This window comes from Triturus cristatus, chromosome 6, assembly GCF_964204655.1.
Source record: "Triturus cristatus chromosome 6, aTriCri1.1, whole genome shotgun sequence".
Classification (NCBI taxonomy): domain Eukaryota; kingdom Metazoa; phylum Chordata; class Amphibia; order Caudata; family Salamandridae; genus Triturus; species Triturus cristatus.
In genome coordinates this window covers 1,784,813,822-1,785,390,537 of record NC_140589.1, presented here as the reverse complement: position 1 = coordinate 1,785,390,537, position 576,716 = coordinate 1,784,813,822, and the positions used below count along the sequence as shown (strand labels likewise).

Below are 576,716 nucleotides of genomic sequence, written 5' to 3'. Positions count from 1 at the left end.
AGGGTGAATCTTTAGAATCACTAAATTAACTTGAAGGTAACCCCCTGATAGCTATAGCAGAGAGTAGAGAGGCTTAATTTAGACGCAATGTGTAAAGTATGTGTGCAGTACTAAAATAGTAATAAAGTTGAAATGCAAAACAGTAAAAATCCCCAAATGAACCAGTTAACTAGAGTAAAATTTAATAAGCAAAATGACAAAAAAAATCATTATGGCGATTGGGAGGAATTATTTTTTAATGTTCTAAGTAGAAATAGCACACAAAGTGCAATTGATAGTCAATGGTCGTCATAGAACAAGACCAAGGCGCAGCTTGATGCTGACCACGATGGAGCGCAGGTTGGATACATTAACCAGTGTCTCCCTGGTAAATGATTCTACCTTCTGACTTTAGTCCTTTAAGTCCCAATCCACCACTGATCTGCATTTCTAAAGCCCCTAGGACCACAGGGGAGGCAACAGGGGAGGCATTTAGAGGCTCACAAGGCAGAGGCCAACAGAAGGGACCGATCCAGGTGCAGTTGCCACTGGTCAGTTGGGCTTTTTCAGGAAATGGCCTCTTGCAGTTGGTTGTGTCCCTGAGGGTTTAATAGGAGGCCAGCCTTACAACCCTTGGGCCCTCATTTACGGGATTTTGGCATAGGGCAACACAGCAAGTCAGCTGCTGCTCTGCCCTACGCAAAGTGAAAGTGCAGGAATGCACCGTATTTATGCAGTACAGTGCATTCCTATCTTTCATCTCTGTGCTGGCGCCGTTTCGGCAGCATAGCACCAACGTAGGCACCCTTGCACCATGGTGCAAGGGTGCCTCCATTGTATGCAGGATTGTTTTTGAGCTGGCACCTTCCTGCTCAGAAACAATCCTAAGAGACTTTTTCCTCTTTCTATGTGTGCTGCATCACACATACAAAGAGGAAAAGACAAGGAGAAATAAACATATTTATTCATGTTACACCTCACCTCAGGAGGCGTAATGATTCAGTGAATCCCCAGGTTTACATGATTTTGGAAATCTGGGGCAGCATCATAATCCATGGGTGTTGCGTGGAAACACCCACTGCAATGCCCAAGGAACACCTCCCGAGCGCAGATTAAAGTCGGCTCTGCAATTTGCGCTGTGTCACATTATTCAAGATTTATGAGGCCTTCAAAGTCATGCAGGGTGGCTTTGCATGGCTTCATAAATCTGATTCAGAGCCCTGCGTCATGCATGTACCTCTTTAAGTGATGCAAAAGTGATGCAAGGCTCTCATAAATAACCATCTTGGTGTCCACTTTGTTCTGCTTACAAGAGGGAGAGCAGGTCCAGTCTTCTAGGCTTTTCTCAGGTCTCAGACAGCAGGTTCAGTCCTCTTCTCATATTCCACAGGTACAAGAGTGCTCCAAAGTGGGTGCTTAGAGATGGCACACGTATGCCTGGCAGAAGCTAATGAGTGGGAATGATCCCTGGGGACACTCTAACCCTGACCTTACCGATTTTGGGCATTTTCAAGATGGCTGAAGTCCTCTGCTATACTAAACTTCGGCTATGAGAGCTTGGGGTGTGTGTGGGAAGTATTCTATGGTAATCCTAGTGTCTCGCCACATCTAACACTAATCTTCAGTTGTAAGGAGTCCCTATACCTTCAAAAACTCCTCACAGACAGAAGTCTGGTATGACAAATCTGAGCTTTCAGCCACCAGACAGTAGATAGATACAAACTGTTTTGTCATTTGGTTTCCTGCCTCTGAAGTGTCATGTGAAAACCCCCAGCAGACTAGTCAAGCAGGTCATGACACACCAGAAGGATCAGACACTGTGATGTCAACAAGAGGCCTCTGTTGCAGTGGAAAGATACACTGGTACACCAGACAGCGTAATCCTTAAACAGGCTTTATTGAAAATACAACCTGGCATCAACCCTTTCCAAGAGACCAGGCACAGCTGACTCTCTTGAAATTCCCTTCGCCTCACAATCTACAAAGAAACATCCAAAATAGAACACATGCAAATGCACTTTCATCATAACACATCCCATCCCCTTTCCCCATGAATAAAAAGAAACTAAATACAAAAGAGAAAAGAAACAAAACAACCCCAAAACTAAGATCTGACATAGTCCTCAAGATAAGTAGGTGGTCTCCGAACTCTTAATCCACACATTGGTGTTGAAGCCCCAACCGCAACATCAATGGGGTCAATACCTGGACCACAACCAGTGGCATTGATTTCCTCATCCCTCATAAACATCATTCCCGAACATCCCTCATCCTTCCCTCACACATTCTCCCTTTGTTTGATACAATGCTACATTCCTGAAATTCCACCTCTCACCATTTTCCAAAATCACAAAAAAATCTTTCCACCCTGGCAATGTGAAAAGGCCCTTTGAACTTGGAAAGCCTCCTTGGAATCCTCCCAGACTGTATTTTGACTCAATCTCCTACACCAAATTTGATTTTCTCTTCTCCCATGGATCTTACCACTCCTTGACCTCCATTCTTGGCCCATTCCTTCAACCAGGCTTTAGAACCTGGCAAACGCCCTTGCATCTCTTGAAAAGGAATTTTCTGTGTGAAAGCTTTACGGTACCATTTACAAATCTGTTGACCCTTTCCACCAAACCATTTTCCTGGGGATTATATAATGAGGTGTGCGAATGTCTTAACCCACATTGTTTCAGAAAATTCCTCATTTCGTGTGAGGTTAACCGTGTACCATTATCCGTTATCAACTCCATGGGAACACCTTCTTCCTCATAAATCTCCTCCAACAGTTAAATAGTGGTTTTTGGGGTGACAGCTCTCAAAAATTCCTCAGACAAATCCACCATGGGACAATCAAATCTAAACAGACAGTATGGCATGGCCTACCAGGATCTTCAATGTGCCCTCCTTCACTTTTGCACCCCACTCTCAACATATTTCTCGCTCTTGCTACAAATACAATAACACTCCACCCATTTTTTGACTTGATCGTCAGGATACCAAAATTTACCCTTAAGCCTCCTACTAATCAAACCTTGTCCCAAATGGCCCTCATGTACCAAGTCAAACAACCTACGCCTGAAACCTATGGGAGGAACAAAACTATCTCCCCTCATAATGACATTCTGACCACACACTGACAACTCATCCAAGACTTTAAATTATGGCCTCACCGAGGGAAACTGCCTTAACTATGCGGGCTCAGCCAAGTGTGCCGTTTCCGCGCAAGCCGGACCACACTTGACTTGACCACGCATATGCCTTAATGTATGTGTGTGGTTAAGGCAGTACGTGGTCTAGATGCAGAGCAGATGGGAGGGCACAGGAAGGGGAAGGATTGGGAGAGGACGCAGTGAGGTAAGTCGGGGAGGGGCAGGGTCTTGGTGGGGTGGGGGTAGATTTTAGTGCTCATAGTTGTTTATAGTGCAGGGTGCAGTTTTGAGGTTCAAGGTCAGGCTACTTTACAGGTGAGGGGACAGTTTTTAGGGCTCAGGGCAGGATGGGGCTGGGGTAGTTTTTAGGGTGTAGTGTCAGTATGTAGTCCTTGGGCCGGGGGAAAGGTCAGTTTTTAGGGCAAGGTCAGTTTTATGCCTCAGGGAGGAGGGCTGTGTTGGGGTTGTTTTTAGCATTTGGGGAAAGTATTTAGGGCTCAGGGCTGGAGGGCTGGGGTCAGTGTAGTTTCTAGGGCATGGGGACAATTTGTGAGGCTCAGGGTGGGGAGAAGGGATAGTTTTAAGGACTGGCAGCAGTTTCAGGCCTCAGGGTGGGGGACTGGGTCAGGGTCAGGGTACTTTATAGATGTAGGGGATAGCTTGTAGGGTTCAGGGCATGGGTGCTGGGTTTGGGGTAGTTTTTAGGGTATGGGGTTCATTTTTAGGGCTCAGGGTGGGACTGGGGAAAAGAGACTTTTTTCAGGGCTGGGGCAAACGTATGAAGTTTAGCACACATGCCCCTTTACCACGAAATTGCATGGTAAAGGCATGAGTTGTAAAGACACAGTTGTGGTTAAGACCGCGTGGTTCAGGCATGTGTTGTTCAGGCATACATTGTTCCATCATACAACCCCTTACTGACTGTGACACACAATCACATTAGAAACATCTTTGAAGACTCTAACCAATTACATTTCCTCCTCCCACTGCCTCCTGGTGAAAGCTCTCAAGCCACTATGTACTGCATCTTGCATAGATCCTTCACAGATGCCACTGCACCCTTTGACTCAAAACTCTTCACCGCCACACCCTCCACAGTTTCCCAGGCCAGTGGTAATTTAGATAGACAATCTGCCTGTACATTCCTCCACCCCTGCATAAATTCCACTGTATAAGAATATTCTTGGAGTCTTGCTGCTAACATGACCAACCTAGCTGACCTAGCTACCTGCTCCTCCAGATAACAAGATCTTAATCAGACGTTTGTGATCAGTACGCATGATAAAAGACAAACCCTATAGATAAACCCAAAAATACTCAGCACCCCAAGCAGCAGCCAACACCTCCCATTCTGTGACTGAATAGTTCCTTTCTGCCTGCGTGAGGGTGGATGATGCAAATGCAACAGTCTTCTATTTCCGCCCATGCAACTGAGACAGCACTACCCCCAATCCTGTCGCACTCGCATCCACCGTGAGTGCTGTTTTCAGATTGTTGTTAAACAAGGCCAAGATTCCCACATTGCAAATTTCTGTTTTGATTTTGTCAAAACATACATGTTGTTCCTCTCCCCACACAAACATCTCCCCTTTACGTTTGCGTATCCTCAAATTGTCTGTCTTATCTACAAAACTGTTCACAAATTTGGCATAGCACTCTAAGAGTTCTAAAAATGATCTTAACTGATCTTTCTTAGTAGGAGCAGGTGCCATTCTTATCGTGTCCAATAGGGATCTCTTGGGTTTGACCCCACCATTGGATATGGTATACCCTAGATACTTTATTTGTTCAGTCAAGAATGTGCACTTTTCTCTGTTTAGGGTCAATCCAAAATGCCCCAACTTCTTCAACACCATCCTCAAGTTGATGTTATGTTGTTCCTCTGTTTCACCCATAACCAAAATGTCTTCCTGAAAATAGATTACATTTTTCACACTCTCAAAGATTTTTGTCATCATTCGTTGGAACACTCGCGCAGCCGATGCAAATTGCATGCGAGTGAAATGGAACGTACCCTCCGTTGTATGAAAAGCTTTCATGGCTTTAGAATCCTCATGTGATCTGATCTGATGGTAAGCACTTCTCAAATTCAATTTTGAGAAGTACCTACCATCATTAACCATAGATAAGAGTTTGTTGATATATGTCGGAGAGGAAAGGTATCCATCACAATTCCCTGGTTAAGGGATCTAAGATTCACAAAGAAACTCCAGCGGACATGGATTTTCAGGTGATAACTACTGGAGATATCCATTGCAAAACCTCTACTGGTTCTAAAATGCTTTCTTTAAGCATGTCAGACAACTATTCTTTGACACCATCCCTCACAGAAAGTGGTACCCTCCTGAGTTTATGCTGCACAGGTTCAGCATCCTCCTGCAACATGATTTTATGCACGTAGCCCTTCAAACATCCAAGGGATTTTCGAAACACTTTCTCTGCACCATCAAGCACATCAGTCAAATGTACTTTCCCCAGAACCATTATCTGGTTTGTTGCTCTAGGATTGATTATTATATTGAGATCACACTGATGCATCCACCCTAAAATTAAAGGACCCTCCCCCGAAACATGCACTTTGTCTTTTGTGCATCACGTTCCAGAATGCATGTCTCTCTCCATGTATCCCACAATATCAATGGGTTCCCCCGATACCCTCCAGGATTGATGTCTCTAGGAAACAATTTCACATCATCCTACTGAGCCCTGAACAACTTCTTAGGAATGACGGTATACATTGATCCCGAATCAACCATAAATTCTACCTCCCCTTCCCACACTCTAAACTTAGCTACAGGTCTTGACATTCTCTTATCATACAAACAAATGCATACATTCTCTCTCTCAGTGCTATAATCTACAACTAGAACTCTGTCACCATAATTGATATTACTCACTTCCTATACAATGGCCACTCTTAATTTATTTTCCTTGCCACATGTGTTGGTTTCTTTACACATGCACACATACTGACCTCTACATCCACATCTCCTGCATTCTTTATTGACAGCAAAACACTGTTTTGAGTCTGAGGTATGATTTGGACTGCCACATTAAGTGCACTCTTTCACTTTGCCTTTACCAGTGGGCACTGTTACCCCTCTCCCTTCCTTTTTTTTTTACAATGCAAACATCCCATTCACCGTTTTTATTTTGATCTTTTACAATGGAAACATCACTCCTTTATTATTTAGCTCCTTCTTGCATCTTTGAGATTCCTCAATAACTTTCGCCATTTCTATTGTGTTCTTAGGTAGCAGATCTTTTGCTGCCCATAGCCTCTCCTTAATTTTCTTGTCTTTACATTGACCAATGAGCTGGTCATGAATCAACTCATCTGTCATAACACCAAAGCGACACTTGATAGAAAGCTATCTGAACCTTGCTACAAATTCATAAATTGATTCATGTTCAGCCTGAGGCTGTGTGTAAAATTTATACCGTACCATGACTAAATTGAGTTATTTTGCAAACCTGGTTTCAAGTTGTTTAATTGCCTCCTTATACACATCACCAATGGGCTGACCTTTGGGACCCAAGGCCAAAGGCAAACACTTAAAAACCCTTTGACCCTCATTACCTAAGGCACTCAACAATAATGCTTTCTTCCTTGCCATCGAGAAATCCTGGCCATCCAACACTGTGATATAATTCTCCAGCATTTCCAACCAATCCTCCCAAAGTATTCCTGGAGGCCCCAGTTGAGATAAAATAAAATGGCGGAGTTAGAATGTTACTTTGAGCAGCCATACCCACTTTATGCTCACACCCAAGTACTAGAACGAAATTTGTTCAAGAAATTCCTTCAAATGTGGGGAAGGCCCAGAAATAATGCATCCCACAATGCAGTAATTAACCCCCAAACACACAACTATGTCAAATAAGTACAAACGTACTCCCTCTAGAGTTTCAGGGTGTGCAGATCACTGCTTACTCAGCGCACAAAATGTTATATTTGAGCTCTTAAAGTGCTTCAGGTGTGCAGATCACCATTATTAGTTCCTGCACAACTCTCTAAATCTTGTCCTAGGCCGCCAACAGCGTCCTCCCCGTTCTGCAACTCCCTGCGTGCACTGTTGAAAAGGTGTGCAAATCATAGTAAATTGTGCCTGCACAGCGCTTCAAGCTTTAACTGTAGCCTCAACTGCTCCCACCTAATGCGACACATGCATGTCAAACTGTTGGTGTCTCTACGATTTCACCAAATAAATCTCCTGCCTTACACAAAATGGCATACGCACTGTGAGAAGTATTGCTCTTCAGTGGCACACCCGCCATGTGTTCCAGAATGCATTTCTTCAGTGACGTGCTCCACACTTCTTCAGTGATGCGCTTCTCTCCTCACATCATGCATCTTGGAATCTCCGGTGCTACCGCTGACAAGGTCTTCTCCCCACGTGAATGGGCTCGAGCAGCTGCCTCAAAGGTAAGTGCCTTGAATATACACAGTATCTTAACCTTTCACATAGTACTCGCCGACGGTCGTCCGTACAAGTTTCCCCATTAGTGACTGTCCGTGGAAATAATTAGCGTAAATCCTTCACCAAGGTAGTAGCTGCCCAAATGTTACACTTCTTTAGCTCCTCGCCGTAGCAGCCCAAACAGCAGCAGTACCACCCAAATAGTGTCTTCCTCCACTCACCATAACTCCAAGTCATCGCCAAAATGTTGTGGTGGAAAGATACACTGGTACACCAGACAGCGTAATCCTTAAACAGGCTTTATTGAAAACACAACCTGGTGCAACTGGCTCTCTTGGAATTCTTTTGCAGGCCTGGGTGTTAGCTACATCTGCTTGTGACAGGATAGGCCTCTTGAAGCTATTCACATGCTTGGGCTCAGCTCACAGCCCATCCTTTCAAGGGCACAGCACCTCCCCACACCCAGGGCCTTTTGTTCTTCTCCTGGGTGCAAGTTCACACCTCATGCACCCTTATTGAAATGCTAATTACTAGCCGGCAGAAGTGGCAGAACACATAATGCAGAATTAGCTTCTAGGGGCTTCAGGCAGGGCAACAGTAAATTTTTAAAAGTCATATTTCCAAAATATTTATTATAAATATTACTTTGCTTGTGAATTGGACTTGCAATAAACATTTTAAATAGGCAAACATTTAATTTGTAGCTGTTTCCTAGGAGAAGATAACATTTATTAAAGTCAATATTGTACACCTTTGCTTTCCTATGGAACAGCAAGCCCTGTATAGTGAACATAGCTTTCAGGGAAACCTTTACATGTCCTATTTTTAAATACCATGCACCCTGCCTTATGGGCTATAAAGACTTCTTACGGATGACTTACACTTAAAATATTATAATAAAAAAAGGTTTAGGATTGTTAAATGAGTTTATTGTCAGGTCAAAATTACAGTTAAAACATGCACAGTCAGGCTACTAGTTGCAGGCCTGCAGTCATGTTTACATTGTCACTGTGGTGCTGCAGTCCACCTGTGACATTTAACTTACAGGGTCTGGTTAACCTTTGGTACCATATGCTAGGAACTTAGCAGTAAATTAAATATGCCAATCAGGTATATTGCCATATCATCATATTAAAAGCAGGGGCACAAGCACTTTACCACTGGTTAGCAGGGGTAAAGTGCACAGAGCTCTATAGCAAGCAAAAATAGGGGTCAGCAAAAAGGCAGAAAAATTCAGGACGACCCTTCAGAACGGGCAAATTTTCTAAAGTAGATTTTATGGTTGGGTGAATAGGAGAATGTTTGGATAGATGAAGGAGAAGATGAAGCACTCCTCCTCTTCCTTTCCCTTGCCTGAGTCCTTGGTGCAGGGTCTGGAATATCACAGAAGGAATATTGAGTGGTGACAATATCCTGACCAAAATATCCACAAGTAACTATGCATAGCTTTTCTATACTTAACTCCACAATTACATACCTTAATCATATATAGATCTTCAAAGTACATGGATGTGGAGTCAAGAATAGTAAATTTATACCACCTTATGTACACTTACCGCCTTGATATTTAATTTTTTGTATATTTTGGTCACAATATTGTGGTCTCTCGAAATTCGTACAGCAATATTCCAGACTATAACCTGATCCCTCTGTATTCTCTCTATTGTATGGTGATAAAGAATAAGTGGAGGAAGACATCCTTGAACCAGCTGTAGGTGAAAGTTCAGCTAAAAGGAATACATGATAATTGACTTACCTGAGTTCTAATTTGAATCACTCTTCTGAGATATTCCCACCATTTACGAGTACCCTCCTCCTGAAGAAAATCACTTGTGCTGCTCCTTCAAAAGATCTAGTTCTTCTAAATCTTAAGAACAGACTCCTTTGAGAGTGGCAAGATTTGGATTAAGAGAGATATGATTTGCTCAATGCCATCTCCTAAATGGACTTCTAATATCTAATACTATGACTGGTTGCATAATGGTTGCTCCTTCACTGTTCCTGAGTGGACGCCATACCGCTTTCTCTGGCTACCTAGTTGAGCATCCAGGGGCAGAGTTTCTATTGCTTCTGCGCAGACTCCAAATTGTATTCTCTGATCCAACAACAGTGCTCTGAGGGGGATTAGGCTGCTGTGACTCTGGGTTGGACCCTGCACACTTTAAACTGTATAAATTATTGGCCTATATCAGGGCTAACACGGCAGTTGGAAAATGATGAGAACTTAGAGCAGGCTGGACTCCTCGTGGATCAAGGTTTGGTACTCCTTCAGTTTGTGTACTCCCTTAATGAATGTGCGAAGCCAAGGTTGTCCATATCATTTCCTACTACTTGCCTGTGCTAATTTGTGTTGTCATTCAAGTATAAATCAAGGGCACGCAGGAGAAGGATCTGTTTTATAGGGGGCAGCCGGTGTTGGCTACAATTGAAGTGGTCACTTCAGAAAAATTGGAGGTAATTTGCTGAGGATGGAAGGCCGATGTCACATGAAGAAGGGGTTTGAGTTGGTGAGATGAAGACTGAACAACTGACTGAATTATAATTACTTTCTCAGTGTCTTCAGTGGCCTTCATTGACCTCCAGTCTTTCAAATTAGTGTTATGCTCCAAGGAATTTTTACTGTTCCGGGAATTCTCACTACTGCTCCACATTTTCTATCATCATTACAGGTATTTAAAACAACAGGAAGTGATCCTATGAAAGCTTTTTATTTCTAGTCCATATGATTATCTGCATCGTTGTTCCAGGGAAGAGTTTGGTACCAGAATATCGCTGTCTGAACATCGTCTGACATAAATAGATTGTCCTAAATATCGTGTCCAAAAATATCAGCACCCCTGGGGTTGAAGGTACAACCTCTATCACTAACAGGACAACCTTTCTGTAAACAATATTGTGGACACAATATTTGTTAGATGATATTTCTATTTAGGATATTCGCTCATACAATACAAGCTGTCTTTAATTTATAAACATGGCAGTAGGTGTCACCACAAGAGTATGAAAAGGGCTACTCTAGAAGATGATTCTAGAAAATATTTGGGGAGATCCCTCACGCATGTTCACTCAAACATGGATTGCAAGTCCATCAATTGAGTCTGACCCCTCAATCTTATCGTATACTATGGAAAAAGCATTCTCAATAAGTGTTGTTAGGTTACCACTCTGGGTACTGTTGCCCTATGTCAGGACTCTCCTTCCAGTATGAACTTGGTGGTACAAAGTAAGTCATTGTTGGATGTGAGGAGGCCACAGTAGCCTTCTAATATATATCTGTGTGTGTCTGAGAGGTGACATAAACATGGCTAACTGCATGGAGATTTTTTAATGTTCCTACCCCATCCATTATCCGCCCCTCTTTTGGAGGGCCTCCAAAATATGCGTATTTAGAGGTGAGTCAGTAACAGTATCTCAGGCTCCACAAAGGGAGTCATCCCCCGTCTGCTGCTTGCTTCACGCTATGTTACTTATATGGTTTAATAGAGAGTAGCAGAAACTGCCCTTGCTTGACGTGACTTAAAATAAACATTGTCCACCATTTTTTAAGTATTTTTAGGTACTTTTACTCTAATGACCATCCTTCCCAACCTACTCAGCACTAAAATACACCAATGCTGCATGGCTGTTAACGTTTCTGTTTCTTACCAAAGTTTATATGATGACCCACATGCAAGTAAAACTGAGATCTCTCTGGCCATAGGTACCCCTCCGTGGTGCCCGGCTCAGCATAGGCTGTGTTTCAAAGAAGTGCCATTGTCTTGTCACAATATATTAGAAGCATACGCAGCTCTGTCTCTCCATATGTCACTAGTTTTGGAAATTGAAATAGCATGTGTTTAATAGTTGAATACTGCCAGAACATCCCTTGCTGTGGTCACAGTTGAGCAGCCTCACTTAGAATAGCTTATCAGATGACTATACAGCTGTGTGCACAGTTAAGTATATCAACTGGCTGATTGATGCTGTTTTAGAGCATTTATGCATTCTTGTTTATATTCAGTTTAGATCTTCCACCTACATTTGGAAAGTTTCTTGCTGTGTTTGTATGGTAGCTTTGTATTCTGAGGGATCAGTGTTGCTACTGTTGAACTGATTGTCTGTGTATTTCAGAGGATGCTTAAGTAGTACTGGGCTGTTTCTATCACACATACCTAATGGTAAATTATGAATGGTTTTGCAGATGTTGCTTGAGAGAGTTTTTATAATGAGAAACTTCCTTATCATTCAGCGGATGGTAGTTCTGAAAGTCACCAAATTGTTTTTGACTAATTTTTAGATCCCCAATTTGGTATGTTTCATCCGTGTATTCCTCTAAGGGAGGGGGTTCATTGTTTTAATGTCTTTGTTACCATTTCATAGGGAATTTTAGATATTGCTGTTGAGGTTGTGGAAGAATGTTGGCTAAAATAATAGAGGTAACGCCTACAGAGTGTATAGCACAACTGGTGCTATAATCATTTTGACTGTGCCTAAACTTCCCCACCTGGATATTTTAAGAGGAGACCAAGCCTGTGTTGGTTTTGATGGTGTTCAGGATTCTCTTTGAGTTTAGGGTAAGATAGTTGTGCAGATTTTTGATGAAGAGGATACTCAAATATGTAATATTTCATGCTTCCAAATAAAATCAACATCTTCAAAGATGTATTTTGGCATGACGTTGTCAGCAAACGTGCCTTGATTTTGTTGCTGTTTAGCTTGCAGTCATGTAAAAAGTTTCATTGGTCTATTTCTTTAGGTAATTGAGGAAGTGACTATTGCAAGTTGCTCACAAGGAGAACATCATCAGCAGATGTTAATATCTTGAATTCAAAACTGGAGTGGTGGATGTAATAAATGTGTTTGTTATCCCAAAACTGTTTTAGGAGCAGTAATGTGCCAATATCAAAAGCAGGGGAGGTGGCATAGTGCGGTTTAGTATGCACAGTGTATTTTTGCAGGAGGACATGCCTTTCAAAACATATAAAGTGGAATGCCCATTTGATTTTGTCAGTGGTGCACTATAATGATAGTAGATAGCAGACTAGTGTGGAAGTTGAAAAGCCATTAACAAACCCTGTTTGATCTAGATGTCTTAATTATGAAGTACTTTTTCTAGCTGTGAAGCAAGGATATTCTTAATGATTTAACAGTCTGCATTTATTAATAAATATGCCTTCTGGGCTTGGTAATTTTTGAAGTGATTATATAGGTTTAGACTTTTGGGGTCTAATTTATTTGTGAGTAGTAGATACAAATCCAGGTGGTAGTCCTTCTTCCCCAGGCTCCTTATTTTTCTTGAGCTGTTTGAAGTTGTCATTGATTTATTTTACTGTGAAGTTGTTTCCTAAGGGTGAGAGATCAACATTCCGGTTGAGTTTCCTGGAATACTTGAGAAATATAAGGTTAGGTCTTGCACAGTTGGTGTCTTGTTACTGGTATTCAATGCTTGATATAAGGTATTATATGAACGCAATATGTCTTTATCCTTCATTTTAATTTCTTCTGTAGAGTTCAAAATGAATGTTATTTTGCATTTCTCATTTCTTGATCTCGCCCTAGTTCGCGAGCAGCTTCCCTACTTCGACAAGTGTGAAATCTTGCTCTAATGCTTAGGAGGATATGATCAGAGGAGCCAGATTATCTCCTATTGAATTCAAGTTTGAGCTTGAAAATTTGATATGTATGTCATCTGGAGGTTGTCTTGATATATATTTTTTCAAATATCCTAATTCCCTTAAGCAACTACATGGTCTCTCGAAGGTGAGAGAAGAATATAAATTGATGGCTCCCTGCATTTGCTGATCCTCAGACATCTATTAACTTTTCGTCTTCAATTAGGCTTTTGAATGCTTTTTTTTAACTTAATTGGATTTTATCTGGTATTTGATTTCCTGTCCAAAATGGCATCTCAGTACGTGTTTTTGTCTCCACCTGGGATCAAGTAGCAGTGATGAGGGCTGGATCAAATTAAGCCTCCTATGGTCTTTAAAAACTCACCGACTTGGGTTGCCTTTTACCTTTCCCTCTGCTTCTAAGAATACAGTTCCTACTATTTAATTTCTTTTAGGTTTAAGTGATGTTTCTTCATTTATATGGCTGAAAATATTATTCCAGCTACCTAGGCTAGAGACCAAAGTCATCTTTATGATGTGAATGTATAAAATGCATACGATTGGAATCGTGCACAAAGTACAATTTTGAAAATGCACCATTTATGATGAAACAATAGGCAAAAATCCAAGTAAATTTTAACCAAGCCCTCACCCACAATGTGTCCAGGAACATAAGTAAGCATATTACTTTGCAGACTGTGACAGGCCATTTAAGTAAATAAAAAACTAAAATGTGTGGGTTAAAAATGGGGGAGGGGGTTGCAATTCCCCCTTTATATTGAAAATACGCTTATGTGAATAAAAGCACTCCTTTTTTTCTTTTGAAGCATTCAATTCACCTTTTAATCAATGTGTATTTAAGTTATATTGTACATAATACTAAATTGTGTGAGCATTAATATATATAAAACATAGATGGGAAGTAGAGTATCACCAATGCCTGTGTTTCCAGGCGGTTGTGGGAGGCGGACTCACCTATAGCATGGCTTGGCCATGGTTTGGGGCACAAAAGGTTCATCATTTGAGATACAAAGTGGACACACCTCAGAAGACCATTCATGTCTGAAACCATGACTTGCATTAGGTTGTCTCCTAGCCTCGACTGTCTTAGAGCATGTTATTGTTACGCACAATGGTCACCCGAATGCAAATGTATTCAGAATGTGGCCTGAATATTACACAAGTTACAGAGTGATTTACTCGTGTAAAATTAAAATAAGAGTAGAAAAAGCCATGAGGGAATATCTGTGCATGTCAATGTTAATGCATTAGAGAAGGAACGATTTTTAATAATGTCTCGGTGTTAGAGTTTGATGTAAAACGCATTAAAAAGTTCCTGTTTCATTTTCCTAACACCACCACTGGTTAATAATGTTAGGATAGAGGCAAGGTGTACAAAACACCTAGGGCCTTATTTATGAAGGCATGCGTCACATTTATGCCACTGTTGCATCACTTTTTGTGACACTGAGGCAGCGTGAATAATGTGCCATGTTACGCCATATTTATAAAGTCGCGCATATAGGCAGATGCATCACTTTGTAAACCCCTGCACTACATTCTACATACGTCAGGTATAATGTATGCAGGGTGGGCATTCCCCCGCAAGAAAGGGTCGTAGGAGTGGTGCAGTGAAATCTATCAGATGCCTTGCGACGTGATGCGTCATATAGTAAATATGACGCATTCATCATGTCGCAAGGAGGGTGCACTGATATGTGTTGCATCGCTGCTTTCACACAGCGATGAAACACTTCTCATAAATGAGGCCCTAATGGTGTAAGAAGGAAAGATGGAATCTAAGGAAGTCCCCATGCAGATTCCTTTTTCGCCTTCCACGACATTTTAATTGGTTTGAAACAATTAAAATATACAGTGGGGGTGGAGGGGGACAAATCCTTGTAGGTCTCATGGCCTGGAGGATGTTTACAATCTAAATTGACCCACATGTGATCATGTGTATGCAGCACCTTATGAAGTGCTTAATTTGAGCTGGTGGTTTCCGATGCTTACAACCCACACGTAATTGTCAACACCGGCACTTAAAGCAGTCAGCTCCATGTAGGTGCTGTCTGTTTAATTTAGAAATTGGTACAACAGCAGTTGCTTATTAGTTCATTATTACAAAAAGGACAAATACCTGTCGCCCAAATCTTTCTTATAGTGTTGGGCGCCTGGAATAATTTAAAGTGTCACACTTGCAGAAGTGTGATGTTTAGTAGCTGTGTATGTGCTGTCACTGGCAGAGGCAATGGGAGATGCAGGCTGCTGTGGCCTCCTGTCGATGGGCCAGGCACTTACTTTTTTTTACAAGTTAAGCACTGACCTTTTGATTTGTTTGGTTTCTCAATTAAAGTCAAATACCAGAACCATTGTCCTATACTTAGTTTAAGCCATAGAAAGGTCATAGCCTAACTACTGTTTAGTTCCTGTGGAACAGAAACTAACATTCTGCTGTTTTCTGCCAATGTAATGATGTCACCAAATATTAAGGTAATTGCTTTTAGCAGCTTGTTCTCATAAGGCGCTAGGAGGCTACGTGCATTTAACTTCAGCCACCAAGCCAGGTATGTAGAGTTACCTGGCTGTCACAGAAAGATACCGTGAGGGGCATTTGTACAAGCATCTTACTGTGTGTTGTATACCCACAGGGCACAAGACCTAAAAAAAAGAAGTGGGGGGACTAACCTAGTTTGGCAGTATGCAAGTGCTGTCACGGCACGCGACATCACAGCTCGCAACATCACAGCGCACAACATCACTGCGCATGACATCACAGGACTTGACTTCATAGAAAGTGGCATCACAAGAAGTGACTTGATATCTAAAGCCCTCCCATATATGTTTAGTAGGTCTATCATGTGTACGTTTGAGCGCATTGCGGGGCTAATAGCACTGTGAGCTATGGAAGATGATATGCTAAACCTGTACATTCATTTACAAACGCATATAATTTATTGTACATGTAATATGCATGAGTTGATATAAAGCGCTCTGACACCTTGCATTGAGATGAGTAGGGCTATGCAAGAAAAAATCATGGTACGTAAATTATTTCAGCACCTCCTCAAGGGAAGTAAGCTCTATATAAATGCAATTTGCTTTGTGTAAATACTGGGAAAGACCAACACATCTGACATTCTTACAGTGCATGCACATCTCCTATGAAGGGACTGAACAAAGTGGAAAGCTGCCTCTCTTAAGTATGTGTGAAGTGCTGACAAGGTGTGAGCCTTTATTTCCCCACCACTTCATTTGCATCAGGTGTGAGGCTCCTGACTGCTCCCAGCCAAGATACTCGAACAAACAAGCATTGGCATAGCCAATAGGTCTCGCCTTTGGGACCTTATAAGTGTTTAGCTAGAGATATTGACTTTGCTTATGTTTTTAAGCTGTCCTGTACATTAGTTTGTAGAATGCTGAAAAGTTATAATAAAGAAGTGTTGATAGCATTTTTGTTACCTTATATATGACCAAGAAAGCATTATGTCCAAGTGAAAGACCATATTAAAAAAGTATTACTTATAAATAAAGTTTTCATCTAATTTTGTCCTATAAATGTTGGCAACTTTTTTCTGCGTGTGCCAATGCTTGCTTGTTATCGTTTTTTTTGTTATTGGGGGGGGAGGCATAAATAACATGAGGCTGAAGCATTGGCAAATAGTACCTGTGTAACAGTTAGTGTGATAGTAAGTTAGTTTGTTAATGTGAGAGTTAGTTAGTTAGTGAGAGAGTGAGAGTTATTTAGTGAGAGAAAGAGATAGAGTTAGTTATTGAGAGAGAGAGTCTTTGAGAGAGAGAAATTAGAGACTTCGTTTTGAGAGAGTCCGTGAGAGAGAGTTTGAATTAGTGTTTTTAAAGAGAGTTAGATAGTGAAAGAGTTAGTGAGAGGGATTAAAATAGTTAGTGAGAGAGTAAGTTAGTGAGAGAGAGAGTGATTGAGGTTCAGAGAGTGAGTTAGTGAGTGAGAGAGTTAGAGTGAGTTAGTGAGTGAAAGAGTGAGTTAGTGAGTGAAAGAGTGAGTTAGTGAGAGAGGGAGAGAGAGAGAGAGAGAGAGAGTTAGTGAGATAGAAAGAGCTACTTAGTGAGAGAGAGAGTTAGTTAGTGAGAGAGAGAGTTAGATAAATACCAACGGTAAACTCCCTTGTCTCTGCGTGTTATGCCGCGACTCCCAGAGGCGGTCAGAAAAAGTGACCCGCTGATCTAAAGAGACGAATGTACTTAAGAGTTGTTTTTGCCAAGGCACACTGTGGTTGAACCACCCTATAATTCGGCAATGAAAACCTTTCTAATCTGACCTGAAATGGTTTCCAATAAGTGTGATTTGTTGACTTCCGATACAGGGCAGCATTTGGGAGAGGAAAGATTGTTCTAACTGTCAGAGGCTAGGATGTTCTCTTTTGCCTGAGGCCTAAGAGGAGGTAGAGATGCCATCCCCATTTCATTTGATCCGAGCAATTAAAACCCCTTCCGCGCTGCTTCCTGTGCTCTCACATGCAAAATAACCTTGGCCTCGCGGGGTGCTTTGTAACTCTCCTGCCTGCCGAGTCCATGCATTAGAATGGCCCAGGAGTGAGGTGCCTTCTGAAATCCAAATTGTCTGCACAAAAACCTGCTCGCCATTAACTTTGGATCGGCCTGCTGAAGCTCTAATGAGAGTACCACAATCGAGTCTGACATCGGGCGATATCTACGATCCCGGGAAAGGTCTTTTCGTCAGTAAAGCGAGCCAGGGAAACCAAGAGGGCATCGAGCAGAAAGTACACTCGAGGAAACCAAGCAAAAGCACGGCGCAGCACCGGACGTGTAACCTGAAAATGAAACATGTTAAGAAAAGAAAGCAAAACAAGCAGTTCAGAAGAGAAAACAAGCAGGAAGTGGGATAAGGGAGGGGGTAGGGCACGTTGGGGAGAGAGGCACGCAGGCTGGCAAATGGTGTGCACTTTCGCGGCCGCTTTGATGTTCTCAGTGGCTGCGCGGCTCACTGAGAACAACAAAGCGGCCGTGAAATGATCACGCAGGCTGCCAAATGGTGCGCGCGCCCGGCGCATATGCACTGTATTTGGTGGCCTGAAAAGCACTACTTTGCAGCACTTCCAAATCCCCCGTTTACTAAAGCTCTCGCCAGAGCAGCGCTAAAGCGCTGGCTCAGGCGAGACCTAAAAAGGAGGCCTGATGACCCCTCAAATTCGGCCTTTGTTATGGGCCCCACAGGAGGCAGAAATAAGAAAACCCCGTCCCCGCCTGCACGTTGTTGCTTTTTGAAGATGGAAAGCAGACAATGTGCACACGCTGCTGAAAGTGTCCTGGTGTTTGGAAATAACACCGGGACGAGTTCAGCGCATTATTCAGTGGGGCCCAAATTCTTGACGGGGTGAACGGCGTACACCCTGTGAAAATAGTGTGTGCATGCCGTCCACCCGCGCGTACCCCCGACTCGTGTCCTGTATACCCATCAATGTAAACTCGTTGTTGGAGGAAGCAGACAGCTTTGGAATTGGAGGGAATATGAGGTCTGCACTATAGAACCTGATACCAAATAAACGAAAGACCATCAGAATTATTTTCAAAGTCTCAAGGGGGTCCGAAATAAACGTTTGGTGTTGGTTAAGACAGACATCAGTTGAGTGCATTAGACAGTGAATGACGTCATTCATAAAAGCCAGACGGAAACACATGCATAATGAGCCGGATTATTATATCCTTTGGCCCGTGGAACTTCAACTTACACTTGCAAACGGCTCTTTTACAAAAGGTGGCCCTCATAATCATCAATCCACATCCTCATGTGCATATCCAAACCCACTACAGTGCAATACTGTGTGAGGAAGTCCCACTTCTGGGTTGAGGAATGGCTGCCTAAAGGCAGGAATGCCCTGGAAAGCTTTACGTTTTTGAAAAGGACAACAGAAAACACCTTAACCTTATGCCATTGTTCTTTAGATAATACTCGGTTTTCCAAACACAATGGGGCTTATTTACAAGCCCCTTGAACAGCCAGTGTCACGTTATCCCATATTAAAAGTGAGGTACCGGCGCAGGGGCTTGTAAAAAAGCCCCCAAATTTTTAAATCACCAGTACCCATATATGAGACATTTTACGTGGTTTTTCAAAAATAAAACAATCTTCAAATGTGCTATTTTTTTAGAAACATATTGGACGATATCAAACCGTGTTGACCTGCACCGAACAAGCTGTCTTATCCATGGACTTGCACAAAGCTCTGTGATAGAAGCACTTAACCCTCTCCACCTGGTATCTTCTAAACTAAGTCCTGCCTTGCCCCAAGTAAAGGATTTGAGTTCTCTACTTTCAATGGCCCCTAATTCAAAATCATCTCCTTCCCAAAATTAAGGGTGGGCGAAATTTGTGAAATTGACTTTCGAAATTATCACGAAATTGCGCAAAATCTCCGTGAGCATGCGGAACTTTCGCGAAGATGCGGAGATTGCTTTTCCCGCCCGTTCGCTCGCGGGGAAATATATCTCCAACTTGCCCATGCGGTCGCTAATGGGCACGGCCATCTTGCTTGCGATGCTTATTTCCTGTTCGCGATCGCAATGACGTGTTCGCAAACTCTCGCGGGATAGCGCGACCGGCTACCAACAATCCAACATCTTGTGGCGCGCACGAACGGATAAGAAAACTCGTCGTCGAACGCAGGGACCCGGTAATTCGCGACCGCGTGCGCGAGAACGCATTTTTAAAGCGCGAACAAGAAAAATACTTCCGTTTCGCGGCAGATTGCGAAAGTTTTGACATTTTCGCGCTCTCCGCGGAACACGAAAATGTCAAAATATCGCAAATTCCGCGAGCGGAACGAAATTTACCGCCCAGGTCTACCCAAAATGAAAGCGTAGCCTGCGCCCCTCTCATCGAGACCCCTTACATGCAGACTTTATCTGCCAATGGCTCTAAGAACTGAAATGCCCTCCTGTGAGAAGGTGCCTCCTTTTGTGCAGTCACCCCCAATTTGTTGGACTGGTGCTACTGTATTCTTTGACTCTGTGTTCAGGAACACTGCTAACCAGGCCCCAATGCATGCACTCTGACTCGTAAAGCCTGTTGAAATTGGCTAAACCCTAATTGGCTTATTTAACTTTCACAAAAGGCCAAAGAACATGGTGCCTTAAGTGCACCCATTGCATGTGAAGTTGAATGTCACCTAAGGATTACAGCACTACTTTGCCACCCACAAGTTTGAAAAGCAAACATGACTCCAGGCCTACCACTGTAGCTTGGCTGCTGCAGTTTTACCTGCAGCCAGAACTGTCAAAATTAACCCTTTTTGACAGGAGAAAACCTCCCTTTCAAATACTAATAAGTCACCCCTATGTAGGCATTGTTGACAGTAAGTCAAGGTGCATGATATTTAAACATAGGACATTTATAAAATGTAAGGTTTTTTTTTTAGTGCTGAAAATTATTTATAGCTTGGTTCTTTGCAATTGTAACAGAACAGCCAACACGTGTTTCGCCCCTTCGTGGCGTGCAGGCCTGGAGCCTTTTCAAGGCTGAAAAATATAGTTTACATATAAATAAAAAATGAACACATAAAAAAAATTACAAAGTGATAAACATGCTATTATACGTTTATAAAATGTGAGTTAACATGACCATACATTGAGTAGAAGCCAAAAGCTATTTTTAGTGTTGGATGGCTGCCTGGAAACACTGGGGAGACAATATGAAATATAAATTCAGCTATTCTCCAACTTGGATTTAGAGACTGAAGGTCACTGTGGTGTTGTTTTCAAGAGGGCAGACACGAACTGCTACAGAAGTGGGTAGGGCAATCCCTGGGAACTTTTATCCCATTGGTTAGGGAGGAGTCTCCACCATACACCAGCAAGTCCAAGGCCTAAATGTGGCACCCTGAGGCACTTTATTCAGAATACTCAGGACCTGTGGAAGAACCGTAGAAGACTGCACCTGCTGTTTGAGACCTGTGAGGAGGCCTGAAGGGCAGGACCTGCTCCCACTTGTCCCGAGGACAGAGAAGTGGACTCCAAGGGTTAGTTGGGTGAGCTCTTGTGTAATAATAAGCTGTAAGAAGCCCTGTAATGGCCAGCTGACCGAACCAACTGGACCTGACTTGAACCCTACTGGTGACCTCTGCTGGAGTGAGTCTTGACCTTCAAGTGCTTTTCCTGAGATCCTGTGACCCTTGGCTGTGTCAAACTAGACTTCTCCTTTCACTTTTGAAAAGTTGATACATTTTGAGCTCCAAGGTCTCCAGAGAAAAGGGACAAACTTGCCAAGTCGATTCACCCAAGGCGTTACCTCACTAGGCTGAAGAAACAGCTTTCCCCAATTTGAAGCTTTTGCCCAGCGGCAAATCTGTTTCAGTGGAATCTCAGCAAAAGGGTATCAGGCCTCAAGGAGCCCTTGTGAGACACTGCCTACAGCCTTGCCCCACTGGACGATTCCAAGCTCCCAAAATAGACTGAGTCTGAAGGGAAAAATCTTGACCCGGTGAAAGCGCCAAAAGTATCAGGCTACTGAGGGAACTTCCTTGCGCGCGAAATTCAAATTTTCTCGCTTCAGACTTTTTCCGCCAAACCAATAGATTCATCCAATGCCTATCAGACTTCACCTGATACATCATGCCCCAGTGAAGGATTTTGACACATATTTCAGAGATTAAATGCCAAGGTAAAGCCTCTGAGAAGGTCAAACCTGGCACTCCATCGGGGTCAACCTGAAATCATGCCTTGGTCACGGTCTACTGCAACAAGTTGACTTTCATAGGTGCTTAATGCTTTGTGGCACTATTGTTACTTAAATCTTCTGAAATTCATATTACCGGTTCCCCTTGATGGATTTTTGTCATTTTGGTCTCATTTTGTCAATTAAATAATTCTCTATTATCATAAATTGGAGTGGTATTTTTATTGCGATGTGTTTTTCACTTTTTAACTACTATGGTACTTCTAGATGCTTTGCACATTGCTCTCTAAGTTAAGTCTGTCTGCTTTGTGTCAAAGCGACCAGAGGAAGAACGGAGGTCTAAATTACGGAACTGTTTAACTGGACCTAACGCAATAGTGACCTTCTTGCTTGTGGTAGAATACCATTCAACCCAATTAATAATTCACTTTCTCAGACCTCCTAAGGTCCACGCTACCACCCCCTACACACTCTTGAAGAGCAGGGTGGAAGAATCATCCACTGGGAAATCACTGATCCAGTACTCCTTATAGCTACATATTTAGCATTTTTACTATTTGGAACTTTCCTATTTATAAAGTAGAATGCACTTCTAGTATTTTGTTACCAATGCTAAGATTCCTGTCTGTACAAAGTGCTGAGGCACCCTTGAGTAGGTTCATAATTGCGCTATACAGAAATCAAACAAATACATTAAATAAACCTAAGTGCTCATAATGTTGGGCATCTGGCTAGAGAGGGAGTGGCCTTCTTCCCTTCTCTGGCAGTGTTGCCATCTAGAGGTGACCAGGCTGTAGCAGCTGCATTGTAAGCTGCACGATACAAAATCAACCATCTTATCGCCTCTGAAACACAAAATGCTACCCCGCTCCTTCCAATACATGGTGCCTGTGTAAAGTTAAGGTGCGCATTCAACTGTTGTGCAAGCAAGCTAAGGTTCCCTCGAACATCATTGCCTCTGAGGCATTCTCATATCTGAAGCATACTTTGTTTCCAGAGGTGAAACTGCTGAAGCAGGAAGATTGGAAGGTAGAATTGATAGGGCTAATACCTATTTCCCCCCAAGAAATCTATGAGCCTTTCTGGGAGTGGTATCACATTGAAATTGGAAGGAGACTGGTACCAATGGGTGATGAATAGAGCAGGCCTGGTTAACCATGTTGTCAGGGCACTTGCCCTGTCCCAGCCTATTACATACCCCCCAATGCCTTTTCGGTTTGGATAATGGGCAGCACCCACAGAAAGGACCCTCCAACAAAGGGGTATTCCCAAGTTTGAGATTGTTTTGGACAATGTTCAATGGAATTGAACGCAAGGCCAGGAATGGATGAAATGCGACAATCTACGACACATCAGGGCACATCTTTTTTGTCAAAGTAGATTGTAATTTTCAAAAACAAATGTGTGTATTGTGAGACGTTAGTGCGCAACAACTGAGAAGCATTTTTGGAACAGTACACAACACAAGTATCACACACACAGGACACAGATAAGGACCATCTGATATTCTCTTCAAATCTAGTCTCATTTCAGGGGAACAGAGATATCCTATCTGTTCTTCATCCAGGTATTCTCTTTCTGATGGATTGTCCTTCAAAGCCAAGTTTTCTTTTACTGGTTCTTGCATCCCACCTACTTGCACCAGCTTGCAACAAAGTCTCAAGACTGCTAAACATCAATTGTAAGCTCAAGCATCCTGGGCATTGTGTCAAGAGACGTCCTTCAGAGAGTTCCTTTATTTCTTTAACCAACATCAACTCTCATATGTGCTTTCTGCCTGCGTTACCTTGCGGTGATTGCTCCCAGCAGGCTGTACCGCTGCCCTGTATCTCACAGCAGTGCACCACTGGAAAATTGCCATCCCTTGCAGATGTTCTATTTGTTCACCCTGAGGGTTAACCGTGAATGTGCCTTGCAGAAGATGTATGTGCATCCCTCGCAGCTGACAGCCCACCATTGGGCACAATTAGTTTATAGTCACATCTACAGACATTGATCAGTTATGGGATGCTTGCAACGCAAAGTAAGCAATTCTACAGTTACATAGGGGTAGGACATGTGACCAAGGGGACAGTGGCCATCTCCAAAACCAGGTGCACCCAACTGACAGAGCCGCGGCTTCCATGTTTCCCTCGATTTAGTATGAAAAAGATTCTGACCAAATCCCCAGCAATATCTAATTCAAAATCTGACTGGACTTTCAGATGGGCTTGCAGCTGACCCGCTCTAGCTTCGATGAGGGCACGCTTAGGAGTTCAGCGTAGTCTGCGTGGCTTATAAGACCATGCTAGGGAGAGTATCTCAGGATCTGATGGCCTGATTCAACAGGGACACGTATGTCGGTGGACACGCCATTCGAAAGGGGTATTGTGCCCAGTAATCCTGCTCCCCCTCCCACTGGAAACCATCTGTGTCTCCAGTGCCAACCAGCAGGGCTGGCTGGCCAAGCTGCTGCTCTGCTATTTTCCCTGTAGACTGCAGGGTTTGGGCTGGCTGCCATGACCCAACCGTGCCCACAGGGTCCCCCGCAGTATGGAGGTACGATTTAACATTTTTGGTTTCCTGACCATCCCTGACTAATAGTACAGAAAACTTTCCTAGGCTTACTGCTTCCATCTGGCCTTTCCTGCTCTTAATTTCATGTTTTATGTGGGGTTTTTTCAGGTGTCATTCTTTCATTGATGAATTACAGTGGCCCCTTGAACAGGGGTGAATGTCTTACCGTGAAACACAGCCGGCACTGCTCGCCCTCACAACTAAGGGTCAACATCGACGTCATTTCCTCTCGCAGCCAGCAGTTCCCTCAAACACTAATCGCTGCAGCATCGACGCACTCCATCAAAATCTGTTTCCAGCGACTTTCTAAAGTGGATGAATCTAAGCCGCTGAGGGCGCAGAAATGGCGGAGTGGCCGGGGTCAGCCGTCTCTGCTCTAACAGGAGAGGCAGAGAGCAGCTGGAATGTAAACCTTTCCAAACCACGCTGTTTTCCTGGAAATTCAATTTACTGCAAGTGCAACCCACATTAATCTTCCCTGATTTGGTGGATATCCTAACCCAGACATGCACAGTTTCTCAATCGATGCCATTCGAAGAGCCAGTATCCCTTCTTTTTTGGGGGGAGGAGATTTCTGAAAGATTTGAACAGGGCTGACAGCTCAGCTGCTTTGTGGTTTTTTTCGTGTGTTTTTTCCCGATGTTATTTCATAGCTCAGGGAGTAATCTGGGAGCTGGTGCAGCTGCGAGAAACGCCTCCCTTTCAGAAGGAATTGTCTCGGATGTGCAGAGTAAAGGATAGTTAGACCAGGGGTGTCCAGTGTTGGCCCACGAGGGCGAAGCCGCAATAGAAGATCAAACAACCACAGACTTTGATAATGATTCCCGCTTGGTTTCATTGGAGCTAAGGACTGAGCAGGATTCTGAGTTGCGCATAAATTCCGCGTGCTTTTTTCCAAACAAAATATTCAGACTGGTGGAACATGCCTTAGAAAACGGAAATCGGTGCACAAACACTGATTTTTGTTCCATAGATGATAATTCATAATGATGCGGTAGATTTGCTTCTACTGATCCCAATTGGAGTGGCAATTCTATGTAAAAAATTACAAATTCAGTATTACTGCAAGCTCCAAATGCTCCTATGTGCATTAGCCTGACTTACAAACTCACGCGATGTATGAGTGCAGAATCAATTTTCTAAATCGAACAAGTTGTGTTGCACTTATAGAAAGGATTTACTCACACCAACAAGTTTCCCTAAAAGACCAAAAAGACACAAAGCACTATGTATGCTAGAGATTAGAGTTCACGTGTTGAAAATCTGTCAGAGTCAAACATGTCACCCCGTGTAGAGGCCATTTCGAATTTAGCAAATCAACGAGGCAGGCCAGACTGTCGTCTCTGTGGTATTTAGAGGACATAACTCCTTAGAAGAACCTTTTGAACACGAGACTCATTAGGACCTCATTCAAAAGCTATTTTCGCTTGTATATCTGAGTTACATGTGTCCTTGGCTTTTTTTAGGAGAGAAAAAAACACCAAATTCTCGAAAGTCAGTTTTGCACGTGTAAACGTATTTACTGACAAGGAGGATTCTGTGTGAGTAGATTTTTAGATGCGGGAAGTGGGCATTCCAGAAAATGACCTGGAAGTTTGTCACCATCCAAAGGGCAGGTTGCACAGTATTTATAAGGTAGGGCATGCACATTTAGGGGCAGATTTATGAGCCCCTTGCGCCACTTTTGCGTCACTTTTAACATGGGAAAAGTGATGCAAAAGTGGCGCAAGTGGCTCATAAATCTGCCCCTTAATGTTTTACATGTCCTAGCAGTGAAAAATCTTCACAGGTATTTTTCACTGCAGTGAGGCTGGCTCTCCCATAGACCAATGCTGGGTTACATTATATCGGTACAAAAGGGGGTGGTGATGGACGGAGCATCAGAACCAATCAAACACTCACACCCAGTCAACAGATCTGGGTTTGATCCATCACCGTTCTTTAGCCCACTCTGCCACCCCAGTTCAGACATGGCCATATGCAAATCAGTCTGACCCTGTGCCTCATGGGAACAGTCCAGACCGAACTGCGAAGCCATGCCTTCCCTGGACCGGAAACAAGCTTCCTAGGACCGGTTTCTGGCATTTCAGCCATCGTCAGCCAAGCTTGCTTGAATCCAGTGGCAAAGTGTGCAAGGGACTCACGTCTGAGCATACCCTGCCAATTTATGGCAAACAAAGCGGTACAAAAGGGGGTGGTGATGGACGGAGCATCTGAACCAATCAAACACTCACACCCAGTCAACAGATCTGGGTTTGATCCATCACCGTTCTTTAGCCCACTCTGCCACCCCAGTTCAGACATGGCCATATGCAAATCAGTCTGACCCTGTGCCTCATGGGAACAGTCCAGCCCGAACTGCCAAGCCATGCCTTCCCTGGACCGGTTTCTGGCATTTCAGCCGTCTTCAGCCAGGCTTGCTTGAATCCAGTGGCAAAGTGAGCAAGGGACTCAACGTCTGAGCATACCCTCCCCACTTATGGCGAACAAAGCAAGCCTGGCTGAAGACGGCTGAAATGCCAGAAACCGGTCCTAGGAAGCTTGTTTACAGTCCAGGGAAGGCATGGCTTGGCAGTTCGGGCTGGACTGTTCCCATGAGGCACAGGGTCAGACTGATTTGCATATGGTCATGTCTGAACTGGAGTGGCAGAGTGGACTAAAGAACGCTGATGGATCAAACCCAGATCTGTTGACTGGGTGTGAGTGTTTGATTGGTTCTGATGCTCTGTCCATCACCACCCCCTTTTGTACTGCTTTGTTCGCCATAAGTTGGCAGGGTATGCTCAGACGTTGAGTCCCTTGCTCACTTTGCCACTGGATTCAAGCAAGCCTGGCTGAAGACGGCTGAAATGCCAGAAACCGGTCCTAGGAAGCTTGTTTCCGGTCCAGGGAAGGCATGGCTTGGCAGTTCGGGCTGGACTGGTCCCATGAGGCTCAGGGTCAGACTGACTTGAATATGGCCATGTCTGAACTGGGGTGGCAGAGTGGGCTAAAGAACGGTGATGGATCAAACCCAGATCTGTTGACTGGGTGTGAGTGTTTGATTGGTTCTGATGTTCCGTCCATCACCACCCCCTTTTGTACCGGGTTACATTATATCAACTTACAATGATACATTTTAGTTTAGGATCAGGTAGAAAATTGATTCAAGGAGTCATTTTAATAGTAATTTAAAATCCAACTGAATTGTGAAGCCAGATTTTATATCACTCTTTTAGAAATGACACTTTTAGAAAGTTGTCACCTGACTGCTCAATGGTTTCCCTGTGGTTAGGTGTGGATTGCTTCCAGACAGTGAAGCGAAGCTTGGGTGTGGACAGGTGTTGATCCTCCTTGAGCTAGTTGGCCTGAGGAGCTTCACCCAGCCCCTTCCTGAGCTTCAAAGGACGCAAACCATGTCACTGGCAGATGCAGTTCACACCTAGGCTTGCCTCCCTTTGTCTTTCTAGTCTGCTAGCCTCCAAACCCATTAGGAGTAGGAAGTTGCCTCACAACTAGCTTGGAGTGACCATGAGGGTGGGTTTGACCATTTCCATGATCACGCCTCTGGGTGGGCGCAGTGAGCTCTGACCAGGGGAAGAAGGGCTCTACCATGTTGTCTTTAAGGATAGAGGGGCACTGTGGGATAGCTTACAGTAAAACACAAAGTAGGTACTGCGAAAGTGGGTAGGGTCACTCCTGGAAATTTCTATCCCATTGATTTTGTGCCTTAACGATTGCTTACACATCATGGCAGATTCAATGTCTACCTTAACATGCTGATATGATGTTTATTAAACAATTGTGAGTTTGTTTTTTTATCGGATTGAGGCTCATCACTAAAGCCTTAGTATTATTGTGCATTTACACATGTTAGAAATGGGGTTTCTGGTTGGCAGAGGTATGCACCCTGTCCAAGCAAGAATCACAATCCTAGTCAGGGTAAGTGTAGTACACATTAAAAATGTACCTGTGCTCACCTTCTGGTAGCTTGGCACAGACTAGTCAGGATAAACTAACGATGCAATGTGTAAGTATTTGTGCACACATACAGTAACACAGTGAAAGCACCACAAAAGTACTCCACACCAGTTTAGAAAAATAGCAAATATTTATCTGAGTAAAACAAGACCAAAAGGACATACATTTAACATACTCAAGTCAAGATATGAATTTTGCAAGATTAAATCAAAATACAGTGCTTAGAAATCAATCGCTCCAACTGGGGCTATCTGGTCGTGCTTGACCGGGACAAATTAAAAAATTCAGTTCAACTGTGATAGAGCGCAGGCCGTATACAGGAGTCAGGCAAACCTGCTAACAGTACCCTGGATGCATCAGAAATCGTAGCCGATGCGGTGCACAGAGGAGGGGAGGTGTCGTGGATGCAGGTGATGCGTTGGTTCCTAGAGAAGGTGCAAGGTCGTTGAAGCTGTGGCACTCGGGGCGATGCGGTGCGCAAAGGAGGTAATGCGTTGGTTGCTGGTGCGAGGACTCATTCCTGAACATGGTGCGGCATCGATGATGCGACGATGTCACAAGCACTGTGAGTCGGTTCTGTAGCGTCGATGTCGAACCGCTGGGCTGAAGGCGATGTGTCGGTTGGAAGCCATGCACAGCAGGACTATGTCAGAGTTGGGACAGTGCACTGTGGACATCGGCGATGAGGTGTCCGAGACTCACGCAGCGGCAGTTCTTTGGAGCTGCTGTGGCAAAGTCGAGGCAGTGTTGAAAGTCGAGATTGTTGTGTCGCGCACTTGGCGAAGGGAGACAACGGCTTCAGTGCAGGCAGCAGCAATGCGTCGATTTTGCAGGGATGCATTGGTTCCAAAATGTTGCTTTGGCGTCAATGTGTTGGTTTCTTGGTTGCAGTACCAATACTCACTTCTAAGGGTCCAAGACTGGATTTGGCACCACTTGGCAGAGGAGGACTCACAGCAGAGGAGCCCAGGTGATACTAGCAAGGTAAAGTCTTTGTTGTCTCTGAGGCTTCAGCAACAGGACGCAAGCCCAAACAAGCCCTTGGAGAACCTTTAGATGCAGGATGTAGAGAGTGAAGTCCAGTCCTCTTACTCTCAGGTTAGAAGCAGCAGGCCAACACTGCAAAGCAAGCAGCAAAGTGTCAGTCCCTCCTGGTAGCACCACAACTTTTCATAGCAGAATATCCTTAGTCCAGAAATGTTCTGAGTATATGATGTCAGAGGTCCAGTACTTATATCCATTTTAGTCTTTGAAATAGGGAGACTTCAAAGAAAGACATTTGTGTTGCACAAGAACCTGCCCTTCCTGGCTCTGGCTCCGGACACAGTACATAGGGGCATGCATCTCTTTGTGTGGGGACAGGCACGGCCCTAAACAATAAGAACATAAGAGGGTCCCTGTACTAATAGATTGATGGGGTACAGTAGCAGGGAATAAACAGTTCAAAATACAAGGAGAAACAACCCCTGTGACAAGATAACCTCGTAGAAAACCACAGAGAAAGAACAATGAATGATTATCTGTTTTTGTTTTATTTATAAAAATATATATAATTGCTAATCAATATCTTTTTTTGAATAAATCATTTCATTTTTTGTAAATAAATATTCATACATCACTAACTATAATACAAACTGAAGTGAACGAAGCAATGCAAACAACAAGGAACATATATAAAAAATGACAAAATACAATTTACAAAATGATCATAAACTAATGTCAACAATACAATACAAACACAATATAAACATACATTTGCGCCAATAAATACACAATTACGCCGACGCGCGTTTCGGAGTCTTCCTTCTTCAGGGCGGTATTGGTATTACCATGGACGGAAAAATGAAAAATAATGTACTACTCTATAACAACAATAGTAAAGAAATAACAGACATAAATTGGCTTTGAGCCTCGTCACAAAAAATTCTGTGGAAAAAAGGATAACGAGGTTATCAGTTGTCAAATATGCGAAAAATATACATTTTATCGAGCACAAAATGCTTCAAAGTTGCTAGAATATGCGGAGAGGTGAAGCATTTGATTGTAAAAAAGACAAATATAAATAAGGGAAGACAAAAAGTAGTAATAATGGAGGTCCCTCCTGGTAGCACCACAACTTTTGCCGGCACAATATCCTTAGTCCAGAAATGTTCTGAGTATATGATGTCAGAGGTCCAGTACTTATATCCATTTTAGTCTTTGAAATAGGGAGACTTCAAAGAAAGGCATTTGTGTTGCACAAGAACCTGCCCTTCCTGGCTCTGGCTCCGGACACACTACATAGGGGCATGCATCTCTTTGTGTGGGAACAGGCACGGCCCTATTCAGGTGCAAGTGTCAACTACTCCCTCTACTCAAGTTCAGGACAACCCATCAACCTGGTGATTGGGCATCAGGATATGCTGCGCACACTTCAGCTCCCTTTGTGTTACTCTCTTGAGGGAACGCACAAAGCCCAGCTGCCACCCTGACTTAGACGTGTATTCTAGGGAAAGGCAGAGGCACAGAATGGTTAAAGTAAGAAAATGCCAACTTTCTTGAAGTTTGATTATGGAAAACTTCAGATAAATTTGAACAAACATGGATTCGTTGAACAAGAGGAGTTTTGCAATAATTTGCTGATATGCTGTGCAATTGGATTTGTAGCATATGGTGGCTGCAATGTTTTGAAACTTTCTTAAAGTGGCATTTTCAGACCTGCAATTTAAAAACCAACTTCACAAAAAGATATGTTTTTAAATTGTGAGTCCAGAGACTCAAAACTCCAATTTTCACTCTGTTCCCAATTGGAAGTTACACGTGTAAACTGTTACAAGGCAGCGCCAATGCTAACCTATGGGAGATATAGGCCTTCCTGTAGTGAAAAACAAATGTATCAGTTTTTCACTACCAGGACATGTAAAACTTAAAATTACATGTCCTACCTTTTAAGTAAACTGCACCCTTCCCCTGGGGCTACCTAGGGCCTACCAAAGGGGTGACCGTCATGTAATAAAAGGAAGGTTTGGGCCTGGCAAGTAGATGAACTTGCCAGGTCAACATGACAGTTTAAAACTGCATACACAGGCTCTGCAGTGGCAGGCCTGAGGCAGGTTTGAAGAGCTACGAAAGTGGGTGGCACAATCACGGCTGCAGGCCCACTTGAAGCATTTGATTTACAGGCCCTGGGCACTTGTAGTGCCATGCACTAGAAACATCAGTAAATCAAATATGCCAATCATGAAGAAACCAAATGCCATTTCATTTTAGACACAGAGCACATGCACTTTAGCGCTGTTCAGCAGTGAAAAAGTGCCCAGAGTCCTAAAACCAGCAAAAACAAAGTTCAGCACACAGTCAAAAGCAGGAGGTCAAAAGCGAAAAGACAGGGCAAACCACGGCAAAAAAGGCCAGGTCTAACAACCCACAGTGTAAATAAACAGCCATTCTTTATTCTTTTATCATCTGTGCGTTTCACATTTTAGTTGTAAGTGTAGCCTTGTTCTTCAGCTGGCACATCGAAGTGGGCATTGCAGAAAGCAGTACGGTTGGCCTTTTGCTCAAGGCACTAGTAACAGTTTCACAAGGCCTACTCGAATTCTTCCAAGAGCCCATCACCTGCCCATTCGCGCCCATCTATAGGTTTCTGTCTGTGACGTCTTCCCGATTCCATTCACATGCGTTGAGATAAAGTGTAAACATGCGGCACCAGAATGTATGGTTTTTAGCCTTGCCTTGCACGGCTCCACCTTACCAAGGGGCGAAGCTCTGGTCCGTTGAATTGCATTTTGCCCTTACTGATCTTTGATACGTGCTGGATGTTTTGCATTAAACATGTGCTAGACTTCTATGCGCTATCCCAAGGGTCTGTTTTGTTTTACTCTGAGACTCGGTCAGCTTTGTGCGAAGCCAGCGTCCAGCGTGCAGCTGGAAGGCATATCTGTACCAGTGCCAGTGCTTGCCAGACTTCGGGAAATGCAGTGGTTACTTCCACATCATTTTCTCATAATGTTCCGCTCAATTTATGAGTAATGGAAAACAGATTCAGTTGCTGGACGGCCCTCCATCTTCTAAATCAGTGTAATTTACTTTTCCGTTCATCCTAAATAAATATCGGAGCAGTCTTCCAGAAATGCAACGCAGGCACAATAGCGTGGCCGAGTTCATATGTTGGGAGTGAAAAATTATTTTTAAGTTTTTTGTTTGCATCCAACCCTGGCTTCAGTATTCCATGAGATGGCCACAAATTGGCCAATCAACTTCTAATCTGGCTGGAGGTGGTCCCTCTCGAATATGCCCATCTTCAGGCACAGACCTTCGACCATGAACTGTCCAAGCTGGCTCATGCTGGCGAAGGGTTCTGCATTTTACCGCTGAGATGTATTTAAAGCTTGGCTTTGTGTCTAAGATTTGGCGGGGCACCCACTGACAGGCCTGGAGCCAGCATGAACTATGGGAACAAGGACATCTTGGGTTTGGCTAAACCTAGACTCGCAGACTTGGCCCTCCTCAGCCCCCCCCCTCCTCCCCGCCGCCTACCCCCTGACACGTCAAATTAACTGGCACAACAGTGTTTGGCAAACAATACATGTTAAGGGTACAACATGTTCCAAAACTCCAAGCTATATATACACACAGAGGACAAAGACGGAGAAAGTGAAAGACGAAAAAACGTTACAAAGGGAGAAAGCCCGGGGCTTAACTTGTAATAGAAGGAGTACAGGGGCCCAAAGCTCTGCTACCAAGCCCCCGACCCGTGCTATTAAATGTCGGCGCTCCGAATACCAAGGTAGACAGTCCTGAATCCACCTCTGGCCGCTTTAATATGCCAGCAGACACACCCTGCACCTTTATCTCTTGCTTGCTGGTGCCTGCTTTCCACTTTGGGACAGTTTTCCTTCTTTCTCTTCCTCCTTCTTTCCTTTTTCTGTGTTTTTCCCTTTCTTGCTCTCAGTACATGTACAATGTGAAAAAATAAGTGCCAGTCCCCACCGGCAACCGCTGGCTCAAAGTAAGAGCTGAGAAAGCAGGAACATGTACGAGCGAGATATGAGGGCAAGGGGCAGCAGTGGCCGGTGCAGGTAAGGCGTGATGGGGCGGTGGGGCGGGGCGAGGGGGGATGTCGTCAGACAAGGGAACAGGGCAAACAAAATAAATAAATAACTCCTATTCTGTCGGTTGTTGACATCCTCTCCGCAGCGCCAAGCCCCACCGCGCTTACCAGCGCCACCCACTGCTGGCAAGGAGCGCCTGGTAGTGGATGGACGAGCCACGAGGTCGATTCCAAGACTGGCATTCCATGCAGCAACATTTAAAAGCACCGGCATCAGGTCTCTGAGGAGAGCTTTGGGCACCGGAACTCATTGTTTTGCAGTTTTAAATAACACAAACTCGACCCAAAGGTATTGGAGCACAACTAGGTAAGGTGTGGGTTTGCGCTCATCCTACAGTTCCTGAGTGTTTTTACTGGTGGGAAATTGAGTTTAACTTGATCAAACTTGATGTTTTAAAAATTGCTATTTGTTGAGAATTTTGCATTGAGCCAGGTGAACGCGTTGAAGTGCCCACTCGCTCTTTTTTTGTTCCATCAATCATGTGTCTGCCACTTGTTAGCGGTTTAGTTGTTGGGCCATCCTTCTTATTTAGTCATGACCATCACACGAGCGCCCAGCGGAAGCGCCAAAGGTGCGCCTAAGGCAAGCCTGTCTGCGCCCTTCCACGCCCAAAGGGGCCCAGTGGCCAGAGACTCCGCCTCTTTAGGATCCAATTAAATTACCTTCTCACCAACCCAGCTTAAGGCACTTCAACCGCTCTGCCTCAAGGAATGTCGCGGGTCTCTTGATTTGCAGAAGGATGTAATTAAATGTATGTGCTGTATGTACTCTCCTAAGTTACAAAAGAGTGAGGAGATTCCTTCGAGATGCTCCTCCGTTACTACTGTGGCCAATAAGGAGCCATGCTCTTCACATTCCAGGCAAGATAATTTGTTCCGCTTTTTCAATCTTTTTTTTTTTTTTTTTTTTTTGAAACCGTTTATGCTTTTTCAATCTTAATGTGAGTTCTCTCCCGCCCCATCGGCATTTTATTTTAAAATTTTTAGCGGGCCATGCACCAGATGCTCTATTTATTACCAAAACCTGGTTTCATCAAGCCTCGTCACCAGATGTGATCGCAGCCCTCGCTCAAGGCTGCTCGTTAGTGAGGAGAGTGTAATGGTCGGCGATCGGCAAAGGGATAATAGCGGGTACAGGGGCTCTGGGATAACTGGTAGGGCCAATACCTGGGGAAGGCCTAGACTTGTTGGCAGCACGCACAAGTAAAGGGACCACCACACAGAAGCTCGGTCCGTGCCGTCAGTAACGTGCCCTGACGTCACCCTATATTTATACCTCCTGGTCCGCGCCCGGCCCAGGAGGTTGAATGGCAACAATGTATGGGAGATGCCGGGTGGCTCACTACAGAGAGATAGGCCTAATAGACTTGGAGGTGGAATAGCAATTGTTTTTAAAGACAAATATACATTTACAACAAATGATTTGCCTATTCCTGCTTGTGAAGCTTTATCATTTGCCTTGGAACTATCACCCAAATTTACTCTTTCTGGCACTCTGATTTACCATCCACCCGGAAATGCAGGTGGCTGGTGCCAGTTACTCCCTGATTTTGGAGCCTCCCTAATTCTAAGATCCACTACTTTTGCCTTACTAGGGAGGACTCTCATTGCAGAACTGGTCTGGCCCTAATTGCAGACCTAGGCTCTTTAAATCTTAATCTTATGAACCTCACCCCCACTCACCTAGCAGGCCATCTGCTGGATCCAGTCCTTTCCAATATAGTCAAACTTTTTTCGCTACCTCCCCTGCCACTTGTGTGGTCAGATCACTTGGCAGTACCATTTTGCATACCCATCCTACTGGATGTTTTTAGTAAGCCACAAAGACCCCAGATTTAGACAAGGACATGATCTAGGTTGGACCCTGTAGCTCATAACAATCATCTGAGGAAAACAGCTCCTATTCTGTCGGATGAGGCCACATTGGATCAGGTGCTAATAGATAACAGGATTTTGAGTTCATTAGACCATATTTTGCCCCTTACATCCCGTAGCCCTTCCAGATCCTATACTCCGGCACCATGGTTTTCTGAGGAACTAAAGACAACTAAAACTGCCTGTAAGAGGCTGGAGAGGGCTTGGATGTTCAATTATGATGACTCCTCCAATCTTAAATATAAAATGGAGCTGAAACATTACCATAGTCTCTGCAGAATGACTCACGCTGCCTTTTATTCCGTCCAAATTCTATTAGTCCAAAACTATCCTAGAACGCTTTTTAGAATAGTTAAGGAGCTCTTGGACCCTTGTAGGATCTTTTGCAACTTTCCATTCGCACAGGTTAAAGGGAGGAACTAGCACTCTTTTTTGTGAGCAAAGTACTGGACATCCATCGCTCTTTGAGGGAGTCTAGAGGGGGAACCAATCCACCCGATATTCATCTGGCACTCTCAGTTTCTGAGGCCTACCCCTCATCACCCTCCCCTTCTGTCCCTCAGGCATTGGACATCTGGGATGCCCTGGACCCACCGTTGTTTGCATCCTTGGCACATGCTATGGGATCTGGCTCCCCCAAAGATCCTCTTCTCGTGGCCCAACTTCGGCTTCTTGATCCTGACATTATGCTTCCTCTTGTGAATCTCCTTAAATGCTTGTTATGGGAGGGAGTCACCCATCAGCCTTGAAATCATGCCATAATCCTTCCCCTTTTGAAGAATTCTGATTTGGACCCCTCCATCTGGTCCAACTATCGGCCTATCTCTCTGTTACCCATACTGGCTAAAAAAAATTAAAAACATGTCTGTAAATAACTTTCCGCCTTTGTGGAACACCAAAGCTTTTTGCATGACTCCCAATTTGGGTTCAGTGTTGAGCACAGTACCAAGTCAGCCCTCCTCAAGGTCACAGAACATCTAAAATGGCTCCTTGATGAGGGTGAGATAGCTGCACTGATTTTACTCGATCTCAGCACTGCTTTCGATATTATGTCCCATGAAATGCTTTTGCTAAGATTGTCTCAATTGGGCATTCAAGGGAAAACACTTGTATGGCAGTCCTCGTTTCTAAAGGACCAAACCTTTCAGGTTTTCTTGGGCTATGCCTCTTCCATGAGCCATGCTTTGACCTCTGGGGTCTCTCAGGGATCTGCACTTAGCCTGGTACTTTTTAACATCTATGTCCACCCCCAGGCCGATCTGGTGGAACGCTGGGAGTTGACTGTTTTCTCCTTTGTGGATGATACCCAGATCATCTTTTCATTATCATCCGCACATGATCATGATTCTGGACATCTGAACTCCTGTTTGTGTCATGTTGCCTCCTGGATGAACAGCAATTCGCTGAAATTGAACAGAGGAAAAACTGGGGTGTTGGGTGCTGGGAAAGAATCTATATCTTTGGGGACCCTAAAACTGGCCGATTGCTCTGGGGAATGTTTCTGTCCCTGCCCCCAAAGTAAAGAATCTAGGCTTCAAGCTGGATGGTCAGCTTTCTATGAAGCCTCGGGTTGCCTAGGTTTCTGCTGTCTGCTTTGCAACCTTGAAATGGTTACACAAATGTATATGGATTCTGCCTAAATCTGCACAGAGAATTATCATCCAGGCACTTATTCTATCCCATCTAAACTATGGCAACGTTCTGAACCTAAGGGCTGACACAGCCTCCATAAGACGCGAGCAAGTGGTGCAGAATGCTGCCGCAAGGTTGATTTGCCACCTGCCGAAACACACATCAGCCACATCTCTGCTTCATGACCTGCATTGGTTAAAGGTGGAGAAACACATTCAGTTATGGTGTTATGTTATGTTTTCAAAGCAAGGGCAGGAATTGCTCCTCACCACATTCCCAATCTGATAACTGCTTACTAACCGGATCACTGCTTGCGTTCCAGCAATCTTTCTCTGTGTACTGTTCCCAGAATCAAATTGTCACGTAAGGGAAGTCACTCCTATGAGTATATAGGCCCTAAGTTCTGGAACACCCTTCCTAAACATCTCAGCTCTTGCACCTTTTTGCTCGCCATCCGCAGACAACCAAAAACATGGCTTTTCTGTTCCTCTGGACTGGTTCATCTTACCAGTTGCCTAAATGCCGGGAAACCCTGTGTTGGGTAGCTGTTGCACTATAGAGGTTCTATAAATAAATAGATTACATGAGCACTAGTTACATTATACAAGGACACATTCATTTTTTTAGGTCTCGCCTGACCCAGCGCATGCGCTGGTCTGGCGAGACATTTTGTGAGGGCTCCAAAAAGTGCTACCAGGCCAGCCTAGAGCTACAGTGAATGTGCGCGGACGCGCGCGTCGCGCTTTACCGCAATTACTTTAACTTTCGCGGCCGCTTTGATGTTTGATCGCGATCACTTTCGCGGCCGCTTTGATGTTCTCCGTGAGGCTTCAATAGATTGCAGCAGTTAAAACAAGCATTGGCATAGCCAATAGGTCTCGCTTTTGGGACCTTATAAGTGTTTAGTTATGCAAATGTTGCATGGCTAAACACTTATAAGGTCCCAAAGGCGAGACCTATTGGCTATGCCAATGCTTGTTTTTTTTAGGCACGGGGATATTATGTGATTTGCCCAGAATCACAGGCTGCTGAACGACGCCAAGGCTCAAACCTGTTTCCCCAGTTGGCAGCCTTGGCCATTACGCAGTGGCGGCTGGTACTTTTTAAAAGTGGTGAGGCAGAAAGGTTTGTGTTGAGTATAAAGGGCATGCGACCTTCAATCAAACACTGCGCATAGAGACCCCAGGCTGCAGCAGAACCTAACGCTCCCTGCACCCACACTCTCAAGCAGAGTCCTGCAGTGTGTGTGGGGGGGGGGGAGGCCCTGCAGAGGAACAACAAGGCTGAAGTCATTTCAGGAGTCTGCGCTGATGACGACCCCCTTGGAAGTCCGGACCAGTAGAAACATTATGAAACTCTCCGAAAGCTGGTATTTTCCCCAGTACATACTTCAAATATCAAAAGAATAAAGCACATTAAAACCTGCTTCGCAGCTGCCATACTGATCTCCTACTGAGTAATGCGTGACCTCAGATTACTTTACAATACAAATCCGGCAAGGGGGCACGGTTGACGTAGTAAAATCGTCAGGTGGCCCAGCTCACATCTGGCCATGAGTTTGAATCCTTTGATTTCATCCTTCCGAGGTCGACAAGGTGTAATCTGTTATTTTTAGTAATGCGCCTCTATGTGCATAAACTAAAGAAAGCAGGAGCTAACGCAAGGGTGGCTTAGCGTGACACCATGCAACCGAGACATATTTTCAGGCCAAAAACAACACAATACATGGAAGAGGCGAGACAGACAAGAATGCAGGGCTGGTGGCAGTGGCTTCTCTCGTCCTGGCCGCGGTGGGTATGAAAAGGCTCTAAGATGTATTTACAAGGAACAGTAACTGCTCCAAATCTACATAACAGACTCTCTGGCATGGGGAGCGGTGCGGACATAAGTCAGAGGTCGCCAGCAGGGAGGCACCAAGGCTGGCTGACTGTATGGCGAGTTGAGGCAGGAGCTGTATGGTGGAGGCGCTGTAATGAGGGGGTGGGGCAGTATGGTGGGGTTGCTGTGATATATATGGGCTTTAGGGCTCGTCCCTGTGCTCAGAACCCAGTTTCTTTGGAAAGCTGTACACAAGCTGCATTAATTCAGCTCCTTTCACCGCCGAGCTCTCCCCTAAGCTGACAAGGCAAGATGGGTATAACAAAGGTCCCCTCCCTCTCCTTCATCTCCCCTCCTCCCTCACAGTCGGGGCCTCTCCCTCCATCCATCTCTTCCTTCACCAGTGCCCTCTCCGTGCCTTTTCTCCCCCATTTGTCTTCACTCAGTTCTCCCCCCATTGCTTCCAGTCTCCCTCTGCCTGTCTCTTTCATCTCTGGAGCTCTCACCTCACCTCTCTTGAACCCCAGCCTGGGAGGGATTTATCCTGATGCACTCTTCCCCCCCACCTCCCTTCTGCAGGGCCGGAAGGCACATCCTACAATGTGACTGCACCAGCCCCTTTCACTAACTCTGGCTGCTCCACGGTAACACCTGGAGCGGGAGATAGTCCATACATTTTATTTGAATAGCTTTATAAAGCGCCAACCAGGCCCGCCTCGTGGCATAAAACTTATAAACTGAAATATTTACACGGCTGTAGATAAAAGCCCTGTGTTTCACACAGCAGGCAACCTACCAGTGGCGGCTCCTCCACAATGGTGGAGGAGCGTCGCCCCACTGCCTGGCTCAGAGCCAGCAAATGAAAAATAAAACGATTTTCTTGCATCGTTTTATTTTGCATCTGCCAGCGCTGGAGGGAGGGACGGGGCTGAGGCATGGGAGGGGGGAAGAGGAGTGCTACGTGCACTCCACTCCCTAAGTGCTCATGTGTGTTTGGACGGCCTTCTCAGGCCGACCAAAACACACATGCGCGCTTCGGTTTTCTGCGGCATTGAGCAGCCGGGCTTGAGAAACCCCACAGACTCCCTGGTCTGAGCCGAGCGTCTTTCCTGCCCGCTCAGGCCAATCCCTGTGCTGCTCTGCAGTATAGGGATTGGATGGGAGTCTGACCCAGAGGCTGCTGGGACCAGAGGAGAGGCGGCACGATGCGACGCTGGACGCAGCTGGCGGCTAAAGGTACGTTTATTTTTTATTTTAATTTAATTTAAATTTGTGGAGTGTGACAATTACCCGAAGGCATAAAGACGCTGTAGACGACCGTCCAGAAAACCATGCTTCAGCTATAGATGTTCAGGAAGAATTGTCTATAACTAATACAGCCAAGCCTTGAGTGCTTTCCTGAAAGGCGTCAGCTGAGGGATAGCCCTCAGGCTTTGCGAGAGGGAGTCTGCATGCCGCAATTGAGAATGCTCTGTCACCCCATTTCTTTCTTTTGGTTCTAGGCACCATGAGCTGATCGTAATTTTCTTCCGGGACGATGCCAGCTAAACATATTTTTAATTCTTGATGGGCTGGGGAGGAAACGAGCCTTATGCACAACGCAGAGTGATTTACACATAATGCGCTTTCTAATAGGAAGCCAATGTAAGGCCTCTAGTCCCCTGGCGGCAGACTGGCACCTAGGAATATCTACCCAACAATTGCTTGTTTTCAAATCATCAATCTGGCTCTTACTCGATACAACCTTTTTGAAGCCCCTGCCTCCCACTTTGGAGCCTCTAGGAACTACATCGTAACTTTACGGGCAGTTTAATTTCACTTGCTCACCACTGTCCTGAAGATGAACCCCAATAATTGGGTTTGAAACGCCGTCGATCACCCCACAACAGGAATTCCTTATAACTTGTAAAGACCAATTATGGAATTCAACCACTATATTGTTGTCAATACGATGTCTTTTTAAAACCACTATCACTATTTCACACCACGCTTTCTTATTATGTAAGCACTCTAAAATTGAATTTGTTTAAATAAATACCTGTCATCTTTTGACCTACATGACCCTTTACGTACTTTGTCTCTTGCTCCCCACAGAATTGATTTCACTTCTTAAAAAACAAGTGTCCCATCTTGGGTCACCTTTTCTATTGGACCTTTTGGGCCATACTTGAACCATTGTTCTTAACTATTCAACCTAGGAATATCGAGCATTAATCTGCAAAGCGCATTTTGTACAACTTGAAGTCTGTACTGGGTGCTCGCGTTGTGGTCTAGGTAAGTGGGTTACAATAATCCAGTCTGGACATGTCTAGGGCAAGGGCGACCTGCTTACGTGCTGACTGCTGAATAAGCGGGAAGATTTTCCTGAGCAATCTTATGATCCAGATGCAAATTGCCACCCTGTGATTAGCCTGGGCATTAAAGTTGATTTCAGTATCTAAGAGAACTCCGAGATTCTTGGCCTTCTTCTCGGGGTTGGGGCAGGATCCTAGTGTATCTGGCCACCAGCTGCTATTCTATCTCGATGGTCCTGTACAAAAGACCAGCACCTTTTCCCCTTTAATTTTTAGAAAGTTTTGGCCCATCCAGTCTCCCACTGCCGACATACATCGCAAGACATCATCTGCAATGAAGCATGAATTCTTGGGGATTGACACAATAAGCTGTGTATCGTCAGAGGGTACTCGGGAGGCTCGAGCGGACGCATAGGACACAGGCATATTCTGATCCGTGTTACAAAGTAACATAACGGTGGATTTCCCCCGTCCCTCTTCCCCCCTTGGGACAAGTTGTCCGACCGATTAGGGCTTCACCTTTGGAAGCACCATAGGAAGTGAAGTGTGGCCTATGCTACACTCACGCAGTGGTAGTATCTTACCGATACCTGGTAAGAACGGAGCCCTCACTCATACTTTGGTCCTGATGAATGCCGCGGACCCAACAGGGCCATTATGGCAGAAACATGTTGACCACACATAGGACGGTTAGGGGACACTAAATACCCTATACACCGTCACACATAATTTTTAATATCATATAGTTGTCAATCACATTAAAATCACTCTTGACCACTATAATGATTTTTAACCCCACTCACAATCTCACGGGCCCCCACTTAACCATTTAGAAAGTGCATCCTTGTCGTCAAGTGTATGCCCGCCCTCTATCAAACGAAGGTTTTAGAGGGCGAGGACTGGTCAATGATGAAGCATGACACCAGGTGGTGTGTGAGACCAGTCCGCAACTTTTTGTGAGATGCCCACACTTACGACGTTCCTGTAACTCGTTTTGGGTTATCACACTAGGAGCGGCTTCTTGTGGTAAACATATCGTCAGCATATGACACTACATTTAGCCCAAATGCCTGGTTTATGACAGCAAGGGTGGGGCCACATAAAGATTAAAGAGAGTGGGGCTCAGCGAGGAGCCCTGCGGCACTCCACATGGCAGGGAAAAAACCTCTGAGTAAAAGTGCAGTAACTTCGCCCTTCCATAAGGAAGGAAAACAGAAGGGCCAGGTCTTGATGAGTGATACCCAGATCCATCAGCAGCAAAGTCGAGATGGTATCAAATGCAGCTGATAGATTGAGGAGTATCAGTGCACACCTTGTCCTTCATCCACTAGACGCCTAATGCAGTCTGTGGCTGAGATCAGTGCGGTTTCTGTTCCATGATGTTTCCTGAAACCGAACTGGGAGCTGTCCAGCCATCCCTGATGTTCTGCAACTTCCATCAGATGGATATTAAGATGTTTCTCTAGGATCCTTGCTGGTCAGGGAATCAGAGAGATCGGACGATAGTTTTTACAGTCCATACTGTCCAAGTTAGATTTCTTTAGAAGGGGCCTAATAATTGCCTCCTTCCATTTCCAGGGGTAATATCCGGAGATGATCACTTGGTTCATTAAATTGGAAAGAGGATGGGCTATGGTACTAGCTGCCAGGTGAAGAACTGCAGGCGGGCAGGCTTCAAGGGCTGACCTTGATTTCGTGTTGAGAAGGTATTGTTCCACTATCTTAGGGGTAAGAGATAGGAAGACAGACAGTACTTTGGTCTCTTGGGGGCAGATTTACAAGAAAGTGACGCATCTGTACAGATGTTTCACTTTCACTGCGCCACCCTTAGAAACACTTGTGCCACCATAGATGTGGCGTATTTACAATATGGCACACCATGGTGCAAGGATTGACAGATGCGTCAGAAATTCTGACGCATCTGTTGGCAGAAAAGTCACGCATTGCTGGAGTCGTGTCGCAAGCACGACGCAACTCCAGCAATGCATGTTGAGGCCTATTCCCACTACACTGCGCCACTACTTATGCCTGCTTGAAGCAGGCGTAAGGTTTTGACGCAGTGGCGTCCTAAAAGTGGTGCAGTGAAATCTTGTAGATTTCACTGAGTCACTTTTACGAGGCCTTCCTCCGTGGGAATGCCCACCATGCATACATTATACCTGACGCAGGTATAATGTGACGCAGGGCTTTACAACATGACGCATCTCCCTAGATGCGTCACGTTGTAAATAGGCCGCATTGTTTGCGCCGCTGTTGCGTAAAAAAAGTGACGCAACTGGAGCACAAAAGTGACCAAGGAGCTTGTAAATCTGCCCCTTGGTCTGTTTGAACGGCAGTCCTTTGAGACGTCAATTGGGGCCTTCTGGTTGGGGTTGGCTGCATGGGCGTGTTAGGAGTTGTTTCAAATCCTTTGTGAATATCTACATTCTTGGATTGGAAGAAATTTGCTAACTGGTTGCAAAATAGTTCTCTTGGGGGCAGATTTACAAGAAAGTGACGCTTCTGTACAGATGTTTCACTTTCCCTGCGCCACCCTTAGAAACACTTGCGCCACCATAGATGCACCGTATTTACAATATGGCACACTATGGTGCAAGGATTGACAGATGCGTCAGAAATTCTGACGCATCTGTTGGCAGAAAAGTCACGCATTGCTGGAGTCGTGTCGCAAGCACGACGCAACTCCAGCAATGCATGTTGAGGCCTATTCCCACTACACTGCATCACTACTTATGCCTGCTTGAAGCAGGCGTAAGGTTTTGACGCAGTGGCGTCCTAAAAGTGGCGCAGTGAAATCTTGTAGATTTCACTGAGTCACTTTTACGAGGCCTTCCTCCGTGGGAACGCCCACCCTGCATACATTATACCTGACTCAGGTATAATGTGACGCAGAGCTTTACAACATGACGCATCTCCCTAGATGCGTCACGTTGTAAATAGGCCGCATTGTTTGCGCCGCTGTTGCGTCAAAAAAGTGACGCAACTGCAGCGCAAAAGTCACGCAAGGAGCTTGTAAATCTGCCCCTTGGTCTGTTTGAACGGCAGTCCTTTGAGACGTCAATTGAGGCCTTCTGGTTGGGGTTGGCTGCATGGGCGTGTTAGGAGTTGTTTCAAATCCTTTGTGGATATCTACATTCTTGGATTGGAAGAAATCTGCTAACTGGTTGCAAAATAGTTTTCTTGGGGGCAGATTTACAAGAAAGTGACACATCTGTACAGATGTTTCACTTTCCCTGCGCCACCCTTAGAAACACTTGCGCCACCATAGATGCACCGTATTTACAATATGGCACACTATGGTGCAAGGATTGACAGATGCGTCAGAAATTCTGACGCATCTGTTGGCAGAAAAATCACGCATTGCTGGAGTCGTGTCGCAAGCACGACACAACTCCAGCAATGCATGTTGAGGCCTATTCCCACTACACTGCGTCACTACTTATGCCTGCTTGAAGCAGGCGTAAGGTTTTGCCGCAGTGGCGTCCTAAAAGTGGCGCAGTGAAATCTTGTAGATTTTACTGAGTCACTTTTACGAGGCCTTCCTCCGTGGGAACGCCCACCCTGCATACATTATACCTGACGCAGGTATAATGTGACGCAGGGCTTTACAACATGACGCATCTCCCTAGATGCATCACGTTGTAAACAGGCCGCATTGTTTGCGCCGCTGTTGCGTCAAAAAAGTGACGCAACTGCAGCGCAAAAGTGACGCAAGGAGCTTGTAAATCTGCCCCTTGGTCTGTTTGAACGGCAGTCCTTTGAGACGTCAATTGAGGCCTTCTGGTTGGGGTTGGCTGCATGGGCGTGTTAGGAGTTGTTTCAAATCCTTTGTGGATATCTACATTCTTGGATTGGAAGAAATTTGCTAACTGGTTGCAAAATAGTTCTCTTGGGGGCAGATTTACAAGAAAGTGACGCATCTGTACAGATGTTTCACTTTCCCTGCGCCACCCTTAGAAACACTTGCGCCACCATAGATGCGCCGTATTTACAATATGCAAAAATAACAATTGATGGACAGAATGCAGAACAATGTCATACATTCACCCCAGTACAGAGATCTGGGCCTAAATCCATCGTTTTTTTGCTCACCATGCCATTCCAGTTTGAACCCAGCCATATGCAAATCAGTCTTGACCCTGTGCCCCATGGGAACAGTCCAGCCCGAACTGCCAAGCCAGGTCCTCCCTGGACTGGAAACAAGCATCCTAGGACCGGTTTCGGGCTTTCAGCCCTCATCAGCCAGGATAGCCTGATTCCAGTGGCATGGAGAGCAAGGGACTCACGTCTGAGCATACCCTTCCCACTCGGGGTGACAAGTGCAAAAATAACAATTGATGGACAGAATGCAGAACAATGTCATACATTCACCCCAGTACAGAGATCTGGGCCTAAATCCATCGTTTATGGAAGTTACCATCCAAAAGCCCTAAGGGATAACCTGCCCTTCGGACAGTTCCTACGTCTCCGTAGGAACTGTGAAAAGACCAGCGATTACAAAAAAGAAGCGGCCATTCTGAGTCACAACTTAAAAGCTCGGGATTACCCTACATCTATCATAAAAAGGTCAAACAAAAGAGCACTCAATAACAACCGAGAATCTCTGCTGGAACCAAAAATAGATCAAACTGATGAATCCCTGACATGCGTGACAACTTTCACACCGGAATCTAACATGATCCAGAAGATCATGAAAAAGAACTGGAAGATCTTGACTACAGGAAAAGTGTCCTTACCCCCACCAAGATTTGCGAACAAACGCACAAGTAATTTACGTGACATCCTAGTGCATACCCGTCCTAAGATAGAAAAACCAACAAAACAAAGGACCTTGTAGGATAAGGATCCTGTACGAGGACATTACCCATGCGGTCAGTGCGGAGTATGTGACCTTACTAAGGCAACCAAAGAGCTCACTCTTGAAACAGGCAAAGTCTGGACTCAGAAAAACCATACAAACTGTAATTCCAGTAACTGCGTTTATTTGATTACATGCCCCTGCAAATTAAGATACATTGGCATGACAACACGTCCAGTCAAGACAAGGATTATGGAACACCGCAGCAACATACGGTGTGGAAGATCAACGACAAAACTGAGCACACACTACCTCATTCATACACATGGACACAATGAATTGCAGTGGACCGTGATTGAAAGCAACCCCTCATTGTCCTACAGAAAACTATTTGAAACTGAGCAGAGATGGATTTTTCGCTTATCCACCCAAGATAGGGGTCTTAATGATAATATCCCGTGGACTGAACTAACTTGAAATTATTCAATACACACACACGATACGTGGTTTTTGTCTGTACCATACCTCCATTACCATGCACGGTTGTGGCACACTTCGTGGCCACTGAAGGGAATTTTTCACTAATAACACTAATTATTAGTACTCCGTGCTTACTTATATATAGAGAAGCCCCCTATATATAAATATTTTTCAGAATTCCCTCTGTATGCATCCCCTTGTAATATCCTGCATATTCCATATATATTTTTCAAGGGAATTAATATTAAGCACTGCACCTTGCCACTTGTGTTCAGGAGAGCACCCGTTGCTGTCTGCCGGGGGCCCCATTTGTAAATTATGTAATTTCAAGGCGCATTATAGCCACCATACATACTCCCTCCCCCTTGGTAGTGGGCTTATTATATGTACTTCAAAATTCTGAAACATCGATCTGTGTCAATTACGGCCGTTTTATCTTGTAATATAGTCTCGATCGACTTAGTTTTACTCCACCTCGACTATGTCTTTTGTGGTGTTTCCACATAGCTCGCAAGGGTTTCCTCATCATAGGTCAGGCACAACTCTCGGGACAAGATATCGCCCTCCCGGGCCGTCTCGCGAGACTTCGCTACGTTGTTTTACGGTCATGTACAGGAACTCTCTCCAGTACCGGTAATATCCAGGTGAGGAGAAGACGCGTCCTGTTTTGGCCTGCCCGTCGCCACATTCGGGTAAGTCTCTTGGTAATGTTCGCTGCACGGACCGCCGACATTACGGAGTTTCGACCTGAGACTCAATCGAGGGACACCGTCACCACGATCTTCCCCGTTTACTATATTGAACCGCCCCAATGCGCCCGGTCGCTTTACATAGCCCACACGGGGTGAATCTATCACCCGGTACACTTCCCTGGGGGTGCACTAGTTCCTTCACCACTAGTACAATAGAGCTCTTTTACCACTAGAACTATAGAGCACACCCTTGAATATTGCACCCGGAGTTACTTTCTAGTGCCGTGGCCGTGACTGTCATCACCTGCAACCCGGACACTTAATAATCACAAGTGTGTTTTACACCTCCTAGCCTCCATCACTTTGGGCTTTTCAATATCCTTTTTGTGAGGACAGAGTTGTCCTTATTCTAATTAAGTAGCATATTGACCGTTTTGAGCAACACCTCCCACGCTCATAGTATTGATAGAGTGGGTAGTCTCTCACTTTCGTGATGTACAGTATGCTTGTTATCTGGCGATGCTTCTGTTCCCTTCTATTTTTATCATAGTGGGACCGTTCCAGTGGTCCGGTCGCTTCTCCTTCACCTATGAAGCTCTGACCCCTTCTTTCTGAGGTAAGAACTGATACCTTGTACTCTCCTGTGGCATGCATGGCCACTTGAGTTCTTTGTTGCTGTTAGACATAGCTCATTTTTGTTTCACGTGTATTAGCTTACGTTATGTTTTTAATGTTTATCTCTCTAACTAGTTTGTTATTGAGAGTAGAAACCTTTGGTCCTTTTGGAGGGGTACCATGACCCCTCTGCTTGATATTTGGACAATTATTCCATGACCGAGCTGTTAATGGGTGGCTTTTGTTTGTCCTCTACCTTTTGTCTCCTTCTTTTTAGGCGGAGCCTTCAATTCTGGACCGTATTAAGGTTCAGCATTACATGTGGTTGACCCAGGATACCCCTTTATAAGAATTGTGGTATATTTACTTCTGGTTGGTCCCACGGTCCTGAAGAAGTGTCGCTCGATTTTGAGCATATACGACACGAAACATGTTGACCTCTGTCAACTATAGGCTACCCTGATACCTAGAATCACATGAGTAGCCTCCCTGGTTTTACCTAGTCCCAGCCCTACCTAACCTAATTAAAACTATTGAGGGGCCAGGGTCTATTTTAGCTCTTTCAAATCCCCACATTATTTAGGAGTTACTACCCTCCACAATCCCACACATGGTCTTCACATAAACGGCGTTCTCAGATCAAAAGATCTCCGCTAAAGATGCCACCAGGCCCGTTGGACATTGCAGCGCCGGTCCGACGAGGAGCGCCCAATGATGAAGCATGACACCCTAACAGGTGTGTGAGGGCAACAAGATCTGAAATTTAAATTTTCCCCTCCCAGATTAGATTTAACAGCTGACTAACAACAATCTATTCCAATTTGGCCATCTAGAGGAACTGTTCTTACCTGTTTTTCCTATGTAGACCCCTGGGAGCATTAGAACAGGACCTCTCTAAATAACCAGCTCTCCTGTCCCCCCCTCCTGATTACATATACATTATACCTGACGCAGGTATAATGTGACGCAGGGCTTTACAACATGACGCATCTCCCTAGATGCATCACGTTGTAAATAGGCCGCATTGTTTGCGCCGCTGTTGTGTCAAAAAAGTGACGCAACTGCAGCGCAAAAGTGACGCAAGGAGCTTGTAAATCTGCCCCTTGGTCTGTTTGAACGGCAGTCCTTTGAGACGTCAATTGAGGCCTTCTGGTTGGGGTTGGCTGCATGGGCGTGTTAGGAGTTGTTTCAAAGCCTTTGCGGATATCTACATTCTTGGATTGGAAGAAATTTGCTAACTGGTTGCAAAATAGTTGTGAGCCCTCAGGCTCACCAGTGACTGGGGAGGGGGGGCTGGAGATCTTTTGCACTACCCTAAAGAGTTCTCTGGCACATGCGGTATTTTCAATTTTTGAGTGCAGTATTTGGATTTTTCCTCAGTCAAAGCTAGTTTATATTCCTTGATATGATTTCTATAGATGATTTTTTCTTGCTCTTTCTGTTTTTTTCTCCCTGTGAGCTCTTGTTGGCAACATGCCTGCTTGAGCGCCCTGAGTCTGTCATCGTACCAGGGGGCTGATGGAGAGAGTCTTTTTTACGTGACTATCCTAAGGAGGGCAATCTTATTGGCTGTCATCTCCAGCCACTCTACAAACGCCTCCGCCCCTCTATGTCCTCTGAGATTTTAATGGGTATGCTGTCTAAAGTTTTGGACACAGCTTCGGCACATACCCCCTTCCAACTTCTTGACCTGATCGTGGTTCGAAGGGGTTGACTGCTGATGACTGAGGACAAGGATGGAAAAAAAAAGCTACTGCGCCCTGTGGTCGGACCAGCTAACAGGGGGTGACTGATTGATAGGACAGCCTACTATCATTAGTAAAAATACTATCTAGTGTGTGACCTGCCTTATGAGTAGGGGCAAATACTAATTGTGTCATTCTCAGACTCGAAAGGACTTCTGTAAGTGATAGTGAGTCTTGGTGGTCAGTCTCTTCAGGATGAAAATTAAAATTGCCCATGATGGTCAAGCATTGATTAGTGGGTATTTTATCTCCCTTTAAAAAGGGGATCTGGGCCCTGGGGGTCTATATATCAGCAAGCCTCCAAATAAGCAAGTGACTGGTATATAAGTTTGAAATAGAGAGCTTTGCACGTTTTTAGAACAAATCCAGATTTCATCAAACATTTAAAATGTGATTTGAACAACATAGCCAGACCCCACCCGGCAGAGAGTCCCTGTCCACCCTCATTATTGAATAATTGGTCGGAATGGCATCCACTAAATTAGGGCAAGATGCTTCATTAGCTCAGGTTTCAGTAATTAAGACCCAATCAGGTTCTCATGATGCCAAGTAAACAGCGAATTCCAATTTGTGATTTATGAGTGAATGTGAGTTTATGAGGAAACCATTAAGTTTCTCCTCAAAAATAGCGACAGTGTGCCTTGTGGTTATACCAGTTCTAGAGGTCATCTGTACCTGGACTCTTTTTTGAGGATGAATCATAAGGAATCCTCATGAGGAGCAGTCACATTGCTGCTTCTCATAAAGGTCCAGGAAAGGGAACAGAGTGCAGGAGGGGGGTCTCCCATCTACCTCTAAGCTCTAATAGCAAATCTCTGGGGTATCTGATCACTAATGTCTTTTCCCCATTGCGAGGACCAGGGGTCCTGGTGCGGGGCACAGTCCAGATGCGGATGGGTGCAGAGGGCTTGCCTTTGGTGCACCCGCAGCCCGCCTGCTGCGCGCATCTGCTGCGCGTCCACGTACACATGGCCTCTTCATTGTAGTGTCTAGTCAAGACACTAGAGTGCTACCTGACGGTCTTCTCCCTTCCCTGGAAGTGCTCCACTGCCTGCCTCCCTCCACAGCAATTGTGTTATATGGCTCATGGCCGACCAGGGAATCAGGAAATGCCCAGAATGAAGGAAATGCCCAGAATGAAGTGAGTAAGTAAAATATTTAAAAGCAAAGAGCCTCCGAAAAGTGAAGATCCAACAAACGTAACCAATCATGAAGCTGCTCTCATGTTGTTTTTAGCATGAGAGTAGCACATGATTGGTCTGAGCAGGCTAACACAGTGCGCCATTTCTGACTAGGAGCCTGTGCCTGCCATCTGACCGGCGATAAACACCGCTCATAGTGGTGCAGCTGAAGTGCGCATGTCCGCCTGGCCGCCACAAGACGGCCGGCCAATTTGACATGCACACTTTATGTTTAGGTAATCACCCCTGAGTCTAGAGTGACGCAATGCACTGGCACTTCAAATGGTCATGTGACCATTGACCAAAGAGTATGTTTTCTTCGGCAGCTGCTCTCGCAGCAGGTGGGCGACGTGCTTCTGCCCTAGAGGAGCAACCACCGCTGCCATTACGTCACATCCTCTACCCACTCCCAACTCATTCCATTACAAATTAAGGACTGCTTACTCCACCTCTTTTTCTTTACGATTACTGGGGTCCCAGTAATTCCAGAGATGGGATCTAATGTGCCACACGTAATGAGGGTCTTGGTCTTTTGACTCATATAGCAAAATGTGGCTGGGAAATCATGGTGAGAAATCTCAACAAGACACCTAGGTGCCGATTACGATCCGGTAAAAACCGGGTACGAACCGTCGGTCGGAGCGTATTCTCCGTCCGACTCGTACTCGGTTGGAAAACATTACGAACATGGAATTACGATTCGCACGGAAACACCATTTCCGTACGAATCGTAAAAAACACCGACCGACGAAAACATGCATACGAATGTGATCCGGGAATGCTGCGACGTGACGTCGGGACGCTTCCAGGCAGCGTTTCACGACCCAGGAAGTACGATTCGAACCGACAGCAGTCCGGACGGCAATATTTTTACGGCACCCAAAAAGTGCCGGAAAAGCGAAGTACGGCGCGAAACGACCAGAGTAGGTGGCCCGGTAAGCGCCGTACCCCCCCCTCAGCCCCCGCATGTACGCGTCGAACCCCCCCGTGTATGTACACCCGGGTGGGGGTACGACTCGAACGTACTCGAACGTACTCGGGTGTACATACACGGGGGGGTTCGACGCGTACTCGGGTGTACATACACGGGGGGGTTCGACACGTACTCGGGTGTACATACACGGGGGGTTCGATGCGTACTCGGGTGTACATACACGGGGGGGTTCGACGCGTACTCGGGTGTAGATACACGGGGGGGTTCGACGGGTACATGCGGGGGCTGGGGGGGGGTACGGCGCGTACATGCGGGGGCTGGGGGGGGGTACGGCGCGTACATGCGGGGGCTGGGGGGGGGTACGGCACGTACCGGGCACCTGTTTGGACGTCTCCATGGTTGTTATAGGAGTTTGGTGCGGACGGTCTTTTAACCATACGGTTGTACATTCGGACGCCCGGGACGGATCGTGATTCCCCGGTCGGACTTCGCTTTTCACGTTTGTACGGTAAATCGTCCGAGGACGTGTCGGACACTTTTTCCGACCCGAGGACGTGTGGGGAATTATTCCCAATGCGACTCGTATGGGCTTTTTACCATGCGAATCGTGATTGGCAATTTGTACGGCACTTGTACGATTCGTACGGTAAAAAGACCGGATACGAGTCGTACGGGAATTTTTTTTACCGGATCGTAATTGGCACCTTGGTAACATGTATTGCTGTATGTAAAAGGACTTCAAGAGGTGCCACAAAACATAGTCCATCTATAATGTAATGCTTACTGCAGAGATTAGCATAGGGTCAGAATAGAATCAGGGGGGAAGGAGGGGTCAGACTCCTTCCTGATTGGTCAGAGGGTTTGAGATACAAAGATGGCGCAACAAGGGCCTCAGGCTTTAACCATCTCTTATTTCTGGAGGGGGTGTTGTGATTCAGTCCTGGAGGTGCAACCACAGCTGGGTCCGTGGCTGTAAGCAACAAAGATGGAGCACCATCAGGACCCTTTGATCGGAGGACCAAGTAATAGGGCAGTTTTGGTTTATGAAGGCATGAATGCATTCAGTAGATGAAGCTACCAGGGTGGAGTATTTTTCATAGTGGTAACGCAATGACCCTGTGGAGAGTTGTGGGTGATACGGTAAACAGGACAGTGTATTTCAGCATGGACATCAAAACATTTGTAGAGTTGATCAAAGGAAAGTCAGCCGGACACTGGTACCCAAGAAAGGCAGTATAAATGTATAATAAATACATCATGCTGCCAAGCACTCCAGGGGGAGCTGTAGGCACAGTGCAGTTCGTAGGTAATTAGAACATTGGGATATTTAGAGCTCCATTGAAGACAATAAAGTAGGTCCAGGCTTATAAAGGTTGGTATAAGCCCGGAGCTCCAACATTTTAATGTTTATCTTCATGTTTCTCCCTTTTTAATTTAGAACATTCAACCCTTAGTGGGCGGAATGTTCTAATTGCCTTATAGCCCTTCTGCCTCGGGCTATATCGGTTGTTAAAGGCCCTCTCCCTCATTATAGACCTGAGCCGCAATAACTTGGGTTCAGGGCCTTAAACCCTCGGCAGCGGGCTATAAGGCTATGGAAGAAACATTGATTATTTAAAGCAGGGGCCATTGATCGGGGCTACAAGGGAGAAAAGTATTAACAACCTTTTTGGTGGCAGCCGTGATAAGTGCACTAGGTGTACTGGTTTATAATGTTCATCATGGTTAGAGTAATCTTTGGATTAATATCTGGGTGAGGTGCTGAATTTGGGACTTGTTAAAACAAAGTGGATACCTCTCTGTCATGTCTAAGCTGGAGTGCAGTTAACACATCTTCCTTGAGCAGGACTGATGCTGCAGGCGGAGAATGACTTAGATAAGTAACCAGATTCAGAGGTTAGTGAAAGAGGGCTGCCTGAGGCCTCTTGAAGTACTGCCCAGGTGTGAGTCATATTGAAAGAATGGGAGTTGCCAAGCATGTCTATGACCACCCAGGAGGAGCTGGAGGCAACTCTCATCAATGGTGCTGGGACAATGTTTTGAGTGGGGGTGGCTGCCATCGCTGTAACAGTGCAAAATCGGAGGGATTGTGAAAAATCCAAGCATCACACAAAGAATGAGTAGAGCAAATGAGCTAAGGTAAAAAAGAGAGGGAGAAACTCTATTTGTGTAATATTCTGGACGGGGTTCTAACTGACAACAACAAAAATCCCTAACAATAATGATCCGGATTGTGTATTATGCCCCAGCAATTATGCAAATTTCCAATGAAACAGGTTTCAATACACACACACACAATATAGATGAACAAATAATCAAAAAAGATATAAACATTGTTTCTAGTTTATTATAATAGATTAAAATCGTCATTTAGTTTCATTATTTTGAAAAGAGACTGGGAATCAGTGCAATGTTCAATACCATCCATCGATTGCACAAAGCATAAAGAAAATTACAATTTTTAAAAAGAAAAAAAAAATCTCCATCAATTACATAAAATATAAAGAAAACTACAATATTTTAAAAATGTCTTTCTTTTTTAAATATTGTAGTTTTCTTTATATTTTATGTAATTGATGGAGATTTATTAATTTATTTATTTTTTAATTGTAATTTTCTTTATGCTTTGTGCAATCGATGGATGATATTGAATATTGTACTGATTCCCAGTCTCTTTTCAAAATAATGAAACTAAATTACGATTTTAATCTATTATAATAATTAGAAACTGAATGTTTATATCTTTTTTTGATTATTTGTTGATTGTTGCATAATTGCTGGGGCATAATTCATAAACCGGAACATTGTTGCTAGAGATTTTTTTTGTAGAGCAAATGAGCCACAACACTTCAGCAGGAAAGAAGTAAGTGCCAGAGCGGGGAGCCACCGGCTCCCTGATCTGGTTTGAAATGAAGTGTGCAAGGAGGGCACCAAATGTGCCCTTCGAGCAGACTATGTGGTGCTGGCAAGCGCTCCCGCCCAGGCCCAATACACTTAGTCCTGTCTGGGAGGTGGTCACACCTCCCTGTGACAGGAAACCAATTGTCCTACCTTCCCCTGGTCGGGCTTGGCCCAGCAACAGGAGGGCAGAATCGTGTCTGTGGTCGGCAGCAGCCCTAGGTTGCTGTCAGGCTCTGTTATATCGGTCCCGGGAGCATGAAGGACCTCCCGTAGGGGTCCTACCATGATGGAATCATACCTCCAACACCGCATATGGTGTTCGGGCAGGGTGTTGGGGCAGGGCGTTGGGGCATTGCCCCACTCAAATTGTGGGCCCCTGGCCCCCAATTACATACAAATATTTTGTATTTCACTAACAGTAAAAAAACTGAAAATTATTACATTTTGTAAACTCCTTTAGCCGCCACAGCGTGTAGGCACGACCTGAGGGGGTGGGGCTTATATTGACAGACACTCGCAGAATGTATTTGGGATCTTAGCCAGGGTGAATCTGCCCTTGCCACAAGTGCGCATGTCAGGCTGGACAGCTGCCTTACTCCCGCCAGCCCAACCTGCGCACTAGAGGTGCCTCCAACTAGGTATTAGTGAGCCGGGGTTGACTCAAAGTCGGATCCCCCGGTCTCAGAAATGAGCGTTGTGGTCCCCTGCCCCAACCTATCCTGGCGCTGCTGTAACAGCAGGAGTGGACCAGGATTGGCTTAGAGAGTGTGACGGCGGGCAGGGTGGGAGGAGGCTGTCTCTCCCCCATTTCCTTGCAGTCGTTGGTTGGTTGGACTGACTGCCTGCTGCCTGGCTCTGAGGATGACCTGAGTGGCCCACCCGACTCTGAGTGGAACTTGGAGCGCTTTCGAGCCAACAGTATGAAACTCGAGGTCACACTGCAAGGTAAGGAGTGCTGTCAAACTGCTATTCCCCGTCTCCTTCATGAATGAGGCCCGCATGAAGCCATGCAGTGTGCCTCTGCTTATCGTTATAGCTGCGCAAAGATGGTGCCATGCCTACCCTGATATGGAGGCCATACGTTTGAGGGTGCTGGAACTAGTATGAAGATGTGGCTGTGGAGGGCTTCAGACATTTGGGAGGGGCTCTGTCCATCGGTATCGCTGAAGTCCCTGAGACATGTGACGCATGGAGACAAGTGAGTCTTTTATGTGGCACAATACCAACCCAAAACGTATAATTTCCTAATGACAAAACAGCCGCACACTAATCAAACAGGGCACGTTATCTTCAACTGCACCTTCAGGTCCGGTAATGGAAGGCTGAGTGGAGTTTCACATGTTATTGTTTACAACATGCAACAGCACTGAATATGGGGGGTCCCATAGGAACACACATCATGCTCTATAACATCAGTCTTTTTTGCCCATCTTACGATTGGAACTCATTACATAATACGTGGAGGTGGCTGGGGCACTCACCCGCTCATTTGATAAGTAGCACGCAGTTAGGTGTTGCTCAGATATCGTCACCTAATCTCCACCCTACAAGCATTCGGTAAAGGCCCGAGCTGGTCCCTGAAGATCGCATGAACTTACATAAACACATGCTTGTTCCCCTCCATACTGAAGTGGTGGTAGTAAAAAATGCTTATCACTAGCCAGCACACATACCTCACAGCTTATACTGTGGCGACTGGTCAGAAGTTTGACACTACAATAATGAAGTTGCAAAGCTAGGCCAAACTGACTAGCCACCATAATGTACTTCCATCTAGTTCCACTGCTTTCATCAGTGGTGGCAGTAGCAGCAGCAGCAGCAGGGGGCTGTGCACACCCTCCTCCGCTCTGTGCTATGGCAGAGGAGCTCATTGGAGGATGGGACAGAGCTGACCGCAGCTCGGGTACACTTGGTGTCCGCTGGGGGAAGGCTCATAGTGCCAATATCAGCAACACTCCCCATCCCACATACAGCAATACCATTAGGAAATAAACCACACGACCCCTTGTTTGTGGAGAAAATTGCTGCAGGTTTATTTGCATAACAAATATGCCAAACATGGTGGGTTATTTTACGGGCGACACAAGGGCAGGCAGCCCCTATGCCGCCTGCCCGCCAGATTAGCCAAATTACACCGTGGTCTTAGCCAGTTGATGCTTACCAATTTTGGGGGAAGAGGTAACCCCTCCCACCGGTGGACCGCCAGTCCACCCCCTTACTCACGCCCCCGAGGGGGCGTAGCGTTCTAGGAAATCCCCGGTTGCTCAGGCTTACAACCGCCCATAGGACTAGTGGGATGCCGTCAGTCCTCCAGGGTACAACTGAGGACCTTACTGGGAATATGTGGCGTTTGCACCCTTTGTGCTCCTGAAGAGGGTACCCCATAGTACTTTTCTGCCTCTGAATCGCCCTGTAACTCTGCCTGCAACACAAAATAACACGTTAGAACACAACTCCCACCCCAAACCCTGCTCGTACGCCGGGTAAGCGGTAGGGAGGGAAACGGCGTCAAGGGCAGCCACAAAGAGACCGCCAGGCGGGCGGGGAGAGGCACTTATATTGCATCTCCGCCCTCCCCTACCCGGAAATGACACGGCATGGACCCCGGGGGTCCACCAACGACTAGACTGGCTTGTGTGCCCTCATGTGGCACTAAGACAGCCGCCCTATAAGAGGGTCCCCTTTGTGGACCACGGGCAGCCAACATCTGCACTTGTGCATCAGTCTGTGGTGCAGACTCACAGGCATAGTTCCCGCCGTCTACCCTACACCCTCTCTCTGCACCTCGGTCCCTTCTTCCATTGCCTAGCTGCTCTCGGACTCCTCGCATTGTTCATCGAGGAGGCTGACAGCCGGCCCTGCTCCCTCTTAGTGCTCTCCATTTTCACACGAAGCCCCAGCTCTGATGACACCCTCCGCTCTGTCTAAGATGCTGAAAAAGAAACGATAGACTCCATGAACTGCAAGCACAAGATTTTATCACAGAAAAGCTATTTTTTTAAATATTCTTTTCGCTCTTGTGTCCAGGACATTTCCACTGGCTAGTGGGTCGTTTAATAATTGTTTAACCATAGTGTGCATACTGTGGGCTTTATGGCTTGTTTGTCACACAAATGCCGTACCTCGCCATAATACAGTCTGTGGACTTGCCAGTGCTAGCTATCGTTAGATGTGGTTTTCCGGTACTGGCTGGTCTAAGTGTGCCAATAGGTGCAGGGCCAAGGGTTGCACCAACATATTGCACTATGGGGCATATCAGCAACACCCGGCGATAATTATCGCTCAGCGCTCTTAGCGTGAGGATAATTATCGCCGGGTAACATGGATTTTTATCGCTGAGATAGCGTGCTATTAGCAACGCTTATCTCCTCAGCGATAAAAATCCTCACGCTAACTTCCTAACGTGAGATTATCGCTGGAAACCCAGCGATAATCTCACGCAATGTGGCGTTAGCTTGCTGATAGGGACTCACAAACTTAGCCATGATATCCACCTTCCATAGAATATCATGGCTAAGTCAGTCCTGAAGCAGGCGTAAGGAAAGTAGCGATAACAGGGGTTATCGCTTCTTTTCCTGACGCTATGCTTCATAGTGTGGGGCTTGATGATAGGAGAAATGTCGCTTAGCGACATTTCTCCTGTCATGTTAGGTCAGGAACGCCCATTTTGCATCTCATTAGAGATACAAAGCTGGGCGTTAGGAATCCCCATGCTAAAGCAAGGTTTCACGCGTTAGCGTGGCCTTGCTAATTAGGCGATAAAATTATCGCCGCTTTTCAGCCGAAAACAGCCGCAATAGCGGCGATAATTTTGTATCGCCTGCTTGTAAATATGCCCCTAAGTTTCACAATTCACAGTGTATCCGAGTAATGTGCCTAGGATCACACATTTTTTGGTCCAAGTACGAAAGAGTGTATTCAAATTCAGGATTCCTGGTTCCTCTGTGAGCTGCTTCTGCCTGCCCCAGCCTATATTCCTACAGCACAGCAGGAGCAAGGCATCTTCGTTATTTATGTATAATACAGACAATACCGTATTCCCCACACTGTCCTGTGCACCACACACTTCTCCCTCGTTTTCATTTGTGCGGTTCTCCATCTCATCTGTCTTCTCTCGTATTCCATTCCTTTTGCTGGTCTAGCTCTCCCCTCGACCTCTCGTTCTCCTACCTCTCTCACATTCTTTACCTCTCTACCCGATTCCTCTCTCCCCATCACTGCTGGCCTTCCCTTTTGTCATTTTTTCTCCCATTCTCTCTCTATTTTCCTTGCCCCCTCTCTCATGACCATTTCTCAGTTCACACATGATTTCCCCCACTTTCTACCTTCTCCCACTCCTCTACCATCTCTAAGTATATGTTCCTCTCTCTGTCTCCTTATATACCTCTCTCCCCCATCTCCTTGGTTTCTCCCACTACCCACCCCTTCTTATTTCTCGCTCTTCCTTATCGTGACTCCCTGTACAATTATTTTCTTCTCACTTTTCTTCCTTCCCTCACCCTACCTACATCTTGCCCTCCCTCTCCACCTCTGCCCTCTTTCCGCTGGACAGCTTCCCTCGTCTGAGGAGTGCAGGCGCTGGGTGCCATATGCCCTCACTGGATCCTAAGTGATATGTTTAATGTGTGCCACAGACAAGCACACATAGCTGTGTCACTCACACGTGTGGAATAGTGCCACCTGAAAGATTGTTTAAAACCAAGATAACTAGCTTATTTTCTGGTTAATGATAAGTTATTTTAATGTGAAGCCCTGGTCATTACGTAAGCAGATACCTATGTCATTATCATATGAAATCTCTTTATTGATGTCATAACGTCACTTTCACAATTGCTTTATCAACTTTTTTGCTTTCCATATTTACTTGGAAATGCACCATTTGCCCACTCTTTTTTTCAAAATGTTCACTGTAGGGGGGAGAGAAGCCTCTCGAATCCTGCTTATGGTTGTCGGGCTCTCTCGCTTGCTACTGGGCACTCATCTAGCACTTTTACGTCCCACCATTTTCAAATGTCACCAGCCACCACTGTGTTGGGGTATGATCCAACATGTTTGATACCAAACATGCCCAGGTTTGTTACTGCCAGTTTAGAGATGGTCATCGCCTAGTGATGCGATGTAAAAAAATGTAAATTTAAATCCATATTTGTAAAGCGCGAACTACTCACTCACCCGTACGGGTCTCAAGGCACTTGGGGCCATCGTGGAAATTAAGTGAGCTATTGCCCAGAGTCACATGGTGCTGAGCTGAGCTGCCGCCTTAGCCGGGGATCGAACCGTGAACCCTGTGCTCCGAAATCAGCTGCCCTGGCCGCTGCACCACACCTCTCCACTCCTCCACACTTTATGTTATATGGCTGATGCACTTACAAACCGGGAGAATGGACTCCGTAGGCTGAGGGGTGTCCTGCTCATGCAGGGGCACCCTCACACTTAGGACCAAGCACCCTGCCTTCAGGATTGGAAGGTCTGCTAGAGAGCTGACTTATGGGTCTTAAGCGATGTGACCTTAGATATAGGGAAACCTATATCTTTCGTAAATGGTGCTAGCACCAGCTTACACAGGCTGCAATGGCAGGCCTGTAGTTACAGTTTGAGTGGTCTCCCATGGGTGGCATAATACATGCTTCAGCCCATGGGGGACCCCTGTGTAGGTATGCCCTTGGTACCTCAGTACCATAAACTAGGGACTTATAAGGGTACACCAGTATCCAATCTGGGAGGTAGCTAAGTACTTACCATAACAAATGTAGGGGTGAAATCACAGTGACTGGGGTCCTGATTAGCAGAATTCCAGTCAGACTAGTCAGAAAACAGTTGAACACCAGCAAAAAGTTGGGGTGACCATGAAAGCAGATCCTAATTTCCTACAGAGCCCTTTGAAAAAGAAGTTGCACAGACACCCCAGCGGGGGCCCGTTGGGGCGGCCCTTGATGACTTGCCTCACCCGCATCAAATAGTACGCTTTGAGGCCTCTATCTCCCCTTGCTTTCCTTCTACCTGGTGGACTGCTGCGGTGTTGGAGGCACTTGGAGTTCAAGTGAAAATTGCCCATGTTGCTCCCCTCCCTACACATCCCGGGCCACTGTGTGGTGCTTGATAAGTGCTGGGGTCATCCGCCCGGAGATCCACATCGCCTCAGAGGTCGCCAGAGGAAGAGAACTGAGGAGAAGTCATGGCCTAAGCCCAGCTGCAGGGGACGAACACAAGATATCCTAGCATGGAGACCCTATCCATGAAGCATTCTATGCACTGGTGGCCTCACTCTGCAGAGTTCTCCTGTATCTGGGGTAGGAGTGCCTGCAGTTGGAGTAGACTGAGGCACCCTGTAGCGACGGTGCAGTGTGGGGACATTGAACGGCGCAACTGGGGCTCCCTCCTTAAGAGTCCCTGCACCAGGGGCCCCAACAAAACAAAATGGACCAATTTACTGCCATGAAACGACCGAAAGACAATCAGACGACTCAGGTGGGGACATACACGTTCCCCAGGGTCCTACCGGAGTCCAAATATTGGCGGCTATTGAGACATCCAGCACTAATGTTCAGGCCAAGATCGACTCTGTCAACCAGGTTGCAGATAGATCAAAGGCAACGGAACAACATGTCTGAATTTCCATAGGAATTGTTAACCCTTAGGGCCACAGTGGCGACCCACAAGGCGCAGACGCTGAGATTGGAGGTGCGTGCGGAGGATGCCGAGGGTCGATCCAGGAGGTGCAATCTATTTATTTACAGGGTTACCTGAGGGGGCTGAGGGCACTGAGCCTGAGTTGCTCCTGGAACGATGGATCAGGGAAAAGATCTAGGAATCTGCCCTGTCCTCCGTTTTTGTGGTAGAAAGGACCCACTTCTCTTTGGTGCCACATCCCCTGCAGGGGGTCTTCCCCAGACAACGAAAGTGAAACTTCTTAACTATAGGGAGAGCTCTCTTGTCTAGCACACAAATAGTTGCCCAGTCAACATGCATTCCTATATTCGTTGTGGGCAATGAGGGGTGGGGAGGAGGGTAGACAGGATGTTAGTTTGGAGTGGTGTTTGGGGCGACTTCATTTTTTCTAGTTCAGTTTTGAGTGGGGAGGCGCATAGTTCCACCACACCTTCCAGAATAGTAGAATGGGCTGCAGATGCTGTGCTGTGGCCACAGTACGATGCAGGATAGGTTGCCGGACACCCCACGCTACATCATAATGTCCTGGAATGTCAGGGTTAGGCAGCAAGGTGAAGCTAGGTCTGGTCATACGTTATATATGACGTCAGCAGCCTGATATCATTTTGCTCCAAGAGACTTACCTAAAGGGGACTCAATGTTGTTTCCCAGAAAGGGGGCCAACATGGTCCTGGTACATGGGGAATACACCTCCGGTTCCAGGGGAGTAGCAATACTTCCCCCATTCGTGGTATCCAGATAATGGTTTGACCAGAACAATAGATATGTGGGAGTCCAGGGTTGTTGGGGTAGGATGACAATAACTCTATTCAGTGTCTATGTACCACCTCACCTCCAGCAGCTGATACTTGCTCAGGTTACGGCGATACTTCTGGAGGCTACTTCGGTCATCTATGTTGTAGAAGGGGACTTCAACAATGTTATGCTCCCAGCCCTAAATCATTCGAACATGGTGGCCACCCCGGCAAGAGCCACACCTTTGGGAAAATTAGCACACTCCCTGGGCCTCAGCAGAATATATGGAGGCGGCATCATTCTACAAGCAGAGACTTCTCTTACTTCTCCTGGGTACATAAGGTGTTTTCCCGGCAGGACTACATCCAAGCAGACTACCATGCTCGAGGCCTGTCAGATCTCTTCTCCCTCTGGATCACTATGGAGGGTACAGGTGGTTCTAGAGGTGTGAGTTTGCCCCTAAATGCGTGGGACCTGAGAGATTCGGAGGTTGCAAATAAAATCATAATTGACTCAGAGTTATACTTCCAGGAAAACCAGTGGTCGGTTGAGCAGGCAGTGGTCCTGTGGGAGGCCTATAAGATGGTGTGAGGGATAAGGCGCAAAATATTTTGATCCACAAAAAGCGAAAGGAGGCTGCATGAATAGAGAGCCTAGAGTAGCAAATCATGGCCCTTAAGAATTCCCCTGGAGCCCATACTGATCCACACGCCTTGTGGCCCCTTGTGGCGCTCCAGCGGGAGAACCAGAATCAAGCTGCGAGGGCGGTCCGTAGACAGTTACTGCCCACACAACATTGACTTTAAGATGCTGGAGACAAGGCGGGCAAGTTGCTGGCCTGGCTTAATAGGCCGGAACTGGCATCCTGCTGGATAAATAACATTGTAGATGAGGCAGGTAGCCCCATTCGACTGATGGTGCCATTGCTGAGGCCTTTGCTGGCTATCATGCTTCATTCTATCGGGCTTGCCTGCTGGGAAGCACCCCTCGCATAGCCAAGTACTTGGCTGGAGCGGATCTCCTGATGATGACCACTGAAGATCGGAGGGCGCTGGTCGGTGACATCACCATGGAGGAGGTCACGGCAGCCATTATAAAATTGAAACTGGGAAAGACGCCGGGGCCAAACAGCCTCCCAGCATACTTTTTTAAAAGCTACTTGGGTTTTTTGGTGCCCCTCAAGCTCAACCTTTTTAGAGAGTTAAGAGATTATGGGGCATTACCGCCAGATCTCCAATGTGCAACCATTATTGTGATCCACAAACAGAGTAATAACGAGACTGACTGAGGCTTCTACCGCCCCATCTCTTTTTAGGTCTCGCCTGACTCAGCGCATGTCCGGTCTGGCGAGACGTATTGAGAGGGCTCCAAAAAGTGCTACCAGGCCAGCCTAGAGCTACAGTGCATGTGCGCGGACGCGCGCGCCGCGCTTGACCGCAATTACTTTCACTTTCGCGGCCACACGGACTCTTGGCATAGCCAATAGGTCTCGCTTTTGGGACCTTATAAGTATTTAGTTATGCAACTGTTGCATGGCAAAACACTTATAAGGTCCCAAAGGCGAGACCTATTGGCTATGCCAATGCTTGTTTAAATATTGAGGTGAAGGTGATGGCTTCCATCCTTGCCGCAAGACTCCCTTTGGTGAATGTCCCGCTCCTCCATAGGTACCAGTCCATATTTATGCTGGCTCGGTTGACGAGGCTCAACCTTCAGTGCCTCAATAAATGGATGTGAACAGTTGCTTAGAGGGAAGACCCCCACATCTTCATGGCATTAGATGCAGAAAAGAGTCTGATGCCAGTCATTGGCCCTTTCGCCACCAGAAGCTCCCTAAATTTGGTTTTGGGCCTCGCTTCCAACAGTGGATCTCCTTGTTATACCAGGCCCCTATGGCAGCGGTTGACATGAATGGAGTTCTCTCCTAGGTCTTTTCAATACAATGTGGCACCGACAGGGATTCCCTGTCTCCTTTGTTGTTCGCTCTCACAATTGAACCACACATGACGATGATTCGCTCCCACCACAATATCCGCGGGATTCAGAATCTCACAGCCGGATAGAGAGGAGGAAAAAGTCTCACTCTATGTAGAGGATATCCTGTTGTATGTCAGTGATCCTGTAAGTACTGTAACGTTGATCCTTTCTATCACTGAGTCCTATGGGGTGCATACGGGCTACCATATCAACTGGGATAGGTCCGTGCAATGCCATCCCTATTCCCTTTGGACCCCACCGGTCTCCCTCGGGTGCTACAGGTAGTGACTGACAGTTGCTAAAACTTGGGCGGATATGTGCATTTGCACCAGAAGACGTATTTGACTACAAATTTTGAAAGAGTGATCCACACTTTCGATATGAAGTGGAATGGTGGTGTGCTGTCTTCAAAATGATTACGCTTCCAAAATTACTATATGACATGCAGAATACATACAACCCGCTCTCCGAGGCTGTGTCCGCCAAGCTGGAGAGCAATATGCGTTCCCTGCTGTGGTGCGGCAAACATCAGAGAATAGCCCTCCCCACCCTTCAGCATAACCCGTATAACAGAGGAATAGCGCTCCCGGACGTTATGTTATTCACACCTCAGGATCATTCCACCTATTGGTTAGAACGCAACCAATTTTCGGGCCACTCCTGCTCCACTACCTCTATGGGTGGAAGGGAGTACGACAATTGCTGCCGGCCACTCAGGTGGCACTAGAGGCCTGGCAAAAGGCAACCGGCCAAATATATAGGGGTTATAAGTTAACATGAGAGATGCCGCTCTGGGGGGATATGTGATTGAAGGAGATCGGGAAACTAAGAGGGTTTGGACCCTGGCATCTATTGAGGATCTCTTGTGTAGAAAATCTTCTTGAAGGTGGTGAGCTGGTACCATTTGCAGCTCTCCAGCATGACTACTCTATGCACAACAACCAGTTTCTGAAATATGCCCTGTTACACCATGGTTGGAGGGGAGAGGGCATAGAGATGCGAGATTTGTCTGAGTTTGCCCCACTGGAGGGACAGCTGCTACAGGAAAAACTGTCTTCCAAGGCCAGATTACACACATACAAAACACTCAATAACCATATGCCGGACAGAGTGGCCAAATTCAGAGAAAGGAGGTGCCTGGAGGTGGGGGACAAGTATGTGGAATGGGTGCGGCTCTGGTGCACCCGAGGGAGGTGGACATCATCCAGAGACTGTGTGTTTCTGTAAAGTTTAAATTTGTTTTATATATATGTCAAGCTGTAGTGAAGAATGAGTGGTGTAAAAGTGTCTGTATTGAGGATTTAGTAGGTACGTGACTGACTGTATAAGTGAGTGATTAAATGTGTCTTACTGAATGCATGGGTTAGTGACTAAACTGTGTGAAAGTCTGTATCAGTCTGTCTGTTGTTGTGTAAGCTGCTGCATGTGTTGGTGAGTAGCTACATGAGTGTCTATATGGGTTATTGATTGCTTGGCTGAGTATTTGTATGGCTGCCTGATTGTGTGTGTGGGTGGGTGGGAGGTGTGTGACTCTGTGCATAGCTGTGTGAGTGGTTGATTCACTGGGTGTATGGGTTCAAGAGTGCATGTTGAAACAGCTGTATGGGTGGGTGTGGGTGGGTATGGGTGTGTTGGTGAGTGAATGGATGTCTCAGTGGTACATGTGCAAGTAACTACATATGTAAAAGGCAGTATATGTGAGTGATGGTGTATATAAATAACTATAAGTGAGAGTCAGTAATTGTGAGAATGGCTGCATAAATGAGTGTGTATTTGTATCAGTGATTCTATAAGAGAGAAATTTGTGTTAGTATCTGCAGAAATAAGTGAGGTTGTGTCTGTATAACTGTATAGGTGAGTAAATGGAAGTATGATTGATTCTTTGCATGACTGACTAAGTGTGTGAGTAACTCTGGATATGTGGCAGTGTGTGAATGTCTGTATAGGTGTATGAGTGCATATGATAGTGTTATATTGATGAGTGACTGCATGTATGAGTGACTGTATGGGTGAATGAGCGGATGTGTGTGTAGACCCAGGAATCAGTCAGTGCGTATTTAGTAACTGGTATTGATGTGTCTATTTTTGGGAAAATGGTAGTCTGTATTTTAGAGTGGGTGTATCAAAGGTTATATTCAGGTGTGAGGAGGTGCATCAGAATTTCACATGGATGATTTCATCAGTGATGCCATTTGAGATGTCATCAGTGATGTCATCAGTCATGTCACTGACCATGTCATGAATGATGTAATATGTGACGTCATCAGCAATGCATTGCGGAGGCGCAAGTTATAGTTAGCTGAACTAGCTATAATGCCAGAATTTCTATGGTTTTGTACGAGTAAAATGTCCAACTAACTATAACGTTCCTGAAAAATATGTTTTTTTCAGTTAATATCTATGTTTTTTTAAATGCTAATTTCTAACTATAACGTGCCTGAAACCTATGGTTTTTTCAGTGAATTTCTATGGTTTTTTAAATGCTAATTTCTAACTATAACGTGCCTGAAACCTATGGTTTTTCCAGTGAATTTCAAAGGTTTTTTAAATGAAAATTTGCAAGTCTAATGTACCTCAATCCTATGTTTTTTTTAAATTTTATATAGATATATAGATATATATATATATATATATACAGATATATATATTTTAAAAAATGGTGAAAAATATTTAGTTAGGAAAACTATATTCATTCTTTTTAAAAAAAAAATATTATACAGAAGTCGCGCACCCTTCGCGCACCCTTCGCGCACCCTACACGATGGCTGCACGCATTCCGGTAGCCATTTTGAAAAGTCGCGCTGAGGTCGCGACTTCGCCGTGATTTGTAAAGTATGAAATATCTTTAAATTAATTATAAATACAAGTTTTCCTTTAAGTGTTTGTCTAAATTTATTAATAAAAGTATTTTTTAAGTATTATTTTTAATATAATTTCGACTAAAAATTATTCGATTAATATTGGATTCGGAGGTTAAGAGGGACGGCCATTTTGCTCGATCTGTTTTGCAAGATTTTTTGGTCTAGTCAGGTGGACACCCTCCTCTGGGTGAGGTACGGCTTGAGGATTCTATTCCAAAGGTGAGGAATCAATAGGCAGAAGTATCCATCAGAAGAGCAAGTTACGCTTTTTCTGGTGGATACAGTATCTACCTGTGGATTCCTCACTGTCCCACCCGCCTCTCCATTGTCCACCTGTTTCTACCTGTTTGGCATGAATGTTTTTAATATGTCTTAATCATGCTTATTTTTTTATAGTGAGAAATGCTTGATCTGTTGCTATTTCTTTATGCCTTTATTGGTTATGCATTTGTGCATGGGACCACTACTAAGACCATGAGGTTGCAGGAGCAGCCACGCCCACTGGGGCAGGGACTTTATGTAAATCAATGAGTGCTTACTGGTGGCGTTTTGCTCAGCTGTTGAAGTCAGCCTTAGACATACGGGCGGGAGCCCGAAACGCGTCGGCGTTTGACTTTTGATATAGACTTTGTGCTGCTGGCGGTGCATCTACTTTGCTGCAGTACTCAATAAATATGCAGAAATACTCACCCGTGTGGGCTTCATCATTGGAGGCAACTCTGTGTGTGGATATATATATATTTAGTATACTATGTATACATGTGAAAATGTGTCGGTCCACCTGTTTACCTCGGTGGCACGTAAAAAAAGGGTGGAACTGACGTCAGCATGCCGATGAGGTCCTCTTATGGCTTCTATGACGTCATACGGTGTCGCGAGCAGAGCCGTGCTATTATGACATCGTAGTCGACGTGGGAGAGCTAGGAAAGAATTTCCGTGGAATGCTGGCGCAGGGGATATTCACCTAAGTCTTAAGGCTAGTCCTTTGGGAGCAACTGTTTATGTTGCCACTCCAGAAACCGAAACCAGTGATCCAAGGACAGAGGCCCTGCATATGGCACACGAGGTGGGGAGCCCAGTCATGTGCACCGGCGGGGCAGCGAAGTGACAAGCACCACTACCCACAGAAAAGGTAACGAGGGCACTGAATAACACAGGATCTTCTCTTTGTATCCGGCAGGAACAACAAGGTTAAAATGCCCAAGTTCCAAAATGTAGAATTAGTGCTACAACGGTCTTCAAGGGACCTGCGATGGATGCCGCTTCTGCCTTCTGTACACTCGAGGTGGCACATGGGTTACGCGGTACGGTCATACTGCGGTGGGACGCACACTCGTTGACCTCTCATGGTACTGCTCCATACTTTGGGGACAACGCTTTCCATTAGCTGTGTTTTCTGATGACGTGTCGCGCCGGCCCTGTCCAACAGCAGAACCAATTTAGATCAGACTCTTCCACTCTCTCACCGGAAGTGAAACCAGGCCACGCGGGCACTTTCACAATACAACAGCCGGGAATGCACTTTTCGGTAAAAAAAACACATTCCTTCCTCCTAATTTATCAAATAAACGACTCACTGAAGAACAGGGGCCAGCTTCTATCGGTAAACAGCCGTTACAATGACTTTTTACTTCGTCATACAATTACAACGCAACCATTACCACGCATGCGTTGTTCATCGCAAAGTCATTACTACTCATTTTTTTAGAACGCATGGTCATTTACCATGCATGCCTCTACAATGAATTTTGTTGTAAAGGTATGTATGGTAAATGACCATGAGTTCTAAAAATATTTAGACGATCCACGTCGTTGTAAGGAAACAGAGGCTGTTCCGTTTCCTCACAACAACGTGCACCGCCCCTCAGAGACGACATGAAGCAGGAACCATGAGGAGAGAGGAACCATGAGGAGTGAGAGGTAAGGGGGATTGGGCATGGGGTGGTGGTTACTTTTCTAGGGTTAAGGGTAGTGCAGTGGTGTTTGGGTAGTGTAGGGGGTCGCGCTGAGGGTAGTGTTTAAGGGTTTAGGGTAGTGCAGTGGTGTTTGTGTAGTGTAGGGGGTCGTGCTGGGGGTAGTGTTTTATGGTTTAGGGCAGTGCAGTGGTGTTTGTGTAGTGTAGGGGGTCGTGCTAGGGGTAGTGTTTTAGGGTTTAGGGTAGTGCAGTGGTGTTTGGGTAGTGTTGGGGATCGTGCTGGGGGTAGTGTTTTAGGGTTTAGGGTAGTGCAGTGGTGTTTGGGTAGTGTTGGGGGTCATGCTGGGGGTAGTGTTTTAGGGTATAGGGTAGTGCAGTGGTGTTGGTGTAGTGTAGGGGGTCATGCTGGGGGTAGTGTTTTATGGTTTAGGGTAGTGCAGTGGTGTTTGGGTAGTGTAGGGGTCGTGCTGAGGGTAGATTTAGGGTTTAGGGTAGTGCAGTGGTGTTTGGGTAGTGTAGGGGGTCGTGCTGGGGGTAGATTTAGGGTTTAGGGTAGTGCAGTGGTGTTTGGGTAGTGTAGGGGGTCGTGCTGGGGGTAGATTTAGGGTTTAGGGTAGTGCAGTGGTGTTTGGGTAGTGTAGGGAGTCTTGCTGGGGGGAGTTTTTTTAGGGTTTAGGGTAGTGCAGTGGTGTTTGGGTAGTGTAGGGGGTCATGCTGGGGGTAGTGTTTTAGGATTTAGGGTAGTGTAGTGGTGTTTGGGTAGTATAGGGGTCGTGATGGGGTAGTTTTTTAGGGTTTAGGGTAGTGCAGTGGTGTTTGGGTAGTGTAGCGGGTACTGCTGGGGTAGTGTTTTAGGGTTTAGGGTAGTGCAGTGGTGTTTGGGTAGTGTAGGGGGTACAGCTGGGGGTAGTGGTTTAGAAATTAGGGTAGTGCAGTGGTGTGTGTGTAGTGTAGGGGGTCGTGCTGGGGGTAGTGTTTTAGGGTTTATGGTAGTGCAGTGGTGTTTGGGTAGTGTGTCGGGGGTTGTGCTGGGGGTAGTGTTTTAGGGTATAGGGTAGTGCAGTGGTGTTGGTGTAGTGTAGGGGGTCATGCTGGGGGTAGTGTTTTATGGTTTAGGGTAGTGCAGTGGCGTTGGGTAGTGTAGGGGTCGTGCTGAGGGTAGATTTAGGGTTTAGGGTAGTGCAGTGGTGTTTGGGTAGTGTAGGGGGTCGTGCTGGGGGTAGATTTAGGGTTTAGGGTAGTGCAGTTGTGTTTGGGTAGTGTAGGGGGTCGTGCTGGGGGTAGATTTAGGGTTTAGGGTAGTGCAGTGGTGTTTGGGTAGTGTAGGGGGTCATGCTGGGGGTAGTGTTTTAGGATTTAGGGTAGTGTAGTGGTGTTTGGGTAGTATAGGGGGTCGTGATGGGGTAGTTTTTTAGGGTTTAGGGTAGTGCAGTGGTGTTTGGGTAGTGTAGCGGGTACTGCTGGGGTAGTGTTTTAGGGTTTAGGGTAGTGCAGTGGTGTTTGGGTAGTGTAGGGGGTACCGCTGGGGGTAGTGGTTTAGAGTTTAGGGTAGTGCAGTGGTGTGTGTGTAGTGTAGGGGGTCGTGCTGTGGGTAGTGTTTTAGGGTTTATGGTAGTGCAGTGGTGTTTGGGTAGTGTGTCGGGGGTTGTGCTGGGGGTAGTGTTTTAGGGTATAGGGTAGTGCAGTGGTCTTTGGGTAGTGTAGGGGGTCGGGCTGGGGGTAGTGTTTTAGGGTTTAGGGTACTGCAGTGGTCTTTGGGTAGTGTAGGAGGTCGCGCGGGGTGGTGTTTTAGGGTTTAGGGTAGTGCAGTGGTCTTTGGGTAGTGAAGGGGGTCGAGCTGGGGGTGGTGTGTTAGGGTTTAGGGCAGTGCAGTGGTGTTTGGGTAGTGAAGGGGGTCACGCTGGGGGTGGTGTTTTAGGGTTTAGGGCAGTTCAGTGGTGTTCGGGCAGTGTAAGGGGTCGCACTGGGGGTGGTGTTTCAGGGTTTAGGGCAGTGCAGTGGTGTTCGGGTAGTGTAGGGGTTCGCGCTGTGGTGGTGTCTTAGGGTTTAGGACAGTGCAGTTGTGTTCGGGTAGTGTAGGGGGTCGTGCTGGGGTTGGTGTTTCAGGGTTTAGGGGAGTGCAGTGGTGTTCGGGCAATGTAGGGGGATCATGCTGGGGGTGGTGTTTCAGGGTTTAGGGCAGTGCAGTGGTGTTCGGGCAGTGTAGGGGGTCTTGCAGGGGGTGGTGTTTCAGGGTTTAGGGCAGTGCAGTGGTGTTTGGGCAGTGTAGGGGTCTTGCTGGGGGTGGTGTTGTGTTTCAGGGTTTAGGGCAGTGCAGTGGTGTTCGGGCAGTGTAGGGGGACTTGCTGGGGGTGGTGTTTCAGGGTTTAGGGGAGTGCAGTGGTGTTCGGGCAGTGTAGGGGGATCATGCTGGGGGTGGTGTTTCAGGGTTTAGGGCAGTGCAGTGGTGTTCCGGCAGTGTAGGGGGTCGTGTGGGGTGGTGTTTCAGGGTTTGGGGCAGGGCTGTGGTATTCGGGCAGTGTAGGGGGTCGGTGCTTGGGGTTGGTGTTTCAGGGTTTAGGGCAGTGCAGTGGTGTTCGGGCAGTGTAGGGGGTCGTGCTGGCGGTGGTGTTTTAGGGTTTAGGGCAGTGCAGTGGTGTTCAGGCAGTGTAGGGGGTTGTGCTGGGGGTGGCGTTTCAGGGTTTAGGGCAGTGCAGTGGTGTTCGGGCAGTGGAGGGGGTCGTGCTGGGGTAGTGTTTTAGGGTTTAGGGCAGTGCAGTGGTGTTCGTGCAGTGTAGGGGGTCGTGCTGGGGTAGTGGTTTAAGGCAGTGCAGTGGTGTTTGTGTAGTTGGCAGCACATGCGCTGCATCGCTAGGCGAGACCTAAAAAGCATTGCACCAAGATGGCTGCCAACACTTCCTGTATTGAAGTGTTGGCAGCCAATTAGAGCCAAGCTCGTGCTTGTGTAGTTAGGTCCCGCCCAGATATATAAAGATTTTTTTCCTTTAATATCTCAAAAACTACTGAACGGGTTTACACCATTTAAAAAACAGGTAGCTTTATGAACCAAGCACTACCTTTTTGCCAAATTTGGTGTATTTCCGTTCAGCAGTTTCAACTGTAACCGTGTCTAAAGTTTCCTATGGGAAATTGATTTTTTTACCTCTATTTTTTTATTTTCTCAGGAACTACTAAACGGATTTACACCATTTAAAAAAAAGGTCTCTTTCTGAACCAAGGGCTATCTTTTTACCAAAGTTGGTGTAATTCCGTTCAGAAGTTCGGGCTGTAATCGTGTCTAAAGTTTCCTATGGGAAATAACATGGAGAAAACACAGTTTGGGACCCCCCCTTTTTTCTCAGCCCCCACTTGGCGAATCACCCCGAAATTTTCAGGATAGGAGCTGATTGGAGCGAAGATTTGTCAACCGGCGCCAAAGGTATTGGGAAAAGAAAAAACGCTTTTCCTGTGGAAACCAGGTCCTAACTATAACTATCTACTGGCGACCGCCAGTAGATAATATATATATATATATATTCACTGAAAAAACCATAGGTTTCACACACGTTATAGTTAGGAATTAGCATTTAAAAAACCTTGCAAATTCACTGAAAAAACCATAGGCTTCACACATGTTATAGTTAGCTGGACATTTCACTCGTAAAAAACCAATGAAATTCCCCCGTTATAGTTAGTTCAGCTAACTAAACTTGCGCGCCCGCAATCCACTGCTGATGACGTCAGTGACATCACTCATGACATCACTGATGACATCTCAAATGACATCACTGATGACATCACTATATTACTATAACTATAACGTGTGTGAAACCTATGGTTTTTTCAGTGAATTTGCAAGGTTTTTTTAAATGCTAATTCCTAACTATAACGTGTGTGAAACCTATGTTTTTTTTTAGTGAATTTGCAAGGTTTTTTAAATGCTAATTCCTAACTATAACGTGTGTGAAACCCATGGTTTTTTAAGTGAATTTGCAAGTTTTTTTAAATGCTAATTTAGGAATGTATTATTATATTTTTTAAATATTTATTTTACAATAAGCTACCTATATATATAGTTATAGATTAACTTTATCCTGTAATATGGAATGGCTCCGTTTTTTTTTTTTTTCATTTGGATAGAGTTAAACAGCATAGTTAATATCTTCTATAAACTTATAAACACTTTAAATTTTTTTTTTCCAAGTGTTTTTGACCGTACGCGCAAGGTGCGTGCACGGTGCGCGCACGGTGCACTCATGCGTACGTGCTCCGTGTGTGCATGCGTACGTGCTCCACGTGTGCATGCGTACGTCGTGCGTGCTCCGTATGCGTGTGCTCCGTACGCGCATGCGCGCGTCCTCCGTACGCGCTTGCTCCGTACGCGCATGCGGGCGTGGTCCGTACGCGCATGCGTGCGTGCTCCGTGCGCGCACCGTGCGCGCACCGTGCGCACACGGCAAATCATGTGATTAAGAAACAACACTTTTCATTGGTTTATAGTAGTTTCAGTTCCAGAAACTTCCAACACCACACCCACTCCCCTCATTATTACTTCTGATTCCCTGGGAGAAGGAGCTGAGCAGCTTTTCCAGTACTCCAGTACTTGAGAATGGCAGAGCAGCAGTCATCTTCTGGGAGTGAGCAGGAGACCCTTGTGCCACAGAGACAGAGGAAACAGAAAAACTCTTTTATATGGCAATTTTTCACTTTTCCAGAGGGGCAGAAGAAGGTGAATGCTCCAAAAGTCACCTGCACTATTTGTGGTGGTGTCTTATCAAGAGGAGATCCTAAAAAGAAATACTCTTTTAGTATCTTCACTATGATCAGGCACGTTAGAGATGTACATCCTGTGGCTTATGCTCGAGCTGCTAGAGAAAACCCTCCAGCAGCTCAGCCGAGCACATCCGCAGCAGCTCAGCCGAGCACATCATCGGCAGCTCAGCCGAGCACTTCATCTGCGGCGGCAGCTTCACCTGCTTCTGTTCCTCTGGATATACACCCTCTGTTTAAGAGGGTGCATATACGGTGCAATGCATGCAATGCTCTTCTCTCTTATGGGGACACCAGCATTCCCCTAATAGAGAGCAAGATACAGCAGCACACATGCGGCACCCTATAATTTTTGTCATTTTTTTGTTCCTCTGTTTCTCAATTAACACAACGGCTCTTTTTAGAGCCACCTAACATCTAAACACTTACATTTGATTTTTTATTCTATTTTTTTATGATTTTTTTTCCGCCGTGCGCGCACCTCGCGATGGTGCGCACACGGTGCGCGTACCGTGCGCGCACCCCGCGATTTGTTTCAAAAAAATAAAATGTTTTTTTCACCCTTCATGGTCCTTCAGGGACCCCCTGACAAAAGCTAGGGGGTCAGGAACTCTGTGCCAGGCCCCCTTTTCACGTTCTCCACCTTTCTTTTTCACTGTCACACACAAAATGGCGGACAACACTTCCTGATTTCGACCGATTCGAATGTTGACTGACATGTAACCACCAATCAGAATTACGCTCGCGCACGGCACCGTGCGCGCGAGCATATAGATATTTATGTACTTTTAACTGCTATTTTCTCAGGACCTACTGAACAGATTGACACCATATATGCAAAAGGCACATGCCTGACCTGAGGACTACCTCTTTGCCAAATTTCAAGTAATTCTGTTCAGCCGTTCGGGCTGTACCTTCGACTAAAGGTCCAATGGGAAAATGCATGGGGAAAAGGCGTTTTGGGACCCCCCTTTTTTCTCACCCCGAGACTTCCAGGGTAGGAGCTGAGCGGAGCGCCCCATTAGTTTTGAAATTTTCGCGAGGATCCGTCAACCGGCGCCAAAGTTATTCAAAATAGAATTTTCAGATTTACTATGGAAACACGGTCCTAACTATAACTATCTACTGGCGAGCGCCAGTAGATAATATATATATATATATATATATATATATTACCTACTGGCGGTCGCCAGTAGGTAGTTATAGTTAGGATCCCTTTTCCATAGGAAATCCGCAACATTCTATTTGGAATAACTTTGGCGCCGGTCGACGAATCCTCGCGAATTTCTCAAAATAGGTGGGGCGCTACGCTCCGCTCCTACCCTGAAAGTCTCGGGGGGATTCGTCAAGCGGGGGCTGAGATAAAAGGGGGGTCCCAAAACGCGTTTTTCCCATGCATTTTTCCATAGGACCTTTAGACAGGGCTACAGCCCGAACGGCTGAACAGAATTACTAGAAATTTGGCAGAGAGGTAGTCCCCAGGTCAAGGAAGTGCCTTTTGTAGGTTTGGTGTAAATCTGTTCAGTAGATTATGAGAAAATAGCCTTTAAATCAATATATATATATCTAAGCGCGCTCCGTGCGCGCTGGGTGCGCGCACCTCGCCGTGCGCGAGCGCAATTCTGATTGGTTGTTAGATCTTAGTAAACATTCGAATCGGTGGAAATCAGGAAGCGGCGGCCGCCATTTTGTCTATCGCATAAAGAGGGGGTGATAAACAAAGGGGGAGAACTTGAAAAGGGGGCAGAGTGGGTAGAAATAGACCCAGTAGGCATTGTAAGGGGGTCAAAGTAGGACCTTGTAGGGCAAAAAAAAAGATTAATATTTTGTTAAAAAATATCGCCGAGTGCGCACACCCAGCGCGTACCCGAAAAAAAACTTAATAAAACAAATTTAAAAAAAATCGCATTTAAGTGTTTAGATATAAGGTGGCTCTAAAAAGAGCCCTTGTGTTTATTGTTTGTTTTTTGGTACCTACAAGTAAGTACCGATGCAGAGTCTGAGGTTCAAGAGGAAGACTCTGTTGCCTTCATCAGTGAAGTGCACACCATCTCTAATATAAATGTCTTGCATGTCGTAACGCAAGTTGTTGTGGTAAATGGAACCCATACCATAGTCTCTGAGGAAAGCAGAAATAGATTTGTTGACGTGCTTCCTTGCTTTGTCAATCTGCGGACAAAATTGGTTGGACCAGTTCCACTTTTGCCTTTGGCATATGTTAGAATATACAAAGGCAGTTTGTGGAAAAAGCGACATCAATTGCACAAAGGTGTCCTTAATAAGCATTTCCAGACCTACCCCAGTTAAAGTGCCTAGATCATTACCACCACAGTGCACAATAATAAGGTTAGGCTGTGGGAGATGTTGAAAGGTTTTCACCAAAGGCATTAACTGGTGCCACTTTAACCCTCTCTGACCAATCCATTTGATGTCTACATTTGGCAAAGCAAGGTCTCTCACCATACCTCTTTTCTCTGCAAATTTTTCACTCCAGAAGACATAGCTGTGTCCTACAATCCACACTGTGAACATCTTCAAAGGAGATCTGGATGCACTCAGGAGGTGTAATTCAGTAGAATGGTAAAAAGAAATGAAAGACAGTTTGGAAATGGAGGCATACATATTTTTTTATAAAAAAAAAGAACTGATTGGCTGTTTCATACCATTCTACACTAAAAACTAGGCTGTATGTGTAAAATAATAGAAGCATGTTTTGTATTGGTACAGAAAAATGTGTTACCAAAGAACAGTACTATGGATTTGCTGTAAGGTTTGAAAAGTCAAGCACTCTTGCTCTGTGGAATTGAAACATTGTGTGGCGAACTTCTGACCTAACTCCACACAGCAGTGTTCCATGAGCTGTTGCTATGGTAGCAGGCAGAAGTCAAGTTGGGGGAAGGGAACTAGGCAGAAGTCAAGTAGGGGGAAGGGTACTTTTGGAAAAGGGTTGGTTTTCAACCAATAGAAATGTGTGATTACATTTGAAAAAAAGGGGGAAGCAGTGAGATTTGAAATTAACATGTATATGTGTGGAAAAAGAGAGGGAAAGTTTGCCATTATCTGGTTCTGCTGAGTGGAGAGAGGTGTAGAGAACAGAGGTCCTGGCTCTGATAATCTGCTGTTTGAGTGCCACATTTCTATCACAACTAACTAATTATAAAGGTGAGGTTAGAGTTTGAGAGGAGATGTATATGGTAAATTAAGAAATGAATAATAGAAATGTAATTCTTTTTGTTGAAGTTGTGTTTATTATTTTCTGTTTTGGGAGAAATTTAAATGTGAGGAACATGTAAAATAATATGGACTATGTTTTCACGATAAATTAAGGTGTATTGGTCTGGACATGGGCTTTTTAAAAAATCTGAAAAGTGGATTCATAATGTGTCAGTCTGTAAAAGTGATTTTCACTTGCCAACAAAAAAGAGCAGTAAGTGTGCATTCAAATTGGCAAAGAAATTTCGTTTTGTGACTAATGTGAAAACATGACTCTGTGTGCAAATAGGAATTACAGGCAGAGATTTGTTGCGTTTTGCTCTGGTGATTTCACAGTTGCATTAGTAGGAAAAAGGGGGAGCGATTTTTTTGGTGCAGAAGCAGACTCTTAGCACACACCCACCTCCTTTCCATGTATAATCATGGACAGTATTTACAAGCGAGTGGGGTTTTGAGGTTTCAGTCTGTAATGCAAATACATTCAGCATCACTAAGGCTGGTTGCCCTTGCTGGAGTGTAGGCAGTCACCCAGGATACGCATGGTGGTGGTCTGAAAAAGCAGTCTGGACATGTGCATTTAAAAAAAATCTGAAAAGTGGATTCATAATGTGTCAGTCTGTAAAAGTGATTTTCACTTGCCAACAAAAAAGAGCAGTAAGTGTGCATTCAAATTGGCAAAGAAATTTCGTTTTGTGACTAATGTGAAAACATGACTCTGTGTGCAAATAGGAATTACAGGCAGAGATTTGTTGCGTTTTGCTCTGGTGATTTCACAGTTGCATTAGTAGGAAAAAGGGGAAGCGATTTTTTTGGTGCAGAAGCAGACTCTTAGCACACACCCACCTCCTTTCCATGTATAATCATGCACAGTATTTACAAGCGAGTGGGGTTTTGAGGTTTCAGTCTGTAATGCAAATACATTCAGCATCACTAAGGCTGGTTGCCCTTGCTGGAGTGTACTCAGTCACCCAGGATACACATGGTGGTGGTCTGAAAAAGCAGTCTGGACATGTGCATTTAAAAAAAATCTGAAAAGTGGATTCATAATGTGTCAGTCTGTAAAAGTGATTTTCACTTGCCAACAAAAAAGAGCAGTAAGTGTGCATTCAAATTGGCAAAGAAATTTCGTTTTGTGACTAATGTGAAAACATGACTCTGTGTGCAAATAGGAATTACAGGCAGAGATTTATTGCGTTTTGCTCTGGTGATTTCACAGTTGCATTAGTAGGGAAAAGGGGGAGCGATTTTTTTGGTGCAGAAGCAGACTCTTAGCACACACCCACCTCCTTTCCATGTATAATCATGCACAGTATTTACAAGCGAGTGGGGTTTTGAGGTTTCAGTCTGTAATGCAAATACATTTAGTGTCACTAAGGCTGGTTGCCCTTGCTGGAGTGTACTCAGTCACCCAGGATACGCATGGTGGTGGTCTGAAAAAGCAGTCTGGACATGTGCATTTAAAAAAATCTGAAAAGTGGATTCATAATGTGTCAGTCTGTGAAAGTGATTTTCACTTGCCAACAAAAAAGAGCAGTAAGTGTGCATTCAAATTGGCAAAGAAATTTCGTTTTGTGACTAATGTGAAAACATGACTCTGTGTGCAAATAGGAATTACAGGCAGAGATTTATTGCGTTTTGCTCTGGTGATTTCACAGTTGCATTAGTAGGGAAAAGGGGGAGCGATTTTTTTGGTGCAGAAGCAGACTCTTAGCACACACCCACCTCCTTTCCATGTATAATCATGGACAGTATTTACAAGCGAGTGGGGTTTTGAGGTTTCAGTCTGTAATGCAAATACATTCAGTATCACTAAGGCTGGTTGCCCTTGCTGGAGTGTAGGCAGTCACCCAGGATACGCATGGTGGTGGTCTGAAAAAGCAGTTTGGACATGTGCATTTAAAAAAAATCTGAAAAGTGGATTCATAATGTGTCAGTCTGTAAAAGTGATTTTCACTTGCCAACAAAAAAGAGCAGTAAGTGTGCATTCAAATTGGCAACGAAATTTCGTTTTGTGACTAATGTGAAAACATGACTCTGTGTGCAAATAGGAATTACAGGCAGAGATTTGTTGCGTTTTGCTCTGGTGATTTCACAGTTGCATTAGTAGGAAAAAGGGGGAGCGATTTTTTTGGTGCAGAAGCAGACTCTTAGCACACACCCACCTCCTTTCCATGTATAATCATGCACAGTATTTACAAGCGAGTGGGGTTTTGAGGTGTAAAGGAGTATAATAGATTAAGAAGAACCTATGCTCCTCATTTAGGTCAGTATCCTGTGTTAGAGAAACGTGTAGTTTCTCGTAAAAGGAGAAATGAGAATATCTGTAATGAAGATGTAGAGAGGAGGAAAAAAAAGAGGAGTGATGTAATTGCAAGCAAAAAGAATAAGGAAAATGAAGAACAGGTTGTAGGATGTCATTTTGAAAATAGCTCTGGTGTCAACTGCTACGCTAATGTAGTGCTGAATGTTGCATTTTATCTTGAAAGTTTGCAAGAGCAGATAATAGTAAATCAGGGAAAAAGATTCTGTTCTGAGCTGAGTCTCCTTTTTCATAAGCTGAGTAATGATAAAAGTCAAATAGAAAGTGCTACTGAAATTAGAAAACTTTTAGATGTATGTTCAGGACGAACACAGTTTTCTCAAAATGAACAGCAAGATGCACATGAATTTTTGATGTATTTTCTACAAGTACTGGAAGAAGAAGAAGTTGCAATTGATATTTTATTTGGTCTCTCTTATAAATGGGAACATACTTGTGAAAACTGTTATAATATATGTGGCTCTAATGTTGATAATGAAAGGTTTATTTATTTGACATTACCACAGAGTAAAACAGTCACTTTTGCTAAATTAGTTAAAGATGCTAATCATAGCATGCAATGCGGTGAGTGTCAATCTGACATGTTTTCAACATTAATTTTAAAGGAATACGGACAGTATGTAATTTTAATGATGCAACGATGTAGAGCTGATGTTTCAAAATTGGATACTTTAATAAAGAAGTTTACAGGACAGCAATTATCAATTTCAGGAAAAACTTTTGTAACTGTTGCAATAATTTTCCATGAAGGACCTACTGTTACTTCTGGACATTACACAGTTTATCTTAAATGTGAGAAAGGCTGGACACTGTGTAATGATTCCCAATTGGTTTTTAAGCAACGTTTGCCTTTTGATTTAGCAAATTCCTATCTAATCTTTCTGAAACCTAAATTTTAGAGAGACTTGGCAAAATCTGGACAAAACAATTTTACCATTTTATTGGATTACCATTGGAATTTTTAAAAAAAAGATTTTTTAAATTATCATTTGGCCTAATGGAAAGATAACCAATTGTAATGTGGACTTTTATAATTTTTTATGAAACTTTCAAAAACCAAAAATTTAAAGAAAATCGGTAACATCTGCACAATTTAAATTTTGGAATGTTATTGGAGTGCCATTGGAAATTTTTTCAAAAAAGATTTTTAAAATTACTATTTGGCCATGCGGAAAAGTAACCAATTCTATTGTGGACTTAATAAATTATTAATAAGTCTTTCGGGAACCAAAATGTTACAGAGAATCGGTGAGATCTGTACAAATTAAACTTTAGAATTTTATTGGATTACCATTGGAAATTTAATCAAAAAAGAATTTTAAAATTACTATTTGGCCTAAAGGAAATGGAATCAGATGTATTGTGGAGTTATTTGAGATATAATATTGTGATTATACTTCTGAAACAAAAATATCAGACGGTATTTTAAAGAAATAAGTATTGTTTTTAGATGATATTTTTTTAGAATATTATGCATTTCTGTAATGATAAGTTTAAGTGAGAAGAGATTCTGGGCTTTTTTAATACAATCTTTGAGATTGTTATTTTTTTTTTGCCCGCTGTTAAATGATGAATGCAATTGCTTTCACAATTTATAGTGAAATGCAATATATTCTGAAAACAGCAAAAATAAGGCAAAAATATTTTTTGATAAATATGTAAATATGTGTACTGTATTATAAAATGTTTTAAAAAATATTAATACTTTTTTCTTTTTTTTCAGATTGATATAGAAAATTTACGAAAACTAGAACCATTTTTAAAGCAATTTTTTAGAAAAATAAATGAAAAAATATTTTTTTGAGTGGGTATGGTAAGTCACCAATATCATGGTTCCTTTTTTTCTACTTCTCTACAATCACATTTTCAATTTTTAATTGTAGTCTCTCAAAAAAAAAAAAAAAAAACAAACCTTGGGTGCGCGCAGGGTGCGCGCACCTCAAAAAAATTTCAAAAAAAAATTTCTAAAAAAAAAATTTGTTTGGTTAAGTTTATAAGTGGCTCTTAAAAGAGCCCTTGAGTTAATGGAGGGAAACAGGAAGAGAAAAACGCAAAAAAAGAAAAAACATCTATGGCCTAGTGCACGGATGCGCATCAAATTTTCTCTGAAGGAGATCAAGACTGGTCTCCCCCACAGAAATAAGAGAACCGCAATCAGTGCACCGTGTAGACAACCTCGCCAAACAAGGTGGACCAACAAGAGGTGTAGAAACAGGTGAAGGCACCATCGCAGCTGAAGTGCTCCCCTGAGCTGCCGAAGATGTGCTCGGCTGAGCTGCTGCTGATGTCGTCGGCTGAGCAGGTGGAGGGTTTTCTCCAGAAGCTCGACGATAAGTTACTGGATGCATTTTGTAAACATGTCTCAACATAGTGTGAATGCTAAAAGAATATTTCTTGTTAGGATTCCCACGAGATAAGACTTTTTTACAAAGTACACATGTAACTTTCGGTGCATTTACCTTTTTCTCATCATCTGGAAAAGTGAAAAACTGCCATATAAAGCTGTCTTTCTGCTTCCTGTTCCTCTGCCTCTCAAGAGTGTCCTGGTCACTGTCTGAAGTAGGTTGCTGTTCAGCCATTGTCTCTCAACAACAGAATAGCTCCTTCTCCAAAGGAATCAGAACTAATAATGAGGGGAGTAGGTGTGGTTTGGGAAGAATCTGGAACAGAAAGTACTTCAAACCAATCAAAAGTGATGATTCTTGATCACATGACTTGCCATGAGGGGATTGGGTGTGGTATTGAAACAATTAGAAACTGAAAGTAATGATAACCAATAAGAAATATTGTTTTATTATGTATAAACCCGAGGTGCGCGCACTGCGCAAGCTCCGAGCGCGCACCCCGTGATTACGTATGCACGAACGCGTAAACGCGCAGGTGCATACGTCATATGCGCGTACCTAGCGCGCATACGTTGAACACGCGTATACGCGACCGTTATTGCGGATAATTTTAGCGTATGCGGAAGTAAACCGCGTCGAGCGCGTAGGACGCATGCGTACGTACGTACGCATACGTACTGGGTGCGCGCTCCCAGCGCGCACCATGAAGTATATTTGCGCACGTAAATAACGTACGCCGGAATTCATAAAAAACTTACGAAATAGTACTAGGAGCGCGCTCAGAGCGCGCACCCCAAGAATTTATATAAAAAAAAAAAAAGTGGACATAAAATAATTTAAAAAATTAAAAAAAAAAAAATATCCTAATTGAATTTAAAAAAAAAATAATTTATAAAAAAATACAGATAATATATAAATGAATATATAGTAATTTTATTTTATTAAAAAAAAATATCTTTAATTAAAAATACATAACTTAGCATATAAAAAACCTTGCAAATTCACTGAAAAAACCATAGGTTTCACACATGTTATAGTTAGGGATTAGCATTTAAACAACCTTGCAAATTCAAAGAAAAAAACATAGGTTTCACACACGTTATAGTTAGGAATTAGCATTTAAAAAACCTTGCAAATTCACTGAAAAAACCATGGGTTTCACACACGTTATAGTTAGGAATTAGCATTTAAAAAACCTTAGAAATTCAGTGAAAAAACCATAGGTTTCACACATGTTATAGTTAGCTGGACATTTTACTCGTAAAAAACCAATGAAATTCCCCCGTTATAGTTAGTTCAGCTAACTATAACTCGCGCGCCCGCAATGCACTGCTGATGACGTCACATATTACATCACTCATGACATGGTCAGTGACATCACTCATGACATCACTGATGACATCTCAAATGACATCACTGATGACATCACTGATGACATCATCCTTGTGATAGAGTGGCAGACCTCCTCTTCCCCTAATATAACCTTTGATACACACATTCAAAAATAGAAATTACAATTTTAAAAACAATGGACATACCAATACCAGTTACAACAACCTATACAGTAATTCTAAGATCCACATACACATCCACTCATTCACCAATAGCCCTATACAGTCACTCATACATGTACTCACTCATCATATGTACTCATACACCTATACACCCTGTTACACAATGCCACTCATCCATAGAGTTACTCACACACATAGTCACTCATGCTAATAAAGAATCAAACATCCATTTACTTGCATATACAGTTATACACAAACCACCACACTTACTTCTACGGAAACTTACACATACTTAGTCTTTTAAACAATCACTTAACGAAACACATACTTATTCATACAGGAACTCTTTCAATCTCTCACTCTCACATATACTCGCTTATATACACCAATAGTCACATATACTAGTTTAAAACATATGAAGTTACTCATAGAGACACTATTGAGACAGTCATTCACTCACTAACACACCCATGCACACACTCATGCACCCATAGAGTCCTGCACACATGCTGTCTTCAACACATACAAAGACTGAGTCATTCATTCATGCACCTATGCACTACGTAATACCCCCCACCAAACCATACAGACATCAGACACTGATACTCAAAAAACCAACAAATAACCTATATAGACACTCATGTAGCTACTCACCAACCCATGCAGCCACTTATACACAAAGAGAGAGACTGATACAGATATTTAAATATTTAAACATTACTCACTAAGCCATGTATTCACTATGATACACTTAATCAGTCAGTTAAACAATCAATTTTTCAAAAAAAAATCATCCATTTAGACACTTATATACCCATTTATTCTTCCATCGACCTTGAGATATACATATATAAAACATATTTAATTTTCAGAAAAACACACATTCACTGGATGATGTCATCAGTGATGTCATCAGTGATGTCATTTGAGATGTCATCAGTGATGTCATGAGTGATGTCACTGACCATGTCATGAGTGATGTAATATGTGACGTCATCAGCAGTGCATTGCGGGCGCGCGAGTTATAGTTAGCTGAACTAACTATAACGGGGGAATTTCATTGGTTTTTTACGAGTAAAATGTCCAGCTAACTATAACATGTGTGAAACCTATGGTTTTTTCACTGAATTTCTAAGGTTTTTTAAATGCTAATTCCTAACTATAACGTGTGTGAAACCCATGGTTTTTTCAGTGATATATATATATAGATATATATATATATATATATATATATAGATATATAGATATATGTATATATATATATATATATATATATATATATATATATATATATATATATATATAGGTATATAAAAGTACACTCAATTGATCCATAGATAATGGATCATGCGAAACTAGCCTAAGTCAACAGACAGTGGGTTCACCAAATTGGTGAGCCTCAACAATTTAGAAAAGAAAAATGCTTTTCTAGAGTCCCCTCACCCACCCAGGGTTGCCCCTAGGTGACGTGCTTCATCATTGGGGCCATCCCAAGCATCTGCTGCTTGGGGCATGCTACGACTTGCGAGATTTACGTAGGAGCACTTTTTTGTGTGAAACTATGTGTTGGTGGCGTGGTGTTTGTGTTAGTTAAAAATACCTAACTAGTGAGTTAACAATTTATTCCTACTCCTAGCTGGTAAGATAAAAAGGGGTTAATAACAGGAAAAATATAACTGTTATGTGGTTATATTGCCTATTATTTTGTCAACATGTTTCGAGATATCCCCTAACCTCTTCTTCAGGACAGCATGGGATCCAGCCCCACGTGTACCACTCCGTGCAGAAACCTAAATTAAGGTGAAAAATTAGACTAATATCGTGCGCATATTGAGCGCACTTGGTTATATACATACGGTTATTGATGAACACGTAGTATTTATATGGTAGCACTAATATGCCCCATGGTCTAACTGGGTGGAGGGGCCTGTAGGACCTGTTCTCGGCATCCCTCCATCAGTGTGACCTGTAAGTCCCAGGCTCGGCATCAAGTTAAAGGCAGCCATTTTATTTAAAGCACACTTTGGCTATGTTCTGGGTTAGGGACTTAGATCTAGGTAAGTACTAGGTTTTATATTTTTTCCCTACCTATTATCACTTTAATAAAGTGATAATATGTAGGGAAAAATAATTATGTTTTTCTATATATTTTTTTAAACATTACGGAGTACCACGGTACAATCTAGGAAGTACTGCAGTACTTAAATTAAAAAAATAAAATAAATTAAATATTAAAAATAATTACACTGTACTACACTAAATTTCACAAATATAGTGTACTGCAGTGTTTTTTGTAAAGGCAGACATGCCACTCCACTCTACCTCACTCCACCCTACTGTACAACATGCTACTCCACAGTACGCCACTACTACAGTCTACATGACTACACTATATGCTATTTGATTGTACACCACTCCACTCTACAGTATTCCACTGTACATCACTCTTCTCTATACCACTCCACTCTATGCCACTGTACGCCACTTCACTGCATGGTATTCCATTGTACACCACTCCACCCTAATCCATTCCACTGTACACCACCCCAATCCATGTTATTCCACTGTACGCAACTTCACTGTATGCCACTCCATTCTATGGTATTCCACTGTATGCTATTCCACTCCACTCTGTGCTCTTCACTGTATCCCACTACACTCTATGCCTTTCCACTGTACGCCACTACACCGTACGCCACTCCACTCTACGAAACTCCACTGTATGCTATTCCACTCTACACCACTTCACTCTACCCCACTCTATGCCACGCCACTGTATGTCACTCCACTCTATGGTATTCAACTATAAGCATCTCCACACTATGCCACTCCATTCTACGCTATTCCACTGTATGCCACTCCACTCTCCCCCACGCCACAGTACACTTCTCCACTGTACGTAATTCCACTGTACCCCATTCAATTTTACACCACTCCACTCTATGCCACTCCTCTCTATGCTATTCCACTGTCTGTTGCTCCACTCTGGCCACTCCACTCAACAGCATTTCACTTTACAGCACACAACTCTACTATATGACATGCTACTCGGCTCTACGGCCCTCCAGTTTATGCCACTCCACAGTCCGCCACTCCACTCTTCTCTACGACATGCCACTCTAAGCCACTCCACTCTACACACCCAACTATACAATATTTCACTCTACACCACTCCACTGTATGCCACTCCGTTCTACAGAATTTCACTCTATGACACTACACTCTACTGTACTACACGCTACTTAACTCTACAGCAGTACAATCTTCACCACTCCACTGCACTCCACTCCATTCTACATACTCCACTGAATGGTATTCCATTCAACCCCACTCCACTCTACGCCACTCCACTCTGCAGTATTTCACTCTATGGCACTCCACACTACTATACGACACCCAGCTTAACTCTATGGCGCTACAGTCCACACCACTCAACTGTTCGCTCTTCCACTCTACTCCACCACATGTTACCCCTCTGTAAACAACTCCACCCTACCCACTCCTCTGTACGGTATGACACTCTATGCCACTCCACTCTATGCCAATCCACTCTATGCTAGTCCACTCCATGTCACTACACTCTACAACCGTCCAGTGGGCGCCTCTACACTCTTCGCTATTCCACTTTATTCCACTCCTCCCTAGACCACTCTATTCTATGCCACTCTACTGTATGCCACTCCACTCTACATTACTCCATTGTGAGCCACTCCACTCTACGGCACTCTACTCTACGCCACTCCACTCTAGCTAATACACTCTATGCTACTCCACTCTACACCACTTCACTGTACGCCACTCTACTCTATGCCACACCTATATACGCTACTCCACTCGAACACCTTCAAATTATTATTTGCAACTTCAAATTCAGTGTAGTGAACTCGGTACCCACACTACATTAACAGGATCTCGCCACTCAACCAGCACTGAATTCTCACAAATAATGTGATTTATGATGTTATAAGTGTTGTTATGAATGCTATGATTTCAGATGGTAGAAGTGACATAATATGAAAGGGTATGAGCAGTGAAAGCGAGTTATAGGTAATGTAGTGTGGCTACTGAGTTCACTACACTGTGTATAGACATGCATGAGTTATAATATTTGGAAGGTGGTGCGTAAAATAGAAATTTAAAGTATAAATATAACTTTAGAATCGAGGGCTGCTGCCAAAGAAAGAAGGGGAAGCCAAGGAGAATTTCCTCAAACAGAATGGGATTGCATGCTTCCAGCATACGGGATGAATTTAGACATCCCTGAAAATAGGAATGTTCACTAGAATTATGGGCATGCATTCTCACAGCATACGGGATGGAATTAGACTCCTTTGGGAATGGGAATTTTTACCAGAAGAATGAGATTGCATGCTTCCAGCATACAGAATGACTTCAGACACCCCTGGGAATGGGAATTTTCACCATAATATTGGGATTGCATGCTTCCAGCACATGGGACGACTTTAGAGATTGTTGGGAATGGGAATGTTCACTAGAATTATGGGAGAGCATGGTCACAGCATACGGGATGGAATTAGACTCCCTTGGGAATGGGAATTTTCACCAGAAGAATGGGATTGCATGCTTCCAACATATGGGATGGCTTTAGAGACCGTTGGGAATGGGAATGTTCACCAGATGAATTGGAATGCATGCTTCCAGCATAGGGGTGGTTTTACACACCCCATGGGAGTAGGAATGTTCACCAGAAGAATGGAAATACAAGTTTCGAGCATAGGGGATGACTTTAGACACCCCTGGGAATGTGAATTTTCACCAGAAGATAGGAAGCACTTGCTCCCAGCATATGGTATGGTCTTAGACTCCATAAGCACCAGCTTCTTCTGTCCTTTAAAAGATTGCGAGGAAAATGTCTGAAAGGTGGATATAAAGAACACAAATTGAGAAGGAGTCTTCTTAGATGCTTGGCTCCACTTCTGTTTTTGAGATTAGAAAAACACCCTTGCATCAAACGGGAACAGTGGGGAAGTTTTAAGCAACCTTTTTTGGGGGTGAACAGGTTAGGGAAAGGCTATTAAATCATAAAATATAACAACCGTGGGTCTTAGGCTGGAAGGGGGACATCTGAGCCCCAGTGAGAGGGTATTTACGTGTGTAATGTACCATCTTACCCAAGTGGTGGGGTGACCTAGGTGGAAACACCCGTGAACATTCGGGTTTTGGTAGGGTCCCATGTGACCCCTATAAAAAACAAGCATTGGCATAGCCAATAGGTCTTGCCTTTGGGACCTTTAAATGGGATAAAAAAAACTGGGGAGTCTCTAATAGGGGTGTGGGCGACGTAATTAAAGGTGTGGCTGAAAACACTTAGGCTAAAAATCTGTAGTTAGCATAGTGTGCTGCCCAATGGAATTTTGCTGCTTCTGTACATTATCTAGATATATAACACAACAAGTAACATTACAACCCAGTCCTATTGGCTTCCTCAATGGTTGTAAATTGCATAAGGTATATAAGCAAAAACTATGAATTCTCTGTATATTATATTGAAAATGCTTCCGTTCGTGTTGTCCTTTGACAGCCATGCTTTTGCTCAGAGCTTCATGAGGGGGTTTTGCTTCCTCCCTGCCCTTTTCTGTCGAGCGCCAACATTTTATTTTCTGTCAAGCAGGCTCGAGCCTGACATCAGGTCAACATCCTGTGATTCAAAACATGAATATGTCCTTGTGTAATGTAACTGGTGCTCATGTAAAGCGCTCCAGGTTTGCGCTATATAAAAAACTAAAAAATTGGTCTCTTTGAAGTTACATCAAAAGCAGTGACGCATGATATTATTGCAGAGTTACGTTTTTGTGTGTGTTTTTTTCACACCGGGGTAAAAATGGGGACCCCGATAGGTACCTGTCTCAGGACCTGGTTTTGACCCGGCCCACTTAAAGCCCTTTACAGGACTTTGAACGGTTGTCGGTGCCTCTGCTTTGCTCACGGAAGACCCAAATGGGCACGTGCTCTCTGCGAGCCGCTCTAAGATGGCGCCGAATGACTGATAGAAATTACCATTTTTTCATTTATTACATTAATATGGCTCAAACTTGACATGAAGGTATCAGAGCGCTGCACATCTGCACAAGCTACATTACATATTTCATTCATTCTTTAGAGGTTCGGGGGAGATTAATTTGCCCAAAATCACAGGGTATTGAGCCGACACCGGGACTCAAACCTGGCTCCCCAGTTGTACTATCCACAGTTCTGACCATTACCCACATATTCTCACTATTTCCTTTTGCCAGTAAATCCCTATGGAGTCTTCCATAAATGCGTGTGATTCTGAACATGCAGCCAGTGCGTCTATTAGTTCAGGATACCACAGCATTCACACGTTGGATAGTACTATTGGGGGGGGCACAGGGGTTTGGGGGCCTTCATAGCACGTTCGAAAATGGCGCGGACCGATATTTGCAATACTTGGTGATCTGTAGCGCCTGTGACTCTAATGCAACTGCTGCTCATGCAAAGCGCTCTGATACCTTTGGGTCGAGTTCGCCCTTCATAAAGTTCCCCCAAAGAAATGTGTACAGGATTGCAAAGTGCCTCTCTCTTGTTAATCCCACAGATGCTCACTGGCAGGGGTGCCAACAAAAAGCATGAAAGGCAGCAACGCGCGGTAAGTGTAGGGACGGCGAGCGAGCTGAAGCAAAACAAAAAGTGGTGCACCAAACGTACATAATTGGTGAAAAGTGACCTGATTCATGTGACTGGGTCAGTTGCCAAGGCAGTAACAAACAGCCAAAAGACAGGACAAAAACATCAAAGCTACCAAAGAAGAGTAAGATTTTATGAGGGGCACTAAAAGGAGCGAATTATAAGTGGTGGGCATTGCCTAGGTGGGCATTGCCTAGGCCCACAGGGAGACCACACCATGCCTTGCAGAGCATGCTGCTGCTAGGCTCGACCTAAAAATGGAGGCGAGGCTGCTAGTCAGTCGTACAGCCACTGAGCAAATTATAAACACTGTGGGGCAGATTTAGAAGCCCTTGCGCTGCCAGTACATCATTTTTGGTGACGCATTAGCAGCACATTTCTCTGCCCCATATTTATAAGGACAGGAAAAGCCACCCTGTGTGGCTTTTCTTGTCCTTGTAAATATGGCCCCTTTACACGCAGCACTTTGCATGAAAGGGGCATTTGATGGGTGTTGCTGTGGGCGCTCCCACCAACACCCATGGAACCAGACACATTTCCCGATTTATGAGAAATGGTCAACCTGGAAATGCGTCAGTTCTAGGGTGGCATAGCCAGGCGCAACGAGGAGAAATGTTTTCATTTCTCCTCATTTTTTCCTCTTTCAATGCATGCTGCATGGGGCAAAGGTGCCTGCGTTGGTGCATGACAGCTGTTTGTGCGCCAGCGCAGGGGAGAGCACAGGAATGCACCATATCATTGTAAATATGTTGCATTCCTGGGCTCTAAAAGTGCCACAGCGTGACACAGCCAAAGGGCTTGCCGTGCCGCACTGTGGCACTTTCTTGTAGAACTGCCCTGTGTGGTCTCCGGTTATTTCTAGGCCCATCATCTTAGTGGCCAGGCCCACTTTCTTCATACCCAAGGGTCAACTCTACAACGTCCCAGGGGTCCGTGGTGATGCCAAACCGAGGCGCGCCGTGCGCCAGTGAAGATGGTTTGTTATTCCTATGAACAGGTAGGTGGCGCAGTATGTAGTAGCTTGCCACATTAGTTCATTCTCAAAGCCAATCTGCCTGAAGCAAATCAGCTTTTTTCTGTAGTGTGCGCGCCAAGCTACTACAAATTGAACGTTTTGTTCATAGGGGTAGAACTAAAATAACCCTAAAAGACATAAATAAATGACACACACGTTGGCTCCAGGAGTAGCGCGGGTGGAGAGCCAATTCTAACACGCTATGCTGTTTCTCTCGCTTCCCGGAGTATGGTCGATTCCCGTATCACAGTCAGAGAGGGGACTTTGTCATCTATGTTCGTACATTCCTTTCACAGGCCTCGGAGGACCTGCCGGGCAGCCAGGGAAGTGACGCCAGAGCCGGCTAGACGCGTTGCCTGCGGCTGAGGCGAGCTCAGAGGCAGCCGAGGGAAGGAAATGTTTCCTTGGAATGCTGACGGCCAACTCTCAGGGTCAGTGCACTTCTGCTCGGGTTTCACTCGTTAATGATCAGTCACCACCGCTTTATGTGGCTTCAGTGGGCAATTAGACCTTCCTTATTTGGTGCTAAATTAGCCTGCGCCCGAACCCACTGAGTTACTTTTATCCAGCCTAGATGGCACCTAACTGGTGAACAGCGTGCTTGCACAAGACGTGCAATAGGATTCTTGTGAACCTTTGTATCTGTATAACACTCATAGGAAATTAGTCAGGCTGGGATATATGTACTTTTTATGTTTTATTGTTCGGGTTCTAGGTGACAGCAGAACAACCTAGAACCCGCCCCCCATGCCCCCGACCCCTCCACTCATCACCTACTCCTGTCATGCCAAGTCACTGGTATGAACTCACACAGCATAACATCACATAAGGGTGCTGTCTTGGAGTTTGCTTTTTTTGTAAATGATGCCAAAGGGGGCATCACTGACCATTCTGGCCACCAGATGTACCAAAACACAACCTCAGATATGATTGTGGGCGACGCTTGGCACTGGCCTGGGCGCTGAGCGCTGCTCCCGGTGATCAGGCCTTGCTCGATGTCATTTAAGATATTTCACGCCACCACTGGTTGTTGACTACGACTTAGCCCTCTGGCTGCATCAACTGGTGTTGGACATGTAGGTAAGTGCTGCCCTGTGCCACCAGAAGGGCATAGTTGTAGCAGGCATAGGGTGTGATATTGATGGTGGCTGTGTGTGCACAGGCCCCGTGGCAAACGGTGGTGGGTTTATCACTCAGACTTCTTGTGGATATAGCCTTGGATGGTGACACTTCTCCTGGCTCCCATGCCGCTGGCGCTCAAACACCTGGTACCTTGGTTCCTGGTGGAAAGGTAGTGAGGTGTGCTGTGGTGCCACTGTCTGCTAGGGTTGTCTGTTATGGTCTAGAGAACTGAACATCATGCCAGGCTGCCACAGCGTTGGTGCCAGTTTCAGTCCATCTTCTGATGGTGCACCTGGTAAAGGTAGGAGTCAGTATTAAGGTACGTTAGAGATGTGAGATCCCATCACATGTCACTGAGTGTTGTGGTTGTGTGCACTGCATCATTTCTGGTGGTTGCTGTTGTGCAGAAAGGTGCCGATGACTAACAACATCCACTTGTGGTACCCAGGTACAAGGGCAGCAGACCTTGGTTTCGCTGTCATCTCTCCCCCCTCCACTGGGTTTGTTTCAAGGTGTTTACAAGTTGTGAGTTTTATGTTCACTCTGGGCATCATTTACTTGTGAATATTCCTTCATTATGGTTCAATTCTCCACAGCTCCCTGGATGCAGCTTTGTTCATGTTCCATAACAGACACTTGTCCTCTAGTGCTACATTAAGGCCCACATGGCAAGCCAGCATTTTGCCGGGACTCTGGACACCCTTGCACCAGTGCTGTCTTTGGCGATTTACAACAGTTTAGCAGCAACGGAAGTGCTCTAATTCACCACAGCGCCTTCACCGTGCAAGGGGTCTGCTCACTATGGTAATCAGAAAGAATAGATAGCAATCAGAAAGTGCTTCCCTATTCCAGGAATATTGTAGGACCACCTCTGTTAATGTTAGTTTTACTTTTCTTCTTTTTGCACTGACGCATACATTGACAAATGTGATTATTAGCCGCTAAAATGGCCTCAAGTTATGAGTGATATCCTGGCAAGACCATCTTAGCCTTTCATCCTTCTTAGCTCTGTACGTTTGGCACAATTACATTGAGTAACATAGCACCTACTGTTCACAGTGCTGAGAAATCCCAGTAGTGCTATATGAACCATTGCATAAAACAATCTATTCCTATCAGTTATGTCCTGCATAACTTGCTGATGCTAACATCACTGCGACCACTTTCTAATGTAATGTTAATTGACATATGTACAGGGCACATGCACAGGGCACAAGCTACACTTTTGCTTCACATGGTTACACTCGGCCAGTGTGTTCCTGGGCAAAGGTCCTTCTGAAGACAGCATGTAGTAGCTAGTGTTCGGGGGAAGCAGTGGATGAAGGTAGGTGCGACAACCAGATCACACTCAGAAACCTATAGCACGACTGAGCGCGACACCTCTGCCACACCCTAGGGAGTACTTTCATCTCCAGTTGGAGTTTGGAAAGCCAACATCAAAAAGTAGGTACCACTCAAAGGGAATCACTTTTGACACATTTGTGGGGTAGGAAGATTCACTCACTATTCCTGTCCTTCCAAAGCGTCACGGATCCTCCTGACCACTAGGGGCGCGAAACATGTTGACTGACTAGAGTTGGATCCTAAAGAGCGAACTCACATCAGACTACCATGGTACTTTATGACCCCATTGGTAGCATTTACCTATAAAGGTTTTTAATCTTACAGGGTGGTCCAGTTATTAAAAGTAGTTGGTGGCCTCCCTTACCAGTTTTAACCCACATCATCACACATGAGATACCACCGCACCTAGACTCTACCTTGCATTCATCATACGGCATACCAATAAAAGATCTCTGCCAAATTGACCCTTCGGAGGACCCGTTGGGCATTGCGGCGCCGGCCCAACGAGGAGCAATAATCCCATGATGAAGCATGACATCCCTTTGGGATGTGTGAGGACAACATGAAACAGTCCTGTTGACTGCTACCGCGCATATGCCCGAGTCCTGCACAACCTGTCGATATCTCCTCTTTCTCTTCAGGAACAGTAGCCCAATTATTGTTTGTAACTAGGGTTGCACCTGCATGAAAAGACCCAAACCTCTGAGCATGGCTTTGCCAAGGGGCATGAATATGCCATATTCACACGGCACCAGTTTCCTGTCATAGCCTACTTCATCACTTGGGCAGTGGCTATTTATCCTTCCATTGTAGCAGACTTTCTTCCTTCTCTGGAGCAGTGAGGAAAATCCTCCTAATGTAACTTTCTACGTCCAGGTAACGCAGGGTGGATGGTGGTTTTAAACAAAATGGCTGAAGCTGCCATTGGATGAGTTCATGACAGAGACAATTCTGATAGAAATGTCCCAAATGGCTGTCTTTACTGGCAGATTTTTCTCCCATATTTGGGGTTCTCTGCCCTCATTCTCTCCCTGAGAGGTGGTGGTAGGGAGTGCTCAAGAGATGGTGGCTGATTAGGGTCATGCGTGCTGAGCTTGGGTGTGTCCTTTTGGAGGGATTTGACGCGCCCCTTCTGAATGTGGGGAGAAAAACGGAGTGACATCTAGGACACTTCATGAGGTTAATGCGTGTTGGGTTGGAAAAGTGAGGGAGAGCAAGTGGAATGACTTGGTAATGGAGATGGTATTTTCAAAGTACCATATGTTACTCCCAATTCCAGCCCTAAAACGTGCTATGGTCGGTAACTGCAGTTGAAATACCTGTTGGATTCGGTAATTCTGACCCGGTATTACCACCTCCAGTGGTCATCTAACTTGTTTGTGGGGTCTTAAATCTGTGGATTTCCTGGTATGTCCGTCAATGAGGTTAACATTACCCTGGGAAAATTGTGCTGTAGTTATTATCTTTTGGCATCATTTTTACTTTCCTGCTTGTTTTTCTCTTTTGAAGGTTTGCTGTTTCTTCACGCCTGTGATCATAGTCAGGGTGTCTGTTTGTACACAGGTTAAACATGTTATTTTGTTTAATTTGTTAAAGTCTAACAATATTTTGTGTCTGACTGAAACCTATGTAACAAACAAAAAACAGCATATTACATCATTCACTGTGGAAATGTTATTCTTGGGGCTGAGCTCAGAAAAGATCAACTCTCAGTGAGATGAAAACCGTGACAGTGATCCCCAGAAACCCTGACCCTCCCCCTACCCCCCCGTTTCCACCATCCACCCAGGGACCCAAGAACTCTCTGGGCCAGTATTCACAAAAAGTAGTTGTATGGTCACTCTCAGGTTGTTTCCTCCTACATTTGGAGTTCATGTTCAAGTACCATTCACAAAGGATTCCACGGATTCTCCTGTGAATCTACGTCTGTTGCAGATTCTCAGCAGTAGTTCCAGAATTCCCATATAAATGCCATGTTACTCACGTATGCAAATGTGCACGGTGTACATCCAAGGGGGTTTTCTCTCCTTTCCACTTCTTACCCTACCAATTTTGGGGGTTTCACAGCCCTGAAGAAGTTCCTTGGCAAAAGGGACGAAATGCGTTGGCTGTTTGCTGCTTTCTTTAAGACTTTTTGGAATAAAAGCAAGAAAAATGGACATTACTTGTGGTTCTGAATGACTCCTGTTGAGTGCACCTTCCTTATTTGTCCAATTTTGGGGGGTTTCCTGGATCATTACCAACCTGGATACATATTTTTCTAATCCTTCTCAGAAATAATTTATCTAGCTTTATTCAGAATGGGTATGCTTTAAAAAAAGTTAAGACCCACAAACTAACACGTCTGTGAATGTTCACCAAGTTTCCAGAGTATTTCCGCCCTGGAAAACTATTCTCATCAGCTCTGTTGCATAGATTTTCTTACAAGTAATTAAATTGCAAACCATACTGATGTGATATTATGTGCAAGCAGATCACATTGAGTGTTAAAATGTATGCACGGTGATTACCAGATGAGAATTTACACTCTATTTACACTTTATGTTTACACTCTTAACAGAAAGCATTTAAGCAGCAAAATTCATCCTAGGTGTGCAAATGGCTTTGTGAAACTGGTCATCTGACAGCAAACACTCCAAACGCAAACAAGTCAAATTTTAATGCATCCACCCCAGACAACCTAGGATACACCGTGACTGCTGGGAAGAGAACTTCAGCAGGGACATGCATGACAGAAGAAAGACTGTCTTTAGTGGCAACCCCATATTTTGGAACTGCCCACTTCCCCAGGGACCAACAGACAGGGTTACCTCAACACCTCCTCTAATCACAACATGGTAACCACATGCATGGTGCACAGCACTTATTGCCTGTATACAATAAATACATACAAAGGGAATCATTGGCATCGCCTATTTACCCTGGCACAGTTGGACCACTGCTGAATACAGTCAGCTGAGTAGAAGATCACCGAAGGAACCTCAAATGAGTGGTCAAAAACAGTGGAGGAGGAGAAGACAAAAGGTCCTTGATCTCTTTGGGATTACTGGGGCTGAGGATCCAGCCCTGGGGCCCTTGGGGTGCCACCAGCCATGCCCCATCAAAGCATTGATCTCAGGAGAGATGCTCCAGATGGTTTTATACTGGAGATGGAGCCGTCAATCCACAGACGTTGAATGTGGTAAAGTGAAAGACAACCAAGAGAAGCATGGTTGATGTAGATGCTACAGGACTCCTCGGCCTCCCTGATGAAAAATACGGGACTGAATATCCACTGTTGGTCCAGACAAGAATGAAGTTGTAAAATCATTTTATTGTTCCGAATGTTTGATAACAGAATACTGCCATTACGTCTCTTGCTGTGTGAGTTACACCTGAAGCTTCTTCTTTGCAGTTGACTGTTTTTAAGTCAGGATCAATGGTGGAGAAAGCATCACTTGGGTTTTTAGCGGAGCAGCATTATTGTCTCATCACTGGTCAGAGAAGCAACAGTTTATGTGGCAGGATCAAGGGGTTAAAGGTGCTCTGAGCTGCAGTCACTTATTTATTGGTAAACTTCATTAAACGGTGTGGCCCCGACCAGTGTAGGTTCTAGTATCAGGTTTTCTGTGGTTAACACATGACTCCATTTCACTACTGGCATCATCAGATGTTCAAGAACCTGGTATTGTCTATTGCTGATGATGGGTGATACCCCGAAACCGGTCCCAGGATGCTTGTTTCCGGTCCAGGGAGGACCTGCTTGGCAGTTCGGGCTGGACGGTTCCCATGAGGAGCAAGGTCAAGACTGATTTGCATATATCTGGGTCCATACTGCAGTGGCGTGGTGAGCTAAAAAATGATGGATTAAACCCGGATCTGTTGACTGGGGGTGAATATCTGCATTGTTCAGCATTCCGTCCTTTATCTTTTCTTTTTGCAGTTGCCGCTCTGAGTGGGAAGACTATGCCCAGACGTGGGTCCTGTGCTCACTGTGCCACTGGGGTCAAGCTAGCCTGGGTGATGTCAGAGGTACACCGAAACCGGTCTGGAATGCTTCTTTGCAGTCCAGGGGGGACCTGGCTTGACATTTTGGGCTGGACTGTTCCAATGAAGAGCAGAGTGAAGACAGATTTGCATATGGCTAGGTCCAAACCTGGGGTGGCATGGTGAGTAAAATAATGATGCATTAAACCCATATCTATTGACTGGTGTGAAAGTTTGCATTGTTCAGCATTTTGTCTATCATCCTTTCTTTTTGAAGTTACAACAATTAAACTGGCATAAAAGGAATTTATGGGAAATGTCCAGCCTGGTCTCTAGAGGGGGCTTGAAAGCGCACACACATCTAGATAGGGAGAATCCAACACAACTGGGAGTTCACACGGCTCCCCCATGATGATTTTCAGTGAATTGCTTAGCTTTTAGTCTGTTCTGATTCTTCCCACTCCTCTCTCAGGTCGACATTTGTCTGTGCTTCCATTTAATGGTGGCTCGTCGTTATTGTTGACATAAGAATGCAATATGAATTTTAAAAAATCGAGAATTTTATACTGTATAAGGAAGAATGAAGTGAGATTGGAAAGTCTAGTTAAAGTTCGTAGCTGGCTTGTGTCTCCCAGACAAGCTCCAGTGAGTGTTGACATCTTGCATACCTGAAGCGAGGGCTTCCAGGGTGAGGCTTTGTGGCTCTGAAGTTAAAAAACGGATTTCTTTGAAACTTTGCCTTTGCGGTAGTATGTCTGGCTGGGACAGACACCTCCACAACCATCCATCTTTTAGGCTCAGAATAAGAAAACCATTGTTGTATTCCGAGTAAGGTTTTGATATTAAGAAGCGAGTTTGAAGCTCAGTTTTGAGTCTGCTGGTCTGTTTCCAGTCCTATATATCATATTTTCATGGGACTGTTGGGAATAAGATAAATCTGTATAACATGCTCAGGCAAACTAACACTTTCCTCATGCATTATTGTGTCCAGGCTGGTTTCTCATTTGCATCTCTAAAAGGCTTAGGGACCTGTAGAGGGCCAGAGGAGCATAGGGGTGCTGAGAAAGGGACTGAACAATTTTTTCATGCTTGGAATGTATGTGGGATGCATAAAGATTAAACAGAGATAATCAGTCTAAAGGAACAGATCAGGTACCTATTGCGACTAGTGAGAGAAACAGAACTCAAATTAGAGATCTGGAGAAACAGATAGTTTGTTCATACATTGGTAAGGTAATAGAGTCCATCAGCCCACCCTGATTGGCGGAGCCTCGTCATCTGGACCTATAGGAGAACAGGAAACTGGCCACAATTTTTAGGCCAAAAGGCCCTACTGAAAGCCTGGCCCTGATACTCCAGTTGGAACACTTCACCAGATGTATATCCGAACTATGTGGACTCCGAAGTATTTAAATATAAATGTGTGCAGTGCTCTAGTGTATGTGCTAGTTAAAAATGACTACTGGGGCAAAAAACTAGGTTTATTATGAGTATGTCCAAGTGTCATGTTTAAAATCACCTAATAGTCTTGAACTATATAGACTAATTCCTAACTAGATGTTAATGTGGTCGACATGTTTCAGCCGGAAGGGTCTCTCGACCCGGCTTTCTTCAGGACCTAGACAAATGTGAGGAATAAACAAAAATTGGCTACTGCAAAATCAGCGCAAACAGTGCGAGTGCATACACAAATCAAATCTACAAGAAAAAGTTTAATACATCTACTGGTCCAACAAAGATTGTGGCAATGGCCACCCTACCGGATGGCTGGAACCAGTAAGAGGAAGGTGAATGTCACCTGTTCTTTCCTAAAAGAAAAATTCAAACTATCACAAAACTCTCATTTCACATGAAGTACCTGATCATTAATGCCGATTTGTGCACTAATATGTTGTAAGAAAGACCCCAAAGTGATCAGCGTTTATCCAAAAGAATATAATAAATTTACGAAATTAGGGACTTACCCAGCTTTATGTGGGAGAACCGCCTCACCTCACCCGGCTGACTGCTCGGAGGAGGAGGCACCGCTCTGTAAGTAGGTAGAGTAGAAACAAAAGTTGCCAACAGCTACCTTTTTGATTACAAACACTACCTAAAAATCAAACACTTTAAAAACCCAAAAGGGTCTAGCACCTGAAACCTACAATCCCCATAATAGCATGGCTTGGCAGGGCAAAGACTTAGAGAGGACCCAGAAGACGAAAGGGTACTTCAAGACAGATCCAGCATAGTGTATTGAATCCTCGAGGACCCCCCGCCCTTGGGGAACCTAAGGTATATCACCCTCAAGATTGGAATGTTTAAAATTAATGAGTATCAGCAAGGCATGGTAGCTATACCCACTTTAACCTAGTCCTCGACCCGCCATCCCAATTAAGAATAAGCCTGAGGGCAGGAGGGGGGCTCACGAACAGGCACAGCAGATACGGCTGATAGCTGTACAGTTGAAGTGCTGGGCTTACTCACCTATCCGTCGGTACCTCAGGCCAGGCTGCGAACAGTCTGGGAGGTGACGGTAGGTGAGGGAGAAGCTCTATTTAAGCCCGCCGTGATTGGTGCCGAAAAGCTGGATTAACTTCAGCTGAAGGTGTAATAGACATTACTACGCATGCGTCAGGGTGTGTGTAGTGCGCGCCTTCGAACACTAATACAGACGCATGCGCACTACACACGTCAGTATGTCAACCGAAGGAGTTGATTTGACCGGCGCTAAGGAGGAACACTAGTCGTGGCGCGTGCGCGGACCAAAAAGTACTGGTTGTTATTAACTTACTAGTTGAATAGTACATCAATCACACGGAGTATGTCAATAATGACCGACCTGGCGATGTTAATAAAAAGAACACAAGTTTGTCAACCAGACGTCAGAGCCAACAAAGCAGGCGGAAATCTCGTGAACGGAGCACTCATCAGCACAAATGCGGCCGCAAATGTAAAGTGAGTGTTCACAGAACCATATGCTCTAAGATACTCACATCATCTTATCGGACCGAGTGCCTCAGACAACTTGGTGATACTAAATCATATCAGGTCCTACACACTGATCCTACTCCTAGGATTAGCTTGGAGATACAACACCTGGTTGAAGAAGGAGAAGCTGAAGGGTGGATTACGCCACATGAAGCCAGATTTTTGGTTAATACCAATCCGGTCATGCCCTATTTTTATTGCATACCGAAAATCCACAAAAGTCAACGACCCCCACCAGGACGACCCATCATCTCGGGCATAGGCTCACTACTTGAGCCTTTGTCCAAGTTCGTTGACATTTTCCTAAGACCTATTGTCACAGAAATGCCCACCTATCTTAAGGACACTTCGGATGTGCTACGACTTTTACCTGAGATAGAGTTTAACATCGAAACCGATATTCTGGCCAGTCTAGATGTCGAGTCTCTGTATACTTGTATACCCCAACTAGAGACTCTGGAGTGTATAAAAGGATTATTAGAGGCCCGTGATCTTGATAGCATAACTCCTGTCAACTTCATCATGGAGTGTGCGAGAATCGCCATGATGGAGAATTTTTTTGGATTCGAGGACCAAATTTTTCTCCAGGTCTCCGGGACCTCTATGGGTAGTATTTTTGCACCCAGCCTCGCCAACCTCTATGTTCATCCTTTTGAGCAGAACTATGTACTGAACCACAGCAACCCCTATCGACAACATCTGGTGCTGTGGAAGAGGTACATAGACGACATCCTAGTGGTGTGGCGAGGCACCACTCCTGACCTTTTGGCTTTTCACTCCTGGCTCAATCTTCAAAACACTTTTTTGAAGTTTACGATTGAGTATAGTCACCAACGTCTGTCTTTCCTAGACATTTCTATCTTTCCACAGGAAGGCATCTTACATTGTGAACTTTTTAAAAAACCTATGGCCAGGAACTCTCTGCTATCCTTCGATAGCCATCATCCCAGGGCTCTCAGAGAGAATCTCCCGGTGGGGCAGTTCCTCCGGGTGCGAAGGAACTGCTCTACCCGAGCCCTTTTTGATAAACATGCCAGTCAACTTGCTCTACAATTACGGGCGCGAGATTATCCCAAGCGTCTGGTACGCCAAGCCCTCAAGAGAGCATCCAATAATGACCGTGATGCCTTACTGGATCATAATCCGGGCAAGAATGCGAATGAAAGACTTACTTTCGTCACCACGTTCTGCACTTTATCCAACCAACTGCAGAAAACAGTAAGAAGGCACTGGCGTATTCTTAATGTCACATCTGAGAACATCCCGCCCCCTCTTTTCGCGTTTAAAAGAGGTCCTAGCCTACGAAATAGCTTGGTCCATACACGACCCCTATCGAAACCTGCTAGTGAAGTCAATACATTGTGGGCTCTGAGCCCAGTACGAGGCCATTTTCCCTGTGGCACTTGTAGTGTTTGCCCCCAAACAACCAAAACGACTTCAGTCGATGTAGGTACCAATCGTCCGTGGATTTTGCAGCGCCACACCAACTGCAATTCTGATGGTGTCATTTACATGATTACCTGTCCTTGTGCTCTTAAATACATAGGTTACACCACACGTAAAATCAAGCTACGGATTAGCGAGCACAAGAGCACCATCCGGTGCAAGAAACAATCTACCTGCCTGACTGATCATTTTCTTGCACTAAATCACAAAGCGGACGACTTACATTGGGTGGTACTTGAACGTCCGGTGATCCCGCAACATGTACCAGACGTCTCCAGATTTTTGTTCTTGAAAGAACAGAAATGGATTTTTAAAATGAAAACGGACACACAGGGTCTAAATGACTGTATTCCTTGGTCTCTGATCTGAGGTTTAGATCCCTTTTGCCTCTTTCAAACTTAATTAGAAGGATCTCCTGAACTGACAGAATTAATACTAGACATACGAGTCACACTCATTATTATTTTTTGTCGTTCTAGGTTTTTCTTAAGGCGGACACTATCCTACTGCCTACTTAGTGGGAGTATATTAGGATTTCTTTCGACCTGTACCTTATGACTGAGCCTTTGAGTGAATTGTTTTTGACATATCCATCTGTATCCATTACCTTTTTCAATATATTCTTAAAAAGGTTGATTTGGCATTAGTGTTATCAGTTCACTCGCATTTCTGCTATTTTATTTTGTTGCAATGATGTCATCTTAGGACAAGCACAATGCACATGTGCTTGGGTTTGTTCATTTATTATACAATCTCTAGACAGCCAACTCTTTATGTATCAGTAATAACTCAGGCTCAGATTTGATGTGAGTATCTTAGAGCATATGGTTCTGTGAACACTCACTTTACATTTGCGGCCGCATTTGTGCTGATGAGTGCTCCGTTCACGAGATTTCCGCCTGCTTTGTTGGCTCTGACGTCTGGTTGACAAACTTGTGTTCTTTTTATTAACATCGCCAGGTCGGTCATTATTGACATACTCCGTGTGATTGATGTACTATTCAACTAGTAAGTTAATAACAACCAGTACTTTTTGGTCCGCGCACGCGCCACGACTAGTGTTCCTCCTTAGCGCCGGTCAAATCAACTCCTTCGGTTGACATACTGACGTGTGTAGTGCGCATGCGTCTGTATTAGTGTTCGAAGGCGCGCACTACACACACCCTGACGCATGCGTAGTAATGTCTATTACACCTTCAGCTGAAGTTAATCCAGCTTTTCGGCACCAATCACGGCGGGCTTAAATAGAGCTTCTCCCTCACCTACCGTCACCTCCCAGACTGTTCGCAGCCTGGCCTGAGGTACCGACGGATAGGTGAGTAAGCCCAGCACTTCAACTGTACAGCTATCAGCCGTATCTGCTGTGCCTGTTCGTGAGCCCCCCTCCTGCCCTCAGGCTTATTCTTAATTGGGATGGCGGGTCGAGGACTAGGTTAAAGTGGGTATAGCTACCATGCCTTGCTGATACTCATTAATTTTAAACATTCCAATCTTGAGGGTGATATACCTTAGGTTCCCCAAGGGCGGGGGGTCCTCGAGGATTCAATACACTATGCTGGATCTGTCTTGAAGTACCCTTTCGTCTTCTGGGTCCTCTCTAAGTCTTTGCCCTGCCAAGCCATGCTATTATGGGGATTGTAGGTTTCAGGTGCTAGACCCTTTTGGGTTTTTAAAGTGTTTGATTTTTAGGTAGTGTTTGTAATCAAAAAGGTAGCTGTTGGCAACTTTTGTTTCTACTCTACCTACTTACAGAGCGGTGCCTCCTCCTCCGAGCAGTCAGCCGGGTGAGGTGAGGCGGTTCTCCCACATAAAGCTGGGTAAGTCCCTAATTTCGTAAATTTATTATATTCTTTTGGATAAACGCTGATCACTTTGGGGTCTTTCTTACAACATATTAGTGCACAAATCGGCATTAATGATCAGGTACTTCATGTGAAATGAGAGTTTTGTGATAGTTTGAATTTTTCTTTTAGGAAAGAACAGGTGACATTCACCTTCCTCTTACTGGTTCCAGCCATCCGGTAGGGTGGCCATTGCCACAATCTTTGTTGGACCAGTAGATGTATTAAACTTTTTCTTGTAGATTTGATTTGTGTATGCACTCGCACTGTTTGCGCTGATTTTGCAGTAGCCAATTTTTGTTTATTCCTCACATTTGTCTAGGTCCTGAAGAAAGCCGGGTCGAGAGACCCTTCCGGCTGAAACATGTCGACCACATTAACATCTAGTTAGGAATTAGTCTATATAGTTCAAGACTATTAGGTGATTTTAAACATGACACTTGGACATACTCATAATAAACCTAGTTTTTTGCCCCAGTAGTCATTTTTAACTAGCACATACACTAGAGCACTGCACACATTTATATTTAAATACTTCGGAGTCCACATAGTTCGGATATACATCTGGTGAAGTGTTCCAACTGGAGTATCAGGGCCAGGCTTTCAGTAGGGCCTTTTGGCCTAAAAATTGTGGCCAGTTTCCTGTTCTCCTATAGGTCCAGATGACGAGGCTCCGCCAATCAGGGTGGGCTGATGGACTCTATTACCTTACCAATGTATGAACAAACTATCTGTTTCTCCAGATCTCTAATTTGAGTTCTGTTTCTCTCACTAGTCGCAATAGGTACCTGATCTGTTCCTTTAGACTGATTATCTCTGTTTAGTTGTCAGGTTCTTGAGTGGGGATTTGAGATTTTTTCAGTCGTTAATTATTTTCCCTATGACCCTTCTGTATATTTTGTTGTTAATGCATAAAGATTAACCTTTCATGCTGCTATAATTATTCACGCATCACATACCCCTCACAAAATTGTGATGGGTTGGCTAAGTGGACAAACACATCCTCTCCTTGAAGCTGTTTTTGACATCATGGGCACAGACTACAATCCTGGTCGTTTCACTCTGCCTTTCATCCTTCCAAGGTCAATAAAATAAGTACCATTTAATTGGGTAATGTTGGGATGGGTATATCCCCACCCCAAAACTGGTTCTACAGTTTCAGATGGTGGATCTATATCTCCTTTCTAGAAGTTGTGTCTAAAGATTGGACACAAACCGCCCGCTTTGTTGTAGTTCCGAGTCCCGTATGATCAAGGATGGTAGTGCTCCACAGAGTACGTAATGGGCTGCTTTTCTATGAGAGCTGGTGTCTGCCCGACAGCCAGTCTCATAGGGCAGACGGGACATCACCTGAAGTCTTACATTTCTACTGGAGGAGCTGGGTGCCCGCCCTGAAGGGCCCTGAGCCTTCCTACCTGCAGAGAGAAAGAAGGAGCCTCCCAGGCCATGCAGGAAGAGAGACTGTCCAGGAAGAGTAAGGTCCAGAATGTCCCTCGCAGCTGTGGGACATTTAGGAAGAAGCTGACTACTGGGAGACCGAGCTCGGGAGTTCCCGGGTAATTGTGGACTCCCTTCGTTTCTTGCCTCTGTTTCTGTCAGGAACTGCAAACCTGAAAGGGCGTGATTGTTGAAGGTCCAGTTGTGCTGGAACAGTGTGAGCGCCCAAAGTCCTGTCAGGTCTGCAAAAATCTAATTGCTGACAAACTAGTTGGGCTGAATCTGCTTGATTACTGTAGGCCCAGATAGGAGTTTCGAGTGCCTCAGTGTTGTGGGCCGAGTCAACGATGCATCTGACTGATTGCTGTAGGGCTAGGCTGCGGCTGTACCTGTGTGTTCACTGTCAGCCCACCTGGGCCTGCTACTACCTTAGGGTCATTCAGGACTGCAACCTTCACAGTTCAATGATCACTAAGGGCCAGATGAATCAATGGATTTTACCCATTCTGTGTCTATTGAAAAAATGTGTTCATACATCTGGCCCTAAACCCACAGGGTGTACCCAAGCTGGCTCAGCCACATCTCCAAAGATCTCTGTGGCCAGACCCACAACTGAACCAACATAGGGCCTGGTGCCATAAACTTCACAGCCGGGGCTGTACACGTGTGCTGTTGAATGCAACCTGCACACAGGCAGCTCCAGTGAATGCTAGAGAATTGCATGTTCTCCCTGGCTCTTCTTGCGTGTGCAGAAGTGCTTCCCCAGTACAAGGCAGTGTTGGAAGGACTCAAAAGATATCCCCTATCCCAAAGAAGGGGTAAGATAACTCAAAGACTGAGCTCATTAGAGTTGTGAGCACCCAATGACTGCACCCAAACCTAATTCACCCTATTCCTGATTACGCATGAAAAGGGGATACTGAGAGCCAGGAAGAACACATGGGAGGATGCAGAAAGGGAGTGGGTCAAATATAGCGCTTATAGAGGATTGAGCTCAAAATCACTAACTTGTGTGAGTTCTTTGATGTGCGTAGTATTTAGTACTTTCTTTCTTGAATTACAAGCATGGGGCTGGAAATTCAACTATTGTATCTGTTGGTTGATTGTGGAGTGCTGAGCTTGGGTACTTCTCTGGGAAGCCTGTGAGTGTTCGTCCCGACTGCCACTGCAGGCAGTTGTGGAAGTGGCGGTACTTGGCCCAGTTTGCAGAGCCTTTGAATGATGGGTGTGGGACTTGGCCCTTTTAGCAGGGTCATCCCTGAACTTTTTGCCTTCCTCCTATATTTTTTCTGACCTGTTGTTGGCTGTTTTATGACTCTGGGCACTTTATCACTGCTGATCAGTGCTAAAGTGCATATGCTCTCCCAATTGTAAATTGATGTATGGATTAGTGATTCCATGATTGGCTGGTTTGGTTTACTTGTCAGACCCCAGTACAGTGCACTGAGTGTGCCCAGGGCTTGTAAACCAAATGCTGCTAGTGGGCTTGCAGTACTGGTTGTGCCACCCACAGAAGCAGCCTGTAAAAGTGTGTCTAAGGCTTGCCATTGCAGAGCCTATGTGCAGTCTGGTACTGCCATGCTGACTGGGCAAGTGCACCCACTTGCCAGTCCCTAAACCTTCCCTTTTCTTCATATCAGACACCCCTATAGTAGGCCCAAGGGCAGGGTGCATTGTAAGTATAAGGTAGGGCATGCCCTGGTGCGTGTGGCATGTCATAATAGTGAATTACAGCCATTTTCGTTTTTCACTATTGCAAGGCTACCTGTTCCCCATAGGCCAGAATGGGCAGTTTGATTATTACATCTTATAATCCTAACTGACTCAAGGAACATGGTAGAAATTCCAGTTTAGTATGCATGAACTCAGAATGATAAAATACATATTTTAAAAAAAATCTTTTTTATTGAAACAATGGCATGTTAAAAATCAGAGACACAATATTGCACATGTTGACATTGACACATACTGTTATAGCACATCATAGATCCATACTCCCCTCTACAACATAACTGATATCAGAAATGACACGTTAATCGACATCAATAGCCTCTCCCCCTCGATCCTTTGGCGGTTCACATATCCCTCCCCGGAAGGTGTTCCAAGGCCCCCAAATTTGCGACCACTTTTTCGGGCAACCCCTGGAGACATAAATAGGTATTTCAGTCACCATGCACCAGTCCATGTCTTTGGACCAGTCCGCAATGGTCGGTGGGGTCGGAGCCCTCCACAATCTTGCGATATTTCGCTTTGCAATCATGAAGCCCAATATGACCCATGTCCTCTCTCTAGCTGTAAGGTCAGTGGGGTCCCATCTAATCAACAAAATCAATTTTATATTGCACTGTACCTGCCGCCCCATCAGTTCCTCCATCACTGATACCACCCCCTCCCAGAATCTCTGAATTCCCAAAGTGTGTGGATGAAGGTGCCCTCTTAGCCGCACCGCCGTGGACACCCACCGTCTGGGGTGTATCCCATAAAATACATCTTTAAGTGAAGTTGGTTTTAACATTCTATGTTTGAAAATACCACGTTTAGAAAGTAGGTATTTTCTTGTCTAACCATCCAAATCTGCCTCTGCTAGGCTGTGTATTCCTTGTCTGGAGTTTGAGTGACAGGGGCTGGGGAATTCCAGGGGGCTGGGGAATTCCCGGAGACAAGGTGAGTCAGCACAGGGCTGAATAGAGAGATCTCCATGTAGATGGATGGGGCAGTTGCACCTGGGACCTGAATAGGGCTGTGCTTTCCCTGCCACAATGCTGGCTCCACCTCCTGTGGTGCGTCTGATGTCTCTGCCCTACACTGTGAAAGGAAAGAAGGAGTCATGTCAACAAAGTGCTCCAGGACTGACCAGAACTGGTTTGGACTAGGCAAAGGCCTCTCTGCCTTCAGAGAACAAAGAGAAACTGGGTATAAATATTGGGACCAAAACCCAAGAACTTTATATCACTTTGGGAACAAGAAGAAACCTTTGCTGAGGAGTGGAACCAGAGAGACTGAGGAGAGACTATCCCTGAACCTGGGGGATTGGCCTGCAGTAGTTGCCTGACTGCCAAAGAAAGGAGAAAGGACTTTGTGTGCAGTTTATTCAACTTGTAAAGGATCTCCAAGGGCTTGAGAGAAGAGCTTGCCTCCTGCTAAATTCTCAGGGACAACAGACTTCAACCAACAGCTCCCCAAGAGTTATTTGGAAGTGCCTGTAGCTGTATTTGGGCCATCTGAGGGACTGCGTGTCGCAAGGAGCTGGAAGCGCGACACAAGAAGAAGAAGAGTGTCGCCGTCGCAGCCGCTGCCGTCGCATCACTGAACAAGGATGTCGCCGCTGTAGCTGTCGCATTCCACTGCATCACGAGAAGCGTCTCGCAACACTGAAGAAGCGTGTCGCCGTCGCAACTGCTGCCGTCGCATCACTGAACAAGGGTGTCACCGCTGTAGCTGTCGCATTGCACCGCATCACGAGAAGCGTCTCGCAACACCGAAGAAGCGTGTCACCATCACAGCCGCTGCCGTTGCATCAATGAACAAGGGTGTCGCCGCTGTAGCTGTCGCATTGCACCGCATCACAAGAAACGTCTCGCAACATCGAAGAAGCGTGTTGCCGTCGCAGCCGCTGCCGTCGCATCACTGAACAAGGGTGTCGCCGCTGGAGCTGTCGCATTGCACCGCATCACAAGAAGCACCTCGCATCCATGGAGAAGCGTGCCGCCGTTGCAGCCGCTGTCGTCGCATCATTGAACAAGGGTGTCGCCGCTGCAAGCGTCTCATCGAGCGGAAGCGTCTCGCATTGTTGCAGAAGAGTGTCGCCGCCAAAGCCGCTGTTGTTGCCTCACTGGACAAGGGTGTCGCCGCTGCAGCTGTCGCATCAAGCCGAGACATCTCGCAACATTGGAGAAGCATGTCGCATCAACAAGAAGACGCCTTCTTTGTTTCTTTGCACCAGATCTTCAACGCATCACTGCCTTTGCGTGTAAGGACTTACCGCATCACCTTCCCTGCAACACTTTTGTTGCCCTGCGTGTCGCATCTTAAGGTACATTGACTCTGAGTGTCGCATTTACCATTTTAACTAAGCTAAATTCTACCATTTTAAAGTAATAGTATTGTGGATTTGTGTTGTTTATGGTCTTGTGTTAAATCCATATAAAGAATACTTATTTTTGATATAAAACTTGTGTGGTGTCCATCTGTAGTGTTGTCACTTGATTACTGTATGTGTTCACAAATGCTTTACACACTGCCTCTGAGATAAACCTGTCTGCTTGTGCCAAGCTACCAAGGGGGTGAGCAGGGGTTATTTTAAGAGTATACCCCCTTACCCTGACCAGACGCAAGGGTCTCTATTTGTCACAAGTACCTACCTGTGCCAACTAGAGACCCCCAAATCTAACAATGGGCCTGGGACATCAGTGGCACACAGCCTCAGCCCACACAGCTGGGGCCAATAGCCCAATCCTGCCCCCTGGCTCCATGAACGGTATCCCACAGGAAACAATAAACACAAGTTATTCAGGAAATGTGTGCTTTACAAATACTCCTTTTATGTGGTGTTTCCTCTACGCCTTTCAATGTCAAACAGGGGCAGCTCCTTTAATAAGGCAGAGGAGCATTGCCCCACTAATCAAATTGCCCCCAGAGATGAAATAAAAAATGGTAATAAAGTTAATTTAGTACAATTTTATTTTTCAAAACTCCGTCCCAAGCCTCGCGTCAGGACAGGAGTCAGGGCTTTCTGCTGCTGCCAATCAAACAGCCGCAGAAAGCAGTGATGGGCAGGGCACTTTAAGTTTAAAGAGCACATGTTTCTTTGGCCGGCCGCCTTGCAACGACCAGCCAGACATGTGCATTTTAAACCTCTTTAACCCAGCTGTGTTAGACAGCTGGGTTACAGAAAGCATAGGGCTCCAGTGTCCTCTAGAGCGCTAAAGGAGGCTGCTCCCTCCAATCCTGGTGCTGCTTTCATGATGCATGAGAGCAGCGCCAGGATTGTTTACAGCAGTTTCCTGGGTCCTGCATCGGAGCCTGCCTGCCTGGAGAAAACCGGAGCGAAGAGGATGTGCCAGGAAGGTAAGTGTAATTATTTTTTTATTTTTTAATGTATTTTAATTTTTCTCCCACTCGCCTCACCACCCTCCGTACCCTCCGTACATGCCAGCTGCCACTGATCTCAAGGATATTAATGGTTTGTCCCTGCTTCCGGTCATTGATTAATCCCATCTGTTTCACACCATGTGCTTGTGCACATGCTCATACAAAGATGTACGGTTTCAGAAATCTTGTGTTCTCAATCACCATCAGTAATCACAGAGGAGTTTTGCCCTTTTGGGGGTAGCTGACGTTGACAATATGAAAGGTATTAAATATAATTTTGCATGGTGTTTTCCCCAATATAAGGAAAACGGCATCCATATTGCCACTATTGCCACTCTTACAAAAACACAACCTTGACCCTACAAAACCCAATAATTATAGGCCAATTTCTCGTCTTCCTCTACCTGCCAAACTAGTGGAGAAAGAATGAATGAACAGCTGATAGACTATTTACTAAAACACAACTATCTAGATGAAACACAGTTTGGTTTCAGAACAGAACATAGTACGGAATCTGCTTTAATCAAAGCCACAGACGAAATCAGAGCAATTCTGGACACAGGGGGAGCTGCCGCTCTGATTTTGCTCGATCTATCGGCAGCGTTCAACACTGTCGACCACGATCTTCTGCTAAATCGTCTACATTCCATCGGCGTTTCTGACAAAACACTTACACTGCTTTCACCCTTTTTGTTAGGCAGAATACAATCAGTACCCCTGGGAAGCTTCAAGTCTTCGCCTTTCATCCTCCTGTGTGGAGTTCCTCAGGGCTTATCCTTGAGCCCCACACTTTTTAACATTTATGTATCAGAACTAGCTAAACTTATGAGATCTTTCGGATTGGCGCTGACATCCTATGCAGATGATACATAAATCGCATTGTCTGTATCCAAAAACACCGCACTACCAATGCAAAACTTCAAGGATTGCATGCTGGCGGTCTGCTCCTGGATGAACTCTCATTGTCTGAGTTTAAACTCAGACAAAACAGAAGTAATCACTTTCTGCTACTTTTTGCCCAACTGGTCACAGAACAGGTCGCTGGATGAACTGGGATCGGCACCTATTCCAGCTACCAAGGCAAAGAAACTTGGTGTGATCATCGATGACAAATTGAATTTTAAACCACAGGTAAATGCCGTCTTCTCATCAAGCTTTTTCTTCCTGAAAACAATAAAAAAAAATACTACCTTTTATCCCCACGGACAGCAGGAAAACAGTGATTTCCTCTCTGATTCTGGCAAAGTTCGACTATTGTAATGGTCTCTATATTGGCTTGCCTGAAAAGCAACTCAATACGTTGCAAATAATCCAAAATGCGGCTGCGAGGCTCCTGTTAGGTATCCCTAGGTACTCATCAGTCCGAAATCATCTGTATAAGCTGCACTGGCTCCCAGTTAAGCACCACATCATCTTTAAAGCCCTTTGCATCACCTATAGAGCACTTCTGGATACTGGCCCCATTTTTCTGAAATGCCTACTCTAGTGGTATGTTCCAAAAAGGCATTTGTGCTCCGAAGGAGCTGAACTGCTAGCAATTCCGAGAGTCTTCAAGGCCAGATGGGGTGGTAGTAGCTTCAGGGCAGCTGCCACCAAACTCTGGAATGCACTCCCTCTCTCGCCATCAGAAAACGTCCAACTTTATTTTCCTTTAGGAAGGCCTTGAAGACCTGGCTATTTGAGAAATAATGATTTACGTCTTACAGATACTGGCTTAATCCACTGTTCAGCGCCAAGACACCTCCGGGTATTCGCGCGCTTAATACATTTATTAACATAACAAAAGGGGGGCATTTTCCTATGTAGCTCTTCCTACTGGTACGCAGACTGCTCCTGAGTGAATACAGTTTTCTATGACACAGTGACCTGAGATGGTGGTGACCAGACCAGGTCTTGAAATTCGAGAGAGAAATTCTAATTGATGGGGGATACAGTCTCCCAAACTGGTATGTACCTTGATACAATAGGGTATTCCACACCCAGAAGTATACTCAAAATTGGGTACCTGAAGAAGCGAACCCAGCTTAATTTAATTTTTTTTTAAGGGTTAGCTTATTAGACAAATTTTGACACATAAAGAAACATAGCTTCAGGTGTGTGAAACGACTAGGCCGGGAGCCCGGGACACAGATCTCGCCATCACAGTTGACTACTTAGCCACTGAACTACTTTATCCACTTGACTAAGTTTATTTGGTGCTAACATTATTCTGCCTTTGTGAGGCTCTGCAAAACACAGGCAGAATGGAAATAAAAGTTAACCGACCTATTGTTTAACATACTGATAAGATTCTATGGGGCATATTATCAATCACGGCGTTAAAATTATCGCCGCTTTAGCAGCAGGAAACTGCAGCTAAAGCGGCGATAATGGGCTTGATAATATGCCCTTGTGAATTCCCATAGCAGCCCAGGTTCTGGTGTCCAGGGCACTAGTGTGAGAAATCAGTGCAATTCGTGCTCAAGAATGTTCACTATGCTCAGGACATCTTGGGGGCTGTATGATGTTGTGAGCCCACCCAGACATATTATGGGGGTCCCTGTTCCTAACACTCGTACATGTGTTGGTAAACCTATTCCTTACCGCCGTTGGCTGAAGCATAAATCTTTCCTCTCACACTGATAAATGAAAGGTGCCAGCCGAGGTGGATGGTGTGTGGAAATCACACGTGGGGTACAAGTTGCACAAGGTTACTACTCTGTCGGTGCAGAGCAACACAACTGGAAACACGCACACCTCAGGGAACACTTTCAGTGCTCAGGGCATATTTCTAAAGCGCTCATTCTCTAAGGAGTTCGGTGGCGCTACATTACAATTATTTGTGTTACCTGTCTCACTACTCCGCTGTTACCATCCTTGGGAAGATGAAAGAATGAGCGAACCCATCGTGCCTTCAATCTGCGATCACAGAGACACACAGAACTCTCCAGGGTCGCGTTAGCCCACTGTTTCGTTCTTTTTTCTTCTTTTTTGTAGTTTTTATACAGCTTGAACTCGACCCGAAGCTATGGAGCGCTTTACATGAGCCTGAACATTACACAAAGATGCATTTATTTTTTACAGTCAGGAGGAGTATAAGGGCCCTATTTACGAGAAACTAACGCAGCGCAGTGTCGCAAGTCATTCATCTGCGCTACTTTGCGTTAGCTTCGAGGCACAGGGATGTGACATATTTACAACAATGTCGCATCTCTGTGCTTTTCCCTGCGCTGGTGCACAAACTGCTGCCATGCGCCGGTGCAGGCACTCTAGCACCATGGTGCAAGGATGCCTGCATCGTGGGGAGATTGTTTTTGTGCAGTTAGGAGCACCTTCCTGCACAAAAACAATCAATTGAGGTGATTTCCTCTTCCAATGCCTGCTGTAGAATGCAGCACACATTGAAAGAGGAAATAAAGCAGGAGAAATGAAAAAAATTCTCCTCGTTGCACCTCGCTACGCCACCTCTGTGAGTGGCGTAATATTCTGATGCATTTACAGGTTTACGATTGCTCCTAAATCTGGAAATGCATTAGTGGACATGGGTGTTGCGTGGGAACACCCACAGCAACACCCATGTCACGCCCCTAACACCCAAGTGTTGGGTGAAAGGGGTCGATATTTACAAGCACACGTATAGCCATGTAGGGGGGCTTTACGAGTGCTTGTAAATATCACGCAGCAGGTTGCACCGCTGGTGCATCACGCAACCTGATGCACCGACAGCACAAGGGGCTCATAAATAAGCCCTAAGGTGACCTGTTCAGAATTTGCGCCGACGCCAAGATTCGAACCTGGATCAGCAACTTCAAAGTCGGCAGCTCTCGCCGTTACGCCACATCATCTCCCCAGAAAGTGAGGGCAGTCCTTGTAGTTGAGCTAATTGGTGGTGTAGCACATATACTCTAGCAGCTGTCTTGACAGAGGAGAGGCGTGAGAATGGGGAAATTCCACCAGTGGCATCCGCAGATTTTAGGATCCCCTGTAGAATATTTCGCGTGGGGGAGGGGCGGCGGTTTACATCTCCACCCAGCTCTCAGTCAGGTTGAGATAGAGCTCTGAAGCCAGGCTTCACCGCGAGCTGCACTCCATGCTGCAGCCTCCTGTCAAGTCACAATATGGCCGCCGGGGTTGCTGGGAACCTGGAGGTGAGAAGGAGGGATGGGGGACTTCATCTCACTTAAGAGGAGCAAGACCAGCCCTTGTTCAGAGCTTGACGGGAATGCAGTGGAATGATAAATGTGTGTTCTACACAAGAGCAGGATTTCACGCCCCATGATAGGTCTCATATTGAGGCTCTGTTCCCACAGAGATTCTAAACACCTTGGAACTTATTTACAAGCCCATTGCGCCGCTGGTGCCTCACTTTTGTTGATGTACTGGGGACGCAGTGTTCCTGCCCATGTTTACAAGGCCATATAATGTCACTGGGCATGACTTTTTATGGCCTTGTAAATATGTTTCCCTTTCACACATAACTCTGCATGAAAGGGGCGTTCCATGGCTGTTGGTGTGGGTGTTCCCACACAACATTCATGGAACTTTATGCCTTCCCGGATTTACAACATTTTTTAAACCTGTGAATGCATCAGAATCCTACGCCTCCCCAGGGGAGGCACAACGAGGAGAAATACTTTTATTTCTCCTCGTTTTTTCCTTTTTCAATGTGTGCTGCATGCAGCATGCATAGAAAGGGGAAAGTGCCTTTATTGATTGTTTTCGTGCAGGAAGGTGTCCCGTCCTGCACAAAAACAATCATCCCCTCAGCGCAGGATCCTTGCAAAATGTTTGTGCGCCGGCGCAGGGGAGAAGGACAGGAATGTACAGTATCTTGTAGATAGGGCGCATTCCTGCTCTTTTATTTTGATACACGGCAGCGCAGCAGGAAGGCTTGCTGTGGGTTAAAATATTGTAAATGAGGAGCCAGGGATTTAGCATGATATTTTTGAAAACGTAAATTTCGGGCAGGGTGTACATGCTGTGCTTGTGCGCCATCGGACCTCATCACGCCACTCTCTGAAGCACAGCAGATGATGGAGGGATGGTTTCCCAGCTTCAAACAGCCTTAATAGCTTCTGTCTTTGCTGCTGCTGGGACAACAGGGCTATTCTATCTTCAGCTCCCGCCAGTACTTTTTACCAATTTCTAACAGTGTATTAGTGTGCAGTCAGAGATGGAGCTCAGAGCTTTCTCATATCTATTAAAGTACAGGCGCCATTTGACGGGATAATCACATGCTATTTACTCGGCTTAGAAGATACAAGTTTGTGACTGTAAGCACTATATAAACAGTGCAAGAACGTGGGTTGTTGGGCCATGGGCTGAAACCCTACTCAAGCCACAGCCAGAATCCTTGTCAGGGTGAACCACAAAAAGTCACTAAATTAACCTGTATTTGACCATTTGGTAGCTTGGCACAAAAGCAGTCAAGCTTAACTTACACACAATGTGTAAAGTGTTTATGTAGCACTTAAACAGTAATAAAGTGAAAACACAACACATGAAAAATTCCACTCTATTTTAGAAAAATAGACAAGTACACATATGCATAAACAAATAGATTAAAAATAAGTACATACTATAAATACAATCATGGTATTAAATATATTGCAACATCCCTTTAGATCATTCAAGCCTCTAACTAGCAATCAATAATGTATACCCCTATCTGTAGTTGCCCCTTGTCAATAGGCCAAATAAAAGACACCCTAATGGCCAGTATTTCAATATACACCACAGTAGCCCAAAATCTCCCAAAGTTCATCTCAGTATTACAAAGTCCCACCCCTGACAACCCATGCAAGGACAGCTAATTCTATCCTCAAAATCTTCCTGAGATATCAGAGATCTAGCAGCTATTCGATGTATCTAAGTCTGAGGGTCAGCAAACAGTTCACAAGGCGATCCAATGCTCATGCACTTTTAATCCCCCCGCCCCTTCTCTTTAATTTCCGAAACAACACAGCTCTCTCCAGTCCAGCCCATTTGACTGGTTCTTTCCTCGATCTAATGAATCGAGGTCCCCGCACAGACTTCCAATTTATTGTCAATTCAATCAATCAGTCAATCAATCAGGGATTTGTAAAGCGCTCTACTCACCCGTGAGAAATGTGATTTTTTAAAATTGTTTAGTTAGTTAAAACCAAAACAATGTTCCAAAACACCAGATACTTGTACCGCTAAAAGACACAAACCTATAAACATGTTAAAACTTATAATCACATCAGTTTTTTTTAAACATTTCATTTGAAAGTTTAAAATTGATATCAACGGGTGATACACCACCTTTTTTGTACCATACATTAAAATTAATTGATTATATCTTTGTACAGTATAATTGTTGTTAAAAGGCAGACAGTGACCACGAGTGACTCAGTGACCAACTTCATTGTGTCATTACTTTCTTGTAACTGATTAAAATGTTTATTAAGTGGCAAATAAGTTGTGGATCATTCGAGTCAAGGCATTTTAATATGGCAGCTCTGCAGGAGAGGATGCCTCTTTCGTTGAACTGTCTCCACAACAGATAACGGCAATGCGAACCTAAGGCTGGGCTAATGCATATTAGATGTATAAAATCCTGTGTGGGTGACCCCCAGAGAATGCATGTTTTTGAGCCCCGGTACTTCCAGCTGAGCAGGTCTGCATTGGAGGGCAACTTCCCCATACGTAACTCTAAAAACCTGTTTTTTAAGTAGAATGAATGCCAAATTGGTAAATCTAGTAGTGATATTCTCATTTTCAGCACTCCCACCTAGTCACGTGACCCATTGGCAGGCTGCAGGCACCAAATGGTTAGAGCAAGAGAATTCCAACTTTCTAAAAATTGGTATTTTTAGAATTGTGACTTAAAATCCGACATTACGATTAAGGAGGGTTTTAACCTACAATTCTTTAGAGACCAAACTCAAAACTCCTACCTACTCACAATCAAAAGTTATCACTTTTATAAAGTAACCCAATGTTATCCAATGGGAGAGGTAGGCCTTGCAGTATTGAAAAACAAATCAAGAGTTTTTCACCACCAGGACATGCAAAACTTAAAAGTACTGGTCCCAAATTTTGAGATACACTGCACCTGGTTACTGGCTATGTAGGCTGTTTAACTCTAGGTGTGACTTATATTTATTTGTTAGAACCCTTTTCAGAGGCAATGTGGTACGTCACGCAAGGGATACTGGGCCCAACCATGGTGGTTGAGGCCTTTTACTCCTTATGTCCCAGGGCTTGACCTACCATAAGTTCTGAGTAACTGGAGTAAGTACCTCTTCTGCCCTTCACTCTCAATGGTAACTGTGGTTGAGCAATCAAGGCCCTGGGGTGGTGCGGGGTTTGTAGATAGAGGTCATTAAACACAACTCATAAATCAAAGGGCAAACAGTATGAACAATAAAATAAAGAAAATATAACATACCCCCTCGCATCGCCTCTCCTCCGTCGTCCCGCCATCATCTGTCTTGGCCGGTGTTCCAGAAACAGGAAGCACCCAGGCTGAGGCTCCCCTGAGCCAATCAAAATGCTGCAATGCAGCGTTGTGATTGGTCTGAGCGCCGTGGTTTGGTGCTGAGCCAGGGAATGGGAGCCTGTGCATGTTCTTCACCCAGGCAATAATGCAGCCTGGGTGGAGAGCATGCAAAGTGCGCATGAATGTTCGGCCTTTGGGAGTGCAAACCATTCATCCTTATCTCTGTCAGCAGAGCAGCCCCGCCCACCAGCAAAGCTGCCACAGCAGGGAAGAAATAAAATGACAATAACCTTGAGTTATCATCATTTTATTTTTCCTTTATTTCACTGCTGCAAAGCAGTGGGGCTATGCTCCTCCGCCTTAGCGGAGGAGCCGCCAGTGGTTGTCAGGCAAATCCCTGTCTCACCCTCCTTCGTGTAACGTGTTCAGGGTTATTCCCCATTCACTGGTGGCTGCATCAGGCCATCCAAACTATTAGGATACAAGACAAGAGTTCCCTTTTGACTCTTCGGGATCTCAGGCAAAAATGTCCTGCAGCACCTTCAGCAGTAAATCTCCCGCTGAGCATACCATGGGATCAGATCCTGCCCGGAGAGGTGCAGCTGCTTGAGGTGCATGCAGCAGCGCCAGGCAGATGCAGGCTCACTCTCCAGCAGCTGGAGCAGTTTCCCTCGGTGGGGGGAATTCAGTTCTTTGGCTTCTGACTGGAGTACCGTCAGTGCCAGTCGTCCTTCTTGGTGTCCTCCTGTTCCACGGTGGTCAGTCAAGGCAGATCCTTCAGTGCAGCTAGATTCCAATGGTCACAGCCTCACTTCAATCCCGGGCAACGGCGTGAAGTTTTTGATGATGCTGGCAGCCCCTCCAGACCCACAGGGTTGCCACAGTACCTTCTGAACACAACGCAGAATCCTCAGATGCAGTCGCCTGCACCACAGTGGCCTCTCCTGGCACATGGGGTTCAGGCGTTCATTAGTCATGGCACGCTGGTCACACAACTTCTTCATCAGTGACCCCTCTGGCATACCGGGTCATCTGAACGCGGCTGTGTGGGCTTGGCGCCCTCCACCCACTGCTTAATACTTGGCACAATCTACGGTGGCCCTATCCTGGTAGACAGGTGTCACCAAAAACAGTTTTGCACACTGGCTACGGCCCAATCGGTGCTTAGCCGAATCCTCACACCTCGCACTGGGAGACCTCACGGTATGGCTCCTCATTTGACCTCGCTCCTTCCCATGCTCTCTTCTTCGCCACTGGACACCCTGGTTGCGACAAGCAGGCAGGTGCTGATGCTCCAGGCTCCAGGGCAGGTGGTCTTGGTTTCCCTGGGTGATGTCCCTTCACCCAGCAGGGAGGCTAGCAGGTCTTGGCCCCCAGCCCTGCTCACAGACAGAAGTGTTGCAGAGTTTCCCCTTTTCACAACCCACGTCTTGCTGCTTGGCAGCCAACCATTTTTGGGGATACAAACTCTCCTTCATATAGTCATTTGCCATACACCAAAAGGGATTTAGGGCCACATGCATCATTGTACATTGCGGTTGCAAAGGGGCAATTTCGCAGAATCTGCCACTTAGCAACCGCAATTTTTGTATTTGGGATGCATCATCCCAAATGCAAAAATCACTATTTAAGTAATCGCTAAAATTGCGATTACTTAAATTGCCATTGCCTTCAGGGAATCGCAAATTACAATTCCCCAAATGCAATGCAACAACCCCACAAAAATTGTGATTTCGCAATTAAGAAACTCAAATTACCATCAATTCAAAGTTGATGGTAATTTGCAAGAACTTGGAAAAAATGCACAAAAGTGCATTTTTCAAAGTTCTCTGTAACACACATACATGTCCTTGGGGCATGTGTGTGTGCAACATGTGTTGACATTGCAATTTCAGGGGTGCATCAGAGTGTCCTTTTGGCACCCTTGCACCGTTGAAATCGCATGCGCAATTTGAGAGTACCTATTTGGTACTCGCAAATTGCGCATGCAATTCCCATTGATTCCTATTGGCCTCTAGGCCCATAGGAATGAATGGGAAGCAATTTCTAATTTGCGAACCCTAATTTGCGATTCGCAAATACGGAATATGGAGGAATCACAATTTTTTTGCGATTCCCACATGCAGAAGCATTTGCGATTCCTAAATTGCGATTTCTTAAAAATCGTGATTTAGGAATCGCAAATGCACAGTTTGATGCATGTGGCCCCTAGAGTCTGGGTCTTTGAAGTTTTATGTTGGGGTTCTGCTTCTTTTGAAATGGGCACTTCTCATTTTAATCTTCCTTCATGGAAGAAGTCTACCACAGCAGGTGTGACTCCGAAGCGGACTGTCCACAACATAATTCAGCCACAGTGATATGTGCATCAACTGGTTAATTCCAGACCTCCAGCCATACTCTTTAGGATTCTCTTATCAACACCATCTCCCTTCCTGAGGTATGTCCAGGCCACTTCCTTGTGATATATTATGGATTTGAAGAGTAGTCGTTTAATTGTAAAGGGAGTCTCTTCCCTACAGTGTGTCTCTACCCAGCTCACAGGAATGCAGCAATCCACAAATATGTCTGGGGGAATTCCGCTCCCCTTCATGTCTTCACCGGGTAGGCCTGGGCTTCCCAAAATGGAGCCCAGGTAACTCCAAACAAGGTACCCTTGCAGGTTCATTTACTCAGTGTACACTATCAGTACACTTTGCTGTCCAGCACTAATACCTCTACACATTGTATCTTTACATGCACACATGCATTCAGCACACACACTCAGTCTGCATGCACTGTTCAGCACTGAAGTTTTTCTATCTTTAACCAGGGTGTGTCATTTCAAAATACATGCACAGACAGCACACACATTCACTATGTGCCCACTTCACCACAATTCACCCTTCAGGTATGGTACTCTACGCAAGCACGCATACGCTCGGCACATTTTATCTACACATGCACTGCACCGCACTGCATTTCTCATGTAGTGTATTCCCCTCAGGCACACAAATCCCTGGTACATGTACTAACCACACATGCACTGAATGGTACTGCTACCTCCTTGTACAGTACCCTTCCCAGGCACACATACAACTAAAGTAGTCACTACTCCTGCACTGCACAGCACTCCACATCTAGCTGATGTAGGCCAAAGGAGAGTAAAGCACACAGTAGCAGAACTTTTTAAAAAGGTGAGTGAGCCTGTAGGCCTCACGCCAGTGACACAGGGTTGAAAGGTTCTGTTCACTCCTACTGATCATTACACGGTATGCAGCCACCACCACACTCATGTTGCTTAACACGGGGTGATGGCTGTAGCCTTCCACCACTATGAAGGTAGCGCTTTGGATGCCCCTCCCATCCAACAAGACCACAATCCATGGGACAGGCCTGTTTCATGGCGTACATGCATGATCCATGCTCACCTATAACAAAAATGAACATTAGGGATCCAGACAACAGTATAGTTGGTCACTCCAGGCAGGGGTACTCGCTTCTTACCCTGCAGAGGACTTTTGAAACCCAGCTGTATTAAACAGGAAGGTTTAGGCCTGGCTAAAGGTTTATTTTGCCAGGTCAAAATGATCGTTTAAAACTACCCACAGGCTGCAATGGCAGGCATGAAGCAGGTTTTTAAAGGTTATCGAAGTGTGTGGCACAATCAGTGCGGCAGGCCCAGTAGTAGCATTTAATTTACAGGCCTTGGGTATCTGTAGTACTACTTTACTAGGGACTTACAAGTAAATTAAATGTGACTATTGAGGGAGGGTGAGGCTTACCGCCGACGGGAATGCCGCTCGGTAGCTCACCTCTGGAGCGCCACTCCCGCATTATCCGGCAAATCCTGTGTTCCGCAGGCCTGGCCTGCACCCTGATGCCTTCCCTGATGTCCGGAGGCACCCAGCGACACCGAGGATAAATTGGGGGTTGATTGACGGCCATGCCCGAGAGGGGCTCCATTGACCGCGTCCTTGCCTGTAGCCCCGCGGGGAGAGGTGCACTTCAGCTGGCGGGCAGTGGTGCGCAAGAATGCGGCTGTGGCCTACCACCCCGGGGGCAGAGACAATTGAAGAGGCACACTTGCCGGCACTCCACCCGGGACTCAGCGAGTGCGGCGGAGAGCCCCCCCAGGGCCTCTGGTGTGGTGGGGCCTTTTTCTATCTTTAACCAGGGTGTGTCATTTCAAAATACATGCACAGACAGCACACACATTCACTATGTGCCCACTTCACCACAATTCACCCTTCAGGTATGGTACTCTACGCAAGCACGCATACGCTCGGCACATTTTATCTACACATGCACTGCACCGCACTGCATTTCTCATGTAGTGTATTCCCCTCAGGCATACAAATCCCTGGTACATGTACTAACCACACATGCACTGAATGGTACTGCTACCTCCTTGTACAGTACCCTTCCCAGGCACACATACAACTAAAGTAGTCACTACTCCTGCACTGCACAGCACTCCACATCTAGCTGATGTAGGCCAAAGGAGAGTAAAGCACACAGTAGCAGAACTTTTTAAAAAGGTGAGTGAGCCTGTAGGCCTCACGCCAGTGACACAGGGTTGAAAGGTTCTGTTCACTCCTACTGATCATTACACGGTATGCAGCCACCACCACACTCATGTTGCTTAACACGGGGTGATGGCTGTAGCCTTCCACCACTATGAAGGTAGCGCTTTGGATGCCCCTCCCATCCAACAAGACCACAATCCATGGGACAGGCCTATTTCATGGCGTACATGCATGATCCATGCTCACCTATAACAAAAATGAACATTAGGGATCCAGACAACAGTATAGTTGGTCACTCCAGGCAGGGGTACTCGCTTCTTACCCTGCAGAGGACTTTTGAAACCCAGCTGTATTAAACAGGAAGGTTTAGGCCTGGCTAAAGGTTTATTTTGCCAGGTCAAAATGATCGTTTAAAACTACCCACAGGCTGCAATGGCAGGCATGAAGCAGGTTTTTAAAGGTTATCGAAGTGTGTGGCACAATCAGTGCGGCAGGCCCAGTAGTAGCATTTAATTTACAGGCCTTGGGTATCTGTAGTACTACTTTACTAGGGACTTACAAGTAAATTAAATGTGACTATTGAGGGAGGGTGAGGCTTACCGCCGACGGGAATGCCGCTCGGTAGCTCACCTCTGGAGCGCCACTCCCGCATTATCCGGCAAATCCTGTGTTCCGCAGGCCTGGCCTGCACCCTGATGCCTTCCCTGATGTCCGGAGGCACCCAGCGACACCGAGGATAAATTGGGGGTTGATTGGCGGCCATGCCCGAGAGGGGCTCCATTGACCGCGTCCTTGCCTGTAGCCCCGCGGGGAGAGGTGCACTTCAGCTGGCGGGCAGTGGTGCGCAAGAATGCGGCTGTGGCCTACCACCCCGGGGGCAGAGACAATTGAAGAGGCACACTTGCCGGCACTCCACCCGGGACTCAGCGAGTGCGGCGGAGAGCCCCCCCAGGGCCTCTGGTGTGGTGGGGCCTGAGTGCAAGTGGTAGTGGCCCGGACAGCGCGACGACGACTAGGCCTGGGCCGGCCCACGTGAGTAGGCCCTATAACAACCCTGCGACCTCGACTGCTGTATTTGTGGAGACCTCTCACAGGCTGATACATCAGAGCACAATACTCTTTGGAGGCCCTGCAACCAACTACGTGTCCATTCAGGCTGATGCATGGTCCTGTAGCTATTTGAGGAGGCCCTGCACTGATGCACGCCCATAGCTCTTCCCCGCTGGGTCGCCGTGGCTTAGCGTGCTTTGCGGGTGAGACCCTGGCAGCCTAGAGTGTTTCACGGGGTCCTGTGAATCCACGGACTGCTCCTGCTTGAGGTGGTGCGCTGCGCACCGGCGGGGGTGGTATTATCACCCACAACCAGGACTCTTAGCCCCCGCCTCGCTCTTGGTCAGCTCAAAGGGAGGTGTGGCAAGCATTGTTGCGGAGAAGACGACGTGAGGGCTATGTAGATGGAGGCTTAACCCTGCCCCGGTCCCTTCTCGCCACGCAGTGAGCTTGGTGGGATGCCACTGGTACTCTGCTGGCACCATATATCCTCTTGCATACCCCATTGTCTAGGGTGCTCGCTGCAAAATCCGACTGGCCGGGTGGTGGATTCCACTGCAGGTGGCAGGGGGCAGGGAGTAGCGGCCGAACCTCGGTGCTGGGTGGTGCCCCTGGGATGACGAGCATGGCAACCGGGTGCAACAACAAGACTACAGCTCAGACCAAGCTGGAGAAATTCGCTTGACAAAAACTTCCTTTATGCCCTCCAAAATACTTTCATTCCGGTCCCTGAATCCTACTTCTCGCAGATAGAGGCAACAGTTAGAGACTTACTTTGGGATAACAGGCCGCCTAGGATAGCTATAAACAAACTCACCAAGGGGTGGTATGATGGAGGTATCGGGCTGCCAGATATGCGTCTCTATTAACAGGCGTCGCAATTAATTGTCATCAACAAATGGGTGTTTGGGTCACATACTGACCCCAGTTTCCGCACCGATCTTTGGTTAATCGGAAAGGGAGGCTACACCAGAGCACTATATACTAACCATAAGAAATTACGTTTGACTGGCCCCACGGCCCGTACAGTAGAAGTGTGGCACGGAGTTCAGCGGCGATTGGGGTGGTGGGGGCACCTAACGAAGGCTACCCCCCTGTGGGAACCCGACATCTTGGGATGACTGAGCGCTTATGCAGGATTCAACAAATGGGATAGGATCAGAATATCTACTGTGGGGGATATGTAGATTAAGGGCAAGAAGGCGTCGTTCGCGGAGCTACAACTTAAATATCAATTAACACCGTCAGAGCACTTCCGAGATCTTCAGATCAGCCACGCCATAGACTGTGCCCTCCCTAAAGACACCCCCCTCCCTGACTCCTCTCCTCTCGAGGATAGATAATTGCTGGACCCAATGGACCGTAAAGCCATCTCCCTCACGTACAAGAAACTGATCAACAACCGGGCTGACCCAATGCAGAAGCTACAAACAAATTGGGAGGTGGACTTAGGTGCAATGGCTGACGAAGATTGGATAGAGGCTCTGGCTTCCCCCCGAGACATGGCTATCCCGATGCGACTTCGGCTTGCTCAGCTTAAGATCCTCCATTGGGTGTACTTTGATGCCAAACTGTTATTTAAACTAGGTAGGAGACCAGATACACTCTGCCTTCGACACTGTAACCAAACTGTCACATTCATACACATCCTATGGGAATGCCCCCACATACAACAATATGGGATAGGCGTCACCCGACAACTGACAAGGACTTGTGACAAACCCATACATCCATCTCCCAAACTGTGTCTCCTCAACATCTGGGAGGCAACAGACCTCACCCAAGCTGAACAATCGTGGGCCTCCATGCGGTGGAGCATAGCGAAACTAAACATTGCCCAAAAGTGGGGGGCGGACACGGTACCACAAATACGCGACTGGGCTAAAGACATGGACCACGCAATGGTAGCAGAAAAAACGGTATATAAGGGAAGAGGTTGCCCACGTAAATGGAATCACAAGTGGGGACGCTGGAATAAATACAGGGGTGAAATTTGCATCTCCCCCACGATAGAATTTAGACGGGAGCGACTCGCAAGGTTGGAGGGGGCGGGTGATGACATGATGACGTAAATCCCGGTCTACCAAGAACTCTGTGTGCAGGTGGGGTTCTCTGACACGACGGCAAAATTGTAACCCTCATTGTACGATTAAGCTTCTCACACTGTTTTATATTATGGGCTCTGGATGGACTGCAGATTGTAACATAATGCCAAAAGCTTGTACCTCCTGCTGAGATGTCTATGTAATGTCAACAATGCTGCTGTTTTGTTTCTAATAAAAATTGTTTTAAAAAAAAAAATGGGACTATTGGGTGTAATTCAATTTCACCATGTTTAAATGAGAGAGCACAAGCACCTCTCTACTTTTATTCCCTTTCTTATCTACGTGTGATCTGCAGAATGCCTTGCGGATCTGTGTCCTTTTCCACTCTAACTTCTTACTATATAAAGTTCAGGCTATATACGTCCTGCAGGTTTTCCAATGTCCACAATAGCATTGGCAGTGGTTCTCACTTCAGCTCCAAAGATTAAAGCAAAAATAACCCTGCTACATTTCGATGGAAATTTTATTTTTTTGTTGTGTCAGCAAAAAAATCATGCTCAGAGTGGTCTTTGTTTTAGTGGTTATTGGTGTGTTCGTGGAAAGGATAAGCCTAGAGCAGTCTGCTGCAGATGTATCAGTTTCTTCTGTGGTTTGGCAATGCTTGTTCCTTCTCAGCCATGGCTCCCGTCCTTGGCTACAGTACTTGGGGAGAAGCAGTCTGCGGATCTGTACATCTCAAACAAATACATCCCAGATTCACTGGATGCGGAGCTTCAGTGGAATCTCATGCTACAGCCAAGCCAAGTGTAGCACATAGAGAGGAAGGAATGTGCCGAGTGTGCAGAGTAGTGGAACCCGGAATAGATCACACAACTCCGAGGTCCAAAGACAACTTATTTACCGTTATGTGCTGTGCCGCAATCCACCCCCCCAGCAACTGTGAATGTGTTTATAGCGCTTGATCCTTATGTTAAGCTTCTCTAGTTTGCTGAAGCAGTCAGACTCCTCACTCACCACTGTAGCACTGGGTCATGCTTCTTCTTTTTCTATTGGGGTCTATCATGATTCCATCGCTAGAGTGCTGGGGTCCATCTATGTGTAAATCTTTGCCCCATCTCGTCAGAAACATAGACTGCTATAATGAGGAAATTTTCCAAGCATGTCTAAGGCTAGTAAGACCAGCCAAGGTGACTCATGCTCTTTACAAGGACAGAATGCATGTCCAAACTGCAATATATTGAACTTATGAGGCTGGACCGGGAGGTCTTTATTAGCCCAGTAAGGACTGGCGAGAATACTGATCTCTCCAAATCCTATGAAATTTCTTTGTTTATCATCAAGTCCTTGATCTAACAGAACAACCGAGCAAGAGCCTCTTCTTGCCCCTGCTTATCTCTACCACTATTTCTCCCTCGGATGATCTCTGTAATTCTCTATCAATGCTCTATGAGGAATAAATTATGGAAATCGATCATACCTATGACTCAACTGTTGCTAGCCTACAGGATCCGGTCAGGCTTACGGAGGATGCTTCTGGCCATCGGTCAGTGCTTTCTAACTTTTTTTCCTCTTTTGTTAGATGCCATCACTTCTCTCACTCTTTCCATCAAATTTGGATCTCCCAGGTGCAATATTAAAGCAAGTTGCAAGAGTGGAGCAATGATTTGTACAAATAGTTCACTAAAGGTGAGAATTCTAGAGCACCAACCTTAGGACACTTTGATGTGTGTATGTTCACTATAGTAATCCACCTTCATTAGCACAAAATGCATGGGGGCCACCCTCATAAAAACGTTGAGTTGTAAAGAAGAGTTGTTGCATTCACTTTCCATGCAATGTTACGAATTGAATTACTATTTCGTTGAGAGAGAGGCTCTCGCCTGTTTCTGGGTAATCATCTACTTTGTTTTTTATAGGGAATGTATTTTTGTGGTTTGAACAGACAGCAAACACCTCTTTCATGTCTTGACTTCCACAGGAATAAAATATACTACCCCCAAAATAGCATGATAGATCCTTAGCCTAGAAGGGTAAACTTTCAAAGATGAATACCTAATAGGGAATAAAAAATGGGAGACTAAGTGATCAGGGGAAAACAGGTAGTGTTAGCTGTCGATGCAGAGTGGCTAGACTGAGTTGAATGGGATCATTCGGAGGAAGACTATAGTCTACATGTACAAGTCAAAGAGATGATATTGCTAGGGTGGCCGAGTGGATGTGACGATTCATCGGAGGATTTAGAGCTTTATGGGACGTTAGGGATGAACTATGTTAACTAGTAAAGGGCTGAAAGCAGAAAAGCTAGTTCTGAAGGCCATTTTCGAGAAAGCTTAATGAAGATTAAAGTCAGGTCCCAGCAACAGTGACCTTGGCCAGATTCCATGGTGGAATCTAAAGTAAGAATGTATTTCCGCAGTTTGTCACCGATCTAATTTCTACCTAACCATAAGATTGGTTTTAGACATTATTGGACCTGTGAATGATTTGGGTTTTGAGGCAAGGTTTGTATTATTCATTGAGGGTTATCACTGAATTGGTGACTGCAGAAACAGTATACCCCATCTCCACAAAGATACTCATTGATTTCCTTAGAGGAGCTTTTATAATTGAGGGGACCAGAGGTCCTCGCGACCAATAACGGAGCGCAGATGAGTGCCGATGGCATGAGACGTTTCCAATGAGCAGTGTCCTGCTCTACTACCCAAGTGAGAATGGCTTAGTAGAGAGGATAAATCAAATGATTGAAGAGTGTCTTCAACTATCTTGTTCATCTAGAGTGCAGGTAGAAATGCACTTTCTGATATGATTTGGTCTTACGTACCACTCCTAATAGTGTGACAGGTGCTTCCATATTTGTATCCCTCAAGGCCAGACACCCTGGCACTAGATGGCCTCTTTGAATAGTAGAGTTGAGGTAACCCTGTTTGGGTTGAGAGAGAATCATGCATAAAGAGGATAGGTGCCACTCAAGTAAACCACAAAAGATATACAATTAGTTCCAAGGCATAAAAAATATGAAGTGGCAGCTGGGTTCTTGTAAAGAGACCAGAAACTCAATGAGGGAACATTTATCTTTTTGGGACCCCAAAAGATTGAATGTGTGAGGTGTAATGTGGAATAACTGGAGATATCGACACGCTCGTGGCATGGATAGGTTTTGGAATGAATCTCTTTTAATGCATTTGTTCATTTTTTGCACTATGAGATGTGATTTCATGTTACTTGGCACAAGCCTCCTTTCAGAAGCCTTCTGTTACTTTCCTTCCCTTGTCCTTGCCTCCTCTTATAGCCCTGTCTCCTTCAGAATGCTGTATGTCTTTTAAAATATAATAATACCTCAGCTGCTCTGACCCAGTCCAGTGACAAGGGGTTGGTGACTCTTATTCCCACAATAAATCCAATTGCTTCTGCTTTTTCTGGGCCCATTTATCTTGTGCAGATAATAAGATAATTACAGCAGCAGGAGCATTTTACAAATGCCAAAGAAATAAAGAACCCGGGTTCTGTCAGAAATTACAGCATGAGTCAGTATCATGCGCTAGTAATATTGCTCAGTGAGCTAAACACGTGCAAATGTCAGTGCTTTGAAGACGACACTATGAATGTGCGCCTTTCTCACATCGAAAGCAAAACAACCTTCCTATTGCACTGACGCAGAAACTACCACTATTAGAGTGGATTTATTAAATTACCAGAGAATGTGCATCTGCTACAATAAGGGCAGTCTTGTCCAGTGGTACGTTATATTTAATTAAATTACTTCTATTTGAAAAATGAGACTTGCTGCTTCCATAATAATTGGAATCATTATTATATAAGAATAGCTTGCTTTTTGTAGTGCTTCAACCCGCCCTACAGCCATTTCTAAGCGCTGTAAATACATGATGTTATGATGTACAGTTAAAACAGTGTGTCAGATGCGGTTTGTTTAGAAGCTATTTTGGAGCAGCTGAGTTTTAGTTTAGCCACATTGCATTGCATTGTACACTTTAGCATGTTTAAAATACACATGCATTGCAGGCTGCATGGAAAAGATGGCCATCCCATTAGCCCCTGGCTGGGCAGCGTCCTGACCAATCACAATGCTGCTTGCAGCGTTGTGATTGGCTTAGGGGAGGGGGCCTGGCTGGCTGGCTGCCTGCTTCCTGTTCGAGCCGAGAAGACATGGGACCCGGCAGAAAGGTACGTTTTATTTATTCATTTTTAAAATTTCCCCGCGATACCACCCTCCCTCCCCGTGACACACCCCCATGACCCCCTCGCGCCCATCCCCCCCGACCACGAGCAATGCCACCCGCTACTTAGGCACCTATAATTTGCACATGTTCCGTGTATGTTATGTGCTGATTAAATGGTTTTACTACTCTGTTCCTAACACAGCTTCCATTGTAGAAGAGTAAATTGATGTATGCTACAGGAATAATACTCAAAGTGGTTTGTTCATGTATGTTGAACTTACACAGACAAGCCTTTTAGTAACAAGTGTGAAGCCACTTCTGCCATTAACAAAAGGTGGTTTTATACTAACAAATAAATCACTCACTGGTATTTCTTCTGCAAGTTGTGGGGAGTGAGCATCCCAGTGCAAGTATGCCCTGAAAGGGGGCGCCAGAGAAACCACGGCAAGATGGCCGCACTATAGTGCAGTTCTGCTGGCCCAGCGCTAACATCTGACATTTATCCTGCCATCCACCATCTACATGCGAGAAACTTGATCTCCAAATGCTGAGGCAGGGGGGAAGCCTAATACAGCCTTGTATCATGGCTCCACTGCACTCCCTAATGGAGAAAACGGCCCCCACTTATGACTAAGTGGACTGCGCAGAGACCAGAGAGAGGAGCCCACCCCACATGGTGAACAAGTGGCATAGTGGGGGGCAGTGCCTGATACCCGCAGACCGTGAGGGCACTCCAGTCCTGCGAGTACGAGGATCTCGCTGACTCAAGAGGCGGCAGGGGTCCTGGGGAGGTTGACCAGCAACTGACGGGTGACGTGGCAGTGCACTGCAGGGGGCTCTGCCGAAGCAGCGTAGCGGCCTGCCCGCTACAGAAGAGAATATTGGCGGGAGTCCTGCTGGGGCTGAACGCGGCCCCTACGGAACGTCGACGGTACACGCGACTCCTACCACGCAGTTAGTACATCCAACAGCAGCTAGAAATCGCACCGGGAAGAGAACCAGAGGTGAGGCAGCAAGGGGTACACTGTCGTTCCAGGCCTCAGCAACCCCACCCCAACCCGAGCAGAGTCTCTACCACTGGGACGTTACAGCTAGCTGGTGGGAAAATACATCACAGCGGACTGCAAGAGAGCAAACCGAGCTGTGTGCTCGTCTACCTGGTGAGAAGCTGCAGTGAGGACTCTGTGGCGAGCGCACTGTGTGAGGGGCCCTGTCTGCCATCTCTACACTAAGAGTGCATGGACTGATGCAACTTGAGGCCCAGAGGTCCATTGGGGAACTGTGGGTAAGGTAACTGAGCAAGAAGTGACTCAAGTCATTGCAACTAGCACCCTTGGACAGCAATAATAGCCTTAACACAGAGAAAATGACTCTTGGCATCAGACGACCCAAGGAGAGGAAAATTAGTAGTTAGCGGGCTTGATGCATGACCTGGGCCTTACAGAGAAGCTCACTGAGCAGTAAACATCCAGATGACCTTGGCACCCTTTTAGAGTGTGCATCCCATCCTTTCCTAAGCTACTGCACAGCGTGGTGGCCGAAGGGACAATACCTGGAGGGTAGAAGCATGCGCTGCAGTCCAGCACTGCATTGTATTGTGATCTTTATTCAAATGCATAAAAACATCCAAAAAAGCATAACAAACATCAGAGCAGCCTTGTAGACTACATATCCAAAAGTATGAATAGCTTACAATAGTTAATTGAAGTTCACAAACGATCTTCAAACTTTTAAAAAAACATTACATTAACATTTTATACTTGTATGCAAATCCAATTCCAGGTGCCGGTATATTGGCAAGCATACCTGGCCAAATTTGATAAAGTGCCTCTAAACTAATATTAATTTTAAAAAAAGTGAAAAATATAGCTGTAAAATAGTTATATTACGCATCCCTTTATACCGCTGAGTGTTCGTTTTAATAAAAACAATTAGATATTTAATACAATATGACCTACTCAAATCAAGGCATTACAACCAAGTTCTTTCTAGTATAAAACATTGACCATAAAAATGACACCATTCTACAACATATTTCTAGAGTAAGTAGAGTTTGCAAGTATAAATATGCGGAGCGGCATTGAGTCAAACCGTGCTGTTTTAATATTGGAACAACGTATCTTTTCCGAAGATAAGTTTAAAACTTGCAAAAGAACACCACGTGCATTGTGTCCTGGGGCGACAAATCATCACAAGGTCAGTGGGTCAAATTTGCTGCCCAATCATTCATCTTTGGGTAGCTAACCAATTGGTGGAAAATGTCTAATCTTAGGCGAGTTAAAACAAATCTATGTCTGCCGTGTGAAACTGATTTAAAATAGGGTTGCATATTAAAAGTAGTTACAATTAATTGATTCCTTTGTACACTCGGTTTAGGTGCTTCAAGTGTCCATTTTAGCGTCTCTAGATTAATCAAGCCTTTCTCTTTCAGGTTTTTTTTACTAATTTTTAGTAATAATACTAAAAACTAAGTAGGGTATCTGGTCTTTCATAATACTCGCGGCAAACCATATCTTGAAAAAAGCGTTGGACATATGCTAACCATAGAATTCTTATATGCAAACTCAATTTCAAACAGTCCCTAATAATGGCTTGATTTAATGCTGTATACTCCGAGGTCCAGATTTTATACCAAAGGAGTATTGCTTGTAACTTTATCATGTCTGTAACATGTTGTGCCCCTAGTTCCGTATGAATAACATAGGTTGATATACTTTTAGGGATAGCAAGCAAATCTACAAAAAAATAATTTCCCACCATTTGTAGGTCTGTGCAATTTTTATACCCCCACAAACCCGCCCCATATGTCCCGATGCGCAGACACTTGGCTTTGTATATTTTCATCATAACCTCGGGGGATTTGTGCCCAGACCTTTTGCAAAAGACCTAAGAGCCATACAGGATTTACTATAAAGTAAGTTCCTATTGTCAATTGCTTTATTTCACAGACAATCTCTATCGAATAACACCCCTAAGTAAGAGAATGTGTTGGTAAAGCCAATGGTGGTATCGTCAATTCTTGTATCTCTGCATTTTTTGCTTCCCCTTCTGCATTTCATGATAACAGTTTTCCTAAGTTAATTAAAAGACCAAGATCTTTCATGTAGTCTGAAAAGTTGGACAACATGGACTGCAGAGCTAAGGGTGTGCGGGCCATAAGAACAGCATCATCAGCGTAGAGAAGGGCCGGGACTGGGTGCGTTCCTATTTGTGGAAGGTCTTTTTGGTTGATGTTGCAGGAACCTCCCCTACGCTGTTGATCTATAATGAAAACAGGAAGGGGGCCAGAACACATCCCTGCCTCACCTCTCTCTCGATGCTAAAAGCTTCAGTGGATTCTCCCCTATATCCACATCTAACCCTGGTTTTGCAGCCCGAATACAGGTCCCTCAATAGGCTGATAATTGGTGCGTCCACTCCCACATCCATCAGTTTTTGCCACAACTTGGAGTGTATGACACAGTCGAAGGCCGAGGTTAAGTCGACAAAGTCTAGATGTAAATCGCTTTTCTTTGCTTTAACGTACTTTCCTATTAACATATTTAAGTTGAGGCTCTTTTCAATCGTACCAATACCCGGACGAAAGCCATATTGCAAGTCTGACAAGATGTTTTGTGATTCCGCCCAGTCCTGCAACCTTTTTAGAATTACACGCCCTGCTATCTTAACAAGAGAATCAAGGAGTGAAATGGGCCTATAGCAAGCAGGATTAAGCCGGTCCCCTTTTTTAAAAATCGGGACGATAATAGACAATCCTCCAGTACTGACCAAGACCACAGTACTAGGGGGCTGCCTGCTTGCTTGCATATTAGTTCAGTACGTTGTGTGAGCCTACTGGCACCGAATGGCCTTGCCCACGCTGCACCTGTCGACAGTCTGACACTCTAGAGCATACTATGACCTGGGAGCAGTGAAGATAACAACGGTGTAAGGGGACTACTCACCTAACACCTAGTAAAACTATATAGCTTGAGTGTGGACCAAGGCTGGTGTTGTCACCGAGTTCTTGAATTGCAGCTGCTGGGATTCCCCTTGAAGCGTGCAGAGATAGCCCTGTTGGGGATATGGGGAAAACAGAGCACAGCCAAACACCCCTGAACTTTGACACACGGCGCTCTGCTAAAAAATCACAAGATCACCAGATGGACCAGGACCAAGAACTGGGCTTACAGAGTGTGATAGCTATGGAGCCCACGCTGATAGCGATGCAAGACAGTCTCCAGTGTATCAATGGGAAAATTGACTCCCTGAATTTACGACTGGACCACATGTCAGCAAAACTAGATAAACAGTCAATATACCTCAACGCAGTGGAACAGAGGATCCCCAACAGAGGACGATCTACAATCTGAAAGCACGAAGTGACTGAACATGGGAGAAAACCTTGCGGTCATTGAAGCTAAAAATGAAGACATTAAGGCCCGTTTGGGCGAGGCAATAATTTGTGCATTACCGGAGTCACAGAATCAACTAAAACGGGCAAAATAGAGACTTATGTGGAATCAGTGCTCATCGTGCTCTTTGGCTCAGAAAACCTGCCCCACCTACTTGTGATAGAAAGAGCACACCACTCCCTCATGGCGAGGCCGCCCCTGGAACGCCGCCGCACGCAAATATAGAAAAATTGTTTCACTACCAAGACAGAGACAGAGACACTGTGCTGAGAATGGCGCGAGAGAAAAAAGACCTTAATTATCAAGGCAACCAAGTAGCTTTCTTTTTTTTTCTCAACAACATTTTATTGTCAACAGCCAAAATACGCCCGGTAGGGCTATATACCATAGCAGCAAAATATACATATTACAAATATTGATGTCGACGTTTTGTCTCAAGATGTGCAAAAAAGAATTATATGCGTAACAACATATTACATTAACAATCAACTGAAGTGTCATGTATCCGTTATGTGATATGATACATGTCGTGTCAGCCCCAAAGTAAAGAGTTTAATCACTGATGCTATGTTCACCCCAACTAGTGGTAATTAAGAATAGTGTCAATCTATTGTGCGGTCTGGAATAGGTTCTAAATAAATTCCACGGTAGTCTGCCCATCTCTTCCATATCTTGGGATGTTTCTGGGCATAGCCCCGCACAACCAAGTAGCTTTCTAACTGGAGTTCACAATGGCAGTATAAGCGGCCCGTCGAGCATTTATCCCCATCAAACGCTAACTGCAAAAGGCTGAGATATTGTATGCCATGCTATACCCGGCACGATTCTAAATTGATTATGATGGAACCCAAAAGATTTTTGCGAACCCCAAGGCTGCAAAGGACTTCCTCAAAACATTGACTCTACGCCAACGGGAGTGATGCAAGGAGGACAATGACAAGGAAGGCATCTGAAATGCGAGAACTCGCGAGCTGCGAGGCTCTCACATCACCTACAATTCTGAGGGTGGAGAAGAACTGGGAATGTTACGGCCCTCATGAGGGTGCACCCGATGGTTACGTTAAGTAGAAATGATTTGTTAAGCACTGTTATGCATTTGTTTTTGGAACTTATTGGTGAAAGGGATGCCTTTAACAAAGTTGGGATGCTGTAGCGGATGGGGGTGGGATGTACCAGAGGACTGCACATGACATCACTTACACAGTGCACTGCACATTGATCCTACAGCTTTACCATGCTGCAATCACTCTCATATAAGCGATCTGACCCAGACCCGGGGTCATGTAACCCATCTGACATGTAATGCGGGGACTAAACAACCCTTGAAAAACCAGACTCCCGCTTGCCTATTTAGACCGACACAAAATACAGATAGCCCTATTACAAGAGACACATCTGACCCATAGCACAGAATGTGCAATTGAGAACCGCTGGGCGGTATACAGGCTGTCAGAGTCCTACTTCTCATAGGCATGAGAGGTTATGATACTGATGTAACGGGGAGTACCATTTGCAGTTACCCACACCATAGTAGATGAACAGGGGCAATTGGCAATAGCACAGGGCAGCTAATGTCCATCTCTTGTCATATTAGTAAATACTTATGGCCTCAACATACACAACCCGGGCTTCTTTGGCATCAATTGGCAATATATACACAAATTGACACCAACTAATATTGTATGAACCTTAATTAGACCCCGACGTGGACAGATCAGTGGTGACGGACTGGTATGGCAAGCTGTCCACCAAGGTGATACCAGGCGGACCTTGACGGGTATGGCCTAGTGGATATTTGGTAGCTGCGGCACTCAACATCACACGAGGGAACATATACTTCTTCTGTACATGGACCCTGGTCACAGCTTGATTACTGGTTAGTGTCTTGAGAAGCTGTGCATATGGGTAGAAGCCACACACATGCTCAAGACACTATCAGACCATGTGTCAGTGAAGTTGAGCATAGCAATTCCTGCTCCATTCACGTGGTGGTTTCAGGCGATGGTGCTACTGGACCCTTTGTTCCAGGATGGACTCCATACCGCATTAGCTGAATACTTCAATAAGAATGTTGGACGAGAAGGATACACTATGGGAGGCATTCAAGCTCACCATTGGAGGATAATGCAGGTAGGAGTGTTAAAGGCAATTCGCACACAATTATAAAAAAACTGAAGACTCTTTGCGCTCCTTTGAACGTGACTATGAATGCACCCCCAAACATGCCACCCTCGCAGCTATCAGGGAACACATCATCCTATCCAAACAAAACATAGCTCAGTCATATGGGACGGGAGCTAGTCCCAGACACAGTCTGGCTGTAAGACTGCGAGCACCACAAGGCTGCAAACATATAGTGAAGATATTCACCCAGAATGCTACATAGTATTATGATATGCCCTCCATCCTCACTGCCTCCGCATGCTCTTACATCGGCTTGTACAATACCCGCTCACCAGCCACGGTGGACGAAAGAGGGGCCTATCTGGAAGACGTGGCACTTGCATGATTGTCCTCTGGACACAGAGAATAGCTGGAGAAACCAATAATGCTAGATTGCAGGGAAGCTATACGTAAACTTTCAAATGGAAATGCCCCAGGACTTGATGGGCTAACTGGGGAATTTTACAAGGAGTATACTGATCTCCTGGCACCACATCTACATGCCATGTACTAGGAAGCATATCAGAAGCAGACATTGCCCTCCTCCCTGCGTGAACCATTATTGGTGGCTCTACTTAAACCAAAGCACCAGAAATTTGTGAGTCACACAGACCACTATCGTTAATAATATTGATACAAAAATCTTAGCCAAGGTACTGTTGACATGCCTACAATCCTTACTCCCTAACTTGATCTTGCCTGACCAGTCGGGGTGTATACCGGCTACATCCACCGTGCTTATCATGTGCACCATCTTCGACATTAACTAAACCCCACCCTGCAGGCAGTGGTGGTCCTACTAGATGCCGCCAAAGCTTTTGAGTCTGTCGAACAGCACTATATGTTCACTGTCATGGCCAGGGTGGGGATTCCATCTGCATATCTGTGCTGGGTATGATAATTACACAGGGGCGGTAGCCCCGTTGTTCATTAATGGTAACACCTCAGCTGAGTCTCCTGTATTCAGGGCATGTGACAGGGGTGCCCCTTGTCACCATTATTATTTACGATAATGCTGGAACCGCTGGCCTGTGTCATCCGGAAGAGATATGCCGCATCTGCATTGAATTTTCATCTATGTCCCCTTAGTATGTCCCTCTACATGGATGATATGGTACTGTACGTCGAGGACCCCGAACAAATTTGTCGGCTGTAATTAGAGAATACTTCAGATTCAGCCGATACTCAGGGCTGAGTCTCAATGGGACGAAATCAGTTATATTCCTGGTAACGCTCAGAACTCTGGGGTACTCCCGAGAGTTCCCTTTGGTGTGAAGCTTGGACCTGGTTCAATATCTTGGCATATGGATACAGAAAAATCCAGACTTGGTACTTAGATACAATTATGGAAGGCTATGTCAAAATTTGATGAGTAGGTTTACAGGTGGTCCTGACTACCATTATCCTTAGCTGATAGAATAGCCATTATTAAACTGGTGGTCCTACCCAAGTAAGTTTTTATACCTGTTCATTAATGTGACCATTGTTTTACTGCTACATTTTTTCAACAAACCTAGGGCTCACTTGCTGACACTAACATGGGGTGGGAAACAGCTGAGAATCAGTTGGTATACAATCCCAATGTCCTACTCATCCAGAGGTTTCAATGTGCCAACCTACATTTATATTATCTATGTGCACAGGCTCATTTTGCATATTACTGGTACATGCCACATAAGTATATGCCACACCTTGCAGTAGCAAAAGAAACAATTTGATCGACGGAATGCTGGACATTCAGCCCCAGTCACAAGGATCTGGGTTAAATCCATCATTCTTTTGCCCACCACACCACCCCAGTTTGGGCCCAGCCATATACAAATCAGTCTTGACTCTGCTCCTTGTGGGAACAGACCAGCCCGAACTGCTACGCCAGGCCCTCCCTGGACGGGAAACAAGCATCCTGGGACCGGTTTCAAGGCATCACCCTTCATCAGCCAGGCTAGCTTGAATCCAGTAGTGTAGTGAGCGTGAGACCCACGTCTGGGCATACCCTTCCCACTTAGGGAGACTTATGCAAAAGAAACAATTGATGGACGGAATGCTGGACAATGCAAACATCACCCCCAGTCACAAGGATCTGGGTTAAATCCATCATTGTTTTGCTCACCACACCACCCCAGTTTGGGCCCAGCCATATGGAAATCAGTCTTGACCCTGTTCCTTGTGGGAACAGTCCAGCCCGAAGTAGAGAATGATGATGCCGATCCCATACCGCTCCAGGTTATTCTGCCACATAAGAGAGAGGGAATAACACCACCAAAATCAGCACAGTACACTCTAGCACGAGGGAGTGGCAAGCACTGGGAGGGCGATTAGGGAAACTTTCGCTATACGCACCGGAGCTACTGCTAAGATACCACCCTCCAGTCTCGGTCTCTAGGAAAAGTACTGCGCTGCCAATGCTTGAGCGGGTAGGCCTGAAAACGATGGGAGATGCCTATCCTAACGGTAACTTTGTGACACTAGAGGATATATCGCATACACAACGGCAAACCCTGTTGCTGACATTTACCTACTACCATCTTAGAAAGGAACTACGAAAATATTACCCACAATTCCCACAAGAACCCCTCACGCTCAATGCACTGCAGACACTTCTCATTAGCGACACACAGCGACATTTGATCACGAAAGTATACAACACAGTGCAGGCAGATGGACCACAAGTACTTGAGAAGGCACTAGAGAGTTGGAATGCTGTGCTTGTTAGCCCACTAGAGGTGACAGACTGGAAATTCTGCTGCACACAACTACACATCGTCACCTCTAATTGCAACCTGCGCATTGTACACTTCAAATAATTACATCAAATGTACTATACACCTGCTATGTTATGTAAAATTGGTTTGAGAGAGGATACGAACTGTGTGCGTTGTAGATAGGCAGATGCCAATTTTCCGCATTTAGCCTGGACTCTGACTCAATACGACGATACTGGACGGAAGTCACGGAGCCAATATCAGCCATGGTGCTAGAGCCAGTGGGCTGTGATCTTAAAGTGTGCCTACTGGGGAGAGTAAAGAGCTTGCAACCAGTAAACCGTAAATTTGGGGCCGTAGCTTTGCTGTTAGCAAGGGGAGAGTAGCAATGGACTGGGGTAAACTTGGTGTCCCCACCAAGAAGAAATGGCTGTCGGACTTGGTCTACCATAGGTCCCAATTGGAACTGTACGCTGAAGAGTTTCCACATGCCTCGAGACCCAAAGACATTTGGGGCCCACTTACGTCATACTTGTTGACTATCGCAGATGAGCCATAAGGGGAGATGGGCCTTGGGTTCCGGGTGCATCACTATGTTATATATTTACGCATGCATATACCTTACTGTGGATGTATTAATGTCATGTCTAAAAAGGCACTGGTGAGTGCTATGTTAAGGTATTGCCTCTGAAGGTTTTATATCAATAAAATAAAAATAAAAATATGGCCTGGAAGTTTAGGAACCCATATAAACATACTGTTTTTGTGGTTATTCAAAAATATTTTCTCTGCCCTTTCACATACTCAAAATCCTCTATGGCAGAAGTAAATTTATTTGCAAGCTAGAAATGGGCAGAACCATCACCTAAATTGGTGGGGGTGGTGAGGATGATTGAGGAAGAGATCATCACTATGGATCAATATGTTACCAATGGAGCAAAAACTTATGCTGACTATTTTTCTCATGCGTAATCGCACACCCTGTAAGAAAATTTGAATTTACAAACGATTCCCAGAATTACCTCGGGACACCTTCAACTGTCGCATCTGTTCAGAAAACGTCTGTGAATTCTAGATATTCATAAATCCACACCCAGATGTACAGATATTTTTAAGAATTATGTTCTGTGACTGTCCATCTTCCTGTACTGTCATCAAATGAGGGCATCTGTGCAAGTGTCTGGCTATTACAACGGCCATCTTGGAATTAGCAGTCTTTAGTTCTATTTCCTGTCACTGCAGCAGGAATCACTACAAGGAAGCTGCAGTACAGGTAGGTGTGTATCCCTTCCTGCTCCCATATTAAATCTAATATGAATGCTTTTTAAATGATGATTTTGGTGCAGATCAGTGCTTTAAATGGGCCGGTACTGTCCGGTACGGAATATATGCACTTTTTTATTTTGAGAGGGAGAGTACCGGCACTTCTCAAGAGAGACGTAATGCTTTTAATTGGAGAATATCAGCACTTCTCAGAAACAAGCAGGTACTCTGGTGCAGGGTACCTGCACTTCTATTTTCCCATTTCAAGCACTGGTGCAGATAATAATCTATTCTAACGTGTCTGACTCACCCAAGATGGCGATGAGACCAACAATGCTGAGCAAAAAGGAATCTACCCCAAGGCAGATGGACAATAATGTTTAAGTAGGTTGGTGATAATCCTGCACCTTTTGGCCGACCTCGGCCTCTCTTGTAGTCTGCATGCGGCTACCTGACCGGTTATAAGTTCTTTCACCATCTCAGTCTAGCGCCAGGATACCCGTTGGGTGACAGTAGCGCTCTACAAGAATAAAATACAAAATACAAATACAGCCACGCATATAAAGATGTTGACAAAGGTCATCACTGGTTGTGTTCAACATCAAGAAGGACAGAGTGTAAAATCTGTCAACGTTGAATGTTGTTGTCCTGTAGTGGTATACTGCTGCACACTGCACACAACACATCTAATATGACAGATTAAAAGACCATTGTCGTACACCTTTCTCCTATAAAAGCTGTTCATGTTTTTTGCCCCCACAGATGAGGTATGTTGATCCTACAAGGGCTAGATAAAACAAAATTGTGAGCCATAACAGATTAGAAGGCTACAACAACTTCAAAAGTACACTACCAAGGAATAACACAACATAATTAGGGCTGTTATTTTTCTACATTTGCTGAGATTTACATTTAAATAGATTTCTTTGTATTTTTTAAAACTGAAAATATCGAATTTGGGACTTTCTTAGTGTAAAGCTCAGCGCTGGCAGTTATGACTGTCAGTGCAACAGCTGTACAGACTGACAGCATAAAAATGCAGTTAAAAATGTGAACAACATTTTCTGATGCAGCTTAAGTAGCTGTAAATGTGCACATGTATTGTGTACTACATTATTAATGTTTAAATGCCTATGTACTGTTATTTACAAACGCCTTTTTATAGCACTAAAATCTTACAGTCAGGCAAGTAAACATTTATTTTAATATATGTGGAAATGTTCCATATGCATTTTTCTCAATTCCAAGAATACACAATTAAGAGATAATAAATGCAAATAAAAAGAGCGAAAATAGATACGGATCAATACAGAAGACAAAAATGTGAAAGAAAACACTTTTACACGGACATCATGTAGAGAAGACAGGCTTAACCTAGGGAAATGTGTAAAATATTTATATAGTAGCAAAACAGAGATAAAGTCAAAACTCAAAACAATAAAAATCCTAAACTGAATTAGAAAAATAGAGTCAAATTTCATAAACTAAATAACACCACAATGACAAAAATGCAATAAGGGGAATCAGAGATATGATTTTTGAAAGATTTAAAGGAAAATACCACCAAAAAGCAACAATGATAATTAGTAGACCAGGACCTAGGCACAACTTGAGCCTGACCATGATGGAGGTTGGGTCAGATATACCAACCAGGTTCTTCCTGTTCAGAGATTTGTCATTACAGCTTACTCATGTAAGTACCAACCATGGGAGTATACCACTAAGGCCCCCGTGGAACCTCAGGAGGGCACTTTAAGACTCACAGAGTGTCACACAGAGGCCAACAGCGAGGTCCAGTCAGCTGGGTACCACCATGAAAAGGCCTCTTGCAGCTTGGAGTCCACGTCCTTATCCTGGGTACAAGAGGGAGCAGGTCCAGTCCTTTAGGGCTCCTTTCAGGTCAACGACAGTAGGTCCAGTCCACTAGTGGTATTTAACTTCCATCCCGAGGTACATTTTGTACCTACCATGTACTAGGTACTTAAACGTAAGTTAAACATACCAGTGAGGAGTATGCCAATTCGGCCATGTTAAAGGGGGAGCACATGGACTTTCCTAATGGCTAAAAAGGGGTAACGTGCACAGGGTTCTAAAAACTATAGGGTCCAGCACAAGGCAAAAAATCCGGGGTGGCCACGCAGAAAAGGGAGGATTTCCTACACAAATATTTTCATATTATCCTTCATCAGACTAATATGTCAAACAGGCTTGAAGGGGCTATAGGAGCATGCTTTACGGCGCGATCTTGATTTTTAGAGAAACAGGCATTTTAATAGTCTGTCTCGATAAAATATCACGGGAAATATATCTCACTGGCAATATATTCACAGTGGTGGATCCTCAATAAAGATATTTTATAGCTTGTCTTTCACAGCAGGAATGCTCTTGGTGTAGTTTGTTGAAATTGCCAGTGCAATGAGAGGCATTGATCTTGCTGGCACAGGCAGGCGGAGCATTTTCAGATCCGCAGAACAGGATGTAAACAGGTCATGGAGATGGCAGGTATGCATTTAGGCAAGCGTATGCGTTCACGCAAATTTGTGTATTCTTGCGAGATTTCTTGATGAAACAGACCTTTTTTGTTGATGCATACTTTATTTCCCTGACCCTTACATCCACCTATCTAGCCATCCACCTTACACTTCCACCTTTTTTTTTATCGTTCTGTCAGTTCTTTCATCCATCCTTTCATCTCCCCATCTTTTCTTTCCCAATTCTATCCATCCAGTGACCATCCATGTATTGATCTGTTCCCACATTCATCCACCCACCTTTCCATCTTTCTATCCTCCATCCTTCCACTCACCCATTTTTGTGTGTTCCATCCATCAAGTGACCAATCCGTTCATCCTCTAATACATCCTTTCACTCATCCATTTTTCCTTTCATCCATCTTTTTATCCATCCATTCACCCATCCACCCTTTCTACCATTTTATCATTTCACCAATGAAATCTTTCACCTTTCCACCCATTATTCAGCTTTGCACCCTTTCTTCCTTTGTTCTTTTTATCATTTCTTTCCACATTCCTTCCTTCCTTTTATGTTTCCTTCACACCTTTCTCTATTTATTCCTTTCACTACTGCTTCCTACTTACTTCCTCATTTTCCTAGTTCACGGTATATACCTATCAATCATTCTTTGCTCACTTTTTTCTTTCTCGCAGTAGTCGCTCCCACGCGCTCTTTTGATGCTCTCTGTCATGTTTCCCATCTTTCATCATTTTTATGTCAGTGAACTTGATTTACTTTGCAGCCCCTGACCTCCGCCCCTCGAGTCTGCCTTTGGATTCCCTTTGATCATTCTTATTAGCTTTTTGCCTGCAGAAAGAATGGTCTAATATACACATAACAGATGTTTAGTGGGGCCCAGATTCTCAGATCATTTGTTCCAGTGGTAACTTTCACTTTAGCTGCTGAAGTGGGGGGTTTCACGAGGAAACTGACCGCAAGTCTCTCCCTTGCACTTGCTATAAGTTTTGTTTTGGTTTTCAGTTCCATTGTTGCTCACATGGTATACAACTTATCTTGCATATTCATTACTCCTACAATGGAGTTCTGCAGAACATGCCGGGTGGCCGCCCTCAGTGGTCTCCCCCTCGAACCTGACCCACAGGAGAAAAAACAGTGGGGTCCCGATTGCTGATAAGTTCTTGTTTTAACCACAGTTAGTCAAGCAGATCACTTCTTATCGAAGATTTCTTAGGAACGTCTCACCTCTTTTGCATTCTTCTTCTTGCAAAGTACTCAGGCCTTCATTACATTTGGGTTGTATTGGGCAAGTTAGTTTACATTGGCCTCTCTAGCTAGCTCCAGTGGTTAATTTGTAAAAATAAATATATTAAGCGCAGGGGCTCTCGTCAGAAGGCAGCTTAAACCAGCCCATATCCCCTCTTAGCTCCACCTGAAACAGAAGCAACTACTAACCATGAAAGCGGGGCGTTGATGTGGCATAATGTCCAGAGGTGCCGACTTCGTAGCTGGGGTAGCAGGTTTAAGTGTCCGCGTTGGCTCAACATCCTGTGATTCTGGGCAAATAAATGAATGTGTCCTTAATTGGTGCTCATGAAAAGCACCGGTGTTGGTGATTAAGTGTCGGTGCTGAGCACTGGAACCCATCGCCTTAAATTAAGCATTGGCTACCTCCTTCCTTGAATGCAGGTAACTGAGGGCCTAATTTAGAGTTTTTGGGATTGCATACTACATCTCAAAAAGAGGGAGATACACCCAACTCTCCCAATTTCAAAGGATCACCGGGATTGACGACTGATTCCATAGTATATTTTGAATCCCATAGCCTTGATGAAGTCAGAGGGATACTCCCCCAAACGATGAAACACATGTTGGCTAAAGTTCAAAGGAGGCCATACAAGAAAAGGCCATAAATATCGAGAAATAAACCCACAAGTCAAGAAAAAGTCTTCTTTGTTTCTTAAACTGTACACTGTATCGAATTTGTTTGATACATATTGAGCGACTCATCATGGTGTTAAAAATCTTCAGAATAGGTGCAGGGCACAGATCAGAAGCAAAGCTTCAGTCTAAGTACATTGCATGGATCGGAAGTAAAGCTTCAGTCTAGGAGCAGGGCACCGATCGGAAGCAAACCTTCAGCCTAAGTGCAGGGAACGTATCGGAAACAAAGCTTCAGCCTAACTGTAGGCCATGGATCACAGGCAAAGCTTCAGTCTAGGTGCAGGGCACGGATCAGAAGCAAAACTTCAGCGTAAGTGCATGGCACAGATCGGAAGCAAAGCTTCAGCCTAGGTGCAGGGCACGGATCAGAAGCAAAACCTTCAGCCTAAGTTCATGGCACAGATCGGAAGCAAAGCTTCAGTCTAGGAGCAGGGCACCGATTGAAAGCAAAGCTTTAGCTTATGTGCAGGGCACAGATCGGATGCAAAGCTTCAGCCTAAGTGCAGGGTACGGATCAGAAGCAAAGCTTCAGCCTAAGTGCAGGACACGAATTGTAGGCGAAGCATCAGTCTAGGTGCAGGGCACGGATCAGAAGCGAAGCTTCAGCCTAAGTGCAGGGCACAGATCGGAGCAAAGCTTCAGCCTTGGTGCAGGGCAAGGATCGGAAGTAAAGCTTCAGCCTAGGTGCAGGGCAAGGATCGGAAGTAAAGCTTCAGCCTTGGTGCAGGGTACAGATCGGGGCAAAGCTTCAGCCTAGGTGCAGGGCACAGATCGGAAGCAAAGCTTCAGCCTAGGTGCAGGGCACGTATCAGAAGCAAAGCTTCAGCCTAGGTGCAGGGCACATATCAGAAGCAAAGCTTCAGCCTAGGTGCAGGGCATGGATCAGAAGAAAAGCTTCAGCCTAACTGTAGGGCACGGATCGGAAGCAAAGCTTCAGCCTAGGAGCAGGGCACAGACAGGAAGCAAAGCTTCAGCCTAAATGCAGAGCACCGACCGGAAGCAAAGCTTCAGGCTAGGCGCAGGGCACGGACCAGACACAAAACCTCAGCCTAAGTGCAGGGCACGGAACGGAAGCAAAGCTTCAGCCTAAGTGGAGGGCACAGACAGGAAGCAAAGCTTCAGTCTTGGCACAGGGCACGGATCGGAAGCAAAGCTTCAGCGTAAGTTGAGGGCAAAGACCAGAAGCAAAGCTTCAGTCTAGGTGCAGGGCACGGAGCAGAAGCAAAGCTTCAGCCTAAATTGAGGGCACGGATCAGAATCAAAGCCTCAGCCTAAGTGCAGTGCACGAATCGGAAGCAAAGTTTCAGCCTGGGCGCAGGGCACGGATCGGAAGCAAAGCTTCAGTCTAGATGCAGGGCACGGATCGGAAGTAAAGCTTCAGCCTAGGCGTGGGGCACGGATCAGAAGCAAAGCTTCAGCCTAAGTGCAGGACACAAATTGGAAGCGAAGCATCAGTCTAGGTGCAGGGCACGGATTGGAAGCAAAGCTTCAGACTAAGTGCAGGGCATGGATCAGAAGCAAAGCTTCAGCCTTAGTGCAGGGCACAGATCGGAAGCAAAGCTTCAGCCTAATTGCTGGGAACGGATCCGAAGCAAAGCTTAAGCCTAAGTGCAGGGCACAGATCGGAAGCAAAGCTTGAGCCTTGGTGCAGGGCACAGATCAGAAGCAAATCTTCAGCCTAGATGCAGGGCACTAATCAGAAACAAAGCATCAGCCTAGGTGCAGGACGCGGATCGGAAGCAAAGTTGTAGCCTGGGCACAGGGCAGGGATCGGAAGCATAGCTTCAGCCTTTGGTGCAGGGCACGGATTGGAAGCAAAGCTTCAGCCTAAGTGCAGGGCACGGATCGGAAGTAAAGCTTCAGCCTAAGTGTAGGGCACGGATCAGAAGCAAAGCTTCAGCCTCAGTGCAGGGCACGGATCAGAAGCAAAGCTTCAGCCTCAGTGCAGGGCACAGATCAGAAGCAAAGTTTCAGCCTGGGCGCAGGGCACGGATCGGAAGCATAGCTTCAGCCTTGGTGCTGGGCATGGATCGGAAGCAAAGCTTCAGCCTAGGCGCGGGGTACGGATCAGAAGCAAAGCTTCAGACTAAGTGCAGGGCACACATTGGAAGCAAAGCATCAGTCTAGGTGCAGGGCACAGATCGGAAGCAAAGCTTCAGCCTAAGTGCAGGGCACGGATCGATTGCAAAGCTTCAGTCTAGGTGCAGGGCACGGATCGGAAGCAAAGCTTCAGCCTAAGTGCTGGGAACGGATCCGAAGCAAAGCTTCAGCCTAAGTGCAGGGCACAGATCGGAAGCAAAGCTTCAGTCTAGGTGCAGGGCACGGATCGGAAGCAAAGCTTCAGCTTAAGTGCAGGGCATGGATCGGAAGCAAAGCTTCAGCCTAGGCGCGGGGTACGGATCAGAAGCAAAGCTTCAGACTAAGTGCAGGGCACACATTGGAAGCAAAGCATCAGTCTAGGTGCAGGGCACAGATCGGAAGCAAAGCTTCAGCCTAAGTGCAGGGCACGGATCGATTGCAAAGCTTCAGTCTAGGTGCAAGGCACAGATCGAAAGTGAAACTTCAGCCTAGGAAGCAAAGCTTCAGCCTTAGTGCAGGGCACAGATCGGAAGCAAGGCTTCAGCCTAAGTGCTGGGAACGGATCCGAAGCAAAGCTTCAGCCTAAGTGCTGGGAACGGATCCGAAGCAAAGCTTCAGCCTAAGTGCAGGGCACAGATCGGAAGCAAAGCTTCAGCCTAGATGCAAGGCACTAATCAGAAGCAAAGCATCAGCCTAGGTGCAGGACGCGGATCGGAAGCAAAGTTGAAACCTGGGCGCAGGGCAGGGATCGGAAGCATAGCTTCAGCCTTTGGTGCAGGGCACAGATTGGAAGCAAAGCTTCAGCCTAAGTGCAGGGCACGGATCGGAAGCAAAGCTTCAGCCTAGGTGCAGGGCAAGGATCGGAAGTAAAGCTTCAGCCTAGGTGCAGGGCACGGATCTAAAGCATAGCTTCAGCCTAAGTGCAGGGCACGGATCGGAAGCAAAGCTTCAGCCTAAGTGCAGGGCACGGATCGGAAGCAAAGCCTCAGCATAGGTTCAGGGCACAGATCGGAATCAAAGCTTCAGCCTACGTGCAGGGCACGGATCGGAGGGAAAGGTTCAGCCTAACTGCAGGGCACAGATCGGAAGCAAAGCTTCAGCCTAGGTGCAGGGCACAGACAGGAAGCAAAGCTTCAGCCTAATTGCAGGGAACACACCGGAAGCAAAGCTTCAGGCTAGGCACAGGGCACAGACCGGACGCAAAGCCTCAGCCTAAGTGCAGGGCACAGATCAGAAGCAAAGCTTCAGCCTAAGTGCAGGGCACAGATCGGAAGCAAAGCTTCAGCCTAAGTGCAGGGCACCGATTGAAAGCAAAGCTTCAGCCTAAGTGCAGGGTACGGATCAGAAGCAAAGCTTCAGCTTTGGTGCAGGGCACGGATCGGAAGCAAAGCTTCAGCCTAGGTGCAGGGTACAGATCGGGGCAAAGCTTCAGCCTAGGTGCAGGGCACAGATCGGGGCAAAGCTTCAGCCTAGGTGCAGGGCACAGATCGGAAGCAAAGCTTCAGCCTAGGTGCACGGCACGGATCAGAAGCAAAGCCTCAGCCTAGGTGCAGGGCACAGACCAGAAGCTTCAGCCTAGGTCCAGGGCATGGATCGGAAGAAAATCTTCAGCCTAACTGTAGGGCACGGATCGGAAGCAAAGCTTCAGCCTAGGAGCAGGGCACAGACAGGAAGCAAAGCTACAGCCTAAATGCAGAGCACTGACCAGAAGCAAAGCTTCAGGCTAGGTGCAGGGCACGGACCAGACGCAAAGCCTCAGCCTAAGTGCAGGGCACAGACCGGAAGCAAAGCTTCAGTCTTGGCACAGGGCACAGATCGGAAGCAAAGCTTCAGCGTAAGTTGAGGGCAAAGACCGGAAGCAAAGCTTCAGTCTAGGTGCAGGGCATGGAGCAGAAGCAAAGCTTCAGCCTAAATTGAGGGCACAGACCGATAACAAGGCTTCAGCCTAAGTGCAGGGCACAGATCAGAAGCAAAGTTTCAGCCTGGGCGCAGGGCACGGATCGGAAGCATAGCTTCAGCCTTGGTGCAGGGCACGGATCGGAAGCAAAGCTTCAGCCTAGGCATGGGGCACGGATCAGAAGCAAAGCTTCAGCCTAAGTGCAGGACACAAATTGGAAGCGAAGCATCAGTCTAGGTGCAGGGCACGGATTGGAAGCAAAGCTTCAGTCTAGGTGCAAGGCACAGATCGGAAGCAAATCTTCAGCCTAGATGCAGGGCACTAATCAGAAGCAAAGCTTCAACCTAGGTGCAGGGCACAGACCAGAAGCTTCAGCCTTGGAAGCAAAGGTTCAGCCTTAGTGCAGGGCACAGATCGGAAGCAAGGCTTCAGCCTTGGTGCAGGGCACGGATCAGAAGCAAAGCTTCAGTCTAGGTGCAGGGCACGGATCGGAAGCAAAGCTTCAGACTAAGTTGAGGGCACAGACCGGAAGCAAATCTTCAATATAGGTGCAGGGCAAAGAGCGGCAGCAAAGCATCAGCCTAGGTGCAGGGCACGGACCGGAAGCAAAACCTTCAGCCTAAGTTCATGGCACAGATCGGAAGCAAAGCTTCAGCCTAGGTGCAGGGCACGGATCGGAAGCAAAGCTTCAGCCTAGGTGCAGGGCACGGATCGGAAGCAAAGGTTCAGCCTAGGTGCAGGGCACGGATCGGAAGCAAAGCTTCAGCCTCAGTGCAGGGCACGGATCAGAAGCAAACCTTCAGTCTAGTGCAGGGCATGGATCGGATTCAAAGCTTCAGTTCGGAAGCAGGGTGCAGAGCAGCTTCAAATATTCAGTTCAGATGAAGGCAGCAGAGCACTAGGAAATCCTCTGCCCAGGACTAGAGAACAAAACAGAAGCAAATCCTCCGCCTACTTGCAGGGTTCAGAGCAAAAACAAATTAAAAGCATGTGCACAGCACAAATCAGCAGCATATTCCGGTCTAGATTCATGGGGCAGTACAGCAGTAAATATTCAGTCCAAACACAGGACAAAGATATATAGCAAATCATTAGCTTAAGTGCATGGAGCAGTGTAATAGCAAATCTTCATTGCATGTGCAGGGCTAAGAGCAGAACCAAATCTGCAGTCCAGATGAAAGGAGCAGAGCAGAGCAAGTCTTATCCATGTGCAGGGCACAGAAAGGTGCAAATCCACAGTTGTGGCGCCGAGCAACATAACATATCTAAACTGTGAGCAGGGCACAGAGAAGTGGAAATCCTCAGGTGAGAAGCAGAACATATCTAAACCAGGTGCAGACACCAGAGAGGTGCACATCTTTAGAGGAGGAGCAGAGCATATCTAAACCAGGTGAAGCTGCAGAGCAGAGCAAATCCACAGGTGCGGTGCAGAGGAGCAGAGCTTGTCTAAACCAGGTGCAGACACCAGAGCAGTGCAAAACCCCAAGTGAGGAGCAGAGTATATTTAAACCAGGTGCAGACACCAGAGCAGTGCAAAACCCCAAGTGAGGAGCAGAGTATATTTAAACCAGGTGCAGACACAAGAGCAGTGCAAATCTGCAGGTGAGGAGCAGAGCATATCTAAACTGGTTACAGACGCAGAGCAGTGCAAATCACTAAGTGTTGTGCAGAATACCAGAGCATGCCTAAACCAGGTGCAGACACCAGAGCCATGCAAATCCTCACGTGAGGAGCAGAGCATATAGAAACCTGGTGCAGACACCAGAGCAGTGCAAATCCTCAAGTGTGGTGCAGAGGAGCAGGGCTTGTCTAAATCAAGTGCAGACACTAGAGCAGTGCAAATCCTAAGGTGAGGCGCAGAGCATATCTAAACCAGGTGCAAGCTCCAGAGCAGTGCAAATCCTCAGGCAAGGAGCACAGCATATCTAAACCAGGTGCAGACCCCAGAGCAGTGCAAACCCTTAGGTGTGGTGGGTAGGAGCAGAGATTGTCTAAATCAGATGCAGACACCAGAGCAGTGCAAATCCTCAGGTGAAGAGGAGAATATATCTAAACTAGGTGCAGACACCAGAGCAGTGAAAATCCTCCGTTGAACAGCAAACCATATCTAAAGCAGGTACAGATGCAGAGCAGTGCAAATTCTCAAGTGTGGTGCAGAGGAGCAGAGCTTGTCTAAATCATGTGTAAACACATGAGCAGTGCAAATCCTAAGGTGTGGTGAAGAGGAGCAGAGCTTGTCTAAACCAGGTGCAGACACCAGTGCAGTGCAAATCTTCATGTGAGGAGCAAAGCATATCTAAACCAGGTACAGATTCAGAGCAGTGCAAATCCTCAGGTGTGGTGAAGAGGAGCAGAGCTTGTCTAAACCAGGTGCGGACACCAGAGCAGTGCAAATCCTCAGATGAGGAGCAGAGCATATCTAAACCAGGTGCAAGCTCTAGAGCAGTGCAAATCCTCAGATGAGGAGCAGAGCTTATCTAAACCAGGTGCAGACCCCAGAGTGGTGCAAACCCTCAGGTGTGGTGCGGAGGAGCAGAGATTGTCTAAATCATATGCAGACACCAGAGCAGTGCAAATCCTCAGTTGAACAGCAGTCCGTACCTAAACCAGGTATAGATGCAGAGCAGTGCAAATACTCAAGTGTGGTGCAGAGGAGAAGAGCTGGTCTAAATCAAGTGCAGAAAACAGAGCAGTGTAAATCCTCCGATGAGGAGCAGAGCAGATCTAACCCAGGTGCAGACACGAGAGCAGTACAAATCCCCAGGTGAGGAGCAGAGCATATGTAAACCAGGTGCAGACCCCAGTGCAGTGCAAATCCTTAGGTGAGGAGAAGAGCATATCTAAACCAGGTGCAAGCTCCAAAGTAGTTAAAATTCTCAGGTGAAGAGCAGAGTATATCGAAACCAGGTGCAGAGACCAGAGCAGTGCAAATCCTCAGTTGAACAGCAGACCATACCTAAACCAGGTACAGATGCAGAGCAGTGCAAATCCTCAAGTGTGGTGCAGAGGAGCAGGGCTTGTCTAAACCAAGTGCAGAAACCAGAGCAGTGTAAATCCTCCGATGAGGAGCAGAGCAGATCTAACACAGGTGCAGACACCAAAGCAGTACAAATCCCCACGTGAGGAGCAGAGCGTATCTAAACCAGGTGCAGACCCCAGAGCAGTGCAAATCCTAAGGTGAGGCGCAGAGCATATCTAAACCAGGTGCAAGCTCCAAAGTAGTTCAAACCCTCAGGTGAAGAGCAGAGCATATCGAAACCAGGTGCAGATACTAGAGCAGTGCAAATCATCAGGTGAAGAGCAGAGCATTTCTAAACCGGGTGCAGACCCCGGAGCAGTGCAAATCCTCAGGTGAGGAACAGAGCATATCTTAACCAGGTGCAGACACGAGAGCAGTGCAAATCCCCAGGCGAGGAGCAGAGCATATCTAAACCATGTTCAAAGCAGAGTTCAGTGCAAATCCACAGGTGCGGTGCAGAGGAGCAGAGCATACCTAAACCATGTGCAAGGCAGAGAGCACTGCAAAGCCACAGGGGTGGTGCAGAGAAGCAGAGCACATCTAAATCTTGAGCAGGGCACAGAGCACTACAAATCCACAGGTGCGGTGCAGAGGAGCAGAGCATACCTAAACCATGTGCAAGGCAGAGAGCACTACAAATCCACAAGGGTGGTGCAGAGAAGCAGAGCATATCTAAATCTTGAGCAGGGCACAGAGCACTGCAGATCTTCAGATGAGGAGCAGAGCGTGTCTAAAGCGGGAGCAGAGACCAGAGCACTGCAAATCGTGAGGTGTGGTGGGTAGGAGCAGAGCGTGTCTAAACCAGGAGCAGACACCAGAGCAGTGCAAATCCTCAGGTTTGGTGCAGAGGAGTTGAGCACATCTAAATCAGCCACAGACACTAGAGTAGTGCAAATCCTCAAGTTCGGTGCAGAGCACTTCTGTGAAAATCACTGCACACCAGGTGCTCAGAAAAGTTGCAGCGCCAAGTAGGAAAACTGCAGAAGCAAATCCCATTGCTGTAGGGTACGCTTGTATCAATACATTGGTGCAGCGGCACCGGGGCCCAGAAGACTGAGGAGCCCACTGAATCCTGATTATTGCTGTAATTCACAGATCAAACTGCAGACCAGGGCCCAGTTACTTCCTTGCACATGACACATTGTCTACGCCACTGTCACTACTGTGCCAGTTATGGCACAAGAGAGTGGCAAGTCGTGAGGCCAGGAGCAACCTCTTCAGTTATGGTGCATTCAATCTAAATATTTAAATGATGAATGCCTCATTTCTACATCCTTTTTCCTCCCAGAAAAAGCTCCACCTTGCAAGCACAGGGTTTTAAGTCTCTGTTATTACTCCATGCAAATAATGCATGTTGGACATCTCTTAGCATGTTGGACACAGGGGTTTCTGATGGACACATACATGTATCTGCTGTGGTAATGGGTCTTAGTCACAAAGAATATGTTTATAATCAACATATTTGGAAATATGTGCCCTGATGTGCTTTTCATTTAATTTCTAACCCAAGCAGTTCCAGATAAATTAATGTTTGAACCCCTGGACAGTACCCCAGGACTTGCCGATTCAGAATTTTCGTTGTAGTAGTTTGTAGATTTTTTTTAGCCAGATTATCACCCATGAGGGTATCCAGGCGCGGTCCATGGGCACAGGGATATTACGTGATTCGCCCAGAATCACAGGATGTTGCGCCAATGCTGAGACTCAAACCCAGATCCCCAGCTCTGCCCTCTGCGTCACATCCTTTCCACAATGTGTATCCTGAGCTTAATATTAGGTGCCACCATTCTTCTCAGTTTCCCACCACTGGAATTTCTTAGTGGGTTCTGGGATACAAGCCACCAATCTTTTATGCTGTCTAAATTAGGTTCAAGGTGAACTGGTACTTTTTGTAAGCATTACTTCCTATGACTTGCCCAATGATCTGTGCCCATCTCACCGTGAACCAGGATCCCTGGAAGAGATTATCATGGCCTTCAAGGTTTAGGTGGACACTTCATTCTAGAGAGGCATTGGATCCGCAGGTTGTCCAATGGATCAGGACAGGTTTCATAGCAGGTGAATAAAAACAATATTACTATTCCTGAAATTACAAGGGTGAGATAAAGAGAGAGGAAGTGTAGGGGAATAGAAGTAAGAGACATGAGATACAATAAAGTCTAGGGATATTTGATAACTGGCATCCCCAGCATTTGACAGCATCACAGTGGCCTCCTATAGAATACTTTGCAACCCTGCAATTGTTTTTTCACAAATGAAGTAGCGCCACTGATTAGAATAGGATATCATGATTCGTCAGGGTAATATTCTAGGACAGCACAAACTAATGGGAAAAGCCAATAGTACAAGCAAGAAGAGGTCAAAAGCGTGGAGACTGTGGAAGACCAGACAGTGCCGGCGGCGGCTGGGAAACTGAAGCAAGGTCTTCCATTTCATGCACAAACCACTGACCAACCATAACACCAGAAGAACTTCATCCAGGACAATGTAAGCAGCCAAGTAGCGGGAACCAGTTACCGTGCAACTGCTTGGTTGGATGGTTCCCGTACAGTCAGTTTGCAAACCGTGTTGTGTTACTTCGGTCTTCAATTTGTTTCCCCAAAATCTTCCTTCCCCGCTTTGGCGTGTACTCTGTAGAAGGCTCCTCCTGTTAATTTGAACCTTCATCCTGAAACCAACTTGATGACACTTCCACTTCTCAGCATCTCTTTGTGCACTTGGAAAGTTTCTGGGTACTTCCTGAGTTCGTTAACCCCCGTCTCCTACAGAGCATCAGGTGAGTTAACCTGGAACGGGGATGGTGTTATGCTATTGTGCACTGGTATCCATTGACCTGTCTAATAGTATGTCTTTTTTGTTAAGGCAGACTACCTGTACCATTGGCAAACCTAACATCTATGAGAAAACAAAGAGAGAGTATGAGAGATACAAAGAGAGTGAGGGAGTGAAAGAGAGAGAGGTGAACCACTGTGACAGGGTCCACGAACCTCCAGTGTGTTTTTGTTCTCTCCCCTATCCCCATTTCCCCCTCTGTGTTCCACATCTCAGCCCACAGCTTTTATTTGGTGGAGAGTGGCGGACTTGCATTGAAGCCCATTCCTTTCACATTTTAGGTGACCCTCCTGGATCGTGACAGAGGAAAATGAAGAAGTGATGGTTGAATTGCCTGAATGAATCTCAGCCACTGGTAATACGTCTGGGCTGCAATCCAGTCCTTTGTTTTTTTTCCCCATGATGGCACCTCAGAGAGGAACCAGTGGACTGGAATGTTCATCGAGTGATTGTCAGTGGCTGAGGTTAATTTAGGCCTTCCATCAACTTGTTACGCTTTCATCAACTTGTTGCTTGTTACTGTACACACCCATGGAGAAGAGGCCTGCATGCCTAACTCTCTGATGATGAAAGGAGTCCTCGCGTATCCTCCAACACGCCAGTAGGACTAGTGGACGCCCATTGGTAGCCTGGATATGACACCCATAGGCAGAATAGGAAAAAAAGGTCTAAAAGCAAAAAATACAGGACCTCTCAGTACTGGCTCCCGAATATTTAACAAGAATCGTGGAGAGGTGGGGTCTTGATTTCCATGGATACTCTCTCAGGTAGACTAGTCCCCAATTTCCCAATCGTGTAGTTTGGTGGGAATTCTGGTAGGCTCTGGTTCCCTGCCGGTAAGCGCCTCTTCTAATTATGAATGCACTTTCTGTAAAAACAAACCTTCTGGCTGCTGTTTAAGGGAAGCTTCTGCTTAGCAGAAGGTTCCACTTTTTTCATAATGGGAGACTAGGGATGTAGGAGAAGACTTTATGAGAGGAGAGGAAGTATCTATGAGGATAGAAGGCGACTCCAGGGAAGGAGCATGTCACCGCTTTTTCACAGCTGGAGCCTTTCCCAACTACACTCATGTAAGGTGAAAGGTTAATTGCGTATCTCACTAGACTGAGTAGCTTTTGCTCTTTCCATTGTCCATGGCCTTCACTCTTCATAGTTTCTCCTCATCCCCTCCCTCTGGCCTGAACTTCTTTCCCTTTCTTCTGTTTTTATTTTAGTAGGCAGACCTTCACTGAGGTCCAGGAATCGGGATTCTCAGGACCAAGATCAAACAGTTCTAATGTGCAGCGTATCATTTTTAAGTTTTAGCAAAGACAAACTCTTTTCTTCAATACACAGAGTGTGTGATTTGGGTCCTGACCATAGGTTTGCTTGAGCACGCTTCAGCTACTGGCTTCAGACATTGTCAATAACACCTTGATTCAGCTCAGACGAACATTTTAGTCTCGCTATCATGCTGTTGTCTCTTTACGTGTAATCTTACACTTCCCAGGAAGGGCTTCCATTAATATATACGAGAACTATTTTACATCTGAAAAGTACACGATTTCACAAATAGCAAACCACAAGACTTTGGGCCAGACTTATATTCTGGCAGACAGAGTATTCACCATTCGCCTGGTGGAAGATTTCTCATTCGCCAGGCCATGAATACCCCCCCCCCTGCCAGATTTATATAAAGGCTTTGGCAGGAACCACTGTCACAGTGGTTCCTGCCAATGCATTTTACTGTTAGTTACAGGGCTGGGTCAGAAGGATGCAGCTATGTAACAAACAGTATTCATTTTTCTTTTCAAAAACAAAATCCGAAACAGGATTTATTTTTTGTAAAGACAAAGTAATGCTTCCCTCCCCATGGGAAACTTCTCCAATGGCGGAGAGCATTAAAATGTTTTTACTGTTCTATACCGCCAGGTTTTACCTGGAGGTAAGAAACAGGAAAAAAATAAGTGATTTCTCTGTCAGCCCTTCTCCCCAGGGCTGTCAGCGGGTACTGCCCAAGAAATCCGTGCAAATATATGCATGAGTGTTCCAGATGTGGGGGCAAGCACATAGTCCTGCGGTGTTTTGGGAAACAAGCACATTTTGGGGGGCGTGGGCAAGGCAGGAATTGGAATGGGGTGATAAAGAGGTAGCAGAAGGAAGAATGGCCTTGGCTGGATCTTATGATTTCTCTGCTTGGGGTAGCACCTAAGAAAGCTGCAGGAGAATTTCGCATAATTCACCATCTCTCATGGCCTCAAGGTTTGTCCCGGGAGGACACATGCAGTGCAGTTTGCTTCAGTAGATGTAGCCATAGCTCTAGTGAGATCAGTGGACCCAGGAGCTGAGTTGGTTTATAATGTTGTTTCACCCGATGTGGGCTCCTAGGGGTGGTGTCCGTACGAGGCTTCGGATGAATGGTATAGCCCAGGCCTCGTGGTAGATTTTTAATGGTCTCCTTTTATGCGCGGGTGGGGTGATAATGTCCGTTAGTGTTTTCCTCACCTTCTGCGTCATTGCGATGCTGTGGTCCTGGTATATGGCAGGGTTTTTTGTCCTTGTCCCTCCCTGCCTAAAAGTGTTGGTTATTTCTATTTTTTCTTTTGGGGGGGTCTGCAGGTCTGGAGCTTTAGGTTGTTGCTTTAGGACAGGTGTCAGAAATGGGGGAGCTTGTGACAGGCCAGAAGGGTTGGGGGCATTGCAGAGAATGCTTTGGCAGAGGAAACACATGGAGCGAAGGTTGAGTCACGTGTGAAGGTCAGTGGATGAAAGCAAGGGGATGGTGAAGATTGAAAGTTTTAATGGTTTGGGGATTTCTCTTGTTGTGCAAGGGTGAGGGTTTAGAATTTGTTTATTATATTAATGAGGCATTGAATTTCAAGTATTATAAAATATTTTAATGAGTTTCAGAACTTCATACCTGTCCTAAAGAAGCAGCAATTTACTCCCACTTGGCCTGGTTAATTATTCCATTTAGACTGATAGCTGAACAGCCTGATCAATATTAACACGTGGACAGCACCCCTTACTATATAAGCCATCATCAGATGCAAAAGAGCCCTGCAGCTCCGCATTGTGCCGTGAAGGTATATGAGTGTGATAAGGGCAAATATTATCAGCTTTGGGGGTTTGGCGTGCAACCTACTGGGAACGTGGGTCAGCCAATGGGTGTGAGAGGCCGGGGTTGACAAGAGAGGAGTTGTGGGGAAAGGCAGTTACACCGGTTAAACTGACAGACATGATATCCTGGCTGTAGAAGTACCCAGATAGGTCTGTGGTTAGATTGTTGTGGTAGGGATTTATAAAAGGCTTCTGAATACCCTAAAACTACAAAGGACCGCGCACAGGCAGGTGAGCAGAGAATTTAAGATCATGCAAGGCAGACCCCTCAGTGTTAGCTGACAAATTGGACAAGTAATTGGCAAGTGGCAGAATAGTAGGCCCGTTAACGGACCCCTCATTATGAAATTTAATTATCTCACCACTAGGAGTAGTTCTGAAGAACATGAAGGGTAAGCTGCAGTTAATCCATCACCTCTTGGGACGTTAATGTTCCTCCGTGAATGACTTTATAGAATAGTTAGAATGCACAGTGACTTCCTCTAACATTGATTCAGACATTGCCTTGGTGAGAGAATGTGGTAAGGGCACGAAGATGAGCAAGGCAGACATCAAAGCCGTGTTTCTGCAGTTGCCAGTACAACCTGGGGATTTCCATCTTCTGGAAATCCAGTTCCAAGGAGTGTATTACGCAAAGTGATGCCTAGGGGATACTCAGTGACTTATCTATTGTTTGAAACGCTTAGCAACTTTTTGGTGGAGTGGGTGGCAAGGTCTGAGCAGGTGCTGCACTAGCTTGATAATTTGTAATGGCTGGCAGCAATGGTGTGACTGCTGAATGCCATCGCCTGGAGAAGTTGGCAGATGCATTTGGCATCGCGCTGGCTGCTGAAAAGACTAAAGACTGGCCACAAAACTGACATTCCTGGGAATAGAGCTGGACTCTGTTGCGAAGGTGTCACAGCTGGCAGATGAGAAACTCAATGCTTTGTGGTTCATACTAGAGGACACAATGCAGAGGAAAAAATGCAAACTGCACCGGCTGCAATAAGTGTTGGGTCACTTGACCTTTGCGTGCAGGGTGGTGGCACTGGGCAAGTGGTGTTTGTAATGAGAGGAGTCATGAAACATCACCATAGAGTGTGAATAACGGGAAGAATAGAGCAGGATTTGAGAAATTTGATACCGTTTTTGGACCACTACATTACAATGGTATGACGTTATGGTTTGATGATGATCCATTGACATGGTTGTTAAAGAGGTTTTCAGATGCTTCTGAAACCAGCAGCTTTGGTATGTATTATAGGGGGCACTGGTGCAATGAATGATCTCTCAAAGAGTGGTGAATGAAGCACCATTGCATTGCCTTCTTAAATGTTTTCCCCAATCCTGCTTGCGGTGCGGCTGTGGGGCCACAAATTGGCAATAAGAATGGGGCCTTTGTGATCGATAGCCAAACTGTGGTGCATGTGTAAAACAGAATGACAACCAAGAATTAATACATTTTTGCAAAGATGAGGTCTGCAAAATCTGTCAAAATGTACTTTTAATTGAAGATTCACAGATATACATCTCTAGCTGCCTTTCCTATCGTCCGCCAGCTCCTCTGCTTCTCTCATGCTCTCCCTTCTTCACTGATGTCACATTCTACTCTCCACATTCTACATTACCTCGACCTTCTTCTTATGATATCTCCACACATCTCCCCCTTATATCCTCTTGAACATAAATAATTGGACACATTACAATTTATCGCACACAGTAATTGATATATACAATCATCACATATAACAACTAAAACCATACATAAAATACAACACATCCTATCTGATCTATTTCTAAGCAATTAATTATTTACAGTGCTGTCACAGTATAACTATTTTCTCATCAACCTGCATACTTCCTCTGCAACACTTTAACTGTACACACATCTCCCACACTCCAGTAGATCCATCCTCCAAAATTACCACACTACTTTCGACTTGTTTTATTCTGCACGGAATGGAGTACTTGCTGTCACCCTTTTGGAAAATCTCCGCATTCCACACAATACCTCTTCACTCCCCGCCTCTTGGTGTAATGCTGTTAGTTTTTCTCAAGTCATCCTCCTCAACTCTTTTCACCAGGGAAGATGATTGGCAAAAGAGAACTGGATGCTCTCCATTATTATATGATTTACCCTCTCTACCAAACAATTGGCCTGTGGTCTGGATAGAGCTACCCTCTTGTGGATTATTCTCATCCTGGAAAGATAACTGATCATTTCTTTGGAAACAAATTGTGCCCCATTGTCAGATACAATGGTTCTTGGTATCCCTTCTTCCATAAAAACATCTTCTAGAAACTTAATGACACATGTAGTGTTCACTTGCTCCAAGGTTTTTAGCACAGACCATGTAGTGTGATAATCCACCACTACCAAAACGTACTTATCTCTTGATTCCAACCTTGCTACTGGACCAAGGAAATCAATAGCCAACCTTTCCTGTGGTTTTTTCAGGAAGAACTGTACACTCCAATGGAGGCTGTCTCATTACTTTGGTTTTATCACTGTTGGCACATGCAACACAATTCCTCACCTTCTCCTCAATATCACTATCCATACCAGGCCACCAGAATAGCTGGCTTACTTTTCTTTTCGTCACTCCACGCCCCAGATGTCCCTCATGCGCAATGTTAACCCCCTTCTGTGCCCATGACGAGCTGGACTCGTCATGGAGTACAGTCGCGCTGTGCCCATGACGAGTCCAGCTCGTCATGGCACCCACCCACGGGGGAAGCGCTGGCGCTCCCCCCGTGAGTGGTCGATCTTTTTTTTTTTTTTACTGGGAAGGCAGGGGAAGACCTTCCCCTGCCTCCCCCCGCCCCCCCCGCGTCATCAATGACATCAGGGCGCGAGCCGCGCTGACGTCATTGGAGGTTTCCCGTTTGCTCTCCGTGGCGCAGGAAGCAAATGGCTTCCTGCGCGTCGGAGAGTAAAGGTGAGTTTTGGGGCTGGGGAGGGTTTTTTTTTGCATCGGTGGGTTTGGGTTAGGGTGGGGGCACTTTGGTATGCCCAGGCATGCCACGAGGCTCGGCTTCGTTCCTGTGTGCCTGTTGTTGCTTCCCTGTGAAATGGTTTCTAATTTTTAAAACGCTCGTCTTTCTAGTTGCTTCCCTGTGAAATGGATCCAAAAATGCAGAGAAATGCCCTTCTTTGTAATTTTTCAAATCCAAAGTGCAGCAGCATGATTTTTGCATCGGTGGGTTTGGGTTAGGGTGGGTGCACTTTGGTATGCCCAGGCATGCCACAATGCTCGGCTTAGTTCCTGTGTGCCTGTTGTTGCTTCCCTGTGAAATGGATCCAAATTTGAAAAACGCTCGTCTTTCTCGTTGCTTCCCTGTGAAATGGATCCAAAAATGCCGAGAAATGCCCTTCTTTGTAATTTTTCAAATCCAAAGTGCAGCAGCATGATTTTTGCATCGGTGGGTTTGGGTTAGGGTGGGGGCACTTTGGTATGCCCAGGCATGCCACGAGGCTCGGCTTCGTTCCTGTGTGCCTGTTGCTTCCCTGTGAAATGGATCCAAATTTGAAAAACGCTCGTCTTAGTTGCTTCTCTGTGAAATGGATCCAAAAATGCCGAGAAATGCCCTTCTTTTTTTCAAATCCAAAGTGCAGCAGCATGTAGAGAAATAGAATTTCTTATATGAGAATAATAGCAAGACAGAGGGGTTGCAAAGTGGCCAGATTGTTTTTTTTTACATCCAAATACACCAGCATCACTTTACAGAGTTTGCCAGTGAAGTGCTACTTTCATTTTCTCGTCTTTCTTTGAAGAGCATTGTTGTTTCCAGGTTGGGAGAGTGTACCATTCCTGGAGGTACTGCAATACCTTGTTGATGGGTGGATTGGAAAACACAATGTGTACCATGGCTCTGTGTTTATGGATGTGGTCTTTTTATACCATACTGCTTACGTTTTGTAAGGATGTAAGCAGTGGACAGTGAAACGGTTCCCTTCAGGGCCCTCTAGTCATGTCCATAACTTTTCAGGTGAAACCACTCGCTGATTTCTGAATAGTTAGTGAGAGATCGTTTAGGTAACCATGTTGTTTCTGCTTATGAGTGGTTGCTTTTTTTTTTTTAGGCAGCATATTACTCTTATCAAGTGCATAATTTGAATTGAGCCACATCCAAGTGTTTATAGCGGGCACAATTAGGTTACAGCTGAAGGCAGTGCGAGTTTCAGTGGGCAAGTATGGTGTTCAGTGGGGAAGTGGCACTATGGCCAGAGCCGTGGAATTTGGAACTGAAAACCGGGTTCCGCATTCATGACCAGTCCACCACACCACTGTACTGAGGGAGCACATTCCCATGCTAGACCGTAGAAGGCCCCACTAGACCTTAGAAGGCTTGATGTCTTAGCACAAGCAGGTGTACCCTAGTGGTGTCAATTGTGGGTTAACCTTGAAGGCCTGTCCACCACAATCCATACTGAAGTCCATCTCAAATTTCCCACCTCCCAGCGTTCCCCTGGGTCTCCTGGTAAAAATGGTGCCTCACTTGTGTGGGAGGCCCAAGTACCCGCGACAGGCAAGGGCCCAAAACGTAGTGAGGTGACATCAAAATTGCCTATCTCAAAACCACCTGGTTTTGCAAGGGGGGTCACCTGGGTTTTTGGCTCAGTGCTCGGCGGACATCTAGGGAAACCTACCAAACCCATACATTTCTGAAAACTAGACACACGGGGGCTTCCAGGGAGGTATGGCTTGCGTGGATCCCCCAACATTTCCTTACCCAGAATCCCCTGCAAACCTCAATTGTAGCTGAAAAAATCACTTTTTTCACACATTTTTGTGTGGGAAAGTTGTGGCATCACCGGGCTCACTCAAATTTCCCACCTTCCAACGTTCCCCTGGGTCTCCCGATAAAAATGGTGCCTCACTTGTGTGCGAGGCCCAAGTACCCGCGACAGGCAAGGGCCCAAAACGTAGTGATGCAACATCAAAATTGCCTATCTCAAAACCACCTGGTTTTGCAATAGGGGTCACCTGGGTTTTTGGCCCGGTGCTCGGCAGCCATCTAGGGAAACCTACCAAACCCATACATTTCTGAAAACTAGACACCCGGGGGCTTCCAGAGAGGTATGGCTTGCGTGGATCCCCCAACGTTTCCTTACCCAGAATCCCCTGCAAACCTCAATTTTAGCGGAAAAAAGCACTTTTTTCACACATTTTTGTATGGGAAAGTTGTGGCATCACCGGGCTCACTCAAATTTCCCACCTCCCAGCGTTCCCCTGGGTCTCCCGGTAATAATGGTGCCTCACTTGTGTGGGAGGCCCAAGTACCCACGACAGGCAAGGGCCCAAAACGTAGTGAGGTGACATCAAAATTGCCTATCTCAAAACCACCTGGTTTTGCAAGGGGGGTCACCTGGGTTTTTGGCCCGGTGCTCGGCGGCCATCTAGGGAAACCAACCAAACCCATACATTTCTGAAAACTAGACACACGGGTGCTTCCAGGGAGGTATGGCTTGCATGGATCCCCCAAAGTTTCCTTACCCAGAATCCCCTGCAAACCTCAATTTTAGCTGAAAAAATCACTTTTTTCACACATTTTTGTGTGGGAAAGTTGTGGCATCACTGGGCTCACTCAAATTTCCCACCTCCCAGCATTCCCCTGGGTCTCCCGGTAATAATGGTGCCTCACTTGTGTGGGAGGCGCAAGTACCCACGACAGGTAAGGGCCCAAAACGTAGTGAGGTGACATCAAAATTGCCTATCTCAAAACCACCTGGTTTTGCAAGGGGGGTCACCTGGGTTTTTGGCTCGGTGCTCGGCGGCCATCTAGGGAAACCTACCAAACCCATACATTTCTGAAAACTAGACACCCGGGTGCTTCCAGGGAGGTATGGCTTGCGTGGATCCCCCAACGTTTCCTTACCCAGAATCCCCTGCAAACCTCAATTTTAGCTGAAAAAATCACTTTTTTCACACATTTTTGTGTGGGAAAGTTGTGGCATCACCGGGCTCACTCAAATTTCCCACCTCCCAGCGTTCCTCTGGGTCTTCCGGTAAAAATGATGCCTCACTTGTGTGGGAGGCCCAAGTACCCGCGACAGGCAAGGGCCCAAAACGTAGTGAGGTGACATCAAAATTGCCTATCTCAAAACCACCTGGTTTTGCAAGGGGGGTCACCTGGGTTTTTGGCCTGGTGCTCGGCCGCCATCTAGGGAAACCTACCAAACCCATACATTTCTGAAAACTAGACACACGGGGGCTTCCAGGGAGGTATGGCTTGCGTGGATCCCCCAACGTTTCCTTACCCAGAATCCCCTGCAAACCTCAACTTTAGCTGAAAAAATCACTTTTTTCACACATTTTTGTGTGGGAAAGTTGTGGCATCACCGGGCTCACTCAAATTTCCCACCTCCCAGCATTCCCCTGGGTCTCCCGGTAAAAATGGTGCCTCATTTGTGTGGGAGGCCCAAGTACCCGCAACAGGCAAGGGCCCAAAACGTAGTGAGGTGACATCAAAATTGCCTATCTCAAAACCACCTGGTTTTGCAAGGGGGGTCACCTGGGTTTTTGGCCCGGTGCTCGGCGGCCATCTAGGGAAACCTACCAAACCCATACATTTCTGAAAACTAGACACCCAGGGGCTTCCAGGGAGGTATGGCTTGCGTGGATCCCCCAACGTTTCCTTACCCAGAATCCCCTGCAAACCTCAATTTTAGCTGAAAAAATCACTTTTTTCACACATTTTTGTGTGGGAAAGTTGTGGCATCACCGGGCTCACTCAAATTTCCCACCTCCCAGCATTCCCCTGGGTCTCCCGGTAATAATGGTGCCTCACTTGTGTGGGAGGCGCAAGTACCCACGACAGGTAAGGGCCCAAAACGTAGTGAGGTGACATCAAAATTGCCTATCTCAAAACCACCTGGTTTTGCAAGGGGGGTCACCTGGGTTTTTGGCCCGGTGCTCGGCGGCCATCTAGGGAAACCTACCAAACCCATACATTTATGAAAACTAGACACCCGGGGGCTTCCAGGGAGGTATGGCTTGCGTGGATCCCCCAACGTTTCCTTACCCAGAATCCCCTGCAAACCTCAATTTTAGCTGAAAAAATCACTTTTTTCACACATTTTTGTGTGGGAAAGTTGTGGCATCACCGGGCTCACTCAAATTTCCCACCTCCCAGCGTTCCTCTGGGTCTTCCGGTAAAAATGATGCCTCACTTGTGTGGGAGGCCCAAGTACCCGCGACAGGCAAGGGCCCAAAACGTAGTGAGGTGACATCAAAATTGCCTATCTCAAAACCACCTGGTTTTGCAAGGGGGGTCACCTGGGTTTTTGGCCTGGTGCTCGGCCGCCATCTAGGGAAACCTACCAAACCCATACATTTCTGAAAACTAGACACACGGGGGCTTCCAGGGAGGTATGGCTTGCGTGGATCCCCCAACGTTTCCTTACCCAGAATCCCCTGCAAACCTCAACTTTAGCTGAAAAAATCACTTTTTTCACACATTTTTGTGTGGGAAAGTTGTGGCATCACCGGGCTCACTCAAATTTCCCACCTCCCAGCATTCCCCTGGGTCTCCCGGTAAAAATGGTGCCTCATTTGTGTGGGAGGCCCAAGTACCCGCAACAGGCAAGGGCCCAAAACGTAGTGAGGTGACATCAAAATTGCCTATCTCAAAACCACCTGGTTTTGCAAGGGGGGTCACCTAGGTTTTTGGCCCGGTGCTCGGCGGCCATCTAGGGAAACCTACCAAACCCATACATTTCTGAAAACTAGACACCCGGGGGCTTCCAGGGAGGTATGGCTTGCGTGGATCCCCCAACGTTTCCTTACCCAGAATCCCCTGCAAACCTCAATTTTAGCTGAAAAAATCACTTTTTTCACACATTTTTGTGTGGGAAAGTTGTGGCATCACCGGGCTCACTCAAATTTCCCACCTCCCAGCATTCCCCTGGGTCTCCCGGTAAAAATGGTGCCTCATTTGTGTGGGAGGCCCAAGTACCCGCAACAGGCAAGGGCCCAAAACGTAGTGAGGTGACATCAAAATTGCCTATCTCAAAACCACCTGGTTTTGCAAGGGGGGTCACCTGCGTTTTTGGCCCGGTGCTCGGCGGCCATCTAGGGAAACCTACCAAACCCATACATTTCTGAAAACTAGACACCCGGGTGCTTCCAGGGAGGTATGGCTTGCGTGGATCCCCCAACGTTTCCTTACCCAGAATCCCCTGCAAACCTCAATTTTAGCTGAAAAAATCACTTTTTTCACACATTTTTGTGTGGGAAAGTTGTGGCATCACCGGGCTCACTCAAATTTCCCACCTCCCAGCGTTCCTCTGGGTCTTCCGGTAAAAATGATGCCTCACTTGTGTGGGAGGCCCAAGTACCCGCGACAGGCAAGGGCCCAAAACGTAGTGAGGTGACATCAAAATTGCCTATCTCAAAACCACCTGGTTTTGCAAGGGGGGTCACCTGGGTTTTTGGCTATGTGCTCGGCGGCCATCTAGGGAAACCTACCAAACCCATACATTTCTGAAAACTAGACACACGGGGGCTTCCAGGGAGGTATGGCTTGCGTGGATCCCCCAACGTTTCCTTACCCAGAATCCCCTGCAAACCTCAACTTTAGCTGAAAAAATCACTTTTTTCACACATTTTTGTGTGGGAAAGTTGTGGCATCACCGGGCTCACTCAAATTTCCCACCTCCCAGCGTTCCCCTGGGTCTCCCGGTAAAAATGGTGCCCCATTTGTGTGGGAGGCCCAAGTACCCGCGACAGGCAAGGGCCCACAACGTAGTGAGGTGACATCAAAATTGCCTATCTCAAAACCACCTGGTTTTGCAAGGGGGGTCACCTGGGTTTTTGGCCCGGTGCTCGGCGGCCACCTAGGGAAACCTACCAAACCCATACATTTCTGAAAACTAGACACCCGGGGGCTTCCAGGGAGGTATGGCTTGCGTGGATCCCCCAACATTTCCCTACCCAGAATCCCCTGCAAACCTCAATTTTAGCTGAAAAAATCACTTTTTTCACACATTTTTGTGTGGGAAAGTTGTGGCATCACCGGGCTCACTCAAATTTCCCACCTCCCAGCATTCCCCTGGGTCTCCCGGTAATAATGGTGCCTCACTTGTGTGGGAGGCGCAAGTACCCACGACAGGTAAGGGCCCAAAACGTAGTGAGGTGACATCAAAATTGCCTATCTCAAAACCACCTGGTTTTGCAAGGGGGGTCACCTGGGTTTTTGGCCCGGTGCTCGGCGGCCATCTAGGGAAACCTACCAAACCCATACATTTATGAAAACTAGACACCCGGGGGCTTCCAGGGAGGTATGGCTTGCGTGGATCCCCCAACGTTTCCTTACCCAGAATCCCCTGCAAACCTCAATTTTAGCTGAAAAAATCACTTTTTTCACACATTTTTGTGTGGGAAAGTTGTGGCATCACCGGGCTCACTCAAATTTCCCACCTCCCAGCGTTCCCCTGGGTCTCCCGGTAAAAATGGTGCCTCATTTGTGTGGGAGGCCCAAGTACCCGCAACAGGCAAGGGCCCAAAACGTAGTGAGGTGACATCAAAATTGCCTATCTCAAAACCACCTGGTTTTGCAAGGGGGGTCACCTGCGTTTTTGGCCCGGTGCTCGGCGGCCATCTAGGGAAACCTACCAAACCCATACATTTCTGAAAACTAGACACCCGGGTGCTTCCAGGGAGGTATGGCTTGCGTGGATCCCCCAACGTTTCCTTACCCAGAATCCCCTGCAAACCTCAATTTTAGCTGAAAAAATCACTTTTTTCACACATTTTTGTGTGGGAAAGTTGTGGCATCACCGGGCTCACTCAAATTTCCCACCTCCCAGCGTTCCTCTGGGTCTTCCGGTAAAAATGATGCCTCACTTGTGTGGGAGGCCCAAGTACCCGCGACAGGCAAGGGCCCAAAACGTAGTGAGGTGACATCAAAATTGCCTATCTCAAAACCACCTGGTTTTGCAAGGGGGGTCACCTGGGTTTTTGGCTATGTGCTCGGCGGCCATCTAGGGAAACCTACCAAACCCATACATTTCTGAAAACTAGACACACGGGGGCTTCCAGTGAGGTATGGCTTGCGTGGATCCCCCAACGTTTCCTTACCCAGAATCCCCTGCAAACCTCAACTTTAGCTGAAAAAATCACTTTTTTCACACATTTTTGTGTGGGAAAGTTGTGGCATCACCGGGCTCACTCAAATTTCCCACCTCCCAGCGTTCCCCTGGGTCTCCCGGTAAAAATGGTGCCCCATTTGTGTGGGAGGCCCAAGTACCCGCGACAGGCAAGGGCCCACAACGTAGTGAGGTGACATCAAAATTGCCTATCTCAAAACCACCTGGTTTTGCAAGGGGGGTCACCTGGGTTTTTGGCCCGGTGCTCGGCGGCCATCTAGGGAAACCTACCAAACCCATACATTTCTGAAAACTAGACACCCGGGGGCTTCCAGGGAGGTATGGCTTGCGTGGATCCCCCAACGTTTCCTTACCCAGAATCCCCTGCAAACCTCAATTTTAGCAGAAAAAAATCACTTTTTTCACATATTTTTGTGTGGGAAAGTTGTGGCATCACCAGGCTCACTCAAATTTCCCACCTCCCAGCATTCCCCTGGGTCTCCCGGTAAAAATGGTGCCTCACTTGTGTGGGAGGCCCAAGTACCCGCGACAGGCAAGGGCCCAAACATTTGTTTGGATAGGCAATGTTGATGTCGCATCACTACGTTTTGGGCCCTTGCCTGTCGCGGGTACTTGGGCCTCCCACACAAGTGAGGCACCATTTTTATCGGGAGACCCAGGGGAACGCTGGGAGGTGGGAAATTTGAGTGAGCCCGGTGATGCCACAACTTTCCTACACAAAAATGTGTGAAAAAAGTGATTTTTTCAGCTAAAATTGAGGTTTGCAGGGGATTCTGGGTAAGGAAACGTTGGGGGATCCACGCAAGCCATACCTCCCTGGAAGCCCCCAAGTGTCTAGTTTTCAGAAATGTATGGGTTTGGTAGGTTTCCTTAGATGGCCGCCGAGCACCGGGCCAAAAACCCAGGTGACCTCCCTTGCAAAACCAGGTGGTTTTGAGATAGGTAATTTTGATGTCACCTCACTACGTTTTGGGCCCTTGCCTGTCGCGGGTACTTGGGCCTCCCACACAGGTGAGGCACCATTTTTACCGGGAGACCCAGGGGAACGCTGGGAGGTGGAAAATTTGAGTGAGCCCGGTGATGCCACAACTTTCCCACACAAAAATGTTTGAAAAAAGTGATGTTTTTAGCTAAAATTGAGGTTTGCAGGGGATTCTGGGTAAGGAAACGTTGGGGGATCCACGCAAGCCATACCTCCCTGGAAGCCCCCGGGTGTCTAGTTTTCAGAAATCTATGGGTTTGGTAGGCTTCCCTAGATGGCCGCCGAGCACCGGGCCAAATACCCAGGTGACCCCCCTTGCAAAACCAGGTGGTTTTGAGATAGGCAATTTTGATGTCACCTCACTACGTTTTGAGCCCTTGCCTGTCGCGGGTACTTGGGCCTCCCACACAAGTGAGGCACCATTTTTACTGGGAGACCCAGGGGAACGCTGGGAGGTGGGGAATTTGAGTGAGCCCGGTGATGCCACAACTTTCCCACACAAAAATGTGTGATAAAAGTGATTTGTTCAGCTAAAATTGAGGTTTGCAGGGGATTCTGGGTAGGGAAATGTTGGGGGATCCACGCAAGCCATACCTCCCTGGAAGCCCCCGGGTGTCTAGTTTTCAGAAATGTATGGGTTTGGTAGGTTTCCCTAGGTGGCCGCCGAGCACCGGGCCAAAAACCCAGGTGACCCCCCTTGCAAAACCAGGTGGTTTTGAGATAGGCAATTTTGATGTCACCTCACTACGTTTTGAGCCCTTGCCTGTCGCGGGTACTTGGGCCTCCCACACAAGTGAGGCACCATTTTTACCGGGAGACCCAGGGGAACGCTTGGAGGTGGGGAATTTGAGTGAGCCCGGTGATGCCACAACTTTCCCACACAAAAATGTGTGATAAAAGTGATTTTTTCAGCTAAAATTGAGGTTTGCAGGGGATTCTGGGTAGGGAAATGTTGGGGGATCCACGCAAGCCATACCTCCCTGGAAGCCCCCGGGTGTCTAGTTTTCAGAAATGTATGGGTTTGGTAGGTTTCCCTAGGTGGCCGCCGAGCACCGGGCCAAAAACACAGGTGACCCCCCTTGCAAAACCAGGTGGTTTTGAGATAGGCAATTTTGATGTCGTATCACTACGTTTTGGGCCCTTGCCTGTCGCGTGTACTTGGGCCTCCCACACAAGTGAGGCACCATTTTTACCGGGAGACCCAGGGGAAAGCTGGGAGGTGGGAAATTTGAGTGAGCCCGGTGATGCCACAACTTTCCCACACAAAAATTTGTGAAAAAGGTGATTTTTTCAGCTAAAATTGAGGTTTGCAGGGGATTCTGGGTAAGGAAACGTTGGGGGATCCATGCAAGCCATACCTCCCTGGCAGCCCCCGGGTGTCTAGTTTTCAGAAATGTATGGGTTTGGTAGGTTTCCCTAGATGGCCGCCGAGCACCGGGCCAAAAACCCAGGTGACCCCCCTTGCAAAACCAGGTGGTTTTGAGATAGGCAATTTTGATGTCACCTCACTACGTTTTGGGCCCTTGCCTGTCGCAGGTATTTGGGCCTCCCACACAAGTGAGGCACCATTTTTACCGGGAGACCTAGGGGAATGCTGGGAGGTGGGAAATTTGAGTGAGCCCGGTGATGCCACAACTTTCCCACACAAAAATGTGTGAAAAAAGTGATTTTTTCAGCTAAAATTGAGGTTTGCAGGGGATTCTGGGTAAGGAAACGTTGGGGGATCCACGCAAGCCATACCTCCCTGGAAGCCCCCGGGTGTCTAGTTTTCAGAAATATATGGGTTTGGTTGGTTTCCCTAGATGGCCGCCGAGCACCGGGCCAAAAACCCAGGTGACCCCCCTTGCAAAACCAGGTGGTTTTGAGATAGGCAATTTTGATGTCACATCACTACTTTTTTGGCCCTTGCCTGTCGCGGGTACTTAGGCCTCCCACACAAGTGAGGCATCATTTTTACCGGGAGAGCCAGAGGAACGCTGGGAGGTGGGAAATTTGAGTGAGCCCAGTGATGCCACAACTTTCCCACACAAAAATGTGTGAAAAAAGTGATTTTTTCAGCTAAAATTGAGGTTTGCAGGGGATTCTGGGTAAGGAAACGTTGGGGGATCCACGCAAGCCATACCTCCCTGGAAGCCCCCGGGTGTCTAGTTTTCAGAAATATATGGGTTTGGTAGGTTTCCCTAGATGGCCGCCGAGCACCGGGCCAAAAACCCAGGTGACCCCCCTTGCAAAACCAGGTGGTTTTGTGATAGGCAATTTTGATGTCACCTCATTACGTTTTGGGCCCTTGCCTGTCGCGGGTACTTGGGCCTCCCACACAAGTGAGGCACCATTTTTACCGGGAGACCCAGGGGAACGCTGGGAGGTGGGAAATTTGAGTGAGCCCAGTGATGCCACAACTTTCCCACACAAAAATGTGTGAAAAAAGTGATTTTTTCAGCTAAAATTGAGGTTTGCAGGGGATTCTGGGTAAGGAAACATGGGGGGATCCACGCAAGCCATACCTCCCTGGAAGCCCATGGGTGTCTAGTTTTCAGAAATGTATGGGTTTGGTAGGTTTTCCTAGGTGGTCGCCGAGCACCGGGCCAAAAACCCAGGTGACCCCCCTTGTAAAACCAGGTGGTTTTGAGATAGGCAATTTTGATGTCACATCACTACGTTTTGGGCCCTTGCCTGTCGCGGGTAATTGGGCCTCCCACACAAGTGAGGCACCATTTTTACCGGGAGACCCAGGGGAACGCTGGGAGGTGGGAAATTTGAGTGAGCCCGGTGATGCCACAACTTTCCCACACAAAAATGTGTGAAAAAAGTGATTTTTTCAGCTAAAATTGAGGTTTGCAGGGGATTCTGGGTAAGGAAACTTTGGGGGATCCACGCAAGCCATACCTCCCTGGAAGCCCCCGGGTGTCTAGTTTTCAGAAATATATGGGTTTAGTAGGTTTCCCTAGATGGCCGCCGAGCACCGGGCCAAAAACCCAGGTGACCTCCCTTGCAAAACCAGGTGGTTTTGAGATAGGCAATTTTGATGTCACCTCACTTTGTTTTGGGCCCTAGCCTGTCGCGGGTACTTGGGCCTCCCACACAAGTGAGGCACCATTTTTACCGGGAGACCCGGGGGAACGCTGGGTGGTGTGAAATTTGAGTGAGCCCGGTGATGCCACAACTTTCCCACACAAAAATGTGTGAAAAAAGTGATTTTTTCAGCTAAAATTGGGGTTTGCAGGGGATTCTGGGTAAGGAAACGTTGGGGGATCCATGCAAGCCATACCTCCCTGGAAGCCCCCGGGTGTCTAGTTTTCAGAAATGTATGGGTTTGGTAGGTTTCCCTAGATGGCCGCCGAGCACCGGGCCAAAAACCCAAGTGACCCCCCTTGCAAAACCAGGTGGTTTTGAGATAGGCAATTTTGATGTTACCTCACTCTGTTTTGCGCCGTTTCCTGTCGCGAGCACTAGGCCAACCCACACAAGTGAGGTACTGTTTTTCTCGTAAGACTGTGGGGAAAGCGGGGTGGGTGGAAATTTGTGGATCCACGCAGATTCCGGAACTTTCCACTAGAGAAATGTGGGGAAAATGTGTTTTTTTTGACAATTTTTTAGGTTTGCAAGGGATTCTGGGTAACAGACCTTAGTGGGAGGCAGTCAAGTCACCCCATCCTGGATTCCCCTGGGTGTCTAGTTTTCAAAAATGTATAGGTTTGCTAGGTTTCCCAAGGTGCCCGCAGAGCTAGGGTTCAAAAACTACAGCTAGTCATTTTGCCAAAAAAGGGTCATTTTTCACTGCGAAATTGAGATGTGACCACGTTGCGTTTTGCGCCGTTTCCTGTCGCGGGCACTAGGCCGACCCACACAAGTGAGGTAGCGTTTTTCTCATAAGACTTTGGGGAACGCGGGATGGGTGGAAATATGTGGATCCACGCAGATTCCGGAACTTGCCACCACAGAAATGTGGGGAAAATGTGTTTTTTTTGACAATTTTTTAGGTTTGCAAGGGATTCTGGGTAACAGACCCTGGTGGGAGGCAGTCAAGTCACCCCATCTTGGATTCCCCTGGGTGTCTAGTTTTCAAAAATGTATAGGTTTGCTAGGTTTCCCAAGGTGCCCGCAGAGCTAGGGCTCAAAAACTACAGCTAGACATTTTGCCAAAAAAGGGTAAATTTTCACTGCGAAATTGAGTTGTGACCACGTTGCGTTTTGCGCCGTTTCCTGTCGCGGGCACTATGCCTACCCACACAAGTGAGGTACCATTTTTATCGGGAGACTTAGGGTAATTCAGATTTGTAAAGGAACTGTTATTATCTATTGACTTTCGATGCATTTCTGCCTTCCAAATGAAAGACATTGTGTAGAAAATAAGTCATTCTAAAAAATGACTGATAATTCTCATGCTAGTATGAGTATTCCCAATTTCAGAAATGTGCAAATATCTACTGTTTCTAAACTCTATATTTTGTTCCCATTTCAGAAATACATAGGTGTCTTTCATACCGATTTTTCCATGTACACATTTTTACAGAATAATTACTATATACCCGGTACATAATAAAAAACCATTGCAAGTTGCTGCTCAGTTTTTGGCTCTGGGCTCGTCGGGTTCTTGGTGAACCTACAAGTCCTATATATCCCCACAACCAGTAATGTCCAGCGGATGCAACGGTATATTGCTTTCAAAGAGCAGTCATAATTAGAAGAAGTTACAGGTGAAAACGTTGACACAAAAGGCTGTTTTTTTCAACTAATTTTCAATTTATCCTATATTTAACTGTTTGTTTCTATAAGAAAAACCTTGATGGATCTACACAAATGACCCCTTGCTGAATTAAGAATTTTGTCTTCTTCTCAAAAATGTATAGCTTTCCAGGATCCATTATTGCTTTTGTACCCATTTCTGCCATTAACTGGAAGGAGGTCAAAAGCACAAAAAATAGCAAAAATCGGCTATGTCCCAGAAAAATGCCAAAACTGTGTAAAAAATGTTGGGTTTCTGACAAAAGTCTGGTATCCCCGAAAAGCTGGGAAAATGGTGATTTCAACCCCACAAACCCTTTTTTGATAACATTTGCAGGGAAAAACCCAGATGCTTTCCTTTGCAGCCTGTTTTTCCAATTTTTCCGAAAATAAATAAAATGTTGCTGTATTATGGCTCATTTCTGTGACCCCTCCAGGGGAATCCACAAACCCTGAGTACCTTTAGAATCCCCATGATGTTGGAAGAAAAGGACGCAAATTTGGCGTGGATACCTAATGTGGTCAAAAAGTTACAGGGGCCTAAGCGCGCACTACGCCAAATAACCAAAAAAAGGCTTGGCACAGGAGGGGGAAAAGGCCTGGCAGCGAAGGGGTTAATAATGTGTCTGCGGAGCCCACTAGGAGGGACAGATTGATTACTCCTCGTTAACCTTCCCCCGTTATGCTTAACTTATTTCTGACATTGAATTATTCACTCAGCTCTTTACCCAGAGAACTCATGCCACCCCACTCTCTTATAACTGTTACTTCCACCTCTTCATCAGCAAATCACTCTCCTTTGTAACATTCCAATCTTCCATATTCAGTGCTTTCTCTCACGCAGTTCCCCATTCCTCCAAATCAAAAACCTCCTCAATAGCTTCTCCACCACTCACCAGTATCCTTGATACAAATGTTTCTTGAACATGAAATACCTCAAAAAAACAAGAGACGTTTGTCAAAACAGGAACAATTCTTTTAATTAAACAGTGCAGCCGGGCGACTGTTACAGGCATAGGGTCTGAGAACTGTCTCAATTTACAATTGGCCTAACATGGACCTTTATACGGTGCATCTGGTGTTATAAAATGGTTCCGCCAGTCCTTTTTTGGAAAGGAATGTGGACCGCTGTCTTTGGAGTCATAAATTAATGTTCAGCTGAAGAATCTAGTTGGGCCACGACCTTGCATTGACACAATGCGGCCAGTTGATAACGTGTCCACATGTCCAGCATGTGGAGCACAAGATCACTGTGTGTACTGTGAGCAGTGTCCTGATTGGCTGAATTTTCCTAACTTTATGTGGCATCTAACTTTATGGTGTTTTGGGAACGAGCCCACCCTCTGACAATGTGTGCTTTATTGAGGCCAATCTCTCTGGACCATTGCGGTTTTGCTGCGCCTATCTGTGGGTTTGATCTTCAATTTCCTGTTCATGTGTTTATCTGCTGGCTATGTGCTACTCCACCTGTGATCTCTCAGTCAGTGACTTCGGGCCTGGGTCTCAGAGCCTGCCTAACTATGCATTTCTGAGTTGGGGTTGTTATGGAGTTCACAATGGACGAATTTGTCAATAAGGATGCAATTTAATTTCTGTATGCAAAATTATCAATATTCACATTGACATCAACTTTTTCAATATTACCATTCACCCTTCTAGTGAATTTTCAACTACGCTCTCAGACCTATATATTATTGAGGGACTGTTGTTTTTCGGTTTTGATAATTACTTTTTTCCTAGCTACTTGCATTCTACCCAATTTGAGGACTGCGTTTTTACAGCAGGAAATCCCCAATTGTTGGGAACCTCACACAAAAAAGAACGCTATGAAAACTGGTCGCAGCAATGTGCACAGTCCAGAAAGCTATGGGAGGTGCCAGGAGAACCTATTTGAGAACCACTCCTGTTCAGTGGCACCTCCCTCCTCACGCATAACTCTTTGTAAACAGTACAGTGCTGGGATGGCAAGAGTCAGCGTCCTGTTATTCAGGTAATTCCCCAGAATAAACGTGCAGCAGGATGCACCAATCTTAGCACACGCTCCTCCCTCCATCGTGGTTATTAAGTCTAACACATACCGATGCTGCATCATCATGAGAGGGATTGCTTCCTTGATCGAATTAAGGCCGAGCTCAGTTCTGTTCATTATTTTAAGCTGTTCTTACCTTGTGATTTGTAACCAGTGGACATTAGCTTTTATCTGCTGATACTTGTGTGTCTGAGAGCAGTCTGATTCTCCTGGAATGTTCTTATACTGATCCCAGCCAAGATATTCTGCAGTTCTTTTTTCATGAGCCTAATGCAGCAAGGTGGTCTTCTTCATTATTGGGTGCTGATACTGATCCAATAGTTCTTCTCCGGGAATGACCAGGAGGAGCCCAATTGCATATCCGGAATGTACAGTATCATGCTACAGTTTTCGTTCGTGCCTAATGGAAGCGTTCCTTTACCTCTGAAACGCATGGAATAAAGTGTAAGTTTCCGTACAATTATGCGCTGCCTCTTCCCGTTTAGCCAAGTGTACCCAGTATCCTAAAATTCCTGACATGGGTTGTCTATGCTTGTGTTCAACCCTTCCCCACAAGAATAATTTCCCTTCGTATCATAGAACTGGACAGCACTACACAGGAATTCTATGCATTGTGTCCACTTGTTTTTAAAGAAGACTGTCCCAGATACACTAAGGGCCACCCTTGGACCACAAATGGAGGCAGGAGTGGATGTGTTCATGCATTTAGTTGGGGGTTTTGCTACCTCCAAGAATCTCTTTTCTGGGAAGTCTTTTTTTCTTTTTAATTGCATTTCAGTTAAACGTAAAATAACAAACCAGTTAACAGTGATTGCCTACTTTTGTTAATATATTCACAAATGACAAGCCTTATAGTAATACATTGTACACATAGAGCCAATATTGTTATCACATAGCACAGTCTTTGAGCAGCCTGGGGTCACTCCAATAGTTTAAGGAGGTATGTAGTCATCAATGCCCAAATATCTTTCGGTCTGGAGGCTTTCGGCAATTCCTCCACATACGTTTTCAGTTGGTCTCTGCAGTATGCTATGTCCTGATACCAACCCTCCAGCTTAGGATATACTCTTTGACACCAGTGTTTTGCAACCCCTCTCTTAGCCAGCAGCCGATTGGCCACCACAAGCTTACGACAAGCCAGTTTCAATGCTTTTACATACCCAAGCAGACATACTTTAGGAGTACAATGGACTGTTTCAGACACCACCTTGTTAAGGACGTCTGTAACCTGCTCCCAGTAGGAAGGTTTCCCTACGGGAAACCCCAAGCTAAATGTAAAAAATCAGCCCCTGGGGAACCACATCTACTGCAAATATCATCTTCCCTATGGCCATATCTCCAAAGTCTGTGGTGTGCAGTACATCTGATGGAGGAACGTAAAGTGAAAAATGGGTAAGTTCCCATTCGAGGTGAGTTCCCCGGTTTGTGTGCCGCAGAATGTCCATTTTGCTGGGGTGAAGGGTGAATCTAGCATGTCATTTAATTTGTCCCTATGCAGTTACTGGACTGAACTTCGTTTAGATGTGATGCATTATATAGCCTAATGACGAGTTTCTGTCTAGTTGAAGTGGTCAGAAGTAACTGGAGTGCTGACAATGCAGGGGGCTCCTCCGGGAACTGTGGGTATAGTTCACGCAAGGATACACGCAGCCGCAGGTACGTGAAATGTAGTTGTGGAGAGCCATGTCTTCCTTGGGACATGGCTGTCCATTCGATATCTTTTTCCTCCGTGAACACGTCACACATTGTATGCATCTTTACCTTAGCTTATAAGCTTAGCGCCTTGAGTTCCGCCGACCGACATTGCTGGTGGGTGAGTTCACGGTAGTGGCTACGCATACAGCGGAAGTCTGTGAGCTCTGTGTCTCAGCTTCTGCCATGTCTCAGTAGAGCAGTGGATAGTGGAGATTTCTGTGGATCTATTGGACCTCATAACACGTGGGCTCAAGGCTCTGAGTGGCTATGAGTGGCACTGGGTGTGCAGCATCGTGTTCAATTGCTAGGATGGTGTAAAGGCTGAGGGAGAGACCAAATAATGTGCTTACGGAGCCTGAGTGCAGAGTAACCACATATGCGGGCTACAAAGCCCCCCTGCTCGAACGAGAGGGTTTGATGATATTAAAAGACAGTTGAGAGTTTTGTAGAACCTCTGTGTAAGTGTAATTGGAATCGAATTGAATAAATAGAGACATTTTGGCAATATTATCACTTTCGTGATGGCAACTCGATCAGCAAGGGAGAGTGGCAGTTGCAACCATCTCCAGACCCGTTCCTCCAGTTGGGAGACCACTCTACCGTAGTTATAGCTAACCACCACTTCAGGGTCCCTGTGAATCCAGATCCCCAGATACTTTACTGGATTGCTGTACCACACCAGCGGGAACTCCAGCTCGCAAGGTGTCATGCAAGTAGTGGGTGGCATAACAAAGGACTTCGACCACATTAAGCTCAGACCTGACATCCGTTCTAAACAAATGTATTACCGAATGATCGGGTCCAGATAAATCTTCGGTTCCTGAACATAAATGGCCATGTCGTCTGCATACATCGAAATCGCTAGTGGTAGGAGTCTAAGACGTAATGCAGCTGCCGCATGTTGCTGGCCTGTAACACATGCCAGAGGTTCCAGTGACAGAGTGAAGAAGATCGGCGACAGTGGGCAGCCCTGTCTCATGCCCCTGTATATGTGTATTGGCTCAAATGTAACCCCATTCACCTTGAGACAAGCCATGGTGGTAGTATATAGTAAGCAGACCCAGCGGAGAAAGCCTGGGGGCACACCCATCCGGAGTAAGATAGTGAACATGTAAGACTATTCAACTGGATCAAATGCTTTCGCAGCGATTAGCAAAACTGCTGCAGCTTTCAAAGAAGGGTCGATCTGATGAAATAGTGCAAAGATAATGCGTTGGTTCTGCACTGTTTCGCGGGTAGGGATGAAACCAGACCAAATCATGTTGGTGAGCAGGGGCTGCAGTCTGGTTGCTAATATTCTGGTCAGTATTTTTGTGTCTATGTTAATTAATGACAATGGGTGCTAAGAGGAGCATTGGTCTGAGGGATATCAAGTGATGGGGTAGCATTTGCTTATCATATGCTTCTTCAAACATCTTAAGCATGTTGGGGGTAAGGAGATCCGCATATTCCTTATAGAATTCAACTGACAGGCCATTCAGGCCTGGGACCTTGTTGTTAGGCAGCATACTTATAATTTCCTTAATTTCCTCCACCGTAACAAGTTGAGTTAAGTATTCTCTCTGGCCCCTTTATAACCATACCAGGGGAATATCTTCCAGATATCCTGAGATCTTGGCCTCTGACGCTCCCTCGCAGGAACTATATTAGAGGGAGTAAAAAGCGGAGAATTCTGAATCAATGGACGGGGTGCTGTAGCAGGATGTATCATTGGGTCTGTCATTCTCAGTTACATGTGACTGTGCCCACGGAGATCTCCATGACATGGCCAGGTGGTGCCCTGGTCTGCAAGCTTCCCCATATGCTTGTTCCACTTGCCTTCAGGAGAGGTGGCGTGACTCCTGCTCAGCTACAGTCTCATACTCAGAGATTTGGTCCCTAAAGTGTGCCAGTGTGCTTACCTTTGGATCGCTCTCATACTCCCGCTCCAACTTCTGCAAGTTGTCCTCCAGTTTCTGTAACTGGGTGCGGATATCCCGATATATTCCTATGCGCGTTCGAATGCATACCCCCAGAATGGTGGCTTTGAATGTTTCCCAGAGGACCCCAGCGCTATCAACCAAATCTGTATTTATGGCGAAGTATTCACTATAGATTTCCTCACTGTTTCCTGAAAAACTGGATCTAATAGCTCAGTGGGGTGTAGGTGCCACTGGAACTGTCGAGGGACATGCATTGGGATAGACAGCACCAGCAACACTGATGCTTGATCTGATAGGGTTTCGGGCAAATGTCGTATATCTTGAACCCAAGTGTTCACCTCCCTTGTTTCTAGCTAGTAATCTAAGCAAGACCAGGGCCCATGAACCAATGGTATATAGGTACCCTCCCTCCCGCTTGGATATCTGAGTCTCCAAATATCAATGAGGCCGAAGTCATGCATTTCATTGCGCATCACCTGCTCTGACTGTTTCTCCTGCCAATCCCCTTTAGCAGATCGGGTCCAAGTATAGGTTCAGTCCCTGCCCCATATAGTCACTGAGGGCTACAGAGCCCACAGTCGGCGTCAGATGTGTGTATAGAAGACTGAGTCCTGCAAATTGGGCCATAGGTATTAATGATAGTCAGCACTGTGCCACAAAGTACGCCCTGTACCATCGCTTACCGGCCGTTTTCATTGATCTCTGAGTATGTTGCCTGAAATGAGACCCCCTTCCTGATCAATATTATGACCCCCCCTTGCATATTTAGAGTAAGAGGCCACTCGCCAACCCGCCCATCTTGCAACAGCCATTTCCGCACCTCTGCCTCTGAGGTGCATCTACTGCTGCAGCGCTATTTGTACCTTATGCCTATCTAGATAGGCTAACACTTGTCTAATCTTTTTGGGATTATTGAACCACCATACATTCCATGTCATCAAAAGTAATGGATCAGCTTGTGGTGTTTTAACCATCTGCTTTAACTTTGCGCCACTGTGTGTGCACCAATTCTGAATGTAGAATCGTACCTGGCAGTGTCAGTAAGCATACATTTGTAGGCATTTTAAACAAAACAAACAGAACTCACAACCCCTCCCACTTCAGCATCCCAACTATGCTAAAGGCAGCATCCCTAGATGACCGAACTTCCCAAATGCAGTGCCTCAAAAATCTAAACCATAATCGAAACATAAGTCATACGTGGAACACTACTCGAGTGGGGAACACCCAAGGGGCAGCAAGTCAACCAGGTAACCTCCTGGTTGACAGAGGTGACCGGGGAGCTAGCCCGCCACTATAAGTTCATGAGACCAGCAGCAAGGCGGGCTGGGCGGAGATACGCCGGGTGCGCAGTCCATGGTGTCTCACCTGCCTCTAGACCTCCTCTAGTGTCTCCTGACCCACTGCAGTAATGAGGCGACAGCTCAGTATAGTACTTACAAATCTTAAAGTACTTACAAATCTTTCGGTCTCATCAGGTGAGGCCCCTATCCCAGCAGGAGCTTGTGCCACATTCAACCATCTCTAGCCATGTCAGCCAGCGGGACGATTGCCTGGTCAAGGAGCCCAACTGCTGAAGCACTCCAAAGCAAGCTGCTTAGTCATCCTGGTCCTGGGAGGACAGACGGGTCGCTGTGATCTGCTTCACAATTCCATCGCCGCTTTAGGAGTGGTGCATATCTTTTGGTGCATATCTTTTGGGTATCCTTATAGTCGATCCTAAATTTGGCTGGATACAACATAGCATACCCTACGAGCTGCCTCTACTGACGCTATAAAATCCAGAAAGGAGAGAGTATTTTTCTGGTATTGGATCTCCTGCCGTTCTCTGGATTGGCGTAGCACCGTGTACCGGTCCCGATAGCTTAGGAGGCGTGCAATAATGGGACATGGACGAGCGCCAGGGGGTGGCCTTGCCATCAGCGATCTATGTGCTCTTTCGAACACCAGCAAATCTGAGAATTGCTTGGCATCAAAGATCACCTTCAACAAGCTCTCCACATAGAGCTCCATATTTCCTGTGTTAGTGATTTCGGGAACCCCCATATCTGCAGGTTGTTCCACCTGGATTTCGCTTCGAGATCTTAATTCTTGGCTTGGATTACCTCCAAAACCCGCTCCATATTCAGGCATTTCTCTTGAGTGCTGCGGAGCATGTCTTCCCCTGTGGATATGCGTTGCTCCGCCTCCATTATTCTGGATAATTATTTGTCTAACTTAGCCACCATGTGGTCAATGCATAGGTTGAGCGTGTCAATTTTGCCATCTATAGATTGAAAGCTCTGCTGCATCATCGCCAGCGTAGAAGCCAATGCCGCAGAGCCATGGGTCTGAACGTCCTTCTCTGAATTCAGCATCACCTGCCTCCTGGGTTTGGTTGCTTGCTTTGCTTCAAAGGTGAGGTGAGACTGCTGTTTGTCATGTCTCAATGGAACAAACAAAGGCTTTCAGTGGATGAGGTGCATAGCAGTATAGGTGCATCCATGCCCTTGTCATTGGGAGGGTGCCCACCCAGGCCGCAGCGCACTCACTGGACCCCCAGGAGTTTTGATATTGTCAGCAACTGCCAGCTCAGATAGTGTGCTGTAAGAAATTTGACTGAGATGAGTGCGGGTTGGTCTTCGGGATTTTACTCCTGAGGTCAACATACCCTTTGCTGTAACAGTAGCGTAATACACTGAGATGATCACAAATAAAGCCTCAGTCTGAAAGTGGGTCACTGGAATGAGTTCTATAATGGGTGTGGGTTGAAGAAAAAGAAAATCAAGGGCAAGAACAAGATGGAGGATTTGTCACTTCAAAGCAAATAGGGGAGTTTCATGCAATTCATAGATGTATGTGCTTCACACAGCTGGAGGTCAAATAGCCTTTGCTAATACCAGTTAAATCCATATTCATCTCCTTCAACTCGTGCAGGCATGTGATCCTCCTCAGATTTTAACTCACCCCCTTGCTGTGTTTTGTGTGACTCCCAGAGCTAATAGCCCTGCATGAGTGCCGGGAAACCAGCAACCAGGTATGGGGAGCAAATAACTTCATGAGATTCCAGCAAGGCCAGACCACCAGGCCCCGCGGCTCAAACCAGCCCATCTCAGGTCCCAATCAAGGCGATCGGGGGGCGGGCCTCCAGTTACACCAGCCGGCCTCACCGTTGACACCCTGCATACTTTTACAAAATGTTCTGTTCTTCCACAGTTCAAACAAGTTGCATTTTTGGCATCTTACATTGTGTTGGATGCAATATGGCCAGGAGCACCACAGCAAAAACATCTCACCTCCCGAAAATTGGTACCTCTTTGCTTCACTTCTCCGTCGGTTTTTGTTTCGGGCAACTCTATTTTTTTATATCACTTCTCTTTTACTTTCTCTATTTACTTTCTCTATTATCATCATACACATTTACAGTTTTGTTTATTGCATTTTTCCCTTTAGTATTATTTGTAAGCTCCATCTTCTTTAGCCACATCGCAGTGTGTTCCATATCCTTAGCTATTTTAATGGCTTTTTCTAAATTAGGGTCTTAAATCAGAAGTTTCTCTTTTATCTTCTTGTTATTGGTACAGATCACAATTTGACTATTTGATCACTCATTAACAAATCAGATAACTGCTCAAAACGACAGGACAATTCTAGCCCTTTTAATGCAGCCACATATAATGCGATGTCTTCATCTACACTTTGTACTCTCGAGAAAACTTTGACTCTCAAGAACTAAATTTGTTTTGGGGGTAAACTAAGTCTAGCAACTGTACCCATCATAAAAATTATTGGGCTGACCATCACACATGCCAAGAGATACCTCTGGCAAGTCTTCATAAGTTATACTTTACGCAACATCAAGATGATGAAGGAGAATAGCTTTTTGTCTCAGAGGCCCATACGTATCACCTCCGCTATCCAACATGTATGTAATAAATATCTTCTTCCATTGCTTCCACGGTATTAGTGGCTCTCCAGGTGTCTGTAAAAATGCTGCAGGTGAAGCCATACTCAGATCTGCCATATCACCTGCAAGAAATTCAATATATCAAACAAAAAAAAAAAGTAAAATAAAAATTCAATATAATAAACTAATACGAAAAAGCTATAATATTAATCTAAAATAACGTTGCTCACATTCCTTCTTCCCTTTTTTCCTCTTTTACAATATTTCTATAAGTTCTTTTGTTTCCTTTTCACCTTTCATTTCTAAGTACTTTCCTTTAATGCATCTCCTTAGTAGTCCTTTCTCTGTTTCCTCATAGTCCTTCAATTATGCCCAGGGCTTATAAAGTTTCCTATGCTCAAGGATGCATTGTTTTTTCTAGGTTGGAGACGTCAGCGTGAGGAATGCAGGACTGAATACTAATGAAGAAAGGAAAACGCACTCGCTCGAAAGGAGGACAATCTCTGCAGGACACTCTCTGCAGCAGGGGTCTCCAACGAGTAGCTCGGGAGCTACTGGTAGCTCGACAGTACCTTCAAAGTAGCTCTCTGAGGTGAAGTCAAGCCCAGTATCAATTTCAGATTAGGTGCCTATTAAAGAAGGCAGCACTGATCATTTCAAGACCCTAAGAGTGACAGCCACCCACACTTATCACAGTAACTCATACTAACACTCAAACACACACTGTGCCAGCTTATAGGACCTGCTATTTCACAGTCTGTATCCAATCTCAATATAATTAAGCCACAAGGAGATTGACCATGTTGTAGTCCCTCCTTTAGCAGTCACAACATGTGTGTGAACAGTGCACCATCAAAAAACTAAGGCAGCAGTAGCCTGAGCTGTAATCAGTGCTGACTCACCAAAGTGCGGGACTGCAGGAGTCAGAGTGAAAATGTCAGTTAGATGTATGATCAGCTCAAGACCTGAGGAGAACAGGGCATGATCCAGACCTGAGAAAATTAAGAGATTCATCAACATTTATGTGTGTGCCCATAATAAACACTATTGCTTCCTGAAACTATGCCTGGTGCCAAGAACCGCTAAATATATATGCTAGCCACATCATAAGAGTGTTATATTTGGCATAATTGTGTCCATTCCTGAAATAATAGTGCCAATGGCATAATAATGGTCATCCTTGACTATTTCAGTATTTTTGGTCTAGTTGTGGTATGCTGGCAGCCATCATAGACCTACTCGGAGCATGACTGGTCTATATGTAACTATTCCTGGCAAATTAATGGTCATGACTGATATGTGGTCTGATCCTTCTGGTTTCCAGCCTTGGCACAACTGTGCCCCTAGTATAATGGTGGGCATTACTGGCATAATCCAGGCATCCCTGGTGCTATGGTGAGCATCCATTATGATATAATGGGGTAACCCACAATTGTCCACGGACCTGGGTAACGATTGGTATGGGAAACAACAGTCCTAGACTTCTTTAAAGCTACAATTCAGTTATGAAAAACATTCATTAGCCAAAGGGTATCCGGTACATATAGAATTAGCATTGTATCATTAATGTACCATCATTTTCTTTACAATGCAAACAAGTATATCCTAAAAAGACACAAAGGCACAAAATATCGCTCCAATAGTGACTGTTTATTATTTAGTTACTTTTATAACAGATCACCATATTCAATGCTCCAAATAGAGAAAGAGGTTGCTCCAAGGGGAGTGTGAAAAAAGGAATGTGCTCATGAAGTAGGATAGATATAAAGGAGGGGAATCCAAAAGGCAAATTCAATAACCAATCAATTACACATTCTGGTATCCTTAGTAAAACTGGTTGTGGTTCATAGTGGCACCAGTTTTACAGATAGGCCAGTCACTTATGGATTTACAAATATTAATTTCATGATTTTCTGATGATGCACAGAGAACATTCATCTGTGAAAAGGCAGGCTGGGATGATATCAGGTACAGGCACACTGGGGGAGTGTGTCGACATTTCTACCCTGGTGCAATGAGGGTAACTTATATCCTTTGCAGGCGGGTCTTCCTCAGGGGCTGTATCCTCACTGGACCTCACCCTAGGTTGCTTCTCCTCCAACCGTCCTGAGGAAGACCCGCCTGCTGAGGATATAAATTACCCTCATTGCAGTCTTAGTTTTCAAAAATGGGGTTTCTTCTGGAAAATTGAGTTTGTTTGCCCACAGTGGAAAGTAGTATTAGATAGAAAAATGTGCATTTTCAGAAACTGTTGAATGATAATTCAAGCTGAGCTGGGGAGACGTACTGCTGTGCTTGTTCTTTGTGCCACTGGGCATGTCAAGATTTGAATGTTACTTCAATAGTCAAGGGGAGGCATTTAATATTGAAGAACTTTTTCCCAGCATTTCTGCTGGTAACCGCACTTGGTATACTCGGGTGGTAACTACTGAAAATCTTGCTTTGGGTGGTCATAGTGTAGTCACTATTTTACAGGTGTAAAATTTGCTAGTAGCTCAGGAAGACTTTCCTTGAGCAGAAGTAGCTCTCTGCAGTATGGGTGACGCACCAGCTCCCACTAGGCACACGTAACCGCAGGATGCCAATGTACACATGCAAAAATGGCTAGAATGGTGATGCGCTAGGTAAACACACGGGGCTTACGTCTCCAGCTACAGTTAGCGCGTGAGGCGAGTCTCAACGATAGCCAGGCTCTCGCTTCTACCCATTGATCATTTCCACACTATCAGTGGTATTCCTAAATATTACTCAACAATTGAAAGCCAGCACCCTACTTGCTTTTAAAGTTGTTCCACGGTTTTAGTATCACCAACATCACTTTGCTTCAAATGTTGATACTTACGCAGTGGCTTCCTTTGTGAACCAGGGGTCGGGATGCCACAAGTCTGACCCTGCGCAGCCAGTTTTCCTCGTCGCCACTGTAAAGATGAGGTCTGCACAATCTCCGATATACATCTCCAGCTGTTCCTTCCTGTCGCCCTCCCAGCTCCTCAGCTTCTTTCCCTTTCCCCCTTCTTCTCTGATGTCACATTCTACTTCCCGCACTCTACATTCCCTCCACCTTCTTTTTATGCTAGCTTCACTGTTTTGCGACGGCTGAATGAGCTACTTCTGTTGTGTTTGGAAGGCAACTTGTGGTTCAGAGCCAGGTATATTGCAGCCTCAGGTTTGAAGAGGGTGGCATCAGAGCCAGGCATATTGCAGGTTTGAAGAGGGTGGCATCAGAGCCAGGCATATTGCAGGTTTGAAGAGGGTGGCATCAGAGCCAGGCATATTGCAGGTTTGAAGAGGGTGGCATCAGAGCCAGGCATATTGCAGGTTTGAAGAGGGTGGCTGATGCTTTGTGCCAGTCGCGATGAGCGAGATTCTATGGTTTAACCTCTAAAGGGGACACAAGAGGCTTTTGAGGGGCAGAGGAGTTGTGGGAAATTGGAATGTGAGAGCAATGCATCTAGTGGAGCACTCATTGACTGATTTGAAGAGATATATAGGAAGGAATAGATGGAGATTTTGCAGCCAGGATCTTTGAGAAGGCAAAAGCGTTGAAGGGACTTAGAAGACAGAAGGAACAACTTGATCAGTTTTGTAATTGCTGTGAAATCTGGATGAAAAATGGCCAGGATTGCTTTCTATGGGATGTTATTATGGGGTTATGATCTGTGTGGTGGACAGTCGGGGAAAGAGGATTCTGGAGGGACTGTCCAGGAAGAAGGTTAGTGATTCAATAATAAAGAAAACGTTCTCTACCTGTTTGTTCCAAAATGTACTCTGTATCATTAGATAAATAGGTTGACACTCAAACTAAGGCTAATCATAACAAAAACACAAGAACAGTTTGAATGCATAAACAAAGGTCAGTTAATGAGTGCTTTTATTTTCCACAATGGTCGTTATTCAGTCGTATTCACAACACGTGCTTATTCGTGACTTAATGGAGTAAACATCAGAACATATACAAAAACCATACATTTAGAAGGTCCCAGACATCATCAACTGCACACAAAATCACAAATTTATACCGGTATCACAGCACACCAAAATCACACTTCGTACTTACAAAAATAAAGAAATGGTCAAAATGACCCGGAAAAGACCGGCTGAAATTCAGCCGCAATGAACAATGTATAAATGAAATCATAAGAAAACATTCAATACAATATTAAAAGGTCCATGTTGCATCAGAGTGATAGGGGCATGGTTGGACTTCAAAGAAGCGCCGACGCGCGTTTCGGTGAGCGCACCAAACAGTGGGTGCCACCTTCCTCAGGGCGAACAGAATGGAATTAAGGTAAACTTTGCTGGGACCTGCGGTTATAACTCTAAATGTCGGATCATGCTGGCAAAATGGCGGCAAGAAAGCTCTGGTTGTACACGGGTAGTGGGAGCAAACCGAGACAAAAGTCCTCTAGGAGAATCAAACGTCAAGCACTGTTGGAGAATGTGAGGGGCTCAAAGAGCTTGATCGGAGTTTTCAGAGAAGGGGTTAAACAGAGTCCATGTCAATCGAGGCGGCGTTTAAAGTTACTTTGAAACGTGAAGCGCGCTGTTGGCGGATCCGTTTAGGCTACTCTTCGTTGCGGTGCAGTGATCGAACTGTTAAGAGATGTAACAGACGAAAGAGCCGCCGGGTAGAAGATCTATGACAACGCACGTCTCATCGAGAGGATAGGCGAAAATACTCGTGGCCAGGAAGAAGGTTAGGGCAGCGTGGTTGAGGTTTCCGGTGACCGTTGAAATGCTGATATGAATCCACATGGGAGAAGCTGATGTTTGGGGCCCTGTTCACTATCATGTTTTTTGGTGAGAAGGGGACAGGAACAAGTGTGGAAATGGGGGATGTTGCAAGGAAAACGAAGAGAGTGGGCTTCAGTTGAGAAGGTGCAAGAAAGACCAGAAAGGTAGAGGTAGTGTAGTCTGGCTGCAGAAGGTAGGGGAGCAAAGGGTGTACCCAGTGTCATAGTTGGGCCAGTGTTTGGGGGGTAAGTGTTCAGGGTAAGAGCTGATATCTGGGTATGAAAACCAGACTAGTGTAAAAAGCAGACAGGTGAGGCGCCACAGGAGACAGGCTGGGTTTAATGATGGGGAGTTCAGGACTCATTTGTTCCACATTGGGGCAGCTACTGAACGTTACTGATTAAGGATGAGTGTTGACGGGCTGCTAGGACCGGGAAGATGGAGGCCTGCATATTTGGGGGTATGTGCAGGAAGTTTGTGAAGGATTTACAGGGTAGGCATAACTGGTTGAGCTTTATCCTACAGGTACAGGGGAAGAGTCGGGTAGAAGGAAGTAGGTATGGATTTGTGGACATTCATGTGTGAAGTGGGCAAGAAACAGATTGGTAAAAAATTCTTTGGACGTCTACTCATAAAAGGTGTACTCAATTACATCTTTTGATCTGGCCTTGGGGGGGGGGTGTGATGGGGCAGCTAATGCCCTCACTGTGGGAGCTGAGGGGGAAGTGGCCCCATCCAGATGGAGCAGTGGCGTAGCTAGAGCTTGTGGCGCCCGGGGCTATCCCTCAGATTGCCGCCCCGGTGGGGGGGGGGGGGGGGGGGGAAAGAAAGGACAGCACGCACTTGAAAGAGGTCCGAGAGACACGTAGTATCGCCGCTAATAGTTACCTCGATCATGCAAGTTACATGCACATACATGACACGGTCCAAGGCTACACAGTTGAATGCACCAGTGACCGGCAGTACAAAGGAGGACACACAGACTGCATGATCTATCTGGGGACTCAGAAAAACCACATGCGACATCTATCAGAAAGCTGCGTGAACGATTACCTGGTAATCACCTCAGCACAATGTAAACATGCACATACATGACACTGTTCGGGGATCCGTCATTTACAGCTGACAATAAATGTCCAAACATCATGGTCCCCCCCATTAAAGCAGTGGGGACGTGCACAAACGTGATTTGCTCTGAGGACCCAGAGCCAACTTAACAGTGTCGAAGCCTGTAATTCTTTATCTTTCAAAAACAGCAAATTAATTATTCACAGGGAATGACTCACTGTGTGCCCTTAGAACTAAACTCAGCACAAAGGGGTCAGTCAGCTCCACAACCTTGCCAACACAGACCAGATACAAAGCCCGCTCTGGTGGCCCAATGGCAACAACCAGGGATCACGCCCTGTCATTACTTCTAAGCAGCAGCAACCAACTCCCTGGGACCCAAAGCCAGCTTGTAATAGTGCATCTCTCCTTCAGAGCAGCCTCAGCACACACATGGTGCACAGCCTACCCAGGGGGCCCAAAGCTAAAATACAGGGAGTGGAGACACATTGTCATCACAATCCTTAAACACAGCTGTAGGGGCCATGGGAATATGTTCAACCCTATCCAGGGACTCCGTGAATAATCAGAAGAAACAAGAAACATTACATTTTTCTGCAATTTTGTTTTCACATTACTTTCATGGTAACCAAGTGTTAAAAGTCCGCAAAAACAGTAGAATCATAATAACGTGTCTAGTATGGAACACCAAGGCTGTGTAACACACGTCCCTGTAACACACGTCTTCAGCTGCCTCCCAGACCCGAATGTAGGCATGGCAGAACCAAGGTCTGGAGAAAAATAACCGCTTAAAAGAAGTCCGGATATGAAGTAAGCTATGTGTGCTTTTACGCATGTGTGTTTCAAAATGTCCACGGCTCAATCATTGGACAGTGGTAGCTTGCTACTACTGGTATCGCTCTACTCACAGACATCCGGGAATAAAGCCCTTCATCAGATCCCTTACGCATTTCAAAAGGTTCATAACCTTAGTGGACACAGACCTGGATGCGCCTAGACAACTGCTGACTAACTGGAGCAATCACACTGGCAACCTGCAATCACAACTGGAGCTCTCGTAACCTAGGCCCTGGTGCCCTGGGATCAGAGAATACCAGGTTCTTCTCTTGTATCTTGTATCTCAATCTTTTGTGTTCCTTTCCTCTCACAAGCCAAAATGCTTAAGGTAAATAGCTCACACAACATTCAACTCTCTCTAGAACTCTAGGCTCTACAGATGAATGCATTATTTAGGAAGAGAGAGATGAAAGGCTTGCCTGTGCTCGCAGGTAAATGTATCAATGAGAGAATGGAAGCAGAGAGGTCAGTTTATCCCTGCTGTTTCCTGAGGAGAATTACAAGAAGACATCAACATAAGGGCAGGGTACAGACTGACATTTACCCAGAGACAGGTGCAATAGCCCACATGTCTAACTGGCGCTAACAGCACAGCCACCACTTGCTCAGATGAAGACTTATTCCACACTCAGCGCTTATAGTACAAGTATCACTCATATGTCACAGATAGCAAAAGTACTACTTACGTGCCACAGTGACCACAGCTATCATCACATGTCAAAGGCAGCTGATTAGTACCATTCATCTGATCATTGCCTTGCTCTTCTGGTTAATTTCTTACTCAGTACAAACAGCAAATCTATCCTTTAAGGTTTTTGTCAGCAGAGCTACTCTCACCAGACAACAGAGCATTCCCAAACAAGTTACAGGGAGCAAAGCTATGCCTTAATAGCAGCTGAGCTATCCTTGGATAGGTGATTGTCCTTCTGACAATCTGTCCGCACGGTGTCTAAGCAACTAGGGAACAGGGAACCAGTGAACAAGAGGGGTTCAGGAACTAATGCTTTCAGGATGGCGTTTGGAGAAAGAGAGACTCTCATACTTTAGTGGGACAGGTAAAACAAAGGAACCGGGAGACGCAATACTTGGAGACAGACAGACCTCAATATTGAGCGGCTTTAGGCTGGGAAACATCAGGCAGAGTAGAAATGGAAGGCTAGAACAAGACAACAGAGACAATGAAAGCAAGAGACAGGCCAGTTCCAACTACAAGGATACAGGCAAATAAGAACATAGGGTGGAATGTTTGAATTTGAACCTAGATGAGGAACAATGCATACCAAAGGAGAAACATAAAATCCACAAATATTGCACTAGAATGACTCTTACATCAACCACCTGTGTCATTTAGAAGGGCACATGGCATTACGTTCAAACAACACTACCATAGCTGACACTAATTAGGGGGAAGGATTCAAGGCCCTAACCTCCACTGTGAACCACCATGCAGAACCCCCAAACACACTCAACATTAACACAGGTTAGGCTGGAAAGTGTCAAGAGTCTCTCCTCCCCCCCAACTCCATTTATAGAACAGCTCTATGAGGATAACCAATGTCTTCCAAGCCAGCCACTCACATTAATGTGATTCAGTTCCTCTACTGGAAAACCTCTGACGGATGAATCACAAACGCAGACTGATGTCTGCATAAAGTGCCGAGGCCAAGTAATTGGCTAACTCTGAACCATATCTGGCAGGTCAACATAACAGAACTGCTGCTACACATGCTAAACCTCTTCTCTATGTGTTTGGAAACGTTGCATACCAGCTGTCCATACTGTCCCTATGCTGTGTGTGAATTAGCGAAGCTTTAAGAGACCGTTCCACTTAAAAAAAAAAAAAGAAATCAAAATGACTGTCCTTGTCAATTTTGTTTTATATTTAGCTGCTTACAATTGTGTTTCCATTATTTTTTTAATAACATTTCCCAAATTAAGCTTGAATATTGACGTTCAAACAGTTTGAATCAAACTTCTATGTAGGTACACCAGGAATACACTGTTGTATGTATCAAGTCTGCATCATCTAGGGCTGTAAGGGCACAGCCTGTCACCATTTCACATAATTATATTAAAAAGTAACGAAGAAAGCCTTTGTGTGCAAGGATAAACGTTTCCTGTCTCTGTCCCCATTTCTCTCACAAGAGGAACCTAATAGACAAGAACTGCGCCGGGGCTTACCTGTTTGAATGAAGCTCCCCTCACGCTACATTCCACAAACAGTGCTCCAGGTTTAAATGTCCCATCCTCACAAGCACCAGGAGACCCCAAGCCAAGGCACCCCAAGCTCCGCTGCACAGCGCCGTCCACAGGAAGCGCAAGCACTATTTTGTGTCCCGACCCGGACCAGACCCCAGGCGGCGCGCACAATGAACCCGGACGCCTCCGCCCAGCGTGCAGTCAACCTTGCAGAAGCTCGTGCGACGTCACGGGCCTATGCTAGGTGGTGGTGGCGGCGTGCGTACGCTGCAGGCAGCAGTTGCAAGCAACAGGTGGCGGTGCGCATGCGCTCGTACTTCAAACATGGCCGCGCGAGTGGCACTGGTGGCCCATTGCAGTGGCCTTTATAATTTATTTGGGGACACTGACACTACTGTAACAGTAGTGTCAGAACGCACATATTAGCCCCACCTTCAGGGGCTGGAGCCTACTTCTGCTGCTAAATTAGCTGGGGTAAGGCTGGTTTTGGATATTCGCGCTGAAGAGGAGAGAAAGAGTTGCTTTGCTGCAGAAGGCGCAGGGCCTGCGCCACTAAAACATTTTAGCAATGCAGTGATCCAACCTCACGAGTGGGCGGTGGGGAGCGCAAAAGTTTAAGCATTATCAAAATTTCACAGGCACTTTTGTAAAATGCGAGGCATTTTTACAAAAGTGTTGATATTGTGATTTTTTTGCAATCATGACATCCTGAAGGGTTTGATTTACACCTTAAACAATAAGCATGCTAAATCTATTCATCGGTTTCTATGAAATGGTAAATGCAATTCATCCCGAAAGTTTCCAACAGTCAGTTTATGTGGCATTTAACCGTTTTCCTATGAAATCACATACAACCCTGTGGAGCAGGTAGGCACAGACTATGGCTGGTGCTTTGAAGAGACAGCCATTGTCACTTGGTGCTGTGTATCTGTGAAAGCATGCAGAACTTCCACAGATCTGACCCAGTGATGGCTCTCTGTGATCTCACTTCCAAGCAATCACCTGCTCGCACACAATCACCAGGCCTCGGGTCATCTACTGCATGCATTAGCTAGGCTGTGAAACAGTGGCGGTCTGTAGCCAATCAGTTCATGGATTGTCCAGTGCATCACACGTGAAAAACTATTTCAAGATGTTATGCACCTACCACATGTTTACTGCAGAATGTGTAACGTCATGCATATGGTTGCTAGATATCACAGCTCAACACTGACACACAGGTTCACCATAAACCCATGGCAAGTTTAATTCAAGAAACTAAAGAAGCTATAAACATATCACAAACACACCCTCCTTCACCCCCACTCAGTGGAGTGTGAACACGGAAGCACATTGGAGCAACTGTGCTTATAGCAGAACTCACAAAACGTATTTTTTTTTTTTGGGCATTTTTATATAGCGCAAACTCGACCCGAAGGTATTAGAGCCAGGGCCGGCTTATGTGCTGGTGGCGCCCTGTGCGACAATGTTTGTTGGCGCCGCCCCAATGACCACCTCCACCACCATAGGTATCTCTCGCTAGCACCCTTTAACAGTGACCAAGTCTCCATAACCACACTCTCTCAGATGCACTGAATTAGTTATAGCGCCACTCATACCAGTGAAGGGTGTCCGAGCACTTTGCATCACACACACATTACACAGAGACAATCAATCATACGCGTGTAAATCAGTGTAGGAAATGTTACATAAGCCAAAGGACTAAAAGTGTAGGAGTCACATGTCATCCATACTGATAGGCAGTATAGTTTAAGAGTGCTTGGTGTGGAGAAGCACAAACTCCGAGGCGAAAATGAAACCGCATAGTTGGGAGTTTTCTTTAATAATAAGAATCGATTTCAAGCCAAATTAACCCTTTTTGCAACATTAATTAATGTTCTAATAATGTATACTTTGCAGTCTGTATGCAGTTCCAGGATGAAAGTTAATATCTCACTGTTCTATATTAGGACTTTAAGTTATAAATTGCAAGTAACAAAAGGATGTCTCTTTTGAAAGCAGTAACCTGCTGATCTGTTTACATCATACCCACTCTGTAATCTACTTGGTACACGTTCTTTGCAGCAGGCATATTAACCCTCTGCACTAACTAAATCAAAACCTCAACTATACAAAATGCTGATCTCTCGCCAGGAAGGTAATTAATCACACGAGTTATCTTGACATTTATGTGAGGCCTGGTAATGGGGGGGGGGGGGGAGAAAGAAAAACGCTGCAGCAGGTGCTTCAAAAGCAATAAACTTTCAAACACGGCGCCCCCAGGAAGCCTGCACCTGGTGTGGTGACCTCGAGGCTCGAACTCTAGTTTCCAGCACCAAAGGCGGCAGTTTAGTCCGGCCGACGGACCACATCCTCTCCCCTTCATCTAACATCACTTACTTGCGCCCGGTGTTCTCAGAAAGTGCCGTGGAGGGTCCTCTGGTCTCTGCCCTGCCTGTAGTCCACGTCCCGTCGTCCCCGAACAATTAACTGCTTCGAGCCTAGGGCGGTACATCGCTTTACCTAGACTCGCAGATTTGTATTGTATCTCCATTCTCCCCTCTCTGCCTGCAGGCTGCAGCTCCGTCGCCGTCGGCCTGCCACCACCTCCGCCCGGATCGTGTCAACCTAGCAGAAGCGCTCGTGTCCTTCGACGTCACGGGCCTATGCTAGGTGGTGGCGGTGCGCATGCGCTTCAGCGCTTGTATTTCAAAGAGGGCCCCGCGCGCGGCACTGGTGGCCCGTTGCGGCGGCATTTATAATTTATTTGGGGACACTGACTGACGCTACTGTAACAGTAGTGTCAGTGTCCCCAAATAAATTATAAAGGCCACCGCAACGGGCCACCAGTGCCGCGCGTCTGCCGCCCCAAAAATAGTGCCGCCTGGGGCGGACCGCCCCCACCGCCCCCCCCTAGCTACGCGCCTGAGATGGAGTTGTGTTACACATGGGGGAGAATAGTTTGCTCCAGTCGACTGAACTGGAACTGATTAAGATGATGAAGAGGGCTGGGACTTGGTTGTACTCAATTGTTGCTGAGTAGAGTGTGGGAGTGTTCAGATGCTTGGGGTAGTTAAAAGGGGACAGAGAAAGGTTAACAGGGAACCCGAAGTTTTTTTCAAGGCAAAAACGACTGAGGTGGTCAGGCACAGGGTAATAGTATGTGTGTGCCCAGCTTGACAGGTTACAACTTTCTGTCCTCTGCAACGAGTTGTATTTGGAGACATTGATGGAGTTTGCGGAGAGGTGGATGTAGGAATTTGATGACATTGAGGAGAGACAGAAATAACTCAGTGGAGAGATTACTTTATGGCAGTTTGAGGGGTAAAGACAGACATGCTTCAGCTGGCGAGGGGGGGACAGATAAAGTAGTGGAAGAGAGTGAGGAGGAAAGATGAAGGAAGGAAGGAAGGAAAGAGGTGGAGCTTGGTTCAAGGGCAGGAAGGCGAAACAAAGAAGGAAATGGATGTCAGAAAGGAGAACACATGGCATTCTTATGGCACAGGCTGTCGTCATTGTTGAGAGGAACAAGGGGAGAGAAATGTCGGGGTTGGAGTTGTTATGGGGTAGAGGGCTGGTTAGTAGCAAATTCTTAGTTATGTTGTTTAGGGCATGTTAGTATGTGTGGCTCACCCGAAGAAGTTAGGATTGCGCTGCTTGCTCTCAATAAAAGCAACCTTTTGCACACATAACATAATGAAGTAGGGTATTGATTGCTTCCCAAGGTGGGCTGCATGTGGAGGCATAAAACGTCATATCTGCCTGGGTGTTTGGGATGCAGACTAGAGCAGCATAATGACATGGGTGGCAGTGCGACCAACCATACTCGAAATTAAGCTATGATGTGCGGGGAACCAGTTTCCCAGTATCACTGCGGCATGAACCCACCCGGGAGCGGGCTGTCTGGGTAGACTGAATGGTGAGTATTGTCAGCTGGGGCAGGCAGTTTGAGGTTGTAAACATGGAGAGATAGTTAAGCAATACAAAGGGTTGACTGACAAAGTAGGGGAAGATAGTGGAGGAAAGAGGAAGCAAACAGGTGGAGCCGGTCCAAGGGCAGATAAGCTTATCAAAGAAGGAAATGGATGGGCAGAAAGGAGAACTCATGAGATTCCTTGGACATAATATTGTGGCTATTATTGTTGAGGGGAGCAAGAGGGTTAAATGTCGAAGAGGGAGTGTTAGACCTGGCATCTTTTGGTTGTGGGTTTTCCCTGATTTTTTGTCCTCTGACTCTGTGCTGAACTTGGTTTTTGCTGGCTTTAGGACTCTCTACACGTTTTCCCTACTCATCAGTGCTAAAGTGCATGTGCTCTGTGTCTAAAATGTAGTAGCATTTGGTTTCTCCATGATTCGCATATTTGATTTACTGATATGTTCCTAGTACAGTGCACTTTATGTGCCCAGGGCCTGTAAATGAAATGCTACTAGTGGGTCTGCAGTACTGTTTGCACCACCCACATAAGAAGCTCCTTAAAACAGGTCTCAAGCCTGTCACCTCAGAGCATGTGTATGCAGTTTTATACTGCCATTTAGAGAGAGAGTGTGAGTGTGAGTGTGAGTGTGAGTGTGAGTGTGAGTGTGAGTGTGAGTGTGTGTGTGTGTGTGTGTATATATAAATACTTTATACATTGCCTCTTTAGCATGACCCGACTGCTCTGTGCCAAGTTATCAGAGGGTGAACACAGGTAAACTTTTAGTGTGTACAACACTTACCTGACTAGGATTGTGGTGCCTGCCTGGACAGGGTGTATACCTCTGCCAACCAGAATTCTAATTTTTAACAGGGAGTTGCATAGGGGTCGGAGATTTATTAATGGCCAATTGTTAGCAACGCTGTTTTGGGCATCTTTGTATGTGCATTGCCTCCCAATGAAAGGGGTACATGTGTTGTGTATACTTGTGTCTTCTTGCCGGAACCACCCATTCCCTAGCTCAATTGTGGAAAATACTAGTTGACAGAAGGCGCGCGTGCTTTAAGATCAGGTTAGCGCTTGTGCATACTTACTCATTACAGTCTTAAAAATCAAGATTCCTTCCCTTACTGTAGGCCTTAGTTCACTTCTCTCCTCATATGCAATACAGCTTTATTGTTGCACACTCGTCTCTTCGGTGTAAACTGCAGCTGCTTTCAAGGATCTTCGCACAACATAAAAGAAACAAATGTAATGTTGCAGCAGATAATGCTGTGCTTGATTACAGATATTCTTTTATATGAACTTCTGGCCTCCGATTATTGTTTTTTCCTTATGGGGCCTATGAGAGTCATAGTTTATGGTATTCGCACGTTCCACCTCATTTGTCCTATCGCTTGTGGCCCGTCCCAGCAGGGCTTTAACATTACAAAGAAAGTCATATTTCCTCTCTTAAAACTTCCCTGCAATGTGCCACTGCTCCCAGAAGCCTCGTTCGGAAGCACTCTAATATGCAGCTGCGAGCAGAGAAGATGGCGCCTTCCATCAGCAGGAACAGTGCAGGGAGTTTCGGTGCCCCGGGCAAAAACACATTTGGAAGACAGAGAGCTGCCCCTGCACTTACTCGGTAATATACTGTCTGTTTTGCTGTAATTTAAGAACACTACGAGCGTGGGCGCCAAATACATTTTCTGATAGAAAGCTCCAGCATGCAGGGCCGGTTCTACAGGAAGGTGCTTATTAGAGGTGGGAGAGCCAACAATTAACAGGGAGAGCCGAGCCTAGGCTCTGGCTCGAATCTTAGAGCCCCGTGCACGAGCCGAGCCCTGAAAATGTTTCCTATGAAAATCATACAGCAAACATCACATACAACATGATAATGTCTCTTCAAATTTGTAAAGAAAAGTACCCAATAGTGAAGTCAAGAGTTTTATTTAGTGAAAGAAAATATTTGCCCAAGATAACAAGTGGGGGAAGCCGCTATTTTTCCAGGTTTTTCTGGTTTCTCTTTCTCAGCCACTAAATGTGTATCTATTGTCCGGCCTTTTGTTTGAACCTATTTGTACATTTTTATGCAGATGTTGTGAAGTGCAACCTCGACCCGAAGCACCCGTTACATTACAAATGGTCACCTTCCATTGTTTGTAGGCACAGGGATATGAAGTGATGCCCAGAAACACAAGAGCCGACTCCAAGACTCAGCCCTGGCTCCCTAGTACTAAAGTTGACAGCTCTGGCCGTTAGGCCACGTCCAGGGTACAGGGAGGTAAGCAGGCAGGCAGAGGCCTCATGAAAGCTTGGCTCGTTATGGGCGCGAGGTTCCAACTGGACCTCAAGCTGAGCCAGAGCCAGGCTTCCGGGTCGCGCCTGGCTGGAGATTTCAGTGGATTGCCCACCTCTAGGTTGCATCTCAATGGTTCAAATATGGCAGTTTGAGGGGTAAAGACAGACATGTCAAATATAAACAGGGCACAAGTTGGGCGTACACGTGGGTGGAGGGCGTCTACCCACTCACTATTTTTACAGGGTGGACGCTGTCCACCTTGTCAAGAAATTGGGCCCCCTGTAAAACGGTGAACTCGTCCTGGTATCGTTTTCAGACACCAGGACACATTCAGCAGCCCCTGCACCTTGTCTGCTTTTATCCTTGGGTGAAAGAAACATGGAGACTCACACCTAGATGCAAATGCAGTGGAGGGGAAACAAAAGCACACAGCCTGTTAGCACTTCACACATTTAAGAGAGGCACACTTTTGACTTTGTTCAGTCCCTTCATACAAGAGATATGCATGCACTGTAAGAAAGTCAAATGTTTTGATCTGTCCCAGTGGTTACACAAAATAACAATTTAAATCCTACTAGCTTTCTATTTCTGTTGTGGGGCTTCTCATCAAAATGCATACTCACAGTGGCGTAACTAAACTTGAGGGGGTCCCCCTGCAGGGTGCGTGGAGGGGCCCCCTCCGGACTCAATCTGGAGCTCTCTGGCAGAAGTGCGGTGCTGAGGGGACCCCCTGGAGGTTGGGGGTCCCCCCACACTGCAGGGACTGCGGGGGCCTGTGTTACGCCCCTGCTCCCTGCCTGCCACTGCAGACTGGAAAGACTGTTGTCTCACTGCAAGTTCAACTTTACCAGTACAACTAATGGCAAAGCCACCAGTATGTGTAAGTCTACTCCAAGGAAGGCCTATAGAGCCCTAGGGCCGGGAGCTTTATATTGCTAAGCAAGACACATAGGTTTATATGTGGCTTAGCTGCAAAACCTCTAAAAGTTGTCGTTTTGCTGAGGAAAGTTAGTAGCCCCATTGGCTAACACATGGTTACCTGCTGGCATCCCAGCCAGGTTAACTTCTGAATGGGATTACTGCTGGAACCAGCACCTTCTGGTTGGCTGAAGGGGTACCCCCAGCCAGGCAGAATCCACCGCTCCCATCAAAGGCAGGTTATTACACAAACTGTACTACCCACGCTCACCCTCGGGTAGCTTGGCACTGAGCACTCAGGATTATTACAGAGGCAATGTGGAAAGCAAAGGCATAGCACGCCACCACGGTAAATACACGTCACGTCACAAAAGAGAGACATCACACCAAATATTGTTTTTAGTCAGCACACACATTAATCAATGCAACATGAATATCATGTATTTATGGGCATAAATCACATTTGCCAATATTATTAGCAGTACTAGGCCCAATCGTGTTGATAGGATTTCAATATATGCACACATGAGAAAAAGTTGTATTCTAAATCCCACACAGCACCCATATCTGGTGCAACACGTTGTCAGTCTCAAGCCCACCCCCACAATCCTATTACTGCAATATCACACAGTTTAAGGGTGCACTTTAGGCTACAACGGCATCAATAATATGTACATACAAAGAATGATAACACTTTTTAGCAGCACTGCAGGCCGGGGCCACCCGGGTAAATCCAGTGTAAACTGTATGTACTTTTGGCAGGAAATCAACATATAAACCATCACCGCCATTTAGTATCGTTAATCACAGGTGGTCCACAGACTGTCACTCCCACACACTCACTCACTCTGCACTGTTATACGATGCAAAAGGTACCAGTCCAGTCTGTACAGGACACTCTCGTGCACAGACACACCGACACCCTAATGTGGTGCCACTAATACCCGGCATGTCAACGGATAACACACTGAAGACCCCATGGCTCCAAGTCTCCCACCACCCTCCTATTTAAACCCACTGTCCCAGACACCCTGGATGGAAGATCACCAGCCCCTCCCTCCAGATACTAGGCCCCACGTGGTCAAGGTCACACTTAGTCTGGGTCCCTGGAAAGCAGGTGGGGATAAGTAGTCTAAATAAACAAGAGGTAGACGCAAACAAAGGGGTCTTGGCGAAACTCTGGAAGTTCACCAATAGGTTGTAAAGCAGAAGCAGGTTTGGGGCAATAACTGGTTAGAAACAGAGCTCCGCCCGGGCCTTCTGACACCAGTCCAGTTCTGAGAAGCACAAGGGGGTCACTCAGTGTCTTGACCTGCTTCCGAACCTTCTCAGAAGTGTTCCTTTAGCTTAGTCACTTACTCTCCCACCTACCAGGCACCAAGACATCTCTGGGAGGGCCAGGTGGGAAAAGGGGAATTGGTCCACTGGGATGAGGCCTGTGATGGTGCCGGGAAGGTACAAGCGATGAATGGGAAATAACACAGGGAAACCACTGGGTCTGAGGAGCACCCCTTCTGGTACACGTTGATCAGGGTCATGCCCAGGCAATCTAGGCACAAGGTCTGGTGTGTGATACGATGAGATGCACCAGACACTTCAGGTCACACAACGAAGAGTTGCAAATTCTGTAACTCCCTGGAAATAAAGCACTCTGTCCGGCACACGTTGATGTAGGTTGCGCCTACAGCGCATCCTCCTTGCACGCCAGCCCACTGCTGCACATTGCGTCCTCCATGCATGCCAACACACTGCTGCACAATGCGTCCACCATGCATGCCAGCACACTACTGCACAGAGCGTCCTCCATGCACAGTATGAATCCAGACAGCACCACCATGCCATGATAAGCACCAGCCTTTCCTTCACTGAAAGCCATTCAGTGTAAAAAACACAACACACAAAATGGCGCCATGATTGAGAAGTCTTCTGCCTCCATGACACTAATTGGGGTGGCATGGACTAAATGTAGACAGAGCCCCCCTCCCCTGTGTCCCTGAACTGTTGTTGTACAGATGAAGATGCCCACTAGCGTGACTTCTGGTGGACACACGTATGGTGTATTTGCATATGTGCTAACTCTGTACAGTTTTACTGCACTGGGTAAGAGTGCATGGATTTAGTGCACGTATAAGTACCACTGCCAGGCAAAATTGTGGGTGTGGTGTACATACTTAGAGTATGGAAGTGGCATTTGCAGATGCTGCCAGTTTTGCTCTCTAACAACAAATAACTTGTAAGAAGGCTGCTTGTTATATCATCTTCAGAGCCATTATACTGAAACCTCAGTGGCAGATTTTCTTATCCAGAAGGGGCCCGTTTCAATGCCCATTGCTTATATCCTTACAAAACGTAAGCAGTGTGGTTTAAAAAGACCATGTTTGTGAATACAGAGCATTTTGTTTTCCAATTCACCCATCAAGCAGGTATTTCAGTACCTCCAGGAATAGTGCACTTTCCCACCCAGAAAAAACAATGTTGTTCAAAGAGCTAGGAGAAAACAAAAGTAGCGCTTCACTGGCAAACACTGTAAAGTGGCGCTAATGTGTTTAGGGGTGAATAACTCAATCGGGCCACCTTGCAACCACTCTGTCTTGCTTTAGTTAAATAGTTATTTTTCATATATTGAATGTTTTATTTCTCTCCATCCCGAGGCTGCACTTAGAAATTGAAAAACGTCGGAAAAAGCCGACGTATCCAGCAAGTGTTTTTCTTTTTTGGAACCATTTCACAGGGGAGCAAATAAACGAAAGAAGGAAAGAGAAGGTAATACAAGTTTCTTGAAGTCTCGGTTTTACTAAATGAGGAGGAGCGTGACAGTAAGAGAGGGAAGAGAGAGGGGGGAACAAAAAGGGGGTGGGGGGCAGCTGCCAGCGGCAGGGGAACTAGACAATGTATTTGTCTTCTTTGGGCACGAAGGAAAAGACAGAGTCCTTTTCCTTCTCTGCCCGCTTCGCCCCTACGGATATCGCTTAGCAGGTTAATGTGTCAGTGTGTAGGTATTCGGCTGGCTGGCTGGCTGGCCGGGAATGACAAGGCTTGCTTGCAGCCGGGCTCCGCTGAGTGATGGGGCCCCTGGAGCGCGGGGGGACCGCACCGCTGGGGCCTGTCTTATGCCCCTGCATACTCATTACATCGAAAGAGAATCATACCAGCTTGTACATCAATGTCAGGATATGCTACATAAGACAGTGAGGGTTACAAGGTGTAGGAGTCACATATCGTCCTTCACAGCTCACTGCACTATATTAGAAGGATTACAATTTATGAAATGCAAGTAATAAAAGTGTCTCTGTGTTAAAAGCAGTAATCCACTTACCCATCTACATAAAAAATGAAATCGGTCATCTGCATGTTCTATGATGTGCTCTGCAGGAGATACATTAACCTTCTATGTTTCTTTGGGAGTCAAAACCGGCACTAGACAAAACACAGATCTTTCCAGCAAACGCGTTAACCACCAAAGTTATCTTATCATTATTACTATTCCCTCAGATTTACTGGGAACCCATAGATTTTTCCAAAAACAACAGTTGATGGACAGAATGCAGAACAATGTCATACATTCAACCCAGTACAGAGATCTGGGCCTAAATCCATCGTTTTTTTGCTCACCATCCCGTTCCAGTTTGAACCCAGCCATTTGCAAATCAGTCTTGACCCTGTGTCCCATGGGTACAGTCCAGCCCGAACTGCCAAGCCAGGTCCTCCCTGGACTGGAAACAAGCATCCTATGACCGGTTTCGGGGGTTTCACCCCTCTTCAGCCAGGATAGCTTGATTCCAGTGGCATGGAGAGCACGGGACCCACGTCTGGGCATACCCTTCCCACTCGGGTTGACAAATGCAAAAACAACAGTTGATGGACAGAATGCAGAACAAAGTCATACATTCAACCCAGTACAGAGATCTGGGCCTAAATCCATCGTTTTTTTGCTCACCATGCCGTTCCAGTTTGAACCGAGCCCTAAGTGGGAAGGGTATGCCCAGACGTGGGTCCCGTGCTCACTGCGCCACTGGAGTCAAGCTATCCTGGCTGATGAGGGCTGAAAGCCCGAAACCGGTCCTAGGATGCTTGATTCCTGTCCAGGGAAGACATGGCCTGGCAGTTCCGTCTGGACTGTTCCCATGAGGCACAGGGTCAAGACTGATTTGCATATGGCTATGCCTGAACTGGGGTGGCGTGGTGAGCAAAATAACAATGGATTAAACCCAGATCTGTGACTGGGGGTGAATGTTTGACAATGTTCAACATTCCGTCCATCATCTTTTTGTGTTGCAACCCATAGATCTTTGCCAGCAGGCGCCTTAACCCCATAAGATATTTTTAAATTCAGACTTAACAACCAATTAAGCAGAACAGATTTACTGTCATGTTTCTCATTGTTGCCAATTTCTTTGTGGCAAAGTTTATTAAAAACAAAGGTATAAGTTGAGGCCCAGATTTTGTGTCAGGGTTGCGTCACTTTTCTGGCACAGCCCTGATGCAAAATCTATTTTGAGATTTACAGTGCCACACAAATTGTGTTGCATTAATTTGTTTAAAATAAAAAATAATAAAAAAAACAGGAACGCAATACAGCACATTGTCCTGCCGTGCTTTACCTTGCCATGGGTGACACCAAGTGATCTGGCACTCTGGACAATGGTTGAGCAGCCATACAGGGCGGGAAAGTTAGCCATCCATTTCTGTACTCTAGTTTTTGCTTTCACAGGTGAAATTGAAATCAATTCTGTTTTTGTTGGGTTGAGTTTTAAATGGTGGTTAGTCATCTAGTTTTAATCTTTAAGAGCGTGATTGAAAGCAGGACAACTTCCTTTGGGGATGAGATTTTCATGTATATTTGGGTGTTGTTAATGAGAGGTGGAAGAGAATCCCAAAGTTTCTGAGAATCACACATGGTGGTTCTAGGTAGAGGTTAAAGAGGGTTGAAGATAGGACCGAGACTTTAGGGACCCCTTACTGTACGCTGACTGGTCTCAGGAACGAGGTACCCTTTTTCACAATTTAGGAATGTCTGTTAAGGTATGAGGAGAACCAGTTGAGGACTGTGCCTCCAAATCCCTTGCGTTGTTCTAGAGTGTGAAAGAGGTCCAGACGGTTGACAGTTTCGAATGCAGCAGATAAATCCAGGAGGACTAGGAGGAAGGAGTTTACCGAAGTCGAGGATATAACGGAGTCATCGACTATTTGGAGGGTCATAGTTTCTGTACTGTGGCCTTGGCGGAAACCTGATTGGAGAGAGTCGAGCAGTTTGTTTGTTTGAATATGTTAAGTGAGTTAGGAAGCTATGCAACTTTCGATGACTTTGCCTAAAAATGGGAGTGTGGAGACTGGGCAGTATTTGTTCATGTTCTCTGGCTCCAGAGATTGTTTTTTCAAGAGAGGAGAGATCTGAGCCATTTTTTGTCGTTTTGGAAATAGGCTCTGTTTGAGAGAGGAGTTGACCATGTTGCACCATATCGGGAGTAGTTATGAGGCAAGAGATTTGCCAATAAAACCTGGAATGACGTCCTGAAGGACGTTCAAGGGTTTTACTTTTGGGCTTTTTTGGTCTTGGTCTCTTTTGGAAATTGGGGAGAAAGAGGATCATGATTTCAGCGCTTAACATGATAGAATCTCAACCGTTTTTAGGGAGTCACTCCTGGGTAGTGAAATATGGATGTTATGTTAGGTTATTCGGATTTCTATAGCGCACAGCTGCCCCAGCAAAGGGGCGTCCTGGCGCTGCCAGCATCAGAGAGTGGACCTAAACACTAAGACATAGAACGTCAAGAATAGAAAGAGTGACCAAGAAGACTAAGTTGAGAGAAAAAGGAAAGTTTTAATCGCTTTCCTGAAGTCCAGCAAACATTCCATCCTACGGATCTGAACAGGCAGGGAGTTCCATAACTTGGCTGCCAGTCAGCGGAAGGACCGGCCCCCTGCGCGAAGACGTTTCACACGAGGAACAGTAACCAGGTGCTGCCCCAAGGAGCGCAGCTGATGTCTCGAACTTTTTTACTTAATAAATCAAGGAAGCTGTGCTGGAGCAGAATTTTCTGTTGAAAATCTATTGGGTTTTAAGCTCCGGTTTGTCTATTTGTCATAATTAAAATTAATAATCATTAATTACTAATTATTTGTTTTGTGTAAGTGTTTTTTACTTATCAACATGTACGTATTAACAAGAGAGAACTACACGTGGGAACGCGTATGTGTTGCCTATTAATAATAATGTGCACGTTTAAATGTTGCTGAGTGCTGTTTATTTAAAGCACAAAATGCTTTTGAATTAATGCTTTTCTGTGTTGCAAAGGCTAGATAATTACATACACATAAGGGTATTAGTGGGGTTAACACTGTTTAATCACTATGCTGTGGTAACGTTGTTTTTGTCTCTTTCAATTAAGATGGTCTATTTTGGCCTAACGTAAAATGGCCGCCGTTTGCAGCCTGGCCTCGAGTGAGTGATTTGTGATGAGAGGGCCTTGTTGAATATGGTCGCGAGACATCTGACCACAGTCCTTGCCTGGTTAAAACTTTCCGTGAGGACAGCAGCAGTTCTGGGCAAGTCTCCAGATGTATCTGAACAGCCTTGGAAGACAAAGGAGCCATAAAGAATGAACTCTGAGCTCATTGTGTCATCGCCGAGGAAATGTGGATGCTAAAAGATACTTTTTATTTTTGGTTCCTGTTCTGTCTTTTTATTTTTGTGATTTTCCTGAGCGGAGATTTTCCAAATGTAGCGATGCTACATCCTTTCCTTCTCGCTTTGCTCAGAGGTTCAGCGGACGCGAAGAACACTTTATGTTGCTTTCTTTTGTTTAAAATACTATGAATATTGTTAGCTTAGAGAGGGTCTTTGCCACTTTGCCATTTTCTTCCCAAACCTGCGTTGGTGAGGATCTACGTTGTGAGGACGGCGACTCGAGAGACTTCTACTGAGAGACCTGTCCTGACCCATTCTGACATTTAGCTAGAATAGGTAATTATGAGAAAAATGATTTATTCTGATTCATTTCCTTTGACTAATTTTAGATAAAGCATTATAATTTTGAATACGGTGTTGGTTATTATTTCTTGTCAATTATTGAGTACTCTATTTTGATTATTATTATTGTTGTATAGATTGTTTAGATCATGTTTCAGGACAGTTACAATAACCAGGTCTTATCGACCTCGATGTAGATGCAGGGTGTTTAGGAGTTTTCTTTCCACAGGTTCAGTCCTGGTAGAGTATTTGAGCGTATGTTAGTGAAATGGGCCCTAGTGTATGATGAGTGTATGTGCGTGTAACTGTGTAATTACTCTATCCGTGGAAGTGGGGATATTTTGTGCACCCTGATCTGTATCAATTTCCTGGTAGCAGAGTTAGGATGGTTATTGATGATTGTCTTGATCTGATTAGATTGCTTGTACATTAAGCTTATTGATTGATGTTGGTATATGTACTAATACTATATGTTGGAATCGTCATGTTGAGTTATATGTAGTGCTTCTGGAACTTGGGAGCTAGTAGCAGTTCCGTAGTAGGGCAGAGGGAAGTATATGCTGCTCTCGGGAAAGACGGGATTGTAGGAAAAACGTGTGACAATTGAAGTTGCGCGTCACATTGTCTGGGTTCGGAATCAGTGACATTGTCGTATGTTACTATTAGAAATATTTCTGGTATATAAGGAGTGTGTATAGTAGCGAAGGTTATCTGTGAAACTCTGGTCTTAAGTCCCAGGGATCCGTAAGGTTCACCGTTAAAGCTTATTGCGGGAGAGGTAATAGGTATTCTGAGCTTGTTTGAGGAACTGGGCAGAGGTAAGCTGCTTGGTTGACGTGTGCTATAATTCTGTAGTGGGACAGATTGTTCGCTGTTCTCGGGAAGCAGGATTCTGTGTGTATGTACTATATTTTTCTTGTATGAATGTGCGTGAATGTAAGAGCATTTAATTGATTGTAAGACTCTTTGGATAAGTCCTGGAGGAAACAGTTAATGAATGCATGATAGAAGGGCAGAGTAATGTGCTACTGTGTCAACTGGATTCTTGTGAAATAGATTTTCTTTACTATTCTGTGGTTAGCGAAGCAGACAATGGAGATGTTTATATGTTGTAACTAATAGATTTTGTAGAAATTTGACACGAAGTCTACTGAGAAGTTTTGTAAAGGAGGGGTAGACGAGTGACAAGAGACAGGAGACAGGCGACTGCAGCGACTGCTGACGTCATAGAGACCGCGCTCTGATTGGGTAGTGGATCAGAATAGTGTTCGCTCCAGGATTGGTGCGTTAGTGTGAGTCGCGCTGTTATTGGTTGAAAAATCGTATTGTATATTTGTAATACGGAAGGGATTAGAAAGTTTTGGTAAACGCTAAAATGTATTACCAAGAAGAGAAAAAGAAAAAAACATTGTTCGGAAAAATCAAAAGGTGGTTCGACAAGGATAAAGATGTTAAGACGAGAGAGGGTGAATTGTTACCTCCAGCGAAAACACCTGCATCCTTCATGGCTGCGAGATATGGGTATCATACCTGTATATGGTTGGAGAATTGGGTTAGGTATACCAAAGAGGATGGTGTTCTAGCATTTCCAGAACATGGTTCATTTAATCTGGCCGTGTTGAGAAATTTACGGGAAAAGATGTTATGTCTTGACCCAAAACCAAGGCCGACACAGTTTGAGGCTTTAGTGGAATGGGAAGAGGAAGTACATGAGCGAGAAAAGCAGAGGTCTGGAGGACATTACAGGTACATGTTTTGGAGGAGACATGATCGTGAAACTCATCATGATCGAATGAAAAGATGGCGAGATGCTAGCATGTCAGAGGGATTATATCCTATGAGAACAGTTGAAGAAGGAGCAGAAAGGGTTCCTGAGGCAGAAGTGAGAAGATATGGAGTTAATGAGTATGAGGATGAGGTCTTGAATGACATGATTTACAAAAGACCACCTCCATATAGACCAGAACCAGACGAGAGTACACCAGTTGTTTCTCCGATAAGAAATACAGTGCGTATCATTGAGACAGAAAATGTGACACCTGAGTTAAGAAGTGGTAATCCTTTCAGGGAGAGAGAGAGAATCGAGGTGGTGACGAAAATACAAGAGAGTTAGCCAGAACTACAACAGAGCTGACTGAAAAGATTAGGGAGTTAACAAAGAATCTGGAAGCTGTTACGGTGCCTGTAACTATAGGTCCGGTTATGCCTGTGTTTGACAAGCAGAGGACAGGTGAAAATGGTTTGGTGATTCCATATGTTGGAAATAGGATAACAAGTTTAGTTGGTCCTTCAGGAGATTCAGGAAGAAGGACAGAAAGTAGTGATCTGAGACAATCCAGACATGACACATGTAGTGAAGGACTGGATGCTAGTGAAGCTAGTTGTTCAGGGATGCCGATTTTAGAACCGCAAAAGAAAGTGGTTCCAGTGAGGAAAACTACTGAAATAACAGCTGAAGATTTGAATGATTGGATGAAGGTTCTTCAAAAGAGGGATAAAGATTCACAAGCAATTGATGTGGCTAGGTTACGTGTAGAACTAGAAGAGCTTGTTACAGGGACAGTTCCAACAGAAATTCTGAAAAGCCATCATGAAGGTGAACTGTTGTTTATGTGTAAAAATATCACCTGGAGAGCGAGAAATACACATGACAGGTTAAGAGCAATAGCGAATGAACAGGGAGTTGACATCGATAAAGTGAAAGCTTTGCAGAAGTCTTACAGGATGGATTTCACAGATAAAGATATTGAGAATTTGAATGGTACTGGTAGAACAGGACAGATTAAAGAAATGGTCGCATTATTGCGGAGATGGGGTGATGTAGAGAAGTGGAAGGATAGGTGGTACAAGAAAAGAGAAGAATCAGGAGATAGGACTTATTCAGCATTTCCTGTGAGAGAAAAGGAGAAACCAGTGGATACTTATCCTATGAGAGAAATACCTGGAGGAGGATATGTACATGTTCCATGGACCAGACAGGATATTTTATCATTTACGAATGATTTCCCTCGATTGAGAGAAAAGCCCGTCGAGTGGTATAGGCAGGTAGATAGGTTTGTGAAATTGTCAAAGGTGCTGTGGATTGACCTGAATAGTCTGTTTGATATAATTGTTCCAGCAGACTTGTGGACTGAGTGTAAAATAGTTGTGAGTTGGCCTACTGAGGAATATCCAAGAGATCAGAGAACAGGAGCACCAGATCCAGAGGTAATGAGGAAGTATGAACAGGTGATGGTATACCTGAAGAGTAAAGTACCTCCAAAAGAGACAGACTGGGTTAAAATAGATCGAACACAACAGGAAGCAAAAGAATCAGTTCATGCTTTTTACGAGAGGCTGATACTGGCATTTAAACAATTCAGTGGAGATGAACACCTGGGTGACAAAGGTTTGAGTCATTTTGTATACAGATTTGTATATCGCCTGAGACCTGAGATTAGTGAGAGAATTCGTGAGCACACAGTGGACTGGCAGAGTAAGAAAATAGATGAGATTCTGAGACATGCAAAATATTTCAGTGATGAAATCGAAGCAAAACAGAGAAAGCTGAAAGAAAAAGCAATGTGGGCACAAGTGAAAGTTGCGGAAAGACAGGAAGCACAGTTAGTGGAGCAGGAAAATAATGCAGGAAATAATGCAGGGAATAGACCTAGGTATGCAGGGAAAGGAAAGGGGAATCTTGAGGAAGCCAAAAAGAAGTTCCCATGTCACAACTGTGGCCAACTGGGACATTGGAGATCTGAGTGTACCAATCCACCATTAGTGAATAATGAGGGTAAACCCTTAAATCAACAGGTGCAGAACGAAGGAAATAATCAACAGCAGCAACAACAGAAAGTTGTGAGACAGCAGAGTCAAGAGCCAAAACCGCCCTTGCCGCAGAATAGAGGGTCACAAAAGTATAATCAGGATTCAGGATTCTACAATGATGAACAGGTAAACAAACCAAGGCGTTCTAATCAGGTACAACAGTACTTGTTAAAGAATGAAGGGAGTGAGTCTGAGGGTGATTATTGACAGTGCCGAAGAGAGGAGGAAGAGTGCATACTTGGTGCAACTCTAGAAATAGACCAGGCAGGACCATTTGTAGATGGGAAAATAAATGAAGAAAGTGTTACCTTTTTGGTAGACACAGGTGCGACAAGATCAACTGTCAGGTCAACAGATATTAGAAATCTTCCTCTCTCGGATGAAGCAATCCAAGTAGTTGGTGTAGCCAATACACAAATCAGGACACGTCTTACAGAACCAGTAAGAGTACAAATAGGGAAATTTTCAGACATGCACAGATTTATCGTCTGTGACACTAGTCCAGTGAACCTGTTAGGTAGGGATCTATTGTGTAAGATGAATTGCACAATTTTCTGTACACCGGATGGAATAGCTTTTGAGACACCAGATGAGGATGTTTTGTACCGAATGACTCTAGGAAATAGAGAGAGTGAAATGGTTGGTGCATTTGCTGTGTTTGATCCGGAGGATTTGCCTCGAGAGCTGAGAGACACAGTGAAAAGGACAGTTTGGGACTTTACTGGAGAAGATGTGGGATTGATGAATAATGTAGATCCTGTGAAAATTTCAGTGAAAGAGGGAATTACTTATCCTAACATTCCTCAGTATAAAATGACACCAGAAATAATTGAAGGAATAACTCCTATAATTGAGAAAATGATTCAGCAGGGAGTTCTGAGAGAACTACTGAGTAGCCCGTGTAATTCACCGATAATGGGGCTAAAGAAGCCTAATGGGAAGTTCAGGATTGTACAAGATTTGAGAAAAGTTAATCAAATTGTGGTGGCATGTTGTCCTATTGTGCCAAATCCGTCAGTAATTTTGTATCAGATTCCACATGATGCTGAGTGGTACACAGTGATTGATTTGTGTCATGCTTTCTTTTCAATTCCATTGCATCACGACAGCCAGCCGATTTTTGCATTTAGATTTGGCCAGCATATTTTAGCATGGTGTCGTATCCCACAGGGGTATACAGAGAGTCCTTCGATATTCAATCAGTTATTGAAAAAGTCATTGGAGAGCTTAATCATGCCTGAAAACTCAGTACTAGTGCAGTATATTGATGACCTGCTTGTGGCATCAAAGACACGTGAAGCTTGTGAAGTAGATACTATAGCTTTACTGAATCATCTGGCAGATGGAGGGTTAAAGGTATCGCCAGCCAAACTGCAATTTTGCAAGAAAGAGGTGCATTATCTTGGACACAATATTGAAAAAGGTCTGAGAAAAGTGACTGATGACAGGATCAAAATCATCAGGGGAATGAAGGCCCCAAAGACCCAGAGGGAAGTGAGAATGTTCCTGGGTATGGTGGGTTATTGTCGTCAGTGGATAATTAATTTTTCTCTGATAGCAAAGCCACTGATTAAGCTGACAAAAAGTGAGATGACAGACCCATTGGAACTAGATGGAGAACAAATGGCAGCATTTGAGGAGCTGAAAAGCAGAATGTGTGAAGCCCCAGCTTTGGGTATGCCTGACTATGAAAAGGAGTTTGAGTTGTACTGCAGTGAGAGAAATGGTTGTGCACTTTCAGTGTTAATTCAGAAGCATGGACAACTGAGGAGGCCTATTGCGTACTTCTCATCGACACTTGACCCTGTAGCTGTAGGTTTACCAGGTTGTTTGAAATCTGTGGCTGCAACATGCAGAAGCCTGGAACAGAGTGAGGGAATCATAATGGGATATCCTGTAAGGGTATTCGTACCTCATAATGTGGCAATTCTTTTGACAAGAAGCAGAACCCAGTACATGTCACATAGTCGGCTGACTAAATATGAGAAAGTGATTCTGGGAGCATCAAATGTGACTCTTGAGAGATGTGTGAATGTGAATCCAGCGACATTGTTGCCGGATGTTGAAAATGTGGGTGTGAAGACAGAAGATGATCACAATTGTTTGGATGTGCTTGATTACTGTACAAAACCGAGACCAGACATAAGGGATCTTCCCTTGCATGAGAGTGATCATGTGTTGTTTGTGGATGGATCATGCCTGAGGAATGATGAGGGTGTGCTATGTGCAGCATATGCAGTGTGTAAGGTTTCAGAGGTTATGGAAGCATCACCATTGAAAGGAGTAAAATCTGCGCAAGTTGCTGAATTGGTGGCATTGACAAAAGCTTGTGAAATTGGGAAAGATTTGAGAACGACTGTGATGACTGATAGTCAGTATGGATTTGGAGTTGTGCATGATTTTGGCCAGCTTTGGCTACAAAGAGGTTTCTTGACGTCGAGTGGGACTCCAATAAAGAATGCTGAAGTGATTGGAAAATTACTTGAAGCGATACAGTTGCCTAAAGAGTTAGCAGTTGTGAAGTGTGCTGCTCATGGACAAGGAGATGATTTTGTGACAGTTGGCAATCGATATGCCAATGACATTGCTCAATATTGCGCTAAAAACAATCAATCCATTAATCGGGAACGAGAGGGTGAAATGTCTTTTTGTTCTGTGATGTTTACTAATGTCTTAGAGACATGGGATGAAGTGAAACAGTTGCAGGATGAGGCAGGAAAGGAAGAGAAGAAAGATTGGATTAAGGCAGGTTGTGCCCCAAGGGAAACAGACCATGTTTGGGTCTATAGGGATGGCAGACCAGTAATGCCGAACTCCATACTGTCGACAATGGCAAGAATGTATCATGGCCAGGGACATTTGGGAAGGGATGCGATGATCAGGTCGTTTAAGCAGACCTGGTACAATGCAAAGTTCAGGACAATTGCAGAGAGCATCTGTCAAAGATGTTTGATTTGCCAGCAGTTTAACACTGGGAAAAAGACAGTGGTGAGTCTGGGGACTATAGGCAGAGAAGGAGGTCCTTTTACAAGAATGCAGATTGATTTCATTGAAATGCCCCAAGTGAACAGACTAAGGTATGTTCTAGTGGTAGTCTGTTTGTTTTCGAGATGGGTGGAGGCCTATCCGACTAGGAGAAATGATGGAATAACAGTGGCAAAGTTACTGTTGAGAGAGTTGATTCCTAGGTACGGATTTCCAGTAACGATTGAGTCTGATAGAGGTGGACACTTCTATAATGAACTCATGAGTTTAGTCTAGTGCTAATGACTATTAGATCTACTCCAGATAGAACTACTGGTTTAAGTCCGCACAAAATCATAATTGGACGTGCAATGCGACATGCATATGTACCTGTCAATAAGTTGATGACAATAACTGATGACATGATTTTGGATTACTGTAAAGGCCTGGCTGACGCAGTTCATTCTGTGTTTCACCAGGTTGGAGAAGAAGCTACCACACTTGAGAAGAAGCAAGCTCATAATCTGAGTCCAGGGGACTGGGTGAGAATTAAGGTGCACAGAAGAAGAAATTGCTTGGTTCCAAGGTGGGGAAGGCCGAGACAAGTCATTCTAACTACGACAACTGCAGTAAAGTGTGCTGGTGTGAAAAACTGGGTACATGCGAGTCATACTCTGAGAGTTCCAAACCCAAAGGATGGGACTGGTAAGGAGTATTTTGAAGAGTCAGATTCCAGTGATGATGAAGATACAGAACCAGTGAGAAAAGAAGCAGAAAAGGCTTCAAGAGAACCAGTGAGAGTCTCAGAAAGAAAATCAGATTCTGTGAGAGAGCCTGAAGTTCCAAAAAGCAGTGAAGAAAAAAGGAGAGAAAAGACCAATTCCACAGAGACTACTCCTGAATTAGAAGAGGAGGAGATCGAAGAACCACTTGAGATTGTACCTGAAGAAGTAGGGTCAGAAGAAGATAGAGAGGGACAGATTGCGGAAGACCCCCGAGGAGGTGTAGGGAACATTCTTAACAAGCTAGCTGAAGGGACAAGTAGACAGCAAGAAGATTGCGTGTCGGAGACCCGAGGAGGGACAGAAGTAGGGAAGTCTCAAACAGTGGTGAAAAAGACTGTGGAGCGAAAGAAAACTGCTGAAGAACCAGAGGCATTTGAAACAGAATCGGATGAAAGTGAAAATGAGAAATCGGAGGGTCGAGTTCTGAGAAAGAGAACTTGGATTGGAGAGAGAAATAATACAGAAACAAGACCGAAAAAGGTTGTAAGAGGAGATCTTTGGCCTAACAACAGAATAAAGAGGCTGAGATACAGACTGATAAGAGCAAATAACTCGAAAGCTGAACAAGTGAATGAAGTATCGAGTCAGAATCCAGTAAAAGGTGAAAAGAGAAAGGAGTCAAAAGAACAAGAACCAGAGGGGATCAAGAGAATTAGAAAACCTAACCAGAAGTATAGGTCGCCGGAATGGACGTACGTGGCACTGTCTGAAGGTGAAGAGGCAGAAAGTCAAGGAAATCCAGAGGAGACCGTACGAGAAGTGGTTGAGGAAGATACAGGTGAAATCCTGAAAGTGATCTTGACTTACATTGATGAAAAGTCGGATACTGAGGATATCGTTGAAGATCTAATACAATTTGATGTTGAAGAAAATGAAGTAAAGAGTGATGAATATCCAAATTGAGTGAACAGAAGAAATTACTTGGAGAAAGTGAAAAGAAGAAGAAACTGAAATTGATTGTTTGAAATAATCCAGAATTTTAGAGTCTCAAGTAGTGGAGTAGTAGAGGCTAAGTCAAAAGACACGGTCAAAGTAGTAAAATGGCTAACATAGAGAATAACCAAAGTAGATGTGCCTTCTTAAGAAGATGGTGTAAAATGTGCTGCTGCTGTACTGGATTATTAATGCTATTATGGGGTGTTTTAGCTTTATTAGTTACCTTTAGGGTTACATTAGACACTTTAGGAATACACACTGAGAATGTGACTTTTGCAGAGAAAAGTTCACAAAAAGTAGTTCCGACTAGAATTAGTAATACTTACATACATAAAGATAGGTCGATTAATGATTTTTCTAGTAATGTTTTTTCAAAGATGTTATACGAATATGTGAAGACAATGGAAGTTAGGGATTGCTACGTTTGTATGCAATTACCTGCATCCGTTTCAGAGGGTGTTACTTATCATCATTTACCAGCTACGTATGGAATTTCTTGTAGTGCATTAAGTAGTGTTTTTTATTTGTTAGGGAAAATAGATTATGAGATGTCTAACAAAGATAGTATTTTTGGGCACTTACCAATGAACAAAAGGCTGAATCCAGCTAAAGAAGCTAATATTTTTGGTGAGATTTTTATTGAAAAAGAAGAATTAAAATTAGATTACATTTTTAAGAATAATTTAACTTGCAGTCTGAAAGAAGAGGAGAAAGCTTTCCTAAATATGGTGGAGGAAAGGAGATTGAGCATGCATGAGAAAGCAGGGAAATATAAAGTGAGTGAGACAATTTGGGACATTGAGATGGGAAAAGAATTAAGAAATGGGGCTAGTACAACTTTAGCTCTAGATGCACCACAGAAGGGTAAGCTGTGCATTACAAGAAAGAAATCTCAATATGATACATATTTTGTTGGGACTAGTGAATGTCATGATACATACTTCATTGCAACAGGATGGGGTTTCAGAGGTGGAGAAGATACAATTTTTCCAGGAGTGTACTATGTTTGTGGGAACAAGGCTTATTACAAGTTGCCTGACCATTGGTATGGCACGTGTTATGTGGGCCTGGTCTTTCCAAAGATCTTTCATATAGATAGAATAGAAGATGTAGAACATATTAATTTACTAATGCGTTTCAAGAGAGAAACTTGGTCTGAAATAGTAGGTGACATTTTTGGAGCTTTAATTCCAGCAGTGGGAATTTCTTTGAATGCTTATGGAATTCGGAAACTGTCAACAGTGGTGGATCGCTTATCGACAAATACCGCTGGAGGGTTTCTTTTGGTGAATACGGAATTGATTGCCGTACGTGCCATGTCTATGCAAAATCGACTTGCCCTTGATATTCTAACAGGGGAGGGAAAAAGAAATTAATTAAAAGAAATAATGAGAAGAGAAATAAAAGGTTGAAAAGAGAACCACAAGAAATTGAATTAGAAGAATTGAGGGAGAGTGTCTACTTAGAAACAAAGAGGGATGATGAAAGAGTGTCTGGTGTGTAGTGTTGTGTAAGGAGAAAAAGACATTTCCAATTTCTCCTAAAATGGGACTAAATTTCACCAATTTTTTTTTTTTGGGTTATTTGGTGATAAAATCACCAAAGGGGGGATTGCTGGAGCAGAATTTTCTGTTGAAAATCTATTGGGTTTTAAGCTCCGGTTTGTCTATTTGTCATAATTAAAATTAATAATCATTAATTACTAATTATTTGTTTTGTGTAAGTGTTTTTTACTTATCAACATGTACGTATTAACAAGAGAGAACTACACGTGGGAACACGTATGTGTTGCCTATTAATAATAATGTGCACGTTTAAATGTTGCTGAGTGCTGTTTATTTAAAGCACAAAATGCTTTTGAATTAATGCTTTTCTGTGTTGCAAAGGCTAGATAATTACATACACATAAGGGTATTAGTGGGGTTAACACTGTTTAATCACTATGCTGTGGTAACGTTGTTTTTGTCTCTTTCAATTAAGATGGTCTATTTTGGCCTAACGTAAAATGGCCGCCGTTTGCAGCCTGGCCTCGAGTGAGTGATTTGTGATGAGAGGGCCTTGTTGAATATGGTCGCGAGACATCTGACCACAGTCCTTGCCTGGTTAAAACTTTCCGTGAGGACAGCAGCAGTTCTGGGCAAGTCTCCAGATGTATCTGAACAGCCTTGGAAGACAAAGGAGCCATAAATAATGAACTCTGAGCTCATTGTGTCATCGCCGAGGAAATGTGGATGCTAAAAGATACTTTTTATTTTTGGTTCCTGTTCTGTCTTTTTATTTTTGTGATTTTCCTGAGCGGAGATTTTCCAAATGTAGCGATGCTACATCCTTTCCTTCTCGCTTTGCTCAGAGGTTCAGCGGACGCGAAGAACACTTTATGTTGCTTTCTTTTGTTTAAAATACTATAAATATTGTTAGCTTAGAGAGGGTCTTTGCCACTTTGCTATTTTCTTCCCAAACCTGCGTTGGTGAGGATCTACGTTGTGAGGACGGCGACTCGAGAGACTTCTACTGAGAGACCTGTCCTGACCCATTCTGACATTTAGCTAGAATAGGTAATTATGAGAAAAATGATTTATTCTGATTCATTTCCTTTGACTAATTTTAGATAAAGCATTATAATTTTGAATACGGTGTTGGTTATTATTTCTTGTCAATTATTGAGTACTCTATTTTGATTATTATTATTGTTGTATAGATTGTTTAGATCATGTTTCAGGACAGTTACAATAACCAGGTCTTATCGACCTCGATGTAGATGCAGGGTGTTTAGGAGTTTTCTTTCCACAGGTTCAGTCCTGGTAGAGTATTTGAGCGTATGTTAGTGAAATGGGCCCTAGTGTATGATGAGTGTATGTGCGTGTAACTGTGTAATTACTCTATCCGTGGAAGTGGGGATATTTTGTGCACCCTGATCTGTATCAGCTGTTGCAGGGGTTTGTAGACTGACCGAAAACCTCAAACAGGCGCTCCGGCCTGTTCTTTGCAGAAATCACAATGGCTCCGATATGGGAGGATTTGGCACTAAGGATTTGGTCTTTGTATTGTTTTTTTACTTTTGTGAAGCATAATCATACTCGGATGAGAGGGCGCTAGTTTCCATTCTTTGTAACATTTTCTGATAAGCTTTCTTTCTTCATAACCAAGGACTAGGGGGTTTTGGTCTAGATAATTTGCCCTTCAGGGGTGTTCTTTTCTCATGCCAGTTTACCTTCACTGATATAATCCAATTTATTCCAAATCTATTTTAAACGAAGCCAGTGGGTCTTTATGCACCAATTCATAAATTAATAAACTGAGCCTAAATGCCAATATTTCCGTAAGTAGCCGTGCTTTCAAATTAACAATAAAGGTATGTAACTGTCACAGTCAAAGGCATGTTTGCCAGGTTTTGGAAGCAAAATTATGCATGATGTTTTCAGTAAACTTGGAAATATATTGCTGGAAATGATAAAGATAAAAACTTTGGCAAATGCAGCTGTAATTTCTTCTGCAAAATCTACTACGAGGGATTAAACAACCTTAAAATCTGAAATGGTTTCAGTATTTGTTTAGGTCATCATTTCTTTAATCAATTCACAAATGTCTTCACTCAAGTTAGGGAAAATAATCTATGAATTCACAAATCACTTCTTTAGAATATAATTTTACAAAAATAGCGCAAATAATATTTTAATGGACTTTGCACCAGAGTTATGGAATTTGTTATTCTTCAATTGTTTCAGTATATATATGGCAACAATGTATCATTTCACCCGGTGGTAATTATTTAGATTGAGGGCCTTGTTTAAAGTATGACGGACGCAAGAGATCTGGCAAAAAGTGATTGATGTTCCGCTCACCAAGTTAGGAGCGCATTGATGTCGGTGGCATTATAAATATGGCAGATGGAAAATCCACCACTTTTTTTCCAGTTGTTCTGCTCCTCTCTAAATAAGGTGTTTAGCTTGTAATAGGGAAAATTCAACTTTCTTGGTGTAGATCTTTTTCAATTCATATTTAGTCTTAATTATGTGGAGTCTTAATGCATTCAAAAGTCCATTATCCTTTGCTCCTTTTATAAAATTAATAAGTTTGTAGTACAGTGTATCAAGCTGAAACTGAGACTACTGAGCCATACGCCTAAATTATCTATTGTGAAAAGCATATGCTTTATGGGTGGATTTTTGCACTGCGTGGATGCCCGTAGACAAGCATTTTCTAACACGGATTCCTAAAGATTACCGAAGTGGCCAAGTTTTTGTTTAGAATTTGATTGGTTTTTAGGTCTGGCTTGACAGTGCAGCTGTCTGTGAGGGCTTATGTGATCATTCGAAAAAGTATGCAGTAGGATTAGTAGAGGGACTGTGGCTTCACCCATGTTGCTCTACTTCTCTGAAAGCTTTGATTGAAAAATAGTTGTGTTAGCCCTCCAAAGAAGTAGTTCCATTGCTCATAACTGATAGAGACATTGTTAATGCAGACGCCAGGTCAAATTACAGTAGGAATAGGGTTCACATTTTTAACTCTCTGAAAAATATACGAGGACGTTGTTTTACATTTACTGCTATACAAAAACCATAATAGCTGGATGAACATTATGATCTCTGACAAATGCAATAGGAAGGGGTTTTACATTGTGAAGTTCACAGGACGAGGCTTTACATTCTGAAGTATTTGACAAACACAATAGGAATTTGCTTTACGATATCACTTCGACAAATGAAACAGGAAGGGTTTTGATACTTATATTCATTTTTTCGATCTAGCCACAGCAACTGTTTGGTGTCTCCAGAATTAGACTTTATGTTCATGCCAATATATGCTTTGGCTGTGCCTGCATTGTTTGATGGGTGTGAGAAATGGGGATACTGGTTGAGGGGGGTGAAACCCTACTCAAGTAGCAGCCACAATCCGTGTCAGGGTGAGGCACAAGCAACCCAAAACTAACCTGTGCTCAATCCTCTGGTAGCTCGGCACAGAGCAGTCAAGCTTAACTTACATGCAATGTATAAAGTATCTATACAGCATTTAAAATGGTAATGAAGCGAAAATGCAACAGAAGAAAACTCACACCAATCTAGACAAAAAGGGTAAACTGTAATAAATAAAGAATACAAAAACAACAACAATCCAAATCAGTAGAACAGAATATAGGCAAATCTAAAGATTTTAGTGAAAATAGCGCCAAAATACGCAAAGCACCAATTGCAGGTATCTGGTCATTTCAAATCAGGACAAAGTCACAAGGTTAGGCCAACCATGATAGAGCGTGGGTTGGCTCCAGGGACCCAGTTAGGCGACTCAATAAGAGTACCTTAGGTCCCGGCTGAGGATCGTTGCGATGGGTCGTGCAGCCGAGGCGATGCATCGGTTCCGAGGTGCTGCGAAGCTGCGATGCAAGCTCCTGCGTGGTCATCCAGGGTCCCATTGACGAGGGTTTGCAATGCAAAGTTTGGCGTGGAGGATGCGTTGCATTTTCGAGGGATGCTTCTTTCCGAGGAGCAGTGAGTCTGCAATGCAAGAACCTGCGTCGTCGTCGAGGCTGCGGATGTGAGGACCTACATCTGAAAACCTTCGCACAGGTGACGGTTCTTATATGGTCTGCGAAGTTGAAGCGGAGTCCTTGCGTCAGGTGAATGCTCGCAGCAGAGGCAATGCATCAGTTCTGCTCAGGGTTGCAGACCAGAAGAGATGCGTCACTCCAGCTGCATCCACAGATGGGCTGGCAAATCACCCTCAGGCCCACTTCCAAGGGTTTAGGACTAGGATGGCATCACTTGGCAGGGTAGACTCTGAGTCCAGGTGTTGCATTCAAGGTTGTTGGAGCCTTCTGTCTAGTCAAGAGGCCAGCCAACCGGCCCTCCGAGTCACTTTGAGGTCCTGGGATAACCAGATGCAGATCTGGTCCTTCTCACCCAGGCAACGAGGCAGCAGGCAACAGGTCAGCAAGGTAGCAGTGCTTCAGAGCAGCAGTCCAGCAGAGTCTCAGTCCTTTCAGCCGCACAGCAGTCCTGCTTCCTGACACATTGTCCACAGGTTCAGAAGTGTACTGAAGAGATAGTGTCTGAGGTCCAGTATTTATATCTGGGCCTTTCTTTGCAATGGGAGAAACTTCCAGAAGTTTTCCTTTGAAGTCCCCAAGAATCCTGCCTCCCAAGTCCTGGCTCCAGACTAACTAAAGGGGCTATGCAACCCCTTGTGTGGAGGCAGGACACAGCCTATTCAAGTGTAAGTAGGACTGTGCCCATCTCCACCCTCCCAATCTGCCAGTTTTGGCCCATTCAGGCACACCCAAGCTTTCTATTGAGTGTGACTGTCTAGGAGGAATACACAAAGCTCAACTGGCAGCTTCATCCAGTTATGTGTCCAAGAGACAGGCTGCAGGCACTAAATAGCTTAGGCAGTTAACTTTCTAAAAGTGGCATTTTCCAAATTGTCATTTAAAATCCAACTTTACCTGGCCGAAGGCACAGGATTTGCGAGGGGACCTCGAGCAGGATTACAAAACAACAGCCCACGGAGCACTCAGTGCGAGGAGGCCAAAGTTCTTTGGTGGAAATGATGCCAGAGGTCCGGGCTACTCGGAGCCCAGTGCACTTGTTTCGGGAACGCCAACAAGCATCTGCACTTGCAAAAGTACACATTGCACAGGGTATTGCAGCCCCCTCAAAGGATTCTGACCTCAAACTTAGAGAGAGGGCAGCTCAGACCTGGAGGCTTTGGAGTCCATAGGCACTCAGGAGCAGCAGACCGTTTCAATCGTGATGTGGTGCCTGCGGTTGCAGGGGAGTGACTCCTTCACTCGAAGGGAGATATCTTCGGTTGTCCTTGATGCTCCACAGGTCCTGCATGGAGCCTGTCTGGTGCACGGACACAAACGATGCTTTGGACGGAGAAGGAGACGAAGTCGGGCCCAAATGAAGTCCAGCAAAGTCCAGTGTCCAGACGGTCAAAGGTCATTGGTTTCTTGGTCAGAATCTTGTCCACGTCGAATCTAGGGTCCTACAGCCAGGTAAGCACTTTTGTACCCACAGGAGAGGGTTGACAGATTCAGGGGACCCTCCCAGGGGAGGGTCTGGCAGTGGGGAGGTTACTCCCATGTCCTTTGTCCAGTTTCACGCCAGAGCAGGATCCAACGGCTCCCAGGACTGGTTTGAACTGGACTATGCACAGGGACACCAAATGTGCCACTCATGCAGACTTTCGGTCGCTGGCAAGCACACCCACCCAGGCCTAATACACTAAATCCTGTCTGGGAGGTGATCACACCTCCCAGTGACAGGATGCCTATTGTTCTGCCTTCCCCTGCTCGAGCTTGGCTCAGCAGCAGGAGGGCAGAAATGTGTCTCTGGTCGGCAGCAACCCTTTTTGGGCTGCCCGGGACTAGAAGGCTGGTGCCGGGAGCACCAGGGACCTCACAAAGCTCGTTTCTGATGGATGGAATCATACCTCCCACACCGGTTACCGATGTGGGGGTATGATTACACAATGTTTGATACCAAACACGATAGGGTTATTTTCAGCCGTTTTAGAGTAGATCATCACTCGGTCGCATAATGCCACTCTATATGAGGAAAATGAATGATACACTGACAACCCGGGAGAATGGACTCTGTAGGCTGCAGGCGTGTCCTGCTTATGCAGTGGCACCCTCTCACTTAGAACCAAGCACCCTGCCTTCAGGATTGTTAAGGCCTGCTATAGGGGTGACTTATAGGTTTTAAGTGCAGTGACCATTAGATATAGCAAACCTATATCTAAAGTAAGAGGTGCATGCACCATCTTACACAAGCTGCAATGCTGACCTCTAGTTCCATTGTGCATGACCTCTCATGGGTGGCATAATACATGCTTCAGCCCATGGGAGGCCTATGCCCTGGGTACATGTGTACCATATACTAGAGACTAACAAGGGTACCCCAGTACCAATCTGGAGTGTACCTAAGTACATGGCATAACAGTTTAGGGAGAAAGCAGATAGACTGGGGTCCTGATTAGCAGGATCCCAGTCAGACTAGTCAAAAACAGTGTAACATAAAGCAAAAAGTGGGGGTAACCATAAGAAGCAGGTCCTACTTTCCTACAATAGGGAACTCTTTGATAAATACAAGTGGAAAGGAGTTACCTTAACACACCCTAGGAAGCACTTTTATATTGTGCTCTCTGTGACAAATGCATTAGGAAGGGCTGACAAATGCAATAGGAAGGCTCAACTCTTCTCTGACAAATACAGTAAAAGTGAACTCGGACAGTTTCAATAGGAAGGACGTTTATATTGTAAACTCTCTGATAAGTAAAACAGGAACAGGCTTTATATTTTGACCTCTGACAAATTTAACAGAAAGTGGTTTTATATGGTGAACTTTCTGGTAAATACTACAAAGCAGTTTTGCATTGTGAACTCCCTGAGCACCTCTTTAAACATTATTTTTTTGAAAATGGTTAATAGGATGTACACCAAATTATGAAAAGCACACTTCCTGAGAAAAGTTTTAACATTCTGCCAAATTTGGTGTAATTCTGTTGAGCGTTTTTTTTTTAATCACTTCCCAAAAATTCCTATCGGACTTAACATGGGAATACAGTCAGTCAGTCATAATCACTTTATACGGTTAATTAAAACCATAAAAGCATGCTACAAAAATTCATTTTTAAAACAGTGATAAAACGTGAACATACATTGTCTTTACAACGTAGAAAAGAATCTGATCCAAGGACTTTACAATAATTAAAATTTTCTTGGTCATAGTAATCAACCAGATCAACATACAATTCATTGTGATGACAAAAAGGTTAAAATATATCTAATCATGGGGTCCCTTTTTTTTCCTTTCTCTAACCTCTGCAACCAAGAAACTAGCAATATTGAGAGTTTCCCAAACATTATTCAACATCTGCAAATATGCTAGTGCAGGCCTTACCTGCATAAAGCTTTTGCCCTTTAAAATGGGTAATATTAAACGTTTACGAATGTGCAATTAATGCTCGCAGAACATAAAGTGCAAAGTGTCTTGGGTAGAAAAATTATCACAGGAGCAGGGACCCAGATCCTCCACCTTTCTCCATCCCTGGGCTTCTGCCAATAAAAAGTGCAAATAGTTCAATCTAAATCTTATTAAAAGGAAATGATGACAGGGCTTAGTTACTACATCTAAATAGGGTTCTATTGCAAGGTTTGTTTTCAGAAGTTGGTGGGCTTGTACCGTTGGTTTCACCAGCTCTCTAACCTCTCTTTCAGTATGTATCATGTATAGGTAGGATTTCTTGGCCCAAGATATATTTTCCTTTAATAACTTATCTGGTGAGTTAAACAGCTCGGGATGTCCTAATTGCGTTGCAAACCTTTTAACGTAGTTCAACCAGGGGATACTGCTTGCTCTATCTAAGGCTAGGCAGTCACGTACAATCTCACGATTCATTTCGAATTCAGGATTGATCCAAGTCATTATCCATTTAAGTAAAGGGGCCATTCCGATTAAATCTGACACAAAACCAATGCCAATTTCCTTGTGAATAATGTAGGAAGGTAATGATTGTGGAACTGATAGCAGATTGCTCAAAAATATTTTTTTTCACTATTTGAAGTTCCTTAACTTCCTTAAATCCCCAGATTTCAGGGCCCTAATTTGAAATAGCAATACATTTTGCTCTGTATATGTTTAACAAAGCTTGCACTGGCTTCGCACCTAACCTACGCGAGAAATCGAGAACCACTATTGTCGATCTTGCCATAGCATTTCTTTTGCGTTTCTTTTGCAGTGCCCATGTACCCCTATCATCGAATAGAACATCTAAGTATGAAAATGTAGTTATACTAGATATTTCCTTCCCTTCACGGTGATGCATCTCGTTTTGGATCTTCTAGGTCTAGAGCCCATAAACATTGTGTGAGATTTAGAAAAATTTACATTTAAATCCAACGATCTCATAAAATCTGCAAAGGAGCTTAGGAGACACTGTAGGCAGACCGCTGTGTGTGGTAACAAGGCGGCATCATCTGAATATAAAAGCACTGGTATCAGCCGCTCCCCCACACGTGAAATATCTTTGCTGGCTGCACCCAGAACTGAGTCTAAACTGTTAAAATAGTTGGTGAACAATAGGGGAGATAAAATGCGTCGCTGTCGAACTCCTCTGATAATGCGTATTCCTTGCATTTGGTTGCCCCTTTGGTCAGTAAGGTCCCTATGCAAATCAGACTATGGGAATACAATGTTTTAGGATCCACTTCCAATTTTCTTGGCCTCCGCTTGTTGGATCACCCCAAAACTTTCCACAAAGCAGCTGAGGTGGACAAACATTTTTTTGGAAAGTTTTGTGAAGATTTGTCAAACAGCGTTAAAGTTATTAGCGAAACTAAAAACGCTCTTCCTATTGAATCTCAGCTAATAGCACTGCATAGAGGGGTCAAGGCGTGCGTGGTAAAGCCCTGTGTGGTATTACAAAGCGCTATGAAGGTCAATGTGCTGTAATGCCCCCAGTGTGAAGGCATGTGTGGTAAAGGCATGCAAGGTGACATCCGATATTCATTCATCCCAGACTACATTTACCATCATCATCATCTACACAACTGAGAGAATCTCTTACCATCATCATCATCTACACAACTGAGAGAAGCTCTTACCATCATCATCATCTACACAACTGAGAGGAGCTCTTACCATCATCATCATCTACTCAACTGAGAGGAGCTCTTACCATCATCATCATCTACACAACTGAGAGGAGCTCTTACCGTTGAGGCCAAGGAGACATTCTCTCTCATTTCCAGACACTGAATTTTTAAAAATGTACATCTTCATGAATACACAGCATTTGCCGTTCAATGGGTAAGTATTCTGCCATCGCCTCTCTCCAATCTACTCTACTTCAGTTCTGGGCCTCCATTTTTCTCCCCTTCCTGTCTGTGCAGTTTCATAGCCGCATAATGTTTTGAGAGGACATTTAAGCAATATATACAACAATACAAATAAACAATCAAAGATAACATGCCATATTTAGTAAGACTACACTTTAACCCCTTCGCTGCTGCGGACATTCCGCTGCAGCGCTGGGGGGGCAGGGGGGCAGCGCGGTGGGCCTGTGCTCATGACGGAGCCGCTCCGTCATGAGCCATGGTTGAGCTGTGCTCATGACGGAACGGTTCCGTCATGACTCCGCCCATTTACGTTGTCCCCCCGCACAGGCGGGGAAACAGCGCCGCGTAGGCGGAGCGGCCGCCAACGGTCGTGTCATGACGGAACCGTTCCGTCATGAGCACACGGCAACCGTGGCTCATGACGGAACGGTTCCGTCATGAGCGGGGAAGGGGTTAAAAAAATGTCAGCCCATTGATAGGCATATCACCATATTGTATGGTTCACGCTCTCACGTAAACATTGGCATCGTTTTGATTGCATGGATTTAATTCGTTTATTTCTTGTCGACACGATGCAGTTGTTAGAAATGTAACCAAGTCAAAACGTGCCAGTAATCTTTTAAAAAGGTATTTGGGGAAATCAAGGGATGATTGGTGAACACACATTTTCAAAGGCTTTGTGACCACAAAATAGCGAGTTGCACTGCAGAATGGTGACATTGCGAGTTGGAAAAGTGTTTCCGCCTCGCAGTATGCAATGTGTGTGTCATACTGGATTGAATAATAAAGGGGGCGTGTCCTTCTCTCTTTTGCAGTTCAGCATGGAATTCATAAGTGGTTTGTGTCCGCAAACCATTGCTGCAACACCAACCTTTGAAATCAGGAGGCATCCCGTCGTAAAATGAAAGCCCCCCACCACTCAAAAAAGCTGTCACATTGTGAATTATGACTGCTGCGGGCATCAGCGGAGCACACAAGTGAAGGGAGCTGCTTTATAAACAAGCATTGGCATAGCCAATAGGTCTCGCCTTTGGGACCTTATAAGTGTTTGGCCATGCAACACTTGATGTTGTTGCACCAAGGATATTGTGCTGGATAACTAAACACGTATAAGGTCCCAAAGGCGAGACCTATTGGCTATGCAAAGAATCATCAGAATCACAGCAAGGGTGTTCTGGCTGCTGAGACACTGATAACACGTAACAGCAACTGCTCGGGAGTTCTGGGAGGCTCGATGGGGCAGGTTAGCCGTATCAGCCCTTTTTATGACGCACCATTTCTGTGCATTCTTGAGACACTTGCACTGCCAATGGCTTTTCAGTAGCTCTTATGTATGCAAATGAAGCTTGCCCTCCCATTGCCTTTGCTAGGGTTCTTCTGTATGCAAGTGAAGATTTCACTGTCGCTGGCTATTCTGCTCTACTGTAAAGGAATGAAGCTTAATCTACCCTATTTTGCTGCTCTTCTGTGTCTGTGAAGCTTGCGCTGCCTGCTGTGTATGTGTTTTTTATGCATTTGTTGCTTGCACTGCCATCAATGAAGGCCTCTTTGACTTTCGCAGGTCAGCCCACCGGTGCACATATAATACAGTGGCAAGTACAGGTCAGCACTGGAGCAGCCTCTGCCTGCCGGTAGAACAGATACAGAGGCCAGGGCGCAGTGACAGAGGGAAAGAGGGGTTTTTACTTGCACAGCTGTAGGTCTTGGGGATGTTGCTCGGTGACACATCGACAGTACAGTATGAATGAGAGTATACGAGTGTTGGGTGTACCGATAACCATCATTTAAGCACGGTTTAGATTAATCCACGTTAAGTAAGCTATTAGTGATTACAAGCCTTCTCATCAGTCACACCCTTGGTGGAACACTGTTCTCTACATTGGTCTCTCACTGCAAAACAAGTAACAAACTGAATTGTAAACCATTCCTTCATATGATGTAAATAGAACATGCCTCTATGTGCTCGTATGAAAAATGTGTATTCATAGCACTGTGGAACCTTATTAGCTTACTGTGATGCTGCTTTCCAATTTATTCAATCCAATTCAGTTAGAATCATGGAAAGGAGCTCATACCATGATAACAAAAATGCACAAACCAAGAAATATATATTTTTAAAACTAGACCACATGAATTATGACCTATTTAATGCATATTTTAGTCCCTTGTAATGCAGTTTATTACTGAAACTAATATTATATTGATAGAACCTGTAATAGAATGTAATTCAAAGTGATACACATAAGACATGGAACTCGCACATAAACACTCTAAGTACAATGGAATATCACACATTATAGAAATAGCAAACTTGTGAGCTATGCGATACCGGCTTTACAGTGAACACGGCAGACACCTTGGATTGGGCAGAGACCAAGGATTGCCTTCCAACAGACGCGGGGAAATGTAGCGTATACCACGTAAACAGATACACTTAATTATGGCGTCCATTAGATGGGCCTGTGTGCATGGAATGTGCACAACGTTTGGATTGGGGCAAATTTTGGGTTTGCTTTCTTGTTGCACGCGAATTGAAAAAAGCTTTGCTGAGTCATTCCGATGCCTAAAACACATTTGTGCTTTTGATCTGGCGCTGTAGTATAAAAGATTACATGCGGAGACAAACAAAATGTTTGAACAACATTTTGGCCAGTACCACTTTGAGAACTGGGTCGTTGGAGAGCAGGCAATGTTTACAAAACAACTACGGCAACGCAAAGTGATGTTGAAAAGAGGGAAAAACAGAGACTGGATGTGTCACGGGAGAAATTAATAATACCTAGGCTGTCATTTATGAACGCGCTGCCTTCAGATAGTTGCGGCTCCGGACACTGCGCGTGCGCTGCTTGTCTCGTGGAAATGACAGGCTCCCAGCCGTTGTTCTAAGAACGCGAGCGTGGAGGACTGTATGTGCTAACTGAGAGCCGCACTGACTGACGTCTAAGTCGGAGACGCGGGGAGGGAGGGAAAGTGAAAGCACACCGCCATGCGCATCTGTTGCCCATACCTACGCCACCATGCGCGTGCACATCTGTTTACAGGGCGGACAGAAGATGTGCACAAGAGGACTGGCTTTACTGGCGGCAAAAAAAAAAGTCCGGAGAGTATCACGCTGCCAGTAAAGCATCCAGTCCCCACGTGCACAACTTCTGTCCCACTGCGTGCATGCACAACTTCTGTCCCACCGCGTGCACAACTTCCGTCCCACAGCGTGCACGCCTGGAATCAATATTGATTCCAAAAGTCCCTCGCCATGGCGAGAGCAGCGAATGCTCGCTGCTAACGCCAGACGAGACCTAAAAATGCCGACATTGAAGCAATGTGAATTGAGGGATGGAGGTATGTTGTCCCTTGCAGGCCTCCATCTCTGTACCTATGGGCATTCATGGGAGGTACTGCAATATGCCTCCTGCCTCATTAATATTAATGCAGTAGGAGGTTTCGCAAACATGTGCCAGTGTGCATTCTTGATGCGACTTATTAGTACATCAATTAAATTGCAAAATGAATCTCAGGTTGAAAACTAGTTGGTGTGCAAAGTACACTGCCTGGTTTGTGACTTTACTTGATACATATGCACACAATCACTGCACCACAAAGAAATAATATTCAACTCAGTGGCGGCTGCTCCCAGGCAGACGTGGGTTGGGAGACGGGGTGATAAAAAAAATAAAGAAAAGATCACATACCTGCCGGTCGACCAGCTGGCTGGCGGCAGTCACTCCTCCGTCCTCTCCTTCTGTGAACCGGAAGCACACAGGCTTCCAGACTCCCCTAGCCATTCACAACACTGCTATCACCAGCATGACAGCAGCATCGTTATTGGTCTGAGTGCTGTGGTTCTTCAGTGCTTAGACAGGGAGTGGGTGCCTGTGCACGTTCTCGACTCAGGCTGTGCAATACAGCCGGGTGGAGAACATGCCAAGTGTGCATGACTGTTTGGCTGCCCAAACAGTCATGCATACTTAAGTGAACTCGCCACTCCTCCCACTACTGCCTGTGATGACAGCGAAGCCCCGCCCGCACCAATACTGGCTACAGCAGTGAAAAATGAAATGATAATAACATTGTGTAATTATTTGATTTTTACTTTTTTTGCAATTCTGAAAAGCAGTGGCGCAATGCTCCTCCACCTTAGCAGTGCGCCGCCCCTGATTCAACTGATGAAGCACAAATTCAGTTTGTAGTGTGGCAAATCTCAGGCTAGTCCGATGTAGGTTGTGAATTGCGGCAGACTACAAATCTAAGGGATATAGGCACATTATTTGACTCCATCATTATATCGCCTCATATTGGCAAACTAGGCTCAAATGATTCTTCCATGGTCCTCAATGCAGATCCCATTCACTGCTAGCTCTTAGAGAGCTGCAGGTAGAACTCCAGCCCCTACACCCTGGGCTCTGTGCTCAGCACCTTTCCATCAATACTTTTATCTGCAGGGAGGCATTCAAGGGTCCCAAAATCACACATTGACCTAATCTAAGGCATGACAGTATTACCGCCTCATACAGTCAAATTGTGCAATGATCCTTTCCATCTCCTGGTCCATCTTGTATATGTTGCTCTGAGGTGGCAGACATCGCACATGCAGCACTTCAGAAAGACCCTGTGCTAGCGGAGCATCAGTTGTGTAAAAGTGCTGAAACGGCTTACACGGGATGGCTGCATATGGTGTAGGCGTTTGGTCATAGTACAAAGCAAGGATCATTTGGCAAGGCAAGCTGGGTCTAGGAGCTGTATCCACCGACAGCCATGAGAAAATCAGATTTTACTGCCTATCGTCAATAAATGATGAGCTTCGGCCCAGGTGCTCAAGATACAGAATCCAATATTAGTAGAAGCAGACAGATATTCCATTCCCCTCTGAGCTCCATAAATAATAAAGGACCATCCGAGTGATGTCCACAGCTGGATTGCCTGCACGCCGGAAGGACTTACGGCACTCACAAATATCCACCCTCCCCTATCAAAGATGCTCCACAGGTATTCGGTGTGGTTTGAAGATCTTAACTTCTGTTCATTTATGTGAGTGCAGCATCCAGCACCTTGCAGTACGATTTCATTGAAGTGTAAATTGATGGGAATTTAAAAGGAACACGTTGTACTCTTTCGGTTATCTACTCTAACCTTTAATCTCCTCTACATAGCCTGATAATGAAATAGTATATTCATATGTGCGAACAAATGTCTAATTCATAGGACCAGCCTTGAATTTTATTAGAAAATAGGATAACAATAGATCATAATGTTAAATTATATTGAAAGGCCTACAACATGCTGTACGCCGTAACATGTGGGGGTGGAGGTGATCAACTTAGTTACAGCTAACGGAGAATGGTTGTATGTTATTCAAACAACAAGATCTTGGTGGCTTTTCTTGATCCGGATGGTAGAAGGTTCTAGAATTTAGACCGAGGGCTGCTGGGATGGCATTTCAAGGGCTTTGTGTCACGATCTTGAAGTCAACAATATCGACCTACAAAAATGGACATCTACTTCCCTTGGTATGTTGGGGCTAAGTCAATGAAGAATAGGTTATATATTTGTCATGGGATATTTTGATTACAGTACAGCGAGGGTTTATCTTTTTACAATCATCCTGATGAGTAGGAATCAGGTTGGCCAGAGCAAACAGATGATTATGGACATTAAAGTACTACTAACGTGTTTATCCCTTAAATAGAATGGGATGAAGTCTGGGTGTTGCAATGTTATTCTGTGCTCGGCCAATATGGGTGAAGTTCTCTAGTATCTTATTTGATCAGAGTTCTTGGGTCCTGTTGCTACCCAAATACTAGCACATGTACAACCTGGAGTATATGAAGTAGCTTAGAACTGTACCCATATTAGAATATGTTAGGTTGTCTAGCATGCAACCGACTATCACTCCAATCCCTGTGCCTCTCGGAGTAGCATGAATGAGGTGGAATATATTTGTTATTGATGATACAAAGACAAAAGTGCTTTTAAGGACTTGCAATGCCTTGCATTGTGGGGTAATGAAATGCGACATTGGATCGCTACTGTTACCCCAACCAAAACAATGAATAATGCTATCAGTCGTTTTTAATAATACAGCACAGAACAAGTACAACCATCAATCATCTCAGTACGATGCACGTCTCCTAAACAGACTGCTTCCCAAGTCAGATAAAAAAACACAACAGTGATCAAATGGGCCCACCAGAGCTCTATCCAGTGTATAAAAACTAGAACATGCCAGGCCAAAACATCCATTTCAGGCTAACAGAACAGGAAATAGAGGGATGTAGGAAATTGGGATCTGAGGGAGGGGATTAAAGCCCTTCTCAATCAACAGCCACAATCCCTGTCAGGGTGAACCACAAAGACACTAAATTAACCTGTGCTTAACCCTCTGGTACCCTGGCACAAAAGCAGACAAGCTTAATTTAGGGGCAATGTGCACAGTATTTTTGCAGCACTTCAAACAATAATAAAGTGAAAATACAACACAAGAAAAATCCCACATCAATTTAGAAAAATAGATGAAACTTAGATTAACTATTCGAGAACAAAACAATAAAAATCCATTCAGTAGGAAAAGGAGTTGTGCATTTTGAATGATTTCAGACAAACAGTGCTTAGAAGTGCAAAGCACCAGCTGTACTAACCTGTTTGTGAAGAACCAGGGTTTAACCCAGTGGTGTCAGGGGCACGCCTAAGATCTTCGAGTTCACCTGCCTTGGTATACAGAGACACGGAATACTTCTGGATGGCTTCAGAGACCAAGTTTATTAGCTGCAGCTAGTAACAGCGATCCTAGAAATACATCACAGTGTAAATTCTCAGGAGACTGCTCATTTTACTAAGGCAAGACGTCTCCTTTTATACCCAATATTCACATTATAAATGTACACCCACTACAAAAAATTCTAGCCAATACTGTACATTATCAAACAAAGTGTCACATAACAAAAACTCAATTTACAGTATCCCAACCCAAAAGTTAATTATTAGGAATGTCCCAAATTCAATCTCCACAAGCCGGACAAACCTATAATTGAAAGCATAACGCATGTAATGAAGAAACATAAAAAAAGAAACGGTAACAGATGCTGAACAAGATAAGGCATGTGCAAGGAAACTTAAAAGTTAACGATGTCCTGAACATTGATTGGCAATCTCAAACAAAGATCGATCAGGGAAATTGGCTTTGCGGGGTCAGTTTCAGGTGCAGAGGTCAGTTTCTTACAGTTCATTTCAGAGTCAAAAAGAAACCTAGTTAATGTATACATGAACTAAGAAGGCCAGGCCACTTTATTCGCCAGGCTACCTTCACAGGCCTACGTGAGGGCAACACAAAATGGTGGCACAGAACGAAATGGAGTCAGATTCGAGAATTACAGAACCTCAGACCCTCCTTTTGCCATTAAGTAGGCAATAACCTAAGACTCATGTTAATCTGAATCTAGGTCTATGTCGATATTCATTAGGTCATCAAGGTGTTGCTGTAGCATCATCTTATTATTCTCTACTTCTCTCGGGACAGGTCTCCGAACACACATAGTAGCACAAAGACTACAAATGGTGGGACCACACTGGATGCAAAGACAACAAGAGAAAAGGATGGTTAAAACCATACCAAGGAATGTCAAAATCTTCCATCCCCATCTGGACAGCAGTCCCCAAAACCATCCCGTCAATGACCAGTCTCCTTCGTCTACATGGATAGACTCAGAGATTTTATACAACCTAGAGATGGCTTGGTATACTGTAGGGGCATTATCTGGTATGTAAACACAGCAACTAGATCCAATCAATTTACATACTCCTCCTCGATCTGCAAGTATGATGTCTAATACCATACGGTTCTGCAAAGTCATAAGGCGATCCGCTTGAAGCTCAGCTGTAACATTACTAAGAGCACCTGCTGTCTCATTAATAGTAGCTTCAACAACGCGGACAAGCTGTCGAATATGCCTACTATTGATCATAGGACCCCAAAAGGGCAAGAAGCCCTTGAAGAAATCTCCTACTTCGTGTGCTGCGGTATCTTCCTTATTGAAGTCACCTCTACCATATCTCGTTCTATGATAGTCTGAAGCAGTAATGTATGTAGGGGGAAGTAGAAACGCCACATAACACGTTCCTGAAAAATCAGGTGGCAACCATGTATAGGCTCTGTCATGACAAACAAAATATGTGCCTTTAGCTGGCACAAACGGTGGAGAAGTACAAACGGTGGAGAAGTCCAAGATGAATAGACATAGGTTTGAGCACACACACTCTTACCTAGCTGTGCTTTCGGATTCCGACCATTACCTTGAAAACAAAAGTGGCCTCGGTGGGGTACAATCCAAATAGGGGGAAGACCTTTTTTGTCTCTCCTTCTTTGTCAAGCTGGTACTATATCCAGTCACGTTCCAACCAACGTAAGCCTGCACCTCATCCTTAGGGATAGCATTATATGCATCAATATCTCGGATCATAGGTATTATTCCCCTTATTAAGGCACTATTGCTCGAGTTATCTTTAACCCCTTGAGTGCTCATGACGGAACCACGCCGTCATGAGTCATGGGCGGCATGTGCTCATGACGGCGTGGTTCCGTCATGCTGCGGCCGTTGGTGGCCGCTCCTCCCACGCGGCACTAATTCCCCGCCTGTGTGGGCGAAATAGAGAGTGGGCGGAGTCGTGACGGAACCACGCCGTCATGAGCACAGCTCGCCCGTGACTCATGACGGCGTGACGGCGTGGTTCCGTCATGAGCATGGCGGCGCCGCGCTCACCCCTCACCCCCCCAGCGCTGCGGCGGAATTCGCGCCGCAGCGAAGGGGTTAAGGGAACGTAATGGGCGTACCTCATTTGCATAGATAAATATGGTCTGAAAAGCCCACACAGACCCATTAAAAGAAAAAGGCAAAACCAAATATGGCATACCTTTATCTGTCGTATGAGGCATAAGACCACAAACCCAACAATTAGTGGTATTTATTACTAACTGATGCTGATGCAACAACTGTATGAACAAGTTGTTGCCAAATTCTGATCTCCTTGTCTGTTCATGTTCAGGCAACGTATAAAACTGGTGAAAAGGAACAGTAGTGAAAGAAAGCATAGGTTGGGAGGTGGGTGCAGATGTCTGTTGTGTAGCATAGACAGTCCAGCCCACACAAGCTAATGTGATACTTAAAAACATCAAAAAGCACAATATTATAAAACATTTGCTATGTATCAATGTACAAAATCTTGTCTTAAGATCTATTCTCTCAACATCTCTTTCAGTTACAACAGACTCCATCCTCTAAAGCTGCTCGCGGCAATTTTCCTTCTTCACTTAAGTGTGCGTCCAGGCATCCTAGACGTCCCTAGGACCGCAGACCTTTCGTATATACGCGGGCCACCCCTTAAGTTCTAATACCGCGACCCTGCAGCTGAACCCGGATGGTGGTTCGAAAAAGAAAAATAGTCTCTTGTCTGAAAGAGTGTAATTCACAAAAAATTCACATTTTATTTGTCCTTTTTAGACCTTAAGTTGTAGCTTTCTTTACCAGGCACAGTTTGATCCTGAAAGAGTGTCTCTGGGTGCGTAGTATCAAGTCTCAAACACGGCGGCACAGCTTCTTGCAAGACTTTATCATCCGCACGTTCTGACTGAGTCCATTCCAGATGTGCATCTCTAAAAGGTACAAATCTCGGAACCCTTTCACTCTCGGAATCGGCAACACCTTCCCACTTATCGTACGGTAAGGGCAAAGGTATCTTCTTACAATGGGTACCATGTACCCAGTTTTTCTTGCCGAACACCTTAATAGCAGTCCGAGTTGATAACAGGACTTGGTATGGACCGTTCCATCTTGGTTCCAAGTTCTTTGACCTCTGGAAATTCTTGGTTAGAACACAGTCGCCAGGTTGAATCGTGCAGCCTGCGTCTAAAGAAACAGAAGGCAAAGTGTCACGGACCTGTTGGTGAAGAACATGCAATTTAGCAGTCAAATCATGTAAGCAGTCAACCAACATAGGGTACTCGATATCACTGTACTTCTTAGGCCTCGGCACACCCCAGACATTCGCCGGGCGTCCAAAAACAATCTCGTATGGGCTAAGTCCCACGCGAGAATGTACTGTCGTTCTCGTGGACAAAAGTGCCAATGGTAAGGCATCGGGCCATGTAAGACCAGAGCTCGCTTGCACCTTGGCCAACTTCAGCTTCAGAGTGCCATTATAGCACTCGACCAGGCCTGCTGACTGGGGGTGATTCGCAGCGTGAAATTTCTGGTTAATACCCAGACCCGCACATACTTTCTTCATAATCTGACCCACGAATTCACTTCCATTATCACTCCATACCATCCTCGGCAAGCCATATCTGGAAAAGAATTCTTTGAGCAAAACCTTGGCTGTAGACAGGGCAGTATTATCCTTTAGGGGGTAGGCCTCTATCCATCTGGAAAAGGCACAAACAACCACAAGGACATACTTCAAGTTATTGCATCTTTCCATATGAATATAGTCTATCTGCAACACCTCGAACGGATACTTTGGAGGAGCAAAATGACCCGCTGGAGTTGGGGTTCCTTTTCCAGGATTATGCATCAAGCAAATCATGCAGTGTTTAACCAAATTCTCAGCACACTTAGGAATTCCACCATTCTGCCATACCGGAGCCAACAACTTACATATCCCTTTTGAACTAATGTGAGCCAACCCATGAGCCATGGTAACCACCGGAAGCACATATGCATCCGGCAACAACCATCGCTGGTGCTCTGACAACTCAACCCAACAGCCTGTTGAATCCAACATTCCCGTACTCTCCCTCCACATACTCAATTCTTTCTTAGTAGCTTCTGCCTGAATCATCTTCACACTTTCTGTTGTATCTTCACACATTCCTCCTTCCACAACCCATCTGGCAGGACCTGCAACATACATCCGACTCGTCACATCTCTCGCCGTTTCTCTTGCTACTTCATCTGCAAACGCATTCCCTTGACCCACATCATCCGTAACCTTCTTATGCGCACTACTCTTCACTATCGCAATTTGGGTTGGCAAAGTAAGTGATTCAAGAAGTTCACTCACTAATTGTCCATGCTGAATTTTCGTACCATGGGAAGTAAGAAATCCTCTCTTTCCACAAGCGACCAAAACTATGAGCCACGCCAAATGCGTATTGGCTATCAGTATAAACATTCACTCTTTTTCCTTTTGACACACGCTCTAGTCAACGCTATCAACTCCGCTGCTTGCGCTGAATTCTGTGCAATACGTGCTGTTTCAACAATCGTGTGCAAAGTTGTAACAGCATATGCTGCAGTCGTCTCTCCATTCGGAAGCTTAAAGCACGAACCATCTACCAATAGGGTACCATCAGGATTCGAAAGAGGAGTATCTTTCAGATCAACTCTACCCTTCGTTTCCTCCTCTGTCCGGAGAAAACAGTCATGCTGTTCCTGAGCATCTGTCTCTACAAAAATCGGCAACAATGTAGCTGGATTCAATGTGTTGCACCGCTTGATGTGCACATGGCTAGCCAAAAGCGTCAGCTCATAACCTCACAAACGCGCACTGGTAAGATGTTGAGTCTTCGTTCTATTCAATAGGGTATCCACTGCATGTGGGACCATCACAATCAATGTGTTATCCAATACCAAACCAGCAGACTGTCGGATAGAAACAGCCGCTGCCGCTGTAGCTCTTAGACAACTAGGCAACGCCCTAGCGGATCTAAAGTAGCTGAAAAATACGCACATGGGCGCTGCTTATCTCCAAATTGTTGTGCCAACACTGACAACGCACAACCTTCTCTCTCATGTACATAGAGTGTAAAAGGCTTACTTTAGTCAGGAGTACCTAACACAGGAGCAGAACACAGTGCAGTTCGTAAATCCATAAAAGTCTTCTGACATTCCTCTGTTCAGGGAAGAGGGTGTGGTGTATCCTTAAGAGTAAGTGCCAACAGAGGTTTCGCTAACAGAGAAAAACTTGGAATCCATTGTCTACAATAAGATGTAATGCCTAAAAATGCACGCACCTCTCTCTGTGTACGTGGTACAGACATTTGAGCAATTGCTTGGATACGTTCTGGGGTCAATCGTCTTCCCTCGTTCAACAAGAGATGACCTAGGTAGGTCACCTCTTGGCGGCAATACTGCAACTTAGAAGGTGAAACCTTGTGATGAAGGTCAGACAAATGGCGTAACAAAGAAAGAGTAACTTCTTTACAAATGTCCTCAGAGTCAGCAGCAACCAAAAGATCATCAACATACTGGATAAGAGTAGCACCAGGAGGCAGAGGAAAGGTATCAAGCTGTGTTTTCAAAGCTTGACTATAGATAGAAGGACTTTCACAATAACCTTGAGGAGCTCGTTTAAGCCGGAAGCTTCGGCCTCCTAGAGAGAAGCCAAAAATATCCCTACTCCCTTCAGCAATAGGAATGCTGAAAAAGGCATTCTTCAGATCAATAAGAGAAAACCAAGCAGTTGAGGAAGGGATCATAGTCAATAAAGCAGTAATGTCCGGGACAACTGGAAACTGTGGCACAACGATCTTATTGACCTCTCGAAGGTCGATCACAAACCGATACACAGGTGGCTGAGAAGAGTCAGTACGCTTAAGGACAGGCAGAACAGGACTGTTACACACATTACCTCTTGTTTCTTCAACCACACCTTTCTCAACCAAATCATAGATAATCGCTAAAAGAGCTCTTTCGCCATCACTGGAAATTTTGTACTGGGGAATGCAAGGTAATTTAGCATTCAACTTAAGGGTAACCACGTAGGGTGGAATCTGCAAGAGACCAACATCATTGGGACCTGTAGCCCAAAGTGTATCAGGGAGAGAACGCAGTTCCAGTGGAAGGCGATCCTTAGACAGATACATCGGGGAAATCACTGTCTTACCCACCGTAAGATGTACTCCCGAAGGAGAACAATATAATGTCGCATGCAATCTTTTCAACAAGTCCAAACCCAACATATTCTCGCCACAGCCCGTCGTTAGAATAAGGGGAGCCTCCAATTCACAGGGACCAATAGAAAGGGGCAAAGGACAAGAAACCGGATTATGAACTGGGGCGCCAGAAAATCCTACTGAAACATTAGTCAAGCCAGACAAAGGTGCGCCGGGGAGTTTAGAGTGCTTGATAGAACTTTTTGCTGCACCAGTATCCAAAAGAATAGGTTCTGCCACACCTGATGTAATCACTTCAACATAAGGTCCACTCTGGTCTACTGGAACTGACACTATTCCCTCCCTTTGTCCATGGCTGTCCTAACTATCATTAAAACCAGCACTCTCACTTCCAACATGATAATCATCAGTATAGTACTGAGCGGACTGGACGGTCGGAACATTCTGTTGGTCAAAATAATTCATAGAATTCTGAGGGGAAAAGGAACGTTCATTCTGGGGAAACGTACCACGTCCCCTACCCCTAGGTACTTGTTGGAAACCACCAGACCTCTCAGACCAGACATACCATTCGCACGCTGTAGCAAGATCGGGCAACTATTCTTGAAGTGACTTTCTTCTTTACAATAAGCGCACTGATTAGGGCCTAGCGGGAGTCGCGTAGCAAAAGACTCAGGCTTCTGCAACAGTTTCTGAAACTGTGGGGGTTGCTGAAACTGGGAAGGTTGCTGAAACTGACGCTGATTAGGGCGAGGCGGATAAGCCTGCTGCAAAAGAACTTTCGTTTTTAATTCTCTAGTCTTCTTCTCTATTTTATCCTTCTCATCTTTATCTCTATTCTCATAGTATTGTGCAGTAGCCAATATCTGAGCCGAAGAAGAAACAGCCCATGAACTCTCAGAGTCCTTTAACTTATTAGAAAGTTCAGGAAGTAAATTAAAAACAAACTTATCTACAAACAACCACTGACCACCTTCTGTACTCATATCCTGACCACTATGATCAATGAATGCTTCCTCAAACCTAGTGAAGAAATCAGACACACTCTCGTCTTTCTTTTGTTTGCATGCTGCTAACTTGTCCCAATTCACCCGCAGAGGAGGCATCATAGTTTTCATTAAATTAATAATACTACCAGGTAGTTCTGCAACTAAGGGTTCAGGTTTGGCACCTCCTATCTGCCGACCATCTGCAGCAGTAATATTAACCCACGTATCTCCTAACTCTGGCGCATGATCCTCGTGACGCATCTTCGCCCACAAGGGTTGAGGAACTACATTACCCATCAACGTATCTATGTCAGCTAAATTCATAACACACACATCAACTGTCTGAGACAACTCCTTATAATAACCAGCAGGATTTTTACGGGGGTCAGGCAAAGTCTGCTTAAGAGCCAGGACCTCAGCTCTCTTCCAAGGGACATGCACCCACACTCGCTGAAAATGAGCCGGTGCAGCCGCAATACCATGAGCGGCATCAGCCACAACTGCCTCTCTCCATACAGGGGGAACCTCTCTCATAGGATACTGCTTCATTTTTCTCCTAATAGAAGGGTCAGGTTCGAACAATGACTGAGGTGGAAGTCTAGACCTAAAAGCAAGTAGTGTCTCTACTGCTTCCGCAACATCAGAACCCACTATCGTCCCTTTAGCAAATTCAGACTGAACATGAAGCAATTCCAGTGGAATTGAACCCAACTCATTATCTTCTCACTCCTGACGAAGGAAGGTACACATGACATCAAAAACATACCTTTGTTTTAGTGCCGCCCACTGTAGGAAGATATCCATAACCACTTGTGGACTGTACTTGGGGGTATTCAAAACCCATCTACGAGCAAGGAGATCTAACACTGCCCGCTCTTCGGGACCAGGCAGCTGACTACGTCTCTGCTTACGTTCAGAAACAGGGGTCATATTCAGTGGCCCAAAGAAAGGAGACAAAAGACTAGTGACAGTCTCAGTCATTCGTTGCCGAGCGGAAGGAGAAGAAGTTGACATGAGAACAGGAGACAAAGTGTTTTGAGGTGACAGGGACGTAGGGACAGAAATAAGAGAAGTCGAAGATAAAGGAGTGTAAGGCAAAGGAGTTTGAGGCGAGGCTGGTGGCAAGGCTGGCGGCCCTGGAGGGGGCTGCACCGGGGGAGGAAGAACCACCTGTGAAGCAACGGGTGGCTGAACAACAACAGGGGGTTGAACGACAACAAGGGGTGCAACAACTGGAGGTAACGGAGGTGCAGTAGCACCCTGCACATAAGGGGGTGGTAATCTCAGTAAATGTGACATCAAAGGATCCTTTTCAGGGTCTACAGTCACATTTGAAAGGGGAGGTGGCAAAGCCGGGTAACATTTGTCAATGGCCATGCAATGTTGTCTGACACTTCAATTGCACGATCTTGTTCATCTTCCTTAAACTGCCTAGCAGCTTGCATTACCGATATATTCCTTTCCTTCCTATCTCTCTTAGCTTGCTTAATTTCTCGCTGTTTGGCTTACTTACGCCAAAGGCGGAAAGAGTCAAACATCACCGGCCGGTCTTTCTTCTTAAATAGCGCAACTTCTAGGTTATCTAAAACATCTGATTCAAAACTACCGTGTTGGGGCCATCGTAAAACACCATCTTTCCTTGTATAACGAACCCATACTCCATTAAAGGTAATGGGACCTACACCATGCTTTGAATAGAGCTCATAAGTTGGAGTTCCAACCGGAGGTATCGGACACGAGTCCTCCAATCGGGAATCCCTATTACAACTACAACAAAACCATTTCCTAATTTTGCTAAAACCAGGCATCTTTTAGCTCACTAGTCTTGCTTCAAACTTCAAGGGGTTATTAAAAATGATACACTCGCAAATATACGAACCCCCCGGCTTCGACTATTGCAATGGCCGAATCAAAACCAAGAAACAAAACAAAGTCGTGGGAGCGACCCACTTATACTTAACCAAAATGTCTGTCACGCCACCAGAAGACCGTCTAACGTCTCGCTTTACAAATCATCACAAGAGGGTCCAAGACAGGGCGACAGTCAGGGCAGTAGTCCTTCGCAGCCGTCGGAAAGGGGAAGCCTCGCAGAAAAAACCTTCGGTCCACGTCGACATGCAGGGGTCGATGAAGTGGCGGCCGTCCTCCAGAATTTCCTCACGGGGCTCCTCACAATCTTCGGGCTTGGACCAGTACCGCTGAAGTCGCCCCACGTTGGGCGCCAGTTGAAGAACCGGGGTTTAACCCAGCGGCGTCAGGGGCACGCCTAAGATCTTCGAGTTCACCTGCCTTGGTATACAGGGACACGGAATACTTCTGGATGGCATCAGAGACCAAGTTTATTAGCTGCAGCTAGTAACAGCGATCCTAGAAACACATCACAGTGTAAATTCTCAGGACAGTGCTCATTTTACTAAGGCGAGACGTCTCCTTTTATACCCAATATTCACATTATAAATGTACACCCACTGCACAAAATTCTAGCCAATAAGGTACATTTTCAAACAAAGTGTCACATAACAAAAACTCAATTTACAGTATCCCAACCCAAAAGTTAATTATTAGGAATGTCCCAAATTCAATCTCCACAAGCCGGACAAACCTATAATTGAAAGCATAACCCATGTAATGAAGAAACATAAAAAAAGAAACGGTAACAGATGCTGAACAAGATAAGGCATGTGCAAGGAAACTTAAAAGTTAACGATGTCCTGAACATTGATTGGCAATCTCAAACAAAGATCGATCAGGGAAATTGGCTTTGCGGGGTCAGTTTCAGGTGCAGAGGTCAGTTTCTTACAGTTCATTTCAGAGTCAAAAAGAAACCTAGTTAATGTATACATGATCTAAGAAGGCCAGGCCACTTTATTCGCCAGGCTACCTTCACAGGCCAACGTGAGGGCAACACAAAATGGTGGCACAGAACGAAATGGAGTCAGATTCGAGAATTACAAAACCTCAGAAGCACCAGACTGGTACAAAGTCACATGTTCAGGCTGACTGCAATGAAGAGCGGGACGCATATAGAGAACAAGTTAGCCCCGCTGAACAAAGTTCCCTAAATCCGAGCTGAGATGCGAGGTCCGGAATCTCAGATGCGCTGGTTTTGATAAAGCCACCAGTGGGGCTTGCAATGCAACTTCCTGCATTGGGGGTGTGTCACGCAGCAGCCATTCTGATGTGAAGCTACATCGGTTCTTCCCAAGAGCCCACAGCTGGGCAGACAGAGCACCTTCCGGCCCACTGCCAAGGGTCCAGGACTGGGGTGCCAGCCTTTGGGGGGGGAGGGGGAATTAACCACGGTTCGATACCCGCCGCGGTGTGGCAGTTTAATTAGGTGGGTGGGGCCAAGTCGGCCGACGGACGTGCGCAGCACTACGGAGGTAGTGCTCGCAACGGCCGTTGGCAGACAGAATCAGCAAAGGGGTTAAAGCAGAGTCTAGGTGCTAAGTGCAAGTAGGTTGGGGCCTTTTCTGTCTCTGAGGCTCTGATCAGGAGGCCAGCCAACTAGCCCTTGGAATCACTCTGGTGGTCCTGGGTCCAAGATGCAGGCCCAGTCCTTTTCACTTAGGCAGCAGGGCACCAGAGTAGCAGTCCTTCTTGCAGCAGAGTAGCACAGAAGTCCTTCAGAGTCTTCCACAGGTGTACTGAAGAGTTGGTCCAATATTTAAACTTGATGGCAGCTTTGAAGTAGGAAAAGGTTCTGGAGGTTTCCCCCTCAGAGGTGTATGGAATTTACGTCCTCTCTGCTCTGGTGTCAAGCTTGTCTGGGGTAGCAAAAGACTAGTGTGAAACCCTTTGTGAGTGTTCAGAGACAGAGTCGTTCTGAAGGCCAATTGTGGTAGGTGACAGCTCAGCCCACCCCCCCTCCGCCCCATCAAGTCAGAGATGGCCCATTCTGCCAACACCTATTCCACCTTTGTCTCGCTGTCTGGGAGCAATACACCAAGCCCAACTGGCAGTTATACTTCGTCATGTGATCCAGGATACTGGCTGTAGGCACCAAATGGGATATTTTCAGAACTGTGACTTAAAATCTGACTTTACCATTAACGAGGGTTTTAAATTGTAATTCTGTAAACACCAAACGTGACATCTCTATCTGCTCCCAATTGAAAGTTATCTCTTATTAAGAAATAAGGTTACCCAAAGTTATCCTAAGGGAGATGTAGGCCATGCAGTAGAGAAAAACAAATGTAAGAGTTTTGCACTAGCAGGACATGTAAAAGTCAAGAGTACATGTCCAACATTTTAAATACACTGCATCCTGTCCTATGGGCAGTTTAGGACCTACCCTAGGGGTGACTTGTATGCATGCATTAGAAAGGAAGATTTAGGCCCGGCAAAAGGTTTATTTTGCCACGTTGAAATGGCAGTTTAAAACTGCACTCGTGGGCCACAGTGGCAGGCCTGGGACATATTTGACAGGCTACTTAATTGATAGGATACTTAACTGGGTGGTAAATTAGTGTTGCAGGCCCACCAGTAGCATTTAATTCACAGGCACTGGGTACAGGTAGTAACACTTTACAGGGGACTTAAAAAGTAAATTAAATGTGCCAATTGGGTGTAAGCTAATGTTACCATGTTTTACGGAGTGAGCACACACAATTTAGCATTGGCTAGCAGTGGTAAAGTGCACAGAGTCCTATGGCCAACAAAAATGAGAGCAGCAAAAAATGGAGCAGTTACGCAAAAAGCTTGGGTGAAGACCACCCTAAGGCTGACTGGTCTAACAGAGTCTCAATGAGTTGGAGTGAGTGCTTACTGGGGATCATTACCAGGATTACAACCCTGTATTTGCATTCCAAAAGAACTGTGCAGTATGTAGTTTTGCTGTGTGATTAACATACTTTCTTTTTACATAAAAGATAGGCACAGGGTTGGACATTGTGTTATCGTGCCTGATGGTTACTGCGATCTTAGGTTTTTCCCAATCACACTTACTCCCGGAGAAGGCTGTTACTGCTCATCCTCGCTAAAGAGCATAGTGTTAAAGGCTATTTTCAGAGAAAATGTTTTCCCTGTGGATTGGATTATCATAGACAATCTGATCAAATGCTGTGTCCACGCTGATCGGTACTGACTGCTTTCCAAGATCTCATTTGGGAATATGCACCCTTGCATGTCTTATCAAGTCAGCTGCCCCAATCATGTTTGGCTTCACCTTGACCTTGAAACATGCCAGTAATTTGTTCTTCAAAGCCTCTTCTAGTTCATGTTTTCTCACCTTAGGGCACATGTTATAATTAAATTCCCTCTACCCACAGGTATCTCAGACATCCTCTTAGCTTTAGTTTTTTGCTTGTCTTATTTTGTTCTCCTTTTCCTCTCCTGGGTGCTCCTATTGGAATTTGGTATAACTGTGTAACACTTGTATTCACTGTTTGGAAAGGACTATGGTCACAGTTAACTTAACGATAATAGGTTATAACAACCGGACAGATTTTAAACGTGTGGGCTTCTTGATGGTCAGTGTGGGGTCTATGTGTGCCACCATTATAGTTTTTTTTTTTTTTTTTTTTAAAGAGTTTTATATAGCGCGAACTAGACCCTAAGATATTGGGTATCAGAGCACTTTACATAGCACCAGTTTCGTTACATAAGGACGCATTCATTTTTTTTGTTAGACACAGGGAGATTAAGTGATTTGCCCAGAATCACAGGATGATGAGCTTCGTTGCCGAGACTCGAACCCGGTTCCCCAGCTTTGAAGTCGACCACTCTAGCCATAGGCTACATCCTCTCCCTTGTACTTGTGGAGGAAATCATTGATGCTGCTTTATGTCCTGTTCCCATTCATTTTTTTTTAGACAAATGATTTGGGTGCAGCAGCATTCAAACTACCTTCTTTTCAATGAATGAACTTGTGAAGTAATTTCATATATTTTTTAGATATTTAGAGATATATTTTGAGATCTTCTTTGAGACTGTGGGTCTCCTCTTTTTGAGTTTTGTTGCAGCTCCTAGTGTGTGGGATTGAGGCAACTGTAACTATTTACATGTATGAGCAAAGTTATTGAGGGCCAGTGTGGGAGCCTTCAATAAGCATCTGAGCTCCAAAACTTTTAACACCCTGAATTGTACCCAATTAATTTGGCTTAAGACTCTCCAGTAGATCTAGCAGTTAGAGACTGCACTCCTCATAAAAAATATACATTCAATAGAGTAAAATAGAATAAATTAGGTTAAATAGGTTAAAAACAAGTTTGTTACAGAATTTTGAAAATGCGGTACAGAGGGCAGTGCATGAAATACCATGAAGACTCAATCACAGAACTACAGAATCATTAAATGTTGCCCTTACTAAACAGATTTAGGCAAATGTCGAACTCATAAAGAGTACTGACAACACCCCCATACGAAACTCAAATGGACATAAAAATGTTCAACAAATCTCACAGCAGCCCTAGAGACAGCTGTTTAATAGAATGAAGTCCGCGGTTCTAGAACCCAAGAGTTTTTATATACAAATGACACATTCTATTAAAAGATTTAGCAAAATCAGCATAGAATGGTTAGGGTCACATTGGCAAATCAGAAACTGCAACGTAGTTTTAAAAATCTTTAGCACTAACTCATTTCTTAAGGTAATGGTCTGAACATGGTTAGCTCTTTTTTTTTTTTTTTTTAATCAGGAGTGTGGGCACAAGAAATTAAAAGACTATTGCTATGTGCAACACATAACTCATTTTCAGTGCTTTTTTCTTGTGAGGAAGAATCTCTCCTCCCGTTATGAGGGCTCAGGGAGGATTTCTTTGAGATGTGTGACACACAATAGGGTAATATAGATGGCACACAGCATTCTTCTGATCCTGTTCAGGTGTTGGCCCTTCCGTATATATAGGACAGTTGCAGATGATGACGAAGTAAGCAAATTGGCGAGAACCTACCAACTGGCTCGATGTTGGTTGCTTTCATGAGGCACTTCTTATAATTTTGTATGTACATCTTTACACTTATTTGTTGTACATCTTTACACTTACTTTTTGCATATATGGTTTTTCCTTGTCGCAGGACCTGTCTTTTAAAATATAGCACATGTAGTAGGGATGTTTTTAGATAGTTACTAGAACCAGCTCTCCACCATAATGAGACATAAGGGGATCCCATGTACTAAAAACTAAGGGCCATATTTACAACGAAGTAATGCAACATGGTGCTGCAAGCCATTTGGAAGCACCGTGCTGCGTTACTTTCAGGGCAAAGGGATACGTCATATTTACAACAATAGAACTTATCCTGAGCTGTCCCGTGTTGGCGCACAATTGGCTGCCATGCACCAAAGCAGGCACCCTTGCACAATGGTGCAAGGGTGCCTGCGTTGCAGCGATGATTGCTTTTGTGCAGAAAGGGATACATTCCTGCACATAAACAATCATGAGAGGTGATTTCCTCTTTTTACGTGTGCTGCCGAATGCAGCACGCATAGAAAGAGGAAAAAACGAGGAGAAATACCTCCCGTGGCGAGGCGTAGGATTCTGACACATTCCCAGGTTTATGAAACGTTGCAAATATGGGAATGCAGCCGAATCCATGGGTGTTGTGTGGGAAGACCCACAGCAACACATATAGAATGCCCCTTTTACGCAAAGTCCTTCAGGGTGGCTTTATGTGTCCTTGTAAATATGGAGCACCACACTGCGCCACCGGTCCGTCCCAAAAAGTGATGCACTGGCGGTGCAAGGGGTTTGTAAAAATGCCCCCTAGTGTGTGGGACGCACCGGGAGCTTTATGTATGATTAAATGGTTTGAGTGAAGGAAGCCCTGATGCATTTCCCTCTGTAGCTCCCCTTTTGTATATAAAGAGAAATCTTCCGCCTACTCTCCCAGCAACTGCACTCCGGAGATGATCAGTACAAAATGAAACATTTCTCAAACAATGGCTCATAGAGTTACCGTGCCATAACTGAACTTTCAACAGAAGGTACACGATGGAAGGTTCATTCACTATGCACACTTCCTAACAAAATAGTTAATTTCTGAATCTTGTACTTCATTGCTTGATGCTTGGAGGAAAGAAGAAGAGAGATGGTTTACAGCGGGACACTGATTAGGAGGGGGAATAAGCAGGAGCGAGAAGAACAGCACACCAGAAACTGCATCCATGTTACAATAAATAGCGTCTCGCACAAAAATGTGGCATAACTACTTCCCAGTATTAATTACATTGTAAAATGGCCCAGTACTCTCCCTGCAAGTGTAACATCATTAATTCATCAATTACGACGCTATGCATCCTTAAAGCCATCAACTTTAAAAAATAATTTTCCTCTGACAATCTCAAAATTGGAAAAAGCTACTACATATTTCCCCTCCGATTATTATTTAAATAATCACTTAACCCCATTAACAATTTTATTAATCAGCCTTTAGTCTTTTGAAGTCTTCATTTTTTTAGTTAGTCGAACATTCTCCTCCATCTGAATGATTTTCATGTAAATGTATTATTTGCTTAGTTTCTTTTTTTGGGGGGTGTGGGGGGGTTTATATAGCGCTAACTAGACCCGAAGGTATCAGAGTGCTTTACATGAGCACCAGTTACGTTACACACGGACACATTCGTTTTTGTTAGTCACAGAGAGATTAGGGGATTTGACCAGAATCACAGAATGTTGAGTGTCCCTGCTGAGACTCGAACCCAGCTCCGAGGTCGACCGCCCTAGCCATTAGGCCACATTCTCCCCTCTTTAGCATTAGACCTAATTGCAGTCTTACTAGTTATAGGATGTGAAACATTGTCCACAGGAGTCAGTAAGCACACCAACAGGCCAACTAATAATATTAATATCCATGTCACTAGCACCATCCATTCACTTTTACAGCATTTGCAGTCCCTTCTTCGTGTTAGAGACCGAAAACAAAAAAATGTGTGCAATATTAATATCTTCTTTCAATCTATGATAATAATTAGTATTCACTTATTTCCTGTAAAGGGAAAAAAAATTTAAGTCAAAAATTGAAATACGAAAAGAAACTGAGAATCCTCATGCAATGGAATAAAAAAGAAAGCATGGCACAAGACAATGACTGTGTATAATTCTGCCTCCGTTGGAATCTGAAATAGTATTACTACTGGATTCAGTATCACTGGACAACAAGGAACCATAATTTTACTTATGTTTCGGAGTTCTGTATGACCCTCCATTTGCCATTCAGCATTTTAATTCCAATGACAGGAGTACTTCTCTAAGGATTACCTGCACGATAATTTTCTCATATTCAGGCTTCATCCCTTGCTCAGCCTCTTTAGTCTGTATGTTCTAGTTCTGGGAAAAATTGCGTCTGGTCTCATCTTCATCTTCACTAGCTCTGCTGTTTTGATCAACCCAATTTCTTTCCCGGTAAAATCCCATACTTCCCTGACCAAATGTTTTAAATCTGGTGGTAGACCTTTTGTCAAACCTCGGTACATTTCTACTGGGCAGTCCTCTAAGCTTAATTTGAAAACGGAATCATCCAGTGTTTCTACTGCAACAATAGCCGGTGCGCAGTAAATACTGCAGTTCATTCTTCCAAGCAAGTTCACCGGGCTTCAATAACACACAATATAAACATTTCTATGACGTTATTCCACAGCCTTTTACCCCGCAGGGAATCACAACGCGGTTGTTACAATGACCGCGTTGTGATTCTGCATACCATTACTCCGCAAGTCGGAACAACGTCTTGCGGAGGGGGGCGCTGGATGTTGGAATAGTTTAATTTACTATTCCAACTCCAGTCTGTGCTGACACTAGGGAAGGTGTTGGATTTTAAATCCAACACCTCCCCCCTCCGTAAGTCGTTGTTCCGACTTGAGGAGTAATGGTATGCGGAATCACAACGCGGTCGTTGTAACGACTGCATTGTGATTCCCTGCGTTTAAAAAGTTTCGGGGTAAACGTTGTTTACCAATATAAACTGATGTTTATTTTCCATCCGTCCTATTTTAAATGGGTACGTATGCTGAAACCGGATTAATAATTTGCTCATTACTGATACCTACAACTTGGAGTACTGTGCCCAAGAGGGGTAGATTTGGGACTTCCACAGCACGAACTGTAGAATGAGAAGCCCCCTATCAATCAGGAATGAAACAGGATGGCCACTGACTTCTCGGTCACTATATGGGCCGCTTTTGGTCTACTTCCAGAGCTGCTACAACTAAGCAGTGCTCCTTTCCCCTCAGGCACAGTGATTGTCCAGTGCTTCCTGCCATCTCACCTGTAAAAATCATAGCATTCTATTAATAGCCTGCATTATGGCATTTTAATTTTCAAACTTTGTTGCAATACTGCGGCCTTTGGCATTTGCATTTGAAATGTTTTCTGACTCTGTACCTGCTGTCCACAATTCTGCATATTCGACGTAAAATACTCGAAAGGCAATAGAGAAAAGACTTCTCATCCACTAATAGAGTCAAATATAGGGAAGCTATTAGACGCTATAAAGTAGAGATAAAATCTGCACAAAGTAATTATTACCAGAAAAAATATCATCTGCAGATAATTCTCCGCGGGAAATCTTTTGGATTGCTAAATCTCTTTTGACATCTACTGCTCCTTTACCGATTTTAGACAATGCTCAATCCTGGTGTAATCAGCTTGCAGAATTCTTCTCAGTAAAAATTCAAACCATCTACAAATCCTTCCCCACGGGAAGAGATTTACAGCTGTTCCTTCAAATTGATCCAACTCAGGAACAAGCCCTACTGGAAGAACTTCCTCTCGTAGATGAGTCCTCTTTGGTCGAAATATTAACTCATCTTAAATCTGGCTCTCCTTCTGACCCTGTCCCTACTACTGTTCTTTTTAAAATCAGGAAGACCATCTCTTCGGCTTTGGTTGATCTGATCAATGCCTCTTTCCGTACAGGTATTGTACCTCCCCTGTGGAAGAGGGCAATGGTCAAGGCCTTGTTGAAGGAGCCTAACCTGGACCCGAAGACTGGTCGAATTACCGACCCATATCCCTGCTTCCTGGTGTTTGTAAAATAGCCGAGAAACATGTAAACTCCGTTTTATCTAGTTTCCTCGAAAAGAATGATTTGCTGCATTCCTCTCAGACCTACTTTAGGTCGCAACAGGGCACTGAGACCGCGCTCTTGTTGGTTGTGGAAGAATCCAGGAAGATTCTAGACAACAGAGGCTGCGCTGCAAATATTCTACTAGATCTAAGCGCAGCCTTCGATACGGTTAACCACTCGCTCCTGATCAACCGACTCGAAGGTTTTGGAGTTGGGGGTGCTGTACTGAAATGGCTACGGTCTTTTTTTGGAAGACAGAGTCTTCTCTGTCTTTGTAGAGGACTGCACCTCCGACCCAGTACCTCTCTCCTGCGGAGTCCCTCAGGGCTCCGCATTAAGCCCCACTTTGTTCAATGTCTACCTGAGTTCATTGGCACGCATCGTCACCCCATTTGGGGTGCAGATTGTCACCTATGCGGATGATACTCAGTTAGTCGTCTCTCTGGACAACTCAGGAGGGGCTCTCACGTCCTGTCTGGAAAGAGTGGCCAGCTGGATGGATGCCTCCTATCTGAAGCTCAATGGAGCTAAAACAGAAATTATGCTTCTTGGTAAGGCAACCCCTCTGAATATAGATTCCTGATGGCCTGTTAGCCTTGGACCCTCACCTACCCCAAAAATATCCAGAAATGTTCAGGAATTGTTTTAGATGCCAACCTTGACTTTAAGGAACAGGCGCGGAAGTACCTGTTACGGCCTTCTTCGGATGATCAGGAGGATCCTTCCCATCCTTCCATTTTTGGCCAGAAGACTGTTGGTACAAGCGCTTATCCTGTCATGGTTGGACTACGGGAATGCCATATATCTTGGAGCTCCGCTGTCCACCATTAAAGTACTGCAGACGGTGCAAAATTGTGCAGCACGGCTTCTGCTGAATATCCCGAAACGCTCCTCAGCCAAATCTGCTTTATCCTCACTGCATTGGCTCCCCATTCAGGAGAGGATCCAATTCAAGTCCATGTGCATCGCATAAAAATCTCTGACTGGAAAAGGATCTCGGTTGGTCCAGGCTATGGTTCACCCTTATCAACCACAAAGAACCTTAAGATCAGAGGGCAAACATCTGCTAATAGTTCCCAAAGTGAAACGCACTAGATGTGGAGGCCATATGTTTTCATACTGCATTGCCAAACTTTGGAATATGGTCCCCATTCACATCAGGTCTCAACTTAACCACTGTCACTTCCGTAAACAGCTAAAAACCTTTCTCGTTCCGTGATATGTTACTGACTGATTCTAGTGTCTTTCTAGCACGGGGATGCCTTCGGGTAACCAGGCGCTCTATAAATGCTTCTTTCATTCATTCATATTATTTCTCTGCACTATTTGGCTTTCCCCAAATTGTCCTGAACTCTTTCTGAATTCTGTCTACATTCCCTCTCCCATGCCCGATCTACCCACAGATATGGCAAGTCGTGTGCTTTTTCAACATTTCATCATTTTCATTCACGCTACCCTTTTCATCTGCGGATTTGTCCCATTCATTCCATTTTGCAAACCATTCATATTTGAACCCATTTCATTCGCTAATCCCCTTTACAAATTCTTTCGTTTGAGCACACATCAGTTTTTCCTTAAATTTCTTTAGTTTTTCAAGATCTCAATACCCATTATCAGGTATCACTTTATTCGATTTGAGCAATGCAAAGCACAAAAGTACATACAAGCATACAATACACATCATCATAGCATCAAAGGAAACAGAGTTAAAACCTCAAATAAAACATTGCATCTTAGAGACTTGAAATAAAAACTCCGGATAAAAAACATGATCAATAAAAGCCTACATTTGGAGGGGATGAGTATTGCAGAGACAGTCAAGCTGGCTGCACACGACTAAAATGAATTGACAGCAAAATCGGACTCATAAGATTATGTTGTAGTGTATTATATTTAGGGCAAATAGAAACAACATGCAAAGTGTCCACAAAAGAAGCCAAATCAGAAGTACATACCGGGAGCTCGAGATCTTGTGCCACTCGAACATAAGCGGAGGAAACAAATTCAATCTAAAATAGGTCAGAAGTCTTCTGGGATGACAGAGCGTATCGAAAGTCAAGTAAAATTAAAATATTATTCATGGATTTGACCATGTAATAATGGGTCACTGAACCCTTGGTCAGTGCCAGGGCTTCCCTTTCCGGGCACACCGTGGCAAAAAAGGATATCGGGTTTGATGAGACTGTCAAGATTAGAAAAAAGGTCAGGTCTGCCAAGATCACTCATAGTGCGCATAATATAATGCAACCAGGATATATAGTTCCTGCGTTCCAGGCCCATACAATCCAATAAGATATGTCTATTAAATGTGAGTTCACCTTTTAACCAAACTGAGAGCCACGTAAACAGTGGACAGATTCTAGTACAATCTAGAATGTTTCCCAAAACTACTGCCTTGTGGACAAGCCCAGAAGGGGTACTTTAAGGCATCTTTAACAAACAACTCAAAAATGTGTTTTCTGCAATCTGAATAAAAGGTACAAGATGTGGGTCCCGAGATTTCCCACCCAAAGCTAACTGTAGGAATACATTTCACTTTATATATATGAACGGTCAATTTAATGTGCGTTATGTCCCAAATGTCTTGATAAATCACCAATGCTATACACAACTCTATTAAAGGACTGTAGATTGATATCAGTGGATGCCAATTAAGCTGAGAGTCCAATAAAATACCCAGGTATCGAAAATTATCAACTCTGCTAATGTCTTGACCATTAATTGTGTGTTTTCTGGTTTTAACACTCATGGCCCAACAACCAAAGTATGCGATTTTGTTTTAAAATCCATACTATCCATAAAGTTGATCAAATGGTCTAACAGATGCTGCAGACCATTAGTAGTATGCACAAGCTAAACTGTGTTGCCCGCGTAGAGCAGGGTTGGCACAGGTCTGCCCCCGACCTTGGGAATGTCCTGACACGGCTCAATTAAAAAGGACTCTAGCTGATTAATATATAAAGGTTAAAAGAAAAGGTGCTAAGATATAGTCCTGTCAGATTCCCTTCCTCAGGGTAAAGTGCATCGTGAACTCCCTGTTAGGGACATACCTCACAAAGGCCGTAAGCCACTCGTGCAAGTTACAGAAAAAAGTGACAAGTGACAGCTCCACCCTAACAGAATCCAACAAGGCCCAGAGCTTAGCTCTGTTAACAATATCGAAAGCCGTGATGAGGGCCATCAAGTCCAAGTCAATGGCTTCCTTATTGGCTTTCGTACATTTGCTAATAGGCAAATATAAGTTCAGGTTCTGCTCTACAGTGACCCGCCCTGAATCCATATTGCATGTCTGAAAGGATATCATGCTTGTCCGCCCAGGCTCTTAACCGATTCAGCAAAACCCAACGCATGATTTTAACTTCAGCAGCCACTAAGGAGATAGGTCTTTAACAAGCCGGGTCAGCTCTATTCCCCTTTTTAAAACCAAGGACAATCACTGATTTATGTCATGACAGGCGCATAGGACCCCGGGCCGCAGCATTTAAATGTAAGGTTACTATGGGGGCCCAAAGACCGACACAGGGTTTATATACATCCCCAGAGACCTTGTCTGGGCCCGGGGCTTTCCCTGAAGGGCGAACCAGAATGGCTTCTTTCACCTCCTCCTATCTGAAATGTGGCTCACCCTTCTCCGGGTGCTTGTGGGAAGAGATGCAAGTCCCTCAAGATTGTAGATGGACTCAAAATGGGTAGTCCAGACGTGAGCCGGGACTGTTAGTGTCCGATTGGGAAGACACTTGAGTTAAAGAGGAGCTCGTTTACCACCTTCCAGAAAGGAGAACTATCCTTTAAGAACAAGCAGCAAGTAAATTCTCCCAGGCCTCTCAGCATTTTTCCGCTCCTTCCATGCAGAATTATACAGGGCAATAGGCTCTCTCATCACTTCCTTTATTTGTGGCTTGCGGGGCGGCGCAGTTAACAGGACTTCATGGGCCTTTGAACAGCTTTTATGAAACCATTTACGACCAGTGAGAGGGGGGACCGTTCCCGCCATAGTAAGAGCTGTTTTCAATGCACTATGGATATTAAGGAAAGAATCCAAAATATCTATGTATTTGTATTTGTAGGGGGATTTATATAGCGCATGTATACCAACAGGTCTCTTAGCGCTGACAGAAGGAGATTTGCATTCGGCCCAGTAAAGACAGTCCTGGTAACGGGGGGAATTAAAATGTGTCTCTAAACAGCAGAGTTTTCAGTAGCTTCCGAAAGGGGAACAAGCCCGGTTCTTTTCGTAAAGCATCTGGCAGTTGGTTCCAAAGACGTGGTAAAATAACAGAAATAGCTCGCCCACCCTTGGTAGCCAAATTGCTCCGAGGGCAGACTAGCTGAAAAGCATCTGTAGACCGGAGTAAACGTCCTGGAACGTACTTAACCAGGCGTTCCCTAATGTAGCTGGGGGCGTGACCATAAAGGGATTTATGAGCAATACATAGGCCCTTGAATTTTGCGCATTGTCTAACAGGCAACCAGTGTAGTTTAAGCAGCAGGGGCGAGGCATGGGTCCTCCTAGGAAGGCCGAAAACCAGCCTAGCAGCGTCATTCTGTACAACTTGGAGTCGGTTAATGAGTTTCAAAGGAAGACCTAGGTACAGCGCATTCCCATAGTCAAGGCGTGATAAAATAGTAGCAGACACTATGGATTTCATGGAGGAAGCTGATAGGAGGGGAACCAACTTCCTCAGTTGTCTCAAGACACCAGTGCAGGTGCCCACCACTGAGGAGACTTGATGACTCAGAGAGAGTTCTGCATCAATCTTAATTCCCAAGCTTTTCACGACCGGAGATGGGCATGGAGGAGCCCCAAGTTCTTTGGGCCAAAACAGGCCACTCCAGGAGTTATTGATTGTTGGAATGACGAGAACCTCCGTTTTGTCGGGGTTAATTTTTAAAGAATTAACTGTCATCCAGTTAGTGGTGAATCTTAAAATACTTTGAACCATCTCATGGGCATGGGCTGAGTTGTCAATCCTCAAAATAAGCTGAGTGTCGTCAGCATAGTTAAAGACTCGACAGTCCAAATTGGACAGTGCAGTCACTAAGGGTTGTAGATATATGTTAAAGAGTAAAGGGGACAGCGCAGAGCCCTGGGGTACGACACATGGGATGTCACCTCTCTTAGAAGTACAATCACCAAGATGAACCCTTTGCGAGCGACCAGATAGGAAGGATTTTAGCCAGTCATACGCCGAGTCCCTGAGTCCCAGGTCCATCAGTCGGGTTAGCATGATAGAGTGGCTGACCGTGTCGAATGCTGCGGAGAGATCTAAGAGCACAAGTGCACTCGGCTCTCTATTGTCAGCATTCAATCTGAGATCATCAAGGACAGACCACATGACTAGCTCCGTGCTATGATGGGCTCTAAAGCCAGCCTGACGTGGGTGAAGGAGCTCGAATTTGTCAAGGAAGTCGGATAGAGTTTTCAAAACATGCTGCTCCATAACTTTAGCCAAGAAAGGGAGTTGCGAAATAGGCCTATAGTTTTTCAATTCAGCCTTGTCCGCCTCTGGCTTTTTCAATAAGAGGATAACTCTAGCCTCCTTCAAGTTAGATGGCACCTGGCCGGTGGACAGGGAGTTGTTGAGAAGCGAGAGGATCTGACATTCCAAGACTGGGCGAGGCAGCTGAAAGATCCTAGGTGGACAAGGATCAGCCGGTGAGCCAGATTTGGTTTTATTTATCAAGAAGGCCATAGCTTCTGAATCCAGAGGGGGAAAAGGAGTAAGAAATTGGGCTGGCAAGGTGGGAGATGACGCCAATCCCTGACTGCTCAGAGCAACGGCAGCAGGAGATCTATTGATCTAATGAAGAATATCTATCACTTTCTGCAGGAAGAAGGACTGCAAAGTGTCGACGTCAAAAGGTATTAGAGTTGACTTGACATCGACCTTTCTGCTAAGTTCCTTTAAGATCTTGAAGGTTTCCTTCTGTTTATTAGGGGTGTCTGTAATCCGAGCCTCGTAATATTCTGCTTTCCTGGAAGTGATCGTTTCTTGTATAGAGCCAGAGCAGCTTTATAAAGGGTCAGGTCAGAGGCGTTATACGCTCTCCTCCACTGTCTCTCTACTTTACGCAAGCTCTGTCTATGTATCCGTAAGGCCTCATTGAACCAGGGAGCCCCTTTATTTTTGGACTTTATTCTTTCCCTACGTTCTGGAGCCAGATGATCAATGGCCGATTGGAGGGTGTCACTAAGGGATTGACTAGCTAAGTCAATATTAGTGTAACCCTCCTCCGGCCTGTATGGAGGTAGTTTCTGAAGAAAATCAGTAAGATTATCCGACTGGATCTTATGCCAGGTTCGCACTCTCCTCCATTCCGGAGGGGAAAGGGTGGAGTGGCAATCCAAAGGAACCCAGCATGAAATTAGGAAATGATCCGACCAGACACATGGGAGACAATTTAAGAGTCTGTCTTGCTGGTTAGATGACCAAACCAGATCAAGAGTATGTCCCTTAAGGCGAGTGGGGCCGTTTACCAATTGGTGGAGTCCTAGGTTTGACATAATCATGTCAAATTGACTAGCTTGTGACTCACGGGGACTACTTTCCCAGTGGATATTAAAGTCTCCCACAACCATGAGCTTTTGATAGCGTGTGCTAAGGTCCGATATAGTTTCGCAGAAATAGTCACATAAACCTGGGGTGGCGTCCGGGGGGCGATAAACTGTCAGAAGTACAAAGCAAGAGGAGTCAAAAGTAAACTCGACTCCTAGAATCTCAGAGTTGTCCAAGCTTTCTGATATTATCATAGTGGCCTTGAGACTAGATTTTAAAAAAGTCGCCACCCCCCCCTCCTCTTCTATTATCTTGCCTATTGTGCCAGAAGGCATCAAAATTCCCTGGCAGGGATGAGATGATATCAGGGGCTGATGCATCCCCCATCCATGTTTCTGTCAACGACAGAATATCAATATCCCCTTCCTGAAGAAGGATAAAGATCTCGAGGCGAAGTTTATGCAAGGATCTTGTATTCAGGAGAGCCACTGTCAAGCCCGGAGGCTTCACTAGTCTGGATGACAGGTGGCCTGAGGGCTCAACAGAAAGGTCTGGGGCTACAGCGGGAGTCCTTAGGAGGTTTTCAGCTTCCAGTATTGAAAGGGTGGAGGGTTTGAGAGGATAATTATGTGTGGCGAAGGACATCAGCTCATTAGACGGGTATATGAAATTTGGGCCAGGGTTTATGGCCCCTGGACCCGGCAGCGCGCGGACGGGCGCAGACGGGCTTGCCTTAGGCGCGCCTTTGGCGCGCCCGTGGCGCGTCGGCTCCAGTGCGCTGAAATGCCGTCCCCTACCGCCCCCCAACCAATCAGCACTGCTGTGCAGCAGCTGCCAACTCCCTCCCTCCCAGCACTAGACCGCGTTCTGAGCGGAAGTACTAGTTCAGGTACGTGATTCAGAACCACCAGGAAGTGACTGATTTGTTTAAGTTTTAAAAACACAGAATCAAATTTCAGCAGGTTAGGGGTATCCTCCTTTAGGCAGGAAAAGAAGTCAGAGTGGCATCCTGCAACCAGACTCTTTAGGAGATCTGTGGGGACAGCCTTGGCCCAGCTGTTCCTGTGGCCAAGCCGTGGTTACAACTTGCTCCTTGTGTAAAGAAGTTGTGGCACTCCTGGAATCCCCCCAGCTAAAAGTGGCTAATAACGGATTATGCTCACAGCAGATATCCAAAACTGTCTTAAATGTATGTGGGAGGGGAGAAAACTAGCTGACACCAGTGGTTAATTTGTAAAAAAAAATAAGTGCCAGGGATCTCGTCAGGAAGCAGCTAGCACCAGCCCATTTCTCCTGTTAGCGTTGCCTAAAACATAGGTTAAAATCAACAGTCGTACTATGACCTCTACCCTTAAACGTAGGCACTAAGTCAGTGGAGTTAAACTCCTCCCACGTCAATAAATTAACAAAATTAAATTCAGAAAACAGGTTGCTTAACACCTCCCCCTGTCATGAATATTTAAAGTGCACCTGTTCAGAAATACAATTTATTTATTTATTTAGGAGTTTATAAAGCACACAGCTACCCCCAACGGGGGTGTATTGGTGCTAAGGCAGACGGCAGATGATAGGCGCAGAGAGGGGAGCTAGAGGTTGGTGAACAAATCAGGTTTTCAGGGCACGTCGAAAGATAGGTTCTGACTCAGAGGGCCAGAGGGAGAGTGGCAGATTTTGGAGGTAATAACCGCAAAGGCTCTGCCACCCGTTCTAGACCTGCGAAAATGGGGGATAGCGAGGAGACGAAGATGGTTAGATCGGAGGGTCCTGTCGTGATGATAGTGCTTGAGTCTAGCTCTCAAGTATGCAGGGCCTTCTGTCCCCGAAAATCTCTGAATGCCATAGTGAGAGCCTTAAATTCAATGAGTTTAATCACTGGAAACCAGTGGAGCTTCCTCAGATGGGGGGTGATCGAGTGGCGGAAAGGGATTTTACAAATCACTCTGGCTGCAGCGTTTTGTACAATCTGTAGAGGCCTAATCAAATAAGCAAAGCGGTACCAAAGGGGATGATGGACGGAGCATTTGAGCAAATCAAACACTCACCCCCAGTCAACTGATCTGGGTTTAATCCATCATCATTCTTTAGTTCACTCCACCACCCCAGTTCAGACATGGCCATATGCAAATCAGTCTGACCCTGTGCCTCATGGGAACAGTCCAGCCTGAACTGCCAAGCCATGTCTTCCCTGGACCGGAAACAAGCATCCTGGGACCGGTTTCAGGTTCATAACCCTCATCAGCCAGGCTATCTTGAATCCAGTGGCAAAGTGAGCAAGGGACCCACATCTGGGCTGTCAGACGTGGGTCCCTTGCTCACTTTGCCACTGGATTCAAGCTAGCCTGGCTGATGACGGCTGATTAGCCAGAAACCGGTCCCAGGATGCTTGTTTCCGGTCCAGGGAAGACATGGCTTGGCAGTTCGGGCTGGACTGTTCCCATGAGGCACAGAGTCGGACTGATTTGCATATGGCCATGTCTGAACTGGGGTGGCGGAGTGAGCTAAAGAATGATGATGGATTAAACCCAGATCAGGTGACTGGGGGTGAGTGCTTGCAATGTTCAACACTCCGTCCATCATCCCCTTTGGATTTGCTTTAATCAAATAAGCAGGCATCCCCAGGTAAAGACTGTTGGCGTAGTCCAGATGGGATGTAATTAAAGCATGAATTACCATCCGACGGGACTCCAGGGGAAGGAAGTGGAGGAATTTACACAACATGCAGAGCTTCCCAAAGCAAGAAGAGGACACCTGTCTAATTTTAGTTTTGCAGGAAAGTTCATTGTCAAACCTGAAGCAGAGATCACAGAGTCAATAGGCTTGGGAGGGGGATTTATCTCAGGTGGCCACCAAAGCGTCGGGGCGGGGCGGGAGTTTTTGGTTGAAGAAGAGTATCTCGGTTTTGTCCGAATTTAGCTTAAGAGTGTTGAGTGACATCCATGTTACTCAGGCAGTTTCTAAAGTTAGAGAATGCTGCTACGGAATGTTCTTCAAAAGAAAACACCAGCTGGGTGTTGTCAGCGTAGGAGATCACACTCACCCAGCAGGATTCGACCAGCGCCGCAAGGGTTGATAGGTAGACGTTAAAAAGGAGAGGAATCAAGGCAGAGCCTTGGGGGACCCCGCAGACCAGGCGTTTCTCATCCGAGACGAAAGGATGGAGAAAAACCTGTTGAGTCCGGTTTCCCAGATAGGACCGGATCCAGGGCAGGGGCGTGCCCCGAATACCCAAGTTGCTTAACCTATCCAGAAGGATAGGATGGGAAACCGTGTCAAATGCCGCGGACAAATCGAGAAGCATGGCTGCTTTGCCCGAATCAACGCTCTCACGGATGCTCTCGGAGACTTCGGGAAGGGCGGTCTCAGTACTGTAGCCGGGTCTGAAGCCAGACTGAGAGTCATGAAAATGGTTTCGAGATTCCAAGTGAGTGGAAAGTTGTTTCTGAACTATTTTTTCAAGAATTTTTGACGGTGGCGGTAAAAGGGAAATAGGTCTATAATTTTTAAAAACAGTAGGGTCAGCATCAGGTTTTTTAAGGATCGGCACCAGAAGAGCCTGCTTCCACACAGCGGGGAAGGTGCCAGAGCACAGAGAGACGTTCCAGATCTGGTTCAGTGGGGTCTTGATGAGGGGTGCCAGGAGTTTGAACAACTAAGCTGGGCAGGGGTCGTTGGGAGAACCAGATTTGCACGTTAAAAGTTTTTTGAAGTGAGGCATCGGGAGAGATAGGATGGAAATTGGCTAAAGTGTCATTGCTGACCAACCCAGCAGTAGGCTCTGGATTATGTTGTGGGGCGGCAAAGGTGGAATAGATCTCATTAATTTTATCTTGAAAGAAATCGGATAGCCCTTTGCACAAGGTCGAGGTATGGGGACTACACTAGTGATGACGGCTGGCTTGATAAAATCTTGTACAATTTTAAAGAGGGTTTTAGCCGAATTTCCTACAGAGTGGATTTTATTGGTAAAATAGTCTCTCATGTTGGTGCGTTTAATTTTATAGAATTTTTTTACAACAGCTTTATATACTGACTAAACAGCGAGATCATAGGATAATCTCCAGACACGCTCCAGTTTTTTGCTGTGGCTTTTCTCAACAAGGAGCTCAGGAGAGAACCAAGGGGCTGATGGGTTTTGTCTTGACGAGTTGGTGGGTTTGAGGCAACAATATCTAGGGCTGAAGTTAGCCAACTTATAAAGTTTACTGAGTCTGAGTCCGGGTCTCATAACAGTTGAAGGAGTAGAGGAAAGTGCAGGTGTCATGCTAGGCTATTGCTTGAGACGTTGCACCATTTCCGAGTTATGAGGGGGTCTGGGAATCCGAGAAGGCAGTGCCAGGCTGAAAGGAATTAAAAAATGATCGGACCAGGTAAGCGGTGGGGGGGGGGGGGGGGGCTATTTTCAGATTGGAGTTGTTAGAAAGATCAGGTCTAGCGTGTGATCAGCAGAATGCGTGGGGCCATTAACCAGCTGTGTCAGACTGAGGCCTTCAAGGGTGTCGAGAAGTTGACGAGCTTTGGTGCAATTAACATCGTCCGTATGTACATTAAAATCTCATAAAATCGTAAAATTAGCATGTTTGAGCGAGAGGTTTGCCGCTGCATTGTAGAGTCCTAGCAGGTGATTGGCAGGGAGTTAGGGGGTCTGTAGACCAAGATTCTGGCCATAACGACATTGGGGGCCATCGTAATACAAAAGAACATGGATTCGAGGGGCCCCAAATTTACGAGTTTCCTGTGTGATATTTCCCAACTAGTGTGAAGAACCACCGCCATTCCTCCTCCAGATTTATTATCAGCCCTGTTGACCCCCAGGATCCGGTAGCCAGCCGGAATGGCTTGGGTGAGTTTGGGGTTAGAGCCGTCTTTGATCCATGTTTCGGTCAGGAACATTAAGTTCCACGAGTGGACTTCCAAAGAGAGCCAAATATCATCTACGTGGTGAGGAAGTGATCTACAATTGATGAAGCAAGCCTTTACGGGGGGGAATGAGTCATAGTCCGGACAGACGGGTTTGGATTGTAGGAGCAACCGGGATTAGTTGCATGGAATCTGCAGTAGGAGAGTATTGACCGATATTACATTTTGTTGGGGGTAAGGACCCTAAGTAATCAGGTTTAAAAGAGTGCTCGCAGTCCCCAACCATCATATTTAAAAGCAGAGCCCTGTACCAATTGATCCATCCATCGGGGGAGCCACAGGCAGAATGGCTGGCGCTGGCTGTGGTCCTGGCGCAGACGGGCTTGCCTTAGGCACGCCAGAGGCGTGCCCGCTGCGCGTCATGAATGGCATTGGGCTTAAGTAGGTACAGCAGCTAGACTTTTATAAAACCTGAATAGCTGTGGCTTCAAACAGCACGGCTTAAACAAAGGAACTAGCATAAAACATTTAGAAGCACCAAACAATGGAATAAGAAAGTCACACAACACAAAAGAAATCAGATTCCAATTTATACAAATAGATCATATTTTTATGGATTTTTAGACATTGAGATAAGCAAAACCCACCACAGGGTTCCGGAGATATAGATTTAAGTAAAACATACATCTCAGCTTTTTAGTACAAAGCATAAACAAGCATTGGTAACAGTAAAAGTTTGTAACCTTTTGAAAAGTTTAAATTAGTTGTGTTTGGCTACTCTGGCGGGACCACTTCTCACAGGGGGAATGTCAGAGAGGCCAGTAAGAGGTGTTTGAACCGTTACCTGGCCATCAAAGCAGGATTGAGTCCAATTCCACACTTTACATCAAAACTACCATAGACTTCAATATACTGGTCCGGATGCTGATGATACAGGATGCTGAAACATGCTCTGGGCGGTGTGCAGTCGATGGGGGTCTTTCCGAGGTTATTCCTCAGTCCATGGGTAACATGGGTCACTTTGGCCACAGGAGTCAGAGTCTCTCAAAGTTCCTTTTGAGTAGGTAGAAGCCCAGCAGTGGCTGGGCTACCGATCTCCGGCCCAAACGGTTTCCTTTGGTGAGGGCTAGTGCAGTGGCAACTGCCGCCAATCTAAACAGGTAGTGGCGCGAGGGAAGGTTTTGGGAAATAAAAAATATAAATAATATCACTTACCTCCCATCCGCTCCCGCCGGCCTTGTTGCTCCTGCTCCACTCGTCCCGGAAGTGGATGAGGCTGAAAGCACAGGCTCCCAAAACAGACGCTACTCTCATGCTATAACTATCATGAGAGCAGCACCAGGATTGGCCTGAGCGGCATGGTTTGCCACTCAGACAGTCCCTGGGAGCCTATGGCGTTTCTCCAACCCAGCTGTGGAATACAGCTGGATTGGAGAAACGTAAGTGCGCATGTCTATTTGCGCACTGACAAACTGACATGCACACTTATAAGTTCACACTACTCCTCCCTGCCATTGCCCAACGTGACACTAATATTACATGATGTCAACATGAAGTTAAGTGATCTGGAGGAATGAATAGGGTGCTAAGTTCAATACAAGTGATAAACCTAGTAAAAGATTAAGGACCATTTTCAGAATGAGTAGCTCAGTGTAAGAAACTGGGTTGTTGGGTACCAAGAATGCGAGTCCTTCACAAGTGAAAGGCCCACAATTGTCTTTTCCCAATCCCAAATCACTGGTACACAACCACAAAACTCAATAAATTATTGTTTAATCAGTGCTTTTTCTTTGAAAAAGGAAATGTACTTTAATTACACAGATTAAATTATAAATATATACATTCAAGTAGATGGAAATAGACTTTGTGGCACCTTCATATCATATTACAACCCTAGTGGGTCCTGAACTCAGTATTCACAATCGCCCCCGACCCCCACCAATACCAGAAATAATATGACATTATAAGGGGGCGTCATTTTATATAAGGAAGCCTACCGGCTTTGTCTGGGAGTCACCACATTAATAGCAGTCACATACTAATATTCCCCATGATTCACCATTAAAACCAAAGGAAAAGTTGAAGATATTTGAATACATTAATTGTGCAATGTTCAGTGATAATACTGTCAGCACATCATTTTAAACAAAGCATTCCTATTCAAAACAACCATGAACGTGTGTCAGAGCCTTTCTTTCAGCTCCGGCCTGTACAGCTTAGAGCGGTGAGGCCGGGTGGGGAGGGATTTTCGACGGACGATGACGAGGTAAAATTAAATAAATGATACATTTTCCGTCATTGTCGTCTGTCGAAATCCCCCCACCCGGCCCCACCGCTCTACCTGCACAGGCCATGGCTGCTTTCTTTACTAGGTACAGACCACATAAAGCAGCCATAGGACCAACAACAAGGGGTCTAAACACTCCAGAGAACAAGAACAAAAGCTCCAACCTTGGAAGTGCTTACACTTAATGAAAACTTTTCCAGAAGATATAGCCGGAAGGCCACAGTAGACTTAGGGGGACCTTCTGTTTAAGAAGAAAGGAGGGACAGCTGCACTCCTTGCAGCCCCCTAAATCCCTCAAAGTAAATTGGTGATGCCCCTACCTCTCCTCAAGCAAAAGCAATATGAAAATTAAGGCCATTGTGGGGCATTAAGGGTGATCCTGGCCTGTTTCTATACCTAATTAAACAGTGGTCTCACCCTCTCTCTTCGCTTAATGGAGCTTCATGCCATGCAACATTTTTTTAATGTCTAGGTACCCTGGTCCCACCCAGGAAAACCAACTGGCCTCTCACACTGTTTCTTTTTAGGTGGAGCCTAGAGCCACTGCGCATGCGCTGCTCTGCAAGACTTGTTGTAGTGGAGTAGGGAATCAAAGCCCCGCCCACTCTCTGCCCATATTTGACATTGGCGTGTGTGCCATTGTCTGACTTAAATGCTGGCTTCTGATTCGTACATAGGCTTGTTAGTCCCTCCTTTGTACCGCCTCCTGTTTATTTGTCACCTCCCATGGTGACTGGCCCTTTTACGTAGGTTGTTAAACAGTCCCTGTTATTTAAGTCTTTAAGCACCATTTTCTTTATCCAGTTTCTCTTACTGCAGGCATGATGTGCTTTGGTGCCTTCTTTACAACCCCGCCCACCCTCCTGCTGTCCGTGCCTTCTTTACCCCTCCGTTGTCTGCGCCTTCTTTACCACGCCACCCTACCTCCCATTGTTGTGCCTTCTTTAACACCTTGCCCTCCCTCCCGTTGTCCGTGCCTTCTTTACCCCCCCCGCAAGCCCTCCATCCCTTTGTCCGTGCCTTCTGCCCACCCACCCGGCCGCCCGCCCTTCCGCCCTCCCACCCTCCTGTTGTCTGTGATGCCTACCATTTGCAATGCCATAGGTCACGCATGTTTGAGCTATTGCCATTTTAAATAGAAATGCGTTTTATTTATGTTTTGGTTTTTAAAACATAAATAAAACACATTGGCATTTACAATGGCAATAGCTAAAACGCGTGTAAATGCGAGACCTATTGCATTGCAAATGCTGGAGATTTTTTGGGATTATGGGGTGCAGTGTCACGTGACACTGGGTGAAGTGATGTAGGGCCCAGGGCGCAGGGGCCGTGTGATATACCCCCCCTTCAGGCGGACAGAAAGCAGCAGACCCCGGGATGGCACTGTGTAGTCGCACTCTGCTGTTGGTGACTATCAGCACCATCGCCTTCCTGTACATGGGTGTCTCGAGGCGCCACGCGCTAGCTAACTTAATTCTCTATGTCCACTGGCTGCCTGCTACTAGTCCTCCAGTCTTGCTACAACTCAGTTGGATGCTAGACGGAAGTAGACAGCAGAAGCTTCATTAGACGTGCCATACTCCACACGTCAGCTTTGGAAATCTGCATTTTTTTTTTATTTAAACGTCCTTACCACTTTCAAAAAACAGGTGGGGTACCTTCCAGCATTAGAAAGTTTTTCTAAAGTATCCATCTAAAATACACGTGGGTAGTTTTCACTTCTTCCCTAAACAATACATCCTGCAGATCCTGCATTGCCCACTACAGAGCTTTTAATCTGTTATAGTTCAAATCAGCACCAAACGAATATTACGACTCACCATCGAATTATACGAATAGATCTGCATAATTATTTTCCGAAGTTGTAGTGCAAAACCAGATTTTGTTTTAAAAAAAAAAAAAAAGAATTGCATGTCAAATGGGAGAGGCTCCTCAACAGCAATTAATTTTGAGGTCACTGCAGCCGGAGTGCGGCATAGCAGAATCGAAATAAAGAAACTTGCTGGTCAAGCTCTCCATGTGGCCAGAGGAGCATCTTTTTTGGGAAGGAACTGAACCACAATTGTGGTTTCTGTTCTTCTCCAAAGAAATCACTTGGCTTGTGCAAATGACTAAATCTCCATGTTCCTCAGATTCTGATTGAGTGATGCACAAGCAGGAAAAAAAAGCATTTGCAATGCAATAGGTCTCGCATTTACGAGAGTTTAAGCTATTGGCATTGAAAATGACAATGCCTTTTATTCATCAGTTTTAAAGACGAACACATAAAATGCATTGTCATTTACAAAGCCAATATCGCTCAAACTCTCGCAAATGCAAAAAATATTGCATTGCAAATGCTTATTTAAAAACGGCAGCACGGGAGTCCACTTCTGCGCTGCTGAGCCGGTTACTTGATCTAAGTCCACCTGCGATCGGGTGAGGAGATGACTGTGCTCTTTCTGTCCTTTTGGAGTGCAGCTGCCCAAATGCTGCTGCTGGTGTGGTGCCCTCTGCTTATGCAGACATGGGCACTGATGGTGGAGGAAGCAATGTGCATCACTACAGGGCTGGTACATTAAATGCAACTAGTGAGCCTGCAGCACTTATTGTGCCACCCACTTAAGTAGTCCTTTAAAACATGTCCAAGTCTTCCATTGCCACCTGGATGCAATTTTAAACTGCAAATTGATTTGGCAAAATAACCCCTCTGTCATGCCTAAAACTCCCTGTTTAATACATATATGTCACACCAAAAGGATGCCCTAGACAAACCAAATTGCAGGGTGCATTGTAATTAAAAAGTGGGACATATATGTTTAAGTTTTAAATGTCCTGGTAGTGAAAAACACACAAATTCATGTTTCACTACTGTGAGGTCTACCTCTCACATCGGATAACATTGGGTTACCTTATTACATTAAAAAAGGGATAACGTGTCATAGGGAGAAGGTATAAAAGTCATGATTGGTGTCTGAGGATTTGTGATTTAAAATTCTCTTACATCGTAAAGTCACAATTTTGAAAATTACACTTTTAGAAAGTTGGCTTTTTCTTGTCCTATCTATCTGGTGCCTGCAGCCTGTTCCTGGGTTGCATGACTGGGTGTAGTTGGCCTTTGTGTATTCCTCCCAGACAGCCACACACTAGAGAGACTTGGTGTTCCTGGATGACCCATCACAGGCAGGATGGGGTGTGGGGTAGAGTTGAGCACAGCCGCACTTGCACTTTAAAAGACTGTACCTAGCACTAACACAAAGAACTTCACAATAGCCTTTTGTGCCTGCAGACCGACTGGGACCAGGGCAGGAAGTTCCAAGCATATTGTGAAGTGAAGCCTGCAGACGTTTCCCACACTAAAAGGAGGCCCCAGGCATACAAATTGGACCCTCTGACCCATTCTTCATTTTGCTCCTGGACCTGCAGAAGGACTCTCAACCCTCCTGCTGTACACTTCAGAAGGACTGCTTTGCTGTACCAAAAAGGAATGCTCTGCTGCCTGGCACCTGCTCTGAGCCCCAGAGGTCTACCTTGCTGCCTGAGCACTACTCTTCTACTTGAACCCAGGACTTCCAGAGTGACTCCAAGGGCAAGTTGGCTGGCCTCCTGATCAGAGCCTCAGGGACCAGTCCCAGGGAAGGCATGGCTGGGCAGTTCGGGCTGGACTGTTCCCATGAGGCACAGGGTCAACTGATTTGCATATGGCCATGTCTGAACTGGGGTGGCAGAGTGGGCTAAAGAACGGTGATGGATCAAACCCAGATCTGTTGACTGGGTGTGAGTGTTTGATTGGTTCTGATGCTCCGTCCATCACCACCCCCTTTTGTACCGCTTTGTTCGCCATAAGTTGGCAGGGTATGCTCAGACGTTGAGTCCCTTGCTCACTTTGCCACTGGATTCAAGCAAGCCTGGCTGAAGACGGCTGAAATTCCAGAAACCGGTCCTAGGAAGCTTGTTTCCGGTCCAGGGAAGGCATGGCTTGGCAGTTCAGGCTGGGCTGTTCCCATGAGGCACAGGGTCAGACTGATTTGCATATGGTCATGTCTGAACTGGGGTGGCAGAGTGGGCTAAAGAACGGTGATGGATCAAACCCAGATCTGTTGACTGGGTGTGAGTGTTTGATTGGTTCTGATGCTCCGTCCATCACCACCCCCTTTTGTACCGCTTTGTTCACCATAAGTTGGCAGGATATGCTCAGACGTTGAGTCCCTTGCTCACTTTGCCACTGGATCCAAGCAAGCCTGGCTGAAGACGGCTGAAATGCCAGAAACCGGTCCTAGGAAGCTTGTTTCCGGTCCAGGGAAGGCATGGCTTGGCACTTCGGGCTGGACTGTTCCCATGAGGCACAGGGTCAGACTGATTTGCATATGGCCATGTCTGAACTGGGGTGGCAGAGTGGGCTAAAGAACGGTGATGGATCAAACCCAGATCTGTTGACTGGCTGTGAGTGTTTGATTGGTTCTGATGCTCCGTCCATCACCACCCCCTTTTGTACCGCTTTGTTCGCCATAAGTTGGCAGGGTATGCTCAGACGTTGAGTCCCTTGCTCACTTTGCCACTGGATTCAAGCAAGCCTGGCTGAAGACGGCTGAAATGCCAGAAACCGGTCCTAGGAAGCTTGTTTCCGGTCCAGGGAAGGCATGGCTTGGCAGTTCGGGCTGGACTGTTCCCATGAGGCACAGGGTCAGACTGATTTGCATATGGCCATGTCTGAACTGGGGTGGCAGAGTGGGCTAAAGAACGGTGATGGATCAAACCCAGATCTGTTGACTGGGTGTGAGTGTTTGATTGGTTCTGATGCTCCGTCCATCACCACCCCCTTTTGTACCGCTTCAGGGACAGAAGAGGCTCCAACCATCTTGAACCCGCACCTGGAATGTGCCTGCGTGAGTCATGACCCTCCAAGTGGTGCCTCTCTAGTCCTGAACCCTTGTAAGTGGTGCTGAAGTTGTCCAGCTAGCCCAAATCCAAAACTTGGGAATTATTTTTGCCCAAAAAGTGTTCTGAGAACTGGGAGGCGACCAGGAACAATCTGCTCATTAGTCCACCCAAGGTGCATCACTGATTGGAGTGATTCACTGAGGCTCTTGCTATGTTATTCTCTGCAGCAGAAAATCCTATTCAGCGACTCTGCGCAGAAGGGATGTCTAGCCTTGTGGTGCTCTCGTCAGCTACGGCCTGCAGCTTTGTCCTGCTTGGAATTTTTGACTTCCAGAAAAGGAGTAAGAACTTAAGAACCTTCACTGCGACTTTATTCAGTGGCTCGCCGAAAACGACGCCTCTTCCTTAGACACCACCATCTGGTTTGCCCCACTGAGCTTTACCTTCTCAGACAATATTTTTCCATAATTTCTTCTAAGCCGGAAGCTAAGCAGAGACCAGGTCTAAACCATTGTGTGAATCCAACCTGCACTCCATTGTAGTCGGCAATAACTTTTGACTTTGTCCCAGTCTTGTGCGATTAGATGTCCACCGTTGCTGCTTTGATCTTCCAGGCGCTATTTTACACTTAAAGCTTTAACATTTCATAACTACGGATTGGATTTTTGTCGTTTTGGTTTCAAATAATACATTAAAATGTCCCCTAGTTTTCTAAATTGGTGTGGGATTTTCTTGTGGTATGTTTTTACTTTAATACTACTAAAGTGCTGGGGGCATGGCTACGCCGTGCAGCAGAATGGCGGTCTTCTGAAGGGGCTCTGCAGGCCAGGCTTCAAAATCCTGCAATATCACTGTTTATGCTCGGAATCTGCTGGTGCAAAACAGTGTAAACTATTGCTGGCATCGGCTGCGCTGTCCGTGCACGGATTCAATAACATGGACGCGCCAGAAATAGCCGAACATGTCAGGCAGTGCCGCGGCCGGATCGACTATAGAAAATGGCAGCCACACATCACAGCGCTCTGTAACAAATCAGACGAGGCCAGGAACACCCCAATGCTAAGCACCGAGGGTCACTGTACCTTGGTGTGGTAGTAGCGGAGGGTAGCTGATGGAGGGCGAGCTCTGAACCCCGATCGCCTTCAGTTCACCATCCACGAGGAGACGCCAGCTGGGCAGAGAGGACGTGAGCATCTGTGGAGCCCGGGGCTGCACCGGAGATCGGAAGATGAGGTTCAGCTGTTCCGTCTGCTGAGTGTTGCTATTGAGGAACTTTGGCTGTGAAGAGAACCGGCGGCACCGTCCGAGGGACTGAGAGCGAGAGGCTGTGCGGCGAGTGTGGGCCGGGATCGGAGGTCGTGCTGGACTGGACGCGCCCCGGTAGTTTGGGCCCAGACCTCATTTGGCGAATTGTGCCCGTTGGGAACGGTCTGGAGCGGAGGGCGGGTGTGTTCGGGCCCGTGCTGCGGAAGATTCCGGCTGTGCTCCCATATCTGGGTTCAGTTGGTCAAGGCTTTTGCGTGGGATTGAAGTGGGCGAGGGTGGGCCTTCGCCTTCCTCTACGCACCCCGCGTTAAATAGCGGGGTTGCAGTTTTGTTGCGTTGGAGTCTACCGTGCCTCTCCCTCATTTACTGGTGCCGTGCGTTCTCCACCACCCCCGCTTGCACATATTAACTCTGGTTCTCCCCCGTTTTGGAGAAACGCCCAGCACCCATCAGGCTTCCGCATAAATGGTGCCACCGCAGCGAGCAATATAAATGCAGTAATACACACAGTCGAGGAACATAACCACCTGCATTGCCTGCGAGCGTAGTGTGCGCCTGATAAGAGACCCTTGAGAGGTGTTGTGCCTCGGCTGTGCCACCCTGCGATAGCTCCCCGCCATCTGCATCTATGGGTAAAACAGACCCTAAACAGGCCAAGCTCCTCTTTGAGAATAATCGTCAAAACCGCACAACTGATGCGGGCTCTGACCTTGACACTGCCCAGGGCGCTAGAGACACAATGGAACAGCAGGAGAAAGACGTACATACCATTCTGCTTTATGTGCGCTCAAGTATAAAAACCATTGATCACAAGATAGACGCACTCACCTCTAGCCTGGAAAAAGTTAAGAAACGGGTGGATGTCCACAAGAGTCATCTAGACACCCTGGAGAATAGGTTATCAGATACCCATGACTCATACGGAATCCAGAGTACAGAAACAAAACCGTCCTGGCTGTAATTAAGGCTAAAAATGAGGATTTGGAGGTGCGCTCTAGGTGTAATAACCTTAAAATTATTGGTCTGCCAGAATCCAACGCAATCCCGAAAATGGAACCATTCATAGAAAACCTGCTATATGAAGTATTCGGGCCGACACTCTCGCAGGTCATGATTGTTGAGCGTGCCTACCACTCACTGGGCCCTAGACCTCCACCTGGTGCCCCACCACGCCCAATAACTGCACGCCTCTTGAATTACAGAGATAGGGACGCAATTCTCAGAGAGGCCAGGGTCAAAAGCCCTATAACTCATCAGGGGAATCCACTCTCCTTTTTTCCAGACTACACTCCTGCTGTTCAGGCCGCACGCACAGGGTTCACACCAGCGAAACGCATTCTGCAAAACGCCTCCATCCCATACGCCATGTTATACCCAGCCAAGCTAAAATTTACACACGAAGGACAAACCCAATTCTTTATGGACGCTAAGTCAGCATTAAAATACACTAAGCATATATGCTTAAGGAAGTCGCCTTCTCGCTCTTCACAACAATCAGTTTCAGAACAGAACTTGAGCGACAATGATTGAATGGTTTATTCAATAGAAATGCACTTAGGTACGCACGTTCTGTATGCATTTGCATTAATCATGTTAATCCCACGGATCACTGCAGCCATAGTTCTACATAACTCATTGTTCCTGTTTTTGGTATGTTGTAACTTTATACTCGTCAGTTTCCACATCACATGATTAGCCTGGCCACCCTGCCTCTTGGCAGTTAACCACCAGCATTCCTAGTCCCTCAGGGAGTTCTCCAATGTGCCTTTGTACTTGGGTCAAGGGGTTCGGAGAGAGTGGGTGGGAGGATGTAAGTCACAACCTAATTGGGAGGTTGGTGTGGGAGCACAAAACAGACTCAGTTGTATGTTCACCGACCGCATGGTATTCGCAGAAGACGCATTGTAACGTAGTACGTAAAAGAAAAATTTTAATTTCAAAATTGTACACGACAAGTAGACGTGAGGCATCATTTTCCTATTTACTTTCTATCGCCCCAAGGCACGTTCTACCTACACTAGTAGCTTACAATGAAACACTCGATTGAGTCATGACTGAGACTAAATTCATCACATGGATTGTAAGAGGACTCAATGACTTTAGGAAATCATGACTGATGCATATATATCTCAGCAGACACCACATCGATATGTGCTTCCTCCAAGAGACTCACTTGAAACACGCTTTTGACCCTAAACTACAGTACAGATATTGGGGGGGAAATACACTCGCCCCCTTACTTGAACTATGCCAGAGGGGTCTTTATATTGACCAAACGTGGGTTTGGCTGGACCACCACACATGCACAAATAGACCCAGATGGGCAATATATCATACTAACTGGCACTCTCATGTCAACATGGACCACATTAGTAGACACTTACAGCCCAAATGTAGATATCCCGCAATTTTTTCTCACAATGGCGACTCTTGTTCTTTGGTGTCACCTTACCTCATCTGCATTGCCAGGTCTTTGGGTCTGCGTTTGCTGCTTGTCTCCCTCCTGCCGCCACCATTCCAATGCGGCCGCTGTTTGGAGGGGGACTACATCCCCCAGCATCCCTAGCGGCGGAAGAGGAAGCCGCTTCCTGCAGTCTCGCGCCTGGAGGCGCATAAATAACAGCTGGGCAACCGGCAGAGCGGGCGACTCTTGTTCTTTGGTGTCACCTTACCTCATCTGCATTGCCAGGTCTTTGGGTCCGCGTTCGCTGCTTGTCTCCCTCCTGCCGCCGCCATTCCAACGCGGCCGCTGTTTGGAGGGGGACTACATCCCCCAGCATCCCTAGCGGTGGAAGAGGAAGCCGCTTCCTGCAGTCTCGCGCCTGAAGGCGCATAAATAACAGCTGGGCTACCGCCTCACGGGACCGCGCGCGGGCAGCACCCGGGCCAAGCCCGGGCCAAGGGCGGGCCCGTTTAAGCCCGTTAAAGACCGGGTAAGACTGGACTGGGCCCCCCCTCTTATATTTTCATTAAGATCTACTGCCCTCCCACTTGCTATATTCCCTCCATCTGCTTAACTGTAACCTGCTAACTGTTTGGATTTGCTTTCTGGCTGTCCACATTGTTGTATCCTTGATATGATGACTAGGGGTAGTAGGAGCAAAACTGCACATGGGGCAGTGCACGCATCTGGCCCAATCGACCAATATATTACTAGGGCAAACGAAGCGATTAATCAAGGTATATCACTCTTGGAGCGTAGGGTTTCCCAGGATTTGGCTTTAGCAAGGCGATCTTCTATAGGCCCTTTGGCACTAGCCAAGACACCCACAATCCCAAGGGATATTAGGCCTCTAATTGAAGTTCAGGCTAAAACTCATGGTGTGCCAAATATGGTTGATCTTTCGGCATCTCTGGCTTTCTCGGACATGCAATCAAGTGAGGCACTTGAGAGGACGCCTGAACTTTTTACGAGCCCAAGGCAGGAGGTCCCCATTATTGATCACTCAAGGGGGAAGAGGGAGGGTGCTATCCCAAAACGGAAGAAGCCTAGGGAAGTGAAAAAATGTAAACGCAAACCCAATAATAAAAACCCCACTAGTCAGACGCAAAGCAAAAGTGCATTTACACAGAGTGGCTCAACCAACATAGCTACGGATATATCAGCCCCTTCCTCGAATCCAATCGATCCCAGTGAGCTTGTTAGTTTGGGTGAGGGATGCAAAGTCTGTGAGGCTAATAACCTACTTCTATGTAGATTAGGAGAACTTATTAAATCTTATATGCAACCCATAGAACTATCCCTTTCTAATATTGAAAAACAGATAGCCTCTATGAATGCATCTCCTAAAGCACAGACGGGTGCTGGGTTGGCTAAACCTGGGGAGCTGAAAGCAACTATTACAACTTTAAGGACGGAGCGGATAGTGTCGAAAGCACCCTCCAATGAACCGAATACAAAATTAAAGCCACTGCCAGCTGCATTGAAGAAGGTTGCAGAGCCATCTAAATTCCCAGTCCCTGCTGAAATCACAAAAAATATTCCACTCAAACCATCAGGGCCAGCGTATAATAATGACAAAAATAGGGGTGAGAGTGGGCACCACATACATTTACCAGTAGAAGCAGACCCATATGTTGTGATTATGACCGGTGTTCCCGAGTTAAGGCCAAACACAGAGGAACCAACGTGGTCCTTAAAAAATAAGGTACAGCATTGGCTCACTACCAATAGACCGCTTTCACCTTTTTGCGGTAGTAGGATCCTAATGGTGCGTAGGGTGCCCTGGTTAGGAAGCGAGAAGAAAACGACTCGGGGGGACTGTGTCATAGTTAATTTTGACGACCCGCGTACGGCTGATTACATTTGCCGTCGTGGTATGTGGGCCAAGTATGATGGAATAGAGATGAGAAGGCTCTCCTTCTTCTATCCCCCTACAAATTGTTGCGCTGTTACCCCTGATAGGAGCAGGCCACAAATAAGTAACTGGAATAAAAGAAGGGAGTGGGATGATTCGCCAGGCCACGAGGGTAGAGATACAGCTTCTTCTGTAGGTTGGAGAGGCATACCACTTGCTAATAGATTCAGCTGCCTAGAAGCAGTGGATTGACCATTATCGTGCACAGGATATGGCCCTGAGGGTACTGAACACACCAGTTCCAAACCATCTCAATCTTCAGATAGCTCTATGTCTGAAAAAAGCATAGGCACTAACCATATTACTCCAACCCTGAAGACAATCGATCAAGAAATCTTGCAGGCCCCAGCCCCATGCCCATGCCCTACTCCTGTATCAGGGCTTAGTATTGTACTGCCTATGTCCTCCACTGATTTTACGTCCCCCGTTGCATCCATGCCCTCTATTGAATGCACAAGTTTCCCAAAAAATGATGCTCATGATTTTTTGGGCACTTTAAAGATCTTAAGCTGGAACCTAGCAGGCATCCATAGGAAATGATGTCTACCAGAGTGGAATGCCTTAGTGGAGGCACATATGATCTGTTTTTTCCAGGAGACCTGGAGTTTAGAACCACTTTATCGGGTGGGATATGTCACCTACTTTGTCCCTGCAGTACTTCCCAGAAATGGGAAGGGTCGTCCCTTGGGAGGCCTACTCATTTGGGTAAGCATTGTCTTGAATTGCCGCATAGAACCAAAACAAATTAACTACCCTGACATTTTAGGAATCTCCTTGAGAGGTCCCCAAAGGGGACCTACCCTCGACTTGTTCAATGTATATGCCAGAGGTACTAAACATTGCTCTATGTCCCCGACAGTGTCTATTCTTGAAACGGAATTTAGAGAAAACTCAGCTGGAGCCCAAGTCTTGGTTGCGGGAGACTTTAATTGCACTTATGAGCCTCTCACAACAGATGATATTCTTGACCCGGGTGAGGATGATGCTAGATGGGGTATCCCAATCCTAACCATTCCCCCGATTAAAAAATGGTCTCAAACTGCGATTCAGCTGAATGCCCTAACGTTGGAGTTCGGTCTAAGAGCTACTAACGGCCGTACAAGTTCAGACCCCACGGGCGCGGCCACATTCAATAGAGCTAACCACACCTCAAGGATTGATTACATCATGCTAGATTTTTCCCTTTGGGGCTTGGTTCAGGATATGGTAGTCTTGCCTACCGTTGAAAGCGACCATAATTCGCTCTCTTTGTCCCTCAAGAATCCTTGGCCCAATGAAATGATTAAAACATCCCCTAAGCTAGCTCATAAAATCTCTGTCTCCTCCTGTGGGAGACGATTGAAGTGGAATTTGGTCTCAGGGGACGAAACCAAACTTAACACTATCAATGCATTGCTTATTGCCTCACAAATGGAGTTGGATAACATCGACCCGGCCCCTCCAATTTCTGGATGGGTCACATCCATTTTTGAGGGAACCCTTAGGACTATTGGGAATGTATTTTTGAAAAAGGAGCGTGTGGGCAAGAATATGGCAATTCGGAACCCTAGGGGTAAGCATGATTGGTATACATCTGCTTGTAGGCATGCAAAAACTCTTTTGATTAGAGCCATCAAAAGTAAATCTCAAGTAGCGATACAGGGAGCTAGGAAAAATTATAAGGAAACCCTGGCAAGTGCAAGAAAGGAGTGGGAACAAGAGTATTGGTGTACCTTAAAAGAGGCAAGCTCTGGGAAAGATTCAAGGCGCTTCTGGGATACAATTAGAGCCAAAAGTAGACCTGATAGCGACCTTATAACATGTAATATCACCAGTCAAGCGTGGGTCAAACACTTTTGCAAATTGTATACTCGCCAAACTGGTGATATTGCTACAGCTACTTCTAATGATGAATAGGCCTGGGAGGTGGCTCTAGTAGATCCCGACCTTCCAATAAAGAGAGTAGACCATGCAACTGGCACTTTATGTACTATCACGCCCCTTAAAGATTGGGAGGCAGATTTGGCAGATCCCGTTTTTTCTATTAAAGAAGTGGAGTATGCAATTAGTACCATCAGGCCTCAAAAAGTAGCCGGCCCAGATGGCATCCCTGGGGATCTGATACGCTCAGATATTCCAAAATGGGGTAAATTCATCCATTGCCTGCTCAATGCTGTCAGTAGGGGCGCACCTATTCCCGCATCTTGGAAAGGGGCGGAGGTTGTCCCTATTTTTAAAAAGGGGGCTAGGGACGACCTGTCCAACTATAGACCTATAAGCCTGCTGGACATAACTCAAAAGGTGGTCGGGAAGGTGTTGTTGGTTAGATTACTACAATGGATCGGTGAAAACAACATCCTTTCCGACTCCCAGGCAGGCTTCAGAGTAGGCACTGGCACAATTGAACAAGCGTTTAGATTGTTGCTAGTGTACTGGAAGGTGGTGGTCCTGGGCAAAGGCAGTCTCTATCTCGCATTTATCGATTTAAAGACTGCCTTTGACCTAGTACCCAGGGAGACTCTTTGGAGAGTTCTCGCTGACATGGGGGTACCCCACTACATACTATTGTTAATTGTAAGGATGCATGAAAACACCTTTGCCCAGATTAGATGGGGCAGGGACGGAGAGAAAACTAGCAGAATCCCGGTAGAGAGAGGGGTTCGCCAGGGATGTGTTCTAGCTCCCACCCTCTTTTCTTTATACGTCAACGGTGTGGTCGAGCATCTGCTGAAAGATCCTACAGACGAACCATCCCTGGCGGGGGAACGTATCCCTACCCTCCTCTTCGCGGATGATACACTCTTACTCTCCAAATCCCCAATGGACCTCCAAAAATTACTAAACAACTTCCAGCTTTTTTGCGTAGAACGGGGCCTGGTAATCAACACTGATATAACGAAATATCTTGTGATGAACCCCCCTAAAAAACCCGTGCGCCCTCCGAGGTTGAATGCCGTACCTTTGGGGAGGGTGGATGTGTTTGATTACCTAGGGATCCGCTTATCGCATAATATGCAGTGGGCTCCTCACTTATGTAAGATGTTGCTAGCTCACAAGAGGGTAACAGGGGTTCTTTTGAAGGAGCAGCGCTCCTGTGCAATCAGACCTATAGCCCCTGTTATCGAAATCTATGCAGCAAGGGGAGTCAGCTCCGCTCTTTATGGGGCTGAGCTGTGGGGCTCATGCAATACTAGTGAGCTGTCAAGATCTGAGAGGAAGTTCTGTAGGGCCATTATGTCACTTGCCCAAGGTACCCCTATGACTCCATTGATGCTTGATTTAGGTTGTCGTCCCATTGGTGATCTGGCGAAATTTCGCCCCCTACTGTTATGGGCTCGGTTGTGGCGAGTCCCGGAGCTAGCTAAATATGCTAAAGGCCTCTCCGAAGTTATGTCACTTCCCGGGTGGCATAGGATAAAATGGCTGAGAGACATGAAAGCCCTCCTGTGCAATCTGGGGCTAAGTACAGCATGGGAAAATAGGTCTTCCCCTCCGAAAGCAACACTTAAGACTTTATACTGGAACTGGATTGCGACCCAACGGAATACTAACTGCACATTGGGCAGACTCACGGAGGACTTTCTGAAATTCAAGGACTTGCCGATCCAGGAATTATATCTTGATATCATAGAGAGACCTTTTGACAGGACCCTTTATTTTAAATTTAGGACCGGGACTCTTCCACTTAATGCTTTTACATCTCGGTGGAAACCCCCAGCCCAGACCACAGAATTTTGCCCTTCTTGTATATCTAGACAGGAGTCTGTGGCGCATTTTTTATTTGAATGCCAGGAGTATGTACACCCAAGAAGAAGATGGCTTAAGCAATTGTGTCGCTCGTTAGGAACCAGGCATCACACTGAGGCGCTACGCATTTTAATGTCAGACTCGCGCCCTTTGTATGCTTGTGCCCTTTCAAAAATTTTATCATGGGCATGGTGCATTAGAAGCAAAAGGCTTAAAGAAATTGTTTAATTTGTTCTTAACACCTATTTATGATGTGCTTCTTTTTTTCATTGTAAAAATTGGATTTTAAGGTTAAATGAAATCAAATTCTTTTTAATTGTGAAGCTTTTATGATATGTTTTTATCGAATAAAGCCTTTGACTTGACTAAAATTATGGCATCAGGTAGTAACACGATTATTTGGGGGGTGATTTCAATGTCACTCAGAGATGATTGGGGTACCTCGAAACCCACACTCTGAAGCATCCCAGCAGCTAAACGACCTCATTTTAGACAACAGACTCATTGATATATTGCGAAGCAGGAGTCCAAACGTTAGAGAAGGTACATGCATCACATCCCATCATAAAGCCTGGTCCAGACTCGATTTTTGGCTGGTGACGGGCGATGTAACTTCCTGGACTACTGACGTCCGGCATCTACCGCGTACGCTGTCCAACCATGCTTCAGTAATATTACGCTGAAGGATACTGCAAGCATTGCCCCGCACGCTCAGTTGGCGTCTTTCACCACATGCTTTAGCAGATGCCGCATTTAGATGAAGAGATCAGAACTGACATTATCCAGTACTTCTCTGTGAATGAAGGCTCAATAAAATCTCTCTCAACTCTGTGGGAAGCCTTCAAGGCAGTTATAAGAGGGTCTTGCATATCCAAACGATCTGGGGTGCTGAAATCCATTTGATCAACCCTGGTAAAACTGGAGCAGGAAATTAAAACCATGGAATCCATGTTCTTTAAGTCTGGAGATCTGGGTCAATTAGCATGCATACGGGGGAAAATATCCGAATTTGAACAAGAGGCAGTTAGGGAGACCCGTTTCCTGGGGAAGAATGTGAGAGCACGAGGCTACGGAGAAAGCAAAAGACCAGGTAAAACACTAGTAAATACACTCAGACAGCATACTATATATCCAAGTTACTAGATGATGACTCCACTCCCATCCGTGGGCAAGAAGCCACATGTTGCACTTGGCCCTTTTAGCAGGGTCATCCCTGAACTTTTTGCCTTCCTCCTGTATTTTTTCTGACCTGTTGTTGGCTGTTTTAGGACTCTGGGCACTTAACCACTGCTGATCAGTGCTAAAGTGCATATGCTCTCTATTGTAAATTGATGTACGGATTAGTGACTCCATGATTGGAATATTTGATTTACTGGTCAGACGCTAGTACAGTGCACCATGGGTGCCCAGGGCTTGTAAATCAAATGCTGCTAGTGGGCTTGCAGCACTGGTTGTGCCATCCACCAAAGCAGCCTGTAAAGTGTGTCTCAGGCCTGCCATTGCAGAGCCTATGTGCAGTCTGGTACTTCCATGTTGGCTGGCCAAGTGCACCCATTTGCAAGTCCCTAATCCCTCCCTTCTCTTCATATCAGACACCCCTAAGGTAGGCCCAAGGGCCGGGTGCATTGTAAGTAAAAGGTAGGACATGCCCTGGTGTGTGTGGCATGTCGTAATAATGAATTACAGCCATTTCCGTTTTTCACTATTGCAAGGCTACCTGTTCCCCATAGGCCAGAATGGGCAGTTTGATTATAACAACTTATAATCCTAACTGACCCAGGGAACATGGTAGAAATTTGAGTTTAGTATGCCTGAACTTGAAATGATAAAATACATCTTTTAGTGAAGTTGGTTTTAAAATTCTGTGTTTGAAAATACCACTTTTAGAAAGTAGGTATTTTCTTGCATAACTATCCAAGCCAGCCTCTGCTAGGTTGTGTATTCCTTGTCTGGCGTTTGAGTGACAGGGGCTGGGGGATTCCAGATGACAGGGTGAGTCAGCACAAGGCTGAATAGAGAGATCTGCATGTAGAGTGGTGGGAGGAGTTGCACCTGGGACCTGAATAGGGCTGGGCCGGCCTTCCACAATACTGGCTCCACCACCTGTGGTGTGTCTGATCTCCCTGGCCCACACTGTCAAAGGAAGAAGGAGTCCTGTGAACAAGACTGACCAGAACTGGTTTGGACTAGGCAAAGGCCTCTCTGTCTTCAGAGAATAAAGAGAATATGAGTATAAATACTAGGGCCCAGACCCCAAGACTTTAGATCACTTCTGGGAAACAAGAAGAACCTTTGCTGAGGAGTGGAACCAGAGCGAGACTGCAGGAGGAGACTATCCCCATGCTGTGTGCTGTTTGAGGATTGGCCTGCAGTGGTTACCTGATTGCCAAAGAAAGAAGAAAGGACTTTGTGCTACTTTCATCAACTTGTAAGAACATCTCCAAGGGCTTGAACTAGTGCTTGCCTCCTGCCTGAAGTCTCAGGGATACAAGACTTCACCAACCAGCTCCCCTGAGTTCCCTTGCTGGGAATCTGAAGTGCCTGCTGTTGAGCTGGGCCTTCTGAGAGACTGCATGTCGCTGGGAGCTGGAAGCGCGACTCAAGACGAAGAAGCGTGTTGCCGCCGCAGCAGATGTCGTCGCATCGCCGAGAAAGCGCGCCGCCGCATCGCTGAAGCGCCTCCCATCACCAGAGAAGAGTGTCGCTGTTGCAGCAGTTGCTGTTGCATCGCTGAGGAAGCGTGCCGCCGCTGTTGCCATCGTATCGCCGAAGCGCCCCTCATCACTGGAGACGAGTGTCACCGTTGCAGCAGACACCGTCGCATCACCAGAGAAGCGTGTCGCAGGGCTTGTCGCGGCTCAAAAAGATTCGCTGAGTTGCCGCACGGCCGTAGGGCGTGCACGCATCACCCCTTCGTTGTCGCAACATCAAGACAACGCCATTTTTGTTCATTGCACCGGGTCGTCATCGCATCGCGGCGTTGCTAGTCGCATCGCCACAGAAGAGCAGTAAGAAACCGACGCATCATCTGCCCACGCAGTGAAGAACCGACGCATCACCTCCTCTCTGGTAAGGAACCAATGCATCACCGTCCCCTACGCAGCAGCAGGGAATCGACACATCACCTCCCCCGAAGCAAAGAACCGTCGCATCACCGTTCTTGTGTGTAAGGAACCGACGCATCACCTTCCCTGCAACTCTTTTGTTTGTATCGCGTAACGCATCCAAAGGTACATTGAATGCTAAGTGTCGCTTTTACCATCTAAAGAGAACTGAGCTATTTCTACCACTTTTAAAGTACAGTATTGTGGATTTTTGTCGTTTGTGGTCTTGTGTTAAGCCTATATAAAGATACTTATTTTTTATAATACAACCTGTGTGGTGTCCATCTGTAGTGTTGTCACTGTATTACTGTATGTGTTCACAAAGGCTTTACACACTGCCTCTGAGATAAGCCTGTCTGCTCGTGCCAAGCTACCAAGGGGATGAGCAGGGGTTATTTTAGAAGTGTACCCCCGTACCCTGACTAGACGCAAGGGCCCCTATTTGGTCAAAGGTACCTACCTCTGCCAACTAGAGACCCCCAAATTTAACACCACACATAAGCACCTAATCAGATTCTACTCCTCACTATACAAGGCCATGCAAAGCGTGCACCACCCTGAACTCGGTGAGTACCTAGACTCAAATGAATTACTGTGGCTCAGCGATGCGCACAGATCTTACTTAGATGAACCTTTCACAGTTGAAGACATCACACAAGTCATCAGCAGCCTACCTGATGATAAGGCTCCTTGGTTAGATGGACTTACCACTACATTCTACAAGACATATGCGGAGGAACTTGCGCCCCACTTACTTGATGTATATAAAAAATCATTAGAGATAGGTACCCTGCTGCCTACTATGCGTGAGGCAGTGATTATTTCTCTTTTAAAACCAGACAAGGACACAAATCCCTGTGACTCATACAGACCCCTCTCTTCAATATAGACGTAAAGATTCTAGCCAAACTGATAGCTAACAGACTACAGCCGTTCCTACCACTTATTGCAAGGCCAGACCAATCTGGATTTATTCCTGGTAGGTCGGCTGCACATAACCTGTGCACATTCTTTGCCACGGTTCACCAAATAGATCCAAAACGGCCAGCCATTGCAGTGTTACGTGAAGCTACAAAGGATTTTGACTCCCTGGAGTGGCCATTTTTGTTAACTATTCTCCCTAGGCCAGGACTCAGCCCAAACTTCATTAATTTATTAAGCCTGCTCTATACTAAACCCACAGCCTGCCTTAGGGCTAATGGGCTAATATTGGAGCCATTTTGCATAACCCACGGTACTAGACAGGGTTGCCTGCTCTCGCCGCTGCTATTTGCAGTGGCGATGGAGCCTTCAGCAGCCAGAGTTCGTCGGCACCATACTGCCCGTGGACCGGGTTTCACAGATAGAAGCCTCATAATTTCAATGTACGCGGACGATATAACACTATATATTCGTAAACCAGATGAAAATTTGAATCCAGTGCTGAGGGAAGTCCTTCGATATGGGGGAATTTCTGGCATAAAAATAAATTGGTCCAAATATTCTATCTTACCTCTCAACGAAGCCCCTTTAGAAATTAATTTGGAATATCCTCTTACATGGGCTGATGGGGCCGTCAAGTACCTTGGTGTCTGCAAAAGTAATAACTTGCAAGACATATGGCGTTTGAATTTTGGCAGATTAGTGGATTGGTTGGAACATAAATCGAAACTCTGGGCTGCTCTACCTCTGTCACTGGCTGGCAGAATTGCCATAACCAAGATGATAGTCCTGCCTAAGTTCCTATTCGTAAATGTACCCATTCCTTTGACCAAGGCCTTTTTTCACTCACTTCGCTCCATCATGATCAACCTGATTTCGGCCGGCGAAACAACCTCGGGTGAGCTGGGAACTGCTGACACGCCCACTAGCAGGGGTAGGACTAGGTGCTCCTGACCTCAAACTTTACGCTCTATGCGCACAAGCCCAATTTCTTCACTATTGGATATACCCCATTCCTTTTCAGCCACATGTGGCTATTGAGAAGGACGTAGTTGACCCCACCCCACTTCATGCGGCTATATATACATCATATCACAGAAAGGTCAACGAGGTGACCACGGTCGAGACTATATTGTGGTAATATCTAGAATTGTATGATGTAACTGTGAGGCAGTAGAACTGCATCACAGCTAACATTCTAGGAATAACCAGTATTGGACTGTATTGCTGAAGGTTGTGATGCTCCGTCCATCACCACCCCCTTTTGTACCGCTTTGTTCGCCATAAGTTGGCAGGGTATGCTCAGACGTGAGTCCCTTGCTCACTTTGCCACTGGATTCAAGCAAGCCTGGCTGAAGATGGCTGAAATGCCAGAAACCGGTCCTAGGAAGCTTGGTTCCGGTCCAGGGAAGGCATGGCTTGGCAGTTCGGGCTGGACTGTTCCCATGAGGCACAGGGTCAGACTGATTTGCATATGGCCATGTCTGAACTGGGGTGGCAGAGTGGGCTAAATAACGGTGATGGATCAAACCCAGATCTGTTGACTGGGTATGAGTGTTTTATTGGTTCTGATGCTCTGTCCATCACCACCCTCTTTTGTACCGCTTTGTTCGCCTTAAGTTGGCAGGGTATGCTCAGACGTGAGTCCCTTGCTCACTTTGCCACTGAATTCAAGCAAGCCTGGCTGAAGATGGCTGAAATGCTAGAAACTGGTCCTAGGAAGCTTGTTTCCGGTCCAGAGAAGGCATGGCTTGGCAGTTTGGTCTGGACTATTCCCATGAGGCACAGGGTCAGACTGATTTGCATATGGCCATGTCTGAACTGGGGTGGCAGAGTGGGCTAAAGAACGGTGATGGATCAAACCCATATCTGTTGACTGAGTGTGAGTGTTTGATTGGTTCTGATGCTCCGTTCATCATCACCCCCTTTTGTACCGCTTTGTTCGCCTTAAGTTGGCAGGGTATGCTCAGACGTGAGTCCCTTGCTCACTTTGCCACTGAAATGCCAGAAACCGGTCCTAGGAAGCTTGTTTCCGGTCCAGGGAAGGCATGGCTTGGCAGTTCGGTCTGGACTGTTCCCATGAGGCACAGGGTCAGACTGATTTGCATATGGCCATGTCTGAACTGGGGTGGCAGAGTGGGCTAAAGAATGATGATGGATCAAACCCAGATCTGTTGACTGGGTGTGAGTGTTTGATTGGTTCTGATGCTCCATCCATCACCACCCCCTTTTGTACCGCTTTGTTCGCCATAAGTTGGCAGGGTATGCTCAGACGTGAGTCCCTTGCTCACTTTGCCACTGGATTCAAGCAAGCTTGGCTGAATACGGCTGAAATACCAGAAACCGGTCCTAGAAGCTTGTTTCCGGTCCAGGGAAGGCATGGCTAGGCAGTTCGGTCTGGACTGTTCCCATGAGGCACAGGGTCAGACTGATTTGCATATGGCCATGTCTGAACTGGGGTGGCAGAGTGGGCTAAAGAATGGTGATGGATCAAACCCAGATCTGTTGACTGGGTGTGAGTGTTTGATTGGTTCTGATGCTCCGTCCATCACCACCCCCTTTTGTACCGCGTTGCTTCATGTAAATCTGTAACTCCAATAAAGTTACTTCAAGATCCTGTTGGAGCGGTCTGTTTGGATTAATACAAATATGTTGGGCTCGAGATGGTCTAAGAAAGCTTGTCAGAACTCTACTGCTCTATGCACCCTCCACCCCACTTGCCAATCATCCACATTATCCCTTTCTCCATGACAAAGGCTCTATTGATCGTGCCCGGAGCATGGGCATTACAAAGATGGGCAACCTATACCCACAGGATACATTTCTAGCACCGCCACAAAGTCAAGACGGCACTCAGATACCTATCCTCGAATTACTTCTATACTACCAATTTCGAGCAACCTGCAAGGCAATACACCCGACATTTCCAGCCCCACCAGACATCATGAAACCACAAGAACATCTATTGACTACCTAGTCACCCCGCAGGATGACCACTAGATTATACAATTTAACACAAACGAATACTCCGGATAATGTCCCCAAAGCACTGATGCAATGAAGAGATGATTTACACAAACTGCCCACTGACGAATAATGGTCATTCTGCTGTTCATAGCTGAGATATCTATCCCCAGATTACAGGCCGAGGCTTATACATTTTAAATTCATACACAGGATGTACCGCACCCATGCAGCTACATAAGTTAGGGCTACGTCCAGACTCAAAGTGCTGGAAATGCAGGCGCGAAGATGCTTCCATCATTCATGCAGCATGGGATTGCCCCCCCATTTCTAGATTTTGGGAGGAGGTATATAACACTATACTTGCAATCACTGGTATAACACTAGTGGCTCTGATGGGTTATGTAAAGGAGGTCTCTCCTGGGAAACGCAGACTAGTAGCTATGATGCTACTGTTGGCAAAGCGGAGGCTAGCCATCCATTGGGGTACCCCATGATTGCCACATAGCCACTAGGATACATGACATAGCCTACTGTCCAGAACAGCTGATGACTTTCTGGGACCTAATGCCATCGGCCTCTCGACTAGTTGAGATCACTGCCTTATCCTTTCCTACCAAAACTTCAAAGGCAAGCCCATACTGAGTTGGCTCCAGAGGTCTGGCCCTACCCCAACATTCTAATGGGCCTGGGCTGTCCCAGCCATGTGCAGGGTGACAATCTAATTATGAGATATAGATTTCCCCTAGGCCCATTCATTTCCAAGGAACAGTCAATTCGTGAAAGTTGCATCTATTGTGTGGGGGATGCCTTTGTTCCCTCTTTGGGAAAGAAGAGTAATTACCTTAGAGCCGTAGTGGGGACAAAGGCCTAAAATCTGTATTATGATCTGAGCCAGAGAAATATGATAAATCCTGAAATCCCATAAAGTGTGCTGGCAATTGTGAATTCAAACTTGGCATGCATGTCTTACCCAGTTTGGTAACGTGCTGGACCCTGTAGGCCTAAGTGGAGTGAAACTGCACTTCAGGGCAGATTTTGCACATAACAGTGCTTAATTTGTGCTGGTGTTTTCCGGTGCTCTGCACCTAATTGTCAACACCGGTGCTTGTGACAGGCTACCACAAGGTGACGCTGTCTGGCTACTTTATACTTGCCCACAACGGCAGTCAATTATTAATTCAATATACACTAGAAACTACTATTACCTGCCGCCAAAGCCATTCTCATAGCTTTAGAGGCCTGAAATAGTCCGAATTGTCACAATTGTAGGAGTGGGATGGTTAGTAGTTTTACTGTTACTATCATTGACAGCATGACAGGGGCAATGTGCAATGCAAGTTGCAGTGGCCTCCTGACGAGAAGCCTGGCACTTATTTTTTTAACAGATGAAGCACTGATGTACAATACAGATCTACACTGTGAATGCTCACACACATTATAATGCCCATCACAGGCCACTACCGTCTTGCACAGCCCCTTCTGGGTCAGGCTACCTGTGAGCAATTTGCCAAGGCTGCCCGGGAGCCCACGTAGGGTACCCTCCGCCTTAGTGCCACAGGAAGGCACAGGAGTCAGCAGACTAGGCTCCCTGGTCTAGGGACCAGTGGGTCAGCTGGCCGCGTCACTTCCGGCCGTGGGGGGGGGGGGGCAAGGGAACAAATACCTTCCCCCACCCACTGCACAGCTTAAAAGGCGGACACTGGCAATAAACACTCAGTCCATTTACCATAAATTTACTGTAAGTGAGACGGAGGATGCGAGAATCACCCAGAGTTAAAGGTCCAAAAACTGGGTAATCAAAAGTAAATAATCCTGGTGGACTAAAGCGGCGGATCCATATGCTACATTCAGCATCCTTGGCGCCTAGAGTAAGGCCTCTTGCCAACAAGGAGCTGCAGGAAAAACATATGGCAGCTGCTTTCAAAAGACAGGAATCGGTTCCTCTACTTCGACTGTCACTGTGCTAAGCAGAGCCTTTCTCGGTGCTTGGGAGTGAAACATCTGTGAAGTGAAAGTCGAGCACGGGCAGGAAAGCGTGACCTCTGCTGACCTTTACTGAATATTCCCAGGATGATTAAAACCAACAAGCCTTCTTGCGGGTGTTGGCACCATCACAGGGCTCGCAGTGTGCAGACCGGACTCTGCAACTGCAAGACGGGCGTGCACCATACAGTAGTTACAATTCCCGCCACAGTCTGCATTAAGTGACTTTGAAAGTTTACAGGTCTTAAACACCCACTTCTTCCCCCGCACCAGACTGTTCCCCTCTCTCTCCACGTTGCCACAATTCACATATGCAGATGTTTATCCAGGTCTTAGATCATTTCCATTCTGGATATTGAAGAAACCATATTTCTGCGTGCCAAGCCTGACAGTGGTTGCCGGGAGCCAGAGGGGCTGGCATCCGGTCGGGAGTATGGACTCCCAGCCTGTCTCGCCCATTCCGAAAGAGGCATTTCCTCCCCAGGTGCCCGGGTCTCTCTGCCCCCTTCTCGCCCCCCCCCCCCTTGCTTCATCTGTCACACATTAGCATTCCACAGATGGTAAGTACATTTACTCACACGCAGCACGGCGGCCATAAAGAAGCCATTCAGTCTCTCTCGTGCAGACTTCCAGCCTCGGAGAGAGCCAAGTTCAGTGGCTGCGCGAGCCCCCCCCCCCCCCCATTTGCCTGCGGCCACGGAAGTGCACGCCCCGGGCCTGCCCCTTGCAGAGGAGAGGCATGGGGCGGCGGGCTGCACGCGCTACCTGTTAGCAGGAACGTCGGATGCGAGGGACCTGTGCTGTCCAGCCACACCTGACCTCTCTCGCTCTTCCTGGATTGGTGGCCTGGGGATGAGCGCGACCTCTGACCTTGCCTGACTTTAGGGCGCTGGTGTCCTATTGTTCCGCTTGCCTGATCTCCTTGTAGCTGGTGAGTGTTTTGCCCGTACATTGGCGCTTGTGAGGCTCAGTTTAATGCTTGTCTTGAAAATCATTTCTTATAATTCTAAACAAATACTTATGGGGTGTGAGTGAAAGGTCTAGTAAAATCCAGGAGTGTGTACAGAATCCCCTCCAGTGACAAAACTGGACTATCCTGTTCTGCCTGAACAGAATAGTCATTTTACTGTCGTGTTGTTACTTTCTTTTTTATCTAGCGCTCATTGCGTGAATTTTCCATTTCACAACGCTATAAATAACAGGCGTTTCTAATACACAATCATATTTAAGATCTAAGTGTGCAGTCTTCTCCTCTGTAATTACTTTAGCATTCCAAAACTGTGAACTGGGGATCCGGAGTGTTGAATATGAATAACACAGGCACCGAGAGAGAAGGCGAGGTTTAAAAGCGTTATTGCTTATTCGAAAGGAGTCTAATCCCAGCGTCACCATTCGGCTGGAAGAATAAGAGTGTGATATTCCATATAACACAACTAGCACATTAAATAAAAGTGTGATGTCTCAAAATGTTTTTATTCGTTTATATCTCCTCCTAAGTTTCATGGAATATTTTCCCCCAAATTTCAATATATTTTATTCCCCTAGGGTGTTTCTTTGTATTCCTATGTAGGTTGGTATAGATCTTATTCCTATATTCTCATAATCTTCCACTGGTTTTTATACCCCCACATAAATTATCTCGTTTGGCTAAATCCCCCCATAGACTTTTAATTGTTTTACTTCAGTATATTGTCTCATTTGCGGTTTATTTCCTAATGGGTCATTGGGCTTTAGACCTTCATATGCTTTGCCAGGTTTTATTTCACCATAGATTTTCATTGTGTTTTACCCTGGGGTTGAATTGCTCTTCTTTATTGATAAATACTTTCATTCAGTTTCAATCCCCCATAAGCATTCAGTGAGTTATATCAAAGGTTTTGATTGGGATGCATTTCTAGTATATTTGAGCTGTCATATGATTTGATTGGATTACTCAGTACTTATCTATTACTAGGACAGTAGATCTCCGAATAAGTGCAGGTACCAGAACGGGAGCCGGATAAGAAGTAGATGTACTGTCCGACTATACGTATAAATACTCTGAGGAGTGCCAATACTGTCCAGCAAACATCTCTACAGAAAAGTGCTGGTGCTATCCATTATAGACGTAGTAGCCCTACTGAGAAGTGTTACTATTGTGAATCCTTTACAAACATAGCAGAACAGCAGAGACGTGCTGGTGGTGTTTGTTTATCCCAAGTACAAAACCCTTCTGAGATGTTCTGCTAGTGTTCAGCACAAGTCTAACAGCCCTACTGAGAGAGTTAGTATTGGTACTATGCACTGCAAGCGTAGCAGTCCTGCAGAGAAGAGAAAGTATTGTGTAGCCAATCCTACTGTAGCAGCTCTGCTGAGAAGTGCTGGTACTATGCATTGCAAGAGTAGCAGTCCTGCTGAGAAGTGCTGGTGGTGTTTGTCTATCACAAGCAAAACACCCTTCTGAGAAGTTATGGTACCGTTCATTACAAGTCTAGCAGTCCTGCCGAGAAGAGAAAGTATTGTGTGTCCATTACTTGTGGAGCAGCTCTGCTGAGAAGTGCTGGTACTATGTATTACAACAGGAGCAGTCCTGCTGAGAAGTGCTGGCGGTGTTTGTTATCACAAGTACAAAACCCTGCTGGTAAGTTATGGTAGTGTTCATTAGAAGCATAGTGGTCCTTTCCAGAACAGAAAGCATTGTGTGTCCATTCCGCGTGTAGCAGCTCTGCTGAGAATAGCTGGTTCTATGCATTCCAAGAGTAGCAGTCCTGCCAAAAAATGCTGGTGGTGTGTGTCTATAATAAGTACAAAACCCTGCTGTGAATGATGGTAGTGTTCATTAGAAGTGTAGCAGTCACGCCGGGCAAGGCCAGTGGGGTTTGTGTTAGTATAGCAGTCCTTCTGAGTCATGCAGGGTGTGTCTATTAGTAGTGTAACATCCATGCTGAGTGTGTTTATTAGTACTGTAACAGCCCTGCTCAGTAGCAATGGTTATGTAGCAGCCCTGCTCAGTAGTGTTGGTAGTGTGTGTACTACTAGTTTTGCCGTACTGCTAAGTAGTGTTGGTGGTGTGTACATTACAAGTATACAGCCCGCCTGAATAATATTGGTAATATGTATCTATTACTAGTATATCACTCGTATTGAGTAGTGTTGGTAATGTAACATTTAAAGAGTGGTAGCCCTGCTGAGAAGTGCTGCTAGCGAGTGTCTATTACTAGTACAGCAGCCCTGCTGAGAATCCCTGTTAGCGTTTGTCTAGTATTAGTACAGCCACTGAGTAGAGTAGAGCCGTGTAGTGTGTGCTTGTAGAGAACTGGGCTTTTGTTGCCCCCCCCCCCCCACGTTTTGTCCTTTTTTAGCTCCTAGATGCTTCTTTTCGACTCTGGCAGTGCGCTGAGGCCTGCTGACCAGCCCCCGGTGCCAGTGCTCCCCCCTAAAACAAGGTAAAGTCTAATTGTGCTACAATTGGCTAAGGACCTTAGCACCCCTATAAGTCCCTAGTAAATGCTTCTCCAGGGACCTAGGGCAGGAGTACTAAAGAGGCCCCAAGGGCTGCAGCATATCGTATGCCACCCTAAGGGACCCACACACAATTTCCACACAGACTGCCAAAGCAGGCTGCATGACATGGTGCAAACCATGAGTGAAAACCCGATATGACACACTTCTGTGTGTCAGGCCAAAGTCACTGCATCTAATATATGCGAGTCACCCCTCCATCAGGCTTGTGAACCCTAAGGTAGGGTGTATTATATTTTATGTGAAGAGATATCGCCATGAGCAGCTATGACCCTGTGATATCTAGTTCTATTGCTAGGCATTTCAAGTGAGCAGGGAAGCCATGTTTACATATGTACTGGGCACTGATGAACACGGGTTCCACAGCTACATAATGGCTTCACTGAAAACATATGGTGTTTGGTATAAAACGCCTCATATTAATAAACCCACACTGATTCCAGTTATGCGTTTATTAATACATGCACCCATAGGGTACCTTAGAGGTAACCCCTGAAACTTACCAGACCTCTAGTGTGCTAGCAGACTGTTTCAGTCCAGCCTGATGCCACAGATGAGTTTCTGGCTCTCTGGAGGTCAGAAATAAAGCGTGCTCAGGAAAGGATGTTTACACCCCCTCGCACAGGAAGACCTGCTGATCAGCATTCTCAGGCAGGTGAGATTCAAAGAAGCTACCGCTTTTGAAATGCAAATCTGGCTAACCTCACAGGAGACAAAGCTGGCCTCCTTTCTCCCTTTGGCACCTTGACAGGTGGGAACATTAGCTAGTCACCCCAGGCTAGTACCTAGTGGCCTAACCTGATGGGGGAATGAGTTTACAGAAGTGTCCATCTTTGTGTTGACCCACTTAGGAATTCTGGGACAGGCTTATGCCCACTTCTCACTGGAAGTGGTCATATAGGGGGCGTAATGACCCCAGGGGTAAGAAGCCCATTGGCTACTACCTCTCACTCTCCTTCATGCCCCTCAATTGAGTATTTAGGGGAACCCCCGATACCAGGTCTTCAGATTTTCCTTAGGCAAACAAGAAGGAGTAGAAGAAGAAGACTGCCGACCTGAGAATCGAGAAGCACAGCTGACTTGGAGCCAAACGTGCCGGCCTGGCTGCTGCACCCGACCCTCGTGGAGCATCTGACTCGTCCAGCAGCTGTGCAAACCTCAAGAAACCAGGAGGGCTGCCAGTGCTTCTCAAATTGCCAAAGAAACTCCCTTGGAGTAGAGGCGCTACTCCCCTGCAGCCGCAGGCACCAAAGATGCAAGACGCGGCCCCCCAGGAGGCCGCTCCGCGGCCAGCTGGATGCGGCAGCTCCCCTGGAAGAGCTAAGACAAAGGTCTGTCGGCTATCACAAGCTATGGTGACCAGATTCTGTTGACGCTTAAATGTCATACAAACAGGAAAAGTGCACGACTCAAATAATGTTACCATAACACAAAGTAGGATAACATAATCAGCTGTTTCATTCGAAAGTACTGACATGTCAGTACATACTTTTTGTTGCCAATAACTCTCTCCGCAAGTAGCATGACAGTTTCCCTCGCGTCATTCCACCGCATCTAATTGTCTCTAGGCATCTTTTACTGCTGTGGTTTCTAGGATATTCCGGCTTTGCTTGTGCCCTGCAGCAATGTGTGCTCTGTGCCAAAGTCCCTGCTAGTTTATGTGGAGTCTCCACACCACAGAGGGCTTCAGGATGTAAGCAGCAGCTCTTGCACACATGTATTTCATTTAAAATCTTTTGTATTTTGGGTCCTCCTTAAATACCAGTGAGCCACAATAACCACAGTAATGGCATCAAATCTGCACTTTTGTGCCTTTCACAGGGTTTGAATGTTTACAAATGAATCACTGCAGGGCTGGTGCTGAAATTTCACTTTGAGATTCCAGTAAAAGAGCACTAAGCAGATGTAGGAGTTTAAACATAAAGTATATTCTGTACAATGCGGCTCTGTTCATTCTAGACCACAATAACATCCTGAGTACATACTGTCTGTGGCAGCAGCACCCTTGTCTGCTGCCATGCACAGCATCTGCAAAACATCTGCAAAGGGGCTGGTTCTTATACAAACTCAGATGTAGGGCATATTTGTGATATAATTATAGGGCTGCAAACAATGACCCCCACATGTATATGTGCAGCATACATTGTAATCTTGTTGCATTGGTGCTTACATGTGCTGTACACTGGATAGTAAAAATAAGTTACATTGAAAAATTGTATTTAATATATCCAGTTCCTATTACTGAAGAGATTTTGTATCTAACAAGCAGTAGATTTGGATTTTTGCTTTTATTGAACACTTTGAAGGACTAGGACCTAGTATGCCAGAACAATGCTGAACTTTATAAAAAGTTATAAGTATATGTGATTACATAGAAAGCAGCATGAATAATCATAAAACATAAGTGTGAGATGCTGGCTTAGTAGATAGTGTTCACTTATGTAAGTGTAGCACCGTGCGCTAATCCAGACAACCCTTATGGGGATTTTAGTGGTGTTAGACAACCTTAGAAAGTGGTAGCTGTGGAGAGCAGCCTTCAGGCTTAGCCCAGAAGGACTGTAAAGCAGCTTGTCTTTACCTGTACTTAATCTTATGGTATAGGTTAAGTGAAAAAGAACCACACAGTGTAGTTAGAAAAATATCTATTTATTATTAACACTCACTAACACTGTATTATCCCCTACCTGGAGATACAAACACAATACAAGGTCAATAGAATATGTAAATAGCACAGAATACACAGTGGTCCTCAGGGGGAGACCAAACCATATAGTAAAATAGTGGAATGCGAACCACGACCTAAGTCGGGAATGGACCCAGAAGACTTAGAAGAGCTGGGGACCCAAGGAACCACCCTAGGTGAGTATCTTGGAACCCCACGGAGGTCGTGTGCAGAACGGGAACACGACCGCACGCTCAATGTTAGTCAATAGGTAAGTCATGGTTGCAGCAGACTCTGAAGAAACCCATGGAAGATGCAGGTTGGAGAGTCACCCCACCTGCGGATATCCCAGGAACCAGGATACCTACACCAGGGAAGCCGGGCGCATAGGTGTAAAGTGATGTCATAAACCGCCATAGACCACAATGGAGGATTTCAGGAAGATGCAGCTGGTGAAGAAGGTGAAAGTGTCAGGTGGAACCCAACGGTGGATTCAAGATGAGTGGTACCTGCAAGCAGAGTCTATGCCACTCAGGAGTGACCAGGAGGCACAGAAGATGAAGGCCCACCGAGGTCAGAGATGCAGGAGAGTTGATGGTGCCATTAAAGTTGCAGCTGTATGGGCCAGGCGACACAGAGGAGTACCAGGAGCTATGCACAAGCTGTCCCACGTCAGATGTCGAGAGCCAAGGGGCTGAGTGTCCGGCAGGGGCACCAACAAGCCTTGGTCCAAATGACTCACCACAAGCAGGTAAGTCAGAGCAGGCCCGAGCAATCAGGGGAGCCCACTGGAATCAAGGAAGATCCTCAAGAGGACCCACGAGCCGAAGGAATTCGAGTCACAAGAGGACCTCAACCAGCTCACCAAAGGATGAAGGCCCACGGTGCAAAAGATGCGATGCAGGCGAAGATCTTACCTGCAGGAGATGCCTGAGGTTGGAGGTTCTTGGAGCTTAAAGTTCTCTGGAGGAGAGAGTCAATAAAACTTGGCAATGGCAAATTGACGCGGTTCACAGGGGATTGGCTCCTGTGGCTCCAACGAGGGATACTGGCCTCAAACTCGGTGAGAAGACAGTGCAGTCCTTGAGGAAGTTGCAGAACCACCACCTGTGTTGCTGAATCTTTTGGAGTCCGTGGGGTTTTCTTGGATATCCACAGGCCTTGTGAAGAAACTGTATGGAGCACAGGCACAGACGTTGCAACAGACTTGCAGGGAGACAAGACCAGGAGCAGCAGGAGTCTTCTCAGTTGCAGTCTCGATTACCAACGGAAGTCCAGCGACATCCAGAGTGCTCAGACGGTTGAAGTTGAAGTGGTAGTTGATCTAAATCTTGTCCCACGATGATTCTAGGGATTCACCCACAGGTAAGCCCTTAAGTACCCTAAGGAAAGGGCTGGAATGATTCAGGGGTTCCTCCTAGAGGAGGGGCTGGACAGTGGGGAGGGTACTCTCATGTCCTTTGTCCAGTTTTGCTCCAGAGTGGGAGCCAATGGCTCCCTGAACTGGTTTGGACTGGAATATGCAATGTGGGCACCAAATGTGCCCTTCAAGCAGTCTGAGTGGCACTGGCAAACGCCCCCACCCTGTCCCAATACACTAAGTCCTGTCTGGAAGTTGGTAACACCTCCCTGTGACAGGATACCTATTGTCCTGCCTTCCTCTGCTCAGCTTGGCTCAGCAGCAGGAGGGCAGAATCGTGTCTCTGGGCGGCAGCAGCCATAGTTGCTGTCCGGTTCTCGAAGACTGGTACCAGGAGCACGGAAAGCCTCCCGGAGGAGCTTTACAGTGCATGGAATCATACCTCCCACATCGTTTACGGTGTATGGGGTATGATTCCAACACGGGGTATGACTCCAACATGTTTTATACCAAACAGGGCAGGGTTCGTTACAGTCAGTTTGGAGATGGCCATCGCATAATGACACGTGGTCACTCTATGTATCTTAATGGCTGATGCACTTACTACCCGGGAACATGGACTCCGAAGGTTGTAGGGGTATCCTGCTCATGCAGAGGCATCCTCACACTTCGAAACCGAACACCCTGCCTTCAGGATTGAAAGTCCTGCCTTAGGGGTGACTCTAGGTTTTAAGTGCAGTGACCCCAGGTATAAGGAATCTTATATCTGTCATAAGTGGTGCTAGCACCAACTTACATAAGCAGCAATGGCAGGCCTGGAGTCACAATTGGAGTAGTCTTTCATGGCTGATGTATTACATGCTTCAGCCCATGGGACACCCCTGGTATACCTATGCCCCGGGTACCTTAGTACCACATACTAGGGACTTATCAGGGTACACCAGTAGCCAATCTGGAGTGTACCTAAGTACTCATCATGTCCAGTTTAGGGAGGAAGTACAGAGGCGGGGGTCCGGTTTAGCAGGATCCCAGTCAGACTAGTCAGTAAAACATAATGACACCAGCAAAAAGTGGGGGTGACCATGAAAGCAGATCCTACTTTCCTACAATAAGTTCTTCTTAAAATCGAGAAAGGCTTGGAGTGTGGGGTGGCCTCTCCCTAGATCAAAGATTCCTGGGCGGAGAGAGGAAAAACATGTCGTTTTTGCAGTCAGTGGTATCAGGCAATATTCCTGGCTCAAGTGGGTATATAATGGAGGCAAATTAAAAAACTGTGTCACGCCTTCTTTCGTGACTCTTGCATTTCTGTCCACTCCTGCAGACAACTTACAGTTGCCATTTTACCCCGAAAGTCCAAACCATTAATCAGCTGTAATGTGTCCTCTATGTCTTCTCCCCTCAGTGTGGGAGACATTCCTTCCATCATGAACTCTGGTACAGAGGCAGAAGATGCAGCCGCTCTTCAGTCTTCTTTAGATGTTTTTCTCTATAGGCTCCCTTGTAGGTCTCCTCCCTTGCTGTATTCAAGTCCGTATGAAGAAAGACTGTTAGAGCTCGCCAAGGCAAATGTTCCTCATTTTTGGGATTTGCCACAAATCCCAAGCCAGATAGTGGTCTTACAGTTCACCAATGCCCCCCTTACCTCACTTGAGATGGTATTTAATATTTTAATTTCAACCATCCCCTCATTCCGGACCTAGCATTTTACACCATCATGTTCTTGCCTGGCTACAAGATGGATTGTCCCAGATCTCTCTCTCTGTGCATGACGTATCTCAATGGGCCTCAAGGTGTTGACTTAAAGTCAAGGGGCCTCATCTACGAGAAAATGACGTGGCGTGGTGCTTCAAGCCATTTATTTGCGCCGTGCTGCGTCACTTTCAAAGCACAGGAATGCGTCGTAGTAACAACAATACGCCGCGTCACTGTGCTTTCTCCTGCGCTGGCGCCCAATTGTCATTTTGCAAGGGTGCCTGTGCTGGGTGATGATTGTATTTGTGGAGAAAGGGGCACCTTCCTGCACAAAAACAACCATTAATGCTCTTGGTCTAACTGTTCTAAACTAAATTTCCATTTAATTTCAGATAGCTACCATGAATTTGGTAATACATTTTGCAGAAGCAGGCATGCAAGCTGGCGTGTTGATTCAGTGACCGGTACGTCCTTGTGACTATGTAAGTGTAGTCAACACTACGTCTTAGGCCATAGGACCGGATGGAAGGTAGCTGCTGAGGACTTACTGCGGGCACACTGACTGGGGGGGTGGGGGTAGAGGGGGCGGCGGGTGGGGGATGTAGGGTAGGCATGCAGTGGAACGGATTTCTCCTGATGTGTATTTTGAGGGGGATTCCTCGTCTGCTGGTCATATGTGTAATGTTGGTCTCTAAGACCCTGGGTGTGAAAACTTAATAAAATCTTTTACCAAAAAAAAAAAAAAAAAGTAAGTGTAGTCAACATAGTTGAATGATGGTATGTAATAAACAGAGAGGGGAAAAGGGTTGATCTCTCTGGGGCTGCAGCCTTCAAGGTAGTGGAGGCAGACATAAAAGATCTTAGTTTTGATGTAATAAACCATACAGTTAGACAGTATTTAACATAGGACCACGGGGAATCTTCCACACCTATCACAAATGTAGGCTTCTCTCGGAGAATTGAAATGTCCAGTGTGTGAAATGTTGGCGACAAGTGCAGCATCGCTATCACCGACATATTTCTTTTGTCAGCCATCATAAAGATGTTATTAATTATATAAAAGGAAGTCAGTTTTGATCTCATAGTAAGGACTAATGCCAGATAGTCTGTGTCCACTAGAATAAGGTAGTCTACAAATGCATGAACCGGTTCAGTAATTACCTTTCTAATTCTTTACTTAGAGATGGTGACCCTCTGATAAGAACGTGAACTTCAAGAATTCTGACTTGAAATTGTGAGGCAAGCATTTCTAAAAAGGAAGGAGCAACAAGCCTGTTACATCACCATAGGTGCAGGCAGTGGATTTAAGATTTCTGAAAATATCTTGAATTTTCTTCATTGGATCCCTAACAAGAGGATTTTGGAATAGTTGAGTCCTATACAGAAGAAGGAATACCTCACGTAGCTCTCGTTTAGATATTGGCTCTAATTGTGAAGGCTTTGGCTTCTTGGCTCTAATTGTGAAGGCTTTGGCTTTCCCATTTGGCTGTGACGTTCTTTCGAGTTTTTAAAATAGTTTATCCTGCTTGAGGATTAAATAGTCCTGAAATGATCTTTCATGGTTTCCTAGATTTATTAAGCGCGGAACTTCTTTTCTTTTACCCAGAAAGAGATCTTTTCTTCTTTGTGGTCTTGTAATTTATAGAGATATTCTTTTAATGTGGGTTTAGAGCCAGGATTTTGTTCTCGCAGGGACATCATGAATTTCCAAAAATATGGCTTGCTGACACGCTGCTGAGCACTCATCAAGAGTACTATCAAAGGAGCAATACTTGAGCATTCATTAACCGAGTTTTTATCAGTTTTTATCAGCATCCTTTTTTATCTAAATGTGTAGTTTGTTGAATACAATATATTTAAGATGTAATTCATTGAACAACTTTCACATGATCATGCGGCAATATCTTACATTGCGAGGCTCATACTGTATGGTGTATTCTTCAGTGTACAAAACAGCAATGTGAATTCTTGTCACTGTTCGAACTTTGTGATTTATTGCTATATATCTGACTACGAAATGTCCTGGTGTGGTTCTAGCAGTGTGATTTGATGGTGCAGTGCTGTCATTGTGATTTGTTATTACAGCTCTGATAATGGGAATTAATGGCGCAGCTCGGACAATATAATTTTACAGTACAGCCCTGACAATGTGATTTTACAGTGCAGCTCTGACAATGTGATTTGTTAGTGCAGCTCTGACAATGTGATTTGTTAGTACAGCTCTGACAATGTGATTTGGTGGCACATCTCTGACAATGTGATTTGGTGGCACAGCTTTGACAATGGGAGTTGGTGGTACAGCTCTGACAATATGATCTGTTAGTGCAGCTCTGACAATGGGATTTGGTGGCACAGCTCTGACAATATGATCTGTTAGTGCAGCTCTGCCAATGTGATTTGGTGGCACAGCTTTGACAATGGGAGTTGGTGGTACAGCTCTGACAATGGGAGATGGTGGTACAGCTCTGACAATGGGAGATGGTGGTACAGCTCTGACAATATGATCTGTTAGTGCAGCTCTAACAATGGGATTTGGTGGCACAGTTCTGACAATGGGAGATGGTGGTACAGCTCTGACAATATGATCTGTTAGTGCAGCTCTGACAATGTGATTTGGTGGCACAGCTCTGACAATGGGAGTTGGTGGTACAGTTCTGACAATGGGAGATGGTGGTACAGCTCTGACAATATGATCTGTTAGTGCAGCTCTGACAATGGGATTCGGTGGCACAGCTCTGACAATGGGAGTTGGTGGTACAGCTCTGACAATATGATCGGTTAGTGCAGCTCTGACAATGGGATTTGTTAATGCACCTCTGACAATGGGATTTGATGGTAGACCCCTGACAATGTAATTTGATAGTGTAGCTCTGACAATGGGATTTGTTAGTGCAGCTCTGACAATGGGATTTGATGGCAGAGCCCTGACAATGTGATTTGTTAGTGCAGCTCTAACAATGTGATTTGTTAGTGCAGCTCTGACAATGTGATTTGTTTGTGCAGCTCTGACAATGTGATTTGTTTGTGCAGCTTTGACAATGTGATTTGTTAGTGCACCTCTGACTATGGGATTTGTCAGTGCAGCTCTGACAATGCACAATGGGATTTGTTAGTGCAGCTCTGACAATGGGATTTGTTAGTGCACCTCTGACAATGTGATTTGGTGGCACAGCTCTGACAGTGGGAGTTGGTGGTCTAGTTCTGACAATGTGACTTTTTAGTGTAGCTCTGACAATGGGATTTGATGGTAAAGCCCTGACAATGGGATTTGTTAGTGCAGCTCTGAAAAATTGATGTGTGAGTGCAGCTCGAACAATGTGACTTGTTAGTTCAGATTTCTGACAATGTGATTTCTTAGTGCTGCTCTAACAATTTGATGTGTTAGTGCAGCTCTAACAACACCATGTGTTAGTGCCGCTCTAACAATGCGGTTTGGTGGTACAGCTCTGACAATGTGATTTGTTAGTGCAGATTTCTAACAATGTGATTTGTTAGTGCAGCTCTGACAAAGTGATTTGTTAGTGCAGCTCTAACAATGGGGTTTGGTAGTACAGCTCTGACAATGTGATTTGTTAGTGCAGATTTCTGACAATGTGATTTGTTAGTGCTGCTCTGACAAAGTGATTTATTTGTCTAGCGTTCTAACAATGTGATTTGTTAGTGCAGCTCTGATAATGTGATTTGTTAGTGCAGCTCTGACAATGTGATTTGTTAGTGCAGCTCTGACAATGTGATTTGGGGGAACAGCTCTGACAATGTGATTTGTTTGTGCAGATTTCTGACAATGTGATTTGTTAGTGCAGCTCTGACACTGTGATTTCTTAGTGCAGCTTTGACAATGTGATTTGTTAGTGCAGCACTAACAATGCGATTTGTTAGTGCAGATCTGACAATGTGATTTGTTAGTGCAGCACTGACAATGTGATTTGGTGGTACAGCTCTGACAATGGGATTTGTTAGTTCAGCTCTGACAATGTGATTTGTTAGTCCAGCTCTGACAATGTGATGTGTTACTGACAATGTGATTTGGTGGTACAGCTCTGACAATAGGATTTGTTAGTGCAGCTCTGACAATGTGATTTGTTAGTGCAGCTCTGACAATGTGATTTGTTAGTGCAGCACTGACAATGTGATTTGGTGGTACAGCTCTGAGAATGGGATTTGTTAGTTCAGCTCTGACAATGTGATTTGTTAGTGCAGCTCTGACAATGTGATTTGTTAGTGCAGCTCTGAGAATGTGATTTCTTAGTGCAGCTCTAACAATGTGATTTGGTAGTACAGCTCTGACAATGTGATTTGTTAGTGCAGCTCTGACAATGTGATTTGTTACTGCAGCTCTGAGAATGTGATTTCTTAGTGCAGCTCTTACAATGTGATTTGGTGGTACAGCTCTGACAATGTGATTTGTTGGTGCAGATTTCTGATAATGTGATTTGTTAGTGCAGCTCTGAGAATGTGATTTGGTGGCACAGCTCTGACAATGTGATTTGGTGGCACAGCTCTGACAATGTGATCTATCAGTGCGGGTCTGGCATTGTGATGTACTGGCACAGAGTCTGATTTGTTAGTACAGCTCTCTGACAATGTGGTTTGTTGGTACAGATATAATGTTTAGAACTCTAAAAAACACAATCATTGACCAGCCATAGGTTTCAGTGGCATTTAGTGTATAGACAAAGATTACCATGATTGCATGCTTTTAGTAGCACAAGACAACTCAGGATACAGCGCTATTTGACTATGATCTCACAGGGCCCGGTGTTGAGCACTTTTTACATCATCCTTGCACAGGTTTTCCACCTCTGTGGGCGAAGACCTGTTGTTATGAGAAAGTACCAACGGTGGCTCAATTGTGCCTCTTTTGTGGGTTGGCAATTGAAATATGAATTAGATATGATTTTACTATGGCCATTGTTAAGCACATTTAGGAGGCGATTTTAGCTGCTTTATGTTTTTTAAATAGTGTAATCTCACAATATGAGCTGATGGCACAGCTCTCGTAATCTGACTTTCGGGTTCATCTCTTACAAAGTGATTTGTTGGCTCTGCTCTGAAAATGTGTTGCTTGAATTCTACCAAACTAACTGAAAATAAACCCACACATGCCTTTTGATAATGGCTTGTAGTACTTAAATATAGTGTGTTTTCCCAGGAAAACGTTTGAAAAGACATTGCTAAAAGTCTGGGCTTTTGTTAGGTATCATTGCTCACACCTGCGGGCAATGATGAGTGTTAGTTGGCCTCCCCTCATTAGGTGAGAGGAGCGTCATGCGAGGGCGCATAACAAAGGGAGATAATTACCTGCCGTTGTTTCCCTGTTGGTGTTGGCAGTAAGGCTACAAGCCTGGGAAAGCCATGTTTTGGGTGCATGCGTTTGATGTTGTGTGATATGTCTGGATGCAACCTCTGAAGAGTAGCAGAGTCGCATCTAAAGTATGGTTCAGGTCGTGGAGCACAGGAGTCCAGTTGACATGTAGTGAGCCACACCCTTATTTACATAGCCCACAACTCTTAAAGCTCCTACATGCACTTCTTTGTCCACGCTCCTTTTAGAGACCCCCCTCACCTTTTTCACCCTGCACTGTCTCAGCACACTGTGGTTGCCATAGTGTACTGAGGCAACGCAGGGTGCATCCCTTTAGTGAGTACAGTGGCGGCTACCATGTACAGTGGCTGGGGGAGGGTAGGCGTGTAAAAAATACAAATACAAAAATATAAAAGATTTACCTTTGTCTGCGATGCAGCGTCCTCCTTCAGTCTTCTGGCTGGTTCCAACGTGGGGCCCAGCTAACGCCCCTAACCAATCCTGGCACTGCTCTCACCAGCATGAGGGCAGCGTTTAGGTCTGGAGGGAGCGGCCTTACTCAGTGCTCCTTAGAGCACTGGAGGCCTGAGCTTTCTCTAACCCAGCTCTCTCCAAGACAGCTAGGTAAGAGAACTTTAAAATGCGCATGTCTGACTGGCTGTCACAAGACAGTCGTACAATGGGACATTTTAAAGTGCACAGCTCCCTTCTGCTGCCTCTCGGCAGCACTGACCCTGCCCATTCCCGACGCTTAGTTCGGGACAGGTTGCTGAAAAACAAAAAGGTAATAAATAAACTTTATTACCATTTCATTTTTCAGCTCTAGCCTGGGACTTTTCTTAGAGGGGTAAAGCTTTTCTGCTCAAAGGGAGAAGCCGCCCCTGGGTGAGTAGCGCTCTTTGAGGACCTCCTTCTGGATGCGGAGAGCCAGGGTGAAGCCGCTGCTTGTTTTCGCCTCCCTTCCTTTACCCGCCGTTCACCGTTGCCTTTTACTCCTGACACGTCATGACATAGCTCCCCTGGCTTTGAAGGCACACAAAGATTCCTTCTCTCCACCCAGCGTGCAATAACAGGCACTCCTTCGGTAGCTCACCTAGCCATCCTTCTAGCTAGTCCTTCATTTTGCAGCCCTTCTGCTGCTGGTGCAGCCAGAATGATGCACTGCACGTGCCAGTAACAGGTGCATTATTATCAGAGCTGGACTGGGAACCCAAGGCATCCCTGGCAATTTTGTAGGACCAGCCCCGTACCAGCCCCCCCCCCCCCCAGGGGAGGGCGGCGAAGGTGCAAGTGTGAAGCACTGCTGCCTTTGTTACTAGAGGGTAATATTGCTGCACCACTGCAAAACCAGACCCCATAACACAAAACCATCCCCCACTGCTGCAAAACCGGCCCCCACCCTTCCAGGCTCCTGGGAAAACACCCAATGCCTGCTACGGCCAGTCCGGCCATGATCATTATCATGTAACACAGAGGGCAATGTTAGGTGCGGGAACGCCCCTCTGCAGCCAGTAATAGTGCAGCACACATTCTGTTTCAAAGGAAACAAACAACTTCACCCATTCAAATGCTGTACTCAGGGTAACCAACATGTGTGAGGGGCCACAGTCCCTCTCTCAGTGGTACTCCTGTAATCTCGTATTTCTGTTGATCACATAAGGTCTGGAGGCAGCTTCACTCTCTAGCTGGAACTAAAAACTGGATCTTAGGAACAGGAGCTATTGTTCACCCGAAGAGATTGGAAGGAATAGGTCCATTCCCCGCTGCCACTCTCTCAGCCTCTTCACAACGAGCCAGGTTACACATGACTGTCTGGGCCCCGCCCTTTACGTTTTTCAACATCATTTTTAAAATGTTCTACTAACTTTTATCTCATTCAACCGTAGGAATCTTATTAAGCTCTTGCCAATGCCCTCTGCTCAGACTCAAAGTTTATCCTTCTCCAGGAACCACGAAGAAGGTAGGCACTCTCAGCAGAGGGGCCAAGGAATGACTATGGGGTAAAGGAATGACTATCCTGTGGCTCTGAGATGCTGCCACCCTTACTGCTGTGGATACGAAGTTTGTTCTGCGATGCTCTAATATGACTTCCTTCGAGAGCAGCACAGTGACAACCTAAATTCAAGCATTTATCGTTTGGCAGGAAGAAGATTCAGCTGGTTATGAAAGTTGTTTCTGTTGCTCATAACTAAGGATTCTGGGATGTCCCCAGTGTGCTCATCACTGTCAGCAAGGCAGCTCGCCTCTCACCGGGGAGCATGTCTGCTTCTCCCGTGACCTTGCCTGACCCCTGCCACGATAAGATCTGGCAGCCCCCTTTTGAAGACAGATCCAGTGATTCCTAACTTATAGCAGCTGGCTGGATCTCCAGGGGGAGGGCCAGGCTGTGGGAAGGTGCAGACAGACAGAGAGCAAGTCCCAAGGCAAAGACATGCTCCTGCTGCAGGCCCTGCACTCTGAGCTGTCAAGATATGACTCATACTGCACTGGGGACACAGACTGAACGTCGTACATAGGATCAGGGGCACTGGAATGATGCTATTGCGCGGCCATGTTTGCATAGCTATAGATTTGCTTCATTTGCCACTTAATCCATCATCTGCTGCATAATCTGCAGATATTAACAAAAAGAAATATTGTTTCTAGCTCAAACGGTTCAAAAGTTACTAAAAACGCAGCGACACGTGTTGTTGCACAGTGGAAGGCCTTTTGCAAAGGTGGACTGGTCACCTCTCTGTTGCTTGTTGCTATATTTGGGTGTTAACCTGGTACTAATGAGGTGCACCCAATGCCCAAACAGTGTTAAAAAGTGTACAAAGTTTACAATAATTAAGTTATACTATTAAAAATGTGCGGTATTAGGCCACATAAATAGCCTTTTCTTGCCGCGTAATTTACTCAACACTATCGCATAATTTGGCCCTCACCTGCCGCATAATTCCAATAGCCCTGCATATGACACAGGTATGTCTTGTGTTTGGTGGAGGGATGAGAGCGAGTAGAGACCCCACAGATTCCTGGTCTACCACCCTAGCCATAACAAAAAGCTTTAGCCTTATCAATGCCAAAAATAACAAATGTTTCATTATGAGGACCCTTTTGAAACTGCGGCAAAGACATTGACAAAGCCAATCGGTCTGGCTGGTCTATAAGTGCAAATGTTTCTTCGTTGATTGGCTAGTTTTTTTGTTCAATTTTGAGGCACTAAGCAGCAGGATGTGAGAATAAGGCAACGGTTGGATAGATGAATGATTGAGAATATGATATGGATGGGTAACTCAGTGACTGAGGACACGCTGGGCATGAATAATGAGTAGGTGGGATAATGGTTGAATGAGTGTATAGATGGATGGATAAATGGATGAGTGCATGAATGAATGAGTGAGTTCATGGAGCAATCCAGACAGGTTACATCAGCCTTGCAAGCTAAGGTCTCAAACAGTAGATAATGTTATAAAAATAAGCAAAAAAGGATGGCAATGAAGGGGAAAAGGTTATGCATACCTCAGTTAATACACCTGGAATACCATAAGACTTGATAATATTTACAGGGTCCTGCTTGTTGAATGGGCATCCATTGCCAATGGTGCCCAAACCGTTTACAATAGTAAACCAGAATACTCACAGCAATTGTAGTTGCACACCCAACACCGCGCCCATCGATATTACAGGCACAGTGCTTTGGCAGGTAGATAAAACACCTGTTAACTAAATATGCTTCACACAATTAGAAATCTCTATATCAACTACATGGAGGTCGTTCTTTTTTAGCTAGAACGTGCATTTTTTATTAGCAAAAAGCACAGTGCATTTGGGGCTTCCAGTTTTACTTTTAATGTGGGTTGGTGGCTAAAAGGCCTGATCCTGCTTATGGATTTGCCATACAGCTCATGAACATGTACAAACGTGCATAGACTAGCTTAAGGCCAACCACAAGTGATGCCAGAGCCCAGAAGGAACCGTGGCAGCTGTTGTAGGCCATTCTAAAATGGAGCTGCTGTGCTCTTAGCAGCAGCCATCTTGAAGTCAACTGACAGTTTTTTTTTTTTTGAGAACTTTTATTAACCATAGTTGCATCAATTGGCAATGTACAATTCTGCGACATAGCATCAGGTCAGCAATGTTTGAGTACATACCGTCAAATGTTTAAACACAGCCGTTTAGCCGACAACCCGGAGGTCCGGCGGCGGAGCTCAGTTGTACCTAGATAGAGGATTCAGGTGTGTACATTGCGTGTAAGCGAATCGGTGGTGCTTTTCTGTTATGTGTCGCGTTATTTCTCAGCTAAAAGCGCATTGTCCGCGTGTGAGGGGGGCGCTTCGTGTCCGCCCGCTGCGCAGCATTGTCAGCTAGCTCCTGGGCTCACAGAAGGATGTGTGCTGGGTGCTGGGTTGTCCGTCAAGCGCCCTGGTTTGTGGGCATCGGAGTCCCGGTGGCCCGCGTGTAGCGTGGGGTGGAGCGCGTCAAGGAGGTTGCAGCGCAGTTCGCAAGGGTGCGCGTGGCGACCGTTGCTATGGTGGAACACATGCTCTGCTAGGGAGCGTAGTCAGTCGCCGAATTGTGTCCCGGGTGTGCAACGTAAACTTTAGGGATCAAGGTCAGGGTCGAGAACTCGGGTAGAGGCCAGAAGAAGAAGGGTGAGGGGGGGGGGGGGGAAAGTGGAGATCCGCGTGCAGCAATGTGTGAGGAGATAGGGGCTGTCCAGCAGAGCGTAGCCGGCCGTCCGGGGAGCGCGTCGAGTGGCTGGTCGTGAGGGGGGGGGGAGGAGGAGAGGGGGGGGGGTCGTCAGCGTGCGCGCCCTCTCGGGTAGCAGCGGTTGAAGTCAACTGACAGTTTTGCTGCTAATATGCAAACACACATCTGTTCTACAGGTTGAACCCTCACCAACACACATGCTGGGCGGCCGCCTGCTACATGCCACCTTCAACCAGTTCTGGTCTTTTAGTCAGAAATACTTTGCATGTTGGGTTTTTAGCTGATAACTGCAGTGTCAAAAACAAAACCAGAAGTCCCAGAACACAGCAGCTGAAGGTGTTACGTGTGGTACAACCACTTGACAACAAAGCATACACAGAGGCACAAAAATGGGAACTCACAAATACACACTCTTCTGCTGCATTATTGGAGAATACTCAGTGTCCAGGTAACATCAGTGCAAGAGAGGCAAAGATCTTAAAGTCCTGCAGCCTTCATTCACACTGACCATTAAGGAACGAGGGATGTATCCATCCTAAGGGCCAGGAGGAAAGGTCTGGAAAAGACACAAGTGAGTAATGGCCCTTTGTAGACTTTTATAGTTAAAACACAGAACATAACACGATTCGACGTACATCAGGGCTTTGTTGCACATAATTCACCCTGTAACCATGAAAATGTCAAACATGAGCATGTAAGAGCTTGTCGTAACACTCCATCGTCCAACTGACTCCTGGCGAGGAAGACATCAGTGAGGGAATACATGCAGCATCACTCCTCGACCTCACTCCTGGGTCCAGAAACTCTCACCTGCCTCGGGCTGCCAAGGCTCCATAGCTCAGGTATTACATCAGGCTGTACGGAGGGAGGCTGGGTGGCACCCCGCTGGGGTGCACCCGGTACCTGTGAGCACATGTGAATAGCTGCCCTCTTAACGACTGGTAGTGGGGTATCCAGGCGCTGCCCCAGGGTACCGGCCCACACACCGGTGAATGTGATGCTACGGTCAGGGCCTCCTGAGGGTGTTTCTAAAGGTACCAGGAGACACCTGGGGCAGGGCACACAAGGATGATTGTGGATAGCACTGCATGCTCACGCTCTCATTCGGTGAGGTGCATTCCTATGGACCATTCCACAAGAGGGCACTACATACGCCCTATCTGCTGCCTCACGCACACCCGCCACTTAGCTTCAAGAGGTTATGGACGTACTGTTCTTAAGTCACAGAACAGTTGTGCAAATTGAAAACCAGTCTGGTCAGACTGCAATGTGCAAACATGGAGACAAACTGTTCACAAAAATTCAAATCTCATTCCTTCTGTGTGCAGAGCTGAGACAAGTCACTGAGTAACACAACCGCTGGAGGACTTCTAGGCCACGAAACACAGAAAGAAAGGTCTGCACTGTTGCAAACTTGTGGTGTTTGTTGAAGTGCCCCCCCACAAAGTCGGTGGATATCAAATCCTACTTTTTACTTGACAGGAACCTGAAGAAGGAGAAGTCAGTCCTTTAAGCACCCAGCAGCGGTGCCCCTACCCTCTGCCTCAGAAAAACTGATACCAATAACAATGGCTCTCCATTGCAGTGCAAGGACGCTGGACAGTCCCTGCACTGCTATAGAAGTACTCAATAGGTGGAATCATACACCTGATGTGCCATTGAAATAACTTTACAAAAGGGGATGGTGATGGACGGAGCATCAGAACCAATCAAACACTCACACCCAGTCAACAGATCTGGGTTTGATCCATCACCGTTCTTTAGCCCACTCTGCCACCCCAGTTCAGACATGGCCATATGCAAATCAGTCTGACCCTGTGCCTCATGGGAACAGTCCAGCCCGAACTGCCAAGCCATGCCTTCCCTGGACCGGAAACAAGCTTCCTAGGACCGGTTTCTGGCATTATAGCCATCTTCAGCCAGGCTTGCTTGAATCCAGTGGCAAGTGAGCAAGGGACTCACGTCTGAGCATACCCTGCCAACTTATGGCGAACAAAGCGGTACAAAAGGGGGTGGTGATGGATGGAGCATCAGAACCAATCAAACACTCACACCCAGTCCACAGATCTGGGTTTGATCCATCACCGTTTTTTAGCCCACTCTGCCACCCCAGTTCAGACATGGCCATATTAAAAACAGTCTGACCTTGTGCCTCATGGGAACTTTGGTACTCCTGTGGGCTGAACCCACATGTGAGTGAGACATTCAAAATCAAGAGCGGAAGGGATCAGACGCGTACCGACCAATGGCTGAAGGAGGGTGGCTCAAGCCCCTCTAGCTGTATATCCCTTTTTATTCATAAAAGAAGCTTCAGCAGAAGAGAAGCTAAAGCTGCTTTTCACCAGACCTGCCTTTCGCTTAAAATCAATGTACAAAGGTGCAATTCACTGAGACACTTTTGCACGTTTTCTATGCATCTGAATGGTGCTGGCCCTACGCCAGAAGTGATTGGGAATGGCTACTGTTCGGTGATCTGTGCAATCCAGTGTTTATTTTGGGCTGGTGGTTTCCGGTGCTGGGCACTGGCTCTTAATTGTCAACACTGGCTCTAATGGCAGTCCACCACATGGTGGCGCTGTCTTTTTTAATTTTGAGATGAGCACAACAACCGTGTTTATTAAGTCAATATACATTGTAAATGAATAATTCCATCATCTTATGCCATTATTGTAGCTTTGTGTGGCCTGAAATAGCCTGAATTGTTACACTTGTAGGCGTGAGATGGTTAGGTGTTATATTTGTACTGCCATTGGCAGCGCTGGCAGGGTATGGGTGGTGCATGTTGCAGTGGCCTTCTGAGAAGGGCCCTGGCACTTAATTTCTTTAAACATTAAGCACTGGTGCAACCAAAAAGATGGGGTCTATTAAGACCAAACAAGGTGAGGAAATCAATGGGAGTCTTTCTCTATCGAGCAATTTGAATGAAAAGCACACATTCACAATCACAAGATACTCTATGCACGTTTGATGACATTGTAATATCTTGATCTATCTTGTGATCAAGTGCCTAGGGGTGATCCAAGGTCACCTGGTTCATTTGTCTGCTTTAAGACCTTTCATTGCAATGAGCAGAATATCTAAGTCACCAAAAGCCTAGGCGCTGGAAGTAAGGGTGTGGGGGTGCTGCAGCACCCCCAAAATAACCATGCTGGAGTTCAGAAGGTGAATGAGCAATAAAGGTGCCTTTAAATTTTGTTTTTTTCTTGTCACAGAGGTCAAATGTCAGTCTGTCTTCTAACAAAATGCTGCTTATTTTTTAGGTCGAGCCCTGAGCCAGCGCGCAAGCACTGCTTTGGGGTTGATCTGTGGTATTATGGTACGGGGAGAAGCCATGTCCACTCTCCCGCCCATCTTTTTCATTGGCTTGTGTCATTGTATTTCCTAAATGCTGCCTTCCGATTGGTTTATAGGCTTGTTAGTCCCTCCTTCTGATGGCCATGTTGTCATTTACTGGCCCCTTTACTTCGAGTGTTGCATGGTATGTGTTATTTACATTGTGAGCACTATTTTCTTCCTGTGCCTTCTCCCCCAACTCCTCCCGCAGTCCGTGCCTGTTCCTCTATGGTTTTAAGCCCTTGTGCCTGTCAGCTCGCTGTCTCTGGGGGCTGCCAGAGGACGGTGCTGACGGTGACTCTGAGACATGTCTCCACCAGGCTCCGATGCGCTGCATTGTGCCTCGGGTCCCGCCCCTCAGCAGTGTCAACACTGCACAGATACCAAGCCGAGTCTCCAGGGGGAGGTGGGGAAACGGAGAAGGTAAACATGCGCTCCAGCTGCCCTCTCGTCCATCCCTCCCTCCCCATCAGGCGCTATCCTCCAAGCATTTAGGAGAGTTTAAGCTATTAGTATTGTAAATGACAATGCCTTTTAGTTATGTTTTATAACCCAAAATATAAATAAAATGCATTGTCATTTACAATGCCAATAGCTCAAACTCTTGTGAATGCAAGACCTATTGCATTGCAAATGCTTGTTGAACATGGTGATTGGGTGTTACTTTTATTTCTCTGACTGCAAAGTGAGAGAGTTTTGTAAAGTGTACGATGTGACTATCACGTTGGGGTATAGGGAGTGTAAAATGAAATGCTGCAGAATGTCATTTTTTCTAACACATAACAAAACCTAAATACTTGTAAATAAACTGTGCAAACATTCACAATGTATCAACAGTTAGGAAAGCACAAATGAAGCACCTGTGAAAAACAGTCTTGAAGGTCAAGGAGGCAGAGTGTGTTTAGATGATTCTATTCCATTAGTTATTTTATAGCGCATTGCTATATGAAGGCCTCCCAGCGCTAGAACAGACTTCACATGTCACCAGACCACCACAGAAGGGGGAGGTAATTCCTAAACAGACACGTTTTCAAGGCCTTACGGAAAAGGAGTTCATTGTCCAATTGGCGTCACTCTAGTGGTAAGGAGTTACAGAGTTCGGGGGCCATATAAGCCATTGAGCGGCCTCCCCAATGAGATCTGAGGATCTTAGGTATGTTCAGCAGCAGGTGTGCCGAAGATGATCTTAGCAGCCTGCCGGGAAAATATGGGGAGGCTAAAGATCTTAACAATTTGGGACCTTTGTTGTGAAGATGGTGCATGCCCTGGCTAGGCTCCCAAACACCCACATTCAATAGTTGACTCAACCTTGTCACCAACCTTTCCAGGCCAATATCTGTGACTTCAAGATTATGTTTCCTGTGCTCATAATTTGGCAACTTTTAAATAAACACTAACACAGTGCTTGCGTACATTCAGAATGAAGTGCCATAGAAGTTTAATGAACAGCACAAACTGTTTTTAACAAGATGTTGATAAATAACTGTATTGTGAATTTCCAATTTCTATATCACGACTGCCCTACGAATAACCAAGCATGAACAGCACAAACTGTTTTTAACAAGATGTTGATAAATAACTGTATTGTGAATTTCCAATTTCTATATCACGACTGCCCTACGAATAACCAAGCATGCAGTGGCGGCTCCTCTACTAAGGCGAAGGAGCGTCGCCCCACTGCGTTGCAGCAGTGAAGGAAAGGAAAAATAAAATGAAAATTACTTGATGTTATTATCATTTTATTTGTTCCTTCCTGCTGCGGCAGCATGGTGGAGGGGCTGCTCTGCTCGCAGAGCAGGGCAGGGGAGGAGTGGTGGGCACACTGAAGTGCGCATGACGCTTTGGCCGGCACTCTCGGGCCGACCAAAAAGTCATGCTCACTTTGCATGTTCTCCACCCAGGCTGCATTACAGCCTGGGTGGAGAACATGCCCAGGCACCCTGTCCCCGTCTGAGCTCCAAATTACGGCGCTCAGACCAATCACAACGCTGATTGGCTCAGTGGAGCCTAGCTGCTTGTTGGTCAGCCGACTGAGGAGAGACAACGTGGGAGGCGAGCGGCGAGGAGGTAAGTGTTTTTTTTTTTTTGCACCCTTTTAGCCCCTCACCCGCCTCCCCGGATCCGTGCAGGCCGGACCGGCAAGCATGATTGTTCATTTGTTCATATAAACAAGTGGAGTAAATACTTTTTCCATGTAGGTAGCAAAACATCTGAATATAGACAGATAAAATTAAGTAAACATAACTCTGGGTAAATACAGACAGAAATGTAAATAAAATAACATAAAACCGAGAGCCTTAAAATATAATGAACATTCCCTGTCCAGCTGCCCTCACAGGGAACTGTATGACTTCACTTTCATATTAAGAAAAAAATACAATAAATCAAAGCAGCCGGTGAGAGCCCGAGACCTCCCTGACTATCTCAAGATAAATAAGCAACTGGGGGAAGAATTACAAAGCTGGAATAAATTAAGCTCTCATCGGTCAGGCCCAGGAAGAAGCCGCTGTAGATGGAATAGTTGCCATTACTACGTAATGGTGGTTAAAGGTTGGCTGGGCCTAGTTGTTTTTTTAAGTTTTTCTTTCATCAGCGGGGAGTGGAATCATCTAGGTCTGCTGAAGAACAGAGCATATTTTCAGGCCCTTTGGACTTTCATCCTGGTTTGGGAGGCTGTACGTCATGTGTCATCTTTAGGATGGGGTGCATGTGAACACAGAGTGCACATCTCTTCTACAGACGGATTTGGGGTCAAAGAAAGCCTTGGCTTTAGTGAGTGTTTTGTGGGTGGTACCCACCATTCGGTGGCCTATCCTAGGATGGCTTTGGCACACTGGAGCAAAGCATTGGTGCATTGTTGCCATAGAGGTTGCCACACACTGCAGTGCCTAATTTGTAAAAACAATTAATAAATAAATGCCCGGACCCTTGTCAGGAGGCCACTACAGCTTGCACCACCCATTACCCCCACTATCATTGCCAGTGACAGTACCAACAGAACTAACCATCCAACCCATACAAGCGTGACAATTCAGAGATTAAATATACATTAAAAATAACGAATTATTGCAGATCAAGCTATTCTTATAATTTTAGGTGGCAGGTATTTGTGATTTTAATGTATAGTTAATTATTTAATAACTGTTGTGCTTGTCACAAAATTAGACAAATAGCGCCACCATGTGGCAGGCTGTCATAAGAGCCGGTGTTGACAATAAACTGCTGGTGTCGAGCACCGAAAACCCCTGGCTCAAATTAAGCACTGAGACACAGCTCGTCTTGGGGTAAGCTGGCATCCCCACACAGGTTATCTGAGCAGGAATGCTGGCAACATATTATCCCAGGTGGCAGGCACATGGCAAAAACCCATCTGCCACCCTTGAAGAGCATCAAGCACAACTGTAGCGTTTTGGCGTAACTAGAAGAGATACGCATTCAACATAGTGGACATAGTCGCAGCAACCGATATCTGACAGATATTAGTTAATAATGTCGCTCTCAGGCTTCAGGGCCTAAGCCCCAGGGTTAAGAGGGTAAAATGGATGACTGCAACTCCAGCTGTACAGCCAAAACCATGCTGGTGGAAAGGCTTTATCTGGCCTTGATATAAGGCTTACATCCCCATATAATGTCCTGTTACTATAATGTATCACTTGATTACAATATAATCAACATTAGATTTGATTGGTTTCATATATTATTAGACCATTGGAATGTTGGGTGCTCCATTGAAAACAATGGAGCGCTCTGGGCTTCTAATGGCTGGTAAAAGCCCGGAGCTCCAACATTCCAATGTTGTCGATCACTGCTGTTGCTGTGAACAAAGGCCTCATGAAGCCGATAGGATTTCCAACCCCCTCGAGGTGTATGAGGCTTTTGTTTTACAAATTAGACATTCTGCCCTCTATACTAGACTCCTACTGAACGCATTCTAGTTGATTGCAAGCTTTTCATCATAAGCTGTGTGCACTATACTATGTAAGATGTGAATTCGAGCAGGCAGAGACCTGGATTGTGCCAGTTCACCCAACCCCATGTAGATCTTTCTGGAACATCCGGTAGCTTCATAACCCTATACCCAGCGAATATGATTATCACCATAAGTCAATATCCACACTTAGATCTGCCTCAAAAGGAGAAAAGGGTGAGTTATTTAGTGCAACGCAGAGCATATTTAGATCTTAACAACAGATACTGTCCTCTGGAGAGAAGATGCATTGATATGGACTGCATTATTTTAAATGACCTTTCCACTTTCAGACCAGTCCTTCCAAGTGAGCATTCACTCCAGGGCCTCTTATCAATGCCATTGGTTAGTTGGAGGCTCACATAGCTCAACACAGATCTATGGAACGTGAGGCTTGTTATTAGAAACAGATCTGTTCAGAATACCCAAATAATCAATACCAACATACTGCACTCACTAAGGCTTAGGGAAACTACCCCACTCCAGGTTTTTAGTGACTTTCCCTCCAGTCCTGAAGTTTTCACCTACAAATCATTAAGTTCAGGCGTGTTAGTCAAATTAGTTGAATGGAAGCAAAATAGGACAGCAACACCCAGAATGCATTAGGGTTTCACACAAACATATCAGGACTTGAAAGCATCCAGTTGTTTAAAATAGGGATAAAAATCCATCTTTAATTGTTGCTGTCCAGTTAAAACCGTCTTGGAGAGACAATGCAGAGAAATAGGTCCTCCTTGTTGCAATGGGGAGAGGGAGGATCTTCTTCCTTGGTGGAGGGTAGCTTACCACAGAATAAAGGTCCGGCCCATTATACCACTTTCTTCGACCCCTTGGGGGTAAATCCAGCCAGAATGAAAGCTCTACTGATGGTAGATTCTGTCTGGGGTGGGGGACGTATTCGCATTGGGCATCCCGATACAAGGGAATTTCCACCTCTGGTCAACATCAGAAAATCATGGCAAATTAAAGATGATGAAAGGCCATAGAGAGCCCTGGATTAGTCTAGGCTCTTGCTCCCCTCATCAGGGGTGGTGTACGTTGGGTGCACTGTCTAGTCTATGGGAGGCCCTGCAGGAGGGCATCACAGATGCCCCCTCCTCAACAGCCTTTCTCTGCCTAAGAAGACATCACCACATGTAAGTTCAGGGGACCACCGGGCAGTAATGGTCAGGTGAGTGGGAAAAACAACAGCTCAGTCCTTTTCCAGCCGACTGCCTGTGCAATATTCCCTTTTGTGCATCTCTAACATGCTGCTTCTGTGAGATCTGTGTTTGCAGATCTAGTTTAACACAATCATGGAATGATTCAGAAGATTGATGCAGGGCAATAAAGCTGGAGAAGCAGAGGTGTGAACAGCAAGCTTTGCATTCCTGTACTCATGGCATATTAAAATACCCATGATCTCAGCAATGTGTCAGGGTCACCGTTATAGAGGATTGATGTCCGCCTTGATTGATACAGAGCATGCTCTGTGGTAAATCTACAAAAAAAAGCTGCATTGTGAAAACAGGATTTGTAAGATTTGCTGTGCTGTTCTGGAGATTTTTCATTCAAACAAGAACATCTGAGCACAAACTTTATTATCAAGGGTGCCGGAGAACAGTACTCCAGGCACTCAAGAAACCGTCATGGGGCGGAGGTGCTGGCTTCTCAACCTTAGGGGTAATGTTCAGGGTCTCTCCATCCCCCGCTCCCTGTACACTGTTGGTTTGCACCTGATATTTAACTTGACCTTTCATTCTTTCCAGGCACTGTATAAGTATTATTTCTCGCATGGATCCCCATTTTGTCAAGGGGTGAATGGCATTATGTGACAGGCATGTCTGCATGGGAGGGGGTATCAATCACAGTGACATATATTGTATGGACCGGTCTTTGGTTGGTGTAAAAATAAAAAAAATATAAAAAAAATAAACCTTCATGGGACAGGGCCAAGGCCTGAAGGACCTAGGCCATCCCTGGACATGCCGCTCTCCTTACCTAGCAGATTTTGTTTTACAGATCATCATGACACTATAGCAGCCATCTCAGAATGGGTAAGAAAGAAGCCAAACCACTTCTCCACTGGTACGGGCTTGTCTCAACCTATCAGTAGGTCGGGTACATGGCCTCCACGACCAGTCCTGGTTGCCTGTAGCATCCAGCCAACCCCCCCCACCCGAATCACTGCGGGTGCCTCTGAAAAGCATGAATACATCATGGCACTCATGTTGTGCACAGATTTGTTTTCTGTATAGCTGCTTTGGCCTTAGCTCTGTTTAGTCCTCTACCTCGGAAACCTTCTTCCCACTTTGGGCACAAAAACCCTCATGGGCTGCATAAACCGCTGCACCCATAAGGCCCTCAGTCGCTCTCTTAAACTGTATTCCATGAGGATCTAGATCACATCCACTCTCCACCCACCATCTACACCCTTACCAGCAGTGTTTAACTGGTTCCCCTCATACCATGATGACCATCATCAATGTACACAAATGTCAAACTCCTTTTCTATCCCCTCCATGGTCTAACAAAAAGTTCCTCAAATTTTGGTCCTCTCTCCAGCGCTCTTTAATTTATGCATGGGACCCTTGGGCTTTCTTCTTAGACACCCCGACAACTCTTACCAGGTTAGATTATGCCAACTTCTGATTCCCACGTCAAAATTTTCCTCTTAAAGCAGCTTTGTATTGAGCAGATGGCTAGGACCGTGGCTCCAGAAAGTGCAATCACATTACTGGTGTCCGATTATGGCCAGGACTAAATTAATATTAAACCAGGCCTCCATTGTGCACAAAGGCCTCCACTCTGGGGTTTCAAGCTATCCTGCATTAACCCCTGTGTGGCGCCCGTCGGCCAACGGCCATCGCGAGCACTACCTCGGTAGTGCTGCGCACGTCCGTTGGCCGACGCGGCCCCACCCACTTAATAGAACGCCCGCACTGTCGCGGTAAACGGGTTAAGGCTGGTCATATCAGGAAAAAAACAGCAATTGCGAAGCTTCAAACCCTCCATCTAGAATATTTGGCCTGTAGCATGGAAAGAACGTCCAAGCAATCCTTCTGTGGGAGTACACCCAAGGTGTGGAACTGCATTCTGCCCTCTATCAGAATGTGCCGGACCTACAAAGTCTTCAAAAGAGAGCTGGCCCATGTGTTTGTTGTCCCAAACCCACTTAAAGTTAGGATCTGCTCCATGTTCCTTGAACCCTTTAATAGAGCTAAAATGTCTTCTAAATGTGTATCTCTTCTCCTTATAATGCGCACACTGAAAATGGGCGTGATAAATCGGTCACAAGTACCCTGGTGTTAGGTGTACATTTCTATTATTGTACATATGAATACAATAAATCTACTGCCTTTTGGCTAGGTTCACACTTTATAAATACTGTCAGGAAACATGCTTTTGCAGGATTCCCCCAACTTTTTGACCCATTTGGACAACTAGCTGCTGGTTTTTCATCCCGCTAACCAGACATCAGTGCCAGTGTCTTAACCCATTACAAAGTGTATGTCGAATTGGCTAACCCCCAAAAGGCACAGACTGACTTACTAATAAGTCCCTAGTATATGGTACCCAGGGCATGTAAGGCAGGGTGTCCACCCAGAGCTGCAGTATTTATCGTTCTAACCTGGGTGTGACAAGGTACAAAATGGCTCCCAGTCTGCAACTGCAGACTGGAAGGGCAGTGTTAATGCTGCTAGTTCGACTTTGCAATTAAAACCAATGGCAAAACCTCTACTCCCCCCCCCAAACAATAAATGTAAGTCTCCCCTGAGGAAGGCCTATTGAGCTCTAAGACAGCTAGCTGTATATTATTAAGTAGAACATGTATGTTAAATATATGTCCTGACAGCAACACTTCCAAATTGTCGTTCTGCTGTGAGAAAGTTAGTAGCTCATTAGTTAACACAGAGTGACCAGCTGACCACTCAGTCCGGCTTACTTCTGAATGGTGCTACTGAGATGGTTACTGTAAGGTATTATATTAATTGTGGCATTAAACTCAACATGATGCCCAAGTCGAATTGAATGTCACTTTTATGGGCATGCAACTTTTAGAAAGTTGCCATTCTGTGACCCAGTTTGTCGAAAGGCCTCACACGGTTACAGGCCACCAGACAGCTTTCTGTCCTCCTGGGGAGTTGCATGAATGACTCCCAGGCTTAAGGACAATACAGACTGGTAAATGGCGAGGTGTTACCTCCCCTTTGCAGGACGCCAGTCAGGGTGTTAGCCCAAAAGGCGAGCTTTAAAGATGAAGCCGTCTTTGGTGGGCAAATGGTGATCACACTGTTGAGGGGCAGCCCTTTGTTCAGGTACACAGGCTGGCAGCGGGAACAGAGAGTGGAGACCAGTGCTTAAACCAGTTTTCATGTGGGCGTGTAGCCCACAGGTAGCCATTCCTCTAGGCTGGGCTACTAAGCTCCTAACATCCAAGGAAGGGTTCAGATATCTTGAGAATGGGAAGAATAGTGCACTCTGGGATTGCTAGATGCCACACATAGCCGCAAAGTAATCACAGAGTGGGAAGGGACCTTGTAGCCTATTGGTTAGTAACCGCATCATCCTCCAGGGCACTTTCTGGGCATAAATAGGGCACCCCTGGCACCCTGAACCTCAGATCATGCCAGACCTGGAGAAAGGACTGAAGAAGGACTACCCTGCTGACACCTGGACTTGGAAAAGAGAGGCTGCATTTTCTACTGGACTGCACCTGCCTACCTTGGGCTAGCATAGAGAGGACTGTGCCTGTGGCACCTGGCTTTGGGAATAATTGCTCCCAAGCCCCAGACTAAACACATGACTCCAACGGTCAGTGGGCTGACCACCTGGAACCAACACCGGGGCCATCAAAGCTGATGTAACCCAAGTCAGCAAGTCGGTAGGCACATCAGAGGAATTGCTGCTGACTGCTGCTGGCCACCCCAAAAGACACATTATCGATGACCAAAAGTTGCACCTCAGTCTGCTAGACTGGAGTGTGTTGCCCGAGTCCAGATTGGTTGCCCAAGAGGGACACCAGCCTCCACCAAAGATGGATGGAGACTGGTAACCAAGCAGCAACTGGCCTTCAACTAGTTCAAAGAGGACTTCAAGGGACCCCGACTTCTGTGGCCAAAGTCGTCCCACCTGATCTGTGGCCTGAGGAATGACCGCAAAAGCACCCCTCTCAACACAGCACCCAGAGCATCCTTGAGCATCTTCCATCTCCGGCATCCGCAGCATCAGGAACACTTCATTAAAGTCTGTGGCGCTCATGCTGTCAAATTTGGAACTGGACTGGAGACCACTTTGGAGGCCAAGTAACTGTCCAAATTTGGCCCCCCCAGACCATCTCCCTGTCGGATTTGATTGCCAAGCAGGGCCAGAGTAGTCAAACACAACTCTTACAAACGTTTCAAAAGTTTATAAACTTTATGGATACCAATGCTTGTTTGCAGTTAAACTGAGATTTAAGTTTGCTTTAAAAATCTGTCTCTCTGGAACTCTCTGATCTATTTTGCTCATGTTGGACTCTAAAAAAGCATAAAAATATAATGTATTTATATAAATTGGTGTTGGGAACACCCACACAACACCCATGGAAACGCCTCCTTGGCGTAAGGTCGTGGTACTCAAAGTACAGCCTGCAGGCCACTTGCGATCCGCCAGACCTTTCCAAGTGGCCCTTGTGTGGAAAACAACAGCAGACACAGACCGCAGCCATTATTCTGCCTGTTCTTTCCTTGGGGGTCCCATTTACAGAGGAAAAAAGGCATCAGAGGAGCATGCTCAGAAAAATAGTGTCTCTCCTGCTCACATGCGGCCCCCTCCCACTTTTTGCTCGGTTACGTCATTAGCTTGCGGCGCGAAAGAGGCTTTTTAAAATGCATGCAGGTTGCTGGCTTTCCTTTCTAGCCCTGCATAGACATCCCTCAGCCTTTCCTCGCTACCCGCCTTTAGCTCCATATCCAGCTGTGCCTCCGGAATCATCCTGAATTCAGGCTGACCTCTCCTCAGGCCGCGGGCTGCACACAGCATTGCCTCTCTTCTGATCAGTATCAGCCGCCCTGAGCTCCTCGGATGCCAAGCTGCCCACAGATGGGCAACTCACGCACCACTGAGGATCCGCAGCCGGAGTTGGGAGGTGCCCGTAGTACAGTGAGGCCGGGCAGCAGGGGTTTGGTGAAGCGAGGGTGGAAGCAATGTGGTTGTCTCACAGTGCTTAGTATCTGAAACAAACGTTTATTCCTATTGTATATTCCTTCATCTCTATGCTGGGTACGATTATGGAAATGTTAAAAAACTAGAAGCTATCATCCCCTACCTCTTGATAACACTTTGATAGGTTATATCTGCTGGGAGGAGGCCCTTACCCACTTGGGGATGCCAAGGCACACCACAGCTATTTATTATTGAGAAAAAGCAATTCAGTAGAACACCTGAGTCTGCCAGGCCCGTTCTCTCCCCTACATTTCACGCCATCGCCATTTGCTGAAAGTTTGGGCAAATCGGGGATCACTGATGGACACTGGCCTTGGGGTCTGGGAAGCTGGCTTTCATCTGCCTCCTGGTTTCCATGTTATAATAATAGAGAACGGCTGTCTCTATTGACTGTACTTTGGAACAAACACCCAGTTTGAGTGCCCATAGCGAAGTGCATTACTAGCTGTGACTATGAGACTGGGCTGTTGTGCCAATCTCATGTGGGCGGGGTAGACCGTGTGAGAAAGAGTGAGACTAGGAGAGAGAGAGACACACAGACAGCTACAAAGGGATAATGCACGCAGGAGAGAGTGAAGGGCTGAGAAGCTCATACAGGCTGATGGGTTGCATGATCTGTTTTGCGTTAGGCCGTCTAGACCCAGGCCAAGGAACACATCATTCGTTTATAGAAACTGTGCCAGCATTTCATGGCGGTATCTGCTGTGGTAGTACTGACACTGAACACACCGCCTGTGTGATCATGTTCCCAGCAGGAGCAATTTTCTAGTAGCTTCGCCGGCCCACAGCATGGGGATGGCAAATGCGGTGGCCTATGGACCCTTAAAGGTGAAGTTTGGCCATATCTGGCAAGTACAGATTTTAGTTGTGCTCCATACATCCAAGTGCTTTACTCTGCATGGTAACAGAATACAGGCTGCAATATCCACTATTTCTTTGTACTGTCTGATATTGCCACCCAACATGCATATTATCAACCTTATGAATTTGAAAGCCTCGGTGCATCTTGTCCATAACCTATGATCTGTACATGGGGCCCTGAACTCCCGAGATGACTCTCAGATTTTTCACACTGCCTTGTGCACTGCCACAAGCCTACCTCACAAACGGACAAAGCTCCGACACAACTCCGTTTGAAAGTAACAAAAGAGATTGCTGTAAATCTGCCGTTGAATACACCGTGCCTTCTAAGAACCGTGCCTCTTGGGTTAGCACAGAGCATTTTAGTGCTGGTGTCCACATCAGCGCACTAAAATGCTATGTCACACATTATAAAACAAATGGTGCTGTGCGGCAGCTCAAAGTGTGGTTGCAGGTTTTTAGTTAGCAGCTTTGCTAATCGTCAGTGTGTCAGCTGGGCCCAGGTCTAGATGGGAGTGGTTTGCTATGGTGATCTCAGTATTAGCCTGGTTAAGCTGTTTACTTATTTTTCTTAACATTCAGTAACATACAACTGACTCTGGGCCTAGGTCAGTTCTTGTGTCCTCAGGTGATTACTTAGAAAATGTTCATAGCATCCTCAGTCCTCCTGTGGCTAGCCCCCTGTGCTGATTGCGCCATGAAAAAGTACTTTGTGAATGCCATGCACAGTTTTACTCTACGTGGTAGGATTTGTCCACCAAACTCCCCATCATGTCATGTTCCGCCTCAGCTTAGCCCCACCCAATCCCAAATCACCCTGCCCCCACCCCTCCATGGTCATAGGTGCGGCCCCCGGTGATACCCCAGACTGTGCATTTCAGCCCCTGAGGAAATGTTTGTGAGAACCCCTGGCGTAGAGCAATGCAACGCAGCGATTTGCCCTGCGTTACATTACTCGAGGCATATGAAACCGCGTAGGACCACGCACGGTGCCCTTGCGTGGCTTCATAAATCTCATTTTTCATTTACATTGCTCTTGCATCACGTTGCGTGGTGCAGGAGCGCCACAAAGGGGCTCATAAATATACCCTAAAGTATAATGTAATATAATATCATGTATGTAGGTTAATGGTCAGGTGGCAGCAGGGCCGGCTTTAGCGCTGGTGGCGCCAATCTTTTTTGGCGCCCCCTTCATGATCTCCTCACGACCACCCTGCAAAAGTGTCCCTCATCTCTCTATAGCCCCTCTCTCGCATTTCATTTGTTTTAAAGCGCTGGTAACGGTCGGTTTTACTAATCCGCTCAGCTATCCACATAAAATACAGTTCTGTTCTTTGCAGCAGGCACATTAACCCCCTGCGCTACTTTATGGACAGTCAAAACTGTCACTGGACAAAACTCTGATCTGTCTCTCTCTGTAGCAGGAATATTGGTCACAGAGTTATCATGACATTTTTATTGCTGCCTGAAAGCTGGATGCTCAAGTACCTGTTCAGCAAGTGCTTTTAAATTGTAAGTTATTGCTAAACACAGCACCCCCCCCCCTGAGGTCAGTGCCCCCCTCCAAGTCAGCCTTGGGTGACAGTGCCAGGAAGAGAGACTTGAAGAGAGTAAGGGACGAGCAAAACTAGCAAAGAAAGTGAGCTGTACAAGTAATAAGAGATGAGCGGCAGCCTATAGAGATCCCACCTGCAGAGTAAGGAATTGAACTTTCACCTCCAAGGTTTAAAACCGGATCTCCTCGGGGACCTTCTGTCCTTCACGCCTCTCGCAGCCACCAGGGGTCACGTGTTTGAATTCCTGGTCAAACAGAGGTCAGGAGGAGCCCGGAGGAGCTGGGATGAGTAATGCTTCCTGTCTTTCATGTCTCTCAAATGGCTACATTGTTGCATTTCAGAATTCGCAAGCCTGGGCCTGCTGCTCTGGCGCAGCACGTGACGTGTCTCTTGTTTCACAGTCAGTGCTGTGGGCGTGTCTCTCGCGCACAGTCCAGGCCCTCCGCTCTGTTTTTCGACATCTTTGGTTTCCATTTTATCAAGAAATGTGTGTTCTCTATTAAACTTTCTATATTTTACAAAACTGTCAGGATGATCAGATCTGATAGCTTGTTTTCCACAGCGTTCATACTGCTGTCTCTAAACTCAGAAACAAGATGCTTCAGATTAATCGAATGCAAAAGTGCTGATTTTATTGACCTCAGAAGGATGGAAGGCAGAGGGGCCTTTGACAAGATTTGAATGTGTGACCTTCAGGTCACAACAGATGTCAGTGGCAAGCGGTGAACTCGCAAAGCCCTCCTCCAGTCATGTGGACAAGGTTAGGTGGTATGATGTGTTTTACATTTGAGAACTCCAGCGGTTATTTTTACCCCTATGGTGACATGTACATCAAGGAGAGCTAGAGTTGAACCACCTGACACATAGAGGACACAGAGCGGGAGTGCTCAGCAGCCCTGGCGTGCGACTTGCCCCTGCACCATTAATTCTGTCTTCCTCGTTTAGCCCTCTCCACTGCGCTGCACAGTAAACAACCAGTAACTGAGTATCGCATGGGCTGGAAGGATTCTGTCTGGAGGGGGAACGCAGCAGAACAGAACGGGAGTAGAGGAACTCAGCAGAAGTGAGCCATCAGGAGAAGCGGATGCAACAGAACCCAACCGTCAGGAGGGTGGACGCTGCAGAATTAAAGTGTTGGGAGGAGGAATGGAGCCGAATAGAACCGTCAGGTGGTGGAACGCAGCTGAATCGAGCCATGAGGAGGTGGAACGCAGCTGAATCGAACCGTCAGGAGGTGGAACGCAGCTGAATGGGACAGTCAGACAGGGGAACGCTGCAGAATCGAACTGTCGGGAGGAGGAACGCCGCTGAATAGAACCGTCAGGAGGTGGAACGCAGCTGAATGGGACAGTCAGAAGGGGGAACGCAGCTGATTTGAACTGTCAGAAGGGGGAACGCTGCAGAATCCAACCACCAGGAGTGGAAAATCAGCACAATTGAACTTTCAGAAGGGAAAACATAGTAGAATCAAACCTTCAGGAGAGGAAACGCAGCAGAATGTGACTGTCAGAAGGGGGAACGCAGCAATATTGAGCCATCAGGAGGGGGAACACAGCAGAATCAAACTATCGGGAGGAGGTACACAGCTGAATTGAACAGTCAGGAGGTGGAACGCAGCTGAATTGGACAGTCAGAAGGGGGAACGCAGCTGATTTGAACTTTCAGAAGGGGGAACACAGCAGTATCGAACCATCAGCAGGGGAACACAGCAGAATCAAAATCATCTTGCAGGTACACTCTGCAATCGAGACAGGATTGTGATCTCAGGTATATGGTGCTTTTGAATCATTTGGGTCGGTTTGTCAATAGAGGAGAACGAACACCTGCTGTGGGCTACAGGATAAGGGGCTCCTTTGGAACTTTGCTGGGCCAAAAAAGCCAGTGCTTGATAGGTCAATGAAGTAAATGCAGAGTCCCAACATTTTTCTTAGGAAGCTGCTACTGCCACTTCGACTCCTGAGGTTGCATAATACCAAGACTGCCTTGTCTTATTTCTACATAATGCTTCTTTGTTCCACCACCCTACATTTCCAGCCACTTTACCTCACTCTTGCCAGTTATTTTTCATCCGTGGCTTCTACCTTTGTCACTATTATCCTATCTATCTATCTATCTATCTATCTATCTATCTATCTATCTATCTATCTATCTATCTATCTATCTATCTATCTATCTATCTATCTATCTATCTATCTATCTATCTATCTATCTGTCTGTCTGTCTGTCTGTCTGTCTGTCTGTCTGTCTGTCTGTCTGTCTGTCTGTCTGTCTGTCTGTCTATCTTTCTTTCTTCTTTCTCTGGGTCAAAGTCTAATGATGGAAAATAAGGCCTCGATATAGAGTTTTGCAGGCAGGGTACGCTGTTGCAAACATGGACAAGTACGCTGCCTGCCATACCCTCAGTCTGCCCGCCTCATATAGAGATGGGCAGACCTTAAGTATTCATTTGACTGAGCCCCCATTGGCTCTGCCCCTAATGCTGTTTGAACAGGCAGAAAAATATGGCTGGGTCATGAACACCCAACAGATTCACGCAACTCCATAAGCCCATACATGTAGCTGGAGGGGAGAAGGCTACAAAACTATGGTTGTTTGCTCATAAGAACCCCATGCAACTCAGAATTCACATGAACAAATGAGACTTTGCGGTCAGAAACGCCAGACCCTCTAGTCTTCCCTGGTCTATTATTGCTGTCTTGGAGTAGGATGCAGTTCTTTATGTTGGGCCGCCAAAGAGTAAACAAAAAGTTTCGATAGTAGGGAGATTTCAGCCTTGCTTATCTTAGATCAAATCCACCAAAAATGCTGCCTGGCGACCACAGTTTAGTTCAACTGGGGAGGGAGGGAGATCTCACGCAGAACACAAAAGACATATAAAACCTCCAGCACCAGTCCAACCAGCTCCCAAAGAAGAATCTAAAATCTGTCTACACCCTGGAGTAAAGGCAAGAGGGTTTTTTTGGGAAGCTGATCTAGAAACATCTCAGAGGTGGTTGAGCCTGTTGCAAGAGATGGGTGCTTAGATAACTTGTTATACACTCCTGGAATGTAGGTGCTATGGGAATGCTGTGAGCTGTCAAGCATCCTGCCCTTCATTATTTTGTACTCTTGAGGGTCTGAGTGAATTTTATTTGTGAGTGGGTTTACCCAGATTTGCAAAACATTATATGGCAAGAAAAGAAGCACTGCAGTTTGGGGTTTCCTTCATGATAATGTTATTCCGTCTAACAACTTCGGGGTTAGGGTCTACGCTTGCCTGATGGAATAGGGAGGCTGATGAGTGGAAACAGAGACTGTGAACTGGAGCCTTCAAAGTCAGCCATGGGCATCAATCCAAGTTACCCTGAAGTGATACCTGATCTGCAGACTTCTACATCAGCCATGGACATCAATGTCAGCTACTCAAAGGGGACACCCATACTGAACCCTTCGAAGCCAGGCATGGGCATCAATGTCAACTACCCGTAGGTGACACCCAGACTAGAGCCTTCAAAGTCAGCCATGGGCATCAATCTAAGTTACCCTGAAGTGATACCTGATCTGCAGACTTCTACATCAGCCATGGACATCAATATCAGCTACCCACAGGTGACACCCAGACGGAAGCCTTCGAAGTCAGCCATGTGCATCAACATCAGTTACTCTAGGGTGACACCTGGACTGAAGTCTACAAATTCAGCCATGGGCATCAATGTCGTCTACCCGTAGGTAACAACCGGACTGGAGCCTTCAAAGCCAGCCATGGGCATCAATGTCTCTACCTGTAGGCAACATCAGGACTGGAGTATTCACAGTCAATCATGCACATCAAAGTCAGTTGCCCAAAGGTGACACCCGGACTGGGGCCATTGAAGTCAGCCATATGCATCAATGTCAGCTACCCAAAGTTGACACCCGGACTTTAGCCATCAATGTCAGCTACTCAAAGGTGACACCCAGACTGAACCCTTCAAAGCCAGCAATGGGCATCAATGTCAACCACCCGTAGGTGACACCCAGACTAGAGCCTTCAAAATCAGCCATAGGCATCAATCTAAGTTACCCTGAAGTGATACCCGGTCTGCAGGCTTCTACGTTAGCCATGGGCATCAATGTCGGCTACCCACAGATGAAACCCAGACTGGAGCCTTAAAAGTCAGACGTGGGCGTTCAGTGTCATCTACCCTCAAGGGATGCCCGGACTGGGGCCTTTAAAGTCAACCATGGGCACAAATGTCAGCTACCCTCAAAGGTGACACCCGGACTGGAGCCTCCAAAGTCATCTATGGGCATCAATGTCAGCTACCCACCGGGGACACCTGGACTGGAGCCTTCGAAGTCTGCCGTGGGCGTTCAGTGTCATCTACCCCTAAGTGGTGCCCGGACTGGAGCCTTCATAATCAACCATGGGCACAAATGTCGGCTACCCTCAAGTAAGACCGAGGTCTAGACCGATATGACTGGTCAGTAGACAGCATAATTTACTGACTGTGGTGTCAGTAAGTGCAGAAAGTGTGGTTAATGATCGCGTACACTAAGAAGAGATGGCTGCTCCAGTTCACCGGGTCTTATCCCTGCATTAACAGTAACAATCAGAGAGACGGGGTTAAGCACCCTCTGCTCCTCTCAAACCCCATTGACGAGAGTGACAAAAACAAAGAGGGTCTAAACTCTCTGCATTGGTCAACTTACTGTCCCATAGTGAGAGTAACAAAAACAAAGAGTAACTAAACCATCTCTCTTTCCACGGCGCTCACTGCTCAAGAAGAAAGAGAAAAGAAAATAAGGATTAATGGAATTTATGTCAAGGCAGTCCCAGAAAACCTGGTTACCCTTAATACATATTGCAGTCATGCTGCCTACCGCTCACCATGACCCTCGGGCGCACTGATGTAAGTACAGCACATTAGCTGCCACATATCCAGTGCCTGATACACCTGCAGGGGCGTAGCTTTGGGGGGCGTGTGTTAACCCCCTAATACGTGTATTCTCTAATAAATAGTTGGGTACAGGTGCTCTCAGTCGGGTATGGTGAGGTGCATGTCAGAGTTCACCTGGGATGTTTGTACACACACACACACACACACACACACACACACACACACACACTCACCTCTGTTTTGAAGCTCTTGAAACATGTTGGTTATTTTACAAAACAATATCTTTTAAGTACCCCTAACAATCCGCACTGCTCTTCCTTTCCCCGGCCCCATAAGCCCCTCTCATGTCCTGCTTCTCAGCTAATGTATGTTAACAAGATATGCCAGCGTGATTGTCATAAAATCGTACGCTTACCCCCCGCAACCCTCACTCTTACTGACCAAGCTGCACCCCTGTACACATGCTTACCACTGGACTGAAACCACAGACACTATACACATACATTTATGCCCCCCCCCCCCAACCCATTCAAACGCAGTCAGAACTCCTATAAGGCAGCCGCACTAGCTCACCACCACTGGGCATCACAGGAAAATGTGAGCAAACCTGCTTTTACCTTAGTGGATATGGAGCTCTTCAACAGCAAAATGCTATTTTGCTTGGTTTAATGAACATCCTTACACTGCTCCTAGGTGCACGCGCCAAGACACAAAGGGCACTGCTGCCCCACATACGATGTCTCGTGCGTTGGTCTGGGAGACAGCCAGGTGGCTGCCTTGAAAAACACACGAACAGACCTCTGAAATTCACTACTCTCTGGCACAAGCACGTTGAAGGGAGTCAGGTGAGCGCTGGTTTCTGAGCAGCCTTTATCATTAGGATACAAATGCAGTCTGTAAATCAAAACCATGGGGCTGGGTAAGCTGTATGCCTAACACATATGCACCAGTGCATAACAATGACACTGGCTGGCTAGGCAGAGGCACCTTTTTGGCATCCAGCTGCCAAAAAGGGGGAAGTACAGAAAATAATTTTTAGGACAATGGGTTTGAAATTTACATCTCTCTGTTACCTTTTCGACTGTCCCGATCTGTCTTACAGCAACTGTGAGTTCATGTATCTCAGGACTGGTCACTTACAGGTAGGAATGGCATTCTCCTTTGCTTGTGTCGAAGCTGATACTTTGTGCCTTCTACCAATCACATTTTATGAGCGATAGAATAATAATGATATATAAAATTATACATGGGTAACAGTGATTTACGGGGATGTTTTTCGCTGAGAGGTTCTGAGTGACAGCGAGAGCGAAGCTCGAGTTGGCTGTGATGTCACTCAGAACCCTGAGGTGGAAGACATCCCTGTAATTCACTTTTTACCTGTCTATAATTTTATGCTATTTATGGCTCCCAAAATTGTATACCATGCTTTTACCTACTACGCAGTGACAGAGGAGTAATAGGGGAGCCATACATAAGATACCCTCTGTTATGTATCTCTGTCCGAAAGCTTAAAAAAATCTTACCTGAAAATCCATCCTTGCTCAACCCCAGCACCTTTCCTGCCTCCCTCCTCTCTCCTGCACATGCGCTTTCTGCTATCAAAAGAAAGCCGACAAGCAGCGCTGCCCTGACAGGCTCTCAAAGAGCCCTGCCATCCTGGCCTGGAAGGCCTTTATGATACAGCAACTGTGGGTAACGAGATTGGTTATCAACTGTTGGTACATCACAGCAGTGAGTTATGAGATTTAGAAACTGAAATAAATGATAGAGGCTCTCTATGAGAGTCAGACATAACAATAATAATATTGTATTTCTATATAGTATCTGTTACTATTCTTGTGCAGTTTCTTAGTGCTGCAAAACATATTGACACTCCTAGGTAATTTATTGTCCCTGGAAAGATGACAGGCTAAATCAGTCCTGCCAAGGGTGGAACGTGTAAATTACTGATCACGGAGATCAGTGCTTAATTTGTGCCGGTGCTTTCCAGTGCTTAGCACCGGCACTTATTTCTTAGGGCCGGGTCTACAAGTTAAAGTGGACTTGATAATAGCATATGCTTTGTAGTGCAAGATAAGGGTCTCCTCCCCGCACACGGACCACCAAAAACAACTAGGGAGGTGACGTCCTTGCTGAAGCTCAGCATAAGTAAATCATAGTAGCGTTAGTGCCCTACGTCCGCTACCAGTCAAATGCTGCATTCATGCTATACGATGGATTATTAGCCCGGGCCCTGTCGTCCTCCTTGATGTTGAACCGGAAGTATTTCCTCCTGAGTCAGAGTCCGACTGACCAATGCACATTAAAGTCACGACTTTTCACCCGCCCCAGCATACTGCGCAGCTGCAATAACTCAACGAAGCAAGCAGCGTGTCACGCAGTACCAGGCCTATAATAAAAATAAAAAAAATGCAGTAAGTAATTGGTAATTATTTCATGTTTGTTTTTTGGTAACGTGCTATCGTCGTCCGTCTGGTACTTTAATGTTTGAGGTATGTCACATGCTAGGAAAAGTGTCCGATCATATGTCAGGGTTTATTTGCAAAATGCCACTGCAGATGACGAATTGCTGCCCTACAATCTAGTGTGATAATACATACTGTGTCTATATTGCTTAGCACATTAATTCAACTAGAATTCAGAAAGGGATATCTTACTTGTCCTGAAAAGAAAAAAATCGGTTTTAAATGGCGCAGTGAAAGCTCATGATAGAAGCCCTGCTGACAGTGCGGAGATCTAACGTAAATAGTCTGAGGTAGAAAAAGAAATGAAAACTGAACTAACCACATCAGTCTTCACAGGGGTAAGAAACGACTTGCACACCAATGTTTCTTAAACTTTTATTACCAGAGGAAAGAACAAATACACAGTCGACCTGCAAGACATACGAGGAACAAATACATTTAAAGACAATTTTTTTTCAAAGAAGGCACCTGCGTATTTCCCTAACACAAATGTCACTATTAAATCTTGCACTATTTAAAAAATAAATTTTGACCTACAGCATTATTCCTTTTTTAGTACACAAACTGTGATCTACGTAATGCTCAGATGTAAATCATACATCTGCTCCTTTAGGCTTACACTTAGTTCAGGATAGATGACACATAATTCGAAATTGGACAAAACATCTGAGAGCACACGATGACGGATGCGTGGAATGGAAAAGTGTGGGTATTTACTATTCCAGAGTACCTTCTTGCTGCAGAGAAGTGCTGGTACTCTCCCATTAAACATATTAGACTTCTGCTGAGAAGTGCAGGTACTCTCATTGGAAAATGAAAGAAGTGCAGGTACTCGGTCCCTGAAAGTACCAGCCCATTTAAAGTACTGACAGAAGCTTTACAGGAATACACACACATTTGTCAATGTGCATTGTGCACAGTTACACATTTGTTAACATATAAGAAAATGGGCTTCACACAACTTTTTCTTTCTTTCAGGGGAATGCTGATTTTCCCGTAAAAAATCCCCTTCTCCTACACCTCACAAATGTTGAGATTATTCCCACTGCACTGCGTCCTTGTGAAAGCAATTTACTTTTCCCTCAACAAGAATAAATAAATGCTTCTCCTCCAGATTAGGGGAGACGGTGTGGCATAACAGCCAACGCTGCCTATTTTGGAACTGGGGAACCAAGTTCTGGTCTGGGCAACGGCTCACCATCCTGTGATTCTGGGCAAATCACTTAATCTTCCTATGCCTAACATAATGAATGTGTCTTTGTGTAATGTAACTGGTGCTCATGTAAAGTGGTCCAATACATTTGAGTCGAGGTTGCGCTATATAAAACTGCAATAAACCAAAAAAGAGCAGATTTACTCACAAATCATATTATAGGTCCTATTAATATTACTAGTCAATGTTTGAAGAAATAATTTAGATTTTCTTTCTAGAAGTGATATTATTGAGATAATACTGTGGGGTAAAACTGTGTTATTGTTTGTCAGTGTGAGTTTTCTGTGCTACTGATGTTGAGACTTGTTGGTGCTTATTTTGTCCGTGGAGTACTGTTGTTGCTCAATTTATAAGTATAGTGAGGAATTGTGGCTGTGAGGGCCTTTAGATAGTACATGACAGCCTCGGCAGTAGCATTGAGAATTGAGTTCAGAGTATGGTCTGACTCTGCCACTGTGACATAAGCTTGCCACACTCTGGGCTACTTTGAGTATCACAAGGTTTTATGGTCCTAGGAGATTCCTTCAGGTCTTTTAAAGCTTAAGGATTAACAATGGGGAGTAACTGTCTTTAGTGTTCAAGATGCTTGATTCACAATAGGCCATCACCCCAACTTTTGTTTAGCCAGCATGGTGGCTTATATAACACTACTAGAACTCTTTAGGGGCACATGTTATGTTTTCTAAAGATCAGATGATGGATTACAGAGTCACATATTGACACTAGATTAATCTGTTTCGTGTAGAAAAGAAGACTGGTGACCTGGATGCATATAGGCCCAAAAATACTCAGGATATGTGTTCAAATGTATTATTTGTGGATCTTGGGAAAGGTTCAGAAACAGATTGCTTAAAATAGCGTTCTTCAGTTTAATCAAGCTGGCTTTTGGCAGGGATTCTATACTAAACGAGAAGAGAAGCAAAATCTACATCTTTATTTTGATTCCTTGAGCTTGTCCAGGCTTTAGATTCTGTGACTCAAAACAACTGTTGTCAAAATATTGAAAAGTTGGGTATTGACATGGGTTTGATATCTTTAATTGGGAATTTGTACAATCATACCACAATAACTGTACACCTGCCTGGAGAGGTGCTTTAGTTATTCTCAATATGACAAGGAAGGGGGTGAGAGAGTGCTGCTCATGGGCTTCTGTTCTATTTGTTTCTGCATCACTGAATTTTCCTATGGGGAGAATGACTGGGTTAAGGATGTGTCCATGTAAAGTAAAAGTGATGCCCTAGTCCATGCAGATTATACAGCCCAGGGTCTGCATTATGGATATGGTGCTCTGTTCTATTCTGTGCCACCATGCACAATTAAATCTATATGCAGAACAGAACAGATTCAGAAGAGGCACATTTCTACAGTGGGTAACATTATGAGGTGTGTGAGATGTAGACAGAGAGGATTTAAAGCGATACTATATTATTATACATTATTCCGTTGTAATATTGCTTCTGAAAATATCTTTCAGGATTGGTGGGTACCTCAATAGCTGTTCTATGCCAGTTGAGGATGTGGGTGGAGCTAATAGAGTGAGTGGATGGGGTCAATGAAGGAAGTGGGTGGAGTCACGGTAAGTGGATATGACCTCCTACAAAAATTTGAGCACCTGGACTTAATATTTTACAAATTAAGCACTGACGGAGATATTAACAGTAAGTGCTTAAACAGGCTTTAGAGCAAAACTAAACAAGCACTGGCAAAGTCAGTAGTTCTTGTTGTATTTGGTCTGGAGTACAAACAGCTTTGCCCTCTTCGACCATTGGTCTGTTAAACTGTCATTCAAGTTTTGCTTCAGCCCACCATACTGAACAATTTGGGACAATGGATCAGCCTATTTCAGGTGTTGGCTCTCTTGCATTGTGAGTGATGGCATTTTGCCTGATCACATGTGCACATTGGTCAAAAAAGAAATGCACTTCAGTGCCAAGTCTATTGTCTAGAGTCTAGACATTACTTTGCCAATGCACTTTTCCAACGTATTTTTCATATTATAATTTCTTTGTAGTCCTCCTTATGTGTTTAGACTATGCTATTAGGTTACAGTAATTGAAAGCCAATCACACATTTGTGCCAGTGAAGTCATATTTTCCAGTAAATGTAAATGTAGTGCATTTATATAGCGCTCCGCACCCCCCCGAAAGGGTCTCTCAGGCGCTGTGCACACACCGCTGTGGAACCCTTCCTGGCCTTTCCCTGTGAAGTGCCCACTCCTGGGCACCCCCAAGGTGAAGCCAGGCATCCTAGCGCTTTTGTGGCTGTTGTGGAGATTAAGCAAGCTATTGCCCAGAGTTGCAGAGTGGGACCCATGATTAGAATAGGCACCGAGGCGAGAATTATCGGGTCCGGGGAAATTGAGCCCAAGACCCGCCAAGCCAGGAATTGAACCCTGGTCCGGGCCAGACCTCTGCATCAGGGTCTGCCACGCTAAACATTGAGCTACACTTCTCCACTAGTGATGTGCCTTAAATCTAAAAATAGTTTCTATACATGTTAAAGCACACCTTTCTGCTAGGAAGAATCCATACCATTCTAATAGATCTATGTGCAAATATTTTTAAACTTACATTTTTTATTACAAGCCTATGGCCCCATGGTTAGCCACTTGCGAGTTTTCATTGTTCTCTTGTTTTATATTTTTATGGTATATGCTTCCAATAATATAATGTTTGGCAAGTGATGGCTTTATGTATGTTGTTCACAGCTGTCTTAGAAATAGAATACCATAAGGAAGCATGCTCTTGAGTTCAAAACTACACAAACTTGGAGTAGGGCCGCTTTGTTGAATAGACTGCATAAGCAGAACAAGCATTGACAATGCCAATAGGTCTAGCTTTAAAGTATTGTTGTATGGTGATGTAATGCATTGCAAGTAAATAGCATATGTATTTGTGTGGAAGAAAAGACCTGTAGACTAATATTGATGTAGGTTAAAAGGTCAGGTGACAGCTGCACTGGCAAGCCAGAACTCAAACTCCATGTAGGTCAATGGCTGTCCTCCTCCCCTCTGTGCTGCTGCCAAAGACTAACACCACAATGTATGTAGTTATCTAATACACCTTTAAAGCATCACAATGCCATGTGTGTGCACCTAACAATTTAAGTTTACCCAGCTCGATTACTAAACAAAATGATCACGCCTGGTGGAGGGCAAGCACTTTTTTGCGGAAGCACACAACTTCTCCTCAATCAAAATATGTAGTCCTGTTTTTTAACAGGAGGGCGGAGCCAAAACCCCTCTCTAATGATACTCATATAATTGCCTGGCAACAGCTGCGCTGTCAGGCCAGACCATAATTAAGCGGTACCCTTTATTGAGAATGCTATATAAAGGAGTTAGTAGATGAAGTTATTGGTGTAAGTGGTGAACTGAAAACTAGACATAGTAAAATATTGCATAGCAGATACTTTTGATAATGGGACAGTATTTCTCGTGAACCTGTAAGAAAGACTGTGTGCGAATTTCTAGACTTTATCAAAATCCAAAAGCATGTTATCAACACAGCACAGTAACACAAATTTACATACAAGTTGATTCGTGATTAATCTTAACTTGTGATAAAGAGAAACGGGAGACACTTCCTAAATCAAAAATTCATAAACCAACCATTAAAAAGTCATCATGTTAGTAAAGTAAAGACATCAATGAACACACAGTGATACAAACTATGGGTGGTGTTGCTGTTGCAGTGTATCAAAAGTACTACTTTATTCCATCATCAAAACCCAATGGGAACAATGCAACCATCCAAACAATGGCCTCACTGAACAGACCATCCAAGCACTGGTGAACCAAGAAAGCCCTTAAAGGCAATGCCTGAAGCAGGCTGACCCGAAGCCCACTTTCTTTGTGCTAATTCTTTCGGGCACTTTTTAAAGTCTTAATACCATGAAGTCTTCCTTGACAGCTAAGGTTTTCTATGGTGGACCAAAAAAGGCCGTTCTATTTAGCCTCTCCTGCAGCTTCCGCAATAGTAGAAATTCTAGAATGTGCTTTTGTGTGATGATTTCTGCTTGTGTTGTGAGACAGATGGTGAGGTCATTCACCGGGGTCTTTGTTTGAGTCCGCGAGCTATAAACTACCTTAAAATGCTGTAGTCAGATAGTGCCATTATTTTTTTTTAAAGGAAGCACGATGTCCCTTCGTTGACTTCAAAGCTTATGCATAGTCACTTGTTGTGATGTTGTGGGACGTGGATGTTCCTCCACGCCCCTTGCACTGCATCAGTTTTGATGCAAACTTTCATTTACAGCACGGTCAGTCGCTTATGCTTCCTCTGCAGAATCCGGCCTCTGCGCCTCTGTTGCTCCTTCCTCAAAGGATGACTGGATCTAACTTTGGTGATTGACAGAATTGATTATTGCAGTGGCCTCTGTAGTGTCCCACCTGTCACAAGGGTGATTTTCCAGTACAAAATATTAAAGCTGGCCTCACTATTGGACTGCATCTCGTAGACCACATTTCATGCGGAGTGCTGTCAATCCACTCGCTTCCGGCCAATCAAATTGTCAAATTCATGACCTTGTCCGTCATGCATAGCACCATCCTGAATCCCCATCAGGATGACGTAATCTCACCCCCCAGATGTCTGTGAATGAGTAGCCAATACTGCACATTTATTCCACCCACATTTAGGGGAGGGGCCTCTATAGGAACAAGACTTCTCCATATGGAAACCTCTTCCTCTAAACCTAAGCCTGGAGACAGACCTTTTGAGATTTATAAAGTATTTTATGAGGCTTTTGGGTAACATCCCAGCTCACAGCTGTCTGTACCACCAAACACAGCATATAGTGCAAGGCATAGTCTGTAACCCCTCCCCCACACTAAAAGAAGACACCGTGAAGCAGTCTACAGGCAACTTCAGCGCTATGGGGCAATAAATAAAGGCAAATAAAAATGAACATTCATGGTTTTGGAAATGCACGCTCTGGAGCATTTGTGGACCAAAATATTATGCCACAGGGAGATACTGCACATAAGTCTGCAATCACAGACTATTTTATTATAAGAGTCCGAAGTCACACAGTCATTCATATTATGTGAGTATCACAGTAAAGCTACACCTATAAAAAATAGTTTTATTTAAATAGACAGAATGGTATAATGGGAGAGAATCGGCACTCTTTCCCTCGAATATCAACAAAATAAGGACTCTAGGTCGCGTGGCTCCTTCCGTCTGCCCTCTAGGGCTGGCCATGATTTATGGGCAGGCTGCGGGCAGGGCGGGCGGCGCGGCGCATTCTCGCGACCCCACCACAGTGTGACCGGGAAACACACTCTGTACCAATCCATCATAAGCTTGTTACAGCCGCTGACAGGCCGGGGCACGCCCAGCCCACCCAGCTCCGAACTCTGCCTGCTCCGCACTTAATTAATACTAAATTATTCACGGAGGCTGTTCTGGTGCCTCGCGCCTCACCCTCCTGGGTCCAATCTGCAGTAATGTCTCTTTCTATGGTTGCCCTGAACGTCTGTCTGGTTATTTTACCTCGATTGCCTCTTACTGGGCTAAAACAATGTGTATATACACTTTAATTAGCAATGACCATTTACAGCAATGAGAAAATCAGTTAATGAAAATGTGAATTGTGTTTTTTTGCTAACTATAATAAAAATATGTATGAGATACATACGCGAAAAAACGCGGTGTCATGCTTACTGATCAGCATTATGTATAAAGGTATACATTTAGATAAAAAACAACCAATCTGTCTCTTGCAAAAAGAATACGTAAAACAATAATCATTGACACAGGTAACCAGCATGTAGAGGCCTCCTTTGGTACCAAGGAAGTTTGTGTCTCCTTACAAACACCAGAATCATTACTACCATGTATGAACACCTAGGGGCTGATTACGAGTCTGTTTGTGCGGCGCAGGGTCCGCCCTGCAGCGACACCTCCAAAACCGTGGTCGGGCTGCCCAACAGACTACGAGTGTTTCTTGTGTCTGGCAGGCTTTTTTTTTACGTTCTCATTGTGGTGTCTCAGAAAATAGGCACCGCAATGGGAGCGACAAATACCGTTCCTGCACGGCATGGACTATAAAGTACATGCCGTGCAGGAACTGGGGTGCAGGCACACGGGGGGGGGCACATGTTGAGCCCCCCTGCATGCACCCCATGGCATGCCCCTCGTGTGCATGCACCCCATGGCCCTGAGGCACAATGGGGCTGTCAAGAATTCCTGTCATACGAGGGGAGGAAAACAGTAACCAGCGAAAACGGACTACATCTCCCAGGATGCTTAGCGGTTGAGAGGTTATGTAAACAGGAGAGCTGTTACATAACTCAAGGGAAACACGCCCTTATGTAAACAGGAGAGCTGTTACATAATTCAAGGGAAACACGCCCTTACGTAAACAGGAGAGCTGTTACATAACTCAAGCGAAACACGCCCTTATGTAAACAGGAGAGCTGTTACATAACTCAAGGGAAACACGCCCTTATGTAAACAGGAGAGCTGTTACATAACTCAAGGAAAACACGCCCTATAAAGGGAGGAACCGGGAGGTACAAGGCTGTCGGATATTGTGTTTACACCGACGTACCTGCTTCGTGAAGAGCAGTGTTCCGGAGTGGTGCTCCAGTAAGGCAAGAACGGAGGTAGGTCGAGTCGTTACTCCCTGGGCCGTGTCTTGCCCCATCGTCACCTGTGAAGGACCCGGAAGCTCTACCGGTCAACCATTGAGCTTCGCTTTTTGACTCGGCTGAGTCCAAGCGCAGTGGCGCTTTTGCTGGTTGGAGTCGTAACTCCCAGCCCGACCAGAGACACAGGGACTGCCAGCTGTAACGCACACCAGGAGGTGTTTGCCGCGTTACAGACTCGGAAGTCCACAGGATCGATCGAGCGGCTGCTCTCGGTTCAGTCTTCTTGCTTGTGATTGGGGTATCGGTGACGCATCACCAGGAGGTGACTCCGCGTCCCGGTGCAGTCTGAGGAAGAGGTTGAGCGGCTGCTCCCTTCAGGTAGAGACCCCGGCTGGGTGTTTCCCTGACTCCTCGATTCTCCCCAACACTCTTCGTGCCCCTCACAGCCTACCGATTGGCATTGTCGGCCATTTCATTTCTGCCCTCTGTTGGCATACGCCGGGATCGGCGTATATGCAGAGGACGGTTAGGACCATCCGTGCTGTGGGCTGGTAACGTACTTAGCCTGGAGGATTCCAGTGACTATAACTTTTGTTTGTTCTTTGTATTTTATTTGCCTTCATTAAAAGAACTAACCCTTCACAAGTGGTTGCGTCCTCATTGTCGTGTCTGTTAAACGATCCTGAGATGTTCAGGGCGTTACAATATATCCGACCGTCCAAGTCTCCGGCCGCCTCGCCACTCTTCTTCATCCCGAAGGCTAATGGGGAGCTGAGAGCCTGTGTGGACTTTAGGGCATTGAATGCGATAACCATAAAAAATCGGAACCCCTTGCCTCTCATCAGCGTACTTCTGGAACAGGTCAAGAAAGCTCGTATCTACACCAAGTTGGATTTGAAAGGGGCATACCATCTGGTGCGCATGAGGGACGGAGACGAGTGGAAGACCGCCTTTAAGACCAGGTTCGGCCTTTTTGAGTACCTCGTCATGCCGTTCGGTCTGTGCAACGCCCCGGCAGCCTTTCAGTACTTTTTGAATGAGGTATTCAGAGAGGAGTTGGATATCTACGTGGTCGTATATATCGACGACATCCTCATCTATTCGTCCAGTGTGGAGGAGCACGTACACCACGTCAAAGCTGTGCTCCAAAAGCTGAGGGAAAACATGCTGTTTTGTAAACTCAGCAAGTGTGACTTCCACGTCACATCCGTGGTATTCCTCGGAGTGATGCTGAGTCCAGAGGGACAGGAGATGGCAGAACGAAAGATCAAGGCGGTGAAAGAATGGCCGGTGCCCCAAAGCGTGAAGGACGTCCAAAGTTTCATTGGCTTCGCCAACTTTTACAGGCGGTTTATAGATGGATTTTCAGGAGTGGTGGCCCCAATCACACAGCTACTGAGGAAGTCCAAGGAGTTTGTCTGGTCCCCTGAAGCGAACAAAGCCTTTGAGGCCCTGAAAAGCGCCTTTGGTAAGGCGCCGGTGTTGGCTCACCCCGATCCGGATCTCCCCTACGTGGTGGAAGCGGACGCGTCGGATGTGGCGCTGGGGGCTATCTTGTCCCAACGCAACCACGACACAGGGGTGCTTCATCCCGTTGCGTACATGTCCCGCAAACTCAACGACGCCGAACGCAACTACCATATTGCGGAGAAGGAGCTTCTCGCAATCAAGGACGCCTTCACCGAATGGAGGCATTGGTTGATGGGGGCAAGACATGTGGTATCGGTGTACACGGACCATCGGAACCTACAGTTCATGACGGCCACTAGACACCTTTCTCCCAGGCAGCTGCGGTGGATGATCTTCTTTGCGGGGTTCAACTTCCGCATCACATATCGGCCGGGGACGGAAAACCGGAAGGCGGACGCCCTGTCCCGTCAATCTGCAGTTAAGGAACCATTGCCTGCAACCGAGCGTTCCATCATTTCCCCGAGGATGGTATTGGGGGTTATCCAACCGGATACTTTCCTGAGGGGAATAAAGAGAGGGATCAGGTCATTCGCATGGTGGAGGTGGCTCCTCAGTCACAGAGAATGGCAGCTGAAGGACGGGATACCCCTGAAGGGCAGGTGCCTATTGATACCCACGCCTAGGCTAAGGAAACAAGCATTCATCTGGTGCCATGACTCTCCATGCGCAGGTCATTTGGGCTTTGAAAAAACGGTGGCTAGCATGGGACGGCATTTCTGGTGGCCAACCATGAGAGTGGATGTCAGGAGGTGGGGACAGGAGTGTCCTACGTGTGCTACCATGAAGCCCGACCATGGCCGAACCCAAGGGCTCTTACATCCACTTCCGACCCCGGATAGACCATGGGATAGCATATCACTGGACTTCGTGGTGGGCCTACCGGTAGACCAGGGGATGACGGCAATACTGGTGGTGGTGGATTACTTGACGAAAATGGGGCACTTCATCCCCTGCAAGAGAGTCCCTACGGCCGGGGAATTGGCGTCACTACTCCTAAAGAATGTGGTACGACTGCATGGATTACCTGGGGTGATCGTGTCAGACCGGGGGTCGCAGTTTACTGCGCAATTCTGGAAGACTTGGTGCACTGCGCTGCATGTTAAGACCGCCCTGTCCACCAGCTACCACCCTCAAACGGACGGCCAAACCGAGCGCCTGAACCAAACGCTCAAACAGTATCTGCGATGTTTTGTGGACCAGGGCAGGGAAGAATGGGTCGACTTGCTATGGGTTGCAGAGATAGCCTATAACAACGCCACTCACAGCTCCACACAGTCATCTCCGTTCTATAGCAACTATGGCCAACATCCCAGGTTCTTGCCATTTCTACATCCGTTCAGAGAGGACAGGATTCCCGCCACAGCGGACAGGGTGGCACACATAAAAGACACGTTGATGCGCTCAAGGGCTGTCCTAATAGAGGCCAAGAGAAGATACAAGGCTGCGGCAGATAGGAAGAGAAGGCCCGGGCCACTGTACCGCACTGGAGACTACGTCTGGATATCCACAAGAAACATGAGGTTTCGAAAGAACAGTGTGTTCCATCCCAAGTACATGGGCCCCTATCGAATTACCAAGTGTATGGGTCCCGTGAACGTGAAGGTGTGCTTGCCCCAGTCATTGCGGATACACCCTGTCTTTCATGTATCATTGCTCAAACCAGCACCCTCCAAGCCGTCTGGGACACCTAGGCCGGTATGCGTGGAGTCGGAGGTGGAGTATGAAGTGTCGGGCATACGGGCGTCCAAATGGCGCAGGGGGAAGCTGTGGTACCTGGTTGCGTGGAAAGGCTATGGCCCGGAGGAGCATTCATGGGAACCGGCTGAAGGGGTTCATGCTCCGCGCTTGGTCTCCTTGTTCCATCGGCGTTTTCCTGCCAGCGCTGGACCCGTGGGGAGCCGCTGAGAGGGAGGATGTACTGTCAAGAATTCCTGTCATATGAGGGGAGGAAAACGGTAACCAGCGAAAACGGACTACATCTCCCAGGATGCTTAGCGGTTGAGAGGTTATGTAAACAGGAGAGCTGTTACATAACTCAAGGGAAACACGCCCTTATGTAAACAGGAGAGCTGTTACATAACTCAAGGGAAACACGCCCTTACGTAAACAGGAGAGCTGTTACATAACTCAAGGGAAACACGCCCTTATGTAAACAGGAGAGCTGTTACATAACTCAAGGGAAACACGCCCTTATGTAAACAGGAGAGCTGTTACATAACTCAAGGAAAACACGCCCTATAAAGGGAGGAACCGGGAGGTACAAGGCTGTCGGATATTGTGTTTACACCGACGTACCTGCTTCGTGAAGAGCAGTGTTCCGGAGTGGTGCTCCAGTAAGGCAAGAACGGAGGTAGGTCGAGTCGTTACTCCCTGGGCCGTGTCTTGCCCCATCGTCACCTGTGAAGGACCCGGAAGCTCTACCGGTCAACCATTGAGCTTCGCTTTTTGACTCGGCTGAGTCCAAGCGCAGTGGCGCTTTTGCTGGTTGGAGTCGTAACTCCCAGCCCGACCAGAGACACAGGGACTGCCAGCTGTAACGCACACCAGGAGGTGTTTGCCGCGTTACAGACTCGGAAGTCCACAGGATCGATCGAGCGGCTGCTCTCGGTTCAGTCTTCTTGCTTGTGATTGGGGTATCGGTGACGCATCACCAGGAGGTGACTCCGCGTCCCGGTGCAGTCTGAGGAAGAGGTTGAGCGGCTGCTCCCTTCAGGTAGAGACCCCGGCTGGGTGTTTCCCTGACTCCTCGATTCTCCCCAACACTCTTCGTGCCCCTCACAGCCTACCGATTGGCATTGTCGGCCATTTCATTTCTGCCCTCTGTTGGCATACGCCGGGATCGGCGTATATGCAGAGGACGGTTAGGACCATCCGTGCTGTGGGCTGGTAACGTACTTAGCCTGGAGGATTCCAGTGACTATAACTTTTGTTTGTTCTTTGTATTTTATTTGCCTTCATTAAAAGAACTAACCCTTCACAAGTGGTTGCGTCCTCATTGTCGTGTCTGTTAAACGATCCTGAGACGTTCAGGGCGTTACAGGGGCCCTGTAAGGCCCTCTCTGATTCCTCTCCGCCACGGTTTTCATGGAGGAGGAGCCGCCATGAAAAACTGCCATGAAAACCGTGACAGAGGGGAAACTTATAATATACTTGGCGGGACCATGGCTGTCCCACCAAGCATATTGCGGCCTCAAGACCGCTGCAACACCGCCAGGTAACGGCAGTTCCCTGGCGGCTGTGGAGAGGCAATGACGGTTCAACCGCCCTAATTGTAATAGGGCAGTCAGAAGACCTCCACCGCCACGCCACTGTGAGTCTGATGGGACGTGAACTGCCAGACTCGTAATCGAGCCCATAACTTTTGTTGAGGTTTTTTAGTTCCAGCTGACCAATGCAATTGGCACTGAAACTAACACATCAAAAAGTTGCTTTCGATCAGATACTATTTTATTAAATAAATTATAATGTCAAACGAAAAGAAGACAGTGATACTTGGAATTTTCAGAACTGCATCTCATTTTTAGGTCTCGCCTAGCAACGCAGCGCAAGCGCTGTCCGCCTTGGCGAGATCTATTGTTGTGGGATTTGCGTCCGTAGGGGGACAGGAGATGTGCATGCTGCCGTGCCTGCCCGTACAGCAGATTGTGCACGCGCATGTCGTCTCGCCGCGTCTCTTCTGCCTTGTTATTTATTGTACTGGGCTTTTGGAGCCACTTCTTCTGTCTCAGCCGGTACTCCTGAGCACTTCCACCTTGTCACCACTAGAGGGAGGGGAGACCTGGCGCTTCAGATGTAAGTATTTTGTATTCGTCTTAGCACTCATCCTGTTTAGTGGTACTTATTTCTCAGAACAAATAAAGAGAGTGAGACCTTATTAAAAAAAAATACAAAGGTTGTTATGAAGATTGTATATTCACCTTGCAGTTCGCTTCTACACTTGTATATGGTGCTAAATTACTTATCTTTGACTGTTTGATGCGCTCTGTTGTGTATGCTGGATGACGCCCATGCCTTTACAGTTTGCACCCCTTTACTTGCAATAACTTGCAGTATGAAGGCCTTCGTTCTGAAAGCATAACTAAAGTCACTTTTGGTCGCTGATTGTTAGTGGTTCTTTGAGCACGGGTGGGTAGTAGATGACATGCACGTTCCATTAATTATGTTTTGCTCATCAAAGATGTGGACAGTGCAAGATGGTGATCCCCCGCGTAGATAGTAACATTTCGCAGCAGTGAAAGCTTCTTTCAATGGACTGTTCTCTTCTCAGTAGATATTTTTTATTCACAGAAATGTGAAAACCATATGGAATTCTGCACTTGTCTGGCAATGCTACCAAAAATTCTCTTCTGAAAAAGAGGAGCTTTCTTTTAGTTGCTTTGAGAGTCCTTCCTTTTCCCAACCAAAGGTATCGGCCTTTTTGTGTTTTTAGAGATATTAATTTAGGTTCAGGCTTGAGTGGCCACCTGCTGAGGTGCACTGTAATTTGCTTCTTTGCAGCCAAGGGACGGACTGAACTGGGCACCCGTTTCACCATTGAAACTGCAGAGCAGGTCCTGCCTCTGTTAGATCTGCTCTTGTGGTTTGATATCGGAATATCCTGTCTGTGGAAAATAACCACATTCAGACTGGTCGACTTTCATCTCAGCTAAATTTAAGGAACTTTCCTCAACATTGACATACCAATTTAGCTAAAAGACTTAATTTGAGCCTGTGGGGTCCACTAGCACTCATTTTTTGGGGAGATCTATTGTTGTGGGTTTTGCGTCCGAAGGGGGACAGGAGATGTGCACGCTGCCGTGCCTGCTCAGACAGCAGATTGTGCATGCGCACGTCGTCTCGCCACGTCTCTTCCGCCTTGTTATTTATTGTACTGGGCTTTAGGAGACACTTCTTCTGTCTCAGCCGTTACTCCTGCGCACTTCCAACTTGTCACCACTAGAGGGAGGGGAGACCTCGCACTTCAGACGGGCCTGTGCTGGCCTCTTGACTGCAAGCACATGTACTCTTCCTCTCCAATACCTGGGCAGTGACCTGCAGCCGTCTCCCCACTGGCTTGCAGTCCGGCCCACACGACAGCGCCTGGCCTCCGCTGCACGATCAGCTGCATCACCTCTGTGCTGCCGGGTCTTTACTTCTCCGGCTCCCCTCTGTGGCCTGGCCTCGCACATGCCGATGCCACAGAGGTCCTTCCTCGACCGGGATGTCGTCACCTTCGTGACACCACAACTGCCGCACCTCCAGGCTCCTTCACATGGCGATGCGCGGTCTGTTGCAGTAAGCACTCCGCTTCTCCTTATGCCCGACACGTTCAGCAGCAGAAGCCTCTGGCCAGCGCACACCGCAGGCGCGTCCACCTCATCGCCTATGTGGAGGGGTCATATATTGGGGGCTGGGGGAGCTACAGCCTAATCAAGACACATAATGTGAAGTGAGCCCTTCTATTAGTTCAGTGCAAAAGACCACGAGCGATCCTTGCACATTTGTTTATAGCCCCTGATCTGCATGATGAGTCTACTTTAAGCCTGATATCTGCATGTAGTAAGGTTAATTCATGGCGAATAGAGAGCCGGTTACACAGGTTATTTAGCCCCTCTCACATTATTTGTGGTGATGTTAAGTGAATTGGTCGCCGGACCAATGAAAGTTGTGCTGAAGTGCGCTCTAATGTCTCTTTCTGTGTGGTATGCAGTGAATGACAGCGAGACTGCAGGTGTTCCTTCCCCAGTATCCTAAAGCCGCTGAAACATCAAAAACCTGAATAGGCAGCTTGTTGTCGATTACTAGAGGTTTCCTAAATGAGGGATGCCAGACACGTACATGTTGACAATGCATCTGTGCTTCCTGCAGGTGCTAAGCCAGATACAGAGCCACCAAGTGATGTCAGAAGGGATGCTCCTGACCTGCTGGTTTGTGGATCTGAGGTTCACCTATTGACTGAAGGAGAACAGAACAAAATCATATTCTCTGCTGCCCCAGTTAGTGCAGAACTCAGGGTCTCAGGCTGGAGGGTGCTGAATCAAACAATGAGTTACGAAGCGGTGCAAAAGAGGCCAAACAGCAGAACAGTCACAGGAAGGGCTGGATGACTTGCAAGGTAGGTGTCTACAGCTCTGAAAACGTATTTAAAAAACGTACCACCTAAGCCGACAGTCGAGAAGAACATTCACCTGCAGTGGCAAAGATGCAGATTAAAACTTGCCAATTTCATGGGCGACCCCAGCAGCACGTCCCAGCAGATGTCTGTTGGCAGTTCTGCTATGATCCTCTCACTCGGTTGCTTTGCAAGCAACTTATTCTGCAGCCAACAGATGGGACTTAACGAAAGAAGGGTCCTTTGTATTTGGGTACTCAGACCATTTGTGATTTAAGTATTTAGAGTGTGTGACTTTCCCTTTAGCAGTTAGTAACCGCCCTGCTTCATTGTCATTTACAATGCCAATAGCTTAAACTCGCGTAAATGCGAGACCTATTGCATTGCAAATGCTTGTTCCAGAATGGTGTGATCAAAAGAACACTCAAGCATCATACCCTTGAGACGACTATTGGAAGTCAATCTATTTAGGCAATTGCCACTAGCAATAAGCCGCGTCTCAAATAACCTCTGAGGCAGGGAAGCTGTGTTTTTTTTCTCACCATAAGGATGCATTCTTTATAGTGCTGGAAGCCAATAGGTCCCGCATTTTGTATGTGGGCCTACGTCTTGACACTTCTGCAGCCCATCATGATGACATATACCTGTCCATTCCTAACCATGGATGCCCGCGCATATACGTTACGCTGCATCTGTCATTTTTTATTGATCGTTTCAAGATAGTGAACACCAATCTTATAGTGGCAAATAAAAAAATTATTTAAACATGCGTGAAACCTTACTATGAAAAATGAATAGCCCTGCAGTAAATTGCAGCTCTGGGCCCACCACTTTGGTAAATAAAAAGCCAATGCAAAGGCCTGTGGCCATGTGACAAAGGCTCAAACGTTGTCCTCTGGGGAACTGTTTGAATTACAAAATTCTACACTCAATCTTCAACCAAGCTGTGGGGAGCAATGCCAAGATAAAGATTATTGCCCTTTCCACCCACAGGGATGTCCACCGAATTAAAGGCCTCATAGTCTTTCCCTGCAGACAAGTCATGTGTCTTGAGGTCATTTTCCGCAATCTCATGCTCATGTTAAAGGTCATGGGATGTCATTTCCTGTGATGTCATTGTTATGCAAATTAGCATTTTAGAAATCTGAAAAATCATTCCTCTTTTGGTGATAAAATGTTGGCAAGTATACCATAGCCTCATCATGGGCTATCCCATGGTCCACTCCCGCGCTGCACTATGTACTGTAATATGGATCAAGGTAAGCCAAGGGCACATCGAGAAAAGGAGAGATATTAAATGATATTGGTGAGTACTTTATTAAGTTAATTGCCTATCATTTGCCTTCTTTCTTTTACAGCTTCTGAAATTTTAACGTATAATTCACAGGCATGATTTAGTCTACAATGGATCATACATTCAAATTTGATGGGAACATGGGCTTCCCAATCATGTTTGGCCTCAGCTTCCCAAAATCCTTAAGATGGACCTGGCTGCTAGCAGTGCCGCAAGGGAACCATCTTTCTGCGCCCACTAGATGCCCGATTTTAACTGAAAATGCCATGCATGTGAACAGAGCACTACATCTTTGAAATGGATAGCACAGGGAGGAATAAATCTTCCGCGACTTGTTGCAATCGTTGGCAGGAATCCCCTGAAGGCTCCTGTTCTCTGAAGTGGGGAACTCTGCTCATCTCTTCCAAATCCCTGCAAGAGAAGGAATGTCAAATCTCTTTGGCTGAAATGGATTCCAAGGAGGCAGCGGGCTGCTTGCCTATGATGGATTGCCGCACGGGAACCTCTGACAGGAGATCTGCTTTCTCAGCTTAACCTGTTCCCTCCATGTTGTAAGCTTGGCAGGTTCATCGTGTCCCTTGTCCGCGATGCTTGATGAGAGGCGCTCCCTGCGAAGGGACGAGAGATGACATGTTCTTGGTTGTGTGTTGTATGCTGTGAACCACTGGCCAGGGTATGTGTCTTGCCACGTGGCTCACTAGTAACTAGTAGTTTTCTTTGCTGGAAAGAGAGGAAAGCACAAACTTTGTGCAGATGCTATCGAGCAGCGGCGGCTCCTACACAATGGCGGAGTAGGGTCGTCCCACCGGCTCTGAGCCTGCAGCTGAAAAATAAAATAATATTTTTATTATTGTTTTGTTTTTCAGCTGCTGGCTGAGCTAAAGTGGGTAGGGCGGGGCTGTAGTCACAGGGAGGAGTGGTTAGTGCCCTTCTAAGTGCGCATGTCTGTTTGCCGGCTGTCTTAGGCCGGGCAAACAGACATGCGCAGTTAGGTTTCTCCAACCCGGCTGTATTCTACAGCCGGGTGAAGAAACTGCACAGACTCCCTGTGCCTGTGCGGAGCGTCAAACCAGTCCACTCAGGCCAATCCCGGCGCTGCTCTCATAGTATGAGAGCAGCATCTGCATTGGTTGGTGAGTCTGTCCCAGGGACTATCAGGAGCAGCAGGAGAACAGAGGAGCACCGAAGTGCGAGGCGGGCGCAGGATCGGGTAAGTTTTTTAAAATATATTCAGCCCCTACCTCCCGCCGCCGCTTCTGCTGCCCTGGAGCCTCCCTCCCTCCCCCATTGCATATCGGCAGCAGCTGCAACTGCTATCGAGCCAGGAAGAAAGTCAAATCCTAGTGGAGAAAGTAAGAGCAAGGTTCCATATACTTTGCTACAAATGTTGCCTTTCCACTACACAGAAATTGAGCGATAATATACACTAAGGGGGTCATAGGAATTTACGCTACTCTGAGAGGAAATTGCTTCCAATAGCTCATTGAAAATAGTCCTTGTTACCCAGATTAGCAACCCCCAGTGGAAATTCTGATTGATGAGATATGACTAGTTCCTACACGTATGTTGTCTGAATGTTGGACTTATGTGTCCTTGAAAAAGTAGCAAGGGCGGCTCTGCTGATGAAATAAAAAATACAAACTCACCCCCTAGATGCCCATAGCCAATAGCCAGCCCGAAGATCACATGAAATGAACCATCATTTTCTGTCTGGCAGATGTCAGGAAACCCAAGCATTATTATCTGCATGCAATAAAGCATTTATTTGCAATTTGGTATAGCTTGGTCTAGTCTCAATGGATGCCTGAGCTCTTTCCTTAAGAACAGTTTCAATATATAAGCAATTTCATTTCATGACATTATTTTTTGCTAAAGACAAGCTACAATCAAGCAATATCCATTACTTTGAGGAATGTTATGTACAAGTAAAGAAGTAATTATTTTATTGATTCGTTATTAAAAAAGATATCAAAAACTGGCATGCTAAACAGAAACTAAAATCCATATTATTCAAGGGCTTAACTCAAATAGCCAAACGTTTTTTTGCATTTAACTTAGAACAATAAATATATTTCAAAAAGCTTTAAAACAAGGTTAATCTCTCAAATAATCCAGGTATGTATACATTCCCATTCGGTTTCTTTAAATTCCTCAACCTCACAGTAGCAAAGCAGGCCGATGAACCCTCCCAAAGATGGCCATTCAGAATCTTGCAAGATTTGAAGTTGAATCAGGCCATCATTTTTATGCACGATCTAGTTTTCCAGAAAATCTGAGTGAGAAAAATGGCCGCCTCCTGTGCGGAAAAATATCATTATTTATGGCTTCAACATGTCATTCTTTTTTCCAGGGCCACTTTTTCACCAGATCCCCACAAACGAACAGGCGGATGATAATGCCAGCCAAACACTGGAAGATGAGGGTGTTAAGATACATAAACTGTCCCTTTACTATACAGGTCAGTCTATAGCCAAGTAACCTGTCCTACTTGTCTTCTATAACGAGGACATATTTTATTATAGCTATTCACTTATTACTCAGAATCAACTGTTCTTCTCGAATTTAACTAGAATTCAAAATGTTAAAACTGTTCACCTGGAATTTTCACCACAGTACATGATTGCTGGGAATGTCTGAGTTGGGTAATGGCAATTCAACTCTGTTCTGAGTTAGTCTGAGAGTACAAGGAGTTTACGCAGTCCAAGACTTTTGAAAGATAGTTAAAAAATGTGTTCTTGGTGAGTGCTAATCAATGCTAAATTTGAGATGGTGGTTTCCGGTTCTCAGCACTGGCACTTAATTGTCAACACTGACACTTATGATTGTCTGCCACATGGTGGCGATGTTTATCTAATTTAGCACAATAACAGTTTGTTAATTCAATATACCCTAACAATGACTACTATCTGCCTTCCAAGCCATTGTTATATCTTTGGGGGTCTGAAATAGTCTGAATTGTGACACTTGGAGGAGTGTAATAGTTAGTAATTATGTTGGTACTGTCATTGGTAGCGCTGGCAGGGACAGGGGCTGCAGTGGCCACCTGACAAGGGCCCGGTACTTATTTTTTCACAAATTAAACACTAGTGAAAGATAATACAGGCTACATGAAAAAATCAGGCAGTATGCAATGGGAAATTACAATATAAAATGAATGTAGCAGTGCTTATGGAGAGGGAAATACCCGGCCAGCCCTAGACTGGAAACTTGGTAGCAGTGGACAGCAAAATTACACGTACCACACATCTGACATCTAATACCGACCACGAAAGAGGAATGAATGAATTCAATATAAAACTGCACAAAGGTAAGCCAGAGAGTCACAGGCTGCCATGTTCAAGAGTGCTTCAGAAATGGCGTGCTACCAGCAGTCCAAAGCAACAACGATCACCCTAGGTTTTGCAAGCTACTGAAACTAAAACTGACCTGTAACCTCAGTGCTGACCTATTAGCTGGGCATCATCATTGTGTAAAAGCATAGCCTTGGTTATAGGCACGTACTGTGACCCAACTGTTGGATGTGTGCATGCTCAGGAAGCATGACCAGTCTGACATGGAACTGGCGGGTTCTTTCTGAGCATCAGTGTTTCAGAGATTTCAAGTTGCCACATGTAGGATGTGAATAGCTTCTTCACTTCTGTTTTTAATGTGCACCCTTGTAGGGACTTTATTGCATTCATCATTATAGATACATGTCCATTGGTACTTGAGGCAGGGTCTGTTTCTGACCCTAAAACGCTGAGGCAGGTCGGCAAGTCAATGTAACATTGAGGCCTCTGACCAGAGGCAATAAACAAAGCACGTGTTTGAATGGGTTAATACGATGTCAATGAATACCGTGATATGTGCAGGCCTGATAATGGCAATATCAATAAATGCAATGTTAATGTATGCCTTAATCTACGCCTGCACCACAGCGACAATACCAGCAGTAACGATGTCAATGTATACCATATGCCATGCACTAATGACAATGTTGTTACCAGTAAAAGCAATGTCGATGTACGCCAGGATCTAGGAATGCATAACTATGCCAATATCAGTAAAGACAATATCAATGTATGATATGACAACTGAACGCACAATGTTGAGAATGTCAATAAAAAGATGCCAGTGACTGCCATATTATTTTTAGGAGTTCCTGTGAACTTGTTTCATTGCTACCGGCTTTACCCAAGGTGACTTCAGAGATACGTAGTCAGGCAGGTCCTGAGACCCACACTCCCGCCTATCGAATAACAGGTCACAGGTGGTGTCTCTCTTAACCCAAGGACAAGCACACACCCAGACATAATTCTGATTGATCCCACAGATAGATAGTAGCACCACAAACAGGTCTGAGGCAATTGGCCCCAATAAAACACGTTTGGTCAAAGGCTTGCATTTCCCAGAAATACCAGAAAGATAGATAAAACTTGTAGATAGAAACACTCAGCCCATCAGGACACAACATGCACACAATACATATAGTGATCACGCGCTCCTCATGCTGGACATCTGGACAATACACACTGGCCCACACTAGCTCTCCCTGAGGTCGAGACCCATCTGTGTCCTTATCAGATTATCAGACTTCTTAATTTATGACCCAGATGCTTTTTCAGGAATTAAGAAATTACTTTATTGCACCTCACAGATGTATATAATGTCAGCCAAAACTATCTACACCAAGAGACTTTCCTCAGACACAGTCTGTCAAGACTCTCCTGGCCGCTGTGTTTGAGTAAATCAACTTGTTCCTGTTTTGCCAAACGCCTCTTGTCTTTTTATTTCTTTAAGGTAAATTCATATCCAAACAACACACCTGTATGCAGGCTTGGGGCCTCTAGGAGTGAGCAGGGCATGTACGTTCATGTTGAGTACAAGTAAAGTTGACGCTACTGGCGAGGAGAACCAGCAGTATTGGTGACCTGGCACCTATGAGAGTAGGGCTTATACTTCATAATGGTGAAATCTGACCCTACGACCTTGTACAGAAAGGACTGCTCTTATGTAGTGGAATTCCAAAGGGAAAACCTTAGCACTGTATTTTAGTTATTAATGGTGTACATAAGAAAGATCAGCACATGATGCAGGGAGAAATGTTGCTGGAAGATTTAGATTGGAGCTGACTTAAACAAACATAAATAACATTAATTTCCAAGTGAGTTGGATGAGTCGGAAGGATCTTATGAGCAGTTGGTGCTAGTTTGGAGGATGCTGGCGGTTCCTTTTCATGGGTGTTTCCGGCCATGAGGTGAGTTTTGAAAGTGTTCATGTATTAGAGAGAGAGGGGAGTGCTCTTCAGTCCGTGCTGAAGAATAATGCGCATAATGGGAGGAGGCTTCAACTGAGACAATGGGCATTTTGGTTTAGGGACGGCAGAGGGCGTTGCTTGGACTCTTATTTTATAGGATTGAGAGGCGTTGGTGGATTTTAAGTACATTGAGGAGTTTAAAGCGTCCACCTTTTGGTATCACAAAGGAAGTTAAGTTAATTTGGATACGAAATTTAAGTCTGTGTTTTTTGTTCAGGGTGGTGGTCATAGGATGGCAGCGGGTAATAGGGGAGGAGGGGCATACACGTGGCTACAGTTGAAGAAAGCGTCGTAAGTGAGCACAGGGCTATCCTGTGGTGGATGGCTGTGTGTCCTTCATCAGGGAAATGTAGTAAGAGAAGCTGAATGAGGAAAGCATCTCACCAAAAGAGACAGATGGGGCCTTGGGAGATGCTCAATGGATGTCGAGATTGTGTTGAGTCGTCAAGCACCATGAGGCAGGAAAGGTGTGAGCTGAGAAGGTGCGAATGAGTGTGTTCTTGCAGGAGATATAGAAAGTGAGTTTGTTGACAGTGAAAAATGAGGGTGAGACCATAATATGTGGTGGAGAAAGGAGGGTTTGATGTTCTCGGTATAGCTTCTAGGAGTGAACACATAGGGGTGTGGTGCATAGTTGGCAGTAGAGTAGCAGAGTACTCTACACAGAAGATTAAGGGGCTTATTTACAAACCCATTACGCCACTGATGCGCCACTTTTCTTGATGCACCGGTGGTACAATGGGCTTGCCCATATTTACATGGCCACGTGAAGTCACCCTGCGTGACTTTTCATGGCCTTGTAAATATGGGCCCCTTTCATGCACTTCTCTGTGTGAAAGGGGCATTCCATGGTTGTTGCTGTGGGTGCTCCCACGCAACATCCATGGAACTTGGTGCATTCCCAGATTTACAACATTTTGTCAAACTGGGAATGCGTCAGAATCCTACGCCGCCCCAGGGGAGGTGTAGCAATGGCGCAAAGAGGAGAAATACTTTTATTTCTCAATGTTTTTCCTCTTTCTATGCATGCTGCATTCTGAAACTAATGATTGTTTTTGTGCAGGAAGGTGTCTCCTCCTGCACAAAAACAATCATCCCTGCAACATAGGCCCCTGTGAAAAATGACGCACGGGTGCCTGAGCTGGCAGATGGCAACCAATTGTGCACTAGCACATGGGAATGCACAGGGATGCGTCATATTGTTGTTGATAGGATACATCCCTGTGCTTTGAAATTACGCCGCATGGCACAGCTTAATGTCTAGCGGCGCTGCGCCGTTTTCGTGTATATGAGGCCCTTCGTTTTTACCGGGGGCATCTTGTACAGAAGATGCTGTGTATAGCATAATATGATTTATAAGTGTGTGGCTGTGACCAGTATACTGCAACCCAAATGTGAATGGGGCATGTACTTGAGGCTGAAACTCATAGATCACATAAAAACCATAGCAAGAAGTCTTTCTAGTACTTGTTATGGAGCCATTAAGTGTATTTGGAACTGAGAAACATTGGGCTCGAGTGATTTTCGCGAAATTATACTTTTTTTTTTTAAACCAGGGATTTAAATTCAGGATATCTCCTTCCAAGATCAGTAGCTCTTAGCTCCTAGACTTCATCAAAGGGACGCCCTGCCTGGTGCTTTATCCATGCCATGTTAAATCAAATTCAAAAATCTAACATGAGGGCTTTCTAGTGCTTCGATTTTAAGACGCTACTCCAAAACGTAGGTCCATATGTAGGACAGGATAGTCATGTACACCAACTGGGGTTATTTAATGGCACAATAAATTCACATAAGTGGCAAGCGGTGGCAGACAGCATACCAACAGGCGCCTCCTCCCGCAGCGCACAGAAATAAAGACAATTTCTGACCAGGAATAAACAGGGACGCGTATAATCTGTGTGCGGATGGGTGTCTGGCGCCCGATCCAATATTGACTCGAGTAAATTGAATTCGAGTTTGTTCTCTGAACAGGAGCGCACAGGATTTTAAATCAATTTGACAGGGGCAATGAACTTGTGCACAATCAACACCGCACAGTCACAAAACTGTTTATTGTTGTGGTGACCTTTACTGCATGCTCTGAAAGGGGCTCTGTAATTATATGAATCTGCTGGAAGGTTCCTGTCTGAGGCCAAAGCAAACACAAGCCAGCGTTTACTTTTTAATATGTTTGGGACTAGCACGAAAACCCTTTCTGGATACAAAATTGAGTGGCATATTACAAATGTCACACCAATCCCTCTGCATTTGTGTCACAAAAACAATCCTTGAGCCAAAGGGGCGCTGCGAAAGGAAGAACTGCTGGTAAAGTAGCTCAGTGGATCAATGCATTGAATGCAGAGATGGTGGTGAAATGTACAGGTCTCAGGTGGTCACTGGATTGCACAGTTACTCAGACTTTCATCCTTCTAAGGCCAATAAAAGTAGGGAAAATGCCACAAACCTCAGAAAGCCCCTAGCCACTTTCAGGAGGGTGGCGTGTCTTATGTACACCACGTAAAGCAGAACAAGCTCTAAGATGAATGAGATTTATTTAATTGTATTTATTCATTTTTGTGTACATTTATATATGTATGTGTATGGTATTTCTAAAGTACAAACAGAGACAAAAGGCAGCGGATTGCTGTGCATGGTCAAATACATGCCTACGGGCGACGTGTAATAGGAGAGGAAGCAGGATTGTGAACAGTTAATGCATTCTGATGCAGTGTTCGGTAAAGAGGTGAGTTCTCAACTCTTCCCTAAATGGGAGCAGTGTGGGGCGTTACTGATGGACTCAGGGATGTCTTTGCCGATACTCGACGCATAGATGGAAACGACCAACTGTCTTGTTTCTTCCCTTTAAAACGTCTGCCTGCAGTGTGATGATGTCGAGAACCACCAGAGATGGTGAGCTTGTCGGCGAGTAAGCAGAGCTTCTGGTCGTGATGGGTTCGTAAACGATGCAGCTGATTTTGAAGATGGTGCAGGCTGGCAAGGGGAGCCAGTGGAGATACATTAAGATGTGGATGAGGTGATCATATTTCTTCAGGCCCTGGATGACACATGCTGCTGCATGTAGGATACCCACCCCTAAGGGGTGCCAGTGTGGAGTTTGGGAGACCATTGGGTAGGGCATTAAAACGATTCATATCCAGGAGTATTGGGGCTTGAGCAGCAGCTCGGCAGTCACTTTGTGGAAGTAATTGTTTGACTTTCTTTGAATGAGAAATCTGGTCTTTGTTTTTGGCAATGTGTTCCTTGAGGGTGAGGTTGGTGTCCAGGGTGAATCCAAGTGACTTGGCATTCGCTGGGAGTTCCGGGTCAAAGTTGTCAAGGTTCATGTCGTTGAGCCAGGTTTGTACTGTTTCTTATCTGTTGTGCTTGGCAAATAGCAGGAATTCTGTCTTGGTTGGGTAGAGCTTCAGGTAGGCGCTGCACATCCTGGTCTGGATGATGTGCAAGCGGTGCTTGAGGTGTTGGGTGTGTGAAGCAGGCGAGACTCTCAAGTACAGTTGTGCATCATCAGCCTATTGGTGAATCTTGATGCTGTGATCTGTAAGCAGAGTAACAAGGGTCTCAATTTAACGACTGAACAAGACCGGAGACAGTATGGTTCCCTGGGGGTCTACGCAGGGGATGGGGATCTTTTGTGAGCTGGAAATGCCAATGTGAACAATAATAACCAACTTTATGTGAAATATCATCCATACACAAGAGACTAAACATGCAATGCATTAACTTATGCATTAACCTTTTCTGTGCAGTAGCCAGTCAGTTATCATTTTGTGTTATGTTACAGAGTATTCACTCTAACATTATAGGAATTGATATAGTTTTTCACAGTAGTATTTATTGTAAGGCGTACATGCATATTTTCCCCACACTACGTACCAAATTAGTCTGTAATCTCATTGTTGCTCAGATAATCGCTCTTAGCATCCCTCTTCTCTTCTTGTAGCAAGGTGGCGTTGTATTCTGCATTTGTTTGACAGATAGCAGTGCTCTGCCGCTATGACATGACCGTGGTGGAGGTGCTCCTCATCCACACCACTGCCACTGTTCCTCATCCACACCACTGCCACTCTGTGTTTAGTGAGCAATAGCAACAGTACAGCCAGTCCAGTGTGTTGGGCTTGCGGATCCCAAACATAATGCGGTAAAGTGACCAGAATAACTGCACTATTTAATCTACTCTCTCCCAGTGTGAAGGGCAAGTCCAAGCAAGGTGCAAGGAGTCTGCCATCTCTCCCTGGCTACTTCCAGCCCAACTCTTCTTGATGTTTGCGCCATATTATGCAGCCGTGCTACCCATCCACCTGTGTCTTGTGTTTCTTCTAGTCTGGTAAGAGGTTTCAGTTTTGGGGTTCTGTGTGATAATGTTTAAAGTGGGGGTGTACGGTATTTGTGTTGATACATCTGCCCTTGGGTTATGGGTGTCCCATTGTTATCATTCCAAGCTTTACCAGCTCTTTAATCACTATTTTCTAGGCCATAAGATATTGCTGGGTTGTTTAAAAGTACAGTATTTCCTGTCTGACAGACTGCGCCAGTTCATGCCATGGCCAGTGTGTGCAATCTACAGGGTCTATCTGTCCCTTGTTGCATTACTGGCAAGCACGTCTGTAGTGTGCCCTTATCATGCACACCGCACTCCGCAGCAGCATGGAGTAAGTCGTTTTCAGGATGATATCAATATTTTGTGGCGCAAGCTTGGGCAGCATGAACGTATCCTCCACGTCTGGGTCTGCTAATCTCCCTGTGTTATGGTGGCATCTCCCATCTCATGCTCAGGATTACCCCCCGAAACAAGCATAATCATCTTCGATCGAAGCATGGGGAAATGCTCTTGTGGGCAGCATAAGTATGTTCACAAATAGGGATAATAATTTGGGCAGTACAACCACCTTTAAGGCTGTTCTGCAAGCCATACATAGTGGTAGTTTAATCCATCTGTCTGCCTGGATTGATCTTGCATCTATTACAGACTCATCGTTGCGTGTGAGTACATTCTCTGTAGAGTACAACCTCCCTAGATCGCAAGGCGTGTCACAGATTCTATACTCCACCTTAATAGTCTAACATTGTCGGCTCTGTGGCATCTGTCAGTGATAGGATCTCGGATATGTTCCAATTAATACACATACATGAATGCTCGCCATATTCTAAGATCCCTTATCAATGCATAGAGGGTTGCTTAGGGTTTTCTGCAGCGGTTTATTTGTAAATAGATAAGTGCTTTCGTCAGGAGGCAGCGTGTACCAGCCCATTCCTCCTGTTAGCGCCGCCTAAACAGAACCAACTACTAACCATGGTGAGAGGATGTGGTGTAATGGCCACAGCTGCTGTTGGAGAGGGGAACTCGCTTTGAGTCTCAGCATCGGCTCAACATCCTTTGATACTGGGGAAATTACTTAATCTCCCCATGCCTACCATAAATGAATGTGTCCTTAACTAGTGCTCATGAAAAGCGCGGGTGTTGATGATTAAGTGCCAGTGCTGAGCACTGGAAACCACCGGCTCAAATTAAGCATGGATCATACCTAAGGGCTTTTGCAGGGAGGTGCCCAGAATCATTAGCTTGATCCGCCCGCAATGACATATTCCGTTTGGGACCGGATCACTTGGGTACATAATTCACCAATATATGTTCACATACAAGTTCATTGCAAACTGGAACCATGGAATCCGAGCAATGCCCACTCCACAGACAGCCCTAAAAATATCAGACTGCACTAGGACTGTGCCCCAAAATAACCTTGGTGCAAATAATATGAGGTGCTTCACTAATAAAAAGAACACACTCCTCTGGCTTATATGATCAAAACAGACTTTTAAAGCCATTCAGTTTGTTTCTCTCATAATTTAGGTAATATGAAAAGCACTTTTTCAGGATTCACCTATTTGTGAAATTAAGAACAATTACTTAGAATGTGTGATGTTATCAGGTTAGGAAAAAATATGAGAAGAGCGTGGACAGGAAACATGCGATCTTAGAATAGATTAAAGGCAAAAGAAAGTGGGAAGAAGGAATAGGCAGAAACTGAGGTAGAGAAGTCTGTTAGAGGTAAAAGTGAAAGGAGATCTGGATTTCTTCATTTCATTAGGTGGATTCTTCGAAATTGCTTTCTGGGAAAAGCACAGCTGTGCCTGACACCTGCAGGGCGGCTGTTAGGTCTCAATTTTTCTAACAGGCCAGATATTGCATTTTGTCTCTTTTCATTTATCTAGTCTGTCATTTTAACGGGATTTGATTTAAAAAAATAAAGAAATGACTTTATTGTATGAGAAATAAATAAAACCGCTCATAGGTGTGCCTAGCTCAGCCAAGATTGAATTATCTCTCTGCTAATGAGATCTTGTTGCTTATGACTCGGGAGACAAGTCTCGTTATGTTTTATTAGATAGAGAAGCAGTATATACGTCGTGAAATCTGGTGCCTCCTTTGCCTGCGCACGCTAGCCGACTCTTTGCCGGCGTCCTAGATACGATTACCGACTACTGCCTGGACAGCGTGGTAGGACTGCGGAAGCGCGACTCATTAAAGCCTTGTGCTCCAGTTGTTCCATATCCAGAGACAGGATCCACCATTGAAGCGATGATCATTGGGTCCATCGCCCTGCCACCGAGTGGACTTCACCTTGTTTGTGCAGTCCACTCTCCTACTGCAGCTGGAATTTGCTTGAAATGTACTTTTACAAAACCGCATAACTAGAGATCCTTCTGCCCCTGTAGAATCACATTACAGACACCATTAGAATTGTTGATTCACATTTGTAGTTCAGTCTCAGTATGAGATCATTCTGTAGGAAGGCACGCCATAACATAAATAACATAACACAACATAACGTGGCATAGCATAGCGTCACATCCCTTGGGGCATCTTGAATCTGAATAACAGTTGTTTCTTGTTGCCCAACACACTGGTGTTCATTTTATGCACCTTGAAAGTGGGTCTGCTAGGACTCAAACCTCATGCTAGCATGTAAACACAGAATATTTTAAGCAGACGGAGGGTGGGAGCACTCTGTGTCACATCCCAGCGCTCAATCTGCCCCAGTGCATCATGGTAAATGCAGTGCATGATAACACTTACCTCAGTAGTAGTCTTTAATTTTTCACACTTATTGGTGCAGCCTGTGCTGTGTAACTCTCAACATGTGTTTCTGGATTCATTCCTTCATCAGCATAGATCAACTAGTCGTTTTGGGGGTGATGGAAATGCTGCCCAAAGTCTTCTCAGGTCTCTGTACCACTCACTGGGCACAGGTGCATTAACACGAGCTCGGCAGCTCAGCAGCTCAAGGGAGCCTTTTCAAACAGAAGGAGGAATATTTTAAGTCATTGCATTAGTCCAGTGTGTCTCAAAACCTAGCGTGTAATGGCTTTGGTGGTCCTCTGAAGTCTGTAAGTTTGCCTGAACGCAAAGTGTAGGAATAATCGACGAGCAACAAAGTTAATCCCTTGTAAGGCCTTGCCATCTTTTCAAACAAAAATTCCCTTTCTCTGCGTGTAAAATATCCTTTGGCATGTTTTCTTTCTACAAGTTCCAAAAGGGGTATTTTTCTAAATCCTATTAGCATCTGGTTACGTGAAAGACATGATGAATGCTGAGGCGGCCTTGGAAAGGGGCTCAGAAAACCAGAACTGGACATATCATGTTGAAATTAAATTGTGTAAATTTGTGGTATCGTCTTTTCATTTCTCTCTAAATCCTCCTCCGAACCCCACTGGTGAACAAAAGATGTTCAGTCCAAGTAATTGGAGGATTTGAAGCCACTATTGTCAGCCTGAGACACCTGCATGGTGACAGACAGGGAGAGCTTATCTTCTCCCAAGCAGCACCAGAGGAAGAACATCTTTTCTCAGTATAAGTACTAAAGCCCATCCCATACGTCTTTGTAATGCTTTACTCTTTGTGGTTTCTATCACCATTGAATATTATATGTGTAGCTTACAGCGCAAAAAGGAGCGAGGTACAAAAAGACACTTCTTGAAGAAAACTGATTGAAAAAAAGACCTTTGTTTGTCATTGTCTGAGGGACTCTGAGCTGCTCACATAACATTCAGACCCCAGTTATCAGAAATAGTCCTTTGCGTAAAGAGACCTGTCACAGGGATCTTTTTACGTTAGCATTTAGGATGAAATCAAGAACCCCTTCCACTGTTCTCATAAAGGAGTGGTCTTCAAACTTTTTCATGCCGCGTCCCCCCAGTGGCAAAACAAATCATGGGCCCCCCTCAAAATTTTTCACATTTATTCTATTAAATTATATCTATGAAAATATCCACAGTGTGTGGCTGAGGGTTTTGAAGTTTATTTGAGGTCCCTTCCCCTTTGACACATACTCACAGCTAGGATATAAATGACAACAGATGTTAGTGATGGCCCATTACAGAGCATACTGCTTCTTTTGGCCAGAGCCTGGAGCCCACCTGGGACCCCCTGAGCCCCCTCCTTCCTAAGGGGCCCACCCCCCAGTTTGAAGACCCCGGCCATAGAGCATGGAATGTCTTAAGGGTTAAGGTGATATGAATTGACAGAAGTCCTGTTGAAAATGGAAAGTTGCTTTATGAGGTGTACTACAGGTCTTCTAACCTGAAATACAAAAAGTTAGTACATTTAGGTATGTCCAGATGTGGGCCTCATAGCCTGCTTTGTCATACGAGCTCACCTGGCACCACACTCACGAGGCCTATTGAGGTTGAAGCACACCTTGCTTGTGTCGCTGTACGAAGAGGATGTGGCCCTCCCCTTGAGCGCTGTCATTCAACCTAACACCTACCCCTACACCCACGTCACCAAGTCAGGTGACTGGGCTAACAAAAGAGAGTTTGAATTCTTATGCCCTCATTCCTTTCTACTGCTTTACTTAAGTTGTGTCCTGTTGTTTCTAACCATCCCATGGCCTGCACAATATAGGACACTTCAGTTCAGTTTGGACTGCCTGTTTTGGGGAAGTGGTTGGCCATACATCTCTTTATTTTTATCTTTCGCAGCCTTACTTAAAACACAAGTTGGAAGCTGCAAAATAAGGTAGGCGGTCGGTAAGGGGGAGATCTAAATGAATGGGGCTGAATTTCACACAAGATGGTCCTGACATCCATTATGGAAGACAAGGGGGCAGCTTTGAGGAATTATATGACCCTTGCTTAAGAACAACTTAACAACTGTTTTGCTCTCTACTGCATCTTGAGAAATTCAACAGCAACGTGACACCTCATATATGTTTCCGAACTATATGGAACTATATGGAATAACACAAATACTTAGATATACGCTTATCGGAGACAACCAAATAGAAAGAAAGTCACTGAGTTGCAAAACAAAGCTAGGTCTCATTGGAAGCAGCAGGGGCTTGAATGTTGGCTGGGGAGCCCCTCTCAATCAAATCATACTTAGAGTCTGCAGCAAGTTACTGGGAAAAACAGTAGTTGGCATTTCAGGAATATTTCTTACCGATCCATGGTGTGAACATGATCATTTTTAGGTCTGTCATTAGCCAAGACCTTTTGACTTTACTAAACGTATGTGCATAACATAGTTACTCCATAGTTACTGATAGGGGTTTCAGCCAAACTTCATTCATTGGTCTGTGGTTGGTGTTACTCATATTTTTCTTGCACCCCCTCCACTGTGCCTTAAGGGGCAATGTATCAGCCCACTTCAGCTATTGGCTGACTTCACTACAAGGCTGGACTGTTCCCATGAGGCACAGGGTCAAGACTGATTTGCATATGGCCATGTCTAAACTGGGGTGGTGTAGTGGGCAAAAGAACGATGGATTTAACCCAGATCTCTTGACTGGGGGTGAATGTATGCATTGTCAGCATTCCGTCCATCATTTGTTTGTTGAAACGCTTTTCGCCCTAAGTGGGATGGGTATTCCCAGACGTGGGACCTGTGCTCACTACGCCACTGGAGTCAAGCTATCCTGGCTGATGACGGCTGATAGCCAGAAACCGGTCCTAGGATGCTTGATTCCGGTCCAGGGAAGACCTGGCTTGGCAGTTCGGGATGGACTGTTCCCATGAGGCACAGGGTCAAGACTGATTTGCATATGGCCATGTCTAAACTGGGGTGGTGTAGTGGGCAAAAGAACGATGGATTTAACCCAGATCTCTTGACTGGGGGAGAATGTATGCATTGTCAGCATTCCGTCCATCATTTGTTTGTTGTAACGCTTTTCGCCCTAAGTGGGATGGGTTTTCCCAGACGTGGGACCCGTGCTCACTACGCCACTGGAGTCAAGCTATCCTGGTTGATGACGGGTTATAGCCAGAAACCGGTCCGAGGATGCTTGATTCCGGTCTAGGGAAGACATGGCTTGGCAGTTCGAGCTGGACTGTTCCCATGAGGCACAGGGTCAAGACTGATTTGCATATGGCCATGTCTAAACTGGGGTGGTGTAGTGGGCAAAAGAACGATGGATTTAACCCAGATCTCTTGACTGGGGGAGAATGTATGCATTGTCAGCATTCCGTTCATCATTTGTTTGTTGTAACGCTTTTCACTACAAGTTACGGCATGCCATCCCTTCACAAGGAACACATCCACTCGCAAAGTAGTTTCCTTCAGTGCAAGGGGGTACTATGGTAATGTGTGGTTTCTTTGAGACTAAGTTATTTTTTTGCCTGGAGCAAATTATGTCTTTTAGATTGCTGATGGCCCAGCACATTCCCAAACAATAAAATGTTGACAAAACCATGACAAAACAAAATAAAAATTGTTTCTATGGGGAAATGCGTTCATGCATATGGCCCATAATCCATAACAGATCAAAACAGTAATATGCACTAAGAACAGAAAGCAGGTGGCTTTAATAATGAGCAGTTTCATACTCGTATCTGTGTTATTTTTGATGATCTCATGCACTGCTTGAAGAGCTCGCAAAAACTGTTCCCACTTCAGAGTGAAATACTGTCAGGATTTGTGCACAAACAATAAGAACAGTGAGGTAGTGGCAAGTTGACCATAAGGTGTGGAGGAATGGTCTATGGTGGCTGAGATGTCTGAAGCAAGAGCAGAATGTGTAGGGCACAAGCAGGCAGAGTCCCTAGAAACATCCAATCAGGAGGAGGGTTCAGAACTTCTAAGGGACTTTGGGTGGAGGAGTGGGAAGCGATAGCTGCCACTCAACTATGGCGTTCACCGTTTGGCGTCCCTTGCACCTTGTTGTTTCTCCTCATTTCCGCTCTGTCGTTCCCATTTTCTTACAGTCCCACAACTTTGTCCTTCCTGGTCTCATCTCGCATCACTACAAGTTGATTCTTCTTATGGGTGGTGAGACGTATTATGCTACCGTGATACTTCATGGAATGAGATTCTTGCTACGATTCCAGACTTGTCAATTGTTACTGCTGGAGTATCGAGTGAGGTTACTTGGTTACAAAAGCTATCCTTCAGAGATTCTTTACTCCTTTGCACACTCTTTCTCATTTATCGCAGTTTCCTACTTATATAACAGAACATATCTTGCAAACTTCACCCTGTACCGCTCCTGCTCATCCCACCGAGACAGTTTCCTCAAAATCATCAAACCTAACTTCCTGAAGGTAGATTAATGACGTGCTGTTCCTAAAACCAAAGGCGTTCCCTGGAAGCAGCCATTACCGAAGCCATGAGGGCAGAGCCATTTCCAGTGTTTTTTTCTCTCTCAATCTCCCGCCTCTTTACACCTGTTGTCTCGTGGAGGCATTCCACAGATAAGGGGCAATAATTCTATTTTGTTTGGATCCTGAGGTGTGGAGCTTCATGAACTAGCTTCTGGGTTACTGCCTCAAATTCCACATTTCCTGAGAATCCTGGCAAATGTTGTGTGGGATTTTCCATGACACATGGAGTCTTGTCTTCTGGTCAGTCACAGGCATGCCTCAGTCTGTCGGTCATAGATCACATGCCTACTCGGCAACAGGCTAGATGTACAGGAACTAGTTTCTTCAGCATGCACGATACTTTGTTTTGTATTGTTTATTGTCTATTTTTAGCAATTCACAAACAAATGCAAGGGACCCAGCTTCTATGCATAGCACGCTTTAGGATATGCATAGATTATATACTTGACAAGACTGAAACAAGAACAGAAGGAAATGCAAACGTAGGATTCTACAAGCATCAACAAAGTACGACAGCATGATTTAAATACAGATTAATAAAGACTGCAAACATTATGTATAATGCAGAAACTGGCTTCGAAAGGGACAGGTTCCAGTGGTCAGTCGTAGTTGTCCAACTTGAGGTAGAAATAGTGGTATTCATCTTTTGCTCATGCCTATTGTTAGAAATGGGGTCTGCACCCTGTTCAAGTAAGGACCCCCACTCTAGTCAGGGTGAGGGAGTCACACAGCTAAAATAACCCCTGCTCACCCCCTTGGCAGCTTGGCACAAGCAGTCAGGCTTATCTCAGAGGCAATGTGTAAAGTATTTGTATACACACACACACACACCACACTAGTTTAGAAAAATAGCCAATATTTATCTGAATAAAACAAGACCAAAACGTACAAAGGTCAAAATATAATCTTTTAAAGGGCTAAGCAAGTTTGGTCAATAGAAATCAATCTATGTGGTAGTTTAAGCACAAAGTGCCTTCGATGCGTCCAAAATTAAAGACGGTGAAAGGCGCACAGGAGGTTAGATGCCAGAAGCGATGGTCGGTTCCTTACTGGCAGGAGAGGTGATGCGTCAATTCCTTACTTGCAGGAGAGGTGATGCATCAGTTTTTTACTGGCAAGGGAGCTGATGTGTAGATTTCCAGACATGTGGCCTTGGTTCCTTACTGTGGTACGGCGTCGATGAAGAATCCATGCCCCGGGACGATGTGTTGAAAATTCAGTCGCGCTGCATCTATGCGATAGCGACAAAGGAGGTGCTGCGTCTGTTTCACAGCTGCAAAGCTGGTGCTCTGTCAGTGAAGTAGTGGGTGCTGTGGATGACGGTGACACAGTGCTTGAAACTCATGCAGTGGCGATCTTTCTAAGGCACTGCAAAGGCAAGCTGGGGCCTTCAGTGAAAGTCGCGGTCGACGTGACAATTGGGGTCCACGCTTCGGGGCAGGCAGTGGCAATGTATCAATCTTTTACAGTGGTGCACCGAGAAAAAAGGCATGGATTTTCTCCTTAAGATTACCAGGTTATAGTTCCAAGGGCACAGGAACTGGATTTGGCACCACTTGGCAAGTCAGCACTATCAGCAGAAGATCCCATGCACTGGCAGGTGAAGTCTTTGATGGCTCTGAGACTTCTTAACAGGAGTCAAGTACACACAAGCCCTTGGAGAAAAGCAGGATGTAGTAAGCAAGGTCCAGTCCTTTCACTCCCAGGACAAAAGCAGCAGGCCAGCACAACAAAGAAACAGGCAGGGTGGCAGTCCCTACTACAGCATCCAGCTCTTCTGGGAAGAATGTCATCAGTCCAGAAGTGTTCTGATTTTGGGGTGTCAGAGGTTCAGTACTTATACCCCTTTCTGCCTTTGAAGTAGGCAAACTTCACAGGAAAGTCTTGTAGTGCACAAGACCCTGCTTTTCCATAACCTTGCTCCAGAAACACTTAAGGAGGTGGAGACAGCTTTGTGTGAGGACAGGCACAGCCCTATTCAGGTGTCAGTATCAACTCCTCCTACCACTCTAGCTCAGGAAAGTCCATCAGCCTGGTGATGGGTTATCAGGATATGCAAGGCACACCTCAGCTCCCGTTGTGTGGCTATCTAGTGTGAATGCACAAGAGATCAACTGTCAGCCAACCCAGACGTGCATTTTACAGACAGGCAGAGGCAAGAAAATGCCCACTTTCTAAACGTGGTATTTTGAACCACACAATTTGAAAACCAACTTCTCCAAAATATGTATTTTTTAATTGTGAGTTCAGAGACCCCAGACTCTAAATCTCCATCTGCTCCCAATGGGAAATTACACTTAAAATATATTTCAAGGCAATCCCCATATAGTGAAAAACGAAATTAGCAGTATTTCACTATTAGAACATGCAAAACACACCAGTACATGTTCTACGTTTTAAATACACTGCACCCTGCCCATAGGGCTGCATTGGACCTACCTTGGGGTGACTTACATGCAGTAAAAGGGAAGGTTTGGGCCTGGCAAGTAGGTGCACTTGCCAGATCGAAATGGCAGTTTAAAACTGCCCACACAGACACTGCAGTTGCAAGTCTGAGACATGTTTGCAGGGCTACTCATGTGGAGTTCTGCAAGCCCACTAGTAGCATTTGATTTACAGGCCCTGGGCACACCTGGTGCACTTTACTAGGGACTTACTAGTCAATTAGATATGCCAATCATGGATAATCCAATCACCAATACATTGTACACAGGGAGCACTTGCACTTTAGCACTGGTCAGCAGTGGTAAAGGGCCCAGAGACCTAAAACCAGCAAAATTGAAATGCAGCACACAGTCAAAAAACAGGAGGTCAGAAGCAAAAATACAGGGGAAATCACGCCAAAATATGCAATGTCTAACACCTGTAGCACAAGCAGATGCTGTTTTAATTTACTATTTCAGCTGGTGGAAGCTTTCATCAACTTTCTTTAATTTTTTCAAACAATTGTTTATTTTTTTGTCACTACGCTTCACATACTGCATCATACAGCATTAGGGGCCAGATGTAAGACCGTTTTTGCATGCGCAAACGGGTTTGCAAACCCGTTTGTGCATGCAAAAACAGCATGGGCCATGTACAAAGCCTATTTAGCGAGTCGCAATTTATTTGCAACTCGCTAAATAGGTTTTGCGACTCGCTATTAGGAAGGGGCGTTCCCTTCCTAATAGCGAGTGCAATCTCATCTATGAATGTTTTGCGTCCTCAATTGTGGGCGCAAAACACTCGCAAATTACCACCCTCTTCAAGAGGGTGGTAATGCACTCGCAAAAGGGAAGGGGTCCCCAGGGGACCCCTTTCACTTTGCAAATGCAGGGGAAAATATTTTTTAAGGGCAGGCAGTGGTCAAAGGGACCACTACCTGCCCTTAAAAATGAAACGAAAACGTTTAATTTTTTTTAAATTAAATGCATCCCATTTTCCTTATAGCAGTCCCAGACATGGTGGTCTTCTGAGCCCAGCAGGCCACCATACCTGGGAGGGCCTGCCATTCCCACATTGCGAGATGCTCATTAATATTCATGAGCCTCTCAATTTGTGACCCTATTGGGAATCGCAAACAGTGTGATACACACTGTTGTACATCCAAAATAGCGCCTCGTAAATTGCGAGTCGCAAAAAACTCGCAATTTGCGAGGCGCTCTTTTGTGCGTCGTACCTCCGGCCCTAGATTTGCAAGTGTGAAAGAATAACAAATACAAACAAACAATAACACAATTAAAGTTTGAGTAGTAGTCCTTGTGTGGGTTAGTTTGATGTTTCATCTTCTTTGTGGTAAGTGTGAGAAAACTGAGTTGTTCCTGGTACTTTACCTACATGTTGGATTATGTGTGTTGTGCTAATGTTTGTATCTAATTCACTTTGTGGCAGGGTTCTATCAGTTAGTGCAAACCCAACACTCATTTTCTCATTATAATTAGTTGTATCAAAGTATAGGAAGTTAATCAGTGTCTGGCTCCATAATGCCTCTCTGTTTTTATAAGAAACCTCATTTGTTTCTGTTGGATGGTGTCCACTGCTGTCAATTTCTCGAAGTACTCCCTTGGCTTAAATAGATCTTCTGTCACTTTATTGCCTGTATGTCCTGTTTCATTTCGAGCTCTTCTGCTAGTAGCTAATCTGTAAAATCTTAACACCAGTCATCAAATGACAGACCAAACCAGAGCATAATTTGTGCTGGTGTTTTCCAGGGAGTGAGGTGTATGTGTGTGTATTTTCAGTGTGTGTTTTCTTTGCGTGTATGTGTGTGTCTGTGTGTGTGTGTGTGTGTGTGTGTATATAATTTTACTGAAAAACCAAAGGTTAAAGTAACATTATAGTTAGATGAAAAGTTCAGTAACAACATAACGTTTTAAACTATAAAAACCACAGAGATTCACCAGTTAGAGTTAGTTATTTTAAGTAACTATAACTCGTGCCATAAGGTAATTATGACTTGCACTAGTTTTCTCATGAATAATTTTATTGCAAATGTTGCAGTGAGATTATCAATGATGTCATACAAGATGTCATGACTGATGTAATATGTGGGGTAATTAGCAGTGCATGGCAGGGCACGAGTTATAGTTACATTAGGCAAATCCACACCTTGGCAGCCAGCCCCAACCCTCGTGCAGGTTGCCAACCCCACACCTCGCACAGCCTTTGGTGTGCGCTGTGTAGGGTTGGCCTTTGGACCCCAGGAAACCCATCCCCGTGGCCAAATCGTATATATTAAGGGGAGGGGATATGCAGTCCCCTTCCCCAAGCCTTTAAAAGCCCGGGGACCCAATACCTGGGGACCGTATCTTATTTAAAACAGGAGTTGGGCCACGCAGTCCCCCTGCCTGAGCCTTCTTGAGCTCTGGGACCCTGTCCTCTGGGGCCGTACTTTATTAAAAAAGGGAGTTGTCACGCAGCCCCCATCCCTGAGCCTTCATTGTCCCTGGTGACCCAATCCCTGGGACCTTATTTAATTAAAAGCCTCTCCAAGCCTTCTCAGGCCCCTGGGGACTCCATCACCGGTGGGCTCCATGCATGGTGCGGGAGCCAGCATTGCTCCACCTGGAGGCTCCTCGGTCAGGAATAATATGTATTTTGTTTCCTTGCCCGCAGGAGTGCAAGCAGGGAAACAGAACACATGTCTGCTCCCAGCCGGCGGGAGCATTTTTAAGTCTCCCACTTGCTGGGAGCAGACTTCCATGTTTGCTACCATTTGGCGACCGTTTTAAAAATGCCCTCTCCAAATGAGAGCAGATATGTTGTTCCTTGCCCTCAGTTGTGCGGGCAGGGAAACTATTGTGTCTTGGGGGTGGGCACCCCTGTACACATTCACAGAGTCTTTCCTGGGGGCTCAGGTACTGGGCCTTTAAAGGCTCAGGGAGGGGGGCAGCGTAGTTCTTATTATTTTTTTAGCTCTTCCCCGGGGGATAGGTTCCCCGGGGCAGCTCTGAGGCTCGGGAAGTTGGGTTACACAAACATTTACATGCGTCGCCATTGGGCCCTCGCCCACCCTTTTTTTAAAAATAAAACATGCACAGAGCCTGTGCTTGATTTTTTTTATTTTGCCGCAGATCTACGGTCCTCGGATCCTCCGCGGATCTGCGCCAAATAAAAAAAAAAAACATTTTTGGCCACCGTCGGAGTACCTCTGGGACCCCACCACCAACAGCCCCTATATCTTTTTTTTGCATTTATTTAGGGCTCAAGACGGAGCCCTGAGTGCTAAGATGGCTGCCACCACTTCCTGGTTGATGCGGTGGCAGCCAATCAGATATCAGCAGGGGATCTTTTGGGTCTGCAGATCCTCTGTGGCGTGAAATGTTTTTCACCTTAATTTCTCCAAAACTACTCAACAGATTTACACTAAAACAGAAAAAGCACTCTTTCTGGACCAAGATCAAGATTTCGGACAAATTTGGTGTAAATCCGTTCAGCAATTTGGGCAATAGCTGTGTCTAAATGTTTATGGAACAGTGAATCGGGAAAACATGTTTAGGCCCCCCGTTTTACTCAGCCCTCGCTTGACAGATCACCCCGGAACTTTCCATGAGCACAATGGCCAAAAAGTAGAACTTTTTTTGAAAGTTTCGTGGACATTCGTCAAACGGTGCCAAAGTTATTAGCAACACAAAAAAGGCATTTCCTATGGAATAAGATCCAAACTATAACTACCCAGTGGCAGATATTAATATATCAGTAAATTAAAGGGAGTTCAATATCTTTCATAGATTTGGAAAACAACACTTGTTTTATCGGACATTGATTTCTGCACAGACTTATAAGATTGCTGAACACATTTTGAACCCTTTTTTGTTCATTATAATTTATATACAGATTTAACCAACACTTTAGGAATGAGGAATGCACTAAGCACTGAAGGTTTTGCAACGTATCACAAATTAAGTTCTAAATGCATAACACGCTTGATTATACTGCAATTCGCTTTACAGGATATACATGCTATAAACTATGTTGTAAACGAAAAAGGCATAGTGAAATTGTGATATAACAGCACATGCACCAATGAGATAGTTATCCCACCAGCACTGAGCTGAGATCAAACTGTTCTACAGTGACAAAATGCATATATATGTTTACAGTATCAAGTGTACTACATATGTATACTATGAAAAAGGGCATAGGATTAATGGCCATACAACTGAAGCAATAGTGCCAATAAAGTAGTGTTGTCATTTGTGGGTTGTAGTTGTTGTATAAGGCACTACAGCTTCCATAATGACCCAGAAAAGAAATAAGGGGATGTAGTATAAAATGAGATAGTGAGAAAGGACTCACTAACCATTAAAAAGACTTGGCAGTCGAAACGCGTCAGTTGGTGAGAGACGCGATTGCTTAAAACTATAAATCCTTAATGAAGAGAACCCCATGCAGTGCAGCGTCTTCCTTCCTTGATCAGATAAAGACGAAGGTTTGGGTTTATTGGTGAGTAAGGGTATAGGGTAGTCGCGGCCAGCATGACTCGTGGGTGGGGGGGTGGGTGGGGGGTATGCAGGGGGGGTGGGGAGATGTGTTTAATTCAAATTTTAAAAAACGTACCTTCCCGGATCCCGCCTCAGCTCCTGGCCGGGTTCCGCATTTTCCTGCTGCTCTCCTGAACAGGAAGCAGCCACAGGCAGCCTCCCTCCACTCCCCTAAGCCAATCACAATGCTGCAATGGCAGCATTGTGATTGGTGGAGACGGTGCCCAGCCGGGCGCCTATGGGGAGGCCATTTTCTCCATGTAGGCAGCCTACATAGAGAAAAGGGAAGAGTGCGCATGACTGGTTAGGTCGGCCCCAGAGGGCTGACCAGTCAGGGCCCACAGCATTGGGCAAGACACTCCTCCTCGACCCTCCCCCAACCAAGCATACCCTTCTGCCTTCTCGCAGTGCGAGAAGCAAAAAACATAAAATGGTAGTTTTACCATTTGATGTTTCTGCTTCTCGCACTGCAAGAAAGCAGTGGGGCGACTCTCCTCAGCCCTAATGTAGGAGCCACCCCTGGTATAGGGTGGTAAGGGTATTTTTTAGGGTTTACGGGTGGGTAGGGGTAGGGGTATGAGGTATGAGGTGGTAAGGATATTTTTAGGGTTTAAGGGTGGGTCATAAAGGCATGCGTGGCGAAGGCATAGGCATGGTACAAGCAAATGTGGTAAAGGCATTGTGTGGTAAAGGCGTTGCATGGTAACTGATGTGTGGTAAAGGCATGCATTGTAAAGTCATACAACCCTGTTAAGAAATAGCTTTTACAGCACTGTCTTTACCACGCAATGCCTTTACCACAAATGCTTTACCACGCAATGCCTTTACCACGCATGTCTTTATCATGCTTATGCTTTTCCACGCATGCCTTTACCACGCATGGTAAGTATATTTAAAGTAAGTGTGTGCGTATATACAATATATGTATATTCTTATATACCAGTCAATCAATCAATCATGGCATTTATATCGCGCACTACTCACCCAGAAGGGTCTCAAGGCGCTTGGGGAGGGGGGTCTGCTACTGCTCGAACAGCCAGGTCTTGAGCTGTTTCCTGAAGGCGAGGTGGTCCTGGGTCAGCCGCAGGTGGACGGGCAGGGAGTACCATGTCTTAGCCGCAAGGTAGGAGAAGGATCTTCCTCCGGCGGTGGCTCTCTGGATGCGAGGCACGATGGCGAGGGCGAGGTTCGCCGATCGTAGCTGGCGGGTGGGCGTGTAGAAGGTCAGGCGGTCGTTGAGGTACCTTGGGCCCAGGTCGTGGAGGGATTTGTGTGCATGGGTGAGGAGTTTGAACGTGATCCTCTTGTTGACAGGGAGCCAGTGTAGGTCTCTCAGGTGGCTCGAGATGTGGCTGCGTCGGGGGACGGCCAGGATGATTCGGGCGGAGGCGTTCTGGATGCGCTGGAGTCTTTTCTGAAGCTTGGCTGTTGTTCCGGCGTAGAGGGTGTTTCCATAGTCCAGTCTGCTGGTGATGAGGGCCTGGGTGACCGTCTTCCTCGTCTCGGTCGGAATCCATTGGAAGATCTTGCGGAGCATGCGGAGTGTGTGGAAGCAAGATGAGGAGACGGCGTTGACTTGTCTGGTCATCGATAGGGAGGAGTCCAGGATGACACCCAAGTTGCGTGCATGGTCTGTTGGCTTGGGTGCGGTGCCTAGGGCTGGGGGCCACCAGGAGTCGTCCCATGCGGAGGGCGATGGTCCCAGGATGAGGACTTCTGTCTTGTCCGTGTTCAACTTTAGGCGGCTGTTGTTCATCCATTCGGCGACGTCTTTCATCCCTTCGTGGAGGCTCGCTTTGGCGGTGTCGGGGTCTTTGGTGAGGGAGAGGATCAGCTGGGTGTCATCGGCGTAGGAAATGATGTTCAGGTTGTGATTGCGAGCGATGGCAGCTAGTGGTTTCATGTAGATGTTGAAGAGAGTGGGGCTGAGCGATGATCCTTGCGGGACGCCGCAGATGACTTCGGTGGCCTCCGAGCGGAACGGCGGGAGGCGTACTCTCTGTGTTCTTCCGGAGAGGTATGAGGTGATCCAGTCCAGGGCCTTCCCTTGGATGCCGGTGTCGTTGAGGCGTTGGACTAGGGTGCGGTGGCAGACAGTATCGAATGCAGCGGAGAGGTCTAGGAGGATGAGTGCCGCTGTTTCACCGTTGTTGAGCAGGGCTCGGATGTCGTCAGTGGCTGCGATGAGGGCGGTCTCGGTGCTGTGATTGGCTCTGAATCCGGACTGCGAAGGGTCGAGGGATCCATTCGTCTCGAGGAAGGCGGCCAGTTGCTTGTTGACGACCTTTTCGATGACTTTGGCCGGGAAGGGAAGGAGCGAGATGGGGCGGAAGTTCTTGAGGTCGGTCGGGTCCGCTGTTGGTTTCTTCAGTAGTGCGCTGAGCTCGGCGTGCTTCCAGCTCTCTGGGAAGGTGGCTGTGTTGAAGGAGGTGTTGATGATGTTTCGGAGGTGGGGTGCGATGGTGGGGGCCGCTTTGTTGTAGACGTGGTGGGGGCACGGGTCGGTCGGAGATCCGGAGTGGATGGTGTTCATTATGCTTGTCGTGTCTTCGGGGGTCACCTCGGTCCATGTCTGGAGGATGGCGGCTGGGTGCGTAGGTTCGATCGATGGGTGCGGGGGTTGAGCGCCAAAACTGTTGTGGATGTCGGCGATCTTGCGGTGGAAGTACGAGGCGAGGGAGTTGCAGAGGTCCTGTGAGGGGGTGATGTCGTTGTTGCCGGTGCTGGGGTTGGAGAATTCCTTGACGATGTTGAAGAGCTCCTTGCTGTCATGGGCGTTCTTGTCCAGTCGTTCCCTCAGAGATTTCTTCTTTGTGGTGCGGATGAGCTGGTGATGTCTGCGGGTGGCGAGTTTGAGGGCGGTCATGTTGTCGGCGGTCTTGTCGAGGAGCCAGGCCTTCTCGAGGGTGCGGCAGGCCTTCTTGGAGTCCTTGAGTTCGTTGGTGAACCAGGGAGCCTTCTTGCTTCTGGGCCTGGTGAGTGGGTCCTTCAGTGGGGCGAGGTCGTCAGCACTTGTGGTCAGCCACTGCGTGAGGTTGCAGGCTGCTGTGTTAGGGTCCGTTGTCCTGACGGGTGGGTTCTGGCTGAGGGAGGTGGCGAGCTGGTCGGCGGTGATCTTGCTCCAGTTCCTGTGGGGAACCTGCTTCGGGTGGTGGTGGACCGTGTTCTTTGCGAAGCTGAAATGGACGCAGCTGTGGTCGGTCCAGTGGAGTCCGGTGGAGTGACTGAAGGAGACGTGCTTGCTGGAGGAGAAGATAGGATCGAGCGTGTGGCCGGCATAGTGGGTGGGGGTGTTGACCAGCTGCTTGAGTCCGAGGTTGGCGAGGTTGTCCAGCAGGGCGGCGGTGTTGTGGTTGTTGTTGTTCTCCAGGTGGAAGTTGAGGTCCCCGAGGAGAATGTAGTCGGTGGAGGGGAGGGCGTGTGGGCTGATGAAGTCCGTGATGTCATCGCAGAACTGTGCGCGCGGTCCCGGGTGTCTGTAGATGAGGGTGCCTCTGAGGGTCGTCTTGGGGTCGGTGTGGATCTGGAAGTGGAGGTATTCGGCGGCGCTGAATGTGTTGATGGAGTCAGTCGAGATGCGAATGGTGCTCTTGTGTACGATGGCGATGCCTCCTCCGGTCTGGTTGATGCGGTCCCTCCTGATGATCTTGTAGCCGTCCGGGATGGCTATGGCGATGTCGGGGGCTGAGGAGGCGTTCATCCAGGTTTCCGTGAGGAAGGCGACGTCTGGAGATGCGGTGTCGAGGAGGTTCCAGAGTTCCACGGCGTGGCGGTGGATGGAGCGGGTGTTGAGCATGATGCACTTGAGGTGGTTGTTGCTTCCAGTCTTGGCGGGTGCGGTGCAGGTTCGGAGGCAGGAGAAGGTGCAGGATCGGCAGACGAAGGGTCCATGGGTACGTCGCGGGGATGCTCGGTAGCATCCGGGGGCTCGGGCGGTGTTGAGTGCGATGAGTGCGGCGAAGTTGTAGGTCCTGCGGGGGGGCTGGCAGGCGCGGGGGCCAGGGGGTCTGGCGCTGGGCGCGGTCCAGGCGCGGACGGGCGCAGACGGGCTTACCTTTGGCGCACCTTCGGCACACATAAGGCGCGCCTGCTGCGCGCGTCCGCTGCGCGGTCGCTGAGGGGGCGTCATACCAGTGTGCCCGACAGGCACCCTTTTGTGGATTCATGCCCAGATTTAATCCTGCCTAGGTATCGCAGAGTGAGAGCTTGGCATACTTTTCTTCACCAAGATAGCAGTATGACCGGATGACACCATTTTCACCACCTAAAACCAGGTGCTAGACTTAGAAATAATTGATTGTCCTTATGACGACCTCTGAAATCCTTTTAAGGAGTCGACACGGCATTGACACATGGGATTAATAAAATGATGGACTGTTCTGGGAAGCCCAAGCCTATGCACTGATATTATTCTGTTCTTTGCTGACCTTAATTTATCTTGTTGTCCCCCTTTCACATAGACATGTTTTTACTTCATGATATTTACCTGTGTGATGTGATTGCCCAAGTACTGGCGACCCTGGTTTAATTTACTTCTTGCTTTAATCTACATCAGGAATACTTCTTTGAGGTATTGTTTGCAGGGATTTTGCTTAATCTTTGATTTGTTCTGTCTGGAGATAAATAGTTTAATTACATTAATCTGGAATTCTATCATCAGTTATACCACTGCAAGACACTGTTGTTTGTTTCACCTGTGGCAGGCGGAAGTAGATGTTTACAATTTCTTGGATTCGTTCTGTAATCCACTGTTCCTTATCTCAGAATAACAATAACATGCCCCCCTCCCTCATAGAGGGCAGGTTTGTAACAATCATCATTGCAGTATCTCCAGAAGTGTGAGGGTCCCCCTGCACCCCAATCATGGCTGACACATACTACCTAACTGGGATGTGGGGTCAAGAAGACCAATTTTCCCTTCTTGCCTTAGAAGCCTTTGCACCCTTGCTCCGACACTGCTATCGGCCAAGTAGATGTCACTCTAGTCTACTTTCCAGTTCTCTATATCACGCTGGTGACATTCATCAGAGCAGCTTCTGCTCTACCAGCTTGAGCTTCTGGCCTAGATCAGACATCTTGTTTCAGACTGAAAATGTCTTTCCTTTCCCATGCACCCCCGGTGTGTGCATTCAAGTGCCAGGAATCACTGCTGGATCTGAATAGAGCCGGCGACACTTGACTCCATGTGAAAATATTCTAAATGAAAATCATCTGGGTCCATATCTTTCCAGAGCTTTGATGATAGACCTAACTCAGTCTGTAGTGTCTGGCAAACATGAAATGTATTAGAGCTGGGCCCACATCCAGGCAATGATTCCGCTGTCATCCTGGCTCTTGAAGTAACCGCAAAGAATGACGCATGTCTTCACACATCCACTGGAAGAAAAGATAATTAAATCGCTCACAAACTGCTGAGAAGTATCTAGACAGCCATGACTGTGGCATATGTCACACAGTGCAGTTCTGAAAGAAGGGATCTACAATAGATTCCTGACTTTGTGGTAACTCGGGCTTGGAATCAATCACTTGATTTGTGTCTAACTTCCTTTCGGCTGTCGCTATCCAATAGAATGCTTCAGATCATAAGCATCCAAGGAAGATGTCGGTGGGCCGCTCAATGGGAGATTTTAAATATTGAGCACTTTGTAAACTATTTCCATTTAAATGCACTATATGTAAATTTATCTTATGTGGATATCCCAAATGTATCAAGAAACTACGCTGGTTTAGTCAATTTCACCTAGGGAAATATCTAGTTCGATCAACATATCAACCGATAACAATGCTTAGCGTCCTTAGAAGATAAGAAAATGACCCTGGTTTATTGTGTGCATGAATGCCTCTGGAGGTATCTGGAAATCACTGCCCATCATGCTATACCGCATCTGGGGCTAAACATATTACTGATAGGGGTATTACCAATCAGGGGCATAGCTTGGTCAGTGAGATTGAGGGGGGAGCTTCAGATTTTTCAACAATCACACTGGCATATCCGGTTAAAATACATTTTATGAGAAGCACGGCATGAGGGGGGTTTAAGGGAAAGGGAGAGCAGTGGGGATTGTTAGGGGTACTTAAAAGATATTATTGTTTTGTAAAATAACCAATGTTTTAAGATCTTCAAAACAGAGGTGAGAGCGTATGTGTGAGCTTTTGTCGTGTGTGTTTGTAAAAATCCAGGGTGAAATCCGACAGACACCTCACCATAGCCGACTGAGAGCTCCTGTACCCAACTATTTATTAGAGAATACGTTTATTAGGGGATTGTAACACCCCAAACTCACCAGCTGAAGCTACGCCCCTGTTTACGGTGCCACTAGTCATCCCTATAGTAAAAATACTTTCCACCAATGGCTATAATTGTCATGAAAAATAAAACGGCACCTGGATGATCTTAAAAAGGACTAAACTCACCACCAATTATGGCTTAGGTTATATGGTAATGACAGGGTTATCATATGGCAGAATGTAACACGTCTATTCCCCTGCCATTGGAATAGCTCAAGATAGTTGTATTTTTTACCAACTTTGATACATTTTCACTCCCGGAGGGGTTGTGTTTAGCAAATGGAAATTATGTCAGCATTATGAAGGAAATGTTCTGACAATGGTATATTTTACCATAAAGCAATACATACAAATTGCATCCTCAAAGCATGCTGCTAGAAAGGCCATACCACCAGTGACGGCTCCTGCGCTAAGGCGTGGGAGCGTTGCCCCACTGCTTTGTAGTAGGAAAAATAAAGGGAAAATAACATTTCGTTCTTATCATTTTATTTTGTCCTGCGGCAGCTTTGTGGGGCTGCTCTGCTCACAGAAAAGGAAGGAAGGACTGGTAGCACCCTCTAAGTGCGCGAGGACTGTTTGGCTCTCTTGGGCCGACCAAACAGTCATACACATTTCGCAAGTTCTCCATGCAGGCTGCATTACTGCGCGGAGAACATTCCCTGGTTCCCAGTCAGCGTCTGAGCGCCACGTTGTGATTGGCTGATTGGGAGACTGGGTGTGCTTCCTGTTCAGACCGAGGCAGGAACTATGGAGGAGAGACACGGCGAGGAAGCAGTGAGAGGGTACATTTTTTCTTTTTCTTATATTTTTTGATACCCGCTTCTCCCCGCGTCCTCCCACCCTCCTGCCTGCCTACATCCGATCCGTGCCGGCCGCCTCAGCATACCACTGGAAGTGATACTCATTTCAATACCACTAGGGTCACTGCCTTGCACAGTAGAAGTTAATTAAAGCAGTAATTTACAGCTGATAATTTTGGTAGCCTGTGAAATGGGCAGGGCCACTGGAATTATGTGGCAATGGAGGACCAAATTATGTGGTACAGCTTAAAACATTATGCAGCAATATAGGAAAATGTATGCGCTGTAATGTGGTATATTTCGCAGCAGTATTATTTTGCTATTTTTCACACATTAAAATTGTTCCAGCATACATTTCACCTCATTGGCACCAGTGTCACACCTGAATACATCAATCACCAATTTGAAAATTGGCCAGTTCACTTTTTGAAGGGCCTGACACTTTTGCACTATTTTAGTGGTATCTTTTTTTATAAACACTTTTTATTGGTTTAGAGCATCGAAACAATGTTATCACAAATGTAAACATCTTGTATCAGAGTTACATTTATAGAGATCATTTTCGACTACGTATCAGTGTAGAACAGTCATTAATCTAATCATATTTTAGCCAGTTTATGCTCACTATGAGTCCATTCCAGAGTAGCTCCAGCAGGAACCTCAAATCCTACCATGTTTTTAGGGCAGCCTCTTGCCTTCTCCGTAATCGCACAGTGGTCCATAACTCTTCTCCATTCCATCATCGCTGGGGTTCCTTCTAACTTCCAATTCCTTGCAATATCTCTCTTTGCAAGAAGGCGGCACAATCGCATTCTTCGTGCATGTCTTGAGCTAGTCCTATTCCCATGACCCCAAAGAGGCGTAACTTCATCAAGATATCCACATGAATGGCTCGAACACAAGATATTGTCAAACCTGTTCCACTCTTCGGAAATTTCCAGACTGTGTGTGTGTGTATGTATGTACGTATGTATGTGGTACTTCTATAGTATGAACCTAGTCAAAAGCAAGGGGCAGCTGTACAGGGTCAACAACAGGCATCAAGTGAACAAGCGATAGGAGAGCTACGAGGGTTCTGGACGGTTAATGCGTTGTGATGTAGTTGTCTTTAAAGAGGTGCGTATTCAACTCTTTCCTGAATCGGAGCAGCAATGGGGCAGTCCTGGTGGATATGGGATGCTGTTACGGATTCTGGATACATAAATGGAAAAGACCCACTGCCATGTTTTTTCTTTTTTACATTTCTGGTGTTTTCCTTATTGTGGGTGTGCCAAGATCCACCAGAGATGGTGAGTTTGACTATAAGATAAATGTGAATGCTAGTCATGATGGCGTTATAAATGATGCGGCTGGTGATGAAGATGGTGTGGCTACTCAAGTGATGCAAATGGAGTTGCACCAGGATGGGGTGATGTGAGCATATTTCTTTAGGCTCTGGATGAAACATGGTGTGGGGTGTAGGATGCTTTTCGGGGATTCCAGTGTGTAGTCTCAACATTTTGGTTGAACAATTCCATTACTGCGCATTTCAGAAATCTTGGCAGTCATTGGTAAAGTAAAGCTTTTTCTACCATTGACCGAGCAGCGGCTTATCACCAGATTGTGTTGCATGTACACAGCATTTATTACACCTTTTGGTTGTTACCAATATAAAAGGAAGCCATTTGGTCTCTCTTCGGCTGCTGCTGTGTTCCAGCGTATCATGCATAATCTTTTTGGAGAATTTCAAACTATGCGTTGTGTCTAATATGCCATTTTAATATTTGGACAGAACAAGGATGCCCATGACTGTACTTTGTAAAACGTGTTGGAAAGTCTATGTAAAAAAGGTCTGACTGTAAGACATTCCAAATGCAAATTTGCAGTGACATCTGTAACTTATTTGGGACATGTTTTATGTGAGGAGGGTGTAAGACGTAATCTGAATTAGTTGGGGCTTTTCGCACAACTCCTGCTCCCATTTCCAAGGATGATGTTAGATCATTATTAGGTCTTACAGAATTGTATTCTAAATACATACAACATTTTTCATGAAGGACATTTAACATTAGGCAGTTGCTTAAAAACAAAAGTGCATTCTTTTGGGATGTGAATGTGACAAAGAATTCTGTGACGTGAAATTAACTATATGTAAGGCTTCCGCATTGTGTGGTTTTGATCATCAACTTACCTGCATTGTCACTACTGATGCTAGTTCTAAGAGGTTAGGTGTGGTTTTGGCATACATGTTGGAAGATGGCAGAGAATCTATTGTTGCGTATGCATCCAGAGCACTCTCACTGGCAGAGGAAAGGTACTCTACCATCGAAAGAGAGACGTTGGCCAGCATTTTGGCCTCAGAGCATTTTAGGCCTTTTGTGTGATGAAAACAATGTGAGATTAGGTGTGACCATAAACATTTAGTACGCTTTCTCACCATAGAAGGGATGATTAAGGGATTTGCGTAAATCACCAGGATGCTTATGAGACTCCAAGATTTTGTGTACAAAATAGTGCATGTTCAGGGTAGGACAGCTTCACTAGGGATGTTTATCAAGAATGCCTTGACCCCGCGGGGAGGAGCCTAGCGCGCAACCAAGATGGCCGCGTAGGTGCGAGGCTCCCGAGGACCTCCGCAACCTCCTACGTTTATCCTGTCTTCATCCTGCCTCGGTTGAGGGGACTGTGTCGGTGAGCCTGAGCCGAGGTGGTACCCGTTCCCCGTTCTCGAATCGGACTTTGGGTACCGGAGTGAGCACCGATTGAAGTTTGCGGCCTACTTCTCGCCGGACCCCGGATTTGCGCTGGGGGGTGACCCAGTGGCAAAGTGAACAACAACGGCGGGCTGGGCCTGGCGAGTCGCGTACCCCGCACTTTCGCTTTCACTTTCGCACCCCCTTGCCATCTCTGCAAGTGAGATCGTGGAGCTCTTTGTGTTGGTGTGGCTGGGAGACCCTGCCTGCCTGCTGGCTGTGACCCACCCCGCCGACCTGGGGTGGCCCCCCGGAGCTCGTGGCCTTGACTGCTTGTCCTCTACGGCGTAGCTGGTGCGGGTGTGAGACCCGTGGCGATGGCCACGAAACAAGATGGAGATCGGTCGAAGACCAAGTCGACCCGGCGTGGCGCCGTACATCAGGCCAACATCATGGACCGCTATACCCTCCAGAAGGGATCTCCCGGCGGACCGCACAAGTCCTCTGAGGGCCCCCCTGATGCCCCGGATTTGCCCACGGATCTGACTCTGCAAGACGTCATGGGCGCCATTGCTGAGATGAAGGCCTCGGTGGGCCAGCGGTTCGACACCTTGGCGCATAAGATCGACGCGGTCCTCGTGGATGTCGGCCTGGTGAGGGCTGATCTCTCCAAGACTAACGACCGGGTTGATTCTTTGGCCCAAACCGCGTCGGGCCTCACAACTGAGGTGGCGGCCCTCCAAACGGAGGTGCACCGACTTCGTCAGGCGAGTGCGCTTATGGATCGGCGCCTGGAGGATTCCGAGAGTCGGGCCCGGAGGAATAACATCCGCATCATCGGAGTACCCGAGGGACGGGAGGAGGCGGCGGCGGATCTTTTTGTAGAGGACCTGATCGCTACCCATCTCCAGCCTCGGGGACTGAGTAAATTCTTTGCCGTGGAGAGGGCCCACAGAGTTCCCGGGGGAAGGCCGAAGGTCGGAGCCCCTCCGCGGCCTCTCATTGCCCGGATTTTTAACTTTCGGGACAGGGACGCGATCTTGCAAGCCTCCAGACTGCAAGGGCCGATTAAGCTGGAAAATATGGAGGTGAACTTTTATCCTGATTTTACCCAAGCGGTCCAGAAGCAGAGACTGAGTTTCCTGGGCGTCAAGCGCCGGCTCCGGGACAGGAACTTAAAATACGCCATGCTCTTCCCGGCCAAGCTGCGGGTAGAGGTGGATGGTCGCACGCACTTTTTTGATCGTCCCGAAGCGGCCGGGGACTGGCTGGACACTCTGTCTGTGGGGGGGGGGGCGGCGGGAGGAGACAGCCCACTGGCTCGGGACTGAGGGGTTGATATTGGGCCTCACTCTGGACGACTATGATGCCACTTTCGACCAAGCTTCTGTCTTTGTTCTTTCCCCTCCCTTGGAGGTTGTGTGGGGTCTAGAAGGGGTACTCTTTCCTCCTCTAGGGGGTCTAGCTAGTTTCATTATATAGGGGCGACAGGCACACTGCAAGTTGGGGGGGCTGTCTGGGCTCATGCAGGGGTGCAGGGAGGGGGGAGTTTTGTTGGGGCGGGTGGGTTGGGGTGGGGTGTTGTTCGTTTACACCACAAGGCAAAAGTATCGTTGTGTTATTTCTAAAGTGCTCTCTGGGGGACGAGTGATGGCTTCTGTTCATGATGGGGGGTAGGGGACTGAGTCTGTTGTCCTGGAATGTTAATGGATTGGGGGACAGGATAAAACGAGGTGTGGTCCTGCAGTTCTTGAAGCGAATTTCGCCCGATATAGTTTTTCTGCAGGAGACACACCTCATTGGCAACTCCTTTTGTGCTATGAATCGACGGGGCTACCGCCTTGTGGCCCATTCGGGCTTCACGTCTGGTTCAAGGGGTGTGGGCATTATGGTTAAGAACTCGCTCCCGTTGGAGATTGATGAGGTGCTCCATGACGACAGGGGACGTTACACGGTTTTGGTGGGTAGAATGGAGGGCAGAGTGGTCGTTTTCGTGTCTGTCTATGTCCCGCCGGGGCTGCAGACGACCACCTTTGCGGATCTGGGGCGCCTCCTCCTTGGCCTTCCGGAGGGGATTCTAGTGGTGGGGGGGGATTTTAATGCTGTGGTTTCCGGAACTGTGGATCGTCACCCCCCTAGGGATCTCCCCCGTGCCCAGGCGTGGTTGTCTGGCCTCTTGGACACCTTGGGGCTGGTGGATTGTTGGCGTCTGAAACATCCCACGCAGCTACAGTACAGCTTCCATTCAGGGGCTCATGGTAGTCTCTCACGGCTAGATTATATCCTGGTTCCGGCGGCGCATGTGGGGAGGATAGGGGAGGTGCGCCATTTGGCACGGGGTATTTCGGACCACTCCCCGCTCTTGTTGCACTTTGATATTCTTCCGAGGGGAGAGGGTAGGGTGGTCCCGATTAATCCCTGGTACCTGCGTGACCCCACCATTCGCGCAGAGCTGGTTAAATCCCTTAAGCGCTACTTTGACGAGAATGTGGGGTCTGTGTCATCGGCGGTCTCACTGTGGGAGGCGTTCAAGACGGTACTCCGGGGAGAGGCCTTGTCCCTTATTTCCCATTCCCGGAGGCGCGAGCGGGAGGAGGTGACCCGTGTTGAAGCTGAGATAACCGAGTTGGAGGGTGATCTAGAATGTGGGGTGACGGATGACAAATTACATGTTCTCCGACTCAAGCAAGCGGCCTATAAGGCCCTCGTCACGGAGGCGGCCAGGGGCCTCAGCAGAGAGCAACAGGGGAGACTGTATGATGTGGGTGATAAGGCTGGTAAATTGATTGCGTGGCTGGACAAAAAGGAGAGAGCGAGTCGAGTTGTCCCGTTGATTGAGAAACAGAATGGTGTGTGTGTCACTGAACCAGAAGAAATTGTCTCCTGCTTTGCAGACTATTTCCGTGGGGTGTATTCCCCGGTGTCCTCCCGCTCTGAAGAGGATTCCCATGCCCTGCTCAGGGATATCGCGCTGCCTTCCCTTTCGGAGGAGGACAGAGTGTCGTTGGACGCCGCTCCAACTTCCGAAGAAATTGCCCTCGCCATACGCTCGGTCGCTTCCGGCAAGGCCATGGGTCCTAATGGTCTTCCCATCGAGTTGTATAAACTGCGACCGGATACGCTGGCGCCGCATCTCCGTGCTATGTTCCTCGCGGCCCACTCGGCGGGTTCCCTCCCACTAGACCAGCGTCTAGCTACTATCGTGGTTATCCATAAGGAGGGGAGGCCACGGGACCGGGTCACATCCTATCGGCCTATTTCGCTATTGAATGCGGAGCCCAAAATTCTCGCCAAGGTGTTGGCCAATCGGCTGGTCGGCGTAGTGTGTGACTTGATTCACCAGGATCAGTCCGGCTTTATCCCTCATCGCAACACAGCGCTTAACCTGCGGCGCTTGCATGGGGTGCTCGCACGTGTCCCGTTCATACGGGAGCCGGCCATTTTGGCGTCCTTGGACGCCACTATGGCGTTTGACACACTTGAATGGCCATATATTTGGGCGACGCTCGCGAAGTTTGGGTTTGGCCCAGGATTCATCGGTTGGGTAAAATTGTTGTACTCTGGCCCGCTGGCGCAGGTGGTTGTGAACGGTAGAGTGTCGGCTCTGTTTGAGCTGGGCAGGGGCACGCGACAGGGCTGCCCATTATCACCGCTCCTCTTCGCGCTTGCCCTGGAGCCCCTGGCGGAGTGGCTGCGGTGGGAACCTTCTATTCGTGGTCTCCGCTGGTCCCCCGAGTATGAGGACCGCGTATCTCAATACGCTGATGATATTCTCCTGTACCTGGCTTCCCCACGTAAATCACTGATAGTACTGGTCGATGTATTGCATTCATTTGGCCTTAACTCCGGCCTTGTCATCAACTGGGCTAAATCGTGCGTGTATGTTCTCTCTGGGGAGGATCCTATCCTTCTGCGGGGCTGTCCTATCCAGATCGCCCCGCGGGGATTCAGGTACCTGGGTGTCTTCATTACCCTGGACGCGGAGGCCCGATATAGTCAGAACTTGCTTCCCCCCCTCCAGCGCCTGAAGGAGGATGTCGCGCGTTGGAGGCGCTTGCCGCTCTCACCGCTCGGCCGGGCGGCATTGTTTAAGATGATGTCGCTGCCGCGTTTCCTGTACGCTCTGCAGAACACAATGGACGTCGTCCCGGCGCGCTACTTTCGCGAGGTGGAGAGTTTGCAGCGCCGACTGTTCTGGGAAGGTAGACCGCGTATCGCCCTGGTGAAGCTGACGCTCCCGTGGTATGACGGGGGGATTGCCCTCCCGGATATCAAACGGTATTATTGGGCCTCCCAGCTGGCTGCGATTAATCACGGCCTGTACGGGCCCGCTCTAAACCCGGCCTTTGAAATGGATAAGATGTTACTGCCGGGTGGTGATTATAACCGAGCGCTTTACTCCAGCTCGCTTGACGCACGTCTGACGGGCCCCACGCGTGTCATGGTACGAGTGTGGCACGCGGCTAACGTGGCGATGGGGTGGAAAGATCGTTTGACCCGGGCGTCGCCACTATACGCATCTGAGCAGTTGGGCTCCCTGTGGACCTCGAAGGGCTTTGAGAAGTGGGACATGATAGGCATCAGCAGGGTGGGTGATCTCTGAACGAGGGGGGGATTCAAAACGTTCGAGATGCTGCAGACAGAATTCCAGTTGCAGGACAGGGAGTACTTTCGGTATATGCAGATCCGTCACGCGCTATGCTCCGTATTCCCGGACGTTGCCTCCATCCCGGAGTCTTCCCCTCTGGAGGATAGAGTGCTAGATGGACATGTACCGGACAGCACGATTTCATTAATCTATAAAAAACTTATTAATGACCGCTCGGGACTGCTGACTAACCCTCGTGAGGCATGGGTTGCCGATGGATTGGAGCTGGATGACGAGGACTGGGTATCTGCGGTGGCCTCCCCGAAAGAGATGGCCATACCGGCCCGCCTTCGCTTCGTCCAGCTCAAGATACTCCATAGGGTCTATGTTACGGGGCCAAGGCTACTGCGTATGGGCTATCCTGTGGACGGGTTGTGTAAGCGTGGGTGTGGTTCTTTGGGGACCTTTCTCCATATTTTGTGGGAATGCCCGGAGGTGGAGCGATTCTGGCGTGGTGTGCATGAGGTCCTGCGGGTGGTTACGCGTGTGTCACTGCTGCCCGAAGCGAGGAGATGCCTTCTGAATGTGTGGGAGCCAACCGACTACTCGGTGCCGCAGATGTGGTGGGTGACTCTGGGATATATGGTGGCCAAACGCGACATTGCTCAACTGTGGGGTTCCCAGAGGTCGCCGACTGTCTCGGCATGGAAGGATAACATGGATTGGTGCATGTTTCGGGAAAAGGTAGTGTATGTTGCGAGAGGTAAGCCTGGGACATGGGTGAAAGTATGGGGCCCCTGGAACGCCTACCACGGGGGAATCTGTACCCCACCGTTATTGCCCGATCCGTCACCGGCCCCGTCCCCTTAGCCAGTTTATCTCCCCGGTTCCGGGCACTGAGTCCACCTAGTCCCCGTCCTGACCTTTTCCCCCCCTTGATACTCCTCTGGATTGGTAGGGTCCCCCCTCTGGGGAGCACATGCTGCTGTTTCCGATTGTGGGTTGCCTTGTGGATTTGTTTTTTTGTTGTTATTTATATAAAAATGAAACCGTTATGTGGGGTCCGGATGGTGTGGCTACCACCGCTCCTAACTCCTGTGCATCTCCCTTTGCCGCGGCATGCGCGCTATTGTTCGTATCACATGCTCCTCTTGCTTGCTAGCGGCCGGCCTGAAGGTTGTAGGCCCATCTTTGTATATTTTTTTAATTTTGTAATAAACGGTTTCCAAAAAAAAAAAAAAAAAAAAAAAAAGAATGCCTTGACCCCTCAAAGAGGATGTGCGTGTGAAGAGGGATGAGTTTCAGACTGCGTTGGTCCACAATGAAGGAACCTTGCCCATTGGAAAAAAGTATGGGTAGAAGAGTTTTCTAAGGATAAGATTTTGCAGGAGGTTTGGAAGTTCATGGCAGAGGGTTGTGCTAATAAAAGTATGATTAGTCCTGAGTTGTGGTGTTTTGGGGAGGTAAGAAATGAGTTATCGTGCGTGAATTATAACATTTGGGCATGGCACAGAGCTGTGCCTCCTGTGGGATTGAGACGAGTGATAGTTATGCATGGTCATGAAGGACATGGAGGTATTGTACGAACAAAGCAAACTGCAAAAAAAGGATTCTGTTGGCCGGGGTTGGACATTTTCAATGAGCGGTTAGTTAGAAATTGTGTAACTTGTGCTAATGCAGACAGATCCTTAAAGACATCAAGGCCCAACACGAGGGAATACGTTGTACCCAAAAATACATGAGAGATCATTGCTGTAGACATTATGGGCCCTAGTGGCCCTAAGTCGAAGTACATTGTGGCAGCCATTGATGTAGTTTCGCGATGGCCTGTTATAAAAGTTGTGCAGAAAGTGGACATGGACATGGGGTTATCTTTTCGTGATCGTATGTTCACTGAAGAGGGACTGCCTGTACAGATCATCACTGACAACTGACAGTTTCTTTTTAACAAAGCTAAGGGTTATTTTCAGAGAGTGGGCATTACACTTCGCACCACGTCTCTCTATAATCCTAGCGGTAATGGAATCATAGAAAGGTTTAACAGAGTACTTAAAAGTGCCATACAGATTGCTGGGGCAAACAATGATAAGTGGGAAATGCCAGTGTACAAAATGGTGTGGATGTGTAGGACTACCGCCAATGATATGACTGGGTGCTCCCCTTTTGAAATTATGCAGGGCAAGTCACCTAGAACTAAGAGCAACACATGGTGGCTGGTAGAGTCTATCTACAGCAGTGTGAATAGCGATGTGGTGAGACAGACAATAGGGGAAACGCATGAAACCAACAAATCAACATATGATTCAAAAAGAGGATCTAAAAAGAGTCATGTTGCCAGAGTTGGAATGTTGGTGAAGGTTAAGAAACCTTAGATAGTGAAAAAAGGGGAGAGTTTGAAATAAAACAAATGTTGAAGAATGCAGTGAAACTCAATGATGGAAGAGTGTGAAATCTAAGTAGAATTGCCATTCTCAAAGGTGAGAGAGATGTTTACAACAGGGAGTATTCCAGGCCTTTTGAGGTTTTTGAATCTGAAGAAGATGCACAAAATGAGAATATTCCACAATAGCAAGAAAGAGATATTTTAACACAAGGAGAGATGGGTCAGCTGAATGGTAATGTCCAGAAAGAAATGGTGAACACTCATTCAGAAAACAGAGGAGTTCGCAAGAATCCTGTGTGGATGTCTGATTTTGTTTGCACGTATCAGGAATGAATGTGCAATTATTTATTTTCTGATGCATCATGGTCTGATGATCTTATATATATTCAAGCAGTTTGTTTTTGGTTTGAGGTGTAGTATTTTCATTTTTACCGTTTTGTTATATACTTTTTTTTCTTTTGTTATTAAAGGAGGAAGTATGTGTAGTGTGCTTATTTTTACATGTAGCTCGCACTCACGGCGTGCACTTGGTGTTCCAGGTTGGATCTGCCAGGTCAGCCCAGTGACAGCAGTCTTATAGTTGATGTCAAGCAGCCGGTGAAAGAGGGCGTGCTGACTGGTGGTGCCTTTATTTGGAATAAATGCACTTGTTAAGTATTCCTGCGTACGTGTCATACTTAACAACGCTTCTGGCCTGTGTCAAGGCAGCCACGGAGGAAGACGTGGAAACGGATTTTGGGCAATGACCTGCTAATGGCGTCAGCACATTTTGTGCAAAGGGAATAACAACTTGGCAAGAAAAATACTTTTGAGAATCAGTAACAGCCAAGAACGTTTCCAACCTATTGTGTGGGGAAACAAAGGATCTAGAACTCTGTTTGCATTCAGTGAAACTGACTGCACACTGACCCTCAGGGACTCTGAAGGGAAGTCTAGCTACTTTAGTGTATAAAAGAGAGCTACATTGGGACATGCATATGAACATGCATGTGGTTTGAGTCTGGCTAGAGTTCAGGTTGAGCTGGCGTCAGCTGCAACCTGCTGGAAATAGCATGGAAGCAGGGAGAGATGTTCAGAATCAAACCCTCAGGCATGGCGTTCTACTCTATTGAAGTCACTCTGGGTCCAGCAAAGTGGTGCACACGAGGGCTCACTCCATAGGTGATTTATGGTATGCTTTTCTAAGTCGGTGGACACTCTAACGTAGGACTATGAAATCACAAACTCTGGAGGGCAAGTGGCTTTCTCTATGAATAGTTAAGGGGCAAACATACTCTTACCTAAGTGCATTGTCCCGATCCCAAACACGGACATGCAGAGCCTTGAGAGGAGAGTCCCTCTTTCAGATTCAAATGTCCTCTTAGTTTCTTTTTTACTTCCCGCAGCACTCACATGCGTTCTAGATTCTCTTCTCAGCTCGATCAAGGAGGCATAAAGTTGAAATCTGTGCCTCAGATCTCCTTCCCGCTAAAGCTATTTACGAAGTCTCTCATTTCGGTGATCCACGCAACCTACCCTATGTTCTAGGTGACATCACTGTCTTCTACTCTCTCAAAATGTTCACCCTTCCTGACCTTCTAAGGTGCCACACACGCCTTTGATCCTGGTCCTACAACGACTGCATGGAAACACATAAGCACTCCCTCTTCTGCCTCCTTCACTTGCAGCCTCATCCTTTTGACGTGTATTTCCTATGGGCAGAGTGACTGTTTTCAACAACGCTAGTGGGCTTATTGGAAAGTTGTGGAATGTTCTGGCAGTGTACGCTCTGTGCGGACCTGGTGCTATCCATGGTCATCATGGAACACGATTCGTACGTTGTTATGGAGCAACGCTTGAGGTTCTCAAAGAGGTGGCTCGCTCAGTGAGACCAAGGTGGAGCTATCTGGAACATCTGCTCTGGGTGGTATCCTGTTGTTTCTTTACTGTTGATTGTTATAAAAATGGTTTTAGTTACTAAGCTGCCATCCCCTTTCTGTGGGTTGGGTGCAGAGTGAAAATCATGCAGAAGCTGCTAATACTTGTTTGTGAGGCCATTCCCCAAAACTGCCCCACTTTATCTTTGATCTTGTGAAGTATCTCGGTTGGGACGTTCTTGAATGAGAAGGATTGTTGTTTGGTTTTTCTTTGACTGTCTTTAGTAGGTGATTGTAGGGTGGATAAAGCAATAGGTGGGAGTGGTCTTGGAAGAGCAGAGGAAACCAAACTGTTGACCATGAAGGAATGTAAATGTGGGAGTTAGTAAGGGAACCCCGTGTAACCGCTTGGGAGCTGGTGCGCCGAGAAGTAGGACAAATAGCATTAGAACATTGCGATGTTGGCAGCAGTTGAATGGAGGCTATTACTGAAGTATGCAGCATCATGATGATTGGTGGGTGGCCTCAGTACTTCCTCCTATTGAGTTGTGTGCATAGATGTGATGGATATAATAGATCTATGGAATGAGGACATTGAATAAGTGAATGGGAGAGGAAAAACGCCTCCTTTGATTAGCATGTTATCTAGGCTGTGAGAGGTGATGGATGCTGAACTGTGGAGTGGTTGTCAATCAGCATGAGTTGCAGTGTGTGTTTGCTTTGTGATAAGAGGAGTACAATACTAGGGATTGCATACATTTTGGGCAGTTTTGGTGATTGGAGTGTTTCTAGGTGGGTGTGGCAGTGGGTATGGTGCATGGGGATGTCAGCTGCTGCGCCTGTTGCTTTGCTGGATGTATTTAAATGTACACACTTATAAATGTACAAAGAGACAGATAAAAGGATGCATTGATGGAGAAATGTACAAATGGAGGGATGGACTAATGGATAAAGGCGTCATGTTCAGTGAGGGTCTCATTTAGAGACCAGTGGATGGCTAGACAGCCCATCAGATCAGCAGAGGCCACGACCTCCACCCCCTGATGGAGGGTCACCTGCCATTGCTGAACACATGCCTGCCTAGAGGGGATCTCTGTGCTGTGAGTACATCTATTAGCAGTGGCGTCACTAGGGTTGGTGTCACCCAGTGCGGGTAACTCATGGTGTCACCCCCTCACGACTTACCGCATGGACCTCCTCCGCTCCGAGTCCACTAGCCTACAAGCCCTAGATTAGATTATATCTACTTGCAAACAGTTACCAGTATAAGATGGATCAATTCTGTGTGTATAACTGTATACAGAGCATGTGGAGAGTTATTTGAAAGTAAGAGCGATGTCTGGGATGTAAGTGCAAACCCTCAAATTCCAACAGGCCAGGTTTTAACACAAGTACTTCCAGGCCCGATTATCCACTTTTCGACCATCCCGCTTCTGTGCACCTTATCTCACAGCTGACCTTCGGGCCCCAGCCCCATATCAGCCCCATCCAGCTCTACTTTCATTATTCCCGTAAAAAACATTAGCAAAATCACCTTCAAACTTAAAACATTAAATATAGCAGTAAATATAATTAGCACGCACTTTAAAATATGTTCCACAGTTGCCCTAATGACCTGATTGCTAATTAAATAAAACCAGAAAGGCAATGACAGGGCCGGTTTTATCGCTAGTATGTAATTCCGTCTACAGGGAATGTCACATGAGCTAATGAGGATTACAATATGCAGGAATCACATGGCATCCATACTGGTGGGCAGTAAATTTAAAGAGGGTTTGGGCTGGGGAAGCACAAACTCAGGATTTAAAGCATACCGTAGTGGTTGGGGCTTGGCTTTACTAATAAAAATGTATATCGGCCCAAACTCTTTTTAGCAACATTAAAATAATGAAAGACTGGGGAATTTCTAACTTTATAGTAACACAAAAAAAGTGAAGTTCTAACTATACCATTCATGTTTGTCTGCAGGTCTTTGATGTCAGTTCATAGCCACTGTCCTATGTTAGGATTGTAACTTTTGAACTGCAAGTAACACAAAAATCTCTGTGACAAAGGCAGTAACCCACTGAGCTATCCAAATAAAATACAGTTTATCTGCATTTCAAAACTACCAACGGGCAAAGGACTGCTCTCCAGCAGGATCATTAATCACCAGTTCTCTGGACATGTTTTATTGTTGCCTTGCATCCATGGCCATGATAATGATGTGCCTTGCTGGGCCTGTGCAGATTTTTAAAATAAAAACAAACAGTAATGAGGTCCCTAATTATCCCCTTCCATTCATCTTTAAGACTTTCATGTATACATCCATCTATCCATCGTTTCATACTTTCATGAATCCTTTCACCATTCCATCTATCCACCCTTTCATTATTAGTTTTCCATCCATCCATCCTTTAGCTCACACTTCCAAACATTCATACATCCTATTACCCATCCATTCGTCAATCCATTCTTCTTCATCCATCCACCAATTCACCCTCCTTTTATCAGTCCAGCAGTCCATCCTTCCACACCTCCATCCAGGCGGCCATCCATCCAGACTTCTATCGTTCCAGCCACTTTCTTTCTCACACTCATGCAAATATTGTTTTGTCCTTACATCCATCAGCCCATTTGCCCATGCATTCATCCTTTTATCCTTTATACTATTACCTTCTTGTCACAGTTCCTTCCTTATTTTCCTAGCGCCCTTCATTTCGCTCTTCCTCCCAGCCATCTCCCTCTCCCTCCATCTTGCTTTCTTTCCCTTTCATTTCCTCCTCATTTCTTTGTTGTAATTCGTTTTCCTTGCTTGACCTCTGTTATCGGTGTCCCGTGTGTTTTTAATGCTTTTGTCTACAGAGCCGCAGACAGGTAAGGCTCATAAATAACTGTGTGTCAACACTACCCCCGCTTAAGCTGCAAAAGCAGGGCTTTCACAACACCACCGCTCAGAAGTGATCGTTTACCCTTTCCCAATTTAGAAGAATGGAAAGCTGGGTACCAAGGGATGTTGCCGCAGCAAAGATCATAGGGTGTGACGTTTCGAGAAATGCTATTTTTCAATGCGCAAAAGCTCTTCTTTTACAGGTCAGACAAGTCCTCTGACTTTTAACAGGGCTTGGGTGACCTTCCTGAATCGCAAACAGGAAGGTGTGAGAGTCGCAAAGGCATCTAGCTATGGTTTGAGACTGGAGTTGTGACTGCAAACCATTGATCAGTTACCAGTACCAGAGGTTGGGTGGTAGCTGCTTTACAAAGCAGAAATGTTACTCTTGGGACAGTTTCCTCTTTTGAATCTTGTCTAGTGGCCTCTGTGGAATACGCAGTGACTGAGGAGACAACTGCAGGCTCTCTTCCCCCACCCCCCGGGCGGGGAAGTATTCGTTCGTGGACGAGGCTCGGTAATCTCCCGGCTCCACAGCCACACATCTCTCAGCTCGGTCGTTGGCATCCCTGAACTGCCTGCATGCCGCATTATGGGTCGTTGGCGTCCCTGCAGTGCCCACTTGCAGCATTGTGGGTTGTTGGCATCCCTGCACTGCCTGCATGCAGCATTGTGGGTCGTTGGCGTGCCTGCTGTGCCTGCATGCAGCATTGTGGGTCGTTGGCGTCCCTGCTGTGCCTGCATGCAGCATTGTGGGTCGTTGGCATCCCTGCGGTGCCTGCTTGCAGCATTGTCAGTCGTTGGCGTTCCTGCAGTGACGTTTCTTGGGAGCAGTGTGGTGCACTGTATGCTAGGTGAGAGTTCACGTGGGTTTGTCGGGATGCTGTGGTTCCCTCGACTGTGTCGCACAGGCCCCTTGGTGGGAGGGTGGTCTGCATTGAGGCCTGTCCTATTGGCTTTGCCAATGCTGTGGGGATTGGGGGCAATGCGCTTGGGGATTGGATCCGACTGGTGACTCTGTGGCCAAGTGTACTTCCACATGTAGAGAAGTGCCTCGTGCATTCCGAATCCGATAAAGGCATTTTCTAAGGCGTCACGTCAGGAGGTACCCCACCCTCCCTCCTTTGACTTCTATTCCAGGACCTGTGAAAATGAAAATTAGTAACGGGCCGGGCCCGGCACTCCTCGGTTCCATACAAATGGCGCCCTAACTTGGCATCCGGTGCGGCGGCACCGGTCGCACCGCCCTAAAGCCGGCACTGAATAGGCAACAATAGGCCACTCACCTGCTGAGTTGGTGGCAGACAGGGGGGGGAGGGACTACCTCGGTCGGCGGCCCGCGGCCGTTAGCCTTAAACCAGACTCCGCTCCTCCAATTAAATTATAGTGGCGCTGTGGCGACCTGAGACCTCCTCACCTCCTCGTCCCTCGTGATGCCAAGTCACGCGCACTTGGGGCCCAATGCGCATGCGGGATTCGGATTCCTCCCGTATTAAACAACATCGCCGACTGCACCCCTCTAGTGATGACGTGACGTCACTGCCGAGGCGCGCAGACGCGGCGGAGGAGGAGACAGTCCGCGCTGCGCACAGGCACCTCCTGCTGAATAGAAGGTTAGGTTGCGACGCGTCATTGCGTTTCTGGACTGGTTTCAATTTTGCACGGTTGCACCACACCACACTGACCGGACCGGCCCTTTGGTGTCACCCCCCGTGAGGGTGTCACCCGGTGCGGTCCGCACCCCCCTAGTGACGCCACTGTCTATTGGTGTGGCCGGTGCAATTTCGAAGCAGCTGAATGCTGAGTGGTCCATGTTGTTGAGGATGTGGCTGGCGGAGGTATGGCCTGGGCTCCTGATTCTCCTGTGATGAGGAAAGGCTTTAAATCTTTAAATGGGGCTATATTCAAGACGAGGCTTGTTCTTGGTCCCATGAGGCATACATACAATTTTAGAAGGCCAAAACTTAATTTTATAGGGGATCCCATGATTTTACCACTCCATCATATTGCATTACATCATTACAAAGTGGAGGGGGTTAAAGGAAACATTCCCTGACTTCTTTTTGTGAGCTGAAGCTGACTCATGCATAAAATAGAGTCAGCCATGATGAAATTTGGTAGGGATGCAAACATATTTAAAAGACAGGCAAATAAACCACTCAAAATGCAGCAAAAGTCCACACATACTGTTTCTCTTGCAGACCAGCTGTTTCCCACCTAGTGGAAGCACAAGAAAATGATCGAAAAGCTGTACAGTTAGAAAGTTGTGTGCATGTACCATGTTTATATGTGTGTATCATGTATGGTATACCCATATCTTTGCATGTGTGTACGCCCTCAACGGTGCCAGCTGATTACACAGCAAGCAAGCCACTGGAGGATACGAGACTCATTCACCCTGTCACATCATCTGACCTTCCAACCCCTGGAGCACAAGAAAATATATAAATCCGACACCTTATGAATGAGTATCTTCTGCATTCTCCCAGGGTGGCCCCCTCCCTGCATCTCCTTCATTTAACAACTTTCCACACACAAAGCAGCCACCCACCTGTCAGCACTGCTTTTTCTTTGTCAATATTTTGGCAGCTTTTCTACCTCCTTGGCACACTCTTGAATAGAATCTAAATTACAACTGGCCCACCTGACTATTGCTCTGTGGTGTGTTCTGCAGAGAGGCCAAGCACTGAATGAGCATGTATTCTCAACCCTGGTAGGCACTGTGAGAAACCTGCACTGCCTATGGTCTATAATGCAGAGCTCGCCTTCATGGCCCGTTATAGACACCCACCATAATTTGGAATTTTGAGAAATTTCATTAATTTTGCCAGCTCAAAAAAAAATTGTCTAGGCCTAGCGGTCTGTAGATTCTGTGCAAGAGGGCCAGAGATGTTCTCCTTTCATGGTGTAGTGAGTGCAGCGGCTAGGAGGGAGAGACTTATCTGATACGTATAGTTTGTATTCCTGTGTGGAGTACATGGCAGTGGAGCCTGTAATATCGTGCGCCGGACACAACAGAGCCCACAAGAGCTTGTCACTGTGGATGATTCATGTCTTTGGGAACAGACGCATTTTCATATAGATTCTCAGTGGTTCGCAGCAATCTCACGTTAGGGTCAGCGGAAGAGGCAGGGCTTTAAGTGGACCGGGTCTCACTGGTGCTGAGCACCGGCAGTTTTTTAAAGGGGGCCTCGAAACGGGTCTCTATCGGGCTCTGTTTTGTGCCCTGGCGCAGGCGGTCCGTTTTTTTCCAGACCGCAGTGACAGCAGGCACATCATTGTGCGTGTGCTCACACTGCTCACTTCTCAGTAGTGGAGAAGTTACGGCATGACGTCATGCCAGGTGAGCATTGTAGGGGAAGGGAAATCCTTTAAAGAGAGTCATTTTCTCTCTGGATTTCCCTTCTCTTTTTGAAACTCAGGAGCAGCAACATTGTCGTGGTCGTGGTGTCACCAGGGCTTTAAGTGGAAGCTTTTTCAATATTATATACAAGCCATAGTTGCTATTTATTTATGTTATGCAACTAACAACCATTGACAAAGTCAATAGTCCTGACTTGTTGAAAATTTGATACTTGTTGTATCATATATCTGGATGCAATGACAGAAACAGCAAAATACAAGTCGGGAGGCACACTACGCTAAGCACAGATTTTTAGCTTTGGTGTTTTTAAGCCACGCCCTTAATTACATTGGCCACTGCCCTTTGAGAGACCCCTCAGTTTTTTCCTCCCACTTAAAGCCCTGGGGAGAGGGAAATGGGCCAGGAAGTGGATAGTGGAAACGAGCGTGAAGGCGGTGGCGAGATCTGTGAGATCTGGGAGACTCAGTGGCCCCTCTTCACATTCGGTATCCTCATGTTGCGTTAAGCAACTGTTTTGGCACCCGAATGTAAGGAAAGTGATAGGTTACAAAACTAAACCAGTGCACAATCTGGTGGTTTAGCACTTTCCAATAAAAGTCAGCGGCAGACAAGTCTGCCGCTGCCCGCGTCCCAAGCAGTGCGACATCAGCAGGGCAGCATTTTAGTGGCCGCCCGTCGGAGCCTTCCCCCTTGCTGCCTCGCGCGCGAGGCCTACGCCCACTAGAGTTATGACCCCCTATCGTGTGGAGCTGGAGGCGGGCCATTGGGGGCGGGGGGGCGCGGCTTGCCCCCCTACTTAGAAGGCCCTCTCGCCCTGTTCCTCCTCTGTTTCCTGCGCGCCGCTCCAGCCTGGACACGCGTTTTCCCACCCTTTCCACTTACCCCACGTGTCAGGCACAGCGCGTTATTGGAATGTTTTAATGTTTTCTTTTTGCGTTGCAGGCGGAGTTACAGGGCGATCTGGATGCAGACGGGTACAGTAAGGGTACCTCTGCGATAGGCGGTACAGTAAGGGTACCCCTGTCCGGCACAGTAAGGGTGCCCGAGCCAAGGTCCAGGAGCCGAAGGGGGTTCTGGGAAGACCGCGACGGCGCCCCGTTAGTCCTTCGGGCGGTTGGGGGGCCTGACCAACCGGGGGTGTGCCACAACACGCTCCGCCCCTGTCGGAAGGGGCGGGAGTAGGAGACAGATCACGTGACCCAGTGGATGATCTGTAAATAATTATGTGCCACACTGCCGGGCATCGACCCACCGTGTGTGCTGGCTCACCAGGCGGGCGGAGCAAGGGGCTGCCTGCCCTGGATCGCCCGTAAGATAACCCAATTTTATTATCATACTGTGTTGTATGAAATAAACCTGCAGCAGTTCTTCACCCACAAATAAAGTGTCAGTGTAATCATTGGGTGACGTCTGTGTATGCGTGTTGACTGAAGCGGATGACGGTGTGGTCACTAACGTTGTTCTTCATTGGGTTCTCGGTCCGAGGGGCCAGTCGGGATCGATTACCTAGGCTGATGAGAATGGAGACAGGACGACCAGGGGTCACAGCCTTAGATTCTCACAAACAGGGCCAAACAGGGACGTCACCAAAGGAACTCGCCATTAGTTAGAAAAAGACCCATTTCCGAATATACTATACAGATGTTCTGATTTTAGGGACATCCTGTAGGAATAGTCAGGTGGTGTGGCAGTGATGTCCAGGGCTTCAAGAAATTCAGGTGTGGACTGGTAGATAGTCCTATGAGCAGCACAGTGGAATTATGCGATTCTGCAACCGTGGCGTTTTGTGCATTATTATAGATTTGACACATATGCCACATGATTCATCATCTTCAGCATAATTTACACACCTTAACAAGAGAACATTATTTATAGTTCAAACGGATCAAAAGTTACAGAAATGAATACCACATAGTTGTCACGCTGTGGCAAGCCTTCTGTCGCTCGAAGGTAAGTCATCTGTTAGTTGTTGATTGCTTTATGTAGGTGTTAAACTTATATTAGCCAGACTTACTCAACTTTTAAACCCTCGAAAGATGAAAGGCTGAGTCGTCCTTTTTGTGATCTGAACATGTTAAACGCCAGTTACAGAGAAGTCTCAGCAGCATGTACTTAACCCACTAAACTATAGGAACTCGTGTACGAGCACCAAAGCCTGTTCTAGGTTTCTTGTTGTCCTTGTATGCCATAGCTCTGGTTTTATTACACCAGCTCCATTCTCACGGTTAACGCCACTCCCTGTACACTCTTATCCCATGGTTTAGAATAGGTTGTCGGCTTAAAAGTGCTTTAAAATCTTAAGGTAAAAATTATTGTAATCTATTCTGCCTCATACATATTATAACCTGCCCGGAATTTCATTGAAATTAGATTTAACTTAAAATGAGTTTGGCTTCTTCTGCGACAAAGTTGAGACAAGAACTTCAACTACTTTTTCAGTATAAAAGAGAGACCGCAGCTATAAAAGTGATTCATTTGATTTGTTTTTATTGGATTTTGTGTAAAGTTAGACAGCCAATAAAAACAAACATAATGACTGGACTCGGCTTTATGCTGTCTGTGCTGGGCCCTGCAGTATCCATCTGCTTGTGACTGATCCTCTAATGAGGGCCTGGCATGCAGCCTCGGCGCCTGCTGGGTCATGTCAGGGCGACTGAGCTCCCATGCCAAAGGCAACTGTCAGGAGAGAGACAGGCAGGGTCGGTCTGGCCATGGGAGATTCGGGTGTCTCCCACTGGGATGCAAGCTAGGGGGGCTACTACAGAGAGGAATAGATACAGCCCTACAAACACCCCCTGGCCAGCCTCATCAGGGTTAGTAGGCGCCATATACGTCTACAGTGAAATAAAACACAATAGCCACAGTCCCCTGCCATCGTAGCAACAAACTAGATGGACCGCCTGCTCCTCTGACTCAAAGCAGCACCCATTACATGATGCCTGTTATTCCACCCCCTGGCAACTCAGCAAAACCGTGATGCACACACATGTGCGTAGAAAGCATCATACACGAGGGATCCAAGCAGGAGCTTGCACCAGGGTGCCTACACTTTCTCCTCTGTGCAGGAGTAACATTAAAAGTACTACACTGAATGAAGGAAGCGCAGGGTGTTTCTGGAATAGCGCCTAGCCGGCTGGCACGCTGTACCACCATCGAAGGACACTGGTGCAGATCCTCGAGTCTGCAGCCTTAGCTCCTTGTACCCAGACTAGGCCTGAAGGTGTGCCCGTGGAGATAAGTCCCTCTGAACACTTACGTCGGCTTCTGCAATAGCAGCCTGGACAGCTGGCACGCTGTACCACCATCGAAGGACACTGGTGGGCAGTCCGTGCAGATCCTCGCGTCTGCAGCCTCAGCCCCTTGTACCCAGACTGGCCCTGAAGGTCTGATCTGTGGAGATCAGTCCCTCTGAACACTGACGTCTGCTTCTGCAATAGCAGCCTGGACAGATGGCACGCTGTACCACCATCGAAGGACCCTGGTGGGAAGTCCGTGCAGATCCTCGCGTCTGCAGCCTCAGCCCCTTGTAACCAGACTGGCCCTGAAGGTCTGCTCTGTGGGGATCAGTCCCTCTGAACGCTGACGTCTGCTTCTGCAATAGCAGCCTGGACAGATGGCACGCTGTACCACCATCGAAGGACCCTGGTGGGCAGTCCGTGCAGATCCTCGCATCTGCAGCCTCAGCTCCTTGTACCCAGACTGTCCCTGAAGGTCTGCTCTGTGGAGATCAGTCCCTCTGAACGCTGATATCGGCTTATGCAATAGCAGCCTGGACAGATGGCACACTGTACCACCATCGAAGGACCCTGGTGGGCAGTCCGTTCAGATCCTCGTGTCTGCAGCCTCAGCCTATGGTACCCAGACTAGCCCTGAAGGTCTGCTCTGTGGGGATCAGTCCCTCTAAACGCTGACGTCTGCTTCTGCTATAGCAGCCTGGACAGATGGCACGCTGTGCTACCATCGACGAACACTGTTGGGCAGTCTCTGCAGATCCTCGCGTCTGCAGCCTCAGCCCCTTGTACCCAGACTGTCCCTGAAGGTCTGCTCTGTGGGGATCAGTCCCTCTGAACGCTGACGTCTGCTTCTGCCATAGCAGCCTGGACAGCTGGCATGCTGTGCTACCATCGAAGAACACTGTTGGGCAGTCTCTGCAGATCCTCGTGTCTGCAGCCTTAGCCCCTTGTACCCAGACTAGCCCTGAAGGTCTGATCTGTGGAGATCAGTCCCTCTGAACGCTAATGTCGGCATCTGCAATAGCAGCCTGGACAGCTGGCATGCTATACCACCATCGAAGGACCCTGGTGGGCAGTCCGTGCAGATCCTCGCGTCTGCAGCCTCAGCCCCTTGTACCCAGACTGGCCCTGAAGGTCTGCTCTGTGGGGATCAGTCCCTCTGAACGCTGACGTCTGCTTCTGCCATAGCAGCCTGGACAGCTGGCATGCTGTGCTACCATCGAAGAACACTGTTGGGCAGTCTCTGCAGATCCTCGTGTCTGCAGCCTTAGCCCCTTGTACCCAGACTAGCCCTGAAGGTCTGATCTGTGGAGATCAGTCCCTCTGAACGCTAATGCCGGCATCTGCAATAGCAGCCTGGACAGCTGGCATGCTATACCACCATCGAAGGACCCTGGTGGGCAGTCCGTGCAGATCCTCGCGTCTGCAGCCTCAGCCCCTTGTACCCAGACTAGCCCTGAAGGTCTGCTCTGTGGGGATCAGTCCCTCTGAACGCTGACGTCTGCTTCTGCCATAGCAGCCTTGACAGATGGCACGCTGTACCACCATCGAAGAACCCTGGTGGGCAGTCCGTGCAGATCCTCGCGTCTGCAGCCTCAGTCCCTTGTACCCAGACTAGCCCTGAAGGTCTGCTCTGTGGGGATCAGTCCTTCTTAACGCTGGAGTTTCAAACAAATGTACTTCAGGACTGTTTATACTGGCGCTGTTTGTCCAGAACCTTGGATTTGAGCTGGTTAATAATTTTGTCCTTTCCAGCCCAAATAAGGGCAGCTGTGAGTGCATGTCCTTTGCAGCCATAAATGCTGTGGTGGATTCAACCATGCCTTCCTATTGGCCAGGTCTATACAACCCTCCAGGCTGCATCACGGTGGTGACCTTTACCTGGGATTGCCTACAGCCAACATTCAGGAGCTCCATTGGGGGCGGAGCGCAGCAGCCAGCCGGATTACAAAATGTCAGTGGTGTGACCACATGTGCTCTGTGCTAGTTCACCCCATCGGTTCCCCGAGGAGCATCATATTAAAATCGAGGCATCGGCACAGTGCATAAGGCACGGCGGCATAAGGCCGGACTTCGTGATCGATAATGCCTATTTCAGGACCTCCGCTTCTGGAACTTCATGAAACTTGTCCTTCCTAGAGAATGTGCACAGGAGGTTGGGGGTTCAGTGCCGGCCTCTGAAAGCTCCTTCTTCTCTCTCTCTGCCTGAGAGGAACCATCTTCACTTTTGGAAACAAATAAAAACATGGCTGTCCTTGGCCTAGTTAGGCATGTGTCTTGCTTGGTTGGGATAAGTTTCTATGAGTTCATTTTGGAATCTGTTTCTTAGCAGCCCTGAAGAATTCATGTATGCGACTACACTATGAAAATAAAATGCGTGAATAAAAATAAAATTCCTGGCAACTGTGAGCAAGAGGAAGGGGAGAGGGGTGGACATTAAGGTTTACCGCAGGTGATGGTATGCGGGTAATGTCTTGCGGGATAACGACACATATTCTGGTGCTATACATTCCAGGGTAAACTGGATGCTGACATGGCCGTGATGCTTTAAGTAGAGGGTATTAGAGATCTTGTCATTGAAGTAACCCTTTCCATATGGGGTAACACAGATTCTGACATGGCTCCATGGTGTGTTTTCTGGCATTGCACGGTGAATTTACAAGCACAAACAATGTAGGAACTGTCAATGAAATGTTTGTTTTTCATTCTGTGGCAATGGGGAGGCATTGGCATCACAGAGGTAACTGTGGACGAGAGAATGCTACTAATCTCTGAGGCCCAATCTCCTGTACAACAAGTGATCTACATCAATCTTAGCACCTCCATGGCACCCTTGGCACCCTCAGCAGTCACTGGCACCTCAAGCTGGGTTTTAGAGCATCGATCATCACATCTTACAGGCTGGCGCCCTGAGCAGTACACTGCTATGTGCAAGCAGCACCAGCACTAGGTTGGCCTATTTAGTATCATCTGGGTAGCAGATAAAAGTGTGATGGTGTATTCATTTTGACACTAACAGTGAAGACTTATTTGAGCTACTGGGCATTTTATTCGCCCACAGAGTTTAAATCTAGTGGTATACCATGTGGCGTTCTCTATAAGTGTTTACAAAGTAGGGCCTATCTACCAGACAGACATTGCATCTTCCAAGAATACATCAATTTTGTGACTGGCACACACATCCACATAGGCACCTACTGATAGCCTGCACTGGAAAAACATTGCTTCAGGCTACTGCGGTGGACACAGGATATAATGTGTTCTTTTTCTTTAAAATTCACTGTTGGTTCCCATTTTCCCAAATCTTTGCTTTCTGGGAGAAATACCTCCTCCCCAACTGAGTGCTCTGTATGATCTGTTGCAAAGTGATGTGTACCGCTGGTTTGAAACATTTTGCTCAGACTGGTTTCTGGTTCCAGTGTGTCCCTTGGAGCAGGGCCCACTTAACAGCATTACAGGCCCCCCGGGCACAGCAGGGCACTGGGCGCAGCCTGCAAAACCACTTACAGGAATAGGAGCTGGCAGGCACTATCACTAACCCCAGAAGCCACCTTGAGAATAAGTCGCTCCCAACTAAGCATAATATAGAAATGTGTAATTAAATTCGCATATAGTTCTTTTTTTTTGTTGCATATTTAGATCGCGGGAACTCGACCCGAAGGTATTGGAGCCCTGGTTTCCTGCACCAGAGGCGGTAGCGCAGCCGACGGACCACATTCTGTTCAGGGCACTAGTCGGGGGTACACGCGGGTGGACGGCGTCCACCTACTTTTTTCACAGGGTAGACGCCGACCACCCTGCCAAGAAGTTGGGCCCCACTGAAAAAGATGCTGAATTCGTCCCGGTGTTATTTCCAAACACTGGGACACTTTCAGCAGAATCCCGGACCGGCGACGTGGGGTAGGTCTACCGCCACCTCCGTTTTTTGGAACCGACACTACAACTTAGTGTCTCCACTAGCCGGATCTGAAACACCAATGCCATGACCCTAATGGGTTATGTTTTTTGAGTTACAGGTACCACACTTTCTTTGGGTGCTGTAAGGGTGGTCAATAGTATACTTTACCGCAGACCACCACCACTTAAGTGTAGGTAGTTTATTCCGGTCCTGATGAATTGCCGTCTAATTGACTACAAGGCAAGAAACATGTTGACCATCTGACAGACGCTATTAACCAGCATCCTTGTAGTTGGTTATAGCGTTGGTTTGTCTCACTTTTTTTAATTAGGGTTGGGGCCACGTTCATTAAAAAATTTCTGAGTGGACCACCTCCCCTATTTTAGATTCTTCACACACACATCATTATCACCTACACCATTTTTTAGGGCCCTCACTTGCACTTCACCAATCGGCTTCTGGAAAAAAGATCTCCGCCAGGAAGGCCCCTACTTGGGTGCCGATCGGGGATTGCAACGCCGCCCCGATAAGGAGCAGACCCGATGATGAAGCATGACACCTAGCTGGCTGGGTGTGTGAGGGTCTTATTCCAACTAGGAGAAGTTTCTTCTCCCTTCTTACTCTCTAATATTCACTAGAGTTCACTCTACGTGTACATAACCTACCTGCGTATTAGGAACTGCATACCTTCTTTGTTAGAACACTTTCAGCAGCGCCTGCACGCTGTTATCTGCTTTCGATCCCACAACAAGGTGCAGGCAGGGATGGGATGGGGCGCTCTTATTTCTACCTCCTGCTGGGCCCATAACAAAGGCCGAAGCGGAGGGGTCATCAGGCCTCCTTTTGTTGGAGCCTCCTGGCTGGGAGCAGTCAGGAGCCTCACACTTAGAAGCAAATGCAGCAGTGGGGAAACAAATCTCACACCTTGTTATCACTTCACACATACTAGAGAGGCAGCTTTTCACTTTGTTCAGGCTCCGTTTAAGAGATATGCATGCACTGTAAGAATGTCAGATGTGTTGGTCGTTCCCAGTATTTGCACAAAATAAATAGCATTTATATAGCGCTTACTACCCCTGAGGAGGCGTTATAATAATTTAAATATCACTATTTTTTCTTTTAAAGCACTATGGGTACAGGAAGCTTTACGCTGACAAAAGGCAACATAGGTTTATGTGAAGCTTAAAAAGTGTGAGTCTTCTGTCTAAATCAGGAGGGTTTGCAAGTATACTCAAAATATGCTCAAATGTACTCATGATAGACTTGCTAAACATATATGTGATAGCTTAAGATCTGATGTCACTTCTTGTGATGCCACTTACTGTGATGTCACGCGCCATGATATCACACGCCGTGATGCCACTTGCATACTGATTAATTAGGTTAGTCCCCCCACTTCTTTTTTTAGGACTTGTGCCCTGGTTGTGTTAATCTACACCGCAATTTAAACAGCTAATCTAACCCTCTGTATTACCTTGATGGAGTATTTCCCCCCTTTTAAAGTGGCATATAGAAATGTAATATGACATTTCGTTCGCTGCTCAAATTTATTGTTTAAATAATGTTTTTTCTTCTTTCTTTTGAAAACAATAAAAATTCTTAAAAAAAAAAAGTAGCATGTAGTTTTGAGAGCCCCTTTCCTCTACGACCCAGTTAGTGCAGCTCAGTTTGTGAGGGGCTCTTGTGGGCTTTTCTACAAATGGAATCTCCTGTGATGCATGTAGCGTTCTGGATGGCAGAATGCTGCAGGCTGAGGAGCTGAGAGGGTCGACTCCTGGGATGTTGCAGTCTGAGGAACTCCAGATATTGAAGTAAAGAAGAACTAATGATTGCGTACATGCAAATTTTTACGCACAACAATTTGGCGACGAGGATTAATCTGGAGTGAAACCCACCCTTCGATTTGTTGATCACTGGCAGAGATCCAAAAAACCTTACTTCGGCGTGATCGCTATGACTACAACATTACTGCGACAACATTAGATGTGAATCAGTTTTCTCATACTTTACTACAGGTATCAACTATCCAACGGTTCACCTTGCAAGCGGCGGGTGGAAGTTGCTACAACGTGTCTTTTCAACTGAAAGGACGCGGATGGGCATATTTTGCTTTCTGCCTCCAGGGTATGGATGCAGACCATCATCACTGCGTACACGGCTCAGCGTGTCACCGTGTAAGTCGTCTAGCTTGTTAACGATGTTCTGAGTGTAAGCAACTTGCCCTTCTGTGGCATCCGTATTTGAAGAAGGGTTACAACACACTTGTTATTATAAGAAAGCTGCAGCATGTTCACTTATCGTTTGGTGATTTTCCTTATAAGTTTTGTTGTGACTGCAGCAGTAAATAAGCATTTCAGTGAGCATTATATTAATACGGGATTCTTTTTTTTCTTCCTTCTTGACCCTCTCAGCCCTCTAGTTTTTACCTCACCACAAGTTTTGCAGCCCACTCCTTGCTCTGCCAAGTCACCTTTCAATTCTTTGGCATGTTGCCTTTTTGTTATCCCACCCTGCTTTCCATAGAATTAAAAAAATGCTACTGACATTTCAGGAAGCACTGATCCACGATTTGCCATGTCATTCAGAGGTGGCAGCAGTGGCCTAACATAGGCCCCCGCGTGGGAGACCACTACAACGGTGGACTCCAAGCAAAGACATTGAAACATATTTGCGTTTGCTGCCTTAGAGCTGCTTACCTGGACTGCATGGGATGAAAACATTTCTATATCTCCACAGAGACGAGCACCTGTACCCTTGCATACGGTTTATCGTGGAGCCACCATACACACAAGCATCAGCAACACAGAAGAAAACAACATTTTGAACAGAAACTTGGCACATGTCCATACCGCAAACTCAGAAAATAAACAAACATGATGGAACCATAAAATATGCTTTTTAATTTCCTACAATGTTATAATAATTCTGTTTACTATATTTTAAAGTCTAAAGAAGCATTGCACGGATAAATCACACAAATTATGAGTGGCCCTTTCAATATCAGGACCCAGCACAATGCTGAGAAATCTGTCACTTTACCAATTTAAATGCATTGCTAAAAATTAAAAACAAGTTATTCAAAACCTGCCACGGGTATCAATTGTACGCGGCAATCCAGAAGCAATGTAAAACACGCCATGTGATAAAATGTTGAAACAAACAACGTCTTTCTGAGAAAGTGGCCTAGACAAACTAAAGAGCTGGATCAGAAAATACCTCCGACAAGAGAGCTGCGCTCTGCCACTTGTAACCAAATGAAATTCGAATGGCACCAGTCGCCGACCAGCTGACTCGTCACTTAACTAAGTATTGTTACACATATGTACACTGCTACCATACCAACCAAAAGTTAGACAAGCAGCACAAGACATCTTTTAAGAAGGATGCGGCGTTCAGAAACACGCATACTCAGCTACAATGCCTCTTTAATAGTCTTTCTGGCTGTGTGCCTCAAAGCAGCCTAGCGCTGCCTAGGGCACTTTATGCAGCAAACATTGAGCGCAACTTGAAAGCAGAAATATCTTTTACTCTAAAATCTTCAATGCCCCCTCTGAAGCATGTATTATGTGAACACCCATTTAGAGAACTTAAAATAACAAGGGGAAGGCAGAAGTACAAACAAAAAAACACATAAATTAAAAACATTAAAAGGTACTTATTGTTCAGTATTGTGACAGTAAAAGCATCGCAAATAATGTGAAATGTCTTTGTTTGGATTTTGGTGACATTAAACCGTATGACTCGGCTTTCCACTGCGCCAATTGGGCTCCCAGGGGTGGCATGTTCTGTGCTCTCTAGGCACTGTCACTTAAAATTAAAAATGAATAATGGCCAAATCAGCACATGGCTGTAAGGGATGGACTGACTGGTCAGTTTGAAGGTTTCGAGGCAACGCTGTGGGCCCACGCAACTCGCCCTTTCATTTACCACTCGGAAATGAACAAAGGGGTTAGTGAGGAAGTCGCAACTGCCACACAGCATGCGAGTAAAATAACAAGAGAATGCGAAAGCCACTTTCTGGGTTGTGGGAGATATATGCGTTTCCGTGGTAACTCCTGTTTGTTTACAATAGCACCACTCAAAACCCCTTCGCATACAAGCAATGGTGGATTTGCTCCTACCTCCTTAAGATGGTTAAATATCTTTATTGGAACACCAGAAAACATGATTACAAATAGAAACAAGCCCTTTCTGTATCCAACAGAGTATAGCAAGATGACGCATGCTCTCGCTGCCATGACGACAGAGCGTCCCGCGAGTGGCGCGTGTGCGAGAGCGAGCACCAGGCCATATGTTTTGATTTATCGCTCCCGTGTCTTGGTACAATATTTCAAAACATATGGTGCCGTGCGGGTAACCGCAAGCAATAGGCCACACACGCACGAGTGTGAGGTGAGCTTTCGAAAGCCCCTTACAATAAGTCTCGCCATAGCAGTGCATGCGCGCTGCTATAGGCTCGACCTAAAAAAGGAGCAGAGGCACAGATCATAAATAAAAAAAAATTAAACCACTCTGGTGTATCTGCTCTGCTCTTCTCTGAGGCTCATGTGTTAGGTCATTGTGTTCTACACTCTGTATTTCATGTTGGAGTCTGTTATGATTAAAAGTGAGATTTTTGATGAAAAAAAGAGTATCTGTTTTGAGTCGCATCTCTAAGTGGATTGTAACTTTTTTTTTTTTTTTTTTTTTTTTTTTTTTTGAAACCGTTTATTGCAATCTCAAATATATACAAGTATGGGCCTACAACCTTCCGGCCGGCCGCTAAAGTGACAGAAGCAAATGACATACATACAATAAGGCACCTGACTTTGCAGAGACGATAAAGCAGGAGGTATCAACAACGTGGGCCACATGACTCTGAGCCCACAATACGGTTTCGTTTTATACAACACAACAACATAAAACCACACCCGCAAGGCAACCCGCGATCGAAAATGACGACACGTGCTCCTCCAGTGGGGGACCCCAACCATCCAAAGAAATCCAGAGAGGGGAAGGGAAACAGATCCGGGACTGGGAGAACAATGTGCCCGGGGCTGAGGGAGGGGGTCAACTAGGGGGATGGAGCTGGTGAAGTGGGAGGCAACAACGGCGGCTCGCAAATACCCCCGCGGTAGGCGTTCCAGGGGCCCCATATCTTCACCCATGCCCCAGGCTTACCCCGCGCCACATACACCACCTTTTCTCGGAACATGCACCAATCCATGTGTTCTTTCCAGGCTGACACCGCCGGGGGCCTCTGGGATCCCCACAGTTGAGCAATGTCACGTTTAGCTATCATATATCCCAGAGTCACCCATCGCGTCTGCGGAACCGAGTAATCGGTCGGTTCCCACACATTCAGCAAGCATCTCCTCGCTTCAGGCAACAGCGCGACATGCGTAACCGCTCGCAGGACCTCATGCACACCACGCCAGAATCGCTCCACCCTCGGACATTCCCACAGGATGTGCAAAAAAGTCGCCAAAGCACCACACCCACGCTTACACAATCCATCCTCGGCATAGCCCATACGCAGAAGCCTTGGCCCCGTCATATACACCCGGTGGAGTATCTTAAGCTGGACGAAGCGAAGGCGAGCCGGGATGGCCACCTCCTTCGGAGAGGCCACCGCGGAAATCCAGTCCTCGTCGTCCAACTCCAGCCCATCGGCAACCCAAGCCTCGCGGAGGCCTGTCAGTAAGCCCGAGCGGTCATTTATCAATTTCTTGTAAATGAGGGAAATCGTGCTGTCCGGAACGTGGCCATCTAGCACTCTATCCTCCAGGGGGGAGGACTCCGGGATGGAGGCCACGTCTGGGAAGACGGAACCCAGTGCGTGACGGATCTGCAGGTAGCGAAAGTATTCACTGCCCTGCAGCTGAAACTCCGCCTGCAGCATCTCGAATGTTTTGAATCCTCCCCTCGTCCAGAGATCTCCCACTGTACTGATGCCTATCATGTCCCACCTCTCGAAGCCCTTCGAGGTCCACAAAGAGCCCAGCCTCTCCGACGCATACAACGGTGACGCTCGGGTTAAACGGTCCTTCCATCCCATAGCTGCATTAGCCGCGTGCCATACTCGCACCATGACACGCGTGGGTCCCGTCAAGCGGGAATCGGGCACGCTAGTGTAGAGCGCTCGATTGTAGTCGCCACCGGGCAGGAGCATTTTGTCCATTTCAAATGCCGGGTTTAGGGCGGGCCCATAGAAACCGTGATTAATTGCAGCTAACTGGGAGGCCCAGTAATACCGCTTAATATCCGGGAGGGCAATCCCTCCGTCGTACCACGGGAGCGTCAATTTTGCCAGAGCTATACGCGGCCTCCCGTCCCAAAACAGACGGCGCTGCAAGCTTTCCACCTCACGGAAGTAGCGCGCCGGGACCAAGTCCATAGTGTTCTGGAGAGCGTACAGAAAGCGCGGCAATGACATCATCTTGAACAATGCCGCCCGGCCGAGCGGCGAGAGCGGCAAGCGCTGCCAGCGCGCGACGTCCTCCTTCAAGCGCTGGAGGGGGGGAAGCAGATTTCGCTCGTAGCGGGCCACCGGGTCCAGCGTAATATAGACCCCCAGGTATCGAAATCCCTGCGAGGTAATCTGGATCGGACAACCCCGGGGGAGGACAGGAGCCTCCCCGGAAAGCACATAGACACAGGATTTAGCCCAGTTGATGACAAGGCCTGAATTACGGCCAAAGGAGCGCAAAACATCGACCAGGACAATCAGTGACTTGCGCGGGGAGGCTAAGTACAAAAGGATATCGTCAGCGTAGAGGGACACGCGGTCCTCATACTCGGGGGTCCAACGGAGACCACGGATAGAAGGGTGCCACCGCAGCCACTCCGCCAGGGGTTCCAAGGCCAGTGCAAAAAGGAGTGGCGACAGGGGACAACCCTGTCGCGTGCCCCGTCCCAGCACGAATGGGGCCGAGACTCGACCATTCACCACCACCTGTGCCAATGGGTCCGAGTACAACAATTTGACCCAACTGATGAATCCCGGGCCAAATCCAAATTTCGCCAGCATCGCCCAGATGTAGGGCCATTCGAGCGTGTCGAACGCCATGGTGGCGTCTAAGGACGCCAAGATGGCCGGCTCCCGCACGAACGGAACACGCGCGAGCACCCCGTGCAAGCGCCGCAGATTAAGGGCCGTATTGCGATGGGGAATAAAGCCGGACTGGTCTTGGTGGACCAAATCGCCCACCACGCCGACCAGCCGGTTGGCGAGCACCTTGGCGAGGATTTTAGGCTCCGCGTTCAAGAGCGAGATAGGCCGGTAGGATGTGACCCGGTCTCGCGGTCTCCCCTCCTTGTGGATAACCACGATGGTAGCCAGACGCTGGTCCGGCGGGAGGGAGCCCCGCGAGTGGGCCGCAAGGAACATTGCGCGGAGATGGGGTGCCAGTACATCCGGTCGCAGTTTATACAACTCGATAGGAATGCCGTTCGGGCCCATGGCCTTGCCAGAAGCGACTGAACGGATAGCGAGGGCAATTTCGTCCGAGGTGGGGGCGGCATCCATCAACTCCCTGTCCTCCATTGAGAGGGAGGGCAGCGCGATGTCACGCAGCAGGGCATGGGAATCCTCCTCCGGGCAGGGAGAAACCGGGGAATATACCTCGCGGAAATAATCTGCGAAGCAAGAGACAATGCCTTCCGGCTCAGTAACACGTACACCATCCATTCTCTCAATCAGCGGGACCACACGACTAGCTCTCTCCTTCTTATCCAACCACGCAATCAACTTGCCAGCCTTATCACCCACATCATACAATCGCCCCTGTTGCTCTCTGCTGAGGCCCCTGGCCGCCTCCGTGACGAGGGACCTATAGGCCGCCTGCTTAAGGTGTAGAACGTGCAGCGCAGCGTCAGTCACCCCACTCCCCAGATCCCCCTCCAGTTCAGTAATTTCGGCCTCCACCCGGGTCACCTCCTCCTGTGCGCGCCTCCGGGCATGGGAAATAAAGGAGAGGGCCTCCCCTCTAAGCACTGTCTTGAAAGCCTCCCACAGGTAGATGGCCGACGAGACAGACCCCACATTCTCCTCAAAATACCGTTGCAAGGATTTAATCAAGTCCGCACGAATAGTGGGGTCGCGCAGGTACCAGGCATTGATTGGAGCTACCCTGCCCTCCCCCCTCGGGAAGACATCAAAGTGCAACAGGAGTGGGGAATGATCTGAAATACCCCGCGCCAAGTGGCGCACCTCCCCCACTCTCCCGGCATAGGCCGCAGGGACAAGGACATGATCAAGCCGCGAAAGGCTACCATGGGCCCCCGAATGGAAGGTGTATTGCAGCTGAGCGGGATGCTTTAGACGCCAACAGTCCACCAATCCCAGTGTGTCCAAAAGGCCAGACAGCCACGCTTGTGCCCGGGGGAGGTCCCTAGGGGGATAGCGATCCATAGTCCCAGAGGCCACCGCATTGAAGTCCCCCCCAACCACCAGAAGCCCCCCCGGAAGGTCAAGCAGGAGGCGTCCCAGGTCCGCAAAGGTGGTGGACTGTAACCCCGGTGGGACGTACACTGAGACAAAGACGACTACTTTGCCCTCCATTCTCCCCACCAAGACAGTGTAGCGTCCCCTCTCATCATGGCGCACCTCGTCTATTTCTAGCGGGAGCGAGGTCTTGACCATAATGCCCACCCCTCGTGAGCCTGATGTGAAGCCCGAGTGGGCCACCAAACGATAGCCACGCCTATTCATGGCACAAAAGGTGTTACCAATGAGGTGCGTCTCCTGCAAAAAGACCACATCAGGCGAAATCCGTTTCAGATATTGCAGGACCACACCCCGCTTAATCCTATCACCCAGTCCGTTAACGTTCCAGGACAACAAAGTCAGGTCCCTACCCCCCATCACATACAGAAGCCATCATTTGTCCCCCGGAGAGCATCTCAAAAACACCAATACAATGAAGGGTTTGCCTTGCGGTAGAAACGAACCACACCCCACCCCAACCCACCCATCCCAACAGAACTCCCCCCACCCTGCACCCCTGCATGAGCCCAAACAGCCCCCCCAAAGTGCAGTGTGCCTGTCGCCCCATAGAAAGAAAACTAACTAGTCCCCCAGAGGAGGAGGGAGATCCCCCAAGAGACCCCACACGACCTCCACAGGAGGGGAACTTACCCTAACAGTCAATGGTGACAATAACACAGTCCCGAGCAAGGCCTACCATTAGTCCCTCAGTCCTGATCCGGCGGGCCCTCCCCACCAACCGCTCCCCCCCACCCCCCCGGCCCCGATCTCCGGGCAAAGTGTCCAGCCAGTCCCCGGCCGCTTCTGGACGATCAAAAAAGTGCGTGCGGCCATCCACCTCCACCCTCAGCTTAGCCGGAAAAAGCATCGCATATTTGAGATTCAGGTCCCGTAGGCGACGTTTGACACCGAGAAAGCTCTGTCTCTGCTTTTGGACCGCCGGAGTAAAGTCAGGATAGAAATTTATATCCATGTTATCAAGAATGACCGGCCCTTGTAGCCTGGAAGTCTGCAGGATAGCGTCCCTGTCCCGAAAATTGAAAATCCGGGCGATGAGAGGCCTCGGAGGGGCTCCGGCCTTAGGCCTACCCCCGGGGACCCTGTGGGCACGTTCCACTGCAAAGAATTTACTCAGCCCCCGAGGCTGGAGATGGGTGAGGACCAAGTCCTCCACAAACAGATCCGCTGCCTCTGCCTCGCGTCCTTCCGGCACCCCGATAATGCGGACGTTGTTTCTCCGGGCTCGACCCTCGGAATCCTCCAGTCGACGATGCATCAGGGCGCTCGCCTGGCCAAGCCTGCGCACCTCCTGTTGGAGGGCCGCCACGTCAGATGTGAGGCCCGAGGTAGAGTGGGCCAAAGAATCGACCTGGTCATTTGTTTTTGACAGATCGGCTCTCACGAGGCCCACGTCCACAAGGACCGAGTCGATCTTCTGCGCCAGAGTGTCAAAGCGCTGGTCCACCGAGGCCTTCATCTCGGCGATGGCGCCCATGACGTCTCGGAGGGTCAGGTCCGTGGGCAGAGCAGGAGCATCAGTCGGGCCCGTGGGGGACCTACGCAGCGCCTCCGGAGACCCCTTCTGGAGGGTGTAGCGATCCATGTTGTTGGATTGATGGGCCGCGCCACGACGGGTCGACTTCACCTTAGCCCGGTCGCCATCTTGTTTTGTGGCCATGGTCGCGGTCCCCAAATCGAGCCAATCTCCTCAAAAAAGGGGGGTAGACAATCCCGTTCAAGGGCTCTGGGGGGGGGCGACCACCGCTCCGCAGGACGGACCGCCGCCGGCGGGCCGGCAGGGCACCCCAACGAGGCCACACCACCGCACACCGCTTCGCGACCCTACCTCGCCTGGCAGCAAGGAGGGCGCAAAAGCGAAAGTGAAAGTGCGGGGTGCGCGAGTCGCCCGGCCTCGCCCGCCGCTGTTATTCACTTTGTCGCCGGATCGCCCCACAACTCCAGTACGGGGGGCCGGTGTGGAGAAGGCCGCAAACCTTAATCGGTGCTCCCGCCGGTGTCCGAAGTCCGAATTGAAAACGGAAAACGGGCGTCACCTCAGTTCGGGTTCACAAACACAGTCCCCTCATCTAGGACAGGATTCGGTCAGGATTTATGCAGGAGGTCGCGGAGGTCCTCGGGAGCCTCGCACCTACGCGGCCATCTTGGGTGCGCGCTAGGCTCCTCGTGGATTGTAACTTTACAGGTGTTTCTGTTTAATGTTAAATACATCCCCGGTGCCATGAGCAAGGTTGTAGGCTCTCTCAATATTAGTGAAGGAGGATTTTTGTTCGGATATTGCTGAAGATTGATGGGGCGATGAGGAGATCAGAGTGTGTAAGGTCATGGAAGGTTGTATTTTGGAACCTGAATGGCTGGAAGATTTGGAAAAGGATGACGATATCTGTGTTCATGACAAAGTTCTCAGAGGTGGAGTTTGGAGTTCTTCTAATGCGGCAGAGAACTTGTTTAGCAAAGTGTGCAATGAACTGTCAGTGAATAATTGTTTGGTTATGAGAGGTTTGTGATTGATACCTCCAGTGTCATTGAGAGAAAGATTGATAAAACTGGCTCATGTTGGGCATCTGGGCATGAGTAAGACTAAAGAGAGAAAGAGATGTGACTTTTGGTGGCCTGGAATGGACATTCAAGTGGGACGAGTTGTCAAACAATGTCTGGTTTGTTGTCAGAATGACAAGATAAGAAAGGTAAGGACGCCACCTATGGAGTGTAGAGAACTTCACAGGGGACCCTGCAAAGAAGTGGCATTGGAGATTGTGGGGCTGGTTACCGTGGGGTCTGCTCCTTCCTATGTACTTGTGCTTATGGATATGTTCTACAGGTTACCGGAAGAGGCAATGGTAACTGAAATTACCACAGTATCTGTGATAAAGCTTTAGGAAATAATTTTTAGTAAAGAAAGTAATCCTTGTACCATTCTCACTCATAATGGGGTACAGTTCACATCTCAAATGATGGAGAGGTTGCTGAAGGAGAGGGGTATAAGACATTAAAAAAAATCTTTATATCACCCTCAATCAATTGGTATGGTGGAAAAATTCAGTAGGACATTAAAATAAAGTTTATAACTTTCCAAGGCCTGTGGCCAAAGCTAGAAGGTGGAGTTGTGGGAGAGAATCGAAGCATATAGATGTGCCCCACATGCCACAACTGGGCAAACACAGTTCGAGTTATTTTGCAGAAGACAACCCAATATTAGCATTTGCCCTCCGTGGATAAAGATGAGTGTTGAGAGTGAAATCCTATACCGCATCACTCACCTATACTGCCTTTCACATACCCAGTTTCTCACCCATATACCACTGACACATCCACTCACCCACACAGCCATACACACACTCACATACCCATACAGCCCCTCACACACACACTCACTAATCCATACAGCCACTGACTCACCCACTCACTCATCAATGCAGGCAGTCACACACCCCCTCATCCACCCACCCACACAGGCACTCATTCACCCATGCAGGTACTCAGACAGCCAATCAATCACTCATACAGCCACTCACCAATCCATACAGCCATTTGGACACAAACTGACAGACTGATACAGACATTCAAACAACCTAGTCACTCACCCATACTTTCACTGAGACACCTAATCACTTACTTTTACAGTTAGTCACGCACCCACTAAATCATCTATACAGGCACTCACTCATACACCCACTGATTTCCCAATACACCTTGGTATATATATATATATATACATTCACTTAAAAAACCATAGGTTTCACACATGTTATAGTTAGTTGGACATTTCACTCGTAAAAAACCAATGAAATTCCCCCGTTATAGTTAGCGCAGGCAACTATAACTCACGCGACCGCAATCCTCTGCTGATGACGTCAGATATTACATCACTGTATTTAGACACTTATTTACCCATGTCTTCTTCCATTAATCTTTAGCTATACATATATTACAAATATTTATTTTTCATAAAGACACATATGTCATCAGTGATGTATTATCTGACGTCATCAGCAGAGGGTTGCGGTCGCGTGAGTTATAGTTGCCTGCACTAACTATAACGGGGGAATTTCATTGGTTTTTTACGAGTGAATTGTCCAGCTAACTATAACATGTGTGAAACCTATGGTTTTTTAAGTGAATTTGCAAGGTTTTTTAAATGCTAATTCGTTACTATAACGTGTGTGAAACCTATGGTTTTTAAAGTGAATTTGTACGTTTTTTTAAATGCTAAGTTATGTATTTATTAAATTTTTTTTTTTCAGGTTTTTCACCGTGCGCGCATCGTGAATTATTATTTTTTTTTAAATCGCGAGGTGCGCGCACCTCGCGATTTTTTAATAAAAAAAAAATTGTTTTTTTCTCCTTTGGGGGTCCTTCTGTGACCCCCTGACCAAGGCTAAGGGGTCAGGAACTGTCCACTCTGCCCCCTTTTCACGTTCTCCACCTTTTTTTTTCACCCCCTCAGACTGCGAGAGACAAAATGTCGGCCGACACTTCCTGGTTTCGACCGATTTGAATGTTTACCGACATCTAACAACTAATCCGAATTGCGCTCGCGCACGGCAGGGTGCGCGCACGGTGCGCGCGTATAGATATTGATATACTTTTAAATGCTATTTTCTCAGGAAATACTGAACAGATTTACACCAGACCTGCAAAAGGCACTTCCTTGACGTTATGGCTACCTCTCTGCCAAATTTCACGTAATTCTGTTCAGCCGTTCAGGCTGTAGCTGCGACTAAAGGTCCTATGGAAAAATGCATGGGGAAAACGCGTTTTGGGACCCCCCCTTTTTCTCGGCTCCCGCTTGACGAATCACCCCGAGACTTTCAGGGTAGGAGCTGAGCGGAGCGCCACATTAGTTTTGAAAATTTCTCGAGGATTCGTCAACCGGTGCCAAAGTTATTCAAAATAGAATTTTGAGATTTCCTATGGAAACTAGGTTGTAACTATAACTATCTACTGGCGACCGCCAGTAGATAATATATATATATATATATATATATATATATATATATATATATATATATATATACTCCTAATCTTTTTAAAAACATTCAGTCACTGGATGATGTCATCAGTGATGTCATTTGAGATGCCATTTGAGATGTCATCAGTTATGTCACTGACCATGTCATGAGTGATGTAATATGTGAAGATAAAGAGGAGTGTTGAGAGTGAAATTACTTGGAGTGAACGCAATCAAAGGATTACTGATGACTGTTGAGAGAGAACGATTTGGAAATAATATGTATAATTCTTTCTGCTTTGTGTGTTCTCGCCCTTCTCCTGTAACTGTATGTTATGTTTCCCTGCTAATATGTGTTGTGTCTGTTTGTTCGTTTTATGTTTTAGTGGAAGGATGTGTGATATCTGCTCTTCTCTTCTCTGGGGCTCATGTGTTAGGTCACTGTGTTCTGCGTTGTATTTCATGTTGGCAGCTCTTATGATCAGATGAGAGGCAGTTGGGACTGGAAGTTGTGGACGGGGGTTGGAGGCCATACTGATGAAATAAACTTCACGTTTGTTCCCCCTCTTGCTGGAGTCTTGGATTACTGTCTTCTTGGATTGCCCCACATGACACTTACAATTTGGGTACTGATGCGAAATGCGGTGTGGCTCAACATAAATGTCATTTTTGAACTGCTAGCGGCTACACAACTCACTATTTTCCTGCATCTCTGGCTCCCCAGACGTCATAGCTAGGCACCTCCTTGTCTCTATACATCTTTCCTGTCTCAAAGCACCAGCTGCACTCCTTTTTGATCTCCCGGCTGTTTCCATTTATCTCCTTAATGTCTCCCTGCAAATGCGACCTGTCTCCCTGCACTACTAGTATATATCACTGCACCTATGCTTATCTCTCTGTACTTTCATTGCTTCCATGAACACCACGCTGATTTCCCTACACCTTCTGAGAGTCCCTGAACAGCCTTCCTCCCTGAACTCCTGGCCGGTCAACTGGCACTGCCTACATATCCCTGCTCAACATGCCTGCCAGTCTTGTTGCAACTCCTCACAATGTCAATGCCCCTTCTCTGTCTCTTTTCACCAATTGCCAGTGTCCTGCATCTCCGGCATGGCCTCACCTGACAGTACCTTCTGCATATCTCCCTGGACCACCTGCGTAAATACTTATCTCTATTATCATCTCCCGACATCCACTTGTACCTAGCACTCTCAACCTACAGCTTGTCCTCTTTTTCCATACCCTGAATGCACTCTTATTCTCATGTACACTATTTATATCTATTTGGATGTCACTTGTGCCAAGACCATCCTTCATTTCCTTGCACCTACCAAATATCTCACTTTGAGCTCTGTTATTTAAAACGTGGGAACCAAGAGCGGCCCGTGCAGGTAAGAGTGGTGAGGCCGGGTTGAGGGGGGGATTCGACGGACCACCATGAGGTCGTCGACTGTCAAAGCCCTTCCCCCGACCCGGCCCCACCGCTTTTACCTGCACGGGTGGCAGCTGGTGGGAACACATAATGCTGGAGCCAGACTTACTTTATGGTACCCAAGGAAATGTATAAAAACTTGCTCAGATTGATTGTACTTTGAGACGGTCCACAAACCTGCCTCTGTAGCTGTGCTCCCGGCTGAAGTGTTTAATTAAACCAACTATTCCTGTTTTGCCAAGTGCTTCTTGTCTTTTGTTTTTTTATGGTAAATTCACATTTGAGCAACTGCTGAATAGTATATACATTGAGTACAACAAGAACTCAGAGAGCCTGAATTACTGCAGCAGAAATTCTTGATTGGTGGCAAACAAGACTAAGGGTCTGCGGAAATCCTTAAATGCTCTAAACATTCCCAGCAATTGCAGCGGAGCAAAAAAAAAAAGGTTCAGAGAACATAAATAAATGTGAACCAATAGAATGGATTACAGAACCCAACAAACGCTCTTGCCATGCAAAGGGCAATTCTGTGATTGAGACATATTTCAGGAGAAGGCCATTTAGGGGTACTCACTGGTCAACAAGTCTCTAGTCATAGTAGGAGGTCTATTGGGATTGGTATGGGTCTAGCACCCACCAATAATGAGCCCTCTCGAACCATAAGGGTTATGAATCATTTTTAATGAATCAGGGTAACCAGCCAAAGTCAATAGTACACTGTACAAGAAAGTAGATGAAGAGAAGCTAATTTGTGTCTCTTTGGAGGATAAAATGGGGAAGATGTGGACCCTCCAACAGGAAGGGATGGCATCTGGAAAGTTGGGGCAATGCGGGGTCGCCACTCGTAGATTCCTGGAATGCTTCACTGCAGACCTCAACTACTAGTGACACAGACTCTATCGCTCCTTCTCAAATATTTTGATAATTTGCCCTTTAACTGCACCGCAGCTCTTTGCCAATCTCTCTGTTTTTGTATACTTTTATTTCTATATATATATTTATTTTCTCTGCTCGGCTCCATTTCTTATGCTCTCTGACACTCCTCCCAACCCCTTCCGCCAACATATTCATTTCTTTATTTGGCATAAACAAGGCCATAAAATGCCTTTAAAATATCGGTGTCGCAAAGCATTACAGTGCATTGCTTCGGGCAAGTGTCCTCTTCAATTACAGCCCATAATTGTACTTTTACAAAACATTGATGTCCCCCCACAAACCACCCTAATTGAACCTCGAGGGGAGCCTGATGAAAAGTCCATATGTACGGTGGGTTCAAAGAGGCCAAGAAAGCCCTTCATTTACAGCTCTCTCTGTGTGTTCTTGACTTGGGGCAGAATTTATGAAATATTATAATCAACTTTACTTTCCATATGTTTACATTCATGAATGCATGTGTTCCAGTTATGTTAGGACAGAGGACAGATTAAAGGTTTGCCTGAAGTGGTTGGACTCCCTACAAATATTGTGTGGTAGCTCCAACACGGCAATTACTTTCTGGGCCTGTAAATATTTGTGGATAAGAAAGTACTTGTGGCTGGAAGGGGGAGACAAATACAGGATTGCACCGAGGGGAAAAGGAGGAGAGGAGCGGTGCCTACTGAGTACAAGGCACTGAGACAAAGCGCTGCCCGCGTTGTACTGCACAATACTAGAGGCATGAAAGGTAGGATGTGGCCAAGGAGTCTTTCTTCAGTGTTTCTTACCCCCTCATTTTTCTTGCCTCTTTCTTTTTCATCTTCTTTTGTTTGCTCGTCTTTCTCTCTTTTCTTCTCGGTTCTGTGGCTGGGTGGCTGGGTGATGGTGGTGGTGCATTACTGGTGGCATTGTATGTCTGGTTGGTGGCCACTTACAATGAATAGATCTGTCACCAGGGAGCTGTGAGGTACTTTATGTTATTATTATTATACCTCATTAGGAAGGAAGTTAATCATTCTAAAAGCTAATGGAGGGGCCTTATTACAGTGCCAATGCTTGTTTATATAAACTTGATCTCTACAAGTAAGTTCGATTCCTTGTGTTTTTCAAATGTAACTTATTAGCAGTGAGAAAGTCTATGTAAACAAATGCTGGCAAAGTCGGTAGATCTGCCCTTGACAAGCTGGTGAAATAATTGTTTTAAAAAAACTTACTGCAAGCATAAGTCACAAAAAAGAAAACATGCCATCACCTACGTAAGCGTTGTGCCCATATGCTCGAACACAGAAAAATAAATTAGTAAATCACTTTTCCATATAATTTTATTAGAACCGTATGGGTTGTTCCTGGCACTCTGGTGTAACAGGAAAAGAAATCCTTTTCTGTTTTAAGCCACATCACTGGAAAATATTATTTCTTGGCTTTGAAATACTGTAACCTCAAGACATAGTTTAAACCATAATGATTTCTGAAAATAACTACAAAAAGGATAAAGTATGGAAAATAAAAATATTGCATTGCCCTTATTTCCAGGCAGATGTGCGCACGTGATAGGGAATAAATGCCATCACTCACAGGGCAAGAGAGACAATAGCTGAAGTGTGCAGACCATTGCACTATATGCTGTTGTGGGTATAATAAAATTGTGAATGCCAGCGGAAGAGACTGATAGATCAAGAGGGATGGCCCATTTTTAGTTATGTTTTTTCATTATATTTGGTGCACCAAACCTAAAAATGGAGAAAAAAATCAACCAACCTTAAAAGGTATATATTTATGATACTGATTTAAAGTGAATAAAAACACTTTGAAATCTCTGCGTTTTAGGTTAATGTAGAAATTGTCTCCTTCATAAAAGGGAGATTTGGCAAATATGGCCAGAGCTACTGGGTGGTCGCGGCCTCTGCCCATCATTATTACACTTCTAAGCCCTCCACCAACAGGGCTTTCTTTCGCCGTCTCGCTCTCTCTCTTTCTCTCTTTGTCCTGCTCTGTCTCTCACTCTCTCTCGCTTTACCATCACTCTCTCTCTGTCCCTCACTGTCCTTTCTCTCTCTCTCTCTCTCTCTCTCTCTCTCTTTCTTTCTATCTCTCTCTCACTCTGTCTCTCTCTCCCCCACCACTCTATGTCCCTGACTCTTTCACACTCTCACTCACACTCTCCAGTTTCACCAGGGGGCCATCTATCTGGGAGTAGTAGTAGTAACCTTTGCACCTTGAGGGAAGGATTTATTGGCCTCTTGACCTTAAGGGGTTTGAGGGAAACTGCTTCCCCCGTCACTGAAGTCCTATTCCAGTTTACTTCTTTGCAAGAGCTGCTTGATGGAGGCTTCCAGTGGTCTCTGGTCCTCCCCACTTCACCCAAGTTCTGTGCCCTGTTGGTCCCTCATGCCCGAGATCTGTCTGACCTTGACCTAGGTAGGGAAAACTTCAGTATTAATTACGTGGAAAGTGTAACAAAAGTCCCATCCACCCTACTTCCAAAGTGCCCAGGTGTTATATGTAGTATTCATAATAGTCATTTCATTCACTTGTACCTTTAAGTTTTAGAATTTCTTAGTGTTAGTGATTCTAGAGTTTAGAATGTGAGTTTTGTAAATAAGCATTCAGACCTGTGACTTGTGCTTGTATAGTCGTGGGTTGATTACCTCAGAAATAAATTCTCATCTTTTAACTAATGAAGCCTTTTGGATTTCATCTATCTGAATGATATTGGGAACCTTCATTCTACACCAGGTCTGCCAAAAGCAGTCAGCCTGAAAGTTAACCTCTTCTCTGGGTTCAAAGTCAGATAAGTGCACCCCATCCCATCTATCACAAATTCAGCAGAAACTACCCCAGTTTCACTGCCATACACAACTGACTCCAGTAGAATGAAGTGAAAGTGAGGGCACCTTGATTCATGCAAATAAATATAGTGTTCACTCACCTCTTGTGGACAATGATTACATCTGCTCTTACAGTAATTCTAACCTATCTTTTGTCATAACAGCGAATTATAGTGCCTTGGTTACACCTCCACCTTTCTGGAGGAACTCTTGTAATTATTCTCTCACTGTCAGACGTCATCCCACATGATACTCCTGTTCAGTGATTTCATGACGTTATTCTAAAAAGCAGACAACAAAACAGAGAGCAAGCAGGCCAAAGAAGTGCGTAAAGGTGTGGAGATAAGTTCCTTCATCTGAATTAGAACACTGGCCACACCCAAAGCCTGGTGTTTACCAACACGACAGATGAAGGTGAGCCCTCTGACAGAGTCTTGCCACTGAAGGAGATTTGGTTTACAGGCGAAGATGCCAACTTTGGAACCTGAAGACACGAATCCTAGTCCCTGTGCTGGAAATTGATAGAAATCTCTTGAGTCACCAAAGCTGCATCCTCTCCATGGGCCTAGCATGGTAAAAATAGTTTTGGAAATGTAATGCAAATGTAGATATGAGAAATGTAATCGTGCAGTTCAAATGCATTAAATCCCCAATTGATGTTCACGATCTTGTATCGTCTCCCGCTGTTGATGTACAGCACTTTGTTGCTTATCACTTATGTTTGTGCCATATAAATACCAACACATACATACATACACTTATGGGTCAATTTACAGTGTATCAACACAAGATTAACAACCAGACCTAAAAGTCATCCAGGCACTACTAACTAAAGGACTGTGAAAAACATCTCTCACGCCATGTTCCAAAGTATTCCTAACTGAGCCAGTGCAGTGGTAATGGGTCCATTGTAGTTCGCTTACTCTTGACCCGCAAAGCCAGCTTTATTTGAACACTCATTGTAATAGCTCCACTTCTGATACTGAAAAATATCATCAAGATTTATACAAAGAGGTTCAACAGTGATCCCTCAAAGGTGAATAGTACGGTATTAAAACGAAAGGGTCACTGAAGCAAGCTTCACTTCAAGTGGGTTAAGACATTCAAGGTCTACTGAAGGAGAATCATGAGGGCAAATAAACAATGCAACTCCACCAGCATCTACAAGACATTTAAACAGATGAGCAAAGTCCTAAACAGGAACTCTGAGACAACCAGCTGAAGGCCCACAGCTATGATCTAGGAATCATGCCCAACAAAGTTATGGAGACTTTAATACCAAAATAGCCCACATCTGCACTACTATCACCAACAATAAACAGCATCACATATCCACTAATCGACACACCTCACCTATTGACTAGTCTTTGATCCTTCTTACTTCCAACTGACAAGAAGTCACTAAGGGCCTTGGTTAGAAAGATCAAGAACTGACCCTTCAAGCAGAATCAGGTGCGGTGACATGCCATGGATGAATTACCACAGCCATTATTACCAGGCTGTACAGTGTGCGGAATGATTGTTCTCTACTGCCATGCCAAGGAGTTGATCAACTACAAGTCAATAGTTAGCTATCTTTCTTAACTTGAATCCAAGAGGAGGATATTTATGAAGCAGCTCCAATGCCATAGGGGTTTACACATCCTATTCCAAAGCTCCCAGTCAGGCTGTATCATTGAAGGAGGACAGTGCAGGTGAGCGTTAGTGATGATTGTTGACGAGTGATCACCGGCACCCTAGTTTGGGCTAACTTTGGCTCACGTTGAGCTCTCTCTGAATTCGGACAAGGCCTTGGAATCTTGACTTCAGCTCAGGGGCTGAAACGGGCTACCACTCGCTCACCATTTGTACTAAAGTCATACAATGATGGACTGGACATCAATAACGGTTACCTGATATATCTCAAAAGCATATAATAGTGAGGTTCCATTCTAGACAATGGCATTGTGGAAAAAGACACCACCCCCAGTCCTCACCTGAAGACATTTATCATTAACCCCTCTCTTGCCACTACTCCTTGAGGGCTACTGTTGTACATTAGCTAATGCTTCGATTACAATCGAGCTTCTTTGTATTTGTCAAAAAACCTGGAGTATTCCTGCTCACCCCATCAAAACCTAGATCACTCATAGAGAAATCAACATCCAAATTAGTCAAATCCTTATCACCTGTGACACCAAGATAAAATCTCAGGGTTATTAAAAATAAGGGCATTGCGAGGGCCCTCTGTTAATGCTCTGAGAACCCTGATGCTTCTTAAGATGGTGACGTGGCTCATAGGCCAGTAGGCGCTATCAAGGGAAATCCCTCCATCTCATATCTGGTGCAAAGAACACAAGATGGCAGTCAGGGGAAATACACTATTTTGAAATGGGGTATGGGTGAAGAGCCAGGACCAGTGTTCTTATAATAGAAAATAAAGAAAGTATCTGTACAAAAATCTGCAATACATGACCAGAGGTGCTAGTGTGGATTCCTTCACACAGACTAAGTAGGTCGTCTATGCTGAGTTGTAATTGTTTGTAGAAACTGGCCAGCCCATCAGAAGGCCCTCTTTGCATGCAATGGCTACCACAAGTCCATGGAGGAGGCATTCTGTGCTACCAGCTTCCAACATACATTCAGAGTGCTGTGGGTTCGGAGAGCGCTGTTGGTGTCGCAGCGGTCCCTCAACCCCTTCTGAAGCAGGTAGATTAAGAGCAAATGCACATGAGTTACCCCACGGTTTTGTGCAATTCAGCTGCTTCGAGCGAAGGTTGAAGTTTATTGTACAACTTTTCAAGTTCCTCGACCCAAACTTGCTGGAGGAGAGTGGGCAGTGAGAGACCCCAATCCTCGCACAAAAAGAGAGATTTTTATTCTCCATTGGTGTGAGACTACATATTCCAGTAGGAAAATCTTGGCACTCTGGTAGTTTTAGCCTCTACTTATACCAGGCCCACTGGAATTATGTTGCAGTCAAAGACCAAATTATGCAGTAGGGTTGACTAAATTATGCAGCAAGAAAAGACAAATTATGTAGCATAATGCAGCACACATTTTGTCATAATATTACCTTATTATTTTGTTTGTTTTGCACTGTCTGGGCAAATATTTCACGTCATTAGTACCAGTTTGACATCCAAATACAGCAATAAGCAACAGAAAGGTGGCCAGTCAACCTTTGAGAAGGGTCTTTTACTGTGCAGCAATGTGTCGCCTCATTTTGGTAACTTTTGATCCGTTTAAACGAGAACACTTTTTTTGGTTAAAATCTGCAGATTATGCAGAAGATGACAGATTATGTGGCAAATGTGGCAAAAGTGTAAAATCCACATTTATGCGGAAAACATTTCAGTCCCGAAATCACATAATTCCGGTGACCCTTACTTATACTAAATTTGCAGACATAGTTTGTGTAATCTATAGACTACTCTGGTGCCTATTTCAGACTGTTTCTGACTTTCGCATATTCATCCCAAACGGGTTCGGCCTCAGTCTTTGTCTTAATGTGTCATTAGGACAATGGGTGGAGCTGGGTATCTCCCACTATGAAGAAATTTTAAAAAGCCCCAAAAAAGGGAGCAGCTTCCTAACTTCATTGCTACTGAACTTGGGAGCAACCTTTGTAGGCGACAGCTGGAAACAGCATGAGAATTTCGCTACACATCAAAAGGACCCTTTGGGTCTTATCTTTCACCCTCTAGAGCAGCGGTTCTTAACCTGTCATCTGTGGACCACTGAGGGCCACAAATGCCTGTTAGAAATGTAAACAATATTATCGGATTAATAAAATGCATAAACATAAAAAGCATAATTAAAAAATTAAAAGGTTAAAAATGTTTTCTCAATGTGAAGAAATTTTAAATTGGAAGCTAAAAATTAAGATAGTATAATTACCTTAATTTGTGCCTTAATTAAAGCTACACGTGTTTTCACTGACAAAAAGAGAGAATACATTAGGAGAAAATGAACAAAGCTATATCCAAATCTAGCAGGTTGCTTTGTCGTTTAGAAATAACACTAACTTTTGAAATAACTCCACCATTCACATTAATATAAATTTCGATTCCTGCATATTTTTTGTTCATTATTTAAATGAAATATTTAATTATTTGTTTGATTCTTGTTTTTGTATTGTTTTGAGGTTTTAAATCATACAAATTACTGAGGCGGAGGGTTCCTGGCTTCCAATAGTGATTCTATTGAGGTCCAAAGAAGTATAAAGATTAGGAACCGCTGCTCTAGAATCTGGTCTACTAGAAAGGACTTCAAAAATTCTTTGGAGGAGCCCTGTAACTGTCATTGCTGCCTGGGGCTCTCTCCAGCTTCCATGGTTTCTACTTCTTTAGTTCATAGAATCAAAATGGATTTTTGGATTCCACAGCCACACACAGCACAATTGCTCTGTTAGGCCTGTCAGTCTTAGGGTCATTTTTCCCCACACCTTTTGTCTTACTCTTCCTGTTTCTGCTGAATTCGGTTTTGTTGGCCTTAGTACTCTGCACACTATACCACTGCTAACCAGTTCTAAACTGCTTGTGCTCTCTCCTTTAAACATGGTGAAATTGACTTGCAACAATCTGATACAATTAGTTTACTTGTAAGTCCCAAGTGAAGTGGTACTATACGTACATTAAATGCTACCTGCAGCCTCATTGTGCCACCCACCTAAGTAGTCCTTTAAACATATGCCCAGTCTGCCATTTGCAACCTGTGTGTGCCGTTTTAAACTGCCACTTTGACCTGACCAAATAAACCTTTTGTCATGTCTAAACCTTCCTTTTTAATACATATAAATCACCCCTAGGGTAGGCCCTAAACACCCTTAGGGCACAGTGCTGTGTATTTAAAAAACTGGACATGTACTTTTAACTTATGCATGTCCTGGTAGTGAAAGAGTCTTAAATTCATTTTTCACTACTGCAAGGCCTATCTCTCTCATAGGAAAACATTGGGTTACATTATTACATTTAATAAGTGATAATGTTCAATTGGGAGCAGGTAGGAATGTTGAGTTTGGGCTCCAAAGAATTATAATTTAAAAACCGATTTAATGGTAATGTGATTTTAAGTCGCAATTCTATAAATGCCACTTTTAGAAAGTGCCTACAGTCTGTATCCTGGGTCACATGACTAAGTGTCGCTGGCAGTTGGTCTTTGTGTAATATTCCCAGTTGATGAGACAATGGGGCAATAGGTGTTGCTGGATGGGCCATGTCTGAGTTGATAGGGGGACAGAGCAGTCACCTACCACACTTACATATCACAAACACTCTGCCATAGCACACTCACACAGGGTTTCACACTAGTCTTCTGTGCCCCCAGACAAGTTGGGGCCAGGGCAGGGAGGCAAGATATTCCAGACACTTCGAAGTGGGTCCCAGGTATAAATAGTGGACCCTCAGACTCAACTCTTCATTCATTACACTTCTGGACCTGTGGAAGGCTCAGAGAAAGGACTGCTGTGGTGTTGTGGACCCTTGGAACCAGGGGTAAAGGTGTTCTGCCAGCCTAGCTGTGGTTTCATCAGAACCGACGCAGCGTGTCTGAAATCTAGTGTAACTCTTTGAAGCACCTCATCTAAATTGATGCAGCGTGATGCAAGTCCACATCGCAGCCTTCATAGCTATCAGAACTGTCACTGCGCGACACATCATTGACCTGAGCTCGCAGCCTCTCATCGGAACCGACGCAGCGCGATAGAGCATAGACGCAAGCCCGTATCGGAGCACCTGCATCTCATCAGAACCACAGCTGCGGAACGCATCCTTGACACAAGACCTTCATTGAATCCCTCACAGCTCATCGGAACTGTGCGACGCATCTTCAACGTGGACCTCGCAACGCTTCTTGGGACCCGCCACTGCCCAGTGCAATGCAACTAGGATTTAAGGTACGTATCTCAGTGGGTATAACTTGGTCCATTATGATTGGCCTGAGTTTGAGACTTTTTCCTGGTCTGGCTCGACCAGATACACCGTGCTTTGTGCTTCTAAGCACTATGTTTACCTAATAGTTAAAAATGTATATCTCCAGTTCTACTTTTGGATTTTTGTCATTTTGGTGTCAAATAATGTATTCATTTTTACTATATGTTTCTAAATTGGTGTGTAATTTTTCTTGTGTTGTGGTTTTACTTTTTTACTGTTTGTGTGCTGCATAAATACTTTACACACCACCTCTAAGTTAAGCCTGACTGCTATTGTACCAAGCTACCAGAGGGTTAAGCACAGGTTTATTTGGTGTTTGAGTGTGTTTCACCCTGACAAGAATTGTGGTTGCTGTTTGAGTTGGGTTTCACCCCCACAGTAACCCAATTTCTCACATGATCCATGCACACTTATACTGTACATATACACTACACACCATGTGTCATCCATGTTTACCTGGATGGAATGAACCATCCGATTGCAGGGACTGATCAATTTAAAACATGGAAGAGGCCAAAAGACAACTCCTTCTGGCAGGGTACAGGTCAAAAGGCCTGTCCTGCCACTAATATGTATTGCTGTCACCACTGTAGGTCAGAGGGCTGACAGCAATCAGACTCAGAAAAAAGAGGGCACCCTGGGTATGTCCCTGTAAACCACTGAGTCCCACTCTGACTTGATGTCATAAGGAACCCTTAGTGTACACGCATGATTGGCATATATGCTGCGGTGAAACTCGCTATGGGAAATTTGAGCCACAGGCGCACAGTCTTCAGTGACATGCAGACAGGGTCGGACTGGCCGTAGCGGGCACCAGGTGTTTTCCCAGTGCGCGAGAAGGGTGGGGCTGGTTTTTGACCTGTGGGGGGTCGGTTTTGTTGCAATATCGGCACCCTGTAACAAAAGCAGCGGTGTTTGACACTAGCTAGCCCCCGCCTTTACCCCGGCTGGCACTATGACCCACCCACCCCCGGCTGCCGCCTTTCGAGCGGAATTGCCAGCGCTGGTTTCTGTTCCCAGTCCGGCCGTGCATGCAGATGTTCTTTTACATCTCAACTTCTTTTTTATTGATCACAGTTTTGATTTCAGCCCCCAGTGTGATCATTTTTAAGAAGGCTGCCTAGATGTTTGTGGGCAGTGGCTGTGTCGATGAAAGCACGTTGAAGTTCCATGCACAGTGAAACAACTTGTCAAGCCTGGATAGCTGTTAAATCAAATAGACTGCATCTTGATTAAAGCTGAGTGAAACACTCCACAGTGTTAATTACAGGTCTTGAAACCTGATGATTACATGTCCCTGGGGTAATTAGGGCAGAAGTACACAGGTTATTCAAAATTCATGGAACACAGGGCCATCTAGAGAGACCTCCAGAGAAGCACTAGGGTGAGAAAAATGATGGGGATGTCTTTTTCCATTATGTGCTGCATTTAATCCGTTGGCATTTCCGTTTTGATTTCTCGTCCACATGAATGTTTATGTTTAATACAAAATATGGGACTTTTGTATAAAGAGTTGAAAGGAAGAGCGGGAGGGAAGGAAGAAAGAAAGGAAGATATGAAGAAGGATGAAAGGAAAGAAAGAAGCAATGAAAAAAGTAAAGACAGGAAGGATTTATGAAAGGAAAAAAGAGTGCAAGGAAGGAAGAGAGAAAGTAATAAAGAGGGAAGGCAGGACAAAGGGGAAAGCAGGGAGAGACGAAGGGAAGGATTCGTGGCAGAAAGGAAGGAGGAAAGAATGGAGAGGAGAGGAGGGAAACATAAAAGGGTGGAAGGAAAGAAATAAAGAATTTAGATTTGAGGTGTAATATGGCATCTCACTTGCTACACTTAGGGATACAAACTCAAAATATAGGGCCAGATGTATCAAGGCTTTTTGCATTCGCAAACCGAATCGGCCTGTTTGCGAATGCAAAAAGGCCTTTTGCAATGTATGTAACTTTTTGCATTCCCAATATAGGTAATCCCAATTTTTTGCGATTACCTACATTGCGAATACAGCTAGGGAAACGCAATTTGTGATTCCCTAAATGCAATGCATGAGGCATTTGCTAAATGCGACTTTGCATTTAGAAATCAAAAATTACCATCAATTTCAAGTTGATGGTAATTTGCGAATCCTTTGAAAAATGCACAAAAGTGCATTTTTCAAATGCCTTGAGCCATGTACCATGAGCAATATGTGCACACATACCTTTTTTGGTACATCAGGGGGTCCTTAGGCCCCCTAGCACCCTTGGATTTGCATTCGCAAATTGTGAGTACCAATTTGGTAATCGCAAATTGTGAATGCATTCCCATTCATTCCTATGGCCGTCTGGGCCCATAGGAATGAATCGGAATGCATTCCCTAATAGCGAATCATGTTTTGCAATTCGCTATTAGGGAATGTTAAGGAATCACAAAATATTTTGGGATTCCTACATCGATTGCATTTTGCAATTCCAAAATAACGAATCGTTAACATTTGCTATTTTAGAATAGCAAAAGCATGGCTTGATATATCTGGCCCATTGTACTGTAGCAGTCTAAACTACCATATTGTCACTAATATAAAGAAGATCTAAAATTTATATTTTGTATTTCCCAGACCGAAGGACAATCTATCAATCAATCAATCAATCAATCAAACAGTAGATTTGTAAAGAGCTTCTTGTCACCCGTGAAGGTATCCAGGCGCTGGCAGGTTTAAGTAGGTTAGCCGACAGACAGGTCTTCAGGAACTTTCGTAACTCTGGAAGAGATGGAGAGGTCCATTGATAAAAAGGTAGCTCGTTCCATGTCTTCGCTGCTAGGTAGGAAAAGGAGCACCCTCCGCATCTGCTATATCAGATGCTGGGGATAAGGGATGAGAAAGGGATGCAAAGCGGAGGTGTCTGGTGGGCTGATGGAAGTTCAAGGCAGTGGTTTAAGTTGGCGGGTCTGCCGTTGTGTAGGGCCTTGCATGCATGGGTCAAGAGCTTGAACTGGCATCTTTTCTGTACAGGGAGCCAGTGGAGTTCCCTGAGGTAGGGGTGATGTGGGTTCATCTAGGGGAGATCGAGACGAGCTTGGCTGCAGTATTCTATATGGTCTGTAGTTGTTGGAGGAGGTGAGCTGCGATCCCTGCGTAGAATGTTGCTGTACTCCAGTCAGCTGGAGACGAGAGCCTGGGTGATTGTGTATCTTGAGCTTTGGGGTGGCCATTTGAATATCTTACGAAGCATGCAGAGGATGAAGAAGCAGAAAGAGGAGACAGAGTTGATCTTAGTCGTCATGGTTAGCTTGCTGTACATAATAAATCCTTACATTCCTCACACCTTCCTGTTGTGCTGCCTAAGGAAAGTGCTGCCTGGACAAACAATCTCCAGTGACCATCAAGAGCCTCAGGAAACCAGCAAATATATTTTACAGGGACAATGGAATGGTGGGAAAACAGAAAATGAGTAGAGAGTGTTCCCTATCCCCCGAAGTTGAAGTGGACAGGAGCAAGTGGGAACAATGTTCCCAAGTTATTTGTTTATTGTACAGAAACGTTTTTTTTATTCACAAAAACACAACTGTTCGTGAATGGTTAATGTTGACCTTGAGTTGCCTGAGGCTGAAGTGGAAGAAGCGGTGAGTCTCCTGTACTGTGAAGCTTAGAGCAGGGACAAACAGCTAAAGAATAAAACATGCCTACTGCAGAATGCCTACTTCCTGAAAGGAATGTGAATGTGTGCAATACATTGGTTAGTAAATCTAAAGGCTTCTCGGGAGCCAGCTTAGAGCATTCATGAATGAAGTAATTTGAAGATTCATGGTGACAAAAAAGAAATTGCATGACTGGTTAAGGACTGAACTCACTATTGCAGTTCCTATACAGTTTATGTACTTTGAGCAATGCCCAGGCCCCCATCCGCTGAATGTCCCCAGGGAATTGGGATACATGTGCTTACAGCCATCATGCATGTGAAGACTTGCCAACTTTGAAAGATTTATTTTGTGTGAATGTAGGGAACGGGTGTGGTGAGAGGCAGGATCTTCCAAACCTATTACTGTATAGCCAGTTGTGGAGGGGGCTCTGAAGAGGCGGGCCATGGAGCGGGCGGGTGCTTTGTGCAGAGCAATGTCAAATAGTGAGTTCTAATTCCCGACTCCACTTAAAAGAAAAAAGGCAAAGCAATTTCTGAGGCCTTCACAAATGTCCTTGTGGTTTGTAAAATCCTTAATGGAACTCAGCTGTGCGGGGACTCATCTCCGGAGCTGGAAAGCCACTATGTCAGTGCTTAATTTGCAAATGAATGAGTGCTGGTCCCCAAAGCTCTGCTTCAGAGCCTGTAGCTAGAGCTATTAAATGTCGGTGTGCAGAATACCAAGGCTGCGTAGTCTTGATTCTACCACATGCCTCTTAAATCCACTACCAGAAACTCCCTGTCCCATCATCTCACTCTTGTAGGTTCCTACTTTCTCCCTTTGAGACAGTTTTACAGACTTTCTCTTCTATCTTCTTTCCACTTTGTGTGTTTTTCCCTCTCTTGCTCTCGGTACATATTTGAGGATCACTAGAAATTAAGATCTCTCAATTCACACAATTTCAAGAAAACAAGTATGATTTCTAATTCATTTGAGAGCACATTTCCGATTTGTTTTGTAATTCGGAACTAGCTCCAAGCACATGCAAGTTTATCAGTCAGGCAGTCAAAAATTCAGCTTATTGGGTTCATACTCCATTAAACTATAGCAATAAAGCAGAAAATGTTACATACTTAAAATTCAGTAAAATAAACACGTGTGCTTTTAACAATTCATCGAAACCAAGATTTTCAAAAAACCTATAAATATACAATTCAACATATCCACTCATTATTCTATTATTAAAAGGTTTAAATTCCAGTTCTAAAAATAAACTTTTTCCATGTTCCTGTTAGATTTGGGGGTCTCTAGTTGGCATAGGTAGGTACCTGTGACAAATAGGGACCCTTGCGTCTAGTCAGGGTAAAGGGGTACACTCCTAAAATAACCCCTGCTCACCCCCTTGGTAGCTTGGCACAAGCAGACAGGCTTATCTCAGAGGCAGTGTGTAAAGCATTTGTGAACACATACAGTAATCAAGTGACAAAACTACAGATGGACACCACACAAGTTTTATATCAAAAATAAGTATCCTTTATATAGATTTAACACAAGACCATAAACGACAAAAATCCACAATACTGTTACTTTAAAATGGTAGAATTTAGCTTAGTTCTCTTAAGATGGTAAATGCGACACTCAGAGTTCAATGTACCTTAGATGCGACACGTAGGGCAACGAAAGTGTTGCAAAGACGGTGATGTGTTGAAGATCCGGTGCAAATAAACAAAGATGGTGCTTTCTTCTTGATGCGACACGCTTCCCGGTGATGCGGCAGCGCCTGATGCGACATCGATCCCCTTCTACGGTGATGCGAGATGTTTCCTCACGATGCGAGCCGCGACAGGCCCTGCGACACGCTTCCCAGTGATGCGGCGGCGGCTGCGGCTGCGGCGACGTCGATCCTCTCCCCTGGCGATGCGAGTTGCTTCCACAACGATGCAAGCCACATCAGGCCCTGCGACACTCTTCCCGGTGATGCGGCGGGGTCTGCGGCGACGTCGATCCTCTTCTCACGGGGATGAGCCGCGACAGGCCCTGCGACACGCTGCTCGGAGATGCGGCGGAGTCTGATGCGACTTCAATCCTTGTCTCCAACGATGAGCCGCGACAGGCCCTGCGACACGCTACCCAGTGGTGCGGCGGCATCTGCGGCGACGTCGATCCTCTTCTCCTGGCAATGCGAGGCACTTCGGAGGACCTACGTTGACTCGACGATTCTTCTGCGACCTGCTTCCCGGAGATGCGGCGGCGTCTGCTGTGACGTCAATCCTCTTTTCCGGCGATGCGAGGCGCTTCGTGTTGTGAAGCGGCAGCGGCGGTTCGGCGACATGCTTCTTGTTCGTGAGTCGCGCTTCCAGCCCCTTGCGACATGCAAGTCCTCAAAGTCCAGCACAACTGCAGGCACTTCAAGAGAACTCTTGGGGAGCTGGTGGGGGAAGTCTGTTGTCCCTGAGACTTCAGAAGGAGGCAAGCTCTTTTCCAAGCCCTTGGAGATCCTTCACAAGTTAAATGAAAATGCACACAAAGTTTCTTTGACAGTCAGGCAACCACTGCAGGCCAATCCCCCAAGCAGCACTTCAGCTTAGGGCTAGTCTCTCCTCAGTTTCTTCTGGTTCCACTCCTCAGCAAAGGTTTCTTCTTGTTTCCCAAAGTGATCTAAAGTTCTTGGGTTTGGGTCCCAATATTTATATCAAGTTCCCCTTTGTTCTCTGAAGGCAGAGAGGCCTTTGCCTAGTCCAAACCAGTTCTGGTCAGTCCTGGAGCACTTTATTTACATGACTCCTTCTTTCTTTTCAGAGTGCAGGGCAGAGACATCAGACGCACCACAGGAGGTGGAGCCTGCATTGTGGAGGGAAGGCACAGCCCTATTCAGGTCCCAGGTGCAACTCCTCCCACCCATCTAGATGCAGATCTCTCTATTCAGCCCTGTGCTGACTCAACCTGTCTCCTGGAATCCCCCAGTCCCTGTCACTCAAACTCCAGACAAGGAATACACAGCCTAGCAGAGACAGGTTTGGATGGTTAGACAAGAAAATACCTACTTTCTAAACGTGGTATTTTCAAACACAGAATATTAAAACCAACATCTCTAAAAGATGTCTTTTATCATTCTGAGGTCAGGCATACTAAATTCGAATTTCTACCATATTCCTTGAGTCAGTTAGGATTATAAGATGTAATAATTAAAATGCCCATTCTGGCCTATAGAGAACAGGTAGCCTTGCAATAGTGAAAAACGAGAATGGCTGTAATTCACTATCAGAACATGCCACACACACCAGAGCATGTTCTACCTTATACTTATAATGCACTCTGCCCTTGGGCCTTCCATAGGGGTGTCTGATGTGAAGAAAAGGGAAGGTTTAGGGACTGGCAAGTGGGTGCACTTGCCCAGTCAGCATGACAGTACCAGACTGCACGCAGGCTCTGCCATGGCAGGCCTTAGACACACTTTTACAGGCTGCTTCTATCGGTGGCACAACCAGTGCTGAAAGCCCACCAGCAGTATTTGGATTACCAGCCCTGGCCACTCCTGGTGCACTGTACTAGGGTCTGACAGGTAAACCAAACCAACCAATCATGGAATCACTGATTCATACATTAATTTACAATAGGGAGCACTTGCACTGTGGCACTGGACAGCAGTGGCACAGGGCCCAAAGCATCTAACCCCAGCAAAACATATGAGGCAACAACAAAAAATGGAAGGGAGACCCACGCCAAGGTGCCAGGTCTAACAGTTCCTAACTGTATGAGTTTTCCTACAGCACTTATAACGTCAAGGGAATATATAGCAACAGGAAGCTCAGTGCTTTCTGGCAATAAGGTATGCCAACTTAATCAAAATCGGTTTTAAAATTCTACGTCTTTCTACTATATAAAAATTGACAATCCAATACAATATGTACATTTAAACATTTCATGTTTAAAGCAGAATCACAAGGTCCCTCCACTTTCCATTTCCTATTTGATAACACAGTACAAGCAGGCACAGCATTGAACCCATCCTAATTTTTTTTAATTTGTTAGCGCATAGCTTGATGTAGTACTAGTAACATTGAAATGTATGGACATTTCATATCCTGGAGTATATTAAGTGGGAAACTGAGTGCTTTCCCTGTAGATATTGTAAATCATGATCCTGTGGCATCCTTTCTATTTTCATATTTAAATCTCAAGAGATTATCACAGGAGCATCCATTGTGTTAGTTTCCAGTGAGAGGGAATCTACTATAATTTTCATCTGCCCTCTTAAATCACAGCCCATCTCTATTCACTATACAGAAGTCAATTTTTACAATAAAAGCTATTATTTCCTCACCAGATGTTAATAGTCTGTTGCAAAACCCCAGCATCAACTTCATCAATATAAAGTACTAGGAGACTAATCGTGTTTCTACTCTTATCCCTTGCACCATGGAAGACTTAGTGACATTCAAGAGAACTTTGTGACACAATCTTCTAAGTTATTGCCGTTTTGAAACCTTCTCATATATAATATTTCCATACGATATATAATAATGTTTGCACAATTGCCCTAAATGCATCTAATACATTGGGTCCTCTATTGTCCCTACTAAATATCCGTAACCCTGCTATGCTTCGTAGAGCCCAGGATTTTACTGTATCTGAGTGAATCTTCCTATCCAAACTGGAGGGAAAGAGCATTCCAAGCTATTTATAGGACACCACTTCCACTCTTCTTGTTTTATGTAAGACGCATTGATCCTTTTGCTTTCTATGACCAAAGACCATCATTTTGGTCTTTTCCATATTTATAGTTAATTTATTTTCTCACAATACTTACCAGAAACATCCAAATGTCTTTGTATACACATCTGGGTCACGTTCATAATTTCTAAGTTAATGGCCTAGAGAAGTCAGAGTAATTGACAACGTACCCATTTTGGGGGAAAATGCATGGGTACTTAATAATACGGAGGGTAAGTCTGTCAAATAAAGGGCAAATAGAGTTGGGTGAGTACACATTCCTGGATTGAGCCATTTTTAAAGGGCATTTTTCTTGGCAACTGTTTTTTTTGTGTTCATTCTACTCTGGCCCAGTGTTCCTATGCATTTCTATAAGGATAGTCAATATTCCCAGTGGTATTTCTACTTCCTTTAATGTCTCTCAGAGTATTTCCCAGTTTACTCAGTTGAATGACGCCCTGAAGTCGACAAAACTGAAAGATACATTTTCATAGACTTCTGGGCTATTAACCATAAGCTAAAGCAGTGGTTTAATGTCTTATTTTTTTAAACCCTCATTGTTCTACTGGACTCAATATCTTGGTATCTATCCACTTTAGCCTCTTGGTGAGTAGGAGCTTTGAGAACATGCCAGTCAGGGGTAAATGTAAGTATTTCTGTGGAATTGCAACAAGTGTTTCAAAAGTGCACTTATACATAAAAATGTTTTTCTTTTTTTTCTCCAATTGAAAAATATTTGTCTCAGGCTGTGAAAAAACCTTTATCCCTATACCATGGATAATATTTCCATCCATGCAGTTAGATTAGAAAGCACACAACGGCTTCCATGCAGCAGTGAACCTCATTCAGAAGAGTACAATTAAATATTTTGTGACTCTTTTTTACTCACTCAAGTGTAGCTCAATTGTGGAAACATATTCAAGAATATGTGACAGACGAGCAGATCCGATTGCATTGGTTTGAATCTAAAAGAAAATGTTCCTTGAGGTTTTATTCCAATTAATTGTAGATTAATAAATATTTCAAAGTACTAAGGTAGTGCAAAAATTCACCTTCAACACATTTCAATAAGGGTCTCAGTTCTTGGGTTCATCCAGTATCACACCATCTTAGATCATGACTTCTGCATTATGTTCTGGTCAGCTGACTTAACTGCATTAGATTTTAGACATAAAGGCAGGCACAGGAGCTGTATAGGATGATCAGAGTATGTCACAAATATAAAGAGTTGAGGATACCTTGGCACTTGGTATTCCCTTACTTGGGTGTCCTAAAGAGGATCAGTGAAAGCTGTAAAAGCAGATCTATCAGCACGTCAGCACTCGACACATCTCTGAGCCACCCCAGGCATTCTGTCTAAGTAGTTCTTTTGAAAAGCCACATTTCAATGCTGGTTTGAAAGGGATCTCTGAGCCATACAGTCATTTTGCAATCATTCATTTTAAAGTACATATTTGCAGTATGAACAGTGTTCAGAAATTCCCAGAATAAAAATACTATTGTTATGTGGGCCAGAGAAATTATGATCTAGAACTGTAGGAACATTGCCACTGCGGAAACACAACGAGGTACATGCAAGTCCTGAATAGAGGGGTGACACAACTCATCTGAAAATTCTTTCTTGCTTATCAATGGAAATTCCTTCTATTGGATGAGAGTCAGTAGATGGATCTGAACAGGAGTACCAAGAGCCTGGGATGAAAGCCTTTCGTGGTCTGCAAATCCCACAAAACATCTGTGCTTGCAAGATATATGTGGGTCAACAAGGCATGGACTGCCCACTCAAGAGGGGAAGTGAGTAGATGATGGACTCCTCTGTGGTTTTGTATGGCAGTCTCACGCTTTTTCACTATCTATCGCCCTCCACATGCAGTATCATTTCTGGCGTTGTGCTTTAACTTTTCAAGACTTAGAGAAAATCGCCCAGGTCAGCTGTTTTCTCAGAAGAGAAAGATGTTCTTGATGAAGATTTTTCCTTATCCAGAGTGGAATATTTACCAGGAAACTAGGGCATTGCCTTCATGAATGGATCATCAAAGTAACACCATTATACAACAGGGTCTGCTTCAAAGGCAGCCTACATGTATAAACAGACAGCATTATCTACGGGGTGAAGAATTGGCCACTTCTGCTCCTTTCAGGATGTTGTTAGGCAGAAAGTTTTTGCATTGTGTCTCAACAGAGCTTACCTTGCTAGTCTAGGTCCTTTGTACAGTCTGTGGAGTACTTTGAAAGGAAAGTTTTAATACTGAGGTCAGTCTTGAGAGTAGCCTCCTTTGAGGGCAGAATGCTTCCGCATAATCTGGAGTTTTGCCTAGCAGTGTTGGTCCTTTCGGGGCAGCTTAAAGTTTTCCACTTGGATTAGGCGCTAATGGGTTAGCCCAGGTTCTAAGAGTATTGCCCTCCCAATATCGAATGCTATTACACACATCATCGGTTTCGCTTTCATCCTAGCCTAAGTGTTTGAGAAGCGGGGTTCTTCTGCAGTTCCGAAAAGCTTCTTAAATGTTTTCAGATAGATCTTTAACTTGCTTCTTCGTGTTTCCCATTAGTCATCCATCTCATAGTGGTGGTCCAAAATTGATAGGATTCAGCACTCTGTTCCTTCTGCAGTTGTGAGTGCTCATTGATGACTAGTACCTCCACACGCATTGGTTGGTAATTGGGCAGAGCAGACTGTCAGTCATCTAATTTAAAGAAGGCAAAACCTCAGGGATCTCCCTACGGACACACTAGCGATCCACGTGGAAAATCAGTGTTCTTCCTGCATATTGGGTGTAGTTACCCATGTGTTTCTGACATTTTCTCATCAGCCATTCAATAGCTTGGTCTGTGCTAAATTTTATTGAGTGGTAGCCCTTAGGATCCTAATCTAAGAATATCTTTTCTGGAAGATGCCTTATAAAACGAGTGGAAAAGATTGTAGTTACAGGTAACTGGCTGAGCAGTGACCTGAAATCTGTATCCTCGGCACACGATCAAGTGGTCAATACACTGTGATTGTTTGGTCCTTCTAAATGCATTGCCTCTGCTGCTCTAATCCACTAAAAACTGCAAAGAAAATTGAGGCAACTCAGAGATAATCTTAATACCTAGGTCTTGGGATAAATTAACTCTCAATCTGGCAGAATACGTTGACATTAAGACCGATCCTGTTTGAGCCATATTAGTTGATTTTAAGAAACTGTTCCACTTAATGAACCATACCTTTCTTAACTTTACCGACGATATGCCGGTTTAAAGGGGCCCTAATCTACAGACAGATGTGGATGATGCTACAAAGGCTGGTGGACAGTTATGGTGAAAATGTTAAGTGAGTGAGAATGTTTGAGTCGAAAAGGGATTTAAGAAGAAATAAACATAGGCCCACTCTAAAAATTAATTGCTGTAATTAGCATCTTTTTGATGTATGGTCTGATTTGTCACAGGTGACAATGAGATGCCTCCCTCTACTCTTATTCATAGATGCTGGTATATATTTGACTTGGACACTTTTCACTTGTAGCTTTGCTTAGCATTTTTCTGAAATATTTTAAAGCCAGAGACTTAACTAATAATGTCAAAATGATGATCTTAGGAAACAATCTCCAGGTTAATCCTGCCTTTGATACAGAAGGTGAAACAGTTGAGCAGGTGGAATATTTTGATTGTCTGAGGAGGGACAAATTGAGCGTGGACCTCTAACCATGATATTTCTGTCTTGTCTTGATTTATTTCTGTCTCCGAACAGCATTTACACAGCTGTGCCATGTTAGTGGTTGCTCAGGTGAACCTGTCAGCAAGGGGGCAGTACCCTCCTCCCTATCTGTGTGCATCTCATTTGTCACAGGAAGGGGCACTAAATGTGGATTTTTTTCCGCAAGGATTCCTCTTCTGCTGTATGCTGACCCACCTTTTCCCATGATATGAAGTTTTTTGATGCAGCTCCCTCGGGTCAGAGGACATTATCTTGGTAGTTGCTTTCCAGCCTTGCTTCAGATGGTTTTTCGTGTAACATCTTCTGGCAACAGCCCCAGTCTGGCTCCTGACACTCACTAAACCCCAGTCCACCAAGGAGCCATCTTCTCTCATTGCTCTCTTACTAGACTTCGCCCTTCGGCGTGGACTTGAGAGAAGGAAACTACAGAGGTTAGATCTCTGTTCTACATTGGCAGCTTCCATCCAGGTGTCCCACCAGATTCCACTAGGAAGCAGAGGTAGGAACATTTGTCTAAATAGAGACCTTTGCTTCTAGTCAGGGTAAGGGGGATACACTTCTAAAATAACTCAAGCTCACCCCCTTGGTAGCTTGGCACGAGCAGACAGGCTTATCTCAGAGGCAGTGTGTAAAGCATTTGTGAAAACATACATTAATACAGTGAAAACACTACAAATGGACACCACACCAGTTTAGAAAAATAAGTAATCTTTATCTAAACCAAAACAAGAACAAACAACGAAAATCCACAATACAGTAATAAAAATAAGACTTTTAGCGGGTAGAAATTGTTCAGTTCAAAGCAAATTGCAGATGCAACACTTTTCTCACAAAGTACCTTGGATACTTGGAACAAACAAAATGGGCCGCAGGGAAGGTGATGCGTTGGTTCCTTACAATGAGGGAAGAAGATGCGGTGTTTACTTGCTCCAGGGGAGGTGATGCGTCTGTTCTTTACTGCTGCACAGGGGAGGTGATGCATTGTTTCCTTACCGGAGAGGAGGTGATGCGTCGGTTTCTTACTGCGTGGGGAGGTGATGCGTCAGTTTCTTACTGTGTCCCCCAACGATGCGACAAACTTGGTGCCTCGATGTGATGTAACGATCCAGAACGATGCGTGAAATCTCGCAGCCGCATATCAGGCCTTGCGTCGAAATCGGTGTGGTGATCTCGGACTTCGGAGATAGGTGCACTCGATGTGGCGTGCGTCAATTTCACAAGCCGCGTGCAGGCGCTGCAACGATTTCTTCGATGATGCATTGGAAACAGATGCGGATGCATTTCGCTTCTCGAAGTTGTGTTACTTTTCCAGCTCCCAGCGGAAAACAGTCTTTAGAGGTCCAAAACAACAGACAGCAGGCACCTCTTTGCAGGTCAGAACTCCCAGCAACGAAGTTTAGGGGAGCTGGTGGTGAAGTCTTTGTGTACCTGAGACTTCAGAACAGGAGGCAAGCTCAATTCAAGCCCTTGGAGATCTTCCTGAAGCTAGTTACGCAGCAAACAGCAAAGTCCTTTCTCCTTTCCTTGGCAGCAAGTAGCCACTGCAGGCCAACCCCACACAGCAAACAGCACAGAGGCAGTATTCCTCCTCAGCTTCTCTGGCTCTTCTCCTCGGCAAAGTTCCTCTTAATTTCCAGAAATGATCCAAAGTTCTGGGGTCTGGGCCCCAATATTTATATCACAAAATCCTTTGTTCTCTGGTGGCATAGAAGCCCTGCGCTCAGTCAAAACGAGTTCTGTCCTCTCTGGTGCAGCTTCCTGGCAGGAGGTGGAGACAGCATTATCCTTGGCAGACCAGGCCCATTCAGGTCAAAGGAAATCTCCTCCACCTACTCTAAATGCAGCCCAGATCTATTCAGCCCAGCCCTGACTCGTCAGGCTCTCTGGAGCAACTGCTCCTCCCCAGCCCCTGTCATCCAAAAGCCAGACATGCAATACGCAAACCTAGCAGAGGCGCACTGGATGGCTAAGCATGAAAATACCTACTTTCTAAAAGTGATATTTTCAAACACAGAACGTAAAAATCACCCTCACTAAAAGATGCATTTTAACTTTCTGAGTTCAGACATACTAAACTTTATTTTAGTACCTTGTTCCCAGGGGTAGTTATGTTTATAGGATGTTATAAGCAAACTCCCCATTCTCTCCTATGGGAACAGGTAGTCTTGCAATAGTGAAAAACGAAATTGGCAGTAATTCACTATCAGAACATGCCACACACATCAGGACATGTTTTACCTCTCACATACACTGCACCCTGCCCACAGGGGAACCTTGGGTCTACCCTAGGGGGGACTGACATGTAAGAAAAGGGAAGGTTAAGGCCTGGCAAGTGGGTGCACTTGCCACGTTGACATGGCAATTCCAGACTGCACACAGGCTCTGCAATGGCAGGCCAGAGTTACATTTACAGGCTGCTTATGTGGGTGGCACAATCAGTGCTGCAGCCCACCAGCAGCATTTGATTTACAGGCCCTGGGCACACACAGTGGACTGTCCTAGGGACTGACTAGTAAATCAAATAACCAATTATGGAAACACCAATCCATAACAACAATTTAAAAAGGGAGCACTTTTTCACTGAACTCCAGTGGCAAAGTGCCCAAAGCATCCAGACCAGCAAAACGGAGTAAAAACACAGCAATAACACAGGAGGCAAAGGCAAAAAACATAGTGAAGACACACGCCAATGGTGCCAGGTCTAACAGGGTTAATAAATATGCCAGGTTCCCTAGGGATGGCCTTTCAGAGATAAAGGCCCTTGGAGGAGATGTCTCTTTGCTGGCCTGGTTTTATTTGTCTTACTCCTCATTGAGACTTACCAGTGGGCCTTCCCAAGTTCTAGGCTTCTCCTTTTCAGCCCTTCGCTGATATAGACTGGATTATAACACTATAACAGGCTTTCTTTTCGATATCTTCTTCTGAGAAGAGAATAGTTATATTGGGTATTTAGTTGGTTAAACCCTGCTACCTCCAAATTTTGTCAGACAGGTTGGTTTTATAACCGAGTCCTGAGTTTTGACCTCAATTTCACCTGGAATAAGAGAATTTTGCCTTCAATTTCCTTGATGACAGATGAGTGGAGCTGTAATCGTAACATCCCTCTGATGTGACCAGATCAGTGAAACCCTACTGTTCCAGGTCCTTCGAATGAAGAAACTGAAGCTGTATCCCTGACAATTTTGTGTTTTTGCGTCACAGACAGAAGGCAGCTGCTGCATCCCTTTGCTGCTGGGTGTAAACCAAGATTTTGTTTGTGCACAAGGCTGCAGGCTCTACTTGTCCGGACTCAGTTCACGATGGATGCTCTCAAGGGATGGTGGCCTCTTGGGCAGAAGCAGGCGATACCCAGGTACCTGTATTGCTGCACCGTAGGAAGCTCAATCTCCATATGTTCCCCATATGTTGGATGTTAGAGATAGGAGGGGCCTGCACTGCAGGACTTCTCTGCTCACAATAGCCCCATAATTAAATTTCCTCTTAATGCCGCCAGCTTTAATACATTAAGGGGCATATTTACAAGGGGATTGCGCCACAGGAATGTCACTTTTAATGATGTTCCTGTGGCGCAATGCCCTGCTCCATATTTACAAAGTGATGCTAAGCCACTTTTTGTGTCTTAACACTGCTTTTTAAATATGGTACCCTTCTACGCAGATTTCTGCATGAAAGGGGTGTGCAATGGGTGTTACTGCGGGAGTTCCACTGCAACACCCATTGCTTTGACAATGATCTGTAAATCCGAGGCAGCGCAAAAAACGAATGCCATGCAATAGCAGGCATTAGAACAGCGCAACAAGGAGAAATACTTTTCTTCTCCTTGATTTTGCTTTTTCGATGTGTGGTGCAGAATGCAGCACCCATGGAAAGAGCAAAACACCATTAAGGATTGTGTATGTGCAAGAAGGTGTGGCTTCCTGCAAATAAACAATCATTAAATAATGACGATTTGCAACTTCTATGTGCAGCAAACACAGGCGTAACAAATCACCATTACTGATCTTTTATGTGCAGGAAGCAGCCACGGCCCGTATAGGGTGTGCTACCGGGGTGGTGACGTAGGGTGGGGGAGGGGCAGGGTTGTAAAATGCGGCATACGGCCGATTTCAGTTAAGTAACGGAAAAAAAAACTAATTTTGTTGTGCGCGCTGCATCGCCAAATGCTTTGCAGCGCGCGCAACAAAATTTGTTTTTTTCCCCCGTTACCTGAAATCGTCCGTATGCCGTATTTTACAACCCTCCACCCTGCCCCTCCCCACATCACCGCCCCGGTAGCACGCCCTATACGGGCCGTGGCTGGCAGGAAGGTAGACCTCCCTGCTCATAAACAGTCATTCCTCGCAATGCAGGCACCCTTGCACTATAGTTCAAGGGTGTCACTGTTGGCGCTAGGCATCTATTTTTAGCTCTAGTGTTAGGTAAAACACAGGGGTGTGCCGTATTGTTGTAAATACGGCACATCCCTGCGTTTTGGAAATGGCTCCTCCATTTACTTGTAAATATGCCCCTATTTCGGCAGCGTACATTTTGGTATATAAGGTCTCTGCTGAGGATTGAGTTAACAGGATACTGCTAAATTATATCTTTGCATGCTGAAGATTGAGACAGGAGTTGAGAACGAAATGCGCCAATTACTTGTTACGAGGTTTAGTTGCTTCGTATAGCCCCTGCATCTCCACTTTGCTATTGCTGGAAGAATTAACCGCCCCCCCCCCCCCCCCGCACAAATTTTTAGTAGGCCCCCCCCTGAAATTTGGCTCTAGTTGCGCTTTTGCTCACCAGCAATGCCCCCTGCTCTACATCAATGTGGTTTCAGAGCGCTTCCAGGAGAGGATGCGGGGTGAGGTGGGAGAAGCCAGCGAGTTACCACAGCAGACCTGGAACCAGCTACGCACGTGGGCACCACACACTCTAGTAGCCTAAAGTGAATATTAAGATAATTTGCAATACCAACAATGCTGTAAACATTTAATTTTGGCCACTCTTCACACCTAGCCTCGTCATTTTCATACATTTAATCAGAGACGGAAGCGCTATTTTTCCTGTAATTGCAGGACTCCCCGGCGGGAATTCTTGCCTGCGCTCCGTTCCAGTGGCGTCGAAATGAAACCTCCCTGGACCACGGGAGGCCGGCGGCTGTGTCGTGCCGACCTTTTAACGTAGTAATTACCGCGCCACTGCCTGGAAAGGACTCGCCCGCCGAGGCCTAACGAGAGCTGGCGCGCTCTTTGTGGCGCGCCGGAGTATCGCTTTCGTGTGCAAATATGTGTATTTTTAAAAAAAAAACATACGCTGCCCTTTTTTCCATTAAAAATTGAGCTCCTGGCGCGATCCGTGGCGCCCCGTGCTCGTAACGGTTGGGGGCTTGAATCCCAATGATGGTGACATCTAACAGGATCAATTAATTAACTTGCCGCCTCATTTGTTGCAAATGAAGCTCTGAGTGATAGCCTTGAGCCCTGGAAGGGAAAAGACGAATTAACTATTTAGCATTTCCACAGCCAATTCCCTTAACGCCCCCCCTCCCTGGCTTGGGACAGCTTGATTCCTGTTATTTACTGGATGCTGGGGCGAATCAGCGCAGCCGGTTCGTACCACTTCATTAGGTGTTCAGGGGAGGGAGGGATGAAGGTGGTTAGGTCCAGACAGTAACAGCTTTCTTGGCATGGATGATACTGAAGCGCTGCTAATATTGTGTATATGTAACTTCATATAAACCTTATGCAGCATTTATTTTCTGGAAAAGAGTATGCCCTAGCTGGTTAGAAAAGCTAATATAATTGTATATTTTGGGGCTGGGTCTCCCCTGAAGGTTTCATGTTAAACTTTCCTAGGTGTAGTGCTTAAAGGCTTCATGCTCATATGGGCCCACACAGTGCGTTAAAGCGGAATTAAAAGGTGGTGGCTTGAGAAGTCTTTAAGTGAAATAGCATCATGTGTGTGATAAATTCATAAAATGGGGTCTCACTGGCAAAACATAATCAAAGTAAGAAGGGCGCTTCATTTAACAGTTTATATAGCACATTTATCCATGGCCAATAAGAATTAAAAACAAATAAAACTTGAAAAGGTAAGTGACAATACATCAGTCGTTCAGGGGAATGAACTGATGCTTTAGGCACTGGAACACCAGTGGTAATCAGCAGTAGCCATCGGTCACTCAGTCACAAAAGGGGCTTCCGGTGACATTGCGTTGAAGCGCTAGCATGTGAAAGGCGTTTTTTGTTCTTCAGCCGGTGAATGACAGAAATAGAGGGCCCAAATGAACCCTGGTTCAATGTCCATATTCGTGCTTTGTCAGGGACCAGCCCTGGCAGACCCTGGCCTTCTTAGAAGGCTTGGATTGGGATTAGAAATCGGCCCGGGCACGCTAAAAAAAAGTGTCCCACATTTGCTTATTGGCTTTCCGCAAAACACTGCTTCGGCGAAGTTTTATAAAAAGAAGAGGGGTGAGAGGGCTCTGACAAAGGCATGTTTTCTTAACTGTACTTAGATAAAACAAAATGCATGGATTAGTTCACACTGGTGAAACACACCTGAAAACAAGTGAGGCCACTTCTGCTCAGGCCCCCTGCCCCCGCTCAGTATGCACACTTTAATTGGCCGGCCCAACAAGAGAAAGAGAGTGATACCGCTGCCCGTTGAGAAAAAGGGAGGTAATGGACGCCCATCTGCCTCCAGAAAGGCCACTCAAGCACCCACTAGTCCGCTGGTGACATCCGAACAACACAGACGCCACCCAAATCGGCCCCAAGGGTGCACAAAAAAGCAGCCCACAGCTGGAACTCGGATACCGGCCCCTCGGCCATTGCCAGAGTGCCAGCCTCACCAATCCGACCCTGCTTCTTAGTGCTCTGGGCACACAACACGTCCTCATTACAAAGCAAAGTATGTGGTGAAATTTAGACTCTCTTACTGTTTTTTACTCTAACGTTTCTTCGGCGATGCATCTCAGGGCTTGGCGTTTGAGAAGCTAAAAAGGCTGAGTGAAAAGCAGCACTAGATTGTGTATTTTTCCCACGACGCTATGCTAAAAGGCTCTTGATTGGAATTTATATATTTATTTCCTCAGCAATCACGTTTACCCACTGTGCTATCACAGTGTGAGCATTATAAGGTAGCAGGTGCATTAGAAATAATATGCTGTAAATATTTTTACATTATGATGTTATACTCAAATTGAGGTTACAGTTCAGAATGATTAATTCTTTAGTTATGTCTGTTGTCATTTATTGCGCCTTGAAGCTAGCTCAATTAGGCATTTGTGCTTTATAATGAAATAAAACACAATGGTGGCTGGTAGGGAACTGGGGTGGCGGGGAAGAGGTCGCGTCTCTCCTCCGCTTCCCTGCCGACGTCGCAGAACGGAAGCAGGAACTGGAAGCACACACAGGCTCCCTCCTTTAAGCCAATCACAACACTGCAATGTAGCGTTGGATTGGTCTGAGCGCTGTGGTTCGGCGCTCAGACGGGGAATGGGAGCCTGGGCATGTTCCTCACCAGCCTGTGCAATGCAGGCTGGAGGGCAACATGCAAAGTGCGCATGACTTTGGCTGGCCCAAGATGACCGGCCAAACAGTCATGCACACTTAGAGTGTGCCCAACACTCCTCCCCCTGTGTCTCAGCGCTGCCCCACCCTAACCTTGCCCGCAGCTACCAAAAATAAAATGATAACAGAGTTATTATCATTTTGTTTTTTCACTGCTTTGAAAGCAGTGTGTCGACGCCTTTGCGGAGGAGCCGCACCTAATAAAACATACAAATAGCCTAGCGATTTGCTTCTCGTCCAATGGAAAAGGCAGAGGCCTTTGTGATGTCACGGTTGCTACTCCCACTTGCAGGTCCGACTGACAAAGGCACTGACGTTTGCTCACAAGCGTGGTTTAAATTTGATCCGACTGTGAATTAGTGTCAGATGTCACTCTGTGGACAGCATTAAGTGTAAGGTGATCATCAAGTGTAAAATGTCATCTTCACAGGACAGCCCTAGGTTTTGCAGAACAATAAAGGTTTAGGAAAAAGATGGGCCATTAGTTGTAAGCAGATATTCTTCCTGAAGTCTGAAATCGCCCTACAGAAGTGAGCCTCTAATGCGCACCAGCTACAATGCCATGTTTCAGGCTATGGTTTAGGTTGAGGAGGTCTGTGTCAGGTATCACATCCAGAGAGCTCATGTTTATTATCACATCCAGAGAGCTGATGTTTAAGGTCATGACTTTTTCGGTATGCCTTTAGCAGTTCAACTTAGGCTGACCTCACTGGTCAAAAGAAACACCCAATCACAGTGGCGTAGCTAGGGGGGGGCGGTAGGGGCGGTCCGCCCCAGGCGGCACTATTTTGGGGGGGATAAAGGCATTCAGATACGGCTCGGCTTGCTTTCGTGGACGTTCGAGGACGGGCACAGAAGGAATAGGACTCGGGCAATGTCCTCTTCTTTTCTGTGCTGGCAGCTGTCCCCCCCCCTCTCTTCCTATTATTCCCTCTCTTTCTGTCTTGCTCCTCACTTACTGAAAACCGTGACTTGAAGAAACGGTTCACAACCTCTTAACCTCTTTCCTTCTTTCCTTTAGTTGCTTCCCTGTGAAATGGATCCAAAAAAGAAAAACACTCTTGCGGGAAATGCCCTTTTTCTGTCATTTTTCTATTCCAAAGTGCAGCGGGATGGAGAGAAATAGGTTTTAAATATGAAAAATAAATACATACCTAAATAAAGCAAGACAGTTGCACAGTGGCCAGATTGGTTTTATTCACAACCAAACACATCAGCCTCACTTTACAGACTTTGCAGTGAAACGCTACTTTTGTTTTCTCGTCTTTCATTGAACAGCATTGTTGTCCCAGGTGGGAAAGTGTACCATTCCTGGAGGGACTGCAATACCTGGTTGATGGGTGGATTGGAAAACAAAATGTGTACCATGGCTCTGTGTTTATGGATGTGGTCTTTTTAAACCGTACTGCTTACGTTTTGTAAGGATATAAGCAATGGACTTTGAAACGGTTCCCTTCAGGGCCCTGTAGTCATGTCCTTTTCAGGTAAAACCACTCGCTGATTTCTGAATAGTGAGTGAGAGATCGTTAAGGTAACCATGTTGTTTCTGCTTACATTTCACATCCTTTACTTAATCTTGCATTCCCTATGAGTGGTTGCTTTTACTTTTTTTTTTAGGCAGCATATTACTCTTATCAAGTGCATAATTTGAATTGAGCCACATCCAAGTGTTTATAGCGGGCACAATTAGGTTGTAGCTGAAGGCAGTGCGAGTTTCTCTCAGTGGGGCAGTATGGTGTTCAGTGGGGGAGAGGATGTGGCACTATGGCCAGAGCTGTCGAATTTGGAACTGGGGAACCGTGTTCAGCCTTCATGACCAGTCCACCAGACCACTCTACTGAGGGAGCATATTCCCATGCTAGACCTTAGAAGGCCCCACTAGACCTTAGAAGGCTTGATGTCTTAGCACAAGCAGGTGTAGCCTAGTGGTGTCAATTGTGAGTTAACCTTGAAGGCCTGTCCACCACAATCCATACTGAAGTTCATCTCCAGTCTTGCAGGCAGGCCTATGAAGCAGCACACCCTAGAGCAACAGTGATCCAGTCACTGTGACTCTGTCACTGAGGTCACATGAACCTTGAGCAGGTTAGGGCGGTGCGAACAGTGTGACCGCACTGGGTACCTATTTCGGGTGGGTGTGTAGTGTTTGCAAGTATATTATGGCTTAAAAAAAACTTGCTGCCTCCTTCCTGGCCTCCAGCAATTTTCAGAAACAATAAAAATGTCATGATAACTTCGGTGATTAATATTCTTCCTAGAGAGAGATCCCAGTTTTGTCTAGTGGAAGGGTTGACTCCTGGAAAGGTAGCACAGACGGTTAATGTGCCTGCTGCAGAGAACATGTACCATGCAGATCACAAAGTGCACTGCTTTAATGGGTGGACCATGATGAATGGTCATTTAATGTCAGCTGTAGATGATGGATCCCTGAACAGTGTCATGTATGTGCATGTTTGCATTGTGCTGAGGGGATTACCAGATAATTGTTCACGCAGCTCTCTGATGGATGTCACATGCGGTTTTTCTGAGTCCCCAGATAGATCATGCAGTCTGTGTGTTCTCTTTTGTATTGCCAGTCACTGCCAGTCACCGGTGTATTCAACTGTGTAGCCTTGGACCGTGTCATGTATGTGCATGTAACTCTCATGATCGAGGTAACTATTAGCGGCGATACTATATGTCTCTCGGTCCTCTTTCAAGTGCTTGCTGTCCTTTTTCCCCAGCAACCCCCCCTCCCAGGGGCGGCAATCTGAGGGATAGCCCCGGGCGCCACAAACTCTAGCTATGCCTCTGCCCAATCACATTTAAGAAATAATTGTTAGTTTCAGAAAATGCACTTGTCCAATAGGGACCAATTGAGTTCTGTGAAAGGAAGGAAGCGTAATATAAGAAGGATGGGTTTTAACTAAAAGTTGACAAATTTAAAATATGTTGAAAGAAAATGAGGATTTCTTATAATGAGGTCTGTTGGAATCAATGGCGTCCCTGGCACTGGTCATATTCCAGGCTTTGCGCTGAAGACTGTTCTGTTCAGGTTTGCAGGTTTTCTCCATGGGATTCTCTATGTTGTTTGTGGTCTTTCGATTTTCCACCTCTCTTTGCAAGTGGAATGAGCTGTGTTACGTATGTTTCTGTTAAGGTATCTAAGGGTGGATTGTCAGTGTCACTTTGCTCCTTTATAGCTTTGTTTATCCCAGGCTTGTTGTGGGATCTCACACAGCTTCATTCCAGAGATCCCTGGTACCCTAGGATTCTCGCTGATACCGTGGGATGTTGCTGTGCATTTTGTGTTCTATATATTGTTTCTGTCTCGGTTCCTGTATCCCTTCCCGTGGTTTTCAGCTGTGTTAGAGGCTTTAGGTTGGATATAGAATATTTAATCTTAGTTGGTGTTTCTGGGATTTTCTTCCCATCATGGTAATTTCTTGAATCATTCCACCAACCCTTGCACTTTGGGTCAATGAACCGCTACAATGTCTACGCGGTAGCATGTATGTTCCTGTGTATTCCCATGCAATGGTGTCAGCCACTGGTTACTGTGCGAAAGTGATGGGAATTAATTATTTATTTGCTATATGAATAATAATTCTTGTTACCTCACCCATTGCAATTACAAGTTGTTTGATAAGCCTCACTCCACGCATACATTTCAGCAGGTAAAACCTCTGAAAGTTTACGAGCGCTAAAAATGCCTGATCAGAAATGATACGTGGACTTTGGTGCAGTACGCACTAAACTCGCATGGAAAGCCCTACTTCAAGGGCAGTCATCGTAACTGGGTGTCATTTAACATACCCAATATATCCCGACCTCCGTGGTGTCACAATATATAGGGTATGATAAATACCGCTTCCATTTTCGGCATCGGCTGTAATGGGGGTCTAGGTAGGGTTTGCAGTGTTGCCCTGGTTGAAACGCCAGCAGGTTGAAGAGGGTTGAGGCTTTTATCTGCCGGGCCCTCTCAGTGTACTTAAAACTGTATTTCTGAGGTCAACATTAGGAGACTAGACACTCAGGTGAAACAGGAACATCAAACTCAGGGGTGTAACACAGGCCCCCGCATCCCCCATGGTGCGGGGGGCCCGACCTGCAGGGGGCCCCCTCCGCACAGTACTAAGGCCTGAGCGCTCCGTATTGAATCCAGAGTGGGGGCCCCTCCATGTACATGGCAGGGGGGGGGGGCTTAATCTTTGGTTATGCCACTGATCAAACTCACAGCTTTGAGGGTAAGTGTTGTACGTATTGTTGAAGATCCTTAGAGTCCGCTTTGTAAACACCTTGATGCAGAGCGTTGGGGCCCTGTTGATGTGCCAGAGCCGGTAAATTAGAAGTATTCAGCCATCAGCCTCTTCAAGGTGTTACAGCCAACCTTCATGGCCTTCCTGGCCACTGCCACCACCACACAGGCTAGTTCCATCTATTCTTGATTCACGAGTGGCGTCAGGTGGCTTTCTGGGTAATACCCAGCATCCGGGCTCATGGGGTAAGAACGACAAGATGATATCATTGCAACATATGAGAAATAACACCAGGTCACTGTAAAAAGGGGAACTCTTTTCATCTACATAAACTTTTCAAAATTAACTATCCTAAAGCAAAGTCGCTGGTGTCTAACCTAGAGATCCTTTTTGTATGTCCTTTCTGTGCATTACCACCATGTTCAGCCTTTTATACCTTCACTTATATTATGCAGGCCTTCCAGTGTGATCTTCAGGGAGGGTGGGATATGAGACACACCCACAAGGCATCAACTACTTGTGAGTCAGCACTATTTGGTCTCATAGTGGTTACTTACCGTAAGAGTATTTTGTATAAGGGTTTAATGAGTGGAATACAATTCTAATTTACAACATATGTAATAGAAGTCCGCAGATCGGCCAGGTCCCATCTCACTTGCGCCTCTGGAGCTGGGTCACTTCTTGTATCGCCCTTCCAGCTGCACTGGTGCTCCTCAATCACTCCCTTCTGCAGTCCTCCTCACTATGGCTTTTGGTCATTCTCTGAAGGTACTTGTGTATTTGCATATGTAATGATGCAGAGTGTTTCAGAGGCTTGGATGAAAAGTCACTGTGTACAAGATGCCATAAAGTTAAAATCTCACTAATGCTGCATTAATTGCTCGCTGGGATTTGGTGGGTCTTGCGCTCGCATCACGCAAGGTAGCAGAAAGTCTTGGGCGCCTTGTGTACGTATGATGACCCCTATGTGTGAAGAAACAAAATCAGAATTTCAGTCACCAAAATACAAAAAGCTTTGTGCAATCTAAGCCACAGCTCATGCAAGAGAATTCTTTGGTGGAAAGGTTCACTGTGCTCTTTTTGAGACATAGGACATTGGGTATTTCTGTAGTAGATTTTTTTAGAGTTATGGTACACTATCGTAGCCTTCTGTTCACTTTAATGCTCAGCTCTGAATCAGTGGATGGTGTTTCCTTGGTCCATCATCCCTCTATCGGCCCTGAGTTCCTGCAGAAAATAACCTCAGCTTCTCCAGATATAAGATAATTTTCAAATACTTCTAATCAGGTCAGTCATGCTCCACCACAACTTATTTTATTTAAAACATTTAATATAGTTCCAGCTAACCCCATGGAGCAGAAGCACAAGAATAGACAACCAGCATTAGCAATTCCATTTGGTCTTGCCTATGATTACAAAAAAGCGTGACCGATTGACATTGCCAGTGCTTGTTTATAGTAGACTTCGAAGTCTGTCAAGTCTGATGCTGTATCTTTGCATTTCTGCTGTAGTTTTCCTAGTGACCACTACATGGTAATGAAATGCAGCAAACTGGTGCTGTTTAAACCTGGTTGCTTTCTTAGAGGCAATGCTTGGTTCTGAGCAGGAGCAATGACGAATCTACCAACTGCAAAAACAAAGAGCTCCTGTGGGCGGGTCAAACACAGAAAGAGCGAAAAACCACAAATAAGAGAAGGTAAGCTAGCTAGATTGACATAAAAGATATCCAATCTTGAGCAAGGGATGGCTCTGTGAGTGTTGTATACAGTGCTGTCTGCAACAGACAGCTGAAGATGTCTGTAATCAATTTGATTCAATGTTGTTAATTACAGTTGTTGGCTTTGCCAGTTCTGAGAAACATAAAGTAGGATTAATGCGCACAGGTGATAAATGAATGACAGCAGGGTGATTGGGTGTTCTTTTAAGATGTAAAATAGTCCATCATGCATGCCGAAGTAAGCTTTTCCTGGAAGTCGTAATGACTTAAAAAACAGGGATCAGTGAGGTCTAGCTATGCAGTCACACTGGAAAAACAAGCATTTGCAATGCAATAGGTCTCGCATTTGCGAGAGTTTTAAGCTATTGGCATCGTTAAATGCCTTTTATTTATGTTTTAAAAATCAACAGATAAATAAAAGGCATTGTCATTTACAATGCCAATAGCTCAAAGTCTCGTAAATGCGAGGCCTATTGCATTGCAAATGCTTGTTTCTCTCCGTCTCCAGGCTGCACTTTGGAATTCAAAAATGTCATAAAAAGACAACATTTCCAACAAGTGTTTTTCTTTTTTGGGTCCATTTCACAGGGGAACGAATGGAGAGAATATTTAGGGTAAGAGTCTGGTTTTCACTAAGTAAGGAGCGAGACAGAATTATGGGGAGGGATGGCCAGCGACAGAAGTTGAGACTGTCCTTGTCTGATCTGGGAAAAAAGGAAGAGACAGTCCTTTTTCTTCTCAGCCCTCCCCGCCCATCCTCGAACGGCCAGCGACGGCTGAGTCTTATCAATAGGCCTTACCAATTTCTGCCTTTCTGGGTAGCATTTAAAAAAAAAAGGAGAGGACGAAAGAGTGATAGGTCCATTTGAATGGGGAGTTTAAGGATTAGCCCTGTAGTGTCGATGGGGGATGGCAGACTGGACCGGGGGGGGGGGGGCACTGGGGAGGACACCAATATCACCAGTTGGCACGGGGCAGTGTTTTGGCCAGAGCTACGTAAGGTCTGTGAATATAAAGACCCTGCAGCACACCTGGGTACTGTGATCACTACGGTGACCCACGCACCAACATCCTTGCAGTACAATGGCGACATGCAGGGCCCGACGAGCCCCTCTCCCCGGCGCTGTTAGCTGTCTACCTCACCTGCCTTCCCCTCAGCATACCGCCTCCTGCTTCCCCACAGCAGCAACCACGCTGTGCGCTGAGGAGGCCCACCGAGGGAGTAAGAGACGCCTTCCACGGAGGTGCCCACGATCTGCACACCCCACCAAGGCACTAAGAGATGCCTTCTACTGAGGTGGCCATGATCGTCACACCACTGTGAAGAAGCTACCCGAAGATAGCGCTCCCACGCCCTCAGTGCACCGGTCTGTTCTCTGGGCCGATGCGAGTGCTTCCTCACACTCGAAGGGGCTTGCGAGCTACTGGACTACCTGCCCAGCCCCAGAGGCCTGCCCACAAGCAGGTGGTAAGCGCAGTGACATGAAGTAAGTAATAGGATAGCTGTAGTGTTCATTCAATTTAATGCACCTGACACTAAGGCACTTCATGACCACGGGTAACCCTGCCACGGGGAGGTTCAAAATAAACAAATATCATAGTGCGCAGTACCTGTAACAGCCTCTCGAGTCCTCGGGCTGGGCTTCTCGAGGGTTTAAAAGCCCGGGCCTGGTCCGTGTAGCGTGATAACTCTCCACAATCACTGGTAGTGGTGAGGTAACGCTGCCACCGGAGCTTCGAATGGAATGACAAACTACGCAGTGCGCATGCGCACAATGACACGCATGTGCACTAAAAAGGCAGAAGTGTGGGGCTCCCATGCCTAAGGAGCGTGCCCCACGTCGTGCTGCCAGAAGTATAGAGGAGCTGGAGTGCTCCGGAAACGCGCCGCAGCCAGCCGCCGTTCAGGAGGATTCCCCCCGCAGACTGGGTGAGTGGGGGATTCTCCATTTGTCCAGTGGTTGTGCCGATGAAGGCACAGTGTCAATATTTATTTCCTGAGCGGACCCGCCGTTGCGGGCCGCTCCAAGGATGGGGCGAGGTTTAAAAAAAGTGAAAGTGAAAGTGCATGCTGGCTTGCGAGGACGGAAGGGGGACAGGAGATGTGCACGCCGCATGGCTGTAAGTGCGTACACAGGCTCCAATCCACCAAAAGCCTACGCATGCCCATCTCCTGTCCCACTTCCGTTCGCCAGGCGAAACCTAAAAAGGCCTCCTCGTTCAAAGATACCACAGGGCCTAGCAGAAATGAGACATCTACTGTCGAGAATAAGTCACTGCATCTGCCTCAGGGGGAACGTTTCGGTCAAAAGGAAGCTGAACATTGGCCTGACTGGGTGGGGGACACAAGTGTGTCTGGCAGAGAGGATTATCAGGATGGCAGGGCCTAGCTAAACATTAATACGTTTCTTAAGTAATGCGCGCACATCCCGTCATTAAGGTGCATCATATCACATTACGATCCCAGAACATTTTAAACATACAGAAAAATATGCAAAGTAAGGGCTTTGGCGAGCGTGGTCAAGTGATTGCCAGTATTTTTGTCGTGCATTTTACACATTTTAATTTGCCAATATAAGTGTGCCATAGAGGCACGTCATCATGTATTGAACAGCGTTATAAAGCGAAGCAAACCCCTTTGCTGTACAGTCCGAGCACTTCAAAAGTTACATAGGATCGTATGAGGCTAAGTAAAAGGGGACACGCTGTATTTTACCTTCAGCGCCCCTTGGAGGAAATAAAGATAGTACTAGTACAAATAAAGACCCAAGTCATTTATGACTACTGTGATGTTTACACGCTTCCCCTCTCAACTGCCAAATCGAAACTATGCTTTATTATACTGACACCACTTAGGCCAACAAACCAAACAAGCGACTGCTCGCACTCTATGGTAAAGTGTATGCAGTGTGTGACCCCGCATGCAGGCTCTCTAACTGCCCCAGTGGTAGTTGAATGCTGACCAGGCATTTGGGGGTTTAACTTACCTGGCACAACCGGTGCGAAGGACGGCGATTTGTAAGAAACATAACACTAATTTTACGTTCAGCTGCGCACTGTGCTTATCCCTCAAGCTGTGCCTTCTCCGCTCCCACTTACAAGACCAAAGACTGTAAAATAAAACGCACGTTCACAATACTCCCAGCCTCACAACATGTTGGCATGCGCATTCAGTCCCTCATCACACCCTTACCGAAGGTATGCATTAACTGTGTCCTCCAGCTGCACACCTGAAGGGTACATCCACCGTTCCTCCATCTGCGCGCCGGGAGGGAGCCCCTTCCCAAGCGGTACGTTCACTATCTGCACAGCACCAACCGTGCAGACTGTAACACCCCCTCTTATTGGCTTGTACCCACTTTTCCAACAGTTGCACGCATCACCACCAGCCCTTACGTGCCCGTACATTTAACCTGTCCCCACAGCTTCACACTCTGCCGGCAACACTTCATGAGCCCTATATTGACCAGTACTAAGCCCCCCGCAAACTTCGCCCTCCCCAGGGGGGCCTGCATTCACACTATCAATGCATTGGTGCCCATTCCCAGATGATGCATTCACAGCTGCACACACTGCTGGCACCCCTCAAGGGGTCCTACATTCATTAGTACCCTCAAAGGTCCGCGCTGGTCAAGCGCCATTTCATGAACACTGTATTCACTTCCCCTCCACCCCCCACCACAGCTGCACTCCAGTGGCACCCTTTCATAGAGCCTGCATTCACTCTATTCCCACAACTGCACCCTGCTGTCACCCCTCCACGGGCCTTGCATTCACTCGTACCCTCGTAGCGCTCACATCCCTCCTCAGACCTGCATTCACACTTCGCACAGCTGCACATTGCTGGCACTGCCTCTATCCCCCACAGATGCACCCCTTCCACAGATGATGTATTTGCATTATCCTCGGGACGGCACACTCTGCTGACACTACTACATGGGCCTTACATCACACTATCACAGTAGTGGCACACTTTTCCTGGGCCTTAAAGGTAGCTGCTCAATGAACCTTTGGTCCTCACAGACCGCCCCACGGCCTTTGTCCTCATTTATAAGGAGCTGCAGATAGACACAGTACATATAGGTGTGACCCCCATCTAGCCTCACACTCCTCAGCAGGGACGGCTTGTCCTCAATACTCTCTGGATAAAAAAAACCACATCATTTAAGCGCAAAACTCGGGAACTTTTCACTGCCCCCTCGTTGTATCATACGCACACCATACATGGAGAGTAAGCCACCCTGAATCGACACTCTACACCAAAGTTACACAAAGAAAACTGACCTGCTACCCACTTTGTTGTACATTAAAGGCAGGGCACAAGTCCTAAAAAAAGAAGTGGGGGGACGCTCCAAGTTAGGTGGTGTCACCGGAAGTGACCTCACAGCCGGAAGTGACGTCACGAGATGGAGTCCCCACTAATTAACAAAGGTTAGAAGGCGATGGGGGCAGGTTCAAAGGGAAAAGGAGAATGTTTACGTTGGAATTAGTCACCGTATTGACACTCAAAGGAGCGGGGAAATTAAAGATGCGCTTGTTCGGTGCGTATTTATTGCCCACAGTAAATTTGCCGGTCTCCGTCTGAAATGCATAAACACATACTGACCTTTTCTAATATACGGCCACGAGCGCCCGTCTGTCATACTGAACGGCTCCATCAACGTGAAACAACTTAAAGAGCTCTGTTCGCCCTCTCTCGACAATAGAAGGTTAGGTTTGGTGAGTGCTGAGCGCGCGCGCAGGCTCGGGTACCGGCTCCATCTTTTGGGCAGGGTGGACGGCGTCCACCCGGTAAAAACCCGGTAAAATAAGTGGGGGGACGCCGTCCACCCGCGTGGTACCCCGACTCGAGCCCTGATTAAAGGTGTCCACTCACTGCACATAATAATGGAAACCGCCATTCACTGTGCACAACGATAATCTTTAGCACAATCATTTGCAATGTAATAGGTCTAGCATTTACGTGAGTTTAAGCTATTGGCATTCTAAATGACAATGGCAATAGCTTACACACGCATAAATGCGAGACATAGTGCGGCGTCGCTTCAAGGACACAGCAATCATTTTTTTTCTTTTTTAACTTTAACACTGAGCGCCCTGTCCTTGAAGCAGGCGCAGCGCTCAGTGTTAAAGTTAAAAAAAAAAGAAACTGAGTGCGGTGTTCTTACAGCGGGCACCGTGCTCACTATAAAAGTAACACGCATACGGTCAGACGCATTTACCGAAAGTTAAACTTGTATGAAACCCAGGATGCAACTAAAAACAAGCTCGGCCGCTAAACTGAAAGCGACCGCGCTGCAAATAAAAAAAAGTGCTCACCGATTAATTGAAGGAGACAGTATAAAGCTGCAAGTAAAAGATCCAGTCCTGATGGGCGGTCCCAAAAGGAGACAGAGCGGTAACAAGGAGGGACTAAGAAACCTGATTATCAATCGGAATCCAACGTTCACCATGGGCGATGACGCCAGCCAATGAAAAATATGGGCGGGGCTTCCACACCACATCTAAAAAATACCCTAGTACAGCAAGCCTCGCAAAGCGAGGAGCGTATGTGCTGCAACGCTAGGCAAGACCAAAAAAATGATGTAGGGCACTCTGGCTCGGTAACTATCATCATTGGTGAAGTGTAACAATGTCCCTGCTGACTGCCAGATGTACCGATATTCTTTTATTGTTATAAAACAACAATCTAATTTCCAAATATTGTGCGAAGTTTTCAACAATCAAGACAAACTCTGTGTTCATCTCAGACGCCAAAGCTGTAAAAAAAAGCAAATTGTTAATGGTGGTCTCCTATGCAAAGTTTGGTGGGAAAAGTGTATTGAAAGCCTGGGGCCTAGTGCATTGTGACGCCCACAGTGAATTACAGTCCTGTTTGATAACCAGCTGGGTCTTGCCGGCATGCAGATCTATTTGATCTTTTTTCCTTTTTTCAAGCGGGACTTGGGGGATTATTTACGGCCTGTATTTTTATTTTTTAATAAAGTTTGTCAGAAAGGATTTATCTGTATCTTTCTGTAGTGCATTCACATTATTACAAACTGGCTTAAACACCTGGGCCACTCACAAGGTTGTGTCTCTGTCTTTTTCTTGGAACAATAATTCATTTCTTATCTGGTTTATGTACTAGCTACATTCTTTTTTTTTTTTACTTTCCTTTTTTCTTAATTCAGTTTTCTCCAAAATTTATGCCACTTTGATGAAGTTGGGTAATTTTTTTTTTAACAACAGATTTTATTACATTTTCAGTGTACCAGATGGGCGAAGCCCAACAAAGAAAGATACAAAGGAAAGGCATAAAATGATATCTCTGGGTACAATATACAAACCCCCCATAGTCTGCAAAACATCCGACCAAGGAACCATGAACCCCCCACCCCCCCAAAGCGCACAATACATACTTAAAAATCATTACATGTAAATGCCAAGGAAATTCCCAGCCGCGTTTCATTAGCATCAATACATTTAACAGGTAAGTTGTTCACCACTTATTGTTCAAGCGGCAGACTGCGACAATGGGGGAAAATCTATTCCTCTGTAGTCGGCCCACCGAGACCAGATCCTTCGGTGCTTCTGTGGGCACCCCCTCGCTTGAAACACTACAACCTCTGCAGACATGCATCTGTCCAGTGCCGTTTTCCAGTTGGTGATGCTGGGTGGGGAGGGGTCCTTCCAATGCTGTGCTATGTCGCGCTTAGCTAAGGTGAGGCCCAAGAATAAAGGATGTCTCTTATAACCCCCCCAATGTCCTCTGTGCTGTGTAAGAGCGCCAGTTTGGGGTCTAATGGGATATCCCACGCCAGGACATGGCCCAGGCAAGACAGCACGCTGGACCAGAATGGTTGGATCGCCACGCAACCCCACACCATGTGTAAGAACGAACCGTCATCCGTATGGCAGCGGAGACAGATCGGAGATTGGATTGCTCCCATTTTCCAAAGCATATAGCGAGTGTAATACACCCTATGAAGGTTTTTGAACTGAAATAGTCTGTATCTGGTAGACACGGCTGCATACCGAGGACTAGCCAGAGCCTCTGCCCAGTCATCATCGGTAGGACTGGCAGATCAGCGGCCCATGCCTCCCGGGTTTTGTGGATAGTGGTCTTAGTATGTGTGATAAGTATCTGGTAAATTTGCTGAATTTTGTGCGCCCCGATAACCCCCATCAATACACAGCCCTCCAGCGGGTTAGATAGAGACTCCAGCTGCCGAATCAGGGAGGTCAGGGCATGATAGAGCTGCAAATAGCGATGGAACTGCGATTTGTGAAGATCGAAATCCAATTGCAGCCACTGAAAGGATTTAAGAGTGGTCCCCTGCATAACAGCGTGGAGATACCAATAAGGTCCCACTTGCGGAATCCCTCGAGCGTTGAACCGGCCGCAAATGGGTACCTTGCCAGAGGGGTGCAGTGCCCGTCAGCCTGCCCCACCAACCCGTGGACCGGACCATCCATCGCAATGTCTGAATGATTATCTGACAAGCCAGAGGGAGCGCATCCAGTGATGCATTACTATATAAAAGATGAAGCAAAGGGGTGCCCACCCTTGCAATCCATTCCACTGCGTAGGCCTGGTCCCCCTGGGATCCATACCACCACTTGTTAATCACCAGGAGGTGCGAGGCGGAGTAGTACGCACAAACGTCCGCAGCTGCGATACCCCCACAGTATGTGGACTGTGTACACGTAGAGAGCGCCATGCGTATCGCGCCCCCCTGCCAGAGGAATCTATTCAAAAGTGCGTTAAGCTGGGATAAACTATGACGGAGGAATAGGGTGTGGATAATTCTGACGTTGGGTCATTTATTGGATGATTTGTTTTTGATAACTGGTCGTTTCTTTCGGCCTGCCATCGACTAGTACAATGTTTTCAATTGTGTCTGGCTACGTGGCCTGGCACTCACCATAGTAGCGCCTTTAATTCCGAAGTTAAGTGTGATCACTGCACTTCTAGAATGCTTTTTGCTTCCATTGTTCAAGTCAGAACTTGTTTTTCAATTATTATTATATTATCTTATTATATAATATATTATTATAATATCTGCTTTCATTTTTTGGGATACCGATTGCTTACTGAGTCATTATCTGCTTTCTTTGTTTTTAAAAGGCCTTTAAAAGGTGCCTTTATGACACGTAATAAGCGCTGGCCATAGTAATCCGAATACTGTTCCAAAGTGCACCAATACATTCCAGCTTTTTTTTTAATATAGAGCACTGGATTCCTCTTCTAAGCACTGCAAACCGTCTCCTGCTTCTTATAGGTCGATTCGTCCTTCCAGTTACTGGTAGCGATTCCATAATTGGCTCACGTGAATGCAAATTACAGAGTATGTTTTTTTTCTCATTGCATTTACTTTCTTCGGGTGCAAAGATGAGTAGAGGCTTCCGATTTCAACAGGCCCAAAAACATACCTCATGTGCTTTCATAACCCTAAGCCACGCTGGTCCCCGAGGCTCAAAAGGCGCTCCACTGGATGTAAAACACATTTTCTCCAGGCTAGGGAATGAGCTGCAGGCGTTAGGTTTTTTTGTACCATATGAGCAGAATGAATCTCCACAAATGGAACACTGACGCGTGCATACATCCTACAGCGAAGAGCTCTGCTGTGATTAAAAATGCATGCTGTACATCTAAGATGTTATACATTGAAACCAGAGATCTACAAATCAAGGCAGAGCTGAGAAGGAATGAAGCGGTCCCGTGCCATATGTCTTTAACGTTCTTTCTATTATCTTGAAAAGAGAAGAGACACGTGACCCAGGCTGGTTGCAGTATCACGCTGCCCGCCCGTCCCTAAAGTATTGACAATTGACCACAATTTCCCACTGCCAGACTGGTCTTGCAAATAGCAAACGGCACAGACTTGCAGCCAATGTCTTACTTCCTACCATACAGAGGATTTAAAAGAACCAATCAGCGAGGCTCCTGAACACTCCATACCGGTCACGTGACTTGCTAGCGGGCTGGACTTGCAGCCATCACCCAAGGGTGTAGCTTGGGGGGAAGTGGGAGGTAACACCCCTCAGATAAATGCATTCTTAGGTAGGTAGATGGGTCTAGGGTCCCTGACTTGGGTCTGCTAGCTCTGTGATGGTTTTTCTCTTTGTGAGCAAAAAGGAAAGACAAAAGAGTGACCCTTAAAGTAAACAGGAGAGAGAAACAGAGAGACCCATCTGGTAGTTTAATTTCAAAATGTAAAACCAGATAACCTGGAATCAAAACTGGCTTCGCCTGCTTGTGCAAATTGTGTGATCCTAGTCAAATATTTTATTTCAGAGCCTCGTTTTTTTCTTATCATACATAAGCGCACTTTTAAATACAGAGTCCAGGATGTGCACTGTTCAAGCACTTTTTATATTGGATATAGTAGGCTGTAGAGTTGCTACATCTATAATAAGAACCCAAGCCATATTTAGGGCTTACAAGACTATCGACTTACTATTTAATTCACTAATGTCATTGATGTTGGGGACGAGCCATGAATGTTTCTAAAAACTATCACATTTGATAAATGTCTGTCTATGTAGTGATGTAATCTGATGTACTAAGCTGAAATGCTGCTGCATGCTAAAAAACACTTTTTTGAATTTTGAAGAGATTATACTTTTTTGAATTTTGAAGAGATTGGATACATTTTTTACATTATGTTTGTTGCATGATATACATGCCAAACGTTTTCATGGCGCGGCTCGTGCATGGGCTCTTAGAGCAAAGCCAAACCCATGTCTCGGCTCTGGCTCGGCTCACCATAATAATTTGCCTGCACACTCTGTTCTATCTCCGACTCAGGCTTAGTTTGTGGGTGTTGGACTGAACATCCTTGGAATGATTTTCCACCAACGTTTTACTTCCAGCCTCCTGTTTTTGCTGAATTCGTTTTTGCTAGTTTGAGGACTCTGTGCACTTTACTACTGATAGGTTAACATATTACATTTAATGAGTGATAACTTTCCATTGGTAGCAGGTAGAAAGGCTGAGTTTTGGGTCTAAAGAATTGTACTTTAAAACCCTCTTTAATGGTAAAGTCAGATTTTAAGTCACAATTCTGAAACTGCCACTTTTAGGAATGTTACTTTTTCTTGTCCTAACCATTTTGTGCATGCAGTCTATTTCCTGGGTCACATGACTACGTGTAGCGGGCAGTTGTTCTTTGTATATTGCTCCCAGACAGTGAGAGAAAGGAACATAGTAGTTGGCAGGATGGGCCATTTCTGACTTGATGAGGGGTAGGAGCTGTCACCTACCACACTTGTACATCCCAAAGGCTGTGCCTGAGCAAACTCACAAAGGGTTTGACCAGCCGCGGCGTCCTGGTAAGAGCGGTGGGGCGGTAGGGCCGGGTGGAGGGGATATTAACAGAGGACGATGAGGGAAAATTAATTATTTATTTAATTTCCCCTCGTGGTCGTCTGTCAAAAACCAGCCACCCTGTCCTAACGCCCCACCTCTCTTACCTGCACAGGCTGCAGCTGGGTTTGACACTAGTTTATTGTGACGCCCGACAATCTGTGGCCAGGGCAGGAAGGCAGGAAATTCCAAGCACCTCTGGGGGTGGAAACCTCCAGAAACTTCTCCTACTTCAGTGTGGGCACCAGGTATAAATATTGGACCTTCAGATCCAACTCTTCAGTACATCTCTGGACCTGTGGAAGACTTAAAAGCACTAATGTGCTGCTCTGTAAGAAGGACTGCTACTTTGTCGCCCTACTGCCTGAGTGAAGGATGGACTAAAATCTTGAACCCACGATCAACAAAGCTACTCGAAGGGCTAGTTAGGTAGCCTCCTATTCAGAACCTCAGAGACAGAAAAGGCTCCAATCACTTTGAAGCAAGCACCTGCACTCTGTCTGCTGTGAGTCCCACCCTTCAAGTGGTGCTGTCCCAGTTCCTGACCTTGGAAGTGAGTCTAAAGGTGTTCTGCTAGCTCAGCGGCGGTCCTGTGAGCAGAACAGATGCAGCATGACGCATCTCTTCACAGCCACAACGGAACCTCCACAGGGTGAAGCATCCCCGGCGGTAAACTTCGCATCATAGCCCGTAGTTTTCTCGGAACCACACTACTATATGTGGCATAGGCCTTTGCATGCCGTCAGAAGCCCCTCATTGATGCCAACTTTGACAACGACGCATGACTCTGCATCATCCCCACAGCTTCTTCGTAACAACCTTCGAAGCAGGAATTCGCATCATAAGCCCCTCATTGACGACATCTTTAACGATGGCACAGGGCTCCGCATCGCAGCTCCTTGGAACCGCCACTGCACGGCACACTGTAAACAAGGATTTATGGTACTTTGTTTAGCGGGTCTAACTGGTGCCCTGTATACAACTCTCGCTTTATTTAGGCTGGCCAGAACTTGTCACTTTTTCCCGGTCCGGCGTGACCAGTTAACCACAGAAGGAACTTTGTGCTGCTAGGCACTATTTTTACTTAACACTTTGATATTACATATCTCCAATTCTCCTTATTGGATTTTTGTTGTTTTGGTCTCAATTCATTTAATACATTTTACTCTATTATTCTAAATTGGTGTGGGTTTTTCTTGTGATTGTGGTTTTGCTTTATTACTGTTTGAACTGCTGCATAAATACTTTACACATTGCCTCTAAGCTAAACCTGACTACTTTGTAGCAAGCTATCAGAGTTGAGCACAGGTCAATTTGGGGTTTGCTTGTGCTACACCCTGACATAAATTGTGGTTGCTGCCTGATTAGGGTTTCACTCCCCTCAACCAGTAACCCAATTTCCAACAGTGGGGCTGTCAGTCACTTGATACAATATTTTGTAAAAGGCAAAGAATAGAAACATGAGTCCTGACCACATGCACCAGTTTGACAACTCTACCATCAAGGCTTCTTGTAGCAGCGATGAAGAAAATGTGCTGTGAAAATATATTTAAATGCATGATCCCAGTGCCGGGAGTCCAAGTTGTTGTGTTGTACATGACCGTAGTCATGAGTTCCCAGAGAGAACTACCAGACCCAGGTGGGACAGACAGGGCGTAGCAACAGTGAGGATGTTTGAGGTGTGTCCGTCCTCAAATATGTTCTTCGTTTGGTAGTTGTGTCTGGGGGCCCTGATTCGGGGCTGCTATGTCTGTGTCGGGTTTTCTAATTCTCATTTCACTAAGAATTTTTTACTTGTTCAATTTTCAAATCGGGATCTTAAACACTTTTGGTGCAAGTTAACAATTTTTTTGCTATTCACAAACCATGAGTCTAGTTTTACGTGCAGTATTCTTACGACTGTAGAGAACTCTGCACATACAAAGATAGGACAGTCTCTGCAGTCATAAATATACTACATGTAAAAGTACACTATTGGTTTGTGAATAGCAAAAGTGTAAGTTTACTTTTTTGAATAAGGTCCTTAAATGTTTCTCCAAGGGTGTGGGGGACCATTATGGTTTTTTCCCAGTCCCTCACCTCCAGGTTTTTCCTGGCAGTGAGGGACAGGAGAAAAAGACACTATCACACCTACAGTAAATAGGGTTTTCTCCTACTCCATCGGACTTTTAGAGAAAGTATGCTCTGTCAACAGAACACTTAACGTCTGCCTGTCGCTAAGTGATGTAGATGGAGTGAGGGTTTGGTGGGCACGTCACATTTGCAACAGAGTTCCCTGTCCATCAAACTCTAAATTGGGCCCTAAATTCTCATAGTACAATTCTTTACAAGTTTATGTGGCCAACGTGGGAATTTTGATGAATTGGTACACGATTCAACATTACTAAGCAAAGGGCACTGGATGTTTCCCTCTTTTCTGCCTTCAGTGACCATTTTGCATGCAGGCTTTGAATGTACCCTTATAGCCATTTTGGAAGTATTCACAGGCCTCTTCCTGGGCTTGAAAAGTTTCATAGAAGGTGCATCAAAACATCATAAAACTCTTTGAAACTTTGAACAATAGCACTGATTCCAGCAAAGCAAGCAATGTGATACATTTTCTTTTTAAATCTGACTGGTGGCTTACATTATGCATTATACTTTTACCTGCCAGTGTTGTGCTAATGAGCACATTGTGTGATCTGGCCTCATTGAAGTAGACGTTCAATGGTCTGTGATCCTGAGTTCCATGCTCACAAAGTCAGTCTTATTTCATGCCTGTGAAATCAGGATGTGATCATTAACACCTACTTAGAATTAGACCTCAGTATTAAAGAAAACTTAGGGACTGATATGGAAACCCATTTCGTGGTCACAAAGCCTGCGATTTGCAAGTCACAGCATTTACAACAGCAAAATGGCTTTTTATTATGTACTAAACCTATTTTGCTATTCAGTAACTGGTAGTTCGCATCAGCAGCTCCAACATTGGCTGCTTTGCACTGGCTCCCAATACAAAAGAGAATCCAGATCAAGGTCCGATGTACGCTCATCGTGCGATGCAAGGAAAGGACCTCCTTTTGTCTAGAATATTACTTTGTCCTTACATGCCTAAGAGAGCTTTACGTTCTGAGAACTCCTCTCTGTTGACCATTCCTAAGGTCAATAAGGCTAGATGTAATGGCCGCTCTTTTGCTTTTTTGACCGTTCGGCTGTGGAATGCCCTCCCTGCCAATCTAAGGCGGGTCCAGCAAGAAATCTCTTTCAGGAAACTCCTAAAGGCTCATCTATTCTAATCTTGGCATGGTTTCCCAAGGCCTTGCAGGTGTGCCTGTCTCAGCAGTGAGAGGCCTTTCGGGGTAGGTGCGCACTATACAAGACATCTTGAATAGAATAGAATAGAATAGAATATTGCGACCCGCGACGATTCAGAATTTTGTGAATCAACCTATTAATATGTACGCCAGTTCGCAAAATTCCTTTCCATTCCAAAAAGTCAATGCAGAATTTGCAACCACATATCCTGTATCTTTTATCCTTTTAACGGGATATTGAGATAACGTTTTCGGCCAGATCTCTGGCTTAGAAGGATAGAGAAAGTTTTGCTTTTCTTTAAGAATTCTTATTTTATGGTTAGTATCAAGTTTTATGTTTAATAAAGTACCTTACTGTTTACTGAGTAAAGCACTGACTAAATGACTAAAATGTTAATCTTATTTTGTTATATTACTCTGTTGGTTACGTCATGCATCATTAACCCTCATCACATACTTGAGTTAGACCTGGACTGCTCCACCTTGCTACCCTGAGATTCAAGTGCTAGGGGGGAATACTTGGTAATCCAGTTATGAATCAATATTACGGCTAGCACACAGGCCAGTGGTAAAAACAACTTCTTTTGCTGTTTACCAATCATCACCGTATCGATATGGATTATGCCCAGCTCCAAACACATCTTCAGCATTGTCATCCAAGAAAGGTATGGGATCAAGTACATAGAGGGAACAAACGAAAGACAGAAAGAGATTCGTAGTTATCCACAGGTCTTTCTGCCTTGCATTCATGGTGAGAAAGCAACACCCCTCTCATTCTAGTTCTTTACCTGTAATTTCTCACGCTCAGCATCTTGTTTAGCCTTCTTCATGCTGATCTCTAGATGCCTGAGACCTAGAAGAACCACCATTGGTTAGTACACACACAGAACATTCCTTGGGAATTTCAAGCTACTTAGTAACTCCAGCGCAAAGACAATGAAGGAATGTATCTATACAGTGAGCAGCATGTTACCAAACCCACCCGTTCCAAAGCCAGTAATGCCCTCAATCAAATCCAAAAGGCATCACCCACTGTGGAGACCCAATGCTCCTGTATTCAGATCCTCCAAAGACCTTCCATGGACACCCTCGAATATGTCTTATAAACCTGTTGAAAACTATCCAAATCACCACAGACATCACATCTTTCCTCTGCCTAAAGGGCAACACTGTAAAACCATGTAGAAATCAACTCCCCCTTTAAAACAAAATTCTATTTAACACAAAGCTTGGGCACCTTGCTAAACCCAAGTACCTTCTAACCAACATACATACATATATAGGAAAATACATGAATATAGACCAATGTACTCAACAAATTCATTCACCTCAAAGCTCTCCGATCTGTATTCAGTGTCCTCATCACCTTTACCAAAGCCAGCTTTAACAGAGCTACTATTAACTAACTGACCAGAAAAAACAAATTACTTTTCAGTTCTGTCAAGCACTGGATCAACCCACTTCCCTACTCTCCCATCCCGTAAACAATTAACAAGTGCTATACTATATTTGTTTACCAACATGATGATCTGATCCCAGATTAACAACATAAAAACAAGATCTACACTACTTCCCAAATCCCAATGTTCACCTCCAAGAACACAGCCTTCAACCTCCTCTTGCACTTTGCACTCACTGGCGTCCTCAACTCACTCAAGGCCAGTGTGTTAAGAAGGAAACACCTTACCATCGTCCAACATAAAATCTCTCCAAAGACATCACCAACATTGTCAAATCCTCTCTACACCTAAGGAACTTCCCAGATGCATTCAAGAAGGGACACAAACAGAATGTGACCCAGGTGATACCACAGATTTCTGCTCCTTTTTCACCCCTGTTCCTGCATAGGACAAATAATTGAAAAACTGTCTCTTCCGAATTACAGGAGCAGATGAACAAACACAATCTTTTTCAGTACAACCACTCTGGACTTAGACCATGGAGAGAGCTTCTCATCAAGCAGTCCACAACACCCTCCTCACCTCCTCTGATCTTTCTCAACTCTCTACAGCCTTAGACACAGTTGACCATCAGACAATGATTCACACCTTGGAAACATCCATCTTTGACACAGACCTACAATGATTTGTCGTCTACCACATAACCCGCAAACATTTTTTATTGATAGGAACCAGAAGATTCCAGAAATTTCCCTTTGCCTTTGGTGCCTCTGGTGCACAGCTAGGTGAACGCACTGCACATTACATAAAGTACGCACATGAACACAGTAGTGATAAGGGAGTGCAACAAACTCTAATCTTAAGACATACCAGATTCTAAAAAACAAGCGTCATCATTGCTCAATAAGAACTATCAGAGAGAATAACAAATAACTCTCTGAGGATAGGTACTGATTGAACTTCTTACGTGAAGAAGTCATAGGAAGACAAAGGTTGGACCATAGCAGCAAGCCAATAAGAGCCCTTTTCAGGAGCAAACCGTATGTGAATTAATGCATTTATCTTGATTTTGAATGTAGGGAGGGGATATTCCTGACACTATGTAAGTGATGCAAACAAAAATACCCTTTATGCTAGGTTATCCAGTCACGTTCTTGTTTATTTCTAACTGGTCGCAGGGCATGCCAGTCGGACATACCTGGCCCAAAGCATTCTTTTGCTACCATATTGTGGATACATTGGGGACGGATCTACGTATTGAAGCCCTACACCTTATTCATTTACTAACATTTAAATAATGAAGGGTATATAAAGTGAGTGGATAAACAGATATCCAAATACGTTGGTCGTAGACATGCATTACATGGTAACATGTTAAGTTGGATCCGGGGTGGGGCGAGGCACGTCTCTCTACCTTATTGTTATTCTGAACAATATTGCTGGTAACTCACTTCATTAATTCTTTTTAAACTTTATCTTGAACCAGGTGGGTGATACTTAGTGCAGCAAAGTGCACCAAAGCTAGAAAGTACTGTTTGAATAGCACTAATATATTTATTTTTCTTCTAGAACGCAATGCTGCCACACTGGGTGCTGAGAACAATGCTGGGCATAGGTTTGATGCTATCCTTCTGCTCAGGTCAAAGTGGAGAAGAGTTGTTGGAAGTTGGCTCAGGTTCCAACATCGATGAAATGAAGGACAGCGCCCAGCAGTTCAAGAATGAGGCGCATGATCCAGACCACTGTGAACTGACATTTTATACCCGTGCTCATCATGAACCCTGCAGAGGTACAGAGGAGCCATCTGCATCCAAACAAGACGTGGAGTACCTCAAGGACCTACTGAAAGACTCAACCCGGGTCTTGCAGAACCTGCAGTACATAGCGCGGGTAGACACAGGTGACCTCAGCTACCAGCAGGAGATATTGGAGAACATCAGAGGCACCAAGGAGGACAATCGGGAGTTCCAAGTGACCTTCAATAAGGTGGTCAGCGAGTTTCAATCTCAGATGGAAGACGAGTCGGCAGATAACGGAGAGGAGAAAAAGAAGTAGGTGCAATCCAAAATATTACAGCATTTCACAACAGCAATTGTAAGCAGCAGTGCTGTCATCAGCTCATCAATGATGGCCTGTTGTGTTCAGACACAGTGGCGTCCTAGAAGTGGTGCAGTGAAATCTTGCAGATTTCACTGCGCCACTTCGACAAGGCTTCCTGCGTGGGCATGCCCACCCTGCATACATTATACTTGATGCAGGTATAATGTGACGCAGGGCTTTACAAGGTGGCGCATCTCCCTAGATGCGTCACGTTGTAAATGGGCCGCAACGTAGTGCATTATTTACGCCACCGCTGCGTCACAAAAAGTGATGCAACGGCGGTGCAAAAGTGACGCAAGGGCCTTGTAAATCTGCCCCTTTGTTTTTCTACCCTCTTGGATTCGCCACCCATATAGGGCAGGAGCCATGTCACATGTGAGTTGGAGTAAGAGACACAGGACTAGTCAGCTGGTGGAGTTTGCAGTGAATGAGTGGAAAGATGAGAGCTGCATAGATAAATGAAAACACATGCTCCCTTTGGTAGAGAGTTGTCATTATACGTTGTAATCTCACACAATTTATTATTTTATTTGTTGCGCAAGCCAATTGCAACATAGTACATGAGCCAGAAGAGGGAACTACCATTGATGATCAAATGCTATCCATTGCAGTTTTGACAGGTGGCCACATGCCTTCTGCTGATGCTCCACCACACCTTGCAAAAGTCACCTTCCATTCCCATGATGAAATAAAAAACATCAATGTTACTGACTCATTCTTTCCATGATTTTAGAATGCTAAGAGTTTACTTTATTTTTAATGTACACGAAGTTTGCTCCTTTTCAGAGGGATTTTGACTATTTCTGGTCCTTAAATTGATTTGACCCCAACCGCATGTACCTTGTCCTTTACTCTATCTTGCCCATTGTGAAATTTTCCCATCAATTTGTCCACATTTTCATTATCAAAAATACATTCAAAAGTCATAGGACTAATTTATGGTCTTTGGTCACCATATGCACTTCATGTTATACCACTTGTTTAATTAGTTTTGTTTTAGCCAGCTGAGGCTTATTTGCTGGAGAAATTATTTTCTCCTCGGTTGTCATCATTTTTGGACTTTAAAGGACACTATTAAAATTCTGTCTAACTTTTCTCTATGCACATTATTTCAAGGAATGAAGTTCCCTTTAGTTTACAATAGAGCTGGTGTTGCCCCTGATCGAGTTAGAGCTGGTGTTTCTGATTGTTCTGCATCTGCATCTGTTTAACGAGCTAATTTTAATTGATATTTCTTGAGATGAAACCTAAAATTGAGTAAGAATGCTCATTCTTTCAACAAATGTTTAATCAGTGTTTCTGCGGCCCAAATAGTTTATGGAAAGTCTTCAGAATAACGCTGTATTCTGCTGAGATTCGATCTCAGATTCCTCCATTTATTATTGTAGGGATCTTCATTTCATCACACAGTCGACGTCCCCTGCAGATTGTAGTAACGACCAGTGTTGTGATTAGTACCTGTTATGATGGTCATTATTTTTTAGTTCTGTGTATGCCCTTCCGTTTGTCCATTCAGTAATACTTTTTTCCACATTTCCCTGACATTTTAGGCCTGTTAGCCTTAGTCTTTCACACTCAAAACTCCCAATTCCTTTAATTGATTATAGACGAATGATCCGAGCACCTCTCAATCTTTGCTTTTCCTAAGAATAGCATTACTATGCTATACATACTGACAGCTTTAAGGTATAGTTAGTACTACTCCTTTATTTGATCTCTTATTAATTATTTACCTCTGTGCATTTGGATAGAAATATGTTTTTACTGATTAAATATGCATTGACTTTTCATGTGTTTATATTTTGCCTGAGTTCCTGCTCGTGTGTGCCTGGGAGCATGTCTTCATAGTTCTGTCAGTAATATCCGCCATTGTTATCTGTTTGCCTGTTCTACGCTGCTTTTGTTTGAATTTCATGAGTATACGTAGATGACATTGACATCATTCTATCAGACGATGCCCCATGTTATAAGACTATGCCTGACCAATGGGAGCTTACCCCTTCTCCATGTGTCACATGGTGGCCCTAGATAAAGAACCCTGTTCATGCACAATCCACTTTTAAAGGTCTTCCCTTCTAAGGGTGATGAGTTCCAAGCTTTATTGATATGGGGCATAGCTCTGCTTTAACCACTGGACCACCCTTTTTGTACTATTTTGTGTGTCGTACTCAGGTCTATGTTTTTATTGAACACACGTTAGAAACATTCTGGTATTTAGAGTCCCAAGCTGTAGAGTACTTTTCGTGTCATGATTTTTTACCTTGCACTTTGCCACATATTTCAGTATTCGTAAATGCAAACCGCATTGGCTGAATTACAATGTATAAATGGCTGTTGACTCCACGATATTTTTAAACCCAGGTTGATCAGTGTACTTTTTTTTGGTTTTTACATGATTCACATTAATCACAAGGATAATGTCCACATACATGTGGTAAATCCCACAGTGTACTCTCACTGTCATCATTCTACGTATGTGGCATATAAGCGTTGGACACTTTGTCCCTGATGCTAAGGACTCATTTGTCAGGTTTTCTAGTAATCCTCAATACATTTGATCACTTTTGTGATGGATGCACCTATTTATGGGTGCCCGCTGCACTGCGCAAGGCTGCCATTTTGTGTGGAGGCAATGTTTTGTCTAGAGATCACTATGATGTGAAGTTCACAACTATCTATGGTACACCATTGCTGTGTAGTGGAGCATCTGTAGCGTCCAAACATTTGCAGAGGTAAGTGTGCTCATCCCCTTTCTCCGCGTTACACCACTCTAACCTTACAGTGAAGGGCTGGTGTTGGCAAGCACACATGGCATACGTGGACTTTCCCCTCACAATCCAGCATTTGTGTTGCAGACTCACCATCACCATTAATACAGCAGTTCAGGCCACAGCCCAGAGATGCGGTGGAGTGTTGTGTCCCATAGAGTAAGCCACACACCATTAGACATGTTAGAGAAATAAACCCATACGTTTCTCTGGCTCTAAATCCATTCCCTTGTGTATGTTCTGCTCAAGAGCAGATATCTGCAGCTTTCAGAACACAGGGAGAATATGTTGCATGTTCTCTTTGTTAAGGAGTCTGTGTGTGGTCCTCTTTGACATGCCATGGGATGTTGACCGATCATTTGCAAAACCATATTATCAACGGTGTCAGAAGAGCTGACCTTGTAAAGAGTCAGATCCAAAGATGAGCACCCATCTTTGTTTTCAGGCACCTAATGGCAAGAGCATACACAGACAAAAGCATGCTCTGGTATGTTAGTAATTTTATAGGGCTCGACATATACTCCAAAGGATGTCCCGGTGCTAAAACAGAAGATTCCCAACAAAGATATGGCTATGGGCAGAGCCTGGAGTGACTAAAACGTGTTGTCATAATCAAGATATTTATCCAAAAAGGCATAATGCAAACTATTGAATGTCAAAGAGCCAAGTTTTTAGAGCTTTCCTGAACTGAAGGGGGGGGGGGCGGAGGGGGGAGGTCTGCAGATGAACAGGAAGCTATTTCCAATGGTTTTCTGCACAGCTGCAGAAGCCTTGCCTCCTGTACAGCATCGAGTGACCCTCGGTAGAAGCAGCAGACATGCCTCAGAAGAGTGCAGCAGATGAGAGGGAGTGTACCTCTTCGATTTATTAGCCAGATAAACCCGGGCCTATTACATAAACTGCTCTTTACATGAAGCAAAGTGGTTTAAACTTCACTCACTTTGTAGCTGGAAGCCAGCGCAGAGGATTTAGGGTCTCTGTAGAGGATGACCAACGAGGAAGGTCACATATCATCTTGGCCTCCACATTCTGAATGTCTTGCAATTTCCTTAGCAGTCCCTTGTCTTCCCCCAAGTAGAGAGAATTTAAGCAATCCATGGGGCTGTGAATAGGCGCCTGGATCACCACCTGATAGACGTGCTTGGGAAGGAAGAGAAGAATCTTCTTCAAGACCTTAAATAAAAAAATGACAAGTTGAAACAACGTGATTGTCCTGAGCCTTCAATGTGAGGTTGGGTTCAAGGAAGATGCATACAGTTTTTAAAGCCTTTACAGGGGCCGGGTGTACCATTCAAGATGGAGGGTGGAAATTTACAGGTAACATATTCGGAGTCTGCCGATGTTGTTGCCACAAAACCTGTTTTCTTGCCGAGTTATATTTTAAGGTATTCTGCTGCAACCAACTGGAGACCACTGTCACACAGAGGTGAAAAGGGCCAAAAGGATCATTGCCAGCCCTCTATGCAGTGATAATAAGCTGAGTCATTGGTGTAATTCATGCATCGCACTCCAGATGTATTTTTATAAGTTTAGGAGAGGGCAGATATCTCATATATTAGTGTTTGTACAGTAGGGTTAGCTAATATATCTGCCCAATTAACATTTCTCCTGTTATTAACTGTTTCAACAGAGTTTTTAGAGATCACAGATGGCAAATTTAAACTCATAAAAGTAGAATTTGAAAATTTGGCCCTCAGAGCTTGATGGCCACTGTCTGATCTTGGGATTTCAGTCAGATCCACCAGAAAAGGCCAAAGTGCTTGATCCAGCAGTATGTAATCGATATTACTAATAATAGGGCTTCTTTTAAAAGTTGGACAACGGGGAGATTCTGATATAGTGTTGCCATTAACTATCCCTAGGCCATGTTCTGCAATTAAATCTTCCAGCTGCGCTGCCACCGCAGTCATTTTCAGTGCAGCTTGCTCAGGGGCCCTCGATCTAGTTGCTAAATCAAAAACTTGCAACGATTGATCTAAATTCATTTGATTAATAGTAAGACTCATATTATAATCTCCTGCAATGAGTTTTAAGGCATTTCAATGTAAATGTTTCAACATGTCTGAGAGACGGTCCACTATAGGGGAGTGGATATTTGGAGGTATTGATCCAACGTAAATATTGATAAGAGCGATATATCCCATCCCATGTGGGGTATTTATTTTAATTTCTAGCCCCAATAAATCACTACTATCTGATGGAACTACTTTCGCTGTTGGAAAAAGAACCAATCTTAGCCATATCAGTAATTCTCCTGAGGCTCTTCCTGACCTAGATGGTAATGCATTGGCACAAAATTTAATAAACCTGCTTCAAAATACCAGTGCCACATCATAAGTCTCCTGTAGGAGAATAATATGATGCTGATAAATAATCCTCCCCCCATTTAGTGTCTGAGAGCTTTGCTCTAACTCCCGCCAGATTCCAAGACATTAAAACTTACAAAATTTCCTGCAGTCTCCCCCCTTTCTACACTTTACAAACTTGGCCTTCAAATACATTTTTACATCTTTCTCAACTGACATATAGTTACTCTGTGTTCCCCCTCTGACTCTTCTGATGGCTACTTCCGATGGGATTATTAAACTATCAAAATCTCTCTGTATCAGTGTAGTAGTAATTGTTGTACCCCATGAGTTTCCCTTAAGTCAGTCAATCTCAGACAGATTAGAGTGCTCAACTGAGTTAAGAGAACATTGTTGGGTTGTACTGTTCCATTAGCCTGGGAGTTTGAGGTTATTATTTAGGTAAGAGGGCCCTCTAACTTTCCAGATTTCTCTAGCTGCCTACCCACCTCCTTCTCTCCAAACCCACATTACCCTCAATTGAGCAATATTCTATTAGAGTTCTTACCAAATATTCAGACTTGGTTACTACATCTTCATCTTGTCTGCTGTTCTCCTGTGTCATGGATTAAGCGTCTTGGCAGGTCTTGGCCAGTCATCACTGATTCTCCATAGTTACGGAGACTAAAGTGCTGCTTCATTTACGGGAGTTATGAAGTTTAGTGGGCTTTCCACTGCATCTACTGCCTGTAGTTTCCCTTGCACAGCATCAGACATTGTTGCAAACATACATGCCCAAACAAGTAGGGGGTCACTTGTATTTCACTTGGTCAGCAGTAACTGCAATTGTAGTCAGCCGTGATCCTGGCACTTCTGCTGAGCTGTCTGAGATACTGTTTTTGCCAACGAGTACATCAGTAAACCTGTTTTTTGGCAACGTAAGGATTATAAGTTTTATTTATGATTTTCACAATGCATCACAAAATGCATACCGACGATAATGCGATATAAGGACAATGGGGACAAATAAAGACTAATAATAATAAAAAAAGGAATAATACCATATATAACAACAAAAAGAAGAAAATGGGCCATATTAAATATGCATAGCTGGGTAGATTCCACTTGTTTCAGCATAGCTACCATAATAGTACATCATAGTCATTGACAACATCAGTAGTTATACAGTTTCCGTATCAGAGGCATCGTGTGCAGCAATGGAATAAACAAATCAATAGGGGTTCCCAAATAGCATTTGTCCGAGAGGCTATGGGTAGCTCTTCCGCATATAATACCAAATTCTCCCTACAGTATGCCAAGTCCTTAAGCCATTGCGCCTCCGTGGGGCTTCGTTTACTGTCCGATACTATCGCCACTCGCCTTTTTGCAATGAGCAATGCCACTCTGGCTAGTTTGCCTATAGCACCTTTCAAAAGGGGGAGCAGGCCCAATAAGCACATCTGGGGTGAACAAAACAAAGTAACACCAATGATTTTCGATAATATAGTGGTCACTGTGGTCCAGTACTTCCTCACCTTGTTACAGGACCAGGCCAGGTACCAAAAATTCGCCCCAGAAGTACCGCATCGGGTACACCTATCGGACTCTCTGAGACCATATCTAAAAAGCCGGTGCAGTGTGTGATAGATTTGGTGGAGGAACTTGAAATGTATAATGCGGAGGTTCCCATTAGATGTGAGGGCCCCAGTTAATGCACAGCAATGTTCCCAATCTTCGTTAGAGAGTGGCGGGTCTACGTTCTCATTCCATTTATTCAGACTCTTATCCTCAGGAAGTGTCCTATGTGCCCTGGCGGCCCGATACAATTTAGTGACAAGCTTGTGCCTAGTGGGGCTAATTAGCAAGGTGTGTAACTCCATGGACGATGGAGGTTCCACAGGAAATGTAGGAAAGTGAACCTGCGATGCCCCTCTCAATCTATGCAACGAAAAAGTAAACAGTAGGGTTTTATGTTGGATATATTCCGTATGAGCGGAGATCAGAAACGAGCCATTCGGGTATAGATCCTGCATCTTTTCAATGCCCGCCCGAGCCAAAACACGCATGAGTCCCTCCTCATGAGTCACCGAGATGTCCGCATGATAAGCAATGGGGATCAGTGGTGAATACAAGGGCAATTTCCCGGCTAGGCGGGGCAGTGCCTGCCACGCCGCAATCGTCGAGTTGACAGTATTTATTTTGTCACGGGGGTGAGGCGGCGGCTATGTGTAAGGATAGAGTTCAGCGGAATGGTATGTGCATCCCAGTGCTCCACTGCCACATGAGGAATGAAGTTGTGGTGTGTGAACCAAAAATGTGCATAGCGTGCTTGAGCACATAAATAGTACAGATAGAGATCAGGCGCATTAAAGCCCCCATGTTTGTAATCAAGAAGAAGAGTCTGCCAGCTTACTCGCGCCTGCTTCCCACCCCAGACCAAACGAAGTAACAGCGACCGCAGTGTTTTAAAAAAATGTTGAGAGAGGTGAATAGGCACGTTATTGAAAAGATATAAGAATTTGGACAATACCACCATTTTTATAAGTGCAAGACGGTCCGCAAGAGAGAGTGGAAGGCGAATCTATTTGTCTATCTGTCACTCCAGCCACGTTATAGCCGTACCATAATTCTTCCAAAAGACTATATCAGGATCACGGTGCACCAAAATTCCTAGATACTTGACCGACTCCGACGCCCATACAAGGGGGAAGTCCAACTCATACGTCTCTGTGCACACGGTCAGAGGCATTACCACCGATTTGGCCCAGTTTATAGACAGCCCGGAGAAACGCGCAAATTGGATATATTCGCGCAGTACCGGTGCTAGATGAATGCGTTGCTCACGGATGAAAAGCAGCATGTCGTCTGCATAGAGCGAAATGATAAGGGGCCGATGATGCAGATTTATGGCCGCTTGTTTTTGACATTGCCGAATCTAGTGTCAGGGCAAACAGCAGTGGTGACAGCGGGCACCCCTGCCGAGTGCCTCTAGTGATGGTAATTGGGCTTGAGGTGTGACCCCCCACCTGTCGGTCGCGTCTACAGTAGCTTAACCCAATTGATGCAAAAGGGGAGAAGCCCATTCATTGCAGTTTAAAGAATAAATAGCCCCATTCAATTAAATCAAACGCCTTGGCGGCGTCCAGCATAACAGCCACAGCTGGCAATTCAGGAGAGAGAGTGTGGAACAATGCAAATAAAGTACGGAGGTTGTAAGATGTAGAATGCCTGGGTATAAACCCTGATTGGTCTGGGAGGACCAAATACTGTATCAGCGGTTGGAGGCGTGTGGCCAAAATCTTTGCTACTATTTTCACGTCAGTATGAATTAGTGATAGCAGCCTATCAGAGTCGCAGTGTTCAGGAGTTTTGTCTTTTTTTAAGAGTGATAATTAAGGCCTCGCGAAGGGACAGAGGGAGGATACCCGAATCATAGGCTTCCTCATACATCTCCAGCAAAAATGGGGCGAGCTCTTCCGTGTAAGCTTTGTAAAATTCAGAGGTAAAGCTGTCCGGGCCCGGGGCCTTTTTGTTAGGAGAGAAGCAATGGCCGTTCAGATATCCTCCACCTTGATAGGAAGACCCAAATAATCCCTCTGCCCTTCTGACAGCCAGGCAATGGCCACTTGTGACAAATATGTATCTAATTCCACCCGGTCAGTCTCTCCCTGAGATGTGTACAGTGTCTAATAGGTCTGCCTAAACTGCTCCGCAATGTCAGGAATGCTATAGTGATCCTGCCCCAATGCGTTTGTTATCTTAGTAATGATGCCGTGGCTCGGGAGGTGTTTGATTTTTTGGGCTAGGTGATGTCCAGGGCGTCCCCCCTCACTGTAAGCCACATTGTAAGCCACATTGCGCATTTCTTCTTCTCCCAATTTTGCATTTTCGAGTATGGCTTCTTTAAGAGACACCAGAGTCGATTCAGTGAGCGAACATTCGTAGTCCTGCTCAAGTTGAGTGAGCGTAGCTTCCACCTTGGCAGTCTGACCCCGAATATCTTTTAATATACCAGCTGTTGTACTTATGCACATGCCCCGAATGGTAGCCTTAAAACCCGCCCATAATACTCCGGCACTATCTACCGTCCCCGCATTTTCAGCAAAGTAGTGTGTGATAACTTCACGGATGATTTCTAAATAGAGAGGATCTAACAGTGACTCAGAGCGGAAGCGCCAAGTGAAGGGCCATGCGGTTATCGTAGGAATGCATAGAGTGAGTTGGACAGGGCAGTGATCAGAAAGCGTGCGTGGCAGATTTTCTACCTCCATTACCCAGCCCGCCACCCTGTCCCCTACCAGCCAGTAGTCGAGGCGTGACCAGCTGCCATGTATAGAAGAAATATATGTGCCGCCAAGTGTGTCCATATGTCTACGTCTCCAGATATCTAACAGACCGAACTCTTCCAGTCCGGAATTTAACACCTGTGCCGCTCGTGGTGAATGCCCATCCCGGCCGCTAGACTTATCTTTTCTGGGGCCCAGATGCGTGTTTAAGGTTCCCCCCACAAGATCGCCGCACCAGGCCAGCTGCGCAGGATTGCTAAGAGGTTCTCGTATAGCCCAGGGTCATCTATATTTGGACCATAGCAGTTAACTATGGTGACCAGTTTACCTGCCAATGTAGCATGCACGATAGCATATCGCCCTTCAGAGTCAGTATGTGTATGATGAGCTGTAAAAGAGAGTCCTTTCCATATCAGTGTAAGAACCTCCGACTATAAGAGGAATAGGAGGAGGCAAGACGAAGGCCAGCCCAGCGGGCCCCTACTAGCTGATCCGTGTGTCGCGTCAAATTAGGTTTTTGCAGCAGGGCAATGCTGATATTGTGTCGATCTAAGTGAGCCAGCACTTGACGGATCTTCTTCGGTGAGTTTAACGCCCTCACATTCCATGTTAAACAGCGGACAGTCACACCATTATCATGCATATTAAAAATGAAGCATATTGATTACGGAATCTACCACTTGTCCTGAATGCATATAGAAAAACATAAGTAATATCTGACGGAACGAGTATTCGTCCAGCCACATGAACAACCCTTAAGCCCTTCTCTCCCACCACACTACCCCCCTCCCACTTCAGCAACCCCAACACGCTAAAGCCATCCCGAACATCCACAAACACATCCTCAGCAGAATACCAAGGAAGCAACTATTGACGAGGGGGGGCGCCGAGCGCAAACTCCCTCCTAGTGTAAGTAGAAGGTGGCCGAGCTATCGCGATCTACCGGCCTCAAGTGCTGCAAATACATAACAACCTAGTACATGTAGAATAGCCATCCCAAAACAATATAAACATAATGGCCACTAGCCATCAAAACATTTGCTGTCACCAATTCCGGAGCCACCACCGGCCCCAAAAGTCCCAGCAATCCATACATAAAGCAACAACAAAGAGGAGAGGTCAGAAACAATGCACCCTTGCAGATTAGTTGCATCAGCGTCCGCCTTGTTCAGCAGCTACATCATCAGGATCCCCAGCGTCTGCGCCTCCCGTGGATCTGGGGGATCGATTGCGACCGGATATAGTCTTTGAAAAGTCTAGAGCCGATTTCGGGCAGGTGAAGATCTTGTATTTCCTGTTGTCCTCCACACGTAACCTGGCAGGGTAGAGCATAGCGTACGGGATATGCGCAGCCTTCAGTAGTTTCTTTGCAGGCTGGTACTCTCAACGGGTCTCCTGTATTGCCACTGTAAAATTGGGATAGAAAGCAAGGGTGTTTCCTTCATGTGTGATGGTGCCCCTCTCTCTGGCAAGTTGAAGAATCACATCCCGATCTCTGTAATTTAATAGGTGGGCAATGATGGGACGAGGCGGGGCACCTGGCGGGGGTCTTGTGGCCAACGAGCGATGGGCACGCTCCACGATGAAGACCTGCGATAACTGTTCCGGGCCAAAGATATCACGTATGAGCTTCTCCATGTAGGTCTCTAGGCGCCCCGTGTTCGTGGACTCTGGCAGGCCCGTAATGCGCACGTTATTATGGAGCGATCTAGCTTCCAAATCCTCACTACGGGCCTGGATGACAGCAAGGACCTTCTCCATAGAAGTCGTCTTCTGAGTAACCTGTTGCAGCCCACCTTCTGCATCTGAGATGCACGTCTCAGCCTCCCCCAGACGTTGCACATGTTTGTCCAGCTTGGATGACATGTGATCCATACGCAGGTTAAGGTGGTCAATCTTGCCATCGATAGATTGAAGGCTGGCTTGTACCGCGATGAGTGTCTTGTCTATATTTGTCAAATGATCGGTGGGAGTGACCACCTCCAAAGCCGCATGCTGAGCTGCTCTTCCAGTCTTTCGGGGCTCGAATGTGAGGGGTGGTTGGCTTTTCCCCATAGTGCACACCCAGAGTAGTGCGCCCCGCAGGTTGGAGTGGCTAGACAGCCCAGGCCGTCACAGTGTCCAAAGTGTACTGTTGCCCCAGTAAGCGGCCGTATTATAGCTACCGTAGTACCAAAGCACTGCAAGGAACCAGGGAGATCGTGTATGTAGCAGCATAAATGAAGCGTCTTATCCTCAACAGTCCAATTCACAGTGGTCCCCAAGCAACCCCAAGTGCCCAGCCGGCAGAGTAGCCACGCCGCAGCAGCGTGCAGGTGAGAAAGACATGAACCAATGATGATGGCAATATCGGAGCAAACGGCCAGCACTTCAGGCCAGTGCCATGCCTGAGGAAATGATAGAATACCAGGCAGCAAAATACAGCAGCACCGGTCTGTATCCTTGAGCTGACGCCTCTATCTGTAGTGCCGGGGTGAGAGGCGGGCCCAGGCGTGGAAGGATGTACACAGGCCGATATATAGCGCTGTCTGGACAGCGCCGAGGAGGCAGACACAGTGAGTATTGAGCCGCAGGCAGGCACCACAAGGTCTCGTAGCTCGGCGGTGGTCTCCCGGGGCGCACCGCGACTGGAGCTGACTCAGTGCGGCTGCCCGCTCCAGATAGCACGATATCCTCAATCGTTGCAGAATGCTCGGGGGCCAATGGCAGCAAGTAGGCCCACCAGCAGGCTATAGGGCCGTGCGCAGTCCAAACTCAAGCGCTAAGCGGCGGCAGCCCGGGGCACGAACCGGCTCACCGAGCAGCCCGCAGCAGGCCCGAGACCGTGTGCCGGTGGGCCGCGGAGTCCAGAGACGCGGCACAGATCAACGCTAGTTCTGCCACCGGCAGGCCGTGCAGTCAAGGCCCCCGAGGCAGCATGGTTCACCAGCACACGAGATGCAGGCAGCTGAGTGTCACCGGCCCCCCCGGAGCCGCCACACGGCAAACTGCAGGCCAGGCCAGGAATCCGCGCACAGCTCCGGCACTCCCAGCCCCCCCCCAGCGCCAGTCATGGCCTACCTTAAGCGCCCAGTCTGAGCGCGCCCGTAGCCGCCATGCTGTCCGCGCGGTGTCAGATGCCTCATACGCCGATAAGTCTGCAAGGACGCCGCGATCTCTCCCAAAAGTCAGCCACAATAATCCACCGCTGTCTAGGAGGCTGATACAGCAGGTTGAGGCAGATAACGGGCCAGGATTTTGAGGATTATTGCCGTATGTTGAGCTCGGCCGGCGGAGCAGCTCTACAGAGCGGCCATTTCGCAATGTGCCCTCCAGCGCCCCCCGCCTTGTTAGCGTTAAGGATGATTTGGAGTGAAAGAACGCTATCTCATTCTGAGAGTTTTGATCGGTCCAATGTCCTTTTCCTTGCTTGGTTATCAGTTCCTCTCCAGAAGCTTGTTGCTTGCAGGGGGTCAGTGGTATTTTGGGAATCTGATGAGGAGCTTTCAGTGGCATAAAGCAGGGTGGCATAGTATGTTGAATGTTTTGCAGGTTTGCTGTCAAAGATACAGATATCATTTTATATGGGCTTGCCTCTCTGCCCTCCCTATACCTTACTGTGAAAAAGGAAAGCTCGAAAGGTTATCATGCCAAGGCACACCACACCAGACTTTTCAGGCCCGCTGTTGTAAATCATATTTGAAGCATGGTGCCTCCCAGTTCCGTGATCCCTCTAAATGCTCCAAACCTCTCAGGCCCCTCCAACCACCACCACCTTCCTCTGTCCCTGATCTATTCAATTGCTGCTGGTTGAATGTCATGAGCTCATACCCTCACAGTGTGGAGCCGTGGTATAAGAGACCACAGTCCAGAACTTAAGCATGCATTCTTCCCAGCTTCTTGGACTCCCGAGCTTCTCCTCCGACCCCCAGATACCAGCTCCGTCTCTCTGCATACAGCAAACCTTGCTGCAGATCATCCACTTGTAGGCGGTCGCCAGCAATTCACGTGGTTGTCGGCTTCTGGTGTCTTGAGCATTTCCTCAGCAAAACTCACCACATGTTATTAAAAAGGAGCCCTCAAAAGGCAAAGCACTTCAGGAGGGTCTCTGATTAGGTTGCTTTTAGATGGACCTATGTTGCTGTCCTTCAAGAGGGAAACGCTCCTCTGCCATAATGGCTCCACAAACAATGGATCACTTTCAATGGAAATTAACAAACTGGTTATAAACAGTGTTTGTTTGCAGGACTTCAATTGTTTATTAGATACAGTTTTGTATACAATTAACCCTGTTCCTACAGGAAGGAGAATAAAAGGCCAGGAAGAGTTTTAAAATCAACGATGGGCAATCTCGGATTAACAGACCCAAGAGATTCAAACACCCAGTAGAGAGGGTGTGTACCTTCTTTCCTATTCACCCATAAGCTACATTGATGGATGGACTTGGTATTGATATTGACATCTTATGTGTCTGGCAATCAGATTCAAATAATAATATTCCTTTATTGGTTCATTTGGATCATGCTGTACTCCTATTAGAGGTCTGATGGAAAGACAGACGGAATCGATTTTTGAGGTGAACCTTTCCCAGACATTTCCAATTAATGGAGGATTTAAAATCTCATTTAAACATTTTAGGGAAGGAAGTTATACTCAATGATGAGGGGTCTGCGACTAGTGTCATTATTTGAAATTCCTTGAAAACGTACATTAGGGGCCTTGCAAGAGGGATTTCAATAAGACTGAATAAAATGTACAGCGACGAGGACAATAATCTATGATGCAAGTTGATATCCTAACATAAGAATATTCAAAATCTAAAATTACTAACAAACTAAATATTAACAATATGTTTTAGCGACAATGTAAAGTTAAGGATGAAATTAAATTATTCTTGCTAGAACAGCACAACAGGCTAATGAGATAGCGGGGTTAATGGTATGCTTTACACCTAAAGAACAAGAAGCCCAATATGGGATCTCAGACATCGGTGATGATCTAGGATAACTTAAATTGGGTGTAAAATATCTATTCATGCCCAACGGCTAAAATCCTGAGCAACGGGAAACTAACTGCATCTATTAAGGTTCCTTGAGGTACACGACAAGGATGCCCGATATCACCAACCTTATATGTAGTGTACATAAGACCTTTTTAAAGAAAATTGGTGGATTCGATCACTCCCGTTATTTTAGATAGGATCTCGGGTTATTATTCCAGCTTGTGCAGACGATATTGCAATATATATATACCTCTAAAATGGAAAGAACAATTCAAAATAAGGAGCATTTAGCTTCCGAATTTAGGACAGCATCTGGTTGCAAATTGAATCAGGAGCAATCCCAGATACCGCTTACAGACATTATATATTTGGCAGATCCATGAATTGTTTAGAATACTAACTATTTGGGAGTTACACTAACGAATAAGTATGAATTAATATTCATGGCTAATTATGAACAGATGCAGGCAGAGTGTGTGGCCTTTATAAGTAAACTGAAATGCTTACCCATAGGCAGTAGTGAGGATATATGTGAAAATGTCAATCTTGCCTAACCTTTTATATTTGTTTCATTCCCTACCCTTGTATATTCTTAAGGCTGATTTTGAGAAATGGGATATCCTGATCTCAGGCTTTATACAGCACAGCAGGAGACCAGAAAGGACAAGTAAGCTCCTAGTCCAAATGCCATGGGAAACAGGTGGAGTGGACACTTCAGGATTGGCACTTGTATTATTTGGCAACAACAGGAAAGAGCATTTATTTGCATCAAAATAATTCTATGTCATATACATTTCCTTTTTTTTATATTTTCAATTCCCCGGATTAAAGCTATGCTCTTTTCACATCTCGGAACTCACACTTCTTCATAGCAGTCATTAGTGGTGTGTTTTGCTGAAAAAGTGGGTATTCAAGAGTTCCTTCAAATACCTCATCTCCCTGCCCCCAGCATAGTTTGCTGAAAGCATTAAGTGAAGAAAGGACAGGGTGCGTGTGAAACTGGGCGGCAAAATGGTCTACCTGGGGCAACTCATGATCCAGCGTATCTAAAACAAACTCTAAAGGGAGCTAAGAGAAGCCTTACACCACGCTATTTAAGGGCCTTGCAATGTAGCACAATTTTTAATTTTTATATTACTTCTCTAAGGATTACAATATGTCAGTCTGGGTCTCAGGGTTGCTGCTTAGGTGGCTGACAGGTTTGTCTCTTGACCTGAATTGCATAAACATTGGAAGAATACAATGTTCACACTAAATTCCATGAAAGGAAACAACTAAATGTTGCTACTATTTTTCTTTATGAGTGGGAATCCTATGCTGTTGTACTATTATCCTATGCTGTCCTGTGCAATTATTTTGTCCTCACATGTGGTGACCATCAGTAGGAACTTAATTGCCCACTCAAGTTCAAATAAAGAGACTGTTGTAATAAAAGATGTCCTGTTCCAAAGTAGATTAGATAAATTGGTTTATTAAGATAGAGGGTATGAGGAGCCCAACCAGGAGCAGCCTTCCTGCTGCTCAGCCCATCCTCCAACTGACTCCGTCACTCATCCAACATTCCACAGCACCACACACATGAACATTCCACGCCACAGTCACACTGGCTGAGTAGCAGGTATAACACATCTCCCTTCTTTTCCCAGAATAACATTAGACTCTTGCATGGTGTTTGCCATATAGCAATGAGAAGCAATACAGATGCATGAAGATAAGAGGTGGAAAACATTGCATGCATTATGCACAACTGGTCAAGGAACACACACTAAAAGTGCATGTGAAAAACAGGTGAAAACATTGCAAGCATTATGCATAACTGAATAAGCAACATAATAATTGCAACGTACCATGAATGAAACAACAGCAAATAATAATAATAACCCCTTTTCCCTTTCTACCCAGAACACAACATACACACTCTACCACACCACTAATCCTTGAACAGACCCCAAAGTGCCACAAACATGCCAGATGGCCAGGCTGACATAAAGACAGCAAAAATGGAACCAACCACTTGGGCGCAGAAGTGGACCGCCTTTAGCAAAATAACAAAAAATAGGAACGATGAACCACCTTGGCTTAAATAATGCCCTTCACCCTAACCGTAGTAGGGGTGGAACAGCCCTTTAAACACACATCATTTGGCGTACACACAGCCCTTCACCCTAATACACCTTAAGGGCGGAACAACACTCCAATCGCACATAACATTTTGCTTAAACACAGCCCCTCACCCTAATACGAAGTGCGGGTGGAACAAGACTTCACACACACATCATTTGGCTTCCACCTTGCCATTCTCCCCTACCCTGTAGGAAGTGTGGAATAACACTTCACACAAGTCATTTGGCTTAAACCCTGCCCTTCACCCTTACGCCGTAGGTAGGGTGGAACAACAACGTCAACTCTGCCCTTCACCCATACTCCCATAGATAGGGTGGCACACTTACTTCAACCACAATTAGTTTGGCTAAAAGCCTACCCATCACCCCTACCCATGGTAAGTGTCGAACAAACTCCACACAATTTCACACTTCAAACAGAAGTCACTTGGCTTAGCTCTGCCCTTCACCCTTAAACATAGTAAGGGTGGAACCAAACCTCAACCACAAGCACTCTTAAAGAACAAATGCATCTAACCAAAATACTCTTAAAAAACAAATGCATGGCAGTTGGAAACCTTTGAACACAAAAGACACTCTTACCCCAACAGCATGGCACACTAAAGCACAATTTGGGTTTGCAAATCAGTATTTGACAAATATCGATTCGCATTGGTATGTATGAATGTTTTGCAACCTAAATTGCGGTCGCAAAACATTCACACTTGACCGCCAACTCAAAGTTGGTGGTAATCCATTTACAAATGAAAGGGGTCCCTGAGGGACCCCCTCCTCTTTGAAAATGGTTGAAAAAAGATTTTTAAGAGCAGGTGGTCTAAGGGACCACTGCGTACTCTTAAAAAATTAAAGTTAAACGTTTCATTTTTTCTCTTTTTGAACACATCCCGGTTTCCTTTAAGGAGAAGGGCTGCATTTAAAAAGCAGAGGGGCATATTATCAAGCACGGCATTAAAATTATCGTCGCTTTAGCGGCAGAAAACAGCCGCTAAAGCGCGATAATGGGCTTGATAATATGTCGGTGAGAATTCCTATAGAAGCCTAAGTTGACACCAGAACATGGGCTTCTATTGGAATTCTATAACGCATATTATCAAGCCCATTATCGCCGCTTTAGTGGCAGTTTTCTGCCGCTAAAGCGGCGATAATTATAATGCCGTTTCTTGATAATATGCCCCAGATTCCTTTATTGAAAGCAATCACAGACGTAGCATTCTGCTGATCCCACCAGGCCACCATCCCTGTGATGGCAGCGAATCGTAGTGGGTCACAAATTGCGACCTACCTCATTCATTTTCATGAGGTAGGTCTCTTTGCAACACACTACGAATTGCTTTTTAAGGAATAGGGCTAAATGACTCCTATGTACAGTCACAAAATATGGCTATTAGTAATATTCATACATCTAGCCCATAGTTCCTATTGTTATGCATCAATGTAAAGAAGGTAAATATATTCCATCAAAGTAACAGGGAAATGGGAACTGGCTGCCTGCAACCACATTGGCGCTGAAAGGGTTAAATACCGAAACAAGGTGCAATAATGTGGAAGAGGAGATATATTTATCATTTGTTGACCTGTACTATTTCCAACCATGTGGTGCAAAGAAAATTATGTTGAATCAGTGTACGTTTTTCGATATTTGTTAGAGAGAAAATCCCAGGTGTCATGTTGCTTTAAGCATCCTGAAAACAAAGGATTGTGGGAAGTATCAGGAAGTCTGCAGTGAAGAAGGTTATGAATCTGTTTTCTCATTAATATTTAGCACAGGCGTGCAGGCTTGATTCTGATTACAGTTTAATACAGCACCCCAGGGCCAGGGGAAATGATATTGGAAAGTGTAATTTAATGCATGTGCGACCAGGTGTGCCCTCCAAGTAACCTCAGCTGACAGCATTCAGAAGCTATGCCCCCTAGGTGGCAATGCATGACAGGATGAGATTCCCAGGTCATCTTGCCACCCCTTTGACCTTCCTTCTACCTGAGTGACATTGCCAATGAGACAGTTGTGATGGAATTCTTGCAGGAAGACATACTTTATGCAAAATGCTCCATGTAGCTTCACATTATTTTTATTTGTAACTCCCAGTAGCGCAATCCCTGCTGCTTGAGAGCGCGTGGGGATAGGTCGTCAGAGCGGAAGCGGTTCTGAAGAAGCTCTTCTCCAAATTAGCCATTGGGCAAATGCTTGTCGAATAAATGTGAGTTTAATTCCATTCTTGGCTGTGACATGTGCTTGAAGAGTAAATGCATGATCAGGAACATAGCCAGGAGCAGATTCACAAACACACAAAACAGCAAGCGCAGCTCCATGCTGGAAATGGCTTTTCAAAAATAGATTACCAATGATAGCCCTGTGAAGCGGTGGAGCACATTTATATGGAAATTGTTACAGGCGCATATTGGTCGAAGGATTCAGGCTCACGCAACAAACATCGGTCATGTGTGTCAGACATGCGGGGGTCTCTCATGCTCCAGCAGCAGCTGCCATGGGTGAAACCTCAGTTGGAGTCCTTACTTGGTCACACATAGAGGCTTCATCCAATTAGTTGTAACCCACATGTAATTCATGAAAGTCATTTTGAATTTGGCAGACATTTATTGGGGGATTTTTCAGAACAAGAAAGGAGAGTATGGTCTACAAGATAAATGGAAGTGGCATTTGGTCTTTTGCCCGGTGGGTCAAGGGAGGTGGACGGCATCTGAGCCAACGATTCCCGGTACAAAAGGTTGACCTTGTTTATTATTTAACTCACTCAAAAGCTTCAACTGAGATCTGGTCCTGGATCTTCTATGTGCAAGTAAAGTGAGCAAAGAATATGATTTTGTAAAAACAGGTTTCATTTCAACCAGTGGTTGAGTATCCAAATTGGACATCTGAGAGACTTTTTCGACGTCCAGTTAATGTAATGAAGCAGGAGATGGGATGCTGATGTAGTGGAGCAGCCACGTGGACATGCACACGTCCCATTCTCTGTGTGCACTCTCAGCGCCAGCATGATGTGGCTTGTTGCCAGCCTCTTCAATGAATGCTGGCCACTGCCTTCTCCCAGCGGCAATGTTCTAGAAATCCCTGACATTTCCAAGAACTATATGTCCTGACACTGGAGGAAGCACAATGCTGGCTAAGAATCTACAAAAACTATGCAGGTGTCCTTACCACACCTGTTACCCTTGGGTAGGCCGTTCATTTGCCGAACGCTAGACCCTGATATCTGAGGACCATCAATCCCCAGGCTCATTTACAGCTGTTACTGCCAGCATGTCACAGGCACAGAATGTTATGTTATGTTATTGGGCATTTGTATAGCGCACAGCTACTCCGAAGAGTGTCCCGGTGCTAAAAAGACCCCCATGACAGGACAGTGCACACAACGGCAGGTAGACCTCTTCTAGTGTTGGAAGAATGCAGAGAAAACTGTGCATGTAGAGTAATGAACAACAGTGCATAATTGCTTCATTATTCCCTTATGCAGATTTTGTGCCATTCTGCTTGCTCCATGTTTTGCTACATACCCTGAGAGGTTCCTTGTCTATTGAGGCTCCAGGAAGAGTCCATCTTGCATGAGTAGCTGCTGCACAATAGATTGTACTAGGAGATAATACGATGTATTCTAAAAACTACTGGGGCAGCTTGGTTGTTGTGAACCTCTCCCAACAGTCCCTAGTGGTCCCTGAGAAATTTCTAACGGACTAAATAATTGCAGGGAGCAAGCAGGCGCAATAAGAAATTGGGCCCTCTGCCCAAAGTTTTCTGAAAGTCCTCTTTCTAATCAACCCGCAACACTTCATTCAATCTAACAACCAAGCTAATACCAATGACTAAGAAGGCTGCTCCCCTAAACCAAAGTCAAAGAAAGAGTCCAGAAATGTTAGGTGGCAAGTAGGGCTCTGATGCTGAAAGTCCTGTTGAAGCTGAAACTGAAATACAGAAATAGCTCATGGAGGAGTGAGACAGTGACAGAAAACATGAACTCCATGGGCTCAAAGACAAAGGGGGAGATCAAAGGAAAAGGTCCACAATCCTTTAAAAGTGTGATGCAGAAAAAGAGGGGACCACGCATGGCAGGACCCTCTGCAAGGTCTGGGATACTTCACAGACATCGGAAAGTGAACTGTGAATCCTCACCTTGCTTGCCAGAGTCAAGGAGATCTGAGAATGTGGAGATCGACAAGACAAAAGTCACATAGTCAGCTGGTCTTGTATTTTTGCTGCCTCCCAGCTCACTATCACACAGCAGCCCTCACGTGAAGCTCTGCTCCCCAAGGGTGCATGCCCTCCAGTCTAAGGAGGATTGAGTATTCCTTCCATTTTCAGCAACCAAGTGAGAGGAATAAAAAATTGACCGGAGGGACTACACCTCTTCGCTCAAAAGACTGGTATCATGCTTAAATCTGTGCCTATGACTAAATATTGTAGACTACAAAGATAAGAGATAATTAAATTCCAAGGAGAGGGGCAAAAAGTGTCTGCAATCAGACAGCTCCTCTCAATGATGCTGCTTGCTGAAAAACAGTAAATAAAATCATGGCACTCTGACCATGCTCAATGTGCAAAAAAATTCCAGATACAAGATGAAGGTGCAAAATCTGATACCGTATGAACAAAAATTAAGATGATCACGTGCAACCAAAACTCAAGCAAATAAAAGACCACACATTATCATCCACATGCAAAGATGAGCCATAGCAAATGGCAACGCTCTGAACGCAGCAGTCCTGACCATTGATCCAAGTGCAAACGCTAACCTAAATCTTGTTGAAACATTGAGAGGCAAAAGGAAATGGCAGCAGTGTTAGACAAAAAAATTCTAACACTGTGAAATAATAGACATATTGTCCTCAACAAAGTCCACAAAAGTACATGCAGCACCTGGTACAAGTCATGTATCATGGGATATTATTGTAATGCAAACATATAAATGATCAGAACTTGTGACTTGAGCATGATTTCTATAGATGAAAATTATTGGTTGTGGCAAGAACAACCAGCCAGGTGCTTTAAGGCACAGTTAGGCACTGGAAAAGACATCCTGAAGCATCCAAATAATTATTTTTACTTCCCAACACCTGTATTGTAACCTGCTAATGGACATGAGAATAGAAATCCTTCCCTGAGCCTCTCCCTTCAATTGTCAAATACACTTCCATATAAATGTTGTATCAAAGATAGATTCATTTTGCTTCTAGGTTCTCTTTCCTTGGGTCAACAAAGTCTCATTTATAACTTTTCCCATCACTCCTCAACACTTCGTCCATGTAAATGAATCAATCAGGATTTGTAGAGCGCGCTAATCGCCCGCGAGGGTATCCAGGTGCTGATTTCCAGGCTACTCAGGGGACTTCAGTCAAAACTCCAGGTCTTGAGTCCCTTTTTGAACTGGAGGGAGGGTGAGGTCCGAAGGTTTTGGGGGAAGCTGTTCCAGGTTTTAGAGGCGAGGTAGGAGAAGCGTCTTCCACTGTTGCTACGGCAGGTGTGGGGGTGTGTGCGAGGGCGAGCGAGGCAGAGGACTGGTGGAAGCTCAGGCGAATCCTTCTCTATAGAAGTGAAGTGTCCGCCTCATACCCAATAATGAAACGAGGAAATCTGGGCGCAGAATAATGGGATGACCAGTAAGTAATGAAACAATTATCCCTGTTGTCACCCCCACCTTTTCCTTTTCTTTAGACTTTACTCACTGTCTGGCCTCTGCTGGGGGTACCAGTTTTCTTGAATCATAGTATCATAGTGGATTGCTGCTAAGAAAAACTCTGCAACAACTTCTACTGAGAATATCTCCTGGCACATGTGCCCATCTGTGCTGCTTAGAGACTCTGTGCTCTTCAAAAAGGAAACGGATGCAGGAACATCAGTAGGAGGCATTCACACTTTCTTAGCAAGCATGTCTGCTTTTATACTGGCTTTTATATTGTTCACTGAATAATCCACCAGCAAAGCGAGAGGGCTCAATAAAGTTAATTTTCCAAGAGATAGGTCCCACTCGTAATTATCAAAGCACATTTTGAAGGTGTATGCATTTACTGGGGCATGAAATTTAATGTAATGAGATCATTTTGTTTTAACCAACCTAAGAAAATGAATATTTCCCTTTTAGTTTGATTAAGTGTTTGTTGCCTTATCTTCTACTACACCAAGTACCCAGGTGAAGGTGCACTATATAAACAATAAATACCATAGCAACAATCTATAGCAAGAATTGTAAATGTATTGTTGAACCACGACTGACACGTGTTTCGAACTTATTAATTTCTTATCAACTCTGAAACAATAACATACATATCTTAATTAAAATCCAAACTCTGACACTTTCATCTGCAAATGCTAGATTGTTCCATATGCAAATGAAAAAAGAATGTTCATCTGTAAAGCAAGACCGCCGTCTCTGCACCCTACATCTCTGGAGCTTATCCTCTGGCAATGGTCAAGCATGCCTAGTGCAGAACATCATGTGATTCTTTGTCCAGTGAATTTCTCCCCCCCCCCCCCAATGAGCCTCAAATTTAAACTCGCTGCTATGCACTTCAATATTTTATTTTTCCGGTGTCACTTGCAGTTATACCACGTGTCACCCAACCAATGTTTCATATTACTGCTTAATGGGGAAATGACAATTAAAGACACAGCTCACATGTGAACATACATTGACACCAAAGAAGTGTAGTAAGGCCATTCGAAAGAGAGGCTCCATGTTTTGCCCCTGACTGCAATGAGTCTTGTAGCAGTGATGTCACCGGCATCTTTCACATCTGAGGACCACAAAGCAGCTCAGAAGCACTTACATCTCAGAGCAAAGGTGTGAAACCCTACAGCATTTCCTTTTACACTCCCTGTACATCAGCTAAATTTTCACAACGCTTTACATTGCTTTCTCTGACTGCAAAGTGAGAGGAGTTTGTATACACCAATCCCGTGTTAAAAACATTAGCAGCAGTTTGACAGAAGACATAGCCTGACATTTGACCTCTGTGTTTAAAGCGCATCAAATATGACAACATAATTACAGAATTTAAAGGCATCTTTATGTATTGCTTGGACTTTCACAACCCACCAAAAATGAGCTTGCGACTCACCAGAGGGTTGCAACCTACAGTTTAGGAAACGCTGGTCAATATAGCGTGGGATTTATGTAGAGTTTGGCAGGACAAAAGTGCTTCAGTAAACGGGCGGTACTTAATCCTGCCAAATTTGCAGTACCTCTAACCCACTTAGAGGTGGAGGAACCACAAAGATTACCCTGGAATAGCCTCAGGTTGCTCAGTCCGTGACAGTGGAACTCCAGTCTTTGCAACCTGTCCTCCACTGGGCCGCCAGATCTCAGTGACCGTAGTCCTGCCCTGTTTAGGGGTTGCTACTGTTACTAATTTCCTGGGACAATTTTCTGACATGGGAAAGAAAATGTCTCTGATGCGCATGGAAAAAACCTCCTGGGTGTCAGAGGCATTAGCTTTTATTATTCTACAACAAACTCCCAGTACTAAGGGGTTCAAAATGACCACCTTAATACTCAGTCACAAGGAAGCCATGATTACAAGTGACCCACCAATACAAGAACTATAAACTACCCTGCCCTGTGGTGTCATGTGTGTTCCCCTCAGGACAGTGGTGAAAAGGGCCTTGGGTTTTGGGAAGGGTGTTCTTCTGCTGAGCAGGATGGCCTGTGGGTGCCAACCAGTCCCTTCCTGAGCCTCAAAAGGTAGCCTGAAGGCTGTACCCCCTCCCTCCTGACTTTAGATGAAGCCTACCCTGTCACTGGCAGATGCAGCTCAAACTTGGCCTGCCTGCCCTTTGTTTCACTAGCCAGACTGGAGCCAAACCCAGGGTAATGTGAAGAACGGACCTGAACAAGTTTAGGGTTATACGTCTGTTCTTATTTCATGTAGGCCTCTCTCTCCACAATGGCCCACTCATTTAGATGAGCAGTCCAGGCTTGAAGCCTACGAGGGCTCAATGAGAGCCAATGTATGGCTAGACCTATTTTTGCTAGAAGCAATCCCAATACCGCACATCTGCTCCTCATTTTCCGACTTTTCTTAGGCCTGGGTAGCCACAAAGACAGTGTTTTATAATGATGCACAGTTTAAGGGCTGTCCCTCTGCATAACTCTACCATTATCATCTGCCAATAATCCATCCCCCCCTGCAGGCCCAGGTCATATGTATGAGCGTTGCCACACCCTCATCACATATTACAAGGTATGTTCAGTACAGATAATAAAAGTGTGATAGCTTAAACCAGGCATTACTGAGCACATTATGGCACAGACCCTGCTCCACTCGTCTGTCAGGGGTTCCTGTAGGTCCGTCTCCCACAGACTTATCACCTTCAGTGGTACCTTTTTTTGTCTTTCTTCAACGCTACATAGAGCCTCCAAATCATGCCCCGACCCAACCCCGCATCCAACAGTAATCCTAATGTATGGGACACTGCTGGTATAGCAGTGAAATCTCTCCACATTTCCGCTGCAGACCTCAAGTTTTTGGCAAACTGTAGGAATTGTCCAGGGGTCAGCTGAATGCCTTCTGTGCTTACTCAAAAGTGAGAAATGTATCATGGTGGAGTAGCTCGCCGACTTCTCTGAGGATTGTGCATCTGAGCACCAAAATGCTGCCCATCGCATCAGTCCCGCGATGCAGGTGTGGAGGTTGATAATTGATTGGTGTTCATCAGTTCTGTACGTTAGAGTCCATCATCGTGTGACTTCAGTATCATGGACGTCTTGAAAATGATCTATTATGGATATGCTTGTGGTCATTGTGCTTTTTCATACTGGCTGTGGGTCAAAAAAGAGTAAATTGTACTTAGGGACTGTCTCTAGGCTAGCTCTTCTGTGGTGTGGGTGAAGGTTCAGTAGAGATTCCTTTGTGGTCCATGACTAGGCCTACCTGCAGTTTTTCATTTCTGTGGAGTTATTCCTAATGTTTGTTGGTTGTTGCTAGTGGTCTTCTTTCAATCTGTGTCCCTAATATTTGTTGGTTGTTGCTAGTGTTCTTCTTTCCATCTTTTGAACATTTATATCTGTACTGTTGCCCATTTAAAAGTGATGTACCCAGACGATTAATATTGCCTCTGTTCCAAAAGGTTTATCGACGTCTTTCATTGTCTTTTGAGACGTTGTGAAAATAATGACATTACTGAACGTGCATGGTATATTTGTCACTTATGTCTAAATAATCAGCATATGTAGCTCAAAAGTGGGGTACCTGGAAGGGAAAGAACTGGATAATTAGTACACATTTGTATATTCCATGTTCGTATTCTTTCTTGCCCTCGTTAGCGTTCTTCACCACCCTTCTGTAAATTTGTCTCTTCAGCAATCTCATTTTAATTTGTCTCCTCTCCTTTTTAAGTTCACTATCTAATTCCTTACTCAACTCCTTTGATGTAGTTCTTCATTCTCCCAGGCTTGACCTGCAAGCCTCATTTTTCTACCTAATATCCTAGCATTTTTCTACTTGTGGTATTGGATGCAACACTTACCTGACATCACAATACTGATGCTTTCTTCTTAGAATATGTCCCTTCACTTCTTTTGCCTCCCAATTAATATTTATGAACTTCGCATGGTATTCATGTTTTTTAAAGAGTTTTAGAAAGCGCTAATTGTAGCTTTTCGATTATTGCTTACTAATCAACTCACTACCATACGACAGATCCTATTCACCTTGGCCAAAAATATAAACATCTTAAAAATCTGTTTGTTTTTTATTCACTGCACTAGTGCAGTTCACAAGTTTACCTTTGAAATTGCTGCACAACATGTATGCCTGATTTCTGATGATTTTTTCTCCCCAACTACCCTAGGTTGAAAAAGGATTTTGTGATGATGGATCATATGCTGCGGATGAACCGACGCCTCGCGGAGCAGCTGGACACCACCTCGCATGACCTGGATGTGCTTCTGACCCAGCATTTCCGGAAGTCCATGTCTTTGCTCCACAGGAGCACAGTGAAATCTTGAGCTCAGGGGCCCGTCTGGGCTGTCCTTCAAAAATATGCTAGACAATTGCATCTGTGTCTACATAAACATTGTTCATCCCTCAGGATGCCACAGCAGTGCTGATGATGTATCCCCTCCTATTGCATGGGACATTTGCACACTGAAGTCAAAGTCCACTACATGTACTGCCTGTGTTGTGCGCCGCATGGAGGTTTCTCAGCAGAGCTGATGTTTCTTCTACTGCGTAGCTTGAGATGATCCAGCCAGGCCTCTAGCATCCAGACAGACCCTTAGGATGGCACATTCCTGACTTGAAAACCTTAGTTTTGTAGGTGTGGTAATAAACCTAAGTGTGACGTAACCATCAGTGGCATAACAAAATGTGAGGGGCCCCTCCCCCTGCACCGCAGAGGCTGTGGTGGCCTTTATTACTCCCCGATAACCTTCCCTGCTAAAAATCTACAAAACCTGAATATCTAAAAAAGAAAATATATACACACACATATGTGCGAACGGACACGCACATACACTACCACACAGAGGCGTGCTCAAACACACACACACACATACATGAAGTAGATAAAGCAGCTATTGCTTCATTATGAGCTTTTCCTTGGAAAAAGTCAAATAATACCAATGAATGAATTTTTGTTACTTGGCTAGGAACTTAGCTATAATAATTGCAGATGTATATTTTGTAGCTATAAACTGCCCCTTGCTTCTCTGCACTTATATTCTGCATTGACTCCCTTGTCATGATCATACTGGCTCTCGCAGTTCTTCCTACACAGTCCCACGGTAGAGTAACAGAGTTCTCTTCCTTCATTGAATAAAATGCCTTTGTGAATCAGACCCAAAGTGTCCAAAAATCAACATACCAGCAACTAGATCCAGAAAAAAGACATTTGTAACTGGCCAGCAGGAATTCCCACTTAGGTTGGGCCATGTGGCTTCAGCTGAGAAGTAGATACAGAAAACATGTCAAAGGCAAGTAAGATCTCTTTGAGCAGAATTACAGGATTAAGAAGACTTTGTTATCTTAGAGTCCATCTCTGATAGCCTTGGTGCAACAGTTCAAAACAGGTAAATAGGGATATGCAGACTGCTGCTCATGTTCCTTGAGGGGGGGCTGGACCTCTCTTCATCAAGTGATTTATCCCTCCCCAGAATTACCGAGGGATTCCCAGACTGACTCTAGAGTGCTCAGCAAATTTCCCACAGTTATTGGGGCATCCATTCCCAATGACAGACTAGAACTATGAATCCATGTTGTCTCTTTGAATGTATTTGTTCTCTCCGATTTCCGTTTCATCTAGGGTGATTTCTACTCAGTCAGTGTGCAGGAGTGGTGTGTTCCTCAGGGATCCTCCTTTCCTTAGATGGGAATGTGTCATGGCTTGTGGTATTTTTAATACAGTTGAAAACAATCTAACACAGCAGTCTTTGTTTGGATGCTGGATATGAGGGAATATATAGGTTTTTTTCCACAGCCATATTATTATGGTAGATGATGGTATATCCACAAAGGCACAAAAGGTTTACATGCGTACAGCCAGGCCATCATCTCACTAGCCTACTACAGCTGTAGGCTGGGTGCTTGATCTGTCAGAGTGTTCTCTTATTTGTGATTCTACAGAATTGAAAAGCTCTAAAGGTAACATGACAAACTCACGTGGCTGTATCACATAAAGTGAGGATTCAGTTCTGCCACAGTTTTGGCCTGACTGATGTGTTAAGTACTCAAAGTGTTGGAGCAGGTCTATTTTACCACCTTAAACAGTGGTAAATGGTTGCTTGTTATGGGAACATTCAAGGCATGTGCTGCTTTTGGCTGGAAATATAGCAGCATTAGTTGACATATGTAAATTACACAACAGAACATAGCACAATAATTTACACAAAGGAACATAACATAACTATAAAGTAGCAGGGCACATCACAAAAAAACAGTGAAATACAACAGAATCCATTGAAATAGAGTATCACAAAAACAGAGCAGCATATGGTACAACAGAACACATCACCAGCACAACAAAACACCACAAATAAGCACAAACATTCTCGTCACAGTTTACCACCTTCTGCATTCAGTTTTCATAATACGGTGATGAAAGGTGTTTGAAGCAAGCACTGCTTTGGTTTACCACCAAGGATATGAAATAGCACCAGTCAAAAATATTTTGTGGTCTGACCAAATGTCCCTGCCACAGTTTTGGGCTGACTGGTATTTTAGTAGTTGAAGAGCTGGAACTGTGCTATTTTACTACCTTAAACATTGGTAAATGTTTGTCACAAGAGATTTGAAGGCATTTACTGCTTTTGGCCGAAATGAAGTGACATTTATGGACATATCTAAATATCTAAATTAAACAACACAACAGAACAGAATAACATGCTCAAGTTAACATTTCACCACAATGAAACAATAGCCGGGCACATCACAACAAAACAGTCAAAACAGAACACAACACCCGCAGTGCAACACACCAAATTCACATTGCATTCATGTTGCACAAAAGCACAGCCCCATAAAAAAGAATAGAACCCATCACCACCACAAAACAATGCCACACAAATGTGCACAAATGTTCTTGTCACTCATTACTACCGTAATAATCCTGTTTTCATATTATTGTGGTAAAAGGCATTTGGAGCAAGCACTGCCTTGATTTCCCACCAAGGACATGATATAGCACCAGTCTAACCTGTGTGGTGAGCTGGCCCACTTTGGTGAGTCCCTGTGAGCACAATCAATTCAGCTCTTCTGTACAGAACAGCAGTCTCCTCGATTTCCTCAGAGGCAGTCATGGAGGGAGCTTGGATATAAAACCATTTGATTACATCTGATGTATACCTCATGTCTTACCACCCTGAGCCCACATATAATTGATTGAAATAAAGATTAATGTGAGCAAAGCTCTACCTCACATAAGTGGTGGGAAAATAGGCACCCCACTTGAAGAAATCATTATACCCTATCGGAAAAAAGGACGTTACTGTACGACATTGCATTACGCTTTTGTGCAAAATATCTGATAGCATATGTGTGCATGCTTATTTCTTGTCTTTGGCTATTATAACCAATCCTATGGCATTATTCTTTTAAGATATATTGGATCCTCGCTTTGGGGACACCATACTATGCAATCATTTGTATACAATGTGCAGTGCATTTATGTGGGCCCTGAAGCACAACGGCGGATAGTTCTACAGCTATTTTATTTTGGAACCACTGAAAGGGCAAGAGTGGCATCTGCAGATTGACCTAAAACAACCCAACGTTAGCCCACCATGGAGAGATTCATACCTGAATGTCATGTTATCCAATAGAATGGAAGTGCAAACAATGAATCTAAATGGAAAAGATTTACATAGTCTGTGGTTATCCTGAAAATCTGGCATGGATCTGGACCGCATGAATCAATGTTGATAAAAATCTCTGCAGCATCTTGGTTTACTGTGTTCCTGGAAGAATAGAAAGGGAATCTGTATGGCCCCCTTAGCACCAATTAGCAGCCAAATGATTATGGACCGATATTAGTGATCTCATGCCAGAATCAAGTGATGGGCTCATGGGGAGTGAAGATTAAATAGACGGAGAGATTTCAGCTCTGCTTGGTGACTTGTGACAACATACAAACACACATTCCAGCACTCATCCTGGCTGAGCAGTAGGGAAGAAGAGAATAAGCACAAGGAGAGGGGACAATAAAGTCACAACACAAACCAGAGTGGATATAGTTTCAGCAGTGAAGTGTAATGCAGTCCCAGAAAGCAAAAAATGCAATGATACCAAGATGCGTCAGGCTCATAACTGCAGGCAACGTACCTCGCTTTATCATTCAAAGCCCATAGTATTACATTATGGACTAGCCCTACTCAGGGTGTGATACAGTGCAATATTTACATAGCTAGTTATATATAATCTTTGTTTCAAAATAAACAAGCACATGTTTTGAATGATGTGTTGCCATATTGGGTAGTTGTTTTTCATTAGCTAGCTTTGCTTTCATATTTGTTTTACAGGCATATCATATTTGCATACCAAATACCATCGCTGGCAGTCACATGTTAAATTACCATTGCTTTGTGAATATTTAGTGAAGACCTTCTTAAATTATGTTTGTCAGATATGAGGTTATTAATTTAGGAGGTGAGGTATCACTACCGCTTCAATAAACCCATGCTGGATATCTCACAACACAGTACTGAGAGAATCTCTGCTCACCTTCGGTTAGCTATGTCAGAAGCAGTAGGGAATCCCCAGGGAATTGTGTGCTGAGGTCAGGCAGTACTCTAAATATGTAAGTAAAGAACACAACACAATAAATTCTCCAAATCAATTTAGAAAATAGAGAAAAATATAAAGAACATAAATACACCAAGATCATCAAAATAGATTACTGAAGCCAAATATATGATTTTTTTAAAGGTTATGGGTAAAAAGCTCTACAAAACATTAAGCCTTTGTCAAAAGTCACTGTTTGGGGTTGACTGGCACCTACGCATAACTTCAGGACTACAGCAAAGAAGCGGAGGCCAGATACAATAAGGTAATCCCGGTCAAAGTTTTTACCTCTGGGCTTAGCTTTTTTTTATGGAAGTCAAAATCTTTCAACGGGGCAAGATCCAAGGATATGGCTGATGAGGGTCCCTTGAAGACCACTACATTGACACCAAGCTCCCACTGAAGTTATTGGCTTTAGCACCAAAAGCACAGAGTGGGACAATTCTGGATTTCGTAGTTGGTGAGGTCACTTCACGGGTAAGATAAATTTGCAGCCTATCCCGTCAAAAGTTTTATCTTCGGACTTAGTTAAGTTTTTGGAAGCCAATATCCTCCAGCAGGATAAGGGTGGAAGCAGGGCTCTACAAGGCCACAGGCACCTTCATCACGAGGTACAGCTGAATCAGTGTTCAGTGAGCAAAAACCTCTGAAAAGGAAAAGCCTGATTTCTTTCTTACCTTAGGTGTGACCTCATTGGATACTTCAGCACTTCACCATGGCCCTCGGAGGTCAGACAAATGCTAAGTCCAAACTTTTGCAAAGTTCTGGGAAAGTTTCTCCTTGTCAGTTCTGCAGCCAACATCTCAGGGTTCTAGGCACTATGTCTGCCTCCAGCCATGTTTTCTGCAGGGCCCGGTCCTCACAGGATCAGGAGTCTCTGAAGCAGGGAAACTGTCGACCAACACTTTGATGCTTGAAGACCAGTTCCAGATCCTGGGTGCCAGCAGGGGGTCGGAGTCCTTAAGTCCTTGTGCAAGTCCTCTTTTTCCAGCAAGAGTCAGAAGTCTTCTTTCATCAGGGCTGCCTTTTTCAGGTGGTTGTAGAGGTGCCATATTTATCCACTGCACTACCCAGCGATTGAAGAGTTCTATCACCCAATCCTATTTTCTCACAGTCTTCTCCTTTCCTTTTGCAGCACTTCTTTTTTGCCTCAGTAATTACAATTTCATTACAATTTACTCTTGTGATATGAAAATGCCAAAATTATGTGATTATGTCAACTTGTATTTAGGAGGTAATTTGGGGCAAACATTCTACAGCAGCAGCACAGGAACAGCAAACAGAGAGAGAGTGGCTGCTGGCTACTGTTGTTTGTGTCCTGTAGCATTTAGTTCTATTTTCGTAGTGCAAAATACATCCTCGTGCCCATTTTGGATGCAAGGCTGCATTTGCACCATACAAATAGTGCTAAATGCAGAATTAAACCTGCTCTTGTAATTAGACATAATAATTGTGAGCAATTTTGCGGCAATTACAAGTAATTACGCTAGGGAGAATTGCACCAGTTACGCCCACCCCTGATTTTCATACCCTTTTCCTAAGTGGAGGTATGAAATTAAGATTTGTATCCTACTTAAATTTGCTCAGGAAAAAGTTTACAAAGGCCTAGATACTGAAACAGCTTTTCGGTTTTATTTCTCTGTGAAGGCACACTACCCCCAATATGCAGTGCTCAATATTTTTATATTCTATATTCCTCCTTGTGGTGTCATTGGTGGTAATTAATTAATATAATAAAATAGGCTTTTTCTACATGGCAAATACATTTTACCTTCCATGTGTAACTGCAGTGCATTAAAACTGCAGCCCAGCCAGATCACTGTGGTGCAGCTGGCAGACATATATTTGTGTCAAAATCAGAGTGATATATATGCACATTGCAGCCCACTATTGCATTTATCTTCCCTAACATAGGTGCACTTTATTTACAATTTACAACTTATAGGGAAGGTAAATAGATCAAATATGTGGATCCAAGGTACAGCACTTATTTAAAGCACAAGGCCTTTTCTACTCTTTAAAATGCTCAAAGTCCTAAAGCCAGCACTATTAGGCTCCAGAAAAATGTGACCATGCAGAAAGACAGAATTTATTACACAGTTGTTTTATTGTGATGACATGAATTCATCCATGTATGAATGCAGCCCCTTCAAAATATAGGTGGTCCAGTTCATAAAGATTTTGCTGTGTCTTACTCTTGTAGTACTCTTGAATTCCAGGAGTAAGCCAGGAGTTCTTAATTATGCTTCAAATTCACGAGTAAGCCAGGGGTATACAAGAGGAAGTCACGCTTACTCATACACCAATCCGTGAGAATTTGGCCTAGAATCTCTCTGGCATGTTATGGACAATTAGTCATGTAACCTGTGTACTTGCGTCTAATAATTTCAGGCCGGCATGGTACAAACTGATGTGTATGTATTGTGTATTCAGCAAAAACATGTCCGCCACTTGTTGAAGTGAAATTGCGGCACAGATTTAAGGCCACCTTCTGAACCATGGGGTACTTCCAATCTGGGTCCTAACAGGATAGTCAGTATTGGAATTTACCAGGTGCGGTATTTCCTTCCCAAGCAACTGGCCACAGTAATGAATCTATTAGTGTAAGCTTCAAATGAGGCACACTCCAATGTAAAAAGCATTTCAGCACCACCAGCTCTACTCTGTGAAGCTGAAGGTGAAACACAAGACAATGGAAGCCTGCTGTCTATCAAATATCTGATATTACAAATGCTCTGGGTATGTAAATGCGTGCACATCTGGTGTTATTCTTATTTTTTACATATGTATAAAAACAAATATATATTATTTCCACAAAATGGAAAACGTATTCAAGTTTAATATTTTCGCGGCTGATATTTAATAATTCTCTTGTTATAGTTATTTTCCTTTGGGGGTTGATGCTCACAGATGAGTTCTTATCAGGACATTGCAACAGGAGGTGTTTACAGGTCCTCCATACTGAAGTAGAAATGCCAGTTATGCTAGGGGGGTGCACTCTTCCCAGGCACTGGACTTCTAAAAGCTGATGAGAATCTCAACATGGAAGAGGAGGAGGATGCTGGGAAAAGTTTTTATGACTTCTGCGTAGTTGGGTTTATTTTTTTTTGTGTTGAAATTTTTTATTGAATTTTATAATGAGAATACATCAGCAAAATAAAAATAAAACAAGAAATTGTAAATGAATAAGGAATTATAAGCAATATAATAGTAACAAATATACAACATTGAGTATTTAAATAAAGCATATAAAAGACTCAAATAAATGAATCCAACACAAGTAAAGGAGAGAGTAATTGTAAGAACAAATAAATAAACATAAACATATAAATATTGAAAGGGAAAATACAAGAGACCAATAAAGGAAATTATGTAGGAAATAAGAATTAAGAGATATATAAACAAAATAAATAAGTATTATCTCGTGAAAAAGCGTATATTTGCAAAAACAGAACAAAGGATATTAAGGGAAAGGAAAGATATAAGGGAGCATAGAATAAAGTATGAAAGAGAAAATAGAAGAAAATAGAAGAGCGAACCAGGGTATGAAATAGAAGGAAAGGATGAGAAATAGAAAATAGAGAGAAATGAAAAAGGCAAAATAAATTATCAAACATAATAAACCAGAATGGAAAAGTGAATTAGCCAGCTTAGACGGAAGAACTGAGAGGAATAGGAGTGACAGAGGAGTCAGTAGTTTTGGTTTGCAGGAATGGTGACCATTTCTGGAGGAATATATCGGCTTGGTCTTGAAGATTATAAATTATTCTTTCATGAGAAACTGTTTGTATCATAGCAACCAGCCATTCCTCTTGTGAGGGTGGTGAGGAGGATTTCCAGTGACGTAAAATACATATTTTAGCTGTGGCTAGAGCAGTGTGGAAAAGACGATATTGTGGTTTGGAAAGCTTCGGAAGTGACGTAAGTCATGTAAAATAATATTGGTTGGTGTAAGTGGTAAATTCAAAGGCATTATTGAGCTCAATGTAACACCGATATAGTTCCAGAAGGGTTGGATACTTGGACATTCACAAATAATGTGGGTAATATCACAACCAGGATTGGAGCATCTCCAGCAAGTAGCGTGAGGAATCAGATTAGCTTTGTGTAATTTGACTGGCGACCAGTGCCAATCATGTAGTATTTTAAATAAACAGAATTTGAGCCTAGCTTCACGGATTCCTTTATGAAGATTCTCCAAGACCTGATACCACTCACTGTCTGTATAAGAGGTTGATAAACAGACTTGCCATTTACATTGAAGATCGTGTGTGAGGGATTTAGAAAAAAGATGAGTTGTAAAGGTTTTATAAAGACCGGAGGTTACCCCTTTAAGTTTCCCCCCGGTAGTTAAATAATATAATATTGGAGAGTTTTATAATAGCCGTGGAGGTGGCCCTAAATGGGTCTTCAAACACTGTTCGAGCTGAAAGTATTTGGAAGAATGTTGTTTAGGAAGATTAAATTCCTCACTGAGCTGAGAAAATGGTTTGAAGTCTCCATCATGTAGAAGTTGATACGGATACTGAATACCTGCAACTTGCCATTCAGGCCAAGATAACAAACGACCATTAATACGGATAGCTGAGTTATTCCACAAATGAGCCTTACTATGAATTCGCGGATTGGAACCTAATAAATGATGACCACGTTGCCAGGATTTATGCATAGCCGATAAAATTGGATATTGCGACTCAAAACGACTAGAACCGCTACCGTATAAGAGGGAAAGATCTAAATTTGAGGACAGAAGATAACATTGTTTATGAACCCTTTGCGGTACATCCTTGATTCCAGGTAACAAATAAGAGAGTTGGGAGATATGCAATGCTAGAGAATAGTGCTCAATAGATGGAAGGCCAATCCCCCTATATAATTGATGATCCTTAAGCTTTGCTATAGCAAGACGTGGTTTAGCTGAATTCCAAATAAAAGTTTTAATCTTGGAATCTATAGATTAAAGTAGGTATAAAGGAATCTGAAGAGGGAGCATACGTAAAACATAAAGAAATCTCGGAAGGGTGACCATCTTAATAGCTTGGACTCTACCCCATAGAGAGAGTCCCAAGGATTTCCATTTATCGAAGTCACGTTGCATTTGAGAAATTAGAGGGGTTAAATTATCTACAACCATGTCTTCTAAACCTTTATTGACTAGAATGCCTAAATACTTAAGACGTGAGGATTGCCAATGAAATGGGAATCCATGTATAGCTACGTTTGTGGTTCCATTAGAAATAGGCAACGCTTCACTCTTATCCCAATTGATCTTGTAACTCGAAAAAGAGGAGAAATCATTAATGATTTGGAGAAGAGAGGGAAGAGATCGGGGAAGTCGTGTAAGAGTAAGCAAAATATCATCGGCATAGAGGTATATTTTAGAGTGTCCGATTGGGAGGGGGACACATGTAATCTCATCAGATTGGCGGATGGTGGCAGCCAAAGGCTCCATAGCCAGAAGGAAGAGAAGTGGGGATAGCGGGCAACTTTGGCGCGTTCCTCTCCTAATCATAAACGTATCAGATAAAAACCCACCACAGTTCACCTGAGCAGAAGGATTGTCATACAAGAAGCATATTTTATCAATGAATTTTTTACCCAACTCAAATTTTTCCTTGATCGTGAAAAGGTAGTCCCATTCAATGCGATCAAATGCTTTTTCTGTGTCAAGTGAGTGTGCTAATGCATCTTCTGGAAGATGTGTGGCCGACCATAGTGCATGGGCCAAGGTCCGGATATGGTTCCGAGAGGAACGTCCCAGAATAAAACCAACTTGAGTACGGTGTATCAAAGAAGGTAAAACTTTACGAAGACGAGATGCAACAATGCTAGCTAAAATTTTGATATCGGAATTTAATAAGGAAATGGGACGATAACTACTGCACTATAAGGGATCTTTACCGGGTTTGGGTAAAACAGCGATAATGGCTTTGTTGGACAGAGGACCTAATGAAGAGACATTATCCGCCTCCTGGAATGCAGCATGCAGAGTGTCAATAACCTTGTGACCACCCCATCGATAAAATTCGGCAGGAAATCCATCCTCACCTGGAGCCTTGTGATAGGGTAGGGAAGTTATAGCTCGAGAAATTTCATCACTAGTGATTTCACTGTCATGAAGGGCTCTACCATCATCAGATAGAGAAGGAAGATCTACCTTTGCAAGAAATGCTGACATTTTATCCGAATCTATATGATTATCTGGAGTATAAAGAGATTGGTAAAAAGATGCAAACTCATTAACAATCTCTTGAGGTTTTGTACACAAATCTCCTTGCGTTGTTCGAATGGCCGGAATAGCCATAGCTGCCTCTCTCTGATGTAATTGTGCAGCTAATAATCGTCCCGCCTTTTCACCTTGTTCGTAGTGACGACCTTTCATTTCTGCAGAGCATACTCTGCTTTGGACGTGAAAAGGCTGTTTAGAGCCATGCGAGCTTGCTCGAGCAATTTACGATTTTGTAGCGTTGGAGAAGCGTACAAACGAGAGTAAGATTGTATATCTCGTTCTAATTCAACTTGCCGTCTAGCATTTTGTTTGTTTGCAATTGCTGCATCACGCATTAATTGACCCGTAAGCGTGGCTTTAGCTGCAGCCCAAATAGTCCTGTTGGATGCTACAGAGCCTTGATTAGTGGAAAGATATTCTAGGAAGTGCGACTGTAATTGGGATTTTCCATTTGGAGTTCTATGACGTTGGATGCTCATACGCCACGGTTTCCGTCCTGGTCTAGAAAGTCCCAATTCAAGGGAAAGGAGGACAGGAGAATGATCAGACAAAACTGCTTCCAGAATGCAGGAATCTGTAACCAATTGGACTACCTTCTGTGATATCAAAAAATAATCTAAACGAGAGAATGTACCATGAGCGGAAGACATTTTTTTTTATTCCTTTACTGTTGGATGACTAAGACGCCAATGATCAACTAATCCATTATCCAAGATTATGTCACCTAGCAAAGCCCTATCTGAAGCATTGCCCTTGTCTAATGGTCCTGTTTTGTCTAAGATAGAATCTTGCGTCACATTCCAATCTCCACCAATCAGATATTTCGACGCATTAATTTCTGTTAGTAGACGGGACAATTGAATAAAGAATGATTTTTTGGTACCTGTAGGGGCATACACAGATCCTACGTAAATGTGCGAATCCCCAACCCGTAACTTAGCAAAGATATAGCGTCCATTTGTATCTGACCATGTTTTCAAAACAGTAACCGGAAGTGATGTGCGAAGAAGGATTGCAACTCCACATTTGCGGGAAGGAGCAATATCATTGGATTCATCTTTTTGAATACTACTAATGTATGACCTTTCCCACCCAATCTCTACATAATTTTTCAGACTCCAATGATTCTAAGTGGGTTTCTTGTAATAAAGCTACATCCACATGTTTGGATTGGAGATAGGAAAGTACTTTCTTCCGCTTAATGTAATGAGTAAGACCATGCACATTCCATGTGATTGCATTTAAAGGATGTGTATTTGGCATGTTAGAGCAGTACAAGTATTAGCTGAAAAAAGATCTGTTGCTGGCTAGGTAAAAAATCAAAGGAAAGGAAGAGAAAAGAATAAAGGAGGTACTCTGGCTCAGAAAAAAGGCATCAATATGTAATTGAAAAGAAATTAGCAGAAGTAAAGAAAAATTATGCAGACAGGTAACACAATATAAAACAAGACTGTAAGATAATTATTAGGAAGTACAATAAAGAGGAGGGGGAGGGTAAGGGTAAAATCAGAAGAAAATGATAGAAGAACGTACAAATAGAAAGAAAGAAATTTGGGGAGCTGAACTGTTAACTGCGGGTCTGGGCGCACTAGAGCACCGCCGCGGGAAAGGACCCCCCCGGAAGAGAAAGGAAGTTGAGGAGAGTGAATATTAACATATAATAGAGTTCATGATAGCAGTTTGATAAAGAGTGAGGAATACGATAAGGGAAATCAAGAGAGCAGTCCTAAAAGCTATAGTACATTCCATTGTAGAGGATGGAAAACTAACAATTAAGTTACTTATAATAACCTTAAAGAATATACATTATACTTATAAATAAGCAGAAAATAGCATTAAAGCACAATGTAAATGACATAAAATAGAGAATAAGATTAAAATATTAGAACAATAATCAAATAACTAAGTGTCAGAATAATTAAATGAAAGCATGATTTATGATAACATGTTATAAGTTGTAATATTGATAGTGAATAACCAATTGGAAGTAACCACTATAATGGATATAAACATTCTAAAGATAAAATTGAAAATATAGAAAATAAAGCGTATATCTAGCTATAATGCATCTAACATTGTGTGGATATCATAGTATATAAGAACAACTTAATTAATCTTAGTGCTGATAACGATAAGAAGGGGTTAAAAGATAAATATGAAATCTGCAATGAGCTACGGCTTAAACATAGGAAGAACAACTTATATGACAAAGAGTTATTCAGTCCGCAACTGAAGGAGATTTAAGAGGAGATCTGGACTTTATCTCTATGCGGATTTTGAGTAAAAGTAGCAGTAGAAACAGAATGAAGGGCTACATTTTTATTTTCTTGAAGGCGATGGAGTCTTTCAAAGTCTCTACCACGATCTCTTGGGCTACTAAGACTTCGTCGCCTGTGATCTGGTAGTGGAAGAGAAGAAGTAGAAGGTGATTGAGAATGATCCTTTGTTGAAGGTTGGACTTGGACTTCCACATCTTGAAGTTTGATGGAATCAAAAAATTCCTGAAGATGTGTTGGATCATAAAAATCTTTGGAATCTCCATTTCTGAGGATGCGAAAACGCGCAGGTTCAAACAAGCCATATTTGATGTCTAATTGGCGCAATTGAGGTCTCATGGAGAGAAAAGCTTTCCTTTGCTCATTGTTTCCTTAGAAAAATCAGATGCCATATGAATTATATGACCCTTGAAAGAGAAGGAGCCTTGTGAGCGAGCTGCAGCCAGTAATTATCGTGTTTGTTCATGGCGGAGGAAACAGGCCTTAATCGGTCTTGGACGTGCTGCAGGATCTTTACGTGGAGGACCAATTCTGTGAGCTCTTTGGATTTCCAAAGGGGGAACAAAAGAAATACCAGTCAAGTTTGGAAGGATGCTACAAAGGAATGCTTTTGTGTTTTGGCCTTCAATATGTTCCGGAAAACCAAAAAAACTGATGTTATCTCTTCGACTACGATCTTCCAAATCGATGATTTTGCTATGAAGAAAAAGACGATCTTGATCTTTGTTGGAAAGTGAATCAAGACGGTTCTCCACTGCAAGAATTCTAGAATCGAGACCCTCAACTTTGGCATAAAAGCCTGCCATATCTGCTCGAATTGACTTGGTTTCTTCAGCCAAGGATATGATTGTAATGTCCAAACCTTCCAGTCGAGGACTAACCCCAGAAATTTCCTGGAGAATATGTTGCATAGTTTCCGTAGATGCATGCCCAGTGGCAGGAGGTGAGCTTGGCGGTAAGTTGGATGATGAAGATGCGCTGCCTTTTGTTGACATATTATTGGGTTGCTTAAGAGCCTCTACATTTGTAAAGGACTTTTAAAAGAAACTCTGAAGAAGCCGTACTTTGGCGTAGGATATGAACATGTAGGTACACTGAAGATAATGAAATAAAGCTGTTAAGAGCAAGACTGCTGTCAATGTGGTGAAATAGACATGCAAGGTATTGGACTGCTGATAGAATAAAACTTATTATTAGTACATTACGATACCAAAGACAATATAATAAGTGGAGAATATATTCATAAAAACAGTGTAACTAAGAGCGTATTAGGCAGTGCATGCAAGAAATAACAACAATCCGTTTTTCTCCAATAAAAGTCTACATTCAACTTTCATACAAAAATTAATTGCTGCTTTGTCAAAAAAAGGAAGCCTTAATAATTCACGAATATACTGTTCCAGTATCAAATATTGGCACAATAATGTTTATGTAAGAAAATGAATGAGGAGCAGTTCTGTCAGGAGAAGAAGAAGGAGACCTCCTATATGTTATATAACCAACAGCGAAAGTTTTAATGAAGTGCAGTGTCAATTAGTTGAGGGGATGCAGCCCGTAAGCAAACAGGGAGCACAAACCTCTGCAACGTTGAGGAGCGCAAAGGTGCAACCACATCAAGGACGAAGAAGCGCCATACAACCAGGGCAAATCCCCATATATAATGGTGAACATTGTGAAGTATACAGTCTCAATTGCAGGTTAATTAAGGAGGCAGGGCTTCAAATCACCAGGGAGGCACTCTCCATACAATTAAAAATAATGTAAAGAGGAAGAAGCGCTGGTGCGGTAATAGGAAGAAAGACGGCCCTGTCAGGGAGAAGGGCGCCATCTCTGGAACACCGTGCAGCGCAGAAAAGCCTCACCTCCACTCTCATCAATGGCCTGGAAGCGGTGCCGTTGTATCAGGCAAACGGAGAGACGTGTCCCAGACAAATGCAGCGCTCCCGTCATTCGAGAAGGCGTGGCCTCACAAAGAAGGTGGAAAGAGAAAGAGGAGGCGCGCCAGACGAGACGTGCTGGTGAAGGCAGGGCCGCGAGGAAGTCTCGTCAGCACTCGGAACAGGACCGCCTGCACCGACCGACGCCAGGAAACTCGCTCCGACTGACCTCCATATCTTCCGACCACAGCGGAACAGGAGAAAAGGGCTCCAAATGCAGTGGACGGTAAGTTATAGCCATTGGGGCCCCGTCCCACGACGGAGCTCACTCCTCAGGCGGCCATCTTCCTGCGTGGCCAGATCACGCCTCCCTGCGTAGTTGGGTTTAGATCTCTGAAGTTCCTCTGACTTTGCCTGAGGCCACCATAGTCTTGCGTCGGCCTATCATGACCTATTTCCTTTAGCTTTATGTCCTGCCCAACATGGCATTTCCCCAACTGGCATCACATTCAGTCTCCTTCCTCCCAATGACATCAGTGGAGGAAGGAGACAGAGTACAGCTTGACATTGATGACAAAAAGATAAGTGATAACTGTGCATGCTCCAAGGGGCAGATTTACAAGCCCCTTGCACCACCAGTACGTCACTTTCCGTGACGTACTGGTGCTCCAGGGGGCTCCTCCATATTTACAAGGACAGGAAAAGCCACCCTGCGTGACTTTTTCTCTCCTTGTATATACGGACCCTTCACACGCAGCACTTTGCGTTGAAGGGGCGTTAAATGTGTGTTGCTGTGGGTGTTCCCACGCAACACCCATGGAACAAGATACATCTCCAAATTTACGAAGAATCGTAAATCTAGAGATGTGTCTGAATGCTACGCCACCCAAGAGGCGCAACGAAGAGAAATGTCTTCATTTCTCCTTGTTTTGTCCTCTTTTAATGCGTGCTGCATTGAAAGAGGAAAATGCCTGTAGTGATTGGTTTTGTGAAGGAAGGTGCCCCTTCCTGCACAAAAACAATCTCCCCACGATGCAGGCACACTTGCACTGGCGCATGGCTGCAGTTTGTGCACCAGCGCAGGGGGAAGCACATAGATGCGACATATTCTTGTAAATATGTTGTATCCCTGTGCTTCAGAAGTGCCGCAGGGTGGCGCAGCCAAAGGGCTTGTGGTGCACATTCTATGAGGGGAATGTTGGGGGCATTTTAGTGTCTTACCTGTTTGAGTGGCTCACGGAGACCTGGGCTCAGTCTTGTTTCCTTCCCGCCCCGGTCCGACGTGGTAACCAGTACCGTTGCGCGGAGGGCGGGGAAGGGGAGAGCCAGGCACTTCCGGTCGACCGGTTAGCGGTCTAGTTGTGGGGATTAGGCAGTGATAGAGGCAAGCCCGTCTGCGCCCGTCCGCGGCCGAACGGGGCCTGGGGCCCCCCCCCCCCCTGGTTGTTCTGGAGTAGAACTACAGTACAGCTCCCAGGAATTGCATGCCCTGTGCCCCCCAATGGTGGAGCCGTGTAAACACAGCATGGAAGGAGGAAGTATGGGATGGGACTGCGTGGGGAGGGAGGAGAAGGAGGCAAGCTCTGCTCTGAACTGTTGCCTGCTGAATTGTCGATCACTCAGGAAGCATAAACTAGAGATCTACGACCTGCTGTTAGATGGTCAGATAGATGTGATGTTTCTCACTGAGACTTGGCTGGACGAGGCCTCTGCGCCAGAGATCCTAGAGGCACTACCTAGTGGTTATGCGATCACTAGGATAGACAGGGACTCCGGCAGAGGAGGGGGAGTGGCAATCATATTTAAACATGCCACCCAATGCTTCCTCGAGCCTGTTAGCATTACTGATAGCGAGGCTGGCCTTTTTATGATTAGAGTGGCTATTAACTATATTGTGAAAGGGCTTCTGGTCTACAGACCTCCTGGATACCCCACTCGCTTCTCTCCAAGCTTGATAGATTGTCTCATCCAACTAGCATTGCGTTATGATAAACTTCTAGTGCTTGGGGACTTCAATCTGCATCTTGAGGATGCTAAGAGTGTGGTGGCGGGTGAGTTATGTCAGGAAATGGCTACCTTACAACGCAGGCTAAAATCTGACTCCCCTACCCATCAGCTGGGCCATTTGCTTGACTCACATTTTTACGAACTGGGAGGACATAGCTGTTAACCCACCTCTCCCAATGGCATGGACAGACCATTTTATGGTCCCATTTCTTATGATGCTGCCTGGGCCAAAGGTTCAGGAGGAATCTAAGGGGGGAATAACATGCCGGAAGTGGGCTGGCTTCTCGCTGGGAAAGTTTAACAGTGCCCTTTCGCAGGGTGGGTTACCTGGGGGAATAGATGCCGAAAGTACCTGCGTAAATTTGGATAGGAGGATTGCGGAGGCACTAGATAGCACTGCCCCCTGGTCACAGAAAATACCGGGTAGAGCACAAAAATCTGCTCCTTGGTATAATGCCGCCTTGAGAAGGGCGAAAGCAGATTGTAAACGCATGAAAAGGCGATGGAGGAAAGACTTCTCGGACCAGGGGAGGAAGGAGTATGTTGAAGAGCTATCATGGGCTTATTAGAAGGGCTAAGGCATCATACTATCTGGAAAGAATTGGGTCGGCGGGAAATTCGACAAGGGAACTATTTAGGGTTTACAAGGAGATATGTTCCCTAGCTACAGCGGCAGTACCTGCAACGGGCTCAGAAGACTAATGTAACCACGTAGCAGATTTCTTTTCAGATAAGGTGGAGAAAATTTATTCCACCTTCCCGGACTCTGCCCAAGTAGGCCACGAAACTTTGGAGGAGGAAGGGCACCTCCAGGAGAGCGAAGGGTTGGATAGCTTCACCGTTCCCCCTCCAGAGTTGCTAATAAAAATCTGTTTGAGTGTTAAGTCGGGCTCTCCCAGAGACCCGGCCTCCCCTAAAGTGCTCAGAGGGAGCATAGAAATATTGGAGCCGTACATTAGACATCTCGTGGAGGTTTCATTTAGGACATGTATAGTGCCAGGAAGATGGAAGGAAGCAGTGGTCCTTCCGCTACCCAAGAAACCGCACTTAGGCCCAGATCAACTTGACAACTTGCGCCCAATTTCTTTACTGCCGTACTTCGCAAAGATTGCGGAGAAAGTGGTAAACATGCAACTCACGGCGCATATTGGGAAATTTAACCTCCTGCATCCCACTCAGTCTGGATTCCGGGCTTTCCACTTGACGGAATCTGCCCTGCTACTCGCCACGGAAACCATCAGGCAATATGTGGATGCGGGACAGAGGGTGGCCTTGATCCTGTTGGATTTAAGTGCCGCCTTTGAGACTGTTGCCCATCACACTCTGGTGCAGTGTCTGAGGAAAGGAGGTGTGTCTGGCTGGGCATTAAGTTGGATGAAATCATTCTTGTCGGAGCGCCGCTTTCAGGTGAGGCATGGTGCTCACTATTCTAAAGTCATCAAACTGAAACAGGGGGGGCCGCAGGGCTCCATCCTGAGCCCGACCCTGTTCAATCTTTATGTGGCTCCACTGGCGGAGATTGCTGATGGTTTTGGGATCAGGGTCGTGTACTATGCCGATGACACCCAGTTGGTGGTCTCCCTGACACAGGCACAGGATACGGCACCCTCCAATTTCGTGGCATGCTTGCAAGAGCTAGCATCGTGGATGGCTAACAACTGCCTGAAATTGAATGGCGATAAGACCGAGGTGCTTGTGATGGGGAGAGCCCCGTCGGTGTGGTCGTCGACTTGGTGTCCACAGAGCTTGGGATCCACCCCGATGCCCTGCGCCCAGGCGAAAAACCTGGGGATGTGGCTGGACAAAAAGCTCTCCTTTGAGTACCATACCGGACGGGTGGCAGGCGCCTGTTTTGGTGTTCTGAGGGGCCTTCGTAAAACTCTGGATATGCTGCCTACTGCAGCCAGGAAGACCATGGTCCATGCCCTGGTGACTTTACGCCTTGATTATGGTAACATCTTGTACCTGGGTGCAACGGCGAAATGTATGCAAAGACTCCAGGGTGTGCAGAACGCAGCGGCTCATCTGGTTCTTATGCGCCCAAGGAGGGCCCCCTCGAAGGTGGCACTTGCTTCCATCCACTGGCTGCCGATAAGAGAGCGAGTCCTGTTCAAGGCATTGTGCGTTTGCCACCGTATTATTCAGGGGACAGCCCCATCCTATTTGTCTGATCTACTCACTCCCTATGTTCCAACACACCAACTCAGATCAGGTGGAAGGGGCCTGGTGTGCGTTCCTACTATTAAGAGAGCTAGGATGGGTGGGCGGTCCTTTTGTTTTTTGGCTGCACAACATTGGAACAAACTCCCTTTGGGCCTCCGGGTGGAGGCCATGGAGGGCACCTTTAGGAAATATTGGAAAACTCATCTATTTCCCCCAGGATTATCAGGACTGGCTGGGTTAGGGTGTAGCATTTCAGGGCAGCTTGCACCGCAGCGCGGGGACACACTGGCCGAGTGTAACCATGCGCTTTATAAATGTGTTTATTATTATTATTAAATCACACGACTGCAATAGTTTAGCATTGCACCCAATAAAACAGGCGATAGAGATGGAGTCAAGTCTGTTGTGTAAATGGCGACTGTTGATGAGAGGATCCAGATATTCGATGCCCTTCTCAATCCGGATTGATCATCTCTGGTGAATGGCCATTGGGAGAGTAGCCACACGTGTGCTGTGGCAGAGGGCATGATGGCTGGCACATGATTTAGAGTGGGAGAAACAGGAATATAGAAAGAAAGGGTTTTATAGCAGTAGTCTTTAGGAGAAACCCATAAGATGTATTCATTTATTTATTTTATTTTAGGAGTTTTATATAGCGCTGGCAAGACCCGAGGGATATCGGAGCGCTTCACAGCAATGTTACTTCAATTATCAGACAAACACAGTACAATAAAAATACAATGTCGAGAGTCGTGACAAATTTTTAGTCAATCTCAGAGCAATAAAAAGATAAAAAATCTTAAACTAGATCTGAGCAGGTACTGCTAGCCAGTGTCAAGATCTCCACCGTGTGATAAAACCCTCTTGGTTTAGGTTCTTTTGAGATTGTAGATGGGTGGATTCTGAATGTGCTGTAGAAAGACCCATCTGCAGGCCATTGCTGTAGACTAAATGGGAGTACATCAAAGCTTCATAGGCAAATTTACACTTGTGGCATTGTAGATGAAAGAAAGTTGATTTGTTATGTTCCTTGGAGCGAGCAATGCGGACAAGCACAATTGAAATTTAAGAGTAAAACGGAACAAGGACTTTCTCATTGGGAGGACCCATGTATTATGAGACGAGACAGTAGAATTTGCGCTGAAAATCATGACATAAGTTTGTTTTGGAGTGAGCCTTAGACAGATTTGCCACATCCAAAGATCAGTACTGCAGACACATATTGATGGGATTGGATGTGTTCCAGCATTTGAGCAAAATCTCTGCAGGGCCAGCTTTAGGGTGATGCTATTGGTGCGGCTGAAGTGGGCGCTGACCTGAGAGGGGTGGGGTGGAGGGCCCTGACCTCAGGGGGGCGCTGTGTTTAGCAATAATATAGGATTTAAAATCACCTGCTGCATAATTCCTTGTGTGTCCAGCTTTCGGGCAGCAATGAAAATGTTATGAGAACTCTTGTGATTAATGTTCCTGCTAGAGAGAGATGAGAGTTTTGTCTAGTGTCAGTTTTGACTCGCCATAAAGTAGCGCAGAGGATTAATATGCCTGCTGCAAAGAACAGGTCTGTATTTTATGTGAATAGCTGGGTGGAATAGTAAAGCCAACCTGTACCAGCGCTTTTAAACAAATGAAATGTATTTGAGAGAGGGGCTATGGGGAGATGAGGGGCACACTGCCTGGGTGGTAGTGAGGGATTCTGAGAAGGAGGTCAAATGGGGGGCCCAAAAACAATTGTCGCACCGGACGCCACTGGCGCTAAAGCCAGCCCTGGATCTCTGCAACATCCCCATAATTCCAGAAAGCAAAACCAAAGGAGGAGATGAAAATAAAACAGGGCACTTAAAAGAATGGTGATGGGGAAGCTGTGAGAGGCTCGATAGATAAACATTTAAAGTTCAAAACGCGTAAGTCCCTGTACCAAACTTTAATATTTTTAAGAAAAAAGTAAATTCCAAAGAAATTAAAGGTGAACAATGATAGGCTTTCTACATTTCTCATAGCTACTTATTTGAATCTCTGAAGATAATTCCTTTCATCAAATGAAATATCAGAAGCAAGCCAGCCGACATGTGATTCGCTTGGGAAGAATCACTCTGGAGATTTTTCATGGCCATATCATGGGTACAATGGATTTGTCAAAGTGGGATAGTGCACAGAGAAAAAAGAAACTCATCTGGAAATGGGTTCATTAGATTACCACAAACACAGGGGAACACCTAAAGGAGACTACAGAAGCTTGGTGCATTTTGGGTGGTGAACCAGTCTCCAGATGCTTTCATTTTTGACAGAACACAGCTCAACTCCAACAAATATTTTGTGACAAAGGTAGGGCCAAGTTGATTGTAGCAGATGGTGGAGCCCCATCACTGCAATAACCCTCCCTGACCTTTTGGTTTACTGAGCTGGACTCATGACCCCTAAGGAGGAGTTACTTGGAAGCACTCAATTATTCCCTATACCCATAGCTTTTAATGGGTTCTTGAAAATCCTTTCATTGATACAGTGAGCGCCATATGCTGTAAGGTCCTGCAATGATGTCAGATACTGCGGCAAGTTATGTGAATATTTCTAGACTACTGTATTAATGCAATAACTAATAAACAAACATTGGCAAAGCCATTAGGTCTCGCCCATGTGAGAACTATTGGCTTTGGCAATGTGTTTTAGCCATGTTGAACACTAATGTGACTGCTGTTCAGCATGGCTAAATGTTAGTGGCGTGGGGTATGGTAGATTGGAGTAGAGTGGAATGAGGTAAATTGGACTAGCGTAACGTCGGGTAGACTGGGGTAGTGTGGAGTGGGGTAGGTTGATTTAGAGTAGTGTGGAGTGGTGTAGATCAGGGTAGCATGGAGTAGGCTAGATTGGTTTAGAGTAGACTGGGGTAGATTGGGCTAGTATGGAGTGGGGTAGATTGGTTTAGAGGAGGACAGATTGTAGTGGGGTATATTGCGGTAGAGTGAGGCAGACTAGAGTTGGGTAGATTAGAATAGATTGTAGTGTAGAGTGAGGTATATTGAATGAAAAAGCGGGGTAGATTGGAGTGGAGTGGGGTAGACTGAGTGGAGTGGGGTAGATTGTAGTGGAATAGGGTGGGATAGATTGGAGGGGAGTGGGGTAGATATAGGTGGATTGGAGTAGATAGGACTATATTTGGGTGGATTGTGGTAGATAGGAGTGCAGTAGATTGGGGTAGAGTAGAGTGAGGGATTTTGCTTGGTCAGCAAACAATCCTCGGGTCAGCAAGCAGGTCAGCAGGGCAGACTTCACAGTTGCAAAGTCCTTCTTCTTGGCCACAGGTCCAGAAGGGATCTGAAGAGTTATGTTAAGTTGTTATGTTATGAGTATTTGCATTTGTAAAGCACACTAGCACCCTCAATGGTATCCTGGTGCTGAGTAGGTGTGTGTGCCTGCCCTGCCTAGGGTAGGCTGTTTAATTGAAAAGCCAGGTCTTCAGCTTGTAGAATTCAAGAAGGTAGGTGGAGGCTGTGATGTGGAGAGGGAGTTCGTTCCACGCTTTAAGAGAATGCTCATCCTCCTGATCTGGTTCTTCTTATGCGACAAGTAGCCGTCCTGCGGAGAAGAGTTGTCCGGATGGCTGGAGGAGGGAGATGCGTCTGTTCAGGTTGGGTCTGAGGGTCCAATATTCTTACTTGGTGCCAGCTTGAACAGTGGGGGATCCTCCAATAAGGCGGAGGAGCGTCGCCCCACTGCTTCACCTCCAAGCTGAATACAAAAAATAAAATGATAACTTTTGTTATTATCATTTTGTTTTTCGTATGTAGCTTGAAGCTAAAGCCAGGCAGGCGGGGCTGGGCTCCTCGTGACACAGGGGGAGAAATGTTGGCAGCACCTAAAGTGTGAATGACGCTTTGGCCGGCCGTCTCAGGCCGGCCAAAGCGTCATGCGCACTGTGCATGTTCTCCATGCAGGCTGTATTACAGCCTGCATGGAGAACATGCACAGCCTGCCAGCCCCTGTTTGAGTATGAAACCATGGCGCTCAGACCAATCACAATGCTGCTAGAGCAGCATTGTGATTGGTCAGGGGATTCTGGGAGGCAGTGTGCTTCCTGCCAAGTGCATACAGGAGGACGGAGGAAGAAGAGTGGCGTAGAGGCAAGATGGCTGCCGACTGACTTTGGTGAAAGTTGCTGCTGCTTCTCTCCCTCTGTGCTTGTTTATAGATGCTATGACAGCCACTTAAAACATTCCCCTTTTGCTTGGGCACTCAACTCTAGGATGACATGCGGCTGCTGGGCATTGGGATCCAGTTGAAAGCAAGGTGTTTTGCTACAGTTCTGTTCCTACTGCCCCCAAGTCTCCGGTGCTTCCCTGGCGTGCCTCGGAGGAGTTGCTGGTGCTCCGCACAGAGTATGACCCCGAAAACAGACAAAGCCGATAAGGTGGCTAAGAATCCTAAGGATAAAGACGTTTTAAATATGTCATCGGACGCCGGGGGCCGCTGGTCCCTCCGGTATCAACAGCTCTAAAAAAACACCAACATCGCCCCTCCCACACGCCGAGGAGGTCCGAAGAAAACGGATGGCACCGCAAAGGAAATCGCTGCCGCTGGCACCGCCGCTGAAGGAGCACTGAGGCAGCCTACGGTAGTGGAGGCTTTCTTGATGTCTTTGCCATCTGCTCACGTCGTCAGTTACCAAAAGACAACGGAAAAAACTCAGCGTCTGCTGGCGGTAGGAGCAGCAGGGACTGGGGAATCCTCAAAGCTCACACAGTCCAGCTTCGAAAATTAGTTGCAGGGAAAACCTGGACTGGAACAGGGCTCCTCGACGGATCAGACTCAGACTCAGATTCAACAAGCACAAGTCTCACAGGAAGACCGTATAGACTTACTTACAGGGAATTCTGAAAATGCAGAATACACAAAACATCTAACTACGGAAGCTCTTGACCTGGTGGCAGGGGGTGAGTGGGCTGACAGGGCTGAGCCGGTGATGGAGAGTGACAACTCAAATGAATCTGGGTTACTGGCCACTTTGGCCAAAAATGGCACTGTGGCTAAGAATATAAACGGCAATGGTAAGGTTTGCATGAGCAAAGTTTTAATTGAAGGGGTCTCCACCACTGTACCTGTAGACCATGCCTCAGATCAAAATCGAAATCAAAAGCAAGCTTCACAGCATTGCGAGTCGATGCACGGATCTCCCGAGGGGGATAAGTTGTATTCACTTAACAATTACTCTGAGTCCTCTGCTATCAGTGACTTTAATACGTCTGAAGAAACTGACTCAGAAGAGTCCTCTACCGTGCAAAAAGGCTGTCGTAGCAAGGCTGCTCTTCAAAAACATAGAACAAGATCTAGAATAAGCCTAGCTCAAACCGATGCGGCAACTGCAAGGAAATTGGAGTGGGACTACTCGGCTACTAGCATGGTTTACGAGAATGATGGGCAAGCGGAACCAGGTGGTCCGGCAGCTCCCCCTGGACCCTTAGCCCCACCCTCGCTGGATCTAGTATACTCTACATTAAAACAAATGCAGGGAGAGGCTAGAATGGAAAGCAGAAGATCGCTTCAAGCAACTAAAAAATTGCAGGCCTCAATCCGCAAAGTTAATAAACTCTGCACAGAAATGGCTGAGCGGGTCACACATGAAGAGGACAGAACTGTCGCACTGGAAGATGAAGTTGATAAATTACAGGAATTTGAGGAACAGCAGCAAAAGCAGCCAATGGTCATTTGCTGGAAACTCGAGGATTTCGAGAACCGTCAATGGAGAAACAATGTTCGCCTATTGGGGGTTGCCGAAAATGCGGAAGGGGGCAATATAGTGTCCTTTGTGGTGTCCTTGCTAAAGGGAGCTCTCCCGGACCTTGCCCATTGGAATTGGGACATGGAGGTCCAGCGGGTCCATCGTTTTCCAATGGTTCAGAGGAGGAATAATTCAACTAGGTAGGATGAGCACCCAAGAGCAATCCTGATCTATTTTGGAAATGTTCTGCTTAGACAAGCTATAAAAGAGAAGGCAAGACCTGACGCCAAGCGGACATTTGATGGGCACACTTTTTTTGCATGCCCCGATTTTTGCCCTGCCACAGTGGAGCGCAGATGGAGACTCTGCCAGTTGATAATTGTATTTCAGGGATTGGGCTGTGAGGCGTACCTGCTATTTCCTGCCCACCTTAAAGTTATAACTAACGGGCGGATTCGAATGTTCCCTTCCGAAGTGAAGGCTCAAGAGTTCTTGACAGGGTTGAAGGAGACAAAAGGGAGGGGTGATGCAGCCCGCTAAGCTATCTGGGGCTAGATAATTGCTTAATTGGTTTATTGACTAAACATTTTGGTACACTACTCTTTGATCTATTCCTATGGTTGCTTTTTCAAAAAAGCGGAGTGGGGGGGGTGGTTTGGTGGTGGTGGTATGTTTGAGGCTAGAGGGAGAGAAGAATCTGCGGTAACTCGAGATGTGAGATTGGTAGCCACACATAGGTCATGCCTGACCTATTTGCCTGTATGGGTTGTAGGTGGGGTGGGGGTGAGGGGGTTTGGATCAGGGGGTTTAGGGGTTTTGGGGCGTAGGACACAGCACAGCACAGTACAAAGTATGATGAAATCTTTGGTTAAAAGTTTTCGTTAAATGTAGAGTATGTTTTTTTGGCAAAAGGGAAGGGGAAGATGTGATGATATTTAAAAAAAAGGCAAATAAGAAACAAAATATTAAATTAATGCAGAAGGGAAACTACCTAAAAACTGATCTATGGTTTCTCTGAATCTTAAGATAGTCTCAATTAATATCTGCGGGCTTAATGATCAAGCTAAACGACAAAGGGCGGGAATAATATTGAAAACACAGAGAGCTGACATATTATGTGTACAGGAGACCCATATAGAGGGTACCAGAGCTGGGATTTTAGAGCAATTAGGTTTTAGATTACTGGTGGCTACAAATAAAGGTACTAAAACCAGAGGGGTAGCTATCCTCACCCGTAGGAAAGATGTGACAGTTAAAAGGATACTATCAGATAGATGGGGTCGATGGGCTTTAGCAGAATGTGGATTTGCTGGGGAGCTATTCACTGTTTGTTCGGTGTACGACTCAACAGCTGATGACCCTGAGGTACTAGAGTTTTTGGATAATGAGTTAGCAAAAATGCCTACTCCACTTATAGTATGCAGCGATTTCAATATAAATGGGCTTGGGGGACTCTGGGGAACCACCGGCGATACATACGCAGGAAGGACGCAAAAGAAGGGTTTTTAAGGCACTTACTAATTTGATTAATAATCATGGACTTATTGATGTATGGAATCACTTAAATATTAATGACCACGGCAGTACCTTTTTTTCTGCCCCACACAATGCGATTTTCCGACTAGATTATTTTTTTGTATCACACTCATTAGCCTACCGGATTAGAATAGAGAAATTCCCAAGGATACTATCGGACCACAACCCTCTCACTCTCACTTTGGCTTTTACTAAAGGAGAACGGGCTGAGCGGACCTGGACCTTCGAAAAAGGGCTTCTAACGGATCCTGAATACGTTTCCCACATGAAGGGGTGGATCAAGGTTTTCTTTGATATATATAGACACAGTGCTAGTGTAGGAGTTGTGTGGGACACATTCAAAGCAGGTGTTAGAGGGGAGACCCTCAGTTTTAGCTTATTTCGGCAAAAGAGAAATGCGCAACGTGAAGAAACGCTCTATAAAAACTTAGCTAGGATCGAATAGCAGCTGGCTATGGCGGTAAACGCAGGATTAGTCACTAATGATATTTTGCATCGGCTTGCTTGGGCTAAGGCAGGAATAGGAGAATGGGCTGCGACAAAGGCATCAGAACGCTTCTAGCGAAAAAAGAGCAATGTCATGAATTTAGTGAGCAGGTAGGTCACACTTTGGCAGTCAGACTTCGACAAAGGTGCGCTGCAAACGAGATAAATGAGATCATAGATGAGCTTGGAAATTTAATCACAGACCCCTCTGGGATTCAAGAAGTGTTTCGACAATTTTATCTTCGATTATACGGGGAGGAATCACGGGATTCGCAGAACTTATCTCAGGATTTACTCAATAATATACCCTTGCAGAGCATTGTAACTGAGGATAGTGAAAATCTGCAGGTAATCCTGACACCGGATGAGATTTATGGTGCACTGAGAAATCTCCCCTCTGACAAGGCCACCGGACCTGATCAGATTCCTTTGGAGTTCTATAAGGTCTTTCTGGACGAAATTGGACCCGACCTGGTTGAAACAATACACTGAGCACAATCAGGGAGCTCGGTTCCCACCTCTTGGGCCGGCGCTGATATTATAATATTTTTAAAAAAAGGTAAGCCGCCCCGGGAGCCTGGATCATACCGGCCAATCACGCTTATAAATAGTGATGCTAAGATCTTTTCAAAAGCCCTGGCGACTAGATTAAATACTATTATATCAAAAACCATCCACCCGTGTCAGCACGGGTTTATAACCAGGAGGGGGACTACCCAGCACACGAGACGTGTAATAACTTTGTTTGACGCAGCAGAAGTCTCAGGAGACCCTATGGCTTTGCTGCTCTTGGACGCAGAAAAAGCCATTGATCCGGTCTCCTGGGATTATTTATGGGAGGCACTGAAATGGTTTGGAATCGGTCAGGGGTTTATAAAAGCCATTCGAGCTTTGTACAATGTACCAACAGCTCGTTTAAGAATAAATGGAAAATATACCACATCCCTTGAGGTTAAACGGGGCACCCGGCAGGGGTGCCCTTGCTCGCCCCAGTTATTCGCCATATATATAGACCCTCTAATTCGGCATCTAGAGGCTTGTCGGGAAATCAAGCCAATAATTTTTCACGGTATTGCAACAAAAGTTCTCGCATACGCCGATGATGTTGCATTAGTTACTCCCAATCCATTAGCGGCAATCGCGGCAGTTGAGGAGATTGCTCTATCATTTGGTAGGATTTCTGGAGACGCCCTAAATAAACAGAAGACCCAGATAGTCATCAACCGGGGGGTTAGTCTTTCCGAATCACAGGTAACAGACTCAGCGGTTTATTTGGGTATTTCTATATCTCCTGATCTGAATGCACTGGTGGCAATAAATACTGATCCTATAATCCGGAAGGCTAAGAAAGATTTTGATAAATTTCATAATTTACATTTGTCTTTGGTTGGCCGCTGTAATGTTGTTAAAATGGTATTTTTACCAAAAATTCTTTATTTATTCAGGGCCATTCCTTTAGAATTTGGGAAACAATGTTTTGTTGCATTAGATAGTCTAGTTAACCGATTTGTTTGGGCACATGGCAAAACAAGGAGGGCCTTACGCTATATGACACTGCCTTCTACAAGAGGCGGTTGGGCGCTGCCTGAATTTAAATTTTATTATTGGGCAGCGGCTCTCCAATATATGGGGGTGCTGTTTGGTGGCCATTCAGTAGATCTAAGTGACGAGGATAGTTTACCAGATGTTTATATGTTATTGGTAGGTGAGGATGCAACAAATTGTTTCATGAAATTTAGTGAGCCGAGCTATTTTAAAAGAACAAAATTTAAGACTATGTTGGCAGCCTATAAAATCTGGGCTGCCCTTAAGAAGAAGACGGGTCTGGGAAGGATGAACTTTTATACCCAGTTGTATGGCAATCCCACGCTCCCAGAAATCTTTTCTGATCAAATTATAGCAGAATGGGCAGGACATGGCCTTGCGAAAGCGGGGGATCTGATGAGTTCTGAGGGAAGGCTCCAATTTAAGGATATCCAGGACAAATTTGGGATAAGCTCGAAGAATTTTGTCAAATATCCCCAGATCAGAAGCTTCTTGGGCAAAAAGCTGGGTGGGCTTAACGGGTTTGGTAAAACTAAAATCATAGATGCTATAAGAAGCAGCAAGGGCTGTAATATAAAAGGAATTTATTGTGAACTTACAGCACTTAAGCATGATGACTTACAAAAGCATGGTGAAAAATTGAAAGATAGGCTGGGCACTGCTTCGGATAATTTCTTTGAGTCTTTAGAGCTGGGGCAGACAGTGTTATGTTATGCGGGGCTTCAGGCTCAGCACTACAAGACGATCTTTTCACTCTATTATACCCCGGCAAAGATAGCACAGTGGGGAGGACAGGTGGGAAATAGGTGTTCTTGGTGTAAGCTATTAAATGCCGATCTAGTCCATATGTTTTCCACCTGCCCGCGGCTTGATCTAATCAAATCCTCAATTACGGCTTTTTGAGAACACACCCTGGATATTAAAGTTAAACTAACTCCAATCTTAATGCTCCTTGGGGTTGACAACACTCGGGGCCTTGCTTCGCACTTTCGCTTTTTGTTTCTTGCTATGGCAGGTGTTCGAATTTGTGTTGCGGCAGCCTGGCTTGATCAAACTGCCCCAACTTTTCAACTTTGGTTAGCCAGGCTACTCTTGATGTTTAACTTGGAGAGGGGAATTTACGAAAGGAGGGGCAACAGAGGAAACATTCTGGGTAAACGTATCTGGGACCCTATCTATAACTGGAAGGAACCGCAAATTCACACTGGGCTCTGACCCTCTAAAAATAATTGACATATAATTTTTTCTTTTGTCTTTTGTGTGGTGTTCTCTCTCTGCTAATATATCAGCCTTCTAGAATTTTATCGAAAAGGATACTTGATAGAATTGTTTTTTCAACTGTGGATAACTTTTTTGTTTTCTGATTTAATTTGATTTTTTGTTTTCCATTCCCTTCCCTACAAGACTTTACGTAAATTGTATTTCGGGAATAATTCAATTTAATTTTATTTTTAAAACCTTGGATGTAAAAAATGGAATTATTAATCCTCATACACGAATGAAATGTATATGTATGATTGATGCTGTTTATAATTTAATTTTTTTTTTGCAATAAATATATTTTTAAAAAAAGGAAGAAGAGGTGGCGGCTGGCCGTCGGCAGTGAAAAGGTAAGTTCTATTTTTTTTAATTATTTCCCATCCCCTTCCCCCATCCGCCCTTTTCCCTGCCATACCACCCCTGTTCAGTAGCAGCTGCTACAGACTTTAATGTAGAAGTTTGCAGTGGTTTCCACCCCGAGAGGTGTTTGGAATTTCCTGCTTTCCTTTCCTGGCTCCAGCTTGTCTGGGGGCACAAAAGACTGGTGTGAAACCCTTTGTCAGCGTGCTGAGGCAAAGGCATTGTGATGTGCTAGTGTGGTAATAGAGAGCTCTGACCCCTATGTAATCAGAAATGGTTCATCGTGCCAACAACTTTTCTTCTTAGTCTCATTGTCTGGGTGAAGTACACAAAGACCAACTGCCAGCTACACCTAGTCATGTGACCCAGGATAAACGCTGCAGTCACCAAATGGCGGGGACAAGAACATGCCAACTTTCTAATAGTGCCATTTTCAGAACTGTGCTCTAAAGTCCAACTTTACCATTAAAGAGGGTTTTAAATTCATATTATTTAGACACCAAACTCAACATTGCCACCTGCTCCCAATTGAAAGTTATCACTTATTAAATGTAATAAGGGACCCCCATGTTATCCTATGAGAGAGGTATGCCTTGCAGTAGTGAAAAGCAAATGTAAGAGTTTTTCACTATAAGGACATGTGATCAAAAGTACATGTCCAACTTGTTAAATACACTGCACCAAGCCCTATCGGCTGTTTAGGGCCTACCTTAGGGGTGACTGAAATGATGTCCATTGAGCCGGTAGTGCTAAAGCCAACTTGCTTTATTTAAGTTACAGTGAAACGCCTCAGCCACCTCGCTTGCTTCTGCTCTGCTCCAAACCTCTCCTCTTATTTGAATCTGCATTGCCTACAATGATGACCTAAAACGCCATTGATACAATTTTCCATATAGGTTTCATGAAGCATCATAATTACTACATTCTATTATCAGAAGAAATATATATTAAGCAATAGCAAGGTAGATACCACACATTTCCCTCCTGTTAACAAACTCAGAAGGAGTATGAGACTAATAACAATACTACAAAAGAGTAAAGTAAGTTCTCCTAACAACTTACATACTAAGCATTTAACTGAAACACCAAGGGGCATATTTACAAGCCCCTATCGCCACCACAATATCACTTTTAGTGACGTTATGGTGGTGATAGGGGCTTTGCCTTATTTACAAGGCAGCATTAAGCTACTTAACGAGGCTTAACTCTACCATGTAAATAAGGCATACTTTCACGCTGTACTTAGCGTAAAAGGTGAGAACAATGAGTGTTGCGATGGACGTTCAGCCGCCACAGCCATTGATTTTGATGTTTCCCCTTATTTACAAGGGTGGCGTAAATAGAAAACATCACCAAAATTAAGACCAGGGGAAACCTGGTCTTTAACAGGCCAAACAAGGAGAAATTCTATTTCTCTTCGTCTGTACTGTTTCCATGTGTGCTGCGATTTATTGTTTATGTATAGGAAGGTGAATCTTCCTGCACATAAACAATCAAAAAAAGAAAATGACATTGCATTAAGAAGCCCACATAAGTTACAAAACACAATTTAAAGATTGTTTATGTGCAGGAAGGTATACCCCTCAATGCAGATATCCTTGCACTATGGTGCAAGGGTGCCTGCGTTGGTGCTAGGCTGCTAAGTTTGGCATCAGTGCAGAGGGAAATGCAGGCCTGCACCATATTGTTGTAAATATGGTGCAGACCTGTGTGTCTGAAATGGGGGAACATGGCTTTAAGCCAAGGAGGCTAACGCAGTGTTCCGACACTTCATTGTAAATATGCGCCAAATTATCTTATTAGACAATACATGACGTGGCATTCTGTATTTATTTATTTATTTTTGGAGTTTTATATAGCGCTGGCTAGACCTGGAGGCGTCAGAGCGCTTTACATAGATGAGAGCAAGAAAGTTGCACAAGATAACAAATAAGTAAGAACAGACATCAATGTACAATAAATAAGGAGATGCAACAGAGAAATGGGCATACACCAAATAAACGATACATTGAGTAGAGGGGGGTAGGAGATTGGGCAGACGGTTGGTTAGATAAAAATACAAACCCCGCAGACTAGCACCAACTAATGTAAAACCCAGGGCCAGTCCATCACCCCCGGGCTGGAACAAAGGTAGGTCCAATTTAAGAAAGGAGTTAAGTCCGCAGCCGCAGCGTAGCAGGAACATCTTCACTCAAAGAGCCGAGTCTAGTAGACAGCCGAGAGGTCAGCGTATGTGTGTAAGATGACCACCTCAACCCCCCCCATTATCACCGAACAGGCTTCGGACGGGAGGCAATGGGGGAATGCAAGAGAACTCGTAAGTCCATCACAATGCACGAAACCAAATTGCTGATACCATGTCCAACAAACAGGACCAGTTGCAGAGGTTGATCCCGCCAAGGACCACCTACAGCATGGGATGAAGGACTCCATCCGTATAAACCTCAACCAATTCTGATTGTGAAGTGGAGACCCCTCAGACCCCAAGCACCTCACCAGTGAAATAAGGCAGTCTCGACTCCTGGATCGCAAGAGGGGCAGCCCCTGGGAGAGAGAGGGCCACAGACAGAGAATCCGTGCTCCACTTCCGCCCCTACCGGGAAAAACATCTCAGGGGGTCAGGGCTGCCACAACAGGAAACGAGCAGGGCCGTCATCTCAAGGTAATCCGTTTGTGATTGCCAGAGTGAAGTTGATTGTAACATGAAGCAGAGTAGTAGGGGAGTGTCCGGAAGGTAGGTGAAGGCCAAGGGTTGACACCCAGAGGGTGAACCCAAGCCCGTCTCCTCTCAGCTGCATTAGGCAGGTCAAACGAGCAATCGGCCATATTCCTCTGAATTACTTAGGTGGTCAATTTTGCTGTAAAAGTATTACTCTAGAGGGTCGCAGAAAAATTGCCTTCAATCCCCAGTTTATGAATGGTTCAATAGGGGAGGGGAAATCCAAGAATTTTTGTCAAGACAATGGTACTCGCCGGGAGCCGGGAGCTCCCGACAGAGCTCCTAACCCGTCGGCCATTTTAGTAATCTTCGAGTAATAGTAATCTTGGTAATAGCCAAGGCGGCTAACGTCGCGCTCTGACACTTCATTGTAAATATGCCCCAAAGTATCTTATTACACAACACATGACGTGGCATTCTATATTCAACCCACAATTAAAAAATGTGTTATTTTATATATAATCATTCAGATATTTTGGTCTCCTTCAAGAGCTTACACCTGTCCTCAAACAGAGTTTACAAACTTCTTTCTCATCTTCCCCAGGCATGTTTGAATGACCAACTATCTTTGCAATTCTATTAAGGTTCCAAATTGTATGATCTTCAGTCCTTATGGCATTTTCAAACCTTAATTACCTTCAAAGGAGAAGAGACTTTTGCTAGAGATTTAGAAAGCCCCACATGGGGATTTCTGATCCTTACCATGTCAATAGCTTGCAATAACGTTTTCTTCAGAGCCTTTCGATTCATTTCTGACATTTTCTCTAATTCTGTTGCTCTTTTTTTCTTCCTCATGCACCACCCCATTCCATCTTCTGACTATTTCCCCATGATGGGCAAATCAAAGTGTTGCTTTTCTTTTGCCAAATAACTGAAAAGGTGTGATCCCTGTTGTCGTGTGTGGTGTCATTCTATATTTTTTTATTTCACCCGGTAATTCCTTCTTCCAACAGAACTTGTTTGCTAGAGCTCTTTGCATAGTTTTCTTCAACACTTTGTTGAGCCTCTCCACCATACTATTCATTTTGGAATGGTAAAGCAATAATTTCTTATGTTTGATACCTCTCCAAGAAATTTCTTCAATTCCGGGCACACAAATTGTACCCCATTGTCCATTAAAATGGTGGGAGGATATGGTTCCCTTTCAAAAATGTGTTCAAGAAACTTAATTATCACCAAGTTGTTTATCCCCACCTCAGGCCACCTTGAGTACATTTCTATTAGACCAATTGTATACTTATCACTTGACCATCTAAAGGGTTCTAAGATGTCCATGGCAACATCCTCCCATGGCTCTTTTGGTATTCCCTCATTCCTATTGGCTGCACCCTACATTTGAGTGTTTTGTAAGCACTAATACAGTCCGTGTACTTTCTGACAGATCTCTTACTTGGATATCCATCACTGGCCACAAGTATATTTGTCTAATCTGTTCCTTGGTTTTGGAAAATTCCAGTATGACTATCATGTGCTAAAGAGACCAACTCCTCTCTGAGAGATAATAGCAGATTTAGTCTGGTTCCTCTCAGCACCAGTTCACCTTACACAGATAGTTCATACTCCAAAGTCCACATGACTGGTTATGATCTTGTTCTTGCCACTCCAACCATTTTAGTTTCTTTCTACTTTTGTTGCAATACTTTATCCTTTTTTTGTTTCAACAAATCACTATCCTTCTTTTAAATCCCTCCCTTGATCAGGCAAACTTCACTAATCAAGTCTTCCACTTCCACACTGCCATTCGTATCTACTGAGCATGAACAGCAATCAGCCAGATCGTTCATTATACCTCGAACATACATAAGATCAAATTGAAACTCCTGCAAGTCTATTACCCAATGCCTTATTCTTCATGATATGGCATCTAACCCTTTTTTCCAAAGAATTTTTTTTTACAGGTTTATCATCCGTTTTTATTTGAAATCTGCCACCGCAAAGAAACTTTCTTAACTTCCACACCACCCAAAACAAATTCAGGGCCTCCTTTTCTATAACAGAATAATTTATTCTGCTCTTTGCAACCCTCTCAAAATTAATAGAATTGTCCGTTGTGTTTTTGCAACATGACAGCCCTCAAGCCTTTTGCACTTGTGTCAGACATGATGATGGATTCATGTCCAGCTTCAAAACTCTGTACACAGGAAGCTTTCCTAAGACATTGTTTCATGCCTTTGAATTCTGACTCACAAACCACATTCCTTTAGAAAGCAGCACCCTTTTTTAATAGCAGCCTCATGTTTTTCATTCTCTCAGCAACATTCACAGCAAATTTACTGTAATAATCTGTCATGCCAAAGAATTTGACCACCTCTTCTTTTGAAACTAGACTAGCTAAATTGTCAATCATGTCTACCAATTCATTATTACGTTATGTACCCTCAGATGTTATTTTTGTCCTAATTCTCCCAACCTCTGAAGTACCTCACACGTACATTTGTTATGTTAATCTGCATTTGTTCCATATACCAGTACATTTTAATTCCTTGCATACCTTTTAGCACTCTCTCAATTACTCGTTGGAATACTGATGCAGCTGATTTGAGACCAAATGACAGTCTTACAAATTTATTTATCCCAAATGGCATTACAAAGACCATCAGATCCTTGGAGTCTTGATGTAACCTCACTTGGTGATATGCTGAGGTTAGATCTATAGACGAAAAACATGTTGCCCCTTTCAACATGGACAGCATCTCATTAATGTTGGGTAAAGGATAGTGATCTACTACAACACATTTATTCAATCCATGCAAGTCCACACAGAGTCTGACATCACCATTTGCCTTTTTCGACACACCCATGGAGCCAACCATCCAGTTGCTTCTACTTCTTTAATTATGCCATTTTTTTCAGTTATGCCAATTGTATCCTCATCTTGTCCTTGACCATTAGAGGTACACCCCTTACTTTGCCCACCACCGGTGTTGCAGCTCTTTTTACTCTGATCTTATGTACATAGGGGCAGATTTACGTTTCCTGGCGCATCCCTGCAAATCAGCAGGGATGCGCCAGGAAACTTGCGACACGCATCCTAATCCTTGCACCACCACGGATGTGCCGCATTTACAATGAGGCGCATCATGGCACAAGGAAATGCAGATGCGTGTCGCATCTGCTGCCGTAAGGTTGGCGTAGTGCTGGAGTTGTGTCACTGGCGCGACGCAGCTTCAGCACTGTGCGAACCCTGCCTATGTCTAACATGGTGCGTCAAGCCTTACGCCTGCTTCAAGCAGGTGCAAGGTTTTGACGCAGGGTGGTCGGAAAAGTGACTGTGTGAAATCTTGTAGATTTCACTCAGCCACTTTTCCGAGGCGTTCCTGCGCCGGAATGCCCCCTGCGCCAAAACGCCCACATGAAACCTGACGCAGGTTTCATGTGGTGCAGGGCTTTACAACGAGACGAATCTCCCTAGATGCGTCACATTGTAAATACACCGCAGCATGGCGCTGGCTTTACGCTGCCGCTGCGTCACAGAAGTGACGCAACGGCGGCGCAAAAGTAGCGTGTGGGGCTTGTAAATCTGCCCCAAAGTTTTTTAAACATCCTGGTTTCTCTTGAAACACTTCAGGGAATTCCTGCTAATAACTTGTTCTTCATAACTTGGTCTTCTATTACTTATTTCATCCACCTGCCAATCTGTTTCATTCTACCCGCAGTACTCCCATTCCGGTTAAGATAAACCATTAAATATGGAACCCAGGTAATGAGGGAGTCACTTCTCATCAATATATATATATATATATATATATATATATATATATATATATATATATATATATATATATATATATATATATATATATATATATTCACTGAAAATACCATAGGTTTCACAAACGTTATAGTTAGGAATTAGCATTTAAAAAACCTTGCAAATTCACGTAAAAAACCATAGGTTTCACACATGTTATAGTTAGGTGGATATTTCACTCGTAAAAAACCAATGAAATTCCACCGTTATAGTTAGTTCAGATAACTATAACTCGCGCGCCCGCAATCCTCTGCTCATGACGTCACATATTACATCACTCATGACATGGTCCCGAAATTTAAACATGGGGGCAATAGAGAGCGTATGCTCAGACAATTGGAGACCCGAGTAATTATTGAGCTCGATAGTAAAACACCTCTCGGGCTCAATACAACGGAAGATATGCACAACTTTCTATGAAAGTTCAGTAGAAATATTACTTTAAAGTAGTTCTTGTCATCTATTCCCTACACTCTGGTTGTGCTTTTACTTTACTCCTTGTCAACTCACAGGCTCCTATTCTTTGCCTTAGACCATATGCTTAGGCGGTTTCAGGTCTGGTAGTATGTGTTACGAATTGTCAGCAATCTTACACTGTTTTTATTATCATTTAAGATCTGATATATAATATGCTGCTTTGTAAGAAGGAAGTAATAAGAAAGAAAACAACACCCCCACCTCACTACATCACTCCAATATCCTAATTTTAGGTAATATTGAGATCCTTTCGATATGTATTATACAGTGTATGAGCCTTATGAATATTTTTATATTAGGCATATTTATTGCGTATTTGCACAATTCTTCAGATTGCACTTTGGCACTTTTAGCACCTTATTCATTGCACTTTTAGGCACTTCGCACTTTACGTCAAAAATATATACACACATTAAATCAATAAATTATTAATAAAATAAAAAAAAATATATAATATTTTAAAATCAAATTAAAAATCATTTATTACACATATCGATAGGCAACATTAGCGTACGTTCGGAGAGGATTGACATGGTAAATCTCATTGAATATACGATTCTCCTGCTTTTTGGATTTTATCCAGATTACATTTGCTGAATAATTTCAGGACACACTGCTGATAATATTTGCACGTTTAATTATTATTATCCTGTGATGTATGTTTTGTATTTTACACCAGAACTGTCTTGGATTGTCCATGTATTGTATATGATTCCATTTCAGCACAGATGACGAATAATTTATATTTTTTTATTTTATGTGTCCCGAGTTTACTACAACAATATGTATTTAGACTTTGTATAAAGTGTTAAACTCGGTAGATTGGGTCATAACTAAATTTGGATATGTTTACAAGTATATTACGTGCATTTTTCAAGAGTCTGTCTTTTCAGCAGGCAGTGGAGAATATGAAATGATAGTATGTCTTCTATTTCCTCTCCGTCATGTGATAGGGGTGTTTGCATTTTTAAACAGCGTCATACGCAAAGTTTGTCCCATGTGATCAAGCCACTCCGGTGGCGAAACGCGTCATGACAGAAGGGAGACTCTTATACTTTTTCAAATAAAGAGTGTTCACCGACGAAGAGGAGTTTGTGTATTCTTGTTTGTGGAGAAACTGATGAATACTTCGTGCCTATATATATATATATATATATATATATATATATATATATATATATATATATATATATATATATATATATATATATATATATTCACTGAAAATACCATAGGTTTCACACACGTTATAGTTAGGAATTAGCATTTAAAAAACCTTGCAAATTCACGTAAAAAACCATAGGTTTCACACATGTTATAGTTAGGTGGATATTTCACTCGTAAAAAACCAATGAAATTCCACCGTTATAGTTAGTTCAGATAACTATAACTCGCGCGCCCGCAATCCTCTGCTCATGACGTCACATATTACATCACTCATGACATGGTCAGTGGCATCACTCTTGACATCACTGATGACATCATCCTTGTGATAGAGTGGCGGTCGCGCGAGTTATAGTTATCTGAACTAACTATAACGGTGGAATTTCATTGTTTTTTTACGAGTGAAATATCCACCTAACTATAACATGCGTGAAACCTATGGTTTTTTAAGTGAATTTGCAAGGTTTTTTAAAAGCTAATTCCTAACTATAACGTGTGTGAAACCTATGGTTTTTTCAGTGAATTTGTACGTTTTTTTAAATGCTTAGTTATGTATGTATTATTATTTTTTTTATATATTTATTTTTCAATAAACTACGTATTAAACATTTTTTTTTTAATGGTTTTTCACCGTGCGCGCACGGTGTGCGCATCCCCACGATTAAAAAAAAAAAAAAATTTAAATGTTTTTTTCTGCCTTCGGGGTCCTTCAGGGACCCCCTGACAAAGGCTAGGGGGTCAGGAACTCTCTACCCTGCCCCCTTTTCACGTTCGCCACCTTCCTTTTCCACTCTCGCATTGAAAACAAACAAAATGGCGGCCGACACTTCCTGATTTCGACCGATTCGAACGTTGACTGACATGTAACAACCAATCAGAATTACGCTCGCGCACGTTAGGGTGCGCGCACGGTGCCCGGCTATAGATATGCATGTGCTTTTAACTGCAATTTTCTCAGGAACTACTGAACAGATTGACTCCATATATACAAAAGGCACATCCCTGACCTGAGGACTACCTCTCTGCCAAATGTCAAGTTATTCTGTTCAGCCGTTCGGGCTGTACCTTCGACTAAAGGTCCTATGGGAAAATGCATGGGGAAAATGCGTTTTGGGACCCCCCTTTTTTCTCGGCCCCTGCTTGACGAATCCCCCCAAGACTTTCAGGGTAGGAGCTGAGCGGAGCGCCCCTTTAGTTTTGAAAATTTTGCGAAGATTCGTCAACCGGCGCCAAAGTTATTCAAAATAGAATTTTGAGATTTCCTATGGAAACATGGTCCTAACTATAACTATCCACTGGCGACCGCCAGTAGATAATATATATATATCTATCTATATATATCTATCTATATATATATATATATATATATATATATATATATATATATATATATATATTCCTACTGTTAGCCTGTCTTTCAACTGAATGGACCCGTTGAAATGACTCAACAACTTGATGGGTTATCCCCTGCAACCTTTTGGACATATATCTGGTTTGAATATATACCACTACATCGCATGCATTGAAAACGCATGCGATTACAATGCGGTCGTTACAATGACCGCATTGTTACATCGCAGTATCTTTAAAACACAAGTCGTTACAACGACCTGCTGTAGGGGGAGCTGGATGTTGAAATACGTTAATTTACTATTTCAACTCCAGTGTTTGCAACAGTAGGGAAGGTGTTGGAATAGTAAATTATACTATTCCTTAGCTTAGAGCGCCCCCTACAGCAAGTTGTTGTAACGACTTGCGTTGTAATGGTACTGCGATGTAACAACGCGGTCGTTGTAACGACCGCATTGTAATCCCATGTGTTGTTATACATGTGATGTAATGGCTGTTTCCCATCTGGTTTGTGTAGTTTTACCTTACCCACCAAATTCTTCTTAAACCACTCCCTGGGGATTCAAGGTTTTTTGCCCCTGAATCAAATAACATGGTAACTGACTCTCCTTCCATTTATACTACCTCTATGGGGCCACTAACCCCCTCCTTTACTTGTAGAATAATCTGCTTACCGTCATCACACCAAATATCTTACTCCTCATCACATGTCATTTCCTGAATTCTTTTTTTGGACATGTTAGTGCTTCTGCAGCACTTGGTAACATGTCCTTTTCTCCCACAACTTTTGCATGTGGCCTTCCATCCAACACAGTCCTTGTAATTTGCAAAGAGACCAAGTTCGCGACATCGAAATCACTGCCCTTGACTTTTCTTTCCATCTTTTTCAGGTTCTTTCCTGAACTTCTGATCAACTTCTTTCTGGACTTTCTAATTTCCCACCTGATCTTTATTATTCCTGTGTGAGTTTACCAAATGCACGTCAATTTATTTTCCATTGTTCTCGCATCCCTTTTTAATCTCTTCAACACATGCATGACTGTGCTCAAATGTTTTTGCAACCGTCACCACTTCAGTGAGAGAAGGATTATCTTTTTGCCAAAAATATTATTTTGCTTTCTCTAAACTACAACCTAGCATGCATTGATCTGTCAATTGGTTTTTCATTGCTCCCACCAAAAATAAATGTTGATGGTAGTTTGTGCAATACCGTCATGTACTCTTCTACCAAGTCGGGTGGACCTCAGTAACGGTTTACCAAAATGATATCTTTCTAGAACTGTAAAAACGTTTAGTAAGTAGTGTAAGTCTAATTTTATTAAGCAGATTTCATACTCATTTAAATTTTGACTTTTTTCAGCTGTTAAATCAGGTAAGTGCTTCAGAACGTCTTGGCCCTTGGCCCCAAACAATGTAGTAATAACAATGTTTTGCATTAAGAACACAAAGACATACCACATACTTGGATAGTGGGCAAAAACATGTTTTCACCTTCTCCATTTTATGGGAAGTTCACCAGATTCATTAAAAATGGAGGATGTGTTACATTCTGCATAATGACCCAAAAAGATCACTTACACATACACTATTATTAATAGACCTGTGAGGCCAGAAAATAGTTAAAACTCGCTCTGTAAATTCAAAATCTTCCTGTAAGGAAGCAAATGATTAATAAAAAATGTTTACATTTCAGTCTTCTTATAATAAACAATAAAAAAATCTATAGTACTTAAATGGCTAAATTGCCAGGACTACTTGATAAGTCTCAAGAAGCTGGAATGGGTTGGTAAGGAAAATGAACATACTGGTATTACTTGCGTACCAATCGGAAACCAGAGGAGTGGTGTCCCTGCTGGGAATGAGAGTTTCCCACCCTGGAGTTCCTCACCTGAACAAACAGCTGCCATCTCTCTGCCACTGGAACAACTTACTGGATTCCTGCCATGTTCTGGAGCTCGCTGGTTCTCCAGTGCGTTGTAATAGTTATTGGGTAAGCGCATCTGCCAATTTGCTTCCTATGCAACCGCTTGGACGTTTGCAGTGCCTTACTAATATATGATCCTCATTTATCTCACCCTGTAGGCACTGTCCTGTGAGTATAACCTATTCTTGTTACACACTTTCTAGTTAGTAACTCTGTAATGACTTCCCGGATTGCTTCCATGACCGGCTCCTACTCTGCGGCTCGCTGATTCTCTAGTGCGCTCTAATATTTACCGGGTAAGCGCATCTGCCTAATGGCTTCCTATGCATCCGCTTAGAAGTTTATGGAGCCTTACTAATGTATTATCCTCATTCGCCCCCCTCTGTAGACACTGTCCCGTGATTATAACATTATCTTTTTGTGCTCTTTCTGGTGGCATTCCTCATTTCCAGGCAGGGACACTGCTCTCTTAGTCACAGATTGCGTTGCACGGAATACCAGTTTGTACATTTTCCTTACCTGCCCCATTCCAGCTTCTTGAGACTTGTCTCAGTGCAAATCCTCTACTTTCATATTTGTTCACCAGGTCATCCCCAGTCCTGAAGAGACCCTTTTATGCTTCTGCAACGTCGAAACGCCGTCTCCACTTCCACAGACAGACCATTTGTTTGCCAGAACTGTACTTGGACCTTCCTTAGTGTTCTTCAGAAACTAATATTGTATATGGCTGTCTGATCCTACAAATATAACCTGTACTACACGCACTCTTTTCACAACTTTTTCTTGGTTATGGTATACCACATGAGGTAATGCGAGCTCTACACTAATTCTTCAATTCTGTTTATTTACCTGCATTCTTATGCACAATGAATTCAACTCAATTGTTTGAAAGTAGCTATAACATGCTGGGGTTCTCTTGGTTTAATGACAGCGATATCTGTCTCACTGTATACAGCATTTATGAGTTCCATGTGAACGGATTTGGGTTGCTGTTGTCTTGAAAATATATTTTTGAAGAACAAATGGAGGCAGCCTGCCAGGCTGAACATCAGAAGAACTTCAAAAAGTATGTAACAAGTGGAAACAGCACAGAAACAAAGCCCTGGGCAGGTAGAGGACTGACAGGGGAGACAGCAAAGGTGAATAAGCTTCTCAGGGAGGGCAAACGGCACCTTGATCAAACCCCATGCGCGTGGCGGTGATTTGTTTCAGGTCTCTGTCTAATACTCACTGATGATGTGTGCTTCAAAGGCACAGCCATCCAGTAAAAGGTGCTTTATGAGTGCATGTTCTGATCTGTCAGCGCTGAACCTTAAACACAGTTACTTTCCACCGAATCGTGTCCTGAAATCATTTCCTGACCTTTTTATTTAGAATTGTTTTTTATTTAATGTTGAAAAGAATGCATCTAACATAAAAACTACAAGTCGAGGATATAACTTGTTTCCGCCCTTGAGAGGTGTAAACGTTCACATGCTTACAACTTTCTAAGCCATATTACAAGTGCCCTGATAATCTCAACTTGGCAGCTCGTAGGATTTACCCCTCCAAATCTGAGATGCATAAACTCTCTGGGTCTGTGGTGTTTGGTGTTCCACCTTAACACTGCAACTCCCAAGCCAGTGTCTTCTTGGGGGTTTATGGGGTCCTGGGCAAGACATATTTTGGGACTCTCTGTTTGGAAACAACTTTATTGCCAGTTTTTTGATAATTCAAGTCCTCACAATATTGACTTAAATATTAAGCTTTGTGACATGGGGTCTCACAAAAAAGCCAAAATATATCTTGCCCAGGGCACCAAATTCCTTATGATGATAATGCGTAGAGAGAGAGAGAGTTAGAGGTGGGAAAAGAGAGGGAAAGAGATTGAGATAGAAAAATAGAAAGTGGTGAGCTAGAGAAACAAAATATCCTCTTCCCAGGGGGTGCTCTTGGAGGGTAGGAGCCCTGGGCAATTGCCCCATTCACCTATGCCTTAAAACATTGATGAGTGGAGCCACCCAAAGAAAGCAGGAGGAACTCCGATGAAGAGAAGAGTCATCAAAGAAGTGAACCTTGGTCCTCACAGCTACATGAAAACACCTTGGGGAAAAATGGGACCAGCAAAAAAAGAAACAAGCACTGGCAAAGCAAATAGGTCTCGCCTAGGGGCGAACTATTGGCTTTGGTGGCAATGGCTAATGGTTGAGAAGAAAGAGAGACAAGGCGGGCGGGAGGGGGAAGAAACAGGGACACCAGGACAGATGGGCATGTTGAAGAAACAGGGAGGGGGTCTGTAAATCCTGTACTCGACAAAGGTGTATGTGCGGGGTCTCATTTGTGGTATGTTGCAGACACTACACCACTAATTCAGCGGAAGGGAGAAAGTGGTCAAGACGACACGGAGTCTACTGATTCTCAAGCGCACTGTACTGAACCCAGCCCATCATGCTTGGCGGAATTGCGGTCCTTCAGAGGGTTGATGCAGGCTGGCTAAAACTGTGGAAGTCACAAGCCACAAAGACATTTATTCTAAGCAAGCCTGAAATAAAACACTGTTGAAGCTCTCAGAACACATATTAGCAGTGTCAGTGACACTGGGTTTAACATGGGGCTGAAGGCAAAAAGCAGGAGATGCTGGCGAAGGGTTCATGCTGCGACCAGACTTGGCACTGAGTAGCGCTCAGGTCCTTATATGTGAATCAGGAGGGAAACGCTAAGCGCATTTCAAAACATCCCCACGGCTGCAAAGAGGAGGTTCTGGCTCTCACCTGATCATTTTAGTGAGCTGGGTGGCTAGAAGACCACTGTCGGTGAGGACATTTCTGCAAATGAGACCCACCCGAGCAGTACTGTGCATCAACAGCAAGTCGCTTCCTGTGCCCCCCTCCAGTGGTAGCACGTTTTAAATGATGGGAGGTGGGAAAAAACAGTGTTGGTGGGTGGGTGGGAGGGGAGAAGAAACAGGAAGGGTGTGGGTATAAGTTTAAAAAAAAAAGCTATGACGTGATCAGTGTTGACTGAAATTACCTAAATCGCAGTACGAGCATCAGATGGCCTGTGGAGGGGCACAAACCAAGCCTAATTAATCTGTACTTGGTGAGTGCACCACAAAACAAAAAAGAAGTGACGCCAGGCAAGTGCCTCCCAATGAGAAGGCAGCAAAAAAGAACAACCATTATGACAACGGATGGTAACCTATGGGTGGGGTCCAATCCCATTATTGAACAGAAGAATCTTGCAAGCGAGATTGTATGAGAGAGCGTATGCTCTCGCAGGCTTGACCTAAAACAATATGGAGAGGGGAGGGAGCATGTGCCTGAGGGCTTCTAGGGGTACCCTTGTGTATTCAAAAAGAAGGGTTGTGTGGTAGGATAAAATACCACGGTAAAGTGTCTATGCTGAATGTACCCAGCACTAGAACTCACAATGGTCAAATTAGGGATAGCAAAAATTGTCTTGGCGCTACAAGCACTAAACTACAGGGAGGCAATTAACAAACAAGTAAGGTTTCTATTTCTACAAAACTGGCCAACGTTTGAGAGGTTACGGAAGTCCAAAGGGAGCGGGTTCCTTCTGTTTTAAAATCTACCACCCTGCCTGGGGCACCTCTATGTCGTATCCTTAGGATACTTATAGAACTATGCTAAAAGACACATTTAATTTGTAAACTTGATGTTTATGGTGAGTGCACCCACCCAGTGATCCCTGCAATTTGGTAAGAAGAGACCGAATTTGTAAAAGTTATTTTTAACTGAAACAGGCTCGACCCCCTACTAGAATGGCAACTCGATTACGAATGAATTATTGCAAAAACTGAACTAATTTTCATAAATTGCAGTGACTTTGTTGGTGACCTCGTATCTGGTGGTAACTAAAATCTCCTCAAATGTGTCTTGTTTTGCATGACATGTTAGTCATTTAGCTAGTCTGGTCAAAGTTGGCCTGCCCACGGACTTTAGTGTTGGTTACTGAAGTTTTCCTCTCAATGCACGCCATTAGCAGTGATAGGAGAAGGAACGCCCTCAGTATGTGCTGCACCAGTTAGGTGCCCAGTCCTCCACACTGGGCTGTATTTTACGGCGCCTAAACTGTAAACATTTCACCAATGTCACTTGTCTTAAACAACCCGATTTCTCGTATTTTGTCAGGCCTTGTGAGAGACTTCTCACTGCTTTGTACACCTCTCTAACTCTTGCATCCATTATTCCCTTCTCCCTCTTTCTTCCCACCTCCCACCCTTCTCTCCATCACACAATCATACCTCAATTTATTGTATTGATCAGCCCCTCCATTGCTCACTCCCCTCATCTCTCACTCCTGTCATCACTTCATTGTTGTCCAAAATCTTTTTTTATTTTTAAACTCTATTTTTTCAATTTAAAAGAGTAGTTTCTCCTAATAAATCAATGAGCCATGCATTCATTTATTTCCTTATGGCTATATGAGGATGTTGACTCAGAACTCCTGACAATGGAGCCAGACTTCTGCCATTTTGAATGAAGAAAGCTGGCAAAAGAAGAAGAAGGTGAAAGCGAAAGTGTTGAAAAAGAGGGTTGGGGTTTGGTGGGAAATGTGGATTGGGTTTATAATTGTCCAATGGTTGGATAATGCACAGGATCAGAATAGGACCTCGCCGCCGACTCCTGTGAACATCCCTGCACCAATATCTTGACTGCCTTGCTGGAGATGGAAGCCTGGAGACCTCTTGCTTTCCACTTACACGGGGATTTGGATCAGGGGCAGGTGACAGGCCACCTGTCCACTGCTTCAAGGGACACAAATAGATGTAGGATGACTCTATCCTGTTTGGAAAAAATACCTGGAATCTGGGGGTGAAAATGCTCTGGGCCTATGGGAGCCCTGGCTTGAGAGTGACCTGTGCCCTAGAAGCCTGCCCGAGGTCATGGCGACTGTGGGAGAGACTGGGGGGGCATATTATCAAACGAGTTTTCGCCACTTTAGCAGCACTTTTCGGCGGTAAAGCAGCGATTTTTTTATCGCACTATCATCAAGGCCTCGCTAGCGCATGTAATCCTGCGATAGCAGCCGGTTTTGCAACGCATCCCATGCCAGCGACAGATATCGCTAATCAGATGCAAAGTAGGCGTTCCTTATAATAACTTCATTAAAAACGTCGCAAACACAAATTCTCTGTATTATCAACGCGGACCCGCGAAGCGATGAGAAAAGTCCTGCTAACCGCGGTTATCGCAGGAAATTAACGCCTGATTAAAAGTTGACTTAACCTTCTCTTCAATGGGAGGTGGATTGATAGGCTAAGTTCACAATGGCGTATCAGCAAGCATTTTATTATCGCAGGAAGTTTATCGCAGGATTTCGCACGCTATCGCTTGTTTGCACCGCTATCGCAGGATTTTACATCGCCTCTGAGCAACGCGTTGATAATACGCTGCTAACATGGTGAGAAAATCCAGCGATATGCGGCGATAACAAAAAACGCGCTACCCGTGGCTTGCGATAATTATCGCAGATTGTTGGTAATATGCCCCTGGGAGTTTATTTCAAAAGTGGCTCCCAGATTGAAAGTCTTATGCAGACATTTGTGATGAGTGACAAGGTAAAAAAAAGTTCAAGCCATTTGCCGAACTAGCAACTATGGCTGTTCAAAAATACCACAAAAAAATTTCAAGATAGTTATAAAAATAGAATCTATTGTAATTACTTAAATAGTACATCATATTTTACAAAGTGTACCAACATTTTTTTTAAAGAATTACCTCAGAAAATACAAGAATCCCTTCCACACAGAAAATAATAAATATAAACATAAAACAAATGTAAACATTAAACAGAATGATTCTGTCTAAACACAGAAACAGTAAATCATGAACATCTCAATGCAGCATTTTAATGGTTTCCACCTTCTTCAGAACAAAAGATATTTAAAACAAATTATATTAAAACAAACTCCAAAATGTATCTGATATTCTGATGGGATGCAGTTATTTAATTTTCAATCCATTTTTATTGATTTTTTTAATGTAAAATAAATGAAATATTGAGGAATTGTCAACAGCCATCAAGTAAGGGGAAAGGTGGAGGAAAATGGGGCAAGCCGGTGACAGGAAGTTAAGGAATGAAGGGTCCATGAGTGTGATGAGTCAGTAGGTTCTAGGGTAAGAATTCTCAAATAGCGGGGGGAAATAACACAGCAGACGTTAAAAGTGCAAATCAGTGGATGGGGGCGGCAGAGCTGGTCAGGCCCAAGAGGACCACGTCTATTTAGAGCTCCAGAGGTCGTTCCCTCCAGCTACTGTCAGCAAAAGAACTGAGTTTGCTGAGACCCCCGTGGAGTGTGGCAGAGGACTCCTTGAGGAGGGTGAGCACTTGGAGTTGGATGGGCATATTTCAACAGGGATGCAAATGGTGGTCTCTGGCCTCCCACCCTGCTCTGCTTCATGGAGAGGCCTCAACCTATGTGGGGAGACCTGCGTCACTAAAGGCAGACGTGCAGGATTGGTGAACCAGAAGTGACATTTACAATTTAGGGGGGATGGTGGAGAGAGGGATGAGGTCTGACTGCGGTGATGTTAAGATCTCAGGTGATACTAAGATGGCGTCCGGGAATCGGGAAGAGTGGCCATGGGCAATTATATCTGAGCCACAAGTGGGCGCCTACCAAACCACAACTAAAGAGCATTACTTTGAGCTGTTAGGTCACTGGCGTGTACATTCATCCCTGAGGTGGCACCTAGCTGGGTAGCACCAATGATTCAGGATTGACAGTGACACCACACTTTAGAGCAAAAAAGGCTTGCAGACAAATCTGAGAAATTTGCTGTTCAGATATATCAGGGAGAGACCTACAGAGGATTTTTTTTAACCCCATGGCAAGTTCACTCGGAAGAAACAGAGAAGTTGGTCGGAGGCATCCGTGGATGAAGAGGACCTGGCTCCAGGGGAAGGGGTACTGTACTAGTACCTTACATTGGTACTTTCCACTCCAATTTGGCTGAAACAATAGACTCTATTTCCTCTGTAGTGAAGGCAGGGAGGAGAAATTGGATAGACTTTTAGGCAGGTTAAAGAAAGTGGTAAAAGAATAGAGTGATTTAGAGAAAAAAGTATGAGGATTATAACAGCAAGTTAACGCAACTGACTCTAATGGTAAAGACTTGACTCGCTACAAGGGTTCAGCGTTTAAGGAGATCCTTAAAATGGATGCAACAATAGAACAACTTGATACCTTAAGGAGACTGACCCTTTTTAAGGTTCTGGGCATCACTGCAAATGTTCCACTTGAGGCTCTAACAGAGAAAATGTAAATGTTACTAGAATAATTATTAGAGAGTGAGAAAAAAAGAGTGCGTCAGGAGGTGGTGTAGGCTACTCCCCGTCTTCCGACTAAAGCCCAAAAGGATAAGGCTGATGCAGGTGGCAAAGTGATGATCAATGTTTGATTGACTGAATGAAGACAAAACATCCTCTAGGCTGCTAACTGAAAAAAGAGCGCAACCGGACAGCAATTGAATCCTACTTTTTCCAGATCTGAATTCTGACACGTTATTAATGCCCTATTGCTTACCGCTAATCTTCATTACTCCGGGTCCAGTTGTCCTCGTCCCATTCATGAAACAGTGAGATAATACTATCTCATGACAGAAAAAAGAATGAAGGAATGCTGGCCCTACCCCACCCCCACCCCCTGGGAGTACAAAAGTGTACCTATCCCAGCATTCCTCTGAAATACCAAGCCCCAGATGAAGGCCGGCATGTGAGGGAGGGAGGGTAGTAATGATGGCCACCAGAAAGACCACCTTCAAAGTCAGAAACTTGACATCCACCTCAGACAATGGCTCAAAAGGAGGAGCCACAAGAGCCCGCAAAACCAGTGCAAGATCCAAAAAAGGAAAAGATGGCCGCACCACAAGGCGGGACAATGAGAAACTCTGCTACAAGCGAGAGACCAAACCCTCCACATCTGACAAATTTCCCCAAGGGGAACGAAAAGCCTTAATCGCGTCCCACTGAGCCCACAAAGTGGAAACAGACAATCGCTTCTCAAAGCCCTCCAAGAGAAACTGAAGCACCTCTGGCAAAGAGCACTCCAGAGGGGACAAATTCAGAACACCACACGAGCCCTGGAAAGTCCCCCAATGACACCCATAGGTTTTCAAATTAGAAGGTTTACGAGACCGCTGTAGGGCCAGGGCTAAATGCTCAGGGAAACCTCTATGCCATCAACCCTGGGTCTCAACTTCCACACTGACAGCCGTAGCCTTGGGAAAGACAACATTCGAGACGACCTCAGAGGAGACGGAAAGTAAGGGAGAAACCAGGGACCCTGGTCAGCCAGCAGCTTCAGAGTGAGGAACCAAGACAGACAAGGCCAGAACGGAACCACCACCACCCGAGACTCCCGACTCAGCCAAGCCAAAAACCGAAGGATAAGAGCCGGTGGAGATAAAGCATACAGGATGCCTGAAGGCCAAGGAATGGACAGAGTACCACCCCCTAAGCCCCCTCCTGCTGAAACCGGGAGCAGAACCCAGGCACCTGGGCATTGTTCTTGGAAGAAAGGAGGTCAAGATATGGAAGACCAAACCTCCTGCACACGAGCCAAAAAGCCACTGGAGTCAGAGACCACTCCTGGGAGGCGGGGGAAAAACATGCTGAGGGCATCCGCCACACCGTTGTCCTCACCCGAATGTGAACAGCCATGAGAGACAACAGATGCCCCTCCACCCAACAAAACAACGGAATCACAACTGCATCCTGAGACTTGGACCTGGAACCCCATGATGATTTAGGTAGGCCACCGACACCATGTTGTTCGAACGGACCACCACATTGAGTCCCAACAACTGCCCTTGGAAGCCCATCACAGCTTGGGACACCGCATTTAACTCCCTCCAATTCGAGGAATGCCGCCCCTCCTGAAGTGACTAGCGACCCTGAAGAGACCTGGATTCCAAAGTTACTCCCCCACCTGAAGGCACAGGCATCCGTAGTCAGAACTGCCTGTGGAGAGGACTGCAACAGCAGACCCTGAGAAAGTTGTTCCGACAACGTCCACCAGCGCAGAGCAGGGATGAGAGATGGAGACACCGGAACCCGAAGAACCAGATTGCGAGACAATGGATTCCAATAGGCCAACAACCACAGAGGCCTGAGATGACACCAAGCCCATGCCACCGTAAATACTGTCACCGCTATTAGACCCAGAAGCGATAACCATAGACAGACCGGAAAAGAGCCCCCCGCCAAGAACCTTCGAGCAAGTGAACACAAAGTCACCGCTCGAAAAACAGGCAGGAACACCCTGTTCAGATTGGTGCAAAAGTGCACCCCGATGAAAGTCAAGTCTTGCGAGGGCTCCAATTGACATTTGGGAAGATTTAGAAGAAACCCAGGAACTCGTAACGCAGAACACACCACATCCCAATCCACCACCAGCTGATTTTGAGAGGGAGCATGGATCAAACAATCGTCCAGGTATGGGTAAACCAGGACCCCTGAAGATGCAAGGAAGCCACCAGTGTGGCCACCACCTTGATGCACACCTGCAGGCCGACCTCAGACCAAAGGGCAGGACTTTAAACTGGAAATGACATCCCTGAAGGCAATACCTCAGGTACCGATGAGAGCTGGGGTGAACCGGGACATGATAGTACGCATAGATCGAGGGTGCACAAGAAATGACCTGGGAGCACCAACGGAATCACTCGCTGAAGAGTCTCCATCCAGAAGGGCAGATGAACCACAAACTTGTTTACAGCCTTCAAGTCAAGGACCAAACGGAACCGCCCAGTCACCTTAGGGACCAGAGAAATTAGCGAGTAAAACCCCCTCCCCACCTCCAGAGGAGGATCGGTCTGAATCACCCCATTCTTCAAGAGAGACTCGACCCCTAGAGACAACTCTGACCGCTTGACCTGACAGGACGGCCAAGGAGTCGGACAAATCCCTGAATCCGGAGGAGGCTCTGAAAATTCGATTTGGTACCCCTGACGAACAATGTCCAGAACCCACACGTCGGAACAGGATTGCAGTCATGCTGAGAGAAAGGACTGCAGCTGCCCTCCTGCCAAGAATCTGGAATCCCTGGACATATAGTCAGGAATGAGGCTTAAGGGCGTGGGAGTTTCACTTTTCTATCCCGACCCGAAGAGAACTGCCTATGACTCCTGGAAAACTGCAGACGAGAAGGAGGGTGAAAGAAAGACTTAAGTTTAGAAGAAGGAGTTGCAGCGGAGGGCTGCTTGAAGGTAGAAGAGTGCTTTTTCTCTTTAAACAATTTATGCAATTTGCCCTCCAATTCTTCCCCAAACATCATAGTCCCCAAAAAAGGCAAGCACAAGGCGCAAGCCTTCTGAGCGGATTCAGTCTTCCAGTCCTTTGACACCAGATTGCAGCGGGCCGCCACACCTGCACCACTGGAAAGGGCCGAAGCCTTCACCACATCGAAGGACACATCCGAAAGGAACTCCACCTGCCGCTCAATGTGCTCCAAAAGCCCAGAGCAGTCCAAAGTATCATCCATTGACTGATACTGAGCCTTGACATCAGAAATCATGGACTGAGCTACATAAGTGCCATAAATACTAGCCCGTAAAGCCAGAAGAGACCCTGAGTAAACCTTCCGGAGGGAAGTATCCACCTTTATATCCACTGTATCTCTTATCACTACAACCTCAGCCAAGGAAGTCCCCCCACAAGGCTAGCCACAAAGGAATCAATCCGAATAGAATCCGACAATTCCTTGGACATATCCTGAAGTGGATAAAGCTTAGCCATAAACTTAGGAAGCAAAATACGATCCGGATCCTTCCACTCCCTCTTCAGAACCTCACAGATGTAGGGATGGATGGGCATATCCACCACAGCAGAACTCTGACACTGCTGCAGCAACGAACCAACAGAGATGCTGGGCGCTTCATCATCTTTAAAACCCATGTTGGACTTGACATGCTTAAGCAACTCAGGTAACATGTCTTTGTCAATATATTTTCCTGTATGTTCAGCACCCCCAGCCATTCCTCCTTGGAATCAGAAGCCTTAGAGGAATGCAGAGGAAGGGGACCCTTGGAACGAGGCCCTCCTCCTATCTCACGCAGGGTTTCCTAAATTAACCTCTTGATCCGATCATCTTCTCCGTCCCTGCGGTATTTAGATTGCGCCGGAGAAGGGGAAGAAGAGTCGGAAGATGATGAAGAGGAGTGCTCCACGTGTTTGCCCTTCCCAGAATACTTCCCCATTCTATCACTGATAGGATTAACCAACCGCCCACCAACTAGCAAAGTCATCACACAGCCTTGGGTCAGAGGGAGAAAAGTAGTAGGGACACCAAACCCCTAGACCCTCCCTCTGGCAAGCTCAATAGGAGCCCAAGACATTGCAGCAGTGTCGGTCCGTGGGCGTACTGCACCAACCCAGCCCAAGCCGCATGATCCAATTGCCAAGAAATTGCCACCGTTGGAAAGAAATCTTGGGAAACAAGGCCAAAATGTAACACAAGTAGTAACAATCCAATAACCGCTATGCGGTACTTACAATTTATGCCGGTCCCAACGCAGTCTCGCTGCTAGTCGGCACTCCATTAACTGACTTCCTGGCCAGCCTCGCTAATGTAAGCCAAGCAGCGAGACCCGGAAGAAGAAACTTGAAGACAGACAGGTCTCGCAGAATCGGCGCACCTCCCAGTGTGCCCGGCAACGCGGGAGGCGCAGACAGGAATCCCCCTCAGTCGTCAGCAGCAAGCCTCGGAGGAGGAAGTCCACCCGTCTTCCCCCAAGCACGGCAGGGAAGAAGATGGGAAATCGCCACAAAGCCCCACCGCCCAGCAGTGGAGCGTGTAGGTATTCAGGAACTCCTCAGCTCCTGCTCCTCATCCCATTCTGTCGCAAGACAGAAAAAAAGAACAGGAGGAATACTGGGACAGGTACACTTTTGTACTCCCAGGGGGAGGTGTGAGGTAGGGCCAACATTCCTTTGTTCTCCTTTTCTATCATGAGATAGTAATATCTCACTCTTTCATGAACGGACGAGGACAGGAGGGACCTGGAGGTAAGGAAGATGTTTCAATGGAGTTAAGAAAGATCTGAGTAGAGTCTGCAAAGTCCTTAAATGATAATTTACCAACAAGGATCAGTAAGGATATGTCCATTTATGGTTAAGAGAGTTTATGGGGATCGGATGGGCTCATGATGCTTTTCAAGGGGGCTGGGACCTCCCCTTTCGGAGGATAATAAAAGGACTTGTGCAACTGAATTAAGTTAAGCATTAAGCTGATTCGAGTTTGACTTGTTGTTATGTTATGTTAACAATTTCTTATATAGCGCACGTACACCAGTAGTTTTCATGGCGCTAGCTCTAGAGTGTGCCGGGACCTTTGGAAGAAGTTAAGCATGGGCCTGCACAAACAACCATATCTTGGGCATTTTCCTGAAGCTCAGCAGATTGGTGCATGACCGAATCTCTTGTGGAAAGGAGTTCCATAGTCTAGGGGCCAAGGATGCGAACCTGCAGCCTCCCTGACATTTTCGCTTGAAGGTTGGGGTGGTCAGAAGTTGGAGGTGGGCAGATCGGAGGTTGCGGGAAGGAGTGTACCTAGGTAAAGCGGGGGTTAATAAATTTGGGGCTCCGGCTGTGGAGAGACTTGAAGATGATGCAACCCGTCTTGAAGGCCGTACGTTGGGGAATGGGGAGCCAGTGAGGTTTTTTAAAAGAGGTCTGGCGGATTGCTATCTGGGTTGCTGATGAATCAGTCTTGCCGCTTGGTTCTGGGCCAACTGAAGCTGTTTAATTAGGAAAAGTGGCATGCCAAGGTATATAGAGTTGGCGTAGTCTAAGTGTGAAAGTATCATGGCTATCACAACCTGAATCAGTGCTGTGTGAGTGAGCAGATGGCTGATCTTCCTTATTTTACGTAACTGGAAGAAACAGGTAGAGACCACTGCACCCACTTGTGTTCTTAGCAATAGGTCGTTGTTGATGGTTACCCCAAGGCTCTTGACAGAGGTAGATGGTTCGGGGGGGGGAAACCGAGTTCCGCCGGCCAGTAGTGAGGACCCCAGAAGGTCTGACAGTTCCCTGTCAGGACTAGTTCAGTCTTGCCTGGATTCAGTTTTAAATGGTTTTGGTCCATCCAATGGCGGATGTGGAGCATGGTAGCCTGGAATTCCAGGACTGATTCTGGGGAGTCATCTATGGTAAAGATTAGCTGTAGGTCATCTGCATAGTTGAAGGTAATGGCCTTCCGTTCCTTCAGAGACTGAATCAAAGGTGGAAGATACCGATGGAACAGATGGGGGGAGAGTGAAGATCCCTGTAGGACCCCACATGTGGTAGTTAACTTGGGTGCGGTGAATGGGGCTAGGCGTACCGCTTCGGTGCGACCCTTGAGAAAGGACCCAATCTAGCTGAGGGCTGAGCCCTGGATGCCGGCCTGTTTGACACGGTCCATTCAGATGCCATGGTCGACCGTGTCAAATGCGGCCGAGAGGTCTAAAGGCACCAGGGTCGGAGGGGTGCCTTTATCGGCTTTTTCTCAAAGGGCATCCAGTACAGCTAGGATCACTGTCTCCGTAGAATGAGCAGGGCAAAATCCTACCTGATGAGGGTCTAAGTATTCAGACGGTTCCATGAAATTGGACAGGCACTTTGCCACATGGGCTTCAAGACCCTTGGCCAAGTAGGGGAGCAGGAAGATGGGCCGATAGTTGGATAAGTTCTGGGGGTCAGCTCCCGGTTTCATTAGGAGAGGGACCACAACTGCGTCCTTGAATGCTTTGGGGACCCGGCCCTGCGAGAGTGATTCATTCAAGAGGGTCATGGCTGAGTGAGGTAGGGCGGAAAGGGTGTCTGTTAGGATATGAGGTGGACAGCAGTCCATGGGGGAGCCACATTTGACCCTGGACAACAAGTCCCGGAGGGACTGGGTATCAATGGCGGGGAAGTTAACCAAGGTGAAAGGATTTATTATCGTGGCGGAAGGAGCCTCCATGGGACTGGAAATTGGAATACTAGCTTTAAAGTTGGAGATTTTTTCCATGAAGTAATTATTTAGAGAGTCACACAATTCCTGAGTAGGTGTGGGTTTAGGTAGAACTCTCTCAGCATTAGATAGTTCGTTAACGATAGCGAAGATATCCTTCGATCTGTTGTTGGAGTTTACAATTCTTGCAGAGAAGTGGGTGGCCTTGGCTGACATAATGGCTTTTTGTATTCTTTGCGGGCATTCAGTTAGTGGTGTTTTCCTTCGAGGGTGTAGTTGAGTCTCTATTTCCTTTCTTTTTGGCGAAGGGCCAATTTTTGGGCTCTTAGCTCAGTAGAGAACCATTTTCTGAGCATCAGTATCGCGAGCTCGTTTGAGTTTTTTGAGCGGGGCGTGTTTATCGCTGGCCGCTAGTAACCAGGCTGAGATGTTAGCTTCAAGGAGATCCACATCGGGGTCAAAGGCAGGGGTAGAGCCAGCCAGGCTGTCCTGAAATTCTTGTTTATTGAGGGCACTCCATTTCCTAATCATGCCCCCCTTGACCGTGAGGGTCTTACTGCTGATAGGAATTGTTGCCATGAATTTTATTAGGTGATGGTCAGACCAAATACATGGTAGGATTGTGGGCGTGGACACATTGAGGTTAGTCGTCCAGACCTGGTCCAATATGTGTCCTTTGGTGTGTGTAGCTGAGGATATGTGGTGGGTGAAATTGAGGTTACTTAGTAGTTCAGTCAGTTCGGTAGAGTGAGGCCACCCGTGTTCCTCGTTGCACCAGTAGTTTAAGTCACCTATTAACATTATTTTGGCATAGTCCGTGGCAAGATTAGCCAATTGTTCACTCAGTGAGAGGGGAAATAGCGGCATGTGCTGCGGAGGCCTGTATACCAGGACGCAGATGAGTGGTCCAGAGCTAGAATCAAGCTTGATGACCATGTTGTCTACTGCGGGGAGACTTAAGGAGGACATGGACGTGAATTTGTGATCTTTATGGATGATTGCAGCTACTCCGCCACCCATTTTTCCTGGTTTTCGGAGGATGTAGTTGTCCTGGGGTAGAGCGGCCAGTATATCAGGGGTGGAGTCGAGATTTAACCATGTTTCTGTGACAAGTAAAATGTCTGGTTTGTCAGACAGTAGGAGTAGGAAAATATCTAGCTGATGCTTGACTAGGGAGCGTGTGTTGAGGTAATGTATACATAGTGCTGTGTGTTCGACGTGGGCGGGAAGCGGTGCCCGATACTGGTGGAGGATAGGTTTCGAGATCTCTTGGAAAGAACTCCATGCTTGGAGGATTCCAGTGTGGCTTAGGCGTGCACGGATAGCAGGGCACAGTGAAAACACCGCCTGATGGAATTTCCTAAGTTCCTCAGATGAGTAAGTAAGAGTGTGGGCATGGATTGGCCCCTGGGCACGTCCGGGTGCGGACGGGCGCAGACGAGCTTGCCTTTGGCGCGCCGCCGGCGCACCGGCTGTGCGCATCTGCTGCGCTCCCGTGCTGCGCCGGACACAAGTAGCGGTTCCCCATCTCTAACTCCTCCCCCGCTCGGCGTGATTGGCTAAAGCCGAGGGGTGTGCTGAGAAGAACGCGAGCGAGCCAGCGCCGCTAGGAGGATGCAACAGAAGGTATTTTGAGTCGCAATTCACATAAAATACAGTTTTAATTCAATTGAATTTACAGTTTTCAAAGTTTTTAAAAAGTTCTTGGCACAGACAACAGCAGTTCGCAGGGTAGCGGCACGGTAACTAGAGTGCCCGCTCCCGCGCTGCGTCGGACATAAGTATCGGTTCCCCGCCTCTAACTCCTCCCCCACCTGGTGTGATTGGCTAAAGCCCAGGGGTGTGCTGAGGAGAACACGAGGGACCCAGCACCGCTAGACCTTGTTCTGGTCTTCTTGCCCTCCTCCTTTGGACTGTCTGGTCTGGTAGACCTGTAGTTCCGTTGGAAAGCTTAGAGTATGGTTAACAAATTTCAACCCCGATTTACCAGTTTCTCACACAGCACAGTGCATCACCCACAAATGCGGCGCTGCATGAGAAGGAGAGAGCAGGAGAGCACCATATACACAGAAATATGGCAGCCTCCTCCCCTCTCCATAGCGCCTATGCAGAAAAGTGCTGCCGTGCGCCACGGACACACCTTTGCACCATAGAGCAAGGGTGTCTCCGTGAGAGGTGCATGCGTTTTGTACTGGAAGGGCATCCTTCCAGTACAAAATACCATGCTGAGACTCACTTTATACCTTTTCTCACCTTGCATGTGTGCTGCACAGAGCAGCACACATGCAAAGTTTGAAAAGAAAGGAGAAATGAAAGCATTTCTCCATGATAGCGCTTGGCTGAAGCGAGGACTATTTTCTGGCGCTAAACCTTGTCTTCTAGGGTTAGCATCAGAAACCTTGGGTGGTTGCATGGGAACATCCATGCACCAGCCATGGTACACCCCCCTTGGCGCTAAGTAATATAAAGCAGCGCTATGCTCTGCTTTGCGCTACTTTCAAGTGTTTTCCAGCGCTAAGAAAGTTTAGCGCTGGAAAGTAACTTAGTACAAAAAAGATTTTGCAACGTTTTGAATCACTTTTGTTAAAACGTACTAAATATACTGCATGTTCTTTATCACAAATTTGTATTTTGGTGAGGTTTTTGCAATATATATTTGGATAATTGTGATGCCAGCATCAGCCCAATGAACAGATTTAAACCTAACAGTGCAAATCAGTTTCAAGCAGCAGAGTAATGTTTATGGGGCATATTATCAAGAAACGGCGTTAAAATTATCACCGCTTTAGCGGCAGAAAACTGCCTCTAAAGCGGCGATAATGGGCTTGATAATATGCCCGTGTGAATTCCCATAGAAGCCCATGTTCTGGTGTCAACATGGGATTCTATTGCATATAATCAAGCCAATTATCGCTGCTTTAGCGGCAGTTTTCTGCCGCTAAAGCGGTGATAATTTTAACGCCGTGCTTGATAATATGCCCCTATGTTAGTTTTCTATCATTTCACATTTCATTGATTTTGGTTATTCGGTTGTTACTCATTGTGGAATTGATGCTGGTTAGGTAGTTCTTTAGGGCAGACCAGATTTCTGCAAGATCTGAGAGATCGGCATTGTCAGCTGTTTTGGTGTTGATCCTCTGGAGGCTGGCGGAGAGGTCCAACCATGGTTGAAGTTTGCTTGGTCTTCAGACTTCCAGTGTGCTGTTACTCTCTGCAGAGCTGACACTAAGTAGATCTACATGTCTGGCTTGGTTCTTGTTTAGTGAGTTTAAGGATACCAGTATTTGGCGATATCTTCACAACTGAAAGTTAAAAACATAAAATAAAATTTAAAAAATCAATTAAACATTCATTTTAAAAATGTCTGCTTTGTACCGTCACAGATAGATGGTAAACTATAGTTTTTAAATCCCTATTTGTAAAACATAGTAATGTAGTCCAGGCTGAATAGTTTCCAACGTCCATGTGTATGACTTACTTCAGCATCATCTTCCGCTTGTGTCCAGTGTGGATTGGACTATGGTGATGACCTATATCTGGCCATCCCTGGCTCTCTTCAGCATCATCTTCTGCTTGGGTCCAGTGTAGACTGGTCTATGGTGATGCCATGCATCTGATCATCCCTGACTCTCTTCAGCATCATCTTCCGCTTGTGTCCAGTGTGGATTGGACTATGGAGATGCCATATATCTGGCCATCCCTGGCTCTCTTCAGCATCATCTTCCGCTTGTGTCCAGTGTAGACTGGTATATGGAGATGCCATATATCTGGCCATCCCTGGCTCTCTTCAGCATCATCTTCAGCTTGTGTCCAGTGTAGACTGGTCTATGGTGATGACCTATATCTGGCCATCCCTGGCTCTCTTCAGCATCATCTTCAGCTTGCGTCCAGTGTGCACTGTGCCGTCCAACTATCCATTCCTAACTCTCGTCTGCATCATCTTCCGCTTGTGTCCAGTGTGGACTGGACTATGGTGATGCCATATATCTGGCCATCCCTGACTCTCTTCAGCATCATCTTCCGCTTGTGTCCAGTGTAGACTGGTCTATGGTAATGCCATATATCTGGCCATCCCTGGCTCTCTTCAGCATCATCTTCCGCTTGTGTCCAGTGTGGATTGGACTATGGAGATGCCATATATCTGGCCATCCCTGGCTCTCTTCAGCATCATCTTCCGCTTGTGTCCAGTGTAGACTGGTATATGGAGATGCCATATATCTGGCCATCCCTGGCTCTCTTCAGCATCATCTTCAGCTTGTGTCCAGTGTAGACTGGTCTATGGTGATGACCTATATCTGGCCATCCCTGGCTCTCTTCAGCATCATCTTCAGCTTGCGTCCAGTGTGCACTGTGCCGTCCAACTATCCATTCCTAACTCTCGTCTGCATCATCTTCCGCTTGTGTCCAGTGTAGACTGGACTATGGTGATGCCATATATCTGGCCATCCCTGACTCTCTTCAGCATCATCTTCCGCTTGTGTCCAGTGTAGACTGGTCTATGGTAATGTCATATATCTGGCCATCCCTGGCTCTCTTCAGCATCATCTTCCGCTTGTGTCCAGTGTAGATTGGACTATGGTGATGCCATATATCTGGCCATCCCTGGCTCTCTTCAGCATCATCTTCCGCTTGTGTCCAGTGTAGACTGGTCTATGGTGATGCCATATATCTGGCCTTCCCTGGCTCTCTTCAGCATCATCTTCCGCTTGTGTCCAGTGTAGACTGGACTATGGTGATGCCATATATCTGGCCATCCCTGGCTCTCTTCAGCATCATTTTCCGCTTGTGTCCAGTGTAGACTGGTCTATGGAGATGCCATATATCTGGCCTTCCCTGGCTCTCTTCAGCATCATCTTCAGCTTGTGTCCAGTGTAGACTGGTCTATGGTGATGACCTATATCTGGCCATCCCTGGCTCTCTTCAGCATCATCTTCAGCTTGCGTCCAGTGTGCACTGTGCCGTCCAACTATCCATTCCTAACTCTCGTCTGCATCATCTTCCGCTTGTGTCCAGTGTAGACTGGACTATGGTGATGCCATATATCTGGCCATCCCTGGCTCTCTTCAGCATCATCTTCCACTTGTGTCCAGTGTAGACTGGTCTATGGTGATGCCATGCATCTGATCATCCCTGACTCTCTTCAGCATCATCTTCCGCTTGTGTCCAGTGTGGATTGGACTATGGAGATGCCATATATCTGGCCATCCCTGGCTCTCTTCAGCATCATCTTCCGCTTGTGTCCAGTGTAGACTGGTATATGGAGATGCCATATATCTGGCCATCCCTGGCTCTCTTCAGCATCATCTTCAGCTTGTGTCCAGTGTAGACTGGTCTATGGTGATGACCTATATCTGGCCATCCCTGGCTCTCTTCAGCATCATCTTCAGCTTGCGTCCAGTGTGCACTGTGCCGTCCAACTATCCATTCCTAACTCTCGTCTGCACCATCTTCCGCTTGTGTCCAGTGTAGACTGGACTATGGTGATGCCATATATCTGGCCATCCCTGACTCTCTTCAGCATCATCTTCCGCCTGTGTCCAGTGTAGACTGGTCTATGGTAATGCCATATATCTGGCCATCCCTGGCTCTCTTCAGCATCATCTTCCGCTTGTGTCCAGTGTAGACTGGTCTATGGTGATGCCATATATCTGGCCTTCCCTGGCTCTCTTCAGCATCATCTTCCGCTTGTGTCCAGTGTAGACTGGACTATGGTGATGCCATATATCTGGCCATCCCTGGCTCTCTTCAGCATCATTTTCCGCTTGTGTCCAGTGTAGACTGGTCTATGGAGATGCCATATATCTGGCCTTCCCTGGCTCTCTTCAGCATCATCTTCCGCTTGTGTCCAGTGTAGACTGGACTATGGTGATGCCATATATCTGGCCATCCATGACTCTCTTGAGCATCATCTTCCGCTTGTGTCCAGTGTAGACTGGACTATGGTGATGCCATATATCTGGCCATCCATGACTCTCTTCAGCATCATCTTCCGCTTGTGTCCAGTGTAGACTGGTCTATGGTGATGCCATATATCTGGCCATCCCTGGCTCTCTTCAGCATCATCTTCCACTTGTGTCCAGTGTAGACTGGTCTATGGTGATGCCATGCATCTGATCATCCCTGACTCTCTTCAGCATCATCTTCCGCTTGTGCCCAGTGTGGATTGGACTATGGTGATGAGCTATATCTGGACATCCCTGGCTCTCTTTAGCATCATCTTCTGCTTGTGTCCAGTGTAGACTGGTCTATGGTGATGCCATATATCTGGCCATCCCTGGCTCTCTTCAACATCATCTTCAGCTTGTGTCCAGTGTAGACTGGTCTATGCTGATGACCTATATCTGGCCATCCCTGGCTCCCTTCAGCATTATCTTCAGCTTGCGTCCAGTGTACACTGTGCCGTACATCTATCCATCCCTAACTCTCGTCTGCATCATCTTCTCCTTGTGTCCAGTGTAGACTGGACTATGGTGATGCCATATATCTGGCCATCCCTGACTCTCTTCAGCATCATCTTCCGCTTGTGTCCAGTGTAGACTGGTCTATGGAGATGCCATATATCTGGCCTTCCCTGGCTCTCTTCAGCATCATCTTCCGCTTGCGTCCAGTGTAGATTGGTCTATGGTGATGCCGTATATCTGGCTATCCCTGACTCTCTTCAGCATCATCTTCAGCTTGTGTGGTAAGCCAATTTTTGGCTCATTTCCTATATGCGTAAATACTCATACATTTCACCCACATTGAAATAGCTTCACTGATAACCTACTACGGGCAGTGTTATCTTTAACACCAATGCACTCCCATGCACAATCGTTTATCATGATCAAAACTCCTCTGGCTTCTTAGCTAAAAAGTTAATTTGTTATGTCCCTGGTAAAACTCTTCCCTCTACACAACAGCTTTTAATCGTTATTAAAGAACCCACATGATCATCTACAGAGTCAGAGTTTTCTCATTTGCTGCTGCACAGACCTCGAGCTCCCTTCCTTCCCACCTTCAAGGGGAGGTTACGTTTTTTAGAATTTAGGAGACTTCTGGAGACATCCTGGGACTTATTTACATGCCCCTTGCGCCACCCATACGTCACTTTTCCGATGTTGAAAATGACGCAAAAGTGGCACAAGAGGCTTGTAAATAATCCCCCCTAATTTTAGGCTTTTAGGAAGTCCCTCCGGACTGTCACTATCCCACAGGACTGTCAAGGGGGAGTCAGCCTGGTTGAGGGGGCCCGTGGAAAGGTCTGTGGTTAATTACTTTTACAATTACCTACCGGTGTGGCAGCTAGTGAGGATACGACAAGTTAGATCAACACCTTTGTTATCCCACCATGTCAATATGACCATTAATGGCACCCTACAAACACGCTACATGTAGCCTGTACATATATGCATTAACGTATCTTGCCAAATATACCCAGAGTCTCAGAGAGGTCAGGACATTAATTATTTTAGGGATTTTTGCACAAAGCCCTTTACTCAACAGTGCATTACGCTAGACTTCCTCGAATGCAGAGAAGGGTTATATCTGAATATTTGCACAAAGCACCATATGTGATATATTCTACCACTCTCACCTTTAAATTACAAAGCCGTCTGCACAAACGTGGTAGAATGCTCTCTGACACCCTTAGGAGTGAGTGTCTTGTGCAGGGCACGTGAGGTGACGAGAGTAGTGAGTAATGTATTAACACAAGAAACTTGATTATATAGAAAACTAGGAGCAGTAGTCACTAGGTGATCACAATGTATATGACATCATATGAAATAATACTGCCTATCTAATGAATTCCTTTAAGTGATATATTTTTATTTCATGGCTTGTATGCCATTATGGGTTTTTTATTTTTTTATTGTATGAATATATTTATATTGTTATGGCTTTTTTGGACTAAAACAATAAACAAACAAACAGTCCCTCAGACACAGTAGAAGTTATGTCTTTCTAGTGCCATGATGCTTCTGTGACTGAGCATTTTATACATTTTGGACCTCATTTACAAACCCATTGCGGCGCTGGTGCATCACTTTTTATGACGCACCAGCAGTGCAATGGGCATGCCCATATTTACAAGGCCACGTAAATTCACCCTGCATGACTTTTCATGGCCTTGTAAATATGGGTCCCTTTCACGCATTACTCTGTGTGAAAGGGGCGCTCCATGGGTATTACCATGGGTGTTCCCAAGTAACATCCACGGAACCTGACACATTCCCAGATTTACAAGGTTTTATGTAGCTGGGAATGTGTCAGAGTCCTGCGAGGCGTAGGAGTGGCGCAACAAGGCGTAGGAGTGGCACAACGAGGTGAAAATCTTTTATTTCTCCTCATTTTTTCCTCTTTCTATGTGTGCTGCCTTTTGCATCATCTTTTTTCTCTGCTGACCGAATGCAGCAGCTAAACTGATCAGTGAACCAGTACTTCGGTTCAGAAATCCATTTACATATGATAATCAATAACCCACACAAGGCCTTTTGCAGCACACATAGAAAGAGGAAAATTACATAAAATATTGTTTTTCTGCAGGAAGGTGTCCCTTCCTACACAAAAACAATTCTCCCTGAAATGCAGGCACCCTTGCAACATGACGCAAGGGTATCTGCATTGGTGCACGGGAAAAGGCCAGGACTGCGTCGTATCTTGTAGATACTGCGTATTCCTGCCCTTTTATTTTGACGTATGGCAGTGCAGCATGAAGGCTTGTCGCGCTGCTGTGCATCAAAATATAGTAAATGAGGCCCTTAATTCCACAGACACCAGGCTCAGTGGGACCAATGCGGATGCATGACATGTGCAGTAACTTGCTGTAAAAAGGCACTTGATCAAAGCTGCAGAGAAAGTAAAAAAAAAAAAAAGACAGGCTTTAGAAGGGTGAAAGGACATATCAACACCAGGTGAAGGATGCAGACTCACCGGTGGTGGAGCAGATGCACGGACTGTGTAGAATTGTATGTTAACGTCTCACTTGATGTACATCATTCAGGGTGTGTGGCCTTGGCTCCTGGAACTTCTTAACCATTTTGGTTGCATGTCAATGGGGTGGGGCGAGTGCCTGTAGAATGTGGTAGTGAACAGTGTGTGGAGCAGGATCCGCCTATCCCCAGAATCCATTGTGGGTTCTCCGCAGGTGGGAGGACTAGAAGTGAAGCGGCTTTAGAAGAGGTATCCTAACACCATGGTACAAAAGGGGGTGGTGATGGATGGAGCGTCAGAACCAATCAAACACTCACACCCAGTCAACAGATCTGGGTTTGATCCATCACCGTTCTTTAGCCCACTCTGTCAACCCAGTTCAGACATGGCCATATGCAAATCAGTCTGACCCTGTGCCTCATGGGAACAGTCCAGTCCGAACTGCCAAACCATGCCTTCCCTGGACCGGAAACAAGCTTCCTAGGACCGGTTTCTGGCATTTCAGCCGTCTTCAGCCAGGCTTGCTTGAATCCAGTGGCAAAGTGAGCAAGGGACTCACGTCTGAGCATACCCTGCCAACTTATGGCGAACAAAGCGGTACAAAAGGGGGTGGTGATGGACGGAGCGTCAGAACCAATCAAACACTCACACCCAGTCAACAGATCTGGGTTTGATCCATCACCATTCTTTAGCCCACTCTGTCACCCCAGTTCAGACATGGCCATATGCAAATCAGTCTGACCCTGTGCCTCATGGGAACAGTCCAGTCCGAACTGCCAAACCATGCCTTCCCTGGACCGGAAACAAGCTTCCTAGGACCGGTTTCTGGCATTTCAGCCGTCTTCAGCCAGGCTTGCTTCAATCCAGTGGCAAAGTGAGCAAGGGACTCACGTCTGAGCATACCCTGCAAACTTATGGCGAACAAAGCGGTACAAAAGGGGGTGGTGATGGACGGAGCATCAGAACCAATCAAACACTCACACCCAGTCAACAGATCTGGGTTTGATCCATCACCGTTCTTTAGCCCACTCTGTCACCCCAGTTCAGACATGGCCATATGCAAATCAGTCTGACCCTGTGCCTCATGGGAACAGTCCAGTCCGAACTGCCAAACCATGCCTTCCCTGGACCGGAAACAAGCTTCCTAGGACCGGTTTCTGGCATTTCAGCCGTCTTCAGCCAGGCTTGCTTGAATCCAGTGGCAAAGTGAGCAAGGGACTCACGTCTGAGCATACCCTGCCAACTTATGGCAAACAAAGCGGTACAAAAGGGGGTGGTGATGGACGGAGCGTCAGAACCAATCAAACACTCACACCCAGTCAACAGATCTGAGTTTGATCCATCACCGTTCTTTAGCCCACTCTGTCACCCCAGTTCAGACATGGCCATATGCAAATCAGTCTGACCCTGTGCCTCATGGGAACAGTCCAGTCCGAACTGCCAAACCATGCCTTCCCTGGACCGGAAACAAGCTTCCTAGGACCGGTTTCTGGCATTTCAGCCGTCTTCAGCCAGGCTTGCTTGAATCCAGTGGCAAAGTGAGCAAGGGACTCACGTCTGAGCATACCCTGCCAACTTATGGCGAACAAAGCGGTACAAAAGGGGGTGGTGATGGACGGAGCATCAGAACCAATCAAACACTCACACCCAGTCAACAGATCTGGGTTTGATCCATCACCGTTCTTTAGCCCACTCTGTCACCCAAGTTCAGACATGACCATATGCAAATCAGTCTGACCCTGTGCCTCATGGGAACAGTCCAGTCCGAACTGCCAAACCATGCCTTCCCTGGACCGGAAACAAGCTTCCTAGGACCGGTTTCTGGCATTTCAGCCGTCTTCAGCCAGGCTTGCTTGAATCCAGTGGCAAAGTGAGCAAGGGACTCACGTCTGAGCATACCCTGCCAACTTATGGCGAACAAAGCGGTACAAAAGGGGGTGGTGATGGACGGAGCGTCAGGACCAATCAAACACTCACACCCAGTCAACAGATCTGGGTTTGATCCATCACTGTTCTTTAGCCCACTCTGTCACCCCAGTTCAGACATGGCCATATGCAAATCAGTCTGACCCTGTTCCTCATGGGAACAGTCCAGTCCGAACTGCCAAACCATGCCTTCCCTGGACCGGAAACAAGCTTCCTAGGACCGGTTTCTGGCATTTCAGCCGTCTTCAGCCAGGCTTGCTTGAATCCAGTGGCAAAGTGAGCAAGGGACTCACGTCTGAGCATACCCTGCCAACTTATGGCGAACAAAGCGGTACAAAAGGGGGTGGTGATGGACGGAGCGTCAGAACCAATCGAACACTCACACCCAGTCAACAGATCTGGGTTTGATCCATCACCGTTCTTTAGCCCACTCTGTCACCCCAGTTCAGACATGGCCATATGCAAATCAGTCTGACCCTGTGCCTCATGGGAACAGTCCAGTCCGAACTGCCAAACCATGCCTTCCCTGGACCGGAAACAAGCTTCCTAGGACCGGTTTCTGGCATTTCAGCCGTCTTCAGCCAGGCTTGCTTTAATCCAGTGGCAAAGTGAGCAAGGGACTGGAGCTGGAGGATGAGATACCCCAAAAGAGTGAAGCGGTAATCCCTTGTGTGAAGGGAGGAGCGAGATTATCCCTTCATGTGGTTTACGGTGTGCTGGGAGCACTGGAGGATGGATTGACTTAAACATGAGCAGTGGAATACAATAATAACTGCTGGGAAGGGGTAAACAGAGACATTTTAAGGCATGGGCAAAGTGGACAATTGCCCCTTACCCTATATTTCAAAGTGCCCTCTGGGAAAGTCCACTTTATGTCTCCCTAGGTCAATTCGGTCTATTTGTACATCTGAAGCTCTCTTCTTCTTCACTGTGCCTACCTCTTTTTCTGTCTCTCGTTCCCTAGTGTCATCTTAAGGTTTTTTGGGACCCTCAGAAAGACATATTTCAAATATTTTAGTATGATACCGATTTCTGAAAGTTTGCTTGGTATCTTGTGTCCTACACTTAGCAGAAAAGTGGGTAATAAAATTCCAATTTGTTTCTTAGAACAGGGGGCCCCAAAATATGTCTTTCCCGGGGCCCAAAAGTCCTTAAGGTGACACTGGGGGTGAGCAGAAGCATCTACAGCTAAACTCCATTGATGATCTTTCCCACAATGAGGTGGTCCCTACAGCACAGGAAGGGTAATTCATAAGACCAGGGTCAACATCTTTCTGACCCCACAATCCATCTTAGGTCCTATCCGCGTGCAGCCTTGGAGGGCGGCTGTGAGTACTGGGCGAGTTGCTACTTTATCAATCTGCACTGAGATGGCAAGTATGCCACAAGATTTGTTCATCATTATAATTTATTTTTTAATGTTTACTTGTTTGAAGCAGTGGTTTTCCCTACAATACCCTATTGGATTGTTTATTGAAAGGCTTGGTATCTGGCCCTCTATGCCTCCAGCATTTCAATTTATTTCATTTACATGGAATTGGTCCAGTATTACTCATGCCATTTTTATTAATGTTGTTCATCATATTAATAATGATGCTAAATGACATATGCAATGTAATCTTAAAATTGCTCATAGAGACAAATTACTCTCATTAGAAATTCTGGCAACGTTCAACGAAAATAAAATTGGAAAACGTGGTTAGTTCCTTTGCGCCCGGTAAAAGTTACAGATGAATGAGAAGAGCATTTCCAAATCATACAAAAGCTCAGATAAAGAGACTTTTGTACCAAATTGAATATTTCAATGGAAAACAATATTTTTTTTATTCAACAATCTCACAATGTACACTGTAACAGGACATCATATATGTCGGTTGCACAACATCACATCAGCACACTCCAAAATGGCCAGTCATGAAGTCGGAGTAGACATGAGATCAATCCAACAGTGGGGACCACTAGTGGCCCCGAGGGATCCTCAACCATGAACGTCAGACCTACGATATAGGGGTCCACATGCATGGTGTGGTGTGACAGTAGGATGCAGTAACCACAAATGGAACAAGAAAAGAGAATAATAAATCTCCAATAACTATCAACAACTACCAATAGAGGCGGCAGCTAACCAGCGCGATGCCATCTCCACCCTCGACAGCCATCTATGAGAGGAGGAGGAACGGGGAACCCTGGCAGCCCAGTTAGCCGCCTCACAAAATAGGGGGTTAAGGGGGGGCCAGGACCAGTGCCACCCTCAAAGTAGTAAGCAGAGGGTCAGGAATATGTTGAGCCCAGCCCTACGACAGCCGTCCTGTCCCTGGTCACAGGTGGTGGCAGCCGACATCCTAGCATGCACACCGTCATCCTTTCCCTGCTCATGGGCATATGTGCACCCACTCTTGCACACACCTATTCTCTTGCATGGGCATTAGCACACAGTTACATGTCATCCACTCCGATCATTTCCTCGCTCGTCCCCGGCATTCGGGAACCTGAAAAACTGTCTCACCGACCACCAAGAAATCTCTGAATCCGCAACCCGCGAGTGCCCAGAGGGCGTGGTCTCTTGCGGTCCCTCAGCCAACAGCCCCTCCAGCATATCTTCACAGAATTCTAAATCCCTCTCAGAATTTTTGTCAGTGTGGACCAGTTTTAGCTTCCACTCCTCTGCTACACCCTATTTGCGCAAGTCTGCCCTCCATTTATCTAAAGTGGGGGGGGAGGGGGGTAAGGGTAAGTCCAGCAGATTTCGACACAGCGTTTGGCCAGCATCAGCCCTAGCAGGACAAACCAAAGACAAAAACAACAGTTGATGGACAGAATGCAGAACAATGTCATACATTCACCCCAGTACAGAGATCTGGGCCTAAATTCAACCGTTTTTTTGCTCACCATGCCATTCCAGTTTGAAACCATATGCAAATCAGTCTTGACCCTGTGCCTCATGGGAACAGTCCAACCCGAACTGCCAAGCCAGGTCCTCCCTGGACTGGAACCAAGCATCCTAGGACCGGTTTCTCCGCATCCCCTTTTATGGGACTGATGTCTCAATCTGAACTCGAGTGACTTCCTGTAGTTTATGCACTGTCCTATCCCAATAGGTCCGTAGTCTTGCGTAGTCCCATGTCATATGGAGGAACATCGCCAGCTCTGCTCTACAGCGGGGGCAAGCAGGAGACCATGCTGCATCAAATTTTTGGAGGTACTGAGGCGTCAGAAATGTAGGGGGCAGGTAGTGGAACTGTGTAAGCTTAAAGCAGGCATTGATGGCAACCTCGCAGACCTGGGGAAATGCTCTGTGCCACTCCCCGTCCATGATGGCCTCTGGTAGGTCAGTGACCTCCGATCCTGGATCCTCATCATGTCAACTCTGTGGACGCCCTTCAGCACCTTATAGATACGGGAATGTAAACCTCTGGTGGAGCCCAGGTCGAACAGCAGCCCAACGTCTGCAACTCCTCTGGCTCTGCCGGGAAACCCACCCAGATCTCACGGGCCGTGCGCAATACCTTGTAATATTGTAGGAATTGGCCCAGCCGTATCTGGAAGCATTCCTGTGCATTCTCCATTATGAGGAACTCGACATTAAGCTACGGTTCTCCAGCCATGGAGCAACCCGCCCCTTCGTACCACTTCATTAGGTCCATCACTGATTGTATCCGCAGGAAACACGGCAGCCACTGCAGGGGCAGCAGTCTAGCGTATGGGGCCATACATAGTACCCTGGTGACTGACTGTTCCCATATCTCAGCAACCTGACAGACTATCAATGGGCAGTCGCTAAGCACCCTCGATCCTTTCATTAGACATCCAGGCAAGTCCACCCCCTCGCCCTACCTGGCCAACAGGGTTTTCTTGCCATTTGGACCATCAGAGCACCACTGCACCGCATATTGAAATAGTCCGGAAAGTTGACTAATATCAGGTTCGGTAATCCCAGGCCTTCGAGTTCCATTCCATTAACTCTGTCAGCTTTACCCTACTTCACCTGCCGGCCCACACTAGGCAGACCCGTAAGCTGTTCAATTTAACAAAGGTGGTTCTCGGTATACGGCAGCGGGAGTTCTACAACATGCATAGACAATGCGGGAGTAGAACCATCCTACTCAGTGAGCCCAAATCCACCCCCAGCAACACTTCCAAGAGATAATTCAAGCCAAGGGTGTTGAAGGCCTTTTCAATATCAAGTGCCACCACCGCCACCTGCAGGACGGTGCCCACTACAGAGTGGAGCACGTGGAACAGTCCCCGCAGATTAATCTGTGTTTTCCTACCGGGCATGAAGCTGCATTGATCCTCGTGAACTAGGTGGGTCACCACACTTCCCAGGTGCATCGCCAGGGTCTTGGCCAGGATTTTAATATCAACTCTTAACATGGACAAGGAACAGTAGGAACTAGGATCCATTGGATCCTTGCCAGGTTTAGGAAGCATAACTATTTGGGCCTCCCACATGGATCGTGGCAATGAACCGTCATGTCTGAACTCCTGGAGGGTCTTGAGCAAGCGGGGCAGCAACAGGCCAGTGAATGTCTAATAGTACTCCAGGGGGAGCCCATTTGGGCCTGGTGCCCTACAGCGGGCCATGTTCCCAATACCTTGCCGTAGTTCATCCAACTGGAGGTCATCCTTGAGGTCCCTTCCCTGTGGCTCCGTAAGATGTAGGTGCTCCAGATCATCCAGGAACCCCACAGTCACGGCCGGGGAAGTCTGCGGGCACTCTCCGCAAACAGATGTCAAGTGATCCTGCAGCAGCATATTAATGCTGGCTCTGAGTGAAAGAGGAGTTAGTATTCCCTCTTCAATAACCAGTCTAGTGGTCTCACCGACCTGTCGGCCTTCCTGTGTGCAGGTGTTGCTGGTTCTCGCATCTGGTTAGACAGTCTAGTCTGTCCGAGATTTTTCCAACTCATCGCTGAGTAGACAACAACGACTCACGACTTACCCTGGTCCCGAGGTTCACATCCTAAAGGTCTGACAGAACCTACTCAGCCTCGTCAACTCCCGCTCTAGGCGTTGTCTTGTGCCGCCAACCCTCAACATGCATTCTCCACACCTTACCAGTGTCAGAGCGTCCCATTCTAGCCCTCTGCGGGCAGTGAACATCCAATTAGTTTCGAAGTACCCAGCAGTTACCTCACATAGCTCCTCCCCGAATAGTATGCGACCCAGCGTCTCCGGCCGGAGTCACCAAAGGGTACTCGGGGGCGAATCCTGCTTACTCCCCACTTCAGTAGCATCGGAGCGTGATACGATAGGAACCAACCCAGAATCTAGGCGTGCGACGTGGTAGCCGCCACATCCTCAGAGACCAGCAATCTATTGAGTCAGCTGTCTGTCCCACGTGTGGGGGCATAGCAGGTATATTCCCACTTTGCAGGATGGGTCTCATGCCATACATCCATGCAGTGCAGACACTCCATCACCGAATGCAGCGCCACCGTCGTGTGTGGTTTAGTAAGAAGCCTTGGGGGGTGCCTGGTTATATGGCCATCGAGTACGCAGTTGAAATCACTAGCCCACATCATAGGTACTCCTGTCTAGGGGATCAACTCCCTTTCCAAATCTAGGATGAAACCACTAACATCCACACCTGGGGCATAGACGTTAAGCTGGCATACTTCCAAACCATCTCACAGGCCATGCAGAAGTAGGTACTGCCCCTCAATATCGACTTTGAAGCTCGAAACTCAAAGGGAACCTGTGGGGCCACCCAAATAATCACCCCACGGGCATAGTTGGAATATGTAGAGGAGTACATCTACTCCCTCCATTTTTTCTTAACCTTGTGGGTTTCCTCCTCCATTAAGTGTTTTCCTGCAACCTCGCCATATGCACACTATGCCTACGGTTATAAGTCTGCACCCTGTATCTCTTTACGTAAAAGTTGAGCGCATGGACATTCCACGTTAGAAAGTTAAAGTGCATCATCATCCCATCTCACCCCACGTCACTCCACCCCACCCCCGATTCACCTGCTCGGTAACCTCGCTAGTGCAGCTGCCAAATATATAAAAAAAACTGTAAACATAGCCCTCCCTCACGCAGGGTGAACACTTTGGGGCAGATTTATGTAGGACTTGCGCCCCTTTTATGCCGCCGTTGCGTCACTTTTGTGACGCAGCGGCGGCGTAAACTCTGCGCCACGTTGCGCCCCATTTACATTGTGACGCATCTATGGAGATGCGTCACGGTGTAAAGCCCTGCGCCACGTGAAACCTGCGTCAGGTTTAACGTGGGCGTTTCGACACACGGAGGGGCGTTCCGTCTCAGTGAAATCTATAAGATTTCACTGAGTCACTTTCCCAACGCTGATGCGTCAAAACCCTGCGCCTGCTTGAAGCAGACGTAAGGCTTGACGCACCATGTTAGGGATAGGGTAGGTTGGAACAGTGCTGGAGTTGCGTCGCGCTTGTGACGCAACTTTTGCACTGCGCCAACCTTACGCCGGCAGATGCGTCACGTATCTGCTTGTCCTTGCGCCACGATGCACCGCATTGTAAATGCGGCGCATCTGCGGTGGCGCAAGGGCAAACTTGCGTGACGCATCTTCCCTGGCGCATCCATACTGATTTGCAGGGATGCGCCAGGGAACATAAATCTGCCCCTATGGGGGAGATTTACAAGCCCCTTGCGCCTCCTTGCACCGCCATTGCGTCACATTTTTGACACAATGGCGGTGCAAACAGTGCAGCCAATTTACAACGTGACGCATCTAGGGAGATGCGTCACGTTGTAAAGCCCTGCGTCACATTATATCTGCGCTAGGGATAACGTATGCAGGCTAAGCGTTCACACCCAAAAACCCATGTAGAACTGATGCAGTGAAATTTACATTTCACTGCGGCACTCTATGCCTTCACTGCGTCAAAATCCCTATGCCTGCTCAGACCAGGCATAAGGAATGATGCAGGGACTTTGTATGAGACTCACCTATCTGTTGTGGCACATTGCTGGAGTTGCGTCACTTTCATGAGCAACTCCAGCGATGCGTCACTTTTGTGCCAACAGATGCGTCAGTATTTCTGACGCATCTGTTAATCTTTGCGCCATGGAGCACTGTATTGAAAAAACAGCGCCTCCATGGTGGTGCAAGGACATTTGGCACTGGCGCAAGGAAACTGACGCATCTATGCAGATGCGTCAGTTCCTTGTAAATCTGACCCTATAGGTCAACAACCTGTGCCTCCCCAAACATTGCAATTTGTCTGGAACCCACCGTATGAAATAGTCAACCCGCAATCAACAATCTCCTATGCCCAAGAAAGGGGGTAGGGAGGAAAACGAAGTATAAAAACTCTAAATGGAATCAAAAGAGCAAAGGGAAATATAAGAGTGAATAAATAACGTCATTAGACTCGTCCCACGACACTCACTAAAAACTCCCACCCCCCCATGCATCCAATGAACAAACAGGCACTGAGAGGAGGGCGTGCGCCGGAGTCAGCTGCAGCAGCGCCCGGCCACGCACCACTACACCTGGCCACTTACACTCACTCATGACTCTCACTAACACGCAGACGCACAGTCACTGAAAAGTCACTCCAACCACATAGTCTGTCAATCTACGCACAACGCAGCCTCGCCCTCACGCATTCCCTATCTCAGCCACCCTGGGGTTTGGGGAGTAGCCATGCCCGAGTATCTCACGTCCATCATTTGCTCATCACCCACAGCCAGTTACCAGTACAGGAAGAAGGGCTAAGAGGCGAGCTCAAGTCCTCGGCCACTGTTCGCCTCAGTTCCCCAGCTGTCACCTTTACAGCAGTGCCATCTAAGGCGTCCATTGACCATTGTCCATTATTGAAAATAAATCACACAAAAAACATTTTGTGCTGGTTTGCATCACTTTTGTGATGCAAATACAGAGTAAAATGTTGGTAACTCTGCCACATAGAGTTTTCAGAGTGAGTACAAAAGAAAACATAAAATACAAAACACAGGCTCTACCAAGCAATGGCATGAGAGGAGATACAAGAAGAGGCAAAAACCCAGGAAGAGAGGGAGAGCCCGATGGGGCACCCGCAACATGTCAACTACGCAGGAATAGAAAAAGAAACTAGAGGGAGGGCAATGGCCAGGGTCGCAGAAGAAAGAAAGAGGTGGGGGGAGGGGAGACTGTGGCAGTGCATATGCAGGGACTCACAGACAAGGGGCGCCACCGAACCACAGGGGGGTAGGAGGCAGGAAAAAGGGGGGGGAGAAAAAAAGGGGGAGAGGGACAGCGGTGGATGGGGAGAAGTGGGGGGGGTGAGGGATGGCTGGGGGAGGGGCAGGTGGTTGGAGGGAGGGAGGAATGGAGAGGATCATGAAGGGAAGGGACACCCATAAGTGGGACACCCAAGAGTCCAGGGTCAGGGAGGGCTGGTCAAAGCAGGGCCTCATCAAGAAACATCTGTCAATAATGGCGGCCACACCTTCTGATAAACTATGAGCTTGTCAGCAAGAGCGTAAAGGATCTTCTCATAGGACGCTGTTCAGAACATTGCCGCGAGCCGTTCAGCGTGAAAAGGGACATAGGGGGAGCGCCAATGTCACAGGAGCAAGAACTTCATCAAGGTCAGGGCTGTGGCTAAGAAACCAGCACTCATGGACTGTCATTGGGGGGGCGTGAGCAAAGTCATGCAGTAGCACTGCTTGGTGAGAAAGTAGGGACCGAAGAGGTAAAGTGCGGCTCAGTGTAGTTGCCCCCTTCGCCCATAACCCCCAGACAGCTGGGCAGTCAAAAAACACGTGAGTAAGATATAAGATATACAAGACCAGCGATAAAGCTGGGAAGCTTCTGGCGTGGCTCGATAAAAGGGAGCGAGACAGAAAGTGGATAGCACAGCTGCAAATGAAAGATAATTCTATGGAAACTGACCCGCGGGCCATAGTACCCAGGCTGGCACAGCACGTCCAGCAGATGTACACGTCGCTGTCGGAGATGTCAGTGTAAGAGGCATTGACTTATATCAGAGATATTGCAATGCCCAAGCTTACACCAGACATGGCCCTAATGCTAGAGGCGGATCTGACAACCGATGAGTTGCAGGCGGCGATTGGCTCCTTGCAATCTGGGAAGGCACTAGGACCTAATGGTATCCCCGTGGAACTTTACAAAAGGTTGGCGGGGACAGTGGCCCCACACCTGCTCAATATGTACTGTGACAGTCTGAAGATAGGAGAACTCCCGCAGGATCAACACAGTGTTGACGATCCCGAAACCCGGGAAACCCCCGGAAGACTATGCTTCCTACTGTCCCATTTCCTTAATCAATGCTGAAGCTAAAATATTAGCAAAGGTCCTTGCGCTGAGGCTCACCCCGCATCTCACAACCCTGGTTCATCCGGACCAGTCCGGATTTATGCCTAATAGAAGCACGGCATTGAACCTGAGGCATCTGCATGGAGTGATGGCCCGAATACCTTATCTTCAAGAGCCAGCAGTCATCCTGTCATTGGATGCCCGTATGGTGTTCGATATGGTGGAATGGCCCTTCTTGTTCGCGGTACTGGCACGTAGCGGCTAATGGGTATATATCCAATGACTTCCCACTGTCCCGAGGCACGCGTCAGGGCTGCCCGCTGTCGCCATTATTTTTGCGCTGGTACTAGAACCACTGGCGGCATGGATCAAGTGGGAGCCCCTGATTCGAGGCCTGCGCTGGACGGCAGACTGGGAAGACCGCATATCGCTGTATGCGGATGACGTTCTGCTTTATTTGACCTCTGCCCGGCGGTCCATTCTGGTACTCCAAAATATATGTGACCAGTTTGGTCGGGCATCGGGCTACACTATAAATTGGTCCAAGTCGATACTTTTTGTGCTCCAGGGCCCGCCGCCGCAGCTTCCAGAGGGCTGCCCACTGCGGATCTCGGTGGATGCGTTCCAGTATCTAGGTATCTACATCACGGCGGACCCGGACAAATTAAAAAAAAAAAATCTTATGCCTCCCCTGGAACGTCTAAAAAGAGATGCCACCCATTGGGGGACACTCCCCCTAACACTGTTGGTGAAGGCAGCGCTTTTTAAAATGATGGCACTGCCTCGATTCTTGTATGCACTCGAAAATACGCCATACTCAGTGCCACCCACTTACTTTAAAAACATTGCGGCTCAGGTTTCCGGGCTGCTGTGGGGGAACAAACCTGCACGCATAGCACAGCGCAAACTTACTAAAGGGTGGTACTGTGGTAAATAAAAATTCCTTTACCGGGACTGAATTTGATACAGAAACATTATAAAATAGCTCAGTAAAATGAGAGGCAGAATCCGTGATATTAGAGTTTCGGAATGGGCTTTATTCCAATAAACGATTATAATCGGATGCCTCAAGTTCCATCACCACGGGGGTTCAGGAAGTGAAGTACATACTTTATTGACAAGAAGTAACTTTTATAGTACATACATCATAATGAAGTGAATACAGTAGGCGTAACAATTGATAAGGACATTGACGTTTGGTTTGCGTAACCGAAAATGGGTGTAATAATGAGTAAAAAGGAACATGATTGGTTATGACGTAATACATAGGTGGATCTATAAGATAATACTTGGCATTGATGCGCGCGCAGCAGTATGACGTGTAATTGACGTGTAACTAGGGGGTGACGGGGACTTGACATTTAGCTCTATATGTGGAGACGAGAAGTCTGGGGGGTCAAGTCAACCTAATCCCAAATCATATCTAACATCCTATGTTTAAAGAACTATGTTATCCATAAAAGAAGGACTCTCGGACAGAATCTATTCTATACTGACTGTGCGTGCGTGTACAAGCGTCTAAGTGTCTACACTGAATGCGAGGGGGTAGGAATATTCCATGGTAACAGGGCTATGAATTACTTGCATGAGGACAGAGAAGATGGGCCTTTTTGCTTGGTAACTGGAAGAATGTTTACTTAAACTACTAGGCAGGAATGCATCGGCTGAGGGGGAAGCAGATAATTCGAAGGTGAAATACAGCTCTTGGCAGAGAATAGGCTGATGTCAGGCTTCGTGGGCCGCGCAGAGAATGAGACAAAGTTCATGGTCACAGATGCAGGCTCGGGCTGGAGCTTTCAGAGGCAGAAGGCAAGAGGAGTTTTGATGACAGAATCAGGGCCTACTTGCCTGGACTGAAAAATGGCATAAGTGAACCATATAAAGCCGATGGCTTTTCATACTTAGGAATGGAATATCCGGCCTATTCATGGCGGATCTGACAGAGGACATGTTGACGGTGGACGCACATGCGTTTGCGTCTTTATAACTGGAACTGGAGGGAACACACAGGTACTTGTGACATGCACATAGAACTGTTGGGGTCCAAGATAGGGGACATAACTGACCAGAAAAATTCATATTTCCACATTCCCTCCTTGTCCCCTACTTGCCCTTCAAGAGATATCAATCTTCATCAATCCATTGATCTGTTCATATAGCATCATTTGTTCTTCTTCTTCCGGGATCTTGAATGAAAATCTTGATGTGGAATGCACGATGTGGCACACAGACCACAAATCGCTGGTCCACATTGTAGACATAGACAGCAACTGAATAGTATGAGAAGGCCAATACCTAGGAAGGATAAAACTCTCCATCCCCAGGCTGATACCGCATTCCAAAACCAACTGGACCAAGTCCAAGTGCCTGGGTTCTGGTGTATCTGGCTTACAATCTTATGAAGGCGAGTGATGGCTTTATATACAGATGGCGAATTTTCTGGTATGAATACGCAGCAACTTGATCCGATGACCCTACAAGCTCCGCCCCTATCAGCCAGGATGACGTCAAGGACAAGACGATTTTGAAGCACAACAATCCGCATAGCAGACTGCTCTTCCGTTAAATTGCCTAAGGCGGAAATAGTCTCATTCACTACTGCTTCAAGGGTTCTAGTTAATCTACGTATCAGCTTACTATTAGTAACAGTACCTATATAGGGAAAGATGCCTTTATTAAAATCTACATACTTGTCCCATGCCGTCTCAGTGTAATCGACAATGGGGAGATCTCTCCGTTCTCTGTTGTGTACTAAATGAATATTTCTGTAATAATCAGGAGGAGCTAGGAAAACAGGTGGCAAAAGGAATGCAATGTAGCAGGTACCATCCCAATCTAGAGGTAGACGCATATATGCAGTCTGACCACATATAAAGTAGGAGTGGCGAGAAGCTCTAAATGAAGATTTTCCTTGATCACTGAATTCTACTATAGTAGTGCATTTACTATTGCCCATATGTATGGAACCAACCTTTCTTACACACAATTCACCTTTTGCTGGGAATACTGACATGGTGGGTAAGACTAGCTCAACTTCGGATACGACATTTAGAATCATGAGATTAGGTGTAAAATTACCTAATCCATACACTTCATTTTCTAGATCAGTTCCTGTTCTTTTGGGGCGACCCTCCTTGTCAGGGTAGCAGACTTTGAGTAAAACTAGGTTCAGGTTTCCCCATATCCAATGATCTTGGTAAACTGCTGTGTCTGAGTCTATGGAATTGATTAAACTGAACCATGCTCCACAGGAGCCATTATGTGTGAATGAATGTGGAAAGAAAGGCAGGACTCCTTCATAATTCTGATAGGGAGGGAGTCGGCCACACACCCAACAATTGGTGGCATTACTAGTCTGATGGGAATGATGTAACATACTAATGAAAGTGTTATTGCGCAGCGCAAGTCTATAAGACAATTCATGCGGAGGTAAGTCACTAAAAGAATGTTCAGCAGCAACATTATAAACATGTCTAGAAATAGGGTAATATATGTGCAACAACATACTTGTAATAATTATTAAAAGACTCAATAAAAACAAAATTAATAATGTCACTATGCAGTGGCTACGCAGTGATTTACAATACGCCTGTCGTTTCAACATTTTTCGGGTATTTTCTCTACTCAGGTCCAAGGGATACATGTCAGAGACAATTCAACCGCTTCACCTTGGAGAGGACTTAAACAATCAAATTGCTCGACTGGTTGGGCCTAAGCTTTAGTTTGTAATTTTCAGATTTGTTAGGTTCAACAAAAGGAAGTTTTGTATCAGTCTGTGAGGGAGTGCAGGGCACAATGTCTATATCCGAAGATAGTCCATGAAATTTCTTGATGTGGCTTGAATGAATCCAGCCCTTGCGGCCCTCGATCTTCACGGCTGTTCTTGTGGTCAACAGGACCAACTTGGGTGCTTTCCACCTGGGCTCCAGCTGAGTCTTTCGGTCGAAATTCCTCACAAAGACAAGATTACCCGGAACAACGTCATGGGGTTTCACCTCAGTGTTGTCGGGAAAGGCTGCAGCTACCTGTGAACGAGAAGATTGTAGTGCAGACATCAAGGAAGCCAAGTAATCTGTCAGCATATTACAGTCAATATCAGTTATTTTGCGTGGTATAGGCGTCCCCCACATATTCGGTGGTCTACCGAAGACCACCTCATACGGGGATAGCCCTGTTCGTGAATGTGCTACCATTCTCATGTAAAAGAGTGCAACTGGTAACGCTACTACCCAGTCGACACCTTTCTCCCTGCATATTTTGGACATTCTAATTTTCAGTATCTGGTTATGTCTTTCTACGAGACCTGCTGCCTCGGGATGTCGGACACAGTGGAATTTCCACTGATATCCTAACAGAAGTGAAACGTGTTTCATTAATTCGGATGAGAACGGCTGGCCGTTATCTGAGTAGACAGCACGTGGTAAACCGTACCGTGGGAAGAATTCTCGAACCAACTGTTTGGCAGTAGTCGGGGCAGTGTAATCTGAAACCGGGTATGCCTCCGTCCAACGGGACAGAGCGCAGACAACTACGAGAACATATTTGAATCCTCTGCATCGTTCCATCTGGATATAATCCATCTGGAGTACTTCAAAAGGATGATTAGGGGTATGAAATCCACCCTGTTCTACGGGAACGCTTTTTCCTGGGTTGAACTGACAACAGATCATACAGGTACGGACCTTTTGTTTTGCTGCTGCTCGTAAATGTTTATTGAACCAAATGTGTTGAATGCTGTCTAGCATAGCTTTTTCTCCTAAATGTGCTGGACTATGTATAGTGTTAATTATGACCTGGACCATTGAATCAGGAAGGAACCATACAGACCTTTCCTTCATCATCCATCCTTGGTCCGTTTGGATCCCTCCTAATTCAGTCCATTTCTTTATTTCGTCTGGTGTAGCATGTGTCTGTATGTCAATTACGTCAAGAGTAGGATCTTTAACTGTCATACAATGTGTCGGTGTCGGGACTATTGTCTTTGTCATATCGGGGGTTTGAGTTTGAGCAGTCAGTTTAGCTGTTCTGTCGGCTAGATCATTGCCTTGGGAAATGATATCAGTAACCTTTGTATGGGCCTTACATTTCATAATTGATATTTTAGTGGGTAGATGTATTGCATCTAATAATGCATGAATGAGGGGTCCGTGCTGAATGTGGGCACCGTGGGAAGTTAAATAACCTCTCTCTCGCCACAGCACGCCGAAGTCATGTACAACTCCGAATGCATAACGCGAGTCAGTGTATATGTTGACTTTTTTATTTATGGCTTGAATACAGGCTTGTGTCAGAGCGATAAGTTCTGCGGCTTGAGCTGACAAAGTGGTTATACGATTAGTTTCAATGACCTCAGTATCTGTTGTGACTGCGTAGGCGGCTACTAACTCTCCTGTACTTGTTCTCATGCATGAACCATCTACATACAAGGTCAGGTCTGGATCTGACAATGGGACATCGGTTAAGTCTTGTCTGGGTTTTGTTGTTACTGTAATAACTTCAATACAGTCATGGGCTAGTGGGTCTGTTCCGACTACTGGTAAAAGTGTGGCAGGATTCAATGTGTTACAGCGTCTGATTTCTATATGTGGCTGAAACAATGTAAGTTCATACCCTGTAAGTCGTGCTATGGTCAAGTGTTGTGTTTGTGTTCTATTTACAAGAACCTCTACTGCGTGTGGTACTTGAACTGTCAATGGATGTCCTAACACTATGGCATCGCTTTGTCTGATTGCTAAAGCTGTCGCTGCCACTGATTTCAGACAGGCAGGCAAAGCCTGAGCTACGGGATCTAATGTACTAGAAAAATAAGCACATGGTTTGTGTGCTCCTGCTTGTTCCTGTGTGAGTACTGACAAGGCAGTACCTTCGCGTTCTGTAACAAAGAGTGTAAACTGTTTTCTGTAACATGGTGTTGCTAAAACAGGTGCTTGACATAAAGTTTTCTTTAGGCTTTCAAAAGCTTGTGTATGTTCTTGAGTCCAAGGGAGAACAGTCGATGTGGCTGCCTCCTGGGTTGTCAATTGAATGAGTGGTTTTGCTAGAAATGCATATTGCGGGATCCACTGTCTACAGTATGAAGTGAGGCCTATGAAAGCCCGCACCTCCTTCTGTGTCTTGGGTATTGACATGTTAGCAATTAACTGAATGCGGTCGGGTGTAAGCTGCCTTCCCTCCTTGGACAGCGAGTGACCAAGATAAATAACTCGCTGGACACAGAATTGCAGCTTAGAAGGGGACACCTTGTGCCCCTTTTCGGCTAGAAATTGTAAAACTGTCAGTGATGCTTTCTCACATTCGGGTTCGCTTCTAGCGGTGATCAGCAGATCATCGACATATTGAAGCAGAGCAGTGTTAACTGGCATGTGGATACTGTCAAGTTCTCGTTTCAGTGCTTGGCTATAGATGCTGGGGCTTTCTGTAAATCCTTGAGGTGCGCGGGAGAATTTAAAGCTACGCCCATTTAAACTAAATCCGAACAAATATTGACTTTCCGGATCTATTGGGACGCTGAAAAAGGCATTCTTGAGATCGATTACAGTAAAGAATGTCGCTTCGGAATCAATAGCTGTCAGTAATGACGAGATATCTGGGACCACAGGGAATTGTGGCACAATGCATTTGTTTAACTCGCGCAGATCAATAACCAATCGATATACTGGCGGAGCTGTAGGATCTGTTCGTTTAAGAATCGGAATTATCGGTGAATTACATACATTGGAGTCTGTTTCTACAACTACTCCTTGGGCAATAAGCTCGTCAACGATTTGTAGTAAAGCCGTTACAGCATCTGGTGGTAACTTGTATTGTCGCATTCGTGGTAGCACCACTCCTGCCTTTAGTGTGACTCGATATGGTGTAATATTCATGCAACCAACATCAGTAGGGCCTTGTGCCCATAGATGTGTAGGTAAAGTCTGCAGTCGGGGATCCATGTCTCTAGATACATAGTGACCTTTAAAATCACGTAAAAACAACCTTACTCCTTCCGGAGAACAACATATTATGGCTCCTAGGGTTTTCAACGTTTTTATTCCTAACAAGTTTTCTGGACATGATTTAGTAAGCAATAAATCTGTAGTTCGGGTCAAAGGTCCTATCGTAAGTGGCAGAGGTTGTGACACTTCATTAACAATAGGTTTTCCTGAAAAACCAAGGGAAATATTCTGTGAGCCTGAGAGGGGTG

General features: G+C 45.6%; 1 protein-coding gene and 1 long non-coding RNA gene across 3 annotated transcripts; one reads left to right on the top strand and one right to left on the bottom strand.

Annotated features, from left to right (window-relative positions):
* Positions 1–181,496: 181,496 nt before the first annotated feature.
* Positions 181,497–286,588, bottom strand: LOC146822003 (uncharacterized). The gene is made up of 4 exons (XR_014963220.1): positions 286,508–286,588; positions 233,740–234,120; positions 230,860–231,007; positions 181,497–182,111 (listed from the first exon to the last, which is right to left on the bottom strand). It is a non-coding gene; the product is annotated as an uncharacterized LOC146822003 (long non-coding RNA).
* On the top strand, positions 286,504–498,355 carry LOC146822002 (uncharacterized). 2 transcript variants are annotated; one of them, XM_085613108.1, is made up of 4 exons: positions 286,504–286,860; positions 347,385–347,492; positions 467,484–467,965; positions 494,257–498,355. In XM_085613108.1, the coding sequence occupies exons 2-4, from the start codon at positions 347,424–347,426 to the stop codon at positions 494,411–494,413; spliced, it is 708 nt and encodes a 235-aa protein (XP_085469234.1). In that variant the 5' UTR covers positions 286,504–286,860; positions 347,385–347,423; the 3' UTR covers positions 494,414–498,355. The 2 variants fall into 2 exon arrangements, with proteins under 2 accessions (XP_085469234.1, XP_085469235.1); XM_085613109.1 differs by lacking the exon at positions 347,385–347,492 and having other exon boundaries at positions 286,506–286,860.
* Positions 498,356–576,716: the final 78,361 nt, after the last annotated feature.

Coding starts and splice junctions, on each gene's coding strand:
- LOC146822002 (XM_085613108.1), top strand. CDS start 347,424: ATGATAATGCCAGCCAAACACTGGAAGATGAGGGTGTTAAGATACATA. Junction 347,493..467,483: donor ACTGTCCCTTTACTATACAG/GTCAGTCTATAG, acceptor TTTTTCTTCTAG/AACGCAATGCTGCCACACTG. Junction 467,966..494,256: donor AACGGAGAGGAGAAAAAGAA/GTAGGTGCAATC, acceptor CAACTACCCTAG/GTTGAAAAAGGATTTTGTGA.